This window comes from Pseudorca crassidens, chromosome 9 (genome assembly GCF_039906515.1).
Source record: "Pseudorca crassidens isolate mPseCra1 chromosome 9, mPseCra1.hap1, whole genome shotgun sequence".
NCBI lineage: Eukaryota > Metazoa > Chordata > Mammalia > Artiodactyla > Delphinidae > Pseudorca > Pseudorca crassidens.
In genome coordinates this window covers 41,607,102-42,183,817 of record NC_090304.1, presented here as the reverse complement: position 1 = coordinate 42,183,817, position 576,716 = coordinate 41,607,102, and the positions used below count along the sequence as shown (strand labels likewise).

The 576,716-nt window shown below is 42.2% G+C and overlaps 2 protein-coding genes and 1 long non-coding RNA gene across 6 annotated transcripts; 1 reads left to right on the top strand and 2 right to left on the bottom strand.

The window, feature by feature from the left end:
• Nucleotides 1-46,614: 46,614 nt before the first annotated feature.
• Nucleotides 46,615-58,956, bottom strand: LOC137231280 (uncharacterized). Of its 2 annotated transcripts, XR_010946439.1 has the most exons (4): nt 58,498-58,956; nt 49,314-49,499; nt 48,154-48,304; nt 46,615-46,954 (listed from the first exon to the last, which is right to left on the bottom strand). It is a non-coding gene; the product is annotated as an uncharacterized lncRNA (long non-coding RNA). The 2 variants fall into 2 exon arrangements; XR_010946440.1 differs by lacking the exons at nt 48,154-48,304; nt 49,314-49,499.
• Nucleotides 58,957-145,532: 86,576 nt separating this feature from the next.
• Nucleotides 145,533-419,726, top strand: SPON1 (spondin 1). Its single transcript, XM_067749816.1, has 16 exons — nt 145,533-145,992; nt 165,591-165,697; nt 227,519-227,652; nt 261,910-261,983; nt 267,084-267,206; nt 307,992-308,140; nt 399,526-399,590; nt 407,166-407,367; nt 408,354-408,494; nt 408,946-409,021; nt 409,995-410,177; nt 412,442-412,612; nt 412,696-412,863; nt 413,725-413,889; nt 415,905-416,168; nt 418,036-419,726. The coding sequence occupies exons 1-16, from the start codon at nt 145,755-145,757 to the stop codon at nt 418,197-418,199; spliced, it is 2,424 nt and encodes an 807-aa protein (XP_067605917.1). The 5' UTR covers nt 145,533-145,754; the 3' UTR covers nt 418,200-419,726.
• A 924-nt stretch (nt 419,727-420,650) lies between these two features.
• RRAS2 (RAS related 2) lies at nt 420,651-505,192 on the bottom strand. Of its 3 annotated transcripts, none has more exons than XM_067749819.1 (6): nt 504,785-505,192; nt 449,573-449,660; nt 448,556-448,658; nt 448,275-448,383; nt 437,875-437,993; nt 420,651-420,824 (listed from the first exon to the last, which is right to left on the bottom strand). In XM_067749819.1, the coding sequence occupies exons 1-6, from the start codon at nt 504,890-504,892 to the stop codon at nt 420,803-420,805; spliced, it is 549 nt and encodes a 182-aa protein (XP_067605920.1). In that variant the 5' UTR covers nt 504,893-505,192; the 3' UTR covers nt 420,651-420,802. The 3 variants fall into 3 exon arrangements, with proteins under 3 accessions (XP_067605920.1, XP_067605918.1, XP_067605919.1); XM_067749817.1 differs by lacking the exon at nt 420,651-420,824 and adding an exon at nt 434,165-435,678 and having other exon boundaries at nt 504,785-505,190; XM_067749818.1 differs by lacking the exon at nt 420,651-420,824 and adding an exon at nt 434,165-435,661 and having other exon boundaries at nt 504,785-505,185.
• Between the last annotated feature and the right edge of the window lie 71,524 nt (nt 505,193-576,716).

Below are 576,716 nucleotides of genomic sequence, written 5' to 3'. Positions count from 1 at the left end.
TGAATTGTAACAATTTATGAAAGATGTGAAATAATAATTAGAGAAATATTTTGGATAAGTATTAACAGCATTTTTCATCCATAGAAAATTAGTGATTTATAATCTTTCTCTTCTCTCTGGGTAAAGAAGGTGAAATTTTTATTAAGAGGAACAATGGAATTTTTATACACTGTGTGTGGAGTAGAAATAGATATAGCCATTTTGAAAAACTGTTTGGTATTATCTATTAAATCCAAAGATATGCATACCTTACGAACCAGCAATTTCACTCCTAGGTGTATCCCTATATTCATTTCTTAGGGCTGGCACAACAGAGTTCCACAAACAACGTGACTTAAAACAACAGAAATTTATTCTCTCACAGTTTGGGAAGCCAGATGTCGGAAATCAAGCTGTTTGCAGGGTCATGCTCCCTCTGGAACTTCTAGGGGAAGATCCTTCCTTGCCTTTTCCAGGGTCTGGTAGCCCTAGGCATTCCTTGATTTATGGCAGCAGGACTCCCATTTCTGTCTCCATATTCACATGGCCATATTCTCTGTGTGTGTCTGTCTATGTCCAACTTTCTCTCTTCTTATAACAACACTTCTTATATTGGATCCAGGGCCCACCCTAATCCATTAAGACTTCATTTTAACTAACTATATCTGCAAAGACCTTATACTCCAAATAAGGTCACATTCACAGGTACCAGGGCTTAGGCCTTCAACATATCTTCTTGGGGGACAAATTCAACCCACAACAATACAATACCCAACAGAGGTACATGTACATATGTACCTTGAGGCTTGCATAAGAATATACATAACAGCATTATTTGTCATAATCCCAAACTGGAAACATCTCTTGTTTTAGCAATAAATTATGGTGGTGGAGTCATACAATAAAACACATAATATACAATAATTAAAATAAATAAATTATAGCTATACGCAACAGCATGTATCTCACAAACATAGTAAGTCGAAGAAGCTAGACACAGAAGAATTCATACTGTATAAATCCATTCACTAAAAGTTAAAAAAAAAAAACAGGCACAGCTATACTTAACTATTTGGGGATATATGTATAGATGGTTAAACTAAAAAGAAATTCAAGAAAATGTTTACCACAAAAGTCAGGATAGCCGCGGAGCAGCTGGGCCCGTGAGCCATGGCCGCTGAGCCTGCATGTCCGGAGCCTGTGCTCCGCAACGGGAGAGGCCACAACAGTGAGAGGCCTGCGTACCGCAAAAAAAATAAATAAATAAATAAATAAATTTATTTATTTATTCATTTATGGCTGAGCTGGGTCTTTGTTGCTGTGTGTGGGCTTTCTCTAGTTGTGGCGAGCTGGGGCTACTCTTCATTGTGGTGCGCAGGCTTCTCATTGTGGTGGCTTCTCTTGTTGCAGAGCACGGGCTTTAGGCATGTGGGCTTGCAGGCTCTAGAACAAAGGCTCAATAGTTGTGGCGCACAGGCTTAGTTGATCTGCGGCATGTGGGATCTTCCCGGACCAGGGCTCGAACCTGTGTCCCCTGCATTGGCAGGCGGATTCTTAACCATTGCACCACCAGGGAAGCCCTCAAAATATCTTATTGTACTATACTCACCAGTATGTGAGTGATAATGTGAACTGATAAAATATCTATGTGATGAGATGAAGTGAGGGGAATGATGTAGGCATTGTGACGTAGAGTTAGGTTACCACTGACCTTCTGATGGTAAGTCAGAAGGAGGATCACCTGCTTCTGGTGATCCTGGATCATTGAGTCATGGTGATGTCCATTTTCATAGTTAAATACCAGGAGCACACGATGTCAATGGTTGGGGATGCTGGGTAGGATGGAGTGGGATGTCATCACGCTACTCAGAATAGTGTGCAATTTAAAACTTATGAATTATTTCCGGAATTTTCAAAATTTAATATTTTCAGACCATGGTTGACTGTAGGTAACTGAAACCATGGAAAGCAAAACTGAGAATAAGGAAGGACTACTATATACCCTTATTTTGTTTACTTTTCTGTACATGTGTTTTATTTCTCACACATATGCACATACAAGCCTTTTTTTTTTTTTTTTTTTTTTTCGGTACGCGGGCCTCTCACTGCTGTGGCCTCTCCCGTTGCGGAGCACACGCTCCGGACGCGTAGGCTCAGCGGCCATGGCTCATGGGCGCAGGCCGCTCCACGGCATGTGGGATCTTCCCGGACCGGGGCATGAACCCGTGTCCCCTGCATAGGCAGGCAGAGTCTCAACCACTGCGCCACCAGGGAAGCCCCCCAAGCCTTTTTTTAAAAAAAGAAAGAGGAAAAAAAAAAGAGTGATTCCAGAAGGTTAGTGGATTTAAGGCCATCTGGGTTACATTTACAGCCAAATGAGCCAAACCAAAGCAAGGGTAATTAAGTTTAGTTGAAACAACATATTGTTCTCAGTTCTATTTACCAACCTGAACAGGTGTGGCCCTGCCTGTACTATCTCCTGAATACAGTTTTTAAAATGTTAATTTATTCAATAATTTGTTTCTGAGAACCCTGACGTGCGTTTCCTCTGAGTTGAGTTTTTGTGGAATTCAGAGGAAATATAGGCAATTTTAATTTGAATAGCTACTAATCTCAAATTTCTGCACAGTGAGAATCTTTTCCCTCCCACCACTCCCACCTTTGCCCACACTCTAGTTGGAATGATGAAAACTTGCAAAATACATATTAAAAGATGCACATATTCAAAAAATATCATGGCCATCTGAGATCAGGGTGAGAAAGGCTGTTGAAAATCTATGGCAGCCTGAGCTGGGGGGTTGATGTGCATGTTCTCTGAATATTTAAGTTTAGATAAAGATTCTAAGTCTTATTGCTTGAAAGCTATCCAAAAACCCAAAGTGCTAGTCCCACTGGTCTCTCCTTTCTTTAGGAATATAGATGTCATCAAATCTCAAAAATGAAAGCTATTAACAGAGCACGTGAGACTAAAAAGAAACTTAAGAAGACATTTATTGTTTCTTAAACTTTTATTATCGTCCATGCCTGACTTGAAATTCATTGCATATGATGTTGCTGTCCTATTTAATTGTATATTTGGGACTAATGTAGCTGTAGCATATGCCAAAAGCAAATTTCCAGGAGTCTGGTTTGCTCAGTTTTAAGTAAATCCATGTTCAGGTAGTGATGTGCCAAGATGCCTATTCACTTGTCATCATAGCCTTTCTCTTTTCTGAGAAGCCATGAGCTTCAGAGGGTGGAGACCATGCTTCCTTCCCTTACCAATGTGTACTCAGTACCTACACAGTGTTAGACACGGAGTAAACACTAAATACTTGTTGATCTGCTGATTGAGAAAAAAAATGAGCCAATTCTTGATAAAACATATTTCCCTAGAATGAGCAAGGATAGTCTCAGAATGGTTCCATTTAAGTTGTATTTAACCCTCCAACCCACAAAAATACCCAGACTTTCGGGCTTTCATTCATTTCATCAACTAGTTTTCATGGAATGCTTCTGTAGACCTTAGGGATATATAGTACTTTTGATGATGAAAGCTAAGGGAAAATAAAGCAAAGTGGTAGGAAGTACTGGGGGACGATTTTAAAGAGAGTCATCCAGGAAGGTCTCCCTGAGGTGATATCTCAGTAAAGATCTGAAGAAAGTGAGGGAGTAAGAGGTAAAGTGAGGGGAGGGTAGGAGATGAGGGAGTGCGCTGTGGTTCTACCTGACAGAATGGCCTTTTAGGCAGAGAGAACAGATGTGCAATGGCCCTGAGGCAGAGAATCCTGGGAGAACTCAAGGAAAAGCAAGGAGCCCATTGTAGCCAGAGCAAAGTGAAAAGGGGAGAACAAAAGGAGGTAAGGTCAGAGAGGTAACTGGTCCAGACTGTGGAGGGTCTTAGAAGCCACTGGTTTTTACTAACAGTGAGATAAGAATCTATTGGATGATTCTGAGCAAAGGATTGACATTATCTGACTTGCTTTTTAACAGAATCACTTTGATGGCTTTATTGGAAATAGACAGAAGGATCAAAAGCAGAAGCAGATGGAACCAGAGCTAGCCTATGGGAAATCCTAATCATCAGATATATACAATTGTAACAGAGGATTCAGTTTTCACAGAGGCCAAGTCAAAATAGTAGTTTTCTCCTTTCAGGAATATATTTGATGAGAGAGAAGATACAACTATAATTACACAATAGATATTTTCTTCTTTTTGATAAAAATATGTATTTGGTAATGCATGAATATGCTACTGTAACTGCAATTTGGAAAGATGTTTTGGAATGTTTAAATGAAATGAGTGAGAAAGTATAGACTGCTCTTAGGAATGTTTTTGGAGGCTATCATTTATCATCTTTAAATGTATTTTTTAAAGAACTGGGAAAAGATTTAAATAAAAATGGAATATGAAGCAAAAACAATAAAGGTGAACAATAAAATCGATAGAAATTATTTGAATACTGAGAAATGAATTGTGACAAAATTTTCCAGATTATATTTAAAGTAGTAATTCATTAAAACAAAGAGATAAATTTAATCCAATATATTTGATAATCCACATAATGAAGTGATTAAATCCACTGTTAATTTGGCAAAAATCATTGACATTAATGAAGATAATATAAAATTCAAAATATACCAACAAACTAAGATATCAACAAAAACTGACTAAAGAGTGTTGTCAATTCAAAAGTATTTATTTTCAATCATGCAACAGAAAAGCTTGGAATGTTCTGAAATCTTATAGCTCATATAGAGGTTTTCCCAAATTTGAAAACAAACCTAAAAACTTATATGACATTACCATGAACAAGTTGTGAAACTGAAAGAAAATTTTCTAAAATATCAATATTAAAACTCTATTTTTCACCAACAATGCAGGAGGAAAGACCTGATTTTGTCTTTTTATTTTTCATGTAGAAAATGAAGTGTTGATCAGAGAACATGTACCCCAAAATGGTAGGATAAAGTATTATAAAGGTGCATCAGGCTGTTAATTCATCAAAACCTTTTATTATGTTTCTGGATTTTGTGATGTTCATTGGTTTTGTTGCCTTTTAAAAATTTGGATCTAGTTGTGATTTTTTTTCTTCATTCTTGTGAAATCAATTAAACAAAGGAGGTCATTAGACTGAGGTGGCTCTAACAAAGTGGTGACCTATGTAGCAAACCAAACCTTAAATGCCTCAAGGTTACAAAATTGAAACCTAAAAACAACCAGTCACAAAGAGCCAACTAGGCTTTATGCTACAGTGAATCAAATAACATCCTTTTTCTTTTTTTTTTTTTTTTTTTTGCTTCAGATCCCTCAAATATGGATTCACTCTGAACAACAGGTCCATTTGTTCATGTTAAGACTGAGAAAACAAATGGGTGTCCATAAAGATATACTGAGACAGATATTTGAATTTGGAGTTCAGGGTAGGGGTTCAAGTTGGAGAAATAAATCTGTGAGTTATGGTGTGTTGTCCATATTCCATTTTTTCCCCTGCACCACCAAGCAATTAACTCAGTTCTCCATGGACACTGACCAGGTGTCCCACAAATTTAACTCAATTCTAACACTGTTTACCTGGAGAGTGTCAGATTCCACAGGTAAAGGCTCAGTCCCACAGACTGCATATATATGTATATATTTCAGTTAGAGCCAGAAGGTGAAGGCAGCCTATAGAGAAGGCATGAGGGTTTGGGGGACATTGCTTATTATGACCATGATTTCCAGATAGTTGATGGTTTTAGAAGTTGGAGAGTGTTATGAGTTGAGGTCAGAACATACAGAACATTGGGGGGATTAGATCTTGGGGATGAGGGACAAACTAGGGGACCCAAGCATCTTGCAATGACTGATGAAAATGGAGATAACATACAGGTAGATGGTTGGGTTGAAGTTGTGAGTATTGAGGGGGAAGAGAGGGATAGGGTTCTTGTCAAGGAAAATTCTGAGCTCTGGTACTTTTTCAAGACTCCTAGAGGTATAGAAGGCCACACTCATAGAGTGACAGATTAAAGGATCATTTGTCCATTGAGCACAAGGGGCTCTGATTTGACCCCAAAGATGAAGGTATGGAGAACGCAAGAGGGCAGTCTTACCAATGTGAAGGTTTCCAATGTTAGCTTAAAGACAGCCCTATGAAGACTGCCAGAGTTGCCTCAAAAGTCCTACCAAGCTTTTAACATGAGCCTGATACACAGGTATTTAAATATTTGTTGAACGAATGAGTGAATAACATTTGCATTAGAATGACTTCTTGGGTAGGTCCCTACCAGTCTTCCACACAATTAAAGAATAACAAAACAAAAAGGAGAGTCTACCCTAAGAGCAAATTTCAGCAATGGAATAAGAAAATTCTTACAAATCCTAAAATTGCAGTTTTCTCAATTCTGGATTTCTAAAAATCCAGACTGTGTAGAACGTAGGACAAGTGATTACAGAAAAGGAAGGAAAGAAGGAGGTAAAGAAACAACTTTTTCAGTGGTGGTGGGAGAGAGTGAAGAAAGGGTATGATGATTTTTCAACATCAATTTGATGTAAGAAACAGCTCTGGGGGAAGGGGGTTGTGTGTAACATGTATTTCCTCTAAGTCACACCGACCCTGGGGCAAAGTTGGGGAATGGGACACCTAAATGCTTAAAATGAAAGAAAATTAGTTATCTCACTTTTCTTCATTAGCCACCCTAGGGGATCACCAGCATTGCCTAGATATCTCCTTGCAGTGGCATCCAGGAGCAAGTCCTTGGGATGTGGGTCTCTGCCCTGGGAGAACCACTGAGTGTCTCTGGTTTCTGGTTCTAGGCTTCTCAGGTCACAGCCCTGCAGCAGCTTCTAGAAGCATTCATATTCTGCTTCCCAGTTAAAGTATAGACCCATCAAGGCCACACTCCTAAAGTAACAGATTAAAGGGACCTTACAGCATTTTTAGTCTATTTCCCTATCTGATGCAGAGGCCCTTTAGAAAATGGCATTCTACCTCAAAGTGACATAACATTTACCACCCCAGAGGCAGGGCATTCCATATTGGTCCTTTTCAATGAATAGAATGTTCAGGCTCATTTAACTGAAATCCCCATAGGTTTTTCACAACATTTCTGCCAAGACTTTGTAATTAGTTGAATTAGATCAGTGGTTGCTGGTTATAGGCCATAGGATGTCTCTCTGGTAACCAGAATTCAAAGTCTCTCTTATGGAAACAGCTGATTCAACCCTGGTGCAGTCTTACTAATCAATTTCTTTTTTTATATGCATTATGTATAAATGTTCTTCTATTACATTATTAGTTAATTCACTCTTTCTTATGTCCAATCCAAAAAGCATTACATAAATTACAGAATGCCTACTATGTGTGGGGCACAGGGGTTTTAGTCACAATGGTAAGTGAGTCAGATAAGGTCCCACTCTCCAGGACTTTATTGGCTAGAGGGAGATAGAGCCAGAGAAACAGACTACAATTCCAAAGTAAATCTTAAGAAAAATGGAGCTGAAAGGATCAGGCTCCTTGACTTCAAATTATACTACAAAGCTACAGTAATCAAGACAGTATGGTACTGGCACAAAAATACAAATATAGATCAGTGGTACAGGATAGAAAGCCCAGAGATAAACCCAAGCCCCTATGGTCAGCTAATCTATGACAAAGGAGGCAAGAATACAAATGGAGAAAAGACAGCCTCTTCAATAAGTGGTGCTGGGAAAACTGGACAAGTACATGTAAAAGAATGAAATTAGAACATTCCCTGACACCATACACAAAAATAAACTCAGGGCTTCCCTGGCGGTGCAGTGGTTGAGAGTCCGCCTGCCGATGCAGGGGATGCGGGTTCATGCCCTGGTCCGGTAGGATCCCACATACCACGGAGTGGCTGGGCCTGTGGGCCATGGCCGCTGAGCCTGCGTGTCCGGAGCCTGTGTTCCGCAACGGGGGAGGCCACAACAGTGAGATGCCCGCGTACCGAAAACAAACAAACAAACAAACAAAAGCTCAAAATGGATTAAAGACCTAAATGTAAGACCAGATACTATAAAACTCTTAGAGGAAAATATAGATAGAACACTCTTTGACATAAACCACAGCAAGATCTTTTTTGACCCACCTCCTAGAGTAATGAAAATAAAAATAAACAAATGGGACTTGATGAAACTTCAAAGCTTTTGCACAGCAAAGGAAACCATAAACAAGACGAAAAGACAACCCTCAGAATGGGAAAAAATATTTTCAAATGAAGCAAGAGACAAAGGATTAATCTCCAAAATATACAAACAGCTCAATATCAAAAAAACAAACAACCCAGTCCAAAAATGGGCAGAAGACCTAAATAGACATCTCTCCAAAGAAGACATGCATATGGCCAAGAGGCACATGAAAAGATGCTCAACATCACTAATTATTAGAGAAATGCAAATCAAAACTACAATGAGGTATCACCTCACATCAGTCAGAATGGCCATCATCAAAAAATGTACAAACAATAAATGTTGGAAAGGGTGTGGAGAAAAGGGAACCCTCTTGCACTGTTGGTGGGAATGTAAATTGATACAGCCACTGTGGAGAACAGTATGGAGGTTCCTTACAAAACTAAAAATAGAATTACCATATGACCCAGCAATCCCACTACTGGGCATATACCCTGAGAAAACCATAATTCAAAAGGACACATGTACCCCAATGTTCATCACAGCATTATTTACAATAGCCAGGACATGGAAACAACCTAAATGTCCAATGATAGATGAATGGATAAAGAAGATGTGGTACATATATACAATGGAATATTACTCAGCCATAAAAAGGAATGAAATTGGGTCATTTGTAGAGTTGTGGATGGACCTAGAGTCTGTCATACAGAGTGAAGTAAGTCAGAAAGAGAAAAACAAATATCAGATATTAATGTATATATGTGGAATCTAGAAAAATAGAACAGATGAACCTATTTCTAGGGCAGGAATAGAGACACAGACGTAGAGAACGGACATGTGGACACAGAGGGGAAGGGGAGGGTGGGACGAATTGGGAGATTAAGATTGACATATATACATTACGATGTGTAAAATAGATAGCTAGTGGGAACCTGCTATAAAACACATGAAGCTCAGCTTGGTGCTCTGTGATGACCCAGATGGGTGGGATGGGGGTGGGGTGGGAGGGAGGTCCAAGAGGGAGGGGATAGATGTATACATATATAGCTGATTCACTTCTTATACAGCAGAAACTAACACAACATTTTAAAGCAATTATACTCCAATGAAAAAAAGGAAGTCAAGCACTATATTATGGGAGTTATTAGAGTTCATTAGAGTTTATAGATGGGCTACCTAATCTCATTTGAATTATAATACCAGAAATCAAGTTGCTATCTTTTTTAGGTACCTACTAGACCTGAATGTAAATTCCACTCACCTTAGATAAATTTGGGTAGGTTCCATGTTTTTATTAGTCATTCATTTACAGACCGTCACCAGTGGTGGAGCGTATGGATAGGGCAAACTCACTACTGAGCAGTCATGGAGGGAATCAATGCGGGTGGAGGGGTAGGGAGGTGGGCCTCGGCCTTGGGTACGTTTTATGGCTGTTAAGTTCCAGACTCACTGGTCTTTCCCTAGTGGGAATGGTTACTGCTCAGACTGACATAAGTTCCTGGGCCTCTGCTGATAAAATAGAAACACTACTTATTGATTATTGATTATTCAATGGAAGAGCAAGGTCAGAAACGTTAAGCACAGACATTTAAAAAAATGTATACGAGGATTCATTTTTTTTGTGCACAGATCCAGTAATCTTAGGTGAAGACTGAAGGAATCAGGAAGACGTTGTATTCTTAGGACACTGTTACATATTTCAAGACAAAAGTGGTTACTAAATATATTTCCTAGATATCAAACCACATAAGTTAAGAGCCTCATTTCACTGATAGCATTCCTAGCCTCAGGCCATCTTCATAATTTTTACATTTTCTTTAATTTAATGAAAACTGCCCTGGTTAAAAAAACAAGATCTCCATAATTATGCTCTCAGTTATGGCTGAGGGAAAAGGAGAGATCTCATTATAGACACTTCCCATGGGGAAGAGTGTGGATGAGGCTGTAATCCCAGCTTCTCACTCTCTGATGGGATCTCCAGCAAGTTCCTGCTCCACTCCATGAACGGGGGTTAAAAGAGGCACCATGTCATGGAATGAGTGTTAGCCAGCCATCATTCACTCAGCAGATATTTACTGAACACCTACTCTGAGGTTCCAAATCCTCAGGACCGGTCTAGGTTATTGGCTACATCAGTGAAGAAAACATACAAAGATTCCTGCTTTTGTGGAATGTACATGGTGCAGGGTATGATGGTAAACAATAAACATAATAAGTAAATTATGTAGAAGATGATAAGTGCTAGAAAAAATGAAAATACAACCAGGCAAAAGGGATGTGGGAGGGCAGCATGGGGCCGTGCAGTTCCCAGTGTTAAATAGGGCGGTATAGGTAGGCCTTGCTGAGAAGGTGAGAGTTAGGCCAAGACTTGAAGATGGTAAAGGAATTACCTAAGGGCATGGCTAGGAGAAGACCCTCACAGGCAGATGGAACAGCCAGTGCAAATGTCCCAAGGTGGAAAGTTTCCTGGCACATTTGAGGGTAAAGGAGGCCAGTATATCTAGAAAAGAGTAAAAACAAAAAAAGGAGTTGGGAGTAGTGGGGGTCTGGGGTATCAGAGAATTGTGTTAAGACCTTGTAGGTTTTTCTCTTTCTGACTTACTTCACTCTGTATGACAGATTCTAGGTCCATCCACCTCACTACAAATAACTCAATTTCGTTTCTTCTTATGGCTGAGTAATAAATGGTGGAATTCTAGATGAACTTTGGAGGCAGGGAAAGCTTGATTTCCTGATGGACTGGATGAGGAACATGAGTGTGTTTGTGGAGGAGATCTCAGTTTGGATATGTTTAATCTGAAATGTCTGTTAGACATCAAAGTAGGGATGTCAAGAGGCAGTTGGGTATGCCTTTGGAGGTTGTGAAGGGAGTGTGGAATAGAGATATAAATTTGAAAGTCATCAGAAACCCATTAAAATATGTAGCAAGTTAATTATTGATAATAATTAGTATTTAAATTTTTTATTTCTTTATTTTTAATTTTTTTACAGTAGGTCCTTGTTGGTTATCTATTTTAAACATAGCAATATATACATGTCCATCCCAAACTCTCAGTCTATCCCTCCCCCAACCCTTCCCCCGGTAACAATAAGTTTGTTCTCTAAGTCTGTGAGTCTGTTTTTGTTTTATAAATAAGTTCATTTGTATCATTTTTTAAAGAGCCTGCATATAAGAGATATCATATGATATTTGTCTTTCTCTTCCTGACTTACTTCACTTAGTATGATTATCTCCAGGTCCATCCATGTTGCTGCAAATGGCATTATTTCATTCTTTTTAACGGCTGAATAATATTCCATTGTATATATGTACCACATCTTCTTTATCCATTCCTCTGTTGATGGACATTTAGGTTGCTTCCATGTCTTGGCTATTGTAAACTGCACTGCAATGAACATCGTGGTGCGTGTATCCTTTCGAACCCTGTCTCTGGATATATACCCAGGAGTGGGGTTGCTGGATCATATGGTAATTCTATTTTTAGTTTTTTTAAGGAACCTCCATACTGTTCTCCATAGTGCCTGCACCAATTTACCTTCCCGCCAACAGTGTAGAAGGCTTCCCTTTTCTCCACACCATCATTATTTTGTTGTCATTACATTTTTCCCTTTGTATCCCCATTCCCATGACAGAAAAAAAAAAAAGGAAAGCCAGGCTTTTTCTTCCTTTTGTCTCAAGGGGAGTTTGTTTGGCGATGGAAAGCATCCAGTGCATGAAGGAAAAGCCCTTTCTTTGCTTTTGTCTTCCAAAGCTTAGAGTTTCTGAAAAGGGCCTCCCAGGGAGGTGTGTGCAGCAGGTAGGTAGTCTGAGTAAAGTTCATCCTCCTTGTCACAGTTCAGGAAACCCGAGACTTCCATAGTCAGCATATGACGTTCTTCTAACCTCAGGGATTAATTCAGGGGTGGCCCAATCTGCCAGAAGCTTAAGACATTTGCGAGGGATTCTAAGATATTCATGCAGACTCTCCTCTTAGACAGTGTGGTGTATGGTTGTTGGACCTGGAACTGATACAGCCACTTTACCCCATGGGAGAAGTAAGCTTAAGGACTAAGATGTCATATGGAAAGGGCATAAAAAAAAAAAAATAGCAGAAATGGGGCATATCAATTATCTATTACAATATAACAAATTTTCCCAAAACTAAATGGTTTAAAACAACAAACAGTTATTAGTTCATATGGTCTTGTTGGATGAGGAATTTGGAAATGGCTTAACTGGGTGGTCCTGGTTCTTAGGGTCTTTCATGAGGTTACGGTCAAGATGTCAGATAGGGCTGCACCCATCTGAGGGCTTGTCTGGGGCTGAAGGATCTTTTCTAAGATGGACCTTTCACGTAGACGGCAGGTTTGTGATGGCTGTAGGTAGAACCCTCTCCATAGGGCTGCCTAAATGTCCTCACAACATAGTAGCTGACTTCTCCAGAGTACATGACCCAAGAGAGAACAGGAAGGAAACTGCAGTGCCTTTCATGGTCTAGTCTCAAAAGTTGCACACCATAACAAAAGTTGCCACATTCTATCCATTAGAAGCAAGCCACTGAGTCCAGCCCACACTTAACAGGAGGGGAATCAGAATTCACTTTTTCAAAAGAGAAACATCAAAGAATTTGTAGACATTATTTTAAAACTACCCCACATGGTGTTAGAGCTCTTATATAACCACACCTGAAGCCTTTCCTACGAGTAAGTGAGCCAATAACTTTCCTTTAGTTGTAAAGCCAATTTGAGTTGAGTTTTCTAATACTTGTGGCTGAAAACATTCTAATGGATGTAGAAGGCTATAAGCTGAAGTAGCTGATTCAGGAGAGGATAACATTTCAAAACTGGGAAGGAGATTGTCTCTTATGAGGTGATAGGTTCTCAAAGAGAAAAGGGGAAATGGCAGCTCCTAGGGAGACTGGATCTTCTACACTGGGGCTCCCAGCCTCCCCAAGGATCCATGGGCCCTGGCACGGCACTAATCATGTCTTTTATTTTCTGTAGTCTGATGGTTTGACATCTGGGGCCCTGCTCACTCTGCAGAGACTGCCCCTTCCATGGTTAGTTTCCTAGAGGTAGTGAACAACTCACCCACGAGAACACTTTTCACATACAAACCAATCAATCCAGAGCCCACCAACAACCACCTCTATTATGGGGCTCTCACACCTTGGGCCACTCTCCACCTGTGCTAATTATCATCTAGGGCCAGGTCTCAGGCAACTAGGGACAGCCTCTATGCTCCAGAGCCTGTGGAAATTATTCAAACTTGCCAATCCTAAACCTGCTCACCATGCCTCACCTGTCCTTCCCAAGGAAACTATGATAAAGGCTCCTGCACACAGTTCTCCCCTCTCCCTCTGCCTCCTGACCAAACTTGGTGTTTCCCTGTGTGGCCCATGCAGGCCCTGGCATGCTCCTCTTGGGAACTGTGAGTAACAATGTATATTTTCAATGGCAATAGTCTCCTGATCTTTTGACCTTACTCTACCTCAAATTTTTTATTAAGACTATTTCTATATTTTAAATCAGGGACACAATCCATGGAACTTCCCACCTTCAAGGGACCATGTGGATGAAGATGAGAGGTGTATCAGCTGTGACCAGTATTGTCCCTTTCTCAGCATTCTGCTGAGAAATGTAAGACCGTAAGGGAAAGTAGGGGGCAGGGACCGGCTAGTTGAGGTAGAGTCAGATTTAATATAGTTTTAAGAAAATGTTAGGAAAATAAATAACATGATACTTCTTTACCTGAGTGCACTGAGTACAAATTAATGTCTGCCACATATAAATTTTGTTTTTAGAACAATCTGTGATAAACTTGATAAGCAGTTATTTCTATTCATTTGTTGGTTTAAATTTTCAAAGTAATTTACAGAGATTTATTTTTAAAAATCTCCAGCCTCTACCATCTCCCCCATTTGACCTCATGATACAATTAAACACTAGGACGTGTGAAAGCATTTGGTAACAATTTTTGTTAGACAGATGGTGCACTCCTCACCTCATCTACAAAATTTGCCAAGTACTTTGAGTCTTATTATTTCAAAAATATTGTGCAATTACTTTTGTAAATTTAATCACGAGTTCACTTCATTGGCATTTCAATTTGACCTTTCTGCCAACCTACTGATTTTTCTCAATTCTGAATCTCAACATCTCTATCTAGTAGGTGAAAGGCTTTCATTTATTTATTTGGATCTATTTATTTCTTCCTAGATAGGAAGGTGATTCTCCTTCTTAGAAGCTTCTTTCAACAAGCTTTGCCTAAGACTGTTATGCCCGGAAATATTTTCTCCTTTGTAGTCATGCTAATACCTTCCTTGTAGTGTCTGTCTCAGGCCCTTTCTCTACCTGCATGCCTATCGTCAAGCTTTCCCATCATTGTCATCAATAAATGATTGTACATTCTTCATCACTGATGACGTGCAAGCTGACTGATATGAGGGAGTTGCCTCAGTCAGACTCAGGTTCCAAATTCTCTGTATCTCTGTGTTAAATTCTTTCATTTTCCCACAAATGTCAGAGGAAAGCATTGTAGGAATGTACTCTTAAGCTAAACCATTCCTTTTGGCTCCTTGAGAAAAGGGGCTCCTATGTTCATCATCTCTCATGCATCCATACAATCTAGCCAGTCTAATGACTAAAATTAATTATTAAGCATCTGCTATTTTGGGGAATCAGAGATGCTTAAGACACTGACCTTGTTATTAACAACTTGAAAAGAAGATGAACCAATTAGCAAAACAACAATTACAAAAGTGTGTACAAAAATACTACCTAGATAGACAGAGGTGATGATGACTTAATGTGGTATAGGGTAGTGTTTCAGTTTTCTGTTGCTACAAGCCACTCCCAAATTTAGTGGCTTAAAACAACAATAATTTATGATTTCTCATGATTCTATAATCTGGCTTGGCTTAGCTGGGAAACTGTCCTGCGTTATGTGTTGTCTGCTGGGGCAGAAAGTCCATGATGGCTTCTTCACTTGTATGTCTGCTTATTTATCTGGGATGAATGGGTGCTGGCCAAGCATCTCTCACCCTCCATGTGGCATCTCTATCTGGCTTGCTTGGACTTCCTCATAGCATGGCTCTCTCACGGTAGTCAGCCTTTTTTTCATCAGATAGCTTCTAAGAGAGAGGACACGAAAGCTCCTAGTTGTCTTAAGGCCTGGGTTTGAAAGCCCTAGAATGTCACTTTCACTACATTCTATTGTCAAAACAGATCATAAGTTCAGACCAGATTCAATGGGAGGAGACAAAGTTCATTTCTTAATGAGTGAAGCGCTATGCGTGTACACGGAGGGAAGGCATTTACAGCAGCCGTCTCTGGAGATTACCAAGGAGAAAAGGTCAGGGAAAGCATTGTAAAGAAGTGATTGAATTGGGACAGGAAAGAGCATAAACTCACTTATTCTTTTGGCCCCTACGAATAAGGACTTCCTGTCCTCACTAACTCTTACCACTCCCCACCCCATCGCCCAGAGAATCAAGCATGATTCACATCGGGCGTAAAGATAAACCTTGGAGAATAGCATTTGAAATGTGATAAAGAATCTATTGGCCATACTAGGCCTTTCTTTTGATTAGCTTGACCCACAGTTTTTCTCTCCATGTTCCTGGCATTTCTTTTTTTTTCCTCTTGTGACATACCCCAGTCAATACCAAACTTGTCAATAACCTGAAGAAGAGGTATGCCTCGCCGAAGCAAAGTAGTGGTGAGAGAAGGGTTCCTGTGGGCTCAGGGAGAATGATGAACACTTGGCCTCTTTTGGTCCCCCCTGGAGAGGAAACTGGAGAGAATACAGGATATACTAGGAGCCCAATTTATATGAGGGACCACAAAATGGTGCTTGTTGAAGGAGCCAGGCTGAGAGTTGTGCGGAAAGTGATGTGGCCATGGCTGGTGAGGCCTGCCGGCTCTCTGGGGCCAGGAGTTTCCTGCTGCCTTTATGGAAACGTGGACCCTGGAAACCTGGCAATGTCTGTTCCTATGGGACTAGCAGCTCATTTCTGTAGCCTTAAAAACTCTAGAAATCATGCTATTTCTGTGCAGTTTGCATTTGGGGGATTACTTCTTTACTGTTCTCTCTCTGGATTTAGTGAAGTTTCCTTGGTATTTCTGTCTTTCCCAGCTGTGCTAAGTGAAGCTATGGGTAGAGGTTTAAGCCCATACTTGGGCCAGAACCATAAAGCTGTACTTCTCCCCTCCCCCACCTCTCATGGCCTGTATGGCGGCAGCGGCAGGAAAAGCAGGGAGAGTGCTTTCAAGTGGGAGATCAGAGACTTTGGTGGGGCTCTCTGGCCGGATGCCTTTACTTTGCCAGAGTCCTCTCCTCTTCTCAAAATGGGAGGGTCTGTGTTTCACATTCATTTCTTTATAGGAGACGGTTGCTAAAGTCCAGGTAGACATGGAGGGTCTGAACTAAGCTAGTGTGTTCGGGAGAAGTGGCCAGGGATCCCTGCCCATGACTACTTTCCATCTCTCTCTCTCTCTCTCTCTCTCTCTCTCTCTCTCTCTCTCTCTCTCTCTCTCTCACACACACACACACACACACACTTGGACACCCCTGCCTGGCTGATGCAGCTGTTTCTGCTTTGTGTGCACAGCAGCTTGTTTTCCCATCCTGTTGGATCCCTGCACTTTTTCAGGGCACTGACAGCGCTGCCTGAGAGTAACCCTCTGCCTGGGAGCTGCCTTCTTTCATCATCACCATCTAAAACAGCCACTCAAGTCAGATGGGGGACATGTCTGGGAACACATTGCAACTTCAGAATCCAGATGCCACCACATCCAATCTAAAGACAAATGGGATGACAGTTTGTTGCCCCAATGAAACAGAGGTTAACTTGGAAATTAAGAGCATGAACTATGAGCTCCACAACCCTCCTCCCTGTCAGGGGTCCGAGCAGGTCAGGACATCACTGTTACCCTTGGAATAGGTTGTTCAGAAAGGAGATAGGACCAAGCTGACTCCCCCTATCTAGGGGCTCCAAATTTTTTTTTTAAGATTTTTTTTGATGTGGACCATTTTTAAAGTCTTTATTGAATTTGTTACAGTATTGCTTCTGTTTTATGTTTTGGTTTTTGGCCGCGAGGCATATGGGATCTTAGTTCCCTGACCAGGTATTGAACTCTCACCCCCTGCATTGGAAGGTGAAGTCTTAACAACTGGACTGCCAGGGAAGTCCCGGGGGTCCAAATGTTTTTTTGTTTTTGTGTTTGTTTTTTCCCCAGATGTGTTTTGAGAACTAAACATTTCTGAGAAATTTTGGTATCAAGCCAGGAAAAAAGAATCACTGTAACTGTAAGAGGTTGAAATTAACATGCCCATTTTACAGAGGCACGGGTTGATTCAGACACTGGTCCACGCTGACACAGCCAACAGTGGCAGAAATTTGAATGACAAACTCTTCGGCCCTGGATGGCCTCTGCTCCCCTATTAGAAGGGATGAACGAGCAGGAGCTCTAGGCTTGGCCTTCCCGCTGCTCTGCCCCAGGCTGCTTTCCCAGGCCTGGCCGGCTCCCCGCTCTCTCCTTTTCCTTTCCCTGACAACAAACCTCAGAGACTTGGCCGCTTTTCTCTCCTCTGGAGCTCCATCACTGCCTCCCCCTGGTCTTCTCTTCCCAGTCTCAGCTGCACAGTGGGCTGCCGTGTATCCAATCCCCTGCTTCCTCCCTGCTGTCAAAGACAAACACACCTTTTGTGTTTAAAGGCTCTCGCTGCAGGTCTCAACAGCGATGCAGAACGGCAGTTACGGAAATAAGAGCTCTGCAGCACCTTTATAGTCCTGGTCTCGGGTCCAGTGTCCCTGACTCCCTCTTGAGGTGGGTAAGGAAAGCCTTGGTGACCTTTAAACATCCTTTTTTTTTTTTTTTTTTTTTGCTGTACGCGGGCCTCTCACTGTTGTGGCCTCTCCCGTTGCAGAGCACAGGCTCTGGACGCGCAGGCTCAGCGGCCATGGCTCACGGGCCCAGCCACTCCGCAGCATGTGGGATCCTCCCGGACTGGGGCACGAAGCCGTGTCCCCTGCATCGGCAGGCGGCCTCTCAACAACTGCGCCACCAGGGAAGCCCCTGAACATCCATTTTTATTTCAGAAAGTGGAGCTCACTAGCGCCCCTCTCTTCCCACTGTCCCCTCGGCTTACGGATGAATGCAGGGATGCTTCTGTCTTTTAGGAAACTTCTCCCTGGTCAAAAGACTCCAGCCAGGCTGGGCATTTCTTGCCTCACCTGGGCAGTTTGCCTCTCTGGAGGCTTCCAGACTGGGAATCACTCAATTTCCTGGCTTCTGCCATTCCCAACTTGTCCTCCTGGGGACGCTGTCTCATTGATTCTTGGCCCCAATCCTTGGAGGCCAGGAGGACCCTGGCTAAGTGAATGGGGAGCTCCTTCTGAGACCAGGACACTGGTCTCAGAAGGCATCACAGGACACCGAAGACCGAAGAAGTACGGCGCATCAGCCTGGTCACTCACCAAGAGACCACATATTTTCTCAGGATTTAAAGTATTCAATTTCTTATTGCCTAAGAAAAATCTCATAAGGGAATCAGTCACGAACAAAGAAGGGGATGGCTGTAAATTTCTTTTTCTTTTTTTCAGTGGGGAGACAATGCAATTAGGTTGGAATACAATAGGTGATTGTCTCACCAGGTGATTCTTAGGAGAAAGAAGAGATGGTGCAGCTTGAAAATAATCTAGTATCAGCCACAGCTGTGGAGTGGGAGGGAAAGTCAGCATTCTCAGCGGGCAGTGAAAGTCGGTTATTCATTACCACCAAAGACCTGACGGTACACTGAAGACACACCATTATATTTCTGCTACATAAAATAATGTGATACATTTTTTATGACCCAACTTAATCCAGTAGAGGATATCGGTTTAATAAAGACAAGGACACTAGAATTAAAATTATCTATAGATCTACGTAACAAAAAACTAGTAAAAAGGGGAAGTACACTAATTTGACAGGAAATAGATAGCATTGTCATGAAATTTGTAAAATGGAGAGAAGGTGCCTCACTCTGAATTTGTGTGAATTAAGTTGACAGGTGCTGAGATCTGTAAGAGGAAAAAAGCGAAAACCACAAGGTCTTTTCTGAATTCCCAGGCCAAGCGCACGTTCTGTTCATTTATTCATTCCTCTGACAGCAAAACGGAGTACCTGCTGTGAAAAACTTTAACGTTTTAACAACCATCCAACAAACAAGCAAACTTTCCTACAATCGTGTGAGATTTTTCAAAGTTGAATTTCACTCTTTGTGGGCACCTTGCTTACCTTCTGGATATCTGTGGCAACTGGCTGGAAATTTTTCTAGCTGCTCTCCAGACCCATGGAGAGCTGTCGTCTCAGAGCTCTGTGTGATTTCACCGAAGAAGAAAAATGCGTGTGACGTGTGGGTGGATTTCAGTTTTATGTCCACCCATCAAGTGTTTATGAAACTTCCCCTGAGAATCCCTGGTCCCTGCTCTCAAAGAGCTCACAGCCCATAGGGGATTTAATTTACTCTGATGTGTGGGCTTTTTTTTTTTTAATTGAAGTATTGTTGATTTACAATGTTGTATTAGTTTCTGCTGTATAGCAAAGTGAATCAGTTATACAGATATCCACTCTTTTTTAGATTCTTTTCCCACGTAGGCCATTACAGAGAATTGAGTAGAGTTCCCTGTGCTGTACAGTAGGTCCTTATTAGTTATCTATTTTATATATAGTAATGTGTATATGTCAATCCCAATCTCCCAATCTATCCCTTCCTCCATCTTACCCCCTGGTAACCATAAGTTTGTTTTCTACATCTGTGACTCTATTTCTGTTTTGTGTGGCCTTTCTTTTATGGGTTGGGGTTGAGAGTAAATCCTAAAGGTTTTTCTTACCCACGTTCCTAGTTCCAAGTTTGTGGTGGCGTCAGCCTCTCAAGTCTCTTTTTCCTTTATCCATCAGTCAACTCCCGTGAACTACCCAGCCAGAACCCCACTCTGGATTAATCCAACCATTGGCTTCCTTTACCCCTTAGGGTTACAGAGGTGGATTTTGGGGATGTCAAGCATCTAACCCCTGTCAGCCGATTTTCAAGTCCTGAGCTCTTTTCTCCCTAGAGTGGCATCCAGTCTCTGCCCCTCAGAACTCCAGGGCTTCCCTGAGACACTTCAGGGAGAATTGCAGGGAGGGAGAAGAAAGAAGGGAAGCTGGGTCAGGCCCCCTCCCTTGCTACAATCAGGTTAGCTCCACCTGCATATATTTTATGTGTAAACTACATAGACACTATCAAATTTGTATGAGCCTCAGCAAGGATGGGGGCTGAGAAGCAACCACTAGATTTGACCATTAAGGAACCTTTAGTGGTTTGTGTGGTTAATTTTATGGGTCAGCTTGACTGGGCTACAGGGCGCCCGGATATTCAATTAAATGTTTTTCTGGGTGTATCTGTGAGGGTGTTTCTGGATGATGTTAACACTTGAATTGGTAAAGCTAATTGCCCTCCCCAGTGTGGGTGGGCGTCACCCAGCTCACTGACAACCTGACTGGAACGAAAAGGAGAGGAAGGAGAAGCTCAGTCTCTGCCTGTGTGCCGAGCTGGGATATCAGTCTTCTCCTGGCCCGGGACAGGGACTTTCACCCTCGGCTCCCCTGGTTCTCAGTCCTTCAGACTCAGACTGGAGCTGCACCCCTGGCTTTCCTGGATCTCCAACTTGCAGATGGCAGATCATGGGAACTCAGCTTCCATAATCACGTGAGTCAATTCCTTAGAACAATTTTCTTTTTCTCCATCTATAGCCTATTGATTTTGTTGCCCAGGAGTATCTTGACTGATACCTGGCTTTAGATCAGTTTCAGAGGAGTGGCGGGGGCAGAGCCAGGCTGAAATGAGTTGCTGGAAGGTGAGGAAGTGAAGGTGGTAAAGGTAAAAGTATTTTTTCTAGAATGGATGTAAGGAAGTAGCTTGAGCGCGGGGGGACGAGGTATAAGATTTAGGGGGCACTTCCTTTGAAAATTCGTGAGTTTGAGAGCAGAGAGGAAGCTGCCCACAAGTTGGGAAGGAGACAATGAAAGTATGTGTGGGCCGGGCAACTGGGGACACATGGTTCTGGGTAAGCGGGTGGGGAAGGAACCAAGAGTGCTGCCTAGTTGTGTGAACTCAGATGAGTTACTTGCCATCTTGAAGCTCCATGCCTTTGTTTGTAAACTGGATTAAAGGAGACAGAGTGTGTGAAAGCAGATACATGGGGCCTGGCACACAGCAGAGAGTCACCTCTTCCTTCTCTCCTCTTTCCCTCAGCTTTCTGACACCACTGTCCACCATCTCCTGGTTTCTACATCTCTGTCTGCACCCGTGGTTGGAGTCCGGTAGATCAGGGTTTAAACCATGGCTGTACCATGTACTGACTTTAGGCCAGTTATCCAATCTACCTAAGCCTCGGTATTGACATCTATAAACCGGGAATAATATTTTTACTTTAGGGTTAATTGTGAAGGTTAAACAAGACAATGTATATAGAAACCACCTAATGAAGTACCTAACTTACAGAAGAGATGGTCAAGGAAGAAAATAGTTGAAGTGACTCAGTAGAAACTAAAGGCTTTACTCAGCTGATGTGCATCAGTGAGCTCCTGAGATGAGGTGACTCTGAGTCAAAGCAGGATTATTAGTTTTATGGGGTGGAGAGAAGAGAGAGGTATGTGTCCTTGTGGTTTGGCTCAGGTAGTCATTTTTGTCACTAACTTCTGTGAAACTTGTGCTTGGACCTGTGCCTCTTGTTCAGGATCATTGGTGCAACCCTAGAACCGTTCTTTCAAGAGCTGTTTTTTTGTTTTTGTTTTGTTTTTTGAATTTTCTTTTATTTATTTTTTTATACAGGAGGTTCTTATTCGTCACCCATTTTATACACATCAGTGTATACATGTCAATCCCAATCTCCCAATTCATCCCACCCCCACCCCCACCCCCCGCCACTTTCCCCCCTTGGTGTCCATACATTTGTTCTCTACATCTGTGTCTCTATTTCTGCCCTGCAAACTGGTTCATCTGTACCATTTTTCTAGATTCCACATATATGCATTAATATGTGATGTTTGTTTTTCTCTTTCTGACTTACTTCACCCTGTGTGACAGTCTCCAGATTCATCCACATCTCTACAAAGGACCCAATTTTGTTCCTTTTTATGGCTGAGTAATATTCCATTGTAGATATGCACCACATCTTCTTTATCCATTCATCTGTCGATGGGCATTTAGGTTGCTTCCATGACCTGGCTATTGTAAATAGTGCTGCAATGAACATTGGGGTGCATGTGTCTTTTTGAATTACGGTTTTCTCAGGGTATATGCCCAGTAGTGGGATTACTGGGTCATACGGTAATTCTATTTTTAGTTTTTTAAGGAACCTCCATACTGTTCTCCACAGTGGCTGTATCAATTTACATTCCCACCAACAGTGTAAGAGGGTTCCCTTTTCTTCACACCCTCTCCAGCATTTGTTGTTTGTAGATTTTCTGATGATGCCCATTCTAACTGGTGTGAGGTGATACCTCATTGTAGTTTTGATTTGCATTTCTCTAATAATTAGTGACGTTGAGCAGCTTTTCATGTGCTTTTGGCCATCTGTATGTCCTCTTCGGAGAAATGTCTATTTAGAAATGTCTATCCAGAAATGGGTCTTCTGCCCATTTTTGGATTGGGTTGTTTTTTTTTTTTAAATATTGAGCTGCATGACCTGTTTATATATTTTGGAGACTAATCCTTTGTCTATTGATTCATTTGCAAACATTTTCTCCCATTCTGAGGGTTGTCTTTTCATCTTGTGTGTAGTTTCCTTTGCTTCGCAAAAGCTTTTAAGTTTCATTAGGTCCCATTTGTTTATTTTTGTTTTTATTTCTATTACTCTAAGAGGTGGATCAAAAAAGATCTTGCTGGGATTTATGTCAAAGAGTGTTCTTCCTATGTTTTCCTCTAAGAGTTTTATAGTGTCTGGTCTTACATTTAGGTCTCTAATCCATTTTGAGTTTATTTTTGTGTATGGTGTTAGGGAGTGTTCTAATTTCATTCTTTTACATGTAGCTGTCCAGTTTTCCCAGCACCACTTATTGAAGAGACTGTCTTTTCTCCATTGTATATCCTTGCCTCCTTTGTCATTGATTAGTTGACCACAGGTGCGTGGGTTTATCTATGGGCTTTCTATCCTGTTCCATTGATCTATATTTCTGTTTTTGTGCCAGTACCATATTGTCTTGATTACTGTAGTTTTGTAGTGTAGTCTGAAGTCAGGGAGTCTGATTCCTCCAGCTCCATTTTTTTCCCTCAAGACTGCTTTGGCTATTCGGGGTCTTTTGTGTCTCCATACAAATTTTAAGATTTTTTGTTCTACTTCTGTAAAAAATACCACTGGTAATTTGATAGGGATTGCATTGAATCTGTAGATTGCTTTGGGTAGTATAGTCATTTTCATAATGTTGATTCTTCCAATACAAGAACATGATGTATCTCTCCATCTGTTGGTATCATCTTTCATTTCTTTCAACAGTGTCTTATAGTTTTCTGCATACAGGTCTTTTGTCTCCCTAGGTAGGTTTATTCCTAGGTATTATATTCTTTTTGTTGCAATGGTAAATGGGAGTGTTTCCTTAATTTCTCTTTCAAATTTTTCATCATTAGTGTATAGGAATTCAAGAGATTTCTGTGCATTAATTTTGTATCCTGCAATTTTACCAAATTCATTGATTAGCTCTAGTAGTTTTCTGGTGGCATCTTTAGGGTTCTCTATGTATAGTATCATGTCATCTGCGAACAGTGACAGCTTTTTTTCTTCTTTTCTAATTTGTATTCCTTTTATTTCTTTTTCTTCTCTGATTGCCGTGACTAGAACTTCCAAAACTATGTTGAATAATAGTGGCAAGAGTGGACATCCTTGTCTTTTTCCTGATCTTAGAGGAAATGCTTTCAGTGTTTCACCATTGAGAATTATGTTTGCTGTGGGTTTGTCGTATATGGCCTTTATTATGTTGAGGTAGGTTCCCTCTATGCCCACTTTCTTTAGAGTTTTTGTCATAAATGGGTGTTGAATTTTGTCAAAAACTTTTTCTACATCTATTGAGATGATCATATGTTTTTTATTCTTCAATTTGTTCATATGGTGTATCACATTAACTGATTTGCATATATTGAAGAATCCTTGCATCCCTGGGATAAATCCCACTTGATCATGGTGTATGATCCTTTTAATGTGTTGTTGGATTCTGTTTGCTAGTATTTTGTTGAGGATTTTTGCATCTATATTCATCAGTGATATTTGTCTGTAATTTTCTTTTTTTGTAGTATCTTTGTCTGGTTTTGATATCAGGGTGATGGTGGCCTCATAGAATGAGTTTGGGAGTGTTCCTTCCTCTGCAATTTTTTGAAAGAGTTTGAGAATGATGGGTGTTAGCTCTTCTCCAACTGTTTGATAGAATTCACCTGTAAAGCCATCTGGTCCTGGACTTTTGTTTGTTGGAAGATTTTTAATCATAGTTTCAATTTCATTACTTGTGATTGGCCTGTTCATATTTTCTATTTCCTCCTGGTTCAGTCTTGGAAGGTTATAGCTTTCTAAGAATTTGTTTGTTTCTTCCAGGTTGTCCATTTTATTGGCATAGAGTTGCTTGGAGTAGTCTCTTAGGATGCTTTGTATTTCTGTGGTGTCTGTTGTAACTTCTCCTTTTTCATTTCTAATTTTATTGATTCGAGTCCTCTCCCTTTTTTTCTTGATGATTCTGGCTAATGGTTTATCAATTTTGTTTATCTTCTCATTGTTTTGCTTTTTTTTTTTTTTTTTTTTGCGGTATGCAGGCCTCTCACTGTTGTGGCCTCTCCCGCTGCGGAGCACAGGCTCCGGACGCCCAGGCTCAGCGACCACGGTTCACGGGCCCAGCTGCTCCACGGCACGTGGGATCCTCCCGGACCGGGGCACGAACCCACGTCCCCTGCATCGGCAGGTGGACTCTCAACCACTGCGCCACCAGGGAAGCCCTGTTTTGCTTTTTTAAACGTTGCAGCTTCTCTACTAATCAAGGATTGGGGAGGATAAGTAGAAGGAAAAAAAGAGGAAAGAGGTAAAATGAGGGAAGGGGACAAGGCATGGAGATCTAGGGGCCTTCTACTGTGTCTGTTTTCATCCTCTTATAATATTAAGTAAATGTGCTGAATGAATGAATAAATAAATATATGTCTGGCCCAGGAGCTATCTTAGTACATTCAACTGAGATGCAGAATTAACCAAATGAAAAACAAGGCTTTAAATAAGTAAATAAATATGTATATCTTTCAGGTTTCCTCAAGCTCTCTAACCTACAGAGTCATCCTTTTTAAAATATTAAACCAAAATGATTCAAGATTTCCTCCTTGGTGATTTCAGATATTCTGGCCGTTCATAAGATTTTTCTTAAGAAGTATTTTTGAGCTTTCCCCAAGAATGTTTGCCTGACCTCTGGGTCACCCTCTATCTTGGTACTCGAAGGGGTCCGCTGGGTCATTGACTCTTGTAAGAACAAGATGGGTCTCTAAGTTTGCAAATAGACACCAAGTGGCTTCAACTATAGAATAAGTGTGTGTGATGTGAAGGAGGAAGCCAGGCAGATTCATCCTACACCTGAGTTTGATATCTTCTCAACTCTGGACTCTTAAAATAAACTTTAATTTCTTCTCACTCTCATCTCATCTGAGCAATTTATCTAGGTCCACTTGCTAAAGCACTAATCCAACCATGTCATTTTGGCTACACTTTCCATGACTCCTACTGCCAGCAAAAATGGAAACTTCTCACCCTGCATTCAAAGCCTAACCTCCACTCTTTCTTGCAAGTTTAACTGGATCAACAAGTTTAACTAGATAAAAAGTTTCAAAGGTTTTCATAATATATTTTATCCTTTGCTGCCTTCATGCCTTTGATTTGGCTGTTTCCTTACTCTTGAAGGCCTTCCCATTTTCACTCCTGGAAAAGTCAGCTCGGTACAGTAGGGAAAGCCATATCTAGGATTCAGTTTTGGGTCTACCCTCTGATGGTTGTGGTTTGGAGTATGCTGTTTAACCTTCCAGAGCCCCACTTTACTCATTAGGTAAATGCAGATGGCAGTACCTATTTGGTAGGGCTGTTGGGGGGATTAACTCTAAAGTTACATGCTAGTGTCTGGCACATAGTGGGTGCTCAAAACTGTTGCTGTCCCATACTTCAAATCCGTCTCTGTTGACATTTCCTTCCGGCATCCTCAACCTCCACAGATACTTACCGGTAACTCTCCGTGGCACTTGCATTTTCTGAGGTTCACTGAGTATCTGTGCACTTGTTCCATCTCCCTCTTTAGGTTTTAAGCTTTTTTTTTTTTTTTTTTTTTTTTTTTGCCGTACGCAGGCCTCTCACTGTTGTGGCCTCTCCCGTTGCGGAGCACAGGCTCTGGACGTGCAGGCTCAGGGGCCATGGCTCACGGGCCTAGCCGCTGCGTGGCATGTGGGATCTTCCCGGACTGGGGCACGAACCCGTGTCCCCTGCATCGGCAGGCGGACTCTCAGCCACTGCACCACCAGGGAAGCCCCAGGTTTTAAGCTTTTGAGGGCAAGCCTGGAGTTGTCTTTATCTTAGCCTCTTCAGAAAGTGCTACAGAGGAGTGACTTGCAGCCATACTCAAAGTATTTAATAAACATTTGTTGAATTTAATTGAAATGTCTGACATAACCTGATCCCATTGTTATTCTGAGAAATGGCAGTCTTAAGAGCCACAGCCATCCCAGGCCATGATGCATTATTCATGCAAAATTACCCTCAATGTCCTTGTTTCTTGGTCCACTGTCAGAGGAAGCAGGACAGTGGTATGGGCTGGGCAAATTTACATTTCAGAAGATCTGTTCTCTCTCCCCATCAGCACGTGCTGGCCCCAGCGAGGTTAGCTCAGCATTGCCAATCACCGAACCAAAGTTCTCACAGTTACCTCTCATAGAAGCTCTGGCAGGAATACTGGGTTTTCCATGCAAGTCCAGCTCAAATTTATTATTTTTTCTTTTCACATTTTTAGCATTTCAAAAAAGCAAAACTTGAGCACTAAGTGCAGACCCAGAGGAGAGAAATTGTTTAGTGAAAGAATTTCATTTGGCATTAAAAGAAAATGTTTGGGGAGAGGAAGTACAGAAAATCTGGACATGGAAGTGGCTGGATCCTCCATGAGAAGATACATGCAGAGTCTTCCTTTATTTTTATGTCCTCACTTGCTAAAAAGTTTGAGGTTCTCTGCTGTCCCAGAGTGGGTAGGCCTGTGATATTTATGTGGCTGATTTCATGTACTTTGACAGTTGCATCACAGTTCTGACAGTTAAAAATCCATCTTCCACCTCTTATCATACTGGGATGTTAATGTTATGCTGGTGTGTTTCTGAAGCACCCTGCAGCCATGCTTAGAGAGCTCAGGATTTGCAGAGTCTTTTTAGAATTTAAGGCATACTGATTTTGAATTGATTTACTTACAAAATGACATCTTTCTGGAAGGAATGAACAATCAACTAGAGATCATTTCGAATTGAATTATACAAAAACCCCCAGTCTCTTTCCTCACACATATAATTCATGCCAATTTCTAGCAGGCTCTCCCTAGACAAGCCACCATATCTTTGCAGATGCTGTTCCCTCTGCTTAGAATGCTCCCCACCCATGTCCTTATGGGGGACCAGGTCATATTCAGCTAGGATCAGATGTCATCTTTCTCAACTCTACGCAGAGTGAATTGCTCCCTCTTTTATGTTCTCACACACCTCTCTCAAGTGCTGCTTTTTTTTTTTTTTTTTAAACTGCTGCAGTGGTGTGTTTGTATGCCTCTTTTTCTAGATTGTGAGACCTTTAGTTACAGAGATAATTTTCTTTTCTAGGACCATTTTCCTGCATAAAATTGTGTATCCCATGACCTGCATAAAATAAAACAAAATCCACAAGTCAATCTCAAGGAATGGGCAGTTGTGAATAGAAACAGAACAGCTTAAAATTCTGCTCTGCAATGATTACAATCATAGAAAACTGTTAAAAGATAAAATGGTGACTATAGGAGATTATAATGGTGAAACACCAGATAGAGATCATCCAAATATACATAGTCCCCAAAACAAAGTGTATAAAGAGATATCTAGGATGCTTCCTGTCTCCCACCATTGTCTGCTGGACTTCACGTAAACGAGAAATAAACGTGTTTACTGTGAAGTCACTCCTTTATTATTTACTCTTGGTTCTATAAGAAACCACCTTTTCCCACTTAGATTATTTTTACTTATTTTCTAAACAGGTGGTTGAAATACTAGTTATATTTTATGTGGAATAATTGAGTTCACTGCTCATTATTTATGCATTTTTTGTAGCGAAAATTTCTCCATTTAACACTCATTATTCTAGATAAGACCCTCCAATGATTTCAACAGAATAACTATTTGAGTTGTATAGTTTCTGAAAATTTTTCAGGTCTTAGAATGTCTTTCATGAAAAAAATAATAGATTGAATGGACATAGCCATCTTATATCAATCTCTTTTTCTTTTAAAATTCTGTAAATAGAATTCATTATCTTTAGACACTGTAAGTTGTGGTAGAGGAATGTGAAACTATCCTAATTTGGTCCCACTGGAAATTTTTATAGATAGTACCACATCTTGAAGAGATAAATGCATAACTGAGAGATGGTAGATAGATATTGTGAAATATCTATATTCCCCCATTCCTACTCCCATCCAACCTGGCTCCCACCCCCATCTCACCACAGGTAAGACTATTTCCATATCTAGCTAATAGATAGAACCACTAAAAGAAGTTTCTTATGCACCAACAAATAAATATAAATATATATTCTTACTCCCCCCCCTTTACAAAGCAAGCAGAAGGGGAAGGAGAGGAAGTATTTATTTTAATTGGTTGGAATGAAAACAGGGTGTAGAAGACACAAAAAGAGGTATATTAGCTCTCAGATTAAGCTAATGACTAATGAGAAAGCATGAAAGAAGGAAGAAAATCCAAAAAGGACTTAACTCCTTATCTGCCATAAAAGAAATTCTAAAGTTATGCTGGAATAGATAGATATAAATTGATGGTTACGGTGCACGGGATATTTATGGAAGGTCTGAAGTTAATGATGAGTAATGTTGAAACAGAGTATTTACCTTCTAAATCATACTAGAATACAAAAAGAAAGTAATGTTGCTCCTACATCAAAAATTCATAATAGAAAATGGCCCTCAAGGAAAAATAATGTTTAAAGGCATAAACTAGGATGACAGACCTAGTATTGCAATGATCATCATGCTATCCACTTTGAAATAGTGGTTTGATAAATTGTAGTTTATTAGCCCTTTACAGGATGATGAAGATAAAGGAAATCTTTGCAAGGACTGAGGGGTGATCAGAAAAAGCATTTAAGATGTGAAGTTAAGTGAAAAGCTGGTACGTGCATTGGGACCACAGCTATGAAATAAATGTGGACAGGTGGAGGGTCACGTGACAGGGTGGAAGTGTTGAAATTACAGGCTTTATTTTTGTTATTGTTTTCCTTAATTACAATTTCCTTTAGTTTTCTTTTTGTATTACCTTATCCTTTATTAAATTAAAAATTACAGTATCAATGATTATAATCTATGAAACCATCCTAAACTATATTTTTGGAAGGTTAAAAATCTCTTCCCACTGCCCTCCATTCTAATCCTTCTGAGATTATCAACATTAACAACCTGTTGTATATCTTTCTGTATTTCCTTTATGCTGAAACACAAAAACACATAGTTAGGACCTTTTGGTTGGTGTTGGTGTTTTGGTGTTTGCTGGTTGCCATTTTGGAATTGTAATATAAATGTAACTCTGCAAATTGCCTTTCTTATTTAACAATACACTATGGACAATGAGGGGTAACTCTATTTCAATCTTTTTTTGAAGTATAGTTGATTTACAATGTTTAGGTATATAGCAAAGTGATTCTGTTATATATATATATATAGAGAGAGAGAGATAGATATAGATATATAGGTAGATAGATAGATAGATATAGATATATTCTTTTTTCAGATTCTTTTCCATTACAGGTTATTACAAGGTATTGAATATAGTTCCCAGTGCTATACAGTAGATCCTTGTTGTTTATCCATTTTATATATAGTAGCATGTATCTGTTAATCTCAAATTCCTAATTTATCTCTCCCCCAGCCTTTCCTCTTTGGTAGCTATAAGTTTGTTTTCCATGTTTGCGGGTCTATTTCTGTTTTGTAAATAAGTTCATTTGTATCATTTCTTTAGAATCCACATATGAGTGATATCATATGACATTTGTCTTTCTCTGTCTGATTACTTCACTCAGTATGATAATCTTTAGGTCCAAATGGCATTATTTCTTTCTCTTTTATGGCTGAGTAATATTCCATTGCATATATATCTACCACACCATCTTTATCCATTCACTTCACCTGTTGGTGGATATTTAGGTTGTTTCTATGTCTTGGCTATTGTAAACAGTGCTGCTATGAACACTGGGGTGCATGGATCTTTTTGAATTAGAGTTTGCATCTTTTCTGGTTATATGCCCAGGAGTGGGATTGCTGGATCATATGGTAAGCCTATTTTTAGTTTTTCAAGGAACATCCATGCTGTTTTCCATAGTGGCTGCACCAATGTATATTCCCATCAACAGTATAAGAGGGTTCCCTTTTCTCCACAGCCTCTCCAGCATTTATTATTTGTAGTCTTTTTGATGATGGCCATTCTGACCTGTGTGAGGTGATACCTCATTGTAGTTTTGATTTGCATTTCTGTAATAATTAGCAATATTGAGCATGTTTTCATGTGCCTGTTGGCCATTTGTATATCTTCTTTGGAGAAATGTCTAATTAGGTCTTCTGCCCATTTTTTAATTGGGTTGTTTGTTTTTTTGGTATTGGGCTGTATAATTTGTTTGTATATTTTGGAAATTAATCCCTTGTTGGTCACATCATTTGCAAATATTTTCTCCCAGTCTGTATGTTGTCTTTTTGTTTTGTTTATGGTTTCCTTTGCTATGCAAAAGCTTTTAAGTTTAATTAAGTTCAATTTGTTTATTTTTGCTTTTGTTTCCATTACTCTAGGAGATGGATCCAAAAAAATATTGCTGCAATTTATGTCAAAGAGTGTTCCGCCTATATTTTCCTCTAGGATTTGTATAGTATCTGGTCTTACATTTAGATCTTTAATCCATTTTTAGTTTATTTTTGTATATGGTGTTAGAGAATGTTCTAATTTCATTCTTTTACATGTAGCTGTCCAGTTTCCCCAGCATCACTTATTGAAAAGACTGTCTTTATCCATTTTATATTCTTGCCTCCTTTGTCATAGATTAATTGACCATACGTGCACGGGTTTATTTCTTGGCTTTCTATTCTGTTCCACTGATCTATGTGTCTGTCTTTGTGCCAGTACCATACTGTTTTGGTTACTGTAGCTTTGTAGTATAGTCTGAAGTCAGGGATTTCCCCCAGCTCCATCCTTTATTTTCAAGATTGTTTTGGCTATTCAGTGTCTTTTGTGTTTCTATACAAAAGAAACACAAAATCATATTTAATATTTTTAAATTTTAGTTCTGTGAAAAATGCCACTGATAATTTGATAGAGATTGCATTCAATCTGTAGATTGCCTTGGGTATTGTGGTCATTTTAACAGTATTGATTTTTCCAATCCAAGAACATGGTATATCTTTCCATCTGTTTGTGTCATCTTCGATTTCTTTCATCAATGCCTTATAGTTTTCAGAGTACAGGTCTTTTGCCTCCTTAGGTAGGTTTATTCCTAGGTATTTTATTCTTTTCGATGTGATGGTAAATGGGATTGTTTTCTTAATTTTTCTTTCTGATATTTTATTGTAAGTGTATAGAAATGCAACAGATTTCTGTATATTAATTTTGTATCCTGCTACTTTACCAAATTTGTTGATGAGCTCTAGTAGTTTTCTGGTGACATCTTTAGGATTTTCGATGTATAGTGTCATGTCATCTGCAAACAGTGACAGTTCTACTTCCTCCTTTCCAATTTGGGTTCCTTTTATTTGTTTTTCTTCCCTAATTGCTATGGTTAGGACTTCCAAAACTATATTGGATAAAAATGGCAAGGGTGGGCATCCTTGTCTTGTTCCTGATCTTAGAGGGAATGCTTTCAGTTTTTCACCATTGAGTATGATATTAGCTGTGGGTTTGTCATATATGGCCTTTTTTATGTTGAGATATGTTCCCTCTATGCCCACTTTATGAAGTTTTTTTTTTTATCATAAATGGATGTTGATTTTTATCAAAAGCTTTTCCTGCATCTATTGAGATGATCATATGCCTTTTATTCTTCAATTTGTTAATGTGGTGTATCACATTGACTGATTTGGGGATGTTGAAAAGTCCTTGCATCTCTGGGATCAATCCCTCTTGATCATGGTGTATGATCCTTTTAATGTATTGTTGGATTTGGTTTGCTAGTATTTTGTTGAGGATTTTTGCATCTATGTTTATCAGTGATATTGGCCTGTAATTTTCTTTTTTAGTGACACCTTTGTCTCCTTTTGGTATCATGGTGATGGTGGCCTCACAGAATGAGTTCAGATGTGTTCTTTCCTCTGCAATTTTTTGGAATAGTTTCAGAAGTATAGGCGTTAACTCTTCTCTAAATGTTTGGTAGAATTCACCTGTGAAGCCATCTGGTCCTGGACCGGGAGTTTTTAAATTACTGATTCAATTTCAGTACTGGTAATTTGTCTTTTCATATTTTCTATCTCTTCCTGGTTCAGTCTTGGGAGATTGTACCTTTCTAAAACTTTGTTCATTTCTTCTAGATTGTCCATTTTATTAGTGTATAGTTGCTTGTATCAGTCTCATGATCCTTTGTATTTCTGTTCTGTTGTTTGTAACTTCTCCCTTTTCATTTCTGATTTTATTGATTTGGGCCCTCTCCCACTTTTTCTTCATGAGTCTGGCTAAAGTTTTATCAATTTGGTTTATCTTTTCAAAGAACCAGCTTTTAGTTTCATTGATCTTTTCTATTGCTTTTTTAGTCTCTATTTCATTTATTTTTGCTCTGATCTTTATAATTTCTTTCCTCCTACTAACTTTGGATTTTGTTTGTTCTTCTTTCTCTAGTTGCTTCAGGTGTAAGGTTAGGTTGTTTATCTGAGATTTTTCTTGTTTCCTAAGGTAAACTTGTATCACTATAAACTTTCCTCTTAGAACTGCTTTTCCTGTGTCCCACAGGTTTTGGATAATCATGTTTTTGTTTTCATTTGTCTCTAGGTATTTTTTGATTTCCTCTTTGATTTTGTCAGTGATCCATTTGTTGTTTAGTAGCATATTGTTTAGCCTCCACGTGTTTGTTTTTTTTTCAGTTTCTTTCTTGTAGTTAATTTCTAGTCTCGTACTGTTGTGTTTGGAAAAGATGCTTGATATGACTTCAATTTTCTTAAATTTACTGAGGCTTGTTTTGTGGCCTAACATGTGATCTATTCTGAGGAATGGTCTATGTGCACTTGAAAAGAATGTGTATTCTACTGCTTTTGGATGGAATGCTCTATAAATATCAGTTAAGTCCATTTGGTCTAATGTGTTATTTAAGGCCTGTGTTTCCTTGTTGATTTTCTGTCTGGATGATCTGTCCATTGATATAAGTGGGGTGTTAAATTTCCTTACTATTACTGTGTTGTGTTACTGTCGATTTCTCCTTTTATGTCTGTTAATATTTGCCTTATATATTGAGGTGCTCCTATGTTGGGTGCATATATATTTACACTTCTTATATCTTCTTCTTGGATTGATCCTTTGATAATTATGTAGTGTCCTCCTTTGTCTCTTATAACAGTCTTTATTTTAAAGTCTATTTTGCCTAATATAAGTATTGCTACTTTGGCTTTCTTTTGATTTCCATTTGCATGGAATACGTTTTTCCATCCCCCCACTTTCAGTCTGTATGTGTCTCTAGATCTGAAGTGAGTCTCTTGTAGGCAGCATATATACAGGCCTTGCCTTTGTATCCATCTGTCTGTACGTATGTGATTGTTTTAAGTTACTCATCTCTAAATTTCAAATGCATTTTAAATACTCTTCTCCCCTCATAATTATTGTTTCTGATATTATATTTTACACCTAATTGTTTTGTGTATCCCTTAACCGCTTATTGTGGATACAGATGATTTTACTACTTTGTCTTTTAACCTCCCTACTAGCTTTGTGTGTGAATGATTTCCTACCTTTACTGTATGTTTGCCTTTACCAGTGAGCTTTTTCACTTTGTAATTTTCTTGTGTCTAGTTGTGGCCTTTTCTTTTTCACCTAGAGAAGTTCCTTTAACATTTGTTGTAAAGCTGGTCTAGTGGTGCTGAATTCTTTTAGCTTTTGCCTGTCTGAAAAGCTTTTGACTTCATCAAATCTGAATGAAAACCTTGCTGGATAGAGTATTCTTGGTTGTAGGTTTTTCCCTTCCATAGGTTTAAATACATTGCGCCACTCCCTTCTGGACTGTGGAGTTTCTGCTGAAAAATCAGCTGATAGCCTAATGGGAGTTCCCCTGTATGTTATTTGTTGTTTTTCCCTTGCTGCTTTTAGTATTCTCTCTTTATCTTTAATTTTTGTCATTTTGATTACAATATGTCTTGTTGTGTTCCTCCTTGGGTTAATCCTGTGTGGGGCACTCTGTGCTTCCTGGACTTGGATGACTATTACCTTTCCAAGGTTAAGGAATTTTTCAGCTATTATCTCTTCAAATATTTTCTTGGACACTTTCTTTCTCTCTTCTCCTTCTGGGACCCCTATAATGCAAATATTAGTGTACCTGATGTTGTCCAAGAGGTCCCTTAAACTGTCCACATTTATTTTCATCCTTTTTTTTTTCCTGTTCATTGGCAGTGATTTTCACTACTCTGTCTTCCAGCTCAGTGATCTGTTCTTCTGCCTCATTTGGTCTACTATTTATTCCTTCTAGTGTATTTTTCATTTCGGTTATTGTATTCTTCAATTCTGTTTGGTTATTCTTTATGTTTTCTAACTCTTTTTTTAAACCTTCTAACTTCTTGCTCTGTATATCCATTGTCCTCCTGGGTTCTCTGATCATCTTTACAATCATTACTCTGAACTCTTTCTCGGGTATATTGCCTGTCTCCACTTCACTTAGTTCTTCTTCTAGAGTTTTATCTAGTTCCTTTATCTGGAGCATGTTCCTCTGCTGCCTCAGTCTGTCTAAGTTGCTATTTGTATTTTTATGAGTGTGGTAGGTTAGTTACATTTCTCAACCTTGGAGGAGTCGCCCTCTGTAGGAGACATCTATGTGTACCAGCAGTGCACTCGCTTCTCATCACCCAAGCTGTATGCTGTAGTGGTTCCCCCTAAGAGGGTTGTGTGGGTCCTTCTGTTGTGGCGGGCTGACTATGTGGGCAGTCTGGTGGGCTTGGTTGGCCCCTTGTCTGGTTGGTTGCCAGGCCCTGCCTTGTGAGGATGCTGCTGGCTGCTGTTTAGCAGGGACTGGTCCCGACGTGGCTGGTTGTGGAATCCTAGGGGGTCCTGGGGCTAGTGCTGGCTCACTGGTGGGCAGAGCCAGGGTCCTGAAGACTCTGGGGCTGATTCCCAACCACTGGCAGGTGAAGCCAGATCCTGGGGTTAATGTCAAACTACTGGCAGGTGGAACTTGTTCCTGGCATCTGAATGCAGAGCCCAGGGGTCCCAGAGCTTGTTTTCAGATATTTGGGGTGGGAGGGTGCGGTTCCTGACACAGTTCGGTATAAGGTCCAGGGTATCCCAAAGGTTGCATTTGTCTGCTAGTGGGCAGGGCCAGGGCCCAGCTGGTCCCAGTGAGGGTCTGGTCTGCATTCTGGGGTCACAGTTTTCTTGCGTCTGATGGCTTCCTCCTGGTGGGTGAGGCTGCTCTAGAGGTTTGTGCAGGCTTCCTGGCAGGGGTGGCCGGTGCTTGCCCACTGGTGGGTGGAGCTGGGTCTTGGCTCTCTGGTGGGCTGGCCATGAATAGGGACATATCTGTTGGTGGCTATGGGCTCTTAGTCTTTAGGCAGCCTGTCTATTGATGGGTCAGGCTGTGTCTCTGCCCAGTTAGCTGTTTTGCCTGAGGCATCTCAACACTGGAGCCTACAGACTATTGGGTGAGGCCAGGTTTTGGCACTAGTGAGCCAATATGGCAGCTGCCATGAGTGTTCATATAGTTGGTGGCCAATATGTTTACCACCAGTGTCTATGTACCCAGGGTGAGCTGCAGCCTCCTCCCCACAGCCCCACCTCTCCAAGAGACTCTGCAAGACCAGCAGGTAGGTCTGGCCCAGGATCCTATCAAATTACTGCTTTTGCCCTGGGTCCTGGTGTGCGTGGGATTTTGTGTTTGTCCTTTAAGAGTGGAGTCTCTATTTCCCTCAGTCTTGTGGGTCTCCTGCAGTTAAACATCTCTGGCCTTCAAAGCCAAATGCTCTGAGGGCTCATCTTCCTGGTGCAGGATCCTCAGTCTGGGAAGCCTGATGTGGGGCTCAGAACTCTAACTCCTGTGGGAGAACCTCTGCAATATAATTCTTCTCCAGTTCGTGGGTTGCCCACCCACTTGTGATTATATTGCAAGTCTACCTCTGCTACTCATCTTTTTTTTTAAAATAAATTTATTTATTTTATTTATTTATTTTTGGCTGCTTTGGGTTGTCATTGCTGTGTGTAGGCTTTCTCTAGTTGTGACAAGCGGGGGCTACTCTTTGTTGCAGTGCGTGTGCTTCTCCATGCGGTGGCTTCTCTGGTTGTGGAGCACAGGCTCTAGGCGTTCGGGCTTCAATAGCTGTGGCACGTGGGCTTCAGCAGTTGTGGCTCATGGGCTTAGTTGCTCCATGGCATGTGGGATCTTCCCAGACCAGGGATCAAACCCATGTCCCCTGCATTGGCAGGCAGATTCTTAACCACTGCACCACCAGGGAAGTCCCTCTCCTACCCATCTTGTCGTGGTTCCTTCTTTATATTTTTAGTTGTAGAAGATCTTTTCTGGTAGGTTCTGGTTTTTTGGAGTTTTTTTTTCATTGATGGTTGTTCTTCAGACAATTGTGATTTTGGTGTGCTCATGAGAGGAGGTGAGCTCAGCGTCTTTCTACTCCACCATCTTGGCTGCTCTCCCCCATTTCAATCTTTTTAACAGTTGCATAATAGTTCATGGTATGGATATATCACAACTGAATAAGGAACATCCCTAATTCCTCACTTAGGTTCTTCCCATGTTTTTGCTTTTCTAAGCGGTAATAAGATAAATATCTCAGTACATGTATCCTTATATAGTAGAGCTTTTATTCTGTTACATAAATTTTCCCAAATGGGATTTCTGGACAGTTGGTTGTATTGTCTATTAGAAAAGAAAGAACTTGGAGGAAAAAGTGAGCTTTTTATAAATTCGTGCATATTTACTTTGGCTATAGTTCTCTGAGATGACCATTTTTTGTAGGACCATTTTTTCTAGGTTCTTTTTTGGTCCATTCTGGATGAAATTTTAGGTCTGACAATGGAGGACACATACATTTTGAGGGAGAAAAGAAGGGTAATAGAAGAAGTCAGAGAAGAGGGGATCATGGCCAAAGGAGAAGAGAATTTGAAGAAAGAGAAGTGCTCAACAGAGTTAGATGCTGTGGAGAGGCATAGCTTCTAATGATGGGGAGGACTGTGCATGAAATGTCTTATGTGTCTCTCCTGGGCACAAGGTGAGATGGTACTTCTTCCATTCTCTTGATGTTAGGAATGGCCATGTGACATGTTCTAGTGAGTGAAATGAATGCAGAAGTGACGTGTCGCTATGAGGTAGAAGACTTTAAGAGCTCCTGGTGCTCAATGTTCCATGTCTCTTTCTCCCTATCAGAGCGACAGGTGACATTCCAGATATGGATATTCCATAAACCAGAGTCCCTGAGTGAGGATGACATAAGGCAGAGCACCCCCCTTACCTCCAAACTAATGTGAGATAGACACATGTAGCATGAATGAGATTTAAACCTTATTGTTTTAAGTCACTAAGGATTTAGGGTTGTTTGTTTCTTTAGCATAATGTAGCCCATTCTGACTGATACAGTCACCTAGAGAAGAGGTTCAGTTGAGAAATCCTGAAGTCTGATCTTGAGGGGGTTAAAAAATAATTAAATTGTAGCTCAGGGGGGTAAAGAGTGGGATATGTAGTGAGGAAGTGTAAGTAGCAAGTGTTGAGTTCCCTTCAAGACTGCTTAGGGGCTATCAGAATCCAGTTCTGCCAATTAGTTAAAAAATGCTCTTTGGGGAAATCTAGGAATAATTCTAGAACACTTGAAAAATAAACCAAGAAACATAAACTGCATAAATAATGACAAAATCAAGACATATACTGTAGAATTCTTTATATATAGAATAAGATTTCAGCAGCTTTTATGCATCTCAGTGTGTACTGAAGAGATAAGAATATCACACAATAAATTCCTCAGCATTTAGTTCTAGGAAAAATTTTATTTCTCCAGATGAAATATGTTTCCTTTTATTGGTTAATGAGAATTATGTCAGTATCCCTACAAAACCCTTGTGCCCTGTTCCTTTCTTGTCTTGATTGCCAGGGAGTTAAAAGATTATCTTTTACCTGGACTGTTTGGTACAACTCACTCCTCTTAGGGTCTAGCTTGTGGAACAGAGCATGAGGCAGGGGGTCATGTCAGAAGATCTGGAGGACCTAGACCACCCAGGGTGGCTGAAAAAGGCTCTGTTACTGATTGTGGCCAAGACAGTTTGGGATATTCTGCAACTGGAATAGACCCAGCTGAAATTCTATGGGAGCAACAGAATTGAGGAAGGGAGTGTGTGTGTGTGTGTGTGTGTGTGTGTGTGTGCACGCGTGTGCATGCACGTGTGGGGTGTTTGTATTTTATTGAGGATGGCCCTTAAACCAGTAGTCACATAACTAGTAAGATCCAGCAACATCTTGAGAATGATTCAGCTATAGTTGGACAGTCTGAAGGTAGAAAACAATGCTGATAAGGACGAGCAGATAAGACCAGGACTATCTACTTCTCAAGATCAGAATTTAAAAAAATTTTTTATTAGAATATAGTTGATTTACAGTGTTCTGTTAGTTTCAGGTGTACAGCAAAGTGAATCAGTTATACATATACATATATCCACTCTTTTTTAGATTCTTTTCCCATATAGGCCATTACAGAGTATTGAGTAGAGTTCCCTGTGCTGTACAGTAGGTTCTTATTAGTTATCTATTTTATATATAGTAGTGTGTATATGTCAACCCCAATCTCCCAATTTATCTCTCCCCGCCCATACCCCCTGGTAAACATAAGTTTGTTTTCTACATTTGTAATTCTATTTCAAGATCAGATTTTTTGAAACTGCTAGTCAAATATTTTTAGAGGATTACGAAATTGATTTTAGAGCATCTCAACTCAAGCTTTTAACAATAAAATAAAATGGAATAGAAAACGTAAGCATGTATCCCATGTAGTAAAAGTAAGGGGATTTTTTTCTTTCTAAATGAAACTTCTGTTGAAGTGTGTGTGTGTGCGTGTGCGTGCGCGTGCCCATGCATGCACGTGTCCTGGGTTGTAATCAAGAATGTATTTCTTACTGTGGGTTCTGGGTCAAAACTATTTGAAAGCCACTGGTCTAGAGATATACAGAACCTAAATCTATTCTATGAGGACAGAGGCAGACCAGTAACATTGAGAAACGAAAGCTGGGTGATACCAAATGATGGGTGAACCAGACATTATGAAGCTAATACCCATGATAGTACCACTGACTTCTGAGTGATCTGGGCCTTCCCAAGCATGAAGGCGAGGGGGCAGTTTAAATGAGCCTGCAGCTTTGGCCTGGCTAAACATAGTTGGTTAGAGTCAATAAATGTTCAAATTGGTATACCTTGTCAGTAGCAATTTGTATTAAATCTCTCTCCTTGATCTTGGATCAATTTCCTCCTGCATAACAAGCCAGAGGGATAACCTGACAGAGAGATCAAAGGTCAAAGGAAAGGAGTGGTGCCGAGCTGAGGGCCCGAGAGGAGGCCAGTGTGGTGTGAACAGGGCTGCAGGGGAGGGGAGGTGGAAGGCCTGGAGGAGCAGGTCAGGGCTGGGGCTTCAGGACAAAGACCTTGGAGGCATTGAAGACCCGGCTTTAGGTGCTTCTGTTGCCCAGTGTGAGGGCAAACCTGAGAGGTTCGAGTTCCCACAAAGGACCAAGTGTCTTTCCCTTTGTTACATGGCTTTTTGGCATTGTTATTTTATTTTAGGATGATAATGCCTTTGAATTTTTCATTAAAAGTTACTTCAAATTCTTTTGCTAAACCAGTAGTATGCGAGTGATAAATAAGTAAATGGAGATTGGTAAGACTGTAGCTCCTTTTATTTTGTGTCTTAGCCTCTTGTTTCTACTACCCTTTTGAGAGTTTATAGACTGTAGCTCTTTTCCTACCAATGAAGTGTTAGCGAGCAGCCAACATCCCCAAAGTGAAGCCTATACATGGGGCTCACAGACACTTTGAAATGTCACCAGAGTTTTCTCTTAAATCATTACCTTCTATCTTTTAAATTTTATTGCAGGCATAATTTTCCAACTTCTGAAGACTGTTCCAACCATGGAACCAGACTTATCACTGAATTGAGATTTTTCCCCCTTTATTTTCAATGCTCTGGCTTTGCCTGGCATGCGCAAAGATCTTACTCACCCACACTAAAATTGTAATTCTGGGTGTGTACAGAGTGACCACGGTGAAATTGGTAATGCTGAAGAATTCTGTTTAGGTTATTGTCCGTGATAGAGGGCAAAACATGTGCTTGTTTGAACATTAATCTTTCTTTGTTGTTAGGAAGATTATAAGCACAAAAAGATCTTCATTTAGGATAGTAGCATATTTTATTTAACCGAACACTGTTTAATAAATAAGAACACATTTAAGGTAAGATACAACCTACAGCAATATTTGTTTTTTTAAAAAAAATGAATATAGGGCTTCCCTGGTGGCGCAGTGGTTGAGAGTCCGCCTGCCCATGCAGGGGACACGGGTTCGTGCCCCGGTCCGGGAAGATCCCACGTGCCGCGGAGCGGCTGGGCCCGTGAGCCATGGCCGCTGAGCCTGCGCGTCCGGAGCCTGTGCTATGCAACGGGAGAGGCCACAGCAGTGAGAGGCCCGTGTACCGCAAAAAAAAAAAAAAAAAAAAAAGAATATAAATCTTCACTAAAAAATTGACCTTTGTCACAATGTTAATTGCATTTGGTCAGTACCTTACTCTCTTGCTTGTATTTATTTCACTTTTATTTATTTACTACTTGCAAAGAAAACTGGTCTGTAAAGATTTACCCTTTGGCCCGTTACTGCCTGTAACAATCGCTTCAGGAGCTGGTTTGCATCCTGATCATTTGACCTTGTGTGTTCTTAGTTCTGATTAACTCTAAAACTCAGATTTTTCTCACTGTACTACATTGCTAATTTCTTAAAGGACTCAGGCTCTCAACTGCCTTATGAACATTTAAAACCTACAGGAGAAATCAAAGCAAAATAAATTTTAAAATCCAAACATATATTTTTCATAAGCTTCAGTACTGTTTTCCCATGTTTATAACCATTCAAATATATATTTTCATAAAAGATACAAAATACCTAAGGGAAAAAAACCTATATGCTCCTCCTATCTATCCGTGTCCCTACCCCCTCCCCGCAAAGAGCCGACAAAAATTTTCTTAAACGGAGTTTGGTTTGCATTTAGAGACAGCAGAAGTGAACTTTAAAGATAACATGGTTTACGTGTGTGCTGGGATTTCTAATCACCCCTTCTTTGGCTGGCTTGAAAAACCTAAGCATGCCGTGTCCTGTGTATAACCAGATGTGCATGGCTCCTCATTGCTTTAAACAGTTCCAGATCCTTAGTAATTTGAGTTTATCTCAAAAATTACTGAACTGCATGGCAAGAAATTAAACTAAAAATTACATTCATCCATCACGTTTTATGAGCCATGAAAAACTACAGGGGAATAAATCTTTGCAAGCAAGACAGTTTCTGTTCCAAGTGGTTCGTCTCACTTCGAATGCATTAATATTCAAAACCATAACCTTCTACGTGCTCAGCTTCGCGTGAGAAGGGGAACAAATCAATCCCCTCCTTCTGTTTACTGAGTTGATTAACACTGTTCTTGCCTGGGGTGTGGGTAGTACGGCTGCTTCTCCCCTAAAGGGGTAGGAACTCAGGAAACCCCCCAAAGAGGGAGGGAATCAGCACTTATTATGAGCCCGCTAAGGCCAAGCTCAACCCTCCCAACAATTCCAAGAGGATTTTGTTATCCCCACTTTCCAGGGGAGGAGAGTAAAGCTCAGAGAGCCTGTGAAACTCAGGCAAGCGGACCCAGCTGGTAAGTGAGCCAGGCCTGAACCCCAGCTCAGTGGAACTCCAAACCCTTCTTGGATGCCTGCATGACCCTGCTCAAAAAAGCCATCAAAGGAGGCCAGAAAACGATGCCTCAAGCAACTGGAGCCCTTTGAGTGACTACAGAACGGAGGATGGAGGATTCTGCCTGTCACCAGTTTATAGACAGCTCCTTCACTCTGCCCACAGTTTACCCAGAAATCCCTGTGTGATCGTCTGAGTTGTGAGTGGGAAGGTCATAAGTAGTGACTCATGCCCTGTGCACCCACACAGCCCCCGGAAATGTATGGGAAGCTTCCACCTCAACACGTTCTGAAGGAATTCATTCCTCCTGGATGACATCGTTGATCCCTAGGTGACTGGCTGGTCCACCGTTTCCCACCTCCGAAGGGACATCAAAGTCTGAATAAATGTTTTTCAAGCTGAAACCCACTCTCTCTACCTTTTGTAGAAAGTCAAGTTGTAGTCTCCTTGGTTGGCGACCTATCAGAGGGCACCGTGGTCTTGCAGCTCTTCCAAGCTCTGCTTAAACCCTTGGCACTGGTTGGTGCTTATGGGAAGAAGCCAGGGAGCAGTTCCTCCTGCAAGCTGTCCCGAGTTCCAAGTTATTTAAGCAGCCGCCTCGGTGGGTATCTGTGTTCCATGGCAGAGAAAAATCTCGAGCCTTTTCCACAATCAAGATGACTTCTTTGTAATCAACCAAAACTGTAACTGTTTTTCTGGCCCATTTCAGAGAGGCTAGCATGCCTGGTCACCCAACTGCCCCCACAGTCCAGCAGGTCACCCTGTGTGATATCCTGTGACAGCTTCTGGAGAAAGTGTAATATTGTGAATGACATTCTTATCTCTATCCACAGCCCAGCGTCCCCTGTTGTCCACTCTATAGCCTCCCTAACATCTTCTAGATTCTCAGCCCCTTGTTTGTCCATTGCACCCACCTTGCCAATCAGCTTCCCTGCCTCTGCTCATCAGCCGCTAAGCCTTCCTGGAGAAAATTCACACACCCAGGTGCTACAATTCAAACAGTCACATTTCAAGCTTTAGCAGAGCTCTCAACACAGCTTAGCAATAAAAAGTCATCCTGGGTGATCTCCCCTCACATTCACCCCCTCAGGGACCGACCTGAAGTTCTTCCGCTGTCCCTGGGATCAGCCATCACTCCTATCCCCTCTCCCTACCCACTCCGATTCTCGCAGCAGGCTTCTAAGTTAAAATTCTGAGCTCCTTGAAGGTAGGGGTCATGTCTTGTTTGCATTTGTGGCAATAATGTGTTGAATAAATGATTGCAATGGGAAAACAGACTAAAACTGTTTAACCCAGGTTCCCACAAATTCATTCCTCTCTCCCATGAAACCTAATCAAGGAGAAAGGGCAGGGAGACTAATTTAAATTGAGCACAAGACCATTTTCTAAGCCCTGTGATCAGCACTTTTACATATATTATCTCATGTAATCCTCACCCAAGTCTGTGAGGTAGATACTATTTCCATTTTGCATGTACAGAAAAGCAAGCGGCCCACATTCATCTAATTCCACAGCTCATGCATTTTCCATGCTTTTGCCATCTAACTTCCCACCTGCCCTTTCATCTTTATCTCTTCAATTTCTCTAATAACCAAGAGAGTTTATGAACAGTTGGTGTTGGTAGAAGCACTTTAGGAAGAGGCAGGATTTGGGTTGGACTCTGCAGATAACAAGGGGGAGAGGTTCCCCAAACTTTAAAACTCTCTGATGATACTCGACAAAGGAGACAAGAAGGGTCTGGGACTGTGTATTAGTTTGAACACACTGGATTTTGATTGCAAGTGATAGAAACCAGCTTAAAATAAAGAAAAATAAAAAAAGGAAATTGTTGTATCAAGTACCTAGGAAATCCGAGGTACATTTGTGGGATGTTTGGATACAGAGCTTGAACAGTGTCATCAGCATGTAGCTGCTCCCCACTCTGTCCAGGTTTGATTCCCCTGGGTGTTGGCTGATCAAAAGGCAGGTGTCTCTGCACGGCAGCGACCCCTGCATCTCTAGGCCACACTGTCCTACTGACACTGCCCACCTCGCACCTCCTCATCCCAGCTCCAAGCTTCCGTCTCTGTCTGAGCTCCTTGAGAGCAAAGTCTGTACCTTCAGCTGCATTCCCAGGGCCTGGCCCAGTAAAAAGCTCACTGAAAAGATGAATGAATACAACCTGCCGTTCTTCTTAAAGTCCAGACCGGCCAAGTTCACGGCTAGCGGGGAACGGGGGCAGTCAGAACAAATCTAGGATGAGGTTTCTCTGTGTATCTTTCTACTTTGTTTTTAATTCTAGCACTGTTTGCCTTTGTTCTCCAGTGAATTTTGACAGACCTTTTCTTTCCTTAACCACCAATCAAGAGTTGGGCAAGGGAGGGGAAAACAGGAAGCGACCTCTAATGGGTGCAGGGCTTCTTTTAGAGGAGAAGAAAATGCTCTAAAATTAGATTGTGGTGATGACTGCACAACTGTGTGGATGTACTAAGAAGCAGTGAAGTGTATGCTTTAAATGGATGAATTGTATGGAATGTGAATTATGTCTCAATAAAGTGGTTTAAAAAAAAAAGAGAGGGGAAAAAAATCCAGAAGAGGGTAATATTATAACATAGAATTACCATATATTGTAGACAGCCCCACACCCCACCACCACCTAGGGTGCGCTGCACTGCTACAGACCAAGGGGCTCTATGACAATTTTCTCTCTTCCATTGGAAAGATGAGAAGGAAGCTGTTTTCCATATGCTCCCAGGCAACATGAATTAAGCTGCCACTCTTGCCACTGCTTTTCCTAAGAGATTCAGAGAGGTGAGATTAAGAGGTGGGACTGGGGACGGCACCGGAATGCCCTGGAACACAATGTACCACAGACATTTCTGGAGAAGCCTCGGGACCGCACCCTGAGAAAAGAGACCAGGAGGACAGAGATGTCTGCCTTGCATCTGGCCTCTTAAATATGGCTGACGCACCATGTATCACGCTCTAGCTGGCAAGTCAAGTCCACTTGTTCTAAGTAACTGTCCCAAACCACAGCCAAATACTCAAACCTGGCATTCTCACATTCATTTTCCAGACCTCGGTGCCGCAGCTTTCGGCTGCTGCTTTTTAGTTTAGACAAACCATTTGGACTCCCCTTTGGCTCATAAGGACTCAACTTTCCACTCAGAATTTGGAACCACTCTTTCTTTGGATTTTGGTGTCTCCCCCAAAACCTTGTCTAGAAGGAACGTTACCAACTGCTCCTAGTTTGCCCAGTTTTAAACTGGAAATTCTTGATTCCCTGAAAACACTTCGGTCCTGGACAAACCAGCGTAGTTAGTCACTAGTTAGGAGATCTTCAGAAGACCCAGAAGGCCAGGCTAATGCCCCCACCCCTACGTGCAGCTGAGGAAACCTGCATAATCCCCTGATGCAACATCTCACCTGCAAGATGAGAGACAACAATTGCTTCTGTCACATAGGGTAGTTTTGAGAAGTCAGTGAAAGAGAACACACCAAGTACTTACTGCCTTGTAGTAAGTTGTCAATAAATACTTATGATGGGTGGTGTTGTTAATATTATTAATATTGTTATTTAGACCCATATCCTAGAAGAGGCAAATTAGTATAACCCTGTAGGAGAGTTTAGGAAACGGTGCTGAAGAATCAGTGAAAACTAATGTTCCACTAGATAAAATGAACAAGATCAGAACTTGGGAGCCATGGAGATGCCTACTCTCTGTAGCGATAACCAAACTAAGATAGATTATTTGATGTGAATTAAACATCATATTTAAGATCTTCCCAAGAGTGCTCGAGAAAGGGGGCTGATGCCAACCCGACCCTATTACATGAAGTAAACCACATGAAGAATGCACTACTTACATTTTGCCTTTGGCAACCAACACCTCTTGACTGCCAACTGATTCAGAATCTCTGAGAGTGAATCCCAGAAACCCACAGCATTAACATGTTACACTCACTGAAGTTTGAGAAGCCCACCTAGACCTTGGCTCCTGGTGGATAGAAATTGTACCTTGTTCACTACTGTGCCTCCACCTCCACCCAGAACTGACCCGTGCCTCATAGGTGCTCCCCAAATGTCTATTTATCAGTTCGTCCTTTCATTTCTGATGTTAGCCTGCGAAGTGTTTCTCTGGGATGAGACACCAACACATGTTCTAGTCACTGAGGCATTTATTTAAACTAGTTTTTCCCCCCGGTGGTAATGATTAGGGCTGAGAACGCTTTGAAACTTTACAAATTTCACAAGGAAAGGAACAAATTAAGTTTGTGCAGGCAAGAGGCTTCGATTAGATGGAAACAGCACTTTAAAAACAATCACCCGGCCTCTAAGGAAGGTATACTTGCACCTCTAAAATTAATGCCATCTGGTTATCCACGGCGACACAAACAGACCTCCCAAGGAACACCAGGCACTGGGGTGAGGACAAGTAATCTAATTCTCCACGACACTTCCATCTCCATTTTAATACGGAAAATCTCGATGAAATGGATTCTGAAAGAACAGATTTTCGTTATTGAAAAGCCATGTCAGAGTAAATTAGCATGAAGAAGAAGGAGGAAAACACTAGATTGGATTATTCAGAACAATTTGATCATCCACCTGTTGGCCAAGTTGTTTCTTATGCATTTAGTAGCCGTTAGCAACACTAAGTATTGTTCTTTCTGCCAGTGAAAAAGTTGATTTATCAATCCTGTCTGGGTAGTTAATTTGAACGCTTTGCCTGCTATTTCCATGTCATTTGTTTATTTTGCATTTTGGGTCAATCGTGATTGTAGCAGAGCAGCGGTTGAAAGAGGGCTCTAATATTTGTAGGTTCAGCTCAGTCTCAGAGCCATCACACCTGAGCCTACACCAAGCAGGAATCTACCTGGAGTATACTGTCAAAGGAGAGGGAAGGGCGAAATGGATCTAGATTGGCATATTCGGGGGTGGTGGGCAAGACCTGCTCCTTTTGTGGGTGAGCCAGGGGGTTGGCCCCAGAGACCTGAACTGCTGGGGTCTCGGGGGGACAGTGAGGGGCGATGGAGATTGCTCACAAGCTGATGTCAGGGCAGCTGGGTCTCTTAGATAAGGATGGGGCTCCAAAGCCTTCCCTCCAAGGTGGCATGGGCAAGTCTCCCCTCCTTTTCTCCCCCTCCCCACTAACTTCCATGCTGCCCTCGGGCTGCCCTCGTCAGATTCAGATTCCTCTCCTCTTTCTCTAATGCTTACCGTATTCCAAGCTCAGCGTTAGTCTCCTTTATCGTCATTACTATTCATGTGGAATCGGGTGTTAGAAAATACACACGTAAAACAGGAAAAGCAGCCAAGCATTTGCTTTATGATTTTCAGTCTTGCCTGAATTCCTGGCTAGAGGGCAGAGGTCGTGTCTTGTTCATCCAGCCACTGAGTGCTTCGCACTTGGCAGGCACGTGATCAATGGGCAATGAGCGGATAAACTGGTGGGCAGTAACCCTGTGGCATTGGTCTTATTGTTCCCATTTTATAGATGAGGAGACTGAAACTCAGAGTTTAGATGATGTGCCTGTGGACCTCACAGCTAAGGTGTGGACTGCAGAGCCGAGCTCAGTGTCGTCTTTCGGCAGAGTACCATGATGGGTGGGTTGAGGACTAAACCTTCGTGCCCTCTTCTATACTACACATCTACGGATCCCATTCCTCTCTACCAGGGGCACTGCTCCGGGAAATACCTGGTGTCCTCTGTCCTTCACCAAAGAAACTCAATCTAGCCACATCCCTTCCTGACTGGTGGCTTTTCTCAAGTGGCAGAGCTGACTCTCCTCATTGCCTGGTAACTCTTCTCTTCTGATGGTCTTTCTGGTCTGAAGGCTTTGCTGGGCTCTGGTTGAACATGGCTCACTTTGTATTACTGCCTTGGGCCACACACCACCACCACCACGCCCCCCCCCCCGCCCCAGCACTCCCCCCTGCAGCTGCTTCCCCCGGAAGATCTGCAGCTCCAAGCATTGGGCCCCCAGCACCTGCGGTGTGCCACTGGGGCTTCTGCCCTGGTCTCTGAAGGAGCAGAGTCTCTGCCACGGATTTCCTGTCTGCCCAAGACTGTGTTCAGAGAACCACGATGGGTTTATAAAGTGAGAGGTGGGAGTACGATGGAACAAAGTGCTGGAGAAGTCACTAGGACCATATCATGAAGAATTTTATGTATCATGTTATGTTATTCTACTGTCTCTGAAGGCAACTAATTCATTGGGTATCACCCCCAAATTCCCTAACTCAACATCTATGGAATGGGGTAAAACGTCTTCTCCAAACGGAATCACTCTCTATGACAACTAATCAATCACAGGAACTTCTCCTCCCCAGAGCCTAGACAGAGGACTGAAATTCTTTTCTATGGAGTCTCCCAGGCAGCCACTACTGATGCACTGGCTTGGCACATGAGATAAAATCTATCCGCCATCCTGATTCTAGGCTTGCCTGCCATTTCCATAAATAGAGAGAGATCCTGTCATCCAGGTAGCCCCAATCAATCCTCCCGCCCCCGCCCCCTCCTTGCTCCAGGGATCTATATACAAATAACCTTCCAAGGTTAGTCATGCACTCACCCTCTCCCATTGCCAAATCCCCAGAGGACAAATCCTCACCCACTCTAAGACCAATAGCATCTGTGGCTTTCTCAGAGGTTCTGTGCTATGGTAAACCTCTGGCTTGGAATCAGGCTTTCCCGCTAAGCTCTCTTGGACTTTCCCTAATCAGGGGTCGAATTTTCCTCCCTCCATCAATATCAAATGGTAGAGCCCATTTTCCAAAGTGGGATAAAGGCAGCATGAAGTCAGTGGGCATGATGTAGCCATTGACCAGCACAGCGCTTCATTAAATGAGAGCTTACGATTCTGCCCAACAGTTCCGTCTGGGCTCCCCGGTAGTTCCGATTTCCTTTGTTAGGAGAGAGGAGTGAGGGCTCAGGGTTTGGAGCTTCTCCCAGGGTGAGCAGCTGGAGCTTTGACAGCTCCAAAAGTTGATGCGGGGACCCATCGCTGCCTCTTGTTGAGGCCCGGGCTGCAGGACTAGGATTCTGTTAACAAATCACAGCAAATGCAGACGGTTGTCATCCATGAACAGAAGGCCGATGTGTGAGGAATTGTAAAGTGGAGTTTGTTCAGCCCCAATTAAATCCTTTTACAAATTCCATCCGACTCTTCCACAGGAGAAAGCTCATTAAAATTTTTCACACCAAGCCAGCCTAGGTGGCAGTGCTGGGCTGCGCTGGTGGGGCTCCGCGCTCTCGAGGAAGGCTGTCAGAGCAGAGTTCTGTGGTTTCTTAGAAACGGCCAAAGGATTTATGTGGGATAACTAAGTACCAGAAAGACCAGGTTATTTCTAAGCAGGTATCAGAAAATAAAACGACGGGCATGAAATGGGAAATAGAATCTTTGAAGAGAAGCATTCGTGCAACCCAGGGTCTCGCAAATCAAGAGAAAAGATTTTCATTGTCTTGGCTTCTTTAGAGAAGGCCAATTCTCTCCAGTCAGGGATGCCCAGCAAGCATTATGGGCTTTATAATGGCTCGTGATTGAAGCAATTTTAAAAAGAACATCACAGATAAAGCCTCCTGGGTTGTCTTTGAGCTACTGAATGGGTCACCTAAGGATTACTATGTTATTCACTCAACACCTGGCCAGGAACTGGGAATCATTTAATTATCCTAATGTTAGGATGTCCTCTCCTCCAGTCACCTTTTCCCCTCCTAGGTACCCGGGAAGTGCCACGTAGGGGGCACAGAACCAAATTCTCACTCTTTGCTCCTGACTTGGAGTCAGCCTCAAATGCATCCCCACTGCCGTCTTGTTTTTCCCCCCTTGTGAGCAGGGCTGTCCGGCAAGGCCCCTTCGCACCCTCACTGAGGCCTAGGGCAGCTTTAATCCAAGCAGCCAGCTCCTGCCTCTCCTCCTCGGGCCTTGCTGGACCCCGGTCAGCCCTCCCGAGCCAAAGGGACCTCCCATGCACAAGGCCTCCCCAGACTCGGTCTGGCAATTAGCAATGCATCATAAAGGGGGAGGAGGAGGGAGAGTGGAAAGGGGCGGAAATACCGTTACCACGACCTCACCCTGAACCTGAGGTTTGCCTAGGACAGAACTCCAGGGGTCACAGAGGAACAGTACAGCACAGGGGGCTGCTGAGGAGCCGAGGGTGGAAGAAGGGTGACCACCGGCTCTCTCCCTCCCTCCCTTCCTTTCTCCTTTCCTTCCTTCTGCTTACTTTTCAAAAGTCTAATTAGGTGAGAGCAAAATACATGAAAGAGACAAGGCTTCCACACCCCACTTCAGAAACCTACCTTGCTCTGCTTAGTCATTCAGTTCCTGTAGATTTACTATTGGCAAAACAACACATTACTTACGAAGAAAGGAAATAGAAAAACTGTCTTTTCTGCAACGTTTCCTTTTGGAACCAGCGAGGCCCTGTGTAGAATTCTGGCAGAGTTAACCAAGAACAGAGCGTTGCCGCCTTTCATCCTCATGCAGATTTAAAGAACAAGGGAGTGAAAAGTGCATCTATTAGACGAAAGCTGAACACCCGTCTTCTCTACTTTTTTTTGTGTGTGTGCTCAAACAGGAGATCTGGGGTTCTCTCTGCTGGCAGATTTCCCAGAGAACTTCCAGCCCAGGTACTTGGATACAGAGAGTCTCAACAGGACTGAGCCAGCAGTCGACTGAGTCTGAGGGCAAAGCCTCAGACGGTTGGAAGTCAAGAACTGGCCCAGCTGATGCAGGCAGGGCCAAGGCTTGCCAGGCCAATGTCAGAAACAAACTATCCAAGCAAAGAATGAAAGTCAGGGAGCTGTTGGAAAGGGGGTGGGCAGTGTTGGGCATTGGTAGGCCTATAGAGCAAGATGATAAATATAGTTCAATGCCCATGAAGGTCCAGCTGGTGAATGAAATGAGGGCAGAGGGAAGGGTGTAAGGCAATAGGGACTGGTGAGGACTGCGTCAAACTGGAAGCTAAGTGCCTCTGCCTGAGGGACACTGACTCTCCTCAGATCCAGTAGATTGTGACCATGAAGGAATGCTGGTCCAGTATCACCAGATCTTCCCATTTTTAAAGAAAAGCATGGAATCTTGATTTTAAATTCCCAGGTTTAAAATACTGGGCAAGTCAACAAAATACAGATGGGTTTGGATGACATGACACAAGTCTATGACCTGTAAAAAAACTTTAAATGTCAAGGCAAAATGAGAGAAGCAGGCACAAAGCTGAAGGCGGCACAGAGGGAAGTAGTTAAGGCTCCAGGAAGAAGTGAGGTTAGGGGGAGGGAAAGGGCCAGCTTTAGGGGAGGCACACAGAGCATGGCCACCATGTCTTTCAACACAACCTTTCTGTACTAACCTGGGAGCTTCCTGCTGCAGCCCCCTCTCTGCTACTAAAGGACAAAGGAGCAGCCTGATACCAGAGTGATCAGAGTACGAGAGCCTGATACAGAGTTACAACAGTCTAAAACCCCTATGAGATCTGGATCCCCAGACTCTCTTGTATCATCTCTTCCTGCTTGCCTTCCTTTCCCCTGCTCCAGTCACATCGGCCCCTTTGTGTTTCCTTGCACATACCAGGCACACTTCTCCTGTAAGGCCTCTGCACTGGCTGTTCCTTCTGCTTAGAACACTCTTCCCCCAGATATCCACATGGCCAATTCCCTACCTCCTTCGCGTCTCCACTCCATGTCATCTTTTGACCTCTCTGTTTAAAATTTCAACCTGCAACTGCACCTGGTTGGCTTTCCCAGTGCCTATTTTCTTTTTCCAAATCACTTGTCACCTTCAAAATACTATGCAATTTACCTATTTATTATTTGTTGTCTGTCTCATGAAACTAGAAGGAAAGCTCTTCCAAGGTGAAGATTCTTGTTTGTTTTGTTCATTGATGTATTGCCGGGACAATGTTTTTCACATATGGGGTGTTCAGAAAATACTTACTGAAAGAAAGTATGAACTCCTATTTCTTCCTTCTGTCCTGTGGCTCTAGAGCTGTGATTTTGACGAGGTTTTCTTTTTCTTCTGTATTTCATTCCTCCTCTGTCTTTCCCAGAACTCAGTCCAAGCCAGCAAATGTTAATTGAACCGTCATGCTGTGTCAAGTCTCAGAGGAGATGTGAAGGCCCCAGGGCAAGGGAGGAGCAGTCTCTACCCTGGAGGAACTTATAATCTAAGGGGAGGTGCAGACACAACAACTAATAACCATAGTGCACAGGGGTGTACATAGGTGCTGTGGGGAAACAGAGGAGGGCCACTTGTGTGGGGCCTTAAAAGATGTGCATTTTATCAAAAGAAAAGGATACCATGGGGACTTCCCTGGTGGTCCAATGGTTAAGACTACACGCTTCCAGTGCAGGGGCCGTGGGTTTGATCACTGGTCGGGGAACTAAGATCCCACATGCTGTGCGGCGGGGCCAAAGAAAAAAAGAAAAAAGAAAAGAGTGCCATAGACATCTAGGGGATGGGGGTAGAGACAGGGTAGAAGTAAATCAGAAGGAATAATGCTGTGAACTTAATTTTGTGGAGTATTTAAAATTACTTATAGGACGTTGTCTTATGCCCTTGTGGAAATACGTCCATTGTTATTTTGATGCTTTCCATGACTTTGTAATCAAAGTTTGCAAATTAAATATTTCCAGGACTGTTCTTTGTTCTTTCTCCTCTTCTTCTGACTGGAGAACTGTTCTGGCGTGTGGAGCTCTGACCCCAGGCTGGTAGTAAGTTTCTTGGACTTAAACTGCAAGGCATGTTCTTTATCTCATATTCTGATTGTAAACACAATTTTCCACTTAGAAACAGAAGTTTTATTGAAACAGGGAAACAAGTGATGTGAACAAAGCACAATTTCTATATGTTACTTGTATTGTGTCAGCTCTTCTAAAACAAAATAAACTCTTAGATACACGACCCTCAGTACTTCCTCCTTTTGCCACAGTTATCAGGCATTCTGACTTCTGCATTGAAACCCTGAAGGTTTTGTTTTTGTTTTTGTTTTTCCTGAAACTGATTTAATTATTCAGCAGGCACTCTCAGACCTATTCAATGGAAAGTTGTGAGTTTGCCTTTCTACAGTTTCCTGGGTGGTTTTTCCTACATGACAGGAATGAAAAATTAAACTGTCATGTCAAATTGGAATGCTTCTGGAAGTAGGAGGAACCCTCTGACTTTTGAATCTCTCAGACTCCCTGAATAAAAGGAAGTGGTTATTCCCTTGTCTCCTGAAGCAGAGTGAAGCATGTTCCCTCACAAGAGGTATTTTAAGTGTTCTAAATGTGACTTGAACCGATGTAAGAATCGTACTTCTCGGGAACAACTTGAGCTCCTACATTGGCACCTTTAAAAAAGTTTCTTTTTATAAATTCAGACTTATGTTGAGTATAGCCCTTTAACGAAAAAACCTTAAGTATAGGTTTGGAAATAAATTAGTTTTATTTCAGTCACAATAAGCAAATATTTGCTGAGTGCCTCATTATACAGACATTCTACCAGGTGCTGGAGATACAGAATGAATAAGATACAGCCCTTTTTTAAAAAGGTGTTCAGTTCATAAGTCAGGTAGCTACAGATTCACATACAATGTACATTTCTATATATATTCTCTCTATATATAATAAAACAGTTGCATTATAAATATAAAGAAAATCATGTGTATATATAGACGAAGGTACAAGCCTTAAAAACAAAGTCTAATTTAAAAAATTAAGAGAGGAAACTCATATATACAGAGAACTTCTGAGAAAACATATCTGAAGCAAACCGTATTTTTGTTTCTTTGTGGGTAAATATGAAGAATTTTTAACCCTAGATTCTACAGAGAGACATTTGAAAGCAGGACATAGAAAGTATTAAATATAAACAGAAAGGGCTTCTAAGTGATGGAGGGAAACCTCTCTTAGTCATAATTAACACAGAAATTATTATTCTTCCTCCTCAATCCAATACTGAAGCCAATAGCTATAGTACTACAGAGGGAAACGACACCTATAGTAGGAGATTTTATGCAGGCTAGTCACATGGTAAATACAGATGAGTGAAATAGCCAAGAGATACCTCAAAAGCTAGAATTAAAATGCAATAGTGGCAACTTGAATCCTTGAAGACTGAGATTTGTGCAATTGCAGAGAGAGAAAGGGAGAAGTAGACTGATTTTGGTACAAGGGTGTGGCTGGGGTCACGTGAATGGGTGTAGATCAGCATGGGGACAGTGCATATGACAAAGAACGGAGATCTGGACCTAAATCAGATAATATCAGAATTCCTATATTTTAACACATCTTCAATTATAACCTACCATTAATTTAGAAACAGCTCAGGAGAAACAAACACTACTTTAAGGAATGCAATTCAAAAAATTTCTGCTCAGCTTTATCTGTATAATTACACGGTACTTTCTTTTCTAAAGAAAGACAATCAAATCTTAAGTCTAAGATTTTTCCAAACACTGAATTCAAATATTTTTCTGAATTATTTTTGGCCAATAGTGATGCTTACCATCACACGATTTATTGATTTTTCACAAAAAACACTTTTGACTTCTTTGGCATCTTTATTATCTTTAGGATTGGCAATATAATTTTGAGTCGTATAAAAGAAAACCTTGTCTGCATTTCCTATTTGGCTACTGTAGTCTACCCCCCAGCCCCAATCAACATTGAATTATTAGAAATTAAACTGGTATTGTTGAGTAGAGAGACTTAAGCCAGGTACAGCAAAGGGATTTTTCCTGGTACCCAAGATGTACAGCTTAAATAAACACCCTCATAGCTGGGCAGTAACTGAAAAACCCTTTTCTGGGTGTGTATGTGATATGCCATCAAGAAATGTTTCAATGGACGCACTCAATGGACGCGCTGTTTTCTTCATTCCTCCTGAGCGTTACCAGCTTGTTCTCCTGAGGGCATGGGTGGACAGTGGGCACCCTCTTTCCTCCACATGGCTGCTTCCACATCCTGCTGCCTCACTCTTGCCTTCCTTGATGATGCTCTATTCGGTTTTACAACGTATCTGTCTGGCAGTTTCTTCCAAGTCATCTTTGTTTATTTCCCCCAGCCCCTTAAGTTTTTGGGTGCTCGTGATTCTTTCCTGGACTCCCTTTCCTTCTTACTTTATACTCTTTTTCTGGTTTAATCTAATTCACCCCCACCCCACAGATTCAATCTTCATCTATAACCTGAAGACTCTTGAATCCATGTTTCTGGTTCAGACTTCTTTCTCAAGTTCCAGACTCTTAAATCAAACTACGTCTCAGAAACCTCCTCTTGAGTGTGTCATAGGCACTTGAAACTTAAGATGTAAAAACTAAACTTATTAATCTCAGCCACCACCCAAACCGTTACTCTCCCAATAGTTTCTCCCTCTGTTGAATGGCGCTGTCCAGTTGTCTAAGCTAGAAACCTGAGAGTCACCCTGACTCCTCACTTCCCCTTGACTCCCAGCCATCTTCCAAATTCTATTGCTTTGACTTAAAATTTTCTCATACTTCCGTTCCCTTAGTTCAGGTCCTCATCAGCCTTTATCTGACTAGTACTAACTGACTAACAAGTATCCTTGCCTCCAGTCTTCCCGGTTAAATCCTTTTTCTGCACAGTTACCAAGAGTGATCTTTCTTAAAACCAGAGCACACGTTTGTTGTTCTTACCTGCTCAACATCCATTCACCATTATTCTGGTGACAGTACCCTGATGTGGAGGAACCACCTTCCCCCTTCCCCCTCTAGGGAGTTTGAATGGGGCACTGATCCTGGTTCAGGGGGTGGAGTTTGAGATCATCCTGGCCAATCAGCACACTGAGCCCTCGGCACAGTGATTGGTTCAGAGAGAGCTTGTGACCAAATTGGTTCAATCAGAATGAGTCCTGTGACTTGAGGGAGAACTGCCAGGAAGAAAAGCTCTCTTACTACTGGATTTAACTCTGGGTAGACATAGGCATAGGACCGCCATCCCACAGAGCTAGAAAATGAAACCAACATTTAGGAAAGCAGAACCAAAAGATGGAGTAGAACCATACTAATAACATAATTTAAGCCCTACGTCAAGATTTGACTGAAGCCAACTTTACCCTTCACGTTTAAGTTATGTGACCGAAAGATTCATGTTTTTGCTTATGCTCCTTTGGGTTGAGGTTTTTATTTGTTTCTTTTCATCATTTACTACTAATAATCCAGACTCTTATCATTCCTCTACTTCATGGTTTCCCAGTATTCTTCAGGATGAAGTTCAAAGTCCCTAGACTGTCATAAAAATCTTTATGATCTAGTACCTGCTTACCTTTTAAGCTTCATCTTCGGCCACTCCCCACATCTCCCGTTAAGCTCCCATCACACATAGCTTCCTATAGGTCTCCGAGTTTGTCATCCTTCCATTCACCATCATGCTTTGCACTCACAATTTCCTCTCTCTAGAAGAATCTCTAGTCTGCCTCACAATGCTTCCTCTTACTCTCTTCAAAATTGAAATCAGCCATATTCTCTTCTAAGAAATTTTCTCTGATTCCCTTTCCTTAGTCCACATTAGGAAACCTCCTCAAGCCCCCTTTACATCATGTGTAAATCTCAATATTAGCATTTATCCTATTGGGTTACAATTTTCTATGTTGCTCTTTGTCTCTTCCCCATACAATAAACTCCTTGAAGGCAAGATCCATGAGTCTTTGTGTCCTTCAAGGCCTAGTATTACACTCATCACAGACTAAGATCATGAATAATGCTTGAATCAATAAATGCCTTTCAATGTTATTTACATTTATAGGCAATAAATTATAAGCTCTTTGAAGGAGGGAAAATATTTTCCTCTTATTTATATCACTCACAGCATGCACTGTACTTCATATATAGTATGCATTTGGTAAATATTTGTCTAAAAGTTGGATGGAGGAAACATATGCCATCAAACTATGCCACCTTCTACCTCTCCTTCTTGTTGTCATTCATTGATCCCCCTGTCTAACCATCATTCACTGTAGGCTTCAGCTTTTCACAGCACTCCTGACATTAACAATCATTTTGTTAGTGTCAGCATCTATGGAGAAGACACAGCCAACAGCTGGCCCCAGACATTCAGCTCCTCATTCTCATGATGAATTCTCCACCCCACTTCAGCTACCAACTCCTATGCAATACCCTACTCTAGGTCTTATCATCACCAGTAGCTACACCTCCTCTCAAAATCTCAATTCCATGTCTCCCATAACCTTCTGTCAACCTTGTAGAACCACACTGTAATAATTCTTCATCTTCATTTAGAACTTCAGTCTATAGACACTATCATTTTGTACTCTTTATTATGCCCTTGTGTCCTTATCTTAACCCTACCCACCTTAGAGTCCATCATTATCATCAGTCCCTTTGAGTTTAGATTATGTCTCAGGCAAGTGCTAGGTGCTGGGGATAAAGCAGGGAAGAACAGGCAGGTTCTGCACTCCCAGAATTTACAGTCTGGTGGGGAAATAGATATTAAATACATGAAGAAACATACAGATGTATGATTAAGCAGTTTGAGAAGTGCTTGGAAAGGAAAGTACAGGAGGTAATGAGTTTGCATAATAGGATCGTCTAATCCAGTCTCTGGAGACAGGGAAGGCTTTCCTGAAGAATATTAAAAAGAATTTCTTCTCCCTCTTGCGAGAGCACCAGAATCACTAACTAACTGCTGAACAGTCATCGACAGGAAGACACGGGAACTTACGATAAAAGATACCCCACATCCAAAGACAAAGGAGAAGCCACAATGAGATGGTAGGAGGGGCACAATCACAATAAAATCAAATCCCGTAGCCACTGGGTGGGTGACTCACAAACTGGAGAAAAATTATACCACAGAAATCCACCAACTGAGCCCCATCTCAGGCTTCTCAACCTGGGGGTCTGGCAACAGGAGGAGGAATCCCCAGAGAATCAGACTTTGAAGGCCAGCAGGATTTGATTGCAGGACTTTGATAGGACTGGGGGAAACAGACACTCCACTCTTGGATGGCACACACAAAGTAGTGTGCATACCAGGACCCAGGGTGAAGGAGCAGTGACCCCAGAGGAGACTGAAGCAGACCTACGTGCTAGTGTTGGAGGGTCTCCTGCAGAGGTGGGGGGTGGCTGTGGCTCATCGTGAGGACAAGGACACTGGCAGCAGAAGTTCTGGGAAGTACTCATTGGCTCTCCTGGAGTCTGCCATTAACCCCACCAAAGAGCCTGTAGGCTCCAGTGCTGGGTTGCCTCAGGCCAAACAACCAACAGGGAGGGAACTCAGCCCCACCCATCAGCAGACAAGCGGATTAAAGTTTTGCTGAGCTCTGCCCCCCAGAACAACACCCAGCTCTACCCACCACCAGTCCCTCCCATCAGGAAGCTTGCACAAGCCTCTTAGATAGCTTCATTCACTAGAGGGCAGACAGCAGAAGGAAGAAGAACTACAATCCTGCAGCCTGCAGAATGAAAACCACAATCACAGAAAGATAGACAAATGAAAAGGCAGAGGACTATGTCCCAGATGAAGGAACAAGATAGAACCCCAGAAAAACCAACTAAATGAAGTGGAGATAGGCAACCTTCCAGAAAATGAATTTAGAATAGTGATAGTGAAGATGATCCAGGACCTCAGATAAAGAATGAGGCAAGGATTGAGAAGATGCAAGAAATGTTTAACAAAGACCTAGAAGAATTAAATAACAAACAAACAGAGATGAACAATACAATAACTGAAATGAAAAATACACTAGAAGGAATCAATGGCAGAATAACTGAGGCAGAAGAATGGACAAGTGACCTGGAAGACAGAATGGTGGAAATCACTGCCATGGAACACAATAAAGAAAAAAGAATGAAAAGAAATGAAGACAGCCTAAGAGACCTCTGGGACAACATTAAACACACCAACATTTGCATTATAGGTGTCCCGGAAGGAGAAGAGAGAGAGAAAGGACCCAAGAAAATATTTGAAGAGATTATAGTCGAAAACTTCCCTAACATGGGAAAGGAAATAGCCATCCAAGTCAAGGAAGCACAGAGAGTCCCAGGCAGGATAAACCCAAGGAGAAATATGCTGAGACACATAGTAATCAAACTGACAAAAATTAAAGACAAAGAAAAATTATTAAAACCAACAAGGGAAAAATAACATACAAGGGAACTCCCATAAGGTGAACAGCTGATTTCTCAGCAGAAACTGCAAGCCAGGGAGTGGCACGATATATTTAAAGTGAGGAAAGGGAAGAACCTACAATCAAGAATCCTCTACCCAGCAAGGATCTCATTCAGATTTGACAGAGAAATCAAAAGCTTTACAGAAAAGCAAAAGCTAAGAGAATTCAGCACCACCAAACTAGCTCTACAACAAATGCTAAAGGAACTTCTCTAAGTGAGAGACACAAGAGAAGAAAAGGACCTACAAAAACAAACCCAAAACAATAAAGAAAATGATAATAGGAACATACATATCAATAAGTACCTTAAATGTAAATGGATTAAAAGCTCCAACCAAAAGAGACAGACTGGCTGAATGGATAGAAAAACAAGACCCGTATATATGCTATCTACAAGAGACCCACTTCAGACCTAGGGACACGTACAGACTGAAAGTGAGGGCATGGAAAAAGATATTCCATGCAAATGGAAATCAAAAGAAAGCTGGAGAAGTAATACTCATATCAGATAAAATAGACTTTAAAATAAAGAATGTTGTAAGAGACAAGGAAGGGCATTACATAATGATCAAGGGATCAATCCAAGAAGAAGATATAACAATTATAAATATATATGCACCCAACATAGGAGCACCTCAACACATAAGGCAAATGCTAACAGCTATAAAAGAGGAAATTGACAGTAACACAATAATAGTGGGGGACTTTAACACCTCACTTACACTGATGGGCATCATCCAGACAGAAAATTAATAAGGAAACAGAAGCTTTAAATGACACAATAGACCAGATAGATTTAATTGATATTTACAGGACATTCCATCCGAAAACAGCAGATTATGCTTTGTTCTCATGTGCACATGGAACATTCTCCAGGATAGATCACATCTTGGGTCACAAATCAAGCCTTGATAAATCGTATCAAGCATCTTTTCCGACCACAACACTATAAGATTAGAAATAAATTACAGGAAAAGAAACCGTAAAAAACACAAACACATGGAGCTAAACAATACAGTACTAAATAACCAAGAGGTCACTGAAGAAATCAAAGAGGAAATAAAAAAATACCTAGAGACAAATGACAACGAAAACACAATGATCCAAAACCAATGGGATGCAGCAAAAGCAGTTCTAAGGGGGAAGTTTATAGCAATACAATTCTACCTTAAGAAACAAGAAAAATCTCAATCTAACCTTACACCTAAAGGAACTAGAGAAAGAAGAACAAACAAAACCCAAAGTTAGTAGAAGGGAAGAAATCATAAAGATCAGAGCAGAAATAAATGAAATAGAAACAAAGAAAACTATAGCAAAGAGCAATAAAAGTAAAAGCTGGTTCTTTGAGAAGGTAAACAAAATTGATAAACCTTTAGCCAGACTCATCAAGAAAAAGAGGGAGAGGACTCAAATCAGTAAAATTAAAAATGAGAGAGGAGAAGTTATAACAGACACCACAGAAATACAAAGCATCATAAGAGACTATTACAAGCAACTGTATGCCAATAAAATGGACAACCTGGAAGAAATGGACAAATTCTTAGAAAGGTATAACCTTCCAAGACTGAACCAGGAAGAAATAGAAAATATGAACAGACTAATCACAAGTAATGAAATTGAAACTGTGCTTAAAAATCTTCCAACAAACAAAAGTCCAGGACCAGATGGCTTCACAGGTGAATTCTATCAAACATTTAGAGAAGAGCTAACACCCATCCTTCTCAAACACTTCCAAAAAACTGCAGAGGAAGAAACATGCCCAAACTCATTCTATGAGGCCACCATCACCCTGATACCAAAACCAGACAAAGATACTACAAAAAAAGAAAATTACAGACCAATATCACTAATGAATATAGATGCAAAAATCCTCAACAAAATACTAGCAAACAGAATGCAACAACACATTAAAAGGATCATACACCATGATCAAGTGGGATTTATCCCAGGGATGCAAGGATTCTTCAATATATGCAAATCAGTTAATGTGATACACCATATGAACAAATTGAAGAATAAAAACCATATGATCATCTCAATAGATGCAGAAAAAGCTTTTGACAAAATTCAACACTGATTTATGATAAAAACTCTCCAGAAAGTGGGCATAGAGGGAACCTACCTCAACATAATAAAGGCTGTGTATGAAAAACCCACAGCAAACATCATTCTCAATGGTGAAACACTGAAAGCATTTCCTCTAAGATAAGGAAGAAGACAAGGATGTCCACTCTTGCCACTATTATTCAACATAGTTTTGGAAGTCCTAGTCACGGCAATCAGAGAAGAAAAAGAAATAAAAGGAGTACAAATTGAAAAAGAAGAAGTAAAACTGTCACTGTTTGCAAATGACATAATAGTGTACATAGAGAACCCTAAAGATGCCACCAGAAAACTACTAGAGCTAATCAGTGAATCTGGTAAACTTGCAGGATACAAAATTAATGCACGAAATACTAACAACAAAAGAACAGAAAGAGAAACTAAGGAAACAATCCCTTTCACCATTGCAACAAAAAGAAGGAAATACCTAGGAATAAACCAATCTACAGAGGTAAAAGACCTGTTTTCAGAAAACTATAAGACACTGATGAAAGAAATCAAAGATGACACAAACAAATGGAGAGATATACCATGTTCTTGGACTGGAAGAGTCAGTATTGTGAAAATGCCTATACTGCTCAAAGCAATCTACAGAGTCAATGCAATCCCTATCAAATTACCGATGACATTTTTCACAAAACTAGAACAAAAGATTTTACAATTTGTATGGAGACACAAAAGACCCTAAATAGCCAAAACAATCTTGAGGAAAAAAAAAAACAGAGCTGGAGGAATCAGACTCCCTGACTTCAGACTATACTACAAAGCTATGGTAATCAAGACAATATGGTACTGGCACAAAAACAGAAATGCAGATCACTGGAACAGGATAGAAAGCCCAGAGATAAACCCATACACCTATGGTCAACTAATCAATGACAAAGAAGGCTAGGATATACAATGGAGAAAAGACAGTCTCTTCAATAAGTGGTGCTGGGAAAACTGGACAGCTACACGTAAAAGAATGTAATTAGAACACTCCCTAACACCGTACATGAAAATAAACTCAAAATGGATTAAATACCTAAATGTAAGACCAGACACTATAGAACTCTTAGAGGAAAACATAGGAAGACCACTCTTTGACATAAATCACAGCAAGATCTTTTTTGACCCACCTCCTAGAGTAATAGAAATAGAAACAAAAATAAACAAATGGGACCTAATGAAACTTAAAAGCTTTTGCACAGCAAAGGAAACCATAAACAATATGAAAAGACAACCCTCAGAACGGGAGAAAATATTTGCCAGTGAGTCAATGGACAGAGGATTAATCTCCAAAATATGTAAACAGCTCATGCAGCTCAATACCAAAAAAATAAATAACCCAATCCAAAAATGGGTGGAAGACCTAAATAGACATATCTCCAAAGAAGATATACAGATGGCCAAGAGGCACATGAGAAGATTCTCAACATCACTAATTATTAGAGAAATGCAAATCAAAACTACAATGAGGTATCTCCTCACACTGGTTAGAATGGGCATCATCAGAAAATATGCAAACAACAAATGCTGGAGAGGGTGTGGAGAAAAGGGAACCCTCTTGCACTGTTGGTGGAAATGTAAATTGATACAGCCACTATGGAGAACAGTATGGAGGTTCCTTAAAAAACTAAAAATAGAATTACCATATGAGCCAGCTATCCCACTCCTGGGCACATACCCAGAGAAAACCATAATTCAGAAAGAAAGACACATGCATCCCAATGTTCATTGCAGCACTATTTACAGTAGTCAGGTCATGGAAGCAACCTAAATGCCCATTAACAGACGAATGGATAAAGATGATGTGGTACATATATACAATGGAATATTACTCAGCCATAAAAGGGAACGAAATTCGGTCATTTGTAGAGACATGGATGGACCTAGAGACTGTCATACAGAGTGAAGTAAGTCAGAAAGAGAAAAGCAAATATCGTATATTAATGCCTATATGTGGAATCTAGAAAATGGTACAGATGAACCTGTTTGCAAGGCAGAAATGGAGACAGAGATGTAGAGAACAAATATATGGATATCAAGAGGGGAAAGCAGGGTGGGGGGGTGGGATGAACTGGGAGATTGGGATTGACATATATACACCAATATGTATAAAATAGATAACTAATAAGAACCTGCCGTATAGCACAGGGAACTCCGCTTCGCTGTACAGTAGAAACTAACACAACATTGTAAAACAACAATACCCCAATTAAAAAAAAAAAATAAAAATAATTTCTTTTTGTTTTTAAAAGGAGGAAAAGTATTTCTGCACTTTAAAGGTTAATTTTTAATTATCTCAAAAATCCACTCAACTTCTACCTAGTAAAAGCACTGATGATTGCCTTCTAACCGATCCCAGTACTTCCAGTCTTTCCCCACACCCTTCGGGGTATATCACCCTTCCTAGGCATCTCTTGGTGTCCACATGTTCTCTTTCTCCTCCTGCCTTCGCATGCTTCTGGAGATACCAGTAAAAATAATCAAAACAGACCATAAGTCCTTTGGAAACCCTGTAAGTAATTGTTACCTTTCCTGCCATGTGCAGTGCTCAGGTACAATGGCCCATGTCTGCTAATTAAAAATCAGCACTTTTCATTTTGCTATTAAAAGTGGTGCATTGGCTCCTTGGCTCTCTCCCCACAAGGCTCTTTGGAAGCTGTCTTATTTATCCTTCATCAGTAGGCGGCTCAACTCTCCCCCAGCATCTGAGAACCTGGCCCTGTGCAAGGGTTATCTTCATTTGGCCTGTCCAGCTATACTCTGACAGCTTAATGTCTGAGTCACTGAGCTTCCCTTCCTCTTGGGCAAGGGCATCTGTTGGGTTTATTATAGAATGCTGTGTTCCTCTTCCATGCCTATAAAGAACATTGTACTGCTCCAGGGAACAAATCATCCCTGTGTAGCTGGTTGAAACAAGCTACAACTGCTTTCTACTACTGAGAGCAGACGCTCTGCTGAGGGCTGGCTCTTCAAGAAAAGAATCTCCTGAGTTCTATGAGCTTCCCACTCACTGGCCAGTGGTCATCCATATTTTGCCTCAAGCTTTCCTCTGGGCACCTGACTCCTCTGGAGACAGGAGAAAATGACCAGGAAATATAATGAGGCTACTGGAAGAACAGGAGAAAATGATTAGCTTTCCTAGACTTTGGAGCTTGAAGAATCATGATTTTTGAACTGGCTACTAAACATACTTGAATAAAGATGCTTTTGAAGGCACTTAAGAGATCAGTTAATAAGGTAAATGGGGGAGGAAGGGAGGTAGGATGGGAAAGAGAGAGAGAGAGAGAGGGAGAATGAGAGGGGGAGAGAGAGAGAGAGAGGGAAAGTGAGAGAGGGAGAGAGAGAGAGAGATGGAGGGAGAGATGGAGAGAGAGAGAAAGAAGTGAACAGTGTGCATGGAGCAAGGAAACAAGAGAACTATCTTGAATTTTAGCCACTGGACGTCCAAGGAGTTATGGTTTTTTTGCCTGGAGCCATCTCAGATAGCTCTTTCATCATTTGAAGAGTCCTTCCTCTCTGTGTTGAAGTCTTATAGCCTCTAAGTTTTGACATAAGCTTTCCTAGCATTCCTCTTGTGATGGGTTTGGGTGATGAACCAGATGGGAAGAGGTTCCAGTCAGGTAGACCTTTTGGAAGGGTGCTGTTCTTATCAAGGTGAGAGATGAGCTAAGACAAAGGCTGCATGGATTGAGAGGGGGGGAGGAGGAGGGATTAAAAAGACCTCAAGAAAGTAGAATTGGAAGGATTTGTAAATTACCCATATCTGGAGGGAAATGAGAAAGGAGAAGTTCACGGTAAGATCTAGGTTTCTGGCTTGGGCCATGGAGTGCATTTTCCATGGGAATACAGGTGGATGAAGGTGGAAAATTGTCAGCCCTGGAAGGGGTCCGGGGAAGGGAGAGACCCTGACAGCCATTAGGATGCATGTGGAAGGGGGGTTAGGGCACACGGATGGCAGAGAGGGGTGGACATGCTGACAGTCCCAACCCTTCACAATCGAACCTTGGGGCAGAAATTACTCATCAGTTGTGCCACTCTTTCCCATGGAGCTTGGATGTAGCATCAGAACATTTAGTGACGTAATGGCTCCTGGAAGTCATTATTAGTTCATTAAACTTAGTTCTGGAGATGAAAGCTGTTTGCTTCCTCTTATAGTCCTAGAGGTTTAGGAGCCCAGCTTATGGGTAAGAAATCTGCACCCTCACCACCACTCAGTGCCTGCTTAGCAAACTCACTGCCACCCAGGCCAGCCTCCTCACTCCCACCTCGAGACTCTGCCTTTTCTTGGCACCTCTGAGAGCTCCTAGCTCCTGGTGTCAGCAGTCAGGATCTAAAGATGAGCATTGCGCCACCCTGACCTGGGCTGTGTCCCTGTTCATAGTTGTTTTTTTTTTTAATTGAACTACAGTTGATTTACAATGTTTCAGGTATATAGCAAAGTGATTCAGCTATATATAGATAGATAAATAGGTAGATATTCTTCAAATTCTTTTCCATTATAGGTTATTATAAGATATTGAATATAGTTAGTTCCCTGTGCTATACAGTAGGTCCTTGTTGTTTATCTATTTTATAGATAGTAGTGTGTATCTGTTAATTCCAAATTCCTGATTTATCCCTCCTCCCCTTCCCCTTTGGTAACCGTAAGTTTGTTTTCTCGGTCTGTGAGTCTGTTTCTGTTTTGTAAGTAAGTTCCTTTGTATCGTTTCTTCGATTCCACATGTAAGTGATGGCATATGTTTGTTTTTCTCTGCCTGTCTGTAGTCTCTCTCCATACAAGTCAAGCAGCTTCTTTTAACTAAAGTGAAGTGTGTCCCTTTGCTCCCCCCGCCCCCACCAAACCCCACCTTACAGAACTGCATGGCCGGTAGCCTTGGCCCATCCGGAAGCCTAGAGCCTGAATCTTGGGAGGCTGAGTGACAAGCATGCCCATCAGGAGACAATAGCCATCCTGCTAGAAGGCAACCTGTCCGCATGCTCCGAGGACAGCTTGCAGACAGGCTTTTCCTCCTGCACGATTGCTGCCTGTTTCCCATGTTCCACAAGAGAATGGCTGCACATTCCAGACAAGGGGACTATTTATTTTCCCACCAAAGGTGACACGTGGCATCCGGAGGTCAGGCCCAGGCCGAAGCCATGTTTGCTGGGCTAAAGCCTCGCCTTTTCCCAGAGGCCTGGATTGTTCTGACAGCCGTCCCAGCTGTGTCTTCTGGGCTGGGAATGTTTCCTCAACTGCTCTATACAAACACCCATACTGGCTACTTAGTCTCCCGGGTTTGTTTATCGACCAAAGTCAAGGAATGAGACCCGGTCCAGAGGGCGGGCTCCAGACAGCTCTGCCACAAACAGGTGGTGAAGGGGCAGAGGTGGGACCCCCCAGGCTGCTCTTTCTTCACACAGTCTGAGCACGAGAAGCAGGTTTAGACTATAAAGAGATCTTCAAACCACAATTTGACCCTTTCCAAAGAAACTGCGTGTCTCTACCTCCTTACCTTTGCCAAAGGCATGAAAGTTCTTCAATAGCCTTTCAGCAGTTAGATTTTTTTTGAGAAGCAATCATAATAATGAAGATGAATTTTATTTGAGAAGTGCTTAACATTTTATGAGACACTTTTACAAATATCATTTCATGCAATTCTCAGTACAACCTGGAGCGATCAGGTTGCAAAGCGTGTATTGGGTAAAAGGGTAAGGAAGACATAAAGATGGGTGAGAGTCCTGACCTGTGGGGGGAACCCACTGTTCAGAGTGTGTGTCAGGTTGGGGAAGACAGACAGGCCTTCTGAGTCTCTCCTCACTCAAGGGCCTCTCAGGTTTTAGATGTTCTTTGGGGGAAAATTTGTGCAAGGGAGTAGGGGACACTTCCACACAAATATTGCTCCCATCCCAAATCCACCAATCCCAGGGAGTAGCCAAACCTGAATAGGTTGCCTCAAAAACTGCCTACACCTCGATGTGCTTACAGTCTCGTGCAAAGATAGCTGCTGGGTTTGCCTTGAGAGACCATCCTGTTGGGAGTCTCGGCTCTGCTACTTTACTAGCTGCGCAAGCTTGGGCAAGGTGCTCAAGCAAGCGGGCAAGTGAATGTGAGCTTCTTCATCTTTAAAATGAAGTTACTATTACTGTTTACTTGTTGGTAGTGAGAGTTAAATGAATTAATGTACGTGATGTGCTTTGAATTGTACTTGTCACATACGTAATATATGATTAATACCTGCTAGCTGTTGTTATTTTTGTTATTATCCTAATAACTACATGGATGGTGAATTGGATGAAAATGAGGTTAGAAGCAGCAATACCAGTTCAGGCATTAGTGAAAAAGTCCAGAGAAGAGTTAGAGGAGTCTACCTGAAGCCCTTTCTTCTTTCTTGCTTTTCTCCCTTCTTCCTCCCTCCCTCCCTCTCACCTGCCCTTATTCCTTCCTTCTTTCTCTTTTTTGGTGGGATGAGTGTGACCAGGGAATTGGAAGAGTCAAGGCTGATTAGATGACCTCTGGTTGGATCTAGGGCAGGGTCAGATCCCAAGCTTTGGGAAGAACCAAAGGACCCATCCAAGCCTCAGGCCATGAGGGAGCGTCCATAAGTCAAACACTGGAAACCAAACACAAAATCCATGTGCCTTGCCTTGCCAAGGGCAAGGCAAGACTGTTGTCAGAAGGCTGAATACAGAGACCAGAGAATACAGTTGGGGAATGGGCTTAGGGTGACAGCCGGGTGGGAACAATCAGAAAGGTCAAAATGATTTGCCACTAACAGGTCTGGGAGGTTTGGGTGGTTAGGTTGGATGATCATAAAGGATCAAAGAAAGGTCAGAGACTTGTATGAATCACACCATCACCACCTTCACCACCTCCAATGGCCACCATCTATGTAGCACTTACTGTGATGGTAGTGTGCTAACCCCTTTACGTGCATTTCTCATATAGCATTCAGTGGGGGCTATCATTCTCCTCATTTTGAAAGCTGCGATTCAGAAAGGTGAACTTCTTGCTCAAGGTCACAGAGCTGGATGTGATAGAGTAGAATCAGACCCGGGACTATCTGTCTGTGGAGCCCGTGCTCTATACTCTGCTGTTGCCCTTTACTCAGAAGCGTCACCTGAATGTCCCTAGTGCCCCAGTCTCTGGATCAAGCATTTTGAAAGTTACACAGATGAATTGGACTTGGTCCCTGTTCTCCTAGCTAAGAGTGCAGCAGTGGAGGCAGATATAAAATCGAAGAGCAATTTTTTAAGGGCCAAAATACATTTCAGTTATTTTAAGTTTAAATAATAAATTTGCTAAGGACTGTAACATATCTTCTGGTAGAAAGTGATCAGTGTTTTCCATAAGCAACATAAGAAATATGAAAGAAACTTGATCTAACAGATTCTGAATTAAGGGAGGGGACACTTAATTTTTAAAAATCTCCTCCAGGCCTAACTTTCTTCTAGTGTTCTCTGCTTCAAGCCTTCTTCTGGTCATTCATCTAATGCAGATGTTAGCTGGCTGGGTGTCCCCAGTCCTCCAAGATGCTGGGCTATCTTCATCCTTTAATGGGTGAAGATGACCCCAGCCTTATCCCATATATGAAGAGAAGCACAGCATCCACTATTATCTTCAGTTTCTACCTATTTTGAATTCTTAAATCCTCTGACATCTCTTTGCTCCACTTCATGCATCACCCCAATTTTCTCCATTTCTCTCCAAGTTACTACCAACATATGGCCTCTTACAGAGTAGACCTTCCTGGAGGGTTTGGGGTACCAGGTAGATCTGAGCACCCCACATTAGAGATCACAACCTACAATCATGTCTTACTTGTCAGCATCCAGGTCACTAAGCTTTCCTGTCCTGGGAAATGTCCTGCTGGCCAGTTTCTCACTAGGCCTTGTTGTCACCTTCTCTGCTCTCAGCCTTGAGAACCTTCCCCTCCCCTCCCATACTGCCAAGTCCCTGCCCAAATCCCCAAAGTCCTATTAATTTCATACTGAGAACACTTCGGCCATCCACCTTCTACCCACAAAACTTGGACTCACTTTGCCCATCCCTTTGCACATCTGAAATTCATTAAGGGGCACTGTTGAATTTTGCCATCTTTTCATGAACTTCATCCAAAGGCACCCAAAGAAGCTCTGAAATCAGGGTTCCTTTTAACATGCCGAGTTCATTAGAAAGGAACTCACCCCCCATGTGCCCCCTCCCTGCACCTCCCCAGGGGAGGGTGGCCTTTTCTTTGTTTGTTTTTCCTCCTCCATCTGCTTCCCCACTTCCCTCTCCTTACCTTAGGTGGATTCCTCAGCCCCACTTAACCCTGGGTTGACCGTTAGATTGCCTGGATTTGACTTTACTTTCTTGCCTAACTGTCCTTGACCACACACTCTGCGGCCCAGACCAGGCGTACACTCCAGCCAGGCCCTGTGTCACATGCTTGCTCTCTGGAGGGGGCCGGTTTGTTCTGTGAGGACAAATGTCATCCTGTTCACGGAGGCTGGAGGTGGGGAACCTGGAGCCACCTTCTAAAGTTAGAATGTTCACACCTAGGGGGACACAGGGGTGACCAGGAAATCCATAAAACGGAGGATAGAATCTAGGCAGCTCATGGCTTAGGCCCTGGCTGTCTGAAGGTGACATTAATGGGAATACAAGGAAAGCAGATTTGGGGAGGAAAGGTCCCTTTCAGGCGTATTATTAAGGCTGATGGGCCTGTGGAACAAACAAGGGTGAAAGGCCTTAAGTCAGACATCTGGGAAAACAGGTCTGCAGCTCCTGAAGAAAAACAGGGGAAAAAAGGAGGGTATGGGGGAATTGAGGGCCAGAAAGTAGTGTTATCGCCAGAAAAACCGCCTGCTGGATGGCTCAGCTCTTCCTGACCTCTCTGGGGACCAGAGAAGGCTTGAGATCCAAGACCCCCCCGTACGAAGGGCCCCGCTGTGCCCCTGAACCGCAGCACAGCAGCCCTGCACTTAGCTGGCGCAGGCAGGCAGGCAGGTAATGCGCTCAGGTTCAAGGACAATCAGACTCAGCAGAGCGTGAAATCAGTTTTTTCCAACTAACTCACCCTGAGCAGGAGGAACAGTTTCTTGAGAATGAGGAGTAACCTGTCATTCCCTCAGGCAATTTACCCGTTTCAGTGGAAGTGGACGTTCTTTTAAAGATCAAGGGGCATCTGTGCCAAACCAGGAACTGCCCATGCACCAGAAAAGGTGCCTTTCTTAGAACCAAGCATGGAAGCCACTGACTCTCTCCTCTGCCTCTAGTCTAAGGGCTTTGGATGCTGGTGGCCACGTCCGAAAAGGAGATGTTACACATCAGCAGCCCAGGGCCACTGGGAGCCAAGAAATAGGTTTCGTTCAATTGTTGATTCATTTTGCATTTATTAAGCACTTTTTTTTTTTTTTTTTTTTTGCGGTACGCGGGCCTCTCACTGCTGTGGCCCCTCCCACTGCGGAGCACAGTCTCCGGACGCGCAGGCCCAGCGGCCATGGCTCACGAGCCCAGCCGCTCCGCGGCACGTGGGATCCTCCCGGACCAGGGCACGAACCTGCGTCCCCTGCACCAGCAGGCAGACTCCCAACCACTGCGCCACCAGGGAAGCCCTATTAAGCACTTTCTATACATCTGGCCCTGTGTCTGATTGTTTTATAAGAGAGACAGGAAAATAGAGGACAGTGTTCGGTGTGTAGACTCTGGAGTCAGGCCTCTTGGGTTTAAGTCTGGCTCCATCATTTACAAGCTACTGACCTTGAAAAACTTGCCTCCCTTCTTTGTGCCCCAATTTCCTTATTTATAAAATTGGGATATAAAAATTGTACCTACTTCCTGAGATTATTGTAAAGCCTAAGGGTTCTGATACATGTAAAACCTCTTACATCATCATCCTGGCACACTGTAAGTGCCCCCTAAATGTTAGTATATGCTATGGTATGAATGTGTGTGGCCCTCCTAATCCATATGTTGAAAACATAATGCCCAAGGGAATGGTAATAGGAGATGGGGCCTCTGGACGTTGATTAGGTCATAAGGGCAGAACTTCATGAATGGGATTAGTGCCCTTGCAAAAGAGCCCCCATAAAGTTCCCTTACTCCTCCTGCCATGTGAAGTTACAGTAAAAAGACAGCCACCTATGAGGAAGCCCGCCCTCACCAGACACCGAATCTGTCAGCACCTCAGTCCTGGACTTCCCAGCCTTCAGAACTGTGAGAAATAAATGTTGGTTGTTATGAGCCACCTAGTTTATGGTATTTTTGTTGTAGCAGCCTGAATGGACTAAGACAGTATACAGAAGCAAAACCATTTGATTAACGTGGTACACACAGTATTGATGGAATGATGTACCAGATTCCATGAGAGCACTGAAGGAGTGTCTGCAAGATCTCATGGACATGGTGGTGTCTGTACTAAGTCTTGAAGAATAATCAGGAAAGTGGACACTGGGATATGGCTTATCACTGCTGGAGCCAAAGTTCCCGCAGGGAAGAGGCAGGTAGTAAGAGAGGAAAGGTTGACAGGGGTGGACCTCAGGGTGTCTTGAATGTCATGCCAAGACATCTGGTATTAGGTAATGCATTGTTAAGATGATTCTGGAATCATTTCTAGGGACTAAAATGCCATGCCATTATTCATTTGCCTTGGAAATAACTGTTCTCTCATCAGGAAGGTAGAATTATAGTTTGTTTATTTTTAACAAAATTGAATTTTTTCAAACCTCCCATCTCTTTGCCAACAGACTATTGTGCCACTGATGGTCCTTCATAAGCCAGTGCCTGTGCTAGCTGGAGTGTAATAATTGTTTTTCCTCATGGACTGACTGAAGCATTGGTCTGTGAGGCAGAAGTTCAGGTTCAAATTAAATGACATTTGTTCTTATTTAGGTCCACCTGTTCTGAATATTTACAAAGTTGGAAGAAAACCAAGTGAACAAGAGGACAATCTGTGATGGTGTTAGTTTGGGGGACAGATCCTCCTGGTAAAGGAGGTGCGTGTCTGCAGATGCACCCCTCCCAGGAGTCTTTCCAGGCCTAGAGGTGTCTTGAAGGAGCATTTCTAAGTGTTCTTATCAGGATCCTTCCCATTTTCACCAGGCAGTGATCTTTCCTTCGTGCCCAGGGGGTGCGTTCCAGAAGCAACATCATCTGGAGCATCTCCTGCAGCACCTTAGGAAGTACATAGGCTTCAGTGACAAAAGACCTGAGCCTGGTCCCAAATCCAAGCCCTTGTGTCCTTGTTCGTAAAATGAGCAGCACCAAGTTGTTTATCTTGGGGTGGCTGAGAGAATTAGGTGAGGTCATGTGTGAAGGCTCTGAGAACAGTTGTCACAGTGCAGTGTGGACAATTGTTATTGTTATTCACTCTGACCACCCCCTCCTGCATCTGCCACGTCCTCCAAGTGAACCCACAGGGTTGCACTGACAGAATTCACATTTGCACAAAACAATGGCAAAACACCAGGGGCATATGCCGTGTTAAGAACATGGGCCCTTGCCGCCTGTTGCAGTCAAGAACTCAGATTTGGGGCTGAACCTGACCCTGGGCAGTGGGGAGGAGGACGGTACCTCCTGCAGGTTCTGGTGAAGGTTAAACAAAGCGATGCATATAAAGTGGTTTTCCTGGACCTCAGCCAATGAATGGCAGGTCTTGGCTTGGTGGGATAGGTATTTGAGTGGGGAGCCCAGCGGTGTCAAGAGCTAATCAAGAAGTGGGAAGACTGGGCTTAAGAGAAGACTGATGACACAAGCACAGAAAGAGAAAAAGAGGGACTCATATAGTATAGAAATACAGAGAAAATGGGGGGCAAGGAGAGAGTGAAGGCAAACAGTCCTGTAACACAGGGACGGTGGCACTGGAAAACTGGACAGGGGTGATCACTGCCAGCAAGGTGTGTCAGTTCCCAAGCGTCAGTTTCCTTAGGGGTGAAATGGTGGGGAAGCGTGGTGAGGAGAGGCCTGGGTGCAATGCCTTATGAAGCAGCAGCTTCTACCTCCTGGTTTCAGACAACATGGGCTGATGTCCAGGTGCCGTGCCTGGTACACAGGAGGCCGTCTAATTATCATCCACACTGGGTCACTTGTGCCAGTGAAAGGGGAGCTATTACCTATTATATAATTACTGTAGGAGAGCAGGGCAAATCAGGACTCTGCAGGGGAGGCTGCTTTGTGTGGTCCTGGCAAAGTAATTTCTCAAGTAAACAGGCCCTATCCCTAGGATTCCTTAAGGGGGATCACATAGAAAAGGCACTCATCTAATTCTTTTTTTCTTCTGACAAAAGGTGGGTTTGGAGAAACAAATGCCTGTACCTATAAACAGAATGTGTCGATGGACAAGAGGGTTATAGTCAGGATGCAGAGTTGCCAGAGAAAATGCAGGAAGTTCAGTTAAATTTGAATTTCAGATAAGCAACGAATAATTTTCAGTGTAAATATGCAGTGGACATACTTACTGTAAAAATTATTTGTTGTTTGTTAAAAGTCAAACTTAGCTGGGAATCCTGCATTTTTATTGGATAGATATGGCAATCCCACCAAGATGGAACATGTGCCTCTATGGATTTAACTATTAAACTAAATAAAAAGCTATTTGGTGAATACTTTCTATCTGTCGGGAAATGTGCTGGATGCCAGGGTGGCATCCCAAGGGAACAAGACACAGTTTCTGCCACCAACTCACAGGCCAGTGACGGAAGGAATGGAGAGGAAATAGGTTGACATTTACTGAGCACCTGTTAGGATCTGGGCACCGTCACCAGTGTTTCCTAAGTTATCTAGTAAATCTTCGCAATCAAGGTTATTCCAGTTTCACAGATAAGAGAATTAAGACCCAAAGAAAAGTCATATGCCCAAGGTTTGAGTTTGTAAGTGACGAGTCAAGGATGAAACCCAGGTCTGTCTGACTCCAGAGCCATGCTCTTTCCAATTAAAACACGTTTTCCATAAACACATACAAAAATTGCAACATCAAAAAGGCTGTGAGAGAACACAGGAGAGAGAGAGATGAGCTCTGCTTTGTGTAACCTGGGAAGTTGTTCTCACCAACTTCCTTTAGTTTCAGGTCAAATTACTTCATCAGAAAAGGAGTCCGTTACCATAAGAAAACCCAGGAACTGGGATCATGGTTGGAAAACTGTGGGGAGTGGAGGTTCCTCTACACTGCTCTCTCTATCTCTCCCCCGGAGTCATGGTCTCTCTCTCGGCATCTCCCTTTCTTACTTCTGGCTGCCTTCCTGCGCTTAGTCAGAGATTCCACTTCAGAACTCTGGCCTGTGCACAGTCAGGATGGTTCCTTAGGGCCCCAATCTACTTCCAGGCTTTTAGTTTCAATTCTCACTAGCAGATGCCTCAGTATTTCAAAGTTTCTATTTAATATTTTTAAAACAGTTTTATTGAGGTTGAATTTACGTGCCGTAAGAGCCACCCATTTCCTAATTTAAATTTTGCAACGGACTGTGGACTAGCTTATGAATGGGTTGCCTTGGTTGAGTGCTCAGCTCTATGTCATATACCCACCCCCGGCCCAATAGCTGTGACCAGAGGACGGGTCATATGACTGTCCTTTGGGTGGGTGCTGAAGGTTGAGCAGCTTCACTTAGGATTGTGGACCTTTATTATATATTCATGTGTCTCACAGAGAAGGGTTTTAAGAGGAGATGACACTTGATACGGGCCTTGAAGGACACGTGAAAAGCAAAAAAGGGAAGAAAGACATTCTAGCCAAGGAACATCATGTGCAAATGCAGAGGTGCACAAAATAGGAATGAGCAGAGAGAGTGAGTGGTTTGGAGAGCCTGGAGCGCAGAGTCCTAGATAGGAAGGCAGGTGGTGTGAGCTGAACGTAGGCTTTCGTGTTTCGAGCTTGGCTACTTGGGTGGATACCATTGGAAGTACAATGAGATTGTGCTTCTGTGAGAAATATAAGCTTGGGTGTGAAAGATGGATGTGGCTGGTTTGGGTATGCTGGGGTTGAGGGGCCTATAGCACATCTATATGGGGAGGGTCCAGTAACTGTGTATCTAACTAGACGCACAGTTAGAAACCTATAGTAATCTTCAGCCCAAACTTGTTAATCCAGGCTTTAGAAGACCTTGATGCTGAGCTGTAAGACAGTGCAGCAGGAAAATGAAGCCGTTCCTCCAGAGATACCTGCTCAAGCCATCCTGAGGGTGGGTCACACCAAATTCTGCATGGTTGATTCAGCCCCAGTTCAACCATCTGTGTACCTCGTGAGGAAGTAGAGAGCAGCAGAATTCTAACATGCTTTATGTGAAATCGCTGCTTAGCCAGCATGTTGAGATATTAAATGCTGAAAAGAAAAAATATGACCTGCCATAAATTCTCATTACACACGTTATTGCCTTAATAATACAAGTACAGATAGGCCCCTAAAGAATTTTCTGATTTGTCATCAGTATTCAGTTTTAGCTTTTGATTTATTAATTTGTTCTTTTTTTCTTGTGTGCTTATGGTAAGCGTTTTAGAAAATGGATAATGTTTTTGAAGGGAGGAAGAGAAAAATCACCATAAATCCCACCACCCAAAGAGAAACCATTTTTAGCAGTTTTGAGTATGTGCTTCAACCTTTCTTTCTTTTTTAAAAGTACATTTTCATTTCTATCTAAGTAATACATACAGTTACACGTCAGATGGTACAGAAAAGTTTACGACAAAAAGCAAGTGGGCTCCATCTCAATCTCCTCATACTGTCCCACTTCCCAGAAAGAACATACTTCAGTGGATTCTGCTTCTCGTGGTGATCGCCTCCCTGGCTCACGTTCTGTGCTGTCCAATATGCTGACCGCTACCCACATGTGGCTCTTTAAATGGAAATTCATTAAAACTACATAAAAATAAAAAGTCAGCTTCTCAGTCTCACTAGCTACATTCGAGTACTCCATGGCCACATGTCGCCAGAAGTTACCATGCTGGACAGAGCAGGAATAGAACATTGCCATTATCGCAGAAACTTTTATTGGACAGTGGCGCTCAAGATAAAAATGCGCTTTTCCCTTTATCTCTTGACTTGTCAATTTTAGGCAGTAGTAATGGCCTCAATTCTGTTTCTACTCAGATATATTTTTAATAAACTTTTTAGAAAAATTCAAGTATAACATACATACAGAAAAGCATATCTGTCATTAATATAAACCTTAAGGACTTACCACAGAGTGAATAATCCAGGTAACTGCCCCCCAGAGCAATAAATAGAATGTTACAGAGACTTCCCTGGTGGCGCAGTGGTTAAGAATCCGCCTGCCAATGCAGGGGACACGGGTTTGAGCCCGGTTCCGGGAAGATCCCACGTACCACGGAGCAACTAAGCCCGTGTGCCACAACTACTGAGCCTGCACTCTAGAGCCCATGCGCTGCAACTACTGAGCCCACGAGACGCAACTACCGAAGCCCGTGTGCCTAGAGCCTGTGCTCCACAACAAGGGAAGCCACCGCAACGAGAAGCCCGCGCACCGCAAAGAAGGGTAGCCTCTGCTCACCGCAACTAGAGAAAGCCCAGGTGCGGCCAAAAAAAAAAAGATTACAGGGAACCCAAACTCCCTCTCATGCTCGCCCCCAATTACTAACTACTCTCTCAATATCCCAACTTCTACGGCCCTGAGTTGGTTTTGCCTGTTTGTAGTCTTTAGTATCTGGCTTCTTTTATGCAAATTATGAATGAGGAAATCATCCATATCGTATGACGGAGAATTCATTCATTGGAATAGTATTGTTGTGTAGTTTGCATCGTATGAATATGTTACTACAGTTTCTTGATTCTAATATTTAGGGACATTTGAGCTGTTTCCAGTTTGAGGCTATTATGAATCGTGTAGCTGTGAGCATTCTTGTCCATATCTTTTGATATGCATGCCTACACATCTCTGTTAGGTACCAACCTAGGAGTGAAACTTCTGGGTCATAGGTATGAATGTGCTCAGCTTATTAGATCTTCCTAAGGACATTGTACCAGTTTATGCTCAGCAGAGTTTGAGAGTATCAGCAGGTATTCCACATCCCCAGTTAGGGATGAAGAAGTATTGATATGCTAACAATTACATCATTATCTTTTAAATTTGCATTTCCCCGATAACTAATGAAGTTTAACATCTTTTTAGATATTGATTATTTGGATATTGTCTTTTTGTCAAGTGTCTGAGTCTCTTGCCTATTTTACTATTGGATTGATTTTCAGTCTCTTTTTAAAACATTGGCTTGTAGTTATTCTTAATATTTTATGGATATAATCTCCTTTCACTTACATGTATTCTCAGACTGTAGCTTTCCAACACCTTTTGCTGATGAAAAAGTTCATGATTTTTAATATAGCCCAAAGTACTAGTCTTTTTCTTTTCCTTTATGGTTAATGCTTTTTGTGTCTTATCTAAGGAATCTTTCTCTACCACAAGGTCATGACTATATTCTCCTATATTATTTTCTAGAAGCTTTATCATTTTTCACATTTATGTCTATAACTGAGATGGAATTTATTTTTACATATGATGTGAGGTAGGAATCAAATTTCATCTTTTTCAATATGGGAGTCAATTGGATGCATATAATATCTTTTAAAAAAACTATTCTTTCCCATTGCATTTCAATACCACCTTTATCACAAGTCACACACACACACACACACACACACAGAGCTCCGTTTCTGAATTCTCTGACAAGAGATAGATAAACTAAGGCCAGCTGCCTCTTTTTGTAAATGAAGTTCTATTGTAACACAGCCATACCATGTGTATTGTCTTGGCTGCTTTCAGGCTACAACAGCAGGTTTGGGTTGTTGTGAGAGATCATGTGACTTGCACAGCCTAAATAGTTTTTACTATCTGGTGCTTTTCAGAAAAACTATATGACCTCTGCATTCTGTTCCTTTTTTAAAAAAATCATTCTTTCACTAATGCTATTCTGACTTAATCACTGTGGCTTTACCCTCAATCTTGATTGTTGGTAGCGTAAGCCTTCCAGTTTTGTTCTTCAAGATTGTCCTGGCTATTCTTGAGCCTTGGTATTCCCACATAAATTCTATTCAGATATATTTTGATTATAAAAATGTTCTTACACAAATTACATAGAAAGTTCTGTAATTTGTTTTATAAATTACTTAATATATAGTGGAAATCTTGCCATGATATTAAATGTTCTTCTGCAACATTATTTTTAATGACTTCATTGTATTCAATTATACAGATAAACTATCATTTACTTAACCAAACACATTGCTTGGCCATATGTTTTTCTTCTTTTCCTATCATTAGATTGTAAATTGCTTCTTTAGCTTGTTCATACTCTTTTACTAAGTAATTCCACTTATAGGAATTAACCAAAGTTAATTATCTTAAATGAAAAATGATTGCATGAAGATGTTTATCACAGGATTATTCATAATCATGAAAAATTGGAAGGGACCAATTCACTGACATTTGGTAGATGGCTAATTATGGTATTTCCACTTATTAGAATATTATGCAAATGTTTAAAATAAGGAAGTTTAAAATGCTCAGGGAAACTGAAAATTATTATGTTTTATGCAATAAAGTACATATGTATGTATACTCTTTAATTCGGAGTATGAAACTATGGCCCTTAGAAAAAGATCTGGAAAGATATACACCAAATTAAAGTTAGTTAATACCAGGGAGTAGCATTTGCTAGGGGAGGGGAGGGGTAAGTACTATTTGTTTGAATATTTTATAGAACTTATAGAAAAAACTTTTGAAAACCATTTTAAAAAATAGGTTGTGTGATGCATAGAATGATAAAACAGCAATGCCCTAAGGAAAAGATAAGCCCTCTGTAAAGAGTAACACTAAAGACTTGCTTAGTTTTAAGCAAGTGCATGAACAGAGTCTAATATTTAAAGGGAGACTGAAGCATCCCAGCTTGGCAGATGAATATAGCACAGGAACATGGAACCCACAGAGGAAAACCCCAGTAAGACCAGAATTATCTCCTAAGTTGCCCTGGATACCCTAATCACTAGCACCAAGTGAACACAGACTGGAGACCGGGGATCCTTAGAGACTAGTGGATATACTCAGAGTAAAGGGCATGTGGTTCTCATTTCAGAGCGCGGGCTCAAGGTGATCCTGGAAGAGACTGAATGTGACCATGGAAAATGCTTTCCATAGGGCTTGTGAGTATCTTGTGGGACCATAAAAACAGACCAGTGTCTGGTAGAGGGGTGGGAATTTTCTCTGAAGAGGTAAATATCCCCATAGCCAATTATCTTGGGAAATGTTCATGAGATGGTCTTTGGACTAGTGGAGAGAAGAACCTCTCCCTTCCCTCTCACGCTTGTACCAGGCAGGTGCAGCCGAGCCTAGACGTTGAGGGAAGCCTGGAGAAATTCTGGTGGTGGACCTGACCCATCTCTGGCCATCAAGAGGCAGGTGGGATGGAGCAGCAATGTGGAATAGTAAGTGGTAGCAACAGCATCAGCAATAGAACAGAAGGGCTGCCCCTACAGCAGCCGACATCCACATCTGGAGGCAATGTTTGCAGAAGCAGACCTCTCACCTCAGCGGGCTCACGTCTAGGGTCAACACTTCCCCACACCCTTGGGTGCTGGACTCTCATCACTGCACCTAATTTGGATTGTGCTGCCCTGCAGAGTAATGGTGAGTAAGGGTTTCACTCATTAATAACAAGCCATAGAGTCCTACAAAATGACTCTGTTAGCCCTGGCAAGCGGCCAGCCTTTCTCTTCCTTCTTTGCCAAAAAATTAATGAGACCATTTATTGGAAGGTAGAAAGCTAACCACTGCATTTGGTAGTGTTGTAGGTCAAACTGCTCACATTCTGCTCCACTTACGCTTCCATCAGGAAGTAGTAGAGGAGAAAGACCCTGGTCACGTGCTAGGTATTCTTTCCAAATGTTATTTCTCTTAATCTTCACAAAACCCCCTGGAGAGCAGGTATTACTATTAGCTCCTTTTTTACAGAGAAGGAAACTGAGATATAAAATGATAAAGAAAACTGACTGAATTACACAGGTGGTATAAGTGGCAGAGTGGGGATTTGAGCCAGTTTATCAAACTCCAAAGGTTATCTCTTGTCTCTCTCTTCATCATAACATCCTCCCTCCTGTTTATTGATGTGCAGAGAGCACTTAAAACAATGTCTGGCAAATAGCAAGTGTTCTATAAACAGTAGTGTCTCCTCCTGGGATTTTACTGTGAGGTCAGTGTTGGTCCCCCTAATTCCTGAGCCTGAATTTCAGTAATTCAACTTTGTTGGAGGAAAATATAGAAACCTAGAAGTTGTGACTGGGTGAAGGAAATTTCCACACCTATGGCTGAAATCCTTAATCTGAAAGGATTTCAGAAATTAGTGGCCTGTCGGATTCATTTATGCAAAATAAAACATTCAGATCCAACTTCACTAAAACAGAACGCATGCAGTGGATTAAGTGCTTTAAAAATGCAAAGCAGGTTCTAGAACTTATTGAACTCTTTTCTTAATTAAGCAAATCTTTTATCCAACAAAGGACAGGAAGGTTCACGAGTTTCAGATGATCTCAGTGATTTCCATTATTGGTGGCTCAGGAAGCAAAATGGACTCTTTCTTGGCAGTCACGTGGGTTCCTCTGAGGTTCTGGAAAGGGCAGAAACAGCAGGGGAGAGCAAGTCTGAAATTGGGCAGGAAATGACAAGTCTACGTGAGGGCCATCTCAGGATGGGCCCCTTGTTGCAGCAAAGCACCAGGTAGGGCAGTGAGGGTGTCTGGTGAGTGAGTGGCCCTCCCATCACTCCTAGATTCTCTTTCCTTTAGAAGGGCTCCCACTTGGCTTCAGTTTTTGCCACTGTCTAATCCCCTGGGGGTGCCACCACCATCTTTGACGACTGGCCTTGCAGAAATGGAAATATCTTTTACGACAGTCTGACTTCCCAAATAAACTTCACTAAATAATAAGAACAAAAAAGAGAAGATTATATAAAGTGCAAGCAGCATAAAGATAGACTTAGAAAATGATGTTTTATATTTGTTTCTTTTATTCTAACCTACATGACTTCTGGCTCCGAAGGTTTGCTTCATTTCACATGTCCTGTGTGTCTTTCCTCCTATGCACATGCTGGGCTGTTTCCACCATACCCAAACCTGCAGCTCAGACATCCTTGAGCCTACAGGGAAAATGACTACTTCCCCGCCAGCACTCCCCGTAGTCTAGTCTCTGGTCGGAGCTGATGGCCTTGTTCTCTCCCCAGCTGATGAACAGGCCTCTGGTGGTTGATACACACACAGAAAAGAAACTCCTCAGATGAGAACCCTGTTTCCTACTCACAAAGGTAGGCTTTTTCCATTTAGATTCCAATGGAATAAACAATACCCTCTCTATCAGACACAGGATAACAGAAACATAATTTTTTTACAAAGAAGTATTATGATCATAGCAAAGATTTTTTTCCTGATTCAATTCCTGGTGGTGCATAATCACACTCTCATTTCTTACAAAGTACCTTCTAATAATAAGGCCCCATTGCTGATGGGTTTTTTTCAACATTATAGGGTGTCAGCCTTTGGCCAGGCAGTGATGGGTCCTTTATTTGTGATTTATACATTACTCAGAAGATACAAGTTTTCTGGGATTTTGATCAAGAATTCCAAACTGTCAGTAAAGCAATTTCACAAGCAAATATCACAGACACAGCTTGAGTTCTGTGGGTGTTCGTACTATGAATGTGTTTTTACGTGCTCCATAAGCAGGTAGCAAAGGACCAGTCATTAAAGGGTAATAAGAGACAGTACCCGCTTCTGTCTGCAAAGTCACACCAGATAGATGTCTGCTAGAATGTAAATAGCCATGGTCTCTGTGAAACAACAGCATATAGTGACAGAGAAGATAGTCTGTGATTAAAATACAGCTGGAGCAGATGTAAACAAAGATGACTGAGATAAGAAAGAATTACAAAGAAATTAAAAATGCAGGAGTAGAGGACTGACAAGCAGAAGCAGCACTGCAGAAAATCAGATCAGTGATGTGGAGAACAAATTTCAGAGGGTCTCCCAGGATTTGGAGAAAAAAGATAAAAGAGATGAAAACAATAAGGAACAATATGATAGTTATGAAAAGTAGAAAAAAGAGATCTAGTCTAAGAATAATAGAAGTTCTTGATTAAAAAACAATTAGAATAGAAACAATAATCAAAGACACATTGAAGAAAACTTTCCTGAGCTCAAAAACAAATAGGTCTTTATATTTTTAAAACACTTTATTTTGAGTGATTTTAGATTTATAGAAAAGTTGTAAACACAGAGTTCTTGTATACCCTTTACCAGGTTCCCCCTAATGTTAACACCTTCCGTAACCGTGATGCATTTGCCAAAACTAAGAAATTAACATCGGCCCATGACAGTCAACTACAGACTATGCGATTTTCACCAGGTTTTTCACTAGTATTCTTTTACCGTTCCAGGATTCAATCCAGGACACCACACTGCATTTAGCCTTTATATTTTTATAAAAATTGAATTGCAGTGGGAGACCAAAACACTGAGCTATCTATTTGAGCTTTTCAAAAGAGGTCATTCCTCATACCTCACCCTGTCTCATTCCCAACTTCCCCCACTTCTGATTTTTCAATTCCTCCTGAGTTTTCTCCTTGCCCGTTAGATCTGATGTACACTATGACTTTAGAACTTCTATTAATAATTACTTTATTCTCCATTCGCACTGAACTGCCTCAGGGGCCTCGGGTCATGTCCCTCTCTGTCCCCTGTTCTATTCCCAGCACCTTCTCACCCATGCTCCAGCCTCAGGGGCACCGTCACCCCAGCCTCCCCTGAATTTCTCTGCTACTATGTATTCTAGCTGAAAAGACAATTTAGGTCTGGAGAAGTCAAAGGAAAAATGAAAAATCAAAACTGTTTCTATTTGCACGCAGCTTTATGTGCTTCCCTCTTTCCCTTGATAAATGTTTGATCCTTTGAAAATGCCATTATTTCTGTTTCACAAAAGAAAAGAACTCTCCGTGGCTGGGTTTGCAGGGCTGGTTCTCTGTTGGGTATTGTCCTGTGAGTTCACCAGCTTTCCAGAGACGATCACACTTGGGAATGCCCACCTGTGCTAACAAACTCTCTAAGAAGTGGAAATAAAATCAGAACACTGATTCACTGATTTATAAAGAGCAATACTCCTGGCAGACGAATCCATCATTGCATGGACCTGACCAGCCAGTTCCCTAGGAGCCAAATTACTGGATGGCTGCTTGTGTGTATGGGAGCAGAACAAGGGAGTTATAGAATTTGAAATTTTAATGGCATTAGGCCCTAAAAAACTGATGCCTCCATTTCCCCAGGGAGGACAGGCCTGTCCAGTGGCTTGGGCACTCTCCCGGCCTGGCTGGGCACTGGCTCCTCTGGGCACTGTTTGAGCAGCACTTTTTCTCTTTGTGCTTCCACAGCTGCCCCGTCCTATGGCTCATGCATGCTTTCTCTAGATATGACCATAATTTTCCTCAATTCATCTCTGGGTCTGCAAGTCATACTGGTTCGTTAAGCTGATGATGGTTCTGATCAGTCGTATGGGAAACTGAATTTTAACCCTCAGAGACTCACTTCCAAGTCCCCGTGTGGGTATGTACATATGTGTGTGTGTATATGTGTGTGTTACTTACTGTCATGTATGTTCTTTGTGTTCCCTTGAGTGTAGCTCTCCCTGACCCCAGCAAAGTGGGGAAGACCACAAATAGAACAGCAGGAACCCCCCATTTGCTAGGCCCAGGTCAGGGAGTAGATACAGAAACCACCTAAACAGACCCAGTCCCTGCCCTCGTGGAACTTGTGGTCTTGTAGGCATACTGCCATTAATAAAATAACCGCACAGATCATGGAAACATTAGTGAATGCTGTGAAGGAAAAGGACAGGGAAGCACGGACCAACTAAAGAGAGACTTGCTCTAGCTCTGGAGGTCGGGTAGGAATTTTCTGAGAGATTCACACTTGAGCTGGTATTTAAAGCTTGAGTAGAAGTTAACTAGAGGAACAGAGAGGACAGAGGGCTGGACGTCTTCCAGACTCACTCTCTACCCTTCTCCTTCCTGCTCCATTCACCTGGGGGCTGACAACCTGGGAATCCACCACAGGCTTCCCTGCCACCTTGGGCTTTCTGCTGGGGAGCCCTAGCTCCCTAGGGAATCAAAGGGAAGGAGGAGCCTGAGATAGCGCTCAGGGCTCCTATACCCTGTCTTCTTCCCAGTGGAATTGCCTTGGGGAGGCAGGAGTCCTGTGCTGGGTCCTGTGCTCTCTCTCTCCAGCTGTGCTGCCCTTTGACCCATGAGAGAGGGCCCCTGCCGTGGGCACCATGCTTTAGTGCTCTGGTCCTCCCCCAGCTGCCCACCTGCCCGTGGTGTGAGAGCCCCTGCCCTTCCGTTTTTCGTGCCCACACCCCATCTCTCTTCTAGAGTATGGACCACACCAGCAGCGTTCTGAGCCCTAGGCTTCAGGGGTTGGCCAGAGGGTTGCGTGGTGCATGTGTGGTGGGTTCTAGGGGCAGCATGGCCATGAAGGCTGGGGTGTCCAGCTGTATGAATGAGATCACATGTGGTTATAGGCAGAGGCAGGGATGGGAAGAGAAGCGGGTGGGTTGTGAGCCAGGGGCTCGGGCCCAGATATTCCCCTTCTGTCATGTTGTTCCCACACAGAACTCTGAGCAGTGGGAGACTTCTAAATTCAAACTCAGTCTTACAGGTTGTTCTAAAGGTTTATTTGCCAGGGTCAACTGATAGAATAGTTGACCTTGGCTATATTTCATTTAGCAGTTTGTTAGTTTGAGTTATGACTTTCAAATATTTAGACATGTGGTTTGGGAGGCCTCCAAGTGTTCTTATCCTGCGCCCACAAGTGTGTGGGCTGAGCTGCTTCCAGGGACCCCTCCCGCCCTCATCACTTGTCTCTTTGGACCTAAGGGTAGGATGCCGCAGGCACGCGTCCCCTGCACCCACACCTTTGTGAAGGGCCCCCTGCAAGTAGACCCTCCTTGAGTTATACTATTCTGAGTAGGCCATCTGTCTCTTGTCAGGACCCTGATTGGTTCAGCAGGTGTTACAGACAGAAGGAACAGCATGTGAAAGACACACACACACACACACACACACACACACCACCTCTTTTTGTTTATACCTTTCATTTCTCCTGCAAGCCATTAGTTGTAGGAAATAAGGTGGTGTGTGTGTGGGCAGGAGGGCTAAGGGTTATTGTGGTTGTTAAGCTAAAGTGTATGTGTGTGTATGTGTGTGTGTGTGTGTGTACATGCGGAGGGGGTTGCCGTATCTCAGCTCACGTAGTGCTTTCTCTCCCAGCCCTATGAAAAGTGAGGACTCACCAAGCCCCCTCTGCAGACCTTGGCTGGCATGAGCTAACCCCTGGCATCTTCAGATGCTCCCCAGGCTGGCTCCAATTGCCAGACCAGAGAGAAGGCAGTGCCATGGCTCATCTCTGAAGCTCCTCCCTGCAGGACAATTGGATTCCTGTCCCCTCTTGCCCCTCTCCTCAGGGACTCTACTTGCCCAGTTCTGCTCACTTGGCCTTCCTCACTTCCCAAGTTCCCCAGGAAATATGGAAGTGTCTCTCCTCCTAAGCAAGTACCTGAAGCCAGCTCAGATGAGGTCATGTGCACGAATGTAACTGGGATGCTAGACAAGCACCGCTGGTGGTGTAATCAAAACACAGTTGTATTTTTCTCTCCCGCAATCTTTTGCCATTTATTCAGTAGGGATAAATCTGCCTCTGCCCGGGATGAAATCTCGAGCAAGCACACAACTCTTCTGCTCACTCCCAGGTAATAGATGTGCCTAGGTCACTTTAACTTGCAAACACAGTCTAATTTAGTAATTAGGTTCAGTCCCAAACTCTAATCTTGGTTTAACTTGGTGTCTTCTCCTTCCCTTCCCCCAGCTGAGGCCAACTTTAGGGTGGGAGACTGCAATGGGAAACAGTGTGGTAGTGTGGCTGGGTCCCCACTTCTCTGCCCAGGGCTTCTCACTATCCAATCTCCTCAGGTGGAGGGAGGGTGGAGTTGGTGGGAGTAGGAGAGGTCTTACTTGAAACGTGTGGTCTTATCTGATGTCAGGCTCTCTCCGCCTCATAGATGTTTGAGCTGACCTATTCCCTGCTGGGGTGTTCTCTCAGACTCTCTGGAATTTGCTGTTGGGTCCCTCTTGCCCAAATTTCTCTTCACTCAGGGACATGCATTTTTTTTATGGGTGGTAAACTCCTTGCCCTCCAGTCAGATGTTAGAACCCCAGGCTGCTCTTCTTGAGTTCAGCCCACATGTGTTCCATGGGAAAATACTTATCCTTGCCAGACAATCTCTAGAAGGGCAAGACATCTGTGGTGAAGGCAGCAACCTCTCCTGGGTCCACCAGAAAAACAAGGGGGTCAGCCTCTTAGTCTCTCCATCCTCTAGATTTCCCAGGCACTGCAGGTATGCATATAAGATTGTCCCTGGATCCTTGATTCAGTTCTCTTCCTGTGTCCATCTCTTCTTTGGCTGTCAGAAAGTTCAGAAGTAAATTCGCAGCTCCACTTTTTAATCATGTAGCAGTCCTGCAGCCTGTACATCTGTGTTTTAATTTTTCTGCTGAATCATGTCTAGGAGACTGTTGCAGGCCAGTTTTCCTGGGGAAGCAGACTCTGAGATGGAGGTCTGTGTGCAGGAAATGTATTGGAATGTCTTGTTAGTAAGACCTGTAGGGGTGGGAAAGAAGCAGGACTGGCAGATGAGAAGGGGAACTGCAGCGCAATCATAGCAAAAGTCTCGGCCAGTTCTTGGAGAGCCCTGTTGTCTTGGACGGTGCTTCGGAGTTGTCTTGAATTGGGGAAAGGGGCCGAGCCTTTATACTCCTGCATGCACTAATCACTGGATGGGTGGTATAACTTCCGTGAGGCACGTGCGAGATCTGGGCAGCATGCTACAGCATCCATTACAGGGAGAAACACACCTCCCAGTAAAGCACTTACACTCCGGATTCACACTCTCTGAATTTGAATTCTAGCTGAATGATTGTTTTGGCTAGTTCCAGAATTTCCTCATCTATAAAATAGATAATGATATTATCTACCTCATAAGTTTTTTTGCAAGGATTCGTTGAGTAATCCATATAAAGGGTTTAGTCCATAGCCGCCTCAGAGTCAGCACTCAATACATGTTAGCTAATATTATGCTAGTTCCTATATTTTCTGGTCTAAACTTTAAATTCATTATTTATGTGGCTATATCGTATATAATGTTCTCAGTGTCTTCAAAAACCTCTGTGCATTGAGGGAATTGATTCTAGGTCCTGGATCTGATCTGCAGTCAACACAACATGGGGAAAAGCCCAGGTATTCAGCAGTTATAACCCTACTAACTACTTCCTTTAAGGCCCGTCAGGTGGGGGGCTGTGCTGGGACCTGGGGTGGAGCAGAGTCTGAAGGTAGAACAGAAACAAGACAAAGCCGACAGATTCTGTTTGACAAATGATATTAAGATACTTACAAATCCTGCCTCCAAAATATGGCTTCTGAGCAAGGTAAAGGATATTATATTATGTATCACAAGGAGATTTTCCATTTCCCATGTATAACCCTGCCAGGCAGTTAAATGCCATAGAAAATACGGTGACAGCTTGCTGTGCTCCTGACACCATTATGCAGCCAGTGCATGAAATATGCCTCCTTTGAAAATAAACAGTTATTCATCAAGTTGTCTCTCACTAGCATGGTGTAATTATCTTCCCAAAATTATGAATTACATGATAGGTTCCCGACAAAAACAGCATGATGTAAAGATGGGTTTCAGGACATCAGTTTGTTTCTAAGGAAAGGTTGGGCCCGCCACTCCTTGGGCTGCTTTTGCCACTGAACATGTCTCAGACTGACTGACTTCATGATGTGCATGGAGGAGAGAGGGACTATGGGGCGAATCAGAGCTTTCAGGTACCCAACAGGGGGGGTGTTGTCACATTTTTAGTTGGCCCACTCCAAGGCTGAGTGTGTCCAACCTAATGTCCCCAACTTTCTGGATGCTGAAATGGGTCAAAGGCTTATGAGGCCAGACGGGAGACTAGGACTGATCTGAGGATGCAGACATTGTCCATGAAGTTGGCTGGCTGCATCTGTGAGGGGCTGGGCACAAACTGTGAGTGCAGGGGTGGCAGCTGCCTGGCCTTGTAATACGTTACTGAACACCAGAGATTCCTTCCTTCGGTCTATGTGATTATTCCTTGTTCACGGCTGAAGTCTATAGAAGCAAAACATATCAGTAATTTCAGTAATTTCTACTTAGAATATATTAGTGTCCCTGAGTTTTATCTGACATGGAAGCCCCCCTCACTCATAGCAGGTGAGAAAACCTCCTTATTTCCTGAGAGATGAAGCCTCTGAGCTCAACACTCTCTGAGTCTCCCCTCTGTGACACGTGTCTGTGCTCATCCTTTCTTCTCAGCCCCCTGTCAAAGAGGAATGGGTGTCCCTCCTATTGTCCAAAGCAAATGCATTTCATCCGGTTCTTTTCCTTTGACCTCTGTTTTTAATTCCCTCTTATCTCCTTAGCACTCTTGCCATATCAAGTACTCCATTGTCGTGCAAATAAGACACTTTGCATAGTGTCTGACATAAGAATTCAACTCATGTTGGCTACTACTACGGTTATTATCACCAAGAAGATGCCAGTAAACTTTTCACATGTGGTTCAGCCCATACCTTCCACTTAGAATAGTATGGCCACTGAGTAACTGCTATCCAAGTGTTTGCTATCAATATCCTCCTTCCCCTCCTTCTCTAATCATCATCATTATTATCGTTATTATCACTATTATTATCCACCTGGGTAAAATTTCTACCAAGGGTTCTTTAAGCTGACTCCTAGAGTGACATATGCCCAATGAGCGTGAGGAATTAAAAAACAAAACCAAATCATTTCATAAGACATGAGAAGCTCTGATGACAGTTTCTAAGATATATAACTTTAGATTTTTATTTATTTTTTTATTCTTCCAACCTCTTTTTTCAATGCATAGACACACATATACATATGTTTGTGTTTTTCCATAACTGGAACAAGTGAAATGCATCTTTTTAAGACATATATTACTAAATAACTCTATTATCAATAGATCAACATGCTTATTCCCCTATCCAGTGCTTCTTAACCTTGGGTGAACAATAGAATCACCTGGGAAGATTTAAAAAAATCCACTCTATCAGGCCCTTTAGACCAATTAATTGAGCACTTCTGGAGTGGGTCTGTCAAACATCAGTGGGTTTTTGTAAAGCTCCCAGGTGATCTCAATGTGTGGCCGTGGTTGAGAACCACTAGCCCGATCCTTTCCATCTCACTATTTTAATTGATTGAGTTACAGAATCTGCTTAGAATCGACTGCCCATCAACCAATCAATGCTGTGTGAATTCTTGAAATCATTCATTTCTCATTGTTGATGTCTGAGTGACCAGTTGTCCTTGCTTCCAGGGTACTACTGAGTTATTTCCTTCACCCGTCTGTGAAGGATGTGCTGGGAACAGTCTGTGGAGAAAAAGTCTGGGTGTGGAACTCTTCAGTGTTTAATTTTTGACAAGATTTAACTGTTGTCCTCTCTAGTGGTGGGTGTGATAGGGGTCATGCTGGGGGCGAGGAGAACACACTAGTGTGAGTAGTAACCCAGACAAATGTTAACAGCAGCAAAGACCTCATTTCATCACATCTTCAACCACTTCCCACTGTCTTCTCACCTTCACCAAAGACAGGCTCACGTGGCCCCTTTAACTCCAAGCTCAGCCATTACCCCAGTCTCCCCTCAACCTCCCCTACTATGGTCCTTTGCAGCACAAGTAAATTTCTGGAAAGGAGAATGTATATACTTAGTTTCTCTTTTTCACTCTGATGACACCTGCCCGCACTGTTCCAACCAAACTACCCAAGATTACAAATGGCTCCTACTTTTAGGATTCTTCTCCTACTCATCTGACTTCCCTTTCTCTGTTTCCTTTGTTGGCCACACCTTTTCTATTCAAACTTCAAATTTCAAAGTTCTGTCCCCAATAGGGTGGCCAGATTTAGCAAGTAAATAAATATTTTACCTGGTAACCCTAGCCAGCTCTCTTCTTGCCCATCTATGTTCTCCTTGGAATAGCTATTCCATGGCTTCACTATTCCCTTGGTAGACATGTCTTAAAGTCCATATCTTTTACTCTGTTTCCTGAGACTCAAACTGAGAAGTCCAGTCACCTCCTGGTTGTCTCCAAACACCTTAAACTAAATATACAGTCTGCCATCTCAAAACATGCTTCTCCTCCTGTGTTCCAATCTTGGGATACAGTTTCCTTTAAAGGAAGGACAGAGCTCCTCTCTTCTCTTTCCAAGCTCTTCCTTCCTTCTCCCAGAGAGGAGAAATTGATATGCATGGATCATATTTTTAAATCTAATCAGGCCCTATTTATTTGGGGGACATCACTATACTTTAGAACAGGGGCTAGCAAACTTTTTCTATAAAGGGCCAGATAACTATGTTAGGCTTTGTGGGCTATATCTTCTCTGTTGAAGCTAAAAGCAGTCATTGACAATAGGTAAATGAATGGGCATGGCTGTGTTCCAATAAAGTTTTGTGTATGGACAATAAAATTCTAATTTTATACAATTTTCACTTGCCATGAAATATCACTCTTCTCTTAATTTTTTCCAGGCATTTAAAAATGAAAAAATCATTCTTAGCTTATGAGTCATACAAAAACAATCAATGGGCCACATGCTCCATAGTTTGCCAACCTCTACATTAAGAGGTATGGGCGGAACTTTCTCAATTGTTTTGCTTTCTCTGTAGAGCCAAACTAGTTTGCTGACCCAGGTCTTTCTCCAACTAAGCAGATCTGACCATCTGTCTCTTATCTGTCTCTTCTTTCTACATGTCTAAAGTGATAAGGGCCCCAACCAGTCTGGCTGTCTTGTACTCTCTCCTCTCTTTTGGGCTTCTTTCAACCATGTGATCAGTGTGGCAAGAGTTGAAACCTGACTCTGGGCTTTGATGGAGAAAGGGGCAGGAAAATTGAGCAGAATCTTTTACCTGATTTACCCTGTTCTTTTATTTGCTGTGTGTGTGTATGTGTGTGTGTGTTTTCTCTTGGTAACTTCACAGTAGGTGGCAATGGTTTGGGAAAGGATTGTGGTAGACCCTGGTTTTCTGGCTAAATACTAAATAATAACACCTCAAATCCCAGTATTATTTCTAACAAATAATATCACCATCCTCCCGGGACCCCAGCTAAAACATGTAAATCATCTTGGCTGTTTCCTGATCTGTTATCTCCATACCCAACGAATCTCAAATCGCTATAGGCACCGTTGCTATTTTGTGCCTTAATGTTGATCCCCTCCTACCCTCCACTCTTGATGCCTTTGGGCATGAAATAATTTTTAAAATTGCAATGGGAGTAGGGGAAATTTTTATGGTGACTATGTGATGTCAGAATTAACCAGAGATTTAAATTTGTATAGAGCAATGGTGAATAAAAAATGATTGTGGAGGAAAACAAGATGGTGGCTATGAGCAGACACATGATGGTGGCCATGGCTTCAGAAGGAGAGGTTGACCCCACAAAGTAATAGAGTCGCTTTATTGTTTGGAATTCTGCACATTCTAGGAATATATCAGAGACTGTCAAAGAATTAATAACACAATCACCTGCTTGGAACAAGTGGCAGCTCTGAAGAGAGCAATGGAGAGGTTCCCAGGATTTGAAAACTGCCTTTCTCCTCCCTCTTCTTTTCTTACTTTGGATTTATGAATATGCTTATCCCTCCCCATTCCAGTTAGAGCAGACTTGTTAGCCTTGATTAGAAGATTTAATATCTATGGTATTTTTCTATGTTAATTAACTTTCTCTCTATGACCTTGGGTTTAAAATACTTCCAAAGAACATGGAGAACACAACTCTACTTCTTTCATATGACAAATATATTCTCAGATCTCTTGGGAGCAGAAGCACCATTCCAGACAAACTTTCCTTGAGGAGGCGGCCTCAAAGTCGTAAGGAGGAAAGTGCTCACCTGTGTGCACTGCCATCCTGTCTCTAGCCTGGCTGTCCTTGTCTCCAGTCTCTGCCCACCCCCAATCCCTCCTCAGCAGAGTCATCTTTTAAAGGACACATCTGAGCAAGCCAATCTCCTCAGAAACTCTCAGTGGTAGAGTTGCCTACAAATAAAGCAAACTCCTGAACAAGGTGCTCCAGCTCTTCCTTTGAGCTGCCTTCCACAAGCTTCCCAGCCCCATCTCTGACTATACTCTTTCTGTCTGCCCTGAAGGTTCAGGCAGCTCTGGGGCGCAGGCATTGAACCTCCATGATACAGGCTGTTCACGTGACTTCTCTGCACTGAACAAACCACATACTCTTTTGTATCTGTTGCTCAGCTCCCTTTACCGTGAAATTATCTTGTTCCTAGTCTCTGCCTATTAAAATTTTACTTAGCTTTCAAGGTCAAGTCCTGTCTTCTCCATGAAAGTTTCAAACATTCTCTCAGTCTGTTCCCCACAGTACATTGCCACTCCTTTGTTAAACACTAGTTCATTCTGACCTCTGTTATGTCAGTTTGATCACGCACTTATTCATTCCATAAATATTTTTAAATGACTTCCTGAGTGTCAGGCGCTGCATCAGGCACAGGAGATAAACAGGGAGCAAGATTGAAATCTAGATACTCTTCTTGACTGCATGGGGTGATAGGGACCACTGGTCCTAACTCCCTAACAGTAGGCACTGTGGGATGAACTGAGACGTTCCTGGTCAGCACGAATTAGGGAAGAATAGCAGTCAGTCTCACTATCACACATTGGTTTTACTGAATGGGATGTGCAACCTGATGGGAAAACTGAATTGTTTAGGACAATAGAGGGAATTTTCAGTGCCTTGACAAAAAGAAGACAGAAGAAAGAGACTACTCAGAAAGTAGTTCTTTCTCTAAAGAGGCTATACAGAAAAAAATTAAAATATCCAAGAGAAAGTTGGCTTACATGTTGCTGTATTGTATGGAATGAAATGAAATCATTCATGGGAAGTATTCAACACCATGCCTAAAACATAATAAGAATCAGTACCATTTAGTTGTTGTTGTTATTATTATCATTTTACCCCTTCCTCTGAATCTCCATGAAATCTTCATTAACATTTTTTGTCAATCCTTTGGAGCTGGTCTTTTTGGCGGGAAGGGAAGATATCAGGAGTCTGAGGCAAACTACTAAGTCTGGCCTTGTGGTGGGCTTAGGGGATAAATCAAAGGCTACCCAAAGAGAACCAGTCACATTTGAGTATTATATATACCATTTATTGAGTGCTTCCCTTGTGCCAGGAACTGGGCTAAGAGTTTGATGAACATTATTATTTTAATTTAATCCTCAAAATACCCTATGACATAGATACTATTATCATCCCCATTTTACAGATGAGGAAACTGAGGCATCAAGAACACAAATAATTTGCTCAAAATTATAGAGTTAATAAGTGGGTGGTGCTGGTATTCAAATCCTAAATTTCCAAAGCTCACCCATGCTACCATTTACTTCCTACTGTCCCTCCACTAACCATGAGCTCCCTGAGGGCAGGAAAAACATAGTCGTGAAGGAGGTATGGCCTAGGACACTATCCTCATTTTATAAACAAGAGAAATGAGACTACGAAAAGTTAAGTGACATAGTCAGTTCATTTTGAAATCAGCACTTCAGCCCCTGTCTTCTGACCCCTACTCAAGTGCTCTTTCCATCATAGGAGGTTGACTTTATGTGCAAATGTAGAATTCCCATGTTATGCATGATTGCTGTCTTCACTCCTGGGTTGATAGGATCACCAAGCCCCAGCCAGGATTAGAGTCTTCTTCGATTTATGGTCTTATTCTTTTCTGATCTGGGTTATTCAAATGTCAGTTGGATGAATGGACGAGGGCTGCTTTGCAGTCTATGTTCAATTTAAAGTACATGATGCCTGTCAGACTTTTATTTTTAAAAGGGAGCTCTCATCGACGCAGGGGTACTATTTTAGAGATGATTCTATGATTGGTTTTAGAGAATAGATCAGATACAATTCAGAAAGATAGTGTTGAAATTCATGATATGTGAAGAAAAAGGGAACTTAATTCTCAAATGAACTCCTGGTAAGAACAAAAATATTCTCTGAAATATTTCACCAAAGTCTTCTGGGGCCATTAAGAATGTGCCCAGCCAGGGCTGAGAAGTACCTTAATGGTTATTTCTTTATGACAATTGAATTATAGCATCAATCTCCACCTAACTTGAATCACATTGAAGCAGGTTATTTTAAAAATTAGATACAAGTGTTCTGGTTTAAAAGGTGGATGGCTAGTAACCCTTGACACAACCTCTTGCAACCTCCCAATAAAAGTCTATGAAACCGAGAAAATGTCAAAAATGCATTTAAGCAACTGCAGATTAGGACAGACGCACTGCTGCCAGAATCTGGGACTAATTAACAACAACTTTTATGCCAATGGAATTGGCCTGAGAATACAGATCCTGTCCTACTCTTGCTCTGTTATTGGAAACAGAGCAAGTCTGCTAGACTGAAAACAATAATAATATTAGTTAACATTGTTAAAAGGTAAACTGAGGCATATTAAAAATTTTAAGAGTTTATTTGAGCAAAAGTTGATTGGAATTGGGCAGTGCCAAACCAGAAGTGGTTAAGAGTGATCCAATGACAGTAGCTATGGGCAAGAGTTTTACAGAGAAGATGCAAAGCAAAACAAGGACATTGATTGGCTATAGCCTCAGCAGTTGCATTATTTGGGAAAGGCTCTTTGGCTCTTTGGTGATTGATTCTTCTTCTTACCCTTGGGGCATTTATAGGAACTGACTCTGACGAACATTTCGGTATTCTTATGCAGGCTACCAAGGCAATAGAGACACCTCAGTCTAATGGCCTCCGTGTTTGATTACTTTCATAACCCTTATTGAATGCTGACCATGTACAAGGCGCTGTTATAAGCATTTCACATAAAATTAAATTATTTAACCCTCTCAACAGCTCTGTGAAGCAGGAACTATTATTTCTTCCATTTTACAGATGAGGAAACTGAGGCACAGAGAGACTATGATTACAAACATAAGAAGAAACTGATAGTTGTTTAATTTGGGAATGACTTCTGCAGACAAATGAGAACCAAAAAACCCCATCACAAAACTGGGGTTACAGAGAATTTGAACAATACATACATATTATAATATATAATATAAACAAAAATATACCTTTTATTAAAATGTTTGAGAAACATTTACATTTACAAAAACTGATCTTACACTAAACCACAAAGAAAAGTTCAATAAATCTCAAAAAATAGAAATTGTAATGACTACATTTTCTGCCTAAAATGCAATAAATCTAGAAATCAAGAAAAAAGTTTAAGGATAAAGCCCTCAACCTCATGGAAGTGAAAAATACTCTCCTAAAAAAAAACTATCAGTAAGAGAGGAAATCAATGGTGCAATTTTAGGTCATTTAGAAAATTGCAATGAGAACACATTAAATCAAAACTCACGGGATGTTGTCAAAGCTATCCTCATAGGCAAACTCACAGCATAAAATGATCTCATTGTTTAACAACAACGAAATGAAATAAACTTTCTTCTTTGACTCAGTAACTTAGAAAATAAACAGCAAGATAAATTAAAAAGAAGCAGAAACAAGCATCATGAAATTGATACATGTGGTGGAGACTGTAGGATGATTTTCTTTTTTTAAAAAAAAATATTTACTTATTTATGTGGCTGTGCCGGGTCTTACTTGCGGCACACGGGATCCTCGTTTCCGCTTGTGGGAACTTTAGTTGCAGCATGTGGGATCTAGTTCCCTGACCAGGGATCGAACCCAGGTCCCTTGCATTGGGAGCGTGGAGTCTTAACTGCTGGACCACCAGGGTATCCCTAGGGTGATTTCTGTAACCTTATTTCCTCTTGTCTTCTTCTACAGAAGCTGGGAAGTGAATTAAATAACTTCTTAGAACTGCTTGTAAGTACAAGTGGCCATGTGAAATAAATCTTATCACTGAGATACCAATGGAGGATGATTGAGGGGGCTTCCTGGAACACTCTTGCTTTAATGGTAGAAAGGGGTACTGTCAGAGCTGATTCAGTGCTTTCTCTCTTCCCCTTCCCTGGCCACATTTTCTGCCTTGAATGTACCTCTGATGTCTGACATAATAACCATCTTGTAAACAGGAAGTCACAAACATGAGGAGGGAAGTCAATGGATAGGGATAGTGAATTGAAAAAACAGAATGAGTCTGATCCCCGAGTAGTTAAACAATGCTAGCAACCATCTACCTCTGAGCTCATTATTATGTTGGAAAAAATCGATGCCTATTTGTTGAAGCCAATGTTAGTTGGATTTTCTGATGCATGCAGCTAAATACACACCTCTAACGGTATAAAAATCAAAGAACAGATTTTGAAAATAAAAACAAAACCTCTGGCAAATCTAATTTTTAAAAAGAGTGAAAAAAGCAAATATATAAATAAAAGTAGTATTTAGTCCAATATATCAAAAATGCAGAAAGAATTTAAAAAATTTTAAAGAATGTCATGCTAATGAAATTGACAATCTCAAAATGAATCTTTTGCTATAGAAAAAATAAATGAAAAATAATTATTGCGCATTCAGGTTTTTTATTTCCTTCTAATTATTGTATTAGTTACACCTTGGTTAGGAAAATAAAGTACTCTGGGTATTTTAGATAGAACATGATTTAGGACAGGGAACATTGGGAAACACATTGGGAAACACATTGGGAAAACATTGGGAAACACACACACACACACACACACACACACACACACACACACATCTTTGAAAGAAACAGAGAAGCAAAAGCCAGGGAAGATGGCTGATAGCACTCAGGTTCCAGACAGCTTTCAGGAAATCTGGAAGTTGCTATGTCTCCCCAGTCTGCAACTGCAAGAAACCAATCCCTGCCAATGGTCACAGTTGCCTGCAGCACCAAGATAGGTATCTCTGGGAAGAAAGACCCTGAGGCCACTGCACTGCTTTCCCTTCTGCCTTTTAAATCTCACAGTGAGTGCCTCTCATTAACAGACCATGAGTCAGAAACCTGACAGCAAAGGATTTTGAGAAATGTAGTTCTCAGGTTTCTAGCCCCTGTACTGTAGAGAGAGCACAGAAGGGGTGGGAAGAGGGGAATGGTACCAAGTACCAAGTACCAAGTACCAGCAGCCATCCAGGCACGTTTATTTATTTTATTATTGAATATTTTACTTAGGAAAACCCAAAAACCCCATATTTCTCTCTCTCTATATATATATGATATAATATATAAAGTATATAATAATTATATATTTTGTATACTTATGTAAGAATTATAAAAATATATAAATTACATATAATATACAAATAATTACATAAATATATATGTCCATGAAATTCTCATGCTGTATAACTGTGCATACCCTCCCTCCGTAACATATTGTCTTACAATCCTGGAAGCAGGATTGTGTTCAAATGTGTTTAACTACAGACAATTTAATGAAGGAATTATTTATAGAGAAGGGGGCAAGGGTTTAGGAAGTTCATGTATATTGAGGTATCCAAAACCAGCAACAATGGGAAGCCATTACCATCCCAGACCTGAAAGGGGCAAAGAGTGTGGAGGTTTTAAAGCATGGCCACATATTTTTTGCTACTCCTTCCTTGAAGAAATAGAGCTGAATTCCCGTCTGCTTGAGTGTGGGTTAGACTTAGAGACTCCCTTCAAAGGAACAGAATGTGGCGGAAGTGAGGGGGTGTGACTCCTGAGACTGAAAAGCATGTGCTTCTTCCTTGTTCTCTCTCTCAGATCACTTGTTCTTAGGGAAGCCAGCTGCCTTTTCGTAGGACACTCAAGCAACACTTTGGAGAAGCCCACAGGGTAAGGACCTGGGGCCTCCTGCCAACAACCATCTTCAAGAGCTCGGAACCAGATCCTCCAGTCCCAGTCAAGCTTCAGATCACTGCAGCTCAACCCACATCCTGATGCAGCTTCATGAGAGACCCTGAGCCAGAACTACCCGGCTGTCAGAAACGATGTGGGAGAGTAAATGTTTGCTGTTAAATTGGCAGGGGGGGATAATTTTCACGCTGCAGTAGAGAACTATGCATGGAGAAAATAATGCCCCTAGAGATGGTGAAGATTTGAATTGTGGAGAAGAGGCTTCAGGGTAAGAACGGTAGCCATGGAGAATATGGCTGTTGCCAGACCACTGGGCCCAGGCTGGGAGGGAGGGAGAGGCAGAAGAAAGCCTTCTGCTCTCTCTCCTCCTGCCCTTCAAACTTCTACCAGTGCACATATTGACCATGCCCAATAGAAGCTAGAGGGCAAGTGAACCCCCAACTGTAAAGATTAGGCCTGTGTCACAGAGCAGGGCTGAGCAGGTCAGAGGATGACTCTTATGGAGCCAACAAAGAATAATGAGAACATATTTAGATTGTCTCACTTACGGACAGTGTTTCAATCAGGATTTGGTCAGAGAACGAGAACCCCCAGGAGATATATAACATAGGGATATATTATATAGACCTTATACAATTGTGGGAGCTGGTTAAACCATTTCTATATGGCTGTTGCTTCTGTGTCTGGGGCTGGAGCCTAAAATCAGCAAAGTAGGCAATGAGGAAAGAAGGATGGACATGAAGTGGGGCAGCAAGAACTGGAGCCTGCAAAGACCGACTGGACCCTACCTCGGCCTCTCATCACCCACCAAGCCTCCAATTTTGATACTAGGGGGATCTGCAGGAGAAATTGGCACCCTTCTCATGGAGCTGAAACGTACCCAGCCCAGGAGTCAGTGAAACTGAAGATGTTGGCCGCCAGGGACTTGGGGTGCTGTGGCCTGGCTGCTGTCCCACCACAATCAGTGGGAGAGCCCGGAGAGCAGTGACAACACTCTAACTGGCATCAATGCCTCATGCCTGGCACTGACTTATGAGTGTATGAGAATATGGCTCCTGCTTCACTTCCCTTTCCCAATCTCACATGATTGTCTCTTGTGGTCCAGCTAACCCAGAACTATGCACAGAAGGGAATTCTAGAAACACTCCCAGCTAAACTAAGTTGATACAGTACAAATCCACCACAGAGTTGCAAAAGGACAAAATATAATGGCAAAATGAAGTATTACGAGAATTATTTACCACAGCTATATCAGGTTTAGTCCAGGAAGCAAGGATAGATTCACATTAGAAACGTTTTCAGTTCAACAATCTCAATAAGAAAAGCTGTATGATAATCTCAGTAGATAGCAAAAAGAGGTTCAGATAAAGTTCCACATTCATGCCTGATTAAAAAGATCCTCATAGAAATTTAGGAATAAGAAGATACTCCCTTTAACTTGCAATATCTCATATAGACAAGCTGTATCATCCTTAATATTGAAACACCAGAAACATTCCCATTAAAACCAGGAAGAGGCAGAAATGCTGGATGTCTGTATTATGTGGCACTGTTCCAGAAATTTTACCTGCTGCAATAAGATATCAGGCAGAAATAAAAGGTAAAATTATTGGAAAGGAAGAGTCAAAATCACTGTTATTTTCAGACAATAAGATTATATATCTTTAAAAAACTGCAGGGGAATTAACTGAAAGTTCCTAACATTAATTCATAATAAGTAAAATGGTAACATACAAGAAAAATGTGCAAAATCCAGAAGCTTTCCTCTATGCCAGCAATACCCCTCATGAAATATAATGAGGAACAGAATTCAACAACAATAGAAACCAGAAAACATTAAATTCCATGACACTGGCCTTTTTGATGAATACAGATCATTTATTTTGTTGAATGTCTCCTAATTTGGGTTTGTCTGATGTTTCCCCATGATTAGACTCAGGTTATGCATTTTGGGCAGGAATATCTCAGAAATGATGCTCTATCTTCCTTCTTGCATCCTCGTATGAGGAACATGATGCCAATTGTCCCATTACTGATGAGACTAACTTGTATCTCTGTTAATGTGGTGTCTGGAAGTTTCCTCTTCTGTAAAGTTATTATTTTTTCTTTTGTAGTTATTAAGCACCTGTGGGAATTTATTTTGAGACCATCCAAAACCCCTATTTCTCATCAAACTTTCACCCATTGTCAAATATTGTATATGATAATGCTGACAAGGATGTGGTGAGATGTATGTTTATTCACAATGCCAGTGCAAGTATAAAGAGGTCACAGTCTCTGAAAAGCAACTGAGTGATCCTTATGAGGAATATTAAAAATTGTCATAGTCTTTGATCTAATAATCCAACTTCTAGGAATCTATTCTAAGAAGGATAAAAATCAGAAGTGTGGCCAGAGAAGCATTGCTTTCATGTCAGAAATAGTTATAATAGTGAAAACTTGGTAACAAGATAAATGTCCAATAATAAATGGATGGATAAATAAGTTATAATAGTTCTATAAAAAGAAATAATATACCACCAATTATAATATTCTTTCGAGACTAATCAAAAAAAGTCACTAAATAATATTGTTTGAAGGTAGGATTTTAAGCTGCATGTACAGTATATACTTACAGGATATTAATCTTTTAGAAAAAATATACCAATATTTTAATAGTATTTTTTCCAGGGGTAGTTTTGCAGGTAATTTTCATTGTTTCTTTTATATTTATATATGTATTTGCTGTATTTCCCCAGTGTTCTACAATAATATATTTATGCATTCTTTTTATAATTGAAAAAAACTTAAAAAACACCATGTACAAATTAATTTTCCTGCACATTTTTCTTGTATAAATTTGTGATCCATGTGTTACCTCCTCTGAAGTCAGCAACAAAGAATCAATGGAACAGCTGACAAAGCAGGTAAAATCACTTTGATGTGTTTGATTGTCATCAAAATGTGACATGTAATACTGTACGATTATGTCCATCTGGTCTGACCATTTTATTTATTAACCTTGCAGATTTAATCAGAAATTCACCCAATAGTTAGGCAATATTTTATAATTTACAATGCACTTTCATATACATTATCTCATTGATTAAATGCTGAGCTATTTTAGGTCATTTTAATCTCTGACCATGGAGAAAACTTTAAAAACTTCACTGAAAACTGAAGTCACTTAGCCTCTTTTGACCCCTCTTTGCTTGCTGTGAGCACACTGCGGTAGAAAAGGCTCCGACCTGAGATTCCAAAGACTGGGGTTTAAGTTGTCTTTCTGCTCCCTATCAGCAGTGTGACCCTCACAGTCACTTCATCTGTGTGCCCTTCATTTTCCTGGTCTTCAAGACAAAAGACTCCTAAGGTTTCATTTAGCTGTGTTAGGCTGTGATTCTTAGATGATGTATCAGTTCCTTCCATGTCCCATATGCTGCAATGTCAACAAACATCAGCGCCCTTGCAGTGTGTCTGCAAACATCATCCCACAAATGTACTTTCACAAGTTCACCTTAGAAGAGGACTATATTTTATTTTGCCCTGGCAATCGTAAGCACTGGGCAAAATTGCATTTTCATTTCATTTCTCTTGAAACTTTGGACCTCTCTCTTACATGGCCCAGTTTTTGATGTTGACTCCTTTGCCACTCTAACCCACTTGAAAGACTTTTGGCCACACTGCGGTGAAAGGAACTTTATACATAATTGCACAGCTATTAGGCATTATGCAAGAGGGCGAGCCATGGTACTCCAAGCTCAATAAACAATGTCTCAAACACTTCCCAGTGAGTTAGGAGAAATAAGGGGAAAGGGGAGTTCATGCTCCCAATTCCTCAAGGAGACCATGCCTTGAGCAACTATTTACAAAAATACGCTTTTCAATTGACCCTCACACTAAACCCTGTAGCATTTTTATGAAACCAGGCTCCTTAGAGAGCACAGTTTGATTAATTAGTGAGTTGCTTCATCTGAGACCTGTTTTAGATACGGCTTGCTAACCTTGCCAAGTTTTTAAGGCTTCCAGTAGTCTTTGCGAAACTAACATTTGGGAACTGAATATTAATTGAGGGCCAACCCACAGTATGGCTAAAGCCAATTGTATCAGTTAACCCAAACAATCTTGTGAGCTATCGTATCTGTATTTTACAAAGGAGAAAAATGTCTCAGAGATTAAACAAGTCACCCTAGGTCACACAACTAGAGAGATCTGCCTGACAGAATCTGTGATCTTTTGACTGCACCATGGTTATCCAGATCTGGGGAATTCTGGGTAGGGTTTGGTTCATCTTCATTCTGTTGCTATAAGATCATTTATTCATTCAACAAATATTGACTGAGTGTCCCCGTTTGTGTTTTGTTTTTTTCTTTAACATCTTTATTGGAGTATAATTGCTTTACAGTGGTGTGTTAGTTTCTGCTTTATAACAAAGTGAATCAGTTATACATATACATATATCCCCATATCTCTTCCCTCTTGCGTCTCCCTCCCTCCCACCCTCCCTATTCCATGCCTCTAGGTGGTCACAAAGCACCAAGCTGATCTCCCTGTATCATGCGGCTGCTTCTTACTAGCTATCTATTTTACATTTGGTAGTGTATATATATCCATGCCACTCTCTCTTTGTCCCAGCCTACACTTCCCCCTCCCTGTATCCTCAAGTCCATTCTCTAGTAGGTCTGCATCTTTATTCCTGTCTTGCCCCTAGGTTCTTCATGACCTTTTTTTTTTTTTTTAGATTCCATATATATGTGTTAGCATACGGTATTTGTTTTTCTCTTTCTGACTTACTTCACTCTGTATGACAGACTCTAGGTCCATCCACCTCACTACAAATAACTCAATTTCGTTTCTTTTTATGGCTGAGTAATATTCCATTGTATATATGTGCCACATCTTCTTTATCCACTCATCTGTTGATGGACACTTAGGGTGCTTCCATGTTCTGGCTATTGTAAATAGAGCTGCAATGAACATTGTGGTACATGACTCTTTTTGAATTATGGTTTTCTCAGGGTATATGCCCAGTAGTGGGATTGCTGGGTCGTATGGTAGTTCTATTTGTAGTTTTTTAAGGAACCTCCATAGTGTTCTCCATAGTGGCTGTATCAATTTACATTCCCACCAACAGTGCAAGAGGGTTCCCTTTTCTCCACACCCTCTCCAGCATTTCTTGTTTGTAGATTTTTTGATCATGGCCATTCTGGCTGGTGTGAGGTGATACCTCATTGTAGTTTTGATTTGCATTTCTCTAATGATTAATGATGTTGAGCATTCTTTCATGTGTTTGTTGGCAATCTGTGTATCTTTGGAGAAATGGCTGTTTAGGTCTTCTGCCCATTTTTGGATTGGGTTTTTTGTTTTTTTGATATTGAGCTGCATGAGCTGCTTGTAAATTTTGGTGATTAATCCTTTGTCAGTTGCTTCATTTGCAAACACTTTCTCCCATTCTGAGGGTTGTCTTTTGGTCTTGTTTATGGTTTCCTTTGCTGTGCAAAAGCTTTGAAGTTTCATTCAGTCCTATTTGTTTATTTTTGTTTTTATTTCCATTTCTCTAGGAGGTGGGTCAAAAAGGATCTTGCTGTGATTTATGTCATAGAGTGTTCTGCCTATGTTTTCCTCTAAGAGTTTTAAAGTATCTGGCCTTACATTTAGGTCTTTAATCCATTTTGAGCTTATTTTTGTGTATGGTGTTAGGGAGTGTTCTAATTTCCTTCTTTTACATGTAGCTGTTCAGTTTTCCCAGCAACACTTATTGAAGAGGCTGTCTTTTCTCCATTGTATATTCTTGCCTCCTTTATCAAAGATAACGTGACCATATGTGCATGGGTTTATCTCTGGGATTTCTATCCTGTTCCATTGATCTATATTTCTGTTTTTGTGCCAGTAGCATACTGTCTTGATTACTGTAGCTTTGTAGTATAGTCTGAAGTCAGGGAGCCTGATTCCTCCAGTTCCGTTTTTCCTTCTCAAGATTGCTTTGGCTATTCGGGGTCTTTTGTGTTTCCATACAAAATGTGAAATTTTTTGTTCTAGTTCTGTGAAAAATGCCAGTGGTAGTTTGATAGGGATTGCATTGAATCTGTAGATTGCTTTGGGTAGTATAGTCATTTTCACAATGTTGATTCTTCCAATCCAAGAACTTTCATTAGGTCCCATTTGTTTATTTTTGTTTTTATTTCCATTTCTCTAGGAGGTGGGTCAAAAAGGATCTTGCTGTGATTTATGTCATAGAGTGTTCTGCCTATGTTTTCCTCTAAGAGTTTGATAGTTTCTGTCCTTACATTTAGGTATTTAATCCATTTTGAGCTTATTTTTGTGTATGGTGTTGGGGAGTGATCTAATCTCATACTTTTAGATGTACCTGTCCAGTTTTCCCAGCAACACTTATTGAAGAGGCTGTCCTTTCTCCACTGTACATTCCTGCCTCCTTTATCAAAGATAAGGTGACCGTATGTGTGTGGGTTTATCTCTGGGCTTTCTATCCTCTTCCATTGATCTATCTTTCTGTTTTTACGCCAGTACCATACTGTCTTGATTACTGTAGCTTTGTAGTATAGTCTGAAGTCAGGGAGCCCGATTCCTCCAGCTCTGTTTTTCGTTCTCAAGATTGCTTTGGCTATTCGGGGTCTTTTGTGTTTCCATACAAAATGTGAATTTTTTTGTTCTAGTTCTGTGAAAAATGCCAGTGGTAGTTTGATAGGGATTGCATTGAATCTGTAGATTGCTTTGGGTAGTATAGTCATTTTCGCAATGTTGATTCTTCCAATCCAAGAACATGGTATACCTCTCCATCTATTTGTATCATCTTTAATTTCTTTCATCAGTGTCTTATAATTTTCTGCATACAGGTCTTTTGTCTCCTTAGGTAGGTTTATTCCTAGATATTTTATTCTTTTTGTTGCAATGGTAAATGGGAGTGTTTGTGTTGATGTCTTAGTCTGTTCTGGCTGTTATAACAAAATACCACAAACCTAGTGCCTTATAAACAACAGAAATTTATTTCTCACAGTTTTGGAGTCTAGAAGTCTGAGCCCAGGGTACCAGCACAGTCAGATCTGGTAAGGGTGCCCTTCCAGGTTGCAGACTGCCAACTTATTATATCCTCACATGGCAAAGAACAGAGCAGAGAAAGCAAGCTCTCTTGTGCCTCTTACAAGGGCACTGATACCATTCATGAGGGCTCCACCAGTACGACCTCACCTAATCCTAATTACCTCCCAAAGATCTTACCTTCTAATAACATCACAGTGGGAGGTGGGGGTGGAGTAGAGCTCAACATATGAACTTTGGGGGAAGGGCACAACCATTCTGTCCATAACAGTCAGGAACCATACTAGGCTCTGGGAATTCATTGTTGAATGAAAAGGAAAAGTTATTCCAAATGTTGGAGCTTACCTTCCAATGGGGAAGACAGATAATAAACAAAATAAGTAAGTAAAATACCTAGTGTGTAAGTGGTGATATGTGGGATAAGTTGACAGAGAAGATCAGTTTTGGACACTTTTAATTTTGAGATGTCTGTTAGATATGCAAATGAAGGACGAACTGTGGGGACAGTTGGAAATATGGGTCTGGAGTTCAAGGGAGAGGTGAGTGAAAATACTTCACTATAAAAAATGAGTCAGAGGAGAAATCCTAGAATTTTCTGTATTTGTAGTTTTTGTTTTTGTTTTTTTTTGCGGTATGCGGGCCTCTCACTGTTGTGGCCTCTCCCGTTTGCGGAGCACAGGCTCTGGACGCGCAGGCTCAGCGGCCATGGCTCACGGGCCCAGCCGCTCCGCGGCATGTGGGATCTTCCTGGACCGGGGCACGAACCTGTGTCCCCTGCATCGGCAGGTGGACTCTCAACCACTGCGCCACCAGGGAAGCCCTCTGTATTTGTAGTTTAATAACTCCCAGTCTCAACCTTGTCAGCAAAGTCTGAGTACAAAGACCTGGAGGTTAGAGAAACAATGTGTGTGTGAAGAATTAAAAGATGCTCGGTATGGCTGGAGTGCGATGTGAGGGAGACGGATAAAGAAGAGACTGGAGAGTGACCAGAGAAAAGATGGAAAGGATCATAAGGAGGTTGGACTTTGTTCAGAGGAGAACAGGAGGACCATGAACGCATTGAAAGGAGAGATGCTGTGTGCTTTAGAGAGAGAACTCTGGCTGCAATGAACGCTGAACAAAAGGGCAAGACTGGAGGCAGGAGGCTCACCCAGAATCTGCTGCAGGAGCTCAGGTGAGAGAGATGGGCAGCCTTAACCAAGGCAGTGGCAAAAGATGGAGAAAAGTGAGTGGGGTCCAGTTAGGTTTGGAAACGAAGGGTGGGCAAGGGTGAGAAGGGAGTTGGGACGCCCAGGTTTCTGGCTTGGGCACGTGGGTAGAAGGCAGTGCACTTACCAATATGGAGACTTAGGAAGGGCAGCCGATTGGGAAAGGCCAAAGATGAGTTCAGTTTTGCATGTATTGTGTTTGAGGTAGCTGTGGAAAGTCCCGGTAAACAGTTGAGTGTGTGGATCTGAAACTCATGGGTGACATCTGAAATGTATTTGGAATACACACACACACACACACACACACACACACACACACACACACACACAATGGATGGGGGTCACCCAGAGCTAGTGTAAAGCATGCAAAGTGAAGGGCACAGAACCCCAAGGAACCCTGCAATGTCCACATGCACTATCTAGTTTATCTGTTTAACAACCCTGTGAATTGAGTTTTTTCTTTTAAGTTTTCTCCAGAACCGATTGGTTAGACAACCAGAGGCATTTCCCAGCTCTCAGCCTGGAACTCTATGTCAAATCTGCTTACATGAGAGTTACACGCTTACTCCATGAGGAGCACCTGCTACATGAAGGCATGTGGAGAAAGTCTGAGTGCTATCATGGAGTCTTTTTTTTTTTTTTTTTTTTGGCGATACGCGGGCCTCTCACTGTTGTGGCCTCTCCCGTTGCGGAGCACAGGCTCCGGACGCGCAGGCCCAGCGGCCATGGCTCACGGGCCCAGCCGCTCCGCGGCACGCGGGATCCCCCCAGACCGGGGCACGAACCCGTGTCCCCTGCGTCGGCAGGCGGACTCCCAACCGCTGCGCTACCAGGGAAGCCCATGGAGTCTTTTTTTAATGCTAGAAGAATGCAATGTTTTACACGGGTTAAAATGAGAAACTCCCCATTTTTACAACTTTTGAAGCAAAAGTTATCAACATGGTTAAAGTCAAGCTATAGAACCACAGAAATCAGCTAGGATGTGGAGGTTTTAATACATGAAAATAGTCTTTTGGTCAAGTAAGGTGACAAAAAGTAACATTTCCACATGTTCCTTTAAGTGAAGTAATTAATTGGTCAGGAGGAAAGGTGGTCAAACAAAGAATCATTCCACAAAGAGAAATATCACAAAATGTAAAGTATTTTGTTATTACTTTTTACTACCTTTCTTGTAGGAGTTCATAGGAGGAAAGGGAAAATATTTCTGTAGAATCTTCAGAAAACCTTTTCATGCGAGCTGATTCCAAATACATAAAAGAGAGTAGAGACTTTTGAAAGGAACTTTTAAAAATAATGGGTAAGTGGTTTTTTTCCCTTGAAAATTGTTACACTGTGTGATTTTAAAACATCTTAAATCCTCAAACGGAAATCCACTGAAATGCAGTCATTTCATTGTAGGATACACTGAAAATAAAATTTAACCCAGTGACTGTGCATCAAAATGAGAAAGATTATATGCTAGAATGGCACTTGGAGCCCATTTCATGGTCCTCAGAGCTGACTGCCACAGAGCACCTTGGGAGCAAGCTTTCAATGCCAATGTGTAATTATTCATATTCATCTTAGCCATGAGATATGACTCCTACATTTATATAAAGGAGAAAAGAAAGTCATTTTCTAAGTTTGTTTCCACAGCAACAATATTCCATACTTTCTTCTTCTGTGTCTAAACATGAACAAGCTTCAACTAGAGGGAGTGTAATAGGGAAGAATCTTTGTATTCTTTTATAAGTTAATCACTAAAGGGCTGTTACCTATAAGCTTAAATTACACATAATGGCCCATCTCTGGGAACCCTGCCTCCCAGGTAATGAGCATTAAGCTAAATACTGTTGTTTAGGTCACAGGAAACATCCTGACTAGGACCACCTGTGAATGGCTGCAGGCAAGAAGAAATTAACACATCCCCTTCCGGAGTCTGGCCGGAACCAGAACTTTACTCCCTCCCCTTTTAGTATAAAAGAAGCCTGAACGCTACCTCGGGAAAGGTGGTTCTTTGGGACGGTAGGCCGTCCTTTTCTGCGTCTGCTGGGTCTCCAACTGAAGTCGCTACTCCTTGCCCGAACAACTCATCTCTTGATTTATTGACCTGTTGTGCAGTGAGCAGTATGAGCTTGGACTCAGTAACAAATATTGGTAAAGCCAGCCAGGAGGCTAGTTGCTCATGGCCAGCTGACCCCGGTTGGGGAATTCTTGGGTAAGGCCCTAGCAGCTGCTGGGACCACTTGTCCTGAGGATCTGCCCTTAGAAATTCCCCCGAAGCAGCCCTGGCTGCCCCAGTGCATCGCAATTGGAGCAAGCAGTCAACATTTGGGAGTCGACGGGCTCAATACAGTGGGGTAAGTCACTTTGGTGTGTACAGCTGGAAACTTTATTTTCTCTACCTTTGGGGCTTTTCCTCTGGAATAAGCCAATTGTTTTGTATTTGGGGTACCCTGTTGGAGAGAGGAAGTAGTTGCTGAATTTTTACCTGATTTGTGAACAAGTTTCTTTGGATGCTAGCCTTTATGTGCGCCGTTTGTGTTTTGCTTGTCTTTTATTCTGTCTTTAAAAATTGGGGAATGTTTCAACTATCCCTAAAGAAAGTCCTCTGAGGTGAGTTTTGGATAAGTGGTCTGGTTACAGCTATGAACTCATGACTAAGAGGAAGATGAACAGTGTGTGGCCACAGTACCTGTTCGGATCTCCACAAGGGGGTTAGTCAGGGACTCTGTGTACCATGTATTGCCACCCATGCTGTGTTAATTACATTGATTGTCATCTCCTGTGTTGTTGGTATATGTAAAATCCCGAGACTAAACTTGAGGGTTTATGTAGGATTTTCTGTTTGTCCTTTGAGTTTTTTGTTTCATTTTGTTTTGGTACCGTTTCTGCATTTACAGCCATATCAGTTTTGTGATATTTGAAACTCTTACTGATGTCAAACGGAAGAACAAGAGAAAAAAACCCGTCTGCTCTTGTCCCAGAGTGCGACATTCCCAGGGAGAAGAGAAAGGTTCCACTTGGTTCCTAAAATCACCAAAAGCCCCAGCCCAGAATTCAGACCGGTTGGTTGATGCCAAGGCAAAATGGTTAGAGAGAATCAGTTGCTATTTGTGGTTTCACTGTAAAATGCTGAGTGATGGTGGCCTTTGAATGGCTCTGTACAATCCAGCAATTAGAGTTTCCGTGAAGAAGTGGGGAAGAATGATGAAATCCTCTATGTGCAAGCATTTGTGCCGTTACATCAGGGAAAATGAGAAAAGGAAGGGAATGAGAGTGAGGATATGTTGCTTCAAACCTTAACTCCTCCGCCTGAGCTAGTTGTCCCAATTTCTCTGCCTTTATGCCAATATATTGACACCTTCCCCCGCCTCCCATTCCTATCCAGCCCCAGTTCCCGACACTGGGGCTCAGGAAGCAAAGAAAATGAGGCAGTGAAATCTTAAAAACCAGGATTGGGGTGGGCGAAGAAATGCCAAAGGAGGTTCCTTATAGGGATCAATTAGAAAATCCTGTGTTCCTGGGGCACAGGCACCTGGTCTGGTATTGCCATCTAAGACCTGACAGGGCATCCAGTTTGGGCCAGGAGCCACTCCCAGGGCAGGGCAATTTCCCTTATGTGGTTATCTAATAGGGTGTCTAAATATAAACAGCCAGCCAGCTGGGTTTCTCAGACTTGTTTAATTGGAAAGATTGCAATCCTCCTTATAGGGAGGAACCCCTCCAAATTCTTCTATTTTTGCTACCCACCACCCTTCCTGGGCAGGCATACACATTCTTCTCAATATGATGCTTACAGGAGACGAAAGGAGTGTGGTCATTGATGAGGCCAGGGAAGAAGCATACCAGCTCCACCTAATAGACCTAAAGGGTATACCTGAAGCTCAATTGGCCATACCCACAGCTGAACCAAATTGGGACCCCAATGAAGGGAGAAGGCCCATATTAGTGCACTGCACTCAATTGCTCTTGGCAGGGCTTTGAAAGGGGGAACCAAAGCAAAAGAGTTTGAATAAAACTCAAGAGATTCAGCAAAAACCAGAAGACCCCTCTGAATTTTTGGAAAGGATTTCTCAGGCCTACAGGCATTATACTGATGCAGATCCTGAGGCCCCTGAAAATACAGGTTGCAAATTTGACCTTCTGGGGGCAAAGCGCCTCAGGTATCAGGAGTAATTTTCAAAAATTAGAGGGTACATTTGAAATAACTCTTCTCAATTGGGGGGGTGGGGGCGACTGTACTATGCCATTTTATACAAAGAAGTTGAGCATCCATGGAGTTTGGTATCCACAGGGGGTCCTAGAACCAACCCCCTCTCCCCCCCCCCATACAATGGCGCGCTGTATATGCTATAGCGGAGGTACATTTGGAGTGTTAGGAGGGAGCAAATAATGGCCTGAGGAATTCATGGGTATTTGATCTAGATCTTGAATAACTGAAGAACTTTTACCAAAAGAGAGAGAGAACAATTAAGGCAAAGAGAATTATACATGTGGAAACATACAAGTGGAGGTATGAGAGCAATGCCATTGAGAAAAGCCCTTTGGGATGGCTGGAAGAGGGACAGGGTAGAGGGGATAGGGACCGCAGCATGAGGGTAGGAAAGCAGGGCAGGGCTGTTCAGGAAGGACCATGTGTGCCTAACTCAAGGGTGAGGATTTGATCTTGTAGAGGATCCACCAAACCGAAAGCAGAGGCATGATCAGATCTGCTGCTAGAATATTCCCCTGAGCTGCCAAGTAAACAACGGGAATAATTGGAAGAACTGGGGGGAAAGGAGGTAGAGAGATACAGCTAAGAGCTCAGTAGATCAAAGATTTGAGAATTTGCTAAGATCTAAAAACAGACGTATAGGCTTTGGCTCCTAATTAGATTACTCAGCTAAAGTTAGTTCACTTGTTTTCATCTCCTGTCCCTTCCCTTCCCAATCTTGTTTAACCCCAGGGTGGGCAGTTGACCTGGAGCTAATCATTGGCCAGGATTTTACAGATGAGGAATTTAGGTGTGACAAGAAAAATGATGAGCCCAAATTTCTAGCACTAGTAAGTGGCAAGATTGAAATTTGAACCCAGGTGTTCGGACTCCATAAGCTGGATGTGTTATTACCACTCTATGCCACCTCTAACTGAGAGAGAGGTTTGTTGTAAGGATTAAATGAGAGGATGTATGTCTCATGCTGAGATGATATAAGTAACCTTTTGATTCCTTACTCCTCTCCCTGTGTCTGTCCTCCTGGTCTGGGACCTTAACCTGGTTACTTCCCATTTTTCAGAGTCTCACATGGGCCCTTGCAGTTCTGGTATTTACCTTCACCCCGAAGCTAGAATTGCTCTCTGTAGTCTTTAGATTTTCTAATCCTAGGCCCAAACACAGACTCTCCCAGGACTTCTCATGAAAGGTGCCTCCCGCTGGCGCTTTGTGAAATATCTGAACCTCTTCAAAACAGCCATTCCTGCTCTTTCCCCCTTAAGTAAGTACCCAAGGTGGGATGCCACAGGGCTCCTCTTGACCAGAGATCTTGCTGGTTACAGAGATATTGATCAATGTTGCTGAGATGCCAGTCTACTACCTACAACTGTCCTACCTGAAGTTGTGAGCCAGTTGGCCCAGAACGGTCCAGTCCATTGGCTGGCCAGTGACCATTTCAATTCTTTCTCCCTCTCACTTGAACTTGCATTAAGAGACTCAGACTGAGATTCTGGAACTTGGAGGTCAGGGGGAGTAGAGCTTGGGTTCTGCTTATGAGCCCAGGAGAGCTGGACTACACAGGCAAGAGGTGAAGGCCAGTGCAGCCCTTAACCTTGGGTCCTGACTTTCATTTACATTGACCCTCTGGCTATACTTTCTGCTCCTGGGATCTGAGATATCCCCTGTCTACTTCCAATAAGCTCTCCTTTGGGGTTTGTGTCATTTTCAATAGGTTTCTGTTTCTTACAATCAGGTACTCCCTGACTGTTGTATAAGCATGGCTCGTATTCTCCTGTATGAGTTTTATGCGTGCTCAGCTATAAACCCCATCAGAGCCAGATTAAGAAAAAATGTCAGGGGGAGTGATGAAACCCATACTGAGACTCAGCATTTGAAAGTAGATTTCACTGCTCATAGCTTATAACAATGTAAAACAGGCTGTTTCTGTTGTGTCACCCCCCTTTTTTTAAACCTCTGGTTAGTTCATGCCAAAGATCTCTACAAAGCATTTCTCCACCTCCAGTTGGCTTAAAATATTTGGCAAGCCTTAGTCTAACCATTTTGCTAAGGTATGAGAAGTCATTATAATGACTAATTTTATAAGTCCTAAGAATAATTGTACTGGAGAGCATACATGTAGAGTAGAGGTTAATAAATTTTAGGATTCAGATACTGAATCTGTTTGTAATTGTTGTATGCCTGCATACACACACATGCACACACACATGCATGCATACCAGGATTTTACCACACAAAAGACAGCACCTGACTTTTGAACATACGTCCTTTTTTTATTTTGACAGTGAGCTATGCCAGGTGGTCAATCTGAATGACCATTAATCAGTGCAGTGGGGGGCCAAGCAGTCAAGAGTCATTAGGAAAGTATCGTCTCTGGACGGTTTTGCACTTTCCAAATTTATTTTTATCTAAAGAGACTCATGAGGCTCCACAGCGACATATGTGTCCTATTTACGCCACCAGAACCAGGGTGGCCTAGCACAGATGCACGGGTGAGGGATGAACTAAATCCAGCTGGAGGTGGCTGCACCGTGAGGGGTCAGGGCAGACTGCAGCAATGGGTCAACACAAGGACATCATCTCGTCCAAGGGGTGTGTGTGGGGGAGGGGTACCCAAGTCGGGTGAAAGCCCTGAAAGCTGCCGGGTCTCTGGAGATCAGGGGACAACTTCGTGCTGGGCAGGCTGGCCAGGTGCTGAAAAGGTACAAGGCTTTTCAGTGGAGTGGGTTTGCATCCTCAACAAGGGAAGGCTTTCTATCAGAGAAAAATACCCAATTTTAAAGAGACAGAGCTTAGCTAGTCACCCTAGGATATCTGAACATTGCTATTAAACTGTAAAGTTGTCATAAAAGGAAGCATGAAGATCAACAGATAATATTCTTTAGCACTTTAATTGTGTAGAATTCAAAATGTAAGAAAATGAATTTCCTGGCCTCTTGACAAAGCAGATATAAATAAGTAGTTATCAAGGCTCTAATTTCCTGAGGATTTTAATAAAGGGAAATATTTATGGTTTGAAATTACTTCCGAAATTATGCAGCGAAGAATAGATAGTTTATGATTTTGGAGAACAAAAAAGAAAGTTGCAAATACTTGATGCTGGCAGATCAATTAAGTGGTAATACATGCTACATTATAATTTTAATCACCATGAAATTAAAATATGGTAATGAGTGTTAACATGACTTTATCTTTTCAAACTGTGATTTAATTTATGGAACTTTTCTTGACTACTTCTTTATTTCCTTGGTTATTTTTCTTACTTTCTGTGCTACTTCAGATTATACACTTTCCAGAGCATGTTATTCAAGACAACCACCAATTAAATGAGTTCTTCTTTATCAGTTAAGGATCTTGTAGGCTATTCCTGCTCTTTTTCATCTAGTTCTTTCTGCCTCCCTGCATAAAATATATGGAGAATTAGAATAACTCTTTTCTTTGAAAGGTCTTTTTGGTTTTCACATTGTTTCGTTTTTCCAGTGATACAAAGGCAACCCAAGTGTCAGCTTGCCTTCCTCAAAGTCAACCTTCCTGTAACATATTTGGGGGAAGGGGAGGTGCCTGTTCTTGGCATCATGTGGCAGCTGTTGGTACCTGGTACGCACCTCCTGCCTCTCCCATCTCTGCTGGTGCTCCGGTCCTTTCCTGCCTTCATGCTGCCATCCCATCCTGGCATCGGTGGATGGATCGTGTTGCAAAGGCTGCCTTTCCCTTTACTGCTCAAACCTCTAATTCCCAACACCTCACTTTCACTGCTCCGTGTTGGGATGTCCAAAAATTATCTCAATAAAGCAGAAGAAAATGTTTACTTGTACACCAAAAGTGACTCAAATAGTCTATGGGAAAAGAACAAAAAGTTAAACTTTTCCCAGAGGATCCCACTGTGTCTCCCCAAGGTACCAGTTTACTCCCTTTATCTTGAGGTCAGCTCTCCTCTCTTTCCCTCCAGATTACCCCTCTTCTTCTTCAACTCCCTACACATGGAAACTCCACCTCATTCATAATGTAGGAAGCCTTATCCTCTATCCATAGCTGTTGGTCTGATTCTAGAATCCACTTGTTCCATGCAACCATGCCATCTCAGGGTCACAATAGTCCCATTTCCCAAATGCATTTTTAAAATAAATCAGACTTGGGCTTCCCTGGTGGCACAGTGGTTGAGAGTCTGCCTGCCGATGCAGGGGACACGGGTTTGTGCCCCGGTCCGGGAAAATCCCACATGCTGCGGAGCGGCTGGGCCCGTGAGCCATGGCTGCTGAGCCTGCGCGTCCGGAGCCTGTGCTCCGCAACGGCAGAGGCCACAACAGTGAGAGGGCCGTGTACCGCAAAAAAAAAAAAAAAAAAAAATCAGACTTATTCACCCAAAAACATCATGAAGACGGTCGGTTGGATTGGGAGTAGGGGGCTGAAGCAAGAGGGTGTTGAGTAGGTTTCTGCACTGAAACCAGCCTAACTTCCTGTCCCTGCATTAAACAATGCTGGGATCAGGCACACTTTCCTGCGTCTGTAATCAACCATCATGAGACCTAGAAAACATAGTTGCCTTCTCCAGGAAACACCAACTCCTGCAAGGCGAGGCTGTGAATCAGCAGTTAAATCATCAAAACTAAGAGCGTGCTCAAAACTCACTTCAAAATCCCAACCTCACTGCACTCACTGATTTAAAGCTATTATGCCATGAACTCTACCCAATCCTAACTATCAATAGTTCCTAAGGGACTTGTGAGATTGGCTTTAACATCAGCCTGTCCGGGCCCTTGTTACACTCTTCGATGGCTCCCTGTCAGCTGTAGGATAAAGTACAAACTTTTATAAAGTAATCCCTGTTTATCTGTCCAGTCTCACCCCATTACTCTGCCTTTTATTCCAGAACCCTGAAGAATTTGTAACCACCTCCAACACACACACACACACACACACACACACCAATATGTTTCACATCTCATGCCTTCATCTATTTTTCTCATTGCTTTCAATACCCTCCCGCTCTCTCCCTCATTGCCTTGGATAAGTTCTTTTCCACTTTCATCAGTCCGAGGCCACCCTTCAGGAAGTTTTCCATGAACCTCAGGCCACATTAGGTGTCCATCCTTCCTCTTTTCCCAGAGCTCCTTGTGCTCTTACAACAGTGCATGGGAGTGGTCCATTGCTACATCCTACCCTCTCAGCAGAACCCCATGAGAGCTGACACTGTCTTACTGAGCTCCAGGGCGAGAACGCACAGTTGGCATGTGTTGAACTGGACTAGACTGGATTTGCCATCATAGTTGTGGGGGTATTTTTCTCAGTTTACTGTTTGCCTTTCATTTAGGTTGTGCGGATTTTGACAGACAAGTTTTTAATTTTTATGGAGTCAAATCTATTGATCTTTGTGTGATTTCCTCTATTGATTTTGAGCTTAAAAAGTGACGGACTGGTTTTTAAGAGATTCTTTGGGACTTGGCTGAGAAATTCTGCAATCTCATGCTCCATACTGAGAATAGGAAATGGAGAGACAGAGGAACATAGAGACACCTTATCTCTCGCTTCTCGGGAATTCGTGGCTCTTTCCCTTCTCAGTGAGGGATGGTATCTGGGTCAAAAACACAAGTTGTATCTTGGCTTTTATAATTTTCATCAGTATGTGAAGACAGCCATCTTCAAGGTAAGCAATTCCATTTATCTTTAGGTCCCCAAAGACAGTCTATACCTAAATGCTTTCAGGGGAAAGGAAAACAACATTTGCTGTTTCACTCTTTTCTTACTTTATTTTCTAAATAAATATAATACATCACAGCAATTTACTCAGAAGGCTGTGCTTGCTGGGCTCTAAGCTTGGCTCTTGGCTTTTCTCCATCTGAAATGCCAGCCCCTCCGCCACCGGTCAGCTCAATAGTCATGGGCTTGCATAGCACAGGGAGATCAGCTTGGTGCTTTGCATCCACCTAGAGGGGTGGGATAGGGAGGGTGGGAGGAAGACGCAAGAGGGAGGAGATATGGGGATGTATGTATATGTATAGCTGATTCACTTTGTTATACAGCAGAAACTAATACACCATTGTAAAGCAATTATACTCTAATAAAGATGTTAAGGAAAAAAATAGTCATGGGCTTGATAAGCCCCTTCTCTGATGAGCTCCTTCTCCTTCTAAACCCATCTACCCCTTCTAGACACGTGCTTGTATATAACTCTACCAAAATGTAAGCAACACAAGGGCACAACCGATGTCTCATTCATTCCTCTATTCATTTGCTGTTCAATCATGAATGAAGCACAGCAGATTCTCTGCCAAGCATGGGAGAAACATAGTGAACAAGCCGGGCACCAGCTCTACCCTCAGGGAACTTGCATTCTAGCAGGGGAGACACAGTTGATTACAAGCTTGGAAAATGTTACAAAGGAAAAGTGTAAGAGATAAGTGAATACATAACAGAGGAGTGAGTGAAGGGGAGGTCAAAAAGAGCCTGTCTACTCATCTGAAGGTTGAATAGACATCAGCTAGGTAATGTGGAGGGGGGCGGGGCAGGGAATGTGGGGCAGGAGAATAGCATATGCAAAGTCCTTGAGGCTATGTCACCACCCTGCTGGCTAAAGTCACTGCCTTGCACACACAAGCTACCCAACACCCATGTATTAAGTAAAGAAAATGGTAATACATATTAAATAAAATGATATTATTGCATACAATATTTCTTTCCAACGTTCTAAGATGGTCAACTCTTTTTTTTTTTTACATCTTTATTGGAGTATAATTGCTTTACAATGGTGTGTTAGTTTCTGCTTTATAACAAAGTGAATCAGTTATACATATACATATGTTCCTATATCTCTTCCCTCTTGCGTCTCCCCCTCTCCCACCCTCCCTATCCCACCCCTCCAGGTGGTCACAAAGCACCGAGCTGATCTCCCTGTGCTATGCGGCTGCTTCCCATTAGCTATCTACCTTACGTTTGGTAGTGTATATATGTCCATGCCTCTCTCTCGCTTTGTCACAGCTTACCCCTCCCGGATGGTCAACTCTTCAGAGTTTTATTCTTTATCAAGAATAAAATTAAGGGCTATCAGTTTATTGTAGAGACAGAATATAATGCTTACGAACATGGCTCTGGAGTCAGGGTTTAAATCTCAGCTCTATCATTTATGGTAGATGTGTGACCCAGGGCAAGCTACTTAACTTCTCTGTGTCTTATTTCTTTATCTGCAAAATATAATAATAATAATAAATATACTAATAAATAGTACCAATCTCATAGGGTAGCTGCAGGGATTAAATGAGCTGAAACACGCGAGGAGCTGAGAGCACTCAACAAAAGTCAGTACTCATCATTTAGTGAAACCAACGTTTCCTCTGTAAATCTCAATACTATTACCCAAATAAATACTTATGTGAGTTTGAATTAACAGTAATAACATTTATCAGGAAAGGGGAAAATGTAATTTTTCTTTTTTGCCTTCTGCCTAAGGAATTTCCCTTTGAGTATATCTATATATAGCATCACTGGTGAAAAGTAGAACAAAGAACAGATCTCCAAGTGATAAAATTACATTTCAGTCTCAGTCATAATTACACACCTTCCTAGCGACTCTCCTGACCTCCAAACATCGTTTCCCCTCTGCTTACACTTTTGAATACCTATGGGTTTTGGAATCCTGTTGGCAATTTCCTACAACTTTTTAAACGGGGACAGCTTAATTAGAATCCTGACTTCTCTGTCTTCCATCAGCAGTTTGCTTAAGTTTTGAAAAACATCATTAAAACAAAGGATGCAGTGAGTATGCCAGACCACTGGGCTTTTGTTTGTTTCTGAGACAAGATCGTGGAGGGAAGTGGCTTGCAAATGATTAATGGACTTGATATTTAGACTTTCTGGCCTTGATTTCCAGCTTTGGAGCTTGCGTTTAATTTTGAGAAAGACCAGGCTGTTGCTGCACCTTCATTTTACATCTCGCATTTCTGCTTTGGATTGAGCAGCTCACCATCTTTTCAGAACTAGACAGGAGACAAAATGAAAAAGAAGCACTTGAGGGGCAGTTGGACTGGAACACAAGAATAATCGTTAAATTTTCCCATCTCACCTCGAAAATGATAGGCAGTTAGTCTTTTCATCTCCCCTTGGTCTTCCTTGGTGAGGATGTCTGTTGTGCAGGTGGCTGAAGATGCCTGAATCCATGCATAGGCAGAACTGGATATCTGGTTAAGATTGAGGAACTCAGCGGTGTTGAGCTTCTGATTTGGAGACATCACTTTATTGACTTTTTTTTTTTTTTTTGGCAACAGCTTTATTTATCGAGATAGAATTGACATACAGTACAATTCACCCATTTAAAGTGTACAATTCAGTGGTTTTTAGTATGTTCACAGAGTTGTGCAACCATTACCACAGTCAATTTTAGGACATCTTAATACCCCCCACAAAGAAACTCCATACCCTTTAGTTATCACTCTCCCCAAAACCGTCATCCTCCTAGCCCTAGGTAATGGTTAATCTACTTTATGTCTCTATAGATTTGCCTTTCCTAGACATATCACAGAAATGGAAGTTTATAATATGTGGTCTTTAGTGACTGGTTCTTTGACTTAGCATGATGTTTTCAAGGTTCATCCTTGTTGTAGCGCTTAATAGTACTTCACTCCTTTTTATGCCTGAGTGATATTCCAGTTTATGGCTCTGCTACATTTTGTTTATCCATTCATCCTTTGATATGAAGAGTTGGGTGGTTTTCTACCTTTTGGCTGTTATGAATAATACTGCCATGAACAATCACATAGAAGTTTTTGTGTGGACATATGTTTTCATTTCTCTTGAGTACATACCTAGGAGTGTAATTGTTGGGTCAAATTTTCCTGCTGTTCTATCGCAAACACAAACCTTATACCAAATCAAATTAAATGACAGCATTTTGTAAATAATAAGGCACTTATTAAAAAATAACGTTTAATTATAGCCATCTTCTAGAATATTTAATCTCTTAAAATTTATTCCAGTAATGTTGAATCCATTTCTATTATGTACTTTGCACTGCGCTTTGTACTGGGAATAAAGATTCAAAGAGGATTAAGGTGAAACCCTTAACTTGCAGGGACTTACTGTTTATAAAAATAACTAACATGTATTGAATCCTTACTCTGTGCCAAACATGGTACGAAATGTTTTATGTATATTAAATCCTTGACTACTACTGCTATCTATGAGGTAGGTATTATTATTATCATCATTTTATAGAAAACTTAAGTAACCTGCTCAAGGTCATGCAGGTGGTAAATGGCAGAGCTGTGTGGTCTTTATCACTGTATCATGCTCCCGGGTTGTTTCTCTAGCATCAGTATCGGCAAGAGTTAAGAGCTTGTCATCTGAAGTTGACATCCTGGGTTTGAATGCTGCCTCCCCCACTCACCACGTGACCTTGGGCAAAAAGAATCACACTTTCTAAACCTCAAATGTCTGATCTGTAAAGGTGGGCTAATCCAAGTGCCTACTTCATAGAGTTGCTGTAAGCATTAAGTGAAACAAGCATTAAGTGAAACAAACATACATCAGGTGCTTGACTTGTAGTTAGTGCTCAATACATATTAGCTATTGTATTACCGGTAATAAACTCTATAAGCAAACCATTACAAGGGCATGTGATATATAAAGACTGCCCAATGTTGCAGTTTGTCTCCGCTAGAAAGGAAAACTGCAGAGAGCTCAACTTGTTTGCCTCCTTTTACCTGCGTTCTATCCATCGATAATAACAACTGAAGTCTGAAAAGCTGGCTTCTGCTTATCTCTTCTGCCTCCATCTCCAGTGCTGCTGGGAAGCCTAATGCAGTGTAGTGATTTGTATTCTATAAGTGTCTCTTGTCTCATCAAGAAAGGGGTCCATCTAGGCTCATTTTGGGGTGAGTTGGGAACCCGACACCCAGGAGATGGGGGTAGCAGCAAAGGAATCAACCCAGGCATCCGTAGAGGCGTCAGCCAGGCAAGATCAATTCCTCCGCAGGTTACTGCAAGGAGGGGGAGAGGCAATACGATTATGCAAGAGAAGAGCTCATAGAAACGTGTGATGCATTCCAACATAATTGTGTACTGTCCTCCATAACTTGGAGGAGTTGCTGGTGCCTTGGGGTCAGCCTGACATGGGATTGGGGAGGCTCAGGGTGCAGTGTGACTTGTCACACTAAGTACACTTGTCTCCCACGGCAACGGGTTACTGGGCAGCAGGAGACAGCAGGGCTGGGAAAAGCATTCAGGGGAACGGTCAACAGGGAGCCCTTCTCTGCATATTTATCCGGTCCCAGATTTGGCTGATGGTTTCAGAATGTGTTAAGTGGTCATCAGCATTCCCTGCTGTTCTTCGGGCCGTGGTTGCTCTGGAGGGAAGAAGAATCAAGATTGGCTTCTCTGTACTTGTTACAGGAAAGTCAGACACCCAGGGAACCCAGCCATGGTGAAGGCAAAATCCAAAATGGGAATGAATTCCTGGATACACACATACAAATATACACCACAGTGACTGCGGAGGGTCCCTCACCCTCAACTAGTTGATGCTTAATAAATATTTATTCCCTCCCTCCCTTCTGTCCCTAAAGAACTTTTCTTAGAGATCTGTCTATATCATAACTACTCACCTATGTCTGTCTCTGTTCACCAGTTTGTGGATTTGGGCGGGGGCGGGGGGACAGGGACTGTGTATCATTCTCTTGGAATTCCCAAGGACTAGAGCAGAATCCAGACCACAGTACGTGTTGAAAAAAATGAAAAAATTATAACCGAATAGAATGTTAGGAGTATATATAACCTTTTGGCTGGAATTCTATTTAATTTAGTTATCACATCAAGCCTGTGCAGTTGGTTTTATTATTCCTATTTTAACAGATGAGGAAACTGAGATTCAGAAAGGTTAAATAACCTGCCCAAGGTCATATGTTTGGTGGAGCTGGAGTTGAATTTCAAGTTGAACATCTGACAGGTGATTAAGACTCACATAAAAATCAATCAACCTATTATCACATTAAGACACCAACTAGGATGAATGAAAGAATATGCCTGAAGATTGGAGGAAGTTCAGTATCATCAACGAGCTTACATTAATTGGCTTCAGGCCCATGGCGCTGAGTGAAGTGCTGGAAACGGTAATCCACGCAGATGGCATGGGTCTCCAGTGGATTTTTAAAAATAAAAACCTGTAAGTAAAATATAATTACATATAAGAAGACAGCCAGCACCACAGTGAACTTGAACCAATCTGAATATGGACCAGAGAGCTCCCCAAGAGCAAGGACTGGGTCTTTTTAATCACTGTCATCCCAGCGCCCTGCATATGCAGGGCGCAAAGCTGGTACCCAATAAGTGCTGCTGAGACGGATTCCATTTTAAGTGTAAAGTCTATGTAACCATCCAGTCTGAAATACAAAATGTCAATCAATAGGATTAGAGTCAAACAAATGCATCCTCCTAGCTGGCTTCCCCAGGACTTACAGGATGTTCACTTCACTGGACTTGAGATGAAAGCCCTGGAAAAATCATCTTAGCTGGCATATTCTTGGGTTTAGCATTGCAGCTCTTGGCCACAGACACAGGACGGGGACACCCAAGGGCAAGTGAGGTGGAAGAGTAGTTCCCCACAGCATTAAGACCATCTCTTCCCCTCTGCCCTGGAAGTGGGCTGGGGACACAGAGAAAGCACCAGGCAGGTGAGCCGAAGCTAGGGATGGAGGCAGAAGCTGTTAGCAGAGCCCGGGGGGCACCTCAGAGTCCAAGGGACGGTAGTGAGGTTGATGCTGAGTCACAGAACATGAGGCTGTGGCTGGGCCAGGAAACTACAGGGGTTCACGATCTATAGAGGAAGACAGACACAGACATAGCCGATAGTGATTCTATGTGACAAGTGGGAAAACTGAAGATGGAATACAGTATTACAAGAATTTTTATATTTTTAATATTTTATTTATTTGGTTGTGCCAGGTCGTGGTTGCGGCTCATGGGCTCCTTAGTTGCGGCTCGCCAGTTCCTTAGTTGTGGCATGCGAACTCTTAGTTGTGGCATGTATGTGGGATCTAGTTCCCCAACCAGGGATCAAACCTGGGCCCTCTGCTTTGGGAGCATGGGGTCTTAACCACTGCTCCACCAGGGAAGTCCCTACAATAATTTTCAAAAGGGCAGATGAAGAAGGTTACTGAAAGTATCCACAGATAGTGAGAGAGTTTGGGGTTCAAATTCTAACTCTTGTCATTTATAAGGTAGACGACCTAACACAAGTCATGTAGTCCTATTTAAGCTTCAATTGGCTCATCTGTAAAGTGGATATAAGGTTTTGTAAGGATTAAAATGAGATACACGTAGATTGTTGAACACACGGCCGGCATAACAGCACGCTCTGAATATTCGTTGCTGTTCCAACTACAATGACTTCAACTCCTACTTGCCAGGCACTGGGCTGAGGGCTCTTGTCTCTGCTACTTAATTTTTGCATACACTCTGCTAGCCATTTATTTTTATCCTGACTTAATAAATGAGAAAATTGAATCTCTAAGTGTTTAAATAACATAGTATCTAGCAGATCCAGGACTCATCTCCAGGTGTGTCCAGTTTCAGACACTCCACTCTGTTCATTATCTTGCTGCTTTGTTATAAATATATTTTAGATACCTATGGAAACTGCCTAGGTTAGTGCTTGGATAATAATAATTATAGTAATAGCAAAATAAATACATTATTTATAAATAATATATTTAAATAAATTGTATATTATTACATATATAGCAATTATTATGTAGTTATAATAATTATTATCATAGTAATGGTTAGGCACTAACCTGGATACTTTTCATACATTAGCTCATTTAATCTTTATAATAATCTTATGAATCAAGAGCTATTATCTCCACTTTACCGGGTAAAATTAAGTGACTTGCCCAAGATTACATATCTATTAAGTGGTAGAGTTGTGATTGAAATGGGAGATTGGGGGGTAATGACTCCACATTCTGTGTATTTTGTCCTACTCCAACCTTAGTCTAAGGAGTTTTCTATCTCTTTCTCCAATCTTTCCTTTTTCCTCCTTCTCACCCTTTTTTTCTTCTCATTGGTGTCTCAAGGGCACTTCTCCACCATTTGCATAATCAGGTTAGAGATTCACTCAAAAAGGAACACAAATCTGGGAAAATAACATTTACCCTCGCTAATAAGCAAAGAAATGCAAATTTAAATGAGAATGGTATTAACTCAGGCAAAATTCTTTAAAATAAGAAAACCCAAGTCTACAGGGAAACAGGCCCCATTTCCTGTGACAATGTAAGCGGGAACAGCCCTTTGGCAGGAAATTTGCACTAGATAGTGATAGCCACAAAAGGGCAATTCCATTTAACAGTCATTTACTCAGCAATAGAACTGCTTGGGCTTTTTTTTTTTTTTTTTAAATTTCTGACAGTTTTAACTTTATGACAAAATAACAGCAACAGACTTCCATATAGCAAATAACACTAGGAAAAATTGAAAGAAAAATGGTTGGGGGAGTTCAGATGGCTACAGCATCTCTTAGGGAGAAATCCATTAATATGTGCATTTAAAATGCAGATACACTGTACCCCAGTGATTCCATTTAAAAGAGTTTATGCCAAGGAAATAATTGTATACATTGTCAATTATGTGTGTAAAAGGATGTTCAGTGTGGCATTTTGTGTTTATTATTGCACATAAAAGAGGGGACACTGTCTATCAGGAAGTAAATGGTTCAACAGATCATGGTGCGTCCCTATAATGGAATATTATACAGCTGTTAAGATGGATAGTATTAAAATTAACCTCTGTTGAGTTCCACTGGCAAAACTCTGAGTTAAATGCAGTATCTCATTCAATCCTTTCAACAATGCTTGGGCATTTATCATAACTCCTTGATGGAAATTACTTTCTTCTCATGGGAGTTCTGCTTAAGAAGGGATTGCAGGCTACTATTTACTCTTCTCCCAATCGTCTGTCAGTTTAATAGCTCTCCCCTGGGGCTAGCCGGAAGAGGCCAGCTCAGCTTCAGGGTTGCATTCAATACCCTAGCCCCCAGGATGCTGTGGCTACAGAGGAGACCCGTGTGGAGCCAGGGGTTCATTTGTCCATCAAGGATGCTACTTAAGTGAAAGGTAATCCCTTCCCAATGTGGGCAGCCAGCATGAGGAAACTCTGCCTTCCTTCTTAACAGACCTCTCAGCTCTCTGAAGTATAACAGCCTGACTTTGTCACCCCTCAGGGCTTCTTGCTGACCTGCTGCCCCATCACTTCTCCCTCAAAGGATACTGGTTTCTCTTTTACATCCTCAGTCTATTCCTAGTGTCCCTTCTGGAAGGAGGGGCCAACCATTTCATTCCAAAAACTCTTTCTTCATCACCCCAGGTCAAAGCCCACTCCCTTCGAAACAGCCTGGAGGTCCTGAGCGAATAAGTCTGTGGTCATGACCTTTCACTATAGTCTCCATGGATCTGGTCAGCTCCATTCTTGATGCCCTCCGGTCTTGGGCAGATGCTTTTAAACATGAGTACCGTTAGCTCGGACTGCGACTGGGGCAGGGGGTGGTGAATGGGGTCAGCGAGCACAGGCACGAAGCATTCTCCTGTGCCCTCCATTGCCAGCCATTGATTTTTCTCCTGCTCTCGCTCTTCCACTGCCCCATAAAGAAGCCAAAGTAGTAAAGCTGTCAGGACATTTTCTAAAAGAAAGATGTGCTGAGTGGAAATGTCGTTAAGTGCCCCTTAAACAAAGAGGGACAGGCTGGTGTTGCTGCGGGCTGTGTGTGGAGGATGGGTTTGGAGAGACATGCACGCTGGCAGGGGTGCAGCTGCCGACAGTCTTAGAGTTGATGGGAGCACTGGAGCCCCATGGGCTAATTCTCTCCCCCAGTAAAAGCATAACTCACAGTGGGGCTGCTGTACCACTTCCGTTTCCCAAGGCTGAACACAAGCGTCAGGGACTCCCACAGATCAATGTGACTCAAAGTCTCCATCCCTCCCTGCTTTGCATCCCCAGCCCAGAAGAGAGAGAAGGCTCAGAGACCCGGAGGTATTTATAACTTACAGAATCTGTGCACCACGAGAACACTATCATCCACCTCCACTGGTTTCAGGATGTTGCAAAGACGTTCTGTTTGCTCTGACAATCTCAGGTCAAGATCTGTCTCTGCCATTGACTGTCTCTGTGGCTTCAGGCAAGGTACATAAGCATTCTGAGCCCCACTTTTCTTATCCTTCAAAATGGGGCTACTGATACCTACTTGCAGGACTATGATAATATAAAAGTTGAATCCCATAAAAGAATCTAGTCTAATGTCTTGTACATATGTATTCAATAAATGCTTCCGTCGCTTTCCTTCTTCAATCATTGACCAGAGTACTTAACCCAATCTCGGCATGGCCCTTATGTTTTAACAGGGCCTTATGGCCCAAAGAAAGATCATATAGACCAAGATATCAGTTCTGGAAAATGACTACTTCCCCCCAAATAAAACTCTATTCCCTCAATTCCAGTACCTCCTTATGAGTAAAGAAAGCTAGTTCTCAGGGGAGAACTTCAGGTTTGAACAGTAGATGGGAGACACCAGGTGAGTGAGAGCCAGGCTAAGCTTACCTCCAACTAGAAAGAGTCCCTGAAGGGGGGAGAGGGAGCCAGGAGGGAAGAGATAAGTGCACGGACATCGTGGATCTCTGAAGAAGGGGCTTGTTTCTCCTTCAGTCAGGCTGAGCTCAGGGTAGAGTAGATGCCCCAGAAAAGCTGGGGAGAATGGAGAGATGGAACACCCTTGTCTTGTTTCCTATGTGGAACCCAGAGACATCAGAAAGGAAACAGCCGCCTAGTGTATGGGGAGGACCTCAAACAGTCCCTAAGAGATTCCCACAGCCCAGTGGGAGTAACAGTAGTGGAATAATTGAATGGACTACAGAGGGACAGAAAAGTAGCTGCCAGTGGCCAGACCTCGAGGGGACTGCGTGGATCTTTCACTGAAGAGCCAGAACCTCCCACAGATGCCATCATGGATAGATGACCACCTAGAGCAGATAATGCCTCCCCAACTCTGGAACTTGGATGGGACTTTCAGGAAGTGGGGAGGGGGCAGGCAACTAAAAATTAAATTTAAATTTCTACCATCCAGCAAGAAGGGGTAAGGGAGCTTCTACAAAGTGATACAGAGTTCAGCCAAACTGAGTTTTGTAACTGAAGTGTACATTCGTTGAACAACTAGTCTACTTCTGGGAGATCCAGTGAGAAGCAAGGAATGTATTTCCAGGAGAGGGAGGGGACTGGCCGATCCTGATAGGAATGGCTCCGGTGAACTGTGCTTTCCTCCTTCCCCCCACATTGCCTCCCTGTGACTTTCTTACATCTACAGACCTTAGCAAACATGAAGCAAACTGAGGCTTGGGCTTGTACATTGGTGCTTGCCCTCCCTCTCTCTCTCACTGCCTTTGGAACCTATCTACCAAGCGAAGCCCAGGCTAGCCTTCTGGAGGTATGTGGCCCAGCTGACAGCCAGCAACAACACAAGTGAAGCGGATTTCAGACCATCCAATCACAGAATGTTGTCACCACAGGACTGCAGCTGCATGAAGTGACCCCAGGCAAAACCAACGTGGGAACCACCCCCCGAAGCCCAGCCTAATTTGCTGACGCATAGAATCACAAGTAATTAAAACGGTGTTGTTGTAGACTGCTGTATTATGTGGTGGTTTGTTATACAGCAAAAGATCACCAACACAGGGGCAGGCCGGGAAAATATCTCGGTGAGGTGTGTGACACTGAACCCCAGTCAGGAGAGCTTGATACAAGTGAATTAGCCGATGAATGTATATAACTGCATATTTTGAACCTGGAACCTATATCTCATTTGGTTTCCCACACTGACCCTGGGAAGTCAGATGTATTATGTAGGTGAGATAACTCAAGCCCAAACAGTTGTCAAAAACTCCTGGTTTTCCACTGAGTCCAATTTTTGTTTTAGGAACGTGCCAGAAATCTTGCAGCACACAGTAGCGCTTATTGTGAGGGTGGAACCACATGCCTTGATGGGACTCGGCATGCATAATCGTTACGTCCCTTTTCCGTTCTTGTTCATTCTAAGACCCAGTCCCAAACCTGCAGCCTACCTACCACAGACCCCTCCTTCTTCCAAACCAACACAAGAGTCAAAGGGAAGAAAGAGGGAGGGAGAGAGCCTTTGTGACACCCCTGGGTGAGAGCAGAAAATTACCATGGTGCTCAGTGGTCTCATACGGGACAAAGGCATTCAATTCCCCTCTGTTTGGACAGCTGAGGCTGGGCTCCTTCTCTCCCCAGTGTGCTTTCTAGGAGACCGAGGCTGAATCCTAATTCCAGGCAGTCAAAGGGGGCTTCTCAGGGAAGATTTTCAAGAGCAAATAGGTGAACACTCTCTAATGACCATATACTGTCTTCTGTATTTCTGAAGGAATACTTTAGAAAAATTTTGGTTCTATTTTCTATCACTCCTGATTTTTTTTTCCCCATCAGAATGAGAAAGCTGAGTGATATAAAAGCTGAGTATATGCTGAGGAGGGAGGAGGAGGAAAAGTCTCCAAAGAAATCATTTAATTCACAGAGTTTGAGAGGTTCTCCTGGGCTTTGTAAGCCATTAAAAAGGCAGATCTCTGTCAAGAGAGGCCCTTTTCTCTAGAGCAGTTCTCACCCAGCTTGTTTGCCCATGGAAGATGCTGTAGCCTGTAAGGTACCAGAGATCATGAGTCAGTACATGGCATCCTCTGTAGCTGTGCTCCTTCTGGAAGTGCTGCATCTTCTGCCCTGTCCTAAACTCAGAGAAGGTGTTTCAAGTGCAGAATGAGATGGAGAATACTAGCTCTCTGACTTATAGGGGGATCACCCTGGGCCTCATCTGTAAAACACAGATGACAATGCATGCCTTGCTGTGTAGTTGCGAGGATGACATGGAGTGAGCTGTGTAAGTGTCTGGCGTGGCTTCTGTACATCTTACACTGTACATCCAGGCACTGGCACTCACAGTAGGCAATCTATGAACATCAGTTCCTCCTAATTTTCCACATGTATATTTATTGAAGTGGTGAATGGCCATCAGGTTATAATTTTTATTTGGTCCAAAAAAGGTGGGAGCTCTATTTTGTTTATAGAAGGCAGGAACTCTTTGTTCTGCATTTCTAAAAAAAAAAAAAAAAAAAGTCTTTCCAAAGGCTCCTTGGGTCATCTGCTGAATTAGAAAATCCAATCAATCCCTCTGGTGTGTACTCAATTGATTGCCTACCCAGCATCCATTTCTCCCCCATCCCTGACCTCCTTTTTATTCCCTCCTGCCTTATAGAACCCTGACTTCATACAGATTTCCTGCTCCTCCCTGGCCATACACTTTAAGGAAAGTAGCTCCCACCCCAGTTCCAGGGGGAGACTCTGATTGGCCTAAACCAGAATTTCTCCACCTCAGAGCTACTGATATTTTGAGTTGGATACTTCTTTCTCATGGTAGAGTCTGTCCTCTGCATTCTAGGGTGGTTTAGCCGCATCTCTGGCTTCTCCCTACTAAGTGCCATTGGCAACCCTCACCCCAATCATGACAATCAAATATGTCTCAAAACATTCCCAGTGTCCCCTTGTGGGCAGGGAGTAGGGGCACAAAATCACTCACAGTGGGGAACCGGGGATCTAAGCTGATCAGAGAGGTACCATTAGCCCTGCCAGTGATTAATTTAGACATTGGTATGTGATGCATTTCTGGCCAACAGAACTGAGGGGAAGTTTGCTGAGACTTCTGAAAAAGGTTTTTCCACTCTTTTAAAAAGAGACTCAGGGAGTAGATAGCTTCTTTTCATTCTGTTGGGCATTTTGGGATCTAGGTTATAATGACCAGAACTGTAGTGGCCATCTTGCAACCATGAAAAACTAGCCCGAAGCCAAAGCCCACTCACCGAAAGATAGACTTTTGAACTTGAATCCATTATGATGCCAATGAGCTTGCATTAACCAAGCCTGGAGCTCACTTCCTGCTATGAGAGGTCATTCATTTGCTCATTCAACACATATTTACTGGATGCCTACTATGCAACAGTTATTGTCCTAGAAACTGGGGCCAGAGCGATGAACAAGATGGAGATTTCCTGCACTTAGGACACTTGCATTCTAGTGAACTCAGTGCTTGAACCGATTTGAGAAGATTCTCTATTACTTGTTGCCAAAGGCGACCAAATTAATACACCCATCAAATGCTAAAACTCTCAGCATCACTTGGGCCTTCAGTGATATGAGGAGGTTTTTTGTTCTGTCTGATTCCTATCTCACTCTCCACACAGACCATTCTAAACCTTCCACGCCTTCCTCAAACCTCTGATCACCAATGTTCTTCTTCAGTTTTCTCTTGAGCTCTCCTAACTTCCTTTTGTGCCCCGTAACACCTCATGCAAAGCAATTTCATTGCACTTGTCCCACCATATTGGATTGCCTATTGATTTACCTGTCGAAGTTCTGAGTGCAGAAGTGTAGCTGGCTGGACTTAGAGAAGGAATCGAAGTGCTGAACGATGCAGAGAAACCACGAGGGAGACCCTCTGGTACAGTGTAGACTGAGTTCCTAACCGCTTTCTCTTTTCGTTTCCAGTTCCCATGAGTTCTAGCTATAGCTTTATAGAAAGGAACCCTTTTCTTGAACGAGCCTTAAGTTTATCTCTGTTTCAGAGATCAGCAAACTATGACCTATGGGTCAAATCCAACTTCCTGCCTCAGAAGCTGAGAATAGTTTTTGCAACTTAAAATGTTGAAAAAAGTCAAAGACTCAACATCACTAATTATTAGAGAAATGCAAATCAAAACTACAATAAGGTATCACTTCACACTGGTCAGAATGACCATCATCAGAAAATTTACAAACAACAAATGCTGTGGAGAAAAGGGAACCCTCTTGCACTGTTGGTGGGAATGTAAATTGATACAGCCACTGTGAAGAACAGTATGGAGGTTCCTTAAAAAGCTAAAAAATAAAACTACCATATAACCTAGCAATCCCACTACTGGGCATATACCCAGAGAAAACCATAATTCAGAAAGACACATGCACCCCAGTGTTCATTGCAGCACTATTTACAATAGCAAGGACATGGAAGCAATCTAAATGTCCATCAACAGAGGAGTGGATAAAGAAGATTTGGTACATATATACAATGGAATATTACTCAGCCATAAAAAGGAATGAAACTGGGTCACTTGCAGAGATGTGGATGGACCTAGAGACTGTCATACAGAGTGAAGTAAGTCAGAAAGAGAAAAACAAATATCGTATATTAATGCATATATGTGGAATCTAGAAAAATGTTATAGACGGTCCTATTTGCAAAGAAGAAATAGAGACACAGACATAGAGAACAAACGTACGGATACCAAGGGGGAATGGGGGCTGGTGGGATGAATTGGGAGATTGGGATTGACATATATACACTATTGATACTGTGTATAAAATAGATAACTAATGAGAACATACTGTATAGCACATGGAACTCTACTCAGTGCTCTGTGGTGACCTAAATGGGAAGGAAATCCGAAAGAGAGGGGATATATGTATATGTATAGCTGATTCACTTTGCTGTACAGCAGAAACTAACACAACATTGTAAAGCAACTATACCCCAATAAAAATTAATTAAAAAAAGAAAGGAAAAAAGTCAAAAGAAGAACAATATTTCATGAATCATGAAATTGTACATGAAATTCAAATTTTAGTGTCCATCAATAAAGTTTTATTGGGACACAGCCACACTCACTGGCTTTCTTATTGTCCATTGCTGCTTTCATGCTATAATGGCAGAGTTGAGTAGTTGTTACAGAGACCATACAACCTGTAAAGCTGAAAATACTTATGACCTGAAAAAGTTTTGTCATTCCCTGCTCTGTTTCACACAACAAAAAGAGCCCTGCTTAATACAAGTACTTTCTGAAATTAGAGATTATGAGGACCTTTAAAATACAGAATGCTTAACAGATCATTTAGTGTTTTCTGATTGGGTTTGAGGGAACCATCCTCTGCTCCTAGAAAACTAGTTAGAAGGCAAAAGCAGAGAAGGAACTTGGATTTAGCCTGACAGAGAGATGCTTGTCCCAAGAAATAATAAATTCAGGCACTGCTTTTGTCAATTGTTTTCCAAATATGTCCTCCTCTCCAGGGTTTCTGAATAGTGACTGCAAAAATATGGTCAGGAAGTGCAGTCAGCCCACACTGTACATGTAGAAGAAACAAAACCCCAAACCATGCCTGCACTCTGAGTGACTGAGCATTCCCTGTTGTATTTCCATGGTTGATTGAATTCATTAGTTTGTTCATATCTTAGATACATTCTTTCCATCTGCAAACATATATTGGGAATTGTGTAAGGAAGTTTGGAGACCCAACTGAGCAGAGATGTGCAGGAAATGTCAAGATTAACAAAACAGGCTTTTCTTTTGTCTGGAAGGATAATAAGTGCAGGGCCCAAGCATTTGTGGCTGAAGGAAGGGTGGGGAGAGTGTGGACAACAGAGAGAAAACAGAGCTGCTTTTCTGCTTGGCTTCCGTCTTTGTCAATGAGAATGCTAATTGGACTGAAGAGGGTGAAAACAATATTGGCACAAGAGACCTGAAGTCCAAGAAAAATTGGAAAACTGACCTGCTCCAAATGAGGCCAACTCTCCTGGACTAAACAAATTACCTTCCTGGGCATGAAGATAAGTTGCAACCAAGATCGCTGGCAGTGATCACATTAGACAGTGGAATTGTGGGGAATTCAGTGGTGGTAGAAATCAGAAAATCATCAAATAGCATCTTGATTCTATATCTTGGAAGAAGATGGAGTATTCAAACTGTAGAGCAGTGGTGTTCATCTTGGTCAGAATTCCGGGACAGATGTATCACTAGGAATGACATTTGTCTTAGTAATTGAAACCCGAAAAGAATAGTTTAACCAATGTGGAGACCTATTTTTCTCATTACATGAGCAGTCCTAAGGCGGGCATCGCTTTAGCTGCTCAAGGATGTCAGGACTTACTCTCTGAGATTCTCTTGGCCTTTCCCTCATTGTCACTCCGTGGTTCCAAGATGGCTCCTCCATGGCCAGCGTAAGTTTCTGTGTGCCAGGCAGAAGGAAGGGAAGGACAAGAGCAAATCGACTCTGTCATCTCTCCCAGCCCAAACCTTTAAGGGGCTTTCCCTCAAAACTCTACCCAGCAACTTGCACCTATATCTTATTGGTCAGGATGTCTCAGATGGTCCACTAGTATCTGAAACAAGTGGAGAGTGTAGTTTTTTAGTTGGGCACATTTCTCCCACCTGCCAAAAGACCAGGGATTTGTCAGTAAAGAAGGAGAGAAAGGTACTGGTCAGACAGCTAGTAGTTTCTCCAAAAAAAGATTTTCTAAGAAACAGGTTTAAGCATGTTTAAAAAAAAAAAAAAGAGAGACTTGATGACTAGGTACCGTCATGAGTTTGCAAAGAAACTTCCACGCAGATAACTTTTCTGTAACGAAAATATTACTAGGCTGGTAGACAAAGGAAAGATGGGAGATGTAGAAAATGCATTCATCGTCAGCATGGCATTTAATGAAGTCACTTGTAATGTCCTTATAGATAACAAGGAGAAATATGGTTGGTGTGACAGTAGCGTAGGGTAGATTTATAACTGGTCAAAAGACTCAAAAGACTTCTGGACATATGTCTAAAAGAACTGAAAGCAGGGTCTCCAAGAGATATTTGTACACCCATGTTCGTAGCAACATGATTCACAACAGCCAAAAGGTAGAAGTGACCCACCTGTCCATAGAAGGATGAATAGATAAACAAAATGTGGTACATGCATACAATGTTCAGCCTTAAAAAAAGGAAGGAAATTCTGCAATATGCTACAGCATGGATGAACCTTGAGGACATTACGCTCAGTGAAATAAGCCAGTCCCAGAAAGACAAATAGTGTATGATTCCACTTACATGAGGTGCTCAGAGTGGTCAAAACCATAGAGACAGAAAGCAGAATGGTGGTTACCAGGGGCTGGGGGGAGGGGAGAATGGGAAATTCTTGTTTAATGGGTACAGAGTTTCAGATTTACAAGATGAAAAGAGTTATGGTGATGGATGGTGGTGGTGGCTGCACAACAATGTGAATGTATTTAATACCATGGACTGCACACGTAAAAATGGCTAGGATGGTAAATTTTATGTTATGTGTATTTTACCACAATAAGAAATTATTTAAGTAAAAAAAAAGACTCAAAAGACTGCTAATGAATAGTTCACGTCAGCTCTCTAAGCAATAGCTATTAGTACTATATTGTATTATGCTAATTAATATCAGACATTAACAATAACAATATTTATTACTGGTAGAAGATTCAATCTTCATCCCAGCTTACCCTTCCCCCTCCCTGTGTCCTTAAGTCCATTCTCTAGAGTGGCAACGACATATATACACTACTAAATGTAAAATAGATAGCTAGTGGGAAGCAGCCGCATAGCACAGGGAGATCAGCTCCGTGCTTTGTGACCACCTAGAGGGGTGGGATTGGGGGCAGGGAGGGAGACTCAACAGGGAGGGGATATGGGGATGTAAGTATACGCATAGCTGATTCACTTTGTTATACAGCAGAAACTAACACAACGATGTAAAGCAATTATACTCCAATAAAGATGTTTAAAAAAAAAAAAAAAGATTCAATCTTTGTCCCAGTCGTGCTCCACATCAATTTCTGGGATGAGGATTTTCTAGCAGACCTATATAGAGTCTACTGACTTGAGGATGTAAATCTGTGTGACAGAGTAAGAATCCAAAATTATGCATATGGGCAGGAATGGTGGACTAAATAATATTAGCTATCATTTATTAAACATCTAATACATCATGCCAGATAGTACATTAAAGGCTTTTCATAGGTAACCTCTTGTCCTCTGAGTGGCTCTGCAATGTAGGTCTTTTTTTTTTTTTTTTTTTTTTTTTGCGGTACACGGGCCTCTCACTGTTTTGGCCTCTCCCGTCGCGGAGCACAGGCTCCGGACGTGCAGGCTTAGCGGCCATGGCTCGCTGGCCCAGCCGCTCTGTGGCATGTGGGATCCTCCCGGACCGGGGCACGAACCCGTCTCCCCAGCATCGGCAGGCGGACTCTCAACCACTGCGCCACCACGGAAGCCCTGCAATGTAGGTCTTCTTATCATCCTTATTTTACAAATGAAAAGAACCAAGTGTTCAAGAAGTTGAGTCACTTGCCTAATATCACACAGCTGGAAGTGAAAGAACTAGAGTCTTACCCAGGCATATTTACCTTCAAAACCTCTTCTGTTTTCCCTATGCCATTCTGCTTTTCCACACCAGTAAATGTAAACAAGAACTGTATTTCAGGTCCAAGCACAAGATAGGGAATGAAGCAGGTTGGGGGAGGGAGCAAGTAAGAAAGGATTTGGAGATTTGGGTTGGCTGAAAGACCTATGTGGATGTCTTCAATTTACTTGGAAATGCACCAAACAAATAAGAAACACTAATGGAATGGTAGAGTGATAGATGGATTTGTGATAAAGCAAGTGTAGTAAAATGTTCATTGTGGAATCTAGTAGTGGATATATGGGTGTTAATTGTAAAGTTCTTTCAACTTTTTTGTATGTTTGAAAATTTTCCTAATGAGGGGAAAAGTCATTGTAAATTGATAGCGTGATGTGGCCATGTTTAGATGGGGAGAATATAGATTCTTCTTGGGCAACACAGCCATACCTTAAATCCTGTTTTCAGTTTGGGTGCTAGCCTTTCTCATGGTTTGTGACAAGCTGTAATGTGCCCTCGGGAGAGAGAATAGGAGGATGAGGGGTTCAGAAACCATGTCTAACCTGGAAAAGAGAAGAAAAGAGCACAACATTGTAGTTCTCAGAAAATACTTTAAAAGCTATGTATTAGTTATCAGTTGATGTGTAACAAATTGTACCAAAACTCAGTGTCTTAAAACAACATTTATTATCTTACGGTTTCTGTAGGTTGGAAATTCACAAGTTACTTAACTGGGTAGCTCTATCTTGGGGTCTCTTGTGAGGTAGCAGGCAGAATATCAGTAGGGGCTGCAGTCATCTAACCCCATCTGACTGGGGCTGGAGAATTCACTTCCAAGACAGCTCACTCACAGGGCAGGAGGTTTCAGTTCCTGTTATGTAGGTCTCTCCACAGGCTTGCACGAGTATCCTCATGACATGGCAGTTAACATCCTCCAGAATGAGCTATTAAGACAGCAAGGACAAAGTCACAGTGCCTTTCATGACCTCATTTCTGAAACCACATACCATAACTTCCGTATTATTATAGTCATTAGAAGCGGGTCACTGGGTCTGGCTCACCCTCAAAGGGAGGGAAATTAAACTCTCCTTCCTGAAGAAAAATATCAAAAAATGTGTGGACATATTTAAAACTCACCATGGTCTGCTTCTTGTAAGAGACTTAGGCTTGTTCTAGAAGGATCCTAGGGAAGTAGTTTTTATTTCAATAAAAAGAAAATTTTCCTAATAGAATTAGGAATAGAATGGTAATAAAATTATCCAGGTTGCATAAAAGAATGGGAAGGGCTTTTTCTTCACTTGAGAGATCCAAAAAGAATTTGAACAGTTAACTGGAGATGTGACATTCATTCTGTTATTCAGCAAATATCTGTAGAGCATTTACTATGAGTCACGCTCTGTGGAAGAGCTGTAGATGCAATCGTGGGCAGGACAGAGATGGTGCCTGCGCTCATGAAATTTACACTGTGCTAAGAGAATCAACAAGTACATCAGATAATTACAGGTTGTGATGAGCGTTATGAAGGCAAAAAATAAATAGGCTACTGTAATATCAACTAAGGTTCCCGGGAGATACTTTGTTTTATAGAGTTCACAAAAGAGAAATGTTTGAACAAGATAATCCTATAGATTCCTTCCAGTATGGTGGTGGTCACTCATCCATTCCTTCATCCATTTTTTAATTCATTCAACAGATATTTACTGAGTGTCTACTATGTGCCAGGCACTGGGCAAGGTACTAGGGATACAAAGCAAACAATTCTGCCTTTTAAGGACCCTGGGGTCTTGTGAGAGATAACAAGACGTATACATTAATGATGATTCCATGTGATAAGTGCTACAGGGGTTAGGCACATGGAACCTGAGGCACACAGGAGAGAGAACCCTTCCTGGGGTGTCGGTGAAGGCTTCTTGGAGATACCATTTGAGCTGGGCTTTTACGGATGGGGAAGGGGACTGACAGTCAGCACAAGAATCTTTCTAAAAGGTCAGCATCCCAGATGCCAGGACTTATTAAGAAGAATGAAGGAACAGAGACGAAAGTGAAATGTAAGTTTAACGAGTTAATGGAGCTTGAGGAATGAACGCACTCTGTATTCTGGCTCTTGTACCACTGTATTAAATGCACTGGGCTGACAACGAAAACTCATTTCACATTTGAAACTTCTCAGGAGAAACTCCGATACTACAGGCTCATCGCAATTCTGCTCTTGTCACAGCAGCTTCCCCCGTGATTCCCTGCCACAAACCTTCTGCTCCAGACGAGGTAGCCCCCTCATTACTCCGCCACTGTTCCATGCTCTTACAGTCAGTGCTACTCAGGGTGCCTTTCTCCCTCATCTCTACAAATCTGACCCCTCCATCAGGTCTCACTGTTTCCCTGAAACTTTTGGACCCCTCAAACCTGTGGGAATTTCTCCCACTGGGCAAGGAACCCAGAGACCATTTGTCTTGGTTCTTAATTGGCCCTGAAATGTCTCTTGTAGATCTTCATGGGCTCTCAAATAGATTGTGACCTTGGGCAAGCTAGTCGCCTAATCTCTCTGTGCCTCAGTTTACTCATCTGCAAAATGGGGGTAATAAAATTATCCAGGTTGCTATGAGGATTACATGAGTCTATACATGTGAAGCATTTAGATCACCACTCCCTGGCTCATAGTAATCATGTTACGACTGTCTGCTGCGATTATTACAGCCCTTTAGAGGTAAGAGGTGTGCCCTCCTGTCCTTTAGGGACTCAATAAAGGCCTCAGAATTGTCAGTGTTGCCACAATCTGATAAATGAATAAAATGTATTTTATTCTTACTCCCTCTTAATGCTCAGACCAACAGACTTGGTTCCAATTTTCTAAGAGAAATAATTTGGGAGCTGAATTATGTTCTGGGGACTTTTTTTTTTTTTTTTTAACAGGTCCTAGCTCTTTGGGTTGTGTATATGAAGTAACAGTTGGATGCAACTGACACTTCAGCAATTATATTTTCCAGATTGGGAGAGGTGCAAAACTTGGGCCACACATAACTGGAAGGCAGAGAAGGCCTTTTTTTATTTGCAGCACGTGGAAACATACCCACAATTGAATGTATATCATCTCACACCATCGCCCATGGCTTCTCTTCTTGAGTTCATTATCTCAGGAAGTTATACCACCAGTGATACCCCTCACCCCCATGGCTCATGTGAGAGCGCTCAAAGTCATCGTTGACTCCCTTCTCCCCTCCTGCACATCCCCGTGCATGGAGCCCTATTCACCCTACTTCCTCAACAACACTCCAGGTCATTCCTTCCTCTTGAGCCTTTAGTGCATGGCCCTCCTCTGGACTGCTGTTAAAGCCTTTTAGCATATATCCGTGCCCCCAGACTCATCACTGACAGTTCATCTTTATATGGTGCCACTGAAAAGGTCATTCTATCACCTCAAGGACACATCCTGCCTTTTCACACCTCTCTGCCTTTGTACTAGCTATTCCCCCTGCTAGAATACCTATTCCCCTTTTCCAATTGGCATGTTCTTATCTGTCTTTCAAGAAGGTGTTGAGTGCCTTTTCAAATGTTACCTTTTCCTGGGCCCTCACCCAAGCAGAATTAGTCACTCTGCTCTGTGCTTTCATTAATACTATCTGATTTTTCAACTTACAAATATCGGCTTTATCTCTCTCTGCAGCTTTTTGAAGGCAGGAATTATGTCTTGTCTCTGTAAAACTTGCCTCCCAGTTTATCAATAAATGTTTGTTGAATGAAAGGATTGAATATCACAAAAATTCATTAAATACATATTTCCTTCAGACACTGTATTCTAAACACAGTGGAAAACTCAGTGACTCTTTTTCAAAGAACAAACAATCTAGTCTATAATAGGCCCAAGGAGGTGACCTTAAGAGTGCCTGGAGAGTGCCTTACTGAATATTACTGCGTGTTCAGTTTACTGTCACTGGGTGGCAGTAGTGTGCCATGGTCATGTGGTGAAGTTCCAGAATTTCAAAAAGGTGGCTGCGTTTGGTCGGGGTTGCTAGATTAATAGCAAGCAAACCACAGGGGAAATGTGGGCTGTGTCCACATTTGGGACATGGCTGGATTTGCAAGAGCTTGTTCTTGGGAGCTGTCCATATCTGTACCTGGCATAGGCTGTATGGCATTCAGACACGATGCTCTCTCTAATCTATAAACCCAAAGCAGGGAGACTGAGACATCTCCAGTCTGGGACCAGGTCTACATCTTAGAAGATGCTCCCACTGCTCAATTCTCCTTCACTTCTTCCAGTGGTAAGCTTCCTTTCAGCTGTGCAATGATAGGGACCTTACGGATGGCTTTTGTCTATTTCAGTTCACACAGTGGCTATGAGGATTAAGAGGTCTTAGGTGACCTCTGTTGGAGCAGTTTCAATAAAGACTCGTGAACTGTTCCCAAAGTTTACTGCAAGGAAAAACGAACGGAAACTGAGGGGGCAAAGACAACAAGGGAGAACAACTCTTTCAAAAGTCTGCCTCTGAAGCATAGTGAGAGAACAGCTGGAGAGGGCGAGGAGGGAGGGGAAAGGTCCAGTGTCATGCCCAGTGCCACCTCAACCCACTCCTCCCATCCCAGGATGGGGGAGACTCCCCAGGTCTGCAGGCTGAGGATGCGGACAGGAAGGGAAACTGGACTACATAAGAGCAGGAGAGGGCTTCCCTGGTGGCGCAGTGGTTGAGAGTCCACCTGCCGATGCAGGGGACACGGGTTCGTGCCCCGGTCCGGGAAGACCCCACATGCCGCGGAGCGGCTGGGCCTGTGAGCCATGGCCGCTGAGCCTGTACGTCCGGAGCCTGTGCTCCGCAACGGGAGAGGCCACAGCAGTGAGAGGCCCAAATACCGCAAAAAATAAAAAAAAATAAAAAAATAAAAAAAAGAGTAGAATTCATGAGTTTGTAGTAATGCAGTTGGCAGTTACCAGGTTTTCTGCAGCAGAAATCAGAAGTCGGGATAGTTCCATTGTTCTGCTTAGTTGATCTAGGGTTGGGGGTTAGTTAGGAGGTAGCAAAATAAAAGAGGCGACCTAATGAAGAGTGTTCGTGAGGATATGGTTCAAATGGTTAAGCATAGTGTCCAAACTGGGTGGGGAAGGAACTGACAAGATGGGCTGGGAAAATCCGAACTGACTAAGCAATTGCAGGTCTCAATGACACAGGGGTCAATGCAAGGGGGTGAGGCAGTGGGACAGCTGGGAGTGGAATGAGAGAGGACCATTGGGAGCCAGTATTTCCAAAGCTGCGGATGGTTTCTGCAGGGGAGGGCTGCTGATATGGAAAGACCCAAGCTCTCTGGAATAGAGGAGGTTAGAGGGATGGCTGAGTATCAGTACAGACTCTCTAGTCTCCCAAGACTGCAGTATGAGTTAGGATGGGCAGGAAGCCAGTGAGCCACCTGCAGAGTTCTTTGTGGCTGCAGGGAGTGACGTGAGGTTATAGATGAAGGAAGTAGGATGAGGGAGGATGAAGGAGTGTAAATTGGGTGCCGTGAGCTTTCAGGTAAGAGGGACTTTTGAAGGCTATTCTAGGATGCTGATCTGGGTGAGGCAGTGTAAAATAGGTAGAGAAATGCTCCAGAGAGTAGAGGGAAGGGTAGAACTGAATGGAGACCAAAGGACTGGAGAGATGAGGTGAATGGAGGAACTCATACCTTGGGTGGAGTTGTAGGATGGACCCAATCAGCTTCAGAATTCCAAAGGTAGTGTGATTATATATGATTTGGCCAATGCCTAGAATATAACAGGTGCTGGATAATACCTCTTCACTTAATTAATGTCTTTTGCTTTTAGAATTCTTAAAAATTGTACTTTTATATTCACCTTCCATAACTTAGTCTCAGAGCTTACTGGGTCCCTGGTGGACAGCTTCCAGGCAGATCACAGATAGATTGTTCAGTGCAATTTGACTTCATTCATTGTCCATCTGCTTTCTTTTTCTAAAAACCCCTTCCCATAAAACTTCTGAGTACAGCTCTGAGTTATGGAAACAAAGACGTAATATTTCTGGATTCTTGTTCTAAATTAATAAAATAAGAGTAACAATGCTAACTAGTTTTTTTTTTGGTGAATCACTGAAGTTTACAAATTGTTATCTCAATTACTTGTTTATTTCTCAAACCCCCAGGAGGTAGGCAGGATGATTATTACTGTTCCCAATTTTGTATATAACACTTTAGACAGAACCTGTGAGCTCCCAAGACCTCTCAGCTTCACAGCCAAAAAGTGGGAAAGCCAGACGGAAGCCTTGCACCTCAAGTCTGAATTATAAGCTGCGGTTCCCTAAACTGTAGTTTGAATTTGTTCAAAGTGCAGATTCAATAGGTCTTGGATGGGGTTTTGGAATTTGCATTTGAGGCAAACATCTGATGCTTGTGTTTCAATGACCATACTCAAAAACAATAATCTAGAAACTTCTTTTTCCCTTCTCTCTTAAAAGAACAACAAAAACAACCACCAAAAAAAAAAAAAAAAAAAGAGGCTGATCTCACCTCTTACCAATCAAAGGAATTTTTTTTTTCTTAGAGAAGTGGAGCCCCCAGGTCTTCTCTTCTGTGACCGACCCACACACACTGATAAAGTTAATTATCTGCCCTGGCTAAATGACTTTCCCTAGCAACACCCTAGCAACTAACATTAGCTCTGCCTTAGGCTACAAAACTGGAAAGAGATTTCTTGAAGTCCAGTGTATTTTACAACAAAACAAAACATCTGAACGGGAAGTTAAACAAAGTAAACTGGATTCATTACTAAGGAGATGAGACACAGACATACAAGACAGTTCATGACAGTCCACCAAACACAATAGTCAAAATAAGAAACTTTCTTCTCACAAGTTCTACTGAAGTCCAGATGAGAGACTGCAAGATCTCATCCCACGGAGGAGAAGAGAATTTAAATGGGCAGAAGGAGGGAGGACATCCTAGGTGATGGGAAAGCTATAAGCAAAGGTGCCAAGTCAAGTATGAAAGTGCGGGACACAGGGAACCCAGCTGGGAAGCATTGGGAGCTCAGTCTGGGATCTATGACCAGATCATAGAGGGCCTTGAAGGTCACTTGAAGAACTTGGGCTGCATCAGAGGGTCCTGGGAGGCTGTTAAAGACGTTTTATTCATAGAACAGATACTTATGGAGCCAGGCACCATGATATGCATGGAGGATACAGTGGTGATTCCCAGAGACAGTCCCTCCCCTTGTGGAGCTTGGAATCTAGTGATGGAGACAGACACTGAACAAATACAAAATGTAAAAATCAGACCTAAAAGTGAATAGGTAATTATAAATCTTGAGACTATTAAGAGAAAGATATCAAGTTCCAGGAGAGCATATAAAGAGAGGCAGGACCTATTCTTGGAATTCAGGAAGGACTTCTCTGGGGAAGCAGTTTTGCACTGAGATCTGAAGGGTGCATAGGAGTTGGCTGGGAGAGGGTGGGGGTTGGCAGAGACGAAAGCACTGGATTCCAGGCAGAGAGAACGCACAGGCAAAAGTTCATAAAATGGAAAAGCCGTGGTGGCCGGAGCCCATGAGAAAAGGGGTACATGGTCTTCAAAGGCGGGTCAAACAGGACCTCAGAGGCCATGTTAAAGATTCTTTGTTCTGAGAGCTCTGAAAAGCCACTGAAAAAGGATTTTAACCTCGGGATTGACGTTCAAATCTGCATTTTAAAAAGGATCACTCAGTCTTCAGCTCAGAAGATGGATTGGAGGGAGAGTAAGAGTAGATGTGGGCAGCCCAATTAGGAGGCTGAGAGATGATGACAACTCAGACTGATGCGGTGGCAGAGCAGTTGGGGAGAAGTGAACAGATTCAAGGAGTTGGAAGCTAGTGATTTCGTGACGGATTGGATGTGTGGAGAGAAAGCAGCATTCTGATGTGACAGTAGAGCTGGGTTAGGGAAGTTTAACTCCGGTAGTGGGATTACAGATCCATGGGCTGTCATGGCCCAGATGGTGGGGTCACCACTGCGTAGAGGGAAGAACCCTATTTTAGTGTTGGTGAGGACTGTTTTGAATCCTGGTTCTTTCTCCCCTTACTAGCTGTGACACCCAGACAGGTAAATTTTATAGGTTCCTTATCTGGAAAATAGCAGAGAGGAGGGGGCCTCCTACATCACATGGTTTTCCTGTCAATGTTGAATGAGGAATTAACTATTCTGTCCCTCCCTGCTGTGTTCTGCCCACCTCCCTGTTAGATTTGAATACGCTGATTTAGATGAAAAGACTTTCAAGAACACATAATTGAGCTATTGGATGTAAAATAAGCTCCGTGAAGACAGGAGCCACATTTTATTTATCTCTAGTTTCCTGTCCTCTGAGATAAGATCGGGTACACTCTCATGAACAGCTTAGTTTGTAGCATATATATCACCGTTATGATTGGAAAAGATTCGTGTAACTATGTATTTAATATTTGCCTCTGCCCCAGATTGTAAGATCCACTAAGGCAAGTAGTTTATTTGTCCAGCGTCCCAGTGCTGAGCACATGGAGGGCATTGGACATGAATGAATGAATGAATGAATGAATGTTTGTCCCCTCTGGTACCCACTACTCAGCACAGACTTGGCCCCAAATCTATACTCAAGGAAAGCTTGCTGGATGCATGGGACTGTGCACCATGGAGTCTATGTGAGCCCTGAGCCAGTCCGGTCATACTGGAGATAATTCACTCAGGACACAGAGGTGAATCTCTCTGAATGTCACCTCCATAAAGGAAGGCTGGTAGCTGGAGCAGGTGCCGCTGACCGTCGAGGAGGGTCAGGCCAAGAAAAGAGCATAATTGCCTTCTGCAAAGGGGCACTGTCAGAGGACCTCTGAGAGAAGGCGCCCAGTTAATAGTGGCAGTGAGAGTCCCAGCACAAGGACTGAGGGCAGGCGAGGAGGAATGGAGGCCTCCTATGCAGATGGCTCCTCTGGGCTGTTTGTTCCTGGCGTCAAAGGAAAGCAAAGGAGATTGCTTTTTAAATGCAGGCTCTTGAAGCGTGTTGACAGTCCAGGGGAAGGAGGGGGTGCAGTAACCGAAGCTTCTGAGAGCACTTGGGATGCTTGTGCACACTGAGGGGAGGCAGAGGCATTAAGGCATCCCCAAAGTGGGCTTGGTTTCCGTTACTGTGCTACCCAGGGCCAGCCCGACCCACCCGTTGAGCTTGGGGGTGGGTGTAGGGAGACACTGGAGACCAGGCCCAGTACTTTACATAGGTCATTTCATTTAACTCTAGCATCCTCTAGAGGAAGGGTGTATTAGCCCAGAGGCACACATGCACCCTTTCTGAGCATGAAACTGAAGCTTGGAGAGCTTAAATAACCTGCTCAAGTCTCACAGTGGGTGAGCGACAGCACTAATGTTTGATTCGAGTCCGTGCCCAGAGGAACACTGGGAGAGATTCCTGCACCTGGCCTTCTCCCGTCTGGCTTTGGGGTTGAGCCTGAGGCTCTGCCCAGTGAGCCCTTAGGTTCATCTCCTCTCCAAACATCTGTCACTGGGGACTGGGAACCTGAACTAAAATCTAAGCCAAGAAAACACAGGCTTTTCTCTGAAACTTTCAAAACCCCTTTCCAGGGCTCTATGAGGACTCCCATGGGCTTTAGGCACTTTTGTCTTCGTGGGCTCCTCTCTTCATAAAACAACAGTAAACATTATATTTTATGACTCTGTAGGTATAAAGACAAATATATTAATAAATATTATATAATGAAATATTTTATTGGACCTAAAGTTTTTTTTTTTTCTTCTGATTTTAAAGAAAACATTTTCAGGAATCTCCGAAGGTATTACAGGCCATAGCACTGTGCCTACTGGGCCCAATGGATGAATCATTCTGTTCCTTTCCGTCCTCCAGTCTGACCTGTTCCAGGTCAGAGAAGGGCAATAGAGTCAGATAGCCATGGCATCTGACCCTGCCTTAACTGGCCGAAAGCCTCAGTTTGCTCATCTATAAAATGAGTGAAAGTAATGTCACGTTTATTGTGTGAAGCGAGAGTGGAAAATGTGAGCAGATATAGTAAGTAAACCGCCCAGAATATTGCCAGACACAGAGTAGGTGTGCAGCAAAAGTTCTCAGTCTTTCCCTCCTTGGAGCACCCTCCTCCACAGGGTCCAGGGGGTTGGGGCAGCAGCCTCCTTGGTGGTGGGACAGAGTCCGCAGTGTCTCTGTACCCTATGATTTCCTCGCCAGACCCTGGGAATCCAGCGTCGCAAAATAAACACGGCCCCGCCGCTAATCGCCAGCGCGGAAACAAAACAGCGCTGCGCTCGGGGATCTGGGCAAAATCAGCCCTCCCTCTTCCTCCTCCTCCTCCTCCTCCTCCGCCGCCCTCCCTTCCTCGCGCTGCTCGGCTTGCTCGGCTCAGCTCAGCGCAGCGCAGCTCGGCAGCCGCCAAGCCGAGGCGGCAAGGTCTCCTGGTCGCCAGCGCCGGCTCCGAGCTCCGCTCCCCGCCCGGGCTCTGGCAGGTCGCGCTTCCACGGGGACCACTTCGAGCAGGAGTCGCGTGGCGAGCCGGCGGCGAGGCACAAAGTTGGGGGCCCGCGAGGATGAGGCTATCCGCGGCGTCCCTGAGACTGAGCCGGAGTCCAGCGCTGCTGGCCCTGGCGCTGCCTCTGGCCGCGGCGCTGGCCTTCTCCGACGAGACCCTGGACAAAGTGCCCAAGTCGGAGGGCTACTGCAGCCGCATCCTGCGCGTCCAGGGCACGCGGCGCGAGGGCTACACCGAGTTCAGCCTCCGTGTGGAGGGCGACCCTGACTTCTACAAGCCAGGAACCAGCTACCGCGGTAAGTGGCCCTGCGTGGCGTTGAGGGCGCGGGACCCGGCCCCCGGAGGGCGCCGACCGCGCGGTGCGGGAGGAGGGCGCACGGTTCTCAGGCGCACAGTGCGGGCGCAGCCCGGTAAGGGCCTTTCTGTCCTGGATGCCCTCAGCCCTTTTAGACCCGAGCCAGTGTCCGGGGCCGTCGCGGGCCACAGCCAGGAGATGCAGCCCCCACGTCTGACGCGCGATTCCCGGGCATGGGCTGTAGCGGAGCGACGCGTCACTCTGGCCTGGCTGGGAGGGAACCTGGCTTCTTCCCCCGCCGGCTCCAGGAGAGAAGTGGAGACTCGCCTTTCTCCAGATCCGTCTCTGGAGTGGAGCGGACCCTGGCTTCTCTTAGTCGGGTCCCAGGCAAGGTGGTGACTCCGGCTTTCCCCACTCCCATCCCTGAAAGAAAGGAAACCAGCTTCTCGCTGACCGGTCCCCAGTGGGATGGTCACTCCAGCTTCCCCGGACAGATCCCTACAGGAGAAGGGACTTCGGTTTCTACCTTAGCTGGTCCCAGGGCACGAGGAGGAGGGGAGAGGAGCCAGATGCTTTTCGGAAGGGTCCCTGAAAAGAACTCCAAATTATCCTCCGATGGTTCCAGGCGAGGGAGAAGACCCTGGATTTCTAGGACAGGCTCCCAGTGGACAGGGAGCTCTAGGTAGTTTTGGACAGGGAAAGGGAATCCGATGAAAACGGAAGGGAAGCCCGGATTCCCGAAGCCTGCTCCCTGGGGGCCGGGACCTTGGCTCCCGCAACCCCAAGTCTCAGTGCCCCAGGGATGCCGTTCCTACACTCCTCAGCTGAGAGCCGGCTTTCGGGAGCGCAGAGGGGATGTCCAAGCAAGTGAGCGCCTCCCAAGCAGGACAGGCAGCTCGACCCGCACAGACCTGAAGATCACTTACGCCATCCCCAGGGCCCACCGCCCCTCTCTTCAGCCGGGTCATCTCCCCAGACATCTTTTCCCCATGCTGCAGCTGCCCTTCTCCAGTCGCGAGCCAGGATGTCGGGCAGGGAAAGAAGCCTGCCTGGCCTCACCGGGGCCCCGCGGGCGGGGAGTGACAGGGCGCGTGTCCCTTCACCCCTGCCCCTTCAAAAGTCAATTCTAGGGTCAAGCAGGAAGAGAGGGGCTTTGGGGCACCGAGTGGGGTGCTCTTCCATCCCCACTTGCCCGGTTCCTAAGCATCTCGGGAAGAAGCAATGGGAACAATACTGGAGAAAGTTTGGGGCAGTGTCAGCGGGCGCCCGGGCCACACAGGAGACCAGAACCTTCTCAGAACGCTTCCTCCGTTTTCCCGCGTTCGTGTTCCCGACTTTCTCCACCTGGAGCTACCCAGAGCGGGCTTCCCGGCATAGCCTGCACGTGGATGCGCTCAGCAGCTGGCCGGCAACCCCTGCAAGCCGGCACGGGTCGGCGGGATGCTGGGTACTCCGCGGAGACGGGCAGCGTGGGGGTGGGGTGGAGGGCACCCGGCCCAGCCCCGGGGAGCTGGCGGCGGGTTGGCCGGGCTGCCCTGAGAGCCGAACCTACGAGCGGCCGCAGCCTCTCCTCCGAGCTGGGAAGCAGCCAGTCCTCTCCGGGGACTGGAGGGAAGTGGGCGTAACCCCGCTGGCCTCTTCAGCCCTCCCCCAACCCGAGGGCCTGGATTCCCTAGGAAAACTGTCCCAGCTCCACGTGGCAGGGAAAGAGGTGGCTCTGGAGTCAGGTGGACCAGGGTTTAGTAGCTGTGTGACCTTGTGCAAGTCCTTTAATTTCTCTGAACGTGTTTCCCAGCTATTGAAAACAGCTCATTATCCAACCACCCTGGGCGGTTGCAGGGAGTGAATGAGTGCCTAAAGATGAGCATGCCTGAGCTACAGCGGGCCCCCAGTATGTGCTAGTTTGAGTTGGCTATGGGGCCCTAATGGTTTAATAATGGAGGGATGTGCCTGGTCAGATTGGTTTCTGGGTGTGTGTGTGTGTGTGTGTGTGTGTGTGTGTGTGTGTGTGTGTGTGTGTGTGTGTGTGTGTGTGTGTGTGTGTGTGTTTAAAAAGGTTTATTCAGCACTCCTTTCAGCCAGTCTACCAGTGAATGCCAGTTACCTCGGTCCTCATGAAATTGAATGAATGAATGAATAATTTCTCCATATCATGAGGCTTGCCTTAGACTATTCCTCGTTTAGGACCAGGAGGATTTCTTTTTTCCTTTTTTAAATTTTTTGGTTGCGCTGCATGGCAAGTGGATTCTTAATTCCCTGACCAGGGATTGAACCTGTGCCCCCTGCAGTGGAAGTGGGGAGTCACAGTCTTAACCACTGGACCGCCAGGGAAGTCCTGGGAGGATTTCTTTTTTGGGTAATTCAGGCTAGTCTGCTGTGCAGGCCACGAGTCCTTCTGGGTTTCTTTTCCCACTTGAATCCTCCCAGTTTGTCCAAGCACTGAGACAGAGATGCATCTGGGATTCACATTGACAGAGAGGTTCCATGACTGCCCAAGTATCTATCCACTGCCAGCAGGTGGAAACTGGGGCTAGTAGGGAGGGGAACACTAGGCTTTCACCTTACAGGTTATTCCAGCCTAAAAAGTTAGCCTTTGGACTGTGACATCCGACTCAGGCCATTGGTGGGCAATCATCTTATCTCCTTTCTGGTGACTAAGAGATCCTGAACGAAAGATCTTACAGGAACCATGCTAAGGTCCTCTGAGTAAATTCTCTGCGATTAGCAAACCTGTTTCTGCCACTCAAAGTTAGGAAGAAAAGGGCACTGGCCTAGTTTGTGACATTTTCTGTTGGCTTATACTTTCTTAGAATAGTTACATTAGAAGTAAATCTAATACATTCTGACTTAGGGCTGTGGAAATTAACATTCCCCTGGTGTTCTGTTTGCTGTTTTATTTTTTCCTGAATTAGGGCCCCTCACAATCGTTGGAATCAATGGCTTGTTTTCCTGCCGCAAACCTTTGTCCTCAGTATTCTAGTTCATCCCCAAAGAGCTTCTGCTCTCCATGCCCCCCACCCCAGCATATCCTTTAGGTATTCTAGACTGGAATAAAATGGTCACTATTAAGAAATATATTGAAACACGGGGTTTCTTCTCAACAGCCAGGATCCGGTTGAGATGATGATTCAGCCTTTTTCCAAGTTGTTAGTACTATATTGACTGCCTTCTCTCTCCCACCACATCTCTCTACTCTCCCTCCCTCTTCCCCCCAATACCCCTCCCTCTGCAATAATTGTGCTTTAGAAAGCTCTGAAAGGCCTGCTCTGTTTCTGACCATGGCCTCCTTTGAAAAAGAGATTACAGTGATTAAAAATAACAAGTTGAGGATTCTCAAGGGGCTTCCCTTATAAGAGGACAATTTGCAGGACCAGCCATTCCCAGATCCCAATTTCAAGCCAAATAGAAGAAAATCAGCTGAAATGTTCAAGGATTGATTGAAAATAAAAGAGACTCTTTTGTCTGTCCAAAGGTCTGTTTATTAGGAAAATAAAGCCAGACCCTGGCTAATGAGAGTGGCTTTTCCTAGATGCTCTTTAAAGGGAAATTTCAAGGAACTTGATGGGAAAAGAATGTCCAGTTGAGATTACAAAAACTTGTCCAACTTCAAGCATAACTGAGGGATTTATTCTAAACCGGGAGGTTTGGAGAACTCCAAAGCTGCTTTGCCTTCTTTTTGTCTCTCTTTGGGGCTCACACTGCCATAAGAATGTGTGTTCCAGAGTGTCCCATCTCCGCCTGGTAGAATGAACACAGGCTTTGATGTTGGCTGGGTCTGTTTCCACTTCAGCTCAGTCACACATTCACTGTGTGACCTCAGGCAGGCAGCTTTACCTCTCTGAGCTACAGTTGCTCCAACTGTAAAATGAGGCTGTTTCTCCCACCGCCCACAGCATAGCTATGAGAATTAGAAATAATCCATGTCAAAAGAAACTGTCATACAGTAGGATATATATATATATATATACACACACACACACACACACACATATATATATGTAATGTTATGAGATCATTATTTATTTTGGAAATAGAAAAATACTTGGCAGCTAGCACTGGATGAGATATTGTGTTAAGTACTTCCTACGCATCTCACTTATTCCTTCCAGTACTTTGGGGCAGTTTATTATTTTTATTTTATAGATGAGGACACTAAATCTCAGAGAGGTTTAGTAACTTGCCCATGGTCACACAGCTATAATCAGTGGAGTCAGGATACAAACTTAGGGATGTCTAACTCCTAAATCTCTGCTCTTAACCAATCTTCTACACTGACTCAATAAAATAAATTAGGAGTAGATTGAATTCACCCAGCTACCCTCAGCCTTCTAGATGTTGAGTCTTTGTTGAAGGAAAACAGCAATAGCAAATCAAGATAATAACTGACAGGGCTTCCCTGGTGGCGCAATGGTTAAGAATCCACCTGCCAATGCAGGGGACACAGGTTCCGTCCCTGGTCTGGGAAGATCCCACATGCCACGGAGCAACTAAGCCCATGCTCCACAACTACTGAGCCTGTGCTTTAGAGCCCGTGAGCCACAACTACTGAGCCCGTGAGCCACAACTACTGAGCCCATGTGCTTAGAGCCCATGCTCCGCAACAAGAGAAGCCACCGCAATGAGAAGCCCCTGCTTGCCGCAACTAGAGAAAAGCCCGCGCGCAGCAATGGAGACCCAATGCAGCCAAAAATAAAATAAATTTTTTTTTTAAAAAATAATAATTGACATATCTTGGGACACAAAATATGAAGTGATGGGTCCGTATTTACATTTTCTTTTTATAGACTTCAGTGTTGCATTTCCCCATAAACCAGAAGATTAATTTAGAAACACGAAGAACCTTGCCAATCTTTAGCCAATTCCTTTTGTTTGTGGGGAAACAGAAACAAATTGAAAATAAAAAACCCTAATTTGACTGTTGTTTTTATATGCAGATATTATATGCCTGTAAAATTATATGTTTGAAAAGTATACATGTAGAATCTGAAAAATTTAGGCTGGATAAGGTCTTTTAAATAAACTATTTCTTATCTAGTGTTTTTTTTTTAATTAAGCACTGCTGATGATTAACTGTAATTAATTATCAGTGACCCCCCCACCTCTCCTCTTTTCTTTTTTTATTAGGTAACTTTAATTTTTTAACTTGTGCTCCCTTTTCATAAATATTTAGTTCAAATAGATAATAAAAATTAAAAGATGCATGCATATCTACATGCTTAATAGTTGTGGGGATTGTTGCTTTGAGTTTTATGAAACCAAAAATAAACAGAACATACAATAAAATGAAAGCATAAAAGTTGGAATTTTTCAAGGTTTAAAACTTGAGTACTTCCCATACACAGTTAAGTTGTTCCATTCCAGCTGGCTGACTCAACTGGAACAATGGGCTATAATGGCTGATATGTTTACAAACATGCCATTAGCTTGTTATACAGAATGTCAGATGTAGGTCGATACCAATTTCTGCAGGGAAAAAAAAAACACTTACCATCTTGTATTAGTCAGGATACAGGCTAAGCTCATGTTACCAAGAGACCCCAAAATACAGTGTTTTAAACAAGAGATAAATGGGAAATCCAAGATGATGGGTGGCTTGTTCCACAAGGTCAATCAGTACCCCAGGTTCCTTCCATCTTGTTGCTCTACCATCTTCTAGCGCTCTGCAGTCACAGAGTGACAAGTCACAGTACCTGAAATGTGGCTCGTCCAAACTGAGTTGTGCTGTAAGCGTAAGATGCACACTGGTTGTTGAATAATTAGTATGAAAAAAGAAGCTTCTCATTAATAATATTTTACATTGATTACATGTTGAAGTTATAATTGTATATAGTAGGCTACATAAAATATATTGTTAAAATTAATTTTACTTGTTTTACATTTATTCCTACCGGCTACTTGTTAACAAGTAAAATGAATTTCCCCTGGCTTGAGCTTATTTCTATTGGACAGCACTGTTCTTGGGAGTTGTCCTCATCAGCATGGTGACAGCCAGCTCACTACCAACACATCTGAGTTCCAGTCAGCATGCAGAGGGGAAAAGAAGTGGAGGCAAGCAGCTTTCTTTTACTGATGTGACCCAGAAATCACAGCTAGCACTTTCAAACACACTCCTTTGCTAGGAATTTGGTCCCATGGCCACACCTATATGCAAGGGAGCCTGGGAAAGATAGCATTTAGCTGGGCAGCCACATGCCCAGTGAAAACTTCGGGGAGGGATTTATTTTTCAAAAGGATGAAGGTGAAAATGGATTTGGAGGGGCAGTTAGCCGTCTCTGTCACATGTTTTAATGCATAGTCATGTAAAAACAATGTTTCATGTTCTCTTTCTCCGTGATAGGTGGTCTAGGTGGGTCTTCTCAACAGCACGTGAGTTGATATTCCTGCTAAATGAATCAGTAGGGGAAGAAGTGTTGATGTAGGTGTGTGTGCACGCACGCGCGTGTGTGGTGTGTTGATAGGGTTCATACTGAGGAGAAATAAGGGGCCAGTGTGTCCGAGTAGCCTGCTCTGTCTCACCCTCTTCCTCTGTCTCACCCTTCCTCAAGGAAGCAGCAGGGAAGGGAAGGAATGAAGGAAGAAGTGGATAAAGCAAGAAAATGCAAGAGAGGGAGAGGAAAAAGGAAAAGAGGGGGAAGAAGGAGGAGGAGAGAAAGGAGGGGAAGGAGAAGAAAGAAATTAAGAGAAAAGAAAAAACCTCACTGGGATATACATTTAGAATGAGAAAGAAATAATTTTACGGAGGAGTCCCATTCTTTTTTAGTTTTAAAGTCTTAATGAAGACTATCATTCTCATTCTCTTAGTGAATAGATAAATTCCCCCAAATCAGATCCCATTGATCATGCATTGTTTTATTAAGATTAGTTTAAAATAAGTGCTTTTAATCTGCTGTGGAATTTACTAAATTTGCTGAGATCAAAAATTTTTAAATTGAAGTATAGTTGATTTACAATGTTGTGTTAGTTTCAGGTATACAGCAAAGTGATTCAGTTAATACATATTAACTGAATATATATGTATATATATATATATATATATTCTTTTTCAAGAGAGGAGTCCCACATTACTTGAGGGTTAGAGTCAAGAGGCACTATGGAAAGCAAAAATCACATAAGTCAAAATTATTCCTTAAAAATCCTTTGCAATTTTACATAAACAATCACATGGATACTAAATTCAATCTAGCCTTATTTATGTGCCCCAGCAGATAGTTTTGTTAGTGGGGAATAGAAACAAACTGACATTTCTCAATAAGTCCAGCACTTCTATTTCTCCCCCCAGCATTGGAAGAGACTAGTGTTTCCTCAGTTGAATACTAGATAAAACCATTGGTTTGTTGGTCCTTAAACACTGACATGACAAGTACGAAATACTCACTATCTGATGGACTAAGGGAACCCAGGGTCACAGCTCGTGACTGTCACACTCGCACACGCATGCGTGTATTGAATACAGTGGCAAGTGGCCCATATGATCTCAAGTATTATTTCCTTTCTCTGTTTTTTCTCTGATGGTGTGCAGTTGTGTCTGCTTCCTGTCATATGCACCTCTCTGGAGCACCTACAGTGGCAGAGAGCTCACTACGTCACGTAAAGCTTTCTGTGTGGCTAGCCAGCTCATTTTTACTAGGTGTCTTGGCTGGGCTGGAGTTGAGGCTAGGATAGGAAAGGTAAGGATTTAGGTAACACCACAAGAAGACCTTTGTGAGCTCTACATAGACAAGGCTTCTAACTTTAACAGACTATTCAAAACTGCCATGAAAAGTTGAGGGAAACTTTAAACAGGGGCCTGCTCACATCCACTGATTTGCTGAGGTCTAGGAGACCCACGGGAAATAACTTGAATCCTGTCTACAGTTGTGGTTCAGATATTTGCAAACACAGACTAGGTGAGAGGGGGAAGGACAGGGAAGGGCTGCGAGCACAAAATATTGTGTGTGGGGGATGGGAGTGTGGGGAGGTGGGCAGACTCAGGCAGGCGGGAAGAACTGAATGGGAATTCTGGGTGCTACAGGAAGCTCTTCTGATGCTCTTCGTCTTCCCCCCTTCCTCCTTTTCTTCTTCTCCTTCTTCATTTTCTTTTCCTCCTTTTCTTTCTTCTCCTTCTCCTCACAGCAGCAACCCTGACCTTTGAATTTTCCAAACACACCAAGCTCATTCCCACCCCAGGGCCTTTGTATATGCTTTTCTCCATGCCTCGAATGCTCTCCCCCAGATCTTTGGCTCACTCTTTGTCTTTTGAGTCTCAGCTCAGATGTTATTTCTTTAAACATCTTTAAAGATGTTATTTCTTTAAATCTGACCACCAGTTTATGTTTCTCATTACTTTTGCCTGGTTTTATTTTCTTCATACCCCTGAACCACTCTCTGAAATGATCTTTATCATCTGCCTCCTCGAGCTAGAATACAAGCTTTCTGAGAGCAAGGACTTCGCCTTTGTTATTTGCTGTTTTATTGCCAGCACCCAAAAGAGCGTGTGGCCATCACAGGCACTGAATCATTATTTATCGAAAAGTGAATGTATCATTTAAACCCCAAGAACCTCTCTAAAAGAGAGAAGTGAGATCTCCCTCTAAGGGAGCTGGACGGAAGGAAGGGAAAGCATTTCTCCCTCTGCAAGAGGGAGGTGAGGCCAAGGAATGGGGACAGATGGCAAGGATCTCCATGTGGTGGCAGCAGAGAGAAAGGATGCTCACTCAGTGCCCTGGGGGCATTGGGTGGAGGCTGAGGGCAGGTAGATGGTCCAGGTCCAGGGTGAAGGCTGTTGGAAGCGAAGAGATCGGCAGTCATATGCATGGTGGGAAGCGGGATCGTTGATGGATCAGAGGTGAAGAGCACAGGGACAGCAGGCAAGAGAGCAAAGGGAAGGAGCTGCCAGCCTCAGACACTGACTCTGATTACATGGAGAATAGGGCAGAGGGGATTGTTGATCCATCAAACGTAGACACCAGTTATTAAAGTGACTTTCCCTGGAATCAGCTCTTTGTGGAGTCAGTTGTGTAATTTCCAAACCTAGTTATGTGTAAGAATCACTTGGAAAGTTTAAAAAAAAAAAAATATATCTTCACTGGCTCCACCCCAACAAAGGGCAGGATTCCAGGAATCTATATTCTTTCTTTCTTTTTCTTTTTTTTTAAAAGCAAGATGGTGAGACACAAAGAGAAGGTGGCCAAAAGGTGGCCACTTTTCTGTGAATGTGCTTCCCCACCCCCATCTCTCCCAGCCTCACCCCCAGCCTCCTAGTCCCACATACTTGGTCATATCACTGCCCTATCCTGTTTCTGTCAACACAGTGGCCAATGGCATGTCCTCAGAGCCAACACAGTGGTGACATTCCCCTGCCTTGGCCGAGGAGTGGTGGGGAGGGAAGAGCTGTGAGCTTCCTCTAGGTGACAACCCTCGCAGATCAGCAGAGCCTGAGCTAAGGCAACCTTGTTGTGCATCTCTGCTGCCAAAGACTGCCTCCCGTGTAACTTCCACTCATCACTACGGGTTCTGTCCTCTGGAGTCCAGCAGATTAGGTTTCCCCTTGGCCATATGTCAGCCCTTGAGATGTTTGTGAAGAAACAGGTACTATGACTTCTCTTCTGATGAAAATGCCCTGTTTCTTCAACCATTCTTTGTGGGACACTCTTCCTTATTCCCTTGCACCTTGGACTCCAGATGTGCTCTGATCAGGGTGGAACATGGCAGGATGATTATCTCCCTTGTTCTGGACGCCGTGTTTGTGTTAAGCTTGCCAGGTCTTGTGCTCGCTGTTTTGGCAGCTGTGTTGTACTCTGGAATCACACTGAGCTTGCAGCCAGCAAAAAATTCCTGTGATTTGGTGGGAAGGCTTGCCGCCCTCCTTTCCCTGTACTAGTGAAACTGGTCCTAGGACATAAGCTTTGACGTGATTCCCCATTAGACTTAATCCAGCGTATTTGGGTCCATCACGGTAGCTGTCAACCATTCATGAATCTGGATTCTGTCGCTGAATGACCTATCCACATAGTCTTAATTTTGGATTATCCACAGTTTTGACAAGCAAGCCTTAGAAGGCTTTAGCTAAGAAGTTGGTAAGAATGATGAGCAGGTCAGGGCTTAGGACAGAGCATTCTGACATCCCTTAAAATCTTTCTCCAAAGCTGACATCTAATTAAAATAGTATTGAAGTCAACTGATTTTCTGTTACCTCAGTGGCACTTAAATACTAATGGCCACCCTGCTGGTCAGCCACCTCAGTTTAGTCACAAGTACTGTTTCTTTAGCCTGATAATGAATCTTACAGTCTAGGCAGAATTATTTTCTTTGTTCCAAAATTAGTCAGGAGTCTTTCCACTGCAAGTGACAGGAACAAAGTCTAACTAAAGCAAAAAATAGAATTATTGAGTCCTATATTTGGAAAGCCCACGGGTGGATCTGGCCAGCTTCAGGTATAAATGGATCTAGGGACTTGAACAAAGTTCTCTCTCTCTCTGTCTCTCTCCCTCCCTCCCCCCTTCCCTCCCCCCCTCCCTCCCCCGCTTTCTTTCTTCCTCTCCCTTTCTCCTTTCCTCTCCATCTTTTCTATTCGCTCCTTTTACCTTCTGTCTCTCCTTCCATCCTTTACCTCTTGGCTGTGTTTTTATGTGGTGGCACAATTTTTCTTACTGCAGATAAACTTTCTCCCAGTGCCAGGGAAGATAGCTGTCAACAACCTTCAGTGAAAAGACTTTCAGTTCTGTAACTGAAACAAAAGCCTTTCCCCCTTTACTTCCAAGCTGAAAAATCCCAGGGAAGGATTCTGATTGGCCCAGCTTGGGTGACATACCCAGGGGAATGGGGTACATTACGATATGGAGATAGACTGCATCTGGGTCACAGTCACTTCTCTGACTTGCTATTTCAGGAGGGAGAAGGGGGACTGTGATTGGCAGCCCCAAAGATCACATGGTCAGTGTAAGGGAAGGTGTGGGGGTCCTAGACAGCATGTGTCCCTTAGAAATTCCTACCCTCCCCCAGATACATTCTCTTGGCTGACATATCTCCAATTCCTCAGGAGTATTCTTCCCATCCATTCCTCTTCCCAGCCACATACTGGTTAGCTCAGGACCCGTTCACCTGGTTCCCAGCTAGTCCGTGATGAGAGAGCACATGGGGGAAAGAATGAACTTCTATTGAATGGTTGCAGTGTGCTCCATATACCTTATCTTATTTAGTCCTTATGACAAATGCATGAAATGCTAACGATGATCCCTATTTTAGAGCCGAGACTCAGTGATCTTTAAATATATTTTATTAATTTAGCCAAATTTATATATACTTACTCTTACAAATATTACTTCATTACTTGTTAGGATAACAATAGAAGTACTGTTACTGCCATTTTACAGGAGATTGTCAACTGAGATAATGAGAAGTTAAATAATTAGTCCGAGGTAACACGTAGTAAACAGAGAGGAATTTGAACGCAGGTCTGTTAGCTACATCCATTGTACGTCTATAGCTACAGCCCTTACAACTTTAAATATGCATGATCTTTAATCTGGAATGAGAGGTATTTCATCTCTTCTGGGGAATGCTGGGAGCATTCACTGAGGAAGTTCATCCAGGCGAACAGCATAATCCACCCTCACCACATGCACTTGCTCACCCTTGGACTTTTAGCCTTGCCTTCCTATCTGCCAGCCTGTCACCAGCATCTTCTCCTGCCTGCTCCTGGCTGGGTGGGCTGAACTGCCAATTTCTAAGTAAGGTATGCAAGTGAGTTGCAGCTGCCCAGATCTCCACAAGTTAAGCAGAGTTGGGAGGGGACCACCATGGCTTATGTAATGCTCCAGCAGTCCTTATAACTAATCCCATGTTACAAGTTAAGGCAGAAGCTCAAGTTCATTGTGGTTGATGTGTGGGGCGGGAAGACTGGGCATCTCAGTAACATATAGCAGGTGGATGGCAGGGGCTGGCCTTGTAATGGAACTGGGATCTGGTTCAGGACCTTCTCCTTGAGGCTGGGGCTGGAGGGGTCCGAAACCCAGAGGTAGAGCGGGGAGGGTGATGGCCCTAGAAAAGATCCAGTGATGGCAGTGGGCATAGCAGAGGCACTGGAGTTTATGTTAGATGGTTGACAAACCAGCATTTGAAGGGCTCAGAAAGTTATTTGGGAAATAGGTGGGACTCGTGTTTTCCTATAATAAGGAGGGGAGAACTCCACCTTTGGTGGAGATTTGAGGTCAGGCTCCTGTGTGAAACATCAGTCCTCATACAGACAGGCCAGAGAGGCCCTTGCCACTGAGCCAGTTTTTAGGGAAAGGCTGTAATCCAATATTCACACAGCTTCTAGCCTGATCTTCCTAAAACACAAATCTGAATACGACACTCCCCAACTCAAACCCTTCAGTGCCTCCTCATCACCTCCAGGGTGGTATCTGCACTTCTTAGGCAACATCTTCAAAGCCCTGCTATCTCCCGCCTTCTCACCTTCCTCCCCTAGCCTCTTATAACACTTCCCTCCCAGCTTGCAACTAATGAAATACAGAATTACTTCTGGTTTCCAAGGCCAAGACTGGCCCACCATGCCTTTCCCTCTGCCTGAGATGGTATTGCTCCTCTTGTCCACTGGACAAACTCCTATACCTCATTCAATTTGCAGCTGAAATGCCACCTCCTCCTTGAAGTCTCCTTTAACTCCCCCAGTAGACTCAGATGTTCTCTCCTCTGGTATCCCAGAGCACTTCCTTCATACCTCCATAACACCCGTTGTATGTTATAAAAGTATCTGCCGATGTGTCCTTTTCTCCCAGCTGTTAGGCTGTGTGCTCCCAGAAGGCAGAGGCTGGGTCTTTTCTCTCTGTGTCTCCAGAGGCGTAGTTCAAGACAGACTTGGTCTCTGCTCTCACAGAGCTTACAAGTGATTAGGGGAGACCAGCATTTAACAAGTAATTCACAAATAAATATTTAATTAAGACTGGTGAGAGGTATTCAAGAAGAAGAAAGGCGTGTTGAAAAGCTATATCATGTGGGGGTGCGAGGGGCTGAGACACCCTCACAGGGCTCACTGTCTGTGGTATGAGCCACTGCGAGAATACTCAGTTCATTATAAGGACTTACCCAAATCTCCCCATAACCTGGCCCTGTGACCATCATCCCCAAAGACAGTGATCTCTGCTGCAGTCCCATCAGTGGTCCTACATCGGCACCTACTAGAGTTTTTCTCTGGAGGTTCAGACACTGTCCCCAAGGGCCAGCTTTTTGAAACTCATTGTCTGTTAATGAGCTAGCTAAGCATCATCATCATCATCATCATTTTGATCACCGTCTTCATCCTCAACATCACCAGCACCACCATCACCATCCTTTACAATTTTGGATCCTTTATATGTGCCAGGCGCTGTGGTAAATGTTTATTTAGTCATCTCTACGTTCCTATAGAAAGATAATGTCATGAACCTCATTTTTTTTAAAAATGAGGAAACGGGGAGGTCAGATAACTCACCAGAGGTCACACAGTTAATAAGTGGTGGCTCTAGGATTCTAATCTGAAATTTTGCTTTTAACCTGTTCCCTGTATGTGCTCACAGGATGGCTCCAAACGGACCTTTTTTTTTTTTTTTTGCGGTACGCGGGCCTCTCACTGTTGTGGCCTCTCCCGTTGCGGAGCACAGGCTCTGGACGCGCAGGCTCAGCGGCCATGGCTCACGGGCCCAGCCGCTCCGCGGCATGTGGGATCCTCCCGGACCGGGGCACGAACCCGTGTCCCCTGCATCGGCAGGCGGACTCTCAAGCACTGCGCCACGAGGGAAGCCCTGGACCTTTTTTAAATTTTATTTTAATCCTTCATAAGCTTTTTTCTTGAATTTTCTGGGTCTCTTAATGGCCTCTTTTGGGAGGCACTTGGGAGGAGTCATTAGAGAGAAGATTCTATTATTTATTGCCAAGTAGCCATCTTCAGTCATTACTGGGACTCAGAACATGTGCACATTTGTTCCTTTCAGGAGAGATTCATATAATGGGCTTCTCTAGAGGGATAGGGTCTCCTCTCTTCCTTCAAATTATACTGTGTAACACAGTCATCACCACTGATAATTATGGCTAGAAACACCACACAAGTTCAGCCCCCAGAGCTTCCATCTTCTGTGTTGTATTTAATAAGGTAGAGTAGAACTTTAGTTTTCTAGAATTTACAGGAACGCATCATTCCAGGAAGCCGAGTTTATGGGTAGCCCTTTAAGTGCTCTGCGCAGATATACAAAAAGATGCGTACTTACCATTCGGAAACATTGTTTAATAATATTCTTATCAAAATAAAGCTTACGTACAGAAAAGCTCACAAATCGTGCATCTTGGTGAATTATCACTTGTTGAATACACTCATGCAACTGGCACCCAGATCAAGAAATAGAACATGACCTGAACTCCAGAAGCACCCCGTTCCCTCCCAAATCAGCACTGCCTCCCCTTTCCCGCACTTGTAAGCACTGACCTGACCTCTAGGATCATAGATTACTTTGCCTGGTTTTGAACTTTATATAAATGTCCTCATACTTCTTGTATTCTTTTGTGTCTGTCTTCTTTCACTCGAGATTATGTTTGTGAGATTTACCCATGTTGTTGTAGGTAGAAGTAATTTGTTCATTTTCATTACTCTAAGGCATTCAGTTCTATGACTGGCCACAATTTATATATCCATGGCTGCTGATGGACATTTGAGTGTTTCCAGTTGGAAACAAATAATGTTACTATGAACATCTGATAGGTGTCATTTGATGCACATATGTCTGCATTTCTGTTGATTTAAGGGTGGCAGCACTGAGTCATAGGGTATGTATAAGCTCAGCTTCAGTAAATGCTGCTGAAGAGTTTTCCAGGGAAAATTGCTCATATTCAGTTCATCAATCGTGTGTGAGAGTTCCAGTTAACAACATTTGATAATGTGACTCCTTTTAAGGTTAGTCAATCTAGTGGAAATGCAGTAGTATTTTATTGTGGATTTAATTCTTATTTCCCTGTTGACAAATGAGGTTCAGTGCCTTTTCGTATCTTTATTGGCCATTTGGGCACCTTCTTCTGTGAAGTATTAGTTCATGTGATTTCCCTATTTTTTTTCTTTGGGTTCTCTATCTTTTCCTTATTGGTCTTAGAGAGTTCTTTATATATTTTGGATAAAAGTCAATTTATATATTTTGGATAAAAGTCCATTTCTGGTTAAATGGATTGCAAATACCTCCTTCCACACCATGGCTTACTTTTTCTTAGCAGTGTCTTTTGATAAGCAAAATTTTGATACCATTCCATTTACACATCTTCTTTATCATCAGTATTTTTATTTTTATGTCCTGTTTAAAAACTCTTTCCTACTCCAAGGTCATTCATATTTTATCTTATGCTACTTTCTAAAACCTTATTGTTTTACTTTTCACACTTAGCTCTACAGTCCATGTGAAGCACCATGTGAAGCACCAGGGCTTCCCTGGTGGCGCAGTGGTTGAGAGTCCGCCTGCCAATGCAGGGGACGCGGGTTTGTGCCCCGGTCCGGGAAGATCCCACATGCTGCGGAGCGGCTGGGCCCGTGAGCCATGGCCGCTGAGCCTGCGCGTCCGGAGCCTGTGCTCCGCAACGGGAGAGGCCACAACAGTGAGAAGCCCATGTACCACAAAAAAAAAAAAAAGATGTGAGGCAAAGACCAAGATTCACCTTTTTTACACGATTTCCTAGTTGTCATTGAAAATATCTTCTTTCCCCCACTGCTCTGCAGTATATCCTTAATGATAAATCAAGTTCACATATATTTGTGGAACTTTATCTGGACCTCAAACTAGTCAGGCCTATTTTTATTTCCTTATTATGGTACACTGGCTTAATTTCTATAGCTGCATAGGTCTCGATATCTGGGAATAGAAGCCATCCAACCTTGCCCTTCTTTTTCCAGATTGCCTTAGGTATTCTTGGCCCTTTGCATTTTCACATCAATTTTAGAAACGGCTTGTCAATATCACAGAAACCATGCTGCGAATTTAATGTAAGTTGCACTAAATCTATAAATCAATTTGAGAAGAATTGACATCTTTACAACCCTGGGTCTAGCAGTCCATGAACACGATTCAGTAAATGTAATTACATATCAACTCTGTGCTAATCAGTGTGCTGAGCTAAGATGTGGTTCTTGCCTTTGAAGGACTCACAAATAGGTAAACAAATACTTACACACAAAATATTTAATGTGATCATCTCATTACTGATAAGAATAAGAGCTAATATTTAATAAGTGCCTATTATCTGCCAACCATGATTTTAAGGACTTTAGTGCATTAGTTATGTTTTACACTGATACTTTGAGGTAAATGCTGTTATTAGGCCCATTATATAGGTATTTTTAATCTTAACAAAGTCCAGGGAAAAAGAGCACCCAGGTCTTGATGGGAAAGTCAGAGGAAACAGGAAACATCACAGAAAAGGTGAAAATTTAGCTGATTTCTAAAGAAGTTTGCTAAGAATGGAGGAGGTAGAACATTCCAAGCATATGAGTAGCATATGGAAAGAAAAAATATTGTAGGGTGAAATGATATATGGCTTTTCAGGACTCGCCAGTGAGCGAGTCCCAGGACTGAAATGCAGTGTGGCAGGGAATGGAAACGTGGCTGATGAAGCTCTCCAGAAAGGCAGAGTCTGTGGGCCTATCAGTCTATGGGGTTTGAGCTGTAGCCTGAAGGCAGTGACTGTGCAGCAGAAATTGACTGTCTGTCTTATGCTGGGTTCCCCAGAAGCAGGTATTATTCATTTCCTAGGGCTCCCACGTATAGAACCACAAACTGGTGGCTTAAAACAACAGAAATGTATTTGCTCATGGTTCTAGAGGCTAAAAATCTGAAATCAAAATGTCATCAGAGGGCTTCCCTTGTGGCGCAGTGGTTGAGAGTCCACCTGCCGATGCAGGGGACACGGGTTCGTGCCCCGGTTTGGGAAGATCCCACATGCCGCGGAGCGGCTGGGCCCGTGAGCCAGAGGCCACAACAGTGACAGGCCTGCGTACCGCAAAAAAAATAAATAAATAAAAAATGTCATCAGAGTTGGTTCTTTCTGGAGGCTCCTAGAGAGTTTCTTCCATGCCTCTCCCAGCCTCTGGTGACAATCCTTGCTGTTCATTGGCCTGCAGATGCCTCACTCCAATCTCTGCCTCTGTCATCACCTGGCATTCTTCCCTGTATGTCTCCATGTCTCTTCTTCTAAGGACACTGGCCATCTTGGACTTAGGATTACCTTAACCCAATATGATCTCATCTTAACTAATTACATCTGCAAAGACCCTATTTCCAAATAAGATCACATTTCCAGGAACCTGGGATTAGGATTTTAACATATATTTTGGGAGGACACAATTTAACTCCATAACAAACCCTCAGGTGAGGATTTGGGTGCCATTGACTTATTAAGGAAGTGCTCCCAGGGGAGGCCAATAAGGGAGTGGGGAACTGGGACGGGGAGGAAGAAGCCTTGCCAGCCCATGACCCCAGTGAGCTCTGATTCTGCAGGGCCATTTCAAGGTGTCAGGTACCCCTCAGAATGGTCATCACCTGATACAAAGTAGCTGGGCCTTTCATAGTAGGCAGAACAGACTCCAGTGACCAGGGACGAGCTGCAGGTGCTGGCCTCTGGAAGCAAAGGCACATCAACACCAGGGTCACATTACAATGGTACAGAGGAATTTGAGGTGATGTGGGCAGAGCACCTTTACTGTCTGCTTCTTGTTCTCTGCTCCCCTTCCTCCAGAATTGTGTAGAATAGCCTTGAAAGCCCTCCCACCCCACCCTAGATAACCTCCCACTGCTGTGGGGCTGTCTGTCTATCCCTCAGAGATCTCAGTTCTTTCTCCTGACATCATAAGCATCATTTTCTGCCTGCCACTGCTGTGCAACCACATTTCTTACTCTTCTCTACTTCTTTGTGCTTTTTTTCTCATCCTTTCTTCCTTCCTTTCTATCTGACCTTTTATAGACATCAGTAGCCACCAATCAGAATGCACCTTCACTTTTGTGGGATGAACTGGCTAACCACAGCATGAGATGTGCATTGTCTCCAAGTGCTTCTCTAAGATGTCATTGTGTTGGTGGCTCACGGACCATTGCTGAATTTTCCTAGATGGTGGTTTTAAGTTTTGGACTTTTGGAATGTTTCATTTTCAGGACTGAAACTAGAGGACTAAATGCCCCTCCTTAACAGGGGGTTGCTTATCAGAATCACATAAATACTATAGGTTCAATGAATTGATTTTTAAATTTTGAAAACAGTCGACGCTTACGGAATACACACACTATAGATATTCCTATATATGTAGGAATGTAGAGCAATGAGTGGAATGTTAAACTGGGGAGGGGGCCAGACCCAAAGCCTGCCTCTGGGTGGTCTTACTACCTTCAGCGTGTCTGTTGACATTTCTGTGTCTTTGTGTCCTATTTGTGAAATTAGAGGGCTTGGAATGGAGGATTCTTAGGATAGCACTAATAGTCTATAATTTTATGTTTAAAGAATCTTAGCATTTTAATGTAGGCAGTAATTTAGACCTCAATTTACATCAATTTCAAGAAGCTTGAATGGAGCATCTCTTAGATGCCAGGCTCTGTGCTAGGTGATAGGGATACAAAGAAAATGAAAACCCAGTTCCTCTCCAGCATTAACTCACAGTCCAGTGGAAAAGGGTGGTAAAAATAGAATTGCAGTCCAGTGCAAAAATTGCAATAAAGGATTTCCATCTCAGGGGATTGTAGATACAAAGGGAGGGGCAAACACCATTGCTAAGATCCCTGAGCTAGATTTCAATGAATACCTAATTCTCTGGGTCAATGTGGGAAGGAAGAGTTTAAAGTAGGTTCATAATTCCAACTGCTGTAACAAACAATCCCACAATATAAGTTTATTTCCAGTTTATGCCAAGTATAATATGGATGTTTCTGGTCCATGAGTGATTATCTGTGTGGTTATCCAGTAACCCAGTTTCCTTACACCTTGTGGCTCTACCGTCCTTCTTCTGGGGCATCAGAGTCCTCTGCTGGATCTCCTGCATTCAGCAGGCAGAGATGGGAGAGGAAGAATGGAGAATCATGTAGAAAGTCTGGATGGGCCAGGCAGGAAGTGGCATGCATCATGTCTGTTCACACTTTCCACCGGTAGGACTGGGGCACCAGCAGACCAAACTGCAAGGGAGGCTGGGAAGGTGTTCTAGCTGAGTACCCACAAGAAATAGGAAATGTGTTTTGCCACATCTTACAGGAGTTTGTGCTGCGAGCAGCTGGATCTCTCTTGAGCTGATCTATGGAAGTGTAACATTAGATAACTGTCAAGACAAGAGTTGCTGACCAGGGACTATTTTTGTCAAATTGTGGTTACTGAGAGAGAGCTCACCTCAGCCTTGGTTGATTTAAGAATTCCTAAGTGAGATTATAGTTCAGACGTTTAGCAGGTTCTGAAATGTGAGAGGGGGCTGGGTGGAGAGGGTGAAATTTCACTACTCTACAGAATGAGCCTTTCCCACTGACAGCTGCCCCCGCTACCCACAGGTCTGGGATGTTGGGGAACTCAACGTTTATCCGTTTGACGAATGGAAGGCAGCTGATTCTTACGCTTATCATCTGCTTTCTTCTATCTCTGCAGTGACACTTTCAGCTGCCCCTCCCTCTTACTTCAGAGGATTCACATTGATCGCCCTCAAAGAGAACAGAGAGGGTGATAAGGAGGAAGACCATGCCGGGACCTTCCAGGTAAGACCCCTTCTGGGCTTTTCCAGGGACCCCTGTCACTCTAGTAGATGCCAAGTGAAGGCTGGGCCGGATCGAGGAGGCTGAGGGTAAGGAATGGGGCAGGTATCTGAGGGGGCTTCTCATGCAATTCCCTTGACCATTGGTCGGGTGAGCCAGGTCCATGGAAAGAGCTATAACGGAGTAGGCAGCAAATGCCTCGCGTCTACCTTAAGGCCTTGGGGCTTGGCCACCAGGCAGGGCTCTTCTGGGGCTCACAGTACCTTGGGCAGCAGACAGTCCAGTGTGGTGGGAGCTCTGAGAACCCTGCCGAGGCACGGATGTGTTTCCTGTGCAGCCATTTCTCAGTCGACTGGCAATTTTCAAGTGTAAACGGAACAAGAGCTTAGGCTGGCCAGACTGGAGGGAGTTCAAAGCACGGGAGAAGGACTATTAAGGGAACGAAGAGATTGATTTATGAGGGAAGATTAAAAGAACTAAACATGCTTTGCTTGGCTAAATGAACAGGGCCGAGTTGAAGAGGTGGTAATGGTCTTCAAATGTCAGTCCTTGCAGAGCAGCCTCTTCCAGGGGAGGCCTCGTTTGACTTTGTACAAAAGGGCACAGCAAGACGAAAGTGGGTCAGGAGAAGAAAGGGAATCTCAAAGACAAGGGCCCTGCCAGTGAGTCATATTTCACCGTGGAATATTCTTCCAGGGGAAGTGGCAGGAACATCACCCCCTCTCAGAGGTTTAGAAAGAGGCCGGCAAGTTGTCAGAACATGTCCCAAAATGACTGGGGCGATCCTAGGAGGAGAGGCGCGGCCAAATCTGCTGTAACCATTTTTCATCTCAAATTTCCATTGTTCTGGAATCCATTTTTATCTGGCATTTGCAAACTCAGAAGAAGAAAAAAAAAAACTCAGGAAGAATACTTATACCCATAGCTGACTGCTGGGGATTCTGGTACAATTTGTGGGTTCCACAGAGCACCCAAGATATCTTCCCCATCCAAAGATATCTTTAACCCCTTGTGGGCAGGTTGTAATTTTGAATCCTGTGATTTAAAAAAAGTGTCCAGCGTTTAAGATTCTGGACTTCTGGCCTAGTGGAACTGTTAATTCCATGATGATTGTAATGTGCTTCTATGGACCTAGATGTCAGGAACTTCCTTGGCATGTATCTGAAGGAGTTACCCAGATACAACCAATATTTGTTGGGTACTTACCATATGCCAGACACTTGGTTAAGTGCTTTACCTTATCTTGGTTTATCTTAATTTAATTAGTTTACCTTATCTTAGTTTGATTCTCACAGCAACCAAGTAGATAGGAACTATTATCCCTATTTTATAGATCAGGAAATTGAAGCTAGAGAGATTAAATCACTTACCTAAAGTGATTTAATAGTAAATAGTAAGGCCAGGCTTCTGTCTCAGGTGTCTGATTCCAGTGACTAAATGTCTTCCCTATAGTACAGAACAAGCTCCTGGCCAGGTGTGTTTGTCCAGTGCATCAGCAAGATTGTTATTATAGGGAAAGGAAGATTCATGCATACGTTCAGCCCATAAAGCACTAAAATATATTCCTCTTGTTCTTGTTGTTCTAATTTACCTGGAGGTGTGAATGCTTTATAAGATTGGGGCAGCTGAGAGATCTGGGTACCTGAGTGTCGGGAGGGATAAAGTTCTAAGAAGGGAAAAGTGGGGGGTGGGAGATGAGAAATGTGATCTTAATATTCACCCAAGCAAAATTTATCTGCTTTAAAATGATGCTTAGATGTATATACGCAGAAGAGTTGAAAGGAGGGACTTGAACAGATAGTGTATAGCCGTGTTCATAGCAGCATTATTTACAAGAGTTGAAAGACAGAAGCAACCCAAATGTCTACTGATGGATGAATGGATAAACAAAATGTGGTGTATACATACAGTGAAATATTATTCATCTTTAAGAAGGAAGGAAATTCTGACACGTTATCACGTGGATGACCCTTGAAGACATTAAGCTAAGTGAAGTAAGTAGGCACAAAACGACAAATATTGTCTGATGTCACTTATATGAGCTACGCCGTCAAATTCATAGAGACAGAAAGTACAGGGGATGTGGGGCAGGGGGAAACAGAATTATTGAACAGATGTGGAGTTTCAGTTTGGGAAGATGAAAAAAGTTCTGGAGATAGGTGGTGGTGATGCCTGTTCAACAGATGAATGTACTTAATGCCATGAACTGTACACTTAAAAATGGTTAAAATGGTAAATTTTATATATATTCTGATACACACACACAAAATGATGCCTGAGTTAGGCCAGTGGGGACATGGCTTCTTTCTTTGATGCCATTTTAATTCAGTAAATTGACAGTCCTCTCCAGCTCACTGTTGTCTCTACTTGGCCAAATCTTGGTCCTTGCAACCAGTTGGTGAATACAGGGCCCTGCTCACAGTGGGCAGTGGGTAAATGTTTGTTGAATGAATAAACGAACAAATTATTCTTTCTACTAGTGCCCATAACTCAGTCCTATTTGGGATTGTTCCAGAACTCCTATCTCTTTATGCATCCATCCTTCCTTCTTCTCTTAGAGCTTCTGACATCCTTTCTTGTTACATCACAGTGGTTCTCAGAGTGTGGTCTCTGGACCAGCAGCATCAGCACCATCTGGGAACGTGTTAGAAACAGAAAATCTCAAGCCTCACCCAGACCTTCTGAATCAGAAGCTCTGAGGGTGGGGCTCCCACAGCCTGTGTTTCAGCAAGCCCTCAGGGTGAATCCGATGCCCACTCGAGTTTGAGAACCAGTGTTGACATGAGACATGGATCCAGCCCATCCAACATGAACTTCTCCACCATCACATCAACATATCTGTTGTTTGAGCCCTAGAGGGATCAAAGTGGGAAACACACATGAAAAATGCCTAGCATACAACAATAATGCTTGTATGGCAGATACTGTTCTAAGTGGTTTACATTTTTTAACTGATTTAATCTTCAGAGTAACACCATGAGATAAGCATTATTATCCTGTTTTTCACAGATGAGGAAATTGTGGCACAGAGCAATTCAATAACTTTCTTAGGACCATTCAGCTCTAAGCAATAAATCTGGGATTCAAACGCGGGCAGTCTGGCTCCAGATCCCTGCTCCCAACCATGTATACTGCCTCTCAATGTGTACATGTTAAGTGAAAAAATGAGAGTGTCTTATGACTTTTTTATGGTAGTAGTCTCTAGGTCAAGAGCTTTATATTCGTTATCCTACTTAGTTCTCATAGCAACCCTGGGAAGTCAGGATTGTTATACCCATTTTCCAGATGATGAAACTGAGTCTCCAAGGGGCTAAGTAAATTGACCAGAGTAATCCAACATCCATGGAGGTGGAGTGTGGGGGAATGGGAGGGAAGGGACTCTGTGCCAGTGATTTTCTCACACTCATCTCCCCACCCCTGCCCTGTGCATTAAATGCACACTTCACTTGGGTGCCCAGTATCTCCAAAGTTAGAGGGGGAAGAATCATTACTCATGCCCCATCCTACCTCTCCTGCTTCAGACATTGTGCTCTCTATGCTTGCGCCCCTCCACTCTAGCATAAACATCTTTTCTCTCTGTACCAAAGCTGTCATCTTTGGAGTCATTCATTTATGCATATGCATTTACTGAGGGTCTCCGATGTGCCAGGCGCTAAGGTAGGCACTGGGTTTACGACGGTGAGAAAAACAGACATAGTCCTGCCCTCAAGGAGCTTACAGCATCTTCCTTGTAATGGTGCCTTATATCAACAGGGATGGCAAACAGTCAGCAAGTCATCAGTTGGAACATGAACGGATGATCAGAAGCTACAAATACCTGTGTAATTTTAAAAATATATGCATGGCAGTTAACAAATATTTAGATATATTTCTTTGTTAACACCCTCACTCCAAATATGACAGCTTTGAGGACTTGGCATCAACAACAAAATTCTAATACCCTTTAAATCTGGTGGAAGATTACATTCTTAATTCTAAAAGTAACTCTGAGAGCGAGTGATTTTGCTTCTAAATGAGAGCCCTTACTCAGAGAGCACCGACTCACCAGGTACAAAAGAAACTTTAAAGCAAACTTTAATGCCCCTTTAGACTCAGTGGGGAGGGGCTGGGGCTGCTTGGGACTGGGAGGGTAAGGGTTACAGCTCTCACCACCCCGGCAGAGGCCCAGGAGAAAGGGGTGGGGCTGCCTTCTCTGCTTCCAGCTGCGGGTCCAGCGTGGCAGCTTTGGCACAGACTAGGGTATCTGTCCCCAGCTGCCAGAAGGGAGAGACACGGGAGTCTGATGAGCTAGCTGGGTGTACTCATGGTTAATTGAAAGTGACAAGGAATGCAGCAGCTGGACTGCCTGTACAGAAGTAATCCACCAATCCTTTATAACTGTATTGTTCAAAACGAGTTGCTCCCAGGAATGCTTGTGGCCCAGCCAACTGCCCAGCTCTTTCTCCCTCCTCCTTCAGGTCTCTGCTCAGAAGTCCCTTTCCCAGGGGGCGTGCCCCATCACCCTATTTGAAACTTCATTCCCCCCCTTCTGTCCCTGAGCTGAATTCCCTATCCCTCTCCACCACTTAATTTTTTTCCATTGCCTTTATTGCCATCTGACGTGCTATCTGTTTGACTTGTTGAGCATCATCTGCCCCCTTCCACTAAACTGTAAGCTCCACGGGGCAGGGATTTTTTTTTTTTTTTTTTTGGGCAGGGATTTTTGCCTGTCTCGTTTGCTGCTATATTCCCAGCACTTTGCCCTGTGCGCCTCACAGAGTAGGCACTCCAGTTTGACAGACTTTTAAGCACAGTATTTGTACTAAAATTCAAGCTGCTAGTTTATAACACCATCACTTTATTTTTAATTTAAGGCCTACATGCATCAACTAGTTTAGGGGATAGTCTGCCAATCAAAGGAAGGAAGCTTCATTATAAAGAGGAATGTTTGCCTAAGATTCCTTATCAATACCATACAAACGAGTATCTTTTAATAACTAATTATTCCATTTTCTTTTTTTTTTCTTTTTTTTTTTGCGGTACGCGGGCCTCTCACTGTTGTGGCCTCTCCCGTTGCGGAGCACAGGCTCCGGACGCACAGGCTCAGTGACTGTGGCTAACGGGCCCAGCCTCTCCGCGGCATGTGGGATCTTCCCGGACCGGGGCATGAACCCATGTCCCCTGCATCAGCAGGCGAACTCTCAACCACTGCACCACCAGGGAAGCCCTATTCCATATTCTTAATCACCTGTTTATAAATTATTTCCATTATCTCTTCACTAACAATAAATATTTATTAGCTCCTAATGAGTTCTGAGCCACGTGAGACGCTAAATGAGTTTTCAACACACTTTTCTAAAAATAAACTGCTATTGCAAGCCTGTTCTTAGGGATTCTCTCTTACTTTATAGGAAAACTTCCTCTTTTTACACTCACCTAAGCTTAGTCGTGACCCTTATAAGATACTAGAATTTTTCAATCTACTATTCACTTCTATAAATAAGGGAGTAAAAGTTTCTTGCATAAAGTTTTTTTCCTTATTTGGTATTAGTTTGCTAGAAGAGATTCCCAGAAGTGTAATTACAAATGCAAAGGATATGGAAATTTTTATAGTTTTGATATGTGTTTCAAGGGTGATTTCCATCCCCCAGCCCTCCCCCAAATTTTCACTCAGCACTCTTTTCAACAACCTGAATATGGGCATTCCATCGAAGTAGCCACACCCACTGATATGAAGGGAAACATATATTCCCATATCAGGGCTGGGCATGACAGGATTTGGGCAGGTCAAACTGATAGACCAAATCTAGCAAGATGAAAGCTAATGGAAGAAAACAGAAAGTTACCTACTTAGATCCAAATAACCTATTGCACCTGTACAAGAAGAGCGATTTGGATTTATGGCAGCACGTTAAACAAACAACAACAAAAGAATCTGAGGATTTTTAGTTGCCTGTAAGTAAGTTCAGAATGAGTCATTCATGAGATAGGACCACAAAACACAAATGAGGTCCCAGTATGCATCAAAGGTGCATGAACACATAGATTGTCTTATGGGATTCTTAATCCGTCCTGAGATAGCCCATAATATTCTCTTTCTTTTCCTGTAGAGTACACCTTTCTAGTGAATGGATATTACCATATAAAACACACAGTGCTTTCTTTCATTCATTTACTTGTTTATTCAAATATTTCCATATCATTTATAGCACCCTACTTTTCCTTAAGGGTGGTTATTACAACTTATATACTTGCTTGTAGGATTATTTGTTTAATATTGCTCTGCCACAGCAAATTGTAGGGCATAACAGTATCTATTTTGTTCACTAGTGTATTTCTATCAACTAGCACTGTGCCTGGCACATGGTGGACACTCAATAAATATTAGTTGGGATGATCTAATAAAAGCACTAATTACCAGGTATGTGAAAGACAACATACTAGGCTCTGAGCATACCGAGATGAATAATTAAGGCCTGGTCCATGGTGTTAATTAGGAGGTTAAGATCTACAATAGAACTTCGCAACCCTGGCATGCTAGGTGTACTGGCCGAGTACAAAATGGATTATAGGAGAGCCTAGATATTTATTTCCTTGGGTATTGGGGTGGTCTTGTCTGTTTACTCGAAATGCGATCATTTCCTACCTGTGACATAAAGAGACTTGTATAGAAAGAACTCTATTGCAGCATACTAAGTGTTATAATTGCGGCATGTGTGCAAATAAGAAAGCAATCATTTGTAGGAAGCGAGGAGTGAGAGCTGATTTGGGAGAAGAGAAAGGATATTTATAGAGATGATAACTTTTTTTAAATTGAAGCATAGTTGATTTACAGTGTTGTATTAGTTTCAGGTGTACAACAAAGTGATTCAGAGATATATATATTCTCTTTCAGATTCTTTTCCATTATAGGTTATTACAAGATATCAAATATAGTTCCTTGTGCTATACAGTAGGTCCTTGTTTTTTATCTATTTTATATATAGTAGTGTGTATCTATTAATTCCAAACTCCTAATTTATCCCTCCCCCCTTCCCCTTTGGTAACCATAAGTTTGTTTTCTATGTCTGTGAGTCTGTTTCTGTTTTGTAAATAAGTTCACTTGTATCATTTCTTTAGATTCCACATATAAGTGATAGCATATGATATTTGTCTTTTTCTGTCTGGCTTACTTCACTTAATATGATCATCTCTAGGTCCATCCATGTTGCTGCAAATGGCATTATCTTATTATTTTTTATGGCTGAGTAATATTTCATTGTGTGTGTGTGTATATATACACACACACACACACACACACACACAAACACACACACCCCACACCTTCTTTATCCATTCATCTGTTGATGGACACTTAGTTTGCTTCCATGTCTTGGCTATTGTAAAAAGTGCTGCTGTGAACATTGGGGTGCATGTATCTTTTGGAATTAGAATTTTCTCTGGATATATGCCCAGGAGCGGGATCACTGGATCATATGGCAACTCTATTTTAGTTTTTTAAGGAACCTGCGTACTGTTCTCCATAGTGACTGCAGCAATTTACCTTCCCACCAACAGTGTAGGAGGGTTCCCTTTTCTCCAGACCCTCTCCAGCATTTATTATTTGTAGACTTTTTGATGATGGCCATTATGCCTGGTGTGAGGTGATACCTCACTGTAGTTTTGATTTGCATTTGTCTAATAATTAGAGATGTTGAGCATCTTCTCATGTGCCTGTTGGCCATCTCTGTGTCTTCTGTCTCTTTGAGACAATAACTTTTGAGTTGTCTTTTGGGTAGTTTTAAAGTTTGCGGGTGGACAAGGGGTGAAGATAAAGGGTTTGTGTGAAAACCACTATACTCTTTCCTCTATTATTTTTTGAAGTTTAAACCCTGTTTCATGTTTATTACTTTCCAACACTAAATTTTGTTTTAGAAAATTAATATGAGAAAAAAATAAGTAATAGACATTTGTTACGTTTAAAATACTTAATTTTTGGTTGTAGTGAACAGTATTTCATTTCTGCCCTCAACTAGTTTAAAGTGGAAAAGCACCTAACCAAATGCAGAACTTAATACACACTTAGAGCTTATAATTTAGTATAAGGGAATTAGAGACAATATACAACATAAATAAAATATACATGTGGTAGGTAATAGGGGTAATGGGAAAAATAAAGCAACTGGAATGGATAGATGGAATTTAAAATGGTGGTTATGGTGAGTTGCTAAGAAAAATGGCATTTAGGTAAAGACCTAAATGCTATGACAGAGCAATCTTTCCTCTATTTTAAAACTTGCTCTATTTTAGTGTTTCATTGTATCTACTTTGACAAGCACATAGAGACCAGTGAAGGCACAGTAAACGTTTTCTCGAATGAATGAATGAACGAACGAATGAACAAATGAATGAACCAGGGGATGGATGACATGCTATGCTGGCCCCTTCCCTTCAGGAACTCACTCGGTGTAAAATGCCTCTGTGAGCTGTGATCCTAAAGGAACCATCAAAAGGACATATTTAAAAATCAATGTCAAGACCTCTTCTTCAACGCTTAGTTTTCTTTTTTTAATTGATGTTTAAAATCATTTAACATTGCTGCTTATCATTTAAAATGAGAAGCAGTGTGGCATGTGAGTGCCTGGGCTGGATGTCTGTCCTCAGGCTGCCATAGCCCTGGTCCCTGTTGCCTGATACCAGAAAGGACAACAAGTAGTTTCCTTCCAAGCAGGCAAGCCCTGAGTCTGGGGACCAGATGCCTAATCAGGACTTGAGCATCATTCCTCTCAACAGAGCACACCCTTGTTTTGTGATGGAAAATACAGAAAATGGTAAATACAGAGGATAAAGAAGAGAGAAAATTAGTCATCTTATATTCTAGAGATAATCATTATTAGCATTATTAGCATCTAGATTTTAAGTGTGTACACACAACACACACAGGTATATGTGTAAATTAGCTCCTCTCTTTCTAGAGGTGGCCATTTAGAATTTGACAGTATCAGTGCTGGTCACACAGTTTATTATGACAGTAAAAAGCATCGCTATTTTTAGGCTGATCTTCCTCCTCCAAAAGGATCATGTATCTCATTATTTTCCAATTCGAGCTTCGCTTTTCTATTTAGAATGTACAGTGGGTGTCTGAAAAAAAACATGGGTTTTGGAGTTTGCAGACGCGAGCTCAAATTCTGCCTCTACCAGCTGGGTGAAGAAGTCACTTAATTTCTCTGAACCTTAGTTCTTGCATCTATAAAATAGGCATGATAAAGATTGTTTGGAGTATCAGATGAGATAATTTATGTAAAATGCCCAGCACAGTGCCTGGACATAATCAATGTCTCCTCCTTCTGGGTCAGCAGCCCAGAGCCCTTTCTACCTTTCTGTGGCCAGTGAATCACAAACTCCATCCCTCTGTAGATGTGGCAGACATCTCATCTTAGGTATAACTCACCAGCTGTCTGTGTGCCTCTACCAAGTGAGGGGAGAGACAGACTTCTTCAATTCTTTCTATCTTCACTGTAATATGATTGGGAGGCTATAATATAAAGTGAAAAATTTCAGTGGATACATGATACCCAGTAAATAAAAACAAAATTCTATGGGTGCTAGCTGTTTGGCTGGGCTCAATGACTGGCTTTGTGACCTACTCCACACAACAGCTTCACCGAAAATGGGATTCAAATTGTACCTTGACAAGGTCTCTACACCTCAGGGAATGAGCAGATGGAGGAAGCCACGACTGTCACCTCCAGGTACTAACCGGTCTAGTTGCTTCATTAATTTTCATTCTCTCACTCCAGGCTGTAAGTTTCACAAGAACGGGGACTGTCTGTTTCACCACTGCACAACCAGTGTTGGGTGCAGTATCAGGTGCTCAGTAAATATTTGTCACAAAAAGAAATAAATGTATTAATTTCCTGTCAGTCTCAGACCCATCCCATGAGGTAGGCACTATTGTCATCTCCATGTTACAGGCAAGGTAACACTGAGTGAATTAGAAATGTGACAAAAGGCACAGAGCCAGTAAATGGCAGTGAGCAAGGATTAAAACATCTGCAGTCTGTACCATTTTCTCTATTGAGCAACTCTTGTAGCTCCAGGGGCAGCTGTATGGGAGAGACAGACATAAATTGACTCCTTGGTCCCCTAAAATCCTTTCTGGGTCATTCCAGGGATCACACCAGGTTTATCATCTCACAGCACATCATATGCCATGTCCTCTGTGTTTCCTGATACTCGTGTCTTACTTTCATCCTATTTAGAATCTGTGCCCCCTACCCCATCTCCGAGCTCTCAAACACTTGGTACATCCCTTTATGCTAGTTCTTCAGACACCGTGTAGCCCTGATGTGTTAAATCCCTGTTTGCCTACAAGATTCTGCAAAGAGGCAGGAATCTGGGCTACAGCCATCTCTGTATTCCCACGGCCTCACGAAGACTTGGCACTGGCCAGTTGATAAATGTTTTCCAAATTGGTGGATGACTGCTGCTGGAATTTCTGGCCCTACCCCCTTGTTTGCTGGCATTACTTGGTCTCATGCTTTCTTGCATGGGAACTAGCGTTGTTTCCACATCTATTTTTCTAAAACTCTGGAAATCATTTGCAAATACATGACAGAATTGTTTAGCAGACAATATATAATGTTTACTGCTCCCAAAGCGCTTTTATCATGTATGTATTAAGTAGCTTAAAAATGTCAATAAGTCACTGTATGGCCTTGCAATCCCCTCATCTTTAGAATGAGAATGATGAGCCTTCATTCCAGACCTAACTACCTTATAGGATAGATCTTAACTGGTTTTACAAACTTGTAAGCCGTCTGTATGCTTCTTAAAATAGTTAAATCCAAAGAGCAAATGGATCATAGTTTACTTAAACAATAGCCTATTGTAGCATATTTAGGTAAATCTGTTAAATACTATAAATAATTTTTATGAAGAAAATCTTTTCATTCATTTACTTATTTTCAACAAATATTTACAAAGTCTATTATGTACAAGGCCTATTCTAGGCTGTGCGTATATAGCTGTGACAAAACAGACAAAAACCCTTGCCCTTAAGGACATTGTGTTTCTAGATTTTAGATCATTTCCATGGGATAGAGTCCCAAGTTTCTATATCAAATAGTTTTTTGGCTCTTGACATATATTGTTATATCACTGTTTATCACAGCTGATCAAGTAGGAATTTGAGTAGAAGCCTAGCTCAGAGCTTACTTTTAGAGAGAATGTGTAACCTTTGTCAAGTTACTTGGTCTTGGTTTTTCCCCTTGGACACAAAACTGTCCCTCCCATTGACCCCCAGCTGATATCTGATGTTGTCCCCTAGTCCTTCATTTTGGGGAGGCCAAGGTGTTGGCTGGAAAAAGTTCCCATCCATCTACCATGTGGTTACTAACCCCCAGCTTGCAAATCCCATTCTTGTGCAATTACCTTCTTGTAATCAAGACCTCGTCAACATTTCAAGATTCTTCAAATTTGGCATCTTTTATCCAACATAGGTAATTACTGTCCTCACAGCCTATGTCCCTGCAGACTGAATGAGCCTGTATCCTCAGCTAAGCCATCAATGCATGCTTTAAGGACTGTGTATTTCCTCTTCCGTCTGCCCAGGATGCTCTTCCCCCAGATAGCCATTAAAATCCACACGACCTCACTTCTTTCAGGTTCCTGCTCAGAGGTCTCTTTTGTCAAAGAGTCCGTTTCTGACCATATTTTATCAAACAATACCCCCATAACTCTTAATTCCATTTACCCTGTTTAGTTTTCTTCTTTTGACTGATCACCACCTGACATGGTTGGTATGTGCTTGCTGGTGTGTTAGCTGTTTTCCCTCACTGCAATGTCAACTCCACAAGAGTAGGGACATTGCTTTGTTCAGCACTGTGTTCAGCACTGTCATGGTGTCTGGCACATAGTAGGCAATTAATAAATAGCATTGCCTTTTTGAATTCAGCCCTAAAAGCCGTTGTTCTTTTTGACAATGAAATGATACTGACTGTATGTAAAGACAAGGATTCTGGCCCACGCCCTGCACTCCTTTCCTTCCCAAAGTCAGCTGACATCCCAGGGCTTCCTCGCATGTGCCCATATGAGGATGCATGCTCACCCATACCTCCTGGCCTGTTTCCAAAGCAGCCTGGACTTGTGCACCTGTCTTTCTGGATCCTAGTATAGGATGTTGCCTGAATCCCAGTATAATTGTTATCATTTTAGTGGCAACATAGTCACTCCACTTCTCACTGACTGCATAAGCTTGGGCCACTTAATTTAACCTTGCCTATCAATTTGGAATAATACTAATTCAAAGATTTGTAATGATTAGATAAGGATTGCCAGTTTCTGCTATGACATGTTAAGAACTTAGAAATCACCGCTCCTGTCCTCACAAGAAAAAAATGAAAAATTGAAAACCAACAACTCTAATTAGATCCATCAGTGAGTTGAGGTCACAAGGCAAACTGCCCTTCCTCACCCCCAAACTGGAGAGACAGGGAACACTGAGAATCACAGCTCATCAGGAGCAGAAACTACTGCAGACAGTAACTGATCAGAATACTTACACAGTAATTGATGAACAGCTACAGGCTGAGCGTGGACTAGCTTCATAGTCAAACTCCTTAGGAACCCAGTGTCAGGGGATCACTACATGTCTGTGAATTTTACCTCCAGGATCCCTACCAGGTTCTCACAGTGAAGATCAGAGAAAAATCCTCTCCTGTTTTAGGCAGAGGGAGGGGGAAAGGAACCATTTTGAAATATATCCAGAGCATTCTCCTTAACAAAGATCTTCCCTCAAGGGAAACTACTAGAGCCTTACCTGACCCGGGGGAAGGGCAATTAGCCAGCTCCAGCCCGCTCTAGCGTTCTTGTCTCATAAAGGGAGTAAAAAAAAAAAAAAAGGCCAAGAAACTCTTCTAAAGGTCCCGGCCCAGAGATGATGGCCTGATTTTAAAAAAAGAAAAAAAACCCCTGAGATTTAAGCATAGGATTCTAGACTGCTTCCCCTTCCCAATACTTGACCATCACATTAACAGGGCTTTAGTATAATAACAGTGGATTATAACCAAGAGAGCTTCAAGGCATAAACTCTATTTATGAAGGAGTTTCTAGAGAAAAGCAAAGATAATAGGGGAGACAAAAATCAAGACACTGGAGGAGACTGAAGCCTCTGATACCCATACTACAGCAAACATTAAAAGCACAGGCTAACCCATACATAGCCAGATGAACATAAAACCTCACACTAAAGGCTTATTTGCCTCAGTTCCTGTTATCCTGTGGATTATGTCTGGCTTTCAACAAAACAAGGCATGCTAAAAGGCAAGAAAAAACACAGCCTAAAGAGACAAAGCGAACATCAGAACCAGACTTGGATATGATAGATTTCAGAATTACCAGACTGGATTTAAATAACTATGATTAATATGCTAAGGACTCTAATTTTTAAAAGTGGACAACATGCAAGAACAGATTGTAATGTAAGCGAAGAGTTTGAAATTCTAAGAATCAAAAGGAAATGCTGGAAATAAAAAACGTAACAGACATGAAGAACGCCTTTGATGAGCTCACCAGTACATTGGACATGGTCAAGGAAAGAATCAGTGAGCTTGAAGATTTCTCAGCAGAGACTTTGCAAACTGAAATGCAAAGAGGAGAAAAAGAACGAAAGAAACCAGAACAGAATATCCAAGAACTGGGATAATAATCAAAGGTGTAGCATACGTATAATGAATGGTAATATGAAAGAAAGAAGTAGAAGTATTTGAAGATCGGATGAAATAATAAATAAAGAAGACTTACCAAAGTCAGTAGCTGGCTAATACTGAACGATCAATAAACACTAGCCATTATAACTACCACTGTCGTCGTCATCATCATCATCAGTTGATAGATCAAAGTACCGGAGGAAGAGGGAAGAGTTTGGATCAAAAGGAACCTTTTAAAGAGGATGTAGTCTTGATCAGGGATGGGAGGGAGATTTCTTTATTTGAGACAGGACAAAGGCAAGGAAAACTGGTGAAAATACATAACAATTTGTGAGTATGAACAAGGAATGAAGGTAAGAGTTCACATAGGATTCTCTCCGTATAATTCTGACTTTGATAGTAATATCTCCCTCACAGAATTATTGAGAAAATTAAATGATGTATAACAGTGGTTTTCAAATTGTAGTGAACATCAGAATCTCCTAGGTTCTTGTTTATAATGCATCTCTCTGGTCCCTAGCCCAGAGAATTTGCTTCTATGCGTCTAAGTGGTTGAGGAGTTGGAGCAGGGGACCCAAGTAAATTTGATACAGCTACTCCACAGACCACCTTTTAATAAATATATAAGCATATTGATTGTAGCCTGGCCTGAAAGATGCTCAACAAACTTTTTTTTAAGTAGTTAGAGGCAAACTCACCTGCAGAGGGGCAAGGACAGAGCTGAGGACTCAGGAGATGGAAGAGGCTGGGAACAAGTTACAGGAGGGATGTGGTAGGAAGTTCATGAGAGATGGACACAAGGATTACCTGACGACAGAGAGACCCAGTTTAGAAAACACACATTCCTAGGAAGAACCTTCAGACTAGATTTGTAATTCTCTCCATCAACCCTCGAGAGCCTGGTTACAGGAGTCAGTGAGCAGGTGGTGTGATTTTCCCAGGGCTGGCAGACCCTGGGGTACAATGGAAGATGGGAAGGCACAGGTATCCAGCCATGGAGAGAGGAAACCAGGGTATCATTGAGAAGGTTGGTCAGAATCCAGGCTGGGGAGGCGGCAGTGCCTCCAATATCTCCCATCATAAAACAACCCCAAAAGTCCTAGGACCCCATACCCCACATCTCTTCTAACACTTCCTCATTTCTCTGCCTCCCCTTCAGAACCAAGCATCTCAAGAGAGCTGTGCCTACACATGTTTTTCCCATGTCTTCACTGTCCATTCACTTCTCAGCCCACACCAGGCTGCATTTAGCCCTTTATCCACCAGAATGGCTCTTGGCAGTTCCTCAGTGACCTCCATGTTGTCACATCCTCCTTACACATCCTTCTCCATCGGAGAGGGCTCACCACTACTTGCTTCTTAAAACACTCTCCCCTCATGCCTCTCTGGTTTTATTTATTTATCTATTTATTTCTTTATGTATTTATTTTTATTTTTATTTTTTTTGTGGTACGCGGGCCTCTCACTGTTGTGGCCTCTCCCGTTGCGGAGCATAGGCTCCGGACGCGCAGGCTCAGCGACCATGGCTCACGGGCCCAGCCGCTCCGCGGCATGTGGGATCTTCCCGGACCGGGGCACGAACCCGTGTCCCCTGCATTGGCAGGCGGACTCTCAAGCACTGTGCCACCAGGGAAGCCCTGTATTTATTTTTTTATCGAAGTATAGTTGATTTACCATGTTGTGCCAGTCTCTGCCAAGGGGGAGAGGTGTGGGGGAGGGAAGGATTGGGGGTGTGGTTTTATTTATTTATCTTTCTGGCTATGGCTGTGCCTTTGTTTGCTTCTCCCCTCTATATGACCTCTAAATCTCTGTTTCTCAAACTTGGCACTTGACATTTGGGGCCAGATAATTCTTCATTGTGAGCAGCTGTGCTGTGCATTGAAGGGTGTTTAGCAGCATCCCTGGCCTCTACCCACCAGAGGCCTGTGGCACGCCCTCCCCCCCCCCCCCCCCACCCAACCAGTAACAACAACCAAAAATATTTCCAGACATTGTCAAATGTCCCCTAGGGGATGAAATCACCCTTAGTGAGAATCACTGCCCAGATGTTGCACTCTTCCAACTCAGTCCTATGACCCTTTTTGTCCTTTCTCTACACTCGGGTTCATCTATTGCTATGGCTCTAAGTGCCATCTCATGATAATGATGCCCATTTATGTTTCACTTAAACGTTTTGTTGCCCACATCCATGTTCTAGACCTTGGGCTGAGATACAGGATAAATTAAGACTGTGCCTTTTCAAGTTAGCGTGGATTTCAAACCCTGTTCTACTCTTGCTACCTGTAAGACTTTAGCCCTCCTAGCTTCCATTTCTTTGTCTGAAATAATAAAGAGTTCAAACCCATAAAGACAATCATTAGAGTCCTTGGCACATAGTAAGTTCTTAAGCATTAGCTATCATAACTGTCATAACTTTCATAGTCATTACCACAGCACCTTAAGGGTATGCACAATGGGCTTATGAAGCACAAAGGAAGGTCTTGTTTGCCTTGTTGGGTTATAGAGTATTGAGAGTTCAATTCTAGAGCCTAAGAGACCCAAGTTCAAATTCTGATTCCACATCTCCACTCTGTGGCCTCTCTAAACCTGTTTTTCCCTCCTTGTGAAATGGAAGAATAATAGTACCTACTTCATTGGGTGACTCAAATAAGGTAATTCTAGGAAAAGGGTGTAACGTGATGACTAACACGTGGGGACTTAATGAACATTAGCAATTATTGTTAGGGGAGCATGGGAGAAGCTAATCTTTAACTGAATCTCAAAACCTGAAGAAAGGGCAGCCCAGGCAGAGGGGAGAGCGTGAGCAAAGGATTGGAGGCATGGAAAAGAGTGCTGTGGTCTGGGAATGGCAAGAAATTCCAGGATGCTAGAGCATGAGATGAAGCTGATGAAAGGCAGAATCTAAATGCCCTTCCATGCCAGTTTAGGACTACAGACTTATCCTTTTACTAACTGTGACCAGAAATATGTCTGTTGGCAAAGGAGAAGGATACTGAAGAGTTTTAGACTAGGGGAAAAAAATCTTAGTTAAATTTGCATTTGCAAGCTCTTGTCAATCTAGAAGAGTTTGGAGAAGGTAAAATCAGATACAAGAAAGCTGGTTAGGAGATTGTGGCAAGAGCATCAGTGAGAGATTACAAGCCCCACCCATCACGAGATGAATGCCACAGACATTATAGAGAAGCATAGCCAGGGTTCTTGATCACTTGAGTACGGGGACAAATGAAGGGCTGAGTAGGACTCTGAGGCTTTATGCTCAGCCTTGGGTGGTAGATGGGCGAGTGCATTGAACCCTTTACTGTCTCTCCATTTAACTGCCCTCTCCTCTCTTCTCTCTCCTCTTGTTACCAAACTGAACTTGTGTCAGCCCACCTGGTGCACAGCAAAGCCAATCTAATCTCACTGGGTTGTGGTGAAGAAAAGTACAGCATTTATTGCAGGGCACCAAGCAAGGAGAATGGGCAGCTTGTGCTCAAAAGACCCTGTTGGCTTTCAGGGACAGGTTTTTGAAGGCAACATTAGGAGTAAGGTTTGCAGGGTACCTGATCAGCTCATGTACTTTCTTCTAATTGGTTGGTGTTGAGGTAACAGGGTGATATTTCAGGAATCTTAATCATCAGTCTCTGGTTCCAACCAGTCTAGGGTCTATGGGCTTGTGGTCAGCATCTTCCACCTGGGTCTTAGTTTCTACAAAACAACTCAGAGATATGTATCAGATTGTTATGTATATTCCTGGAGGAGGAACTAGGAGTCCTGTGATTCTGTTTTATTGCCAAACTATGTTGAGCATCTTTTCATGTGCCTGTTGGCCATCTGTATGTCTTCTTTGGATAAATGTCTGTTTAGGTCTTCTGCCCATTTTTGGATTTGGTTGTTTGGTTTTTTGACTTTGAACTGTATGAGCTGTTTGTATATATTTGAAAATTAAGCCCTTGTTGGTTGCATTGTTTGCAAACATTTTCTCCCATTTCGTAGGTTGTCTTTTCATTTTGTTCATCGTTTCCTTTGCTGTGCCAAACTTTTAAGGTTCATTAGGTCCCATTTGTTTATTTTTGCTTTTGTTTCCATTACTCTACGAGATGGGTCCAAAAAAATATTGCTGCGATTTACGTCAAAGAGTGTTCTGCCTATGTTTGCCTCTTGGAGTTTTATAGTATCCGGTCTTACACTTAGATCTTTAATCCATTTTGAGTTTATTTTTGTATATGGTGTTAGAAAATGTTCTAATTTTATTCTTTTACAGGTAGCTGTGTAGTTTTTCCAGCACCACTTATTGAAGAGACTGTCTTTTCTCCATTGTATATTCTTGCCTCCTTTGTAATAGACTAATTGACCATAAATGTGTGGGCTTATTTCTGGGCTTTCTACCCTATTCCATTGATTTATGTATCTGTTTCTGTGCCAGTACCATACTCTTTTGATGACTATAGCTTTGTAGTATAGTCTGAAATCAGGAAACATGATTCTTCCAGCTCCATTCTTTCTTCTCAATGGTGTTTTGGCTATTTGGGGTCTTTTGTGTTTCCATACAAATTTTAAAATTATTTGTTCTAGTTCTTTGAAAAAGGCCATTGACAATTTAAGAGGGATTGCATTGAATCTATAGATTGCCTTGAGTAGTGTGGTCATTTTAACAATGTTGATTTGTCTAATCCAAGAACATGGTATATCTTTCCATCTGTTTGTGTTGTCTTCAATTTCTTTCGTCAGCATCTTATAGTTTTCAGAGTACAGGTCTTTTGCCTCCTTAGGTAGGTTTATTCCTAGGTGTTTTCTTCTTTGTGATGCGATGGAAAATGGGATTGTTTCCTTAATTTATCTTTCTGATATTTTGTTGTTAGCATATAGAAATGCAACAGATTTCTGTATATTAATTTTGTATCCTGCAACTTTAATGAATTTGTTGATGAGCTCTAGTAGTTTTCTGGTGCTGTCTTTAGGATTTTATGTATAGTATCATGTCGTCTGCAAACAGTGACAGTTTCACATTTTCCTTTCCAATTTTGATTCCTTTTATTTGTTTTTCTTCTCTGATTGCTGAAGCTAAAATTTCCAAAGCTAAATTGAATAAAAGTGGCGAAAGTGGGCGTCCTTGTCTTGTTCCTGATCTTAGAGGAAATGCTTTCAGCTTTTTACTGTTGATTATGATGTTAGCTATGGGTTTGTCATATATGGCCTTTATTATGTTGAGGTATGTTCCCTCTGTGCCCACTTTTTGGATAGTTTTTATCCTAAATTGATGTTGAATTTTATCAAAAGTTTTTTCTGCATCTATTGAGTTGTTCATACGGTTTTATTCTTCAATTTGTTAATGTGGTGTATCATATAGATTGACTTGCAGATATTGAAAATCTTCGCATCCCTGGGATAAATCCCACCTGATCATGGTGTATGCTTCTTTTAAAGTACTGTTGGATTCTAGTATTTTGTTGAGGAGTTTTGCATTTCTGTTCATCAGTGACACTAGCCTGTTATTTTCTTTTTTGTGTGTGATACCTGGTTTTGGAATCAGGGTGAAGCTGGCCTCATAGAATGAGTTTGGGAGTGTTCCTTCCTCTGAAATTTTTAAGAATAGTTTCAGAAGGACAGGTGTTAACGCTTCTCTAAATGTTTGGTAGAATTCACCTATGAAGCCTTCTGGTCCTGGACTTCTGTTTGTTGGGAGTTTTTAAGTTACTGATTCAGTTTCATTACTGGTAACTGGTCTGTTCATATTTTCTATTTCTTGCTGGTTCAGCCTTAGGAGATTATACCTTTCTAAGAATTTGTCCATTTCTTCTAGGTTGTCCATTTTATTGGCTTATTGTTGCTCAGAGTATAGTCTCTTATGAACTAGTTTCTTGACTGCTTTTCGTTTGTCTCAGCATTCCCTCACTTCTCTAGTTAGTAACTGCTGGAGTCTGCTCTTCGGAACTCAGGGAAGGCCTAGGAGACTAAAACTTTTTTCTACAAACGAGAAACGGGGGACATGGAGTAGCTTTTGTATCTGGGAAGGTCCCACAAGGTCCTGCTCAGTTTCACTCCTCATCTAAACTTATCGTCTCAGTAACACTCCTGCCATAGCCCAGAATTTCCTTATCATTTATCTCTACACCCAGCTGACAAACCTGCAACCCTGATGAACACATCTCTTCCCTTTCTTTGCGCTTGCATCTGAGCCCTGTACATGGAGAAGTCACACTCCCGTGCAGTTTGGTAAACAGACATGGTATTAGTTTCCTAGGACTGCTGTAACAAATTGCTACAAACTTGGTGGCTTAAAATAACAGAAGTTTACTCTTTCACAGTTCTGGAGTCCAAAATTGCAGAATCAGTTTTACTGGGCCCAAATCAAGGTGTCAACAGCACCACGCCTCTGGGGGAGAACCTGTGCCTTGTCTCTTCCGGGTTCTGGTGGCTGCCCAAAGCCTTTTCTTTGGGCAGCCACCAGAGCCATGACACTGCAGCCCTTGCCTCTGTCTTCATGTTGCCTTCTCCTCTGTGTCTCTCTCTCAGAACTCCCTCTGCCTCTCTCTGTTAAGGACACGTGATTACATTTAGGGTTCACGCAGATAATCCAGGATAAGCTCCTCTGCTCAAGATCCTTGAGTTAATCACATATTTTACCATATAAGTTTATATTCGCAGGTTCCGGAGATAAGGAATTGAATATATTTTTAAGGAGGGGTGCATCTTTCTGCCTACCATATGCATCCACTCAGGAACACTGACCTGCCTGGCAGTCTGACTAAATTACTCTCAAAGGTTCTCTTTCCCACATCCCTAACACTGATTTCCTCTAATTTCTCACCATTCTCTACCTCTTTCCACATCGCTTTTATCAAATGACCTTGTTTCTTGTTCTGTAGGGGAAAAAAAAGAAATCCTTGAAGCAGAACTCCTTAACTTTTTGGTACCAAATTAATAAACCTATCTGCATCTTTCCTCACCATCCCTTCTACTAAAATAATGGAAGGGCTCTCTCCCTCCTCCTAAGGCCAAATTCTCTACTTAGGCTCTGGGTACCACCCTTGCCGACCTTCTCAGGAGCCTTAAATGGCCAATAACTTCTTTTCTGTTTTGCAGAGTTAATTGTTTCTTCTTGATTAGATCCTTCCCTTCAGCTCAAGTTTTATGACTCTTCCTTGCTGAATCTCCTTTCTTAAAATAATAGCAAGAGCAACGAAAAATCTCACAATAAACAAAAACTCTATGCCCAGCCAATCCAGCACTAGGTCTTATTGTTTGTACCTCCTAAGTGTCTTTCTAATTCACCAGCTTCTTTCCTTCTCAGCCTAATCTTAGTCCAGCTGTCATGTCCCCCTGGACAACCACAGTGACCTCCTTGCACTCAGTTTGCCACCTCACAGTGGTTCTGCCGAGCACCCTTCAGGGGCCTGTATGAACAGTATGACAGCTCCAGAGGGTCAGGACTTCGTTTCATTATCTGCTGTATTCCTTGTGTCCCCAGCCTATAGAAAAGTGCCTGGTACATAGTAGGTGCTCAATAAATGTTGAAGGTAGTCAATTTATTACTAATTTCAGGAAGAAGACAAAATTCCTAACAGCCTATAAGGCCCAGCAAGGTCTGGCCCCCACTTACCTCTTCTCATATCATCTCCCCCTTGCTCACTGGGCTCCAGATGCACTGGTCTTCTATAAATACTCCAAGTTTCCTCCTGCCCAGGGCCTTTGTAAATAAATAGTTTTCATTGTTTGGGACACTCAGCCCATCTTTTCCTACTTAATGCCTACTCAGTCTTTTGCTCTCAGTATATATGTTGCAAGTTGCTTCTTGGAAAAGCTTTCCTTAGCACTCTTATGTTCTCATCACACTTACATCTCTCCTTTGTAGAAAATTCCTCATTTATAATTGTGTTCATGTTTGATGACTGATTAATGTCCATCCTTCCCATGAGATGAGGATGAGGGCTATTATATTCCTACTGCTTTGTATGTTGTCTTCACACAGATGCTCAATAAACAAGTATTGCAGGAATAAATGAATAGATAAAGGAATCATGTCGGGGCTGAGATCAGATACAGGAAGAGGACAGGGTTCACTGGAAAGGTCACCATTCAGTTTTGCACATGTTGGAGGGCCCAGCCTATAAAGTAGTTGGAGAGGTTCACTGTCAGTTGGAAGTTTGGATTGGAAGCTCAGGACAGAGCTTAGGCTGGCTATTAAGACTTAGGCAGTTGATGAAACCATGGTAGACCGGGAAGATTAGAGATACAAGAGGATTAGCACGTGGAGATGAGAGGGGGATGAGATTAAGAGCATTAGCGGGGCTCATTTTAGAAAGGAAGAGGCACAGATGTGATGGATGGATGTGGACAGAGATAAGTGTGGAGATGGAAGAGGGGGAAGAGGATAAAAAGGACCTGAAGCAGAAGGTAAGGACAGGTGCAGGCGAAGGAGAGCTAGAGGGAGAATGGGGGCTTAGGAGAATGGGGAAGGTTTAGATTTTCTGAAAAGAGGAAGTTCCTGCTGACACAGGCCAAGCAGGTAACCTATGTGAGCGTGTGTGTGTGTGTGTGTGTGCCTGTGCATGTGAGCACATGTGTGGGAAAACATGATCACGCTATTCTCAACTCGATCCTGTTTCTCAACAGATTACCTTGCATCGGTTCATAGCTACCCAAACTCACTGATGCAGGTAAGCCAGTGAGTTGCAGTATTAAGTTGGAGTCATGTCCTACACCACTAAGTGTGCTCTTTCCACTAAACCACAGCCATCTCTCTAGCCTCCCTGTCTGGGCTTCTCATCTTCCAGCATTTCAGTCTATCACAGATGAAACCTGCCCCAGCCAGGGGAAAATAGAATGGCCTTGGTAAATGGCATTATAAGAGGATCTTGGCTTTAAGAAATCCTGATGTCCCTTGTAACAGACCATTTTTTTCTTTAATGGGGAGCCCTTAAGACCAATTACATTCTCCTAATTCATGTGGGTGATCGGGACAGACCAGGGCCAAAATATTATGCACAGAAATGTGACTCCAGTCCAGGGCAGCTGGATGTGTGGAGCACAGGTAGCCCCAGAGCAGGTCTCAGCCCGTTCTGCTTCTGTGTGGGTTTGAAGTCAGCTCGAGAAGCGCAGGAACGAGCGCTTGGCTCTCTGAGGGTGTGAAGTATGAGGCAGCAGTGCATCCTGTCTGGAAAGTGCTTAGGAGAGTCTGGCCGTAAACGGTAGATGAATATAGGACGGTGGGGCACCAACTCCCTCAGGCAGTCGAGGGTCAGATCGTAAAGGCCTTATGGGGCACAGGAGGGAGTTTGCTGTTGCTTCTCCCCTTCCTCACTGGTCAGCCTGTCAGCCTTCTGGAGCTCCGATGCTCAGTGCTCCCGACCCCTGCACCTGGTAACTCCTTGCTACAAAGCCTCCTGGTGCCGATGTGATTGCAGCCCCGGAAGATCCAGCCCGGCTGGCAGGTGCCTTCACCCACCCTTGCGTTTCACCCAGGGCCACTTGACCCAGATGGGGAGGTTGATGCCATGCCACAGCTGTGTTTCCTGTGACCCCAAGTGGGGGTCAGCTTTTGACCCTGAGGTATACCTAAGAACCAGACTAACACCTGCTCCTTTATAGAACAACTTAGCTGGGCCAAGCCTGTTCTCACTGCAGAGACATGCAGACCACATTTACCCCATGTGCTTGAGAAAGAGGCTTTTCTCCAGAAGTGCATCCTCCACAAGCTGCAACCTTCTAAGTAGGAACAAGGATTACCTGGTCTGTCTGTTGGCCTGGCAAACACTCCTCTTTTGAGACTCAGCTCAAGGTCACTTCCTCTGTAAAGCCGCTCCTATACCTCGTCCTTAACCCCAGCCCCAGTGGAAGCCAAGCCCCCCGAGGCCTCCACTGTCCTTGTTTCAACTGAATCTCCCTTTTGTTTACACCTCTCAGCCTGAGTCTTCTAGACTGCAAGCTCCTTGAGGGCAAAGCATATTTTAATCATCTTGGAATCCCTAGGGTCCAGCACAAAAATTAGTTCTTTGTAGTTAATTAATAAATGTTTGTTGGATAAAATGGTGGCTAAATTGTATGTCATCTTCTCTAGTTATTAAATTTTAAATGCATCTATTTATACATCCTACCTTACTGGAGAGGTGTTGCTTATCCCGACATAAAATGGTCCCCTGTGACTTTATCTGATATTTCTTACATCTTTTCCCTGTGGGTCTGTTTCTAACAGCAGCCCCATCCTCCAGATGTAATTTCACACATGTTGCCGAATCAGTTTGCTCCAGCCTGAACCTAGGTTCTTGTTTCTCCTTCAGCATCATTTGTAGCCTGGGAAGATGGATCCAGGCAGTCCCAGAGGCCCATGCTAATACCTTCTGCTAATTCTTAAGCTGATTATGCAGGTTCTTGAATAGATAGTCCTTTTGCTTCTTGTTCTCTAAACTCTCTCTCTGTAGCCTTGTCTATTTTATCAGTTAAGGTCCCGGGGGGCTGGGGAGGTGGGGCTCAGAGACTGGGAAAACCAAGCCCACTCCACTCTACTTTCCATTTGGCCAGCTTTTCTCCTAGGATGAGATTTTGGAATAAAAAAGTCTGATTCTATTAGTAAAGGAGTAATAATTAGTCATTTTAGAGCTACTCTCTTAATAAGACTTGCAAATTAATCCAATTTGACCATTCTTTTTTGGGGGAAAAAAGAGGAATTAAGGGGCTTTGTAACAATTGTTTCCCCAGATTCTCTGACCCACTGATGAGTCTGTGACCGCAGTTGCCGGAAGTTCCATTCACTGTGTTGCCTGGATAGTGAGTAGGATCTTCCTGGGGTATATGTGGCTTGAATGTAGTTCTGGAAGCCGCTTGAATTTTGTTCAGGCCATATTGCTACTATTGAATACATCTGCCTCTTGAGCAACCAGGTCACCCAACTGGGGGATGTTATTAGATTTTTAAGTGCACCCCAGTGCACTTATTCTCAGGAAAGGTAGACTGTAAGAAACAATTCTGAAACATCTGGACATGTCAACAATTTAAAAAGTTATTTGTTTATATATATATTTAGGCTCCATTCAGGTCAAGTACACCCCCTAGAGGATGTGTTACTTTCTGTTTCCTACTGTGTTCATCACCATTCTACTCTTTCTTTTTTTATAAATTTATTTATTTATTTTTTGGCTGCATTGGGTCTTCGTTGCTGCACGCAGGCTTTCTCTAGTTGCGGCGAGCGGGGGCTACTCTTCGTTGCAGTGCACGAGCTTCTCATTGCAGTGGCTTCTCTTGTTGCAGAGTACAGGCTCTAGGCGTGCAGGCTTCAGTAGTTGTGGCGCACGGGCTCAGTAGCTGTGGCTCGCAGGCTCTAGAGCGCAGGCTCAGTAGTTGTGGTGCACGGGCTTAGTTTCTCCGCGGACCATGTGGGACCTTCCCGGACCAGGGCTCGAACCCGTGTCCCCTGCATTGGCAGGCGGATTCTTAACCACTACGCCACCAGGGAAGTCCCCACCGATCTACTCTTAATGGCCAGCATTTATTGAGCACCCACTGTATGCCAGGCTGTACACTGGGTACCCTATCTACGTTAATCTTCACAAGCCGTCTCTGAGAAAAGTGTTACGAATATTTTAGAGATGAGGAAACAGATTGAGAGAGGTTATTTACTTGCTCAAGTCCACAGAGCATGACTCAAACTGGAGGGGTGTTTTCTTTCTTGAGTGTTTTGTAGAGAGGAGAAAGAAAGTTAAATCCTGTTTGTAGATGCTGTGAGTTTAAGAGAAAGGGGAGCAATAAACATAGCGATCTAGGAAGGCTGGCTCTTTTGAAGCTTTTGACTGTAAACCAATTAGAAGTGAATTCTGGGGAGAAGCTCTGTGTGTAAGATCAGGTCCTGCTGCCCCTCTCCCTGCCCAAGCTGCCTCTGGCCCACCCCCCCCCACCCCCGCCCCACCAAATTTGCCAGCAGCTTCTGGATCCCGGCTCCTCTTGTCCTTTCAGCTGAGTGGACTAGTGGGCCCAGGGACTTCCCTGGTGGTCCAGTGGTTAAGACTGGGTTTCCAATGCAGTTAAGACTCATGGGTTCCATCCCTGGTCAGGGAACTAAGATCCTGTATGCTGTGTGGCGGGCCAAAAAGAAAAAATAGAAAGAATAAAAGACTAGTGGGCCCAACCTCAGTGACTTACATCTGTGCTGTGGCTTCTTGACAGTCAGTGAGATGGCAGCAAGCACAGAAGGCCATGAGTGGGACGGGTCGCCACGGACCAGAGAGGGCAGCAGCAGATTCCACAGGTCCTAAGACTTCCATTTTAAACTTGATAGTCAGAAATCAGAACGCAGCTTACAACTGATCTGCACATGGAATGGAGGATTCCTTCTCTCCAGTTATCATCAATGCCTCTTAAACTCAATGGCATCCTAGATTCAAGGAACTATGGCAGGTTTAGTCTTGTGTCAGCTCTGATCAATTGGTGCAGACTCTGGAGGCTGGGAGAAGGGTCTGGTGCTGTGTCCTATTGCAGCAGGGAAGAATGATCATCTGTGTGCATGGTGGGGGTGGCTTCAGTGTGCATGGGGGGGAGCATAGAACCCTGGCAAGTGCCGGCGTTTGCACCCCATGCCTTCAGTCTTTGGGAGTAAATGGAGGAACACCCGCCATGTAAAGACTGAGTTTACAGTTTAATTGTAAACGGAGGGGCACAATGCACAGGGGACATTTCCCAGGGACCGAAATGGGAAATTTCAGTGTGTGGCTGAACCACCCTGACTCTTCCTACCCGCTCCTGTCTCTGTGTGACCGAGCTTTAGCCTGCTCACAAGGAATGCGCCCAAGCCAGATAAATTCCGTGTCAACTTTTACCCTTGCCTTCATCTGACTGAAAACTGGAAGAATACCTTTTGCTGACACAGATGGTTAATGGTCCTGAGACCCCTGGGGAGCTCCACAGCCCCCGCCCCACCAGTTCCCGTTGGCGTGGACATGCTTCTCCCCTAGTGGTCAGATTCTGTTTTTAGCTTTGGCCCCTTTAAGTCCCCCTGTATCCCTTTCGGAGGCACAGAGTGCAGCTGCAAATACCTGTCGGTCCCGCCTGTGTGTAAGTTACCCACAGGAAACTTCATAATTCCACCTTATGGAGTTGCCGCTTTGTTTTTCAGTCTCTAAGTTCCTTCTCAGTTCAGAGGATATTATTCAATATCTCCACCTCCCAAGACCAGGTCAGAGGACTGCCTCCTCACACACAGATTTGTTACTTTGATCTTTTAAAATAACTTTTTCAAGTATTAGTTTAATTATAAAAATTAGTACATGCTTGTTGTAAAACAAAGATACATATAGAATTATTTGAAATTTAAAATTTTCATTGTATGAATGTTACTTTTAATGGTGATATAAATTGTTTTTACTTTTCTCTTGCAGACCAGCATGCATGTTTATATGTGTGTGTTTGTACATACACACACACTCACTCCCATATCTATAGAATAAATTTTAGAAGTAGAATTCTGGGCAGGCATCATTTTTAATATGCACAAAATCATCCACTTCACCTTTCCCCATTGAGGTGTAGCATGAAGATTATGTCTTCTTTTTCACTAGTATAAATTCTCAAAAAAAAATCTTTGGCCAGAAAAGCTTTTCTTATGTTTTAGATTAGTTCATTAAATGGCTTCCCAGAACTAGAATTAGGATATTAAAGGTTATGAACGTGCTTAAAGGTTTTGATAATTTGTAAATTGATGTTCCAAAGACTTGGTTGATTGACACTTGGAACTATGGATAAATTTAAGCTCAGGAATAAAGCCTTTGTGTTTCCACTGCCAAAGAACAAGAGAATATTGGAAATGTCTCAATGTGCATCCATGTTGGCTGGTTAGCGACAGCTCTTGCTAGGAGGGGAACAAGTAAGGCTGCCCCAGTGCAGTGCGACGTGGGTTCAGGGTTTTAGGGTTGCCTCTTGGGATGTATGCGGGCTCTGGGTCACCTTTGGCTTTCCTTGTCTCGGCTGAATTGCTCATAGCAAGCTGGGGAAATGTCCACCCTGCCAGAACTCCAGGAGAGCTCTCCGAAGTGTCAGGTCACTGCCTCTCTTTCTCATGGGTCAAGTGCAGATGGGCTGGGCAGTTGATGACTCACCCCCTGGGGTCATCCAATCTTGGGACTGATTCTTCTTTTATTCTTTTGCCAGGGAAGGGAAGGCAGAGAAGGGGAGGGGTTCTGACAGCAGCTTCAGACACTACTGTTCCTGGGCACCCTACTACAATTCCTGGGCACCCTACTACCATCGATGCCGCAGGAATTTTCTTTTCTCATTGGGTATAATAGGAAATCCTGTTCTTCATGGGAACACTTACAATTTTGTAAGCACTTTTCACACATTATCTCATTTAATACAGTTCATTTAACTGAACCACCAAGAGACTAAGTGGTTTAGGAAACTAGTAAGGAGAGTCTACAATCTGTGTACTTTCCACTTGTACTAACCTATGAGAGGGTTTAACTAGTGAAACAGTCTGCCAGACAGAGTCAATTACTATCTGCATATTCAGCAAGAAGGCACAACTATATGCATCCAGGTAGACATTTATATCAAAATAACAGCCAACTTATTTATTCATTTATTTGGAAAAGGCCCATGTAACTAAAGCATTGGTTAGTGTTTTCTCTAAATTCGATTAGCTGTCAACTGAACATACTATTCATTTACTGCTAATGGAAGCTTTAAAGCAGGTTCTCAGTGTAGGTTTTTTTTTTTCTGTTATATTTTTATACTTATATTAAAAAAGAAATAGATATCCGACCTCATTCAAAAAGAATCTAAGATAGCTCATATCTGGTTTAATCTAAAATTAATGCTTTTAAAATAGAATTTTTAATATGTTCATTTTAGTAGTGCTTTGGGGACTTAAACTGGGGAAGAAAGGAAACTTGGTGTTGACTTACACAATTGCTTTAATCTCCGCAGAAGGTAGTGTGCCATTTTTTTTCATTTCAATTCAGGCAGCACTTCTGGATCACTTAGTAGGTGCCAGGGGCTGCCTTTGGCCAGCATGCCTTGTGTGCATTGTGCAGCAGCTGACAGTAGACCAGCTGACTTTTGCTTCTGAAACAGACACAGGGGGCATTGCAGCTTAGCAAGGCAGCCTTTCCACCCCCTTTGCAGGTGCCCATGGATTACTGGTGTTGAGGGAGACTTTTGTACATTCCGGTGCTGGTGTCAGGCCCATTTTCATTGGCACATGTTACATTTTCCTATGTTCAGGCGAGAAATCTAATTTTACTCTCCAGGAGGATTAATTATAAAGGAAAATATTACAAACCACTTGTCAAGTTGAGACTGAACAAACGGCCAAGTGTAACTGGATTCAGGGCCCCAAATTAATGATATTTCTTTAAAACATTTTCATTGAGTTGTAAGCCAATGAGGTCACAAATAAAAACAGTTAGACTCATTTAAAAAAATTCTCAACCCTTTAGTTAATAGAGGGAACCAATAATGAAATAAATGACACATACTGATTTTAAAAATCAGCATCAATGTGTGTTTTTTTTTTAAACTAGTATGCTTGTTTCTAGACTATTAGCTGGAGGATTTTTAAATTAGCTTACTTATCATTATTTTTGTTTCATGACCTGTGAATAAAGCTTTTCTTCTCTTTTGCCTGGCTTGAATATGTTCTGTTCCTTCTGCAAAATGCATCTCAGAGAACTTAGTAGTGCTTAAATCATGTTCATATTCATCCTGTCATTTGAACTCCATAATAGCCCTGTGATGGAGACAGAACTGGCTCCTTACCTGATTTTACAGATGAAGAATCAGGGGGTGAGCCACTTGCCTAAAGTGTCCAAGCCAGGAAGTGGCAGGGTCAGGCATGTTTCACGCAGCCATCAAATATTTACAAAATTAGACACTCAAATGGAAGACCTTCACCAAAACTCTGCCTGCTACTTAGCATATTGCAAATGTTAATTGTTGGACTAGCCAGGACTAGCTAAGTATCTGGGAAAATATATCCATTCTGATAATGAATGCATCACATCAACTAAGTGTTTTAGGCCCCTTGTATTTTTATACTTGTTACATCTTTGTAATGGATTGACCAAACTCACGAATCTCTCACTATTTGGAATGAGCAGCTCACTGTTGTTGAATGCTGTGTTTGGTCTTATATTTTATTGATTGCTTGACTGATTGATTAACTTATACTGTACTTGGTTTTTAAGAAGGCTTTGCCAGAGCTACTGAACAAATCTTTAACTCACTTTTCTTATGAAAAAAAACCCTGGGGCAAGGTACCGTTTAGAGTAGTTGAGTCTTGTTGCTAATTTGTGGATGGAAAGAGGTAAGATATGTTACAATGCATGGTTATATTCAATCTACAAATAGGCAGAGGGCCTTTGTTCAAACTTGAACCACCTTTCAGACAACTGACTCTACGTCTCAGCTCTGCAGGAAACGCTTACTAGGTACCAAATGGAAAAGAGATCTGCTTTGCCAAAGTCATTAAGGCTAAGATCTTAAACCACGCAGGTAGTCACTGGGAATAGAGAGGAGAAGACAGATTTAAACGACATTTTAGAGGTGGAGTTTGCTGTGGGGTTTAACGATGATATGGAAATTTCTAGTTTAATGATACCAGTAATTGAGATAGAGAACAAAGGAAGGGCAGGGACTGGGGGGAAGGGGAGGAACTGAGTTTGAGATATTGACTCCTACTCCTGAGGAGCTTATAACTTGGCACGGGAGTGTGGGGTTGACAGGGGAAGGAGTCAGATAAGTAAACCAGTGATTAAACTGAAGTGTGATAGAAGAAGCAATGAAGAGCTGCAGGGCATGCTGGGAGCTCAGTTCCTGGAGGTGGGGGAATTAGAAGGCCTCCTCATGGACATGACACTTGGGCTAAGTTGTAAAAGAATTACATAATTAGGGAGTGTAGTGCAGGGCATACCAAGCAGGGGGACAGTATATTCAAAGGCCCAAAATAAAAGCACGACCAGTGGATCAGGCAAGGTCAGTGGGCTGGAGAGTGTTGGACGGTGAAAGACAGGACAGCAGGAGCAGCCTTAACAAGAAGAGGCTGGGAATAGCAGCCGGCATTTATTGAGCCTTTACTGTTAAGCCAGGCACCGAGGAATAGTTCAGAATATGTTCAGAAGGTGGGCCTGCCAGCATGTGGTAACTGATTGGACTTAGGGTGGAGGAGAGAGTCCAAGGAGACTCGCAGGTTTCTGCCTTGACCTAAAGGGGGGCGTTTGAAGGGGGAGCCCATTTATGGGGCAGGCGGAGGATGAGCTCCAGTTGGGGTATGTTAAATTTGAGGTCCTTTTAGTCATCCAGGTCACTGAGAGGAAGTGTGATATTGTATTTGAGCATATGAACCCTGAATCCATACTGCCCTGGTTTGAATCCTAGCTTGGCCACTTAAGAGATTTATGACTATGGGCAAGTTACTGAATCCTTCTATGCCTCAGTTTTCTCATTAATAATCTGGGAATAATAATAGCCCTTTAGCATTTACTTTATAGAGTTGTAATGATGTTAAAATGTATATAATTTAGAATAGTTCTTAGCTCTGAGCAGGTACTTAATGAATAGTCATTGTTACTACTAATCATAATATGTAGTTCAGAGGCTCAAGAGAGGGGCCTGGGGTTAGCACCACCAGCGTGGAGTATTAGGCTAAGGTAACCATTATATATCTCTCTGCTAGAGGTATAAGAAACAGAAAATCCAGTCAAGGCTTTTCTCCTAGGTTCTTTCATTATTTACCAAGGAGTTTGGAGATAAATGGCTTCAGCATTCTTTCAGAAGTTCTGTGATGTCAGGTCCCTATGAGTCACTTGGCCTTTCTCTCCTGGTCTGTAACATGGCTGCTCTACTCAAAGCATTTAATCCTCGCCTCCCATGTTCTAAATAGGAGGGAATGAGGTTTGTGGGGGAAAAACTGCTCTCCCTATAGGCCTCTATCATCCTTCAGTGGTAGAGGAAAATCCCAGAAAGCCCCAGGCAGATTCCCCTTATGTCTCATTGGTCAGAACCAGGTCACATGGCCACCTGTAGCTCAAGGACCAGGAACAGGGGAGCTATGATTGACTTAGACTGTTCATGATTCATCCTTTGGGGCTGGACACTTTAAGCCTTGAACAAAATGGGGGTCCTTTTAGCGAGGAATAAGAAGGGAATGGCTGGTGGGCCTGCAGCTAAAAAAGTCTGCCCCACTAGGGAAGGAGATCTTTTAGAACAGGAAGAGAAAAAGGCAGAGCCCAGGACTCCAGGGATTCGTGGCACTCATACAGGAAAGAGATTTCAAGTGCCAAAGACATAGGAGGAGAGGAGAGCCAGAGAGGAGTCCGGAGAGAAGCCCAGGAAGAATTTCTGGGAGGGCCTGTCTACAGGGGTTCATGTAGCAGAGCCTGGAGCAGGATGAGGCTGTAAAGAGCTGTCTGATTTGGCAGTGGGGAGGCCGTGGAGGCCAGTGCCAGAGCAGATTCAGTGGCGCCAAGGATTGAGAAGAGAATGACAGTCTCTCCCATATGCAGTTGGTGGGAGTGCAAATTAATTCAACATTTCCATCAGTTTGGCAACATGTAACAAAATGTAAAATGCTCATACCCTTTAACTCTGAAATTCTACTTTTCGGAATTAATCCAACAGGCAGAATTAGGCTAGAGCAGGCTGATGTAGGTATAAGAGTGTTGACTACAGCCTTGTTTATTATAGGAAAAGAAAGAGGGGGGGTAATTGATCTAAATGTCCATCATACAGGAGTAATTAAAACAAATGATGGTACATCTTGGCAATGGAATACTAGGCACAGTGGCTAAGAGCTGAAGTTCTGGAATCTGACAGTCGGGGTCTGAATTCTGCCATTCACCAGCTGTGTGACCTCAGGTCTCTGGGAAACTTTCTGGGACTCTCAGTTTCCCTGGCTGTAAAATGGGATAATTATATTACTAACTCATAAAGCTATGGTAAGAATTATGGAACTTGATACAAATGAAACATGTAGAATATGTCTGGCACATATTATTATGCAGGCACTTAAAATATGCAATAGATCTATCTGTATGGAAATAGAAAGCTGTTTATGAGATACTAAGAGAAAAAATGAAGTTACAGAATAGCAAGATAATATGACACAACAGTTAAACAGTGCTTTTTTCCTGGGAGGTGGAATCATGGGCACAGTTCACTTTCTCCTTTACACTTTTCTGTGTTTCTTTAAAGCAAAGGTATTATAGGGGAACAAAATTCACCACCTCAAAATGTCTTTTTGGTATGTGGATTATTTCGAGATGAAAATAATCAAGTCCCAAAAGACTCAGGAAGAAAGCTTGACCTTCCCACTAATCACCTAAAAGAATTTACACAGGGGGCCTGTCCTGGAATAGAGCTATCACCAGAGATATCTGCAAAGAATACGTGCTAGGGGTGATGGGGGGAACTCTAGGAAGGGCTTAAAGATCAGAGTCCACTCTGTGTCCCATTGTTTCTTCATGGCCCATTTATTTGTCAAACATTTGCTTTTCCATCTCTTTCGCCTTCCTCCCCTTTGAAGTCCCAAACCACTACCCCCACCATCCTCTTTTATCTTTAGCTGAAGGTGGTATTTAAGTTGAAGGCTTTGGCCATTTTGGTGAGTCACTCAGTTCTACATGTTATTATACTTTGTTTGATTTTCTCCTGTTAATCTGTCTCATGTTAGTTTAAATTCTTAGACCAGCCAGAAGGACCTAGAAGAGTGGAAGAAAATTTCTTCTTCCCCAGCAGTATTTAATGTCTGGCTGACTGTAAGCCACATGAGGGCAGGTACCATTTTTGGTTTTTTTCACCACTAGGTATCATTGAATCTGGCACATTGCAAGCAGGTGATAAATATTTTTTAAATGAATGGATGAAAGACAGGAAGTTGTGTTTAGGAAGATGCACAGACCAAGATTTTAAAGATGTCGCAGTTCTGTACCGACAAGGCCCAGGGTAGACCTCAGGGAGGAGTGGCAAAAAAGGAGCAGAGCTCAGGCCTGAGGGCTGTCTATCAGTCGTCAGCGTGGATGCTGCAGTTTCCCAGGACATGGACAGCAAGAGAGGAAAACAGGCCCAAGAACACTGGAGTCCAACCCCTGGCTCTTTCTGTTCAGCACTTCCCAAACAGGCTGAATCTGAGAGCAGGGGATTTCGGTGTCATCGAGTCATTTTTTCATGAGAAAACAAAGACCCAGAAAAGTTAAGTGAGTTCCCCAAGCTCTCCTGGGATGTGTGTCTCCCAATTCCTGCTCTGGTGCCGTCTCCTTCCTCCAGGGACCCGACTGTGTGGATATTTCAGGTATAAATGAAATTGTTGAGAGAGGACATTCATTGGATTCCTAAGAAACCCATTTCTCTTACGTAGTGTGACTTTCTTTTCTAAAGCTCACTGATCACCCGTGCCCTTTATTTGTAAAGAACAAAAATGACTAGGAGCATAATTAACTCACCCACATCTTCCATTGTCCTTACATCTTTTGTGTAAGCATTGATCGGTGTTTCTATTGTTGAAAGCGGGATTGTTCTCTTGGTAACACACATCCAGAAAGAGAGCCCAGTGGGGGGCTCAGAAGGTGACACTGTTGAAGTTTGACGTTATGGTTCTGAAGAATAAGAGAAAAAGGCAAAAAAGCACTAATTGACCAGACAGTGATTTTGAATTGGTCACCAATCTAAACTATAGAATGCTTTGGGACAAAAGACATTTGGTTTTTTTCAAGTACGTTTAGGAATTCAGAATATCAGAGTTCTCAAGTCCAGGGACCTAGGGGATCCAATTTAATGAATATTTATGAACAACTTGTTGTTGAGATATTACAATTAGCACAGGTACATGGAGGTTTCAAATGTGTTCTTGGAAAAGAGCCTTTTCTCACTTTTATATCTTAATCATTACTTACCCATACATTGTTGTTTACTCTGGGATTGTTTTTGCTGGAAAGAAAGGATGTGCTTAGTAAAGGAAGATGATGTGGCAGAGGAGATCTGGGATCAGATACAGCTAGGAGAATATTGGTTCTGTCCATAGGAATGCTGTGTGTTCCTCAGGAAATCACTTAACTCTGCTGAATCTCAGTTTCCTTCCCTGTAACACAGGGTCATAATACCTATTTCACAGGGTTGTTCTGCAGATGCAACAAAACCAGGTTCAAAGGGCCTGTCACATAGCTCAATACATTCTAGCTTTCTTCCCCCAAAGGTAAACTTCTGTTCCCTGACCATCTAAAAAATCAAATTATAAATTACTGAAAATCCTTCAACAGGTGAAGAGAAAGAGGTGTATTTGGTTCTTGACCACATTTTGCATATGCACTTGACTTTATCCATAGAATGGCTTGAGTTGATTCTTTTCCCTGTACTGCAGCACCCTGAGAAAGCAAAGTGTTGATTCATCTGGACAGCCAGCTGCCACGGAAGTCTTAAACAAATCTAAATCTCTTCCTTGCTCTTTTCCTTCTTAATTCTTTAAAATCTGTGGTGGGATCATGTAGAATGGAGACAACCAAAGGGAACCATCAAAGGCTCTCCAGTGGAGTGTGTTTAAGAGACTGGAGCATGGTGGAAGAGACTAAGAGTGCCAGGGTATGATGTCCAAGAAGTTGGCAGGGGCCCCATCATATGTGAGTCTATGCATGTTTCTCTCAAATATGACGTTCTAGTCAAAGCCTTGGAAATATAACCAGTGTTTCCAATTGTGTCCTGTTACGAGGAGAACAAATTCTTATTGAACTTAGGCAAATGACTATATTTCCATGAAAATAAGAGTAGGCATTAAGAGTTTCCAAATTCCAGAAGGATCAGGTAGGGAGAAAAAGATAAGTGTTTCATCTTTGTTTACGAAGGTATACTTTATCAAACTGCCTCAAGTCATACATAGGTTGAGAGAAAAAGTTTCCTTAAATCTGGGAAAGTAAAACGTAAAAAAACTTGCAATGATTAAAACAAGAAATTATGAAAATTATAACCAGCCTCATCAGTCCCGTGAAATTAATTTTTGACCTTGTCAGCAGTTTTAAGAAGCCATCAGTTTCTTCATTAGAATTCAGTAATTCTTACCCAGTTCAGTGGTATGATCTGAAAGTTTATCAGAAGCCTATAGAGTTAGTGTCAGAGTCCCTTCCATGAATCTCTCTGAAGATGAAACATACTTGTAAAAGCATCAGAATAAAACAATAACTGTCTATAAATGACAAAAGACTTTAAAATGCCCATTACTGAAGATCTGAGAGTTCATTAAATGGAACTAACAAGGAAATTTGGTTATTTCTGTGACACAAAACAATTTAAGATAATAACAGGAATTATGACTGATAATATTACACCAGGGCATAGCAGATTTTGAGAAATTTCACATAGTTTCTGAAACACTTCTAAAATATACCTGTATAGACACAGCATAAAGAAGGCTTAGTTTTATTTCTTCTTAGGCAATGCTTCCTATGTAATTTGACATATCAAATAATCCTAATTAGTTTAACAACTCCCTTTTTATAAGGAGAGAGAACAAATCTTTGAGAAATTTCAGAGGCCCTCTAAAACATCTCATACCTCGAAGTTAGTTCTAAGTCAAAGACTTCATATGGAATTAGATTTTGGGAAGTTTATCAAAAATATCAAATGTTTAAAAAAACATTTGGCCAAATAGGATCATAGGTCACTGTGAAACAATTCTAAGTTATCCATTTAACCAGAATAACAATTAAAGACTTTATGAGCAAATGTAAAAGTTTATATAGTTGTAAAAAGCCTTAGCTACAGAATATAGAATCTTTTTTATTCCATACAGATTATATTGAAGGTAAACAAAACTTTTGTGTACAATTTCTCATTAAGACCAGACTAATAATCTTACAAGATTTTGTCCTATTAACAGAGAGAAAAAACAGTTTAATTGTGCACCAGCTTACTTTTAATATTAAAACTCAATTACTTAATTAAATTAATTCCAATTTTAGCCAGTCCTAACCACACATAAAAGTCCTTTCTAAAGATTGGGTTTTTGCCCCCCCCCACAAACATTCTACAGCTTTCTATATCCATTTTAGTTTGTCCCTTGTTTTATTTCCCATTTAGAAATATCCAGCTTTAGGACAAAATTACTTTCTTTTCCCTTAAGAAAAACGCATTCTCTTTATACCTTTTTAAAAAATTCCTTGCATATGAAGATGTTTTCCTTATTAATTTTAGTAGTTTTAATTACATATATTAGTTAGAATGTCTAGAATCATGTACTTTCTCATAGAAAATTTCTCCACATGGCACCAAACATATTTACTACTGGTCTTAAATATCTTTAGTTTCTCTGTAAAAGGAAGCCTATGTTCAATAATTAATGTTTCAGCAACTTATTTTATTTGAGAATGATCTAGATATTCAATAAATTTCCATAATTTAACTTAATTTAGCAAAATTCTAAAGTTTCAGGTTACCAAAAAGATTTGGGGAAACTATTTTTAAGTAGACATATCATAAAACATAGTTATTCTTAAAGAGTTCACCTAAAAACTCTTATCTCATTTACATTTAATCTACTTATAAAAATATCATCATACCAAGTTATATTTCTTCCTGACAAATTTTTTTTTTTTTTTGGTACGTGGACCTCTCACTGTTGTGGCCTCTCCTGTTGCGGGGCACAGGCTCCGGATGCACAGGCTCAGCAGCCATGGCTCACGGGCCAAGCCGCTCTGTGGCATGTGGGATCCTCCTGGACCGGGGCACGAACCCGTGTCCCCTGTATTGGCAGGTGGACCCTCAGCCACTGCACCACCAGGGAAGCCCCTCTTGCTGACAAATTTTATAACTTGTTCGACTTTTAGGTTAACTTGTTTGACTTTTAGGTTTACTATTAAAAAGTACCATAAATGTATTATACTTAATGTAGATAATTTTAAAAGACATGTCTGTGTTAATCAAACCAACAAACTTAGACTAGTTTTAATACCAAATATTAATTTAATAGTGAATATTTCTCAGATCACATGAACCTGAAGTTCATTTGTAGTAGTTTTTATTATATTTCTGGTAATTTATATAGGACTTAATTTCCTTTAAGCCAATTTAATTAAACAGAGCTCTTTTGCAAATTAATTTTGGCACTACCATCCAGAGCTAGAAACATACCATAAGGTATGTACATAGATGTACATACATCCAGATAGACACAGACAGAGTTTTCATTTTAAAACTTTAATCATGAAATCAGGTACAATACAAAACTTACTAGTTTATTTTTTCTAATTTATTTTATTGAAGTATAGTTGATTTATGATGTGTTAATTTCTGCTGTACAGCAAATGATTCAGTTATACATATATATATTCTTTTCCATTATTGTTTATCACAGGATATTGAATATAGTTTCCTGTGCTATAGAGTAGGACCTTGTTATTTATTCATATATACAATAGTTTGCATCTACTAATCCCAAACTCCCAGTCCATCCCTCCCCCACCCCCCCTTCCCATGAGCAACCACAAATCTGTTCTCGAAGTCTGTGAGTCTGTTTCTGTTTCATAGATAAGTTCATTTGTGTCATATTTTAGATTCCACGTATAAGTGATATCATATATTTGTCTTTCTCTGTCTGGCTTACTTCACTTAGTATGATAATCTCTATGTCCATCCAGGTTGCTGCAAATGGCGTTATTTTGTTCTTTTTTATGGCTGAGTAATATTCCATTTTATATATGTACCACATCTTCTTTATCCATTCCTCTGTTGATGGACATTTAGGTTGTTTCCATGTCTTGGCTATTGTGAAGAGTGCTGCTATGAACATAGGGGTATATGTATCTTTTTGAATTACAGTTTTGTCTAGATATATGCCCAGGAATGGGACTGCTGGATCATATGGTAACTGTATTTTTAGTTTTCTGAGGAACCTCCATACTGTCCTCTATAGTGGCTGCACCAATTTACATTCCTACCAACAGTGTAAGAGGGTTCCCTTTTCTCCACACCATCTCCAGCATTTGTTATTTGTAGATTTTTTGATGATGGCCATTCTGACCAGTGGGAGGTGATACCTCGTTGTAGTTTTGATTTGCATTTCTCTGATAATTAGCGGTGTTGAGCATCTTTTCATGTGCCTATTGGCCATCTGTATCTCTTCGCTGGAGAAATGTCTATTTAGGTCTTCTGCCCATTTTCCTATTGGGTTGCAAAACACTCTAGTTTATAAATAACAGTTGGGATAATAAATTGTCTACTCAGGTCTCTAAAGTATTTTATAATTTTGGAGAGGACTTTTAAGATTTGTATTTGCCCTCGATAAGCAATTTTTAGGAGGCTGATTGGGCAAGAGAGTCTTTTTAGCAGTTGGAGTTTTAAAAAGCCTCTTTTTTTTTTTTCTAATCAGTCTTAGGAATTGGAGATGGTCTAAGTAAGAGTTCCTTAAGACCACGTGGAATACTTATATCTCAAAGGCACAGGGAGAGAAATGCAGGCTCCTCCTGGAAGGACTTTTGTTCCCTTAAGTTCAGAATTTTGAAAAAAAAAAAAAAAATTTGTGTTTTTTTCAAAATGGCCATAATAATCATAGACATTTTCAACAGACCTTTAGAGTTATTGTTGCCTTCTGCAGGTGATCAATCTTGGCGTTATAAAAAAGAAGTTCATAGATAGCAAGGAGAAGAGCGTTGTGGTGGACGTTCAGAGGAACTGGGGGGCAGGAGGGAGAGGCTGTCAGGAGCCTCAGAGGTTTTTCCAGTTCAGAATCCTCTGAGATAATCGGGAGTGAGTTTCTCTGAGGAAAGCAATGGTGGATTCTTTATTACATTTTTGAGGCCTCAAAATAGCAGTTGAAATATGCTTTCATTCTTGTCTTATAGTCTTTTTCTAAATGACTGTGCAGATAAACTAATCTAAGAATTTCAGAGGAGCCCCAGGTCAACCAGTTTAACTGTAAATCATCCTGGATAATCATAATACAGCAAGACAAATACTTGTGGGACTAGGGCCCATGGTTCTTATACATCAAACCAGCAGAAGTTCCAGCAGGAGGCTGCTCTGTAGCCTTGCCCTTAGAGAGTGAACTTCACATATTCCAAGAGTAATTATTCAGCAGAAAAAAAGAAAAAAAAAAAAGGAAAATGAAATCCCAAGACCAGAAGCCAGCAACCCAAAGAAAATGGGAAGCAAAATCCTAATGCCACTCAAACAACATAAACAAAACAGGAAGCAAAATGCCAAAGGCCACATAAACAAAAATGGGAAGTGAAATTCCAAGGGTCACTTAAACAAAATGCACAAAACAGGAAGTAAAATCCCAAAGGACAGTAGCCAGCAACAAAGGGCACCCAGATAAACCAGAACCTCTACCAAGGCAGGAGGTTCCAGGGCAGGAAGACTTCCTTCTGTGTACCAAACCACTGAGGAGATGACAAAGCTCAGTAGACTCTTGTAGGTACCTTACTCAGATCCAAGTTGATGCCATTCTGGGGGGCAGGCCCTTCTGTATGCTTACTTCTGGCACCATGAAATGTCAACCAAAAAAAAAAAAAAAAAACAAAAAAAACAGGAGGCTGAAAATAAGAGTTTGAGGGTTTTTGTTTTGTTTTGTTTTTTTAACATCTTTATTGGGGTATAATTGCTTTACAATGGTGTGTTAGTTTCTGCCCCACAACAAAGTGAATCAGTTATACATATACATATGTTCCCATATCTCTTCCCTCTTGCGTCTCCCTCCCTCCCTCCCACCCTCCCTGTCCCACCCCTCCAGGCGTTCACAGAGCACCGAGCCGATATCCCTGTGCCATGAGGCTGCTTCCCACTAGCTATCTACCTTACATTTGTTAGTGTGCATATGTCCATGACTCTCTCTCGCCCTGTCACAGCTCACCCTTCCCCCTCCCCGTATCCTCAAGTCCGTTCTCCAGTAGGTCTGTGTCTTTATTCCTGTCTTACCCCTAAGTTCTTCATTACATTTTTTTCTTCTTAAATTCCATATATATGTGTTAGCATACGGTATTTGTCTTTTTCTTTCTGACTTACTTCACTCTGTATGACAGACTCTAGGTCTATCCACCTCATTACAAATAGCTCAATTTCGTTTCTTTTTATGGCTGAGTAATATTCCATTGTATATATGTGCCACATCTTCTTTATCCATTCATCCGATGATGGGCACTTAGGTTGTTTCCATGTCCTGGCTATTGTAAATAGAGCTGCAATGAACATTTTGGTACATGACTCTTTTTGAATTTTGGTTTTCTCAGGGTATATGCCCAGTAGTGGGATTGCTGGGTCATATGGTAGTTCTATTTGTAGTTTTTTAAGGAACCTCCATACTGTTCTCCATAGTGGCTGAACCAATTCACATTCCCACCAGCAGTGCAAGAGTGTTCCCTTTTCTCCACACCCTCTCCAGCATTTATTGTTTCTAGATTTTTTGATGATGGCCATTCTGACTGGTGTGAGATGATATCTCATTGTAGTTTTGATTTGCATTTCTCTAATGATTAATGATGTTGAGCATTCTTTCATGTGTTTGTTGGTAGTCTGTATATCTTCTTTGGAGAAATGTCTATCTAGGTCTTCTGCCCATTTTTGGATTGGGTTGTTTGTTTTTTTGTTATTGAGCTGCATGAGCTGCTTGTAAATTTTGGAGATTAATCCTTTGTCAGTTGCTTCCTTTGCAAATATTTTCTCCCATTCTGTGGGTTGTCTTTTGGTCTTGTTTATGGTTTCCTTTGCTGTGCAAAAGCTTTTAAGTTTCATTAGGTCCCATTTGTTTATATTTGTTTTTATTTCCATTACTCTAGGAGGTGGGTCAGAAAGGATCTTGCTGTGATTTATGTCATAGAGTGTTCTGCCTATGTTTTCCTCTAAGAGTTTGATAGTTTCTGGCCTTACATTTAGGTCTTTAATCCATTTTGAGCTTATTTTTGTGTATGGTGTTAGGGAGTGATTTAATCTCATACTTTTACATGTATCTGTCCAGTTTTCCCAGCACCAATTATTGAAGAGGCTGTCCTTTCTCCACTGTACATTCCTGCCACCTTTATCAAAGATAAGGTGTCCATATGTGCGTTCGTTTATCTCTGGGCTTTCTATCCTGTTCCATTGATCTATCTTTCTGTTTTTGTGCCAGTAGCATACTGTCTTGATTACTGTAGCTTTGTAGTATAGTCTGAAGTCAGGGAGCCTGATTCCTCCAGCTCCTTTTTTTGTTCTCAAGATTGCTTTGGCTATTCGGGGTCTTTTGTGTTTCCATACAAATTGCGAAATTTTTTGTTGTAGTTCTGTGAAAAATGCCAGTGGTAGTTTGATAGGGATTGCATTGAATCTGTAGATTGCTTTGGGTAGTAGAGTCATTTTCACAGTGTTGATTCTTCCAATCCAAGAACATGGTATATCTCTCCATCTATTTGTATCATCTTTAATTCCTTTCATCAGTGTCTTATAATTTTCTGCATACAGGTCTTTTGTCTCCTTAGGTAGGTTTATTCCTAGATATTTTATTCTTTTTGTTGCAGTGGTAAATGGGAGTAGAGTTTGAGGTTTTAAGAATTGCAGTTGGGGAGACAGATTTGGGTAACCCTTAAAGAGTGTTCCAAAAAAGAGAAAGAGTCAGGGACTTATAAAGACAAAAAGCCACAGGGTTGTTAAAAGTTGCCTGATGAGAATTGTGATCAACTCTGGCATGGGACAGAAAATATTTGTCTTTAAGGAATCAAGAGTTTTAGGATAGTGGTCTGATAAGTAGATAGGCTGTCACAGTTGTTTTAGGGTAAGGGTCTGATAAGTATCTTGAGTTTCTGACGGGTGTTCTGGATGACTTCCTCAGGACATCCAGATGACCTGAAGGTCATATTCCATCCAGGCTGAGATGTGTGTAAGTCATACTTGTTTCATGGTCTCCCAGCTCCATTTATGGGGTTTCTCTTAGAAATACCGACTCCTTGTTGGTTTTCCTTTTGCAGTACAGAGAGCAGCACATCTGGTTCAGGCTCTGAGATTTCAGGAGGGTTTCCCAGAAGAAGTGACGAATAGAGAGAGACCAAACGTAGAAGCTAGTCTAGCAACAAGAAGAGGAAACAGTGTCTGGGAAGGCTAGGAGCCCTCAGAGAATCACTGTGAGGGTTGAGGAGGTAACATACACGAACACAGTCTGCGGCCAGGACTCAGTTCAGGGTTCCTTTGCTTGTTTCTGTCTCTTCCTTTGTTCTTCCCAGCCCCGCTCCCTTCCCAGTAATGCTTTTTATCCTGCAATACACGGTGTTGACAGGACAACGGCTGATTCTTCGGCTTCTAATAATTATCTGGAAGAGCTCCTTCCGTCATCCATCAGCTGGTGAATGGCTCACATTTCCTGCTTCTTAGCAAGGCACGAGCCAGCCTCTCTCTCCCTCCTTCCCGGTGTTGCCTCATTACAGCAGAGGGGGATGCCTCGTACGCTTTTCTTCATGATTTGATCAGTGTATTCCCCCCAACCCTCCACCTTCAAGAGCCCAAAGACAAAATGCATTCCCCTCAGATATTTGGTTTGTTTTGCGAAAGCTCAGTACTCCCCTGGCTGGGAACCACATTGAATGTGCTTGATAAATAGCCACTGAGTTACCTTAAATCCACTTCTTTAAGACAGATTCTTAGTGTTAAAATAGAGTTAGATCGAAGTTTGGCATTTCTTCAGGGTGTGGAGAAGGTCACAGACATGAACCATGTTTAATAAGATTTAAGTCCATGTGTCGTGTCCGCCATTTTCTTGCTAAAAGGAGAGGTAAATTTGACACGCTTCTATATCCTGGAGAATGAAGACATTCAAGAATCTCTTTAAGCCTATTCTGAAATAACCCTCAGCAGAAACTTACCTCATGCTCAAGGTGAGGGGTAGGTGAGAGGGGAGCACAGCTTGGACCCTGTGCTAATGTCTGCTGACTTAAGCAGGGTACAACTAATCATCAGGGTAGGAAGGAGACTGGGACACGGGGGAGAAAACTCAGTCCTCTGCCAGAAATGTCATTGTCCTATGCTAGGGTGGGGGACAGTCAGAGAGTCCCCTTCTTCTATTTAAAACCTTCTAAACGCAATGTAAAAAAAAAAAAAAGGATCATATTCTTATTTTCCTGCTTGTAAGATAGCCCCATCCTTTTCTTCCTTTCTCCTTCCCCACTTTACCTCATTTGGGGCCACTTTGACATATGGGTGAGACCAGAAACAAAGGTTGCCGTCTCATCCAGCCAGCCATCTGTCCACATTTCCAGTGAATTGTACCTGCCAAGAACTCCCACTCTGCGGGCTCTCTGGAAAGGCAGGCTGACAAGCTTGTGCCTCTGGTAAAGCCCCCAGCTTCGGATGATCTGGGCAGGGTTGGGAGGCTGAATCCGTGGGAAGCTTCGTCCCTTGTGGAGACTGGTCTGGATCCCTCTCTGCCTGGAGGTGCTGACATTGTAAGAATGAAGGAATGAGGTGGGTGGGGTGAGGGTGGAGGATCAACTCAGATGTTGAAGGAGCCAGAGCTGCAAATAAAATCTGGCTGGGATCAGTTTTTTTCTGCATATGATGTTTCTAGAATCGTCTTTCCAAAAATCTAAGCCTTCTCTGGGCACTCAGGGTCTTCCTGGAGGCTTGTGGTATAGTGGAAAGGCCACTGGTTTGGAACCATACTGCCTGGTGTGAGCTCACTGTGAATCTGGCGAATCTGATTAAGGGACACCATTTCTCTGAGCCTTGGTTTCCTCTGTGAGATGGAAAACAGGCCCCTCTCAGGACTGTTTCGGACTTGCAGTGAGCCAACACGGTTAATACATGTAAACCCCAGCACAGTGACTGGGACATGGAGGGGCCTCAGCAAACAGGTTTTACTCCTAACTTTGTCCTTTGCTAAATGAAGTCAAACCATTGAAAGCCCCATTAGTGTACAAGAGACATTCTGTGCATCCTGGAAGATGTCAGCATGATATAAAAAGGCTTCCTCAACAACGTCAGGCCAAGCAGCCTAGAGAGCTGTACATTCTGCTGAGCTGACCATAAATCTGAATGAAATAATTATGTAAAGTATCCAAGAGCAATTCAGTGAGAAGATACCTCATTTGCCTTGATGGGCTTTTCAATTACTCATTTTTAGTACTGCATTATACCATTCTCTGGCAATAATTATTAAACGTTTCAGCTGTATTGCGATATAAAACTTCAAAGGCTGATTTATTTTCTAGGCATTAGACAACCTAGCATAATGTTCCCCAAAGGTATGGTGCTATTGATTTAAACCTGTTTATCAGAGTGATTTTCTAGCATCGAGTTGAAACTGACGCCATCTCCCCAAGTGGAAGATGAGGAAAATGAGTTAGGTCCAGCGGTTACAAGCACTAGCTTTGGGGGCATGGGGGACGTGAGCCCAAGCTCCTGCTTCCTAGTCCCAGGTTCTGAATTTGTAAAATGGGATAATTCATACTTTACAAGATTATGGGGATGATTGTGTGATATAATGGATAAGAAGTGTTAGCAAGAACATACAGTATGGACTCAGTAAATAATAGGTAGTATTGCCATGACTCTGCATTCTGGGATGGGTTTTACATTCGGCAGGTGACAATATTCTCAGTTATTTGCACACATGCATCACTCACCTACTAGGCTCTGGACACGGAGGGTGCTGTCAGGGTTCATTTTCTGATTGTCACTTTAAGAACTCAAAAGAAGTCACAGTTACGGAGCACCTAACTGTTCCAGGCACCCTGCGAGACAGAGCATCTCCCTTCATCAGCGTGATTCAGGCATTTCAGACAAGGACACTGAGGCACAGAAAGGCTAGTTACTTTCTTCAGGGTCATTCAGTGACTAAGACAGAAATCGGATCCCGGTCTGCCCAGCTCCAGAGCCCACACATCATACTCCCCCACTACGCCATGCTTTCTCTCAGGATCCCAGGAGGCATATTTCACCTGGTTTGAAGGAGAATTCTTCCTTCTCTTCCTGGATTTTCTAAAGGAGATATATCTTTTCTTACTGAGGATTACCTACCCCCAGTAAATGACCAGTTTCCTGCACGTCCATCTCTACCTGTCTTAGCATCTCCCAATTCTCACATGGAAGGTGAGGTTCTCTTTTTCAACCAAGGGCCACACTGTGTTGAGTGATTGGGCAGTGACCCCTACACACACACACACACACACACACACACACACACACACACACACACACACACACACACACACACACACGTACGTACGTGCGCGCGCGCGCACACCAGTTCCACTTGGGCCTGTCAATTGAACTCAAGGCTCCCAAGGCAAGCTGGCAGGCCAGCTGGGCTGGTACCAGGATACCACTTTGTAGGGAGCACTGAAATGTCACTGTAATGTAATGAGATGGAGAAAATGTTCTTTACGAGAATTATTGAAAGCAAGCATGACATGAGAATGATGATAATAATGATTTTATTATCTTAAATAATACTCCATGATTATAATAAACACTGAGATAGCTTCGTGCCAGGAACTTCTCTAACTGTGTTACATGGAATAACTCACGTAAACCCTTCCGGCCCACTGAGGAAGGTACTATTATTACTGCCCATTTTACAGATAGGAAGACTCCTTCCAGAAAGGTTAAGGAATTTGCCAGAGTCATACCACTAGTAGATAGGCTGTCAGGCTCTCCCAGGCCCTTCACCATTGCCTCTTGGTAGGAGGCAAAACCCCCAGGAGCTCTAGAGTGGCAAGAGATGGTGTCTCGGCTGCCTTCCAGGCCTCTTAGTTGCTGGGTGAGGTGTGCAAATTCAGGGCTGGGAGCCAAGCAGTGAGTGGGCGGGTGCTGAGCCAGCAGTCTTCCCTGCCCCCTCCTTATACACAGCACCCAGCCTTTCCTCTGGATGAATGTTGGGCAGATACTTAGAGAATATCGTTTGAAAGGAGGCCAGGTTATTAGCCTGCTCAGGACGCCCACGTGTCCTGGTCTAGCCCTGCTCCCAAGCTTGGCCTGCTGTGTTCGCTCTCAGTATGTGAAACAACCCAGATAGCATGCAGGATTAATCTGCTTTTTGGGGGGAACCAAATCCATTAGCTCTCGGGACTTGACCTCCGTGGGTTAGAGGCTGTGTACCCAGGTCAATGTCAGAGGGGCCCCCTGCGATGCTCATGGCCACCTCCCCACTGCTCTTCCCCCAGGTTCTCACAAGCTTCTCTGTTCTGGGAGGTGGAGGGCATGCCCCTGGGAAAGAAAAAATAAAAGAGAAAGGGTAAAAAAAAGATGAATACAATGAAGATAATCTGTTACCTGTTATGATGAACACAATGAAGAGAATCTGTTAAGAGATCCTAGAGTGGAAAGGAATTCTAACAACTGACGAGGGGCTGGGAGGTGAAAGTCTTTGTAAGGAAGTAGGACAAGATTTGGGCCTAAATCTTTATAGCCTAGAAGGGGAACGACTGTCAAAAGCTACCCTGGGGAATGCAGCCAATGCAGACGTTCAAATGCATTTAGAAAAACCTGGAAAAATGTGAAGACTCTTAGGACAAATGGAGAAAACAAGACAACATTATACACACAATGTGAACACAACTGGCTACAAATTTCAAAGCATAAACAGAGAAAACTCTAAAAGGAAACAAACCAAAATTATTGACACAGTGGAGGATTTTTTTCCCCCTTTTCTGTCCATGTACACGTTTTTATAATGAACTCTTTAGAACAATAAAGGCAAAATCTTTATTTAATTTTTAAAAATCTGTATTGAAAGCACTTTCATAAAAGACAAAGCAACTGTCTTTCTTTCCATGACTTTCAGATGGAGAAAATACACATGGAAAACTAGAAAGAGGTGATTTAATGACTGGGGTTATTTTCTTTGGATTCTCTCTCAGACCTTACTGAAGTGTTTCAAAATCCTTTCCTGGACAGATGCAGCAATAATAGCCTGAATTAATTTCAGAAAAGTAAAGATGTGGAATTTAGCTGTAAGAGATAATCGTAATATCCCCCAATTGTGAACAACACAATGTTCCGCCCTCTGAAGTTTGTTAGGTAAACTGTGGGCTATCCATACCATGGGCTGTTCTGTAGCCATAGACGATTTTGTTGAGTTATATATTGAGTAGAAAGGAAAGATATTCATGATGTATTGTGGAGTGAAAAAGACAGTATAGTGTAATTCTGTTTTTTAGAATTGCAGTATGCACGTATGTATGTATAATCTGAAAAGATAAACGTCAAAATGTTCATAATAACTATCTTGGGGATAGTTGAATTGTGAGTATTGTTTGTTTTATAATTTTTGCTTCTCTTTGTTTCCTGATTCTCCTACAATGAACATGTACAGGCATACATCGTTTTATTGCACTTTGCTTTATTGTACTTAGCGGGCATTGTGTTTTTTACAAATGGAAGGTTTGTGGCAACCCTGTGTCGAGCAAGCCTATCGGCACCATTTTTCTAGCAGTATTTGCTCACTTTATGTCTCTGTGTCACATTTTGGTAATTCTCGCAATATTTCAAATTTTTCATTATTATTATATTTGTTGTGGCAATCTGTTCAGTGATCTTTGATGTTAACTGCTGCAAAAAGATTGACTTGCTGAAGCCTCAGAAGCTGTTTAGATTTTTTAGCAATAAAGTATTTTTAATTAATATATGTAGATTGGTTTTTTTGATATGATGCTATAGCATACTTAATAGATTACAGTATACTGTAAACATAATTTTTTTCTTTTAATTTTAACCTTAAAAAATTTTTTTTATTTAAAAAATTTTTTTTTAATTTAAGTATATTTGATTTACAATGTTGTGTTAGTTTCAGGTGTACAGCAAAGTGACAGTTATATATACATCTAGTCTTCGTCAGATTCTTTTCCCTTATAGATTATTACATGATATTGAGTATAGTTCCCTGTGCTATACAGTTGGTTATTGTTGGCTATCTATTTTATATTTAGTAGTGTGTATATGTTAATCCCAAACTCCTAACTTATCCATCCCTCTCCTCCACTTTCCCCATTGGTAACCATAAGTTTGTTTTCTATGTCTGTGAGTCTATTTCTGTTTTGTAAATAAGTTCATTTGTATCCTTTTTTTTCCATTCCACATATAAGTGATATCATATGGTATTTGTCTTTCTCTGACTTACTTCACTTAGTATGATCATCTCTAGGTCCATCCATGTTGCTGCAAATGGCATTATTTCATTCTTTTTATTGGCTGAGTAATATTCCATTCCACAATGGAACATATATATATATATATATATATATATATATATATATATATATATATATATATATATATAACATTACATCTTCTTTATCCATTCATCTGTTGCTGGACATTTAGCTTGCTTCCATGTCTTGGCTGTTGTAAATAGTACTGATGTGAACACTGGGGTGCATGTCTCTTTATGAATTAGAGTTTTCATCTTTCTGGATATATGCCCAGGAGTAGGATTTCTGGATTATGTGGTTACTCTATTTTTAGTTTTTTAAGGAACCTCCATACTGTTCTCCATAGTGGCTGCACCAATTTACATTCCCACCAACGGTTTAGGAGGATTCCCTTTTCTCTACACCCTCTCCAGCATTTATTATTTGTAGATTTTTTGATGATGGCCATTCTGAACAGTACGAGGTGATACCTCATTGTAGTTTTGATTTGCATTTCTCTAATAATTAGCGATGTTGAGCATTTTTTCATTGCAACATAATTTTTATACATACTGGGAAACCAAAATATTCATGTGATTCACTTTACTGCAAAAATTAAAGAGGTCTGGGACCGAACCCACAGTATCTCCAAAGTATGTCTATATTCCTGCTTCTCCTCTTTAGGGTGTCTTTCTCCTGCATTAATACAATTAGGCTAAGGTGTTGGGGGAACACTTCCCTGTAACTACAATATACTGAAGACCTACTGCTTCTCACAAACCTCTAGAGAAGAAATACGTACGAGATGATGCAGTAGGACATATATTCCCTCATTCTCTAACTTGATCCCTAACTATCAGTGTCCCCTACACTCTCTGACTCAACAATCCACATTTAGATGTACTGTTGCCCTTTCCTTCAGACTCAGACCACCCACTACCCAGACCAATAAGGACTTGAGGACAGCCTTCTTAAGCAACCACTGTCCCCATCACTGTCCCTGATAGGCATCCGTGGTCGTGGTGCCCTGCATTGACCACTGGGCTCCTGAGGTATTTTCTTTCTCACATCTCACATCCCCACCCCACCCCCAGCAGAAGTCCCTTCTAATCCCAAGGCCCAAATCTAACCTCTCCTGCCAACTCTATTCCAAGCCCATGCTCATGGGACCAGTTTTCTTCTGTGGATGTCATTCCAAGCTCCGGTTCTAATTATCTGACTTATCCATGGTTCTCATGTGGGAACTGGGGCCCTGACCCTGACCACAAGCTCTATCTGTTCTCTATCTGTGACTAGCTTTCTGCTACCAGAAGACAAAGGTCCAAGATGGCACCTATGGGGACTTCCAGATAGTATTCTTGTGGATGTCCCGCTGCCGTGGTCTTGTTAGACAGCTTGTGACTCTATCCAGGAGTGGTCTTGTTAGACAGCTTGTGACTTTATCCAGGACCTTGATGTTATTTAGGGTCATCTCCTGAGGCTTATGTCTGTCGGACCCCAAAGGGTGAGAAAACATAGCAGAAGAGAGAATCCATATCAGGGTTGAGGAGGGGAGCCAAAATTCGACTTAGGGAAGAAGTATTGTGTATTCAAGTCTGAAAAGAAAGTGAGGCCGTAAACAGGATGAGGGTAAATGTAGGCCATGATGCAGATTTCAAAGTGGATATGGTAGGCGATTGAGGACTGTGATCAATGGAAAGTTTTGGAAACTTTGAAAGTCGTGCTGATAAGGTGGCTTAGAAAGTCCCTAATATTTGAAAAGGTCTATTCATGACCAGATGCCCAGCCAGTTGCCTTAGTGATAGGTTGCCAGGCATTCTGGGAATCCAACCTTGTCCACCTGTCTTAACTTGGTCTACCTTACCTGGCTATCTCACCTGACTGGGTGGGGACCAGTCTCAGGTCCCTTAATTTCTCTCTCTTCTTACAGGGAGTCAAGCAGCCTCCTTTGCCAGCAAATCTCCCCCAAGTGACTTTAAACTTAAACTTAACCTGAGAAGATTTATTGTAACCTACATTAAAAAAAAAAAAAAAAAAAAAGAAATGTTACCCATAGAATGTTGTAATGAAGTCCCTTAAAAATAATTAGAAACCTCTTCATTTAAAGTAATACATCGTCATTTTAGAAAATTTAGAAACCACAAAAAGCATAGACAGGAAGTAAAAATCACCCATAATACTACCAGACACCACCACCCATCATAATATGTTTTAATTTTTAGTCTCAGGTACTCAGAAAAGAAGCCAGAGATTGAAATGAGTGTTGAAGCCTTTTTAAGTGACTTTCATTTAGTTGGTGGCTAACATGGTGGGTCTGCTGTAGACCAGGACAAGTGTGGAGATGTTTGGGGGGTGGGGAAAGGGACAAGAACACGTTCTGGTAGGCCCAAAGCTTGTTGGAGGAAGCTGACATTTTCTGGAAAACAAACAACTTTGGGAGCATTCTCTGAATTGGAGGAAATAACCCCTACTTCTGTTCAATGCTCAATTACCATCTGGCAACTGAGGTTGTGGATAAACAACCATATTTACCTAAGGTGGCCTCTGTGACTTGGCAAACATTCTTCTTTGTTTCACTGCTGGGCCAAGGGTCTGAGTCTTATCCCCCATTGGGATCTTTTTCAGAGATACCAGCTTTCGTTTCAGACAGCCCTGAGTCAGAATCCAGACCAGATCACTTTGCCTTTTATTCCTCATCTATGAGAATAATTATTCCCATCAAGCATTCAAAGATGTGACCATGTTAAGTACCTGGCACATAGTAGGTGCTAATTAAATATTAATTCTCTTTGGCTTTCCTAATATAGTCACCCAGAAACCTCCCAAGGATTTTAAAGATTTAGGGTTAAAATTACCTGCAAAAGTTCTCTGTAACCACCAGTAAAGCGGTTCCTCATGGAGGCCAAGTGTGCCACTCCAAGAAAATCACATGGTTTGGAAATCTACCCTCACACCAATAAAGCTGCAGCAGGGAATCTAAGTACCTTTAAGAAAATACGAAGCAGAAGTACTATTTACATTTACCAAGTACTTGTGTGTGTGTGTTGGAGTGGGATGTTTAGTTGTGGGCTGGTCCAGTGGAGGTGGTTCCATAGGACTCAGCTTGGCTAGAGAGAAATTCTTACCTAACATAAGGGAATGACACTGTCAGGAGGGAGCGTGGTAAAGGGGAAAGAGCACGGGCATTAGAGCAGATAGGGCTGAGGTCAAACCCTGGTTCCACCACTGCGGGATTTAAACAGGTTATTTAACCCATCTGCATCACAGTAGTTTCCTCAAGGACAGGCTTAATACTGCTTAATTATTGGAAGGAAATGGAAATCATATATGTCAAGTCCTTAGGCAATAGAAAGTGGTCAAAAATGCAAGCTATTATTATTATCAAGGCTATTAATAATCATCTAGAAAAACAAAATCCAAAGTCAGAAGGACTTTGTCTAACTCCAGGGTGTTGTCTAAATAGGGAATAAAGACAGATATTGCATCCAGGAGGTAGAGCCAGCAATCTCACAACCAAAGGGAGGGGGCATGTACATCTAGTTCTTCAGTGCACACCTCTTAGCTCTCAGGCTCTGTGCTAAGTGCTGAGGAAACAAAGAGAAGAAAAGCGAGAGACATGGTGTCTGCCCTCGTGTAGCCTACAGATTATTAGAGAGGTAGACATTAATCAAGGACTCAAACAAATGCTTGTAAAATTAAAAGAGGGCTAGAGTGTCTGAAGGAAGGGGGATGGATATATGAGAACACATAACGGGGGAAATGGCCATAATGAAAGAGGACAGGGAAGCCTTTTCAATGAGAAGGATGGGTGAGCTGAGATTCAGAAAAGGAAGAAGGAAAGGAGGAAGGGAGAGGAAGAAGGGAGGGAAGAAGGAAAAGGGAATTGACTAGGCTTTTGCAGGAGAAAACAAGTGCAGAAAGCAAGGTGGGGAGGAGATGGCACAGTATGAGGCTAGCGAGGTGGGAAGGCAGGGACTTGACTCTTAAGGATTTCAGTCTTGATTCTGGAAATAATGAAAAGCTGTTGAATTGTTCTAAGGAAGGAGATTATATTCGTGCTTTTAAAAGATCACTCTGGTTTGCAGTATAGAGAAGAAAATGAAGAAAGGCAAGAGAAGATGTACAAAGACCAGTTAGGATAATTTTATATTTGTTCAGATTAAAAATGATGTAGCTTAGTCTACAATAGTAGTAGGGATATTAGTCTATGGTAGTAGTAGGGATGGTAGTAGGAATTCAAGAGACGTTTGGAAGGTAACGTGGACAGCATTCGGATACAAAGGGTGAGAGGGGGAGAAGAGCCAAGGATGACACCTGGCGTTTCTGACTTGCATAATTAGAGCAGGACCAGGTTAGAGGGAAGATAAATTAGTTGTTGACCAGGTGTCTTTGAGGTATGTTTCATCCAAGAGGAAGTGCAAGTAGAAGATAGAAGTTTGGAGATGCATGCCTAGAGCTCTGAGAAGTGGCCAAGACTGGAAATGTAAACTTGTGAATCATCCACACATAGGTAGCAGTTAATGCTGTGAGTTGAATGAGATCACTTACATAGAGGGAATAAAGTCAGAACAGGAGAGGGCTTAGGAGTGAGCTTTGAGCAATTTCAAATTTAAAAGCCAGTAGAGGAGGATCTGCAGCCAAAGAAAATAGGGAGAGAGGACAGGAAAGTGGAGGTGGGGAGAGGGCAGGAAGGAGCTATGGCACAGAAGCTATGGGAGGAGAGTGCTTCAAGAAGGACTGTAGATCTATTAGGTTAAGCACTGCAGAAGCCGCTGATGGCCTTAGCTAGAGCTGTTTTAATAGTGTGATGTACGCCCCAAACTCCTGGGATTGGGATGAAGATGAGTGGGATGTGAAGTGAAGACTGGAAGTATAGCCAACTCATTCAAGTTATTTGATAGTGATGGAGAGAAGAGAGATAACACCACATCTGGAGGGGGATGAAGGGTTAACTGAAGGTGTCTTTATTTTTCAATGGGAAAGACTCAACCGTGCTTACAAGATTAATAGGAATGATTCAACTGGGGCAAAAGTTGAACCTGGAGGAGATAAAAGGGATAATTGTTAGAGTCAGGAAGAGGGATGGGAACAGAGCAGAGACGAAAGAGAAGTAAGGTTCCTCTGTTATAATAAGAATGAAGGAGGACAGGGTGAATGCAGGTGGGAAAGTGAAGGACTTTAAATCTGCTGACTTCTGTTTATTCTGTGAAGTAAGTGGCAAGGTAATACAATAAGAGTGAAAGAAGAGATTAATGTTGGAAGTTTGGAGAGATTGGAGATTTGAAATCATCATCGTTGACAGTGGAAAGGTAATGGTTTGCCAGATACATACAGCAATGTAGCCGGGCAGACCTGAGGCTAGGAGTCAATTAATATAGGAAACAATTGGCCTCATCACATGACTTTGTCCAGTAGCACCGAGCTCCACAGGTGTGAGTGGCTGGCATTTTATCGCATCAAGAAGATAAAATGAATTGGGAGATTGGGATTGACATATATACACTAATATGGATAACTAATAAGAACATGCTGTATAAAAAAATAAATAAAATTAAATTTTAAAAAAAGAAGATAAAACGACAGAGAAGCAAGGGAGTTTTTAGAGTATTTATACCATATATGAAAAAATAAAGATCCACAGAGATAACACAATGTTGATAAAGAAGAGCAGGGAATGAGGACTTGCCGTTGCAGATATTGAAATATATTTACAGTGCTATGGTGGGGGTGGGTGGGAACCTGAGTATAAAGCTCAGTAACAATGTGTTTGGGAACCTGGTATACATAAGCCCCATTGGCCTGGAAAAGTCTCTTTTGCCAGTTGTCTCAGAATATTGTGATCATTAATAACAAACTTTTTCATCCTTGTTTGGACAATAAATTTTATGGTCACTCTTTATATGAGAAAGGTGGCATCACAAAGTGGAGGAAAGATGGATTGAGTGGTGTTAAAAGTAGCTCACGGTATGGACATCTAGCTTCTAGGCCCCCGGGTAAGGAGCTTAGAGGTCACCACTCCATCCTAACAAGTGAAATGCTGAGCAAACCAAAAAAGCAACAGTTCTTTCTAGAGCCATCAGAGAAATGAGATCACCGGGCACATTGCTGCCCCCAAATTGGAGAGGCAGACAGGAGGATACAGAGAATGACAACTTAACAGAGCAGAAATTTCCATGTGCCGGAGTAGGAAAACCTGAACTACAATAGATGGATTGCTTGAGGCTCAGTGTGGACAAGTCTGAGAGTTAGAAACTCCAGAGGCGCCCAGTCATTGGCGGGGAGGGGGAATAACTTTTGTGGGCTTCACCTCCAGGAGATCTACCATGTCCTCACAGTGAATATCAGAGAAAAAATTCTCTTCGGGCTTCTGGCAAGGGGAGGAGGAAAGGAGCTAGTTTTAAACACACCAGGCATTCTGTTCTTCTCAACAAGGTCTGCTCTCAGGAGGAGCTATCTTACTGGAGCCTAATCTCCTAGAGTTTTATCAGAACGTAGCCTATCTGGGGGAAGGGAAATACCCAACTCCAGCCCCCTCCAGCCATCCAGTCCCACCTAAGTGGTGGGGGGTAACTGAGACGCACACGTGAAATTCACAGTGCAGGGGTACACGTCACCGAAAGACGGAGACCTAATCATAAGACTATAGAACACTTCCTCTCCCTGACCCCTTACCACAGGCATACTTCAAAGATATTGTTGGTTCAGTTTCAGACCACTGCAATAAAGCAAAAATTGCAATAAATCTAGTCACATGAAATTTTTGGTTTCTCAGCACATATAAAAGTTATGTTTACATTGTACTGTACTCTATTAAGTGCACAGTAGCATTATGTCTAAAAAATGGACATACCTTAATTAAAAAATACTGTTAAAAAATGCAGTGTGTGAAATGCAATAAAGTGAAGCCACAATAAATTGAGGTATGTCTACATGTTACTAAAGGCCTATTTACCTCAGTTCCTTTTACAGCATATCATGTCCACCTTGCAACAAAAAACTAAAAGGCAAACCAAAAGGCAAAAAACACATCTGAAGAGATAGAGAAAGCATCAGAACCAGACATGGCAGGGATGTTGGAATTATCAGACAGGGAATTTGAAACAACAATGATTAATATGCTAAGGGCTCTAATGGATAAAGTGGACAGCATGTAAGAACAGATGGGCAATGTAAGCAGAGATGGAAATCCTAAGGAAAAACCAAAAAGAAATGCTAGAGATCAAAAACCTTGTAACAGAAATGAAGAATGCCTTTGATGGGCTTGTCAGTAGACTGGACACAGCTGAGGAATCTCTGAGCTTGAGGATATATCAACAAAAACTACTAAAACTGAAAAGCAAAAACACAAAGACTGAAAAAAACAGAACAGAATATACAAGGACTATGAGACAACTACAAAAGGCATAACATATGCATAATAGGAATACCAGGAGAAGAAAGGGAGAAAGGAACAGAAGAAATACTTGAGACAATAATGACTGAGAATTTCCTCAAATTAATATCTGACACTAAACCAAAGATCCAGGAAGCTCGGAGAACGCCAAGAAAGATAAATGCCAAAAAAACTATACCCAATCATATCATTTTTAAACTACAGAAAATTAAAGATAAATTAAAAATCCTGAAAGAAGCCAGAGGAAAAAAACACCTTACCTACAGAAGAACAAAGATAAGAATTATCTACAACTTCTCAGAAACCATGCAGACAAGGAGAGAGTGGGGTGAAATATTTAATGTGTTGAGAGAAAAAAGCCACCAACTTAGAACTCAGTACCCTGTGAAATTATTCTTCAAAAGTGAAAAAGATATAGAGACTTCTTCAGACAAACAAAAATTGAGGGAATTTGTCGCCAGTAGACCCGTCTTGCAAAAAATGTTTACAAAGTTCTTTAGAGAGAAGAAAAATAATATAGGTCAGAAAGTCAGATCTCCATTTAAAAAAGGAAGAGTATTAAAGAAGGAATAAAGGAAGGTAAAATAAATTTAAAAATTTTTCTTATTCTTAATTGATCTAACAGATAATACTTTGTTCAAAATAATAATAGTAACAGTGTATTCAATTATATATGTTTATGTCTATATATGCTTATATATGTGTAAGTGAAATGAATGACAGCAATGATATAAGGGAAAGGAGGAAGGAATTAGGGATATTTTGTTATTATAAGGTACTTGCACTATCTTTGAAGCAGTATAGTGTTATTTGATGGCAGACTTGGGTTAGTTGTAAATGTATACTGAAAACTCCAGGACAACCATTTTAAAAAGCCAAAGAAAAGAAAAAGTATAATTGATACGCTAAGAAAGGAAAACAGATAGACTCATATAAAATTCTCAGTTAGAACCAAAAAAGACAGAAAAAGTGTGAAAGACAGAAATAGGAACAAAGAACAAGGCAACAAATATGGTAAATATTAATCTGCCTATATCAATAATCAGTTTAAACATCAGTGGTCTAAACATCAATTAAAAGGTTGTCAGTGAATCAAAAACAAGACCCTTGTATGTTGTCTATAAGAAATCCACCTCAAATATAAAGACATATATCAATAGATTCAAAGCAGGATGACGAGAAAGATATACAATGTTAACATTAATCACAAGAAAGCAGGAATAGCTATATTAATTTCAGGCAGAGTGGACTTCAGAGCAATGAAAGTTATCAGGAATAAAGAGAGGCATTACATAATGATAAAGGGATCGATACTCCAAGAAGATGTAATAATCCTTAATATGTTTGCACCTAACGACAGACCATCAAAACGTGTGAGCTGAGGGCTTCCCTGGTGGCGCAGTGGTTGAGAGTCCGCCTGCCGATGCAGGGGACGCGGGTTCGTGCCCCGGTCCGGGAAGATCCCACATGTCGCGGAGAGGCTGGGCCCGTGAGCCATGGCCGCTGAGCCTGCGCGTCCGGAGCCTGTGCTCCGCGACGGGAGAGGCCACAACAGTGAGAGGCCTGCGTGCCGCCAAAAAAAAAAAAAAAAAATGTGTGAGCTGAAAACTTGTAGAACTGCAAGGAGAAATAGATGAATCCATTGTCATAGTTGTAGACTTCAATTCCCCTCTATCAGAAATGGACAGATGTAGCAGGCAGAAATTCGGTAAGGACATAGTTCAACTCAGCAGTGCCATCAATCAGCTGGATCTAACTGACATCTATAGACTCGATTCAACAACAGCAGATTACATGTTCTTCTCAAGCTCACATGGAACATTCAACAAGATGGATCACATTCTGGGTCATAAAATACACCTTAACAAATTTAAAAAGATAGAAATTATACAATATCTGCTCTCACACCACAATAGAATTAAACTAGAAATCAATAATAGAAAGATAGCTGGAAAATCCCCAAATAGTTGGAGATTAAACAACACATTTCTAACCAACACATGGGTCAAAGAAGGAATTTCGAAAGAAATTTTAAAATATTGTGAACTAAATGAAAGTGAAAATACAACTTATCAAAATTTGTGCGATGCAATGAAAGCAGCACTTAAGGGAAATTTATAGCATTGAATGTACATATTAGAAAAGGAGAAAAACTTTAAATCAATCTAATCTTCTACTTTAGGAAACTAGAAAAAGAAAAGCAAATATATCTAAAATAAACCGGAAAAATAATAAAAATTAGAGCAGAAATCAATGAAACTGAAAAAAGAAAGAAATCAATAGAGAAAATCAATAAAACCAAGAGCTGGTTGTTTGAAAAGATCAGTAAGATTGATAAGCCCTTAGCCAGGCTAACTGAAAAAAAAAAGAGGAGACACAAGTTACTAATATCAGAAATGAAAGAAGGGACATCACTACAGATCCCATGGACACTAAAAGAATAATAAGGAGTATTACAAACAACTCTATGCTCACAAATTTGATAACCTAGATGAAATGGACCAATTCCTTGAAAGACGCAATCTACCAAAACTCACACAATAAGGAATAGAAAATATCAGTAGACCTATATCTTTTAAAGAAATTGAATCAATGATTAATATCCTTCCAAAACAGAAAGAACCAGACTGAGATGGGTTCACTGGTGAATTTCTTCTTTAAGGAAGAAATTATACCGATTCTCTACTTCCTAACTCATTCTATGAGGCCAGCACCACCCTATTACCAAAAGTAGACAAAGACATTGCAAAGAAAGGAAAACTGCAAACCCATATCTCTCATGAACATAGATGTAAAATTCCTCAACAAAATATTAGCAAATCAAATGCAACAGTGTATAAAAAGAATAGACACCATAACCAAGTGGGATTTATCCCAGTCATGCAAGGCTGGTTCAGCATTTGAAAATCAATTAATGTAATCGATCACATCAACAGGTGAAAGAAGAAAAATCACATGATCATATAAATAGATGCAGAAAAAGCATTTGACAGAATCCAACACCCTAACTCTCAGCAAACTATGAATAGAGATAAAGGTCCTTAACTTGGTAAAGAGCGTACAAAAAACCTACACTTAACATCATACTTACTGGTAGGAAACTTGAGACTTTGCTGCAAAGATCAAGAACAAGGCAAGGATGTCCCCTCTTACCACTACTTTTCAACATCATACTGGATGTCCTAGCTAATACAACAAGACAAGATAAGGAAATAAAAGATATACAGATTGGGAAGGAAGAAATAAAGCCGTCTTTGTTTACAGATGACATGGTTGTCTACATAGGAAAATCTGAATCGACAAAAAACCTCAGGGAACTAATAAGCAATTACAGCAAAAGCTTGACGATTGCCCGGGGTTGTGGGGAGGAAGGGATGAGTCGGCAGAGCAGAGGATTTTTTAAGGCAGTGAAACTACTCAATACAATACTACAATGGTGGATGCATATTATACCTTTGTCAAAACCCCATAGAACACCAAGAGTGAACTCTAATGTAAACTGTGGACTTTGGGTGATGATGTGTCAGTGTAGGTTTCTATAGGTTTATCAGTTGTAACAAATGTACCACTCTGATACCTGATGTTGATAATGGGGAAGGTTGTGCATGTGTGGGAACAGGGGGTATATGGGAACTCGCTGTACTTTCTGCTCAATTTTGCTGTGAGTGTGAAACTGCTCTAAAAAAATCTGTTTACTAATTTGTTTTGAAGTAGCTCACAGTATGGAGAAAATAGAGTTGGATCCCTACTCCATCACATTAAAAAGTAAATTCTAAATGGATTGAAGGCCTAAATGTGAAAATAAAATTATAAAGCTACTGGAAGAAAATACTAGAGAATATCTTTGTGATCTCAGTGTTTTTAGCAAGACCAAAAAAGTGCAAGCCATAGGAGAGAAATTGATCAATTTGATTAGATGGAAATTATTGAAGAATTCCAAAGATAAGATGAACGTCTGGGTGACAGAAAGATATTTGTAAATGATGAGCATTTCATATCTGGAAAGTCCTACAAATCGACAAGAAAAAGAAAAATCCACCAGTAAATATTTTGAGTAGGCAATTCACAGGAGAAACATGAAGATGTTCATGTGAAGGAGATGCTCAAATTTGCTAGTATTAAATGAAAACAAGATACTACTTTACATCCATCAGGTTGGAAACAATTAGAAAGTCCAATAATCACAAGTACTAGTGAGGATATGGGGAAATGGGAACAGTTATGCATAGCTTATAGAATGAAAGTAGGTAAAGCCATTTTGCAGAACAATCTGGAACTACTTAGTGAAATTAATATGATTATACCTACAACCTCACAACCAAGCAGTCCCACTACATGGTTTATATTGCTGAGAATCTCTCAGGTACGTTCATAAGCAGAGCAGCATGAGGATTTGTATTACAGCAATGTTTGTCGAGGCAAAGAGCTGGAAGTCAGTTAAGTGCTCCTCACTGGGAGAATAAGTAAAATGTGGTCCATGCATGCAGTGGAGTACTAAGCAGCATCAGTAGCAGTGTTACATTCACATGTAGTAACACTGACATATCTCAAAATTATAAGATTAAGTGAAAGAAATATTAAAATACAAAACAACTCTATGTAACTTCAAGTAAATTACACACACACACATATATGTAATATATGTATATAGAGATATTCAGAAGGACATATATTAAATACTTAGGCGTGAGCAGTAAACAAAGGAAGGAAATGAGAGATGTATAAAGAATATAGAGGTAAACAAAACGTTGCCTTTGCTTTGCACAGTGATGAAAGGATATGATGTGACTTAATTTTTTACCTGCTTTCCTAAAAAAAAGAGGAATTAAAAAACATTTTAAATAAAGTAAATACAATATGGATATAATGATCTCATTAAGTTGTATTTGAAAATTAAATGAGTAATTCATATAAAGCACTTAGCTTAGTACCTAGCCTACACTAAACACCCAATAAATGTTCTCTGTTAATGTTAGTAACACCACTCATAACACAGCTACTACCAATCAGTTGGAGTTGGCACTTAAGACCCATTGGATTTAGACGGTTTCCCCAAAAAGAGCCGTTCAGGTCTAACAGTCTGTGGTTCTATGAGAGGGATAGGCAAGTCCTGGCTGCAGACCCAGAAGCAAGCCGGAGAAATGGTGAAAACAGCCTTGTGGAATGGGAATGGCTACCAGCTTTTTTGCAGTGTCACAGGAAATCTTGATGGTTAACTTGGGAGAACACCGGTATGAGGCACAAATTAAGAAAGGAGAGGCTGCAAGAGTAAACAGTGCTATAGAGCTGGGCGACTTTATGTACTTTGGTATACTTACTCCAAAGGGGGGTTTTCTTTTAACATTTTAATTTCAAGCTATAAAATTGAATCACAACGTCTAGGTATATAGTGTTTGCTTTGGATCATCTTTCCCCCACCCTCCTCCTTCCCTGAAGTGGGACACAGGTTGTTGTAGTGAAATGAGCAACATCATCACCTAGTGGCCTGTCCCTCAAAGTGCTGACATAAGATCCTGGTCCCAGAGAGCGGAGAACAGGTGCTACATCCTTGCCCTTACGTTAATTCAACAAGCATTAAGTGGGGCTCTGTGCCAGGCACTGTTCTGGTGTCTTGGGGATGTAGAACTACTAACAGAAAATGACAGATTTAAAAATAAAATTAAGGAAGTGTCAACACGGAAACTTCCCAAAGTGACATTGCATTTTAATGTGTTTATTTTCCACTGGTTTTCCACAGATCATAGATGAAGAAGAAACACAATTTATGAGTAATTGCCCCGTTGCGGTCACCGAAAGCACCCCACGGAGGAGGACGCGGATCCAGGTGTTCTGGATAGCGCCCCCTGCAGGAACTGGCTGTGTGATTCTAAAGTAAGTGAACAAGGGAATCCTTGCAACACTTCACTCCCCTTTCCTGTGCTCTCTCGAAGTCTCCGTGGTGCGGTTGCAGAAGGAAAAGTGCCTTTTTTGGGGCATCAGACAAGTTGTATCATCTCTCTGCCCTCCCTTATCTTGACTCTAAAACAGGACTATGGGCGGTCTTTTGTAAAGTGCTATGCAAAGAATCAATCACCTGAATCTCTATTTTCTTCCCATGCAATGACCTGCTGGTTACTCTCTATCTTCCTAGAGATAATGACCCCTATGGCTGGTCAAGAAAAATTATGACCCGGGCGAGGATAATTTTTGGCTTCCTCCGTCTTGAATACACCCCCTGTCCTTAAGCTGTGCTAGACTGACCTGAGACCTGACTATAACCTCCGTTGGCCCCAGGCTCTGCTTTATGATCCTGTCTTCTTCCTTCTCCCATCAAAATTGCCCTCTTGCCCCGCTTCCTATGGGGCATCTTGATCCTCCTCTTGGTGAGTTACAATAGATGATGAGAGGTATGAGCCAGCCAATGGTTTTCCCATGAAAGGTAGCATTATCTCAAACCTGTGCTTCCAAAGTTGTATGTTATAGAATGATGTTCAGGGAGATGTAAATAGGTGGGCAGGAAATCAATTTCTATGGTTAAATAACTTCGGAAGATGCTGTATGCTATATATCTCCTTCTTGCAGATTCACAACATATATTAGCATATTGAAGGTTTTGCAAAGTGCTGCCAAAAAAGAAGTCTGTTTAACTTGGTTTCGCCCAGCATTTCCCAGACTTGACTGCAAAGCTCCTTTTTTTGCTGAGACATCTATTAACATTAAGTAGTTTGAGAAATGTGGCTATAACCTGTTTTAAATACATTTTAAGACTCTATAGAGTGATGCTGAGAATTTTAGGATTTCAGACAGGCAAATAGTCGTGGGTAGATAGATAGGCAAGGCTCCAATGCCAGCATCCAAGAAACCCTTTTTCTTGGAGTTAGGGGCTGGGAACTTCCCAACCATCTTCTTCTTTAAATCCCCTAAGGCCTTATGTATATATTTGGTTCATTTGTCTGAACCTGTGGCAGGTGGACATTTCTAAAGACTTACAACTACAGCCCAGCCCTGAGGAGAGACTGATAAGGAGGCATTCCACCTAGACTCTCCAGTCCCTGCAGTTTCTGGACCCAGCTGTGCCTGCCTTATGGGAGAAAAAGAAAGCTTGCAGAGATTTCTGGAAGCCTCTGTCCATTGTCCAGACGCAGTCTTGTCTTTGGCCTCTTTTTGCTGCCATCTGTATGGACATCATTTATTTTTTTCTTAGTTTAATGCAAGCTGAGCATCCTTCCTCAGATTCCTTGAGAAGTTTGGCTTTTGGCACTAATCTACATTGGTGATTTGTTTTAAATTTAGAAGTAGAATTTATGTATAAGTATAAATCCCAATATATAACATGTATCTAGTATCTAGTTGCAATGTGGGAGAAGGCCTTGTGGGAATAAACGAAGACCACTGAACTGAGAAAAGAGGCTATTTATTCAGAGCTTGCTATGTAGCAAGGAAATCAGCTGCCATCACTAGCATTTGACAGAGACTCAAAGGCAGGCAGAGGAGTGGGAAAGCTTTACAGTGAAAAATAAGAGAAGATTGTGGGTACTTTCTCACTGGAGATTGTTGGCATGGGGAAGCTGAGGGCGGGCTAACTAGAAATGGAGCATCTGATGTGATTGGTTTGGAGAGCATATTAGGCTTTCTCTGACTGGTCCTGAGATGGAAATAGAGGAGGCAGTGGGGCAAAATTAGAGAGTTGACATCGTTGCCCAAGTCCTAACCGTTCTGGACTAATGGCTGCAGACGTTGTGGTTTGGCTTCCCATTTACTGCAGAGGTTGGGGGTCAGAGTTCTATCGTCACTGTCAGATACAGCCTAGCCTTTGTCCATTAGTATATTCAGTCTCTCAGCCTGGAGACCGGGTTCTCAGCTTGGCTTTCCAGTACCCACACCCCTGCCCATGGCAGCCCTATCACTCCACAGAGGGGCTCTCCAATATCAGATCTGTGTGATGAACCTTCCTGCTCTAAAACCCTCATCCCTTTGGTGTAGATCTCTGGTTTTCTTTGACTTATTCTCACAAACCAGAAGCCTTTGATCTTCCTGTTGGAAGCCAAAAAGGCTTCTCTTGTTTACTGTTAACAATGAACATATGTGAACATATGTTTATCCATTAACAGTAAACAAATGTGGCTTGTTCAGTCACTCATTCTTTCAGTAAATGTAACTGAGCTTCTATTTGCACAGACGTCCACAGTGTACAGGCAACTGAAGTTAAGATCTTGGCCCTAAAGGTTCTCACAGGCCAAATGGAGAAGAAAGAAAGGGACAACCAGTACTGTCTACCATGAAGTCAGCTGCACATCTAGCGGGCTTTGTCTAATTTAATCTTCACAACAAACTTCCCCCTTTTATGCAGGAGGAGACAAGTCTCAGTGAATTAGGCAAGTTTCTTGAAGTCATACTTCCATTTAATGCTAAAGCCCCATGTTCTTCCTTTCTTTTATCTTTTTCTGAAGGAATTAAATGTAATTTATAATTATTCACTAAAGAAATCATTTTATAGGTAAGATGTAAATACATTCACATTGTAAAATTTCAAACAATACAGAAAATAGTGAAATACAGAAAAATACAGAATACAAAAAAAGTGAAAAATCTCTGACATTTCTCCCAATAAATCCCACAGTCTTCTACCCCAAAGTAACAATAGATATCAATTTGGTGTGTATTTGTTAGACTTCTATCTGTGAGTTTATACACATATAAAAAAACATACAAGTACCCTTTACACAAATGGTATCATGGTCTACGTGATGTCCTGAAATTAAATAGGTTTTCACTAAATAAAAGGTATTAGAGATATTTCCAGGTCAGAACATATGGATCTATCTCTGTTTTTAAACTGTTGCATATAATCTACTGTGCAAATGTGTTAGTTATTCCACAGTTGATGGACATTTAGATTGTTTCCAGTTTTTTACTATTACCAATAGTGCTATAATAAACATCCTTATACATACCTCTTTGAGCAAATATGCAAGTTTTTATCCATGGTAGCTGCCAAGAAGTAGGATCATAAGGGCTGGACATTTATAATTTTAATAGACACTGCCAGATTTTCCTCCAAAAAGCTTGCCAACTTAAACACTCTCCCTGACTGTGAACAAGAGAGCCTGTTTCCTTACTTGCTCAACAACTCTTTTTTTTTTTTTTTTTTTTAATTTGGCTGCACCAGGTCTTAGTTGCGGCATGTGGGATCTTTAGTTGTGGCATGTGAACTCTTAGTTGTGGCATGTGAGATCTAGTTCCCTGACCAGGGATTGAACCCGGGCCCCCTGCATTGGGAGTGTGGAGTCTTAGCCACTGGACCACCAGGGAAGTTCCTCAACAGCTCTTGATGTTTATCATTCTTTAAAGTTCTGCCCATCTGATGGTTAAAAATGGTGTCTTGTGGTAATTTATATTTTCCTGATTACTAGTAATATTAAGAATCTTTTCAAATATTTATTCCATTTATTTCTCTTATTCCTCTTTGTAAATGGCCCATTCATATTCTTGTCCATTATTCTAATAATGTTTCTTTTAAAAATTGATGTTTATATATTTCCATATATTTATATATAAAATATATGTGTATATTATATGTATAAAATATATTTTATATTATGTGTTTTATATATAAACATATGTAAATATATAATTTAATATATTTAAACTATATTTATGTTTAAAATTGATCCTTGTATGGTACAGATAATAACACTTTGTTATAAATTTCAAATATTCCTCTCCATCTTTCTCTTAACTTTGCTTATGAGTATCTAATCATCCAAAAATTTGGCATTTTGTTTTAGTCAAATGTATCCATCCTTCCTCTTATGAATTTTGATTTGTATCTTGTCTAAAAATAATCTTCCTACACCCAAGGTTATAAATATATTCCCATATTGTTAATATTTTTATAGGTTTAAAAATAAATTTAGGTCTTTAATCTTCCTGGAATTTAATTTTGTGAATAATATGGTATCAATAAGCCTCAAGAAAAAATAGATGGCATGCTCCACATGAGGTGCCAAAGGGTCATTGAATCAGGGGTCTGATTATGATGGTGTGGCCAAAATAAAAGTGAGAGGAGCCTTTAGCACCCGTGTCTGAAGGGGCGAAAGGAGCGTGCAGAGGACGGGGCAGAGAAGACCACCACCTCCCAGGGGCTGAGAACTTCAGTTAAGGGAAGCTACTAGCCTGAGGTGACCCACAGGGATCCCAGTCTTGATTCCCTGTCGATTCTCCCTTTTGACCTTGACTCCCACCACGAGGACAACGAAGCCTCGTTGATAGAGTTCACACAGATTCTCCTCTCCCGCAAAGAACAGGGTACAGAAGGTTGAAGGAAGTAGCTGGAGGGACAGACCAGAGCTATCCACACAGCTGGGAAATGAAAATCTACCTATTTTTCTCAAAATGGCTAGGTAGTTGTTTCACATCCATTTATCACATAGTCTGTCCTTTCCCTTATTGTTTGAAATGCTACTTTCACAAATATAAAATTTTTATACATGTCTGTTCTGTTCTGCTGATCTTCTTATCCCTGCACGAAACCCACACCATTTTATAGCAAAATTTTATTTTATGTTTTGATAGCAAGTCATCGCTCATTAATCTTCTGGTTCAAAATGTTCACGGCCATTCAAGCAGATTCATAATTCCAGACGAATCATAGAATGAGTTTGTGTTGTGTTTAATAAAAACGTATATTGGGATTTTGAATGGTGTTGCAAACCCTACAATATGTTTTTATATCATAGCAACCTACAGTGTGTTTTCCCAGTTAGAAATATGGAATATCCCCTCTTCAGGTCTTTTATGTCCTTCAGGAAAGTCATGTAATTTTTCCTCATTTGAATTAAACATTCTTGTAAGGCTTTTTCTCCCCCACAGGTGTTTTATACTTTTATTGCTTTTGTGAATGGGCTCTTTTTTCCTGTTAAAGTTTCTAATCATTGATTGCTTGTGTTTAGGAAAGCTATTGATTCTTGTACCTTGAGTTTGAGTTTAGACAGTGCTGAACTCTCTTAATAGTTCTAATGTTTATTTTTCATTTGGGGGGGAAATAATGAATAAATATACCTTTGTATCTTTTTCATGTTTTAGTTTATTATCTATCACCTCTAGTACAGTATTAAATAGTGGTATTCATGCTTATTCCTGATTTTAATGAGAATACTCTTATAATTCACTTTTAAGTATAACAGGAAGTACAGGTATCAAACTGATGCCTTGAATCAAGTTGAGAAATACCCTTTATCTAGATGAGAAAGTTTCCTTGTTTTTCTTGTGGAAGGTGGTATTGGAGAAACCAATCACAACCAGTATTCCATGTGTCCAGAGCTGACCATCACTGAGAAAGTCTCAGAGTATAAACAAGGATCCTGACTTTCAAGACACTTTCCTGAAGTCTAGTTGTGGTGTAAATAAAAATACATATGCAAAACTTAGCCAACCCAAGACAGACATGAACTGGGGACAGATTAAACATGGTTAGTCAGAAAGTAGATGCATGAAGAATGTAATAATGGGAGCACCAGAGCTCCTTAGAAAGGTTAGTTTCTATCTTGAAGGCAGTAGTAGGCTGTGGATAAATGGACAGAAGGGAAGAGGTCATTCCAGGTGAAGGGTGTGAATAGAGTGAAACTAACGTGAGAACTTAGAGGTGAGAGTAAATATGGTGGCACTGGGAGACAGTAAACAGACAGACTCGGTGAGATTAGAAGGTCATTGGGGGCCGAAATCCATTGCTAAATCATGCAGGTTCTCCAGTGTCAAGGCGAAGAGGTTGAACTTGATTCAGGAGGAACAAGGGAGCCATGAGTGGACTAAACAGTGGACTGACATGCTAGAAGGAAGATTCACTAAAAAGTTAGTCTGGGTGCTTACGTCTGGCAGCAAATTCCAGGAAAGATGAAGGGGGAGACACTAACTTTGTTGCAGAGCCCTCACTTTCAAAAATGGGCATTTGTGTTGCTGTGTTAGGGTAATATTCCTGGGAGAAGGCAGACTGGTAGTGTGAGCTGCAGAGTCTGCTAAACATCTGTAGATGACAGCTCTGAAGCCCACGTAGCTGGTTATGTTCCTTTGCCCAGGAGGGCTGGGAAGGGAAGCACATCGCAATTACAACTTTCGTTTTGGCACAAACCTGACACCATTTCCATTTTCCATTTGGATGCAAAGATTTGAACATTTCTAAATTACAGGCTTTTGAGACATCCCTCCTTATAGCCTTCTCCCTACAAATGAATGACCCAGCACTTAAAGTTTCTGTGGCATGCTTCAACGCTGCAAACTGTTACAGCAAAGTGGTGATTGATTGAAAGAAAAAGCCTCTGTGAATAGAATAGATGTTTACAGACCCCATCAGAGGGAAGTCCTATCCCCTTAAGTCTGATAAAAGTTTTGTCCCTGGAAGTGATCTTGTCTTTCCATACCTTCATTGCATACATTTATTACTAGACTTCTGACACCCACTTGTCACTTCTTGGGAGGGTTTTGAGATGTGGGTTGCCTTACCCTGGAGGAGATAGTCACTTGGCGAACCATTTGGGGAATTCAACCGTATGAAACAATGATTGGTTGCAGGCAGTAATAACAGCCCAGAGTCAAGCCCTGGTCTAGGTGCATTATAGATACTCGTTTAATCCGAAGAGCAACCCTATGAAGTGAATACTATTGGGATGCTAAGGCACAGAGAGGTTAAGTAACTTCCCTAAGGTCACAGGGTAAGTGACAGAGCTGGGATTTAAACAGAGAAGCATTCTGGGTTCCAGAGTCTGTGATCTTAGTACTGTACTCCACCATCTCAGGCAGGTCAGGTTCACCTGCAACTTCTCCTTCTCCCCCAACATGATTAGTTGCCATAACTGCCTCTTCTTTCTCTCAGTTGCTTTACATTCACTGCTTTTCTCACAGGCACTTCTTGCCTCACTATTGCAGGAACCTTGTACTGCTCACACTAGTTCCTTGCCCTGTGATTCTGCCTCCTACTGGTATAAGAATTGCTGTCCTCATAGGCAGCTGAGTCACACCGCTTACATAACAAACTTGAAGGGGGCTCTGCATCACCTTCCAGATCAAGTCCAGAATCCCGATCGGAGCATTTAAGTCTCCCTATGTCCTTTACCAGAGTCCCTGACCAGCCTCTTCTTCCACTGAATCCCTCCGTGAACAGTGTTCTCTTGCCAGTCTCGTCTGCTCACTCTCTTGATAACATTTATGGAGCACCTACTGTATGCAGTCAATGAGGATTCAGAGACTGTCTCTGAGAATGTCACAGTCTAGGGCTGAAACACAAAACAAGTCAAGTCCACAGTCCTTCATCTGCATTTCTGAAACCCAAAAAGCTCTAAAATCCAAAAGATATTTTCTCAACTCATTTAGGACCCAAACCTGCCTTGAACTGACTTGAAGTTATTTATAGTCTTTTACTGTAAATATTAATGTGTTCGATGCTGCAAAATATATGCAAAGTACCCCGTATTATCTTTCTGAAATCCAAAAATATTCTGAATTCTGAGATACCTCTGGCCTCAAGGGTAACAGATAAGGGAACTTGGCCATCTGATGGAAAGTTTGGTCATGGATTGCAGGGGAGGCAGCCCTCTGGCAGGACTGGGATTCACAGAAATATTAAAAACGAGCAATTCATTTCTTGCACGTGAAATAACCTGTTCCCAGCTGCAGCTGCTACTAGATCTGAGAACGTATTCAGTGTTCCCCATCACCAAAAAATGAAGCCAAAATTCCTTAGCGTGGGGTCCAAGGTCCTTAGTGATGTTTGCAGACACCTTTGCAGCCTCATTTGTTGCTCCTCCTCCCACCCAAGGCTGCAAGCTTCATGGAGGAGGGGATCAATTTTACTCATCTGTGTGGCCCTAATGTAGGGGTTGGCAAACCACAGTCTGTGGGCCACGTCTGGCCCACTGCCTGTTTTTATAAAGAAGGTTTTATTGGAACACAACCAGGTTCATTCATTTCTGGATTGTTTAGGGCCCCTTTCACGCTACAGCAGCAGAATTGAGAAGTTGCAGTAGAGACCTTATAGCCTACAAAGTCTAAAATATTTTTTATCTGGCACCTTATAGAAGAAAATGTACTCACCCCTGCTCTAATGTATACCCCGGTGCCAGGAACTCAATAACTGCTGATTCTTGGCCTAGGTTCTCCTAAAAGCCCAGCTTAGACAAAGGCTTGTGTGCAGAGAGTTTATTTGGGGAGTGAGCCCAGGGAGAAGGTGGGGGCAGTGGGGATGGGGGTTATTTGGTCAAGTGTTATTGACCTGGTCATCACCGTAGGCAGTCAGTCGATGCTTGCCCCTGCTGGGACCTTTGGAGAAGACATATGACATGTGTCTCAGAGCAGCGTGCCCAGGAATGAAGGGGGAAGCCATTATCCATTGGTTTTCATCCTCCATTGATCAAGGGTAGCCCCACAGGCATTAATGCCCCTGCAGTCTGGGTTGCACGTGTGTGAATGTTCATCAGGTTCTGAACATGCACTGCAGCACCAAGAGAAGCTCTGGGACAAGAAGCAAGAGGTACACCACACAGACAAGGTGTGTATCATCTAATTACAGTGGACAGAGCTGCTCATAGCAACAGTGGATGGAATCAGAGTTGGGATGAGAGGATGTGAAGAGGCGTATAGAGATGCTCAATGCATCAGTTAGTATGAGTAGTAGTATAAGTAGCTTGCATCAGTTAGTATGAAGAGTAGTATAAGTAGCTTACATTTATTGCCAAGAACTATGCTAGGTGCATTGCATGCCTTATTTTACTTAATCTTCATAAAAGCCCTGTAGGGTCTTCACTATACTCTTCCCATTTTCTTGATGAGAAAACTGAGGTTTAGAGAGTTTGTATTCAGGGTAATAAAGCAGTTTAGTGATAGAGCTGGGTCTTAAACCCACTTCCACTTGACTCCAAAGCCCTTGTTGTTAACTAATCACCACTAAGCTACACTGACCCGCACACCCCCACCTTCTGCCTCACTTGGTCTGTGAAGCCTGGAGAGGCATGGGACTGCCTGGGTCGGGGAGGTGTTGCTCCCAAGTGAGGAAACTAAATGTCCTTTAGAAAATGGAAAACAAAGCCAAGGACCTGGCAAGAGAAAGACTTGTTAGTGAGGATAGAGATGAGTATTAGGAGGAATTAGCCAGAACTCATAAGATTTTGTAACTTCATGGAGCTCACCAACTCTTTTTATCTTGGAAGGAAATAACACAGAAAACCCACATCTGATGACTCTGTGTATGATTTAGAGGAATCTGGCAGGATTAGAAGGATCTGATGTGGCTGAAGTGCAGCTTACCCTGCAATTTTTCTGGCATTAGCTATTGAGAAGAACCACAGGCTCCTTTGTCATAAGTCAGGGTGGCTCTCCCTTGAGGCTGGCTAGAACCTCAGCAATGCTAACTAGGGGTGGAAGCAAGGAATCTATAGAAAAGGGGGTGGGAAATCCCAGACCAGTAGAAGAGGCTGGTTCTTGTGAGAGCAGTTGGAGAAACCAAGACCATGGTTTAAAGGGCAGCATGAGGGCTCCCCTGGTGGCGCAGTGGTTGAGAGTCCGCCTGCCGATGCAGGGGACACGGGTTCGTGCCCCGGTCCGGGAAGATCCCACATGCCGCGGAGCAGCTGGGCACGTGAGCCATGGCTGCTGAGCCTGCGCGTCCAGAGCCTGCGTTCCGCAACGGGAGAGGCCACAACAGTGAGAGGCCCGCGTACCACAAAAAAAAAAAAAAAAAAGGGGGCAGCATGTGCTTGGTTCAGGAAGACTTAGATACTCTAAGACATGTCATCCAACAGGTGGAATCCAGATGCCAGGGCTTCCTGGGAGGCTGGCAGTGGCATAGTTCCAAGGGAGCAGTCCAATGGCGGCAGAGTTTCGTTCCGCAGCTGGAGTCCCAGGTGTAGGATCCAGCCCCCGGGGAGAAAACTGGGAAGAATTAACAGGAAGTACGTGCTGTGGAGGCGCTCCAGGCACAGCAGGAAACTGAGGCTCAGATGGAACACGGAAACCCACACTGCAAGGGGCAGCGGTGTGACCACAACTCGGTGGGCATGTGCGAGTGAATGGCCCACCCCAGTCGTGCACAGGGACCCAGAGCCCTGGCAGCAAGACCAGTCCCAGTCCTATCCCAGTGATGGAGCAGGGATTGCCAAGATATTCTAGGCCCTGATCGTGGTGGGATCAAAACATGATGTTTAGATCCTGTGGACATTTAAAACATTGAAATTAAATTCATACAACATGAAATTAACCAGTTTAAAGCCATCAGTTTGGTAGCATTTAGTACATTGACAATGTTGTGCAACCACCACCTCTGTCTAATTCCAAAATATTTCCATTGCTCCAAAGTAGAACCCTTTACTCATTAGCAGGAACCCCATTTTCCTCTCCCGGCAGCCCCTAGCAGCCACCAATCTGCGTTCTGCCTCTACGGATTTGCCTATTATTGATATTTCATATTAATGGAATCATACAATATGTGATCTTTTGCATCTGACTTTTTTCACTTACCATAATGTTTTTGAGGTTCATCTATGTTATAGCATGTATTGATACTTCATTCCTTTTTATATCTGAATAATATTCCATTACATGTATATACCACAATTTGTTTGCCCTGGGACTTTTTTTTTTTTTTTTTTGTGCGGTACGCAGGCCTCTCACTGTTGTGGCCTCTCCCGTTGCGGAGCACGGGCTCCGGATGCACAGGCTCAGCGGCCATGGCTCACGGGCCCAGCCGCTCCGCGGCATGTGGAATCCTCCTGGACCGGGGCACGAACCCGTGTCCCCTGCATCGGCAGGCGGACTCTCAACCACTGCGCCACCAGGGAAGCCCTGCCCCACCAGGGAAGCCCTGCCCCGGGACATTTTTGACATGAAATGGTCACAGGATAAAAATGCAACAATGAAAAATCATCAGATGGTATCATATCTACATTAACCTTTCAATCCATATACATATTTTTTTAACCAGGGAATATATAGTAGACGTGTTCCTCCACTCCTGAGCCTCACCCCTTCCCCAGGTAGGACAGTGACAGCCCTGGGACAAGGGTGGAAAAGGACAAAGAGATGTTTCCACACCTACCTCGTCTCTCAGGGTCATGAAGTAAGTGCATTGACCTGCTAGTGGGCAGGGCTGGGACCCAGGGCTGGGTCTGGCCTGCTACAGGCTGGGTCCTCAGGCTGCAGGATTGTGGTTTTCTTACATCTGGTGTCTGCCCCCTGTTGGATGAGGCTGGTCTAGAGGCTAGTGGAGTCTTCCTAAGGGCAGGGCCAGGGCCCAGGGGATTCTGGGACTGGTGTCTGCCCACCAATGGATGGAGCTGGGTTCTGGGCCCTCTGGTGGGCAGGGCCATGTCCAGAGGCAGCTGTGGGCTCAGGAAGTCTTTAGGCCGCTTGCCTGCTGATGGGTGGGGCTGTGTGTGTGTGTCCCAGTTAGTTGCTTGGCCTGAGGCATCCCAGCACCAGAGCCTACAGGCTATTGCGTGAGGCCAGGTCTTGGCACTAATGAGCTGGAGGGAGATTTTCAAAATGGCGCCCGCCAGCACCAGCGTCGACCAGCACCAGCATCCACATGGTAGAAGTAGCTCCCAAGAATGGCTACTGCCAGGGCCTGTGTCCCCAGGGCGAGCCACACCCTTCCTCAACCCCCCCCCCCCCCAGGAGATACTCCAAAGCCAGCAGGTAGGAGGACCCTATCAAATTGCTGCTTTTGCCCTGGGACCTGGAGCTCATGGTATTTTGTGTGCTCACTTTAAGACTGGAGTCTGTTTCCCCCAGTCCTTCGGGGCTCCTGAAATCAAACCTCACTGACCTTCAAAGCCAAAGGCTCTGGGGGCTCAACTCAGTGCAGGACCCGCAGGTTTGATAGCCTGACATGGGGCTCAGAACTCTCACTCCTGTGGGAGAACCTCTGCAATGTAATTATTCTCCAGTATAATTATCCGCCCACCCAGGGGTATGGGACTTGACTCTATCGTGAGTCCGCCCCTCCTACCCCCATCCCATGTGGTTCCTTCTTGATGTCTTTAGTTGTAGAAGATCTTTTCTGGTAGGTTCTGGTCTTTTTCATTGATGGTTGTTCTGCAAATAGTTGTGATTTTGGTGTGCCCATGAGAGGAGGTGAACTCAGGTTCTTTCTACTCTGCCATCTTGGCCAATCTCATGAAGTAAGTGTAAAACAGGTTGGCATGTTTTATCCTGTCACCAAAATGGCTTGATTAGATCTTTTTATACCCAGTATGTAACCACAGGGTAACAGAGTCATATACCTGGTCATTCATTACTTCATCTGGTAGAACAATGGGCGGAAGTCCACTGAAGACACAAAGGATGCTGGAAAGATGAGCAGAGGGTCCTCAGCGCTGTAGAAGATGACATTCCTTCAGAGGTGCTCACAGCTCCATCACCGTTCATTTGCAACCACTAATCAAAGAATTGTCCCTGAACTATTTGCCTTCCTGCGAGCCTGCTTGCCACAGAGACTACCCAAACTAAAGCCAGTGAAGAAATGAGATTAAGTAAGAAGAAAGAATGTCCCCCACTCCTTCCATTATTAATCATTGCGGGCTGATTTCAGCTACATTTTCCCTTGGGCATTTCCCCAACATTTTGCATTTAACAGCCCCTGGAAGCCAGGAAAGTAGAGAAGAAAAAGCTCCATGATATCTTAGTTCTATACTATTCATAAATGAAAATCATTGTTAATTTAGAGTTTGACAGCTGTGGTGCGTTTGTAAGTCCAGCGCAGCTGTCATCAGCACTCCAGCTTATTTTTCAAACAGATGTTTAATTTGACTTTAGTGTTATTGCCAGTTTTTGAGGAGAAAGAGGGGGGAAGCAGAAACAGGAATAATCATTATATTCATCATTTGGTTTCCTTTCAAAACATAAATCGGCATGATTAACAGTGACATCAGAATTGCTCTGATTGCAGTTTTGGGTGCAGGACTGGTTAGCTATCATCTCCTTATATCGTCCAAAGTCCATTTGTTATTTTTTTCCCCTAAAGTCAGAGGCTGTTTTGTGATAATTACACCCAGACTCTGAGCAACAGTCTCCGCTACCCAGAAGAGCCTTCCATAGTGCAGAAGAAAAATCAGGGAGTGGTGAATGATGGGTGACTGGGCTGCAACCCCAGATGAAAGCTGCAGGATTGAATCTTGTCTTGCGGCTGTGGAATCAGGAAACCAGTGAGAGCAGAGCCCCGGGAGCGGCAGCCAGGTTCTCCCACACTCACTCTTACATCTCTACCATGCTTATGGGGCTTAGGCAGCTGGGTTCATGCATTCTCACAGTGTGCAAATCGGTCTCAGTGTATACAATTAAACACATCTGTGGCTCCACGTAGAAATCTGATGAGTCAGAATGTACTTGAACAGGCCCTGCTGTTCCAGTCCATGTTGCTTGGAGGAATCTTCCTTCATACCAGCTGTGTTGCTCAGTAAACCCACTTCCCGGATCTGATTTCTCTACCCTTGCCTTTTTGTGTTTGGCTTTTAGTGGTCTCACTTGGGTCCTACTCTGTACCGTCTGTTATGTGTCCAGTCACTGGCCCTCATTACCTCTCTGACAAGGCCTCTGTTGCGGGGACTCTAGGTGCAATGACACACTTATTGCATTTCTTTGTACGCTGAGAGAAAAGATTCACCTTGCCTTCTTCCTCTGCCAGCAATTGTGATATGTGCCATGCAAAAGAAGAATCCACTCCAAGGAAAACGTTGGCAGATGTCCCAGATCCCAGCTCTTAAGTCATGGTTGGGTAGAGGAAGGAGCCACAGCCTCGTCCATCTAGTGCTAGAAATCACAGGACGCTCTAAAGTCTGACTTCTCAAAGGGTGCCCCCTATCTTTATAATTGGAAAATATTGTTTGCAGATTATTAATGAGGAGTTAATTTTTCCTTAACTACAGAAAGACAAGGCTTCTGCCAGGTTGACCACCTAAGAATCTGAGGGAATCCTCGGGCAATTATTATGGTATCAAAAGCTCCTGGCTGTTGCTTGCCACCTTGGCTACCTGGATCTAGACAATGGATCTGTTCCCTCAGGCAGCTGCTTCCCTACCTTTGCTTCATGCTTGGAGCCCATCCCTTAATACCCCACATCACAGCTTAGGCTAAGCGACAATGGTAGTAAGATGTTGTTGAAAGCTTGGGGAGTTAGAGAAGGGAATCGTAACACAGAGGTCCTACATAACTGGCTTTCAAGTTTGGCTATACTCAGGGCCCAGAAGCCCAAACTCATCCTTGTTAGTTCCCTGCTTTCACACTTGGTGGGCATCAACCTCCCTTCCCAACCTCAAGGGCCATTTTAGTTCCCCCTCAAGAGAATGCCCTGTACGAGTCCCAGTTGACCCAAATCCAGACCCAGTTCTCCTCTGGATTAGTTTGGCGTTGTAGTTATGAAGGTGGTTTCAGGTCAGACAGCCCGAGATTGAGTTTTGGCTCCACCACTTACTCCTGATGTCAGGCAAGTCATTAAACTCCGGGTACCTCAGATGTCTCCCCTGTAAAGTGGGGATAAATAATAGTACCTACCTTATAGGGTTGCTGTGAGGATTAGATGAGTTAATACATGTAAAGTGTTTAGAACCATCTGGCCCAGAAGCAGCTCTGTACAAAGCTATATTATTATTGTTGTTATTATTATTGCTTTACATTTGCAGTACAATGAAAATCATCACATAGATGTTTCTAAGACAAAAGAAGTGGTTCACCCCCAGAAGTGAATTCCAGTTTCTGGCACTTAGGACAAAAACGATACATGGTTTTTCAAGCTTCAAAAACTCTTTAAGTTTCAGTCTCACTGCATCGCCTTTCCTTTTGCTTGCTTGGTCCTTGCCAATTCCCATAAAGAATATGAAGTGGTGTTAAGAAAAACATAAAACAAAATAGTCATGTTAAATTTTAAAAATCAAAATCAGGGAAAAGTAAAACTCAAATATAACATCAAGACAAGAAGAAGACCAAGCACAAATACACAGGGGTCTAAGTTCCCATAGAGCTGTAACAGTAGTGGATTATAACCCATTAAATAAAATGGGAAATTAGAGGTCGTCTGATATAAATAAATACCTATGCTAACTAAATAAATGAATGGATAATTGGAAAGTTTGATAAAGAACAGGATGTTTATATAATCTCAAAGTACCTGCCCTCAAATATTTAATAACTTAACAAAGAGGAAACCAGGAATGTTAGAGTGGAGAAGGCTGGCAGACACCAGTAATGGGACAAATCTGAATTGAAATTCTGTGCCCCCTGACAGGATGCAATGAGAAGAATACAGCATGACTTCTGTGATATTCCTGCTCAAGGTGCATAACCTGCATCTAATCCTGAGGAAACATCAGACAAACTCAGACATTTTACAGAATCACCGACATGTCATCTTCAGAGCTTTCGAAGTCATAAAAGTCAAGGAAAGCCTGAGGGACTGCTTCAGATTGAAGGAGGCCAATGAGACATAAAATCTAAGGGAAACACTGTGATTCTAAACTAGACCTTTTGGCCATAAAGGAACAATTGTCAAAGCTTGAATAGGGTTTGAGGATTAGATGTATTAATGTTAATTTCCTAAGTCTTATTGTTACATTGTGGTTACATAAGAGAATATCCTTGTTTGTAGGAAAAACACTAAAGTGTTCAAGGTGATGGGATATCATGTCAACCACTTACTCTTAAATGCTCCAGGGGAAAAAAGTTCTTTGTGCTGTTCTTGGATGTTTTCTTTAAGGTTGAAATGGTTTCAAATTAAACAGACTCATTTCAAAGGCAGGAGGGGGGGTGGAGAGGAAAGAGAAGAGCCGCCTTTGCATCTTTCCTTCTGTCTTCTTTTTCCATTTTCTTCCTGGTTTCTTCCTACCAGAAGGTTGGGCTACGGTGGGGATGAGAAGACATTGGTTGGGTTCAATCAAGAAGACAGGCCAGGGCTTCCCTGGTGGCGCAGTGGTTGAGAGTCCGCCTGCCGATGCAGGGGACACGGGTTCGTGCCCCGGTCCGGGAAGATCCCACATGCCGCGGAGCGGCTGGGCCCGTGAGCCATGGCCGCTGAGCCTGCGCGTCCAGAGCCTGTGCTCCGCAACTGGTGGGCCACAGCAGTGAGAGGTCAGCATACGGCAAAAAAAAAAAAAAAAAAGAGAGAGAAGACAGGCCAGGACTCACTAGGTATGAGAGGCTGGCTGTCCCTTCGTTCCTGGTGTGGGGTGACGGGGGGACCAGTCACAGGGCCGCACTCGTGGGAAGAGGGATGGGAGGGCGGGCACCCAGCCTAGTCTGGGGTGGTGTGGAGGGTCTAAAGAGATCAACCTGTGAGCTGACAGAAGGCTAGAGGGGAGGAGGAGCAGAGGAAACAGCGTGTGGGAGTGGCCCTAGACCAGATAAAGCACGGAGCATGTGAGGACCTGCAAGTCGTCCTGATAGTGGAGCCGGAAGGAATGTTCTTGGGGCAAAGGTGGCACACAAGAAATGTGATATTTTTCTTTGCCTTTCTTCTCTTCTTTATACTGTTTTTTTTTTTTTTTGTCTTTCTCTCTCTCTTTTTTTTTTATAACTATTTTATTTATTTATTTTTGGCTACATTGGGTCTTTGTTGCCACGCGCAGGCTTTCTCTAGTTGTGGCGAGTGGGGGCTGCTCTTCGTTGCGGTGCACGGGCTTCTCATTGCGGTGGCTTCTCTTGTTGTGGAGCACGGGATCTAGGCGCGCAGGCTTCGGTAGTTGTGGCTCACGGGCTCAGTAGTTGTGGCTTGTGGGCTCTAGAGCACAGGCTCAGTAGTTGTGGCGCACGGGCTTAGTTGCTCCGCGGCACGTGGGATCTTCCCAGACCAGGGCTCGAACCAGTGTCCCCTGCATTGGCAGGCGGATTCTTAACCACTGCGCCACCAGAGAAGCCCTTCTCTCCTTCTTTCTCCCCTTCTTTCCTTCCTTCCTTCCTTCCTTCCTTTTTCCCAAAAACGTCCCCCCTTCAAACATTCAGCCGGGTGTTGCTCTAATTTTTTTAATAACAGTAATAATAATAGCTGAAACATGTGGCAGCACCCTATATATAATGCAGATACTACTCTCCCATCTTACAGAGAGGAAGCTAAGGCACAACTTGCCCAACATCTTAAGTAGTGAAACGGGCATTTGAACCCCAGACAGTCTAACTCCACAGCCCAAGCTTTTGACCTGCCACTGTGTCTGAGTAGATCTTTAATGAGGCTGAATTCTTGTGAGGACTGTCTTTTATAAAGGGGGCTTGCAAGCCTCAATAGTGTTCTAACTGGGGAGGGTGAACGGGGGAGATGCTTATGAACTGTGGTCTGTGGATGCATCTTACCCACTCAAGTCCCCTCCCCTCTCACCCCACTCGCTGCCTTCCCATGCCTGTACTGTCAGCAGCCATGTGAGACCTACCACGGGGCCAGGTAAACCTGGAGCCTAAGCTGAACCAGCTGATGGTTGTACTCTGCGTGGCTACAGAGCCAGAGCAGCTCATGGAGAAGGGCAAGAAAGGGTCAAATCAAAAAAAATGCTGAGGATCAGGAACAAAGGGTCCTCAGTAGGTAAGGCAGTCATAAGGGAAGAAAAAAGACAAAGTTGAGTCAAGGTGAGCTGTTTAAGGTGGAAACTGTGACTGAGTGAGGCAAAGGTATAAAATGCCCGTTTGTATGTGATGCTGTAGGTGGCACTTGGCCTCAGAGGGAAGGAGTGTCGATGTATCTTTCACCACCCTCCACCTCCTGCTAACTCCCAGGGATTAATTATTCATTCAACAAACATTTTGTGAGCACCTACTATGTGCCAGGTTTGTGTGAGTTGTGGGAGGGAAGAAGAAAGAAGGCTGAGGGACTGGCACATGGATTTCACCTGAGAACTTGAGATGCCAAGCTCTCTTTGGAAGAGGCTGCATTTCTGTGTTCACTTTAGCCCATGGAACAAAGCCAAGAGTGACAGTTACTGGCTGGGAGCGGTGAGGTAGGGGGTTAGTGTGGGAGAGGAGAAGGGCTCCCCCCAGCCCCCATAGCTGCTGCCATGGCCATCTCAAAAGCACTCCTTTACAGAAAAACCTAATTTCCACATCCCTCCGCAATCACTACAGATTCTGTTGCTAATAACACTTTTCAAGCTGGTTCTCAACTGATTACAACATTGCGTTAGGCAGTTTGCATCTTGAGATGGACTCTGGGGTCAAACAGGTCAAGGTTGGAGTCCTGGCTCTACCCAGTCTGATTCTGGTGTCTTTCCTATAAAATGAGGGTAAGGAGCTGAGGCATGGGAAGTATCTCTTTTCATTTTAAAAGTAGTTTAGGGTTTACAGAGCACCTTCCCAATACTCTTGCAAGGGTGACATCATTATTATTGTGAGAGGTTAAGGCTCCCAGAGGTAAAGTGATTTGAACTGGGTCACAGAGACCCTAAGTATTTAAGTCAAGATAGAAACCTGTTCCCACTTTTTAAATAGAAAAGATTTGCTGTGTTTGTGCCCACTTTTTAAATGATCAAATTGCTGTATAACACTTAGGACACTTACATATTCTATCTTTGCCCCATAGTTTTAGCTTGAGATTTCCTTGTAAATGGGAGTTGGGAGAGAGCTGTGGGTTGTGGAGTCAACCATGTTGGGTTCCCGATCCTGACTCCACTGCTTAAGACTTGTATAAACATGGGCAAGAGACTTGCTCCCTCTGTGCCTTGGCTTTTTCCATCTGCAAAGGGGATAATAACCGTCCCTACCTCATAAGTGGGAGAATTAAATGAGATAATCTATGTCAGCGATTCTTGACCCTGGCTGCCCAATGGAGTCACCTGAGCAACTTTGTAAAATCACCTGTGTTCTGGCCCCACCTCTGGAAATCTGATCTCTTTGGACTAGGATGGAATTGGGATGTCAGTACTTTTTAAAAGATCCTGCAAATGATTTTAATGAGTAGCCAGGGCTGAGAACACTTGAAGTACGTAAATGCTTACCACAGAGTGCCTGGCCCATAGTAAGCACTCAGTAGATGTTAGTTGTTACTGTTACACAAGCTGATAACGTCAAGGCTTGTGGGCCGACACTGGTGAATTGGTACCAACATCCAATGGGCCCTAGTCACTATGCAGTGCACTGTGGGTAGGCTCAGGGATGAGCAAGAGAAGGTCTCTGCTTCATAAGGGTTTCATTAACTCTCTAGCTGGGTGGAAAAGGCATAAATACATGAGAAGTTAAATAGCAACATGAGGTTTAAAGTAGAAAGAAGAAAGGAAGATCATATTTTTCAAGCATTTACATCATGCCAGGGAACTTTCCACACTGGCTTAGCTCATTAATGCTCACAAGAGTAGATATTAACCCTAATTTGTAGGGCAGAAAACTGAGTCTCAGGGCTGTAATTCACCTAGGTCACACTAAAGAGGTAGATCCAGGATCAAACCTGATCTGCTTGACTGTAAAGGTGTCTCTGTTATACCATGTCTTTATCATACTGATTTCATGGTGATTATAAAGAAAAGAAATGAATAAGTGGGATTAGAATTTTGGAGGTTTAAATCTAAGTCCTTATGTATGTATGTATCTGTCTGTTATTCTGTATCTCTGTCATTCTATTCTATCCGTTCTCCTTCCACCATCCATCCATCCATCCATGTATCCATCTATCCAATTCTGTTACCCAACATAGCTATAAAATAAGACTTTCAGTTCAAGCAAATATCTTGGTTAATAGACCAACCTTTTGGGTAAATTTTAATTAATTCTTAATTTTCCCTCAAAGTTAAAAAATTAGCATTAAGCTAAACAATATCTCACTTCCAGTAAATCATACAGGATTAGGAAAGCTGAGGTTATGCTTTAAAGCGTGCTAATGGTATCAGAGTATTTAATGTAAATTAACTACCAGTCCTAAACAGTAATACAAATAGAGGGGAAACAAAATTAACGTGATTAAATACATTCAGAGTCTATTTATTGTGTTAATTGTTAAAATTTAGGCAACAGATTGCAAAGAGACTTGCAGCTGCAGCTCCGAAATAGTTGGTCCTCCCCTCAGCTGTTGCTAATTAATGCGATTTTCCTGATAACAGTTTTCTGAGAGCAGAGAGACAGCAGCAAATCAAAACAACTTCATGTTCATGCTGATGAGCCCTGACAACAACCAGAAGAGCCCAACAGGATCCAAATGGAAATGTTGCTATAACTGCTGGTTTCCATGTAGTGTTCCTCAGGCACAGCCGACCCTCAATGCCGGCAGTTTATCACACAAATACAGGGATGTCGGGGATATAGCATGGCAAGTCACGTCATCACGTCAGCTACAGCCATGTTGGGTCACAATGGGATTATGCCACAGGCTCCAGAGAGGAGCAGAAAAGTGCTCTGAACAGTTGTCCATTGCTCTGTACCTAGACCTGTGTAAGTGACCCATCTTCTCTTAACTTACCTGACTTCTTTTGCAAAAGACAATTCAAGGAGGCCAGTTTGCACTATTCAATATGTGGAACTACTTGGCAGAATTAGCAGGAAAGCAACTCAGAAGTAGCCAGCATCCCTCGTGTTTAACGCATCTGTGGTTGCCTTTGGCTCGTGTGCTGATCCCCAGCCCAATCAGTTGCAGTTTATTGCTTTCAACAAAATACATTGCACAAATCATAGCAGTTTATGGATCAAAGGACTGGTTTGGCCTTCCTAAGGAGGTTACCAGGCACGTGGGAGGCCAGGATTTATTAGCTTTTTCTACAGGCAATCTGGTACAATATCATCCCGAACTGGGCCAGTCAGTGACATTAGACCTCGGGCCACGAGGGACTCCTGGTCATCTCTAGGGCAGCTTGAACAGAGAAGAATCCAAGGAAGCAGGAAGTTGAATTACAGATTTTCAAGACTAGCTATGTCAACCCAAAGAAACACTATGCATCTTGATACATTTGGATGCAGGGGGAAATAAATACAGTGCAAAGTGTCATTTCCAAAAGATCATCACCGAATATCCTCCTAGGATAAGGATTCTGCTCATTCACTTTCTTGAAATGTATCTTACTTTGTATCAGAAACATCCTTGACATGGAGCCATCCAGAAAAATAGGGAAATGTACATCCCCAATCTGATGGTACAAACTCACTCTGTTGCAAAAACAAAATGAAGCATTGACCAGGGCACAGACCCTAGAAAAAGTTTGATCTTTGGGTCCACCACACTGTGAGGGTCCAGTTTCTAGGACATCTGTTATGCTGCCCTCCGGAGACGGTGACCATTTGGTTTTAATCTTGTTCCCTTATAAAGGTGAGGAAATTGAAGCCTCCCCCTCCCTCCCTCCCTCTTTTTCCTCTCCATCTCCACTGTGACTTTTATCTATTTTGTGAAGACTTTTATCTACTTTGTGAAGATCTAAGCATTTCCCAGGAACACATCCTGTCAAGTCCAACTTCCTTATCTCTCCAAGACATACAACATATAGATGTGGTTGCGCTGTCACCTTTAGGATAGATATTTTTATTAATTTGTTGGGTTTTAATTTATTCCTTGCCTGCTTGAAGAAAAAAAGATTTTCAGTACCTTGTTTAACATGAATAAGAGGCTCCAGGATCACTCCTAAGTCCCCCATATCAAGCGTTGGTAGAATTTTTTTAATTTGCCATATTGTTTTAAAGAAAGAATTGGTCACTTGTATTCTACTCTGCATTAAAACGAGATGCCATTAATTTCTCTTCCACATTTTTTACTCGGAAAGTCAAGACTCTTGCCCGCCCTCCCTCCCTCCCTCCCTCCCTTCCTTCCTTCCTTCCTTCCTTTCTTTCTTTACTTTTGTTTCTTGCTTTCTTTCCATCCCTTTCTCCCTCCGTTCCTTTCTTCCTTTTACTTATCTCTGAAAATATTTTCCATGACAAAGGCTAGGAAACAGGACAAATCATGCCCAGATTTTGTGGCCTCATGTGGTCCCATGTTGTTGCTCCAGAGTTCTGTGGGGATCCAAATGATTGTGGCTTACCTCTGATGAGCTCATGTGACATAAGAATGAGGTCAGATGCTACAAGAGGGGTGCAGATGTTGAAAAGAAGAAACATGGGACAAGTCTGGAGTGAGTCAAAATATAAGACCTAGGGGTGTCTTTTTTTCAAAGAGTCAACTCATGGGATGAGCGAAGAGGGGTGCATAGTGTAATCAGCAACTGTCTTCTCCATAAAGAAAGCTCTGTCCTGGGTTTAACCTCCTCCTGGCAGACGTACCATCATCCTACTGATTCCCAGCTTTGTGAAGGCATTTTGAATTCAACCCAGATGGTTCCTTTTGAGACCAACAGTTGCCATCAGCATAGCTTGAACAAAGCAAAGCAGACCTAATTGGTCTTCACGCAGTGGGAAATGTTTCATGACTCAGACCAGTCATTGTTTGCTGTTCACTCAGCATGCTGGGTGGCTCTGGTAATATAGGAGAGTTTGTGCTTCTTGCCCGATTGTGGACATACGGTAGACACTCGACTGTAAAAGAGTTGAATGACAGGTCAAGGCAGTCCATGAAAACAGATCAGATCAACCCACCTTCAGTGTGTCCTGCATGAAAGGCATTGTGCCACGTGCTAGAGGGGCCATGAGGGTACAGCAAGACCCCTTCCCTGAAGAAGCTCAGAACTTAGTCAGAAGCCCCAGGCGTAAACTCACAAAGAGTTAAATGGTAATACAAGATGTTAAAGTGCAAGCACACGTCAAGAGTACCCAACGCCCGAATGCCAAATGAATGGGCAGGATCAACGGTGTTCTAGGAACCCAGAGGAGGTCAGTTCTGAAGGTCCTGGTCAATGAGACTCTGAAGAGGCTGTGAGATGGTGACAGATGAGCAGGCTGTGACTGGGCAGAGTGGAGCCAGAAGTGAATTCCTGGTTTGAGTGGCATGGGCGGAAGCCAGGAGGGGTCGTGTGACACACGGTGAAAAGGCAGTGCTGAGCTCAGGTGGCCGGGGAAAGTGCTGGGGGGAGGGGTGGTCATGTCAGGCAGCTCGGGTCCTGGTGCTCGGGACTGTGGACGTTTAGCCAAGAGCTTGGACTGTGCTCTATAAGTGAGAGAGGAACCTTGGTTTAGAGAGGACCTACTGTGTGCCAGACCCTGTGCTGGGGTGGGGTGGGACAGGGAGGAGATGGAGACGGGATCATTAGGACTGTGGTACCACCGGTGCCTGATAATGTGCTAGAGGTGACGATTAATCCCCTAGTCGAGTGTAGGTAAATTCGATGGGTTGGTAAGGAGAGGAAACCTGTTAGGAGGTTTCTGCGGGAATTGTACAGGGAATGCATTTACTTTTCCATGCGTGTCCTTGCTGGGGTGGGGGGGAGGTGGGACAGGACAGGGCGGGGGGTCCTCGATGAGTACTAACGGGCATGAAAATCATTACTCCTAACTCAGAGCAGTGGTTCTTGTAAAATCTCTCCCCAAAGCAATGCACATGCTTACAATTTTGCATACACTTTTTTTCTAGGGGTTCGAGAATCCTTTGCAACCCCTTCGTGGACTGTGAATCCCTAGCTGAGAACCGTAATCACGCCCCACACGCTCCCTGACCCCATCTAGAGGAGGGAGCGTCTCCCAGCACATAGGTCTGCCACTGTACAGGAACACCCAGGGTGATAGGGAGGCTCCCTGAGGAACAGAAAGGAGGACAGGTAGCCTGTACTTAAGGACTCTGCTGTGTCGCCCGGATTGTTTCCTTACACCTGAGAAACGACGCTGCCTGCCCTGGCTTATAGGAACCCCCAGAAAGGGGAGGCAGCTGTGGCCATGGCAGAGTGGAGCCAACTACAGAGAATAGTGACCTGTGTGAACCAGCCAGGAGGGAGCTTTCAGTGTGGCAGCATTTCCTCTAGCTCAGGCTGCGGTGATTTTATGGTTACACCAACGCCCTGCACGGAGCAGGCAGAACTCTGCAAGGAACACCTGGGAAACCCAGGAGCAATGCTTCACTTTCTATTTCTTGTTTTCCAACCAAGACAGATTCTATTTCAGATCAGAACATAGTTTGGAGAGAAAGCAGTTGAAGCCTTGGTGCTTGGAATAAAAATTTAACCTTCATCTTTAGGGGAAAAAAGCATATATCTTAGTTGGAGATTTTATGAAATGGAATGACAGTTATGCCTTTTCACATATCTACTATCATTCATTTCAGACCTAATAGAGTTTCTTAAAGGTTTCAAGGTCAGGAACCCCTTTGAGAAGCAGATGAAAGCTATGAACTCTTAACCAGAAATGTGCACACCACACAAAATTTCATCATCCTGAATCCTGTCTGCAGACCCCAGATTAAGAACCCTAGGTTCAAGCCTTGGCCAGATCCTCTGTTAGATTCCAGGCGTGCAGTGATGTTTAAGACACAGTCCCGGGGCCAGAGGGGCTCATAGTCTGGCGGGAGTTTATAGACGTGAAGAAGTTAGAGGGGAAAGCGAGGCAGGCACTGATTAGCAGTTTAAACATATGAGACATTATACAGTAGAATCATGGACCCAACAATATTACAGAAACAGTGAACTGTCGGTTGTCCCTTGAGTACTAATACCCCAGGTGCCAGTAATCGTATTACAAAATGTTGAAAAACATGCTAAGACTTACTGGGAAAAACAAAGAGTAATTTTTCAGGAATATCAAACCCTGTGTTTTTGTGTCCTTAAGAGAAAATGATTTTTTTTGGCCTAAAGATGTATTGTGAGGTATTGCCTTTACCCCAGGCTCAAGGATTAGACATACATCTTTTTGCAAGGTTAAGAAATGCCATGGACAATTTAAGCCAGAGGGAGGAACCCGTCAAGGTTCAAAAGATCCTGAAAAAAATTGATAGTTTTGTATAAAACAATTAAAGGAAATGAGAAATGGTCCTGATCATTACCCAGAATGGCTTGTCAGAGCTTCCACAACTGGGACTATATCCTGCAGTCTATTTATTTTGTCCATGTGAGTTTATTTAAGATTTTTCCAACAGATGACAAATTTCCAGCCAGTGACCCAGCAGGTACCCCTAAGGGTTTCTACTGTTGCCTCAGTTGCAGCTTATAGGCACGGCAAAGCCCCCTCCAGAGAAAAAAGAATATTTCCCTTTCCTGTGTTTTCCCGTCAAACTCCCACTGCGCTGCCCCCCATGCCCACCCCTTTGCAGCCATATCTCTCTTCAGACTGGAGTGTACTGGCAGGCCTGTTGCTTTCTTCCTAGTCACTGCGAACACTGTCCCCTGCATCCCATTGAAAGTTCTACAAAAGGGCAGCATAACCTCCCACCAACCAAATCCAAGCCCTCTTTTAAGGCCTCATCTGGAGTGTTCTTCTCCCAGACTCTTCTGACCAAGGCATCCTTGCCCGCAATCCTACCTAAGCCCTTCCGTGGCTCCCCAGGGCAATATCCTGGTCAGCAGAACCTGCTCCGCCTTACCTTTTGAACTGTCCTCTTCTGTACTCCCACAATACTTTCTTCATTCCTCTTTCCATCAGGTAGTCATGCTTTTGAGAGGAGCATTCATTAGAAAACTTGACCAACGATGGCTTCAACAAATAAAGGTTTATTTTTCTCATATAACAAGAAGGCTGGAGGTAGGTGACTGCTACCTAAATGATGTCATTGACAAGTGACAGCAGTTAAATGATGCCAGAACCAGTGCCTCTGAGTTTTCTTTTTCTTTTCCTCATGGTCACAAAATGGCTGCCTTGTTTCACACATTGCAGTTGTAATCAAGGCTGGAAAAAGAAGGACAGGACAGGGTGGGTCATTAATTTCTTTTATCTGGAACGCAAAGCTTTCTCAGAAGTTCTCCCCTCCGTGCTGTCAACCTTCCCTTATGTTAATGGGACCACATATGAATCACATGCTCCCTTCCCCAGCTGCAAGGAAGGATGGGAAAGTGGGAACAGGACTATCCTGATCGGCTTAGCTCGTACTACCCCTCGAAAAATGAGTGTTCTACAAGCATGGCAGATGGAAGGAGTAGATATTGGGTAGACTCTACTACTTGCTATGCAGTATTCTGATTCATATCTCTCAGGCTGTCCATTACTCAGTGTCACACATATTATATCTTGTTCATCTTTTTTTTTTTTTATTTATCTTTGGCTGAGTTGGGTCTTCGTTGCTGTGCATGGGCTTTCTCTAGTTGTGGTGAGTGGGGGCTGCTCTTCATTGCAGTGCACAGGCTTCTCATTGCGGTGGCTTCTCTTGTTGCGGAACACGGGCTCTCGGCACGTGGGCTTCAGCAGTTGCAGCTCACAGGCTCAGTAGCTGTGGCTCACAGGCTCTAGAGCGCAGGCTCCGTAGTTGTGGCACATGGGCTTAGTTGCTCCGCAGCATGTGGGATCTTCCCGGACCAGGGATTGAACCCATGTCCCCTGCATTGGCAGGTGGATTCTCAACCACTGTGCCACCAGGGAAGCCCTGTCTTGTTCATCTTTTACCTCCAACTCCTAAGACAGCTTCATGGCATCTACTCTGTTAAATAAAAACATGAGTAGATGAATGTCTGTCTGATTTTAATGACTCTCACATCTAAATTAGTTCTTTAAAAACATAACCCAGTTTTATCCTTTTCTTTTTACATTTCTCTTATGGTATGAAAGTCAATTCCTCATTATTAATTTTCCATTGGATTTTTAGGGGGTAAAATTTAAAGTTATAGAGTAATAGTATTGACAAGACATATGATAAAGATGAGGTCTAAGATTGGACAATAATAAGAGAAAATGGAATCATAAGCTTGTTATCCTCAGGGTCATTCTAAGAAGAAATAAACTAAGTGCTAAAACTAGTTTTCCTCTAATTTTTGTTAAAATCAAAACCAGGGTTTTGTAGATCAACTTTGTTCAATAATGTGAATCCAAAACTCCAGAAATCCAATGGCCATACAAGGTTGGGGATGGACTGTAGTCTTCTTAAGAACCTAACTGACCTCTTAGCCAGATTCTGGTCATGACCTAAGCTATACGCGTACGTACAGCGCTGCATAGAGCTGATTCCCCTGATTCAGGTTGAGAAGTCTGCCCAAAGCAGATGGTGGCATTGCTTCCAAGGCCCATGGATGGTGGACCTTCCGAGGAACTCTTAGGTGTGCAGCTCTAACTCCTGCAGAGAACTCATCCCTGGTTACAGACTCAGCCTCTGGGACTCCAAGTCCAGTTTCAGTGCCATCTTTCCAAGAAGTTATCATTGCTACCAATAATTCCCCCAACTCCACCTCTGGCCACCACCTCATCCCAGTCAGAAATGGCCACCTGCCTGAGTCAGGATCACACTTGTAGATGGTTCTCCAGTTGGGGTTCTAACATGAATCTATGAATTTCTAGAGTCATTTGGGGTTGTTCTGTCGTAGAGTGTGGCAGCGTATCATAAGCACAGTTTCTTTAGAATGGCATGACCTGGCCCTCATCTAACCCTTTGGCACCAATTTTGTGTCCAGTCTCAAGCCTGGTGGATTGCATTAATGCCAATATCCTAGTTGTCATATGACACTGAAGTTTTGCAAATTGTTAGCATTGGGGAAAACTAGGCAAAAAATGTACAGCCTTCCTGTATTATTTCTGACAATTGCATGTGCAGCTACAATTATCTCAATAGAAATTCCCAAAATTAAAAGATAAGATTCTTCCTTGCCCCTTCTGTCTTTTGTTTCAGTCACGGGGCGTCAGACGGGGAGTTTCAGATGCGGAATCAGTTAACTTACCTCCCTCTTTGTCAGTTTTCTCATCTGTAAAACAGGGATAATATTAGCATCTACCTCATGGGGTTGTTGGGAGGATTCAATGAATTAATATCTATGAAGCACTTAGAAGTGTGTTTAACTGTTAAATAAACAGAAAATAAATAAAAGATCTTGTACTCAACCTTGTCTTTCTGGTCTGGATCCAGTAAGTTACTAAGTGCTTATAAATTTTTCTACGACGTTTCTGTTGGATCCTCTATTTCCACTGCCCCTCTGCCAATTCAGACCTTCGGGGTCATTGCCTCCTCTTGGAGCTTTGCCAAGGTGAAGTTAGTTCCTGCCCTTCTGCATCCTGTGGCTTCTCCTTTATTGCACTCAACATTGATTTCCTGTTTCCTTTTTCTGTCTCTCTTTTTCCCTGTTGGACTAGAAGGTCCTTACTGGAAGGCACCATCTCTTACTTGTCTTTGAATCTTCAGCTCCTAGCAAAGTGCCTGACACAAAGTAAGTGCTCAGTGAGTGTTTCATGAATGAGTGATAATTGAGCAGAAATAATCTCCTGGCAGCTAGATTTTTTAGAATTTACTAGATTTGCTTCTTTGCAGTAATGGTAGACAACTGTACCAGTCTCTGAACCTATAGTTTTGTGACCTTACTGTTGGACAGCCGTGGAATTCTTGTGAGTCCCGGAGATGAAGCCCTGCAGATAAGCTTTCACTTTTCTTCTCCCATGGGCACATTACCATGAGCTGCCAGGAAGCCTGTTAACTCCTGGACACAGCTCCATTTCCTGAGATCCACATAAAACCATATAAAAGATTGGTTAAGAGTCTGGATCATGGAATGCACCCAGCTTCTGTAAATATTTGCTGAGTAACATGAGACCATGATCAGATTAGCACTTGGCATCCTTGCAAAGTAAAATAAGGCAGATAGCCTCAGTTCGTGATGATGTTACCATTGCTATGACTTTAATATTTTATTCCTGCATCCTCCCACAGAATTGTTCTTTCATTGGGAAAAGGAAATAGATGTTATTTGTTATAAACTGGATCACTCCTTTGGAAAACATCCCTGAGATCAGAGACAAATTTTGTAAAGTATTCCAAGAAATGTTCAGTGATAGGGATTTTACTGGAATTGGGAAGAAGGTTGGCAGAAGTAGCCTGGAGACCGCAAACCTGAACTTCATTTTAGTCATTCATTACCTCTTCCTGAAGCAGTTGATCAAGATAACGCCCTCACTCCTCCCTCCGTAAGCAAAGGAGACAGACCTGACATCAATCATAATAATAGCTTTTATTTATTAAGTACTTTTATGTGTCAGGCACTTTGTTAGGGGCTGGTGATTTAACACCAGCAACAATAATGACTACCACTACTGAGTATTTACTCTGTGCAACATGCATGTCGTAAGGACCTTACATGAATTATCCCTACGTGGCAGTGACCCAGCCCCTGAGGACCCACGTGTATTCTTATTTCGTGGCCTGATCTCTCCCAAGTCCTTCAGTTTCTGAGGTCTCCTTGTCCCTTTTCAGTGAGAACAGGGATCCCAGGCCTTTTCAGCGCTAGACAGCAAACCTACAACTTAGCCAGCTCTAACTTTCTTCCAACAGGCAAACTCCCCAAGGAAAAAGAACAGCAAATGAAGAAACTCATCAGACAGAAAAGAGCAGAGCATCTAAGAGATTCAGGATGGTGTTTCTGGAAATGTTCCACTTTAGGTTTAAAAGGAAACTTTTGAAATGATTAGTAAGTTATTTAGAACCTCAAAATTCTGAAGTTTGAGAAGCTAACATACTGAGAAATTTAATTTAGATTTCCTTAACACGTTCTTTCATGATAAGAGAGCATTCAGTATATCAGTATATAAATGCTATGCAACAGGACTGCCAAATTGCAACACAGAATGGGAGAAATTTGTCATTTTGAAATGCTGAGGGAATTCTTACTAACAGCATTCTCATCTTGTAAAGCTATTATTTTTCTGAACTATAATATGATTTATAAATCTCTGCTGAGTTTTATACTTCTGAGGGGAACAGACTCGAAATGAAATGTATTTTTTCAGAATATAAAATTCTCTCAGGAGTTGACCAAATGAGGAGTAAAAAGAAACATCTTCTGCAACCAAGTGTTCCAAAGTCTTGGTCTCTGCTGGCATATCTGTGGGTGAATGTTGGCATTCAGAGTTCTGGGCTCAGCTAGACTCTCTTCTCATGCCACACACTTTCCCTGGGTGACATCGGCCACTCTAAAAGCTTTGATCCTGACTTCTGCCCCAGTGACTGCCATATCCATCCTCCCCACCCCTCAAGTCTCTCCTGAGTTACAGGTCCCTGTGTCTAACTACCCCCTACGACCACCATCATGCCCTACAGATAGCTCAATCTCAAACTCTTTCCTTTCCAAACTCTGTTCCTTCTACTTGAATCCCAGGATTGCAATGATACTAACATCTATAGAAATAAGTAAGGTACAGTTCCTGCTCTCAGGAAGCTTATAATCTAGCACAGGAGATAGAAAAGTAAACAGGCAATTATAATACAGGTTAATAAGTGCTGGGTAGGAGAAGCCCAAGTGGCTATGGCTCTCATAAGGAAGAACATCTAGGCAAGACATCAATTTGAAGGAAGTAACGTCTTAGTTGAGTATGAGTTAGGTGAGAGAGAGAGAGAGAGAGAGAGAGAGAGAGAGTGTGTGTGTGTGTGTGTGTGTGGTGTATATTGAGGAATCACAAGGAAGGACAGAAGGAGTCCCATGGACAGGAGCCCAAGGGTGTGAGATCATGAAGACAGATATAGGATATGGTTTGGGTAGGGTGCTCAGGAGGGACTGGATAGAGATAAAGCCTGATCACCAGGGCCAGATCAGAACAAGCCTTGTATGCCACATTGGATCTGCACAGAGTTTGAAATCCAAAGGGCACGGTCTAGAGGGTTGGCCAAGCTTGGACATGGGGATATATGCTCGTCTTTTCATGGAGAGCTTCAGGTGATCATGACCCAGGCTCCGGGGAGACCCACGGAAGTCTCAGCTCTCCACTGTGTGCTCCGTGAGATGCTAAAATAGATCCCGCCAAATCAATTCGAGGTTACATTTATAACAATACGTTCCTCACAGTGCAGTTACACTCTTTATAGGTAATCGTGTTTAGTCCTTACAAGCACTCTGAGCCTCAGACAGACCGTGGACTTTGGCAGTAGGTGGGAGGCTTCAAACCTTGGGCATGTTACTTAACCTCCCTGCATCTCAGTCATCGTCACCTGTAAGATTAGGGTGAAAATAGCCACAAACCCTCATCTTAATCCCTCTGAAAACGAGCATTTTGATAAGTTTGCTGAACTTGACCTAAACTGCCGTGAAGCTATTTATAAGTTCTGTTTACTCTCGTAGTATGAATAGTGTCACATTTTGTGGCAGAATATAGATATGTTTGATCATGGGGATGTTAATGGCCTATTGCCATCTTAACTTCCTAATATTTGAAAACCTCTGAATTCAAAAACACATCTAGCCCAAGTGTTTTGATAAACAGCTTGAGGATGTGTAGTACATGTAAAGCAGAAGGTATGTAAGATAATGTACATGAAGGGCCTCCCTAGCACAGTGACTAGCACATAATAAGGGCTCAGAAATTAAAACTGTTATCAAAAAGAGGGCCAACTTGACAAGGCATGAAAGAAATAGAAATATCTTAAAGGAAATATGGCCCCTCAAATATTTATAATGATAGTTTTGGAAAATCTGGGGGTGATTTAATTTTTCTAAGCATCATCATGCCTTTATATCATAGGGTTTGCCATTATTCTCCCACTCACAGCAGGAGGAAGAAAATTCAGAGTATTTGTTACCAGTGCTAGCCAAGACAGGTGATGGGAGATTCTGGGAGAGGAAACAGCACAGGTAAGGGAGTGGTGGAGTGAAAGAGGTGTTCAGACAAGGGGGATACACTTTGCATAGCCTAGAACCCAGGGAGCATGGCACAAAATGCCAACAAAGCCAGGGTGGTGTTTGGGGGAGGTTTTTATGAAGAGCCTTGAATACCATGGTAAGTTTGTACTTTATCCTGTAGTTCAGGTGTTTTGTTTGTTTGTTTTTTGGCCACCTGGCATGCAGGATCCTAGTTCCCCGACCAGGGATCGAACCCATGCCCCCTGCAGTGGAAGCACGGAGTCCCAACCGCTGGACCGCCAGGGAAGTCCCAGATCAGGTGTTTTCAAACCATTTTATCAAGAGACTTTTATTGAAACAAAATTTGATTTGCATGGGAGCTCCGTGTACTGCAGCCACATAGCAATCCGTTTTTATTCTGTGGTCCAAAGGCTCTTTTTTTTTTTTTTTTTGCGGTATGCGGGCCTCTCACTGTTGTCGCCTCTCCTGTTGCGGAGCACAGGCTCCGAACGTGCAGGCTCAGCGGCCACGGCTCACGGGCCCAGGCGCTCCGCGGCATGTGGGATCTTCCCGGACCAGGGCACGAACCCACGTCCCCTGCATCGGCAGGCGGACTCTCAACCACTGCGCCACCAGGGAAGCCCCCAAAGGCTCTTTTAAAAGGGCAGAACTGATCATCTCACTCCTCATGGCACATTCCCCAAGGACTTCTCATCAAGCTTGGAGTAAAATGCCATCTCCCTGGAGGCTCTGGGCGATGTGGCCCTGCCCACCTCCCCAGCTCATCTCACACCTCCTTGGCTTAGCACTGTGGGTCCTCCAGTGAGCTGCAGCCCTCCCCACCTCAAGGATCTTACAAAGCATGCCCTCTCCTTTGCTTCTCCATCCCACTTGCCTAATTAGCTTCTAGTCATTCAAATCTAAGCTCAGCCACCTTTTCTGGGAGGAACCTTTCCTGGCTTGGTCAGGAACCCTTGTGATACACTCTCCCACACCCTGTGGATGTCTCCATTCATTAACTGAGGGTTTAGTTGTTTGATGCTTTCTCCCCACTATTCTGTCAACTTTGAGAATGGGAAGTGGCCCCGTTTGTCTTGTTCATGACAGTGTCCCTGGCCAATGCCTGGTCGCTAAGCACACCTCCAGCAATTATTTGTTGAAAATACACCAGCAAATACAACAGGAAGACAAATGGGAGAGGGGGCTGCTTTGGGTTGAAATGAGGTTGGAACCTTTGTTTGAAGCAAGAACGTGGGGCCTGGGATACTTCCCACTAGGCCTACTCCTTGCCCTCCACAGGGGTCCCTGAGGCAATTTCACTGAGGAACATTCTGGAAGCACTGTGGTGGGTGATGGGATACTCCAACTAACAGAAGGCTTTGTTATTTGGCTTTGAGGCGAGTGTTCTTTTGGCCCAAAGAAACATTCTGCTTGATGGTCAACAGAATGGATAAATAATCATAGTAGCTTGTGTCAATAGGAAGTACATTTCATTCAGTTATTTCAACATCTCTTCTCTCTTGGGTGGGGAAAGACTGTAAAAGACATTAATAGGCTGGCCTCAATTTTACTTTTTTGTGAAAGACTGAGTGTACAGTAGACATTTCTTTGGAAAGTCGTTTTGGCCTAGGCCCAGACCATTGAGAGAGCCACCTCTGTGCTCTGCATGCAGATCTATGCACACTTGGGCCCATTCCTGGGTCTGCGATCACGTGACACAGGGCAGCTTGTGTGACTATCCCTGGTTCAGTGTGGTCAGCTGTGATAAAGTCGAGGGCTCCCTTTATCTGTTAAACAGGGAAAATCAAAGTGAAAATTACCTTTTGATTGGGTAACATTGCTGAAGAAAATCCATAGAAATGGCTCAGGATCCACCGGCACCATCTCAGTGTTGTGTTGTGGACTTTCAAATTGCTGGAACGCTGGGTTTCAGGCCTCTTCAAGGCCAGCTGAAAATAAACTGCAGAGTCGTATGTCTGTGCAATCCTAGACTAAAGAGAAAATATATGCTGGCCAAAAGCAAGTCATTTTTCAACCTCAAAATATTCTTTCCAAATTCTAAGATCCTATGTTTGACATGTTTAAGAGGGAGACATAACAGCTGAAGTTGTCTTTGTTCAGAGCGTAGGAGATAGTTTCGTCTAGTCTTTCAGGAAAGATAGAGAATGACATTTTCAGAACAAATCAAAATATATTTTTAGGGTTTTATTTTCCCCTTCAGGAAGAGAAATTGACATGCTTTCCTGATTTGAATTTATTTGATCTATAAATGGCCTCAATAATTTGATATGAAACTAGAGTAAATGAACCACTGAGAAAAGTTATTGAAAATGCTGTTAGTTCACCTCCCTACCTTAATAATAATATGAGCGCCACCGACACCACCACCATGACTAATAGTTATTGAGTGGTTTCTAGGTGTATGCTGAACTCTTGACGTACATTTTCTTATTTAGTTCTCATAGCAATCCTGGGAGGTAGATATTATTCTTAACGCCAGTTTTCCAATGAGGAAACTGAGTCACAGAGTGTTGGGGGCACTCCCCCAAAGCCACACAGCTGTAGGTGGACAAGCCGGGATCTGACATCCTCCAGACTTGCCCTCCTCACCATGTGCTTGTGTCCTCTTTCCCCACAGGGCTAGCATCGTACAGAAACGCATCATTTATTTTCAAGATGAGGGCTCTCTGACCAAGAAACTTTGTGAACAAGGTAAGGATTTGTGGACGTGTGGGTGAGAGAGGGCTAGAGACATGGAAGGTGGATCATTGAGTCCAAGCATTCAGCTGCAGGAATTAAGGCAGTTGGGCTTTCTGAGCTCCTCTGGGTTTTGTGTCCTCACGTAGCTCCAGTTTTTAATCTGGCTGTGTGCTGTGGGTAATTGGATCTGCCTTAAACTCTAATTACTCAGCTTGATTCCCTGGGTAGGAGATATGTACCTTATATTGGTGTCGTCGTCTTCTTATTTTTGTGGAACAGTGATTATTCTGAAGAGGTTCCTTGGAATAATTCACAGAACTTAATTAAGGAACGCACCATTGTGTACCTTTAAAAAGTCTGTTAACAGTTGTCTGGAGTAATCACCAGCAGGAACTTTTGGGGCACCCAGGCAGGAAGGGGGGGATTTTCTCTAGGGAAACGGGGATGTCCAGGGGTCATTGACGTTGTGATCTCACCTCGTTCAAGGATCTCGTCCTTGGATGTGCAGGCTCATCAACTCCCTCTCCTTGAACGTGTTCTAACAAAGCTTATAGGGACCAAGTAGACGGAGGAGGTTGGAGCAGAGTCCTGGATTCAGATTCAGCTGACTTTCAAATCCTGCCTCTGCCCTTCCTCGTCATGCAACTTTTTTTTTTTTTTTTGCGGTACGCGGGCCTCTCACTGCTGTGGCCTCTCCCATCGCGGAGCACAGGCTCCGGACGCGCAGGCTCAGCGGCCATGGCTCACAGGCCCAGCCGCTCCGTGGCATGTGGGATCTTCCCGGACCGGGGCACGAACCCATGTCCCCTGCGTCGGCAGGCGGACTCTCAACCACTGCGCCGCCAGGGAAGCCCTCGTCATGCAACTTAATGTATGTAAAATAGTACCGTGCCTCCTTGGTACATAGTAAATATATATATTGATATGTATATTGATATGTACACATACATATATACACGCATACATATACACGCTTATATACACACATACATACATATATACACATACATATATATATTATATATGTGTATGTGTTAGCTATTGTTATCTACAGCCCAAAGCTTATTTATTAATCTACCATGAAAAATTAAAGTTTGAAACATCCAAATGTGTTTAGAAGTCATTAGAGAACTAAATAAACATGGAAAATGTTCTGAAATTATACATCTTCACTCTTTCATTTCTATTAATTTGTGCAGACTTTTTTTTTACATTTAGAACAATTTGCGTTTTCAGAAGAAATCATTCTATTTCTAGCAAATCGTAAGCTACTAAGAAAAAGAAAAGTTGATAAAGGTCTTCTGGGAAAATAATAACAAGAGCTATTTTCTTTTAGTGCCTGCTACATGCCAGGCACCATTCTAAGCACTTCACATGCCTTAATCATGTAATCTGCATAACAATCCTACATGGTAAAGACTATTATATCATACCTATTTTATAAATGAGAAGCCTGAGACATGAAAAGTTTAAAGAGCTCACTCAGCATGATACACCTAGTGGGGGAGGTCAGAGTTTGGACCTAGGAGCCATTGCCCTAACCACTGCCTTTCTATCAGAGTGTCTACCTCCCAATTCAGTAGCTTGGATTGTTACTTTGAGTAGATCAAAGCATAGGTCTCCCTATAGATGAACTGGAGCAGAAACTAGGTCCTATGTGGAGGACTTCTTGGAGAGCATGGAAGGAGCTAAAGGGTGAGAGAGTTGGCTGCCCTGCATTAGTGTCATGCCTGCCAAAGGCGCCAGAGAGCTGCAACCTGTGGGCCAGCGCCCTGGGCAGTTTCCAGGTGGGCATCACCATGCATGGCTGTTGAGGCTTTCCTGTATTTCATAGTCCACAGATTCACTTAGCCTTTCCCCAGATCCAGAACTTCTCAACTCTTGAGGCTCTTGGTTCCTAATGGACAAATCCCATCCCTGCCCAGCCTCCATGAGATGACATCCAGGTCCTGTGGGTTAGAGTTGTGGCTATTCTAGCTCACCTCTTGGTTGGCTAATCATGGCCACTGTGGTGAGGTTTTGTTAGTTTGACTCTCAGAGGACAGCCTTATTTCCCAGATTCGAGGGTACCTAGAAGACACTTCACTGTCAGCCCCATGTACTGACAGCAACCATCAACTAAACTGCACTTTCCAAAGCCTCAGTCCTGATGTTGTGAAAGCCTTGTCTAAGCTATGAATATGCTAACATTCTGCGGATACAGTGTCAATAAAATGACCTTGCAAATCTCTATTGGTTACCACTTCTGAAGCAGAGATCCTATCAAAATGACTAAGCACGAATCTGTATAAGAAGACCTCTTTCCAACAGCAACTTTGGGGACAAAAAAAGACCCGGCAGGACCTGGGCGATAGGATCATTAGGTGCTGTTGTATATGATCCCTGGAGACAGCAGACCCATGAGGAAATCCATCAGTTAGCAAAGCAGATCCTGTACAGAAAGTCTTTAAGATATAAGCATAGAGCAAAGGGATTTTTCTTAAATGTGTATGCCCACTTGATTATCTCCAGCTCTTTCATTAAGGTATTCATACTCTTTGTTAAGTCAAATCAAATCTATCAAGGAAAGGAAGAGAGAAACTAGTGTCTATTTTTTTTTTCCCCAGTTGAAGCTATTTATCCATAGGGGAAAATTAAGAATTGCACAGATTAAAAGCAATGGCAATCGTTATTTTTTAAAAGAAACATAAAACATTAAGCTACTTACATTTAAAAACAGAGGAACATAAAATATTCCAAAAGGTGACCTATAATAAACAAATGCACACATATACTCACTTTAATACCATGTCATAGACAATTAAGGGAGAGAGACAAAGAGAGGAAAAGATGAAGGGAAAATCAGAGATGAGAGGAAAATGTGGGCAGAGAAGGGATCATGAGAAAAAGAAGACAAGGGAAGAGGAGCAAAGAATAAAGGATGACAGTAGAAAAGAAAACTGATGGATTAAGAGTAGAAATGAGGGAGAGGGGACAGCTTGGGAGATGCTGCAGGGCCTGCAATTACCTGTATTGGGCAAGCCCTGCACTGTTAGGAGAAGAGGGGTAAGTTAACACTTGTTATCACTTCCCTTTGAAAACCTGATTCATTTTCAGTGGGCTTTTTCTCAGTAGGAAACAGTTATGTCTGTTTTTATTTTCAAACTTAGAAATTTATTTTTTAAATGGAAGCTTATTTTCCTTTGGAATTCCAAAAGGTTTATTATAAGTGCATTCCCTTGAACCCCTGGGCGCATCTTTAAGTTCACTACTTATATCTGAGAGCCCTTTTGATAAGGTAAAGCTACCAGTTTGCCTTATTTTGGTTTTTTGAGAGATTATTGCTGCCTCCTTTACAGTACCGAGTAGTTACAATTGAAACCCCAGCATGTATCTCTTAGCTCTGAATTCCTTTCTCAAAACTAATTTAGTTTTTTTTAACAACATAGGTGATCATAATGGAAATGTGAAAAGGAAGAACCTTCAGGAGTTACTCATATACGCTACCTTTCCTGAAATATAGTCAACAGGGCTTGTCCCTTAAGTATCAAAGTGGCTCACACAGGCATCAGATCTGGACTTCATGTACATGAGGCAGTGGGAAGATTTCTCCTAACACAAACAACGCTCTAGCCTCTTCCTAGTGTACAAAAAGTAGGCAAACAATGATTTCTGTTTGGGGTGGCTTCAGATCTCTTCTTTAGAGATTCTGGAGCCATGTAGGGAGGTAATTTTTCAAATGTACCATTCTTCATTTGAAAAAGCAAAAAGAGAAACACACACCAATTTCTCTCATTGGTGTTTATGCAGACCTATCCAGCAGAAGGTCTCTCCCGCAGTGATATAGTGTAGAGGTTAAGAGCATGGGCTGTGGACTCAAAAAGACCTGAGCTCCAGTTCTACCTACACTGCTTACTAACCCTGTGGCCTTGGGCTGGTCACCTAATGTGCCTCAGTTTCATGATCTATAAAATGGGGTTAACCAACGTCCTGACCTCCTAGGTTTGTCAGGATCAAATGGGACAATATATGGAAAGGGATCAGCACGTATGAAGACTCTATACAATATAGTTATTATTACAATATCCCATACTTTTGTCTCCATCCTCAAACCCAGAATTCGCTTCTTCCACCCCATCACTGGTTTTGCATATTCAAACCAAATGAACCCAGTGAATTCCATAAGGAAGACTTGTAAAATGCTCTTCCTAACACTCAAAAAGATTTTTATACTCTTTGTTGCTGCTCTTTATATAATAGTTAAGAATAAATGTCCAACTTGCAAAAAGAGAGAGAACATTTATGTTAATACTTCCAGAGGAAGCAAAGAAAAAGCAATTGCAGCAAGTTGCATCTGTAGACATTGTTTCATCTTGCAGGAAGCAGAACAGACCAAAAGCAACAATGCACAGTTAGGGGTGTGGGCTTGACAGTCGGAAATACTGAATTTATTCATGTAATCTTTCTCCACTTATCAGCTATTCGCAGTTAAAAGTGGGGGCGGATTGGGAATCTTGAGTTTTTCCCGGCTGCTTCTATGCTCAGAAGTAAACCTGAATTTATGGACATATTCCCAAACCCCCAACCCTCCCAGTAAACTCTCTGAAAGCTTGATAAGAAGTGACGTGACTATACATGCACATCTTTTTAGAAATAATTTTCAGCAGTTCTTCACATCCCTCTGCTTGTTCTCATTTCTCTCCTTCAAAGCTTTTTCTGGTCCTGGCAATTTGGCCCCAGAGAATATTCCTTAGAGAAAACACACAGGCATATTCCTCTTAAAATTTGGTGGAGAAATCCTGTTGTGGGAGGGGTGGGGAAGGAGATTTGGGCCCAGAAAATATATCAAGATGGACCACCATCCCAAATATTCTACCTTATTGGTCCCATAGGTCTCCTCACATTATTAGAACAAAAGTTCTGATGTTTTTTTAATTTGCAAAATATATAGTTATCACCCTAGAGGTATATAAAATCCTTTATAGCTGGACCTGGTTCTGAGTTATTAATCGGTGAAAACTGTACCTCATCTTCTTTTCCCAAGCCTTCAAGACAGAACGAGACCGAGATGGTGCTGTCCTATAAATGACTCAGCGCTGCTTCCTAACTTGGTGACTTTCCTGACTCTTTCAGACTCCACATTTGACGGGGTGACTGACAAGCCAATCCTAGACTGCTGCGCCTGTGGAACTGCCAAGTACAGGCTCACATTTTATGGGAACTGGTCTGAGAAGACACACCCAAAGGATTACCCTCGTGAGTAGAACAGCTTCCTTATGGGTTGGGGGAGAGGGTATTACAAAGTTCTGGTTGTGGGATATACTAGCTTCTCCTTCTTACCAATCAATGCCTTCATGAAACACATTCCAAGAAAGCGAATTCATCGAGACAGGCAGATATAATAGTCGGATGCTTTCAGCTTCTTTGCAGAGCATTGGTCTAAGTGTTTTCTTACCTGTGATTTTAAAAAATATTCCTGAGGTCGTGCTGCTTCTCTTCAGGTCAGATATTTGGTAACCTCAGTGCTCCTGAAGTGGCTCTGTCCATACAACCAGCCTATTTGTTCTGGAAAGAACTGGCAAGAGGGACCACCTGCTCTTGACTGCGCAGGCCAAGGTCAACAAATACTCAACATCCTCAACCATAGCGTGTATTGGTAATATATCAGAGACCACCTTAGAATCCTTATTACACCGTGCTCCAGGTAGACAGTATGAATCCAGGAGAGTTGTCAGGCAACCCCAAACTTGCTGTTTTAGAGTAAATCCTTAATCAGGACCCTACCAACTCCCTTTTATCAAACAGTGGTCTCATCAAATGCCTAACATGTGGCAGACACTGTGCTAAACACTAGGGATGTGAGAGTGAATAAAAAAGACACAACCCATGGTCTCATGCAACTCAGAGATTAATGGGGAGACGGACACTAATTAAATAATCACACAAATGATATGAAAATTATAACTATGAATAGTGAGCTTACTGAGTGGCAAGCAGTTTTACATATGTTGTCATTTCATCCTCAAAATAACCTTTTGTGGGCTTTTGTGAATGAGCTCACTGGAGATCACAGAGACATCACGATTTGCCCGTAGTCCAACGTAAGTACAATCGTCCCTTGGCATTCGAGCGGGATTGGTTCCAGGACTCCTACAGATACCAAAATCCGTGGATGCTCAATCCCGTATATGTGAAATGACGTAGTATTTGCATAAAACATAGGCAGATCCTCCCGTATACTTTGTCATCTCTAGATTATTTATAATACCTAGTACCATGTAAATAGTTGTAAATGCAATGTAAATGCTAGGTCAGTAGTTATTGTGTGGAAAATTCAAGTTTTGTTTTTTGAGACTTTATGGAATTTTTTTTTCAAATATTTATGACCCGTTGTTGGTTGAATCTGCGGATGCAGAACCCTCAGAATGAATGGCTAATGGTAGTGGATCCAAGAGGCAGAAGGGGTTTGTCAGGCTCCTTGTCCTGCCTTTCATTTGGATTGCCTTTGAGACCCAGTGTAGCCCATTCTTTCTAACTGTGGGTGGCAGGATGTCCATGTGTGGCACTGAGCGTGTTTTGGTTCATTGTGTGTTTTAGTCTTGTTCACTTCACTTTGGAGTTGCCGCAGCTGGGAGAGAACAGGGAGGCTGGAGAAAGAAACTAAAAAGAGGGTTTTGGGCCAGCCCCAAAGGGAGGGGGGCAAAGGGTACGTGGTTGGGACTTAAGAAGACCCAGTCTAGACCATAACCTCCATGGTCCCCAAACAGCCCACCCAGAGGGGACTCCATTTCTTGGCAGATCAAGAACCTTATGGTTTAATTTTAGCCACATGTAATCAAGGCTGGAGATCTTAGAAGCCTCATATTAGTTCATTCTTCTGACTCTGGGATTCAGCTTGATCTGCTTCAGCTGATGTGGGAGACCTGTGTGAACAAACTTGGACTCTCTGCCTGGAGAGGAAAAAACCACTTGGAACAAGCATGATGGAAAAAATTTCCTCTAGTGCCTCCCATCCACTAACCCAGAGGAAAGAAAATGTTAGGGGCCTATTACTCATCTTTTGTAATCCTAAGGCGTTTCTTGCTCTTTTCTGTACTGACACTGTTATTTCCCAGAATTTTTTTAAGGGTACAGACCATTGTTTCTGGGTCTTTAGGCCAAATCAAGTACAAAGCTATACAGAATTTCTGCGGAGTTGTTGGGAGTTTCTTAATATGTATAGCAGACGTGTGTTTCAAGTACCTCAAAATTGTTTCATTGTCAGATGTCAGAGTGTGTCCTAATTTTTGGTTGGAAAAAAGTTGGTCACTATGTTCAGAAGAGCATTTATCACATCATACTGTAATTATTTCTTCAGGAGCCTTTCTTCTCCACCAGACTGAGAAGTCCTCCAGGACAAAAGCCACGACATGCTCATCTTTCATTCTTAGCGCCTGCAAGCGCCTGGGGCCTTCCCAAGTACTGGGTACTGATTGTTGGACTCAGAGTGGCATTCACCATGACCCGGGAGGCAGATTTTTAGCCCACATTAGTCACGATGGTCAGTATCAAGCAGGGACAGGACCAGACTTTCCCTGGAGGGAAAGGGATGGACTTGGGCACTAGGGGCACTGGAGACAATTGGAAGGGCACAAAAAGGTGCCCTTCAAGGTCTAATCAGGACCGTGAGAATTCAATATTCACAAAAGTGATTTCTGCCAATCTTAGGTAATAGACGACTTTCATTTTACCCCTCCAGGGGTGATTCTGTCTTGATAACCAACCCTGTCCATTTAGCCCAATTAAGTCATGACACTTCTCAACGGTAGTGCAAGCTGATAACATGACAGGTCCTCCTCTTATTAATTACTCGTCCCAAATTCCACTTTCTCTGCAAGCATCTCAGAGCAGGGCCCTTTTTATGGGCTTAAGAATTATTGAGAACTCCAATATGCTTTTGTTAATATGGATTGTATCTCTCAATATTTCACCGTCTCAGAAATTAAAACAGAACATTTTAAATATCACTTACTATTTAACTTTAAAAGTAACATATAATGAATTAGCAGTGATTAAATTATTACATGTTAACATATTTTATGAAAATAACTATATTGTCCAAACGAAAGAAATTTAGTAAAAAGGGCATCATTGTTTTACATTTTTGCAAATCTCTTTAATGCCTGGTTTAATGGAAGACACCTGGATCCTCATATTTGCCTCTGCATTTAACATGTTGTGGCATTTTTTTTTTTTTGGCTTAAGTATATGAGAAAATTCTGTCTCACACAGATATGTAATTGGAAATGGGAAGAATATTTAAATAACCTTTTCAGATAATTACAGATAATCTTCTTTGATGCTACACCAAAACTCTGCAAATGGTAGTTTCTTAAAGGAGAATTACAATATAGAATGTGAAACCGTATCAACGAACTTATACTCTGTTACATTAAAATGCGTTGCTTTCCGCTTGCCCTTTGAATGCATCTTTCACAAATGAATGATTTTATAACATCATCTATTGGTCATTTGGAAAATATTGGTTTACTGAGTTATGCAGATCATCCAGATATTGAGACATTTCATTATGCAACATCAAAAATCACACTCGTTTAAAAAAATCGTATTCATTAAGATCACTTCCAATTTCATCAGTAAAGTGTTTAAGTATTGAAAAGCTATCAAATTCATGGCGGTGGATACAAGTTTCCCAAGATCCCAAGTTTTGCTTGAAAGCTCAAATTTTATCATTGACAGCAAATACCGTCAGGTGTTTTTCTTGAAGTGACAGGCTTATTTCAATTTTAAGAAAATGTATGCCAAATTCTTAAGGCTGAATAACCATAATCTGTCATTTGTTCTTTCAAGTAAAAATGATGTTTTATGACAATGAAATTGTCCAGCTTGCACCTCAAGGAATTGCACAAGTGCTTTTCTTCAAGACAGTCCCAGTACTCAGTATATAGCAGAAGGGCTTTATGTGTATTTCCCAATTAGTCACGCAGAATAATAAAAACATGTGGACTCAAAGGTAGAGAGTTAATAACATTAATAATGTTTATTGTTTCATCAAGGCCATTCGTAAGTGAAACTGACTTTTGGGGTTTTTGTTTGCAGCAAGTCCCTGGCAGTGAGGAATACATTAATGACTAATACAGTGCAAGGCCATTGCCTTGACCCGCACTGAGTGCCAGCAGTTTGACTCATGATTGCTTTTGCCCCGTCAGTGTTGATGTCGACACATTACAAAAGGCAAATTTTGTCTTAGTATTATTATGAAAATAGTTTTCACCTCGTAGGTCCCTCTGGAAGGGCCGGGGGCGGGGCGGGGCGGTGTGTGGGGGGGTGGTCCCAAGGGTCTGTAACCACGCTTGAGAACCTCTGCAATAGGATAAGGTAGCAGCCTAAGGGGTCTGTCCTTCAGTCATCTTTGGGAACTTGCCCTTGAGAATTCACATTGGACTCTGCACCCTGTGCTTTCAGCCCTGTCTTGTGGTGGGTCACATCTGCAGGTGGCTCTTCTCAATCATTATACAAACTGGTCTATTCCAGATGCTGTTTCTGGGGTTCCCTCTCTTGGAAAACAAAGTATTCTCTGTATCCATGATACCCCTCTCTCTTGGAGGAGCTAGGCCTGAGGTAAGGAAGGCAGGAAGATGGTATAAATGACCTCTGGCATTCCCTCCGATTGTAATGCCATAAATCACTGCTGGCCATCTGGAAATACTGAAATCTTTTTTTTTATTCATTCAATCATTAATTCATTTATTTGCTAAGTGAAATCTTCTTTTTTTTTTTTTTTGCGGTATGTGGGCCTCTCACTGTTGCGGCCCCTCCCGTTGCGGAGCACAGGTTCCGGACGCGCAGGCTCAGCGGCCATGGCTCACGGGCCCAGCTGCTCTGCGGCATGTGGGATCTTCCCGGACTGGGACACGAACCCATGTCCCCTGCCTCGGCAGGCGGACTCTTAACCACTGCGCCACCAGGGAAGCCCAGGGAAATCTTTTTAAAACACTACTAAGTGAGTAGTATCTAGAAATCCATTTGAAGGCTGGATCATGCAAGTTTTACCTCCTAATTTTATAAGTAAAAAAAAAAAAAAAACCCAAGCACCAAAAAAAACACAAAAAAATTAAGGGCTCAGGTCACGTAGCCAGAGAGAATTCAGAACCAAAATCAAAGCTCAGATCTTCTGTTTCCCTTTTGCCTTCCTCTGGGGGCTGTCACAAGGCAGTCTTCTCTCCTCTGCAGTAAAATTAAATCTCTCATTCACAAAGCATCTTTTAATAAGGCCCTGCTATACCACCATGGTCTCAACTGCTACCAAATTCTGAATAGCTTGGCCGCACTCTACGAAGACCTGGGCTTTGGAGAGCATAACTTAAGAAATCAGAGGTCTGGATTCGCTGAGCCTGAGCTGAGCTCCGGAACCCTGCAGTGTTAGGAGAAGGGCATGCCCCCCAGGGTCTGTCCTTGGTACTGCGAGTCTGTTGTGCTCCAGGAGCTTTTGTTCTTTACAAGAACATGGTGACCAGGCAGTGTTACCGCATAGGGATGTCCCAGGGGCTGGAGATACGCCCAGTCTTCACCAGGAGATTGGGAGTTGCCTAACAGATGCTGAGTCTCTTTGCTCTCTTACTCTGAACACAGCGTCTGAGTTTTTGACAAATGCTTCTACCCCACAGAGACTCTAATCTCCCATGACAATGTCAACTGCATAACTTCCCCCATTTTTGATATAGCGTCGATTTTAACACCATTTGACAAATACACATGACGAAAGGGACATTTTTTTCCAGGAGCCAATTATTTTTTTCATTTGGCAATACATTGCCTAGAATATAAACATGGCCACTGGAATACTCTGTAGAATCAGTTAGTTTTACCATGAATTCAGCCATCTTTTCCATTGGGTCACTTAATTTCTAAAAATTATTAATTCTTAAATTCAGTCACATGAAAGACTACCATTCTAATACTTGGCCACTGCTTTCATTTCTTCATATATTCAACTGTGTACAGAGTTTCTACATCACATTTGAACACATCATGTCCTACTTTTTGCATTTGATTTTGTTTCCATAGTCATTTATTACATCAGCTTTCTCTGAACCACTTATCTAACTGTTCTTTTATTGAACGTTTAGGTGATGTTAGGTCTTTTGCTAACACAGAAAGCACTGCAATAAAAACCTTCCTTCTAAAAAAAAAAAAAAAAAGGCTTCCCTGGTGGCGCAGTGGTTGAGACTCCGCCTGCCGATGCAGGGGACACGGGTTCATGTCCCGGTCTGGGAGGATCCCACATGCCGCGGAGCGGTTGGGCCCGTGAGCCATGGCGGCTGAGCCTGCGCGTCTGGAGCCTGTGCTCCGCAACGGGAGAGGCCATGGCAGTGAGAGGTCCGCATACTGGAAAAAAAAAAAAAAAACACAAAACTTCCTTCTTCAAGTCTTCCTCCATTCTTCCACCTTCCTTTGAATTCTTTCCTTGAAATAATTTCCCAAGAATAAGACTGCTGGATCAAAGGATATGGACTTTTTTTTTTGGCTCTTGAGACATTTTGCCAGATGCTTCTCCAAAACATTTGTATCAATTTCACAATGTTAAAAATAATGAATAAGTACATCTGTTTCTCCCAGCCTCTTTAGCATCCAATATAACTTTTTTCATTTGGGTTTGGCCAATTCATGGTTATAAAAAATTAATCTTATTATTTTAAATTGGCATTGGTTTAATTACTAACACACTTGAACCTTTTTTCATGTTTTGTCTTTAAAGCCACTAGAGTGTTGGCAAGAATCAAGCTTGATTTTGCTCATTTACCTCTCCAGGCCCTAGCTCATTGTCTGGCACATTGAAAGCCTCTCAATAAATAGTGTTGATGAATGAATGAATGATGAGAAGCAGTTATGAAATGAGCAAGGAAGAAACTGGAGGGAGATGAACAATGAAAAAACACTGAAGAGGTTGGGGCAGGAGAGAGAGAGGACCTTATGTGGCTGCTGAGTGGGACCACATTGGAAGGGGCAGGTAGTGTAAGGGAAGATGGGTTAGGAAGATATTGCAATGATGACGGTAGCTCCAACTAAGGCAGTGGATGTGGTGATGGAGAGAATGGATAGTTTTGAGATGCCTTGTAGAGGGAGATTCTGTCATGGATTAGATGTGGAGGAGTGAGAGAGAGAGAGAGAAGCATCAAAGCTGAGAAGCCAGGTTTCTGGCTTGGAGATGGAGGTACTCTTTCTTCTTAAAATATTCCTCGATATTGTCTGTCTATTTTATAAATGATTGTGAAATCGTTTTTATCAAGTTCTGTAAAGGATCCTGCCAGAATTTTAAGTGGGATTGCATTAAATCCTCAAATTACTTTGGGAAGAATTGTTAGCTTTATAATATTTAACTTGCAGAGTTTCTTCCCATTTAAGAATAAGACCATTTGTGGGTTTCGTTAGTCCAGTTCCTAGAACAGTGATGAGCCCACATGTGGGCCACAGCCCCCTTCTCTTGATGTAACTTCAGAAACAATTAAACATGCAACAAACAATAATTCTACTTCTTCCCATCAGCACTGGGAAATCTCTTTCCAAGCTGAGTAATGGTGCCCATCAGAGTTTCCCAGCTGTGCCACCACCAGGCTGAGTCACAAACAGAGTATGTTGCCAGGAAATAGAATTTGTTACCAAGCACATGTGTCATGACACCCCGTTTCAATGAAAGAAGGAGCAAAGAGAACAGATTAAATAGTTTCTTCTCCCTTTTCTCCTCCCTTCTCTCCATCTCTCTGGGAAGTCTCATGGCAACAACTCACTATTGTATGGATTGAGATCGGAGAAGGACAAATCAACAATCTGGTCTTCCCGTTAAACATGCAGATTGAATACACACATTAATCACTGATCTTTCCTCAAATTCCATAAAAATAACACTAGAGGAATATATATGTATCCACAAAGACAAGAAAAGAGGAAAGAAGGCCACATCATACAAGAGATATCGTCAGATCTGGGAAGATGAAAGACAGATGGACAAGCGGCAGCTGCCTAGCAGAGCAAGAGAAGATGAATCCTAAGTACCTGCACAGAGGGTAGTGTAGAAGGACTGAGCCTGTTCATTGTACAGAACACAGGAACAGAACCACATGCTCGGCACAATGAATGAAAAAGTGCTCAACACAACATCATGAAAGTTTAGAATAATGGGGAGAGGGACAACCCTAAAAGCATTCAGAAAAACGGGTAACAAAGGATCAGACCTCTTTAGAGCAACACAAAGGTACACAACAATGGAATAATATCAAACTCCAAGCTCGTGGTTATAAATTCTCAGGGGAGATCTTTTGTTCAGCCCAGAGTCTAGGTGGAGACAGAGAAGCCCTCTTGTCATCTCCATGTGCTAGTTCAGTTTCTTTCTGGATCACTTTTTCACTGAAAGTTTATTTTGTTTTGATAAGAGTGTGTGTAATTTCTGCTTTTCTGTATTTACAGAGTTTTGTTTTGTTTTGTTTTTAATAACCTCACATATGTTTACTTTAGAAAGCCTTTTATCTTCTTCCACGCCAGGTGCCAAAGGATATGTTCCTTAATTTATGGCACACGAGCATCATTGGTCCATGTAAGGTCCCTCTGGCTTTGTTTTGTTTCATTCCATCTATCCCACATTTATTGTGATTACAGTCATGTTAAAAACTTTTTTCTGCCATCTTATTTTATATTTTTTGAAACTACTTCCTTTCTTTCCACTGAGTTAAGTTTTATCCTGCTGGCTTAAAAGTTACTTGACTCATTTTTTTTGTTCTTATGGTGGTTGCCTTTAATTTAAGACACATGCTTGTGTTTACTTACCTCTATTGATTTCATAAGCATTTTAATATTTATATCTTCCCTGAACAAAAAACAAGAACATTAGCATGCTCTCATTCCTTTGGTCTCTATGATCCCTGTACCCAAATATACACTTCGTATTGATTATTTGCTAGAACTTTACTTCTGACTTGTTATGGATATTTTCTTTTCTTATTGCAGTAAGTTGATTTACTATGTTGTGTTAATTACAGCTGTACAGCAAAGTGATTCAGTTATATGTATATACATTCTTCTTTTATATTCTCTTCCGTTATGGTTTATCATAGGGTGTTGAATAAAGTTCTCTGTTCTATACAGTAGGACCTTGTTGTTTATCCATTCTATGTATAAAAGCTTACATCTGCTAACCCCAGCCTCCCACTCCACCCCTCCCCCAACCCCCTCCCCCTTGGCAACCACCCGTCTGTTCTCTATGTCCACGATTCTGTTTCTGTTTCATAGATAGCTTCATTTGGGTCATATTTTAGATTCTACATATAAGTGATATCATATGGATATTTTCTTTGTCCTTTCTTTAGTCTTTGCTTTTTTACACAACCATAAGCTTCACTGAAGTTTTGATCGCCCATGGCTTTTTAGTATTTTTCATATTGAGTACTTCTTACAAGAGTATTTCCATAGCAGGTCTTTGGAAAGGCAAACCCCCTAAGGCCTGACGTGCCTGAGAATATTTGTATCGTGCTGTCACATTTAAATAGCATGAGTCAGAATATGAGACCTAGGTTCAAAAAGCTTTTCTTTCATACATTGGATTCTTATATTCAGCTGTTAAGAAGTCCAGCGTCAATCTGATTTTTGGTTTTTATCCAGGTGATCTACTCTTTCTGCATTTCAGGTTTTTTTTTTTTTTTTTTTGTGGTACACAGGGCTCTCACTGCTGTGGCCTCTCCCATTGTGCAGCACAGGCTCTGGATGCGCAGGCTCAGCGGCCATGGCTCACGGGCCCAGCCGCTCTGCGGCATGTGGGATCTTCCCGGACCGGGACACGAACCCATGTCCCCTGCATCGGCAGGTGGACTCTCAACCACTGCACCACCAGGGAAGCCCTGCATTTCAGTTTTTAAAATTATATCTTTGATGGTCTTAATTAATTCTTAATTTTCACCATTAATGTGACCAAGTGTGGATTTTTTCTTTTTGAAAAATACTTTTCTACTCTATGAATCCTTTAAATATGATGTCTTGCCTCTTCCTTTAATTCTGGGGGATTTCTTTTCCTCCAAATATTTTCTTTCCTTTTTTCTCTCTTTCTGAGCCTCCAGTGACCAAGATGTCACTTCTACTCATCTCCATATCATCTAGGTTTTACTTTAAATGTTCTCTCTCTTCATACTTTCTGCCACCTTCTGGGAGCGAGTTCCTCACTTTTCTTCGCCACATCACTCCCTTCTTCAGTGCTAACCACCCTGCTTTTTATCCCCACTACTGTGCTGCTTGTCTTAACCATTGTGTGGGGGTGGTTTTTGTAAACTTTTGTTTTGAAATCATTTCAGATTGATGTAAAAGTTGGAAAGATGGTACACAGAACCCCTTATTATCTTTCACCCAGACTCTGTAATTGCCAACGGTTTACATTTGCTCTATCATTCTCTCTCCATAAATATATATACATTTTATGTTTTTCTAAACTTCTGAGAGTGAGTAGAATCATGCCTGCTCCATTACCTCTATATACTTCAGTATATATTTCCTAAGAATAAGGACATTCTCTTACAAAATTACAATACATTCATCATTAGCATTGATAAAATACTGTTATCTAATCTACATACCTTGTTCAAAGTACACTAATTGTAGTGTTCTTTATGGCAGTACTATACAATACCAGTATAATGCAAGCCATAAAATTGAACCAGAAGGGCTTCCCTGGTGGCACAGTGGTTGAGAGTCCACCTGCTGATGCAGGGGACACGGGTTCGTGCCCCGGTCCGGGAAGATCCCCCATGCCGCGGAGCGGCTGGGCCCGTGAGCCATGGCCGCTGAGCCTGCGCGTCCGGAGCCTGTGCTCCGCAGCAGGAGAGGCCACAACAGTGAGAGGCCTGCGTACCGCAAAAAAAAAAAGAACCAGAAATGTAATTTAAATGTTCTAGTGCCTACATTAAAAAAGTAGAAAGAAGCAAGTGAAATTAATCTTAATAATAAATTGTATTTAAGCCAATATCGCCAAAATATTATCATTCCTACATGTAATTAATATAAAAATTTATAATCGAGATATTTTACATTCTTCTTTTCATTCTAAAACCCAGTGTGTATTTTATAATTAGAGCACATCTCAATTCAGACTAGCCTCATTTCAATTATTCATTAGCTGCATGCGGCCAGTGGTTCCCATAGTGGACAGCACTGCTCTGTAGCAAATGAAAAATACAAAATCTGGTCCTGGCTCCAATCCAGGATCACACACTGCATTTCCCTGTCATGTCTCTTTAGCCTCCTTTAATCTGGAGCAGTTCCTTAGTCCTTCTTTTAATTTCATGACAGTGACATTTTTTGAGAGGTCTAAGCTGTTGTAGACGCTCTCAGTTTGGAGTTATCTGATGTTTCCTCGTGATTAGATTCAGGTCGTGCATCTTTGGCAGGGATACCAGTAAATATTTGTTATAAATATTTGTTAAACACACAATTTACATTTGGTTCTTTTTCTTTACTTCTTGTTCTTGCTTTCTATTACCACATACCCCCTATGTCTTTGAGGGTATGTATTATGCTTACGTTAAATTTTCGGTCCATCTGTTGCAATTAATCTGCTTCGTGTTTAGTTTGCTTTCACTTTTACTAGTTGTACCCTTTGATATCTAGTTATTGTGGCAGATGGTCTTAACGTTTCTCTGATGATTTAACCATTAGGCCTGTTAGTATGTGATGAAAGGGCCAAATCCTAAGTGGTATCCCTTCAGATGTGTTTAAGGGAAAGAAAAAGGATGAGACCAGGGAAGAAAGCTCAGGCATCACATCACTGCTATCAACTCCTCCACTTGCTTCCATTCCACTGGGTATCTTCTCCAATCAGGGATTCATCCGGACGCTCGACACGAAGCAGGAATAGGAAGAGAGGATCTCTTTAGGTTCTAATTCCCAGCTCTGTGAATCTGGAGAGGGAAGGGCTAGAGAAATGTACACCCAAAGGTGCCCGAGTTCCCTTCATCTCCTCTACCCTTTAGAAGAGGTTTCTGCTGCCCTGAGAGTACTATGCCTGGGGACAGGAATAGGGCTGCACGGTGCTGCAGACATCTGGATTGCAGGACAAGTAACGGCCCTCTGTTGGCAATGTCAGAAGGGGTGAAATAGGAGAACTCCAACAGTCCTCCCAAATCCATCCCCCAACCAGTGGGTCAGAGGCAAGAAGAGGACTCCTCACTCCTCCTCCATCCATTCTCTTACTCTCGGGTCAGGTCACCTTCCACCTCTGGCTGCTTCTACCCCATCACCGCCCCCCGTCAGGACAGCCTTTGAGCTCCCCTTTATTTCAATGTCTCTGTTAGTTCCATGGATCTCTGCTTCCCTGTTTCTGAAGTTTCCCAGGGTTGAATTTAAAGGAATGAGGAGTGTGTGCTAATTTACCATCTCTTCAGGAACCAGCAATAAACTTTCAAAGTTTTTTGTTGTTTTTTGTTGTTCATTCCGTTTAATTCTTGGCAATATCTATCCTTACTGCTGTATTATGGTAAATTTACATATGTTTTTCAGGCTCTTTATTCTATTACTTTATCATTTTCTTCTTGACTTTTTATATTCTGGTAATGGGATATTAACACCTTGATTTTAAACTGTGTACCTATAATTTCTCTTTGATTTTTAACAGTCATTGCTTTCTGTTTGTTGCTATGTTCTTTGTGTCCTATAGACATAATATCATAGCTCTAATTATTAACTGACTTCTATCATCACATAATTAACATAATTAGCTTCCTTTAATAACATTTGCTTTAAATTAAACTGTATCTGACACCCTACCTGCTTTTCCTTCACTTTGATTAATTTATCTTTTCAGTGTTTTTTAAATTTATTTTTTCTTATTTTTAGACTTTCTAAGCCTTTCTAAAGGATTCCCAGTAAATTATTGCATTAATCCAATTGGAAGTGTTCTGTTTGTGGTGGGGGCAGGGCGGGTGGTTGGGGGGGTATTTGTTTGTTTCTCTGTTTTGTTTTACTTCCCACATGATTGTTTAAACTTTTAATTATTTTAGTCCTATTCAGTTTATGTTCTGCCATTCTAACTTTTTACCTCTCAGTTTTTACAATTAATTTTTTTTCTAGACTTTCTTGGTGTTATATAGACAGTACATTTGCTTGGTTTTGCTTTTGTTTATTCCTTTTGGCAACAACTTTCTTCTTATTGATAATTCAATTAGCTATCAACTTAATATAAACAACAAAGATATTCTATTTTATCTATATATCCATATTTTAATAGAAAAATATCTTTTGATTCACTTTTACTGGAAACCTTTGCCATTTTTGTTTTTCTCAACTTTTTCCTCACTTGCATTCTCCATTGATTTAACTTACTACTCAACTTACTTATTTTAATTTACATTTATTGTAACAATTCTCCTAATTCCCAACTCCTATCACAAATAATTCTTCCCAATTATTGTTCTTATTTACTTATCTCTTCAATAAATTCTTACTAATTCAGGATTTCTTACTATATTTAACAGCATCATGTTTTTCATGTCTGTCTTCTAAGATCAGATTTCTTTTTGAAGTAAAATTTGAAGCCAACAATTGTTCATTAGTTGGTGATTAAACTCCTTAAGACTCAAAAATGTGTGAAAGTCTTTGCATTTGGATAACAACTTGGATAAAAACCCAAATTATACCATCATCAAAAAATCTACAAACAATAAATGCTGGAGAGGGTGTGGAGAAAAGGGAACCCTCTTGCACTGCTGGTGGGAATGTAAATTGATATAGCCACTATGGAGGTTCCTTAAAAAAACTAAAAATAGAACTATCATACGACCCAGCAATCCCACTACTGGGCATATACCCTGAGAAAACCATAATTCAAAAAGAGTCATGTACCAAAATGTTCATTGCAGCTCTATTTACAATAGCCAGGACATGGAAGCAACCTAAGTGTCCATCAACAGATGAATGGATAAAGAAGATGTGGCACATATATACAATGGAATATTACCCAGCCATAAAAAGAAACGAAATTGAGTTATTTGTAGTGAGGTGGATGGACCTAGAGTCTGTCATACAGAGTGAAGTAAGTCAGAAAGAGAAAGACAAATACCGTATGCCAACACATATATATGGAATCTAAAAAACAAACAAAAAAATGATCATGAAGAACCTAGGGGCAAGATGGGAATAAAGACACAGACCTACTAGAGAATGGACTTGAGGATATGGGGAGGGGGAAGGGTAAGATGGGACAAAGTGAGAGAGTGGCATGACATATATACACTACCAAATGTAAAACAGATAGCTAGTGGGAAGCAGCCACATAGCACAGAGTAATCAGCTTGGTGCTTTGTGACCACCTAGAGGGGTGGGAGGGAGGGAGACGTAAGAGGGAAGAGATATGGGGATATATGTATATGTATAACTGATTCACTTTGTTATAAAGCAGAAATTAACACACCATTGTAAAGCAGTTATACTCCAATAAAGTTGTTTTAAAAAAAAACCACCCAAATTATACAACTTTTAACTCTGTGGTTTGTACATGGTTTTCTATTACAATGAAAGAAAACGTAGTCCTTATTCACTTATGAGTTCTACTCCTTTGCATGAAATCTGTAACCTAGCTCCTTACAGAATACTTTCTTTTTCTTTTATAGATAAAATATTTGATGATGCATGTTGATCTCATTTTTTAAATGGGATCTTAAATAGGGCTTTATTTATACCTTCATATTTTATTTGTGGTGATATTTTTCTTCTAGTGGATCTTTTTTCTTCATCTTTATTTTTTGTTCTCTGTTGTTTGCTCATTCATTCCACATATCTATTTAGAGCATCTGTTGTGTATAGGCATGTGCTCAGTTTACCCTGCTTATTCCTTCCCTTTCTTTAGGGACTCTTATCTCTCCCAGAGTGCTCCATTCTCTAGGTCCATCTTCATCATCGTTTCATATCTCTTTCATGCTTTGCATATTTCCCCCAGTTCATTTTCTGTTTAGTTTCCAATAGCACTCAATTCCCCATTTTACCTGTATTTTCATTGTTGACTTCTTCTTATACCTTCCTCCCATAATGAGCTCTTCTGAAATAAGTATAATATCTTCCCACGTTTAAAAATTAGATTGCAACTATTCTCTAAATCCTATTTTGATTTTCATTTCATTTTGTGGTTTACTGATTCCACAGTCCCTAACCCCACCTCACCCTGCACCCAGCTTCTTAATTCGTACATCTCTCATGCTGTCAAACATTCTTAATAGTTCAAAATCGCTTTTTCCCCCTTTTACTCATTTTTCCTCGCATCTCTTGGGATTATTATGACTGCTATTTCTGAAACCTTTGCTTCAGACTATTTCACTGGCATTTAAATGGTCTTGAAATCAGAAGGTTCACAGCCTCTCATTCTGCCCTCCTCCTGGAAGTCCAGAAACTATATTTCTTGGGCATATCCTTTCTTAAATAAGCATGCCTACTGGATTGACCATTCAAAATTATGTATTATATAAAGTATAACTTTCTTTTTATCTATCAAGGTAAAGTCCCATTACCACTGAAAGGGTAAGTTAATTTATTGGTAACTTGCTTGCCATTTTGCCGGCTGAATGGCAGTTTAAAGAACACATGGTTCCTGCATCTCATCCGTGTAGCTTAAATAGTCACCTGTTTTGAACTGATTTGAGGAGGAAGAAAGATTGGATTCATTGGCGAGTCATGGATCAATTATTACGTAAGCTCGAAGGCTACCAGTTTCCCTGGCAAAATGGATGTGATTAACATTTAAGCGTGACACCAACCCATGCAGTTTTCATTTACTATTTCCTTCAAACCTGTTTGCCAGTTCCTGTGTTGTGCTTCCAAGAAAGGCCTACTTTAATAATAAAGACTTAATTTTCCCCTCGCATGAAAATATGCTAAACTCCAAAAAGCTTTATGAAATTGTAGGAGAGGGAGTATACAAAGTCCATTAAACAACAGCATTATGCGTGGTTATCCAGGAATGTGCACACAGAACTCTGCTTAACCTAATGGCATTTATGTACTTAAGTTTTCCAAACAATGAGTTGAAAAATATACCCTCAAGAATCGTTTATGCCAAGAAAGGCCAACTATTTATAATCACAAGTGTAGTTTCTGCAAAGGTCTGTGCTAGGCACTACAGTCCTGGCAAACATCCCTCCCAATTTGCAAGAACTCTACTGTTTTGGGCTAGAAGTGAAGCATGGGTACAAAGAAATACTTGCAGGGTTTTCCTAGCCTCAGTTCAATTCAGAGTGAAAGAACAAACATGTAAGAGGACAAAGGGTATAGGAAATCACAACACAGGCAGCCCTGCCTTATTTTAGTGAAAAGGATTAGTACGGGTGGCCCTGCAGTAAAGCCAATCGCCTGTGATCAGGGAGTAGGATAGTTATAATCCCTTTACTATTACCACTGAGTTGATGGATTAAATTGAAAGTTATAAGTCAAATGCTCCCAGAACATCTTGGAAAATTCCAGAGTCTGTGCATAATCATATGGTCCTAATGACCTTCTGTTGGAAGGGAAAAGTGTGCACTACCTGCAGAGAACCCGTGAAGAAAGGCCTGGGAGGAAGCTAACCTTTTTCACAACCGCCAGCAAGAGTTTAATTAAACTCTCTCTAACATAATAAGCTTGGTTCAATTTAAAAGCAAAATGTGCCATGTTTTCCCCACACATGGAGCTTCCCAGGGTCTTGCAGCTCAAGTGGAAAAAACAATGGAAAGCAGAAGGCTTTCTCTTCACATCTGGCTCCTTGAAATGGGGCTAAGAGGCTTTTGGAGGGTGTTGCTGCCTGGGACAGTTAGCATTTACAGATGTGAGTGGCTTTCAGTCATTGAATGCAAATTGCGTTTGCTTTGTTGCGCATACCCTGGGAAAACCAAGAGGAAGAAGAGGAATAATGTTCCTTTATCCGCCCACCCACATTGAGATTCAGGGCACAGCCTTTTCAGGGTCCCTAAGCAACCTTTGAAGAGAGCTGTACATCTGTCCGGCTGTCCCTACTGCAGCGGACATGGATTCATTTGACTTTGCTTTTCAAGTCTGTGCTTCCATCTTTGCTCCATTGACTGAAGTTTTAGGTAAACATTTCTTGCCTGCAGACCTGAGTGGCTACCTAGCTCCTGGGCTAATTCTGCCTCCCTCTTAAACTTTTATCTGTGTTTTGAAGGTGAGCTCAGCAGATAAAAAATGAAAGGTGGTCAGCTTTTAAAGTGGAGGCTAAAAGCCAGAAAAATATGCTAAAGCAAGGAAGGTGGGAGAAACCAGGTTCTTACTGGAATACCGAATCTCAACACCAAATATCTAAGCAATTTGAGAGCTGAAAGAGAGCATTTCTGAGGTGAGAGAAACTATAGTCCAGGTTTCTCTTGCTCCGAGAAAGCGGAGTGGCCAGTGGTGAGCACTCTACAGAAAGGCAAAACGTACATGTACAGCCTGAATGATCATGGCCTTGGAAGTTAGATCCAACTTGAAGTCTGGACTCTGAGACTTGTTATAGGGCCTTGTGAAAGTTGCTTAACCTCTGTGCCTCAGTTTCCTTATCTGCAAACCTGGGATAATCAAAGCACCTACCTCATGAAGCTGCTTTGAAGGCAGCCTGGGTTCAAAGCTAAGCTTCTTCATTTACTAGTTGTAAGCCCACGGAAAAGACATCAACTTACCTGTGAGCTCTGATTTTCCATAGCAAAACCAAAATCTACACATCTGGGTTATTGTAGGGTTAGATGAGTTAATATTCTTACAGTTCTTGAAACAGGCTTGACGTATAGGGAGAGCTCACAAAGTGTTAGTCATTTTTTCTTTAAAATGAGAAGATGCATAAATGGGTCCTAGCTCAGTACTAGGCACACAGCAAGTGCTGTGTTAGCTGTGGCTGTAATGTGCTTATTTCTAGCCTTGTCGTTACACCCACCCAAATTCTCAACCTTTAAGTAAGGATTTATCTCTCATCTTGGGTGGATATCTTGGACAAGTCCTCTCATCTGATTGGCTTCCATCATGCAGTGAGAATTTGCTGAAGTTCCGTTATAGCACCTGAATTTCCTTCATGTCCCAAATGGACAGAGTTTCAGGTATATTTTATTATTTTTAACTTTACAAACGCCACAGAAGATGGATGGCCCTAATTTTATTTTTTTAAAAAATTTTATATATATATATATATATATTTTAAAAATTTTATTTATTTATTTTTGGCTGTGTTGGGTCTTTGTTGCTGCACGCGGGCTTTCTCTAGTTGCGGTGAGCGGGGGCTACTCTTCGTTGCAGTGTGAGGGCTTCTCATTACAGTGGCTTCTCTTTGTTGCAGAGCACAGGCTCTAGGCGCGCTGGCTTCAGTAGTCGTGGCATGCAGGCTCAGTAGTTGTGGTTTGCGGGCTCTAAAGCGCAGGCTAAGTAGTTGTGGCGCATGGGCTTAGTTGCTCTGCGACATGTGGGATCCTCCCGGACCAGGGCTCGAACCTGTGTCCCCTGCATTGGCAGGCAGATTTTCAACCACTGAGTCACCAGGGAAGTCCCTTAATTTTAAAATTAAAAAACCATTTTACAAAAGATCTCATTCTACAGACAGCCTAACCAGCAATGAGGAAATAGAGTTTGCATTTGTGACTTTTTCCCCCTCAGAAAGGAATTTAATAACAAATGCAACACACATTTCACAATCAGCCAGGCAAACACATGGAACTAGTCAGCTAATTCTAATGACAGTTTAGTATTTACTGACTTGTATTTTTGTAAATAAGCTAAGGGAAGTAAACAGAGTTTGGGATTTATGTGCTCTGTGATTTCTGTTGACCAAGATCAGTTTTACGTGGTTTCTCTCCACTGTTTCCCTCTCCTCCTCCCACCTCCCCAAACACACATAAGCAATTCTTAGGTGGAATCTGCCTCAGATTATACTAGGACCTGAGCAACAACCAACTAAAGAAGAAGCAAAGCTGGGATGAGACAAGGAAACCAACCTAATTGTTGAGCTGAGTCCTGTTCCTTTTTCTCTTCGCCAAGCCAGCTCTTACTCAGCCTTCTTATTGCAGCCTAAACCATCACTTCTTCAAGGAAGTCTTTCCTGATACCCAACACTAGACTGCATCTGGTTCTCAAAGCCCCTTTGTACTCTTCTGTTTATTGTTTAGTAGTACTGCTACAGGTTTCCCTAGAGTTATGTTCTTCTAGATAGCCGTATAATTTAAAGTTTTACAGAATTCAAGATTCATCCTGACAAAGGATTAAGACTGCTTTTTTAAACCAGCTATGAAGTGGTACAGCTGTGCACCAATCACAGAAACACAGTTTAAAACTCACTCAGTCACCAGCTTTGAAATTACGGTTCTTGACAATTCTTTTTAACTTGGGGGAGGTGGAATTTGCATTGTTTTACATTTTGTGTACAGAGGAGTTTTATTCCTATTTTTATATGTTTTTATTAATATATGTATGCATTTCTATGCCCTGTGATTCACATCTGCATAAAATGAGGCTGCTCTGTAATTATTTGTTTAATGAAATTAGCTGTCTTTCCCTCTAAAGGATAGCTTCCAGGAGCTGTCACTACCCACTGCTCATTGCAATACATCCAGTGACCAACAAAATGCCTGGCACGTGGTAGACACTCAAAAAACCTGGGAGGGGCTGAGGAGGGTAGAAATTGACCTCTTCTGAGAATCTAAACATAGGAACAATTTTCTTTTCTCTGTGGGCAGGAAGGACAGTCAGGTCTTCTGTCTTAAAGACCGAGGAAAGACTTATCTCTTTCTCTGGGCTCCAACAACATTCTCTCCACTCCTACATCATGGAGCAGATCCTAACTGGCAAAAATTATTTATCAGTCTGTCTCTTGCACTAGACTCTTAGTTCCCTGGGGTCAGGGATAATGTCTGGTTCAGAACTGTACCACGATCTCCCAGCCTATGCAAAACAGAGTAGACATTTACGAGTATCAGATGGATGAACCTGGCTCCTGGGGTCCACTCCATGCCTTGTAATGAATGTCACATAGGACAGAATCTAAACCCTCTCTAAAATCTAAGTTAAATGCATTCTGCTTCCTTTAATCTGTAAGATGTGGGAAAAAAAATCTCTCACATTTTTCAACCATAGGGCATGCAATTATAATTAGTGTCTTCAAGGTACTATGAATATTAGAAAATCACTGGACAAACTTCCTGTATGATCCTTTTCCTTATCCTCTATTTCCTGCATCCTCTTTGCTTTTTTCTCATCTTCTATCATGGTTTTATGATAGACCTTGGAGAAAGACAGTGGAATTAATTGGGACGATCACTGTATCCCTAGCTCCAGCATAGTATTTGATATGGAACTCGTGCTCAATACATGTTTTACAGTGGGCTTGCTGAAAAAAAAGTCTCCATTTTTAAGGAAGTATTCTAACTACTTAAAATAATCATGCGAAGGGAGAATGTCTACGTTCTAAAAATCTTAATAAATTTACCAGAATTGTACACACAGAACTCCACTGAAGCTAATAGCATTTACATGCTTAAGTTTTCCAATGAGTTGAAAATATATCCTGAAGAATTGTTTATGCCACATAAGGCTGACTATTCGTGATCGTGACTGGTATTGCTGCATGTTTTGTGCCAGCTGCTGCATTCCTGCCAAACATCCTCCCAATTTGCAAGAATTCTTGGGTTTCATGTTGGAAATAAAGCAGCTAAAATGCCTCTTCAACCCAACTGCTGCTGGTCTTCTTCTTCATTAGTACTTACTTAGGCTCCATGGATTACAGCAACATTTTAACTCTGTCTTGAAATTCTTGTTCTGGCTGACAAAGTGACATGGATTTTCAACCAAAAGACATGGAAACAAGTTAATAGAATTGTGATGTCAGTTTGAGTTCTGAACACACAACACTGGGAAAATGGCTTATGCTCCCTCTATGCCAGAGGCACCAACTGAGAGGTCACCAGTCAGATATTTCTATCAGCCAAAGCAAGACATCAGCTGCCCATCCTGATGGCTGTTGGGCCAGAACTAGCAGAAAAAGGCAAAAAGCAAAATGCTGGCAGACCAAGGTCTTAGATTGGCTTATCACCGCTATTAGAAATGATAAGCTTGGAGAATAATTCACAACAAGAAGAACTTACAGACAAAAGTGCTCCTGAAAAGTGAGCCTGCTGAGGGCCTTCAGGCCCTGTTTAAGACTCAGTCCAACCCCTGGGTTCTGGAACCAGTGATTTTACTTGTTGGAAAAATTTTGGAAGAGCTTAGCAACCCATTGTCCCAGTTCTAACAAGGCCATCACATCTAATGGTTAAGCACGTGGACTCTGGAGCCAGACTGAATCCTGCCTTTACCACTTACTATCTATGAGATGTCAGGCAAGTCACCTGGCCTCTCTGTGCCTCATTTTTCTCATCTATAATGTGGGAATGATAACAGTGCCAACTTCACAGGACTGTTGTGAGGACGAAACGAATTAATATATGTAAAGAACTTAGAAGAGTGCCTGGCATATATTGTGTTATATAATTGTTAGCTATTATTATAATTCATTTTCTGTGATCCAGTTCTTGCCTTGGCCGCCAGGTCTCATAACTGGGCCTCAATTATCAGGCATTTATTGATTCCATAGATATCTAAGGACTGACTACTCTCCAGCTGACCTTGCCCTTAATGTTGCCCTGTTCCCCGGTGAGACCCATGGGGAAGCCCTATCTGCCCCTCCAATCCTTGTTCCTACCAATCCTTCCAAACCCTGGAATTCTGCCTCTTAGACCTGCCAGACCTGCCCAATACCCAGTGTCCCTGGCTTCTCCTAACACCAGGAGGTCCTTGGCCGGCTGGCTCACCCCCACTAGCAGTCTGTCTCATCTTTTTTTTTTTTTTTTAAATTAATTAATTAATTAATTAATTTTTGTCTGTGTTGGGTCTTCGCTGCTGTGTGCAGGCTCCTCATTGTGGTGGCTTCTCTTGTTGTGGAGCATCGGCTTCAGTAGTTGTGGCACATGGGCTCAGTAGTTGTGGCTCACAGGCTCAAAAGCGCAGGCTCAGTAGCTGTGGCGCACGGGCTTATTTGCTCCGTGGCATGTGCGATGTTACCGGACCAGGGCTCAAACCCATGTCCCCTGCATTGGCAGGCGGATTCTTAACCACTGCGCCACCAGGGAATCCCCTCTCTGTCTCATCTTTAAGTTCATCTGTCTGCTCTGGTCTTGCTTCTGACAGCACCCTTGAAATTCGTTCAAGCAATGAATAAATTATTCAACCCTTTATTCCCTCCAAGGAAGAACCAGCAAACCAGATCTTATCAAGGTGGAATTCCTGCTGCCCCCTTACTGCAATAATTTAATCTCTAAGAGTTAAAAAACAAAAAAAGAAAAGAAAAACTACCACCACCAGTAAGGAAATATCCCTCTAATCATAAACTATCCCTCTTCATCAAGAGAAAACAGACTTCTCCTGCTTAGAACTGCACAAACACAATTCTTCCATTTTGCTAGAGCTCCAGGGAATAATAGGCCACCAGCTGCCACCTTGGGCTGCAGGTTTCAGGAACTTGGAAGGGAGAATTTTCCAGCCTGATTATTTCCTTTGCAGTGTTCTCAGCTGCCAGGACATGGTGGTGGGTGTGGGTCGGAGCCAGCTTTTGTGTTCTCAATAATAAAGCTAAGACGCTGTCCTCCTTCATTACAGAGCCCTGGACGCTCATCAATCAGTGAACTTTCCTGCATGCACCTACTATGTGCAGGCCTTTAGAACCAAAAAAAGTCACCTCTTTATGTATTTTTTAAAACCGCTGGTGAGAAAGCTAGTATTCAAGGCGGAACTAACAAAGTTCTATACTACCAAAAGGAAGAGACTTGCCCAAGGTCACAGATCCCAGCCCAGCTAGATCCAGGATTTAATTACATCACCCTGGGTTAAAACACAGATCCTTCAACGGGACTCAATTCACTGGGACCTGGCTCATACCAGTCTCGTCTCTTGCCCCTCTGCAATTTTTCTCTTGGCTCCACATCCATCTTCTGTTTCCAGACAGCACCCTGCTCAGTGTGATCGCCGGGACTTCGCACAGGCTGTTTCGTGGGCTTGCGACTCTGTTTGCCCCCACCCCCTTCACCTGGCTGAATGCTGGCCACCCTTTTGTTCTCAGCATAAACTCCACCGCCTCGAAAAGCCTTTTTCAATTCCCCAAACTAGATTAGCAGCCCTCCTCCTTTCTGCTCCAGCCTTGTGGTTATCCTATCATGACAGTCCTATGCTGCATTGTAATTGCCTGTTTACATGATTGATCCCCCTAATATGCTGAGACAGGGCAGGGCCCTTGTCTGGTTTGGCTCAGGATCCCCAGGACCTTGCATAGGATTTAGAGCATAACACGGAACCAGTGAGTATTTGTTGAATTAAGATGAACCAAGCTCTCTTTCTACCAAGCTGCCTCCCTGACTGGTCAAATCCTAAAAGAAAGATACTAGCTTTGCAATTCCTGGCTCATGGCTCCTTGCAGCCTGAGCTCCTGGCCCAGAGCATGTGACCTCTGATCTTGAAAATGTGCTGGGGTAACCTTTGACCTCCCACCTGCACCGCTGACAGATTCACAGCTCATCTCTGTCATTTCTCTTTCACCATCCCTATTACATGAGAATTAAACTTCTGGTTTCCGTACAATGCAGCTCAAGCCTCAGAGAGACAAGAAAGGAAAGTAACATTGCTTCTACCTTCACATTTTCTTTTTTAAAAGTGAACGTTCTATTGAAACATAACATCCATACAGAAAAGTGGGTAAATCCTAAGTGTACAGGTCACAGTTTCCCATTTATTTGAACACATTCATGGTTTCAGCCTGAAACTCAGAAAATCACTAGGATTCCTGAAGCATCCTTTTTGTCCCCTTCCAGTCACTACTCCACCAAGAAAGGGCAACCACCATCTTGACTTATAGATTAATTTTGCCTGTATTTAAACTTTTTATAATTAGACTTTTACAGTGTGATCTTTTGTGCCTGGTTTCTTTTGTTCAGCTTTATAGTTTGTGAGATTCATCCACGTGGTGGTGTGTAATTTTGGTTTGTTCCTTCTCGTGGCTGTATAATATTCCATTGTATGAATATATACTACATTTCATTTAGCCATCTTGCTATGGGTGAGCAAACCATGGGTAGGTTCAAGTGTGGGGCTGTTATGAATAATGCTGTATAAGCATTCTAGTGCGTGTCTTCTAGCAAATATATATATGTATTTCTGTTGGTTATATTCTAGGAATGAAATTGGTAGGTCATAAGATATGTAGCCTAGCTTTAGCAGATACTACTAAACAATTTTTCACAACTAGAGAGGTCTGGTGACCCTGTATCTTTGCCAACACTCAATATTGTTGGTCTTTTTTCATTTTAGCTATCTGGTGTATGTAGCATTATCACTCTGTAATTTTAGTTTGAATTCTTTGATTTTGACTACTGTGTTATTGGTCATTTGGATAATCTAAAGTGCCTGTTCAGGTCTTTTGATCACTCTTTTCTCTTGAGTTATCTGCCTTTTTCTTATTGCTATGTAGGGATTTTATATATATATATATACACATATATATATATATGTATATATATATATAATAGATATGGGTCCTTTGTCAAGTATATGTAATACATTCTGTGGCTTGCCTTCTTACTTTGCTAATCCTTTGATCAACCGAAGGTTTTAATTTTAATGTAATCCAAATGATTTTTTTTCCTTCATGGTTAACACTTTTTGTGTCTCATTTAAGAAATCTTTGCCTTCCTCAAAGTCATGAAGACTTTGTTCTGTGTTCTCTTCTAAAAGCTTTATGGTTTTTACCTTTTGTGTCTAGATGTTGAATTGATCTGTAATTGAATTTGTGTATGGTGTGAGGTAGGGGGTCAAGATTCTTTTTTTTTTTTCCCCAGAGTCATTTATTGGAATGCCTATCCTTTTCTTTCTGCATTAGTGTCACCTTTGTCATATATTAAGGGACTGTATATCTGTGGATCTATTTCTGGGCTCTGTTCATTGGTCTGTTTGTCTGTCTTTCATATCTGGAAGTGTTAGTTCTCCAGCTTTGATCTTCTTCAAGTTTATTTTGGCTGCTTTTGGTCCTTTGCATAAATTTTAGTATCATGATCTCAATTTTCATTTTGTAAAAACCTGCTAGTATTTTTATTGAGTTCATATTGAATTTCTGGACAAATTAAGGGAGATATGACAACTTTGCATTATCGACTCTTCTAATCATCAAATATGTTAAATTACTCTATTTAGATTTACTCTAAATTCACTCAGTAATGTTTTATATCTCCCTGTGGAGAAGAGGTCTTGTTCACTTTTCACTATATTTATTTTTAGATATTTTATGATATTGCAAATAATAGATTTAAAATTTTTTTATTTTTTGTTTGTCACTGGTGTATAGAAATTAAATTGATTCTGTGTATTTAACTAATATCCAGAGACCTTGCTAAATGCACTTATTAATTCTATTTGTTTATAGATAGACTATTTTGAAATGTTTACATACACAATTTTATCTTCTACCAACAATTCCTTTCCAATCCTTATGCCTTCTATTTCTTTCTTGCCTTATTGCACTGGCTAGAACTGCCAGTACAATGTTGAATAGAAGTGGTGATAGTGGGCATTCTTGCTTTGTTCCCAATCTAGTGGAGAAAGCTTTACTGTCTCATTATTAAGTATTATTTTTGTCATATCTTTTTTGTTGTTGTTGTTTATTTTTTATCAGGTAAAGGAAGTTCCCTTCTATTCTTAGTTTGCTGAGATTTTTATTTATCATGAATGGCTGTTGAATGTAATTAAATGTTTCTGTATCTATGAAAATATTCGTAAAATTTTTCTTTTTTTTTCTGTTAATGTGATGAATTATATTGAATGTTAAATTACCCTGGTATTCCTGGAATAAACCTTACATGGTTGTGATATGGTATCCTTTTTCTAAATACCTGGAAATAGGATTTGCTAATATTTTGTTTGAGGTATCCGCATCTATGGTCATGAAAGAAACTGGGCTCCTATCTTCACTTTAACCTTCATTTTTGAGGTGGAATTTTTTTTTACCCCATCCAGATTCGTCTTTCATCCTATGTATAAACTTGGTTCAATAGATTTTGCTTCTGTTATTAGCTTAACAAGCTTTCTCCAGAGCCTCCAACCTCCCTCTCTCTGGCAGAAGAAAAAACCCTTCCCAAAGACAAAGCAATCACAGTCCAAATCCTGTTTAACCAGTTACAGGTGATATGTCCATTGGCAAGTTAGAGATCCTCTCTGAGCCTGTTTCCTCATCAATGAAATGGAATTGAAAAGTAAATTAGATGATACATATGAAAGTACCTGGTACAAGTGTATGCTCAGTAATTCCAATTTCTCACTTCCTGTTCTCTCTGCTGCCTAAAAACTTTTCAAACACAGAAGAGCATCAGCTTACTTATTTATAGGGCTTAGCTGACAGTTGAGATTTAAATCTGAAAAATGAACTAATGGGTATGGGAGAACTCCATTTTTTTGTTTACACTCTAAAAAACAAAGCAAAGTTATTTACCGCTCCAGCTAAGTTTTTAAATACAAGTGCCTAAAATTTTAAAATTAGATAAACATGGCTAAAATTTATCATCCAAAGTGCTATAATTCCTTCCCTGGGCTTCAAACTCAGGTGTAAGTGGTGTATTAAACATTTGGAAGTTGTCCAGGAATATAGCCTCTCTCCCATATATGACAATGTTTATGTAGAAAAGACAGCTTGGAAGGACACTTTTAAATAAAGTTCTTCTTTCTAGAAATTTAACCCCACTGCTATTTGTCAATGCACAATAAACCTTTAACCAGCCTCTAGAGTAGCAATGGGGATAGGAGTTTGGGGGTGCCCTGAGATTATTTACCTCTGAGATGAAAATCAGGTGATTGGCTAGGCTTTAGAGATGTCCAAATAAATCAGGAATCAGAAAAATTGGGTTGGGAAGGCTAAAACTTATGAGTTTCAAGAGCCAAGACCCCAGTGTTGTCAGGGGCACTGTCCTATTTGTTCCCCTGGTGGCAGCCATGGGTGACATCAGAATGACCTCCTGAATAACTCTGGACTTGGCTCAGACTGTGGACCCGCAGTGGAGTAGAAAGCGCATGGCCTTGGTAGACCAGGTGATAATCTCAGCTCTGCCACTTACCAGCAGCTCAGTTCCCTCAGTCATAACATGGAGATGGTAATTGACCTACCTAGTATGACCATTGTGAGAACAGAAGGATGTTAGCTAATACCTGTGACGTGCATGATGCAGGGAATGTGCTCAATAAATGGTAGTGGTTTTGATGATAATGATATTGATAATGGTAACAATGGCAACAATGATGATAACATTGACGATGGTTACAACATCTGTAGCTTTAGGTGGGGGGGTGCTGGAGGATCCTCTGTATCTATAAAACTACTCTGCTTACAGAAATAAGAGGAGCAGCCCTAGCTAGCTCTTGTCTCATCTCCAGACTTGTATGGATCTCTGGGCCCAGACACATGATCTTAGTTGAAAGAACCATGGTCTCAACTTCCCCAAAAGCAGAGCCTGAGGCAAGGACTTTGGTGCAGATAGTTTATGTAGAAGGTGATCCAGGAAACAGGAATGAAAGAATTGGGGGAGAATGATAAGGGAGGGGAAGGAATCTACTTAAGAGTGCATTTTGTTGCTGGAGAGGGTGTGGAGAAAGGGGAACCCTCTTGCACTGTTGGTGGGAATGTAAATTGATAACAGCCACTATGGAGAACACTATGGAGGTTCCTTAAAAAACTAAAAATAGAACTACCATATGACCCAGCAATCCCACTACTGGGCATATACCCTGAGAAAACCATAATTCAAAACTAGTCATGTACCACAATGTTCATTGCGGCTCTATTTACAATAGCCAGGACATGGAAGCAACCTAAGTGTCCATCAACAGATGAGTGGATAAAGAAGATGTGGCACATATATACAATGGAATATTACTCAGCCATAAAAAAATGAAATTGAGTTATTTGTAGTGAGGCGGATGGACCTAGATTCTATCATACAGAGTGAAGTAAGTCAGAAAGAGAAAAACAAATACTGTATGCTAACACATATATATGGAATCTAAAAAAAAAATTAGTTCTGAAGAACCTAGGGGGAGGACAGGAATAAAGACACAGACGTAGAGAATGGACTTGAGGACACGGGGAGGGGGAAGGGTAAGCTGGGACGAAGTGAGTGAGTGGCATGGACATATATGCACTACCAAATGTAAAACAGATAGCTAGTGGGAAGCAGCCGCATAGCACAGGGAGATCAGCTCGGTGCTTTGTGGCCACCTAGAGGGGTGAGATAGGGAGGGTGGGAAGGAGACACAAGAGGGAGGAGATATGGGGATATATGTATATGTATAGCTGATTTACTTTGTTATACAGCAGAAACGAACACACCATTGTAAAGCAATTATACTCCAATAAAGATGTTTAAAAAGTGCATTTTGAGGTCATTGGTATCTTTATATATATATGCAAAGCTTTCCTTAACAGTAAAGGGTACATATGCATAGTGGGAGGAGATCAGACCTTTACAGGTGAAGGAAAGCAACTTCAGAAATGAATTATTTTCTTTGCTTTATTATTTTTACCAAGACAGAGAAGTACTGTATTGAGAGATATCTATTTTCATAATCAGTATGTGCCTAAATTATATTTAAATCATTTCACTCTGTACTACATTTTCAATAATTATAGAATGTGTTGTTCATCCACTTAAGGGTACATCTGTAGACATAGCCTAAGACTGCAGAAGAATCTGAAAGATCCAAACACGGTATGCTTAGAAAATGCAGATTTTGGATCTAATGTGTACTGAATTAATAAACAATGTGAAATATTGAAAAGAAAAAAAGAGATACACTTCTCAGTGTACCTCTGAGAAGTGTACAGAATGCCTTCCAGAATTATCCACCTTCCAGAATTGTCCACTAGCACCCATCACTCTGTAGGCTAAGTATTGTCTCCAGGAGCACTAACTTCCCTGAACTCCCAGACACTTGCTTGCTGTCCAGACAGGCACTCAAAAGCGTCAGAGAAGACCATGAGGCAGAAAATGGAAAGAAACACAGTATACTTAAAGTAGACACTCACTGACAGCGTGAATGTGTGCTCACATCTGCCTACCATTGTGGCTGAAGTCAGAGGTAGATGGAGGGTGCGTGATACAGAGCATCAAATGCAACTGCCTCAGGCCAAATCTTAGTTCTTCCTGCATGCTGTCTACCCGCCACATGTGATTTACTGCTGTGAGAGACCCCAGTCCCCAGTAAGACCTATCCTCTTCCATCTCCACTTGCCAGAGGGTCTACCTGCGCAGTTGGTTCTTACATTTAGCAGTGCTCAGACCTATCCAAGATTCTCCAGCTGTGCTTCTGATATGATAGCCACTAGACATATGTAGCTATTTAAATTTAAGTGGATTAAAATTTCAAGTGTTCGATCGCCACATATGGCAAGGGGCTACCATATTGGACAGCAAACTATAGAACAACTCCATCTTCACAGAAAAAAATCATTTAGAGCTTCTCTAAAGTGAGCCTGCCTGGGTCCAAATCCTGGTTCTACTACTTACTAGCTGGATAACTCTGAGCAAGTCATTTAATGTTTCTGTGGTTTAACTTCCTAATCTGTAAAACGGGTTTGTCTCAAAGATTAAATAAATAACCATATATAAAGCACATAGTAAAGTCTTACTAGATATTAATGATGATTATTATTTCCCACTTCCTAAGGCAATTCCTATGTGAGGCAGGCAGTTGCTAAAGAGTCTTCTGTCCCAATCCAGGCCCCAGGTCTCTTGGGACTCATCTCTGGGCTCCTAAGTTGTCCCCATACTCAAAATGTCCCTGCCATGTGCCCCCAAGTCTCAGAACAGAGATGCCTTTTCGGTCACTGCTTCCCTCTCAGCCTCTTTTAAGTCTCCCACCCTGACTCTAGAAGATGGAACCTGAACCCTGACTGCAAACTAATGTCAGGGGCTTTACTGCCTGCTTCTGAGAACTTCTGTCTGGATGCCTGACTCATTCTGCTGCCATTTTCTCACCGCTTGCTCCACCCACCTGTTGAGAATCTATACACTCCCAGTGTTGACTGCCACTTGAACCACAACTAAGCTGCCCACACCACTTGGAAAATCCAGCTGTCCTCCAGGACCTTGCCTTACCCTAATGGACAGGTCCTGTGCATGTTCTAGTTTGCTTCCAACCCCCACCTTCCCTGGAGAAAATATGAAAAGTAATATTTATTGAGTGTTTATTATATAACAGGAACTAGTCTGTCTCTATGTAGATTCCCTTCTATAATACCCATAAGATTTCCTTCTATATTATCATAGTAATACCTAGAAGGTAGTACCATTGTTATTGCCATTTCACAGATAAGAACACTGAGTCTTGGAAAAGTTAGGTAGTTTCTTCAAAGTCACATAGCTAGTAAATGGTGGAAACACGAATGTGGTGATGACCTCAAGCCAGTAGGAGGTCTCCTTTTTCTTTCAAGACATTTGAAAGAAGGATGAGCTGATACATACAACAACATGAATGAATTTCAAATGTATTATGCTAAGTTAAAGAAGTCAGACCCAAAAGGCTGCATATTATATGACTTCATTTATACTATATTCCAGAAAACGAAAAACTGTAGGGATCAGAGGTTGCCAAGGGCTGGGGGTGGAGGAATGGGGTTGACTACAAAGGGGCATGTAGTAATTTTTTTAGGTAATGGAACTATCTATATTTTCACTATGGTAGTGGTTACATGATTGCATGCATTTGTCAAAACTTGCTAAGCTATACATTAAAAAGGATGAAATTTGTTGAATATAAAGTGTAGTTTTATTTTTAAGTGGAAAATAAAGCAGACAGTAATTTTTCTCTGATTGCCTCTAGTAGTTGTCCAGCTGTGGGAATAGAGGGGAGCAAAAATCAAAGTTTCAAAGACTTGGTGGAGTAATGAGCTCAGGTGGGAGCTCAGGATCAGATTTCAAGGATTTGAGAAAAAATTCAAGGAGAGGAAGTGAAACAGTAAGCTTAACTTTCCCAAAAAGCCTGGAGGTGTAGGAAAGACAACAGGTAGGCTTTGTGGGAAGAGAGCATTGATGGAAGAATTTTTTCACCCAGAATGAGAAAACTTGAACCTCTTTACTTCAAGGGAGAAGCTCTTCAGTGAAAAAGAGATAAAATGTTGACCTTATCTGCATATTTAGTTTCTCTGGTACATCCTTTCATGTAGTTCTGAGTTACCATCTGTTTTCATTTCCCTTCAGCCTGAAGAACTTTTTTTAATATTTCATATACTGCAGATATTCTAGTGATAAGTTCACTCAGCTCTTATTTATCAAAAGAGTGTTTTATTTCACCTGCATTTTTAAAGGATATTTTTGCAGGATATAGAATTCTAGGTTGACAGTTTTTTATTTCTTTTAGAACTTTAGAGGTATTATTTTCTTATCTTGTGGTTTGTCTTGTTTTTTAAAGCAAGCAGTCATTCTTACCTTTGTTTTCCTGATTGTAGTCCATCTTTTATTGCCTCTGACTCTTTTAAGATTTTCTGTTTATCTCTAGGTATCATCAGTTGATTGTGATGTACCTAGGTGTAATTTTCTTTGTTTTAATTGTGTTTGGAGTTTATTGAGCTTCTTGGATCTGTAGGTTGATATTTTTCATCAAATTTGTGAAATTTTCAGGCATTTTTTTTATGGTTGTTATTTTTATTTTATTTATTTTCTTTAAAAAATTTTTTTGGCTGCGTTACATCTTCGTTGCAGTGCACAGGCTTCTCTCTAGTTGTTGTGTGCGGGTTTTCTCTCTCTATTCGTGCCGCACAGGCTCCAGAGCACGTGGGCTCTGTAGTTTGCAGCATGTGGGCTCTCTCGTTGAGGCGTGTGAGCTCAGTAGTTGTGGTGTGCGGGCTTAGTTGCCCCACCGCATGTGGGATCTTAGTTCCCCGACCAGGGATTGAACCTGTGTCCCCTGCATTGGAAGGTGGATTCTTTATCACTGGACCACCAGGAAGTCCTTCAGGCATTATTTTTTAAAATACTTTTTAAAGTATTTTAAAATACTCTATCATCCAATTTCTCTATCATCTCCTTCTGAGACTCCAAATGCCTCTGTGTTAAACAACTTGTTATTGTTCTAAAGGTCACTGAGACTCCAGCTTATTGTTTTTCAAACTTCTTTTCTCTGTGCTTCATTTTGAATATTTCCTGTTATCCTATCTTTTAGTTTACAGACCTTTTTCTTTGCCATGTCCTAATACAGAAGTATTCTTCAATTCTAGAATTTCCATTGGGTTTTTAAAAACAGTTTCTGTTTCTCTGCTGAGCATCCCCATCTGTTTACTCATTAAGTCTATCTTTTCCTTTAAATTCTTGGACATGTTGATAATAGGTGTTTTAAAGTCCTCATATGATAATCCCAATGTATCCATCATCTCAGGAACTTTCTCTGTTGACTTTTTTTTTTCATGGTTATAGATCATATTTTCCTGCTTCTGAACAATTTTTGATTGTATGACAGACATCATAGATGCTACATTGTTGAGTGTCTGGATTTGTTGTCTTCCTTTAAAGATATGGAGTTTTGATCTGGCAGATTTAGTGGTAGATTTGCTTGATTCACTTTCAGGGCTTGTTTTCTAAGTTTTGTTAGGGTGAGTCTAGAGTATCCCTTGCTCTGGGGCTAATGTCATTTTACTCCTAATATGTGGCTTTTCTAGGGTCTCAGTCGAACTCCAGAATGGTCAGCAAAGTCTCTTTAATATGGATGGTTGGAAGTCCTACATCTCTAGCATTGTGGGATCTCTGGAATTTCCATTCAGCTCTTAGCTCTCCAGTAACTATTCTCTCCTAGGCCTGTGGAGTCCCACCCTGCACATATGCAGCTTAGTGTTTGGTCACAGATTTAAGGGGAGTTTTATGCATATTTCTGAACTTCTCTGGGCAGCTCTCTCCTCTCTGGCATTTTTACTAGTAAATCCTATCTATCTCAGCAGCCTCAAATTCCTATCTCTACATCATCAGTTTCGCCAGATTGCCATTCTGCGTTGTGCTCCACTTTCCTGCACCACAAACCAGAAAATGTCCAGGACAAACCTGGGGCTCGTCTCTTGTGTTTCCCTTCTCTCAGGGATCATCGTCCTTTGCCGTCTGTTTTCCAGCTTCTGAAAACTGGTACTTCATGTATTTTGCCCAGTTTTATAGTTACTTATGTTCAGAGGGCTAGTCCAGTGCCATTTACTACATCAGAGTCAGAAGCAGAAGTTGCATGAGCATATATAGATATGGGAGTTGTCTGTAGACAGGAATATCTTATTCTCTTCTTCACATTGCCTTCAAGATAAAATAAAAACTTACTGTGAAGACATTCATATCTCTCCATGGTCTGCCTCGCTGACTGGCTTCATTACCAATAATCCCTTTCTTACAAACACACACACACACACACACACACACACACACACACACGCACTCCTTCACCTACTTGTGGTTTTCCATGTACCTCTGGCTTTTCTTATGCTCTGCTTTTGCACATACAGATCCCTCTGCAAAACATACCCTTCCTAATTGCCTAAATACCCCCAATTGCCTTTCTAATTCCTAGTTATCCTTCAGAATGCAGCTCAACTGCCTTCTCCTCCAGGAAGCCTTCTCTGGTATAGTCTGGGTTAAATGTCCCCTTATTTATGCTTTTTTATCACTCTGGTGGTTTTGCCTTTATCAAAGCTGTATTGGTCACATTTTATTGTAATTGCCTGTTATGACCTATCCTTCACGCCCTCCACCCTACCCTCCACACTGAACATTTCAAGGACAGGGACAAAATCTGATTCTTTTCAGAGTCACACATTTTAAGAAACTTTTTTTTATAAAGGGCCAGATAATAACTGTTTTAGGGTTTGCAGGCCAAACGGTCTCCGCTGTAACTACTTGACTCTACCGCTGTAGCATGAAAGCAGCCATAAACAATACATAAATAATATGTAAACTATAAAACTTTATTGGAACACAAACAGGGAGTGGGCATACCTTACTGATCCCTGGCTTAGTACATAGTAGTTGCCTAGTAAATGTTCATTTGATTAATTAGTTAATAGAATAGAATATTATTATGGGAGGCCTCAGGGAGATGCAAAAGACTGTGATCAATTGCCTGAGTGTTTTCCTGGAATGGAAAAGTGACACTTATCTTGAGACCTTAAGGAAGGAAAAAAAAGCTAGCTGAGTAAAGAAGGCAGAATGATAGAAAGTTGAGGAATTTCTGGCCTAAATGACAGATCTCCCCATGCAAGGCTTTTTCCAGTAGACTCTACTGGGACGGGATCCTAAAAACCAGAAGAGCTCGGTCAGAGTGAGTTCCTGAAGCAGCCAGGAGCAGGAAAAGCCAGAGGGCGAGTACAAGCTGTGTCCTGGGCAGCACCCAGGGGCAAACCCAGAGGAGCCAAGTTCTGTGCCCAAATCCGAAGAGTCCGAAATCAGGCAGATTCTGGAATTGAGCTTAGGGTAAGAATAACCAGGGCAAGAAGGAAAAGTGAGAGCCAAGACAGGGCTGGCAGGTCCACAGCGTTTTTCTGTTGATCACTGGCCACGTGGTGCCCAGGTACGTCTGTGGGTGTGTTGACCTTTGTTTTCTTAGAAAAGTTAAGTAACAGAGTCATCTACTAAGAGAGAAGGGGAGAGGAGGCTAGGACTTAGAGACTGGAGGAGCTCTGGTGTAGCTACTATAACCAATTCCATAAGGGCCCAACCACATCCCCAGACAAAGATGTGCTGCGATACGATGGTTGAGGCTAAGGTTGGGTAGCAGGAGGTTGTAGCAAACTAGTCCCCAAGGCTGTAGAATGTTCTCCAGTGAAGCGCTACGCGTGGGTGTCAAGGAAATGAATGGGTGGCTTCTGCAGGATTGGGATGGGCAGGGAAATACAGCCACTGGCAAAGCAGTCCAGGAAATCTGGCTGTTACTGAATACCTGCCATACGCAGAACACCTCAGAGAATCCATCTGCTGTGCACCATGCTTCCTCCTACACCAGACAAAGGCAAGACATGGTTCCTCTTTCATCAGCACTAGCCTTCTAGGCATCATCGTGAACCCCGGTAATTTATCACCAGTGATGACAAAGAAGAGATTTCAAAAATGAGGCGAGTACACATATATTCAGGATGTCCCCCTGGAGTGGCTTTTCAGACGGATGCACACCTGGTTGGCTAGCAGTGTCTCAAAATCACATATCTAATCATTTCTTCCTCCCAGCTTCCCACCTGCCTCATCTCATCCAAGCTACTGGGAGTAACCAACTAGACTCAGCTATGTGTAAGCCACTTAAACACTGCTGGAGTCAGAGAGGCATGCTAACCCAAAGAGCTGTGGCCTTACCTGAGAGCCAGAGAGCTGGCAGTAGTGTTTGTTTCTCTGTCTTTACCCTGAGGCTGAAGACCAAGTGTTTTACCAAGGACCCCGGTGGTAGTCCCAGAGTATTCATTTAAGAAAGTCACGAGCGGGGCTTCCCTGGTGGCGCAGTGGTTGAGAGTCCGCCTGCCAATGCAGGGCACGCGGGTTCGTGCCCCGGTCCGGGAAGATCCCGCGTGCTGCGGAGCGGCTGGGCCCGTGAGCCATGGCCGCTGAGCCTGCGCGTCCGGAGCCTGTGCTCCGCAACGGGAAAGGCCACAGCAGTGAGAGGCCCGCGTACCGCAAAAAAAAAAAAAAAAAAAAAGAAAGAAAGTCACGAGCATTTACTTTGTCCTCTTCTCCCCAGGCCTCCTGTTACCTGGGGCTTCTCTTCCTCTCATCCCTTATTGCCTGGAGGATGGTGGGGCCCGGGGCTAAACTCTGTGCCCCAACTAATTGGGATCTGCTTGGCACCTCATTCTGCCAGCTCTAAACCACTGAGTCCTGTTTAGATGACTCCCTACCATTTTCTTCGGACTCAGGTTCTTGCATCTGATGTTCCTGTCATCTCTGCCCCCCAATTCTAAGTCAGACTGCACCCAGTCACCGAATCAGATTCCTTTTGGTCCCGTGCCTTCCAGAAGCTTGTCTGGCTTTGCCCTGCCCCATTCAGATTTAATTTGACTGGCTGGTATTTACTGAGCCCATTTCGTGTGTTAACTAGTCATTACTTCATGGATATCAGCCTCAGAAAAACACCACGAGGCTGGTCATGTCAATATCCCTACTTTACAGATGAGGAAACTGAGTTGAGAGTGACTAACATATTCAATCTAGGAAGTTTCAGATTGGAGACTAGAATACATGTTGGTCTGCTCCAAAACCCCGAGTTTTAACTACTTCACTAAACTGACTCCCACAGACTGTCGGATCCTCCCTGATCTTACTGGCTCATACCTCTGGTTCCATGTTCCCATTTCCTCTCCACTGCCCTAAGTCAGGCTCTACACAACTCATCCAGGGGATGTTGGTGGATCTCCCGTTTGGTCTCCTCACACTTGAGCCCTCTCCCCTCCTACAGCTGGCGTGTCCTGCCAGAGATGTGGTGCAGGGGGGTGGAGGAAAGCTGGGCTGTAACACCAGACAGACCTGACTTTGAATCCCAGCATCTTCAATCATTTGCTTTGGTAATCTCAGGTTAGTTTCCTCATGGGAAAGGTGGAAATTATGATAGCATCTATATCAAAAGAATTTTCTGATTAATTTTAAAGGCATATGCTACATATAAGTATTTCTTAATGTCTGAATATTTCATAAAAGTTCTTTTAAATAAGCATTTGCCATGAAGGGAGTTCTTTGTTAAATTTCTGATCTGGACATTCTTTTATAAGTTAATTGTTTGAGTCTCAGAAGGCATTTTTCCCCATTGATACAGTGTTACAGTAAAACAGAAGATTATAAGGCAAGCTCACATACTAAACAATCGGGTTTGAAAAAAAGGAATTTTCTTTTTTGAGTATTTAATGTAATAATATAGATCAAGTCCTTGACACAGTGCCTGGCACGTAGTAACAACGCCATGCATGTTAACTATTGTCATGTCATTCTTCCCAGAAGGAAACTTCCATCATGTTTCTCTCTCTTCCGATGCCATTTACCACAGTGGACACTCGGAACCCTCTGCAACCTGGCCCTGACTTTCTTTTTCATCTTATCTCTTTGTCTTCTAACTCTCCAGTCCACCAAACGGTCTCCATTTCCTGACCTCTCAGTGGGATGTGGGAAAAGAACGTGTGTTCTGGGGTCAGGCGGATCTGGGTTTGAACCCCAGCTTTGCCCCCTTGCTAGCTCTGTGAGCTTGGGTGTGTTCCTTAACATCTCTGGACCTTGATTTCCTCATCTATAAGATGACAATGAGGTTGTAGTGAGAGTTACACCTAGGAAAGTATTATGCCTAACACCTAATAGGTGTTTAATCCTCTTAGCTATTTTTAACAGAATTCCCACTCCTACTGTCCTGCCAGTTTTCCCATGGGAGTCTCCTTCCCAGGGGAACATGTCCTTCTTCCTCTGCCTTCTTGTGGATTCCCATAGTGCTTTCTGTCTGTAAAACTGCAGAGACTTTCTTTTGCACAGTTCTTTAAAGTTTTTGTAGTTCTCTCCCAAACCAGCCCAATTAATTTGCACAACTCTGGGAGATAGTCCAGACTAGTAATTATTATCTCTATTTTTAAAAGGTGAACTGGGGCTCTCAGAGCTGGAATGACTGATTCATGGTCACGAATGGAGGCCTGGAGCCCAGGTCTTCTGGCTCTCCGTCACCATGCCCCCTCCCCCCATACCATTCTGCGCATGAGTGACTGCCACTCACCTGAATTCATTGTTATTTCTAACATTGCAGACTGTTGTTCCATGAGTGCCTACCTTGTCCCCCAGGGAGGATGTGGTCTGCTCCCACACCTTAGCCTAGTGCCTTGCAGGTATCTGTTATGTGGTTGATGTCATTCAATGTATTGAAGTTTGAATAAATGTGGTATGTTTGAGTCCTTGAATTTGGAATTAGCTGCTCCATCCCCTTTGCTCTGTGTTCTTGTTTCTAGAACTCTGAACATGCTCGATTATAGGTAATCTGCTTATCCATCTGTTTCTCCACCCCCAGACCATGAGTCTCTCCAGGACAAGTACCATATCCAATTCCTGTCGGTGCCCAGGGCCTGCCACTGTGCTTGGCACATAGTAAATGGAAGTTGAATGAATAAACCAGAAGGAACCATCTGGGTCCATCCCCTAATCCCCCTGTGATTGTGCTTGTTCCCGTTCTCTTATCTTAGTTCATATTATGTATCTCTTATCTCCTATATTGAATTAAAGGCAGGTTCATGTTCTACTCATTTTTGTAGCCTCCCAAACAACCGGCAAAGGAGGAAACTATAATTATTGAGGGTCTATTGTGTGTCAGTGATTGCACATATATTATGTCATTATTTTAAAAATTGAATTTAATTCTTATAACAGGTCAATAAGGTAGGCATTATCACCCCTGCATTACAAAAGAGGGAGCTGGGACTCAGGGAAATAAAATAATTGGAATTTGACCACGTTTACACAGCTAGTAAGTGGAAATGCCAGGATTTGAATCCCTGTCTGCTGGCTCTGAGACCCATGCCTTTCCTTTTTGTTGCTGTTTGGTGTTTATTTTTAACAGCATGCAGAATAGCTGAGTGCTTTAGCCCAGTAGGAGTTAGGAACTCTGCTGAACTGAGATTTGAATTTAATCACATTGAATGGAATCTGTGCCAGCCTGTTCCCAAACACTTCGAGCACATATACTGCCACCTTTGCATTTGACTGGATGAATGCTTCAGGAAACATGTACTAAGCATTCACAATGCAGCAAGCTCAGTGCTGGCCCCTGGGGATACAGTCTGAAGACAGGCTTCCTCAGGGAGCTTACAGTCTAGTGGGGAAACAGACGTGCGGCAGGGATCATAAACGTGATCTATGCTGATAGGACAAACTAGTAGTTACCAGTGGGGAAAGGGGGAGGGGAGGGGCAAGCTAGGGGTATGGCATTAAGATATACAGACTACTAAGTATAAAATAGATAAGCAACAAGGATATATTGTACAGCACAGAGAAATATAGCCATTATTTTGTAATAACTTTAACTTTATAAAAATATTGAATCACTGTGTTGTATACCTGAAATTAATATAATATTGTAAATCAGCTATACTTCAATTTTTTAAAAAATGTGATCAGAAGACAAGGGCCTAAGTCATTCTGTGGTGGTCTTGGGAGGCTTCTGGGTAGATTATAAAGGAGGAGTGAGTCAGCCATGACAAGAGGAGGAAAGCACAGAGGGAGCACCATGTGCTGAGCCACTGAAGTATGAAATTGCAGGTAGGTTGGGTCTGGAACGAGGGGACATTTTGGTGGGACAGAGCCGGAGGAATAAGAGATGCTGAAACTGGTCTCCCTGTGTTCACATCATGAACCAAAGGTCATGACTGGTTCTTACCCTTGCCCCTACCAAGCAGTGCTCTTGGCCTAGATGATAGCCAGGACATTCTCCCTACTCAGGAAGTGAGTTAGAGAAATAGCTGGCAACATCTCCATCTGTCTTCTCTAGGGACGTGACATGGGGCTTGCATTTCCCTGATACGTGGGAAATAATGATCCAGCAGTTGGGCGGACCCACATGGTGATGTCATCTGCCTGGATCATGTCATCCCTCAGCAGGTTGGGCAGGTGGCTTTGTGCCCATGTTCTTGATGTGCCTCTGGGTCAGAGCACCCTGGGTAGCAGGTGGCAGATGTAAACAAGATCAGGGCCTGTTCAGAATCACTTTCTTAAGTGTTGGGGTAGCGTGGAGAGTTCTGCCCACTCTGGGCCACAGGGTGATAAACTGCAAATGTCAGCTGGGTCCACCCAGTTCAAGTTTTCCTCTTCGCTATGCCTGAAAATGTTCCTTAACTTAAGATTTTATAAAACCAACCATAGGATTGCGGACAACTGAGCCAACACTATGATGGATTGTATGAACTTAGTAATCAGTATATATGCATCTATATTCATCACGTGCAAAAACAAATCCAGGGAGGTGCTGGGGTTGACTCTCTCCTCTCCTTCCTCCCTCTTGAGATGGAAAAATCTTCAGGCTAAGTTCTGTCTTGGTCCTGTCCAGATCTTATTCTGTTCTCCCTTTGTGTCATCCATTAATTCCCTGCTACATCCCCCTGCAGTCATCATCCCGCATGATCCTCGCCAAACCGCAGTAGACTGGTCATGACCTTGTATCCAAACCACCTTTCCCATGCTTTCACATGGCTAACCTGCCTGCCCCTCACCCTGGAAGGTACGTAAAAGCCAGCTAAAAAGCAATTATACTCCAATAAAGATGTTTTTTTAAAAAAAAAAAAAGCCAGCTAAAACCAGCAGTGCTTTTTCCCAGGAGCTGTCAAGCCTAATTCCCCACTCACTCCCTTTACCTTTTGCTCCATGCTGACCTCCCCAGCTCCACAGTCCCAATTTTGCTCCCTCTAATGCATTCTTCATGCTGCTGCCTGGATGATTTATCTAAAATTCAAATGTGATTGTTTCGTTCCCCTGCCCAAAACCCTTCAGTGGTTTCAGACGCTTTCAAATGACATCCAAACTCATTTGAGCAGGTCCCTTCTACCTCCCTGGCATCATTTCCTGCCTCTCCCGTTGACAGTTTGTGACACAGCAATGCTAAATTACTTATGGCTCCCCAAACACACGATGTTATTTAATGTTTCTGAGTCTGCCAGAAATAGCCTTTCCTCTCTGTTCTGTCTTACAAATCTGCTCAGCATTTAAAAATTCTCTCAACTTTCTTCTTCTCTAAGATCCTTCCAGACAGGAGTCATTATTCTGGGCCACCTCTGTGTCTTGTTTAGACATCTACCCATTGCCCTATCATATATCCCCAAGACATACTTGCTTACAGGGACTGTCTTATTCATCCCAGAACAGCGCAGGACCTAACACAGGGCAGGTGCTTAGCCAACGCTGCTTGAATCATTGTTCAATTACACCTCCTCCCCATCCTTTAAAGGACTTGTGTTCTAGCCACATACACACTGACCTGTATCCTGATTGGCTTTCCCAGGTCGGGCAAATCACTGGTCTGCAATCATCGGCGGATCCCACTCCAAGAATTACGTGCTATGGGAGTATGGAGGATATGCGAGCGAAGGCGTCAAACAAGTTGCAGAATTGGGCTCACCAGTGAAAATGGAGGAGGAAATTCGACAACAGGTAAGAAAAACAATCACAGAAGGACCAAAACCCAGAAATGCAGTCAAGCATCCTTTAGCTTTCTTTCCCAGGGACTCGAAATTTACAGTACAATGTGCTGGAAAATTGGTACCATAGGAAGTGAAATCTATTTGCTGAGTTTGAGGGTGTTTATGTTCAGTAGAGGACAGAGGCGCAAATGTCCATCTTGTTGTCTCAGATTTTCCCTAACTGCATTTGTGTTTTCTTCAGCTTGTGCTAAAAGCTGCTACTGTGGCTGCATTGTTGGGGTACCATGTCTCTGTTCTCCCAAGGGTCCGTGCGGTGGATTACGGTTTTCTTACTCTGATCCATGAGAGGGCTGGGGGGAGTGACATTCACTCTAAGCTAAAATCACCATTTCCAAAGAGAAACACTTATTTATCGACACATGCTTTTTGCATCTATGTCTTGAGGTGTTTGATAAATTAGTCAGTGATTAATCATAATCATTATAGACTGAAGCATCTTTTATGTACCATGTACTGTGTCATGTGGGCCCAGGAGCCGGACTGTTATCTAGGACCCCATTCATACCAATGAGAAATAAGGGAGCAATCGTCCGTCATTCTTTTCTGTCTGTTGGGAAGTACCATCATCCCTCATCAAAAGCACTAGAAGGAGGCTGATGAGGGATCTTGAAAGAAGAGCTATGGTTTTTCGAAGGTCATTCACAGGCTGCACTGTGGGGAGGAGGTGGCCCAGCTTTGGCCATCACTACCCACAAAAGCCCTTTGGGCCTGAGAGAGCTGGGTAGGCACCCACATCTCACTCCTCACAAGTGTGCAGGAGGAAGTAAGGAAAGAGCAAACTGTGCTTGGAGTGTGGTCATTTCCAGCACAGGTCACTGAGGGGCTGCTGCCTGCTCAGGCTCCTGGCCCACATCTCCTGAGACAGTGCAGGGCCCCTGAAGACACTGGGCCCGGTGTCTCACGATGTGTATTGCAGCAGGGCGAGCAGAGCTGAGGCCCCTAGCCCTTCCTCCTGACGTCTACCATCTGGACTCCAAGCTCCCACAAACCCTAAAGTGAATGCAGCAAAGGTCACCTGATTCCTACTATAATCCCCTGAGGAATTCTTTTGGACCAGAGTCCAAAAACGCCCAGGAATTAGCTTATGTTTCTCATTAGTTTGATTTAAAACCTTTCTCCATTCTCAGAAAAAATGTTTAACCCAGTGTTTTGAGACAGCATGTCACTCATCACAAGTTTATTTTACCAACAACTTCGTGTTTCTCTAACTCTGGCTGCCATGCCTCGTAACTGGCATCACTCATTCGGGCTACAGCACAACCATGTTCATCTGCAAAGTCATGAAGGGCTTCATATTGGTCCTGGTCTCTCCAGCCTGTCATGGAGGCAGTATCCCTTGTTTGGGTTCCTGGTTCTCAAACATGGAATTGTGATACACTGGCTGTATCTGTTCTGTTGTGTCGTATGTTGAAAACCATCTATTACAAATAATAGTTGAAATACTAAAGTTTGCAAATTAATTAGATCAAGGTCAAGGGCGTCTTCATAATAATGCCTGTGTCACTCATTGGCTATCTTGAGAGGTTTCTGGTGAGAAGGGAAGCATGTATGAATTGTGAGAAACTGAGACCACATTGTACCGGCAAGCATTATCTGTCGTGTGTCATAGCAATAAAAAGGCTGAAAACTGATGGGTGGAACCCCCCCACCTTATGCCCCCCTTAGGAAAATGTTCTTTGCTCGGTGTGTTCCTGATCAGCACACCTTGGATTAGCTTCTCTACGCACTGATGGTGTCTGGCTCTCCCAGCTGGCTAGTGTTCTTGACATTAAGTCATAACAATGTTTAATTACGGGTTTTGCGCATGGGAGTTAAAAATCCCACTGAGGGCTTCCCCGGTGGCGCAGTGGTTGAGAGTCCGCCTGCCGATGCAGGGGACACGGGTTCGTGCCCCGGTCCGGGAGGATCCCACATGCCGCGGAGCAGCTGGGCCCGTGAGCCATGGCCACTGGGCCTGTGCGTCTGGAGCCTGTGCTCCGCAACGGGAGAGGCCACAACAGTGAGAGGCCCGCGTACCGCAAAAAAAAAATCCCACTGAGCATGTCCTAGGGTTTGTCACCACCTGTCAGGCCCTCTAGATGCTGAACATGTACTTTTAGCTCTCACCTCTACTTGGAGAAGACAATATTAAATTTCCCGTTTTTCCTGATAAGGAAACTGAGGCACAGTCAATAGCTAGAGAATTCCAGAACTTGAACCCAAGCCTGTCTGACTCCAAAACCTGTATGTAGTACCAGATACATAATTTGCAGAGCCTGGTGAAAATGTGGGGTCCCTTGTTCAAAACTTAAGAATTTCAAGATGGTGACACTGAATTTCACAGCACGGGGCCCTGAGAGTCTGAACAGGTCACACACTTGTGAGGCCGGTCCTGCTTATCCTCCTTCCCTGCCCCACAGAGAAACTCCCCTCTCCAGCCTCTGAAATAAGCCTGTTTCCAGAGCTCTGCTAAGCCACGCATCCAGCTCCCCAGGTCCTCAGAAAGTCAGGAGGATAGAGTGATTTCAGGGTCCCTTCTCTTCCAAATAATTCATGGTTCTAAATATTGTTCCCTGCAAACACACAATTCATTATATTTTTCTGGAAGTCAGGTAAGAAGCAGCATAAACAAGGAACAAGAATGTGAATCCTCCTAGAATATAAAAGTGTCCTCTGAATAACCAGGGACCTGCTTGAACACATCTACAATCTAACACGGTGTTCTCAGCCTTTAATACATTACATCCTACCAGCTGCTCTATCAAAGAACCCGAGTCCAACCAGGATGAAAATAAAAGCCCTATTTTCCCAAGAAAGACATTTATATGCTTCCCAGCCTTCTGTTATTATAGACTTATCGCTTGCTGCAAGTTTCAAGGGCATTAAAAATCACAGCAGATATTGTTGGAGGTAAATCTTATGCTAATGGCTTTTAAACACAAATGAACAAAAATAATAATCGCATCAGTGGTGGAAAACTGTAATAATATTATTGAGTATAAATTTTAATATTACTATAACTTCAAAACACCAAGAAAATTAATGAAAAATTACAGCAGCATTATTGGCAATAATGACACTGGTGGCCAGAGAGGGTAGGGGAAGGGCACAAGGCACACTTCTTAGCAGGGGACAGAGGCAAATGGGTCCTGGTGGGGACTGTGGATTAGAAATACTGAACTAAGGCTGGCCTGGCAGGTCACAAATGAGTAACCCAAGGCAGGTAGACACAGTAGGGAATGACAAATCCTACGTAGACCCAGGACCCGAAAGTGAGCTGGTGTATGCTCATCTCATGAAAATGTTTCACTAAGACCATTTCTACTTTGTTAAGTAGACATCTATGGCATGTATACTAGGTGTCTGGTTCTCTGCTGAATGTGGCCCAAAGATGGTGCCCCCTTCACCATGTTATTCATGCTAGAAAGCTGGGCATCATCCTTGATTGTGCCTCCTGTCCCATCTTCTGCCTTCTCTTCTAAATTCCTCCAGGTCACTTCCTCATTACCGCACCTCTATTTAAACCATCCTCATCGCTTGCCTAAATTATTGCACTAGCCATCTGACCTCCCTGCCTCCAGTCCTCTTCCTGTTTTCCACACTGCCCCACGGCCATTTTATAAAAGACCAATAGGATTATGCCACTCTCCCAATGAATGGCTCCCGACTGACAGCAAGATAAAAGTCCAAACTCCTTATCCTAGCTTGAAAACCCTCTATGATCTGGCCTTGTTTACCTCCCCCATCTTATTTCTTGCTGCAGCTCTAAGCTATACCCATGCAGAACCTCTTTCAAACTCTCCAGAGCCATGTCCCTCTTGCATCTGGGCCTTCTGTCAGCCTGGAACATCTTCCAGCACCCCATCAACTGGTGAACTGGTGAACTCCATCTATCCTTCAGGACTCAGCTTAGATGTTGCTTCTTCCTGGAAGCCTTCCTGAATTCTGTACAAAATCCATGCCCTTGCCATGTGCTCCCACAACACCCTGTACCTCCCCCATCATTACCATCATCACGTAATGATGCAAGTCCTTGTTTGATGTCTCTCCCTCACCAAACTGCAAAGTTCAAATCCATGTTTTCCATCTCTGTATCCTCTTAGCTGGGTATAGTTTTAATTGCTTCATAATTGTTACTTGCATGAGTAATTTACTTGATAACTTACTAAACATCTACTAAATAAATGCCAGGCGTTAGAGATCCAACAGTGAACAGATCATTCCCTGCCTTCATGGAGTCTGCATTCTAATGGGGGAGACAAGAAGAAAAAAGGGTTAAATAATTATAAATTATGGTAAGAGAAAGAAACTAACAAGAGGTGGCTAGAAAACAGCAGTAGGGTGGGACCTTGTTAGTAAGGTAGTCAGGGAAGGTCTTGATGAGACCATTAAGCTGAGACCCAAAAGAAAAGCACAAGGAAAAGATCATTCTAGATGGTGACAACAGCGTGTGCAGAGACCCAGAAGTAGAAAAGAGCTTATCATGCTTGAAGAACTGACAGAAGACTGGTGTGGCAAGAGGGGAATCAGTGAGGGGGAGTGTGGCTCTGTGTGAATGAAGGACACACTGTCTCCGCGCTGGAGGAATTCACAGATTGGGCTGGAGAGGTGGATACATAAATAACTATTTCCGTATAATGTACTTAGTTTCTTTAAGGGAATCTCTGCAGCAGCTGAGGAAATGCAAACATTAGACTGTGGCAGCCCTTGAAAGTGCCATTCTCTGGGTCCCCCCAGCCTTTAACATCCCCCCTATTTCCTGAGGACACATGTTAGACACATATTAGTTTCCCTGTCCCTTCCTCTGGGCAGGCTGGGTGTGGTGCCCTTTCCTGGGGTGACCACAGCTCCCTGTGCGGTCCCTCTCCTAGACTGAATGGTCCCTGCTTCCTTCTTTCTTTCTTTCTTTTCTTTCTTTCTTCCTTTTTCTTTTTCTTTTTTTTTTAAATTATTGGAGCATAGTTACTTTACGGTGTTGTGTTAGTTTCTACCGTACAGCAAAGTGAATCAGCTGTATGTATACAGGCATCCCCTCTTTTTTTATTACTTCCCATTTAGGTCACAGCAGAGCAGTGAGTAGAGTTCCCTGTGCTTTACAGTAGATTCTCATTAGTTATCTATTTTATACATAGTATCAATAGTGTATATATGTCAATCCCAATCTCCCGATTCATCCCACCGCTGCCCCTTTTCCCCCTTGGTATCCACACGTTTGTTTTGTTCTCTACGTCTGTGTCTCTATTTCTGCTTTGCAAATAAGATCATCTATACCATTTTTTTTTTAGGTTCCACAAATATGTATTAATATCTGATATTTATTTTTCTCTTTCTGACTTACTTCTCTCTGTATGACAGTCTCTAGGTCCATCCACGTCTCTACAAATGACCCAATTTCGTTCCTTTTATGGCTGAGTAATATTCCATTATATATGTGTACCACATCTTCTTTATCCATTCATCTGTCAATGGACATTTAGGTTGCTTCCGTGTCCTGGCTCTTGTAAATAGTGCTGCAATGAACATTGGGGTGCATGTGTCTTTTTGAATTATGGTTTTCTCTGGGTATGTGCCCAGTAGTAGGATTGCTGGGTCATATGGTAGTTCTATTTTTAGTTTTTTAAGGAACCTCCATACTGTTCTCCATAGTGGTTGTATCAATTTACATTCCCACCAACAGTGCAAGAAGGTTCCCTTTTCTCCACACCCTCTCCAGCATTTATTGTTTGTAGATTTTTTAATGATGGCCATTCTGACTGGTGTGAGGTGATACATCATTGTAGTTTTGATTTGCATTTCTCTAATGATTAGTGATGTTGAGCATCTTTTCATGTGCCTCTTGACCATCTGTATATCTTCTTTGGAGAAATGTCTATTTAGGTCTTCCTCCCATTTTTCGATTCAGTTGTTTGTTTTTTTTGATATTGAGCTGCTTGTAAATTTTGGAGATTAATTCTTTGTCCATTGTTCCATTTGCAAATATTTTCTCCCATTCTGAGGGTTGTCTTTTTGTCTTGTTCATGGTTTCCTTTGCTGTGCAAAAGCTTTTAAGTTTAATTGGGTCCCATTTGTTTATTTTTGTTTTTAGTTTCATTACTCTAGGAGGTAGGTCAAAAAAGATCTTGCTGCATTTCATGTCAAAGAGTGTTCTGCCTATGTTTTCCTCTAAGAGTTTTATAGTGTCTGACCTTACATTTAGGTCTTTAATCCATTTTTAGTTTATTTTTGTATATGGTGTTAGGGAGTGTTCTAATTTCATTCTTTTACATGTAGCTGTCCAGTTTTCCCGGCACCACTTATTGAAGAGGCTGTCTTTTCTCCATTGTATATCCTTGCCTCCTTTGTCATAGATTAGGTGACCATAGGTGTGTGGGTTTATCTCTGGGCTTTCTATCCTGTTCCCATTGATGTATATTTCTGTTTTTGTGCCAGTGCCATATTGTCTTGGTTACTGTAGCTTTGTAGTATAATCTGAAGTCAGAAGCTCCGTTTTTCTTTCTCAAGGTTGCTTTGGCTATTTGCAGTCTTTTGTGTTTCCATACAAATTGTAAAATTTTTTGTTCTAGATCTGTGAAAAATGCCATTGGTGATTTGATAGGGATTGCATTGAATCTGTAGATTGCTTTGGGGTAGTATAGTCATTTTCACAATGTTGATTCTTCCAATCCAAGAACATGGTATATCTCTCCATCTGTTTGTGTCATCTTTGATTTCTTTCATCAGTGTCTTATAGTTTTCTGCATACAGGTCTTTTGCCTCCTTAGGTAGGTTTATTCCTAGGTATTTTATTCTTTTTGTTGCATTATTTGTTGCATTCTGGTTCCATTTGTTGAATGGAATTGTTTCCTTAATTTCTCTTTCTGATCTTTGGTTGTTAGTATATAGGAATACAAGAGATTTCTGTGTGTTAATTTTGTATCCTGTGACTTTACTAAATTCATTGATTAGCTCTAGTAGTTTTCGGTGGCATCTTTAGGATTTTCTATGTATAGTATCATGTCATCTGCAAACAGTGACAGTTTTACTTCTTCTTTTCCAATTTGGATTCCTTTTATTTATTTTTCTTCTCCAACTGCCATGGCTAGGACTACCAAAACTATGTTGAATTATAGTGGCAAGAGTGGGCACCCTTGTCTTGTTCCTGATCTTAGAGGAATTACTTTCAGTTTTTCACCATTGAGAATAATGTTTGCTGTGGGTTTGTCATATATGGCCTTTTTTATGTTGAGGTAGATTCCCTCTATGCCCACTTTCTCCTGCTTCTTTCCTTTTCCATCTCCCAGGCATGTTCTATGTCCCTGGAAGGCGAGCACTTGTTGATTTCCCTCACCGCTCTGTTCTTATTCTATTGCTTCATTATGGTTACTTTTAATGTTTTCAATTTTAAACACATCTACTTGTGTCATTCAGATTATTCTATTATCTCAGGGTCTTAGGGACTAATGTTCATTTGATGAACTTGCCCTCTCTCCCCATCACTAGTTTCCTCATTTGATTTTGGATTGTTTGCTCATCTTCAGTGGGTCTTTTTCTTTGTTCCCTGTGGGAGTCCTCTGTGCCCAAGTTGTGTTGTCCCCTCAGGGGGAGATTGTATTTTTGTCTTTCCACCCAAGTTTTGATGGCATTTCTCAGCTTAGAGTTCCCCACTTCCAGGCCAATGTAAATATGGACTCTGCACTTACACAGGGGAGAGTCTGGGGCTTCTATTTCTTGAAGGTGAATTTTCATTCAAGGGCCTGGACAAAGGACAAGTTTCCTTGCCACCTCCCCAAGTGACTGATGGAGGGTTTTCTTATCCCCATTCAGCCCTTCAAAATGTCCAGCTTGATGCAGGGGTGTCTTCCCACATCTCACCTAACACCAACTTGAGACCTCCCCTTCTCTCCCTGCATGGCTTTAAAACCTCCGTCTCTAGCTCCAGGGGCCATATGCCAGGCCTGGCCCCATGCATCAGCTCCTACTTACAGTTTTGGGTTAGACTTTCCTCCTCCTTTCTGGCATCCAGGGAATTTTTCTAAACTCCCTTAAGCATTTTTGAAACTTTTGTCCTGCTCTCTTTTGTCTAGCATTTCTACATGTTTGTAGCAGGAGGGAGACCCTTTTGCATCAGCTCAGTCTTTCATGTTTCCTGATGTCCACCTAGCATCTCCAGCACTTCATACACTGTCTCACGCACAGTAGCTGCTCAACCAATGTCTGAATTGGTGAATTGACACACAAGCTCTAAATGTCTTGTTGCCAAATTAAGTCGTATGGACCCTGCTTGGGCCCTAGCGTGGCTGAGGCGCTCTGCCTTGGCGGGGAGGGCTCTCTTTCCATTCTGGTTGCTCTGGTTCAGATCAGTGAATAACAAAACCTATGCTGAGTTCGACACAGCACAAGCTTAATTCAGGGGCCAAAGAATAGAGAAGTGGGAACTAAGGTTCACAGATCAACTTCTCGCCCACCTGGCCAGAGGGATTTAATTTTAAAGGGTGAAGACAAAGGGAGGAGGAGTGAGGCTGATGATGGGGAGGTATATGCATTAGTCTGCTGGGGAAGGGGCGAGGCTTTTTCAAGGGAGAGGCGTGCCATCCCCTTTCTATCCTTTTTTGGTCCTTAATGTTCAGTTACAGCCCCTGGTAGGTGTGTTATTTCATATGCCAATATAGTAAAATTAACTTGTAATGAGACTCAGGGTCTGTTGGAGGTCAGATTCATTGCTATCTTGGTCCCGGCTGTTTCCATCTGGGTTGTTTTGTTTGTTTGCAGCTTCCTTTCTTATCTCTGGGCCCTTTAACTTAAAGATTTATGTTCACTCCTGCTAAAGGTGGGGGATTGGCAGGATTTGAGCAAGGACATTCCTGCTAAAGGTGAGGGTTAGAGGGTTGTGAGCAAAGACCTGGAGCAGCTCCGGCAACAGTCTCTTGCATAAATCATGAACTGTGAATGGGTACTCACTTATGAAAAAATGCTAGAAAAAACACTCCAACTTTTATATTTTTAGAAATACAGGGAAAAGAACACTCCAACTTTTATACTTTTCTAGATTCAAGTCTTCCCTGACCATAAGAGGTCAGACAGTGGTGGACCCTAACACAGACATTGATTATTTCACCTTCAGGAGGCCTCACTTTGGCGGATTCCTTAAACCTGCTGCCAGGATTATCGCACCACCTATGGCACAAGAATCAATAAACAAGCAGATGTTCTTTAAAGCTGAAACAGTTTATAAGCCTCTGGAAACTGGTAGAAAGAGTTTGAGAATTTTCTTTTCTCATCTCCGTTAAATCATTAGAGATAACAGATGTCTACTAAACTTTTATTTGTCCTGATTTTTGATTTTCTAAACTTGTGATCCCTTTCCTCTAAATGAAATTAAAATCATTGGCTGATTTCTGATGTTCTCCATGAATCGTGACATGCTGCCTCATCTGATTGAGAAAGTCTCTCTCTCTCTCTCTCTCTCTCTCTCTCTCTCACACACACACACACACACACACAATCAGCTTTTATTCATAATAATAAAGTTCCAATGATCTTCAGTGCTTGTGAGAAGTAGTACCATATAACAGCTAAAAGCATTGGCTCTGAATCAAGACTCCTGGGTGCAAATGCTAGTTCCAACTGTTACTTATTTTGTGACTTTGGACAAATTGCTCATCCCCTCTGTGCCTTGGTTTCCTCTTCTATGAGATGAGGGTGGTAATATGCCAACCTCACAGAGTTACCGTGAGGACTAATGGAGCTGATGCATGAAAGGTGCTTGGAGCAAAGCCTGCCCTGTAGAAAGTGCTCGCTAATTGTTACCTATCATTACCATGTTTTCATTCTTGGTCTCCATTTCCTCATCAGTAAAGTGAGGGGTCTGTCCTAAGACCGAAGAGCCCCTGAAGGAGCTAGAAAAGTTAATGATTCTAAAGGTTCAAGTTCATCATGTCAGTCCCCAGCCTGAGAACGCCACAGGATGAGGACACCCCTCCTTTGCCATCGCCCAGGCTCTGCCTCAGCCTGCCCCTCCCACCCCTGCTTAGCAGTGTCATTTCCTGATGGCCCTAGCCCTCTGTCCCAAAGTTGACCCTAAACAATTTGGAGGCAGTAACCACATCCTCATGTAAAAATGGAGCCACAATGAAACTCCATGCCCATTCCAAATCTATCCCTGTGCATGTGTTCTTCCCCTTCCTTGGAATACCTTTATCCGGATGCCCACAGGAGCTAGTTCAACGCCACCTCCAGTACAAGGCCTAGAGGCAGCCCAAAACAGGAGATCTTCCCACATACAGCGGGACACTTGCTGGGGGTAGAAATGCAGACAAGGCTTCCAACCCAAGAAAGGAGGTAGTCTAGTGAAGCCTCTTTTTAAAAAAATTTTTAATGCAATTTTAAAGGTTGCCTTCCATTTACAGCTATTACAAAACATTGGCTCTGTTCCCCATGTTGCACAGTACATCCTTGAGCCTATCTTTCACGCAATAGTTTGTACCTCCCACTCCACCACCCCTATATTGCCTCTCCCCCTCTCCCTCTCCCCACTGGTAACCACTAGTTTGTTCTCTGTATCTGTGAGTCTGGGGAAGTCTCTTAATTGTAAGTAACAGAAACCTGCTCAAACTAACTTAAGAACAAAGGAGGCTTTATTGTAGGGAGAAAACAGAACTCAGGAGAACACAAGTTAATACCGAGCGCAAAAGAGCCTCATGAGAACCGTAACCAGAAGGCATCGGGCTGAGACAACCACTTACACTCTCCCCTCCCCACCCAACCCCACCACCCCAGAGTCACATGGTCTTTTCTATGCTCTTCTGTGTGACTCTCTTCCAGCATCCTTTCTCAATAGATCTGTTGTCTCCTCTTACTTACGTTGCGCATGGCCCCAAATGGTGGCTCTCTGACTTTCTTCCTTGGCTTCCCATAGCCAACTGAGCAGTGTTGGTGGCTCTTAGTTGAAATACTGGGAAGACAGACTGATCATTAGACAGTCTGTGCATGGGTGCCCCCTGCATCAGGTATCTACTTCTAATCCAATCAGCAGTTATCCCCATGTAAAGAACCATAGAGCCTATGAGTCCATACAGGGGCTGTGGGTAGGGCAATTTATACTAAAAAAAGGAAATGAAGGTAGAAGGTAAATTGATTGACATTTCAGGGCAGCAGTGGATTGGCAAGAAGTAGACCAAGTGATAGAAACCCAGGCAGAGAGCCAGAATTCAGGGCAGGATATTGGGGATGGGGCACTAAAGAGAACAAAGGCTCAGCACAAAAAAGAGAGGAGAGCAATGGAACCCCAGGATTCAGAGCTAAGCCAGTTGGGTGAGAAATGCTGGGTCTAGAGATTGGTTCAGCTACTGAGGTGGGGCCAGGGATATCACTAGACCTAGCAGAAGGACTTGGAAAGGCAGAGATCAGAGAAAGTATATAGGAGCCAAGGGCACAATCAAGACCACTTATTTGCTCTTGCATTGCATTGCACTTATCTACTGCCTTGCATTGTTACTTAAGAACCATGAAAACAGTACAGGGCAAGTAGGTAAGCTTCCTAAGTCTTTGACCTTGAGTAGGTCACCTAACCTCACTGAGCCTTAGATTTTTCATTTGCAAAATGGTGATAACGAGAATATGAACTTCGTATGTTGGTTATGAAATAATACACATGCAGTGCCTGGCTTGAAGGATGACCCATTATTACTCTTAGTATTAGGACAAAAAATTAAATTTGAAGGATTTGTAATCCCCTTGTCCTCCCATATTCTAAGAAGACGCTTTGGTTTCATTGGGTGGGAGTGCAATTGAAAGAAGAAAAAAACTGCTAGAGAAAGTAGACCAGGAAGAAGAAGTGAGGGGAGGAGTAAGGCCAGGAAGCTGGGACAGTATTAGAATTTTAAGGCATGAGAAGAGACACATATGAGCAGCTGCCCTTTGGACTGGAGAAAAAGAAAGGTCCAAAGAAGATTTTTAGTAAATTTGATTTCTAAAAGAAGAGACATCCGAAGAGGATTTTTTAGCAGCGCACTTTGCAGAGCACGGTGTGATGTCGTTAACCCTCTGCTGCCTCCTCAAGAAACATTCAGTAAACACCTACAGTGCTTTTCAGGGCTTCTTGGAGTCAGACTGGGTAGAAATTTTAGATTTTGTCACGCTGCTGCACACAGTCCCCAGGGGTGCCCAGTTTTATTGGTGTTACATTAATATTGTTATCCATACCTCTTTTGTCCTTCACCACCTCATTCAAGGCTTAACTCCATGGAGTGTGTAAGTGGGTACTTGTGGTTGATAGAAATAAAGTGATACCAGCAGTGGGGGTGGAAAAGAAGTTAAAGAAAGATTCTCAGTCACAAACATTTGATACAGAAATTAGAGCATCAGTTGAGAGGTGTGATTTCAGTCATATGAAACCTTTTGTTTGCTTTCAGCTGCATCTTCAAACAAATCTAAATCACAGCAGGACAAACAGCCAAAGCGAATCAGTGATGCCTGTTCTTTAATAAAACTGGCACAGGCTGCTGTTGCTGGAAGGAAGCAGAGCCCTGCTCTTAGCTGCAATTCCTGACCTCCACAGTTTTACATCAGAGCATCATCAGTCCCGGGAAAGTTTTCTGAATCTCTCCATGGACGAAATGGGGGACAGTTTTATTCAGAACTTATAGGTTATTTAACGCCCTAAAAATCTATTTTTACAGCAACTGAGCCAAAATATTGCAAACAGAAGGCAAATTTAAATGGGGAAATAATAAATTGTCAAGATTTAGAGGCAATTTGGCAATATCTATCAAAATTGTACATTTTCTTTTTTTATTGTGGCAAAAAAAACACCCACATAACATAATACTTAGCATCTTAACCATTTTTTAAAGGGATTTTGCTTTTTTTTTTTAATTTTTTATATTTATTTATTTATGGCTGTGTTGGCTCTTCGTTTCTGTGCGAGGGCTCTCTCTAGCTGCGGCGAGTGGGGGGCCACTCTTCATCGCAGTGCGCGGGCCTCTCACTATTGCGGCCTCTCTTGTTGCAGAGCACAGGCTCCAGACACTCAGGCTCAGTAATTGTGGCTCACGGGGCAGGCTGCTCCGCGGCATGTGGGATCTTCCCAGACCAGGGCTCGAACCCGTGTCCCCTGCATTGGCAGGCAGATTCTCAACCACTGCACCACCAGGGAAGCCGCCATCTTAACCATTTTTAAGTGTACAGTTGTGTAGTGCTGAGTATATTTACACTATTGTGTGTACATTTTCTTTATACCTTGACATAGTAATCCTGTATCTAGGAATTTGTTTTTCAGAAATATTGTCACACAAAGGTATATGAGGAAGAATACCCATTACATTGTTTTATAAACATTGTTTTATAAAATTGTTTTTATAAACATTGTTTATAAAAATAAGAGATGGAAAGAAGTGATTTTTTATCAATAGGGGACATATTTAAAAACTCTGGCTGCTTTTATGTAATTAAATACCATGCAGCAATTAAAAAGAATAAGGCATGGGCTTCCCTGGTGGCGCAGTGGTTGAGAGTCCACCTGCCGATGCAGGGGACGCAGGTTCGTGCCCCGGTCCGGGAGGATCCCGCATGCCACGGAGTGGCTGGGCCCGTGGGCCATGGCCACTGAGCCTGCGCGTCCAGAGCCTGTGCTCCGCAGCAGGAGAGGCCACAGCAGTGAGAGGCCCACGTACCGCAAAAAAAAAAAAAAAAAAAAAAAAAAGAATAAGGCAGATCTGTATGTACTGATATAGAATGCTTCCTGGTATATATTACTAGGTAGGGAAAAACAGAAGAGTATCTCTAGCTAGCTGCCATCTGGGGAAAAAGACAGTTGGGTCAGAGTCAAATGCTTGTATGCATGTATAGAATATTATATGCATAGAACATCTCTATGTACACATACCAGAAACTCAACGTCTCTAGAGCAAACTGGGAGAGTAGGGGTCAGAACTGAAAGATGTATTCACATTTCACTGTATGCCCTTTTGTACTGTTTGTATGTATACATGTTACCTTTTTAAAAGAATGTTATTTAAATAAAGAAAAGTTTGATTAGAAAGTGAATATTGCAAAAAGATCAGGACTCCAAACTTAATCTGTAAGTTTAAGATTTCCCCCGGCACATAATCTAAACAATTCTACAGGCTGATTCTATGGAAATGAAAAACTAAATAGTCGAGAATAGCCAGAAAGTATCTGAAAGACAGTAATGATGGCGGGGGAGGGAGGTGTTGGGGGGAAGGGGGGCAGTAAAGAGAAAAGACTAGCCAAACCAGATATTAAAAACTACATTAAATAAGACTGTGTGACACTAGCGTATGAATAAGCAGATCAATAGTGTATAATCGGAAGTCCAGTAAAAGACCCAAATTTATTTCAAATTAAGTGTAAGGAAAAAATATAATTTCCTGTCACTTGAGGAAAGATGGTAATGGCACAACTGGAAGTCGTGGAAAAACACAATTTGCTCCATAGTTCAATCCTTAAACCAAAATAAACTCCAAGTATGTCAAAGATTTAAATATTTAAAAATGAAGGCATAAACGCATTAGAAGAAAACATGATAGAATCATTTTATACTCTAGAGCAAAATCCCTTCCAAGCATGTCACAAACCCCAGAGGTCGTAAAAGAAATAACTGATAAACTAAAAGCATCTTTTTAATTGTGGAAAATATTTAAACATTTTAAAGGTGAAAGAGAAAGTGGGGGGAAATGTTTGTAGCCCATACAATAAGCAAAGGGCTAATTTCTTTAATATATAAAGAGCTCTTATGGGTCAGTTTTTTAAAGAACAATAAACCAATTTTAAAAATGATCAAAACACATAGACAGGTTTTCAGATATCTTAAAAGATGCTTAACCTCATCTACAGTTATGGAAATTCATTCCACAGAGCTATCATTTTTGATCTATTGGACTTTTGATAACTATATGTTGACAGAGGTGTAGAAAAACACACACTGTAATACGCTAATTGTGGCAGTGCTGACTGGTACAGCTTTGTGGAGGGCACATTCCTCTGACTCATAGCTCCTATCCAGAAACTCATATACACAGATATACTCACACATAAGCACATGCTATTGATTGAACACTGTGTGACAGAAAGAGTACAAAAACTTAAATATCTATTAGTAGGGGACCAGTTTTAAAAAAATAAGAATTTGAGATTAAACATTGCCAAGGCAAATCATTTGGTTAACAAAGGAAGTGCAGCAGAGTATTTGGAGTGTACGCCACTTGCGTTATCATTAAAGATGCACACTTACATTTCTTGAAGGGCATATAAGAATATGAATAGTGGTTGCCTCTGGGGTAGGGACCTGAGAGACTGTGGGATGGGAAGGGCCGGGGAGTCTTTCATTGTGTTGCCTCTGGTGCCTTTTGAATGTTGTACAATGTCTTTGCAAAGCTGTTCAAGAAAGTGATTATTTTACAGTTGAAATAAAAAAGAAATAAGCCAAACACTCAAGCTTAGGAATCTTTAAGAAAGCACATTGTGTGTTCTTGATGAGTTGTTCTCAACCTGGTGAACAACAGACCTCATCTAGACTCTGTTCATGGAGTCAGGCCCATGTGGTACCAGTTTGCCCTGAAACGCCCCTGAGGACATGGTCCCCAGGAATGGGCTGGGCCAAAGTAGAGATTTATAATCCAGGTGACCAAAAGCAGTTGGCTCAGAGAAAGAGTATAATTTAATTTTTCCAAGGAGGAAAGCAAAGGTCAGAGTCGGTGCTTGGCCTTAGGTCTGAGGGGTGAGGCCACAAACAGGAAGACCCCGGAAGCCCACATAGTATGGGAAGGGCCAAAAAGTGCCCGAAGCCCCTCCCGGTGTGTTGGCAGCCACATGGCCTAGGAGGACCTGATGTCATAAAGAATTAGAGAGGACTGGCCAGAACTTTCTCCAGAAAGGCTCCAGAAGTGATCACAACTACCCCCTCTTCACCTCCAAAACTACCAGGCAGTGGTCCTTCACGCTTCAGGTGTTTAATGCCCTGCAGAAGACGGGACCTTGTCTGTGGCTTGTCCCACATTCATGGGCCTGAGTTCTGCAGGGGCCAGTGTGAGCTTCCCTCCTGAGAGTGTGCCCTGTGGACAGGGGCCTGTTCACAGGCCATTTGCAACCAGTCCACGATGCGCTAAATCCAGAAGTTAAGAATAAGTGTTTAGAAATAGCAGTTTAACAATGTCCAGTGACTCTACTAACAAAAAAAATCAGAACTTGGATACAGCCTGCAACAGATTTGATATTTTAAAGTGAAAACAAACTGGTCTTCTACTAGAGTTGAGAATCATTGTTCTAGAGGCAAGGAGTATTTCTTGAGTCATCTTTACCTCCAGTACCTGAGTCAGGGTCTGGGATATCACAGATGCTTATCTGAAGTTACCCCAGTCCACAAGGTTTTTTTTTAAATAATAAGACTGAGGCTTGGAAAACATATGTGACTTGCCCAAATGCTAACGGCAGCACAGATCCTCAGCCCAGGACTCCTGACTTCCTTTCTAGAGCTTTCTCCTCTCTCTGCTAAGAGAGAAGAGACATAGGCAGCCCTGAAAATTTCATCCTGTCGTATACACTAAAAAACTTACCCAGTCTTCACCAGACTCTGTGTCTGAGACAGTTTATTTTTTTATATAAATTTATTTATTTTTGGCTGCATTGGGTCTTCACTGCTATGCGCGGGCTTTCTCTAGTTCCTGTGAGCAGTGGCTACTCTTTGTTGCGGTGCGCGGGCTTCTCATCACAGTGGCCTCTCTTGTTGCGGAGCACGGGCTCTAGGCGTGTGGGCTTCAGTAGTTGTGGCTCGCGGGCTCTAGAGCGCAGGCTCAGTAGTTGTGGCACACGGGCTTCAGTAGTTGTGGCTCGCGGGCTCTAGAGCGTGGGCTCAGTAGTTGTGGCACACGGGCTTATTTGCTCCGCGGTATGTGGGATCTTCCTGGGCCAGGGCTCGAACCTGTGTCCCCTGCACTGGCAGGCGGATTCTTAACCACTGTGCCACCAGGGAAGCCCTGAGACAGTTTAGAGTAGATTTTCCAATGAATATTTGCCACCTAGTGGTAAAACAAAGGTGTATGCACCTCGTATAGACTTCATTCATTCATTCATTCATTCAGTGTCAAACACCATATTCGAGAAATCACTTGTCCTTAAGAGGCTCATGGTCTCTTGGGAAAGAATCACGTAGAAATAGATGATTACAACACAGTGCAACTTGGGCCGGGAAAGTCAACTCCAGGGCACACAGGAGCACAGAGCAGAGCCTTCCCCTGGCTCAGGAAGCTGAGATTTCATGAGCAGTATTAAACTCAATATTTTAATGCTCAAAAAGTATTAGCTCCTTTCTTGTCTTGCTCTTGCTGGACCATCAGGACCAGGATAGCGGTTTTTGTTGCCGCCTCTTCTCTGGGTGAGGATGGACTCATGAGCTGAGCGTGTTAGGAATGCAGCCAGTGCATACCCTTTGGCTGAATGGGGTATCTGTCCCAAGCGCTGTATCCCCAGCCACCTCTACATCTGGTCTTCGGGTCTGTTTTGAGAAAGTGTTGTTCATTTCCAGCGCCTGGTCAGGGCATCCGTGGGCTGTCACTCCTGTCTGTTTAGTTCTTCAGCTCTCTCATCCTGAATGTATTCCCATGCAAACAAGTTCTCCCAGTCTGTCAGAGCTGCCCTCCCTTGAGCCAAGGTGTCCAGCTTGCCTGCAATGAGCGATGCTTAACATAAGGGGGTAGGGGACAGGCCTATAAAGGGAGATTGGGGTCATCTCATGAACAGCCTGAATACCAGGCTGCTGAGGTTACACATAGACCAGTAGGAACAGGGCGGCCATTGAGTGTTTCTGAGAGGGAAGTGACCAGAGACAAGGGTATTCGTTCATTCAGCCAATAATTATTGACATCTGTTGTGTGCAAGGCACTGAGTGAGACTCTGTGCTGGGCCCTAGAAGCACAGAGATGAATAAGACCCAGTGTGGGAGACACATCACATCCCCCTGGGTTATAACACACTCTCTACCCCATGCAACAACTTCAAGTCCTTATCTCAGAGAAGGAAAGAAATCAAATTGTCTGTGAAACTTCATAGTATAGGAACTTAGCTACCGAAATTGTAAAGCCATAAGTCATGCTTCCAATTGTTCTGTAACTATGTAAACATCTTAATTTTTGTTTGCTTATCTATTTCAGGATAGAAATAGATAAGCAAACAAAAGAAGAAACAGGAGCCCCATCTCACGGAGAGATATTCTGCTACTCCTCAGATTCTGCCCCTGCATTATAACGTTTCGTCTCCTTGACACTGTGTAGCCAATGAGGTTTACAAGGCCTGGCTTCGCAGGCTAAGGGAGAATGAGGAAAGAGCAAGCAATTACAGACTGCCATGCTGCGTGTTATGATAGAGTTATGTACTAAAGAGCACTAAGGAGAAAGTATCGGTTCTGTCCAATTCCATCCTGAATGAAGAACCTCACAAAATCATGAGCTGAATTTTGTAGGACAGAGAGAGTTTGCTGGGTATACAAAAGGGAAGGGCACACCAGGCTGCACGGAGGTGTGAAATATCTTCATGAAACTGTAAGTGATGGGAGAGCGCTAGGAGAGGGAGTAGGACAGACACATTCATTCACTCATTTTTTCCTGAAGGTTTCCTGTGCACCTGTTATGGACTGTGCCCTGAGGGAAGCAGGAAGGCACACAGAAGTGCATAAGACACAGATCTCACCCTGAAAGGGCTCGAGGACTCAGAGTTCAGTTTGGCAGAAAACCCACAAAGCAGTGCTTTTTCTCAGAAGAGGAAGGCTTAAGGAAGGAAGGCAGATGATTCTTTCAGTCTTGCTATTGTTTTTCATCCTCACGTGGCTTATAGCCTCCATTTACTGAGTGTCTACACTGTGCCAGGCGCTATGATAGATTCCTTACACACTAACCTATTTCAGTGAATCTTCACAACAACTCTGTAAATGTGGTTATTACTGATTTCGTTTTCCAGATGAGAAAACCAAAGCCCAGAAAAGTTAGGTAAATAGCCCAAGGTCACACAGCTAAAAATCAGAGTACTGGAATTTTGAGTTCTTTCCTTTTCACTGGTTCTTTGCTTTTCCTTCTGTTGACTCTCCATTCCTATGACTTTCATTCCTCGTCTGCATCTATCAGAATTCCACCCAGCCTCCCATATTCCACTCTGCTCTGATGCCTTTCCTGGTTCCAAGTACATGTTGTTTCTGCTCCTCCAATCTTCCACAGCATCTTGTATCCCACTTTGGCCCCTTCCCTGCCTCATATGATGGGTGTCTGCGTGTGCCTATGGAAGAGCCAGCACAATGCAGGCGTCCATCTGAGCCAGGCTGTGCTCTGGACCCACCCCTTCCTCTCCCTAGTAGGGCTTTACATAGGGCTCACAATACATTAATAAGTGTCTGTTGAATTAAGCTGAATACTTTAGCTCTTGGTTCCCTGACAGAAAGACTGCTATAAGCAAAGCCGGTCATCTGACCTTTTTGTCTCCACAGCTGCCACCAGTTCTCCAAACTACAACCCATTCTCAGCAGGCTCCAGTTATAGCAATTCTTAATTATCTTCCTGTTCAAAAGCAAAATTAATGTTTCATTAATCAATGGGTAAAGAAAATCAAAAGTCTGTTAACTGGCAAGTCAATGCTGTCCCAAAGGGAATTGATCCATGTATGCTGTGGGCAGCCTGTTCATTGGTAACCACAGCTCCTGAGAGCAGCCCTCTGGGGAGATGCCGGAGGAACTGGAATCTTTTCTGAAATAGCTTTTAAATACATAGAAACGCATTGGATTCTTATTGGGAGTTTTGTGGGGGGGGGGGGGAATAGGGAAGGGGAGATTATTTGCTTTGTGTAGAGACTAAGTATTTCATAGATGCATACGTTTAACCAATAAGCACTGACAGATATGTATGTGATATCTGGAGCAAAATTATTCTTTAAAATGTAATGAGCTCTCCACAGACTATATTCAAGAATCAGTGCAAATATAAAGGGTGTGCTCATCTGGCTGATGATCTCGGATCATGACTGCAAACATGACTGGGGCTTTCGAAATGAGGTTTTCCTGGTGTCCAAAGGGTTTTCTTTCTCAGATCGGTTTGCTGTTCATCTAAAACTCACCCCTTTGAATTACCTGCATGCAGATTAGTGACCCCAAATTTAAGCACATATATATATAAACATATAAAGGTTTATATTTATATATCAAGTACATAGAATGTACAATCCTAACCACAAAGAAGTGGGCCTAAGGTTAACTCCAAAGCTTTCAAACTAGGGCCTAAGACAGCAGCAGTGTTTGTTGCAGGGTGGGTGTCTGGCCTGGGTTAGGGATTTATTTTATTATCCCAGACCCCATGGAGGTTTTGCATTCTTTACAACATGCATCCTGACTTACTGGAATCTAATATATTAGCATCTAATATACTTTTACTACTTCCGGGACAATGCAAGGACCTTAGAACACTTTAATTCCTCTCACTCCAATGATACCTTAAGTATTATTGTTGCCAAGTAATGAAATTTTACATATATTTAGCCCTGCAAGGCTAAATTCATATTGTTTTGTACAGTCAATATTCACTTAGCGTCACCCCTATATTAACCCTTTCTGTTGCTCTTCCTTCCTTTTTGCGTTTCCATTTCCGTTCAGGGACCGTTTCTTTACACCTGAAGAATTCCTTTAGCATTGCTTTTACTGAGAATTTGCAGGCAAAAATTCTCTCAGTTTGTGTTTTTCTGGAAATGTCTTTATTTTGCCTTTGTTTTTAAAGGTTTTTTTTAATAAGTAAGTTGGCAATTATTTTCTTTCAGTATTTAAAAGACATGGTTCCTCTGCCTCTGACTTCCATTATTTCATTGAGAAGTCCTGTGTCAGTCTGACTTTACTCTTATGAAGATAACGTGTCTTTTTCTATGGCTGCATTTAAGATTTTGTCTTTGTCTCTGGCTTTCAGCAGTTTTTACTGTATACTGATATGTGGTTTTGTTTGTATACATTTAATTTGTTCCTTTGGGGGTTTTGTAGCATTTGTTGAATCCATGGCTTTATATCTTTTGTCAGTTTTAGAAAATTCTGGCCAGTATTTCTTCAAAGATTGGTTCTACCCGAATTTTCTCTCTCCTCTTTATGTGGGACTCCAATTACATACATGTTAAGTTTTGCCATCATTTCTCATATGTTTCTTATGCTTTTTTCCCCTATATTCTCCATCACTTTTCCTTCCATACTTTAGTCTGGATATTCCCTAATCCTCTCTTCTGCTGGCCTAAACTAGTACTGTTAAACCTGTTAGTTCTTAATTCCAGTTATCCTATTTGTCAGTTCTAGAATTTTCACTTGATTCCTTTTTACAAATTTCAGTTTTTTGCAAAGTTCTCCTTTATGATTTCTGCTTCCTGGAACATATTTAACACATTACTGACCGAGATGTATTAATACGTCTTTTGTTACCTGAACATTATTGACCAGAGATGTATCAATACGTTTTTAGAGAATGATACAATTAACATCACCGTGTGAAGTTGTTAGAGCTTAAAATTGATCAAGGGTTCATTATACAACTTATGATTGTCGTTATCATTCACATTTTGCTCTGTTAGGTTTTTGTTTCAACCTTGTGTATATTATAAAAGTAAAATTTTCAAAAATGATGCATTGCAAAATTTTGAGTGAAGAAGAATTTTTTTGGTGAATTTTATGCAGATACTTTCTCTGATTGTCCAAGCGACATATATACTAGTGTCTCAGAAGATGGTAGTTCTTCAGAATATAGTTCTGATTCAGATGATGTGAATAGTAGACCAACAAAAAGACAAAAACCCTTAGTGATTGATTCTGATACGGAAAGTAAAAATGAAACTCACGGTGCTGGAGAATGCTCCTTTGCTTCTACAGAACAGTGGATTGAAGACAACATTTCACGAAAATTAGAAGCCTTTACAGGTGTGTCAGGTGTAACTATTGAATTTAATAACCCGCAAAGTGTTAGTGAAATAACAGAATTAATTTTGGGCCAGCCAAAATAAAAATCGCTGGTCACAGGCGTTAGTTTCTGCAAAAATCACACAGTGAATAAAGAGTTAATCACTGCTTTTATTTAAATACAGGTTTGAGGACTACAATATCTGGATTCCCTGTGAGACTGAGTCTATTGTCTTTTTTCCTTGGTCCAGTTTCCTTGTGTGTCTGATAATTTTTTATTGAATGCCAGACATTGTGTATGGAAAATTGTAGAGGCTCTAGATGACATTACCTTCCTTCACAGATTTACTTCTAGCAGGCAGTTAGAGCAGGGCAGATCACTTTAATCAAATCTTGAGCCGGACAGGTGTGAGGTTGAATTTCAGTCTTCGTGAGAGCTACTTTATTTATGGTTCACCCCAGCTCCAAGAGTGTGGCTCTTCTGAGGTCCTAAGTGAAAGCCTGGGGACCTTAGTGTCTTCTTCTGGTTTCTGACTTACAGCTTTAATCTTCTCAAAATGTGAGGCTGCTGAAAGCTCTGTTCAGCCTCTTAGCTACTCACCGCTACTCAGATTTGCAAGCTCTCTATCCTGTGACGCTTACAAATCAGCAACTGCCACAGAAGGAAGGCAGTGCCAAGTGTGGGGCTCCCTCCTCTGTCCTTCCTTTCTCTTCAGGATCTTGGCTCAAGTCATTTTTTTCTCCCCAGTCCTGTGAGACTGCCAAAAGCTATGCTCAGCCTCTCAGCCTCTTAGCCTTGTGTGGCTGATGAAACAGCCAGTGTCTGGAGGGGAAAAGTAGCTTGGAATATCTGACTCACTTATGTGCATTCCCCTTCTCTCCAGGACCTCAGCCTTCAAGTCCTGGCTGTACTGAGAGCTCTCCAGTACATTAAACCAAATTGTTTTGTTGTGTCTTATCCATCTTTTCAAGTTGTTCTTGGCAGGTTGTTGGTCTGATACAAGTTAGTTCATCATCATTGGAGGTGAACCTAGAATTTCTTTAAGACTTTGGGTTCATCTCCAGCGTAAGCTGTGTCTCTAACATCATTCTGATCCTTTGTCTTCGACCCAGTCTCGCTTTCTGGTGTCAGTACTAGTGTGCTAAGGTGGGGAACGCTATGTCTTTTCATCTGCAGTTGTTCAGAACTCTCCTTTAAGTTATATTTGTTGCATAAGTTATATTTGCTATTTGTTTCCATTCCTCACTTATATTGCAAAATACTGTATTATACCAGGTGTGACTTCCTTCAATGTGAGTGTCTTGGCAAAATTCTGTGGTGTGGAAGGGGCTTATAATGCTCTGGTACTTTGATTGGCAGACTTCCCTCTGAGTTGATGTCTTTCTCCTGCTAATCGAAGCGCCATTTTTCTGTGTCCAGCGTCTCACTCCCATAAACACACTACAAAGGAACCACCTGCCCCTGAGTTTGAACTGAACCTAGCTGCCTTGGAGCTTTGCTTCCCAATTTATTGATACCCAGTGCCTGTGAGGGACAGACTTGCTAAGTATGTCGTGATAATTGCAAAGACAATTGGGTTTTGATTTTTCCAAATATTTAAACTCTTAAGAAATTTTTAAAACCGCTATGGATTTAAAATAAATAATATTTTACAGTAGTCAACTAGTAGGACTCTGATTTATTCTTCTAAGAAGTTGTGAAATTGTGTCACTTCTCAATGTTTGTGATATTAGATATGAGTCAGGAATTATTAAAGATTTCCTTGATGTTTTTGAAAAGGAATTATATTAAAGTAATGAACATTTTGCTGACTATAAAGAATAGACTGTTGGCTAGGTGTTGATCACCAACCAATGCATAGATAGGAATGTCCAGTGTGGTAGACGCCCTCCGATTCAACTCAGTTGAGAGCAGTAGTTGATTACTATAATCTAAAACAGACTGTGTTAAGGCAGAGAATTTTAAAAATTAAAAATGAATATGTGACATAGTTTAACTTAAATCACGTCACACAAATGTATCTTCAGTCTCAAAGATACATCACTCCAGAAACTCATCAGCCTGGATTTCCAGTTGAGACTTTATGAAAGTGACTCTAGAACTTAAAGATACCTGCAAAGCAATCTGAGTGCAGAATCCCCAGCTTCTGCAACCTTTCCCAATCTTTAACCGTTATCTTGCTGTCACCTAGCTATACAGTATTTTTAGCAACTTGCCTTCCAAAGCAGTCATAAAGTAACATCTTCCTTTTCTCACTCATTTCTTATCAATTTCAAAAAAAAATACAGTATAAGGGTAAGTGACATAAGGAGGTTTGGGAACAGACCCAACTTACTCTTAGTAAACATACAGCTCTAGTGCAAGAGCATAAGTGTGCTGCTGTAGCAACGAGCGGCACGCGGCGGAAGCGCTCAGAACGCCATGGGCTCCGTCAGTACTACTCCAGAGGGGATGACAGGCATTGGTTAGTCCTGCAAGGAGCTTATGTGGCAGACAGTCGAGAAAGATTCTACAGTACTGCAAGGAGTACAACTCAGTTTGTTCAGGCTTGGGTTGAATCTATGTCTCTTGGAAGTCACCTTCCTTGCTACCACCCCTCACATTCACTGGCATCATTTCAGAATGATTGAAAATAGCCTTTTCACCAATCTGTAATGTAAATCTGTAAATGTATTAATGACAGTGAACTTTGTGTGTGTTACCAAGGGCCACATGCTATAAACACTTGACGTGGATCATCTCATTGAATCTGCACAGCTCTATTCAGTTATACTGTTAGCCTCGTTTTATACTTGAGGAAAATGTCAGGTAGACTCAGAGGAGTGAAACGACTTGCCCAAAGTGTTATCCATAGTAATGGTAGATGCAGAATTCAAGTCCAGGTCATCAGAATCCAGAACCCACATTTTTACACACACTGCATCCCTTGTCACAGAACTTGGAAGTTGGTGATGAGGCCTTTCTGTTGTAGCCTACTGCCTGCCTCTAAGGCTGAGGCCGGCTCCCCATGCTGTCGTTTTCCTTCTTATGCTCCGGTCAGCTTCTTTAAATTCAGCCCACTTTCCTTTCCTTCAGGACTTGATGCTTTCCCTTTCTCTAGTCCTCTAAATTCTCCCCATCCCCCAGACCTGGCAAAGTGCAGGGTTCTGTCATCCTAAGCTCCCTCTTTATTCATTGATCCTGAGGACATCCTTGTGAGCTCTTTGTGATTTAAGGATTTTACTGTGATCACTATGGTGACATAGGGTAATAGAAAAACCCATGCGGGAAGAAAAACGACAGAGGTTCCAGAAACAACGTATTTGAATTCTGGTTCCTGAGCTACCGTTCTTCATGTCCATGCTGTGATGGGAACCAAATATTCCCTTGAGCTGTTGCCCTGCATATTTAATCCTGAGAATGGGGCTCCCCAATTCCCTCTGCTCCTTTAGCAGCAGCCCTGGTTATCCCCACACCCATAAAGACTCCTTTTCCCAGCACAGATGCCCCCTTGTTTGGGGGAAGGGGAGCTTGTACTGTAAAGCCCTTCAGACTGGGAGGAAGCTGTTTCCCGGGAACTCTGCGCCTTACACATGACAGCAGTAACGAGTCCTCTGGCATTACCTAATGATCGCTGTTTAGGGCTAAATAGCATGGCTTTTGGAAAAGCTTTGTTAAAATGTCGGTATTTTACCTGGCACCCATGGGGTTGAGTGGACAGTGGGCAGGAGAGCCACAACTTCAGCCACTGTTAACCATTAACTCTGGAAACAGATTTGTTCATTGGAATAACTGTCACCCAAGAAGGACTTACTGCTTGTCCTGAAATGGCAAAAACTCAGAAAAAGCCCAAGGATAAGCTTAAACTGCCACTATCAGGTAACCTAATTGTCTGTCATCCTTCACCTTTTAGTATCACAATACCAATTGTTAGCTGGACACATGGCCACCCAGAATAAAGACTACATTTCCCAGCTTCCCTTTCATTAGCCATAGCCATGAAACTAAACTCTGACCAAGGAGATGTAAGGAAAAAAATGTGTGCAATTTCCTGGAAGAGAAGTTAAAAGGAGAAAGCAGGTCCCTTTCTGTCCCTCAGACTCCCCACCTACAAACTTTTTTTTACATAAGAGAAAAATAGACTTTTATTCTTGTTTTAAGCTAGACATTTGAGGGCTCTAAATTATATGCAGTCAAATCTATTCCTGACATAGGTAAGAATTCCAAAAGTATTTCTGAGACTGAGATACTTGTTTCTTATTCCCTTTCAAGGTAACTGTCATGTGAAGGATATTTACATGGAAGAGTCTCTGACTTTCTTTTTCTTGACTACACTGTCTTAAAGCACACACATATTTTGGTTTCAAGTGACTGGGGAAGAGTCATTTGTTCTCATTGGTTACTGTCTTCTAGACACAATTTTTCAATTAAATGAGGGTTGAGAAGTCAGAAACAATACAGAATCCTACACAAACTTGGTCTCATCCTACAAGCAATCCCCACGCCCACCCCACAAGTGGGAAAACAAATGAAATAAGCCCACTTATTTTATTACTTGGATTCAATTGTTGCATACCCTGCAAGGAAATAAGAATAGATATTTCCGAGATTGAACCATCATCCACAAGAAGTCGGTAATATATAAAATAAATGCCTACATAAATTACAGCTAGAGTTGATAAAGTAATTTTTCACCATCAGACGGTTCCCAGTAAAAAAGCGCTAAAGTGTCAATCTGCGTGAAGCCTCCGGCCCCATTTCAAGTTATCTGTTAATTACACATCCCTCTTTTATTCCATTGCCTCTGCTATTGTGGCAAGTGTCTGGTTCATTTTATCCCAGAGTAAAAAATTAAATAGATTTCAATTGCAGCTGCTGCAGTGGACACGTTGAGATGCATTTCCTATAGAGACCATGGCAGCCTGCTAGACTGGCCCAATGATGATTAATTTCAATGACTTGAATCACTGAAGAAGGGGGAAGCCGCTTCCATTTTAATTACAAGAGTGTAACACTTTCACCCCAGTTCATTGTCCTGAAACAAAAGACCTCCTGAAAGGCAGATTAAAAAAATCCAGGGTGTGGTGGTCTCTACTTACAAAGATCTCCTTTTTTCAGTCCGTGGCACCACAATTTAGCTCTGTACTGGGAAATACTGGCAAGCCGTTGGGGTTTGCAAACAGATTGGAAGATAGGAAGAAAGGTCATTCAGTTTATTTTTGTTTATTTTACTTGGGCAATTAAAATGTATTGAGCTGGTCAAGATATGAGATAGCATCTCTCCATCATTGTATGTGTTCTGCATAAAAGGGTCAAGAAAATTAACTCTGAAAATTAACTCAAATAAACATGTCTGAGTTTATTTATTTATTGTCCCACGGAGACAGAGCCAAAGACAGCCCAAGCTGTTTTCTTCTCTCTCCTTTTCCATTTGGATAAATAGCATCTTCCAGCAAGGCTCAGCACAGTTGCCACTTCCTCTGCCCTGCCCTGCAGTGGGAGTATTGGGGGTTGGGGGTAGGGATTGAAAAGAAGACCTTAGGTGAGACATGTCTGCCTGGGAATGCCCTTGTTGTGTGACCTTGAAGAGGTTCCTTAGGCTTTCTGAGCCCCAGTTTTCTCATCTGGACCCTGGAGGAGAATTAACATTCTCCTAGGTCATACTTGTTATGCATATTAAATGAGATACGTTATATAAAGCACTCAGGATGTTGCCTAGCCATAGAAGGAGCATCATAGGTGTAATTTACTTTTCTTTGCACATTCAGTAGCGTTTTTTTTTTAAAAAATCTCCTGATGCTAATTGATCAACAAGTCAGAAAACAGGGATTCAAATTAGACTCTGTTCTTTCTAACTCCCCCTGCCCGAGTAAAAATGTGATTAAATTTAGTTGTCTCTACTTCCCATTTCAGATCCATTCCCTCCTTTTGGTCCTTACTGCTAACTGCCTTGATTCACGCATGGTTTCTTCATGGATGCAATTAATGCAACCTTACCCCCTCCCATCTTACCCTCTCCATTGCATCTCCATGAGGCTTCTAGAGTGATCTTTCCTGTCCTTCTCCTATAGGGTGACCAAGCATCCCAGTTTGCCCAGGACTGAAGAGGTTCCCAGGATGTGGGACTTTTAGTTTTAAAGTCAGGACAGTCCTGGGCAAACCAGGATGAGCTGGTCATGCTAAATCTCCTACTTAAAAATCTCTCACCGGTTCCTCAAAGGTTTCAAGATGAACTGAAATTAATCAGTGTAATACACAAAGCCGTTTGTAATCAGCCCTGCCTTCCTCTCCACCTTCATCTTTACCACCCACCCCTTATTAGCCATGCCCTTTGCATCGGAAATACTAGGCTTCTGGAACTTCTTTCAAAGATGTTTCATGCTCTACCCCAGCCTCTTTTTTGTCTTTGCCTTTGCAGTTCCTTCTATGTGGAATGCCCATTCCCCTACTCCTTCCATCTGGCTAACTCCTTCAAATCCTAATGCCTCGCCTCCCCTAAGAAGCCTCCTCTTAGCACCTGCCTAACATAGATGCTCCTCCACCGTGCTCCCATAGCATCCTGATTTTGCCTCTGAACTGATGCCTCCTACATTTCACTATGTCTACCCTAATAGACTGAGAGACCCCGAGGGCAGGGACTGTGTCTTCTCTATCTTTGTAACTCTAGGAGCTGACACACAGTAAGTACTCACTGTTGAATGAATGAACAAGTGAGATGCACACATTTGCCTCCCTACCCCCATGACTGTGTGAACTCCTCAAAAGCAGAAAGGACATGTGTCTTGATTTTCTTTGATTTCTTTATTTTTTCCCCTAGCACTTGGTGCACGGCAGGGCTTAATGCATATTTTGAATCAATGAATAAATAAATGAACGAACAAGTACATCTTTCTTTAGGTATGGGCCAGGCAATGAGCATTCATGGTGAAATAAACTTCCCTTCAGTTCAAGCCCTCCCCCAGCCATGTGCCCTGGACAAGGCACTGCTTGTCAGAACTAAACATGGCCCCACGCTGTCCCCAGGTAGCTATCAGCTGGAAATCACTGGGGTCATGACCTTTCATATAGACACAAAGTCCAGAAGAAAAATGGTTTCTGTCCAAAGGCTGATATCAGATCTAAGAAAATTCTCCACTGGATTCCCTACACCATTGAGTATAAAGGCCACTGGCAGATAGGGAAGAGATGGCTTTCCCAGTACAGAGAGCTGAAGTATGTGTCATTTCCACTTCTGGAGTGGTTTGGTCTTTTTGGAGCTCAGCATTAAACAGCTGGGAGCCCTTTTTGACAGTGCAGGTTCCACTGCCTGATGGCAAGAAGTCAGGTAGCAGGCAGGGTCCGTCCGTTTCCGCCAGCCACCTTTCCAGCCAGAAAGCTATAACTTTCTCCCCTGTAAAAGTTTTATGGCAAGTTGAGTAGAAATCCTAACAGGGATTAAGACCTCAGGGGGTTGGCAGGGTGGAGAAAGTGAGAACAAATTAGAACATGAGTAATTGTTCCTGGAAATAAGTGTGCAATGGAAAAGGGCCTGTAGTCTCACAGACCTGGGATCAGAACCTAGTTCTTCCACGTAAGAGCTGAATGATCCCAGTTAACTGGCTTCAATTTTCTGATCCCGACAATGAGAATAACAGAACCTGCTTGGCACAGGGTATGTTCAATACACATTAACGCTCTTCCCCTCTCTTGATTCCAGTGTATTTGCTAAAATGATACTTCTTGTCTGACAAAGGATTTTTCTCATTTGTGTTTCTTTACAATGATAACGCTCATAGAGATTGTTTTAAATGAAATCAAGTTTAGATTTATTCGTTTTCAAAAGTACTTAATTTTTTGTCTTTTTCCCTTGTTTGTTTGCTTTATTGAAGTATAGTTGCTGTGCAATATTATATGTTACAGGTGTACAGTATAGTGATTCACAATTTTTAAAGGTTATACTCCCTTTATAGTTATAAAATGTTGGCTATATTCCCCATGTTGTGCAATATATCCTTGTAGCTTATTTTATACCTAATGGTTTGTAACTGTTCATCCCCTACTCTTATCTTGCCCATGGAGATTCCGTGGGGAATCTCCCCACGGGTAACCACTAGCTTGTTCTCTATATCTGTAAGTCTGCGTCTTTGTTGTTTTATTCACTAGTTTGGTGTATTTTTTAGACTCCATATATAACTGATACCATACAGTATTTCTCTTTCTCTGTCTGACTTATTTCACTTAGCATAATGTTGCTGCAAATGGCAAAATTTCATTCTTTTTTATGGCTGAGAAATATTCCATTGTGTGTGGCCATATAGATATATAGATAGATATAGATCTATCTATCTATCTATATATCTATCACATCTTCTTTATACATTCATCTGTTGATGGACACTTAGGTTGTTTCCATATCTTGGCTATTGTAAATAATGCTGCTGTGAACATTAGGGTGCGTGTATCTTTTCAAATTAGTGTTTTTGTTTTTTTCGGATATATATCCAGGAGTAGAATTGCTGGGTCATATGGTAGTTCTATTTTTAGTTTTTTGAGAAACCTCCATGCAGATTTCCACAGTGGCTGTACCCGTTTAGATTCCCACAAACAATGTAGGAGGATTCCCTTTTCTCCACGTCCTCGCCAGCATTTGTTGTGTTCTTTTTGATGATAGCCATTCTGACAGAGGTGACATCTCATCGTGGTTTTGATTTGTATTTCCTTGATGATTAGCAGCATTGAGCATCTTGTAGTGCGTCTGCTGATCATCTGCATTTCCTCTCTGGTAAAATCTCTACTCAGTTCTTCTGCCCATTTTTTTAAACATGTTTGTTTTTTTGATGTTGAGCTGTATGGGCTGTTTACATATATTGGATATTAACCCCTTATCAGTCAAATCATTTGCAAATATTTTCTCCTGTTCCGTAGGTTGTCTTTTCATTTACTGGATGGTTTCTTTTGCTGTGCAAAAGCCTTTACGTTTAATATGTCCCATTTGTTTATATTTGCTTTTATTTCCCTTGCTTTAGGAGACGGATCCAAAAAAGTACTGCTGTGATTTATGTCCAAGAGTGTCTTGCCTGTGTTTTCCTCTAGGAGTTTTATAGCGTCCGGTCTTTCATTTAGGTGTTTAATATACAAAATTACTTTTGAAAAGAAGGGCAGTGGTGTGTGGAACAGGAGAAAATTAGGACTGTCAAGGGGTGTCTGGGAAATGTGGTGGTTCTATCCATGAGCCAACCATGAACGCTAAAAAATGGTGGTTTGTAACTTGCTGTGAGTCTCTGGAAAGGTCTAGAAACATCTGTGTTCTGCTTTGACTCTCACACTTGCTCTCTTGTCTCCCTTTTCTATACCCCTTGCTGTCTGTCCGTTAGACTCCTTATTTCCATACACTGTTGTTTGTGATAGCTATTCATTCACCTTCCAAGTTCACTAATCCTTTAAAATTGCATTTGAATCAGCATGTGTGAGGGAAACTTACTCCCTTTCAAGCCAAAATCTTCCCACAGGGAGATGTAGAAGACAGCTCAGCAAGACTAAATCATAAAGGGTTTCAGAATCTGAGGCCCAGGTTCTAATGCTGGCCTCTTCATCCTTACACATGATCCATGCTTATCAGCCATTAGGTGAAATCTCTAAACACCTGTTACTCAGTCCAAGTTTTCATCCCATGCTAGAAACCACTGCATCCCATGCTTAGCAGATAGTCGCCCTACCTCTGCTTGAATGCCTCCCATGTCAGGGCCCTCATTTTTCTGAACTGACATACATGGTTGTGCAGCATGTGCACTGTACAAAGGCGCTCAGCTGAGGAAGGAAATGGGAGCTAAAAATCTAGTCTCCTTTCTTCTTGTCAAGCTGAGTGCCCCCAAAGGGACTCCTTTTTTTAATTTGACCATCCATAGGGGACTCATTTTTTTACTTTTCACAAAGGCATCATATAGACTAGCAGTGACCCTGTCAGGCTGACACGCTCCAGCACTCTTAGAAGGGGGTACCACTCACTAAAAAGTGGAAGAGACTTCAGTCTCCATCTTGAAGGTGTCATTTCAGATGCCAAGTGGGGAGTAAAACTTTGTGTCCTTTGGCTCCTCTTGGCAAGGGCCAAGTCCCCAAATGAGTCCAGATGTGGAGAGACCAGCAGTTAGTCGGCATCCGAGCTAATGTTTCGGCAAGGGAAGACTATACCAAAATAAACAAGGACCTGTGACAGCTATGCTTGATCATTTATCAGATTGCAAAATCTTACCCATGACTGTGAAATGGCTTTATGGTTAGGAAAATGTACTAATAATTGTATTAGGCAGCAATTAAACTTAAATTCCTTTTAACTATATTTGATGTCATCCTTTATCTGGGCCCATTAGAGTAACATTAAGGTGTTTGTGCAGATAGCTCAGTCATTTCAAATTACTTTCCTGTCTAATGTGGGAGCCTTAGGTTGAATTCAATTTTGGAGACACCAGGCATGCAAATTAGATCGTCTCAGTGTTCCTTGCAGAAGAAGCCAAAGAAGAGCTATTTTTTTTCCCCTCTCCTGCTTAGCAGTGTTCATGGAACACAGCCTTCTGTGCAGTTAGAGGTATAGACCCTTTACTGCACAAATTCTCACTTGAACCATTAAGTATTGCTAGCAGACACAACGTCTGGTTAATATGACACCATTGTTGGAATGTTTTTAAGATCTAATTAGAGCCAGTAAGTTTTCTCTCCTATTCTTCTGTGTATCATAGTTAGTGTTTGTTCTGTCCCAGCCCTCTAACTTTAAAGTTGAAAGAAGGGTAGAGAGAAGGAATGAACATTTATTAGACACCATCTGCTAAGTTCTGGGTAAGATACTTAATGCCTGTAACAACCCCGTGAACAGTGGCTTATTATATCACTTACAGATGGGGAAACTTTGGCTCAGAGAGGGTTAGTAAAGTGCCCAAGGTCACACAGCTGCCAAGTTCTAGAGTTGGGGTTTCAACTGTCAGCCTCTCTTTGCCACTTACTGGTTCTGGGAACTTGAATACTCTGATCATCAGACTCCTCATCTATAAACAGGGATTGTAATAGTACTTACCTGCTCACAGTTCATTGTGTGGATCAAATACAGTAATAAATGTAATTGGCCCTTGCAGAAGAAGATGTGCTCTACAGGTGGGATAATAGTTGGTGTCCCCTGACATTGCCATAAGGTCTTGGGTGGAATCTGCCTTTCTTCTGTGGGCCTGAAACCACATATCCACTGCTACAAGAAGGTTAGAGAGAGCACGAGTTAAACCTTAACTCAAGATAAATTAGATCCAAAAGGAACAAAAGACAACACCGTGAGTTATTCACGGTTCCAAAGGTGATTTAGGGACTTCCCTGGCGGTCCAGTGGTAAAGAATCCTCCTTTCAAAGCAGGGGACGCGGGTTCAATCCCTGGTTGGGGAACTAAGATCCCGCATCCTGCGGGGCAACTAAGCCCGCGCGCCAGAACTACTGAGCTCACACGCCTCAACTAGAGAGCCTGGGTGCCGCAAACTATAGAGCCCATGTGCTCTGGAACCTGTGCGCCACAACTAGAGAGAGAAAACCTGCGTGCCGCAACTAGAGAGAAGCCCACACGCTGCCACGAAGAGCCCGTGCACCACAACTAAGACCTGACGCAGCCAAAAATAAATTAAAAGATAATAATTTAAAAAAAGAAAAAAAAGAATTAATACAAAGGTGATTTAATGGCTCTGCAACTCTTGAGGTGACTGTTTCCCCATCTGTCAACAGGGAGTGTGCAGGCTGATCTGTGGATTAGACGAGATGGTGTTATGTGAAGCATTAAGCACGTTGCCCAGAACTGAAACACTCAACAGACTAATAATTTCATTTATCAGTCATGTCAACCCATCTTAGTCCCTGGCAATCTTCCACATATGTAATCCCTGCCCACTTACAGATTCCCTCTTCCAAGTCTCTTTCCTCATTGATCTATTAACATAAACTCTTTCTCCAAATAGTCATTGTACTTGGCATCGATCTCCTAACTTACAGCTCTTACCATCATGATTGCAATTACCGTTTGTCCAGGTTCTAGCGATGCTGTCATCGTTTTCTCTTGGTCACCATGATAAATGTTACTAATACCTCCTGCCTCAGACCCTTTGTGGAATGAGACAAGACATTAATTTATTAATTGAGAGAGTAATGACTCACGACTTTCCCAATCATTATTAATTGCCGTTACCTTTAAGCATCACACGGTTGAGGGGTTGAGAGCTAGGCTCAAGGAATGCTTCTTCCTCTCATGGGAAATATGAGAGCTGTCACCAGCCAGGTAGAGAGAGTGAACGTCATCTTGTGAGTACTAGTGTGTTAAGGCCGTTGTGGCACAAACCACAGCGGCACCACTCCATTCCTTTGTGTTCCCAGGCTCTGATCGGGCTTTTCCCGAAACTGCTGGGATTCTCTCAATGTCACACACCAGCCTTGCACTGCGGGCGCTTCCCTCACCCCAGGACCACTCTCCACCCAGGAATTCCTGAGAGCCAGCCAGGCACGATGAGAAAACAATGAGACTGTTTGTCCTGACAGCCTCCGGGGTCTCTGCAGGCTCTGATCAAGGCAGCACGTAGCTGCAATCTTGTCGCGCCCTCTCTGAGAGGGCACCCGTCCTCCAGCACTCAGCGCCCATGGAAGAACAAAAGCTGCAGATGCTTGGGTCAGCAGAGGGGCACACCAGGGAGAGCCCAGACCCTCCATCAGCCCATGCTACCCTACCCCCATTCACACCTAGCTCTCATACGTGAGGAAGGCAGTCCTTGAAGGGTCACATGAATCTCTTCTGCAATTCTCTTAGCCCTGAGGCATTTCCACTTCGACATAAGGGTCATGCCAATGCAAAGCACACACTTTTGCTGAATTATTCCCATAAAGCAAACAAAGTATCGCACACTCCCTTTATCACAGGGTCTACCTGGAAACCACACCCCCCAGCCCCATCACCAATCATTTTCTCTTAAATATTGTAGCCATTACTCCTTACTGTTGGCTGCAGAGTTCAGCTGTCAGTTTTGCCCATGGCATACCACCCTTTACCATCTAACATCTAAATGAACAGTTTACCTCCCTTTACTATCAGCCCTGACTGTTGGGCAACCCCTGTGCCCCACCCCTTTCTCTTAAAGACTCTTTCTCAGCCAGACTTGGCTGATCTCGTAATTCACCTGTGGAATCTTGCAACCATTTTCCGGAAGGAATAATGGGAACAGACCAGGGGCTTGGTTCCAAGTTCAGCTCTGGGTTTGAACCTCGCATTCTGCTGCTTTTGATTTAACTCTCTGTAAGTGCTTAGAGCTTTGCTTTTCATGAATCCCATTCATTCTTCCTTGGGTGATATTTCTTTGGGGATGGTCATGGCAGTCCTGCTGATGGATACTGCCTTCCTGGAACAATGTCTGTGGAAGTGTGTGTGTGTGTTTCAGTGGTGGGCCCTGTAAACAGGAGCATGTTTGTACAGACTCATCTGTAAGGAGATGTGTTTTGTGACCTGCCCGTCACAGACACCAGGATGCTGACCAATCAGTGAGGGAGTTAACAGTCGTGATCCACAACTGGAGAGATTCCTTACAACACAGAGGGTAACAACAGAAGGTATCGGTGAAACCTGAAACTATAAGGCAGAATGAATTCTATACAGTTTACCCAGGAGATTAAAATGTGTACAGAGCTACTGCAAACAGCGTACAGAAATCACTACAAGGAGAAGTTGGATTAAATATCAGTCCCTCCAAAACAGGGCACTGGGCAAGCCCTTGGCCTAGGCCAGCCAGATAGAGCTGTCCTGGGCCTCCCCAATCCACCTCTGTCTTTGTGGTGGTTCTGTGGTTTCTGCTGACCAACATCTGGACCCAGGCTAATGAGTACCCTTTCTCATCTGAACCACTTCCTTAGTTCAGAGCTGAGGTTCACATTGCAAAGCGTTCTTATTCTTTATGTCAGTCCAATGGATCTGACATGACAGGCAAAAGACTAGGGGGTTTTCAATGCCAGATTTTGCATTTGATCTTATAGTCAACAAAGATTATTGAGCTGGGGAATAAATCCTAATAAGAATATGCACCTCCCCAGGTTGTATGAGGATCACATGAAATAATACATGCAAAATGAGTTTGAAGAGCATCTTATTTGTCTCTGGTTGTTATTATTATTTCTTTCTGCAAGGAGCTCTCCCCTGCTTAGTGATTCCTGGCTTGTTCCTTTGGACTCCCCTTCAGAAAGGCAAGCCAGACACATGTGACAAGTTAAACAGGCATAGAAGATATTTTTATCTGTTTAAGCCAACAACAGTAAACGCATCACAAGACAGTATGTGATTAATCGCCAAGTGAATTGTGAAAAGAATAATTGCCGGAAGCATATGAAGGATGGAGGGGTTGGCTCTGGCTGGTCGGGGAGGGGGAGAATGAGGCTTTGGAGAGCCTGTAGAGAATAATAGAGATTTGTTCTGGGTCTTACAGGACAGATGGGATTTGGGCTGGTGAGTCAGGGGGTTGGTGGGGGGGGAGGCATTCCAGGGAAGATATGTTATATAGAGCAGAGTGGACAGTTAGGGAATGGGCTATTCAGGGAAAGTTGGAGGTGGGGGACAGTGGGAAGAGCAGAGCATGGATGTAGTGGGAAATTGTGAGTGATGTTTGCTCTGACTCTGTGCCTTTAAATGAGGCCGACACACTTACGCCACATACTCTAACCACCTGAAAGATAAGCTCCAATCCGGGCCGTGTCGTTTGCCCACCACCCCCTCCTGCTTGCTCCTTACCCACCCTTTGCCATCCCAGCTCAGCTAGATGCCTAAGCTTGCCTCCGTTCCCGTTTACACCCCTGCTCAGACCCTGAGAACTTGATTCTAATGTTTGACCTCAGAGGTTCACTTCTCAACTCCGGCTCAAACCTATAGAATCAAAGCTAACACGTACGTAGGCCTTTGTGAGGGTATCGGTGCTTGAGATGAGAAGGTCCGACGTGGCATCACCCATAAAGGTAGCGTCAGGATTTGAACCCCAAGCTGCCTGACCCCATAGCATGATTCCCAACCACTAGGTAGATGATACAGCCTCTTATTGCCTAACCCACCCCATTGGTTCTTTCCTCTTTGGTCATCCTTGGATAGGGTGGCTTACTCCAGTCAACCCTTAGAAACCTAGACCCTGCCACACGCTGCCATCCTGCAACAAACCCTGGGTGCCAGGGTTGTGACACAGGGATCATTGGTGGAGCCGTCAGGTTAGAGTCCTAGAAGACTTCAACACCCACATGTATTGTATTGGATCCTGTTGACAAAGGGAGCCAATGAGGGTTTCAAGATGCTTATAATCATGAGGAATAATATGATCAAACCCATGTTTTCAGAAGGTGAATTCTGGCACCCAGTTCAGGACAGTCCTGCCTGTTCCATCTTGGACTGTGGAGAGGTTACAGGTAGAGGGTACAATTTGAAGCCTGTTTTGTGGTTCAAGGCAAGGCAACAAGGGTCTGAATGAAGGTAATGATGATGGAAATAGACAGAATATGATAATAAAGAATGAATTCATTTCGTTGTGAAATAAAATGTGTTTCCTCTGAAATAAACGTTCCCAACAACGGTGTTGTATTATGGGTAAGGAATCACCTTATGGCCTCATAGATCTTTGGGGCTCAGAATACATCTCAGGTATATCATCCTTCCTTGGACTGTGTTCTCGAAACCAGCGGAGGCTGCATGATGTGGCGGGAAGCTTCGGGCCCCGAGCTTCTGGGCACTGCCCAGAAGTCAGACGGGCCTGTGTTCAGATAGTGGCTCCACCACCCAAGTAACCACGTGGCCTTGGGACGGTACTTAATCTCTCTGAACCTGTCTCATCTGCCAAATAGGGATAATGATGTGTGCCTCAGAGGGTTGCTGTGGGGATTAAAGAAGACAGTGGATAGAAAGGCTATGATTAGCACAGAATAAATGTCGGTTTTTGTACTTATCATTTCTTATCCAAACATCTCATTAAAGGCCCTGCATAATCACCCATAAAATCTGGTTTGAAATAAGAGTGATTGGGTTCGGCCGACCCTTTGGAAAGCAATTTGGCTTCCCAGATGGATTCCACTGTGTATTAAGACACAGAAACATGTTCAGATCCTTTGACCCAGTTGTTCCACTTCTCAGAATCTATTCTTAGGAAATCGTCCTTGATACGGGAAAAGCATAATACACAGAGGTTCACCGCACAGGTAGCTACAACAGTGAAAAGTTAGAAGCAAAGGGAACATCCAGAAGCGGATGACTGAGGAGTTCTTTTGCAGTCAGCTCGTGCTCTCAAAATGCTTTACATCAGTATTAAATCCAGAGCTCAGAACAATGTTTTAAAATGAGTCAAGTACATCAAGGAGCAAGCATATTCTTTTCTTCATCTCATTAAGCAAGTCCTCTCCTCTGCAGGGCTCCCCTGTGGCCCACAGACCAGCAATTCTATCGCCTCTTCTCCTACAGTCTGCCATCTGGGCACACGGGGGCTTCATGCCAGAACCCACCACTCAGCCTTCAGCTCCTCACCCAGCTGCCCCAGCCCCTTAGCTCTTTCCCTCACAGATACAGAAGTTCTCTCCACGACTGACTGGTGTCCTTGGGCTCGGCTCTCTTAGCATCTCCCATGGCTGCCTTGCAAATGCATCGTCCTCCGCCTGCCCCCCACCCCCTCCCTGGCAACCCCGCCTCACATCCCTGCTGTGGTCCCACTTCCAACTTCTTTTCCATTATTTCCAACACAGTTTGTTGTGTCCTTCTAAGCTAGAGAAAGTCTTTTCTCGAGTGTCCAAAATTTGTTCATCCAGATAAACTTAACGAAGGGGAGAAAAACATGGACTTAGATGTTAAAGTTATTTAGAAGCCCATGTACACTTGAATCTGAGTCTTGGAGTCTTGAATGCTTTGTGAAATCCCTCAAGAGAGGACTGAAATTTTATTAAACCACATCATTTCAAAGCTGGCATCCATGAAGTTAGAAACACAGACATTCCTCTGGTTAAAAAGAAAAAAAACTCAGTAAAATCTCTTGTTCTGCCTTTATCTTGTAAGCCGGAACTTCTTTTGATAATGACTAGGAGGGAGAGCATTTAGTTCCTCTCGAGTTTGTATAATTATGTGCATTTTGCAATTTCTTAGCTTTTTGGCAGACACCAGGGAGCATTTGACTTCAATGCTTTCAACTCTAAGGACAATTTCGCAGCTGGGCTTTTCTTGATAGCTCCCACATCTGGACCCTGAGTGGCCCCGGTCCACCATATGGTGAGACCCTCTGTGAACCTCCACAGCAGAGCACAGAACAAGCTGTACCCAGCCCTGTCCTTCCCTCACTCCCAACAGCCTCGGGGGCAGGCCTCTCACCATTGCGACACGAGTTAACGGGCATTTTTTTAAGTAAATAGGGTAATAACTTCTTTTTAATGTTGTTTTTCTGGTTGAACAATAATCAGTCAATATTTCAACGCAGTATTTACTGAGCACCTACTGTGTTGGAGTCCCGTACTGAGCACTAGAGATAGGAAGATAGCTCGCGTTAGTCCATTCTGGCATCTTTCTCCCTCACTCCCTCCTCCCGTCTTTCCTTTCTGAGGCATTGTTTAATGAATGCTGAAAAACGAAAAGGAAAAAAAACACAGTCCCGGGGCTTCCCTGGTGGCGCAGTGGTTGAGAGTCCGCCTGCTGATGCAGGGGACGCAGGTTTGTGCCCTGGTCTGGGAAGATCCCACATGCCGCGGAGCGGCTGGGCCTGTGAGCCATGGCCGTTGAGCCTGCACGTCCAGAGCCTGTGCTCTGTAACTGGAGAGGCCACAACAGTGAGAGGCCCGTGTACTGCAAAAAAAAAAACAGTCCCACCACTTCATATGTAAAGAAAAAAAATGAACGTCTCTCCTTTCCCATCCCACCTTCTAAACCCCAGAGGTGGTAAGGAGCCTTAACAGATTGGTGTTCGTCCTTCCCAACTTTTCCTTCAGTGCATTTAAATGAAGCTATCTGTCTGTCCATCTGTATACCCAGACGTTTCTAAGAGAAACAGAATGATGCTATACTTATTAGTCCTCACAATTTTCTTATTTTACTTAATAAATTATTATTAAGTAAACCTACTTCATTATTTTTAATGGTTGATTAGTATTCCATTCAATGGAAGGTCCATAATTTATTCAAACATTCCCCTACTGGTAGACATTTAGGTTGTTTTCAATTTTTGTGCTATTGTTGTTATAAACAATTATGTAGTAAACATCTACAGATATATGGAATATATATATATATATATGCTTACATAGCTGTGTTATTATTTATTTATAATGGATTCCCAGATATATGGAATATATATATATATATATGCTTACATAGCTGTGTTATTATTTATTTATAATGGATTCCCAGAAGTGGCATTAGTGAGTCAAAGAGTGTGTATCCTCTTCAACTGTAATAGATATCACCAAATAGCTTCCCAAAAGATGACATTCATTCCCACACCAACCAGCCATGTGTCACGATGCCTTTCTCCCTTCTTCCTCACCAGTGCTAGAGGTTCCCATCTTCTTTATTTTTGCCAGTCTTGTAGACAAAGCTATTACTGTTTTATTTCACATTCCCCTGATTCATCAAAATGTTGAGTATCTCACATTTGTGTATGTTTCTTGTCCATTAGCACTTATTTTTTAATTACTTCTCCACGGGCTTTGGTGTTGTTGGCACTATTAATTCTGTCTCACTGCAGGCCAACTAGGCAGCCAGCACCACACTAGACACCTGACATGCATTGTTGTGTTTAATCCAATAACCCTGGTATGAGGTAGGTGCTATTACCATCTCCATATGACTGACAAGAAACACCTGAGGCTCAGGGTAGGTAAGCAACTTACTTGTCCAACATCAGAATCCAAGCCGTGTAGCTGGGATTTGAATGCAGGTCCACTGGCTCCAGAGTTTGTATTCTTCCCACTATCCTAGGCCACTTCTCACAAGTCTGTCCTCCTCTGTGCTCTCCCAGGCTTCGAGTCTTAGCTTTTTTCGTTAGCTGATTTTGTTCATCTCCCATCTGATGGCAGTAGCCATGGACTAGGAATCCAACTCTGCACCAACTGGCCCCTGAAGCAACAGAACTTGGACAAAATAAGAACCAGTCTCTACCTTGGAAGAGCTCACAGATTAAGTTTATAGACGGTGCATTGACAGTTTCATTTCCTCCTGAATTCACAACCTTGTACCTGAGCTTTCTGCCTCTTCCCCAGACCTTCCCACTCCCACCTTCCCTGAAGTAGGACTCCTGTAACATAGAGGAATTGCTTTCTTCCCGCCCCAGACGCTTTAAACAGTCGGGCACATTTTGTTCTTCATGAACATTCAGCACAGGGCACACATTGTGAAATAATAAATGGAAGGGAAGAACCAGCAAGGGCTGCGTGAATTTTGGGCTCCAGGAATTTTCTTCCAGAGTAAGTTAGCATCCATTTCAGTCTTGCAAATAGTCCTGAGCCAAGAGAGTCCAAATCAAAGCAAAAATCTATCAAGAGAATTCTGATTTAAAACTTAAGAAAACAGCCTTTACATATTTTTAGAACAACCCAGAAAAGGATACATCTGTGACTCGCAACAGCTGGAAGTTTACTTTTCTGCCAAAATTATGCCGATTACGAATGCCATAATGGTCGGACAAGACGCAGTCAGGATGCAAGCCATCCTGTATTTTTCGTATATTCAGATTTCAAGTAACCTTCCCTCGCGTACATTAAACACCGACCCCTCTAAACTGCCTTTTGAACACCAAATGCCAGCCAGCCGCACAGTTCATACAGCAGTGTTTGTATCGTTATTTGAGGATTTTATTGTATTTTGCCCTTATTGGCTTAATAAAAAGAGTGGGAAACTAAAAGAACAAAAATAATAAGAAGCAAGGGTCTTATAAGCTCACGTTATACTGCTACTTGAAAAAACAGAAGAAATTATGGGGCGTGCTGAAAACAGAGTAACATGAATCTCAGAGGTCATTGGGCTTAAGCCAGTTAACCATGTGTTCAGTTGTGAAGAAGAACAGCAGAATTAAAGAACATGTCTTGAAAAGGTTGGTAGCAAACTGTGGATAAAAGACAAGGTATCATTGGGAGATTACACATTTCTTGTAGCTGATTAAAAATAGGAGGCTAAAAATAGGCTTTAAAAATAGCCTTCTCCTACTTGGGACCCTGCTAGGTAGCAGTGTGGATAAAATGTTGGTAACAAATTGAGGGTAAAATACAGTGTGTCATTAGGGAGTTGAATTATTATTATTTCTTGGGGGGTTACTGAAAATGGAACCTTCTCTCACCTGGGACTCTGCTAGGGCAGGGTCTCTCTTATTCGCTATCCTGTCCCAGTGCCTTCCTTGCCCATAATAGATACGATCAGTTGCAGGTTCAACATTTTAAGGACCTCACTGTGCACAAGCGTAAGGTATGTTTTCTGGTCCCTAGATATAGAAAGGGAAGCAGGAAAGAAAGGATTCCCAAGGCTGCTCTATTACTGTGCCTTAGGATGGACCAGCAGCTTATAGGGGCACAGAGGACTTGAGCAGAAAGGGTGATAATGAAGTCCTTCTGTTACACTGTTGTCCAGATACTTTCTCGCACTGCACCCCTTCCTCCAGGTCACACAGACAGCTGGCCAAAGCCAGGCAGGTCACAGACCCGGCCAGGACATGTGTCTGAAGGGCAAAGGCAGGACTCGGGACAGAGGTGCTTCTCATCAGAGGGTATGGTGTTTGGACAGTGGGTGGGACTGGATGTTGTGCCCAGGAGGAGGGAGATGCAACGTCAAGATCCAGGCCAATTATGCAAGCCAAGGGAGAAAATGAAAATTCATGGTCAAGGTAAAGAATCAGACCAGAGGTGCTAGTGGTTGAAGAGTATTCAAGTGGATGAGTCTTGAGGAATTCTCAAAGTCGACTGAAGGCATCCAAACTGACATTTCCTACCAACTCGTTATGTGCATTTGAAGAACCCGGAGCAGAATACATGTGGCTGCTGAACAGAAGATGGATAAATGACAACATGAGAAACAAAGTCTAAACTCGTGCCCCAGCAGAGGAAGCCTCTGGACTGTTGGCTCCAAAGAATAGTGAAGCCAAAAACGACACAGTTGAGGTCAGACATTGGAGAAGTATTTCAGTGGTGCCAGCGCCACAAGCATAGAGGAAAAGCAGTGTCAGCAACATGTGAGGTCAAGAACAATGCAAGAGCGGGGGTGGGGGGTGGGGCGGGAGCAGAGATGCTAAGATTAGAGCCAGAAGGGCTGGCAACAAGGCCGAGGAGATGATCAGGATGGCTCTGCAAGGATGGGGCCTGGTTAGAAGGGCCTAGCCTCACCCCCATTGCCACACCACCCCAATCTTATAGACATCACACTCTGAACTTCATCAGCGATAGCTTGTGAACATGTGCAAGGCCGAGGAGGCATCGTGGTTAAAATACCTACATGCATGCATGCATACGTACATGCATGTTACCCTGCTCCAGGGTTTTTGAGGATGGTAGGCCCTGCTTGTCCCAGAAATGAAAGGGATGGTGATTCGTTTCACTTTACGTGACCTTAATGTTTACTTTAAGTGAACTCACATTCAGTGTGTCTTTCCTTCAAAAGGCTGCTCTCTGAGATGCTTGGGGAGGAGAGTCCTCTCATTGTTCAGCCTGCCACAGCTCTGCCTTCCCCCAAGCTGGTCTTCCTCAGACAAGCAGAGCTGGGACACTGTCTCCAAAGCATGGGGATTGCCTAGATGGCCCAAGGGAGAGGCAGGGGATTGGTCAGTGTCCGTATGGGAAGGTGGTAAATAGGGGGAAATGCATGTCCAGAATCTCGCTGCTTCTCAGGCAGTGTCCTCAAGTAGGAAGCTACAAGCTGGGTTATAATTCAAGGCGTATGTCCCAAGCTGGGCGCCACCTGAGTTTCCAACCACATCCATGTCCTGCTGGAAAACTGTTATTCTGTCTTCCTGGTGAGGAGATTCTAAAATATCCCATCAGTCTGTCCTCTCCCCTCTGATACCCAGGGAGGCCCACAGAAGGGCAGCCCAGACTGTGAGACCTCGCGCATCACAGGACCTTTGCCGAGGAGTCCCACAAAAAGTCTTTTGACAGCAATGGCCATTAGTGGCTTTCCGGCTTTCCTGCTTAGCCGTGTGGCACTTTGGTGGCTGTAAGACTCACAGCAGTGCTTCTAAAAGGCAGCAGTTTACAAAAGGAACCCTGTTGAGCCCCTACTGAAGCTGAGTTACCCAAGGAACATCCTTCTTTAGAAAGTTCCTCAGGCCTGTTGAGACCGCTCAAGGAAGACGAGCCTGCACTTGTAGCCAACCCTGAGGCCCCTCATGCCGGTGCCCAGCACAGATCAATGGTTCCAGCCCTTTGGGTTAAGGATGAACTTCACCTCCCCCAGGTTTTTGTCTCCCCACTCACCCCTCATTGGTGAGGCAGAATACGCCTATTAAATCTTCCCATTGGTATCTAGGATCTAATCTCTAGGGTATTTGGTCACAGCTCTAGATCCCTCCCCATATGGGTCTTGATGAAGCATACACCTTTGGGCATGTAATTGAGTAATCAGACAGTCTTAAGTATCCTTCAGCTCCTTCAGCAATGAATGCCAACTGAAACTTCATTATGACTCTAACTCGAGTGGCAAAATGTCAGCCACTAAAGTTTAAAGCTTAGGGGCAGCTCAAAGCTTCAGGATAGATTTCGAAGGGGAAAAACCCACAGCCAACTTTCAAGTGGAAGACTGCTAAAAAGCAGTGGGAAAGAAAGAGAATGTAGGCCTATTCCATAAAAATAGGGGCTGCCTTGGCCCGTACAATAAATATGTGTGTTTACTCACCCACCTAGTTCATTACAAAGCACCAATCGCAAAGATGTTTATTTTGTCTTCTTTCCTCCTCTGGTAAGCTGATTACAAAATAATTAAATTAGCTACCAAATAAATTAGTTGTTAATAAACTGAAAGTAAAGGCATTCTTCTAGAAATTATTTAGGATGAAACATTGGTTCGAATGATAATTCCAGATTGAGAACTATTTTCTTTCTTTTATTAGTTATTAGGTATTATTTTAGAGGGAAATCCTACGTTTAAAGATACTCCTAAAATAAATATTTATTCTACCTTTAATGAATGACAAAAGAGAGGAAAGCATGTTTGAATCCTTGAAAACACTAGAGGGGGCAGTCTACGTGAAATGCTTACATGATGGCCCTTGTCAGCCAAGGTCACTGAGATATTGCAGTGTCTTCAGTGGTGAACAAGAGGGGTGGAAACTAATGATGCTTGCTGTACATGTTATCATTTGACTTAGCTGCTTCACCACATGCCACTACTAAGTAGCTAGAAATACTGCCTTCTTCTAAAGTATGTACTCTGCCCTCTTTAAAATTACAAACATAAAAATTTATATTCAAGTGCTAAATTACACTTCTAATAGATGACGTACAAAGTTCAAAAAATGGCTGTTTCTGATCAATCGGTTTTGCAGAGCCCTTAATGAAGTCACTTCTATTTGATCACGAATAGGTCTGAAGATACCCTGCGATAAAAGTTATTTATGAGTTAAAAGAGTGTGGCCTATTAACAGTGAAGACAAAAATGAGTGGAAAAAGCCTGGAGTCAAAGGACAAAAGCTGGAATCATTAAGGATAATACAACAAAAGCCCACAATCAAAAACGCTGATACCATGGATTTCTTTATAATACAGGTCAAGTCAGTTCTCGTGATTATAATGCCTTATGGTTGAGGGTAAAACCTCCCACTTGGGCCCGAAAACGAGAGCACAATTACAAGATCAGAGAACAGTATTGGGCATAAAAATAACTTGCAGGTTTTAGTGGGCTGTGAAGTCAGTCAGAGTCAACGGCAGGCGGAGGCTGAAGAAGGGCCAGGGTGAGTGTGGACAGCATTGGAAAATGGTACCCAGAATAAGGGTTCTTAACTGGGGCTCCGTGTGCGGGATTTAGAGGTCACACCCTCTACTGTCAGACATTTATTTCACAATTTTCAATAGTACTGCAACGTTGTCATGATCATCCTTCTCCATGCGTCTCTGCAATCATCCTTGAATTCCTACATGGAATTTCTGAGTCTAAGGGTATATACATTTTTAGTGCTTTGAATACATTATTACCAAATGGGCATCTAGGAAGATTGTACAATCTCTGTTCTTAAGAAGAGCATTTGAAAGTTTCATTTCCCCACCTAGTCCCATTTGCCTCCTGCTTTTCTCTGGGACTGAATTTTAGAGTATTTAGAATAGAAGGGAACCTGAATTTCATCCCTTTCAGTTTTAGGAGAAAAAAATAAAAAAAAATGGAAGCCCATTGTGGGGATAGGTGATGTTTTCTCCAAGGTAATTGCAGAGCTTCATGGGTTGGGGGGAGATACTGGTGTCTGTAGCCCCCCTGCCCCCTTCTTGGCCTTGGGCGTGATAGGAACAGGTCCTTGGATATGTCCACACAGACAAATCTGTAGAAAATGAAAGTAGATTAGCAGTTGCTTAGGGCTGGGGAGGGGAAGGGAGATGGGGAGTGACTGCTAATGCCTGTATGGGGGTTTGGGGGAGGGGAGCGATGGAAATGTTCTCAGTTGATGTGATGATGGCTGCACAACACCGTGAATACACTAAGGACCATTGAATTGCACGCTTTAGATAGGTAAATTGTATAGTATGTAAAATATATCTCAACAGAGCTAGTATTTAAAAAAAAAAAAGAGGAGGCACTCAGTAAACGTTTGTGGTAGGAAGGAAAAGAGGGAGGAAAAGAACTCAAACATCCCCGTTCCCTGATTTCTAACCAATGGTCGTTCCACTTTCTTCATTTTATGAAAGTAGAGCTTGTCTGTAGTTGATCCCAGCATCCGTTTTGAGTTTTCTCTATTAGGTATTTCCCTGTTCTCAGTATACACTGATCTGCCTCTTCTCAGAACTTATGAGTTAAAAAATTAAAGGGGATCTGAGCTTCATCCTAATCTCACTCAGGATGGTTGCAAATTAGGAACTTGATAAATGTCTGTTTACTGAATTGCTGGTGAACTGTAAGTAAATTGAGTATTAAAAAGGCAAAGACATCGTATTATTTCCTAACATTGATGCCAAATTTTCTGCAGCTGTCAGCTCAGGCTCTGTAAATTAGGTCGGCAGTGACACAGTTTGGCATTTCAGACATGCTGATTTCCCTCCTGACATTCCTCTGCACATGGTAGTCCTGGTCCTATTTTGCCTCGATGCCTGAAAGCACAGACTAAATTAAGGGCTCAAGAGTAGTGACTGCGGGCAGAAGACCTAAATAGACATTTCTCCAAAGAAGATATACAGATTGCCAACAAACACATGAAAGAATGCTCAACATCATTAATCATTAGAGAAATGCAAATCAAAACTACAATGAGATATCATCTCACACCGGTCAGAATGGCCATCATCAAAAAATCTACAAACAATAAGTGCTGGAGAGGGTGTGGAGAAAAGGGAACACTCTTGCACTGCTGGTGGGAATGTGAATTGGTACAGCCACTATGGAGAACAGTATGGAGGTTCCTTAAAAAACTACAAATGGAACTACCATATGACCCAGCAATCCCACTACTGGGCATATACCCTGAGAAAACCATAATTCAAAAAGAGTCATGTACCGCAATGTTCATTGCAGCTCTATTTACAATAGCCAGGAGATGGAAACAACCTAAGTGTCCATCATCAGATGAATGGATAAAGAAGATGTGGCACATATATACAATGGAATATTAGTCAGCCATAAAAAGAAACGAAATTGAGCTGTTTGTAGTGAGGTGGATGGACCTAGAGTCTGTCATACAGAGTGAAGTAAGTCAGAAAGAGAAAGACAAATACCGTATGCTAACACATATATATGGAATCTAAGAAAAGAAAAATGTTATGAAGAACCTAGGGGTAAGACAGGAATAAAGACACAGACCTACTAGAGAATGGACTTGAGGATATGGGGGAGGGGGGAAGGTAAGCTGTGACAAAGTGAGAGAGTGGCATGGACATATATACACTACCAAACATAAAATAGATAGCTAGTGGGAAGCAGCCGCCTAGCACAGAGAGATCAGCTCGGTGCTTTGTGACCACCTAGAGGGGTGGGATAGGGAGGGTGGGAGGGAGGGAGACGCAAGCGGGAAGAGATATGGGAACATATGTATACGTACAACTGATTCACTTTGTTATAAAGCAGAAACTAACACACCATTGTAAAGCAATTATACTCCAATAAAGATGTAAAAAAAAGAGTAGTGACTGCTACATGCAGGGGTGAATCCAGGATCCATGGGGCTTAAAGCTTACTCAGTTTGGCAGGGGGTCCTTTTTAAGAAACAAGAATACAAAATTATGAATAAATATAGGTCCTTGGAAGCTTGTGTAAGGAAGGCTCTGAAAGTAAAGCTTCCTTAGCCTCCTGGTAAGTCTGCCTCTGGCCAGATTAATTTCTCAAGTCCTTTCCATTGCATTTTATTTTGCTTTTGTGTTAAATGTCCATTGTTAGAGCAGTTTAGCATCACAAGCCTCCTAGCCTTCCAATTCTGTTTAAAAATAGAGTTTAAGCAATTGTTTAATTAACTTCCCATGCCACCCCGAAGATAATTATAATGATGACAGGAGCATCCCGTCGTGGGTGAAGGTCAGGCTCTAAAATCAGTGCATAATGTAAAAAAATCACACACAGTCATAATTGTCCTTAAAGTCCCTGAAATCGCCTATTAAGTACAGAATATGTGGTTTTATGTGTATGACCTTGAGTTCTTATGCACACTCAAGTTTGAAAATCACTAAGCTGGGTGGAAGGAAGGAAAGTCCAAATGCAGATGACTGGATTTAAAAACCTCTTGGCTCGAATGAGCTAGAGGGAGGGTCCCACGATGGGGCCCACCCAGACCAGCATAGGAAGCTCCCAAATATGGCTGCCGCCAGTGTCCCCCAGTGTGAGCCTCAGCTGCCCCCTGCCTCTCCAGGAGACCCTCCCAAACCAGCAGATCTTCAGGGATGACCTCCGGCATGAAGCTCGTGATCAGCACTGGTAGTGGAGAGATCTGGTGGCCCCAGTGAACGCTGGCAGACGGACAAGCTGGAGTATCTGGGGCCACCCCACAAGCTAGCACTGTGTGGTGCAATACTCTCATGCTGGACAGCAGCAGCCACTGCAGTTCCCAGCCAGCCACGTGATCACAAGCGTCTTTGTCGCCACACGTGGGATCTTCGTTTCGGCATGTGGCCTCTTGGTTGCAGCGTGTGGCCTCTTAGTTGCAGCATGCAGACTACTTAGTTGCGGCATGTAGACTCTTAGTTGTGGCATTAATGCGGATCTAGTTTCCTGACCAGGGATTGAACTCGGGCCCCCTGCATTGGGAGCATGGAGTCTTACCTACTGGACCACCAGGGGAGTCTCTTTAATATTCTTAAGAATATTATATATTCTATATATATATATTCTTTTTTAGAGTCTCTCCCATTATAGGTTATTACAAGATATTGAATATAGTTTCCTGTGCTGTACAGTAGGTCCTTGTTGTTTATTTTATACATAATAGTATGTATATGTTAATCCCAAATTCCTAATTTATCTCTCCCTTCCATCCCCTTTGGTAACCATAAATTTGTTTTCTATGTCTGAAAGTCTTTCTGTTTTGTAAATAAGTTCATTTGTATCATCTATTTTTAGATTCCACATATAACTGATATCCTATGATATTTGTCTTTCTATGTCTGACTTACTTGAATAATGGCTAGCTTCAAATCAACATGATATCTAGAATTTACTGGTTATGTTTGAAAGAGCAGTAAAATCATTTTAATACAGGTCTGTGAATGAGGGTTGCAAGTAGGAGTGATTCCTTTTGGTAATATAGCTAATAAAGCAAGAGCAGAAATTTTACTTCCTGTTCTGATAACTTTAAAAAAAAAAAAAAACTCTTGGCTTTACAACTCTCAATTTCTAGCTGCAGCCAAAGGTGGGTGCTCAACTAGGGTGTTTACGCCATCCTATTTTATTTTATTTTATTGAAGTATAGTTGATTTACGTTTCAGGTATACAGCAGATTTATTCAGTTATATATATATATACATATATATATATTCTTTTTCAGATTCTTTTTCATTATAGGTTACTACAAGATATAGTTCTCTGTGCTATATAGAAGGTCCTTTTTGTTTAGCAATTTTATATATAGTAGTGTGTATCTGTTAATCCCAAACTCCTAATTTATCCCTCCTCTCCCCTTTCCTCTTTGTTAACCATAAATTTGTTTTCTATGTCTGTGAGTCTATTTCTGTCTTGTAAATAAGTTCATTTGTATCATTTTTTTTAGATTCCACATATAAGTGATATCATATGATATTTGTTTTTCTCTGTCTGGAATACTCCACTTAATATCGTTGCAGGAAGGGGGACCCCTTCCAGGGCCCCAGAGTGGGCTCTTGTCTAACACTCAGAAATGAATTGTCTGAGGAGACATACGTGCTGACAAAGCAAGAGACTTTATTGGAAAGGGGAGCCCAGGTGGAGAGCAGCAGGGTGAGGGAACCAGGAGAACTGCTCTGCCACGTGGCTCGCAGTCTCGGGTTTTATGGTAATGGGGTTAGTTTCCGGGTTGTCTCTGGCCAGTCCTCTTGCTTTGCCCATAGTCTGCCTCACAGTCCATCCTGGTGGCGCATGCATTTCTCAGCCAAGGTGGATTCTAGCAAGAAGGACTCCGGGAGGCTGGTCGTCTCCTCCTTCTTTGGACCCCTCCTGAATTCTCCTGGTTAGTTTTTGGTGGTAGCACCATGTTCCTTATTGGGACCTCCTGTTGTGAGACAACTCAGGCAAGGGGACCTGGCCAGGGCAGGTGGTTTCGGTCAGCAGTTCCCTAACAGTATGATAATCTCTAGGTCCATCCATGTTGCTGCAAATTGCGTTATTTCATTCTTTTATATGGCTGAGTAATATTCCATTGTATAATATTCCATTGTACTCCATCCTATTTTAATACTGAGTCTTTATAAGTTTGATAAATGTTAACAGATTTGTTTAAAAGATGAAACATATGGGGCTTCCCTGGTGGCGCAGTGGTTGAGAGTCCGCCTGCTGATGCAGGGGACACGGGTTTGTGCCCCGGTCCAGGAAGATCCCACATGCCGTGGAGCAGCTGGGCCCATGAGCCATGGCCGCTGAGCCTGCGTGTCTGGAGCCTGTGCTCCACAACGGGAGAGGCCACAACAGTGAGAGGCCCGTGTACTGCAAAAAAAAAAAAAAAAAAAAAAAAAAAAAGATGATACATATGAAAGCTAACAAGCCAGGACCTGGCATGATAGGTGCTTTGTGGATGTCTGCTGGATTGAAATCTAGTCTTGTTTGAGCAGGTCCCCATACACATGGCTCTATGTAAAGATGGTGTCTTCTATGCTAGCATTCCTGGAATGGGCTCCACCACATGCCCATCACTCTCAGGCCGGTGGGCCCTGGGCACAGCATCACAGGGTGAGCATGCTGCAGCTCTAGGATTCTTGGTACCGATGGAGTAACATCAAGTCTCCATTTAAAGACAGTTGTTCTCTAAAGGTACTTTATGTAACTTTGTGTACACGAAGCCTGTTTCGAAATGAAATTGTTTATTTGGTAATTTGTTTGTTACATCTGCTTTTTTTCACTTCTTTTGAAAGCTGAAACTTAGAGGAGAAAAGATGCTCTGTTTTGTTTGTATTTTTAAAACTGTCACAAGCAAGCCAATAAGGTCATTTCCAAAAGGCAACCAGGAATCTAGCTAAAGCTGGTCTCAAGACTTCAGTGAACTTTGTTTCTGCTTTCACACTTAATCAAATATCTCACCGGTATCAGTAATAACTGTTCCAACATAAAAACTCATAGCATGATCTACTACTTTCTGGGGGAAAAAAAAGAGTCCCTTTCATATGGATTTACTGCAAACCTAAGTGTCAGCCCAGGGCTGGGCATGTGAGATACAAAAATAAACAGTGCACAGCCTTGACCTAAAGGTCACAATTGTCTGAAAATATTCGGTTCCCTTAGACACTTTAAGAAGATAGACAGGTGCTAGCTTTCAGCATACCTTTTGGGGCGGATAGGATAACTTTGTACAGTTAATTCTGCTCTATACAAAAATTCCCTTCATAATAGCACTGCCCCCACCCAGGTGTTCAATCCAGACACCAGCTTTTCACTCCAAACCACTCCTCTCCTTCACGCCTGCAACAGCTGACCACCTTGGGACGGTAGCTCTAAATCCTAAACTATTTCTTCTTCTTTTTTTTTTTTATAGTTTATGTCCCTCTTCTCTTTTTTTAATTCATTTATTTATCTTTAGCTGCATTGGGTCTTCGTTGCTGTGCGTGAGCTTTCTCTAGTTGCGGCGAGCGGGGGCTACTCTTCGTTGCGTTACGCGGGCTTCTCATTGCAGTGGCTTCTCTTGTTGTGGAGCACAGGCTCTAGGTGCACAGGCTTCAGTACTTGTGGCACGCGGGCTCAGTAGTTTTGGCGCACGGGCTTAGTTGCTTTGCGGCATGTGGGATCTTCCCGGACCAGGGTTTGAACCCGTGTCCCCTGCACTGGCAGGCGGATTCTCAACCACTGCGCCACCAGGGAAGTCCCACTTAAACTGTTTCTTGAATCCATCTCTTCCTCTTCCTCCTCTGCCTCTGCCCTGGTTGGGACCTCATCACCTCCTGCCTGGACTATTGCAACAACCTGCTAGTTTCTCCCCTTCCTCCATCCTCACTTCTTGCCTCCCTTGCCCTGCTCTGCTCCCCTCATAATTCACATGCCATACTTCTGCTAGAAAGGGCTTTCTAAACACAGGTCTGATTGTGTCACTCTCCTGCTTAAATTCATCGCTGCTTCCTCATTATTCTCAGCAGTGACTGTTCACCTCTTTCTCCTGCTAGTGTGCTTGCTCACATGCCTGCGGGATTTTGAGGTTCATTTACTCAGCTGGGTTCTGCATGATTCCCATCATGTCCGCAGTAAGCTCGCTCCCACACCTTCGATGCTGCCAACCTCACCACTGTGGCGTGTGCAAGCTGTCGGTGGAGAATCTCTGACTTAGAGCATAAAACCTAAGCTCCCTGACCCTGCCTACATGGCCCTCCCTGGTCTGTCCTATCCACATCTCCAGCCTCATTCCCTCTCAGTCATCAACATGTGCCCTGTGCACCAGCCTCCAGGCTGCTTATAGCCTTCCTAAAGAGATCGCGGCCCCATGCCTTTGCATATGCTGCTCTCTTTTCCTTGAATGCTTTCCCCCACCTCTCATTATGCAGTTAGCAACTTCAAGACACAGCTCAAGAACCATCACTTCCAGGAAGTCTTCCGTGCTCCATCCACATCCCTAGTCTCTATCTTATATCTATATATCTATATAGATATATAGATATATATCTCTGTATATATCTTATATAGATAGTCTCTATCTCTATCTTATATGTTCCTCCCCTAAGTTCCTCCCCGTGTTTATCTCCATTTAATAGAGGACTCAAGTGTATAACTTGTCTTGTGTACTAAAGTATTAGCTCTTTGAGACCTGGGACTTTGAATTATTAATTTTTAAGACGTCAGTGCCTTGCGTAGTGTTTTGCATCTTGGGAATTTGCCAGTATTTGATGTTTGTGGAAAGAAGGGAAGAAGAAAGAAAAGGTGGAAAACTGGAGCTATAATCATTTCCTTTCCATCAAAACTATAGAAAACATTTTTAGCATCCATTTAATAACTTCTGTGAGGTTTTATTGTTGACTTCATACATTTGAAGTCTTTATGTAAAAGAGCTTCTGGCTGATTTTTTTGTTCTCACTTTTGGTGATTTGTCTTAAAGTTATATAAAGGATTCATGGGAACCTGTAGTGCTCCCAGATTCTAAAAGAGAGTCCTCTACAGGATGGCTGGCTGAGAGTGTGGGCTCTGAAATGAAACAGATCTGTGCTTGAATCTCTCTTGGCCACTTATTATCTGTGTGGCTTTGACAAGTTACCTACCTTCTCTGAGCCTCAATTTCCTCATCGATAAAATGGAGCTAATAAAACTACCCATTCCATACCATTAGTTTGAAATTTAAATGAAAAAATACATACAGTTGAGTAAATACACATAAGTGTTCAAGAAATGATGATTATTATAAGGACAAAATCTAATATACCCAATCGTAATTTATGACTTCATTAGTAGATGACTATCAAATAGTGGTTTCTAATAAAGAAGAGACCAGAAAATTCACTGAGAACTTAGAGAGATAATGAGATAATAAAGAAACCATTTTTTCTAACATGTTTAGCTCATTTTCTTATCATTAAGCTACAAGATTATTCCTTCACCTACAAAAAGGGTAAATTCTTCATTGGCTTGACTTGTTTGAAAAGATATCTTAGTTTAAATGGAATAACTTTCCCTTTAATATGATTTTCTAGGAAGATTAGATTCTAATATGGAATAACCCTAAATTGAGAGCTCTGATTGAACAGTGCAAGAATCAAGCATGAGTCAAAGATATCATCCCTTTACAAATGTCAGTCGATGAAAAGACACCCAGTGGTGTGTCAGAGGGCTCTCAGAGCATCATACAACAAGAATGATCATAAATGACTTTAACAGAATGCTTGCTGTGTCAGGCAGCCCAACCTCCCCAAGCCTCATGCTTGCACCAGACGCTGATTTTCCATTCACAGTGAGGGAATTCTCCAGCTAGTGAGCCAAGCACTCCCATCTGCTCTCCAGAGCATCTTTTTCTCAGGATCTGAGGACCTGCACAGCAGCCTCTGTCATCAGCCTGGATCCCAGCAAAGGGAGGAGCTCTCCAAGCCTCCGTCATCCAGACCAGGAAAGCTATTCACCTTTCCAGACTTGGAAAGCTATCTGCTTCGTGTTCTTTCTGCAAAAGTCCCTCTCTCTCTTTCCCCAGTCATCCTCTAGATTTTCTTCTTAGTACGTATTACTCTCTGAAATTACCTTGCACCTTGGTTTATTTTTTTAGTGTCGTGTGGCTTCCATGAGCACAAGGACCTTTCTGTCCTGCTCATTGCACCCATCCCATGCCTAGGATGGTGTGTGGGCCAGAGCGGTGCTCAGTGAATATGTGTTGAATGGAAATAAGGAAGGAGGGTGGGGAAGGGAGGGGGATGACATCCTCTAATGGTGAGGATTCTCACGCTCCCAGAGTCTGGGTGCTTGGTTGCCCAGACTGGGTCACACTCCACCAAGGTCTGTCTCTGGGACTCTGTTTGCCAAGTTTATTCAGCTGCCCCCACCCCGCAACTTCCCCCATGGCCCTCGACTAATCTATTCTTCTTTTGAGCCAAACTCACTGATTAGTCTTCAGCTTCTTTCACTTTGAATCATGCCAGATCCTGTTCCTCCTGCTTTACCCTTAGGGAAACATCGTCTGGCACCACGATTTCTGCAGGTGGCTAATATCATCGATTATTTGACTCATTCAACTCTCAGAGGGTAATCTTTTCTTTAATGCAAGTTTCAAGGCCATCTCACCCTGGGCTCCGATGTATCACTGATTACACCGGGCAGAGTCAAGCAGAGGTGTGGGCACTGCTGTCTACCGATTCATCTGCACGCTGTGGTGCTGTTAACTCTCTGCTGTGTTTGCGCTAATAGTGTCTGTCTCTAATCAGCCTCGATCTACCCTTCACCGTGCCAAAAAGATAAATGCCAGGCTACAGGAAACAAACTAAAGGCAGCCCCCAAGGCCCAGAAACTCTCCTCATCCACTCTGCCAGGGCCCAAGAACTCCTGATTAGGAGGTTGAGTTCTCCCCTAATTCCTCCTTAGAATGTATTCCAAAATTAAAAGCCAATGGTTATATTTCTCTGCAAAGAAGCAGACAAAGAAAAGTTTTCGTTTGACACAGCGGCAATAGAAACAAGACCATGTTTCTCTTTTATGAAACCTCTGAGCGTAATTCATTGAGAGTTTGACGTTTAATATCACCTAATCACCTCTCTAGCAAGACACTTGCTTTGCCTCTGTCAGCCCCCCACACAGACAGAGCTGCCGGCACTTACTGGGTCTTGTGGTTAGGTGGGCTGCTTTTAATACCCAAGGCAGGATTTGGCAAGAAGCAGCAGTAGCTGCTGCTTTATTGAAAGACATCGTCATCTTTTATCCTCTGAAAGAGGAGTGTGCAATGTCGATGTCCTTAAGAGATGATTCTCATACATCAAGACGTCCATTCCAAAAAATATCAGACCAGACACCCGATCACACACAGTCACCCAGCATGCAGGTGGCCGATGGTGAATTTGAGCTTTTCAAGAAAGCAGATTTGTAAACTCCTAAGCCTGCTCCCGGCCAACATAAACTCAGGTAATTTGAGTAGTGCCCACTGGCTCCAAGAAGAGAGTCACACCTCAGAGAAGGTTGGGGAAGAAGATGACGTTCAGGTCCCTTGTTGCCCAGATGCTATGAATGGATGTGGAATATACTACCTCAGCCCAGAGATTTTTATGAACTGAATTAAAAGAAAAGATTGAGCAGAGCATTGGTCCGTCAACACATTACTGTTGATTCCCTGGCATTAAGGAGACATTAACATAGGGGCCTTTTCCTCTCTACTTTTCAGAAATTAGAACAGTCATTCCAGCAGTGGGAGCAGGGAAGGCCAAAATCCATAATACTTAGCAGCTCCGGTACAAAGAAAATGAAATCGGAAATCCAGGGTGTTTTGCTGCTACTGCCAAGGGCTTATACCTTCAGTATAATAGCCGTCTTTTAAATTTCTCACAGCTCAACCCCAGCAAATCTGATTGAGTCATTCCCTGTCTAAAATTCTTGTGTGGCTCCTACTGTCTACAGCTGTGGTTTTCAAATTGCTCTGTGGGGCATCAGGCTAAGGCTTGGGGGTCTGAGGGGCAGAGGTGTGGTTCTCCTCTGCTCTGTCAGAGTTCTTCTTTCATCTGTTCTGCAAGTTAGGCTTCCAAGTAGGACTTTCAACAAAGAGTCCTGTGACCTAGAAACAAAGTTTCTAAGGCCTAGAGGATAAAAATCTAGACAAATCCTCCATGTTCTTTATCCTGTCTACCTCTTGGACATCCCCCAGGACACCCCTATAGTCCAGTCACGCCTGACGACTTCCCTTTCTCTTCCTTTGTCAAGACTCCCTTCTGCCTGGAATGTTCTCTCTTCCCTCTTCTCTGCCTGGTAGATCTGGACTCTTGTTTTAAGATTCGATTCAAATTTTGCCTTTTGAGTGCTGCTTTTCCCGTGTTCGCGGCAATCAGCCCTATTCCCGCAGCCATTTGCGTATGTGTTCGTGCACGTGGAATTATCATGTGTGTCTGAATCTTGAACCGGTCTGCACACTCATAGAAGATAGAGTCCAGGTCTGATTTCTTTCGTCCTCCATCTTCCTCTGGGGACTGGCATGCAGTGGGCGCTCAATAAATATTTGATGGATGGAGGCGTAGCTATGTAACTCACCACTAGATAGCACCTTGGCATTCTCCCAAACAGCTTTATTCAGAAGGAACTCAAAGACACAGAGCCATAATCTATAACCAACTCAAGGACCTCTATGTTAACAAAGATTACAACTTCCTTAAATATCAATACTTCTGTTTGGATCTGAATTTCATTTTTGTAAAGCTAATCATTACAGCAACATTAACGGAAATGTTGTACAGAGGTCCCATGCTGAAAGCCCATGGATAATAGTAGTCTCTTAAATATGCATGGTTTGACCCTGCTAATCTGATTGAGCCACTTCCCCACTTAATATCCTTGTGCAGCTCCCTGTTGCCCAGGGCTTTCAAACTCCACCATGGAGCTTTGGGGGTTCCTAGGGCACCCCTAAAGGAAAAGTCTCCAAGGAGTCTGGCTGGGAGGAATGCGGCCCTGGGCCCCACACCCTTTGCTGCAATCAAAGAGGTTCCATAAAATCTCAGTGTTTAAGTGGTTTTCGTTTCAGTGTTTTGTATCTCAGTGCCTTTGACTGAGCCTCTGTTCAGTTCACCATAGTCCCCCCAACTTGGTATTTTTTCTATTCATCCTCACCTGCCTCATCCCTGTTGTCATTTGAGTTTGCAACTCAAAACTCACGCCCCAACCCAGCCCTCTAACAGCTGTTTTCATTTTTATGAACTCCTTTCCAGGTCTGGAGCACACATCCTTGATTTTATGCAGTCGTAGTCATGCTGCACACGCCATTTTATATTTCCTTTCTTCACTTAACACCAGATCATGAATATTTTTCCATCATGCGAGACACATCTTTCATGGTTACCTTTTTAAATGAAAAACTTTTAATAATTTACTTCCAATACTGTTAAAACAACTTTTTATTTTATACTCTTAGAAATAATGCTGCATTGAATATCCTACCGATGACCTTTTTTCTAGAAATAAACATCCTCTTATTGATTTTAACAAGTTCCTTATCTGTTTTTGATTATACTATTTTGATACAGATATTTTCTCACTATGTTCTTTTTCTTTTATTTCTTACATTTTTATGATTAAAATATGTTAAGCATTATCCAGTTGAATCTTTTGGTCTCTTCCACTGTTATTTCTCCTATTGCTTCAAGCCTTTGAAAGGTTTTTGTAGTTCCCAAGAACTGATGCAACCTTGGGTCATCTTTCTTTTGGTTGTGCTGTGGATTTAAAAATGTATATTTGACTCTTTAATTCATTTGAGCATATTTGATACATGTTTAGATATAAATGATATTTAAATTGATATCACTTACTTTTTTACTTTTTTTTTTTTTTTTTGCGGTACGCGGGCCTCTCACTGTTGTGGCCTCTCCCGTTGTGGAGCACAGGCTCCGGACGCACAGGCTCAGCGGCCATGGCCCACGGGCCCAGCCGCTCCGCGGCATGTGGGATCTTCCCAGACCGGGGCACGAACCCGTGTCCCCCTGCATCGGCAGGCAGACTCTCAACCACTGCGCCACCAGGGAAGCCCCTGATATCACTTATTAAATAACTTCTACTTTGCTTCATCATATATCAAATTGTCATAGAGGCATAGTTTTTTTTTTCAGAGCTCCTAATTCTCCTCTGCTGTTATGTATGTCTGGTTTTGCACAGTACTATACTGTTTTAATTATTCTTGTTTTGTGCGGTGTATAGAATTTGTAGTGCTAGTCTTCCCCAATCAGGGGTCTTCTTTTTCAAAATATCCTCTCATGTTCTTGACATTTTGTTTGCCTAATAAACGTTAGAATCATTTTGCCAAATTCTAAGAAAAGTGGTGATTTAGATTTAAAATGCATCGTCTTTATACTTAACTCCTTACTTAAGTCATTGCATACATTCTAAGCATCTTATATTCTATATTATTATATATGTATGATTTCTAGCTGTCTACTGCTTGTGTATAATAATACGTGTGCACAGTGTACAATAATATATTGCATATAGTAATGCTACTGATTTTTTTATTTGAATACCAAATCTGCCCTCTTTCTACATTTGTTGATTTAGTTCCAAGTCTACAGCGAAGTTTTTATAAACATTTTTCTCTTCTTTTCCAGCAGTTATTGTTCTTTATATATTTTGCAATTTGTCTAAAGCAATATTAGTTATGATGGTAGTGGTATTTTTTAAAATATTTATGTATGTATGTATGTGTTTATTTTGGTTGCACCGGGTCTTAGTTTCGGCACTCAGGATCTTCGTCGCAGCATGTGGACTTCTTAGCTGTGGCATGCAGACTCAGTTGCGGCGTGCATGCGGGATCTAGTTCCCCGACCAGGGATCAAACCTGGGCCCCCTGCATTGGGAGTGTGGAGTCCTACCCACTGGACCACCAGGGAAATCCTGGTAGCGTCATCCTTGATTTGAAGGAATTCATTAAGTCTTGTGTGCCTTGCTTTTGGGGGGGTATTGTGAAATTTTTTTGAAATTTCCTTCTCTGTTACTGATTTAATAGGGTTTCCTACCTCATTGTTTCACTTGGGGTATTTTATACTTGTATTACAAAACATCACCTATTTATTGAGGCTTTTAGTCAATTAGCATGTAATTAGATATAGTATTCCCATGTAAGTAGTTTGATCTCTTGGTATTTCATATATGAAATCAGACCTGAACTCTCATCAGCTTCCACCATTAATTTAGCTCTGTGACTGACCCAGTGACTTGACTTCTGACATCATTTTCCCTGTAAGTGTGTGTCAAGTTACTCACATCCCAGGGTTGCTGTGAGGGTTACAGATAATGTATGTAAAGTTCTTAGCACAGTGCCTGTCCTCAATAAATGGAAGATATTACGGTGTTCTTTTTTCTAATATTGTTTATTTGTCTCCTTTCTTGCTTGTTCTTAGCTATATACGCATGGGCTATTTTTCATAGTCTCTTTAGTATTTTCAGAAACAACATATAAGCAGTGAGGAGCCACTGAAGGTTTTTGAAGAAAGAACACCAGTTCTGGTAATCGAGCGTCTGAGCTGGGTTTGAGGCCAGATCATCAGAAGAAAGGCCAAGCTGTGAGAAATGACATAGTTGATAAAGGGCCAGCTAGACCCTTCGTGCTGAGTGGGTGTGGAAGTGCAGGCCTTATATTCTTAGTCAGTGAGCAAAGGCTCCAGAGCTGGGGAGAGGCCCTTTCAAGGGCTCCTGGGAGTGGGAAATTGACCAACGGACCCCCAATTGTCCTGCTGCAGCATCCAACCCTTCAGGGCCTGGAAACAGACGCTGACAAACACTGTGACCCAGACTAAACCCAGCTTTTGAATGGGACCACAAAACAGGCTTTGTTCATCCTTCTGAAATGGGGCCCAATTATGTCTGATTAATAAATGAAACTCTGTGTCCAAATAAGAGAGACACTGTAGAGAAATGGTCAGAAACCACTTTGTGTAGAAAAGGCTGATAAAGTTTTCAGAGGGCATTCATTTGCCTGGAGCTGTTCTAAGAGAGAAATTTTCAGTCTCCAAATCCTTCTCTTGTTTTCTTCTTTTTTTCTTAAATATGTTTAACTCTTCTGCTTAAGATTTATTTTGGCCCCTTGGTGATGGATTTCTGTGTTTATTCTGTCATTTAGAAAAAATGTACTATAAAAAACATTTCTAATCTGTTTATATATGTCAACAGAAAAATAAGCTGGAAGGTTGACAATAGTAATTAACCAAAAGAAATTTATTGAGCACTTCCTATGTACAAAGCACTGTGACATATGCTATGAGGGAAGAATTAAGGAATAATCCCTACCCTCAAAAGTCCTTCCATCCAGTTGAGGAAATGGCCAAATAATTGACTGGCTGTAATGCAATGGAAATTGAAATAAATGCTATCATCGGGTCATAAGCCACACCCTGGAGGAGCACAGATCCATTGGATGGATCTGCAAGGACTTACGATCAAGTTGCATTTAGGTTGCATCTTGGAGTGTAAATAGGCTACCTAGGAGCATGTGTTCCTTCAGAGACTTTTAGGTGAGCCCGCCAATGTACCCATGCACTATGTCCAGATATCAGCAAACACAAGCAGCTATCCTCAGCTATTCCACTGGCCCCATGTGTGCACACAAGCACACAAACATGTTTCCAATTCACCTGTGTTGGCTTGCCTATCCCTCACTGCATTTTTCCAGCCCCAAGTCCTCACTCCCAGATGGCCTCTGGCCTCCCTCAATTTGACGAATTCCAAAGGTTGGCTTAGAACTAATCTTTTCTACATTTTGGTTCTGTTCTATTCCTTGAGTTTTAGCCTTTTCCTCCATGTTGCCTTGAGGGAGGAACTCTCAGCTCCAATCCTCTGCCTATAGAGCCCCAGTCCCTAGCCAGACCAACCTTATACTGAGGAAGGTGTTGGAAGATCTCTGTTCATTATCCATCCGGTTCACAGAACTAGAACAAAAAAATTTCACAATTTGTATAGAAACACAAAAGACCCCGAATAACCAAAGCAATCTTGAGAAAGAAAAACGGAGCTGGAGAATTCAGGCTCCCAGATTCAAACTATGCTACAAAGCTACAGTAATCAAGACAGTATGGTACTGGCACAAAAACAGAAATATAGATCAAGGGAGCAGGATAGAAAGCCCAGAGATAAACCCACACACATATGATCACCTTATTTTTGATAAGGGAGGCAAGAATATACAATGGAGAAAAGACAGCCTCTTCAATAAGTGGTGCTGGGAAAACTGGACAGCTACATGTAAAAAGAAGGAAATTAGAACACTCCCTAACACCATACACAAAAATAAGCTCAAAATGGATTAAAGACCTAAATGTAAGGCCAGACACTATAAAACTCTTAGAGGAAAACAGAGGCAGAACTCTCTATGACATAAATCACAGCAAGATCCTTTTTGACCCACCTCCTAGAGAAATGGAAATAAAAACAAAAATAAACAAATGAGACCTAATGAAACTTAAAAGCTTTTGCACATCAAAGGAAACCATAAACAAGATGAAAAGACAACCCTCAGAATGGGAGAAAATATCTGCAAACGAAACAATGGACAAAGGATTAATCTCCAAAATTTACAAGCAGTTCATGCAGCTCAATATCAAAAAAACAAACAATGCAATCCAAAAATGGGCAGAAGACCTAAATAGACATTTCTCCAAAGAAGATATACAGATTGCCAACAAACACATGAAAGGAGGCTAAACATCACTAATCATTAGAGAAATGCAAATCAAAACAATGAGGTATCACCTCACACCGGTCAGAAAGGCCATCATCAAAAAATCTACTAAAAATAAATGCTGGAGAGGGTGTGGAGTAGAGGGAACCCTCTTGCACTGTTGGTGGGAATGTAAATTGATACAACCACTATGGAGAACAGTATGGAGGTTCCTTAAAAAACTAAAAATAGAACTACCATACGACCCAGGAATCCCTCTCCTGGGCATATACCCTGAGAAAACCATAATTCAAAAAGAGTCATGTACCACAATGTTCATTGCAGCTCTATTTACAATAGCCAGGACATGGAAGCAACCTGAGTGTCCATCGACAGATGACTGGATAAAGAAGATGTGGCACATATATACAATGGAATATTACTCAGCCATAAAAAGAAACAAAACTGAGTTATTCGTAGTGAGGTGGATGGACCTAGAGTCTGTCATACAGAGTGAAGTAAGTCAGAAAGAGAAAAACAAATACCGTATGCTAACACATATATATGGAATCTTTAAAAAAAAAAAGTTCTGAAGAACCTAGGGTCAGGACAGGAATAAAGACGCAGACGTAGAGAATGGACTTGAGGACACGGGGAGGGAGAAGGGTAAGCTGTGACAAAGCGAGAGAGAGGCATGGACATATATACACTACCAAACGTAAGGTATATAGCTAGTGGGAAGCAGCTGCATAGCACAGGGAGATCAGCTCGATGCTTTGTGACAACCTAGAGGGATGGGATAGGGAGGGTGGGAGGGAGATGCAAGAGGGAGGAGATATGGGGATATATGTATACTGATGTATGGCTGATTCACTTTGTTATAAAGCAGAAATTAACACACCATTGTAGAGCAATTATACTCCAATAAAGATGTTTATATATATATATATCTCCATCCATCCAGGAGTCATGGAGGTAGAGTCCAGCTTCTCCTTCACTCTCTGGCCCCAGGTGAGGGGAAGGGAGAGGAAGGGGAGGCAGGTGAGATGGCGTGCCGTGGAATTCTATCTTCTCTGCCAACCACCAGGCTGGAATACCTGGAGGCTGTACATTAAGTTCCAGGAGAACCTCAGAAGGCTACCTCAGGATAAATCAGTCATGGTGGTTGAAGCTTTGCACCATTCCCAGCTGGTAAATTTAGTAAAGAAGTCAGAGTATAGTTTCAAGCCCAGCCAAATCCTCTTGCCCCTGTAAATGTGGGGGGATATATTTGTTAGAATGCAATCAGCCATAAGTAACAGAAAACTGAGAGTGGCTTAAACGAGATGAGTTTTTTTTTTAATTGGAGTATGATTGCTTTACAATATTTTGTTAGTTTCTGCTGTACAATGAGGTGAATCAGCTATATGTATACCTATATCCCCTCCCTCGTGGACCTGCTTCCCACTACGGCCCCCCAATCCCACCCAGCTAGGTTGTCACAGAGCACCGAGCTGAGCTTCCTGTGCTTTACAACATGATCCCGCTACCTATCCATTTTACGCACGGTAGTGTACCTATGTCGAGAATAATCTCCTGATTCGTCCCACCGTCCCCTTCCCACCCTGTGTCCACATGTCCGTTCTCTATGTCTGTGTCTCTATTCCTGCACTGCACATAGGTTCATCTGTACCATTTTTCTAGATTCCACATATATGCGTTAATATACGACAATTGTTTTTCTCTTTCTGGCTTATTTCACTCTGTATGACAGACTCTAGGTCCATCCATATCTCTACAAATGACCCAGTTTCATTCCTTTTTATGGCTGAGTAATATTCCATTGTATATATGTACCACGTCTTCTTTTAGTATCCCACTAAATGAGAAGTTTGGAGATAGGTGGTTGGGCAGGGGCTCATTGGTGTCATCAGAGACTAGACGCTTCCATCTTTCCACTCTGCTAATTTTTTTCTTTTTTTTTTTAAACTGAGGTAGAGTTGACTTACAATATTATATGTTTCAGCTGTACAACATAGTGATTCACAATTTTTAAAGGCTGTACTCCAATTATAGTTATTATAAAATGTTGGCTATATTCCTTGTGCTGTTCAATATATCCTTGTAGCTTACTTATTTTATACATAGTACTGTGTACCTCATAGTCCCCTCCCCCTTCCCTCTCCACACTGGTAACCACTGATTTGTTCTCTGTATTTGTGAGTGTGTCTCCATTTTGTTATATTCACTAGTTTGTTTTATTTTTTTAGATTCCACTTATAAGTGATAACATACAGTATTTGCCTTTCTCTGTACGTCTTACTTCACTAAGCATAATACCCTCCAGGTCCACCCATGTTATTGCAATGGCAAAACTTCATTCTTTTTTTATGGCTAAGTAGCATTCCATTGTGTGTGTGTGTGTGTGTGTGTGTGTGTGTGTGTATGTATATATGGATATATACATGGTAATATATATATACCACACCATACCCATTCATCTGTTGATGGACACTTAGGTTGCTTCCATATCTTGGCTATTGTAAATAATTCCATTTTTAATATGTCCCCAATGGCTGTCTTCACAGCCGCAAAATCAGTATAGCAGTTCCATATGTTGTCCTCCTCATGTGACAACCTGGGTGGTTTCTTCTGCTCAGAGTGCTGCTGATCAGGTTATTCATGGTCTTCAGCCAACAAATACACTGGTCTAAAGGGTCCAAGATGGTATCAGGCGTATGTCTGGGACCTTAGAGGGGTGTGCAGAAGCCTGGGACTGTCAACTGCAGTGCCTGCATGTGGCCTCCAGCATGGTGGTCTCAGGGAGTCAGACTTCCTACGTGATGGTTCAGCGTTCCCAAAAAGAGTGTTCCAAGAGACAGAAAGAAGCTGCCAGTTTCTTAAGGCCTGGACCCAGAAGTTTGGCCAAAGCAGTCACAAATCTTCCTACATTCAAGGGGAAGGGAGTAGAGCGCCACATCTTATTTACTGGGAGGAGTGTAAGATTCGTGTTCATCTTAGAGCCACATATAGGATAAAACCTAAGCTGTTGTAATAATAAAGGGACCAAAGATATGGAGATTTAAATCAGATAGAAGTTTCCTTCCCTCACACATAAGAGTGCAGAGGTGAGGAGCACAAGGCTGGGGTCTGTTTCAGCCAGGCTCTGCACATGGCTCCCACATCTGGATTCAAGACAGGTGCTCTAGCTGCTACTTCTTCCCAAGCAGCAGGAAAGGAAGAGGGGAATGAAAACAGGTAGCAAAAAGCTTCCTTAAAAAGGTGATTCAGGGATCCTCAGTGGTGGCGCAGTGGTTGAGAGTCTGCCTGCCAATGCAGGGGACATGGGTTCATGCCCCGGTCCGGGAGGATCCCACGTGCCGCGGAGCGGCTGGGCCTGTGAGCCATGGCCGCCGCACGTCCCGAGCCTGTGCTCCACAACGGGAGAGGCCACAACAGTGAGAGGCCCGTGTGCCTCAAAAAAAAAAAAAAAGTGATCCAAAAGTTTGTATCACATTGTCTAAGATATTAGCCACATGGCCACACCTGACTGCAAGTTATTACCAAATGGAAGATGGAGCGAATGGATATTGGGAAACAATTAGCTCTTGGTCTCTCTTGATGGCTCAAATAGAAGTGGTGGATGAGATTCAGCTCTAAATAATAAAGTTAATATCTGGAGGTGGCTTCTGACTCAGTCCTGTAAGTGCAGAGGATCTTCACATCCAGGACTGGGTAGTGAACACACCTGTGAGTATTGGGCCACTCATCCAAGCAGAAGCAAATAATGTGCAGATACACCCCTGTTAGGAGTGGTTGCTTGCTAGAATCTCTCATAGACTAGAAATGGTAATTATCAGTTGGGCTTGCTTGGTGGTGAACTCTGTTTTTTAGACATATCTGATGTGGTATCTTAACTTCACAAAGACCACAAAAGAATTAACTGACAAGGAATGAGCTAGGGAGTTCACTGAATGGTTTATCAACCGTAAATATTGAAACAGATCTAGCTAGTGTTAAAACCATTCCTATGAGACAGGCCTAACAACAGCCCCATCTAACCAACCAACCCCACCTCCCTAGAGTATTGGTGAAGCCCTTCCTAGGAGAAGGGGGCACGTGTCCTGGGTCCACTGGGATTTCTTTTTTTTTTTTTTTTTTTTTTTTTGCGGTACACGGGTCTCTCACTGTTGTGGCCTCTCCCGTTGCGGAGCACAGGCTCCAGACGCACAGGCTCAGCAGCCATGGCTCACAGACCATGGCTCCGCGGCATGTGAGATCTTCCCGGACCGGGGCACGAACCCGTGTCCCCTGCCTCAGCAGGCAGACTCCCAACCACTGCGCCACCAGGGAAGCCCCACTGGGATTTCTTATGCCTTCTTCCTTGTTTTGAGAAACTCATGGATCGACTTTTGCATCCCACTCCAAAGCAGGTCGGATGATTCTCTTGTTGGTATCAGATCTGATGCTTCTATGGGAAGAGATCTCAGTTTCTGCCCATAGTGCTCAAGGTTTAGTCATTTCTGCCAGCACAACACCTATTTCACAATCCTGAAAGTTCCTGTCTGCTTATATATTGGGGTTCTGAATATACTTTTATTTAACAAAATGTGCTCCATTACTTTTAAAAAAGGATTGATAACTACTGGCTTATGAGGCTCCTTGGGCTCAGGGCACTGCCAGCTCACGCTCTCTCATGTATTTTCACAACTACTTTCAAGAAATAAATGGTCTTTTCACTGGCTCTTGAGCGACAATTTTAATAATATATTTGGGGACGTATCTGAAATGGAATAAGGGCATTATGACTCTAGAATTCACTTATATATAGTCTAATCTCTTTAGTTTCTGTATTAAAAAAAAAAGGAAAAGAAATTTCTCTAGTTAAGAGGCAGAACAGAATGACAGGAAAAACGTGGGTTCTCCACTCAACAATACGGGGGTTTAAATCTCATCCCTGCCACTTATTAGTTCTGTGACCCTAGGCAAAATATTGAGACCTCTGAGTGTCCATTTTCTCATGTATAACAGAATAATATAGTAATTTCTGCAATATAGTGCTATTATGAGGGTTAGGTTAGCTAGTTTATGAAACGCACTAAGCACAGTGCCTAATACTATTCATAACTATCATTTATTAAACCCTTTCTGTGTGACAGGTGCTATCTAGGTCAGTGGTTGGCCCTTGGGAACTTGTTAGAAGTTCAGGTTCTCTCCAGGCCCCACCCCAGACGCATTGAGTCAGAAATTCAGGGGGTGGGAGTCTAGCAGTTTGTTTTAACAAGCCCTCTGGTGACTCTGACACACTACAGTTTGCAAAGCACTGGCCTAGATGTTCAAGAAACGAAAAATATAATTTTTCTCATCCACATTGCACTACAGCTAACAATTTGTATTGAAACAAATACAGACATGCCCTCTTCCGTTTTGTTTGATGATAGCCCCAGAGTCTTCCTGACTTAGTCACATCTGTGACATTTGTGACTCTCAGAACCATTCCTTACAAGGAGGTGGAAGGTAGGAGACTTGGGATAGCCAATTATTTGACATCCTCCTCCCTCCCAGGTCCTCTCTTCTTCCGCGAGAGGGTTTGCATCCTATGTCAAGCAGTCTGTGAAATACCTGGTGAGAACTCAGCCACTCCAGAAAGAATGAATACTTCCTCCTTACTGCAGCCCCAGTGCCAGGGGCCCATATCTCCCTGACTTGTCATTATGTGTTCCGTCTGTCCCCTGATAAAATACGAGCTCCTTGAGGGCAGGAACCACATCGCACGCAGGCTTTCTCTGGTTCCAGCGAGTGGGGGCTACTCTTCCTTGCAGTGCGCGGGCTTCTCATTGTAGTGGCTTCTCGTTGCGGGGCACTTGCTCTAGGCGCGTGGGCTTCAGTAGTTGTGGCATGTGGGCTCTAAAGCGCAGGCTCAGTAGTTATGGTACACGGGCTTAATTGCTCCACGGCATGCGGAATCTTCCCGGACCAGGGCTCAAACCCATGTCCCCTGCATTGGCAGGCGGATTCTTAACCGCTGCGCCACCAGGGAAGCCCAGGAACCACATCTTAATCATCTCTGTGTTCTCAGGACCTGGTCCACCTAATAGACATCTAATAAATGGGTGGTGAACGAGTGAAGTGTCAGTCCCAGATCCGTTTGTTGGATGGATGGGGGCATTTGTTCTGGGAGCATTCAGGTGGTAGATGTGCCCAATTTATTTCTGGCCCTGGTGACAAGTGGGCAACAGGGTGGCCTAGGGACCTGTGAAATGTTACCTGAGCCACGCCTCCTCCATCTACCAGCTCTGTTCACTGCCACAAAGAAGGCTGTGTGACGGTCTCAGGGCACATCAGAACCACATTAGGAACAGCCTAGCAAAGCAAACTGCAGATATCCATTTCTTCTCTCTATCGTAATTTGTTTTCCCAGTTGCAGGCGAGGTTGAAATGAGCTCTGTCTGTTGGCAATTTGGATAGAATAACTTTTCTGTTTCATGAATTCTCGGCAGTGGAGGACTGAATTCTGCTCTGGGCTGTGGAAAGGGAACGAAGCACTCGGTGGGATGCGTGGCAACTGAGCCCCATCTCAGCTGAGGAGGAACTTGCCCTCCTCTGGGGCTTTTCCTGAATTGTTACTGCCTGCTAGGGCTTTTCGTGCTGGGTGGGTGCAGAAAGCCGTCCTGCTCCCCATCCTGTCCCCAACCCACTGCCACCTGTGCTGGATGCCATCCATCTAGCGCACTTAGAAGAACCCAAAAAAATATAGATTTCTTCTTCCACATATTAATTTATGGCACTTCGCTATTTCTTTCCCACTGCAATGTGCCTGCCTTCTGCGGTTGCATTCAGCTTTATTAAAAAGCAGAAGGAAATTCATCCTTCGCTAGAAAACTTGAACAGTTATAGCTTTGCCTTCAGTCTGAATTTCTCCTATTCCTAGTCACTCTCCCTAAATGAAAGGGTGGACGGTATGTGCTGGGCAATGTCGAGGGGACACGGCCATGGGGAGAGCAGGCAGGCGTTCCCTAAGAGCCGAAGGAGGATGAACCAGTGCAGAAGGTCATGGTTAAACCATGTGCAGAAGTGCTGTTAAGGGACTTCCCTGGCAGTCCAGTGGTTAAAACTCCTCACTCCCACTGCAGGGGGCACGGGTTCGATCCCTGATCGGGGTACTAAAATCCTACATGCCATGCGGCACAGCCAAAAAAAAAAAATAAAGTATCCCTGAGATCTGGTTATGAGTGTGTGATGGCCAAATTCCAGTCATCACAACTAGGATGTGTCCTCTAAAGTCAAATATTTGTTGTAGAACTGCCGGCTATTTGTATCGTATTGTAGCCTGGCTGAAGGAAGAAGATGTACATGAGAGGGAGTGGTCAGCAAGGCCTCTAGAAAGAGGGTGGTCAAAGAGAAGAAGTTTGTGAAGGTCTGTGTGTCTAGAGAGAGTGGCTAGCTGACATGATGTTTGATCTACAAGGCAGGTCTATCCTCCTGATGGGGGTGAATGCGTTTGCCTAAGAGAACTCCATGACTCTGTCCATTAAAACCATTCAGCTCTACCCCTTGCCTCAACTCTGTGCTTCCCAGTCAATATTCTGTTAGGATTATGGCTTCTCAAAAGGACTTTCCAACATGTGGAGGTCATGCTACCCAAGCACTCATGGGTTTACATAAAGTCCACTTGACTTTTCTATTTCTCACTGTTGAGCATTTCTTCTACACCTTGAGAATTTGGGTAGTAGGAGCCAGTTCCTCTCGTTGACCCCCCTGCACACACCACCAAAATCAAGGTCCTGAGCCAGGAAAGGAGAGGGCTGGACATGGTCCAGCCAAGAACCTAGGTGACAAAACTCTTGAATTCCACTAGGGGAAGGTGATTTTTCTTTCCCATCTCTGTCTTCAGAAGGCAGTATTAAAGTTAAGTAACAGTGATAATCTTTTATTATTACCCTTACTGAGGTGACATTGTTAGGTTTTTTAAGCACTCCTTTGAAGTGACTTTGCTCCCCAAATTTCTAATTTTTGTTCATTATGTATTTGAAAAGGATTTCAAATTGCCTGGTGATAGAAAATGAAAACACAACAAGCTAGACACTCCGACCTTAAAAAGTCTATAATATAACATCATAAAGTATAATTACAAATCCATTTCAATATCACATTATAGATCTCTGACTTAAAGGTAATTTCTGGCATCTGAATATGATGGTGAGCCAATGGCTGAATTGGATTCTTAAGATAAAAACAGTCCATCCTGCATTAGGAGTTATTATTTTGATTGAATAATATCTGGATCATGCCCGTGGTGGTAATGTTAATGTTACTACCCATTATCTTGGAGATGTTCACCCCACTGTTTCCAGAGAAAATAGAGTCCTTTAAATGGAGAGAAGGATTAAAATAGAAAAAAAAACTACAAGCCTTTCACGGCTCTTTATGCCAAGGTCAGGACAAAGGAACGGCCTTGACCTCTAAACAGGACAGAGGATCTGGCCTGGGCTAAATACTTAAAAGAATTGCAAGAGAAGTCCTTTCAGCCATGGATGAGTGCCTTAAATGTTCTCAACCTATCTTTCTGCAAATTAGCATTCATTCATTCATTTATTCACTTACCCCATTCATTCCTTCAACCAACTCATTCATCAGCCAACATATCTTGTGCACCTTCATGAAACCGTGAATGGTGTCAGATCGTGAAGAAACAAAGATGATTCAGTTAAAGAGGGAGGGTCAAGTATTATTGAGATTCTACCATATCTCAGACAATATAGTGGGAACTTCCAGACAATATCTGATTTATTCTTCACTGCAACCCAAAAGGTAGGTAGAGCTACTGCACCCATTTTACACATGAAGAAACTGAGGGTCAGACAGGTGAAATGACTTGCCAAAGACCTCACTGCTAGAAAAGGAAAGAGTCAGAATTCAGACCTAGGCCTGTCACATTTCAAGGCCTAGGCTGTTTTCACCACACCCGGAATTTGGACATAGAACATAAACACAGTTTTTTAACATTACAGTACAGTGTGATAAACGATGCAACTGATACACAATCATATGTAGCAGGACAGCCATGGTGGGGAAAGCCAGATCCCCGCTCTGGGGGGACTTACTGACATTTCAGGGCAGTGGAAAATATCTGGATGGTCCTAATGTGTCCTCCAAAGCTCTTCTACATCCCTAACCCCATCACACAGCTCTCTCTCCATCTCCCCCTTATGAAAAACCTGGTCTCTATGTGCCCCTCCCCACCCTTGCAAGGGAAGGGCATTTGTCCACTCACATCCCACATAACACAAGGCAACAGGAGGCGTCAGGCTCTACTTCGTTTCCATCACCTCCTCACACCCCATCTTATGGAAAGACCCATGCCACTCACACCCAGCCATACCAGCCTCTATCCACCCAGTCTCTGCCACCTACCAGCCTTCTGATCACTGCCAGCCCTCACGGAAGGTTTTGGCCCTGGGATCACTGTCTTCTCCAACCCAAGTCAGCAGCTTTTGCTGGGATTTGGATCACTTTCAGCTGCAATGGGTGCTGGAGTCATATGAGTCCCATAAGATATTTTATTGCCCCGTGAAGTCTGTTGGGAACTCAGTAGCAGGTAATACAATGGCCTAAACCCAAATCAAAGGAGTATGTCTGGTAAAGCTTTATGTAAGCACAAAAGAACCTTTTCAAAGCACACCTTTTCCCATTATAGCATTCCCAATCTCTTCCTTGTTCAGGCCCTGCACCACTCTCTCCATCACCATCATAACCCAGATCCAACCAACCTGTGACAGGTGACAGAGGCATTACATGAAGAGACAGGGAACCTGTTTAGGAAATGTGTCTTCAGAGATTGCACCTCATCATCATCTTTTTGAGGTTTCTTAATGTCTTGAGACACACGACAAAGAATCCCATGTGGCATTCTATGGACCAGAATCATTTTGAGAACATTTAGAAACCTCCTGTGCCCCACCCAGAGGTTCGAATTCAGTAGCTCTGAGGTCAGACTTGAACATAAATAGACTTGAAAAGCCTTCAACGGATTCTGAAGCACAACCAGTTTGGGGAGCATTGACACACAGCCCCTGCCCAGGGATCCAGATGCTGCCTAAAGCCAGTTTCCCTTTGTAAGGGAGGAAAATCATTTTCCCTCTACCTTTCCAGTTCTTGGCCGATACCCTCCCCACTTTCCATAATAAAAGACAGATTAGCAGGAGCAAAAAAAAAATTGTAATTACATACATACATATACAAGTATATACATAAAAGGAGTCCCACAAAGATATGAGACTCAGAAGGCAGCCAGGTAATTGAGGATTATATACTATCCTGAGCTAGGGAAAAGGATAAGGGTCTGGGGCTTCAAAGCGGCGGAGACAATTCACTGGAAGATGAGAAGAGGAAATGTATGCCCTGCCATGCAGATCAGTCCTCAGATAAAAAAGTGATCTCTAGTAATGGAGCTCTTCCCTTTATAATGTAGATTTCTCTTACAAAAGGGTAACCTCTACTCTGTTTTTAGAGCTTCTCCCGTGTCTGCAGTTTCTCAAAATAATCAGCTCAAAATAATCCTTATGCCAAAGAGGCGTATTTCGGGGTGGCATATTCAGTTGTACTTCACCTGCCACTGGACCTTATCTGGATCACAGAATAGATAGGTGACAAGGATTAAGCGTAACAAAAAAAGATCTGTGCAGCTCCCTTCTGCACAACTGAGGATCAGCAATTAGTTACAAACGATGGGCTCTTTCATCCAACAAGGGATCTGGCAGAGAATTTTTTCTGGGTTTCATTTTCCTTATATCTCTGAGCCCCTTCCGACAGGAACATTATTATATAAGCAAATTTTGATCACTTGAAGCCTGTTTGAAGGCTCTAGGAGCTGCTGCTCGTTCATTCATTTATTAATCGAACATTTATTATCTTCCTTGTGCCAAATCTTGGGCTAGAGAAGGGGGGAAGAGGGATATACGGATGAATAAGACACAGTTGCTCCCCCCTGAGGCACTCTCCGTGGGGGAAAGGGGAGGGAGGGAATACTTGATATGGAAAAGGGTAACTGCAGTTCAGTGAGGTAGGTCCCATGACTGAAGTCAACATAGGATACCCTCGAAGCACAGGGAGGGGGCAGCTACGCTAAACCAAAGGCTTGAGCTGCATTCTAAACGACAGGGAGGCATTATCTAGGTGAGAAAGGGCTAAAGACACCTCAGGGAGATGGTGGTTTATGCACAGGTATGGAAGTTTGAAATAAAGCATATCTAGTTTAGAAACTGCAAGCAGTTCAGTAGGGAGACAGGTATCCTGATAATTATGCTTTGACATCAGAGGAACCTGGGCTCGGATTCTGGCTCCTCTGATTATTAGCTGTGTGCACAGGACAGAATTGTTGGGCTTCTCCGAGCCTCAGTTTTCTCATCCATTAACCCCACCTTATAGGACTGTTGGCATAGAGATGAGATAACATATGGAACATGCCCAATATGGTACCTAGCGCATAGACCACACCCAGTACTTGGTGACTGGTTTGGTGATGAGGATGAAGATGAGGATGGTGGTGAATGGGACGAAGGGTAGATATGAGGCTGAAAAAGTAGGTAGTGCCAAAGAATGAAGCCTTGTGTTCCATGCTAAAAAATTTGGACTTTATCCCTAAAGCCAGAGGGAGAATTTCGTGGAGTGGCCTGTCAAATGAATGCTTTAGAAAGGGCGCCATGATGGGCTGGAGGGGGGAGTGGGAGAATAAAACGGGAGTTAGAAGGCTCTTGCACTAATCTAAAAGCATGGTGGGCTGGGGTGGGGGTGAGGTTCTTCAGAGTGCAACTGATAGAAGCTCCTCCCCATGATTGTTCAGACTACAGGCTGTGAGTTTAATTAGCCAGGTCTACTCACTCGCAGCAGGCCCAATGACATGGAAGAAGATAGAATCCAGGCTCCTATTATCATTGGAATTAAGCTGCTTTGGTGATTCCGTAAATGTCACACTCAGGTACACTGAAGTGGGTTTTTTTATCGGCTTAAAATGGAAAATGTAGCAGTGGTTATCTGTGGGTGGTGGGATTACAGGTTGTTTTTATTCTTTTTTCCCCGTCTCTATTTTGTAAATGATCTACAATGAACACACTTTTGTAATATGGAAAAATCAATCATAAAGTTTTTTTTATATCAAAACTACACATAGTTTCAATCAAAACAGCAATTCTTTTCTTACTACCTGAGTAAGGAAATGCTCAACTGAATACAAATGGGGAAAAAAAAATTGTTGATAGGCTCCAACTTCAAACTGCTCAGCTATTTATTTTCTCCCTTTTGCTTTGGGAGATTGGAAGATAGACTGGATACATGCGAATGGTCTTGAGTTTGAAAAATAATAGTTGTTTTTATTGTTATAGCTTCAAGCATGGATTATTTCCATGATTTATCCTTCAGGAAACGAAAACTACAGAAAAATTGCCCAATAGTTAGAGATGATTGGATTATTGATATTTTCTTTTTAAAGAAAGCATCACATCAGAGAGAAGTCTAAGTGGCATTCTCTCCACACACAGCCTGGGTTGCAAAAGTAAGGAATTGCAGGTGGGCTGTGGGTGAAGTGCAGCAGGAACTACAGACAGGGGTCTAAAAACTGAGTTTTTCAGCACTGTGCTCCCAAACCAGGCCTAAATCCAACGTGCACGGGGTCTCCGTAGATATACATTTTAGGCTTCATTAGGCCATCTTCCTAAGAGGTGGAATCTTGATTACAATCTTCATTTTGGACTTTTTTTTTTGAAACGGTAATAATAATAATGAAAACTGTTCACATGGTTTTATGGTTAATAAATATTTAATCTTCACAACATGAGTTAACATTAGTCCCATTTTACAGAGGAGGAAAGTGAGGCTCAGAAAAGCTAACTGACGGGCCTGAGGTCACACAGCCAGAATGTGGAGAGACAGGATTCAGATCAGCTCTTCAGAATCCAACAGCTATGCCCTTCCACTCCTCCCGTCCAACGACTGGTCTTAGTTATTTCATTTTCACTAGATTCACTAATTGAAAGGGCAAGTAGGGCCCATAGGATTGTATCAGTTCTGATTGCTGTTATAACAAATTACCACAGATTTAGTGGCTTAAGACAACACAAATTTATTCTCTTCCAGTTCTGGAGGGCAGAAGTCCAAAATGAGGCTTACAGGGTTAAAATCAAGGTGTTGGCCAGGCTAGCTCCTCCAGGAGGTTCCAGGAGGCTTTTCATCCCTTCTAGGACGTCAGTGGCTGCTGGTATTCCTTGGCTTATGGCCACATCACTCCCGTCGCTGCTTCTGTCCTCACATTGCCACCTCGTCTTCTGTAGTCAAATCTCCCTGTGCTTCCCTCTAATAAGGACACTTAGATTTAGGGCCCACCCAGAAAATCCAGGATAATCTCCCCATCTCATGATCATTAACTTAATCACACCTGTGAAGTTCTTTTGGACATAAGAAGCAGCATTCACAGGTTTTCGGGTATCATTCACAGGAACGTGGGTATCTTTGGGGGCCATTATTTAGCCTACCACAGGAATATTTATTTCATCAATTAAGTGGTCCTTGAATGTAAAATTCTCTGAATTTCAATTTAGGCCATAGCTCTTCTTAGTTCTTTATTTTTAACCTTTTACTTGAAGGCCTTGGGGCTTTAGTGTTTGTTTGCTTGCTAGCTTTTAAGCAAATTTAACTCTGACTCCCTATTGGAAGTCCCTTACCTAAAACCAGATCCTCCAGCTGTCTTGCAGGGATGGAGGCAGACAGCAAGAGTTTTTCCAGGTTGGAAAGGGCTTGGAAAGAGGTGCATTCTTTACTGTTAGGCCTCTCCTGCCTGCCGCTTTTTATTGAGCATTTACTGTGTGTCAGGAATTGTGCAAGCATTCCACATTCAGTGATAGCACATTTATATCTTGCAACAAGCCTATAAAGTTGATCTCATTAGCCCATTTTAGAGATGAGAAAATTAAGGCTCACAGAATTAAGTAACATGTCCGGGGTTGCACAGTTAAGCCACAGAGCCTCCAAAACCCAAGCTCTTCATACCATGCTGTTGCAAAACTGGATAATTCCCAAACTGGAGTAGTGTATGGACCTCTTTTAAAGAGCACATATAATAAGCTCACAAACCCTCAGGGTTGAATTATAATTATTTTCATCATATTATTGTTTAAATATGTGAAAAGATAACTAGATATTAACTCCTTATGCTTATAGCTCTCCTGTGACCATAAAAGCAAACTAACGATAATAATAATAACAAATAAAACTACAAACCTTTTAAAATGCTAATTAGGAGCATTGCTTTAATGTGGTGGGTGATACTGTTTTGCTGAAATTAAATGACTGTTCACAATCTAGATTCGATGCTGACTGCCCTGCCGTGGTCCTTCAGGGTTTGGTGACGCCATGCACCGTGGTCCTTGGGCCTCACTCACTTCTCCCACTGTTCTTCCATCCACCGACATCACACATAGCATTTGGGCTTTACCTGGTGAGAATGTCATTGATTTGTTAACTCTGCCTCTCTTTCTATCCACTAACTATAGCAGCTGAGGTCTCTGGGCAGTAGACTGAGTCAAGATTAGCCAAAGTAATTGGGGAATGCTCTCGGGAGCCACTCCTGTGGAACGAAGCAGGAGGAAGGAGAAACAGACAGAGGGAGAAGTTGAGCTGGTTGCAGGCCCAAAGAAGGCATCTGCCAACATCACATGCGGTGGTTTTATCCAGGCAGCACAATCCCCCCAAAAGAACTGACAGCTAAGGGCCAACTTTTAGCATCTTCTTCAGCAGCTGAAGAGGGATCTGGGCAGAGAAAGACAGTCCACCACACTAGCGCACAGTAAAGTTGTAGAGAGCAGCAATAGGATGTAAACACAAATGCATCCCGGCCACTGAAATTGCCTGGCGGTGCTCGATTATAAGATCTTCAAGGTCATCTATAATATGCTTAAATTGATTTTTAAAATTGTCATAAAAATATAAAATGTTTACAATCTCACAGAGAACTAAGAGACCCTAACAATGTCTTCACAGACCCTAGGGCTCCTCAGACCTCACTCTGAGAAAGAAAAACATCAGGAGGCGTCCACTTACCTCTGCTGCGAATTACTGTGTAAACCTGTAATATGTCCATGGCGTGAAAATCACAAAGTTCTATGAATGCTTCTTTAGGGGGCAGTAATAATTTCCAGATCTTCTCATAATTCACACGTAACATTTGGGAATAAACACTTCGATTTACTGAACATTCCTTCAGTATATTTCATCAAGCATCCACTATAAGATGGGTGCTTTACTAGACACCTTCTGGAGGAAAAGACACATAAGCGAACGAACAAAGTGAGCAGATAATCATGCAACATGGGGACTTCCCTCGTGGTCCAGTGGTTAAGACTCCACGCTTCCACTCCAGGGGGCATGGGTTTGATCTCTGGTCAGACAACTAAGATCCTGCAAGCCAGGCGGCCAAATCATGCAACATGATTGAAGTCATGAAAGAGGATAATCTGAGAACCTTGGGCCATCAAGAAGGCATTACCAGAGGCAGGGAGGTGGGGAAATGGGGAGATGTTGGTCCAAGGGCACAGAGCTGCAGCTGGATGTACAAATGGGTAGCATGAATAAATCTAGAGGTCTGATGTACCACACGATGACTGTTGTTAACAGTACTGTTTTGTATAATGGAAATTTGCTAAGAGAGTAGATTCCGGGTGCTTTCATGACAAAGAAGAAAGGCATCTATGTGAGGAGATGGACATGTTAATTAGCTTAACTGTAGTGATCGTTTTACTATGTATATCTTGTTTTACTATGTACAAATGTCATGTTGTACACTTTAAATATATAAATTTCTATTCAAAAAAGGAAGGAAGGCTTTTCCAAGGAGGAGTTACTTCAGGGGGCTGGGATAAGGATATTCCAGGCAAAGGGACTCAAAAGTCTTGAGAAGTCCCTGGGCATGGCACGGAACTAGGAGATTAGGCTGAAAGGTAGGTCAGGCAGAAGTGGGAGATTACACTGAAAGAAGGGGGGTGGGGACATTCGAATATAACTAAGTAATCACAGCTTCCCTTTTCCTTTCCATTCACCCGGCCCTTTACTTACATTTATCTCGTTCATTCCTCACGTGTTATTAGTAACCCACTAGAGGACACGCCCCACAAGAGCAGGGACTGTGTTGCTGTGTCTGCTGCCCTATGCCCCGTGCCCAGTGTCAACCTCAAAAGCAAGAAACCGGTTCAAGAGGCAGAGCATTTATTTAGGATTAAAGAATTGTAATTTGGGGTACACAGGTTCAGGTAGAAACCCCAATTGTGTCCTGATTACATGCGAGAGAATCAGGGTTTTTACTGGAAAAAAGAAGAAGAGGTAAGTTATTTTTAAGAAGAGTTCATTGGGGCTGACAAGCAAAGCTAGATTCCTAGTTCAGGTGAAGTGGTCACTAGGTAAAAATGAACGAGGCCTTTCAACAGGAGAGTCTCATTCTTGCTGACTTCTTGGAATGTAGGCAGGGCGGTTTGGTCCAGTTCAGAGGTTGAGACATAAGACGTGTAGGACAGTTCTCTGAAATGGCTGTTTTTTTTAATTTTTGGCCACACGGCACCGCTCGCGGGATCTTAGTTCCCTGACCAGTGATCAAACCCACGCCTCCTGCAGTGGAAGCTCAGTCACTGGACCGCCAGGGAATTCCCTGGAATGGCTGTATTTTAAATGGGTCCACTCCTGTCATCCTCCACACCCGCTAGTGGACATACCACACAAGAGCTGAGACCATGTCACCTTGTCCACTCACTGCCCTATGCCCTTTGCCTAGCACAGTCTCTGACCTTTGAGGAAGCTCCATAAATACATGTTTTACACACAGAGGAATCTGCTCAGAAAGGATGAGTGACTTCCCCAAACGTACACAGCACATAAATGACAGAGTCGAGATTTGAACTTGGGTCTGCCTTATTCCAGCACACCACTCTTTATCCCCTGCTCCGTGATGCCACAATAATAACTAGAAGGGGAGTTTCACAGTCAGGGAACCTTCTGTTACCAGGGGAAGCCTGGCAAGAGACCAGCCTGTGTGTGTGTGACCTTAACTTCCTGGTAGGGACACCTCTTCAGGGTCATCTGGACACACAATTTCTCCTTTTCCCTTCCCAGTCTCTCCCCAAACCTCCGTGGGTATCTGGGAGTCTCAGGAATGAAAAGAGTTAAGCTTTTACAGTTTATTAAGCGGTTCCTTTGCATTTAAATGGCACCATTGAAGAAAGCAGCACTTCTGGAACCTTATTTGATGCTAACGTGCTGAGCACCTTGAGGCCTGCTTACTTCTCCCTCGTCCAGGTCATTTAGAGCCTCATTACTTAATAATTTGAAAGCTTTTTATGGAAATCAGTGGATGGAGGGAGATGATGAAGCGAAATGTTATTATATATAAGGACCCAGCAAAACAGGCTGACAGTAGAATACCTGGGTCAGAAGCTTCTTTGGGGAAAAGAGAGAAGGAGAGGGGGATGCTGGTGTGCAGAGGAGTTCTGGTTTCTTTTTGAAATGGCTATTATTTCAAAGAAAATAAAACCTAACGAAGCCTAACAGGCTTTAAAATTGTCAAGTAAAGAATCCATCAGATGTCTTATCAATTCTGCCCCTGGGCTTCTGTCCCTTCTCCCCACCTTTTCAGCCGCTGCTCTGGCTCCCAGCCCATTACCTCTAGATGTTTGCTCTGCCCCTCTTCGCCCACAGTGCAGGCCTCACAAACACTTCCTCCAAAGCCTTCATGGATATTTCTCCAGATGAGAAAACCATGGGGAACAGCCTTGGAGTGGCTTTTTCTTCCCATTTTTGTTAATGGCAATATATTTGCGTGGCTCAAAATTCAAAAGCAATGCAGAGTCATACAGTGAAAAGTCTTGTTTTCTTTGCTCCCTGGTTGCCCAGTTCCTCTCCCCCGAGGCACCCCGTCTTTGTGAAGTTCTTATGTTCCTTCCAGAGACACTTCAGGCAAATAGAAGTAAAAGCGCACACGCATACACATTTTCTTTATCTCTACCATTTCTTTGTAACGTGATGGCTAGATTATTATACAAATAGATGATGAGCCCAAAAGATTATATAGGAATGTAAAAAATAAAGATACAAAAATATATACATGTGTACTTTTATATTGCTGTGTGGTCTTTGGGTTCATCATTAAAAGAGCTATATCAGTAATGAGATTATCTCTAAAACATAACTAAATTAGAAAGCAGGGTACGGAATGGTTTGTTTAATAATCTGTTTGTATAATAGTCTAGCTCCCTTGTTACAACGAAATGGCAGGGATAAAGAAAATGTGCGTGTGTGTGTGTGTGTGTAAGCTATGATCTCAACTATGTGATGAAGACACACAAATATAGAAATAAACATACTAATTGATGACAGCTGCTGGGTTAGGATGGTGGGATTATGGGTATTTCTTTTTTGCTTGTTTCTCTCTGTCTCTCTCTAATTTCCTATAATATGGTTATGTTATTTTTTAAATTTTGAAGACCTTACTTGAGTATGTAAGGTATATTTCCATCTTATTAGAATTCTTTCCTGGTCCTTTACATATGCACTAGCACTTATACTTCTATTGGAAATTGCCACATCCCTCCCCATCCGACTCTGGCCCCCCTCTCACCGCCACATTGTTTTCCCCAGAGACCCACTCAAGTCTTGCACACCCGTCACCGTTCCTTTGTTTCGGTCTGCCTCCTGCTCTAAGAGGAAAACTCCACGAGGACAGGGATTGATTGGTGTCTCTTTTGTTCAGGGCTCTATCTCCAGCACTCAGAGCTGCGCCTGGCATAGAGTAGGGGCTCAGTTGTTATTTGCTGGATGAATGGATCCTCACGTGGGCCCAGCAATGCCTGTAATGGAGCATCAGTAGCTACTGTCCTCTGCCTTCATCTTCCGTCCTCTTGCCCTCCCTCCATCGTGGGTCTGGATCTCACCTCTTCCCATCTTTTCAAGGACCTTAGTCCTGCAAGCACACCTCCTCTCTCTCCTGCAACAGCAATTTCTCCTTCTTTACTGGTTTATACCTTTCTCCAAACAAACTCGCCCTAATGTCGCTCATCTTCTAAGAAACAGTCGCATGTCCTTCCTGCCGCTGGTATTTTTCTTGACTCCCCTTCCCAGCCGACTCCTCAGAAATAGCTGTCTGGGCTTGCTGGCTCCACCACCTTGCTTTCTTGTCCTTCCTAAACCAGCTTCAGTTGAATTTTCAGCAGTGACCAGCAGGGCAGTGCTGGCAGCAGTGAGCAAGTAGCAGGGCTGGCAGCAGTCGGGGGCTGTACAGGCAGTGAGGGGGGACAGTGGGAACAGACAGGGACAATGGGGACAGCAGGGGACCGTGTGGATGGAGGGGGGCGCAGCAGGGGACAGTGGGGCATCACGAGGGCTCTGAAGAGGTCCTGGGGGCAGGTCCTAGCGTCCTCCTGTCTTGCTGGCTGTTCCCTCTCCCCCGCCCTCTTGTCTGTCTCCACTCACTGCCCAGGTACTCCGCCTTGTGGCTTTAACTAGCACCTATACACCAATGACTTTCAAATTTATCTCCTGCCTGGACTTTTCCCTTGAACTCCAGTCTCATCTATCCAACTGCCTATATGACACCTCCCCTCAGAGTCATCCTTGACCCCTCTTTGTTTTACACCCCACATTCAATCCATCAGAAGATCCTGTTGCTTCTCCCTTTAAAATAATGTCTTGCGTCCGACATCTTCCCACCCGCTCCATTGCTCTCTCGTGGTCCAGTGTCTGGTCTCCCGCTTCCCCCTGCCCTCCTGCACTTTACTCCCCCACTGCAGTCAGCAGGACCCTCTAAACACATAAATCAGGTCCTCACACTGCTACTCACAAGCGCTTCAGCAGCATCTGAGCCCTGTAGCACTCGCAAGAGTTCCCCTAAGACTCCCTGGGAGGGCAGTGAAGGCCAGAGGCTTCCTCCAGCTTGTCATGAATTCATTCTTTAATTAACTAACCCATGATTCATTCCTTAATCATTCCCTGTATACCTCCCCAGACCAGGCCAGTGCTGGCGAGACAGGGGGGACACAGTCCAACCCCTGCCCTAACAATGGCTTCCAGGACTGGATGGGATCTGCCCTCAGAGGAAGGTGGGGAGGGGGAGACAGGGAAGAGGGGTAAGGGATGTCGAATGCTGCGCCTTTAAGACCCCCAGAGATGGGCTTCCCTGGTGGCGCAGTGGTTAAGAATCTGCCTGCCAACGCAGGGTACACAGGTTCAAGCCCTGGTCCGGGAAGATCCCACGTGCCACGGAGCAACTAAGCTCGTGCACCACAACTACTGAGCCTGCGCTCTGGAGCCCGTGCGCCACAACTACTGGGCCCGCGTGCCACAACTACGGAAGCCCACATGCCTAGAGCCTGTGCTCCGCAACAAGAGAAGCCACCGCAAAGAAAAGCAGCCACCGCAACTAGAGAAAGCCTGCGCTCAGCAACAAAGAGCCAACGCAGCCAAAAATAAATAAATAAATAAGCTTAAAAAAAAAAAAAAAAAGACCCCCAGAGATGCTCCCAAGGGGCAGGGTTAGGGGTGCTGCCCCTACAGGTTGCCTTGCAGGCACCTTCAGCCAGACCTGGCCTGGCTCATCCTCCCTCCCTGGCTCCGGCTGGACTTCCTTGCAGCCCTCGCCTGTTGGGAGGCAGACAGCCCGGCTTAGCGTGCCCTCTCCTGTGTGATGTCAGAATCTCGCCTGGCCTGGCCCCTCTTTTACTTCTCTGCTCTGACCCCAGCACTAACGTCTTTCTAATTGCTGGAGATAGGGCAGAAGGTGGGGAGGAGAGCGTGGGAAGATTGGGTCATGAGGGGCTGGGCTGGGAGGCAGAGACGTGCCCCATCCACCCCTTCAGCTCCCTGTTTGACTCCGAAGAGACGCAGACTTCCATAAGCATTCTGAAGGATACGATGAAAGTCCAGAAAATGAGGTTAAGCCCAGGATTGGCACGCTGGTTACCAAACGAGCTAAACCAATGCCTGGGGTAACAGAGGCACACAGAAGGCTGGCCCTCTCTGTGAGGTCATGGCATGATGCCCGTCTCAGAGCTCTCCACCTGCCAGAGACAAGTGTGGGTGCAGGGGCAGCAGGGCAGGCCCAGGCGGCTCTGATGCGCCCTCTTCCTCTCCAGCTTCAGAAACGTCAAGCTGCTTTCACAAAACCATCTCACGGGAAAATTATTATCTACGGGCATTATGCAATTTTCCCATCAGGATTACAGGCTGTGTTTGAAAAGAAATAAAAAGAAATTGAATTTGAAATGCTTCTGTGAAACCACATCGTCTTCTTGTGGATCTGTTAATGGGCTTCAGATACGCTCTCTGGCTTTGAAATAGCTGATCAGACGGCCACTTGTGATGGCATCTGCTTCCTAGGAGCAAGGTGGGGCATAGGCACCTATAAACAGCCAGCCCAGGTCACTGGGGTGTCCATCGGAGGCAGGCTCAGAGCCTGTGAGCCTCACCATGGTTCCTAAGGTGGCCTCCGCGTCCTGTCCCTTCCCCCTCCTTCCACTATCAGGTAGGTCTAGCAGAGTTCTCTGGCTGGCACTCTCCACTGGCTCTTCCAGTGCCCGCCAGCTCAGCGCGCAGGTCCGTCAGTGTCACTTTACCCAGCTGTGGCTCCATCCTGCGCTGTGGAGTCCTGGTGGCCTGGGGCTCAGAAGGACGCCAGCCCCTTCCTCAGCACAGCCTGTCATTCAAACAGCAAAGATTGATCAAGCACGTTCTAAACACTGATAGTACAGCGGTGAGTGAGCAAAACAGACAAAAGCCTTTGCCCGCGTGGAATGCCTATTCCAGCAGGGGGAGATCAATGATAAAAAGAAAGCAAAATACATAGTATGTCGGATGGGGACAAATGTTACGGGGAAACAATAACCAGATAAAGTAGTGCGGGTGTGCCAGGTCGAGGAAGGGGCAGGGAATTGCTCTTTTGCACAGTGTGGTCAGCAGAGGCCTCACTGAGCAGGTGACATTTGAGCAAAGACCTGGAGGAGACAGAGGAATGCATGCTCTGGTGTCTGGGAGGACAGCACCCCAGGCTCAGGGGGCAGCAAGTGCTAAGTGTGCCTGGCACGTCTGAGGAGAAGACATCCAGGGCGGCTGGGAGCAAAGTGAGCAAGGGGGAGAGAAGTTAGGGATGAAGCTAGTGAGGTAACAGGGGGCAGAGCAGATCATGAAGGGCCAAGGGGGCCATGGCGAGGTCCCCATTGGCTGTGCGGTGTGATGGCATTAGAGGATTTTGACCAGAGGGATGGCATGATGTGGCTGCTGTGTGAGAAGGAGCCTGGAGGAGGGCGAGGGAAGAGGCAGAGAGACCGGCCAGGAAGCAGTTGCAATAATCTAGGCAAACGATGATGGTGGCTTGGACCAAGATGGTGCTGAAGACACAGGGAGGATACAGTTCAGGCCCTGTTCTAATGATGGTGACAGACAGTGGTTGGCTCATAAATACATTTTAGAAGTGGAGTTGATAGATGTGCTGAAGGATCCGAGGTGGAGTATGAGAGAGAGAAACATCAAGGATGAGAAACTAGAAGGACAGCATGGCCATTTCATGGAATGGGAAGAATGAGAGAGGCCAGGTTTGGGGAGGAGACGATCAGGAGTTTGGTTTCAGACATGTTGAGTTTGAGATACCAATTCAACATCCAGATGAAAGTGTTAAGACCGTTAACGTACAGGCTGGAGTTCAGAGGCGGGCTTGAGGTGAAGATGACAATTTAGGAGTCATCGGTGTATGCACAGCTTGTATTTTAAGGCATGGGACAAGAGGAAATCGCCAAGGCAGTGTGAATAGAAAAGAGCAGAGCACCAAGGGCTTGCGTACAGGGGCACTCCAATGTTTGGAGGAAGATAAAGTGGGTCAGCAAGGGAGACCAAAGAAGAATGAGGTGAGGAGAAAATTAAGAGGCGGCGAGTGCCAGAGCCAGGCGGAAAGTGATTCAAGGCAGAGGGAGTGACCAGCTGCATTAAATGGTCCGGAAGCTAAGAGCTGGGCGCTGACCATTGGCACAGAGAGAGGTGAGTCTCAGTTACTACGTCTGGGAAAGGAGGACCATTTGCTGCCTGCCTCAGAGGGCTACGGTGCAGCCCACTTGAGACCACGGGCAAACTGTAGAGCACCACCAAATGTGAGCTGTTTTTATTTCTGACCAGAGGCTGTTGAAATGAGGGGAGGCATCCTGGGCACAATTGATGTTAAAGATGCTTAACCTCCATCATCGCCTCATAAAGTGTCTCATTTCCTGCTGCTCGTCACCAGGACACTCACCGAGGGATGAAAAAGTCCCCTTCCGAGGTGGAAGCCATCAGGACTGATATTTTTTATGGGTGGTCAGTGGGAATTCTGGGAAACGGTAGGAGCAAATAATGGAACCAGACACTGCTCACTGGGGTCTTTACACAGGATGACAGGTGCTGCCCTTCTAGAGGGAATCGGGTGACCCTGTGCCTCAAAGCAAGGGCTCCTTGGAGAAAACTGTCAGCCAGGGGCAGCCGTGGTCTTGCTGAAAAACAAGCAAAATAGGGGAGGGACAAGAGGGAGATGGAGGAGAAGAATCGTCAGGGAAAGTGGAAAGAGCATGAGCTCTGGGGTCAGACACATCTGTATTGGAACCATGGTTACTGGGCAGTCTTCACAAGGCACTTGACCTCTTTGACCCTCAGTTTCCTCATCTGCAAAACGAAATGGCAGCTATTCCCAAGGTTTTCCTGAGAAACAAGCTGATAAATGGGGAAATGCACGGTGGGGTGGGGGGTCTCTGTGTGCACACACATGGATCACTGCCCCTGCGTTTAGTGTCATCGGCTTGCCTTCTCTTTAGTAGCAGCAGTTTCTCTCCAATTCAAGGACCCCGTGCTCCCCCCTCTTTATCAAAACCAGTTCTCAGGACAGCATTACCATTAGCAGTATCGTGAACACTGTATGATAATCCCCCCGGCATGGCTGTAATATTCAGAACTCAGGGTAGGCTAGGACACGCCCTGAAGGACAGCGGAAGCACGGGTGGGGGAGGGGTGGGGCCCAACCTTTCAGGAGACCCCTCCCTCCTGCCCCACGGCTTACCCTCCCAGCCCCCTCCACCTGGGTTCACAGGCTGACAAACGTGGTCTCCAGACTGAGGTTTAAACTCTAGACGTGCCGTTTGACTAACGGTGTAACTACTTTCGCCAAAGAAATGTATTGCTGAGGATTAAAAAGTATATACTGACCTTTCAGACGCCTGGTAAGGATTTAATCAGATACTATATATAAGGTAATTAGCAAGGTGCCTAGCACATGAAAACAGTGGATCGTTGCTGTTGTTGTTTCAACTTGTTTTGATTCCTTCCCCTCATGGATTGCATCTCATTTCTCTCCTTGGGGGGCAGGAGGCAAGTTGGCTGGGCTGACTCCCAGACTGCTGGTCTGGGGCAGGACGTGCTATGGTGAGGAAGCTCAGCTTCAGTGCCAGGCGGAGCAAAAGGGGCCTTCGGATGAAGAAACAGGTTGTGGTTCAGGACTGCGAGACAAAGGCGAAAGCTCAGGAGCCAGGAAGGTGCAGGAACAGAGAAGAGGCGAGAAGCAAGGCAGGGAGGAGGGGACAGACTGCCTGTTGCCGTGAGCACGACTGAGATGACGGAGCTCTCCTGCCTTGGGAGCTGGCTCTGGGGGGGCATGGGAGGGTCAGTGTGGGGGTAAGGATGTTCAGACACCAGCCGTCACCCAGCCCCCCAGACTCACATTCTGCCCCTCTGCTCTGCTTAGACGTGACATCTCCTGATATCCATGTGATTTCTGCCCCTGACCTGTCCCAGACTTGTTTCCACTCCACAGGAGTCCTCCTTCCTCTGGACCTGACCTCAGCCCATGGCCTGATTTAGTAGGCCGTGCAATTTTCATTTGCTACCTGAGGAAGTCTGAGTACAGTTGTAACATCTTCACAATATGTTTACCAAAAGCAAAATGGAAGAACTCATCCCCGGGAAGACGGACATGAGTACCCTGTAGTTTCTTGGAGGTTTTTTATTTTAATTGGCATATCTCTGGGAAAGTGCTAACGTCATGCGAACGAGGCGTGAACTGAGTGCCCTGAAATACTTTGAAAACAGTCCTATGGGAGATGGATGGATAAGGGCTTTAAGGATCTTGAAAGATCCTTTCTGGGCTTTAGAGACTTGTTAAAACAGATTTTCATTTAAGTCTGAAGTTTGGGTTGCTTACTGTGAATTTAAATTCTTCAGTCTTCAGAATGTGAAGTACCTGGAGCCCCAGTGCCCCCATCCAAAGCTCACCCGGCTACATTAGCCTTTAAATAAGGGGACATCCTCCTGAGGCCTTGTGGCTTTGTTGATGCTACTGTGTGCTCCATTCTCTGTACTCAGGCAGTACAAATCCCATCTTGGCCTGAATGTGAATAAGAATAAGAGTAGTAGCTAGTATTGATGCTGATACAGGCACGGTTCTTAGCACGTTACTTGAATTATGTCATTTTGTCCCCCTAATAACACCATGTGGTAGATATACTTTTTAACCCTATTTCAGAGATGAAAAAGCTAAGGGAAGTCAGAGACTTGCCAAAGGACACAGAGCTAGTCACGGTGCGGTCAGGATTTGAAATCAGGTGTGACTCTAGGGCTTATGCTCTCAACCATGCTACTTTCCTGCCTGCTGGATTAGTAAAGATGAAAAAGATTGATAGTATCCAGTGTGCCCAAAGTTGTAAAGACATAGGCACATACACATTCTTGCTGAAGTATCAATTGGTACAGACACTTGGAGGACAATCTGGTAGGCACTACCAAAATTGTCAATTTGCTTCATCGTTTGATCATTCCTGGAAGTCTATGACACGGGAACGTGTAAACAAAGAAATATGTACACAAGTGTTCATTATAGCATCATTTATATAAACAATTAAATATCCAGCAATAATGCCAGTTAAATAAGAGAACATGCACGCTATGGAATTCTGCACATACATCAACAAATGGTGTGGCTTTGCTTTTTCACCAATTGACTGAGTATCCACAGCACTTGGACATGGCCATGAACAAGCCAGACCCTCTCCAATCCTATAGAGCTTTGGTTCTACTAGAGAATTTTGATGCTTCAAGAAAAATATTTAGTTTTTTAAATATATTTTCCAGAATGTTCCTGTGTTATTTCACTGGCTAACATAAAAGATCACAACAAGGAACTGTTGATCATGCAGATGGTGCGTAACCTTGAGATGAAACAGTTTACAGGAAGAAGTTGTTCTAGTGCCTGCAGACGTGGAACCACCATCTTTGGAGCCTCCATGGCTCTAAAAAATACAGATGGAATGCCAGCACCACAAACACTAGTGGAGGGCCCCAACAATTTCTGTTGAGTTATATGCTGCAAAAGCAAAATCAGTGTCATTAGTTGGGACTTGAAAACCAAGATTTAATTGTAATACAAGGTGCATCTGCAGGGCCAGCTAACTTGGTGGCCCCCTTAACTCCACCCACATTGATTTTATTTTTTAGTAAAGTATTTCTTCAAGGGCAAAAGGACTGTCTTCAGACAGTACCTCATTACTTGGATCTCATACTTGGATTTCTTTTTTTCTAAGTCTTGACCTGGCTTACCCTAATTTGAAGATCTCTAACACTTTAAAAATCAAGAAAAGGGGAATTATATTGCCATAGGTACTGACATGGAAAGTTTCCCATGATATGATAGTAAGGGGAAAATGTAAAAATCGTGGTGCAGAATAAGATATTCAATATGATGCAATTTTTGTGGGAAAAGCTGTATTAATGTATGTGCACACACACACATAATACCTAAGTATAGTAAAAGGTCTGGAATGATATGTACTGAACTGTAACACTCTGGAGAAGGAGGTGGGAGAAGCCAGGGTGCATGCTAAAGCAGAATGCTCAGCATTTACTTTGTGTGCTTCTGTGATGCTAAATTTTTCCACAAAAAGCATGTATTATTCTGAAATTAAAAATCAAAGAAAAAAGCTAGCTGATGCGGGCCACGTAGGCAAAACTCAGGGATTAAGAAATCACCCTGGAAGTTGTGGGGAGCTGTTGCAGGGTTTAGGCGGGCAGTAGGTATGGTCAGGTTTGCAGCAATGTCAAGGGTGGACTGGGGAAAAGCGAGAAGATACTAGAGCCCGGGGCCACTGGTGAGGAGACCGTGTAGGACTCGAGATAGTAAGGCTGTGAATGCAGTGGATCTTGGGGCCCAACGGCTGTGAGGGGTAAGAGATGGAGGAATGCAGGCAGCTGGTGGATGTGCCCGACGGGGTCCACTGAGGAAGAGCAGTGCTCTAGGGGCAGATGAAGAACTCGTTGTGGGACATGGAACATATGAGCTAAGTACAGGAAACCCAGGTCACAGGAGACCAGCTCGAGTCTTACATGTGACTTCATGTCAGGCAGCTTCTCTCAGTCACTCAGCAGATGTGTATTAGGAGTGAGTCAGGGATACAGTCTCAACAAATAAAAAAATCTCCCATGAGAAATGTAAAGCGCTCTGTTGGGACTTGGAAACGCTCTCCCTGCAGACATGTGAGCGGGGGGGTGTCTGTGCATCCACAGATTCTTTCCTGTGATCAAAAGGGGGAACCCCCAAGGAAGCCTGAGCTCAGAGCAGGCTGCGAGCGTCTTGGGGGACGGGGTGCTCTGTGGGCCTCACTTCTACCCTCGCCCCACCAGGACCATCAGTAGGTGCCCAGGCCGAGCAGGGTCTGGCTAAGCTCCTGTCCCCTCTGAGCTCCCCACCCTGCTCCAGCAACCCATTCCCTGGCTGCAGACCAGGTGCTCCAGACCAGAGGCTTTTTCTAATCTTGCGGCCTGAGCCTGGAGGCACCTCTGACCTCCTCCTTGCATGGGATTTTCTGGGCAAGGTACCCACCAACTAAGGAGAAGTTCATCGATTCATCCCAAATATATGCTAGGTACCTACTGCCAGGAATAAGTCTAAGGACTGGGGCAGAGCTGTGGGCCATCCAAGCCAGTCTCTGCCCTTCGGGGACTCAGAAACGTGTTCATTCGGCAACAGAGCTCTTGCTGCCCCTGCTGGTGACATCCTGGGCTTTTCCGTGCAGTGTGGACAGTGGTGTCTGAGCACTGCTGGGCCCCGGCCCCGGGGAAGGGGAGCTCCAGGACCAGCTGAATCCACTCTGGGGAAACCCCAGCCAAAAGTGAATTTGGACCTGTGGAAGCTTAAGCCTTGAAAAGCCTATGGTAGCCCTCAGCCCCAATGTGTAATTGAAAATAAAAACCCAAACAAATCTCGAAGGAAAGTTAAGCAAGATTAACAAAATTCTGATTTTTCCCCATGATGGTGACTTAAGGCTTTCCTTCTAAATGTTAATTATCAAATTCTTCCTCAAAAAATTCTTTTAGGTCCCCAGGCTTTAAGGGTGCCCTACACACTGTCCAAAGCAAACTAGAGCAGGATTACATGAGTGGCCCAGGAGTGTGGGCCCCAGGCTTCATCTTGCCCTCCTTGTTCCAAGGGAGTCTGATCCAGTATGTGAGTCTCGACAGCAGGAGAGGCCTCGGGGGTGACAACCCTTGGGGTCAGATGGTGGCTGCAGTGTGGCTGGAGCAGGCCCCAGTGGAAGCCTGGACACAGCATGACCTGCCCTCCAGGCTGGACATGATGTGCAGGCCTGGCCATCCCAGGGGGAGGGCAAGTTAAAGCCTGGCTCCTGTGGAGAAGGGTCTGCGCTGGAACCCTGAAGTGTGTCTCAGTGGGCCCCTCGGTGTCCAGCACACACCAGGCACCCTGGACGCAGCCCCACCTCCTGGGACTGCCGAGACTCCAGGGCTCTTCACCTGGGGGCAGGTAGAGTCTCAGCAGCAGGTAATGGCATGGGGGGTGGACAGCGTCACTATGTCAGAACCCTCCTGCTCCCTGAGCCCAGCTCTCCTCACTAAATACCTGTGGTCCTTTTTTACAGAGCGATGAGGTCCTCACTGTCATCAAAGCCAAAGCTCAGTGGCCAGCCTGGCAGCCTCTCAACGTGTAAGTAGCAACAGGGCCCTGTCCAGCCCCCGGCCTGGCCTTGTACGTGGAGCCACCCGCCTCCTGGCCGCCGCATGCCAGTCATGTCGTAAAAGTCAGCACTGCCTCTCAGGTGGCTGAGCAGGTGAGGTGCACTGCTCATGCGTGCAGTACCAAGCGCCCCTACCTCCTCGGGGAATGCAGGCTTGGTCTCTGTGTCCCCCATGGCTTTAACATTGCAGAGGACCCCACTCAGACACTGGAGGTGTTGAGAACACGGTTAACTATAAAGCTTTGAAAATCAGGGGGAGAATTCTAAACTGAGATATAAAATTGAGGGTCACCAAGGAATGGGAGACAATCAACACCAAGGACATGGTTGAGAGACAGCTTGAGAATGAGAGTCAAGGGCTTGGGACTGAGTCCCGAGGAGCTCCAACATCTAATGCTGAGGAGGAGTTGCCTGCATAGGAAGCAAAATGGAATAGCAAGGAGATTGGGGAAGGAAGCTTGGTAACAGGGAAGCCAAGGGAAGAAAGCATTCAAGAAGGATAGCTGTGTCCAGGGCAGCTGAGAGATCAAGGAAGACCAGAGTTGCACGATGCCAGTTGGATTGATCCAACATGAAGATCATCAGTGACCTTATTAGGAATCCTTTCTGCTGAGTTATGGGGGGAGGGTAAACAGCCTGCAGCAGAGTGAAATGTGAACAGAAAGTGAGGTTATGGAGTCAGTGAGTACAGACAACTCTTCTGTGAAGTTTGATGTGAAAGAAGAGAGACTGGACAGTAGCTCCAAGAGGATGAAAGAGTCAATGGAGCTTTTTTTTTTTTTTTCTGAAGATTTGAAAAAAATATTTGGGGACACCTTCCCACCCTTCACCCATCCCTCAGATATCTTGAGACCCCAGTGGAACAGAATTCATCCATGGCAAACAATCAGATTTCCCAAATTCCCAAAGCCTCTCCACTGAGTGCTATCAGCTTGTTAAGGGAAAGGAATTTTCCTTTGGTTTTCCCATACCCGTCTCCCCTTTCCTCTTCCAAATCTCATTAGGAAGTCAAATTAGGAAGCCTACACGCAGCCAAGTTTTGTTTTGCAGAAACAGCCCTGCACCTCCTTGTGAGCCTGTTCTATTGAGGTTAATGGGATTCCAGCCTCCCTCAGGCCAGTGGAAAGCCAGGGTGACCTACTTTGTGAGGTCCTGCCCAGAGAAACTGACTTGTTTTTCAATGATCTTCCATCTTTATCCCCAGGACCACTTCTCAAAGGACAGCCATGAATGAACAAATTAGCTGCTGACTTGTTTAGCTCAATAAATCAAGTTGTGCCTCCAAAAGCCCAGAGTACAGGTAGAGACAGGAAAGACAAATTCGGAGCAAAAGCCACATCCTCCACAAGTTCTTCCGGCGCCTGAGTAGAAAATGCCCAGGTTTCCTGCAAATCAATGCTGAATTTCCACCACTCAGTTAGTTCCTCCAGTTAGTTAAGTCTGACTGTTAGGAATTACTGGAACTTTTAAAAATAAATTTTATTCCTTTCCTTATGATGAATCCTCTAAAGGACTGTAGTCTCCTTATTCCCAGCCATTCTGATTAATTAACCTTTGTTTAGACAGATCTGTTTGTGAGACAGATGAGAGGCAGGTGAAATAGAGACATGGTCACCCTTTCCAGAAACTATGCCTGTGGAGGGTCTGTGCCCCCTTAATCATCCCAGCCATGGTTCCCAGGGGGCCAGAGGCATCTTTCTGTCAAATCAGGGCTGGAAGTTTCAGGGTGCTTCTGGTCTCCTGTAGAACCTGCTCAGGTCCGTTGATGTCCCCAGGACTATAAAGGAAGACTTGCCTTGGACTAGAGAACGCAGAAGTCTAACAGGCCAGATGGACTCGGAGCCCTAGATACCTCCAAGTTATAAACAGAGTTGTCCAAGGCAGAGACCTCTCTGAAACCTTCCTCCAGCCACACAGACTTCAGCCTAGTGAATGGCTCTAGCACCGCCTAGTGTCGAGATTGAGTTTCTGCAACTTTGAAAGCTCTTTATTGAGGATTATTTGAAACGAACAAGAGGGACAGAACTCAGCATATGAGTGACCTGAGTCTCACAGATATGGATCTGTAACTTAGAATGGTATAGTAAGTCTCTAGAAGGACCATAAAAATCCTTTATTGCCTCTTTTCTTTCGTCGTGTTTTGAAAGCTTTGTTTAGAAAAGCGGAGTGAGAAGGAAATCAACATTTACCAAGTCCTTTTATGGTGCCAGTCACGATGATAAGCCATTTCCTCACTAAAAGCCCTGGGGTGGGTCTGAGGATGCTCCCATTTTGCAGATTAGTAATTGTAAAGGGAGACGAGGTCAAAGCTGCTGTCACATAGCTAAGAAGTGACTGAACCAGGGCTCAAATCCAGCTGTCTCTTCCAGTCCCCTTTGTTCTCTCCCACATCACGCTGCCTCTCTGAATGGAAAAAGGCACAAGATATCTCTGTGTCTTCATTTGGTTTTCATTTTTCTGGTATGAATTGTCTGTTCATAACTTTCCTTTACCTATTGGGATTGTGGTGGTTTTTGTTGTTTTTTTTTTTTTTTTTACAGATTTGGACTAGCTCTGTACATACTATAGATATTAACATTTGTCAGTCAAACTAGAGGGATACATTTTTGCTAACATGTCATTTTTCCTTTCTAATTCAACACTGTTGTTTCCATTATGCAGATGTTTTTAGTTGGTATATAATTCAATGACTTTTGTGATTGCTTTTATTGTTTCAAAGCTGAGAAAATTAACGTTTCTCTAACAGATCAAAAACTTGACTTTTTTCCCCTATGATCTGGTTGTTTTTTACTTAACTCTGAGTTTTTGCTGTTTGGGGGGATGTGTGTGTGTGTGTGTGTGTGTGTGTGTGTGTGTGTGATATTACGTGTGAATACCGTATTTTTTAAAACTGCAATTAAGTTAGCCCAACCCCACTTGTTGCATGATCTTTCCTCTCCCCCTCAATTTTATATGAGTCCTTATCTAAGGTTTCTGGAATCTTCAGCCTGTGCCACTGATATTTATTTCTATCTTATCCTGGATATTACACCATTTTCATTATCATACGTTATTGTATATTGTTATATGGTATGGCCAGATCAATTCTCTTTGCCAGAAAAGTGATAAAAATTTAAATCCGAGATAGAAAAATAAGATCAAATTAATAAAATGCTTTATATGGGAAGACATGGCATATAAGAAAGGCATGAATAAGAATTTTTATTATGGTTTGGACAAATTAAAGAATTCCAGTCATATCTAGCATTTCCTAAAGAAAACTCACATATATTCTTATCCATTTCATTATTTTAAATAGCATTTTTATTATAGAAGTAATAAATACTTTGAGGTAATTTTAAAATTAGGTCTGAAGGCCAAAGGAAGTGTTAAGAGCTCCATATTCATTTCCTAGATTAACTCATTTATTTCAACAAATACTTGAGAATCTAAAGCATGCCAAATTCTAAGCCAGGCACCGGGATATAGCTGTAAACAGGACAAAAATGGTCCCTGTTCTTTTGGAAACTAACAGGGAAGATGGAAATTAAACAAGGAACTCCAAGGAAAGAGTGAGTTCAACATGCTCTGGGAAGGTACACCAGGGGTCCTAAGCAATTAGAGGTGAGGGCAGGAAACATTTCCTCCCCTGAAGCTGGGGGGCCTGAGGATGAATTTTCCAGTCAAGGGTACAAGAAAAGAGCAGCACGTAACTGAACATGTTATAATATCGTTCCCAGGCTTTTACAGCCAAATTTACCATATCACCCAACCTAAGGTCAGGCGTTTTGTGCAGGGATCAGTTGCCCCAAATTTTCTACCCCTTGAAACACTTACCAAGGTCTGGGGGATACCTCACTCAGGTTACAGATTTGGCCAAAATGCATTAGCAGAGAATGATTTGTATAAGCCTTGTAAAACACAGGAGGTTCTCAGATGGTTACATCCTTCAGCTGGGCAGAGTAGCAGGGTGGTGTGTTGGATGGGGGTTGGTTTCGTTTCTCCAGCTGTGGATTCCCAAGTAGAGCTGGTTTTGTCCTCTTAGGTTGTCATGATGAATAGCTTCATCCATGGGGTACAGGATATGAAAGACCACCAGACCCACAACCATATGCTCAGGGAGATGGGCAGGTAACAGGTGTAGTGGTTGGTCTCTATGGCAACGGAAGAGAAGCCTTCCTCCAAGGCACTGCTGGACTCCCGAGGGGTCCCGAGCCAAGCAGCCCCGCTCTGCCCACATGCCCGTGCTCTCTGCCAGGCAGTTACTGGAAGGCAGACCCCAGACGGTGTCCTGTTAATCCCTAGGTGAGCAATGCCGCAGCTCCCCAGACTGCAATTGTTGTAGAAGCCAGGTCTTTAAAGAAGCTGCTAAAAGCAATGACCTACATGCCAGAAAATGCATGCATGGGAAAAGGAAATGAAATCCCCCAATTTGTACCTAACTAAATAGCAGACTATGGAAGTGTGGGACTTTAGCAGTTTATAAAGGCCTCCTAACATATCATCTGAGCCTCACAGCAACACGGCAGGTGGGTAATGTCAGATGAAGAAACTGAGACTGGAAGAGGATGAGAGTTACTTGCCCAAGATCTAGTAAGTAGTGGAGCTCAAGTCATCCTACATCTACTTGTTCAGCTGGCCCACTGGAAACCTCGTATTGGGATATGGCTGTGAAACAGGTTTTTGCCCTCAAAGGGCTCCTAGTCTAGCGGGGGAGACCAAACAGTGAGGAAGAGATTACAATCAAAGGGTACAGCTCAGAGACCTACACAGAGTGTGTGGAAATACAGACCAAAGGCACTGGTCTCAGTGCAGGGGATTAGAAAGGCTCCTGGATGAGGTGACTCATGACCTGAGGCTTGGAAGATGAGTAGACCAGTGATTCTCAAATTTGAGGCACATTAGAATCACCTGGAGGGATTATTAAAACAAAATGCTGGGTCCTACCCCAGTCTGTAAGTAAATCTGGGGTGAGGCCCAATAATTTGCATTTCCAACAAGTTCCCAGAGGACGCCGATGTTTCTGGTCCAAGGACCACACTTCGAAGGCCACTGAAGGAGAGCCTTCCCAGCAGATGCAAGTGCACGTGGGTCCTGATGCCAAAGCCAGGTTCAGGCCGGGCTCTTCCTCCACTCAGGTTCCAGAACCTACACTGGCATCAGGCTGAAGTGAGAAGTGCATTCAGGAAGGCCTCCTTCCCCTTGCCTCTCTTTTCTGATCTCCATATGACCCTTCAGTGCTGCTTTACTCAGTAACAGTAATACAGCAAGTCCCCTACATACGAATGAGTTCCGTTCCTGCGTTCTAAAGTCCAATTTGTTCATAAGTCCAACAAAGTTAGCCTAGGTACCCAACTAACACAATCGGCTATATAGTACTGTACTGTAGTAGGTTTATAATAGTTTTCAGACAAATAATACATAAAAAACAAACAAAAAAATAAAACATTTTTAATCTTATAGTACAGTACCTTGAAAAGTACAGTAGTACAGTACAACAGCTGGCATACAGGGACTGGCATCAAGTGAACAGGCAAGGAGAGTTACTGCCTGGAGGAGGGAGAGGAGGTGGGAGATGGCAGAGCTGAAGGATCGTCAGCAATAGGAGACGGGGGGCGAGCTGCAGTTTCACTCACGCCTGACACTGATGGAATGCACATTCGCATCTTTGAAAGTTCGCAACTTAAAGGTTCATATGTAGGGGACTTACTGTAGAATAATTGGTCAGGTGCCAGACACTGAGCTAAGTACTGGATGCGAGTTCTGCCATTAAATGCTAACAATAACCCTTTGGGGTAGAAGTTATGGGGATCCCCATTCTGTAGATTTGGATACTGAGGCACAGAAAGGTTTAGTCATTTGTCCAAGGATACGCAGCTCTAAGAGGTGGTATGGGATGATGCACACCCAGGCTTCCCGCCTTCTCTGCTTGTTGCCCGATCCCATCCGGCCTGCCCAAGGGGCCCAGTTCCACAGGGCCCAAGCAAGCCTGGAGTCATCGCTTTCTGGGGACAGATGAGGGCAGCCGGAAGCAGCTGGTCCCAACAGACAGGCACAGACTCCCAAACAACTGCCAACCGGACTGAACAGACGCGTTGGTCCCCAGCTAAGGATTCCCCATGATCGGCAGCCTGGGCGGAGAGTCAGGCAGAGCCGTCTTCATGCCTCAGCCTCACCAGCTGCGTCTCAAAGTTTATTAATTTGTATACGCTTTCCTTTCTCCTTTACAAAATGAGCTGATAATTCTAACCCCCACAGGAGTATCATGAAGAGAAAATAAAATAACGCAGGTATGCCACCAGGTGTGGCTGACTGTAGCTCTCCCACCACGCCTCTCAGTGGGCTGCCGCCGCTGATCCCATACAGCTGTGGCCACTCCTAGGACCTTGTCTTAGCAACACGAGGACACAGAGGTTGAAGAGCTGCCTCTCACAGCTTGGGGGCCGTCAGCCAAAGGTGTCTGGCTCTACAGCTGGGTCCCTGCTCGCCTACTGGAGGAAACGGCCAAGGAACCAGCTGTGAGGCGATGGGTGAGCTCTGCTGCCAGGGCGGGGCCTTGCTCTGAGCAGCCTCCGGGGGCACAGGAGGCAGCAGGCTGGGCAGATAATCCCGCTGATGGCACAGTGTTGCTCTAGAGAGTGACGTGGGGCTGGGGGGGGTGGGGACTTAGAAACTGCTGACGAAAAGAACTTGGACCTTGAATTTAAGATGGACTTCGGTTGTGGTCTCCGTTCTGCCACTTCACTGTGACTCTAGACAAGTTACATCACATAACCCTTCTGAGCCTCAGTGTCCTCATCCATAAATTGGAGTCAATAATCCTTACCCCAGGTCTGCTCTGAGGCATCTGGGAAAACGTATAAGGAAAGGCTTGGGGCATCATTAAGCAGTTTTTGTCAAATTCACCTCACTTCCAATACGGCTGGGCGCACACGTAGCCCGTAGTATTTGTTCATTCGCTTATTCAGAAACATTGGCTTAGCATCTACAATGTGCCAGGCACTGGAAATAAAGCCGTGAAGAAGGCAAACAGAATCCCTGCTTTCCCAGAGCTTACGCTCCAGTGAGAAATGAGAGTCAGCAAACAGCTAAACAAGTAAGAAAACACAAAATAATAGTAAGTGCTGAAGACACATTAAAAATGGATAGCGTGGGCTTCCCTGGTGGCGCGGTGGTTGAGAGTCCGCCTGCCGATGCAGGGGACACGGGTTCGTGCCCCGGTCCGGGAGGATCCCACATGCCACGGAGCGGCTGGGCCCGTGAGCCATGGCCGCTGAGCCTGCGCGTCCGGAGCCTGTGCTCCGCAACGGGGGAGGCCACAACAGTGAGAGGCCCGCGTACCACAAAAAAAAAAAAAAGGATAGTGTAGTAGCATGGTTTCTTTCCACGTGTGGCCAATGGATGGGCTTGGAGAGAGAAACCAGTAATAGCCAAAGGCAGAGACGAGTGGGAGAATCCCCCTTCTTTCTCTCCCTCTCATCCTTTAGCCATCGTCTGGCCAAATGTCCCTCAGAGCATGCACCCCCAGGGCCCCGAAGGTAAAGGTCTCTGTATTTGGTTTCCAGGAGAGCAGCACCCTCGGCTGAATTTTCAGTGGACAGGACACGCCACTTAATGTCCTTCCTGACCATGATGGGCCCCAGTCCCGACTGGAACGTGGGCCTGTCCGCAGAGGATCTGTGCACCAAAGAGTGCGGCTGGGTCCAGAAAGTGGTGCAGGACCTGATTCCCTGGGACGCTGGCACTGACAGTGGGGTGACCTATGAGGTACGTGTGCGCCTGGAGTGGTGAGTGACAAACCTTCCTGAGCGTCTGCTCCTTGTCTGGCCCTGTTCTGGATGCCCCGGCCATGGAGGTGAGTCTGGCCCAGGCTCTGTACCAGATGAACTCACAGTCTGGTAGGGGAGCCCAGCATGGTCCCATCATCACATACTCACATGCTGTGTGACTCGGGCTCCGGGAAGTGTCTATGCAGCTGGTCAGGAGAGCACAGGAAGGGACTCTGCTGAAGAGCAGTTCAGAGATAAGCATTAAGGAACAGCAGGCAAAAGGCATGGAGGCAAAAAGAGAGAGAGAGAGAATGGGAACTGCAGGAAGTTGACGTGTGTTAAGCTGGGCCAGATTCCGAAGGTTTCCGGATGGCCAGGCTAAGAAGTTTGGAGTCTCCTGTGAATATCAATATTTTCCAGATATGGTCGGCACAGCAACTGCATCGAAATCTGGAATCATCAGAAAACCAGTGGTAGAATAATCTAGAACAGACATTGGTAAACTATGGTTTGGGGGCAACCTGGAGTTTTCTAACCCAGCCTCACGCATTCGACCGCATGTTGTCTGGGGCTGCTTTCTCACTACAACTGAGTTGAGTCGTTGCAACAGACACAGTTGGCCCACAAAGACTAAAATATTTACCATCTGACCCTCCTCAGACAAGTTTGCCAACTCCTGGTCTAGTGGGAAGAACTCTGGATTCAGACCAACCTGGTTCAGCAATATCCTAGCTGGAAATGGCTCTCTAAAACTCGGCATCTTCATCTGGGCATAATCCTACTGTGTACATGGGAGAATTTGAAAGTATAGATCTACAAATGTTCGTGCACAACACATGGCATGAATAAAATTCTGTAAATATAAATAGCAGTTATACTTGTTAAATTCCTTTCAAGGTTTTTGTTCTGATCATATATCAAATCTTTGTGGTTTTTAACCAGTTTTATTTCCCACTCTCTGTATCTGTGTTTTCTCCACTGCAGTCACCCAACAAGCCCACAATTCCCCAGGAGAAAATCCGACCCCTGACCAGCCTGGATCATCCTCAGAGTCCTTTTTACGATCCCGAGGGCGGGTCCATCACTCAAGTAGCCAGAGTTGTCATTGAGAGAATCGCTCGTAAGGTACTGGGTTAGAGCTCACCCTGGCACAGACCCTTCCCATCAGGAGACCAGACCCCTTTCAGCTCTTGAATCATGCGGTCCCTGGCATATTCAGGATGTGGAAGTCCTGGGCCTACCAGAGTTTCTAGAATGCAAATTATTCATAAGATATAAATGAGCAAAATGAACATGGTGGTACAGTTTGACGCTCAACCAAATGATTTGCTCCAGGTAACTAGGCTTCATCATGAATGCCATAATCAATTGCTAATGTCTGTCATGGGTCAGGAAGTGGGAAGTTGTGGCTTTACTGCCATTTCTTTTACCGGTCAGGTTGTAAAAGTGAGCCAGAACTCCGCCATGGCCTAGGATTTGTATACAGGGTGGGCATTCGATTTTATATCCTCTTTCATCTTTCCCCCACACATTCCGTTCTTTAATGTGAGCCCTCCAAGTAAAATTCCTTTTGCAGGGGGAACAGTGCAATATTGTACCTGACAATGTTGACGATATTGTAGCAGACCTGGCTCCAGAAGAGAAAGATGAAGGTGAGTCATCTTCCTTTGTTGCAGGTGGCAACATAAATTGGGAACTAAACATAAACTACCTTTTGGGAAAGCAATTTGCTAACATGTTTTAAAAGCCAAAAATATATCCTTTGATTTGGTAATCCCTTCTTTGCGGATTTCTGCTTGAAATATAATTCAAAACAAGGCCAAGGCTAGGCACAAAGTCTAAGGGAATTGGTGAAGGTATGACACTAGTATCAGGCAAATGGCATTTGCAGCAGATGACTCTCTGCTTTGATTCTCACACTATCCTGTGAGGCAGGAGTGGGTCCATCCACTTCCCCACCAAGGAAAGTGAGCCCAGACCCTACAGTCAGGAGGCAGTGGCAGAGCCCTGGCTTCAGCTCAAGTTCTCTCATAGGGTCTGGAGCCAGACAAGCTGGGCTCTCCTCCTGTGGCCCTGGGCAAGAAGCCCACCTTTCTACCAGTTTTCTCGACTGTAAAATGGGAATAATAGAAGAACCCGCCTTGTAGAGAGCTGTGGTAAGGAGCTAATGGGATAAGATAAATACGGTTCTTAGAATGATGCTGCCACATGATAAGTGCTCAGTGAACAATGGCCACCCTTATTCTCATCATGACACTGTCTGGCTCACTGGGAAGATAGCAACACCACACGAAAAAACCTGTGTTTCCCTCAAATTGCCTGTGATTTGCCTGCACCTGTGTGGAAACGATGTCTGCCATCGTTTGTGTTCATGTGTTGAGGGGAAGGGACAGTAAGAGAATCTTTCCTTATTATTAAGTTACTTAGATTTTTATTACTGGAATGCCCAAACTATAATTTTGAAAGGCAAGTGAATGGCTGCTTGCATCCCCGGAGTACCCAGGCTCCCGGAGGCTGGGCAGACAGCGGGGATTTTCTTGTCCCCGCGTGAGCTCGTCTGGGGAGAGAGGGCCAGTCACAGCTTCCACAGGCTCCCAGGAAAACCATGTCACATACTCTTTCCAGATGACACCCCCGAAACCTGCATCTACTCCAACTGGTCCCCGTGGTCCGCCTGCAGCTCTTCCACCTGCGACAAAGGCAAGAGGATGCGGCAGCGCATGCTGAAGGCGCAGCTGGACCTCAGTGTCCCCTGTCCCGACACCCAGGACTTCCAGCCCTGCACGGGCCCGGGCTGCAGCGATGAAGGTGACGAGACACCCAGGCTCAGGAAGGGAGGGTCCTGCCTGGCCGTGCCAGCCTCTCATACCTGGTCAGGTAGCACCCCCCCAGTGGGGCACTAGGACCCTGACTGTATTTGTCAGTGGGAACCACCAAGGGCAGACTCCCATGTCCAACAGTATCTTGAGGGCTGTGAACACAGACATGTCTTACGACATCAAAAGAATTCTTGAGTTTAACTGACCCCCCCATACCCCCCAGTCATGGAAGAAAATAGACACAAGTTACTGAAGAGCTAGCACACATCTCACTTATGACAAACAACAGATAGCAAGCTGCCTGCTTCTGGGCCTTAACTTCAACCTCTTTTTAAGAAGCAGGTGAACAGCTTGGCCAAGATTGAATCTAAATCACTGCCCTAATTCTGTGTCATTCATGGACCCCCGTGCATGTCCTAGCTCAGCCTGGGTCAGAGCCCTCAGTTCCTTGCGTCAGGACCTTTGGACTGACTGCAGCAATTCTGTAACTGGTCAAAGGTCAGGCTTGAACTATAAGCTTGAACCACCCATGTCATGATGGTTCAGGCTTCAGCATGGCACTACTCTGATTGCTGTGCAAAGGCCAGCTGCCTACTTCCCAGGGTACACTTCCTCTCTCTGACTGAACAGATCTATACTCTGCTCTGATCTTAACTGTCTCAGAGGTGTAACAAGGCAATAGGAAGGGATGTATAGGCTGGGCTGGTTTATGGCAGGAAGAAAACCATTTCCAAGCTGCGGATACCTGAAGAAAGCTCACCACCACTGCAGGTCATTGACTCTCTGGCTCTTCCTGGGGCACAGTCTTAAATACCTCTCCTGGCTGCACTCCAGTGGTTTATTGCTGTTTGTGCCCATGATAAGGCACTTCAGAAAGGAGTGAACCGTGCATGCACAGGCCATTCCTACAAACAGGCAGGCAGGAAGTTGTGACAGGACTGACAACGCTGGAGGCTTTCTCTTTCTTGGGGTTGAGGGGAGGCAGATGGGTGGGCTGTCTGTGGCCTGCAGTGGGAAATGAGATCTTTAACCATCCCCTCTACAGGGGTGGAGTTCAGGTGGCTCCCAGGAGGTAATGACAATTCTGAAATATGTTGGGCTCTGCCTGGTGGTGTAGTTTTGATGGTACACAGCATCAAGTTTATCAACTTAACTATTTTTAATTGTACAGTTCAGTGGTATTGTGTACACACACACACGCAACCATCACCACCCTCTATCTCCAGAACTCCTTTCATCTCGCAAAACAAACTGTAGACCCATTAACCACTAACTCTCCATTCCCCCAACCCCTGGCAACCACTGTTCTACTTTCTAAGAACTGACCATTCTAGGTATCTCATATAAGTGGAATCATACAGTATTTGTCTTTTTGTGACTGGCTTATTTCACTCAGCATAATGTCCTCAGGTTCATCCACATTGTAGGACGTGTCAGAATTTCCGTGTGTCTAATGTGGGTTCCAGCCATCTTTATCACTGCACCGCCAGCAAGCACTGTCTAGCAACACTGTCCATAGGTTCAATAACAATGTGTAGGCATCACCCATGTGCACGTGACAGCCTGCAGACATCTGCAGGAGGCTTCACACTCTGACTTCAGTCCTTTCTAGCCTCATCTCCCAGTGCCACACACAATACACTCAGTACAGGTTATTGCAGGAGCTGTTCCCTTCACCTTAAATACAGATATTCTCTACCCAACAAAAGTGCACTCAGATGTGCCCTCTTCTGTGAAATCTCACCCAGAACTCCAAGGAGCATCCCCATTCCAATCCACTGGGCTTATGTCTGTTTTGCAGTTTACGTGCCCATCTCTCGTTCTGGAGTAGATCAAAATCCGTATCTTACACATCTCTTCAACCTCAGTACATACCACTAAGCAGTCAGTAAAGAGTTACTGACGTGAGTAAATGGATGGGTGGATGGATGACTTCATTTCCCTCTTCTTCTTTAGAACAGGCAAACACACATACACACACACTCCTATCCATCCAACCATCTTTCAAATGTGTCGTCATGAGACAAGGAGTAATCACGAGTGCTCCGTGCACCTGGGAAAAAGCACTTCCTTTAAAGAACAATTCCTAGTTTAAAGATGTGTGCCTTTTATGTCGACTTCCATCCTCAACTGCCTAACTGCCCCTGAATGCCAGCTGGCCTTCTTGACGCCCGCCTTTGGGGGAGTTCCGTTGGTCGTGCGGATCCCGGCGTCGTGGCGCCCGGTCTGCAGTATCTGCTTCCTGTGTTGCAGACGGCTCCACCTGCACCATGTCCGAGTGGATCACCTGGTCGCCCTGCAGCATCTCCTGCGGCACTGGCATGCGGTCCCGGGAGAGGTACGTGAAGCAGTTCCCGGAGGACGGCTCCGTGTGCACGCTGCCCACTGAGGAGACGGAGAAGTGCACGGTCAACGAGGAGTGCTGTGAGTGGGGGGCCGGGCGGGAGGGGCGGGTGCGGGGCTCCCGAGGCTGCCAAGGTGACGCTAAACACCGCCGGACTTCCCAGCTCCCAGCAGCTGCCTGGTGACCGAGTGGGGCGAGTGGGACGAGTGCAGCGCCACCTGCGGGATGGGCATGAAGAAGCGGCACCGCATGGTCAAGATGAGCCCGGCGGACGGCTCCATGTGCAAGGCGGAGACGTCTCAGGCAGAGAAGTGCATGATGCCCGAGTGCCGTGAGTGGGCGTGGGAGAGGGGACAGAGGACCACAGCAGCCCTTACCACTGTCAAGGCTGGGCAGGTGCAAGAGGAAATATGGACCCCCCCCCCCCCATCCTTGCAGGGCACTTCTAGGAGCGAGAGCTATAGGTGTGAGGACATCATCCAGACCCAGAGAGTGGCCTCCTTTGAGAGGCATTCTGAGCAATGCTGGGGTGGCAAACTGGTGGCCTCTGGATAGAATTCACCTGTAGCTGTGTTTTATAGGGCCCCATAGTATCTTTTTTTTGGAGGGGGGGGAATACATGTAGGCAGGTTGTGCATTCCTCAAGTCATCACAGACCCCCTCATTCTTGTTCTATGTGGGGACTTGCCTGTGGCCTCATAAAGCATTACAACCCCTCCTCTATGCACAGATGCACACAGGCCCACACATCACTACACAGATGTATACACATAGCCAAGTACATACACATTCTAGCGATTTCAGCACCAAAGTGTCCAAAAACACATCATTGAGCCTATCTTTTAGTGCATGGTTCTTGGGGCACGTGGGATGTTTCTGTCTCTAGTGAGATCCTACTCAGACCCTCACGGGTGTTTCAGGTGGGACTTGTATTCCTATTACTGAGCCACATCTGATGCCACATCATGAGCACCAGCTGGATCAGAGGAGATGCAGGAGAGTGACAAGAGCAGCAGTTAGTGGCCTGTGGAGCCACTCCTGGTTCCGGGGGGGGGTCACTTCGGTTATCCGAACCCATTGGTCAATTTCACTTTACTCAAGGGGCTTGAGTGGGGGACAAAGGATACAGGGCACCAGATCAAAGAAAGCAAAGGGAGCCTGTTCTCAGTGGCAAACCTGGCTCTTGGTCTAGACACCATCCCCTGCTTGCTGTCCCCGTGGTCCGAGTGGAGCGACTGCAGCGTGACCTGTGGGAAGGGCATGCGGACCCGCCAGCGGATGCTCAAGTCTCTAGCCGAACTTGGGGACTGTAATGAGGCGCTGGAGCAAGTGGAAAAGTGCATGCTGCCCGAGTGCCGTAAGTCCTGGAGCTTCTGGAAGCCACCTCTCCCCTCCTCTCCTCCTGCTAACCAGCCCTGTGCTAGCTCGTACAGTTATGACTGTTTGCTGGGCCCTGCATCTCTGTGTTAGCAAAGTTATTTAAACTCTCAATCTTCTCAGTAGTAAAAGGGGATCCCACTAACCATCTACAAAACACCCAAATTGTAAATGGCTGTGAAGTCAAAACAGGAGGCTTAGATGGAAAACAGTACAGGCTCGATAAAATGTATTTCATAGTTCTCCACCCCTCCAAGTTAGAGGCTTGTCTGGCCCATGGGGTTTTCCAAGCTTTTTAATTCTATTCCTCCTCTCTGTGACCAGTTTATTTACCCATGACCAAAGGGTAGACTTTAAACCAGTGACTCCTGCACCTCTGCAGCCTTGATAAGAAGACAGGCCAGCAAGTCAACAAGCTCAAAAGCTCCATGCCCACCCTCATCTCCTCTCAAATCTCACAGAGATTTGAGAGGAGATGAGGGTGAGTTTATTATCTGGGGACTAATTTCCAAGGAGAGAGCCCATTTTTCTGGCTAGTCTTCCATGAGAGCTTCCCTTTCAGGTGGTGGAAAGTCAGACACACTTGCTAAGATCTGTTTTCGGGCTTTCTCTGAAATGCACTTGCAGCCTTCTGTGCTTCCTCCCCTTACTCAGGCTGCATGCCTGGGGACAGGTCCTAGCTCTGTCCCTTACTGGCTGCATAAACTTCAGCACACTACTTAGCATCCCTGTCCCTCATCTGTAAAATAGTGAGAAAAACTTCCTAGGTTGCTCTGGGAATTAAACCACATAATTGGTACAAAGTGCCGAGCACTGGACTTGGGAAGTGCAGACCTCCACCAATGTTACATATTACAGTTCCTGAGCTGTTTTAGCCAAAGTCATGTGTGGAGATGACCCAGACCATCAAACTAAACAAAGCCTTGGGCTTTTACTAAGATCTACCCCGTGTTCAACACAGCTCACCAGAGCTGGGGCTCCAGAATGTTCTGAGACACTGTTACTGACTTAAACAAAACTCTATATCCACAGGGTCCAGTGAATGAAGGGAGAAGAAAAAGAACATTTATGGAACACTTACGGTGGGCCAGAAACTGGGCTGAGAGCATTACTTAATTCTCACAACCTAATGAGAAAAATAACATTATCCCCATGCTGCAGATGGGAAAGCTGCCTGAGCTCCCACAGGGAGAAAAGGCCTAAGACCATGAACAAAATGAGTTTTTCCTAGATCCATCCAGCCGGGCCCTCACTTTGCAAGGGAAGCAGAGTTTGAAAATCATTTGCCTCCCTAGGAAGCATCCTGAGAACCACTCTAATGGGTTATCTTTCGTCCACATTTGTGAGGTGCTGGCTTAATGAGAAGACTCTGCTGGATCTCTTACCATGATAAACCATGACACCACTTGCTACTGCCCCTCTTCTCTACTGAATTTCCTATTTCTGACTCCTGTGGTTTTTGCAGACTGCCATATATAAGACCCAGGATGATATCGAGAACAAGAAACACTGCCTGGGTCTTACTGCAGAAGTCACAATGTCCTTAGTATTAGTCCACGGGGGCAGCTCTGGAAAATGGCACCAGTGAACTGTGCCTTCCCTCAGAAAATCAGGGTCCTTGGCTGTGGGAAGCTAGTCTGTGCCACTTGAGGCTAATTTGACAATATTCTAGAAGCTTAGAGAGCAAGGCAAGAGGCTTTGAACTAATCTTCAAGGTCCCCCCAAAAGCCTCCTCAAATCATAAGGAGGGCATAGCATGTGGGTTTTGATCTGCATCTACTGCTTACCAATCCTGCATCTACTGCTTACCAACCGTGTGGGCTGGATAAAGTCAGTCTGCCTCTTGGAGCCTCAGTTTCTTCTTCTGTAAAATGGGGTAACAGCACCTGCTTTGCATTTCCCATAGGCTTTAGTTGAGATGTTCAAAGGAGAGTATAAGTGACCATATCTTGTTTCAGACATGAGATATACTCACGCCCATCTGTGTCTTGCCAGCCATTGACTGTGAGCTCACCGAGTGGTCCCAATGGTCGGAATGTAACAAGTCATGTGGGAAAGGCCACATGATTCGAACCCGCATGATCCAAATGGAGCCTCAGTTTGGAGGTGCACCCTGCCCGGAGACTGTGCAGCGGAAAAAGTGCCGCATCCGGAAATGCCTCCGAAATCCATCCATCCAGAAGCTGCGCTGGAGGGAGGCCCGAGAGAGCCGGAGGAGTGAGCAGCTGAGGGAGGAGTCCGATAGGGACCAGTTTCCAGGTACTGCCAAGTGTGAGGCTGGCGTTCAGGGAGATGTCAAAGCAGAGTGGGTCTGGAAGAACTTGTAGGAGTTTGCCAGTAAAACAAGGGCACCCCAGGCAGCAGAGTAGTCATTACAATGGCACTTAGATACCAAAGAACAAGATATGTTCAAGTAGTAAGTGGAAGGCAGAAGGAACACAGAGTATGGCGGGGGGGGGGGGGGGGGGGGGCAGGAAACCAAGCTGGAGAGGTAGGGTAGGGACCAGACCATGAAAGGCCTGCTGATGACTTGATTCTGTAGGTGAAGGTTTTAAGCAACAGCGTGACTTTAACAGGCCTGTGCTGAGTGGTTTGGAGGTGGCAAAAACAGAGGCACAGAGGCTGGTTAAGTAAGTTTTCTCTGTAGCCCAGGAGAGAGATTGTGTGTCCCCCTCCTCCTGCATAACTGAAGGAGTTCCAGGACTTTAAAAAAAAAAAAAAGATCCCACCTAGAGCTTCACTGCTGAATAAGCTGATCCAAGCCAAGAGTGCAACGTCATCAGCAAAATGGTGAAATGGTAGCTGGGGAGATCCGCGCTCAGTCTTGGGTCCAGGCCAGTTGATGGTCTTTGGATTCCCTGGAGTGGGTAAGGAAGGTGCCGCATATAAGTGAAGGTTAATGGGTTTCTATTTTTAAAGGTGCAGCTCAAATTACCCCTTTTTTTTTTCTTTTCTCTTCTCTTCCTTAAGACATTACAGCTCCATCTAGGACTAGAGAAGTGCAGATATGCGGAGCTACCTGAAGTTCACTATCTTTCCACTAGGGAGCTGTTCCCATATCAAAATGTTGTCTAGGGCTTCCCTGGTGGCGCAGTGGTTGAGAGTCTGCCTGCCGATGCAGGGGACACGGGTTCGTGCCCCGGTCTGGGAAGATCCCACATGCCGCGGAGCGGCTGGGCCCGTGGGCCATGGCCGCTGAGCCTGTGCGTCCGGAGCCTGTGCTCCGCAACGGGAGAGGCCACAACAGTGAGAGGCCCGCGTACCGCAAAAAAAAAAAAAAAAAAGTTGTCTATTGCACATGGCAGTCAGTTGGCCAGTCAACAAACATTATGCCCAACTATGTTCCAGGCAGGCAGTATGACATAAAACTCAGCGTAGTATTGACTGGATAATCATAAATGTAATTAATTGGATCTACAATGGAGTAATGTATAGAGTGCTATGGAAGCACTGTTTTTTTTTTTTTTTAAAGATCTAACCTTGGGGTCAGGGAAGTTTTCTTTGAGAAAGTCATGTCTATTTACACAGGAAAAATAATCAATTGTACCTGAGTTAACTTAGTACTTGAGAGGCTAAGTACCTGGGGGAGCAAAGCGTAAGAGAGAGTGGTTAACTGCTCCGTGAGTGGCTGCAGCATTAACAAGCCACCCCAAAACAAACAAGTCGCTACTGTCAGGTGGTGGCTCAGCTGGGGCTGGAAGGTCTAGATTGGCCTCACCTGTGTTTCTGGAGTCTCTCTCCACTCGGTCTCTCCAGCAGATAGCCAGGCTTGCTCACATAGTGGTGGAAAGGTTCCCGACAACTTTTTTCAAGCCATGTTTGCTCATGTCCCATTGGCCAAAAGCAAGTCATAGAGCCAAGCCCAGATTCAAGAGGTGGAGAAGCAGACTCTGCCCCTCGATGGGGAAGAGCTGCAAAGTATTTATGGCCAATTTCTGCAGTCTGTCACGTATAAGCTAACAGTCCCTAATAAGGACTCTAGCCATTATTTAATTCAACAAATCGTTACATACAAGAGCAGAAAAGCCCAGACAACCAACTAAGTTTGACAGCTGTTTACTAGAGTTCAGCTTCCTTGTTCTTTCCTCATGTCTGCTGGCCTAACCAGGTCTTCTCATGCTTTCAGGCTGCAGGATGCGCCCATGGACAGCCTGGTCAGAATGCACCAAACTGTGTGGAGGCGGGATCCAGGAACGCTACATGACTGTCAAGAAAAGGTTCAAAAGCTCCCAGTTTACCAGCTGCAAAGACAAGAAGGAGATCAGAGCATGCCACGTCCACCCGTGTTAACAAGGGTACACGTTTCCCAGGGCTGCACTCTAGACCCCTCAGAGTCACCAATGGCTGGATTGTTTGTTTGCTTGTTTGTTTAAGGCAATTTAAATCGTGTACACTAGTTTTCATTTCTGCAGTGTGGTCTGCCCAGTAGTCTTGTGGATGCCAGGGACATCCTTCTGTACACTTCTTGGTGGGCACAGACTGAGGGGGTGCTCCCTCATCCTCAGCCAGCCCTCATCCAGCACGAGTAGTGTCAGCCACCTGTACTGAATGGAAACGTGTCCCTCTGGAGCACCCACCTGGGTGGCAGGAAAGAGACCCTGGCCTCCTGCACACGGAGAGGCAACTGTCTGCAGATGACTCTGTGCCTGGTGCCGGGGCGCAGCATGGGGGAGACAGTCCCCGTCAGGTGGAGTGCAGATTCCCCTCATTCTCGTCTGGCCTGCTCCCTCTTGCAGGAAACTATTGTTTGCTCGTCTCTTCTCATTTAGTGGAACTTTAGGGCCCGTTGTTGAGTCTCCTCAGTCATCAACAGTTCTTGGGGAAAACAGCTGGCAGACATGAAGAGAAGCACTGATGGTGGGTGGCTTTTCTTCTTTCACCGAGAAATGCGTATGTATCTCAACCCCTAATATTGGTTCTTGATGCCCCAGAGGAAAGAAATGATGGCTGCTTTATTTGAACATAAGGTAACCAGTTCTTACACCTGAGGTAAAAGGTACTAAGTCTAGAAATCATTTTTCCCTTCTTTTTGGGGTTTTTTTGGACACAATTCTCTTAGGAAGCCAGCCTTACAAACCTTCTGATATTAGATCCTGACTAGAACCAAGGCCAAGGCAGCAAAACTAGCCTCTATAGCAGTCCCAAACCTGAGTTTTTAAAATCTTCCAACACAGACTTTTAAGTTCTCAAACCGGTTTTTAACAAGAAAACATTTTTTCAGTTATGCAAACATTTTGTTAAATCTGTCTGCAGCCCACCAAGCCAGTCCTTCAACAGAAATACTATCTCTGTACTTGAGAGGGCTTCTTAGAAAAAGTGTTTCAGAGGCCAAGAAAGACGACAAATCTAGGGAGGAAGGAATGTTGCAGAATCAAGCTTGGCCGTAAAATCTGGTGCAAAGTCAAACCTATGTCAGCCCTCCACACCAGGGGTCTGGTCCTCTGACACAACCATAGGGAAAGATCATGGTTTTCCATCCCCTTCCGAGCACTCATAAGCACACCAAATTCAGGGAGACTGACTATCAAGCATTAGTGTAAAAGGTCATTTTACCGAGTTGCGTCCATCAGCAGTTGTTACTCATTCATTGTTAAAATTACCGTTTCATTTCTGTTGCAGGCCGCCTTTATCGTGCTTAATCCAAATATGTACCATGGATGAGATGCATACATTGCTTTGAATACACTACTTTAAGAATCTGCATTAAACACATCAGGATATTCCAAACACAACATATATATATGCTATAGCCTTGAATCTGTACTATTTTCTTTAACACAAGAGAGACTGTTCAATAAAAAACTCATTGGGTCTGTCTTTTGTGTTTTAGTTTTAAACTAATTCAGTGTTCAGAAGGTTGGGTCTTTTTAACAATTGTTTCCATTTCAATCACAGTCAGCAAAGGATATGCCTTTTGCACCCTCATTCTGGAGGGACCACTCTTACCAATTCCTGAGCTCTCTGGAGGTTTGAGTTGTTTCCAACGTTATTTTTTAAATCCTTAAGTGAACTGCTTTCTCCTCCCACAAAGCAGCACAAAATTTAAAGAAATAAGAAGTTTAAGTTCTACTTGGACAAAAAAAAGTCCTGATACAGAATCTGCTCGCTTTTGCAACACTACTCTTAGCTACCCAGACGCATCCTTCCTCTCAACCCATGAAAATCATCAAAGTTCCATATAATGGCAATTCCTAAGTAACTCTAAGGACAAGCCACCCTAGTATCTCATGTTCTTATTTGGTCCCATTTTTAATCCAAATTTTGGAGACTTAAAACCAGGCACCTGGTTAATGGCTGAGAATGGGTAACATGTTTCTTGTTACATAAGTGTTAACTCTTTTTTTGTTTGCAAGGGGGAATTTTTAAGAAACATCAGATCTTTCTTACCAAAGTCTTGTGTTAGGTGGTTTATAGTTTCTCCGGCTAACCAATCATTTTGGAAATAAAGACTTTTTACTACAAAAATGAAATTTGTTTGGACTTGAGATACCTGAGATAGTAAACAGATCATAAGACACCCAGTTTAAAATTGCCATATAAAGAACTATAATTGTTGTGTATATTTTTTTTTATCAATGCCAAACCACTTGGACTCCAATTTACATCCACATTTTTAAGATGAAAATAAGTTCAGCGATATATTCCCCACCACACATGGGGTCACTCACCTGTCACCTTGCCAATGCAAGATTTGAAGGAAATCTGTTGTAGCAAATAAGAATAAAGCCTGGGCTTCTTCAGACCCAGAACTGAAAAAATTTAAACAATTTTGTGCTTTTTTTAATTTGAACTTTGTGTATGAAACGTGTTTTAGGCATAGTCAAGGTCTGTGTACTTCGTCCAGGAAGTAAGGATACGTACACATTCTCACATGACAACAATTCTCCAGAAACTTAGTCCAGGTCAAGTCCATGGCTAAAACGGCAAGACAAAAATTCGCAATGTCAAATTACTTCTGTGACCTAACAGCCCATGTTTCAGTTTAAAGGAGTTAAATATTAAACTGTACTAGGACTGTGCAGTCCTTTTTCCCCCGAGTTAAATATTTATATCCTAAAGAAATGGACAGTATTGTCCAAATAAGACTAAATATAAATGTTTAATCTCTAATTACAACACAGAGTCACGGAAGACAAGACATTGCACTCTTTGGTGCTATTAATTTTCATAACAGACAATTCATTTTGTTTTCATATTGCCCAAAGCAGGGAGAATGAATGAAAATAGTCCCTTTTGAAAAAGAGTGAGATACCGTAACAAACTATAAACAGCAGCTGAATGCTAGTGAGCATGAAGACAATTTTCCAATTTAAATCTTTTGAAATCTGTGAGCAAAAGGTCTGTACTAAAATGTCAAATTTAAATGATGGCATCCCTGCTTTAGAAATACTGTCAGTACGCTCTGTCGGGCCGAGGAAGGAGTTGTACAGCGGTTAAGCACGGGTAGCCTGGCTTCAAACCACTGCTGTTGTTTTACCTTTTCTGGCCTCAGGCTTGGTCACAAGCTTTCTTACACTGAAGGGTTTCTCTCCCCCACCTCCACAATTAGCCAGTTCCCATCCTGAGAGTGAGTTCTGATGGTAACCTGGCAGTAGTTTCACTGAATGTGTTTTACCCCGCCAGTCCCCTGCTTCCTCATAAACCGAGAAATGCCCACTTTGTGCTAAAGCTGGCTTGAGCTGCATTTCTATCACTTATGACTCTAAGTGTCCTGATCAATAAAATACACATGCAGTACTTCTACCCAGCCATCATCAGAGCAAAACGCGATTCCAGACTTTTCACTCGACGTAATGTCGTAACGGAAGATAGCATTCATTATCTATCATTATCACTTTCTCATATTGCTCTGAATTCTTCATAAAACTCAGAATGTGTGCTTTAACTACTTCCTGGCTTTAGAACTGATTGGTAAAAGTTCTCGTATTTTAACAGTACTCCTATTCAAGGTAATAATCCTCATAGTTTAACTGTTATGTGTTTATACAGTTTTCTTTTACTTCAAGTAATTTTAAGTATTAGAAGGGAAAGGGGCCAACATCTTATTCAAGGCTACTGACTTGTTTACTCCACTTGGAGTTTATAAAAGTAGAGTCTCTACTTTTTGCTAGTGTTAGCATGTGACTCCTACTGGGTGATCTTAACCTGGAACTCACTAGCCCATCTAAGAACTCAGGTGGGCCACTCAAGAAAAACACCTGGATCTCCTGCTCCCTCACCTACTACATTAGTGCTACTGAAAGAGAGACCGCAGCCTGGGAGCATCCACAAACTGTTCGTTACCATCCTACAATGAGAGACAGAAATTAAAAGCATTCAGAAACTTTTATAGTAATTTGATATTGCCACAATATCCGAGAGTATGATTATTTTTCTAACAGTTCATGTTTTGTATTACATTAGGAAATTGTATCATTCCACGATGGTGAAGGTTAAACATTTTTTAAACGGGCCCTTTACCTCAGTCTGAGCGGCACTGCACGACGCCACACCAGTCAGAAAGCCTGCGAACCACAAGCTTCTGAATCTCTCAAATGCTTCTGTACCTAAACAGTAATAGCTGCTTCCAGACTCGCATACCTACGTGTCTATGACCGAGTGCCCTGCACTGGCTCTTCTTCTTATGCCTCTAACATCCTACCCTATCAAGCAATTCAACTGCCCCATCACCCTCTGACTTTGCCACAGAATTTCTATGAGTAGTAACCCAAACTTACTTCCCCCACTTCCTTTTCCTCCAATCACACCACAACCCACTACGATCTGGTCCCCCAAGCAGACTGACCAAAACAAATCTCTCGAACTCATCAGCAACCTCTAAACCTGCACTGCTGCCCCTTACCCCCCAGTCCTTGCACAGCACTCAAAGCTCTTTACCACCCCTCAGCTTCCTTGACAACAGTCTCCTGGGTCTTTCCAATTATGGGCTGCTTCTCTTGGCTTTTTCCTGCCTTTTCATCTTTTAATTTCCTAAGTGTTCATTCTCCCCAAAAGTGTTACCCTGGACCTCTCAAACACACCTTCTATCTCAATCCACTCCCACCTCCTCAATCATTAGCTCAAAATAGATCAATTCCAAATCTGCATTTTTACCCCCCGCCTCTTCTTTCATGCTCCAGTCCCCATTCCCCAGTGCCTTCTGGACTAACGCTGTATGTAACTGCCACAATCACCATATATTTTATTTCTATCACCAGAAGGTTGCCTGTGCTCCTTATCCATTCATCAAATGGTTTTCTGCACACGCCAGGCAAAGTGGGTAAAGCAGTAAACCCAAAAGACACAGTTCTGCCCTCGCAGAGCTTATGATATTAAGGTACAGGTCAGACAAGACAGACAAAATAATCACAGGTGGGTGAGTGTCATGAAGTAAATACAGGGCAGTGTGGAATTAGAATGGGGTGGTCAAAGAGGGCTCTCTGAGGTGGCACCTAAGCCAGGAGCAAAAGGGTGAAACAGCTAATGGCAACAGTCAAGGGAAGCAAGTGACTTGGAAAATACTCCGCCAGTGCTAGGGTGTGAGAGAGCAAGTCAGCTTGAATGTGAGAGGCAGGAAGATGACACATCCTGCAGAAGGTTTCCTTGTACACTATGGGGAGGGATTCAGATGTTAGTCCAAGTGCATTGAGATGATGACAGATTTTAAGCAGCAGTGTAACATTTAATTTATGGTCTAAAAAAGATCCCTTTGACTACTGAAGGAACGGCTTTGTGGGGGCAAAGTGGAAATAAAGACTACTTCACAGACTACTGCAATAACGTGGGTGTGAGACAGAGGGGTTAGACAAAAGTAGCAGAACAAATGGAAAGAGAACAGACTCCATAATTCCCATAACCTCTCATCTAACCACCCCTCCTTAACTCCATACCTGTCCATCATGCGTACTACACTAGACTGAATTCGGGCACTCCCTGTTCAGAAACCTTGGCAGGTTCCCATTATATACAGAAGGGCCGTCATATTTAAAGCCCTCCACAACCCAAGCCCAGTCTACTCTGTAATTTTTTCCCCACTGCATTAAAATCCTTTTAGATTAAGGTTCCAATCCCAGAATACACCCTGCATGCTGCCAGCTCTGTGCTTCTGCCCAGGCTTTTCCCCAGCCATTCCACACCTCACTCTTCTCCTCTCTTCCCACCTCAAAGCCTACCAATCTGTCAAGCTCCAGCGAAAACATCACTTCTAATTAAGAAGCAAAGCTCCCTCAGATTTTCTAGGAGGAATATAAAGTATCACTTCTGCTGGACCTGAGAACTTTCTGCACACTCCTCAAACTCTGCCTTAACTCTACCCTCTCGGCATTTGTTTTTGTCACTCTGCATCTTCCTCCACTAGACACTGAGTAATTTGTAGGAAGGAAATCTATCCATTCCCCAGAACACCCAATAAAGCCTTACACAAAGAAATCTGTTCAAATTAAAATGCTTTTAGAAGCCACAGCAGGAGGGGCACTTTCATGACATAATCAAATCCCATGCCTGCTGGATGGGCGACCCACAAACTGGAAAATAATCATATCACAGAGATTCTCCCACAAGAGTGAGAGTCCTGAGCCCCACATCAGGCTCCCCAGCCTAAGGGTCTGGCATCAGGAGGAGGAATTCCCAAGGCATTTAGCTTTGAAGCCCAGGCAGGACTTGAGTGCAGGAGGCCCACAGGACTGGGGGAAACACAGACTCCACTCTTGGAGGGCACACACAAGGTTTCACGTACACTGGGACCCAGCACAAAGCAGTAACTCCATAGAAGCCGACGCTGGACCTACTTACGAGTCTTGGAGGGTATCCTGGGGAGGCAGGGATCCACTGTGGCTCACTGCGGGGGGCAAGGACACCAGTGGCAGAAGCCCCGGAGAATACTGATAGGTGTGAGCGCTCCTGAAGGTTGCCATTTTGGCGTCAAGACCTGGCCCTACTCAGGTTCCAGTGCTGCAAGATCTCAGGCCAAACAACCAACAGGATAGGAACACAGCCCCACCCATCAGCAGACAGGGTGCCTAATGCCACACTGAGCTCACAGCTACCTATAAACACATCCCTTAACACAGCTCTGCCCACAGGCAGCAGTCCCTCCCACCAGGAAGCCTGCACAAGCCCCTAGACCAACCTCACCCACCAAAGGGCAGACACCAGAAGCAAGAGGAACTATGATCCTCCAGCCAGCGGAAAGGAGACCACAAACAAAGAAACTCAGACAAAATGAGACGACAGAGAAATATATTCCAGACGAAGGAACAAGATAAAAACTCACAAGAACAACTAAATGAGGTGGAGACAGGCAACCTACCTGAAAAATAATTTACAGTAATGATAGTAAAGATGATCCAAGATCTTGGAAAAAGAATGGAGGCACAGGCTGAGAAATTACAAGCAGTGTTTATCAAAGAGCTAGAAGATTTAAAGAACTAACAGAGATGAACAATACAATAACTGGAATCAAAAATACACTAGAAGGAGTCAATAGCAGAGTAACTGAGGCAGAAAATAAGTGAGCTGAAAGACAGAATGGTGTAAATCATTTCCACAGAAAAGAATAAGGAAAAAAGAATGAAAAGAAATGAGGACAGTCTCAGAGACCTTTAGGACAGCATTAAACACACCAACATTCGCATTATAGGGGTCCCAGAAAAGAGGGGGGGGGGCCTGAGAAAATATTTGAAGAGATTAGAGTCGAAAACTTCCCTAACATAAGAAAGGAATCACTCACTCAAGTCCAGGAAGTGCAAAGAGTTCCACACAAGATAAACCCAAGGAGGAACATGCCAAGACACATATTAATCAAATTGACAAAAATTAAAGACAAAGAAAAAAGTATTAAAATCAACAAGGGAAAAGCAACAAATAACATACAAGGGAACCCCCATAAGGTTATCAGCTGATTTTTCAGCAGAAACTCTACAAGCCAGAAGGGAGTGAACGATTAAAGTGATGAAAGGGAAGAAACTACAACCAACAATCCTCTATCCAGCAAGACTCTGATTCAGATTCGATGGAGAATCAAAAGTTTTGCAGACAAGCAAAAGCTAAGAGCATTCAGCACCACCAAACCAGCATTACAACAAATACTAAAGGAACTTCTCTAGGCGGAAAATAAAAAGCCAAAACTAGAGTCAAGAATATTATGAATGAGAAAGCTCACTGGTAAAGGCAAATATAAAGTAAAGGTAGGAAATCATCCACACACAAATATAGTTTCAAAACCAGCAATCGTGAGGAGAGTACCAATGCAGGATATTGGAAATGCGTTTGAAATGAAGAGATCAGCAACTTGAAACAGTCTTGTTTATGTATAGACTGCTATATCAAAACCTCAAGGGAACCACAAACCACAAATCTATGTTAAATACACACACAAAAAAGAAAAAGCAATCTAAACACATCACTGAAGACAGACACCAAATCACAAAAACAGAGGAGAAGAAAAAGACTTCCAAAACAAATCCAAAACAATTAACAAAATGGCAAAAAGAACCTTCATATCGATAATTATCTTTAATGTAAATGGATTAAATGCTCCAACCAAAACACACAGACTGGCTGAATGGATACAAAACCAAACCCATATATATGCTGTCTACAAGAGACCCACTTCAGATCAAGGGACACATACAGACTGAAAGTGAGGGGATGGGAAAAAGGTGTCTATGCAAATGTAAATCAAAAGAGAGCTGGAGTGGCAATACTCATTATCAGACAAAATAGACTTTAAAGAATGTTGCAACAGACAAAAAAGAACAATACATAAAGATCCTGGGATCAAGCCAAGAATAAGATATGACAATTGTAAATACATATGCACCCAACACAGGAGCACCTCAATATATAAGGCAAATGCTGACAGCCATAAAAGGAGAAATCAACAGTAACACAATAATAGTGGGTGACTTTAACACCCCACTTTCATCAATGGACAGATCATCCAGACAGAAAATCAATAAGGAAACACAGGCCTTAAAAGATACATTAGACTGAATGGACTTAATTTATATTTATAGAACATTCCATCCAAAAACAGCAGAATCCACTTTCTTCTCAAGAGCACATGGAACATTCTCCAAGTCAGATTACATCGTGGGCCACAAATCAAGCCTCAATAAATTTAAGAAAATTGAAATCACATCAAGTATCTTTTCTGACCACAATGCTATGAGATCAGAAGTCAACTACAGGAAAAAAGCTGTAAGAAACACAAACACATGGAGGCTACACAATATGTTACTAAACAGTCAGTGGATCACTGAAGAAATCAAAGAAGATATCACAAAATACCAGAGAAAAATCACAACGATCCAAAACCTATGGGACACAGGAAAAGCAGTTCTAAGAAGGAAGTTTATAGAAATACAATCTTACCTCAGGAAACAAGAGAAACTTCAAATAAACAACCTAACCCTATACCTAAAGTAACTAGAGAAAGGAACAAGCAAAACCCAAAGTTTTGAAAGGAAAGAAATCATAAAGATCAGAGCAGAAACAAATGAAATAAAGATGAAGAGAACAATAGCAAAGATCAATGAAACTAAAAGCTGGTTCTTTGAGAAGATAAACAAAATAGATAAACCTTCAGCCAGACTCATCAAGAAAAAAAGGGAGAGGACTCAAATCAATAAAGTTAGAAATGAAAAAGGAAAAGTTACAACTGACACCACAGAAACACAAAACATCATAAGAGACTACTGCAAACAACTCTATGCCAATAAAATGGACAAGTTAGAAGAAATGGACAATTTCTTAGAAAGGAACAATCTCCCAAGACTGAACCAGGAAGAATATATGAACAGACCAATCATAATATTGAAACTGAAACCGTGATTAAAAAACTCCCAAGAGGGACTTCCCTGGTGGCTCAGTGGTTAAGAATCTGCCTGCCAATGCAGGGGACACAGGTTTGAGCCCTGGTCCGGGAAGATCTCACATGCTGCAGAACAGCTGAGCCTGCACTCTAGAGCCCACAAGCTGCAACTACTGAGCCCACGTGCCTAGAGCCCATGCTCCACAACAACAGAAGCCACCACAATGAGAAGGCCACACACCACAATGAAGAGTAGTCCCCACTCGCCGCAACTAGAGAAAGCCCGCGCACAGCAGTGAAAACCCAACACAGCCAAAAAATAATTAATTAATTAATTAAAAATAAAAACTCCCAACAAACAAAAGTCCAGGACCAGATGGCTTCACAGGTGAATTCTATCAAACATTTAGAGAAGGGTTAACACTTATCCTTCTGAAACTCTTTCAAAAACTGCAGAGGAAGGACCACTTCTGAACTCATTCTATGAGGCCACCATTACCCTGATACCACAACAAAAGATACCACAAAAAAAGAAAAGTACAGGCCAATATCACTGATGAACACAGACATAAAAATACTGACCAAAATATTAGCAAACCAAATCCAACAATACATTAAAAGGATCATACACTAAGATCAAGTGGGATTTATCCCAGGGATGCAAGGATTCTTCCATATCCGCAAATCAATCAGTGTGATACACCACATTAACAAACTGAAGAATAAAAACCATATGGTCATCTCAATAGATGCAGGAAAAGCTTTTGACAAAATTCAACACTCATTTATGAAAAAACTCTCCAGAAAGTGGGCACAGAGGGAACCTACCTTAACATAATAAAGACCGTATATGACAAACCCAAAGCTAACACCATTCTCAACGATGAAAAGCTGAAAGCATTCCCTCTAAGATCAGGAACAAGGCAAGGATGTCCATTGTCACCACTTCTATTCAACACAGTTTTGGAAGTTCTAGCCATGGCAATCAGAGAAGAAATAAAAAGAATCCAAATTGGAGAACAAGTAAAGCAGTCACTGTTTGCAGATGACATGATACTACCCATAGAAAATCTAAAGATGCTACCAGAAAACTACTAGAGCTCATCGATTTCAGTAAAGTTTCAGGATACAAAATTAATACACAGAAATCTGTTGCATCTTCCTATACACTAACAACAAAAGATAAGAAGGACAAATTAAGGAAACAATCCCATCTACCACTGCATCAAAAAGAATAAAATACCCAGGAATAAACCTACCTAAGGAGACAAAAGACCTGCACTCTGAAAACTGTAAAACGCTGGTGAAAGAAATCGAAGATGACACAAACATATGGAAAGATACACCATGTTCTTGGATTGGTAGAATCAATATTGTCAAAATTACTATACTACCCAAGGCGATCTACAGATTCAATGCAATCCCTATCAAATTACAATGGTATTTTCCACAGAACTAGAATGAAGAAATTTTTAAATTTATATGGAGACACAAAAAACTCCAAATAGCTAAAACAATCTTGAGAAAGAAAAACGGAGCTGGAGGAATTAGGCTCCCTGACTTCAGACTATACTACAAATCTACAGTCATCAGAATAGTATGGTAGTGGCACAAAAACAGAAATATATTAGATCAATGGAACAGGATAGAAAGCCCAGGAATAAATCCACACATGTATGGTCAATTAATCTACGACAAAGGAGACAAGAATATACAATGGAGAAAAGACAGTCTCTTCAATAAGTGGTGCTGGGAAAACTGGACAGCTACATGTGAAAGAATGAAATTAGAACACTCCCTGACACCAAACACAAAAATAAACTCAAAATGGATCAAAGACCTAAATGTAAGGTCAGACACTATAAAAATATAAAACTCTTGGAGGAAAACATATGCAGAACACTCTGACATAAATCGCAGCAACATCTTTTTTGACCCACCTCCTAGAGTAATGAAAATAAAAACAAAAATAAACAAATGGGACCTAATTAGACTTAAAAGCAAAGGAAACCATAAACAAAATGAAAAGACAACCCACAGAATGAGTTGAAAATATCTGCAAATGAAGCAACCGACAAGGGATTAATCTCCAAAATATACAGACAGCTCATCCTGCTCCAAGTCAAAAAATACACAAACAACCCCATCAAGAAATGGGCAGAAGATCTAAGTAGACATTTCTCCAAAGAAGACATACAGATGGCCAAAAGCACATGAAAAGATGCTCAACATCACTAATTATTAGAGAAATGCAAATCAACACTACAATGAGGTATCACCTCACACCAGTCAGAATGGCCATCATCAAAAAGTCTACAAACAATAAATGCTGGAGAGGATGTGGAGAAAACGGAACCCTCCTATACTGCTGGTGGGAATGTAAATTGGTACAACCACTATGGAGAACACTATGGAGGTTCCTTAAAAAACTAAAAACAGAACTACCATATGATCCAGCAATCCCACTCCTGGGCATATACGCAGAGAAAACCATAATCCGAAAAGATACATGCACCCCAATGTTCACTGCAGCACTATTTTACAAGCCAAGACATGGAAGCAACCTATATGTCCATTGACAGAGTAATGGATAAAGAAGATGTGGTACATATGTACAATGGAATATTATTCAGGCATAAAAAAGAATGAAATCATGCCGTTTGCAGCAACATGGATAGACCTAGAGATTATCATGCTAAGAGAAGTAATTCAGACAGAGAAAGACAAATATCATATGATATCACTCATATGTGGAATCTCATTTTTTAAAAATGATACAAATGAACTTACTTATAAAACAGAAACAGACTTACAGGTATCAAGAATAAACTTATGACTACCAAAGGGGAAACTTGGTGGGGAGATACAAATCAGGAGCTCGGGATGAACATATACACACTATGTAAGATATATGTAAGATGGATAACCAACAAGGACCTACTGTATAGCACAGGGAACTCTACTCAGTATTCTGTGATAACCTATATGAGAAAAGAATCTAAAAAAGAATAAATGTATGTGTAACTGAATCACTTTGCTGTACATCTGAAACTAACACAACATTGTAAATCAACTATACTCCAATAAAATTAAAAAAAAATTAAAATGCCTTTTTTCTAAAAAGTACTTTGAAACTTTATAAGCAGTCACTGGTTAAGTACCTTTAAGTGTTTGAATGATATTGAAAAGTGATCACTTTATCATCATCTCCCATTTACCTGCCAGTTACCTGTTCAATGGCATCACTATGTATAGGAATGGGAAAGAAAGAAATTAAACCAAGTGGTGACGAACAGTTAGAGGAGAAACAAGTTAGACCTTAAGTATATACAACTTTGTTACACTGAATTTTTTTTTTTTTTTTTTGCGGTACGTGGGCCTCTCACTGTCGTGACCTCTCCCGTTGCGGAGCCCAGGCTCCGGACGCGCAGGCTCAGCGGCCATGGCTCACGGGCCCAGCCGCTCCGCGGCATGTGGGATCTTCCTGGACCGGGGCACGAACCCGTGTCCCCTGCATTGGCAGGCGGACTCTGAACCAGTGCGCCACCAAGGAAGCCCTGTTACACTGAATTTTAATAGTCAAAGGATAAAGTATATATATATAAAACAAAACTCTGAAGTCCCAAATTTAGAGAATCATCAGGGTAAGAGGTGTGTCAACAGGGCATAATGTTCAACTCTGAAACACTGTAAAGCACTAAACAAACAATATAGGGAGAAAATTCCTAGGACAGAAATTCATGACTGTTAATTCAGGAAATCCTGCTTGAAAGAATTTCCACATTCATAAGAGAGTCTGAAGTTGGGAGTGTAATTTCAAATGCTAAATGTGCTAAAGAGCAGGATTGGCAAACCACGGCCCACAGATCATACCCAGTCTGCCATCTGTTTTTGTACAGAATTATCTTTACAATTTTAAATGAAGTTTTGAAAAGAATTCAAAAGATTAATATTTCATGACACACGAAAATGACATGGCGACTTCCCTGGTGGTCCAGTGGCTAAGACTCCGTGCTCCTAATGCTGGGGGCCCAGGTTCAAACCTTGGTCAGGGAGCTAGATCCTGCAGGCCGCGACTAAAAGATCGCGTGTGCAATCGTGTGGGCCCGTGGGCCCCAACTGAAAGATCCTACGTGCTGCAAGGAAGATCCTGCATGCCGCAACTAAGACCTGGTGCGGCCAAATAAATAATTTTAAAAAAAAAGGAAGAAGAAAGAAAATTATATGAAATACCAACTTCAGTGTCCACAAATAAGGTTTCATTGGAACACAGCCACATTCTTTCATTTATACATTGTTCATGGCTGCTTTGGCACTACAATGGTAGAGCTAAGGGGCTGGGACAAAAACCACATGGCCTGCAAAGCCCAAGGTGCTATTTACGAACCGGCCCTTTAGAGAAAAAGTTTGCCGGCCCCCAAGCTAGAGAGGAAAACACAATGGCCACACAGACAAGGACTATTCGTGTCACAAGACTGGCCATTCTCTGTGAGAAAAGATTTCAAGTCATAGATTGATGGCTACAAGGTACCTCTGATTATATGATGGAAATCAAATGCGAACGACCTCAGCTTCCGGTTGTGGAGTAGCATGAACCACATTTTATCCTCCTACCTTAGACAATCAGAAAACTAGAGTAAATATGTGAAACAACTGTTTTCAAACATTATACACCAGGCAGCACAGGACCACAATCCCTGATGGAAGAAAAACAAATAAACTAAACCTTAAGACTGTCCTGGCTCTCTGCCTAGAGACACATTCCAGATTGCAGAGGGGATAGGGGATTCCAAGCAGGTCACAAATGTTTCCCTGAGCTAAAAAGACAGACACTGGAGATCAGGGAGTTTGCAGCAGCTGAAAGCTGCAGGACAAAGTTCTGGAGGAGAGAGAGCCAAACAGAGAAAGAGCTCCAAAAATATGCAGAGGGTCAACGAGGCTTTGCTAAATATTAACATATGCATGTATAGGGTGAAACTCCAGGAGGCTAGGGAAAGAATGACACAGGAGCTGCGAATAGAATGGTTTCCCCAGAGCTCATATGAGGCTGGGAATTGTCTGAGTTCCCATGAGCCAAACTGGAGTCCTCAGTGATTACACAGGGCATTCAGCAGAGACCCCAAAAAGGCCACACCTTAGTAGTGGAGCTAAACTATCCTGGGAAAAAAGCTACTTGAGTCTGCATGAAGCTTAAAAAACAAGCCTTGAAAGGATCAAACAACTACAAATAAATTAACTGACTACCAGAACAAAGCCCAAGAATCTTTAGATGAAGGCAACAAAATCTAGGCACCCAACAACATAAAATACACAATGTCCAGCATCTAATATCAATAAAAACTTACTAGACATGTGAACGAGCAGGAAAATGAGACCATAACTAGAGAAAAATCAGTCAATAGAAATAGATCCAAAACTTACAGACATGATCAGCAGACAAGGATGTTAAACAGCTATTGTAACCATGTTCAAATATTCAAAGCAGCCTTTCTCAACCAGGGTTCTACGAGAGAATTAAGCAGTACAAAAAGTTATTTGAGGGATTATTTTCTCAATTCTCCCAAGGATGGTACACAGCTAGAACCATTCCAGATGCACAGAAGTTAATTCACTACATACAACAGATAAGGCATTAGACCCAATTCTCTGGGAACTCAATTGAGAGGGGCTGGATAAGAGAAATACATGAACATAATGAGGAAAGAAACAGAAGACATATTTTTTAAAAACCAGGACTTCTACAGGAGGAAAAAACGTCAGGTCTGAAATGAAAAATTCATTGGATGGGATTAACAGCAGATTGAATAACTGCAGAAGAAAACGTTAGGGAACTTGAAGATGTAGGAATAAAAATTATCCAAAGTAAAGCATAGAGAGAAAAAAAGTAAACTGAGATAACAAAATTTAACTTTTAGGCTGCTTTGTTATAAATCATCTACTCAGAACAAAATAAAAGGTTTCCCACTAAATATGAATGTTGTATAGACTATCTCTTATTATCTGAAGTTACCAACGATAAATAAAAAAAACTTCCCCAACTGAAAGTACTAACAAGGATACAAGATAGTGCTATAGCACCAAAAGCCAGGGGATAAATGTGGTATCTTCCTGGGCAGTAATTTTAATTAACATTCAAATAAATTTGTGTGCTTTGCTTCAGCTGTTTTAGGCATCATACTCAGAGAGAGTATATGTGTATGTATTCACCCTCCTCTCCCCTCTACAGTGAGAAATCTCTGTCAGGAGCACTTCATAGAAAAAGTTAAAGAAACAATGACTTAAGAAAATATTCAGGAAATCACTAAAAACACCAAGCCATTTCACTTCAAGTTCACCTACTAAATATCCAGTATTGATCTTAGATTCAAATCCTCAGGAAAAGGCATAGAGCTATGAAAATAAGTTTCCTCCAACACTCATTCCTTCAATAAACCACCAAAATAACAAGTCATCAAGCATCATCTTGTGATAACAGATCGATTTTAATTCTAGCACCTGAAGCTATACAAGGGTATGCTTTATAATCTTCATGGAACTGTTGTACACATTCAATAAAGTGACAACTGTGCAATACCACTTAGTATCTCAAAATCAGGAACATACTTTTGAATTGTTTAAACACAATCCACAGAATTAAAAACAAAATCAGAAGTCACCCACAGTTATACTAATTGTCAATTAAAAGTTTTACCATTTACTACTTGATATAGCAGTCAATATCTAGTAGGGGATATCGGAAGTGATTTCAGATTCTCATCCTGTTGTACTCTATTGGGAAGGTTTCTTGAGTAGCTATGTGACTGGCCAAAGGTGGGTACAACCAGGACCAGAACAGCATGTAAGGTTCTACCACAGTTTCTGTAGTTTTCACTTTTTTTCCTTTGTCAGCTAAAAGTGAAGTGAGAATTAAATACTTATCTTTACATATACACAAGGTATGCTGTGAAAGCATATTTGCTTACAAACATATAAAAATACTTGTTAACTAGTTTGATAAGAAAATAATGTATAAAAGTATATAGCAAAACATTAATCATCTCTGACCCTGGAAAGATCAATTCCATATTTTATATTACAAACAAAAACAGTTTTAGTTTTTTTGAATCCCTTATCCAGAAATACTTGAAAAGGAAGACAGACAGAAATTATTTATTTTTACTCTCAACATGGCTGTGAAAAGAGTTAAATTAAAAAACCAAGAACACTAAAATGCCTAAGTCCAGAATGAGTCCAATTATTTGGCCACACAGAATATTATCTTTAGGAATAATAGTAAAGGCTTTACACGCAGTTTTTAACCTATAAATACAGTAGGCATTTTGGTATTTTGGCCACTGGAAAACAAAAGGCTATAGCATCAGTAAAGGTCTGAGATGTCTCACTTTTGTGGATTCAATTCAGTGTATTTAAGGTTAACTAAAGTTGACATCAAAATTTTTAGAGATAGGCAAAAATTCACATTTTTTTAAAACTCCCTATGTTTCTATTTAGAGTAACAGTAGGCAATATGATTCCAGAAGTTAAAAGTTATTTCACAACCTATGACTTCAGCTTGGCAAACAGCTTAGGTTCCAAAACTGATCCATCCCTATTAAAAGTAAGCCCTTAAAAAAAGAATGTGTCTGTGTATATAGATATCCATTTTAAAGGAACCAGATAATCTTTGAAGCAGCCTTAGTGTTTCCTTTAAATCTGTCTTGACTGACCATTGGATCAGCTTCATGGAAAGGATTAGCCAGCTTCTTGGTCTAAGGCTACCACGGTGATCATTTATCTAAGGCTAGAAAGGTACCAACATGATGTAAACTGTAAGGAGAGAAGGAGAAGATGAGGGCTTTTCCTGGCAGTTGGTAGCTAAAATTCAAGGGATTCTTAGAAAATGACACAGTGGCAGCCTTTCTTGTCTTTTTCTTTCCGTGTTGGTTCTGGTGAAGGAGGACATTCCTGCTCTTGAAATTTCCTGTAAGATAGAAAAACCTATAGATAATTGACTTTTTGGTAATACATTATTATAAATGCAGGTTATTGTTGGATGAGTCTGGTTTATGTGCATATGCTTTTCAATGTTAAATTTCAGCTAGGGAGTCAAAGCAAATCTTTGGGGGCAGGGAGGTACAAATGCTTCAACATGAGCATAAGCAAAGCTGTCTGAGTTTCATTTATGGGTGAGTATTCAATTAGGTGAGATGCTGAATTCAACAACCTCTAAATTCCCTTCCCAGTTTGAAATTCCATGACTCTAAGGTATCCTTAGGAATGAACATCCATCACTAAAGTACCTGCCCTTATGAGGTATGCCATTCCTATCCTGGTTTTGCCACTTCGTAACTACAAATCTGTATTAAACAAGTTAGTTGACCTCTCTGAGGGGTGTTTTTTTAGGAGGGATAATAAAACCCTACCTTTCACAGTTGCTACGAGGATTAAAGAAGATTTTGTTATGTTCAAATGTCTAACAGCCTCTGGCACAAAAAAGTCTCATGTACCCCCTTCCTCACTCCTGACTGACTGATGGATGTGGATCAATTCTGAGGATCAAAACCAAGGATTAAATATTTCAAAAAAGCAATAAAAATTATTTTTAAAAAGCACTGGTGGGACTTCCTGGTGGCACAATGGTTAAGAATCCGCCCGCCAATGCAGGGGACACGGGTTCAATCCCTGGTCTGGGAAGATTCCACATGCCACGTAGCAACTAAGCCTGTGCGCCACAACTACTGAACCTGTGCTCTAGAGCCCACATGCCGCAACTACCGAGCCCACGTGCCACAACTTCTGAAGTCCACGCACTCTAGGGCCCACATGCCACAACTACTAAAGCCCGTGTGCCTAGAGCCCGTGCTCTGCAACAAGATAAGCCACCGCAATGAGAAGCATGCCCACCACAAGGAAGAGTAGCCCCCGCTCGCCGCAACTAGAGAAAGCCTGCATGCAGCAATGAAGACCCAACATGGCCAAAAAAAAAAAAAGGCATTGGTTTCGGGGTGGGGGTGGGGGGCAGGTAAAATACACATAAAATTTACCATCTTAACCATTTTTAAGTGTACAGTTCAGTGCTTTACGTATATTTACAATGTTGTGCACTACTATCCACCTCCCAAATCTTTTCATCTTGCAAAACTGAAACTCTGTATTCATTAAAAAATAACCGAATTTGCATTTTTAACAAACTACTAAAAAAAAAAAAGCAATCTTCTTTTCCAACCCACAAAGAGAATGCCCTAGTAACGGGCTAAGAAAAAGTACAAGTAGAAGCCCATAGCTCAAAATGTCAATTCACCTTAGACGTACAACTAACAGGAACTAACTCCATATACCTGTCAAACTAACTAACAGGGAAACCAGCAGAACTAAGAACAGAGGATGAAACAGAGGCCAAGCCACCAAGACCCAAAATAATCTCACAAAACCCCACCTGCTAAAGCAACTCACTCTTTCTCACACACACCAACTCCAGCCAACCTCACTCACCGCCTCCAGCTTCTTGGAACCCAGTAATACTTTCTGAACCACAGAGGCCTCCTAGGCCAGCGAACAGAAAACCTCTATGAAGTCTGGATATCATACTTCATATGCTGTGGGACTGCTGAATCCCTACTGCCTGGCTTCCTCGTGGCCTGGGAGGAGTGGGTAGGAAGCAAAGCTAAGAGCACAGGCTCTGGAATCAGAGACCTGGATTTAAGTCCCAGCTCTGCCATTTAATATGTTCAAATTATCTCACCTCTCTGTATCTGTTTTCTCATCAGAGAGTAGGGGCGTTATTGGGCTGTGGTGGGGATTAAATGTAGTAATGCACGGGAAGCAGTCAGCACAGGATCTGGCAGAGGCTACCTACCACTCAAGTGTTAGCTGCTGTCGTCACTATCTTCACACCACTGCCACCTTTGGAAGGTGCACCAATTCTTTTCAAAATCTCTATGTGTACTCTACTTCAATATAATAAAATTAGGCTTTTTATGTAGGAAGTAACCAGAATTATGTACGTAATTAAAATTTTTAACATACCATGTCAAAAATGATTCCCAGAAAAGAATCACTCCTACATACAATTTCCTCTTTCTTACGAAAAACATTTAATGGCAATTTTTTTTCTTAATTTTTTTAAAAAGCATAATGTGACTACCCATCAAATTCAATAAACTAAAACAAACTTCTGGGATGTGTTTTGCTTACCTTATAACCCGGACAAGTTCATGGAAAGCTTGATCTACATTCATCCTAATCTTTGCTGACGCCTCCATGTATGTTACCTTAAGTTGTCGTGCTAACTGCTGTCCTTCTTCCTGCGTTACCTGAAATTTCAAGAGGTGTGTTTGAGGTACAGTATTAACGATTAGATCTGCTCCATCTACTGCTTGGCCACACACTGCACTGTTAATCCAGCCAGAGACCAAGCTGGTTTGCCTTAAGACGAACCAAAACACTTAATAGCTTAACTCGTAGTGCTGAAGCCCACCTCCGCAGAAAAACTCAGAACATGACAGAAGCAAGATGTCAGTCTAGTGATTACTCAAAAAGTATTAAATACAACAGTGATAAATTCTGGGAAGTACAAGGTGCTATGGGAGTGTATAACCCTGCTGAGCAGGTCAGGGAAAGCTTCCCTGAGGAAGTGATATTTAGGTAAAGTGTATGGAGTTGGGTCAGGGTGAAGAAGTATCCCTGACAATCGAAACAGCAGGCATGAGGGCACTCCAAGTTCCAGAAACTGAAAGAAGCCTAGAGTGGCTGGAATACAATAAGCTAAGAGAGAAAATGGCAAGAGATGAGGCTGGAGAGCCAGGCAGGCCTCAAGAAGCCATGGGGTCTTCTTCACGTCTGCATTCCCCAGTACCTGGTACTTGGAAGACTCTCAATAAATATGTGGGAAAAAAATAATGAATAGAACCACAAGCCCTCACAATGCCTTCCTTACATGAAGAAATGAAGGAAGGTAGGCAGGGAAGGGTGGCATTGCTGATGACATATAAATGGTAGGCCAGAGTAAGAAAAGGCTAATTGAATATTAGCCCTATATAGTAGATGCCCTATAAATATTTTAAATGTAGAGGGTTGGAATAGTGATAATTACCTACAACTATTAAACTATATTACATTTATATTTATACAGTGGGCCTGAAAATTCATATTTCTGAAAAAGTGACTCTCACTGCTGTCATTACCACAAAAGTAAACACTTATACAAGGTTAGAAAATTACAGATGGGCAAAAAGGAAAAAAAAGAAAATTTAGGAACTTATCATCCATACAGAACCACATTCTTCTCATCTTTTTTCAATGATATACATTTTTCTCTGCAAAACAGAATCATAACTTTTGTATCTTTATCTTAGAACCTGGAACTATGCTAAACTCACTTATCTAGGTTTGTTTTGTTTTGTTTTTGTAAATTCCATAGGCTTTTCTATATAAGCAATCATGTCATTTGCTAATAAAGACAGTTTTGTTGCTTCCTTTCTGATGTGGATGTTTTTTCATTCATTTTCTGGCCTTACCTCACTGCCTGGAAGCTCCAAGACAGCAGTGGTGAGGCGGTACTCCTGACTTGTTTCTGATCTTAGGGAGAAAGCATTTGGTCTTTCACCATTAAGTAAGCTGTTGGTTGTAGGGTTTTATTACAGATGCCCTTTATCAGGTTAATAAAGTTCCTCACTATTCCATTTATAAAGAATTTTTATCAGGAACCGATGCTGGATTTTGTCAAATTTTTTTCTTCTGCATCTGTTGAGATCATATGATTTTTCCTTTTTAAAGTCTGTTAATATGATAAATTATACTGATTCACTTTCGCCTGTTAAATCAACATGGCATTCCTGGAATTAACTCCACTTGAGTGATAATGCATTGTTCTTTTCATATATTGAATTCTATTTACTAAAATTTTAATTAAAAAATTTTACATCAAAAAAAATTTTTACATCTATGTTTATGAGAAATATTGAACTGTAGTTTTCTTATATCTTTGTCTGATTTGGTATCAGAGTAATACTGGCTTCATATAATGAGTTGGAAAGAATTCTCTCTTCAATTTTCTGGAACAGTTTCAGCAAAATCAGTTTAGTAAAATTTAGTGAATCCATCTGGGCCTGGAGTTTTGAGGAAAGGTTTTTACAATAAATTGGACTTATCTTATACATATAGTACTTCTCAGCTTATCTATTTTTTTTCTTGAGTTTGTGCCTTTCAAGGAATAGGTCTATTTCATCTAACCTGCTAAATTTATTGGCATAAAGTTGTTTATAGTATTTCCTTATTATCTTTTAAATATCTACTAAGATTTGAAATGATGGTTATCTCTCCCTTTTTGGTTTTTCTTTACTTCTCTATGTTTTTCCTATTTTCAATTTCATTGGTTTCCATTCTTATCTTTATTATTTTACTTCTGATTACTATGGTTTTAATTTGCTCTTTTCCTTACAGTTCTTAAGGTAGAAGCTAGTCACTGAATTGAAACCTTTTTTCTTTCCTAATACAAATATTTAATGCTATAAATTTCTCTATAGGTACTTCTTTAATAGCACCCCACAAATTTTGATATGCTGTTTTAGTTATCATTCAGCTCATAATACTTTGTAATGTCCTGTGTTTTCTTTGTACTGAGGGTAAATTAAAAGTATCTTAATTTCCTCATATTTGGAGATCTCCTAGATATCTTTGTTATTTCCAATTTAATTCCACTGTGGTCAAAGAACATACACCATCTGACTAGAATTCCCTTAACTGTATTGAGACTTGTTCTATGACCCATTCTCATTTCAAAAGATGTATATTCTGCTGTTGTTCAGTGGAGTTTTTACTAAACGTCAGTTAGGATAAGTTGCCCAACAGTGTTCTTCAAACCATCTATATCCTTACTGATTTTCTTTCTACTTGCTCAATTATTGACAGAGGTGCTGAAACTTCTGACTATAACTGTTCTTCCCATTTTTGCTTTAAGAATTTTGAAGCTGTTATTCATTACATGAATGTTTAGGATTGTTAAGTTCTCTTGATGAATTAATCTCTTTATCATTGTGAAATGATCCTCTTTATTCCTAGTAATAATATTTGCTCTGAAATCTACTTAGTCTGATATTTATATTGCCACTTCAACTTTTCTTTCATTAGTATTAGCATGGTATACCTTATCCCATCCTTTGTACTTTTCACCTATTTGTATCTTTACGTTGAAAGTAGATTTCTTGTAGGGTCTTGCTTTTTATCCAATCTGACAATGTCTGCCTTTTAATTGAGGTGTTCACACTATTTAAGTTTAATGTGATTATTGCTATAGTTGGGTCATCTTGAAATTTGTTTCCTAACCATCCCATTTATTCTTTGTTCTACTTATCAAAAGTTGCCTTCTTTTTGGTTAACTGTATTGTTTTTATGATTCCATTTGATCTTCTTTGTTGGCTAATAAACTATGTACCTATTATGTTATTTTTATAATTGCTTTAGAGTTTATAATACACATGTTTCACTCATCACTGTCTAATTCAAATGATATTATGTCAATCCATGTATAGTTTAAGAACCTTATAACAACAGTATGTTTCTCCCTCCTTCTCTTTTTATTACTGTTACCTATTACTTTAGAATACACTGTTATTATTTTTGCTTTAAACATCCAATTATGTTTTCAGGAGATTTAAATAACAATAAAAGTAATTTATATTTACCCACATAAATGGGTAAAGGTGTTCTTCATTTCTTTGTATAGATCCAGATTTCCATTCGGTATGGTTTTCCTTCTTTTTTGCATTTCTTTTAATGTAGGTCTGCTGGTAATAAATTCTTTCACTTTTTGTTTATCTGGGAGAAGTCTTTACTTCACCTTTGTTTTTGTTTTTTTTGTGGTACGCAGGCCTCTCACTGTTGTGGCCTCTCCCGTTGCGGAGCACAGGCTCCGGACGCACAAGCTCAGTGGCCATGGCTCACGGGCCCAGCCGCTCCACGGCATGTGGGATCTTTCCAGACCGGGGCACGAACCCGTGTCCCCTGAATCGGCAGGCGGACTCTCAACCACTGCGCCACCAGGGAGGCCCTCACCTTTGTTTTTGAAGTAAATTTTCAGATGAGTTTTTTCTCTCAGTACCTGGAAGATGCTGTGCCACTATCTTCTTTGCATCGTCTCCTGTGAGAAACAGTGTGATTGCTGTCATCCTTATCTTTGATCCTCTGTATGCAATGTTTCTCCCCCTCTGGTTACTTTTCAGTTTTTTCTCGTTATCACTGCTTTTAAGCAATTTCATTATAATGTGCCTTGTAGTTTACTTCATATTTCTTGTGCTCAGGGTTTGTTGAGCTTTGTAAGTTTTCATCAAATTTAGAAATTTTTCAGCCGTTACTTCTGCTGTTAATCCCATCCAGTGTATTTTTCATCTCAGACATTGTAGTTTTAATTTCCAGAAGTTTGATTTTGATCTTTTTACATCTTCCATGTCTCTACTTAACATAGTCAATATTCAGTCTTTTCTCTAGCTTCTTGAACATATGGTATATGGTAATAATAACCATTTTAATTTCTCTGCTCACCAACTCTATCATCTGTGTCATCTCTGGATCTGTTTCTATTCACTGTCTTTTCTCCTTATTATGGGTCATATTTTCCTGCTGCTTTACATGCTGGGTAAGTTTTGAGTGGATGCGTGGCTACTAGATTTTTATCTGTTGAGTTCCGGATAATTTGTATTCCTATAAATATTCCTGAGCTTTCTTCTGGGATGCAATTATTCGGAAAGTTTGATCCTTTCTATTGTACAGTACCAGAACAGCATTACATCTAAGGCTGATTTTGCCCCACTACTAGAACAAAACCCTTCTCAATGCACTATTCAATACCCCAGGGATTATCAGGTTTGACACTCTGGCTGATTAGAATATTCCTGGGCCCTGTTTTAGCTCAAGGTATTGTTCCCTCTAATCCTTTCAGGTAGCTTCTTCTCCTAATTTAATTTTATATTCTCAAAATTCAGCACCTTCAATGCAATATCATTAGGCCATTACATTAATGCATATACATCTAACAATTACTTCATAACAGTTTATACTCTGTTGTATTCTGAAAGAGTGGCAGGCAGGTTCTACATAGTATTAGTATACCCAAGTTTATGTAACTTTAAAATCTACCCTGCCTCTCTTCAAAACAGCACAGGTACCATAAGGCCTATGGTTTGAAATATCAATCAATCAAATCAAGCAAGCAATTAACAATAAGTAAGGAAGCCAAGTAGGAAAGTAAATCTTTACAGAGCCACCAATTTAGAAAGGACAATTCTTTTTAAGAAAAGTTGACATAAAATTCCTTGAAGTAAAATTACATCTTGAAGTGAAAGAGATATAAAAGAAGAAAAGTAAAAATAAATTTTTGTGACATGTCAGTCTTAATCAATTATTTACTTTACTAATATAATTTGATTGGGGGAGGGAAATATATATCCTTAAGAATTTTGTTCCTTGTATTTCTGCTCAATTATTCTTTAGAAAGCTACCTTGCCCTATCCCACCTACATAATGCAATTCGGCCAGAGGGAAACAGCAAATGACCTATCTTTATACAATTGAGAAAAATTAATGAATTAATGGTCTAGATGACAAAACAATCCCACGGCTAAGACTGTCTATGTGCTTCATTTATTTATTTTTAAAGCACGGTCTTACATCAGTCTTCCAGGAATCGAGGTCAGCAAAGTTCATACACACATTTCTGGTCAAGAAATCTCTAACCACACATAAAGCTGCTTATGAGCTTACTGGTGTAGCACTTTTAACGAAGATAGCATCACTACCACCAAAGGAAAAAAATATGACAAAAAGAACACCACATGTACCAAAGCCAAAACACTGTGAAGCCAGAAATCAACAAAAGATTAAAAGCTACACAAACAAGGATTTCCCAGAGGTTCCCCAACCCAGAGAATTTTACAAAGATACCAAATCCTAAGCCTGGATATTCTGGTTTAGTAGGTCTGAGTGCTACCAGAAATGTTTTGTTTTAAACAACAAAGGTGAACCTGATGCAAGAAATTCAGATTTACATTTTGGAACCTCCAGTGGGACTCAGTTCTAAGGCACAAATGAATATCTGTGAAAATCCACAATAACATGGGTTTATCTAATACTACCTATTTCTAAATAGAGAAGAGCAAAATGGGAATGATGAGGGCAGCTTTATTAAACAAACTAAGTTTAATAAGAATAGAGTACAACATCTGCAATAGTCACTTAGGGATGTGTTGAGTTAATGAATAACCTAAGTTTACAGAAGCAAAACTTGTTTTGTTTTTCAAAAATATCTATTATGTAGAAAGAATCAACATATTAATACCACATCTTGATTCACTGATGCCTTGATTCATTCATTCAGCAACTGTATACTGAGTGCATACCTTTGTTCTCTGTGCTAAGGACAAAACATGAACAAAACTAAGTGGTCAAAACTGAGAAGCCATCATGGCGCTTACAAATCTTTTTTTTTTTTTTTTTTTTTTACATCTTTATTGGAGTATAATTGCTTTACAATGGAGTGTTAGTTTCTGCTTTGTAACAAAGTGAATCAGTTGCAGACAAGGCACAAACAGGTGAGGCCAGAGAAGACCCTTACTCTATTGTTGGGGGGAGGGGCTTCTTTTTCCTGGGAGGCTGCAGGGCACATTGTGGTCGAGGTACTGACAGATAAGAGGAGTGGGGATTAATACACTTAAGTAATCTATTGTTATAAGTGTAATGGGCTCCTTTCTCGAATTAATGGTGGCCAGTAGAAATTAAGTACCTAACAAGGGGGACAGGAAAGGGAGAAACTGAGGCAAGCCAGGAGAGGTAAAAGGGGGAAAAGCAAAAACAAATTTTTTAAAAAAGGCAAAAAACCATTGACTTCTAGACGAGGCTGAGTCAAGGACAAGGAACTTGAAATCAGAGCTATCATGAAGTCCACAGTCCAAGCCCACACACAGCTGCTGTATGAAATTTCAGAATCAATATGTTGTCATATTTACCTACGTTTACATTTTAGCAAGGGCAAGTAAATCATTTACCCATATTTTCTTCCTATACCTCTGACAGAATAAACAAAATGATCAATATATCTCTAAGGGCCCAGGTATGTGGTAACACTGCCATTCAAATTCTACAGATCTCTCTTTATTTCGGTGACCTTGTTTTTTCTACTGCTCTGTCATAAGTGCCTAGAAAATGTTCTATAAAAAAAACTGGATGAATAGGTGGGTGGAAGAAGCAAGTCCACATAGATACAGAAGTCAAAAGGAAATAGGCAGTCTCTTCTGGCTGATCTCCCATCCCTGATGTGTTCAGAATCTCAGGAGCAGTAGTAGGAATGCCCAGGGCTGACCCACAAATTCAAAGAACATGGGGAACTGGCATTTGCTATGTAAGAGAAAACGGGCTAGAAGCTAGAGAAAGTCCAAAGGGTAGAGCCTAAGACAAAGGCAGAAAAGAACAAGCTGATCAGCAACTAAGAGCAAGCCAGACTGGTCACTGACCTAAAGAGATGACCAAAAAGTCAGCATTTCCAAACAAGTAGAAGAAGTTATTATGAGGTGCCTGTGGCCTGTCCAGGATCAGTTGGTAGAGCAAGTAAGGGTGCCAAGGCATTACAGAACATCATCTTTAATTCTGAAGAGACTTCTAAAAGGTAAAAACCTTTAGTACAGCATCTCAATTTCAACTGCACCAAATATGGCCCTCAAGGCTTGGAGGGGTAAGGCATGTTTGTCTTTGTACATCCAGGACACAGAATGTACACAGAAGAGAGTGTGCCTGAGCCCTAAGACACCTGAGAAAGACAAGGAAGTACCAACAAAAGGAGAGGGGAGGGGGGAGGATGCATAGGGAATGGAGTTCCAGAGCTAAGTAAACAAAGTGTTTCCAAAAGGAAAGTGTGGGCAACTGTGTCAAATGTTACATCTGTGCAAGTGGTGACCTTGACCAGGTGCTATGCCTGCAGTCAGTGCAAACAAGAAAAAGAAAGGAAAGGAAGTAGAGTGTAGATAACGCTTCTAAGGAGTTCTGCTTACTAGGAGGAGCAGCAAAAAAGGTTCTCAGGGAGGAATGTGAGATTAGCTTTTGCCGTGGTTATTACTTTTTGTTTTAAAGGTGAGAGCATTGTAGCATGTCGCAAGCTGATGGGAATAATCATGCAGGAGAGAAATGGAACACCTGGATGGAACAATTGCTGGGGTGATGCCCACGAGGAGCAATGGATGGGCTTCAGTGCCTATCAGAGAGGCTGGTCAGGGAGGTGAAGTTTATCCATGCAAGTGGGAAGAAGCAGAATTAATGGGACATACGTGCCCTTAGGTTAGTGCATGTGGAAGTGGGAACATGTAAAAATATCTCAGTGAACTAGGAAAATACCACTCATCATCAATCTGCTGAGGATGAGGAAGGGGAAGAAAGTGTTATTAATTTAAAAATAGAAAGTAAGTAATAATCATCCAAACAAGTGGGAAATGAATAGACTAGAGAAATGTAGTAGGATTTCCAGTCAGCACTAAAGGCTCTCACATAAGAGTAATGATGATGACCTTTACGCCTGAGTGCAGGGTGAAGGAACCTAGAAAAGAGAAGACAAAGCATGGGAGGAATAAAATGTTTCTTTGTGCCTATCCTTCAGAGAGGAGAATCTATAGGAAGGAGCAGAAAAGTAAGCAGTCAGTTTTCAGCCATTTGCTTTTCTCCCTTGGATATATATACATTTCAACTTTTCAGCATGTACATAGTACTTAATGTCTATGTATATGTTTTAAAGCAGAGAAATTAAGAACTTACCCCAAGCTAATTGCCTATCTTTAAGGTGATGGAAATATTACACTTATCATCCCCTATATTGCTTCTTTTACCACCTTGTTCTTACTTTACTCTGAAATCTATTACTTTTATAAAAAGAAAAAACTTAGAAGAAAAATTTATAAATCTATCGTAAAAACAAAGCCAAAGTGCCACAATATGTTAATATCTGCAGACAGATGGAAACCACACTCCAAATACTGGCAATCTTCAATATATAAATGACTTAAAAGTAACTCATACAGACCCCTTGCCCCCAAGCTAATCATAGCAAGGCTTGTTTAGTTCTGATGGACATACTCCCTTTCCTCTGTTCTCCCTAATCTTGCCTAAACTATAGAAGGCTCCCACCTCACCCCAGGCCTACCACTTATTCCTTTACTGGAGTTACCACCGTAAAAAAGTTTGAAAAAAATCACAGCAGGAAACATATCTATCTAGCATTAGATAGGGCAAGAACTGCTTGCTCCCTGCAGAGTTACTTTGCCATTATTCCCCAGATCCAACGACATCTAAAAGTGTTTCTAGTACTAGAAAGGACTGAGAAGAGCAGTAAAAAGGTTCTACTGGGCAATATTTAATAAACATAATTAGATTCAGAAACACTGAAGGAAATGGTCCCCCAAAACTAAAATATAAATGAGAAAAAAAAATGGGACTGTCTACTCCAGGTTTTAAGATGTGAGCAATGTCATATCCTAAATTACTTCCAACAGCTTATACTGGTTTGAAATGAAGACTGAATGTTTTCACCTTAAGTTTATAATAATTCAGATTTGAAAGAGGTCTGACAGTAAAATTCATTCTACAACAGGTAAACATTTCTAAACCTTAGCATTAGAACAATATCATTCTCTTAAGTTCATGCTTTAAACTTGGTATACCTTCAACAAAATTTACAAATAGAGCACACAAATCAAAGATTATATTTTAAATAACAGTTAACTACAAAATGGAAGGCTATCCTCAATGCTGTTTATCAACCAATTTTTCCTGATGTTTGCACTTTCAATCAAAATCTGTTAACACAAAAATCTGTTAACACAAGGTTATATAGAAACAAGAGAACTTAAATACTGGCAAAAATTAAGTATTTAAACAATTGTATTCCAGATGTGGGATAGAGACTAAAGACCTAAAAGAAATGAAGACACCAAAAGAACCCCCAAATAATGCAGAGCCTCCATTAATTTATATCTGAACTTGCTCCCCTCCCTCACAGAAAGAGGAGGCCAATATTTACCCAAAATTTTTTAAATTGTATGTGAAATAAGTGGGTAAAGAACAAGTGAGTATAAACAAGCCTGCAACTAAATACTAAAAATATTATTTTCCTGCAGGTTACTGGTGTTAGAGCTGCCCATGTGAAGAATTAACGGAAAATTCAGTCATTAATGGGACTTAGGAAAAATCCAAATACTGTAATTTAAATCAAAGTCATTCTCTAAATGAGGTAATTTAGCATTAATACTGAATTACAGGTAAGTTTAGGAGTATCTAACTAAATTAGAGCTGTGGGTGTTACCTAAGAAATTACAACATGTGAATGGAGCTGGTGCAAATACTTGCTGGCTTATAGAGTCCACTGAAGTTCTGTATACTATGTAAAAATGTAACGCCCCCAGATCTACTTCCTTTTTATCTGTCACCTATCATAGGACCTCTATGAAATCCAGTGTGCCACACTCAGCACAGTGTTTTTGATCACGGCACTTTCTCATTAAACATATCTGTTCACTCACATGATTACAAATAATTGGCTTCCCAATAGCAAAATTCCTTCTCACCTGTCTCTGATGATCCAGATCTGCTTTATTACCAATTAAAATCATTGGAAACTCATCACGATCCTTTACTCTGAGAATCTGTCTTTGAAACTTATAGATTTCTTCAAAACTAAAAACACAAAAACAAATTAATCAATTTGGTCAACTATCAGAATTCAGAGTCCCATGCTCCATTTACTACTTTATTACTTTTCCTTTTTCTATAAAAATAAGAATGCAAATTCAATGAAACAGTGATCTAGACATGAACAGGAGACCTACAATTGAATATTGATACAAACCTGCCTCTATCTGTGACTGAAAAGACCAACAAGAAACCCTCGCCAGTTCTCATATACTGTTCTCTCATAGCTCCAAACTCCTCTTGTCCCGCTGTATCCAGAACTAAAGAAAAAACAAGAAATGTAATTATGTTCGTGTTTTCATCTTACAAAAATGGCTTCCTCACAAGGGCAGGCCCAGTTAAACTGGGTCCTCTGGAGCACACCATACTTAGTATAATTTAAAAAATGGCATTCTCCTTTTAGTACTTTATTCAATGCTAAAGACAAATATATTCTAATGGCAGACAGTTTCAGAGTTATCTTCATCAGTGCAGGTTGATTTTGTACTTAGACTATATTAGCATAGCAATTACAAGGTCAAGAATATCAAATACACCTAGGCAGACAGTCAGATAACCTCTGAAGTCTCTTGGATGTTTACCTCCTCCATGAAAAGAACTGAAAAAGATACCTGTAAATTCAAGAAAGAAATGCTGGTCCACCCCACCCCCCAAATACCATACTGAATGTACAGATGCTAATGTATTTCTTGATCTCTGTGAATAAAAGAATCATACAAGTTAAAAGAAAAGGGCTTTCTTTTGTGGAGAGGTGGAAAGTTTAGCCAAGCACAAAACACTATTTGCTAAGGCCTCTGTGCTATAAACTCTAAGCAAGTTAGCAAATGTTGAAGCCTTTCTATATTTACTTCACCCATTTCAGCCTTCATCAAAAGGTAGGAAGAGCCGAAACCTCATGTTTTTTCCAAATGTCCCAACAAACACAACTTCAGCAAGTTACAGTGACATGACCAATTTCACCAGGACAAGCTCAATCCAATTATTTTACATAACATTTACTGAGGAATATTTAAATTGCCTAGTATGCAGATTCATCAATCAAAACTAATGAAAGAGATGGGCTTATATTCAAGATCATCTAACATTTCAATTGTAGTATTTAACCTAGCAAAACATCAAAGCTTACTTTTAAAAATATGATACGTGAACCATCAAATAAAGGAAGATTACTTACTATCTAGCCGGGCTGCCCGGTCATCTATCACGCACTGCTTTGTGTAGGAGTCCTCAATGGTTGGATCATAATCCGTTACAAAATAGGACTGTAAGAAAAAGAACCTTATTTTAAAATTTATGTTTACCTGCCCAAGTACCAATGTAACTTTATCCAGAATTAATCAAAATAATTTCATTGTATTAAGGTTTATCCTACTATGTCAATTCCCCATTAAATGAAGTCTATTCCGAGCAGGTTTCAAGTAGAGAAAGGGTACTAAGTATCTCTGAATTTTCATACGTGAAATATGCAAGAAGACTGTAGAAGATCTACTGCAGTAGATCTGTTTTTTTTCATAATAACTTATATACACCTAAGACTCTAGATCTCTAATTCCAGAAAAACTAGAAAAACACAGTAAGCTATAATTCAGGTCTATCTGCAACCCGATGGCAGGCATCAGTCCTTAGAACAAAGTAGTTTGAAACAAACAGGATAACACAAAGTCTGCCTGATTCAATGCCTCATCTTCCTTTCTCCACTTTTCGCACACCTTGTCTTAGAGTTCCCTTTCAGCTGCCTTGTGTATTATCCTAAGGAAATGATTTCACGATTTTTTTTCATCTTTGTGGATCTCAAACTTATTCTTTCACTAATATTTTTGTTAGTTTTTCATCTTAACTTCTATTTCTTCTTCTGTTAGCAAAGCCACCCCACTGTTATCTTATGATATCATCACCAGAAGGAGGGCAGTTAAGGTAGCAGAGTAAGAAGGGAAGAGTCTTAGCAAACCACTTAATGTTTGTATATTACATTTCACAATCTTTTTTTAAAGGTTTTAAAAAGAATCTGAAAGACAACTTATTTCCCCCTTCATACAAAAGGACACTAACTAGGACACTGACATCAGTTCTGAGTATCTCTCTCTCTCTCTCTCTCTCTCTCTCTCTCTCTCTCCTGACTTCCTCACAGCCTGTTTTGCCACTAGGCTCATTACAAAATCTGAGGGATGACTTGAAAGAAGGCAGCTTGATGCTAGGAACACGCACCAAAGGTGCTCAGTCACTCTTCAGGCAAGGGCTCCTGGAAGCCGGACCTGCTGGCTCCAGGAATACATCATTCTTAAGTGACAACCTCTGTCTGCATGGTGAGCTGTACAAACACCAGAAAGCTACTCAGAAGTAGGCACTCTGAACAGGACAGCAAAGAAACTCCTGGTTTGGCGGGGGGAGGGAGACTGATCTGCTCCCTACCATGACTCTACATATTTATTTTATTTGTGAATGACACTTTCTATTTTTTATTTATACTTTTGGATTAACTTCAATTACAGAATTCGGTATCCATAATCCTATTTCCCTTTTGATGGCTTCATTTAAATGCATGATTTATTAAACAACGTCTATTAAAAACAGAAACATTTACCAACAGGAGCAGCTTCGAGTAGAAAGCCATCTCCATCACCACCCCAGCCCCAGTTAAAAATACACAGATATCAAAACAATCCTGAACTGACTTTCCGGCACCCACACCTCTTCAAAAAGTAAATACAACTGGCAATAACAATATTCTTTGTATCCACTACTCTAAACAACACAAAACAGCAGTCTTTCACCAAGCAAGCTGGATAGAGCATGCTATTTATATCTTAAGATTAGTTTCCTGCAACATGTTTCTCCATAGTAATCTGACACTTCTTGCCATGCTTTCATCTTGTAAAACCTAAGTTTCATTGACTACCCCCAAGTTATGCCTAAACGTGCCAAAATGTCCCTCCCATTGTGTCTGAAAACACAACGGACAAATATTAAATATATATTTTCAAATGTCCAAGTCATGTATAATAGCTAGAACTCTTGCAATGTGATGGGGTTTTTTGCATTGTGATACCAAATTTAAAAAAATAACACGTACAGAGGATGGTTGGTTTGAGCAACTTTGAGGGCAGTTAAAATAAACTGTTTTTCCTTTCTGTGACTGTGGAAGTTTCTTATTTTCTTTGGATGTCTTAGCTCTTGAAATACAATCTTAATGTTATAAGAATTTTGCCACTTCACTACCACTGGCATGCATTTATTCCACTCATTAATTTTTAAGACAAATTAATTGTTGGAATTTCTAGATATTTAGGTCTACGTTTCATCTTTGTTGTGTCCTATTTTCAAAATTTGTAGAGGCCTTGCTACATATAAAGAGCCATCCTCAGAGCATCATCCTCCCTCATGAAGATCCATCTTAAGGAACATTACTCTGAGGCCTGACTGTCACAGAATCAAAGATCCCTTTCCCTCTCAAAATTCTAATAAGCCACAGGTTATAATGTGCCTAAAAACAGCAATCATCGTGTGCAGGTAAGAAAGATAATCATTACCTCCTACCACAAAGACATAACATTTTTGTTACTTAAACCTGGGCCCCAGACATTTGAGGCAGCAGATCACCAACAAGAAATCAGTCTCTGACAATGGGCAGTCCTGGATTTAATTCTAACTCTGCTACCTTCTAGCTGTAGAACCTAAGGCAAGTTACTTTACCTCTTTAACCTTCAGCATCTGTAAAACAGGATAGTAACAAAACCCCATGGAACAGATAAAATGAAGTAATGAATATAAAGCACCAAGACATGCTGATGATTAATAAATGTTAGTCAGTGCATTGTTTTGGTCATGTAATTAAATGGTATGAACTAACATTTTTATTCAAGTAAAAAGATGTGCTAATACCACGAACAGCTGTTATAATTCCAACCCTAGTTATACCACAGACCAAACTTGGTATCCAAAATGTTGTGTATCAAGATAAAGCTCCCCATCTGGAGTTCTGGAAATATTTTTTGGGTTTGAGCAGTAATTACACAAGTATATACATATGTAAAAACCTCATCAAGCAGTACATTTAAGATGTGTGCACTTTTTTGTACATATACAAATTATACCTCTATAAAATGCATAAATGGTTCCCCACTGCTTATAGGATCCAGCCCTTTTTTTTTTTTGCGGTACGCGGGCCTCTCACTGTGGTGGCCTCTCCCGTTGCGGAGCACAGGCTCCGGACGCGCAGGCTCAGCGGCCATGGCTCATGGGCCCAGCCGCTCCGCGGCATGTGGGATCTTCCCGGACCGGGACACGAACCCGCGTCCCCTGCATTGGCAGGCGGACACTCAACCACTGCGCCACCAGGGAAGCCCCAGCTCTTTCTTTACACAGTTCACAAAACCCTCCAGTTTGATGTGTGTCGTTCACCATTCAAAGTGTTATTTTTCACTACCTGAAACCCTTCTGCTGATTGCTCTTGCTCTTGGTTTCATTCATTTGTTCAACAATTATTTATGGGGCATCACAGGGACAAGGTCCTTACTTTCACAGAACCCACTGCTTTTTACACATCTAGCAATTGTGCTGTGACTGGGGGCAAGGGGAATGGGGAGTATTAATTGCATTGGCCAAAGAACAGAAACAGCATGAAATGCGAGTAACATGCTTGTTCGGAAGGCAACAAAATTTAAGCAGTTAATACTGCAGTCACATATAGGAACTATGTGTACAATTCACTTATGAGCACAGAGCCCCAGCAATGTGCCTGAAAACAGCCTCTCTCCTGAAACTGAAAATAGTTACCAACCACAGCCCAGAAAGGATATTTTGTAGCAGAAAGCAAGAAAAACAAAACAAAACACAGCACTGCATTGTGGAAGACAGTAGAGGCTCAGGCAAGGGTAGGAAAGCACAGTGGACTAGAGTTCAGTCCACTGAAAGGGGGAATGAGGGTCGGGGGTGGAGAAAGTAATGTGCTTTCTTGAAAACACAGGAAAGGATGCATGGAGAAGAATCTCAGCCAGAAAGAAATGGAATGCCTCCTTTCAATGAGCGGGATGCCTTCCAGGTAGTAAGAAGGGCAAATATGGACCTAAGTCTCTTTAAGGTTGTTAGGATTTATTGGAGAAAAGTTTAAGATTAGGGAAGTTTCCCATTCAGACAGGGAGACTTTTCCCTGATAAACTCTGGTCTGAGTAGGGTTGTCCAAAGCTCTCAGTAACAGAATAGTGATAGCTGGGAATGTTATTCCTGCATATATGCCACTAGGTTGCACAACAGGAGCTCCGCTTGGCTTAAGAGAATTCCCACTTCGTTCTCTTCCCATTCAAAGAAGTTGCCTTAAGGAAGCTAAGGAGGAGCCCAGGGAGGAGCTGAGGCAACTTCTGCATTTAGTGGGCAGGAGTGACCAGTCACTCTCTCCAGACACCGAGCTGCTGGTGAAAGTGTAGTTCCCAAGCACTGCCACAGAGCGGTGCGTGGTCTACACTTTGGGATGGGTAATTTACTGGAGATTCTGGGAAACTCAGTAAATCCAGCTCACTGGTTAAAGTCCACCACGCTTGCATACAAAAAGGACAGGAGATTAGACCTAAGGTAGCACTGGGGAGCTGTAAACAAATGACAGGGCATTTCTGAGCATAGCATGATTCTTAGGAGTCCTCTAAACACATAGGGTGCAAAAAGAAGAGGGGAAAGGGAGAGAGCAGAGGAAGGAAACTGGTTAAACAGTATGGGAAAACCTTGACAACTACTGAATCTGGGTAATGTGTATACGAGTGTATATTATACTATTCTCTCTACTTTTGCATATATTATTTAAAAGAATTTAAATCTGGTGGTAGCACATTAAATACTACAGGAAGGGTCAAATCAAGGGAAGAATATACTGGATCCTTTTTAGTCCTGAGCTTTCTCCTCACTCTACTCAAGACCAACTAACTCACCTAGAAACTTGAATTTTTTTTCTTGGCCAGACTATTTTGCAGCTCTCTTTATGCTTTATCTTTTCACTTTTATTGTCCATGCTTCCCCCAACCCGACTAGACTATAAGATCCATGAGGACAGAGATTTTTGTCAGAGGTAGAGTGACTTGCCTAATGTTTAAAGAGCAAATCAGCGGCAGATCCAGCGCTAAAAGCAAAGTTTCCAGGCTTTTGGCCAATGTTCCTTCTGCTCTACTCACCCTGACTCTCGGAGTTAAAGCACACTCACACGCATCCTCCATTCCTGCTTCCATTGCTCCCATTTTAAAAAATGAAATATTCTCAATCACAATAACAGGAGTCATCATTTATAGAGCATTTGTTATGGGACAAACAGTTTATAACTGATACATATAAAATTTTCCCAATTAATTTTCACAATGGTCCTTTAGATATATATTTCCCTCTTAACAGATTTTTTTTTTTTAAATGAGGCACAGAATTAAGTTACCTCTTCCAGGTCACACAGCTAATAAGGAGGAGAACTACAATTTAAGTTCAGGTCTTATCCTCATGAATGTTTCAGAATTCCTGCTGTTTAATATAATTCATAAAATTTCAAATCTTTCATTCCTTTATTGGCCTATAAATAAGGAGTAAAAGTACCATGAAAAATAAGAAACAAGGAAAACTAAGACTAACAACTTCATGTTCCTTTCTTACCTTCCTTGAGATCCTGCTCACCTCTCCCTTTTCCCCCAAGCGACACACAGAACCCAGGTCATGAAACATTCTAGACACAAAATTCTGTGGTTCTCTGGCTCCCCTCCACTTTAAGTCAGTATTTTCCTATTATTACTTCTAGCCACAAAACCTGTATTGTTTTTTAAATTATGATAAAATAAACCCAAACAGGAGGTTTTAGGAGGGCTTGCTTTCTATTAATACATGCATTTATAAAGTCTTCACCAGAAGCAGCAGGATGAGAAGAAAACGGATGGGCTATGGAGTTTGAGAGAACTGAAATTCAAACACAGATGCCATTCTACTTCCTCTTAGTTTGATTAACATCTCTAAAGCCCATTTTCTCAACAGAAAAGAGTGAGAACAGGGCTAATTTAAGGAGGGCATGTTCCAGTGCCCACTTCAGATGTGGCACTGAAGGATAAGGGAAAAGGAAAGTCAGAAGGCAGAAAGCGGGCACAAGGAAGGGGGACGGTGAAGGGTTAGGGCTGCTCACAGAGCTGCCCCGAGGGACTGAACAGCTCAGATCACCAGTGATGCTGTGTGCACCACTCCTCTTCCTGCTTATCCCGGCCCATCCCACCACTGGATCTTGGCGTGCAGCCGCCAGGGAGGCAGCAGAATGAAGTGGGAAGAGCCTGAGGTGTGAGTCACCGACCAGGATACAACTCTACCACCTTTACCAGATGTGGGAAACTGGAGCACCTCATTTAACCTGCCTGAACCTCAGTTTCCTTGTCTGTAAGATGGAAATAATACTAACCTTGCCGGATTGTTGTAAAAAGTAAAAATAATGTATGAGGAGTATTTTTACAGCACAGCCTATGATACACAGTAAGCCTTAAGTTATAGCTAATGAAGCCCAAACCACATCTTACTTTCTTTGCAAGGCCTCCAGTACTCCAACCAGAAAATGATCTCGGTATGCTCTAAATTCCTCTTACCCTTGTTTAGCAGAAACCAGCAAGTGAGTGAAATGGGGGAGGGCCAAGTGGAGCGCTGTGGGTCTGGTAGGCATGGCTCACTCTCAGCAAGCTGTTTGAGCCATGCCTGCCGTCAGTAACTCAGGCTGTTCCCTCCACTGCAGACCAGTGGGTAGTGTAGGGTCACAGTTTACTGGTGAGTGGAAATGAGCGGGAGGGACAAGAATCCATATTGATTAGAAGAGGAGAGGTCCAGCACTGGGAGACCGGACATAAAGGAAGTCAGAGTAGTTAAGCACTGGCTAAACCCAGGGTATACCTTCCTTTTTTCTTCACCAGGTTAGACTCATTTATTTATTTATTTATTTATTTGCAGTACACGGGCCTCTCACTGTTGTGGCCTCTCCCGTTGCGGAGCACAGGCTCCGATCGCACAGGCTCAGCGGCCATGGCTCACGGGCCCAGCCGCTCCGCGGCATGTGGGATCTTCCCGGACCGGGGCACGAACCCGCGTCCCCTGCATTGGCAGGCGGACTCTCAACCACTGCGCCACCAGGGAAGCCCTAGACTCAATTTTTGTTTTTGCAAAAAGGTATTCATTTCTCAACAACTCTATTTTATCTTTTTTAATTGAAGTGTAGTTGATTTATAGTATTCTGTTAGTTTCAGGTGTACAGTAAAGTGATTCAGTTATATACATATATTTTTCAGATTATTTCCCATTATAGGTTATTACAAGATATTGAATATTGTTCCCTGTTTTATACAGTAAATCCTCGTTGCTTACCTATTTTATGTATAGTAGTTTGTTAATTACATACTCTGAGTTTATCCGCCCCCCACCTTTGGCAACCATAAGTTTGTTTTCTACATCTTTGAGTCTGTTTCTGTTTTGTATATAGATTCATTTGTATTGTTTTTTAGATTTTACATAAAAGTGATATCATATTAAAAAATAAATAAATCAATAAAATAAAATAAATTCCTCTTACCCTTAAGGTGATGATAGTCTGGATTTTCCCAACTTCAAATATTCTACCTTATCATTAAAAGTTGTGACTTTGGAAAATACGTATATCAAGCTTTATGTATACCATGTAATTGGTACTTAACAATTTCCTTTTATAATTGCTCATCTTTTCATGTATGTGCATATATGAAGATATAAATGAAACACTGAGCTAATAAACTCAACAGGTTATACACATAAAACATTCCTTCAAAGCCCTTCTGTGCGCAAGTTCTTCCTTGCGCCTGAATGAAATCTAAGGCAAATCTCCTAATTTTTTCCAATCATTCTTCAATTATAAATAGTTGTTCAATTACTTTTAACCCCAAGAACATTGTGACTTTAATAATTAAGATGTCTATACAGATGGCCAGTAGGCACATGAAAAGATGCTCAACGTCACTAATTATTAGAGAAATGCAAATCAAATCCACAATGAGGTACCACCTCACACAGGTCAGAATGGCCATCATTAAAAAGTCTATGAATAACAAATGCAAATAAACATAGAAACAAACCTAAATGTCCATCAACAGATGAATGGATAAAAAAGATGTGGTACATATATACAAAGGAATACTACTCAGCCATAAAAAAAGAATGAAATAATGCCATTTGCAGCAACATGGATGCAACTAGAGATTATCATACTAAGTGAAGTAAGAAAGAGAAAGACAAATACCATATGATATCAATTATATGTGTAAGCTAAAATATGGTACAAAGGAACCTATCTACAAATCAGAAACAGACTTGTAGACACAGGGATCAGACTTGTGGTTGCCAAGGGGGAGGGGGGGGGTAAAGAGAGGGATGGACTGGGAGTTTGGGGTTGGTAGATGCAAACTATTACATTTAGAATGGATAAACAACAAGGTCCTACTGTATAGCACAGGGAACTATATTCAATATCCTGTGATAAGCCATAATGGAAAAGAATATAAAAAAAGAACGTATGTATGTGTATAACTGAGTCACTTTGCTGTACAGCAGAGATTGGCACAGCACTGTAAATCAACTATACTTCTATTTTTAAAAACTGAAAAACAAGAAAAAACATAATAATTAAGATTTCTAGTACAGCGTCTTAATTGCATTAGTCAATACTCATCTAAATTAAAGTTTCTTTCTCCCCTTTCTACACAGCTGAGACGTCTGCGATAGGACAGGGGTGGGGGGAGAGTTAAGACCAGTCATCTTCTCAGTTTCCCCATCTTATTATGCATCTTTTCTACCCTCAGCAAGGCTGCCTCTGCTCTGGCTCCTTAAGGGCTGGAGCTGAAGGAATGGGGAGAAGTAAGGTTGGTTGAAAAGACCACGCCAATGAAATCTGATGTCCATGCTAACTTTCTCATGACGGCCTACAGGCTTCCTGGAAGAGTACACCAGTGAGACCCTCCACGTGCAATTCCCAGGACATGAGTGAGTCCTGGCCATTTACACTTCCAACTCTCAATCCTTGGGGTTCCCATGGGCACCTCCTGATTCACAGCCTCTTCTAGGTAACCATGCACAGTGTCTCTTTTTAGAAGGCTTTTTAAGCTGGTTCCATCCAGAAACTCAGGGAAACCTACTGTCTTTCAAAGTGCATATTGCTAACTAAAGAGCCCTCTTCCTTTCTCTCTGCTATCAATCCACAGATTCACATACTAATCCTTATGCTCTCCAAACACCTGGGGATACATGTCAAGTTCTTAGAATGATTCTACTAGAGCTTCCCCCATCATTAGGCTTCAATGAAGGGGGCTTAAGAGAAGCATCCTCTCCTCTCTGCAGAGTGTGGAGGCGGGAAAGGATAAAGAACACACAGCCTACTGACAGCTCTCTCCAAAAACATCCTTGTCTCAGAACCCTTAACTCTCCACACTTTCACTTCCTGGAGATAAAGTATGGGCTAAATGTGCAATAGCAACTTACGGCCACCTTCTATGCAAGTCCTTGAAATATGAGAGTCACTTGGCAACTACTGCTTTATTCCCAGCCTTTGGGGCTTCAAGAGAAACTAAAATAGGTTAGAGTTCCAGTTAAAATCCTGTTATATATGTCCAACTAGATTTGATGAATCCAAGGTCTACCTCACGCCTTTCAGAATTTCTTTGGCATTAAGCAAGGTACTCTGCACAAACATACTTGGAGCCTCAAAATATTTTCTGTTGGAAAACCCAGTAATTAGGAAGATCATAATGAGGAGTTAGGAATTAATTTCCCAGAGCACTATAAGGACCTGGGTAGCTATCAGTAGCCTCTGTTTGCTAAAACAGGAGCAGTGCAAATTCCTCTGGTAACACTAGAGAAGACTACAGCAACTTCAGGCAGCTGTGAGCCAGAGTCGGGCGCTTCCTGGTGTCACTTTTTAACAGCAGCTGTCAAGTCACAGAGAACCTTTGTTCCCTGCAACACCCTCCCTTACTTTCCTGTCAAATGTTTCCAATATGCTTGATATTCCTTCACTCAAGTACATATTTTTTTCCTGATTGAAATGAGTATTTCATTTAATCTAACATGTATAATTACAGAGATCTCCATAATTTATCCTACAGAACTCAAATGCAGAATAATAAAAGCTACCCTAAACCCTGTAATCTTTTAGCTTCTTTTTAACAAAACTTAGGCCTTCAATGTTGCTGTCTCAGACTGTCTAAAGCCACCATGTGCCTTTCATGTGACTTCTGTGCAATCTCAGCGATAATATACGTACCTCAAGCAAAGTAACTGCTTGCAAATCAATGGGTCCAGTATGCACTAAGAAAAGTACAGTAGGAAGTCAACTTACAAACTGGTTCTATTACAAAAGTTTGTTTCTAAAGTCAGTTATTTGGTGCTCATTTTCCCAGGGAAAAACTGTTCTAATCTGTGTTTAGGTCCATAGGCCAGACCACAAAAACTAACGTTGAAATTTGGTCCTGAGCCAGTATTAACCCTGAGTCTAACCTCTGAAGCAGAGTCGTCTGGCCCAAGAAGAAATGGGTAGAGTTTTGGTTCCTTTCCCAGAGTACAGAGCCAGCTGAAGCCACACTTATAAGGAGGAAAAGCTTGTCTTGGGGCACCCCTTGTACACCCAGACTCCTCATTCTGCCCCAACTCCCCACTACTACACTCTTACCCTAGCTTTAGCCTCCTCCTGAACACATTCTAGGCACGAAACCACTTACCTCTCTCCCCACTGTTCCTTCTACTCTCAAAGTAAAACTAGCAATTCCCTCAGGAAAGCTAGCTCTCACCCAGAGGCGCTAGATAGACAATTATCAGTCCAAATTAGAGCACACTGCAGTATGAGACAGCTCACCCCAACCCTGCTAATGCTTGCTCTTTTTCAAAAGCAAAATTCTAAACCAAAATGAATCTTCAGTAACATTTTTACCTCCGGTTCAAAAAGAAAAAGAAAAGCTTCAGACTCTGTGAAGGGAAAATTATTCCGGGGGGTAAACCGCCATTTCATGATGCCAGCTCCCTGTATTCTTCACAGTTTTCATCCTTCCAAACCCACAGGCTTTAAAAGGGGAGAAGAAAAGAGAAAGGTTGTCCTCTTTCCACTTTCCCTGCCCTCCACACCCTACAACGTGTAAAGCTAACCTATAGGGTAGACAAGATCATCCAACATTTTCCATTCACAATGCCAGTGAGTGATTTTGAAAACTGTCAGCAAGAGGAAAAGGGCTACCACAGCTACAGCCACGATTCATATATATAAACCATTTGCATGTAAGTCAAGCTTGACTCAGGAGCTACCTGACGTAACTGGACAGTCATCCTTTAGTGTTGGCATCATATTTACAAACCATTGAGCAACAATAAGCCAGTGGCCTCTATCATGTAACATGATAAAGTTTATTTCACTTCCTTGAACTTAATAGTTGTTTGCTCTCATCCTCCAATTACTGTAGTCTTATACAGATAACATATAAAGCCTACAGGAAGTTTTAAGGATAAGAATTAACAGTTTTTTAAAAGCACAACGATAACTGGCACAGAAAGAGTAACAGATAAACAAAGAGGGCCATATAAGCCTGTGTATCATATGTACCTCACACCATCCCCATGGGAAATCTGAGTAAATCTCAGACATTCCCTTTTTCACACCAAGGCACAAGTCTTGTGTCTTTCAGTTCTTGCCTTGACTGAACCTTGCACTCCTAGGGAGTTTCCACACCCACCCCATCTTTTTCATCCCCATAGCTATTACCTTAGTTAAGTTAGCCTTTCTTACCTCTACCTCATGCGCACCACAGCTGCCTAAACAACGTTATGCTGCCCTCAGTGGGACACTTTAGATGAACGAGGCTGCCCCTAACCTCTAGGGGCACAAAACTGTCCAGGCTTAACCTGGGTCCCATCTCTGCATCCTTCCTCTTCATATCAGGGTCCTCCCCACACTGGAGTCCCTTAGGTCCTCTCTGCAGGCTCAGCCCCACCACACAGACCTCAGGACCAGCTTTACGCAAGAAACATTTTCAACTGTTACAAGATCCACATTCAGAGTCTCAGCATTGTTAGCTCTGTTACTCGTCTGGCCTTGGCACGATACTACAATGCTGATAACTGCTTCTATTTTGCTCCCAAACCCCAATCTCACCATTTCTCCTCCCTTTTAATAGACTTTCCCAATCAACATGTGTTCCAGCTCTTATAATTGGGTTTCTTCTACTCTGAACTCTTTTCTTATACTGATAATCTGCTAAGTAACTCAGGCCCTTCCTAGAACCAGGGCCTCATTTTTGTTTGTTTGTTTGCCTTTAAGAGTGTTATTGGGATATAATTCACATACCATAAAATTCACCCATTTAAGGTAGACTATTCAATAGTTTTTATTAACTTACAAGGTTATGCAGCTGCCATCACTATCTAATTCCAGAACACTTTCACCGCCCCAAAAAGGAATCCTATACCCACTAGCAGTAACTTCCCATTTCCCCCATCCCCTCCCATTCCTATGGCCACTAAACGACTAATCTACTTTCTGTCTCTATAGGCTTGCCTGTTAGGGACATTTTATATAAATGGAATCATACAATATATGTGACCTTTTGTCTCTGGCTTTTTCCACTTAACATAATGTTTTCAATATTCATCCATGTTGTAGCATGTAGCAGTACTTCATTTCTCATTCCTTTTTATGATATGCCATCATATGGATATACCATACTATATTTATCCATTCATCAGGTAATGGACATTCGGGTTGTTTCCACATTTTGGCTATTATGAACAATGCTGCCATGACCATTCATGTACAATCTTTTGTGTGAACATTTGTTTTTCTTGGGTCTATAACTAACTAGTAGTGGAATGGCTGGATCATATGGTAACTCTATGTTTAACTTTTTGAGGAACTGCCAAACTGTTTCCCAAAGTGGCTGTTCCATTTTACATTCCCATCAGCAGTGTTCAAGGGCTCTCACTTCTCAATATCCTCACCAACACTTGTTACTGAACATCTGTCTTTTTGATTCTAGCCATCCTAGTATAAAGCAGTTATTTCTTTGCAGTTTTGACTGGCACTTCCCTAATAGAATGTTGGGCATCTTTTACACATGCTTATTTGTCATTTGTATGTCCTCTTTGGAGAAATGTCTATTCAAATCTTAGCCCACTTTTAAAGTGGGTTGTCATTTTATTGTTGAGTGTAAGAGTTCTTAATATATTCTTCATACAAATCCTTTATCATACGTACAACTTGCAAATATTTTCTCCAACAGTCCCATTATTTTATAAAGTCTTCCTGCCAAAAATTAATACACAGTTCCTAAATCTCAACCATGAGCCAAAGTCCTGTTACCCACCAACAAATTGCCGTAATTCCAACTTCCATACACCCACATTTCTGGGTAATATCTGCTCCTGTGTTCCATCAGTCATTTGTACTATCCTCCCACTGTGTAGTGGATCTGCTGTGATGTTTGCCTAGAACAAAATTTCCATTGCCATACCCACCTCCCTAACACCCATCCACACCTACCCCAACCCTGAACTTTCCCCATCACACTGAACTTCCTCTGCCTATGAAATGCCCTAGCAAAGTTCCCTTGTGCAAGTATTTGGAGTTGCCCTACTTCATCAAATCTAAGATGCCATCAATCTGAAGACCATCATCATCTTATATGCCAAAACAACTACGGCACATCTTTGATTATGAAGCAGCTTAATGTCAGAGACACTAAAATGTAGAGGAGAAAAAATGTGAGTTAGAATCAATGAAAGACGGTAGTTCTAGACAACAACTTTATAAGGCTGATGTTATTATTCCCGTTTTGCAGATAAGATCATTTAGACTCAGCAGTTAAGTGACCTGCCAAACGTCACAAGGTCAGTAGGCTGGTGGAAGTGAGATCCAAATCCAGGTCTGGCTCCAAAGCAATACTGCTTCCATTACATTTTCTTTAACCCACCATATTAACATCAAAGCATCAGCATACATCAGTTTAAAAAAGAAATCCTATTACTCTTAAGTTATTTTTTTAACTGTAAACTGCTATTGCCAAATAGGAAAGACAGTTAAAAACAGCTTTATTCAAAATGAAAACACTCCATTTCTACATTAAGAATAAAGGTCTAGGGCTTCCCTGGTGGCGCAGTGGTTGAGAATCTGCCTGCCAAAGCAGGGGACACGGGTTCGAGCCCTGGTCCGGGAAGATCCCACATGCCGCGGAGCAACTGGGCCCGTGAGCCACAATACTGAGCCTGCACATCTGGAGCCTGTGCTCCGCAACAAGAGAGGCCACGATAGTGAGAGGCCCGCGCACCGCGATGAAGAGTGGCCCCCGCTTGCCACAACTAGAGAAGGCCCTTGCACAGAAACAAAGACCCAATACAGCCAAAAATAAATATACATTAAAAAAAAAGAAGAAGAAGAAAGGTCTAGGGACTTCCCTGGTGGCGCAGTGGTTAAGAATCTGCCTGCCAATGCAGGGGACACGGGTTTGAGCCCTGGTCCGGGAAGATCCCACATGCCACGGAGCAACTAAGCCTGTGCGCCACAACTACTGAGCCCATGTGCCACAATTACTGAAGCCCACGTGCCTAGAGCCCATGCTCCACAACAAGAGAAGCCACTGCAATGAGAAGCCTGCACATCGCAACGAAGAGCAGCCCCCACTCGCCACAACCAGAGAAAGCCCGCGCGCAGCAACAAAGACCCAACGCAGCCATAAATAAATAAATAAATATATTATTTAAAAAAAAAGAATAAAGGTCTAATGGGACTTCCCTGGCGGTCCAGTGGTTAAGACTCTGCACTTCCTTCCACTGCAGGGGGCACAGGTTCGATCCCTGGTAGGGGAACTAAGATCCCACATGCCTAGCAGCGCGGCCATAAATAAATAAAGGCAAGCCACAGATTGAAAGAATATATTTTAAAAAATAAATAAAGGTCTAAGTATGGCAATATAAAAAAATAAAAAATACAAAAACATATACTCTTTGATCTAGCAATTTTACCTCTAGAAATTTATTCTATTGATACACCTGTGCATGAAAGAAATGACCTGTGCAAGGTCATTCATTACTGAACTGTTCTTAATTTTAAAAAACTGGAAGGGGCTTCCCTGGTAGCGCAGTGGTTGAGAGTCCGCCTGCCAAGGCAGGGGACACGGGTTCGTGCCCTGGTCCAGGAAGATCCCACATGCCGCGGAGCGGCTAGGACCGTGAGCCATGGTCGCTGAGCCTGCGCGTCCGGAGCCTGTGCTCCGCAACGGGAGAGGCCAAAACAGTGAGAGGCCCGTGTACCGCAAAAAACATAAATAAATAAAAAATTAAAAAATAAATTAAAAACTGGAAGGACTTAAAATGTTCTTCAATAATTGACTGGTTAAATTATGAAACATTCATTCAATATGAATGCAGCCAATAAAAAAAATTAAGAAGAAGAATGACTTCACGTGCAGCCAATAAAGAAGTAGAAGAATGACTTCACATGCTAATATGGAGTAGTCCACATGATACGTCATTAAATATACACACACAGTTTAAATATTTGCTTTGTATACATAAAATATCTCTGGAAAGATACACAAGAAACTTATTTAACTTCGATTACCTGTGGAAAGAACTGGGTTGCTGGGAGACATGAGTGGGAGGGAAAATTAATTTGCAGGTTTTGAAATCTGAAACGTGAATAAAAGAAGGAACTAAGGGAAAAGACCCAGACAGATTAAATATAAGCCCTTTAGTAATGAAAGCAGAGCACAGGAGTGTGAGGAAACCTAGATTCTAGTCCCAGTTCGACACCTAGATGAGTGTTCCTGGATGAGTCAACCTCTTTCTTGGCTTTTAGCTGTAAATGAGCAATTTCCTCTTCATGATCTTTCAAAAGATTCTTTCCAGCTCTCTAATTTTATTATGACATATTTAGCTCCCACAGTGTGTCAAATATAATTTGTAGGTGCTATTGAAAATGTCTTTGTTTTAAGTTTGTCACATAATAGAATATCAGATCTTGAGTCAGGATGGTTTGCTTAAAGCCCTAGCTCCTGCTACTTTGTAGCTGTAGGATTTGTAGCAAATCACATCACTGACACCAAGTTCTACTACCCGTAAAGCTGAGATGATACCTATGTGATCTGGGGAAGGTTATTTAATCTCCTAAATCTCAATTTCCTGACTTGTAACATGGCCATAATGATTCTTATTTGAAAGAGCTACTGTGCAGGTGAAACGACACTGTAAAGTACCCAGTACCCTGCTTAGCTCAAAATGGGCATTTGAAAATTGGTTCTCTTCCTCTCCAAACTTAGAAACAAAAGGCTGCCCTGCAAGCAGGGAGCTGACCAACTCACTCTGGCTGTAACTTTTGCTCCCCAGAGCCTGGGTTGTTACTTCCTTTTTCACTTCCTTTCCCCTCTATCCACTGCTACCTACAAATATCCTATACCCCATTTTCATTTCTCATCTCTTCTAGATCAGAAAAGGGGCCTATAGAAGCAAAACCAGAAGTAAAGGAGGGTGATGACTTTCCCAGCCCACATCCTACTAAACTTTTAAAACTTCCACATGAATCTTCCTTAGGTTCACTCACTAACGCACTCCGTCTACAGATGCTAATGGAGTACCTACAATGTGTCAGGAGCTAAGGATGGAATCCCCGCTCTCACAGACCCTGCAGTTTTTTGGCGGTTGACCATCAACAAATCAGCAAACATAATGTATCAGAGATGATGAAAACTCTGAATAAAAACCAAGGGAGCTGACAGCAGCAGGATCTAGAGGGGAGGATGTGATAATGCAAAAGATGGCCAAGAAGGCGTCAGAGACAGTGTGACATCTGAGAGAATCTTGCATCAGTTGAGGGAGTGAGCCATGCTGCTACCTGGGGGCAGACCATGCCAGGCAGAGAGGACACGAAGTTAAAGGCAGTGAGGTGAGAGGATGTGTAACACGTCAGAGGACCAGCAAGGAGGTCAGCATGACTACAACACAACAAGCAAACAAGTTCAGAAAGTTCACAGGGAGGCGGGCAGAACCTTGAAAGTCTTGGTACGGATTTTGGATTTTATTCTAAATGAAATGAAAACTACTAGAGAGTTTGATGCTCTAATCTCATCCTCTATTGGCTGTTGCTTTCCTTCCCAGTCTTACTATACATAATGGACAGAACGGTTATGATACTTTGTTTCAAAGAGATTAAGCCAAGATCCGTCCCACAGAGGGTCAATTATGCCTGAAAATTATTTCAATAGTATATTTTAAAATGTGCTAAATTGTTTTATAGGAACATACTATAAATGGAGGAAAGCAACATCGTAAGCTACCACAGATACACATGCAGATACGCATACACACAAACAAGATGTTCGGGCAGGTTTGTTTGTTATCGTGAAAAACTACTGATAACTTAAATATCCATAATAGGGAACAGTTAAATGAATTACAGTCTGTACATTATAGAATAGTATAGTGAACAGCCATTAAAGGGAATGAGGTAAGTCTCTATGTATGAATTTCAAGAGCGTCCATGAGGGACTTCCTGGTGGTTCAGTGGATAAGACTCCGCGCTCCCAATGCAGGGGGCCCAGGTTTGATCCAGGGAACTAGATCCCACATGCATGCCGCAACTAAGAGTTCCCATGCCACAACTAAGGAGCCCAAGTGCTGCAACTAAGGAGCTGGTGAGCCACAACTAAGGAACCCACCTGCCGTAGCTAATACCCAGCACAACCAAAGAAATAAATATTTTTAAAAAGGTGGGTGTGGTGGTGGGATGAATTGGGAGATTGCGATTGACATATATACATTAATAAGTATAAAACTGATAACTAATAAGAACCTGATGTATAAAAAATAAAATTTAGGGACTTCCCTGGTGGCACAGTGGTTAAGAATCCACCTGCCAATGCAGGGGACATGGGTTTGAACCCTGGTCCAGGAAGATCCCACATGCCATGGAGCACCTAAACCTGAGTGTCACAGCTACTGAGCCTGCGCTCTAGAGCCCATGAGCCACAACTACTGAAGCCCACGCGCCTAGAGTCCATGTTCCACAACAAGAGAAGCCACCACAATGAGAAGCCCAAGCACCACAACGAAGAGTAGCCCCCGCTCACGGCAACTAGAGAAAGCCTGCGCACAGCAACGAAGACCCTACGCAGCCAAAAATAAATAAAAATTTAAAAAATAAACTAAATAAATAAATAATTGTTTTTTAAGTGTCCATGATACATTAAGTTCACTTATTCAACAAGTATTTTTTGCCACTTTGAAACTGGAACATAGTCCTGAATGAGAATAAAACTTGACATGGTTCTGGCACTTGCAGAACTTACTTTTTAGTGGAGGAGACAATACATAAGCAAGCAGAATGAAGGTGACAATTTTTGAAATAAGTGCTACCAAAAAACCAGACTCTTCTGGATAGAGAATGGGGGCAGGGGCTTTTAGAAATTACATTGTCAAATATTATAGCTATGGGTTTATAGCACAACTAAACTTTAAAAAACTACCTGAAAGAGCCTATATTGCTGTTGTTTCATCCTAAAAACAATAAGGACTTAATTCCTCATGACCTTCATATCTCAAAATGGGAGAGAAGAAGGAGAGAATGCTCTCACCAGAGTGTCTCTCCAAACAAACCACATGCCAGGAGGCTGGGCCAGCACTTCTCAGAAAGTGGCTCTGTCTCTTCACACCAAGAACCACCTTGCTTACTTCTGATTATCTAATCCCATTTATCCACCCAGCAATTCTCAGTAGTTTCTGTAAAGTCCCTCCTTGTGGCACACAAATTTAAATCAGACTAGATCACTGGATAAATTTAAACTCTTTTAAGTGGAGACAGACATGATTCATATCAAAAAGAACCATATAAACATTCATCTTACAAAAATACCCAACTAGGAAGGTTTAAAAAGCCAAGAGCTAAATGGCCTATGCTCACAGAATTCAAGACTTTGCTCACACCATTTAAAGTCACAAATTATAACTTGTCTGTATGTGTACAGCCTAATTTCACAGTGAAAGAATGCCACATCAATTGCAAACCACATGAAGAGAAAGTAAACATGCAACTAAATTCTGAATCACATTTATATACATATAAGTCAGATTCTATAACTATTATTCCATTTAGTAAAAGTACAGTGCTTATTAGCAAATTTAGTGCTTCATAGTGCTTATTAGCAAATTCAGGAAGGGGTTTACTCACTGTAGTGGGTTAAATTGTGGCACCCAAAAGGATATGTTTAACTCCTAACCCCTGGTACCTGTGAACATGACCTTATTTGGAAATAGGTCTTTGCAGCTGCAATTAAGTTAAGGATCTCCAGATGAGATCATCCAGGACTTAAATGCAATGGCTGTGTCTTTATAAGAGAAAAGAGTGGAAGATTTGAGACACAGAAGGGAAGACCCAGAAGGGAAGACCACGTGAAGGTGGAGACAGAGATTAGAGTGATGCGTCCACAAGCCAAGAGCAGCCAAAAGTAGCCAACAATCACCAGAAGCTGGGAGAGAGGATGGAAGAGATTCTTCCTCAGAGCCTCGAGGGAACCAACCCTGTTAGACAATTTGATTTGGGGATTTTGTCCTCCAGAACTGTGAGAGAATAAATTTCTGTTATTTAAAACTATGAACTTTGTGGTAATTTGTTATAGCAGACCTAGGAAAGAAATACACTGACCTATAAAATCTGACCTCCCCAATCTTCCTAATTATTTTCTGTATGTAGCTTATAAACCCAAGAGGGGTGGATGACAAAAGAGAATTTTTTTCTACTCACAAGCTATTGGAACTCAAATATTGAGCCGTCTTCACAGTACTGGCACTACAACTTACTACAAAGATACATACAAAGATATATACACAGACACATGTAATAACTATTTTTCATTCTCTAAACTTGAGAGACTCAGTTATTTAACAAAAACACAAAAAGTGAATGAAGGTAAATGGAGTTAAGTTAAATAGTTCCAAATTTCTAGTAGTTTTGGGAAAGCAGTCAAAATAATACTTTCTTTTAAAATATAATAAACCAATGGGACTTCCCTGGTGGCACAGTGGTTAAGAATCCGCTTGCCAATGCAGGGGACACAGGTTGGATCCCTGGTCCGGGAGGATCTCACATGCCGCAGAGCAACTAAGCCCATGCACCACAACTACCGAGCCCACGTGCCACAACTACTAAAACCCGTGCGCCCAGAGCCCAAGCTCCGCAACGAGAAGTCACCGCAGTGAGAAGCCCACACACCACAACGAAGAGTAGCCCCACTCGCCGCAACCAGAGAAAGCCTGCATGCAGCAACAAAGACCCAACTCAGCCAAAAATAAATATAAATAAATTTATTTTTAAAAATATAAGCCAAGATTTAACAGTTAAGTTTTTCCTTATTATAAAATAATACATCCTCATTGTAGAAAATTTGGAAAAGTATATGAAAAAGAATTTTAAGTTCCTCTTTAAAATCAAAGCCTGTCTTCACGATTTCTCAACTTAAAATGTGAAACCAGACATATATTTTCTACCCTGCAAGTTGAATAACCCTTTCTTAAATTGCTCGAATAAGGCCCATCATTAAAGGCCTTTGTTTACAATCAAGTTTGTATGGCAGTTACACAACTATGAAATTGAGAGTCTACAATGGAAATTCTGATCTAATTTTAACATAAGTCTTATAATTGAAACACACAAATGGGAACTACAAGGAGAGCTTTATTGTCATGGGGGTTTCCGACAAGGTGCTTTCCCTTGATCATTTTGGGTCCTGAACTGTTCTGGTCTCTAATCATAATTTACATATCAACTAAGCCCTCAATTTTAGAAATAATATTTTCATGTGCAGAAAAGCAATAGATGAAGATCAAAATATCAACAAATTTTATTCAAGAGTTTCTGACTAATGATCTCCCGTATTTCCCTTTCATATTATTTTCTCAAAAGTATCAAAGAGACAACACAAAAAGCAGGTAAAGAGGAACACCTAACAGCTGCCACGCGATAGCAAAGGCTGAAACACTGAGAATGAAAATAAGCTTGAAACTTTTTGCCAAACCAAATCTCTGAATGCAGGCACATTCCTTAATGTTTTATTTAAACAGTGATGTTTTTGTTAAAAACAAAAATTTCACTAACTCCAGGAACGTTTTTAAACTGTTGTGCCATTAAAATACGTTTATTCAATATCACACAGCATCCCCACACCCTAAGTGTGGGCTGCACATGATTTCCCTCCAAAGAATACGGAAAAAAAGCAAGAAGAGACGAGTAACTTTACAGTGGAGAAACCAAACAAATGCTACCTCAGCCAGATGATCAAGGTCAACGTCAACAGTCATAAACCGAGCTGATAGTATGTACGCTTGATGCGATGTGATGTGATGAAAATGGCACTTTACCTCTGTGGTCTTCCTCCCCAAAACCCATAACCCTAGTCTAGTTATGAGGAAAACATCAGACAAATTCCAATAGAGGGGCATTCTACAAAACACTTGACAAGTACTCCTCAAAATGGTCAGGGTCGGGCTTCCCTGGTGGCGCAGTGGTTGAGAGTCCGCCTGCTGATGCAGGTGCCCCGGTCCGGGAAGATCCCACATGCCGCGGAGCAGCTGGGACCGTGAGCCATGGCCGCTGAGCCTGCACGTCTGGAGCCTGTGCTCCGCAGTGGGAGAGGCCACAACAGTGAGAGGCCCGCGTACCGCAAAAAAAAAAAAAAAAAAAAAAAAAAACAATGGTCAGGGTCACCAAAAAACAAGCAAGGTCAGTTAAGAGGAGCCTAATGAAACACAACAACTAAATGTAACGTGGTGTCTTGGTGGGATCCTGGAACAGAAAAGGGATATCAGATAAAAACTATGGAAACCTGAATGAAGTATGGACTCTAGTTAATAAAAATGTATCAATGTTGGTTCAATAATTACAACAAATGTTCCATATAAGATGTTAACAATGGGGGACCGGGGGACCGCCAGTATATGGAAACTTTCTGTTTTATCTTTTCAATTTTTCTGTAAATCTAAAACTCTTCTTAAAAAAATAAAGCCTAATTTTAAAATTTTACATGGCAGTCATTTCCAGAAAAAATACTAATAAAGGTCCTAGATCAGATTTTTCTAATCCCTCACACATAAAAGCTTAACCTAAGGAAACAACTAGATCCACTAAGCAGTTTCTTTTTTTTTTAACAGAAGAAGCATGAGTAGATTGATTGATTGATTGATTTATGGCTGCGTTGGGTCTTCCTTGCTATGCATGGGCTTTCTCTAGTTGCAGTGCCCTGGGGCTACTCTTTACTGTGATGCGCGGGCTTCTCACTGCAGTGGCTTCTCTTGTTGTGGAACAACTGGCTCTAGGTGCGCAGGCTTCAGTAGTTGTGGCACAGGGGCTCTAGAGCGCAGGTTCGGTAGTTGTGGCACATGGACTTAGTTGCTCCACGGCATGTGGGATCTTCCTGGACTAAGGATCGAACCTGTGTCCCCTGAATTGGCAGGCAGAGTCTTAACCACTGTGTCACCACTGAAGTCCCAGCAGTTTCTTCTAGCACCAAGATTACATCTAGATTTTGCAAGACTGATAATTAAGGTGCTCAGGGGCAAGATAAAGGGAGGCTAGATCTACCCCACCTTCTCAAGCAAACGTTTGGTTAGTTTTTGTTTTTTTGTTTTTGCGTTACACGGGCCTCTCACTGCTGTGACCTCTCCCGTTGCGGAGCACAGGCTCCAGACGCGCAGGCTCAACGGCCATGGCTCACGGGCCCAGTCGTTCCAGGGCATGTGGGATCTTCCCGGACCAGGACACGAACCCATGTCCCCTGCACCGGCAGGCGGACTCTCAACCACTGGGCCACCAGGGAAGCCCAAACGTTTGGTTTTTTATGGTAAGGATATGAAAACCCGGAAGTCTCATAATCACAGAGCTATTTGTAAATCAGATAATTTTAAACTAATGAAAATAACAAAAGAAAGGTATTCAGAAGAGGATTCTTCTAAAGCACAAGCCTTGAGCAAGAAGTCTGGCCTTCCATCACCAGGGACTACACATTATGTCCCTAAGCAACTAACTCCCCCTCCCCCCTCCCCCCACCGTTTCCTCATGTACATAATGGAAAGTGATTTTGACACCATGCAATATCCAAAGGATGCTCAAAAAATAACAGTATATCATAAAAATATAACATTCTTACTCTTACACATCACTGGCATCTGCTAAAAGCAACCAATTCAGGTAAAATGTATGTAATACTTTGTCTGTGAGGTATGCATCAGTACTAAGCAAGAGAATCAACCAAAAGAGAAGGGGTGCAAAGGAGGGGAAGTAGAAGTAGCATTTAACTACTTATCAGCAATTACCAGGCCCTCCTTTTAGATGTTTCTCCCTGCAAAAGTGTCCTAGTGAAAGTCTCATTTTAACTAATGTTTATTGAGATGATCTTAAAAATTGCTACACTGTAGTTCAGCAAAAGCAGAGGCTCTAAATGCAAATCAGACATTGGAGATAACAAAAATAAATGAGTATCAGTTCTTACCCTCAAGGAGTCTACTCATCCTCAAGGAGGAGGCAAGACAAGAAAACAAGTACAATCTTTTCTTGACTCAAGGATGCCATCAATTGGAAGATGCATCCTACTTACAAGGATATTAAAATAAGAATTTTTTACTGTGTCTTAGAATGGATAAGATACTATAGTTTCTGAATGATAAGCCTTAGGTAGGTTAGCATAAGAAACTATATGGGAGCACAGATATGAATGTTCTACCACCTGACATTGCTATCTTTATGGGGGCAGGGGGGAGGGGGTTAGGTATAAGCAGTTCCACAGATTCTTAGTCCTATAAATCAATGGGAAAAATAGAATTCAAAATTTATACATCTTGCCAGGAAGAGCTTTATTTATAAAAGGCAAGACAGACCTGTAAAGATGCAGAATACCTTTATTAATAAAAATTATTAAAGCCAACATGAATAAATTCATACTGACATTTCACTAAATTATTTGGGAAACAAAATTCACAGGTAATTTCTTTACCTAAGAAGAAAAGCCTTTTTATCAACGAGATACTTAGAAGATGAGAGAAGTTAACAGTTGTTCCTCTTGATCTTCCGCTATAAAACAAATCACAGTAAAGCTTTTAGCGTATGAACGGAGACAACCATAAAATAAACTACATTTCTAAAAGAGAACTGGGTTCTTTTCAGAGATAGCAGAAAGAACAAAACATTTTCATGATGTTTTTCCCTTCAGTTAGGACTAAAGCTCTACTTTAGGACAGGAAAACCGTTTTTGCAAAAACTCCTTTAAGGTTATGCACATAAATCCTGGAGAAGTATTTGCTGAATGAGTGAAATCACTAGCCCAATAAGTCCTATTTGGATGTTTACTTCTTTTTAACACTAAAGCGCCCAGAGATGAGATAGCACCTGTTCAATTAGGTGCCCTAATGAGAGAAGTAAAAACCCTTCTTTCATAGCAGGACTCCTGTATCCCGCCAGGTGAGGCCCTCACTCAGTCTCCCCTCCTGTGGTTATCCCAGCAAAGAGCCCAGCTCAGCCAGGCCATGGAGCAGCTAAGACAGAAGCAATGTTTCCAGAGGAAGGCAGACAGTGTACAGTAAAGATAACCCAAGCAGACATTTTATTGATTCTTACATTCCCCACTTTGGGGGCTATTCAAAAGTAACTTTAAATCAGACTTTTAGAAAAATTAAGTTTCACACTTCCAACTCCTTCAGGGAAACACATCTGTACACCTTAAGTCACAATACCTCTATAGAGTTTATTATGTGCCAGGCACTAGGTGCTTTACAAATATGTTAACTGAAACCTCACAATAAGTCCATGAAGTAGGCAGGTACTCTTATTACTGTCTCCATCTTACAGGTGAGGAAAGGGAGACATAAGAGGTTAAGTAACTTGCCCAAAGCCACAGGACAGTAAGTGGTAGGGTGGAGATTGATTCCAAGCAGTCTGGCTCGATTCTATGTCCCAAACCACTACGTTACACTGAGAGCTACCTGCAGAAAACAAATGTATTACCCCTATTTTCTCTATATTTATGGAGTAAAATGTCCAGACCTCATATTCTTCTCCCCACAGACCTCAGTGAACCCTGACATTGGCAATAAGCTGGCAAACAGGCGAAGTTTTTCCTAGGTACGTAAGTATGACCTGCATTGCAATAAACACAGATATAAACTATCCAGACGCCCTTCTGCCTTCTAAGAAAGAGCACAGAAAACTGCAAGCTTACCACAGATATTGAAGGATTTCTCCTTCCCCTTTAAAGTATTATCAAAATATCTCACACCCAACACTTAACAGATAAAAGGCCATGATCCTATCCAAAAGGCTTATGGTAGAGAGATGCAAGTATTAGTTTTATTTTTCCTACTGCAAAATAACTGTGTGAGTAAAACAATGAAACTTGCTGGATAAACTAACAAAAACAGATGTAAAAGAATCCAACATGACACGATAAAGGGGGTTAGTTCCACATTGTGAGGCCTAAGATCTCTTACCTTAAGGCGCTCAAAATATGTAAGCTATCCGCCCAAAAGAGAAAAACGAAGAGCTCACTAGAGAAATGATAACAAAATACGACTATAAAAATACTAAACACCTCATTGTAATTGTTATATATTTACAATGAACTGGTCATTGTGAAAATGTTTTAAGAAATGATACCCAAAAAAGAGTCAGTGTGAGAAGAATATAAAGATGAGTTAAATAAAGGCCTTCTTGCATAATTCAATTTATTTAGTTGTAGCATTGCCCACCCACCCCATCCCACAAAAAAGCCACACTCATCTGAAGTCATTTTATCTCTTGCTATTTCCTTTGCAGTGAGTCTGCAAAGTTGTGATGCATGGTGGTGATCCTACTCATTGAACAGAAAGCAACTGAGTGAAACATACAAGCAACTAAACCTCTGGCACCCTGTAAAACCACAAGAGAGAAAGATCTTTTTTTCCCATGTTCTAACAGATTTTTAAAAAGCCCTTTTCTTAAGTGGCAATATACCTAGAATGACTGCAGGCTTGTCTAGAGTCACATGCTCTCTACCAAAAGTCAGAAGTCAATTGACACTGAGACTGGAAATTAATCCAGTTAAAAATTTTAAATGGACTTTTAAGCAATTCTTGCTTATTTACTTACAATATTTAGCTAATTTCAATCTGTAAATAAAATAAAAGTATCAGAACTTTTTTTTTCTGTAGACCTTAGCTTTCATAGTTAAAAGAGATTCCCCATTCCCCAGAGATTCCCCTTAATCAAATTTTTGTTTTCAGAAAAAGTTATGCAAAAACATTAGCTAAGAATGGCTTAAGATAAAAGCACAGGAATGGAACTTTTCTAAAAGGCACTAAATATACTGTCAGTTTATATAAAGTATCATGGATTAGCAAAAATAAAAATACCAAATGATTTAAATTTATTTTAAAATTCATCTCTCATGACCCTGACAACCAATCATGAAAAGAAGCATGATATAAAATAGAAAAATACTTTGAAAATGTGAGTTAATGTTTGTAGTAACTTAAGCAACTTAATGATAAAAGATAAACTGATTGTAAACAAATAAATGCAACGTCGATACTTTAAAATCTTTAGGGAATGTCCATACCATCTCTCCTTCTGCTAGCATGACTAATGAGAAAACCTAAATTTTCTCTCAATTAATTTCCCTTCATGGAAGGGTGGTGGAATGTGGCCGGGAACTCTGCAAGGATGGCAGTGGAGTCCCTCATTCTTTACATTGACACTCTGAAGAATTATCAAAAAGTATCAAAATACCTGATGTCTCTGCTCAGGGTGTGGGTGGAGCCTAAATCTGTTATTTGTTATTTCTGCCCTGTCTTGTCTTCTGTTAGTGCACATTTGCTTGATCATTCGGAAGCGAGTGGGAGTAGAGAGAGCAGGGGGCCGTCAACCTGCTAAGACCACTTTAGCCCACCTATGACCACTTCGGCCTGGCTGGAGGGACCCCTCTTCATGAGGGAAGTCTCAGATTTAGCTCCCTTTCCACCCTCCAGCTTGCTCCTAATTGGAATTCTGACTCCTTCCTGAAATTCTGCATTTCCTGTTTTCTTATCAATAAATGCTCCCTTCTCTTACTTGAGCTCACCCTAGCTTGGGGACAGGGTAATTAGGAAGCGTGAATAATTCTAGGACCAATAAAGAAGGAAAAATTAAGAAACAAAAGAACCTTGTTACACATAGACACAAGAAAACAGGTCCGGAAGTTGTAAAAGCCAGTTCTACCAAACTTTGAGGGAGCAGGTAATTCCAGTATTACACAAATTCTTCCAGAGAACAGAAAAGGAGGAAATACTTGCCAACTCATGAGGCCAGTATAACCTAGATACCAAAACCAGACGAGTACATTAAGAAAAATGAAAATTATAGGCCAACTTCAGAAAAAAAACCATAGATACAAAAAAAATTAAAAGTCTGTAAACAAAATATTCGCAAGCAGAATCAATCCAACAGTACATAAACGAGAATATACATTATGACTGATGACAGATGTATCCCAAGAATCCAGGAATATAAGGATACACAGACTTTTTGAAAAAATTACAAACATAATTCACCACATGAGCAGATTAAAGGAAAAACAATATGATCATAAGAAATACAGGAAAAGCATGAGAAAATGTCACATTTATCTTAAAAATTCATAGCAAGGGGGACTAGAAGGGAACCAAAGACCTACAGCAAACATTTTTTTTTAACAGTGAAACTCTTTAAAATCAAGAATAAGAATGTCCACTATAATGGAGGTTTCTTAAAAAAACTAAAAGTAGGGAATTCCCTGGCGGTCTAGTGGTTAGGACTCGGCACTTTCACGGCCAGGACCCAGGTTCAATCCCTGGTCGGGGAACTAAGATACCGCAAGCCACGCAGTGTGGCCAAAAAAAAAAGAAAACTAAAAGTAGAACTACCATATGACCCAGCAATTCCACTTCAGGGTATATATCCAAAAAAACAAAAACACTAATTCAAAAAGATGCATACACCCCAGTGTTCACAGCAGCATTATTTACAATTGCCAAGATATGGAAGCAATCTAAGTGTCCATGAACAGATGAATAGATAAAGAAGATATGGTATATACATACAATGGAATACTACTCAGCTATAAAAAAAGAATGAAATTTTGCCATCTGCAGCAACATGGATGGACTTGGAGGGTATTATGGTAAGTGAAGTAAGACAGAGAAAGACAAATACTGTATATCACTTATATGTGGAATCTAAAAAATAAAACTATTGAATACAACAAAAAAGAAGCAGACACAGAGAACAAACTAGTGGTTACCAATGGGGAAAGGAAAGGGGGGAGGGGCTTTAAGGATGGGGATTAAGAGGTACAAACTATTAGGTATAAAATAAGCTACAAGGATATACTGTACAACACATGGAATATGGCCAATATTTTAGAATAACTATAAATGGAGTATAACCTTTAGAGATTGTGAATCACTATGCTGTACACCTGTAATTTACATGATATTGTACATCAACTATACTTCAATTAAAAAAAAGGAAGAGGGCTTCCCTGGTGGCACAGTGGTTGAGAGTTCGCCTGCAAATGCAGGGGACATGGGTTCGTGCCCCGGTCCGGGGAGATCCCACATGCTGCAGAGTGGCTAGGCCCGTGAGCCATGGCCGCTGAGCCTGCACGTCTGGAGCCTGTGCTCCGCAACAGGAGAGGCCACAACAGTGAGAGGCCCGCGAACCGCCAAAAAAAAAAAAAAGAATGTCCACTGTTACTACATTATATTGGTGATCCTAACCAATGCAATAAGTCAAGAAAACAAAATGATATGAGAATTAAAAACAGATTACAGTTAGAAATGTCCTTAGAGTTTCCTGAAAAGACTCTCTCTCAGGCTATAATCCTCAGATTGGTGCGAATAAAATTTTCCATTTCTTTCTTAAACACACACACACAAACGGTCGACCCTTGAATAACACAGGTTTGAGCTGCATGCATCCACTTATGTGTGAATTTTTTTTAATAGTAAATACTACAGTACTACATGATCCATGGTTGGTTGATGGAGGAACCACCTTTACGGAATGCCAACTAAGTTATACCTGGATTTTTCCACTGCAAGAAGGGTCAGCACCCCTAACCCCTTCATTGTTCAAGGGTCAACTGTATTTGATGATATGATTATCTACGTAGAAAACCCTACAGAATACACAAAATAATTATGGGAAATAGAGCTCTGCAAGGTATATGGATACCTTGCAAGGTATCTGGATACTTGAATACCCAAAACTAAATCTACATAACCCCCGGCCAAAAATAAGCCATTTCTGTATACAAGCCATTAGAAAACTTAAGTCAAATAGAAGATCCATTTACAATAGCAACAGCAAATATATGATAACTGGGAATAAACCTAATAAAATATGAAAAGAAACTATAAAGCCAAACAAAGGTCAAAACAGAGGAGGGAGGGAGGGAGGGAGATACACATGAATGGAAAAGCATTCTATGTTCATGGATAGAATTGACAAAATGTCAATTTTTCCTTATCTGATACAATTTGAAGTTGAAAAAGCTCTCAGGTTTTTCATGGAACTTGCAAGCTGATTCTAAAACTTATAAGCAAGACAAATACCCAAGAAATTCTTTACAGGAGTGATCTCCATGAAAATTTTTTGTTTTGTTCAGTGCTATTTTCCCAACACCTACACAATTCCTGGCACAAAGAAGTTGCCCTATAAGTATTTGTTCAATGAAACTTGCATTGTATATGTATAGCTGATGCACTTTGTTATAAAGAATAAACTAACACACCATTGTAAAGCAATTATACTCCAATAAAAATGTTTAAAAAAAAAAAGAAACTTGCATTGAATGAACACAGCAGTGAAGCTCATCCTAACCATTCATGAAATTAAGATAGAGTGGAACTGATACAGGAATAGGCAAAAAGACTAATAAAACAGAAGGCCAAAAAAGAAAAATTCCACATATATGAAATTTGATATATAAAGAAGCAGAATAACAAATCATAGGGGAAGTTAGAATAATCAATAAATGATGCTGGAACAACTGCTCATGCATATGGGGAAAAGTGAAATTGGGAGGAGGAGATTATAAAAGACCTATAAAATCTATAAATACAGCACGCTTTAGCTCTAGAACCACCGTAGAGGCCTCACAATTTTGATTTTCTAAATATATTTAGATGCTATTCTAAATAGAAAATACATAGTACTTTGCATGGAACAGTAGTGCTTAGTAATGTAAGTGCTTACTACATATTAGCTATTATTACATCTGAGCCCTCCAACACCTTCTTGTGATGCCTTGCTTTAACTACTTCCTAGCTTTCTGACCTTGGAGAGGTTACCTGATTTCTGAGCTTCATTTTATTCATCTACAAAATGAGCTTACACTAATACTTACCTCAACAGAGTTAACTGTCTGGTGGAGTTTTGTTTTTGTTTTTTTTTAGAATGCCATTAAACTTGTAGATTGACTTCTAGAATTGACACAGTTAAGAACCTGAATCTTCAAATCCAAGACTATAGCGTGCTTTTCTATTAGGTCTTCTATGTGAAATGTGGTAGCATTCTCAGGTTTCCTGATATAGATGTTATACATTTTTTAAATATGTGGAAGAATTGTCTCTTTGTTCGCTGTTGTACAACAGATCTCTTCTTCCAACATAACTTCTATTTGGTTTGGAAAATGATAATTTTTGCATAAAATACCACTGTCCAATTATGAAATGGAGTGGGGGCTGGGGAAGAAGCAGCAATTGATCCCATTGTGAGAGAAGATGGAGTTTAGAATCTCACTAGGCATCTCCTGACTACTTCCTCAAATTTAAGACCTTCTGTCTGGGACTATTACAGGAAAGCATTAGGCAAAACACAGACATATTAGAATCTCTTCAAGAGAGTTTGGTTTTCTTTCCGTCAATAGCACTAAAAATGACCTCATTATCCCATGGCATGGAACATGAAAACATTAGTGAAGGCTTCAAAAGAATATGTGCAAATCTAAAAAGCTCAGGGCATATACCTAATGCTTTACTTATTTTTCATAAAACCAGAAACAGTAATAACTTAAAACTACAAGTAACTAGATTATATACCTTCTAAAACGCTGCTGCTACTAAGTAATTCTGTATATTGAATTTCTGTGCCAGGAAGTATGCAATTGTTAATATTTTACGTGATGCTTCTATTTTTTAAAATATTTGTTTATTTGGCTGTACAGAGTCTTCGTTGCTGCATGCAGGATCTTCAGTCGTGGCACACGAACTTCAGTTGCAGCATATGAACTCTCAGTTGCGGCATGTGGGATCTAGTTCCTTGATCAGGGATCGAACCTGGGCCCCCTGCATTGGGAGCGCAGAGTCTTAGCCACTGGACCACCAGGGAAGTCCCGATGCTTCTATTTTAAATAAAAAGTTATGGGGCCTCCCTGGTGGCGCAGTGGTTGAGAATCTGCCTGCCAATGCAGGGGACACGGGTTCGAGCCCTGGTCTGGGAAGATCCCACATGCCACGGAGCAACTAGGCCCGTGAGCCACAACTACTGAGCCTGTGCGTCTGAAGCCTGTGCTCCGCAACAAGAGAGGCCGCGACAGTGAAAGGCCCGCGCACCGCAACGAAGAGTGGCCCCCGCTCGCCGCAACTAGAGAAAGCCCTTGCACAGAAACGAAGACCCAACACACCCAAAACTAAATTAATTAATTTTTAAAAAAGGTTATGGCACATACTAGATTAAACTACACCAATTGTTATGAGATTGAAACTTATTTCAGGGAATATATGCTTTCCAATGCTAATAAAGTTTTGGAAAAGACTGTAAATATTCAACATAAAATAATATATTAAGTTTCACTGTTTAGTAAGCCCTGTGAAAGCTAAATAGTGGGTAAGAAAAACAAATATAAGGGGTAAAAGTTCTCCTATACCTATATGCCAGCTGACGTTGGCATATAAATCAGGAGTTCCAATTCAATTTAGGACACAGCTTCCAATAAAAGCAAAAAGTCTGTCCTCTACTGAGTTGCTGGGGGTTGGAAGGGTGGGGACACTTAGCAAACCAAGCAGCTGAAATTCATGTCATATCTTAAAACAAACATTACAAATCTATTAAGCATATGAGTTCGGCTGTGGAAAAACAGGCATTCACTGGTTAAAAAAAAAAACTCAGATAAAGCAGAAATAGCATAAAACAATTAAGCCAAATTAAGTCAAAACAACAGTGGTGTTTTAAGACATAATATGCATGCATGAATTTCATTACAGAAGATACTGTAGTTAAAACACTACTGAGTATACTCAAAGTGACATGTAAAAATAAAAATAGCTGAAACAAAAGGTGGTCAAACCTCAAAACAAGTGCTATAACCACCACCCAAAAATGCAAAATAAAGGAAGTTGTCTTCTTCAGAGTTAAGGGGGGGGGGGGAAGAGAGTCTCATTCTATATACTAACTTTATTCAACTTGGGGGGCAGGGATCAGTTCCAGGGCCTTCCTAAATGTTTAAAGAGCAAATACAAATTGCCATTACTAACACTAGAAAAGGCAAGCAGTGTTGTATTAGGTTCAGAAGTATTTTTATCAGTACTAGAAAAACTGCCTTTTAATTTACACTAATATACTAAAAAGTAAGCAAACTAAGTTTGCGTTGCTTGAGTGTACACACACAAACACACACACACACACAAACACTCGACCTAAAAGGACCCCACAAGGATGTGGGGATTATAAAACCCAGAGAATAACCAGTTATCTTAAAATTCACTTGATTTCATTTGAAAGACAAGTTATCAAATTGCAACTAGAATTATAACAATATAAATTCACGCAACAGAATCCAAGCCACATAAATTCTCCCCTACTTAAGGAACCTCTAAATGCTTTAAGGAAAAAGAAAATGTGCAGTACATAATTTTAATCTCTTCCAACCGACTCTTCACATATTCATATATACTCACTACCACAGCTCGTCAGAGTAAGAATTTCACGGATGAAAATTTTATTTACTCTCCCCTCACCCAACACACACACACACACACACACACACACAGCCAGTAATAAAAATAGATGTTACTCCTTAAAAGTCTCTGTAAAATAAAGAAACTACAACACATGTCAAACAGAAGTAAGGAGGGAAAAATACAAAGAGGCCAAACTGAGACCAAAATAATCGTAATAAAATTAAGAGGCTTCCTTAAAAAAGAAGAGGCTCAACAGGAGTTCTTTTTAAATAAAACTGAACACCACAGTGCTCAAAAAAATAGAAGGCTAACAATAAAAGGGTGAGCAAAAAAAATGTATCAAATTTAGTCAACAAAGGAAAGCAACGATGAAAACATCATTATCAAACATGGTAAAATTTATTTGGCAAGAGCTATAATGAGATTTTATGTCTTTATGCAATAATGGAAACAAAATTATTTACATAAAAAGTATGTAAGTCAATGCAAAAACTATTAGAAACATGGGAAGTTTAGGAAAACATTACAGCATGTAATCAAAAATAGAACACAGAAGATATGAATAAAATTAATGAAGTTTCAGTGTACATATACCAAATTTTATACTTTAGAGCAGAGGCAGATTCACCACAAAATGAATGTTGGGTTTTGAGGCCCTTCATTTACACAAATGCCTCTTTTCTCATTCTAAAAAATATTCATCTGTGTACATAATTCTGTATTCTTTCTTAAAGAGGGTCCCCAAAATCACATACGCTTCAGGCCCCTCAACACTTGGATCTGTCCCTACACTAAAGAAAAATATCGTCTCTAATGTCTAAAAATACCAGGTCCCAGGCTTCCCTGGTGGCGCAGTGGTTGAGAGTCCGCCTGCCGATTCAGGGGACACAGGTTCGTGCCCCGGTCCGGGAAGATCCCACATGCTGCGGAGCAGCTGGGCCCGTAAGCCATGGCCGCTGAGCCTGCGCGTCCGGAGCCTGTGCTCCGCAATGGGAGAGGCCACAGTGGTGAGAGGCCCGCGTGCAGCTAAAACAAAACAAAACAACACAAAACAAAAACCAGGTCCCTAGCCACAATGCCAAAAACAAACCAAAATATAATTAAATCTATTGTACTGAATGTTCAGTTTTATACTCTGCATTTACCTCCTACTTAATGCGTATTTCCTCCTTGCCAAATACGCTCTTAAAAATTAATTTTAATGACATGGACAATTATTTAATCCATCTTTATTATTCATCATATAGGCCAGCGATCCTCAACCTTTTTGGCACCAGGGACTGGTTTCATGGAAGACAATTTTTCCGGGGGCAGTGGTGGGGGGAGATGGTTCAGGCGGTAATGCGAGCGATGGGGAGCAGCAGATGAAGCTTCGCTCACTTGCCCGCTGCTCACCTCGTGCTGTGCGGCCCGGTTCCTAACAGGCCTCGGACTGGTACCAGTCCACAGCCCAGGTGTTTGGGAGCCCTGATATAGGCTATTTCCAAAATCTTGTTATTATAAGTAACACTGTCTCAAAACTTTGTATATAAATCTTTGCACCTTATAGCAAATTACTTCATCAGGAAAAATGCCTTGAAAATTAACTACTATGTCAAAATTTATGACATTTAAGACTAATTCAGATTTTTGATTTACAATTTCAGTAGCAATGTGAGAGTACCCATATCCTTATATCTTTAACCTACAACAGATAACCTTTTATTAATCTTTGTCAATTGATAATTTTTAAAATGGCTTTTAAAAAAAAGTTAACTAGGTTTTTATTGTTTTATTATTTTTTAACATCTTTATTGGAGTGTAATTGCTTTACAATGGTGTGTTAGTTTCTGCTGTGTAACAAAGTGAATCAGCTATAGATATACATACATCCCCATATCTCCTCCCTCTTATGTCTCCCTCCCACCCTCCCTATCCCACCCCTCTAGGTGGTCACAAAGCACCAAGCTAATCTCCCCGTGCTATGAGGCTGCTTCCCATTATCTATTTTACATTGGGTAGTATATATAAGTTCATGCCACTCTCTCACTTCGTCCCAGCTTACCCTTCCCCCTTCTCCCCGTGTCCTCAAGTCCATTCTCTATGTCTGCGTCTTTATTCCTGTCCTGCCCCTAGGTTCTTCAGAACCTTTTTTTTTTTTTAAGATTCCATATGTATGTGTTAAAATACAGTATTTTTCTCTTTCTGTCTTACTTCACTCTGTATGACAGACTGTAGATCCATCCACCTCACTACAAATAACTCAATTTCGTTTCTTAAAATGGCTTTTTTTTGCTAATCAGTAAGGGGTGACAATTTAAAACATTTATTATACTTTGTTTTTTAATTGTCTGTTGCTCACCTGTTGCCATTTTTCTTCTGAAACATAGGAATTGTTTGTATCATCAGTCAATTTTTTAAAAATATGCAACCGTGAGATGCCTAAAATTAACCCCACACTCTCAAGGCCATAAAGAGGCACCCCAATACCCCACTGGATAGTATCAGAGAAGGCCAAGTAGGAAGCCAGGACTTTCATCCCCACCGACCAATAACGAACCTCTCTCACCCAGGAGCATCACTGAAGGACATGAGGGGAGTCTGGACTTCCACCCCACCCAGCAATAATAAGGAGTGTCTCCCCTCACCTCACGTTCCAGTGGAACCTTGGTGAAGCATCTGGAATGTCTACCTCCACCTGGCAGTAATAAGGCAGCACCTCCACCTTCCTTCTGCCAGAGCAGCATCAGAGAGTCAGCTAACACAGATGGTTTGAGTAAGATCCAAAGCCTCAGAACAAAATGTGTTCTGGTTTCAACAGAAAATCCAAGAACCGGGACTTCCCTGGTGGTCCAGGGGTTAAGACTCTGCACTCCCAATGCAGGGGGCCTGGGTTCGATCCCTGGTCAGGGAACTAGATCCTGCATGCAACTAAAGATCCCACATGCCGCAACTAAAGATCCCGCACACGGCAACTAAGACCCAACACTGCCAAATAAATATTTAAAAAAAAGAAAGAAAAAAATCCAAGAACCAGGAGGATCTCAAACTGAATGATAAAAGCGCAATCAACAGACACCCACATCAAGATGACAGAGATGTTAAAATCATCTGACAAAGACATTAAAGCAGTCTGGACAAAAATGTTTCAACAATTACAAGTATACTTGAAATAAATGGGAAAAAAAAAAAAAGAAGTGTCAGCAAAGAAATCAAAGAGTCAGCAAACAAATATGTTATAAAGGACCAAATGGGAACTTAAAACTGAAAAATAGAATAACCAAAATAACCAGAATGGAAAACCAGAAATAATCAACGGACTGGAAGACAGTAGGTAGAAGCTACCTAATCTGAAAAACAGAGAGAAATAGGCTGCAAAAAAAAAAAAAAAAAAAGAATGATGCCTCAAGGTCCTGTGAGACGGTAACAAAAGATTAAACATTCATATTATCAGCATACAAGAAGGAGAGGACAAAAAGAGTAGGGCTTAAAAAGTACTTGAAGAAATAATAGCTGAAAAACTCCCAAATTTGGCAAGACATAAAGCTATACATTCAGGAAGATGAGCAAACCCTAAAAAGGTAAAAAACCTGAAGAAATCCACACCAAGACACATAATTAAACTTCTAAAAACAAAGAAAAAATCTTGAAGGCAGTCAGAGAAAAACACCTATCTATAGGGGAAAAACAGAATGACAGCAGATATCTCATCAGAAAACATGAAGACCAGAAGTGGCACAATTTTTCAAGTGCTGAATTATCAATCCAGAATCCTACACCCAGAAAAAATACCGTCTTATGGCAAAAAGATAAAGTAAGTATAAAGAATCTGTCACCAGCAGACTTACTCTTAAAGGATGACTAAAGAAGTTCTCTAAACAGAAAAGAAACAATAAAAGAAGGAACCTCAGGAAGGAAGAACAGTTAGCAAAAATATGGATAAATGCAACAGGTTTTCCTTCTCTTGAGTTTTCTAAAGTATTCCTGAAAGTTGAAGCAAAAATTATATATGGTCTGATGCAGTTCTATACGTATGCAGAAGAAATTTTTTTAAAAAGTATATTATCAACAGGAGAGAGTAAAGGGACATAAAGGGAGGTAAGGTTTTTATACTTCACTCAAACTGGTAGAATGACAATACCAGTCGACTGTGATGGTAGATGGAAATAGTAACAGTACTTCTAGGATTTTAGTTTTGTAGGTGTTCCCACAAGTACTATTACCATCTCCATTATACTGATGAGGATATAAAAGGCTCAGAGTTGAGAAAGTATGCAGATACTAGTAAGTAGTGAACGAGACTCAATCCAACAGTCATCTGGATCCAAATCCTTACTGTATTCATTCATTCATTCATTCATTCATTCTGCATTAAAAAGAGTTTCTTGGGATTAAAACTTCAAAAACGTGGATGGGGAAAATTTTTTTTCACTAACCTCTAACCAGAAATTTAGCATTTCCTTCAATAAACCACTGTAACAGTACCTGTGACTGTCACCAATAGAAATCACAGGTATTTCATATAACAGCTGTTGCAGATAAATCAGAATAGCATTTACACTCAACATGTGTTAAAAAAAAAGACTTCTGTTTTTAACATTTTGATAACTGTATTAAATGTAATTGGTTCTTTTATAAACCTATGTGGTATACATTTTAAAAAACAGTATTCTGAGGAGTCCGGAGGCTTTACCAGAATCCCAAGAGTCCTCTGTACCAAAGAAAAGGTCAAAGAACCCCTGCATGTAGAACATTTTCCAAATTCTGTCTACTACAAAAGTCTTAATGGATCACAGCTTCTACTTGCCACTGGAATGGGAAGAATGGCTCTCCTTATGAGAAGACACCAGAAGAAGAAAACCTATAAAAGTAAACCATGCTAGAAGCAAAACACTTTTTCAAGTTTCCAAAAATCAATACCACAAGAGTCCAGCCCTTCCATGACATTCAGAATCCATCCAAAATCACCAAGAGACCCCTGCAACTTACATCATGAGTTCATTTGTATGTAACACACACCCCCAAAAGAGATCATTCAAACCTCTAAACTCAAGAACAAGAGCATTTTTACTCCACCTTCCCCAACCTTCTACCTCTTACCCACTCTACCCCACCCACTTCCTCTTAAGCACACATTATAATCTTTAAATCTAAAGATGCCCTTTAATCACGTTTTCAATCCATTTCTTTATTGTGGGAATTAGCAACATCTAACCGTACATACTTTCACACCGAAGAACAAAGAATTCCTTTTCTCTCCCATCTTACCTCTCCAAAATGCAGAAGTACCCAAATAAAGGCAAATAAAAAGCTTTCATATGAACAACCACCAACAGCATTTTTTCTAATCCTATAATCACCCAAACTTGGAAATATGATTCCTTTTCATTCACAAGGCCATCAAATGGGTAGCATATTTTTAAATAAATAGATAATCCTATCCCCCCAAAATTATCAATTTTTGATGATAATAGTCCAGGAATTATCCATTTTATAAATGAGTGAATTTCATAAGCAAAAATGTTTAACAGTATAGCACACAGCACAGGTCTAGTATATAATACTCTAGATTTTCTTTTAATCCTTACTCACACCTATCTAAAACCACATTACGTGAGCATTCATTTTTTATATCTACTAATAGTCTAAGAATTTTATTCTGGGAAAAGGTAAAGGTATCAGTTCTTCATACAGGAAATTTAAGGCAAAATGAATCATCAGTTCCTGTAACCACCATGATGAAATCAGATACTGTGCTTTGGAGAAATCTTCAGAAACTGGGTATAGTAGTTTTAAAAGCAAATCACAACAAATACTCTTATACACACACATTCATACAAAAGTTTTACTCACAAACTCAATTATCAACTTTTTAACGTAATTAGAATCGCACTTAAAGTCTTATTTGTTGTTTGAATAGACAGGGAAGAAAATAGTTTCCCACCCTGAAGGAAAACCCCTAAAGAACACACTTGTGTCTTGTCAACCAAGTCATGATACCTTGAACACCAAATGAAAGGCTCAAAGTTTCCATTTGACTACATAGTTAAGTCAATTTAGAGCAAATTCTTGTTCTTAATTAACTATAAAATACCTCAGAAAATGTTATGAAGAAAAAATATTAAGACTATTTATACCTACTTCCCAACTTAGGTAATAAAACATTAGCAATATGACTGTAGACCCTTATATGTCCCTCCACAATCATACTCCCCTCTCCTCTCCTTCCTCACCCCAAAAGGTAATAAATACCTAAATTTGGTGTTTGCCATTTTCACGCATTTATACCACAGTGATACTCGTAAAACAGATACCTCAGTCTCGTGAAGCTACACGTTAGAGAGAGGATGCCATTACACAGCTTGGGCCCCACACTAGCTTTCATCAGTGCCATCATGAGCAGTTTTAGCAGAAATATCAAGTCATCAAGTGTGTTTCTGGTTGAAACCTCACTTACTCTTCCCTTTCTCCACCCTTCCGCTATTCAGTGCTCCTCCAAGATTCATACTGGTAACAGTCACGTAACAGAATTCCATTCATTAAATGAATATGTATCACTCTATTCAGTTCCCCTCTAGAAAGTGTTGGCATTTTTGTTCCAACTTAACATTCCTAGTTCTGTAGAAAGACCACTGTATCTTAGGAATCAGGAAAATCAACTTAAATCCCAACTTCACTGTTTACCTGCTATAGGACCTTGAGCAAATCACTTCTTCCCAAGCCTCCATTTCCTCAACTACAGAATGGAAATAATGATGCCCATGACAATGTCATGCCGCCTTCCAATCATAAAGGGTTGGTGCTGGTATAAAAGGAAATCATGTACGTAAAAGTCCTCTGAAAACAAATATTACATAAATGTAAATCATCACAAAAGGTAAATGCTAGTTATGACAAAATTCTTAAGGAAGAATTATTTTTAAAAGTTAAAATGTGGCCAATTAATTTTTAATAATTCACTAAATAACCTAATACTTTTACTACAGAACTTAAAATTACTAACAATGTTGAAATAAGGCTCGATTCTTTCAGTCTGTTTATAGCACAGTAACTTCTACAACTAAATAATTTGTTCTAAATTCCACAATGAATCAAGATTCTCACTTCTTTAGAAATCATGATATAATGATTAGAAACTCTGTAAAACCCTCTAAAAGGAAGTATACATAAATCATGTTTTTAAAGGTAATAAACACTATTGTACCGAATTGGTTTTTTCTTCTCTTCTCTTTTAAGTAATTTAGAAAACTCCAAGGAATGACAGATTTATTTATTAACTGTTCTGGGAATGAGTCCCCCACTCCCACCCTCACCCTATCAAAAAAAGAAGAATACCACTTTGTCTTTCAGTCTGGCAAGAGACATTATCTACGTGTGAAGAATATCATGGCCCCAAAGTAGGAACAGGTCGATTACAATCCAAAGCAATGAGACATTTATATATTATACAGAAAGAAGTAGGAAAACAATTTTTTAGAAAACTTAGGGTGGAAAAGGTCAAACAGGATGTAACAATCTAATTTTTTAAAACTCATAAACTCATGTGCTTTAGAATCTGAAAGGATCTTAGATATAATCTGTTTCAGCCACTTCATTTTATAGATGAAAAAAATCAAGGCCAAGAAAGTATAGATCTTTCTAAAGAATAAAGAAAATGTAGTAACTGGGGGCTTTTGCCCCTAAAGAAAATATGAGTATGACACAAGCATTCTTTGAGAGCATTAAAAAAAAAACTCTTGTCACAAAACACAAATTGGAGATAGCAAGTTTAAATAAGAAATGAAGAAGGAAACGAGGAAGGGAGAAAGGAGGGGCATTCAATAAAGAGTAAGAGACACAACCCCAAAAGCTCAAAAATTACTAGTTATTAACCTGGCCTCAGGATCTCTACCCATAAGATGTTAATTACAAAGGGAACAGTAGCAATTTTTCAGCAATTAACTAAGGCATCATATTTCACATCAAAGGTTATGGAGAAATGTTGCCTCCTAAATATGATGTACTGGAGAAAGACTTTTCTTTTGTGATATTTATGCCAAAACTACACAATTTGATTCTAATGATAAGAAAACACAAGACAACCCAAATTGTGGGATATTTTACAGATAACTTTTAAGACTAAAAGACATGAAAAATAAGCGCAACACGCAATCCTGGATTGGATCCTGGGCAAAAAACATTGTTTTTCTTTCGTTATAAAGGACATTATTGGAACAGTTGGTGAAGTTTGAATAATGTAAGTTAGATAATATCCTGATTTTGATAACTGTACAAAGGTTACATAAAAGACTCTCTTTTTTGTTCTTCAGGAAACAAACACTAACGGGGCATTACTTCCACAACTTACTCTGAAAAGGTTCAGGAAAAAAATGCACAGGATACTATGGAAGCACACAGGAGGGACACCTCATCCAATCTGAATATTCCCTCAGGAAAGGCTCAGGTGAACCCTGAGTCACATCTAGAAAGATGACTAACAATTAGATTAAAAGGGCCTACTTGGTAAAGGATGCAGCTAGAGTCATGGATGTACACTTCACACAGATCGTGACTAAGTGTGATCAGACTGTGTTTCTCCAGTCATAATGCACTACGTGAGAGCAGGAATTTCAAATAGGTGTGGGGCAGGTGTCTGGGGGTTGCCAGGTCAGGGGAGAGCAGTAGCCAAAACAGCAAGCGCAGGAGTAACAGGAGACTGATCACAGACAGGGAGGAGGGAGCAGAGAGGGAGGCCAATAGATACTATTAACAACCCTTCACTGCCTATTCAATCCCAGGTTTCCTAATTTCAACTAAATGGAAAGTGCTTCATGAACCTAATCAAAGAAAAACTTCAGCAAAGACTTCACTGTTAAGGTAACTCACTTAATAAAACATGTTTTATCTGGGCAATGTAATAGAGCATAGTCCCCTTAGGTGCTATGTAATCAAGAAAATATGGCTTCAAGTCCCATCTCAATCATTATTGTGGGATCTTGAGCAATTTATTTAACTTCTGAGCCTCAGTTTCCATGTCTGCAAAAAAGAAACAATAAATTGTAAAGATTAAGGCAATGTGTGTAAAGCTTTTAGCATGGTATCTAACAGAGAAAATGTTCAATATATATTAGTCATAGGTCCTACTCTTCATAAGTCCTTGTTCCTTATTAAAAAACAAACCTTGAAGCCCTTAGTATTATAATTCAGTTACTGTGTAAGATAGTAAAATGAATTGAAGTACAACCACCTGCTCAAAAAAACATAAACTGAAGTCTACCTATATAGGTTCTGTACAAACTTTATAAAACACAAAATCACGGCTTTTCATCTTATAATTCTATTGAAGCTTATTAATACAAACACAAGGTTAAAAAAAGAAATTAGAAGATGCCAGTCTCATCATCCAGATGCAACTACTTATTTGGGGACATTATTTAAGTTTGGTGCCTTTTTCAATGTTTAACACAACTTGTATAAATATTTTACATCTCCAACCCTAATTCACAACAAAAAATTACAAAGGTGACAAAGTTTAAATCTGTTACTCATAATCCATTTTAGCATCATTCTAAATAAATAGCTATTGATAGGCATAAAAGTGAAGAAAAGTCATTAAAGCAATTGGCAGGATCCATTTTAAGTAATAAAGTATAGAATATTACAAGGGGTTCCATTAAAAAAAAAAGGAATGTGGGGTATTTTGTGACAGGCCAGTAAGACAGCTGGAACAAAGCTGTTGGAGCAACAGCTGTGCACCATGTACTGTTCTCATCTAAAACCACAAACTAAAGTAACCCATGTCAGACAACTTCATTTGACTAATCAGCTCAGCCAATGGCTCCTTCCTGAAACTATCTGCTATAAAGAATTCTAAATACATAATTTGCAATTTGAGGAAGGAAAAAAAATAAACAAAACATCAGTCTGTGTCTTTAAAATGTAAAATTAAAAATTGAGAAGCACACTGTAACACTGTAACAGAAGACAACGTTTTCCATACTATTTTACCACCTGCTAAAATTATGACCATAGAACCTATCAGACTTCATGATGGTAAGGAAATAAGCCCAAAACCCAACATTTGATGAAGTATGAATTACTAACATGCAAGCTCACCAATTTCTACTCCATTCTTAACTTTCAACTTTGCACTTTTGATTTATGTTTACCATAAAACACTGCAATGGTTATAAGAAATTTTTAACATTAAGTAACTTAACAATTAAAAAGAAGCTAATTCAAACCAACTTGTTAGCATGGACCATGGCAATATCTGAAAATAATAAATTCATGTAGTACTCAATTAAGCTACTATTATTATTCATTTAAACATCTGCAAGTCATTAAATTATCACAGACCTACACCTTTGTTTTATATTTTATCTCCATTTTCTGATTCCAAAAACAATGAACCTTTCGCTCACCTAAATTCACTCCTTTCTCATTTTAAGTAAGATACACACCTGTGTGCACTTGCGCACATGCATATACATACATAAGGCAAATTTCCCTACCTTATTTAATTGATATATCTTAATTTCAGAGGCAAAAGAGACAAAATTATAAATTTAATATTTACATATCTTTTCCACAAGATTTTTGAAACTTAAATGTTATATCTATCACAAATCTTCCTTTGCAGTTTGACTCAACTACTTGCTTACTGTTCTTTTCCTTTCAGCTAACAAATTGCTGACTGTTGTAATCTCAACCACATGTCATCATTTAACCAAGGCATTAAGAGAAAACCCACCAGGAAACAAGACAAAAGTAATAAATCTTTAAGACCTTACTCTCAAGCTGTTTTACATTTCCTGAGTCAGAATTTCCAGAGAGAAATTAAAATAGGACAATCTTCTCCAAAGATTATTTTGAATAAAACTGAATGCTGTGGGATCAACTGCTAAAACTTCTAAAACTCAAGATTCAAATGTGCATATGTCACATATAAACAATCTTTTAATTACAGAGAAACTCTGAAATCCAAAATCAAAAACAGTTTAGTTCTACATCCTCTTCAGTGACCAGCAGCTATGGAACCATAATAGATACAACTCATGTTTCCTAAGACCTCTTTTTTCCAATTATTTATTATGCCCTGCTCAAGACCCAATACTAGCAATTAATAAATACTAATAAATATTTTGCTATATGCTTACTTCTATGTAACAAAAGTATTCCTGGTCTATGACACTCAAAATCTAAATATGAAGAATAAAATGTACAAACAAGTATAACCAAGGAGCAGACATTCAGGCAAAAATTCCAAGCCTATAAAAATTCTCTATTAAAATACTTGTTTTACTTGTAAACATTCTACTGTTTAGAGTTTAAAATAGTGCCAAAGTGAATCAAACAGAATGGTTATCTTATCCAAAGCCACAGTCACATAGTGGCTAAATCAAGATCTAGAGAAATATCTTAACTCGCAAGAAGGATTCTTTATACTACGTCAAACTGCCTGTTCTCAGATAAGCAGTGTGAGTTTTTCCAGGTCTAGGACATCTTTTTAAAAAACAAAAACATGGCAGCTGTGGAGTTTAATTTCACAGACTACTTATGACTATGACAAAGGCAACCACAAGGAATAAGTTTCTCAGACACAACCTCTACTTTTAAAATAATCTCTTATTGTTTTACTCTCAATGCAGGGGAAATAAAGCAACAAAAACAAAATTAAGTCTGCAAAAACAAAGGTTAAAAGCAAAGAATATAAAATATAAAAAGAGTAAAAAGGATCAAAGCAAATTTATCTAGATTATTTCATAAATACATAATCATATTATACAATAAATGTGAATGGGGTGAATTCCACTGCTAAAAGACAAAGACTCTCAGGTTTGATTTTTAAAGATCACATTACATATTATTTAGAAAAGCTTACCATAAAATGACCAAAAAAAAAAAGTAAAACATAAATGAAATAAATGCATACAAACAAAAAATAGAAAAGGTAACATTAATATCACAGGTTGAAATTCAAAGTAAAATTCTACACAAGACTGGTACTACTTAATCATAAGAAAGATGTAATCATCATAACATTTTATACACCAAATTATACAACATCAAAACAAAGCAAAATTAGAAATGCGAGGAAAAAATTAAAACAAATTTAATAAAAATTTCAGAGCTTCACAGATTAAAAATACATGAGAAAAAAGGATACAGAAGATTTGAATAATACAATCAACAAATTCCATTTTAACAGATTTGTGTAAAACTTTGCACCTTATAAGCTACAAATAAAGTCATTCTTTTCTCATGTTCTTGGAGTATTTACAAAAATCAATGGTATGTTTAGCCATTAAAAATTCTTAATGTTCCAAAACAGGGAATTTACAGGTCACATTCTCTGACCATAGCCCAACAAAGCTAGAAATCTACAAAGACAGCCACTCAATCCTTCCTCAAATTTAAATCATGTAAAAATTAAGGGAATAGGGCTTCCCTGGTGGCGCAGTGGTTGAGAGTCTGCCTGCCAATGCAGGGGATGCGGGTTCGTGCCCCGGTCCGGGAGGATCCCACATGCCGCGGGGCTGCTGGGCCCGTGGGCCATGGCTGCTGAGCCTGCGCGTCTGGAGCCTGTGCTCCGCAACAGGAGAGGCCACAACAGTGAGAGGCCCACGTACCGCAAAAAAAAAAAAAAAATTAAGGGCATATCCAAACTGAAATTAAAATTATCTAAGAATTAATAAAAAGTACAAGATTTCATAACAAAAGAAATAATGCAAAATCAGTTTTACAATGCTTTTACAAAAGTCATTAAGGATACTACAGACTTTGTGATGATGGTAATGTAAGAAACATTCTAGAAAACCTCTTACTAGAAATCCTTTCAAATACCTTTCAAATATAAATTATAGCAGATAAGTTACTTAAAGCACTACTGTGAGAAATAAATGGCGATCAATCCCATTTTTTAAAGAAAGGAGAAAGCACAACAAATTTTATATATGAAATCGTAAAATACAGCATAAAATAAGCATACTTCAGATTACACACACACACACACACGCGCGCGCGCGCGCGCGCGCGCTAAAGAAAGGACTCCAACTTTTGATTCTAGGCCCTTCTAATTTCTATACCTACAAGAAAAATCTGTGCATTGATCTGCATTTTACAGCTTCACACACACACTCTCCCTCCACTATCTTCCCTAGCCTCTTCTACTTGCCTCAATTCAGAAAGCTTAGATTTGAAGTACTAATAAACTTGAAAACTATCCCTTTTAACCACCTCTAATTCTCCAAAATTATCCCTCTCAGCCAAAAAAAAAAAAAACCAAAACATAAATTTGGCTGAATGTCTTAGCAGATTTCACAGAATTTCATATTTGTTGATACTCCAAATATCAAAGCTCCCTAGTATCAACTTGCCCATCAGCATCAAAAAAAAAAAAAAAATGGGAATCTCAGGGTCCTGCAGGAATTCTGAGGGACGGCCAGTTCTTTATTTCCAACACCAAGAATGGCTAAGATCAACTGGAATCTCAATGTCTGCAGTAATTCTGAGGGACAGCCAGTTCTTTACTTCCAGCACCAAGAATGGCTAAGATCAACTCATCATAAGAGGATAAATTTAAAAACTACATTCTGCCACTCAAGAAAAAACCCTTCCCTGGCTGGAGTTGTTTCCTTAAGCAGTATGAAGCTTTAGAAAATACCAGTTTTGTGGCCTTAAGAAAAGACAAGAGAACATCACCACTGATTAATATTAGACTGAGATATCAAGGCATTAAATCTGTTTAAGAGAGTAATTTGATTTGACATCCAGAAAATTTCATCAGTGATACAGAAGGCAAATCTGACAAATTCTTGAATGGAGTCTATCTTAGCCTTCTCACTGATTAACTTAAGAAAATATGGAACAATGATTTCAAAGAATCAATGCACAAGTAGGTATTTCAGAAGATAATTGGGAAAATGACTTCAAAAATGAAGAAGAAAACCTTCCTAGACCTGAGAGTGTTTCATCATTTCTCAGAGAAAACTGGTGATCAGAGAAAAACTTCTAGTCATATCCTGATAAATGTTTCCATTTCCAGTGATAAGAGAAGGCTACAAGCATACAAATAGAAAACTAGTTATTCCTGCAGAATAGAAACTTGAGGCCGGTTAGATAAAGGCAAAGACACGGAAGATAAATAAAGCAGTACCTCCAACTGCTGTAATACAAGTCTCGGGATCCAATAATTTTATACTCAGCCAAGTCATCATGTATCATGCAAAAGTAAAATTTTAATCTTAGACTAAAAAAGTACTCGAAAGTGTTCTCTAAATAACAATTCAAAGTAAAAACTAGCTGCTCATGAGGACCGCTTGTAAGCACTGAAACCAGTTAGAATGAAAGAAATGGCAAATAAAAGCAACAGCTCCTAATGAGAAAGGGGTTAATACCACTGAGTGCATTTACAATTATAATAACAAAATCAAATGCAAAAGACAAAAAATAATCTCTTAAAAACACTGCAGTCACACACACTTTTGGTTGCTTTAAATAAGGATATTTGGGACTTCCCTGGTGGTCCAGTGGTTAAGATTATGCACTCCCAATTCGATAACAATACGTTATGGGCAGATACTTTGAGACTATGTTAATATCCAGCTACTCTCAAACTTTTACATACTACTTTTAACATCCATTTATGATTGTTACTTAAATCAGTTGCTTGACTGCCAAATGGTGATTTTCTAATTCTACCATTTCCTCTATGTTTATTAGTCAGAATTCTACATTAAGGAAGAACTTCCCTTCCTCCTTCATTTATTTATCCTTATGGATTCTTAGATTCTTACATTATTTATGGGCAATAATCAATTACTGTCATTATTTATTTTGATGATGATACTGTCCCAGAGTTAGCCAATGGGAGTTCTTCCAGGCTGGCTGTGTCTCTTTGACATGTCACCATCATTTTGTTTTCTGAGCAGCTCTTTACTTTCTGGCACTATAAGATGCTCCAAGCTCATCTTCTATTTTTTCCTTGCCCCAGCCCGGGGATCAGTCATTTCTCCAAGGTTCCTTTTAGTAAAGAATGGTATTTAGAAACCAAGATCCAGCACTGGGTGTTCTCACTGTTAATAGGGTGTCACTGTTTCTATGCACTCTCAACAGACAGAGCTGGAAAAAAGATGTATGGATAGATGTGTTTATGAGTATCCACATACACCTATTTCTAGATCTATCTTTATTCTTTTTAAACCATGAGTTCATGCCAGTATGCTCAATTCCAATCAAGCATCAAGAGTTCTTCCTAGCCTTCACCCTTTCCACAATTATAACTCCCTTCTCCAATAGTGAGGAACTTGGCTCCCATTTTCCACAACACATTTACTAATTTACTTAATCCTAGTATAGAAAACTGTTTCAGAATTACAAACCCATGCCTCTGTGATGAAGGAGGGGGGAAAAAAAAAAGCCTGTTAACCAGAGTTCAGTGTTTATTTCGAATTCTTTTTGTCTTTATCCTGAGGACATAGTCCAAATACCGGGTTCAAAAGTTACTTACATTAGTTTTTTTTTCTCTCCCTCCTTCAGTGTGGTTATGTTAGTCATCCGATATAAAGTTCAGTTCATTTGTTTTGTTTGTATTCCACCTTTTGATTTTATTGGTGCTTGCTGTTTATATACTGAGTATGTGAAACATTAAACATGGTTCCACAAGTCAGAAAAGTATCCTCAGAAGAGTCACTATCCCTATTCCATCGCTTTCTCCTTATCCCTACCTATAGGGTAGGTATAGGTAGGGATATATATATCCCTACCCCCATAGCTAACCAATAATCTCTTTAATCTCAAATTCATCCATTCTGTGCTGTTTTTGCCCCAATGATTACAGTCCTATTTTCTCATTTCCTCTTCTTTCTTACACTAAAAGTAGTATATCAATAATACAGTAGATACTTTTGCACTTTGTATTCTTCACTGAACAATTTATCCTGGAATGCATTTCCCATCAGTTCATAGAGATGGTTCTTATTCTTTTTATAGCTGCACCACTGGGTGAATGTACCATATTCTATTCAACTTCTCTCTATCCTGTAGGTTGTTTCTAATGCTGTGACCTCATGCACATGTATTTTCATACTGTTGGAAGTACATTTTCAGGGTAAATTCCTAGATCTGGGATTACCGAGTCAAAAGGTAAGGACCTATGTAGTCAAATCAAAATCCATTTTATGTCTCCTGATATAATGCACTGAGAAGAACACATCATTTCTGTGTTATTCCTGCCCCCAAAATGAATCTAACCATGAAGAAACAAACTCAAATCGAGGGAACTCTACAAATAACTAACTTGTACTCAAAGATGTCAATGTCATAAAACACGAAGACTAAAGAACTGTTCCAAATTAAAGAAGACATGGAAACAAAGTGCACTGCATAATCTGAGATTTTCTTTTGCTATAAAGGGCATTATTGGGACAATTGGCAAAATCTGAAAAAGTTCTGCATATTACATTAGTAATATATTAATTTCTGATTTTGGTTATACACTATGTTTATGTAAGCAAGTACCCTTGTGTTTAGGAAATATACATGGAAGTATTTAAAAATAAGGCAGCATTGTCTTCAACTTACACTCAGATGATTGAGAAAAAAACAGTGCCTATACATGGAGGGGGAGGAATAAAACAAATACAGTAAAATGGTAGCATGTGGGAAATCTGGGTAAAGTTTTTTTAAAAAGCAACATCAGATATCATGTTGGCATGTATATCCGTACTTTCAGTACTGAACATTTACTAACTTGTATATAAATTCTTTCTCCTAGGAAAAACACCATCATATGAGGTGACAAGATAAATTGGCTGGCAATATTAAACTACTAATATATACAAACAACCAATTCTGTAACTATAATATTTTTAATTAAACTATGATTTAATGTTATTTAATGTTATGTAACCAATAAACAACTGGTTTATCACACTGATCTTATAAAATACTAAATCTAAAATATAATTTAGAAGGAACTCAAGTCCAATATAGCTCCAGTAGCACAATTTTAGTCAACCTCTATTTCTTTGCTTCTTTCAGAACCACACAGTAAATAAATATATATATATATATAAAATCTTTGTCTATTTCATAAAGGCCTGAGAGACATTTTTCTTTGCGAAATAGAAATAAATCAAATGGCTACCAAGGACATCACTTTACACTAAGTTTCAATCCCAAACTCAGACTTCACGGCTCTACCCAAAGTAATTCAAGATCAAGGCCTTTCAAGAAGATTCAATGACAATTAACTCTACATTGTTTACAAGCAGAGTCTTTTACTCATTATCACTTTTCAGCAAGGAACTAATACCCTAAAGACACTAATATTTCTCCTCACCAAAAGGGGCAAATAAATAAATAAATAAACGTTCATGCAGCATCACAAAATCTGTTTCTATTTTATGAGATCAATTTTAATTTGAAAAAGGAAACTTTAAAATTTTTTAAATAATACAGCTTTAAGAAAGTCTCTTTCTGCACTCCTCCCCCACTTTAAAGTTAGCAATTTACTTTCCTCACTGAATTAAACAGACTAGTTTCATTTCAAAGCTTAGGAATGACCCTTGACATTTCAGCAATACAGATGAATTAAAAATCCCATCCCAGTAGGTAGCTGCCTGTCATCACTTTGCCTTCAAATGGTATTGTACCAAGGGAAAGCAGAATTCTTAATCTACTCAATAGAAGTATCCCCACTAAACTCCTGCAACTTCTGCATCCCAAGACACACACACACACACACACACACACACACACACACACGTTAAAAACGAATGAGTTTTAAGAAACCCTAGGTTAGAATTTCTCCTCTGACAAAAGCAGTCATCCTCTAAAAGAAAGTGTTCTTCCTTGAGTGCCTAACATTTGTATCTAGGAATTACAATGTCTGAGTCATCGGAAACACTTCAGCTCCTTGGGACTTCCCTGGTGGTCCAGTGGTTAAGACTCCGCCCTGCCAATGCAGGGGGCGTGGGTTCAATCCTTAGTCAGGGAACTAAGATCCCATAGGACACACAGTGCGCCCAAAAGACTAGGGAAAAAAAAATCATTACAAGAACCATTTCAACTCCTACCAAAATGAGGAAATCTCTAGTATGTACCACCACTAGGAGGGGTACCTTATTTTTCAATGCTAAGAATTCATTTGTAAATTACTCCGAAAATATAAAACAGTAATTTGCACACTAAAAATAAGTCTACAGTATAGTTTCAAATTCACAGATAAAATTTATTTTAAGTGATTTCTAATGCAGGTCACATGTTCAAGATGTAGCCACAGAAGAGAAATTCAGGAATCTAAACTCACAAACTTCACACAAAGATCAACTAACTTTAACACAAATGCATGTGCCTTGAAATCTGTTCTAGGATCTCTGCCCCAGGAAAAGGCAATGGAAAAACATTCACCAAAACGCAAATTAGGTAAAAAGCAATGTCTGAGTCAGCTCCAGGCTAACAGGTTGTAAGATTGACTAAAACTCAATAATTGAGAAATCAGCTACCCCCTACATAGCTCAAAATCTGACAAACTGCTGAATAATAAGTCAGGATGCTAAATAAATGAAGAACAGAGGCTGGGAAATTCCTCTCCTTAATTCTGTAAAACACGTATGGTCTTTTCTCAGAGCTGCCAGAAACCCCAATGGTTACTCCATTATTTCCAAAAATCAACGCTCAACTGATAAAATTTCCCCAACTCAAAATGGGATCAACATTCATTACCTAAATATCACACAAATGTGAGAGAGGAGTATGAGGCTGAGGGGAAAAGGGGCTGAAGACTTAAAACAGATCAGATTACATGTCAAGAAAAAATGAATAAATTACAAATTTAGTTTTAGAGGAACAAGACACAGAAGTAAAAGCAGCAAATTTATTATTTTACTTATTTTTAGATGGCACTGTGCTGAATGATTTGGATAAATTATTTTATTTACTCCAGAAACCCTAAAGGTACTAATATTAGTCTCCCTTTCCATACAGGAAACTGAGGCTCTGAGAACTTAAGAAACTTGACCTAAGACACATACCTAGTTTGTTAACTGAGTAAGAAAGAACCTAGAATTTCAAAGGTGCAGAGATTTGTTCACCCAAACCCAACATTTTATGGAGGAAATTAAGCCCTTAAGAGATTACAGACAATTAAAAGATTCCCCAGCATCACCTGAGTAGGGGGACCTAGAACCCAGATAGTCAAGGCTCTTTCCATTTCACTTTGTACAATGTTAAGATCATTTCCTAATGACAGAATCCACTCATCGTTTAGGGGCTGTATTCACCAATAAAACTTAAGACGTCTTTCAAAAAACTATGAACAGAAACGAGGAGGTCATGCACACACATATACTCTTAATAATATTTTACATTTTTAATCATGGATGTTTTATGATGTGTTACATTCATTTTTAAAGAGAAAAAGCCATCTCAATTAAGTAATTATAGCCTTAATTTCCTAATTTTGTAGCTCTTCATATGCATAAAAGGCAACAAGTAAATTTAAGGTGAAGGAAAGTCAGGGTTAAAGGCAAAGTTGTTTTTCAAGTTCTCCACTCCCAAATGTGTTCATTATATTTTTTCTACTCAAGATTACATAATAGAAAAATACATACTGAACACTGTAAGAAAGTGTCATATCTCAGGAGTCTTACAAAATAAATAAAACCAATTTGTACCATCCTGATCTCCTACAGAGAGAACTAGCTTCCGCTCATTAAGGTTACTATCCTTCTGCAGTCTCCTCTCCTTCCAATTACTACTGCGAGACAATCATAACAGAATGAATTTTAATTTCCCAGGAGTCAGACAATAAACAGCAGCTCTATTAAGTGTAGATGATAGTCACCTTAGCTCCATAAGCTAAGATTAATATAGTAACACTTGTATAGTAATGTTTGTAGCCTTACTATGTACCAGACACTGTTCTAGGCCCTGAACATATGTTAACTCATTTAATTCTCACAACTGTATGTGGTACTTTGTATGTCCCCAGTTCACAGATGGGAAAAACTAAGGTACCGAGAAGTTAAGTAATTTACCTAAGATTACACAGGCAGCAAGTGGTAGAGATGAGACTCGATCCAGGTCTGGTTCCTACCTCTCCAGAAAGCCTCCTCAAAGCCAGAGGCATGTTCCTCCCTTTCACCGGCCCCAGGTCACGGGCCTATCCCACTCCCCTCCTTGCCTGCTTCCTCTCTCCAAGCTAGCATAATGACTCCCCCACTCCCCATACTCAGGTAAGACATGTCCTCTCTTCCTGCCATCACGTCTACACAGTACTCTCATCAATCCTTCCCAAACTGACTTTTCCTCGATTCTGAATTCCCTTTGCATTTAAACGTGTTAACAGAAGTGTACACATAAGCTTATAATAGCCATCATTAATGGAGCACATACTACATACTAGACATATGCTAAGGATGTTCCCATAATTTAAAGGATTATGAAGACTGCGATCAGACCCATTTTACTGAAAAGAAAATTGAGGTTCAGAGAAGCTAAATAATATTTTCGCAATGTTCTCCCAGTAAATAAATAACACAGGAAGATCTAACACTCAAGTCTGTATGACTCAAAGCTCACACTCTTTCTCTATGTATAAATACACGTCTCTCATGCACACACGCCTCTTTTACTTCTTTTAAATCTAGAGTACCTAGATACAACACTATTCATAAAGGTGTTTCTTTAACAAATGAATTCTAGAAAATCATTAAGCAGACAGAAATTACGGTTATCTTAATGGTTTCTAATACTATTTCCAAAAACAAAAGGTTCCAATACCTTAACTAAATAATTAACTTACAGATTCAAATACATTTCGATGGTCCCTCCCCCCAAAACACTAAAGAAATATTTGTGGTTTAAATCTTTTAGGTAACACTATGTTTTTTTTGAACACTATTTATTAATACTGGAACCCAGGATTATTCTCTCACTCCTCACCAACCTCCCACCTCCCCCTAACTACAGTTTCCAAAGAAAGACTTGGCTATAAATTGTTTTGCTTTGCCATCAGTTACTTAAAGTATCTCTTGGCCCTATGAGAAATAGCAACATGACGGGCATCTCTGATTCTGCAGCTAAACTGCAGCTAAACTGAAAGGACAAGTTGCCCATCTCACCTCTTAGTGTGATTTTTTTTTTTAACCCACTAATGAGCATACTGTAAATGCTCACTACATAAACATCTCTTGCTGGATACAAAGGTTTTAGCAGCAGTTTTTAATACTTTGAAATAGTATAACAGCAATTATTGCTCATTTAGTCAATGTGAAAGGTAACAATCACATTTATGTTACAGTACTCGGTATTTTAATGTCACTAGAAACAGTAAGTGAAACGAAATACGCTATTCAAGTATGCCAACTGATAACAAATGGGTCAAACAAAAATATTTCACCAAAGCATCTTAAACAATACTCTTGATATACTGAGAGTATCTTTGTTACCTGTTATAACGCGATACCTTCATTCTCTCCCAGCATATGCCACACCTTGCAGGTTGACAAAAGCAGAGAGATAGCTGGGTTTCTCTCTTTTAATAGTCCCAAAAAAGATCACTCAAACCTCCTACCAAGAGCAAATCCTAAGAATCAAGAATTCCACCGCCCTTTCCTTTACAACCCGACTTTCCGCCTCCAGCTACCAGAGAGGATTGGGGGTGGGGGAGAGAGAGGTTGGAACGGACACAGAACGCACGACTCGGTCGGTCATCTCCCAGCCTGGCCCACCCCAAACTTCACCTTGGCACAGCGAGAGGCAGGAAGGCACCAGGAATACCGAGGAAATGGTCTCACCCCTATCGGAAAACATTCTTAACTTCCTCGAGGCCACCATTTCCCTGGGGCATTATCACACACTCCCACCCGGACGCATTACCTAAGAGATTACTTAAAAGAAAAGCACAAACACACACAAAGAGAAACACTGCTTGAAGCGGGCAGCTCCGGCTCGGCGTGCGCGAAGAAGCCCGAAGATCACGCGGAGCCGCGGCCAAGTTGCCACCGGGATTGCACCCACGGTGCAGGAGGCGGCCAGGGCGGCTGGAAACCCAGCGCGCGGGGCTCCAGCCCCACGCCCTACGCCCGGCGCCCCAGCCTCGGGGCAGGAAGCCCGGCGCTGCAGCGCTGCCTCTCCCGAAGGGCTCGGGCCGCGGCCGCAGCGAGAAGGTGGATCTGCGCTTCCCACCCCGCCAGCTCCGCCCTCCCGGACACATTCCTGAGAAGCCCGACTCCCGGGACGCCGAGCTGGGCGCCCAGCAGGCAGGAGCGGGGCGCCCCGACCGCAGGGCAGTAGGGCAGAGCCGGCCGGAGCCCCCCGCCCGCCTCCCGCCCACCCCCGGCCCGCGCGGCACCTCCGGGGCAGGGTCCCCGCGGCCGCCCCGCCACAGGTAGCGCGAGCCCCCGCCCGCCGCCGCCCCGGCGCCCCGGGGAAGGCCCGCTCCAGGCACCTGGATGAACTGGATGGTGAGCGCCGACTTGCCCACGCCGCCCCCGCCGACCACCACGAGCCGGTACTTCTCTTGGCCGGAGCCGTCCCGCCAGCCGGCCGCGGCCATGGGGACGCCGCCGAGCCCAGCCCGGCCACGCCGAGCCGCCGCCCGCCCTAGGCCCGGCTCCGGGGACTTGTGCGGCCGGCGGGCTGCGGGCGAGCGGCCGGGCGGGGGTCCCGGGCGCCGGGAGCTGCTGGAGGGCCGGTCCGGGCGGCAGCGCGGCGCCCGGGCTGTCCGGGTCCCAACCGAGGCGCGGAGAAGCGAGGTGACCGCAGCGGCGAGGGGCTGCAGCGTCCGGGGGACGCACTCCTGCACACGTCTTCGCAGCGCCTGCCGAACGCAGCCTCCAGCGCAGCTACAAATGGCCGTCTGGGGGCCGGGCCGCCAGGCTGAGGTGCTGCATATGCATGAGGGGGCGGGGAGGGGCGGGGCCGCGCTGGCCTGGGCTGAGATTCGGGCGCTGACGGAGGGCTCAGACCCCCTCAGATGTGCCCCTGCAATCCCTTGACTGTGAGTGCGTGTGTGCACGCGTGTGCGTGTGCGAGTGAGTGTGTGTGACAAAGAGTGTGGGAGTGGGAAGAAGATGGTAGACAGTGTGTGACCATAATTGTATATGTCAGGGATGGTCAGGGATTGTGTGGATAAAAAATACAGTATGTGAAGGCGTGTGTGAGAAATAGAGCTGTTGTCATCTTAATTCAGTTTGTGGGAGGGTAAATATCCTGTTTTAAGAGTACAGATGGTGACCATGACTGTATGAAAAACAGTATATGACAGTGCTTGAAGATTAGAGCTGTCACAATAATTGTGTGTGTGATATGCTTGCGGTGTGTGAGGGATGTCACAGAGACTTAATCACAGTGATTGAGGGTGAGTGGACAAGAGTATATGTGGCATATGTTGTATCAGGAGAGTGTCTTAGTGGCTGTGTGTATATGTGAAACATGTGCGGTAATTGTATTTGAGGGGTGTGAGTGTGAGAGATTAATTTATGCTTTTTTACACACTACATACCAGGCACTGTACTCAGTGCTACCGATCCTTTTATGAACAGTTCCCTGCCCTCAGGGAACTAAGAATCCAATGGGGAAACGGCCAGGACAACAGGCAAGTTGTCAGGCATAATGATAAGGGCTATAACTAATAGCTCCGTGTGGCCATGGGAGAAGCACTCACTACAGAGCTGGGTGGTCAGGGAAGGCTTCCTAAAAGACCTGAAGAATAAATAATATAGAGAGATGAATAACTGGAAGAAAAGTATTCCAGGGAAAGCAAACCGCATATGAAGAAGTCAGAGCGGAGAAGGTAAGCCATGTGTCACATGATTTTGATTGTGTTGGGGGAGTGTGCTTGTAAATTAAAAGTGATTATCTATGTGTATAGCAGTTTAACCAAATGTAGCAGGAATCACAGCTGTATACTGAGGCAGTGTAGGGCAGTAGATAAGACCATGGGCTCTGGGGCCAGACTGGATTCAAATCCTAGCTCTGTCACTACTGGTATCCTGTTGGAAGCTTACTGACATGTGCCTCAGTTTTCTCTTCTCTAAAATAAAGACCGTAAGACTACCTACCTTAAGGGGGTTTTTAGTAAGAATCAAATGAGTTAATACATATAAAGCACATAAAACAGTGCCTGGCATGTAGTAAGCATTTATGGCAGTTTTGGAACATGACTGCAAGCTCTTGGAAACAGCTTAGTGACTCTCTTGGAACCAGTAGAATGCAGCAGAAGAGATGCTGTATAACTTCCAAGTCTAGGTCAGAAGAGGCCACGTGGCTTCCACCTGTTCTCTTGGGATTCTCACTCTGGGAGAAACATCGTAAGAAGTTTGGCTACCCTGAGACTGCCATGCTAGAGAGGCCACATGTAAGCATGCCAGTCAAAGGTCTAGCTGAGCTCCTAGCTGACTGCCAGAATCAACTGCCAGCCATGTGCGACACCTTGGACACAGAGCTCTGTCCAGCCTTCAGATGACTGCAGCCCCTGCTGGCATCTGGCTGCAACTGCATGAAAGACCCCAAGCAAGAGCTACCCAGGTCAGCCCTTCCTGACCTACAAAACCATGAGCAAAATAAAACAGTAAACTGGTTGTGCTTTTTTAAACTTTTTCTTTGGGAATAATTTCAATCTATAAAGTATTAAGACTGACTATTTAGACTGGGGGAATAAGGTATTGGTCCTAAAGCAATTATAATGAATTCCTTAGTATTCTGTGCCTCTGCGTCTGGTATAGGAGCACTCAGGGGGTTCTGAGCCTGATGATAGTTTGACCAGTAAAAGAAAAAGAGGATAAGGTGGTAATGAATACAAGCTTGTGTGCACATATATATTCAGTGACTAGAGTTTTCAGGGAGAAACTTATTTTCAGTAGAACCTATTTCAATCCTTATTTGCTGAGCTTCTTCTCTGCCTGAGTCCTGACCAAGATTTTCTTTCCTTCCTACTCTGTACCACTGCAATCTCTGTGTACAGGACAATTCCAACACTGCAGCCAAGCAAGCAAACCCATGCTGTAGAAACCATGTGTTGGTTGCCTCCCAGGCATCCGTTTCTCCTTCCTTTCATACAGTGCCTCCTAATTTTCTCTCGGTGGTTTGAGAGTGACTGACTCCCACCTGCAGCTCCAGGGATTTACCCTAATTCACTGAAGATTATCAGCCCCCACTGGCCACAGTAATTAGCTGATAGATGGGCGTATGACCTAGGTGAAGCCAATCAAGGACAGATTCAACTACAGAATCAAAACTACAATGAGATACCACTTCACACCCACTAGGATAACTAGAATCAAAAAGACAGATAATAACAAACGTTGACAAGGATTTGGAGAAACTAAACCCCTCATACACTGCTGGTAGGAATGTAAAATGGCGTTCCTGCTTTGGAAAACAATCTGACATTTCCTCAAAAAAGTTAAACATAGAGTTACCATACGACCTGGAAGTTCCAGCCTTAAGTATATACCCAAGATAAATTAAAACATGTCCATATAAAAACCTGAAAGTGCAAGTTTATAGCAGCATTATTTATAATAGCCAAAAAGTGGAATTAACTCAATTATCCATCACCTGATGAACAGATAAATAAAATATAGGGTATTCATACAATGGAATATTATTTTGCAATAAAAAGGGATAAAGTACTGATATATGCTGCAACATGGATGAATCTTGAAAACATTAGGCTAAGTGAAAGAAGCCAGTCACAGAAGACAACATATTATATGTTTCCCACTGCATGAAAGGTCCAGGATAGGAAAATCTATAGAGACAGAAAGTAGATTAGTGGTTGCCAGGACTGAGGGGGAAATGCTCTGTGACTGATAATGGGTATGGGGTTTCTTTTTGGAGATATGAAAATGTTCTGGAATTAGATATCTATGATGGTTGCACAGTTCCGTAAATATACTAAAAACCATTGAACTATATACTTCTTAAAGTGAGTTTTATGGCATATGAATCAAATCTCAAAGCTGTGAGGATGAAAGATTCAATTGCAGGGTTTTATTTGAGCTACTAAGGAAATGTCTTTTTACTTCAAGATATTCCTCATGTCAACTCTACTCCTTTATTTTTAAAAAATTTAACTCAAAGTCAAGTGTTCAGCAAGGAAGAAGCCCACATGTTCAACTCCACGTAGACATTCTGTCCCAAAATGCTTTCTTGCCCTTACAAAATATCCCAAAAGCCTACAGCAAAAAGAAATTCTCCTGCAAAACAAACCACTGAAGACAGGAGTATCTGGCAGAGAAAGAACTAGTTGTCATTCATGCCAATTAAAGATGAATTTTCATCTTAATCTAAAAAGTTTCTTTCTTAAGTAGCTAAGAGATAACAGGGAAGTACAAAAATCTTCATCAGAAGAATGACCCAGAACCTTGGAAAGGACACTAGAGATCATGCCCCTAATCTTACCGAAAGAAATCCTGTGACTAGGGAAGGAATTTCTCTCCCAATGTCACCTAGCAAGTTGTTAGCAGGATACAGGTCTCCTGACTCCTATGCTCAGAGCACTATGCCCCATGCCAAGCTGGGTGTTACCCAGAATCCCACAAAGCCTCATAGCACAGAGACAGCGTGATGCTGCCCATCAAAAGAGATGTTGAATGTACCATTTTGATTTCAGTGGAGTGATGGTCTGGCTAAAGGGGTGTCAAGAGACTTCAGTGGGCAGATTCAGGGTCAGATTTGGCCAAAAGATATGTTTTGAATACAATTTTTGAATTGGTTGCTGATATTTTAATTTAGAATATTTCACAAACAAATCTAGATTTCTAACTCTTCCTGAAAAAATTAAATGGAACATCTACCAACACTGGGCCAGCATTATCATAGGACAATGGCTAAAGATAAGTACAGGCTGCCCTTGAGAAGAGTATGGATGTTCCTGCTCCTCAAAGTAATCAGCACCCTTGTATCACACCCCACCCATTTGATGTTACCTGTCTGGCCTCTGTGGGCTTTAAGAGTTTGCAAATCCTACTACTATATGCCAATGTTCTCCACCTAGAATGCACATTTGAGTCCCCTGTAGTATCTTAAAATGAAGAACCTAGGCTCCACCCCAGACTCAGTAAATAGAAATCTCTATTTGCAGACCAAGAATGTGAATTTGTGTATTTAAATACCCAAAGCGAAATTATTAGAGAAATGCAAATCAAAACTACAGTGAGGTATCACCTCACACCAGTTAGAATGGGCATCACCAGAAAATCTACAAACAGCAAATGCTGGAGAGGGTGTGGAGAAAAGGGAACCATCTTGCACTGTTGGTGGGAATGTAAATTGATACAGCCACTATGGACAACAGTATGGAGGTTCCTTAAAAAACTAAAAATAGAATTACCATATGACCCAGCAATCCCACTACAGGGCATATGTCCAGAGAAAACCATAATTCCAAAAGACACATGCACCCCAATGTTCATTGCAGCACTATTTACAATAGCCAGGTCATGGAAGCAACCTAAACACCCATTGACAGACAAATGGATAAAGAAGATGTGGTATATATATACAATGAAATATTACTCAGCCATAAAAAGGAACGAAATTGGGTCATTTGTAGAGACGTGGATGGATCCAGAGACTGTCATACAGAGTAAAGTAAGTCAGAAAGAGAAAAACAAATGTCGTATATTAACGCATATATGTGGAACCTAGAAAAATGGTACAGATGGACCGGTTTGCAGGGCAGATATAGAGACACAGATGTAGAGAACAAACGTATGGACACCAAGGGGGGAAAGTGTGGGGGGGTGGGGATGGTGGTGTGATGAATTGGGAGATTGGGATTGACATGTATACACTAATATGTATAAAATGGATAACTAATAAGAACCTGCTGTATAAAAAAATAAATAAAATAAAATTCAAAATAAATAAACAAATACCCAAAGTGACTCTGAGACACCACCACAGTTGGGAACTCTTGGAGGAGAGTAGACTCACGCATGTCCACTCTTTTTTTTTTCAGGACAAACAATGACCCTCTCATCTGGAATGTTGGTTACTCATCATCTCTAAAAATTACCATTGCCGAAATACCATTCCTGGCCCATCCCAGAGAAAGGATTTGGGGGTGGAGTGGGGAGGGAGGTGCTGAAACTAAGATTCCCCTGACCTCATCTACAGCTGAGTCAGACAGAACCCAGGCCTGGTGACCAAAGAGGGCCAAACTCCCAGATCAGAGAGCATTCGAATCTCATCACAGTTAATGGAAGAGCACCATCCACTTATTTCCTTAATAGGCCCCTGCTTCTAATGTGAATGAATGGCTGGTGGAGAATGAAACAACCCAGCAGGAGCTGCATGCATCTGAGATGAGACAGACGCACAAGTCTATTCCTTGTTTAAAGATCATGCTGCTAAGAATAGAAGCTGAAACACAGGCTGGAGCGTGTGCACACACAGCCCTAAGGAAGGCCACAACAGAGCTGGAGGAATCCACAGCTTAGTGGAGGATCATCAGAGAATCAGAGCCTTAAAGCAGAAAAGGGACCCTGAAGTCATTCCCTCTAATGCTCTCCTTTTATAGATGGGGAAGCAAAGGCCCAGAGAGAAAAGAGCACTCCTCACCATTGCCTAGAGATAGAGCAGAAGCATGACTGGAACTCAGATTCTGTCTCCCAGCCTGTGGCCTGACTTAATGTAGTACACTGCCTTGGGAGCCCAAGAGTCCAGAAGGGCCAAAGTCACACCACCCTTCTCAGGCATAACTGCCAGGAAGAATCTAGCAAGGGTGTCCATTATTGCATTTTTTTAAATAATGAAAAATCAAAAACCACCTAAATATTCAACAATGGGGACTTGATTAAATAAATAATGCTATAGCCATAGTATAGAACACTATGTGGCCATTAAAAATATTTTTTATTTATATAGGAAAATGAAAAGAGTGGGATACAAATCAGTATATACAGTATGATTCCAGTGTTACATATATATATATATATAAAATAGCTACCATTTACTGAGCAGTTACCATGAACCTGGCACCGTGCTAATCACTTAAAACGTATTATCCAATTTAATCCACAAATCAACCAACTGAAGTGGATTCTATTTTTGTTTGTATTTTACAAAGAAAAGCTTCGGCACAGAGGTGTCCTATAGCTAGTAAATTGAAGAGTACATATTTAAACCCATGAGGTCTGAGCTCCAAAGCTTTGTATTTAATCATTATTAATAGATTTTTTTAAAAAAGAAAGGCAGGATATTCAGTTATCTTAGGTTATTTGCCACTTTTCATTTTTCTGTATTTTTTACCTTTTTTTCCTGCAATTTCACATTCCCTCCTACCCCCAGCCCCTGATAACCTCTAGTTTACTTTCTGTCTCTATGAATTTTCCTATTTTAGATATCTCATATAAGTGTAAGTATACATGTGTTCTTTGGTGTCTGTTTTATTTCATTTAGCATAATGTTTCAAGGTTCCTCCATGTTATAGCACATATGCATGCTTCATTCCTTTTTATGGCTGAATAGTATCCTATTGTATGGATATACTACTATTTGTTTATCCATTCATCTCTGTTGATGAACATTTAGGTTGTTTCCACTATTCGGCTATTGTGAATAATACCACCCGCTATGAACATTTGTGTACAAGTACCTGAGTTCCTGTTTTCAGACCTTTGGGGTATATGCCTAGGAATGGAATTGTTGGGTCAAATGGTAATGTTATGTCTCTTTGAGAAACTGCCCAATTGTTTTCCATAGCAGCTACACCATTTTACATTTCCACCAGCAATGTGAGAGGGCTCCAATTTCCTTACATCTTCATCAACATTTGCTATCTTCCTTTTTTTATAATAGCCATCCTGAAAGGTATGAAGTGGTATCTGATTATAGTTTTGGTTTGCATTTCCTAATGACTAATGATGTTGAGCATATTTTCATATGCCTATTTGCCATTTATATATCTTCTTTGGTGAAATGTTTATTCAAGTCCTTTGCCTATTTTTTTTAAATAAATTTATTTATTTTTGGCTGTGTTGACTCTTCGTTGCTGCATGCGGGCTTTCTCTATTTGCGGTGAGCGGGGGCTACTCTTCGTTGCAGTGCACGGGTTTCTCATTGCAGTGGTTTCTCTTGTTGCAGAGCACGGACTGTAGGCACGCAGGCTTCAGTAGCTGTGGCACGTGGGCTCAGTAGTTGTGGCTCGCGGGCTCTAGAGCACAGGCTCAGTAGTTGTGGGGCACGGGCTTAGTTGCTCCGCGGCATGTGGGATCTTCCCGGACCAGGGCTTAAACCCGTGTCCCCCACATTGGCAGGCAGATTCTTAACCACTGTGCCACCAGGGAAGTCCCTTTGCCTATTTTTTAACTGGTTTGTTTGCCTTTTTGTTGTTGAGTTGTAGGAGTTCTTTATATATATATTCTGGATATTAAACCCTTGTCAGATATGTCATTTGCAAATATATTTTCTGTGGCTCTTCATCCTCTCGATAGTATTCTTTGATGTACAAGTTTTTTAATTTAATGAAGTCCAACCTCTATTTCTTTTTAGTCAAGAAAAATATAAGATTATGTTTATGAACAATTTTTAATGATATGGGCAAAGCAGAAGCCAAAATTGTACCTATATGATTGAACTATGTAAAAATAAGTGGTAGTTAGATAATCTGGGAGACTTAACTATTCCAGGAAGATTGAGAATCAGAGTCAATATATAGAAACTACTTATGTCATTCTCCATCAGTCAGGTTGAACAGTGATGGCTGCTTTCTCTCTTTCTTCCCCGCAGCAGCTTTCCAAAGAGAGACATGCCTGCTGCTCTATGGGGACTGAGTCCTGAAAATTGAGCTTCCTCTAGCACCCAGGCCTAGTTTATAGGGCTCCAAACAGCTCTCTCTTTCACCCACACCCCTTACCAGGACTGTGACTATGGCTGTTTTAAAGACTTGTGAAGAACTCAGGAAAGACCGAAAGAGTGGCAGAGAGAAGAGCGAAGTCCTTTCTTCTTTTGAATAAGCTAAAACATCTCTAGCTTCCAGAACAAAAAGATACAACTTCAAATGCAGCTATATGGATTTAGGTTAGACAGCTGGTAGAACCTGATAATAAGGCAAGGTAGACAGCGCCTAGGAAGCTTTTTAAAATGCAGTGGTTTCTAAGCCCTGTTCCTGTCCCCACAGAATTACACTGTTTCAGGAGAGAACTGAAAGGAAATGCTTTGTGATTGCAATCTTCCCTCCTGTGCCCCATGGGACATGGGATACTTCTGTCTCCTGCAGCTGCAACACCAGTGGTCTGGTCAGAACAAACAAGGTTTTCTTTTTGGAAAACTCAGGAGCCCTGGAGTGAGAGTGTGAGACATGGCATCCTAAATGCTAGAAAGGGAAGGGACTTGACAGGTCTACTCTACCTCCTATATTAGTCAGTGTGGGGGCGTTAGGGGACCCAATAAATAACAGCCCTCCTCCCCACCCAAGTTTTGAACCAATTGAGAAATAGGACACAGAAAACCGATAGATGGAGATCCAAAGGTCAGCTTTGTTGCTGATAAGACACAGACTGGAGGATATGGCTTAGACGTGAGGCCAAGTAGGCTTGCTTACACTGTTCCCAGAATAAATGTACCATTGAGTTATAGGCAGGGCTGGAAAAACTGCAGGCCTCATCTTATGGGGCTCTACCTCCGTAAAACTTGTAGCACATAGAGGAACAAAGAATAACTGCCCCTTTTAGTCAGGCTGACTCCCAAAGAAAACAAAGGAAGGAGTTAAACAGAGCATGCCCACACCATTCTTCCAAACTCAAGTGGATAGTCAAGTAGAAATCATACCTTCTTTGTGGAGAAGGATAAATAAGGGATGCAGAGAGAGGCTACTCTGGTGATTTTCAATTTTAGTGGGCAACAGAATCACCTGCAGAGCTTATTACAACACAGATTTCTGGGCTCCACCCCCAGAACCCTGATTCACTGGGTCTCTGGTATGGTCTGATAAGTCTTATTTTTTAACAAGTTCCCTGGTGATGCTGATGCTGCTTATCTTGGGACCACACTTTGAGAACCAGTGCTCAGAGAGAATCTCTCCGCTTGGAAATATAAGGAGGAATAAATGATTCCCTTGACCATAAGGACTTGTTTGGTTGCCGGTGACAGAAACCCAACTCAAACTGAAATAAAAAGAACTTATTGGTTCATGTAACTAAATGATACAGCTGTTGATCTAACTTTAAGGACGGCTAGACTCAGAGACGCAGATGGTATCGTCAGGACTCTTTCACTGTCTGTATCTCTCAGCTGTGTTTGTCCCATATGACTCAAGTCTCAAGCTGGATTTGCCCTGGTGTTGGCAAGATGGCTCCACTTACTTCTCTTCCCCTGAGTCAGTGTTTCTCAAACTTCAGCATGAATCAGAATCACCTGGAGGGCTTGTTAAACCACAGATTGCTGGGCTCCAACCCAGGAGTTTCTGATTCAGTAGGTCTGGGGTAAAGCCCAAGAATTGGCAATTCTAACAGATTCCCAGGTGATAATATTGATGCTATCTCAAGAATGGAGAATGGATGCTGGAAAGACTCAAACAATAGATGTTCACTACTCTTTGTTTTACAGATCAAGAAACCAAGAGGTTACATGGCTGGTCTGTTTTATCCCATTTAGAAGAGAACAGTTTTTCCAAGGATACATTGGTTTTGAAACAAGAAAATCTGACATCAAATCCCTACTGATAAACTGAGTAGTTTACGGCAGGTTACTAAACCTCTTTACTCCTCTCTTTATTGTTTTAAAATGGGAATAACTGTGACATCTATTCATAGGGTAGGATGAGGGTGTGTTGATTTACTGGAACATGTAAGAGTCCTTTATATTTAGAGAAGTGTTAGATAGACGGTGAGTTTTAAATTATTTTATTTTAAAAATCAATGTGGATTATAATAGACCTGAAAATTAAAACTACATGGAGTCACTATTTTTTGTGTTATTAGTACTATTTTTCCCTTATACAATTGGCAAGATCAAATATTTGATAACACTTCATGGAGCAAAAGTCAGGGGAAACAGTAATTTTCATTCATTGTTAGTTGAGTCCAGTCCATAGCCTGTACTTTCAATGTACTCAGGGACTCAATGCCCCCCAAATTTCATCTCTTTGCCTGAGGAATTTTTCTGAACTGTGGAAGTCCGTTCTGGCCACCAGAAGGCCAGACCAGGGAATTAACACCTACCCCGCTATTCGCTATTCGTATCTCACACCCCCATGCTCCCAGAGCAGCCTTCAGCCAATGACTCTGGGGAGATGCAGCTTCCTCACGTTTGTTTAGGAAAATCCAGAAGCAAGTATTCTGCACCATTTCTCATCATTTCCAAGTGGGATTAAGTTTCAGTCACATACTGTATTAGCTGGTTTCATGATACCTCCCTTCAATGGTTGCCTTCCTTTCCCTGTTTCACTCCCCTTCCCCTCAGCTTTCTGGTGTTTCCTGAGCCTTCCAAATACACTACTTGCACTAGAATTATTGTCACAGAGATATGCTTTTCTGGGGGAACCCCAACCAAGACGTAAACATTCTTTGGGAGTGGGCAATATCTAGCAAAATTACAAATTTACATGCCCTTTGACCTAGCAAATCTGATTCTAATAACTTATTTAATGGGTATATGCATGTAGAAAATAACATACATGAGGCTGTTTACTGAAGCACTATTTGTGATAGCAGATAGCAAGAGATTGACACAATTTAAATGTCCATTAATTCAAGACTGGTCAAATAAATCAAGGTACATTCATACAAGGAGATACTATGCAGAAAAGAAAGAAAAAGGAATTCATACTAACTTGTAACAATCTTCAAGATTTACTTAAATGAAATAACGGACAGTACGTATAATGCACCACCATCTGTGTACAACGAGAGCGTATATAAATGTGTAGTTAGTTGTATCATTGACTTTTTTATTTCTAGGATAAACAAGAAACTGGGAGACTATTCTTATATTATCTATTCAGAAAAACAAATTAATTAGTTAAAAACTTCTTTAAAATGAATGTGGAAAAAGAGTTTTACACTCAGAAAATTACTTATTACTCGTTTCAGAAACACATTTATTTTTAGAGTTAGATACTGTAACTACAAACACTACAAATTGCAATATGTCTAGAAAATGTTTATCAACAACCACCTAGAGCTTTAAAATGTATAGACAATGTGTCAATTAGCCAGGGAGATATTTTTTTTAAAAAAAGGAAAGGAAAGACAGGGAAGGTACTGAAGAACCCTAAGTCACACTTGGGGATTTTGAAGCTCTCGTTATAAATAACATCTCCCCTGTCCTTCAAACTTGCTATGAGCTGGGAGCTTTATATGCACATTCTCTTGTGTTCACTGCAGCTACTATCACCCTAGTTTTACAGATGAGGAGACTAAGGCTTGGGGAACTGAAGGGACTGGTTAAGGGCCACATAAGTAGAACCTGAATTTGATCCCAGGTCTCTCTGACCCCAGGGAAAGATATATGCCAACATCCTCTCAGTGCTACCTATTAAAGATGCAAACCTTGATAAGAGCTTTGAAAAAAGGAATCATATTTTAGAGTCATAATACCCCAAGGTCCAGGCTTGAAAAGACCCTAGTGAGCAATAGGGAAAGCCGTTTCCTCTTTGGCCTTTCTGCACAGATTTTCATGCCAGAGCCAGAGCATAGGGACCAGCAAGGGGGTTGTTGATTCATACCTTTCTGTGACTGGAGCATACCAGCATCTGGGGCCATACTACAGGGCAGCAATGTATTAAAACTAATTTGGAAAATATTTTTTGACAATTAGTTTTGCCTTCTCAGTCCTTTACACAGTGCCTGGCACATAGAAGTTTCTGATAAAATACTTGTTGAGTGAATGAATGAACCACTAACTGGACAGCATAGTGTGAAGTGATGCAAGGAAGTCTAAAGGGGTAAAATACAGTTCCAAGTTATAACTCAGTTGAGGAGACAAGACAAAAATACCGCAATATTTAGGTAAGAGTAGAAGACAGGCCTAAAAGTAAGGCCTCAGTGCCAAAGGAAGCCTGAGCTATAGGAAATCAGAGGTGGGAAACAGCCCTTTAGGCTGATGTGATGGGAAGATGACATATATAGATAAGCAGAGACAAAGGGCGTTCTGGAGAAGACAATTTTTAGTGGAGATGTGGGATAAGCCCAATATCTTGATGCACGGGCAAGAAGCATAAGATTTGGAATTAGATAAGACCAGGGTTCAAATCCCACATCTACCTTTTATTGATGGGTACAATTGCTCAACCCCTCTAATAAGGATAATAATGGGCTTCAGGACCAGGCAGAGACATTCAGACAATACAGCCCCCACAGGTGGTCATTTTAGATGACTGGTCTTCAGGATCTTGTCCTTCCTTGAATGCTTGCCTAAAGCCAGACCAGAGAGAAGGAAGACTATGAATAGGAGAAAGGAAAGATATTTTCCTCTAGGCCCCTGAGATCCCCCAGACCTGGAGCCAGCTGGAGAATGAATGGGAATTGGCGTTCTCAATGGACAGACTCAAGCTGGATGGAGCAGCTGTAGCAGAAGGAAATCCCCCATTGCTGCTCCTTGACATCATCTGAGTCTCTGCCAGTCAGTTCCCCAGCCCCAGGGGTCACCAAGCCAAGCTCCAGGCCTGGCCTGAGACACCCAAACCCTCTCCTGCACTGGACCTCCGTTTCTTTTCCTTGTCATCTTGCCCTTTGAGTCTCTACTTCTTTTCCTTTTTCACTCTTTTTTTTTTTTTTAATAAAGCAAGTTGATTTACAATGTTGTATTAGTTTCTGGCATACAGCGAAGTGACTCAGTTTTTTATATATATATATATATATATATATATATATATACATTTTTTTCATATTCTTTTCCATTATGGTTTATTACAGGATATTGAACATAGTTCCCTGCACTATACAGTAGGACCTTGTCGTTTACCTATTTTATATATAACACTGTGTATCTGCTAATTCCAAACTCCTAATTATCCCTCCGCCACCCCCTTTCCCCTTTGGTAAACATAAGTTTGTTTTCCATGTCTGTCTATTACTGTTTTGTAAATAAGTTCTTTTGTGTCATATTTTAGATTCCACATATAAGTGATATACGGTATTAGTCTTTCTCTTCCTGACTTACTTCACTTAGCATGATAATTTCTAGGTCCACCCATGTTACTGCAAATGGCATTATTTCATTCTTTTTTATAGCTGAATAGTATTCCATTACATATATATATATATATATATATATATATATATATGTATGTATATCCTCTTTATCAATTCATCTGTAGATGAACATTTAGGTTGCTTCCATGTCTTGGCTATTGTAAATAGCGCTGCTATGAACACTGGGATGCATGTATCTTTTTGAAGTATAGGTTTCTCTGGATATATGCCCAGGAGTGGGATTGCTGGGTCATGCGGCAACTCTATTTTCAGGTTTTTAAGGAACCTCCATACTGTTTTCCATGGCGGCTGCACCAATTTACATTCCCACCAACAGTGTAGGAGGGTTCTCTTTACTCTACACCCTCTCCAGCATTTGTTATTTGTAGGCTTTAATGATGGCCATTCTGCCTGGTGTGAGGTGATACCTCATTGTAGTTTTGATTTGCATTTCTCTAATAATTAGGGATGTTGAGCATATTTTCACTTGTCTATTGGCTATCTGTACGACTTCTTTGGAGAAATGTCTATTTAGGTCTTCTGTCATTCTTTGATTGGGTTATTTTTTTGTTATTGAGTTGTATGAGCTGTTTGTGTATTTTGGAAATCAAACCCTTGTTGGTTGCATCGTTTGCAGATATTTTCTCCCAGTCCGTTGGTTGTCTTTTTGTTTTGTTTATGATTTCCTTTGCTGTGCAAAAGCTTATTAGTTTGATTAGGTCCCATTTGTTTATTTTTGCTTTTATTTCTATTGCCTTGGGAGACTGACCTAAGAAAACATTGGTACAATTTATGTCAGAGAAAGTTTTGCCTATATTCTCTTCTAGGGGTTTTACGGTGTCATGTCTTATATTTAAGTCTTTAAGCCATTTTGAGTTTATTTTTGTGTATGGTGTGAGGGTATGTTCTAACATCATTGATTTATTTGTGGTTGTCCAACTTTCCCTACACCACTTGTTGAAGAGACTGTCCTTTCTCCATGAGTCTTCACTTCTCTTTGTTTCTATTTCAGTATCTATTTCAGCTTTTCTGTCTCTGTTTCAGTCGTTCCCTCTCTCTCTGTTTCTAACTCAATTGTCTAAAGTTCTTTCTCCATTTTACTCACATTTGTCTCAATCACAAGCCCCGGCTCCCTGCACAATATTCTTTGTATTACTAAAACTCAAATCAAAAATGCAGAGGCTGGGCTTATTTACAAAAGCATATCAATCTAAAACTCAGTGTGATCATTTAGATTCATACCTTTATACAATACTCAAAAATATATCTCGGGCTTCCCTGGTAGCGCAGTGGTTGAGAGTCCGCCTGCTGATGCAGGGGACGCGGGTTCGTGCCCCGGTCCGGGAAGATCCCACATGCCGCGGAGTGGCTGGGCCCGTGAGCCATGGCCGCTGGGCCTGCGCGTCCGGAGCCTGTGCTCTGCAATGGGAGAGGCCACAACAGTGAGAGGCCCGTGTACCGCAAAAAAAAAAAAAAAAAAAAAAAAAAAAATATATATATATATATATATATATATATATATATATATATATCTCAGATGGATAAAAGAGTTAAATAGATGAAAGCCAAATCACAGAAAAACTGGCAGGATATTGAATTCCCTATTTATCAGACCTTTGGAGGAATAATAACTTTTCAAGCATTGAAGCAAAGAAGAAATCACAAAGGAAAAGGTGAACAGATTTTACTATGTAAAAATGTGAAGCTTCTGTGCAAAGAAAAGTAACAAAAGGAAGATAAAATAGAATAATGTTTGCAGTAAATATTCAAAGAATTAATATATAAATTATATGAAGTTGATATCATTAAAAAGAAAAATTAAATCTTGAATAAACAGATCCCTTCCATAAATAGAAATACAACCATAAATCAACATAAGGAAATGTGTTTAGCTTCATATTTTCAAGTATGTGCAAATTAAAACACTAATAGGAACCATTTCCCTGCCATTATACTAGCAAAAATTAAAACAATGAGAATACCCAGTGCTTGTGGTTAAGTAAAGTTACACGATTCTTTTGGAACGCTCTTTTGCAATAATTATCAAGAAACTTTAAACTGTTTGTACCTTTGTCCCTTAATTCCATTCCAAGGGGTTACTCCTAAGGCAGCAGATTTTAAACTATGCTCCTTGCAACCCTAGAAATTCCACAGAATTGTCCATGGGACTGCTAGGAAAGGTATGTTTTAGGCAGGGTTTGGATCTATAAGCAAGAGAAATTAACCCTGGCTATCTTAAGCCAAAAGTCAATGCACTGAAAAAACTCAGAGGTTCACAGAATCAGTGGGAAGCTATACAAGCAGGTTCCAAAAGCAGGCAGAAAACAAGACAATTCCAGCAGGCTAGGGAGCTGGAACCACACTACACGTCTCAGAGCGAGCAGAGTCCGGTGCATGCAGCCCTGCTGCTGAGAGGAAAATGACCTCAATCACCCCCATACTGTCACATGCTCCTGATTCAAAGACATAGAAAAGAATGCCTAATTGAGCCTGAATCACATGCCTTGGGTTTTGCAAGAAAGCAGGAGGTGGGGGTGAAGAATATCCGTCTTTGGCTTACCAGTAGGAGATGGGAATTCTCTCCCAAGTCTCCACACATATGGGGAGTCTCCCCAAACAGAAAACTTGGGTATGAATTGCAAGATGATATAGGTGCTGGACAGTTGGAAAGCAGGAAATACTTTCTACTGGGTGATGGGGTGTTGACCACATAAAGCTCTAAGCCCCCATCCTCACTTCAACTAAAGCAACTCCACATTTATCTGCTTTCCGAATAGGCTTCCAGGCAAGATGTTATTTGCAGGAAGCTTTCTGAAGCTTCAGCACATTTGAGAAGCCCTTGTGACAACACCAGGAAGGCTGGTTTAAGGCACATTACTGTCTCTTTTCTTCTTTGCTGCCTCCAAATAAAGAGGTTGGAAAGATGCTTTTGTAGCCTCCCTTGCAGGTAGGGGTGACCTTGTAACACAATTCTAGCCCGACAGACCTAAGTCTATGTCTACTGGTGGTGATTCTGGGATGATAAAAACAAAATGCAGACCTGAACCAGCGTTACCTCTCCCTCCTTTCTGCCTTGTATACTGATTTTATGATTAGAGCTTCAGCAGCCATTTTGAGAACACTGACATGAGAAAAAGGCCAAGGGAACCAAAGCCAGCAGTCTTTTGCCTTTGAGTAACTTATTATATGAGAACGATAACCCCTTATTTGAAAGGCCATTTAGAGAAGCCTTCTTTTCCTTGCTGCTAAAAACATTACTAATTGAACACCGAAGAGAAGAATCTAAAAAAAGTAAATATATATACTGATAAGCTGTTCATTACAGAATTTTCCAAATTGTTTTTTTTTTTTTTTAGAAAAGCCAGTAAATTTAAATATTTAACTATAGGAGATAGTTTAAACAAACTGCAGTCTACCCACTGGATGAACTATTATGCCCATGTTAAGCTGGATAAATATGAAGTCTTTATATGCTTATGACAAAATAATTCAAACACTAGAACACATAATTTATCTATGTTACTGTACTATACATAAAAACCCAGCTACCTATAATAGCTGCTATCACTTTTTTTTTTTTTTAGTCTCACTGGAGCTCAGGTTCCTTACCTTTTTTACTTTTAATTAAAGTACAGTTGATTTACAATGTTTCAGATGTACAGCAAAGTGATTCATTTTTATATATATATATATATATATATATATATATATACATTCTTTTTCAGATTATTTTCCATTACTGCTATCACTTTTTAAGGAACTGGATCACCCACAGCACCTGCTGAGCAGAGTAGCCCAACAACCATGTTCTGTGCCATTTGGCTCTATGACCCCTCCTCTCCATACAGCCCAATGGCTGGAGGCGGGGAAGGGGCCAACATCCACTGAGATACTTTGTGTAAAACTCTGCTCAAACAGGAGTAAACTGGACCAATAGGTTTCTCATCCCTGGGTCCTGGTGCGCATGAGACCCTGTGTGCACCCTCCAAGAGTGCAGTTTCTGTTTCCCCCAGTCCTGTGGAATTCCTGCAGTCAAACCTCCCTGGCCTTCAAAGCCAGATTCTCTGGGGGCTCCTCTTCCCGTGGCCGGACCCCCAGGCTGGGGAGCCTGACGTGGGGCTCAGAACCTTCACTTCTGTGGTGTAATTAATTTCCAGTTTGTGTGTTGCCCACCCTGCAGGTATGGGATTTGATTTTATTGCGATTGTGCCCCTCCTACCATCTCGTTGTGGCTGCTTCTTTGTCTTTGGATGTAGGGTATCTTTTTTGGTAGGTTCCAGCGTATTTTTGTCTATGATTGTTCAGCAGTTTGTTGTGATTTTGGTGTTTTTGTAAGAAGGGTGAGCTCACGTCCTTCTACTCCGCCATCTTGTCTCTGTCCAGGTTTCTCATCCTTTGGAGTTGGAATCGGGGGAATACTAAGAGACTCAGGCAAACCATATCAGGGGCTGAAGCTTAAAGGACATGTAGATCACGAGGTCAAGTATGGGAATGAAAGGCTGTGAACATGTGTGTTGTCTGGAACTGGAAAATATTAGGCTGAGAAAAGATACAGAGCAGAGTGTGAGGAAGTCAGCGGTGGGGAAAGGAGAGAAAGAGACGCAGAAAGAAGCAAAAGCACAAAGAGTAGCTAACTGAGGTAAATGACAGAGTGTTGGCATGGATATCAGGAGGTCCGACCAAGTTCTGGAAAGCTGCCTGAGATCTAGAACAGCTTCTCCAGCTCCAGTCCAACAGACTTACCAGATTCCAACCCCTTTTGCTGAATTTTGGTGGGACTCTTTTCCCTTTTAGCTAAATGGTTTCAATTAGACCCTGAAGCCTGGATGAGTGTGCATTCCTGGGAATTATAATAGCCTAACACAGGCATAAACACAATCATGTAAAACTCCTCTCTGAATATGGACAGGAACGTGAGCAAAAAAAAGCAACTGATTTGTCAGAGAAGGAAGTTTGTGGGTGATGTTTCTTTTGAGGAATTCATTATTACTGCTCTAATATTGTTTTTACAGTAAATAAAATTGAGTTTTAAAAGCACTGTAGAACTGGAGTAAAGCTTTATATGTGTGCGTGCTGTCTGACCCTGCAATACTACTTCCAAGAATGTAAGAATATAATCAGAGATAATGCATCAGAATGTTAAGTTCTTGAATACTCATCACAGCATGGCAGAAAAAAGAAATGTAAACCACTAAAATGCCAAACAAGAGTATTGATTAAATAAATTATGATATATCCATAATGGGATGCTGTACAATCATTAAAAATCATATTGTAGAAGAATATTGGTTGACATAGAAAATATTCATGATCTACTGCTAAGAAGAAGAAAAACAAACAAGCAAAAACAAAAACCAAAGAACCCTACAAAATAGTAACTATTTTGGTGATTTTTTTTTCTGTAGAGAAAACAATGTATGCTACTATAAGCATAAAATATATTAATATGGAAAGACAGATGCTAACATGTTAACAGTGGTCGGTCCTCAGGTTGGGAGGCAGGGATAATTAGAAGAAATTTCTGTATGTTTCCTTCATGCTTTTCTCATGTTTTCCTCCCTTAAATATTATGGAGGATTAGGGAGGTGGGTTTCATTTCCCCCATTTTTTTTTTTAAGAAAAACCTGCTGACTGCCCATATGCCTAGGAAACCATTGCCACAATTCCCAACGTTCTCCACAGCTCTCGAGCTTGGGGAAACCTAGGGAACTGCTCCCAGAGCCAAGAGCGCAGGTAATGACAAGGAGAGAGGAACAGACGACAGAGACAGAGGCTGGGCAAGTCAGAGGAAACGCAGGCCGCAGGATGGCGGGGATGCACTTGGAAGGGTGGCTCTGGAAGGACCCAGGGCTGCTGACCTGGGCTGCTAACAGGCTGTGCTCACAGAGGTATGATGCTTTAAGTCTGTGAAAAGCCCAGCCAACTAGGGGAGGCGGCTCTGCAAGCGCCCCAACCTGCTGAAGATGGTCTTGAGCGCTCAGAGCCCGAATAAGAGCTGTAAACCCAGCGGGGCTCCGGCCAGGCCCCTGGTAAGGCAGGCGTGAGCCTGGGAGGTGGGAACCATGTGCTGCAAGCTCAGAGCCTGGGGCATGCCTCACTCCCTACTGTCGTCCCCTCCGTCCCCACCAAGGCGGGTATCTGTCTAGTTTTACAAACACAAAAGCAAAGCAATTATGGTGACACTTGTCAACTGAAAAAAAAAAAAAAAGCACAGCATGAGGGTTGTGAGTTAAATTTTATTTGGGGCAAAATGAAGAATATAGCCTGGGAAACAGCCTCTCAGAGAGCTCTGAGGAACTGCTGGGAGGAGGCAGGGGTGGAGATCAGTATGTATGTGATTTTTGTGAATAAGGTTACATGCAGTCAAGCATGCATTTGGGCAGAGAGTTGCTGCGACTCATGAGGAGCAGATGTCTTCATTAATGATCTTAGTGCTTTTCTAGGTATGACAAGATGCAAGAATCGAGCTCATAAATTCTTCTCCTGAAAATATCTATCTGAAGGCCTGTTCTGCCAGTTTTTCCCAGAGCACAGAGTGCCTCACTCTTGATCTGAGCCCTGAACTCCTTTCAGGATGCGTTGAAGGTCAGCGACTGCAGTGGCTAGTGACTAATCCTCGTAGAAGAAGATGACGAGTGACAATTTTTCATCCACACACTGAAGAAATATGGAAACAGAAGTCAGATTTAGGTCTGACTCTCAACTCATTCAACCATGAGCAGGTCCTCTTGCTGCTTCATGCCTCAGTTTCCCATCTATGACATGGGAATAATGATAATATTTACCCCAACAGGTAACTCTGCATGTTATTAATGAAGACAAAGAAATGGTGTAAGAAAGGATATGTGAAAACTGCTTTGTAAATTATGAAGGACTAAGCTAATGTCAATCCCTGTTCATCAGATGTATGCCTTCTAGTTCTCTAATTCTGAATGTGATTTGTATATATCATGGTACCTCACTGCCTTCCAATTTCCACAGCTTGCGATGGAAAGCTCCACAGAGAAACGATAATTTAGACGTAGAAAGGAAATCAGATCCCAAGCAAAGGAGAACACATACCTGCTAATATAAAGATCAGTACAATTTCTGAGACTGAGGTTTGAATTCAGCTCTGAGTTTTAAAATCGAGAAGATGTAAAAGGAACCATTTAGGGGAAATGGAATGTTCCCTAAATCCACATTGCTCAAGTAGCAGTCATTGAGGTACCACTCTCCCATGTTTTGCTGTATCTGTATGCCACCTGTACTTTTAGTAAATGAATACTTTAAACAAGTCTAACAAAAAAAATTTCCTAAGAAAACATATAACACTCCTTTAAGTGCTTGCCTTATATTTTCCTTAATATACTGTACAGAGCCCATCGTGCCATGTCCACACTGCCCAAGATCCTAGATCCCAAAGATCACTGGAGATAACTCCCCAGACCATGCCGAGGAGAGCAAGGTCCAGCAAAGGGACCAGACTTGCCCAAGGTCACATATCAGGTTGATATGTGGGAGGGACAGGTTGAGGCTTCCTGACCTCCAGGCCAGTGCCCTTGGCTCCCCTTTACCCACTGCCTTTCTCTGAGTCCCTCCCCCCACCATCCTAACTGACCCCTCAGTCAGGGTCTGTGCCTATGAGGTCCCATTAATGAGCCCATGTCTGATTCTGAAAGAAGGTGAGTTGATGCAATTTCGGTGACTCCCAAAACCACCTGGGATTCTTTCCTGGTCTCTTTCCCTAGATCGTGAGAACCAGGAGGGGAACAGCCATGATTCAGGCGGTTGGTGCAGAACAATAGGAGTGGAGGTGGAGTCCTCTAGACCTCTTGACAAGTGGGTGGTGAATGCGCTTGGAACAAATCGTACAGGATGAAGAGAAATGGCCAGAGGAGGGGAAGGATTTCCGGGGCTCAGAAGTTCGTGTCCCGAAGGAAAGCACCCAGCAGAGGAGGCAGCCCAGGGTCCCCAGCTGAGGCTGAGCCAGCTGAGAAAGGGAGGCTGTTTAACCTGGGCTCTCAGAACGGTTCCCTTTCCCCATTTGTCCACCTGAGAGGATGCCTGCTGTCATATGCCCTACGGTGCTATATGAGCTAGCAGAGCCCCATGTGGGTCCCAGGGACAATTTTATCAAGGACTGCAAGGTGATATGAAACCCAGGCAGGTCCCCTGGGGCCAGATGGGGACATGTCCCCTTCACGCAGATGCCCCCGCCCCAGGACCCCTGCAGAGCCAGTGAGCAGTGCTGCATCAGACTAGTAAGAACAACCTGCTGAGCTCATCCAGAGCTCAGCTCTAATACAGATTCGGGCTGGGAAGAGGGGTACAGAGACTCCACTAAGTCTAGTAATCACGCTGCCAACGCTCAAGGTGGACATGGAGGTGCCTTTTCGGCTCCACTTGGCCTCTGCCAGGTGTTGCTCTTGGGAGACAGAGGGATGAAGGAACAAGCCCTGGGTTAGGAGCCAGCAGGCTAGAGTTCTTGCTCCGGCTCTGTGTGATGTCAGGCAAATCCCTTTGACACTCTGGGCTTCCGTTTCCTCATCTGCACGATTATTTTCTTAATTCTTGTCCTGTTGCAAGAATTAGGAAATCTAGGTTCTGAGGTCAGATGGACTTGGTTTCTAGTCAAATTCTTCTAGTCAAAGGAGCTCAGAGTTCAGCAGAGGACATAGACAAAGACAGACAATAGAGACTGGCACAAAAGCAGTAATCTTGCTTCTTGCTCAAGCCTGAATAGACAGTCAGTAGCAGAGTGAGGACTAGAATGAAGGATCTGGACTCTAATGTAAAGACACATCTAACAGATAATCATACAAATAATTAATGGAATAATTAATTATAAACGTGATAGGTGCTGTGAATGAAAAACAGAGGATGCTGCCAGAGTACGAAACAGATTATAACGTGACAGAGAAGCCATGTTAAAGATTTTGGACATTCTCCAAAGAGTCATAGGAAATCATTTAAGCAAAACAGTGATGGTGAGAGTATGCTGCAGTGAAGACTGGATTGGAAAGACACAACAGTAGAGGCATGGACACCTGTTAAGAGGCTCTTGCAATAATCCAGACAAGAGATGGTAATGGCATGGGTTAGGGTAGTGAGGACAATAGACCAATGTGGTAGAACCATCAGGACTCAATAACGGATTTGATATGAAAAAGGGAAGAGAGAAGAAATGTTAAAGATGTACCCTGAGTTACTGGAATGAGCAATAGGGTAAATGATGATGCCATCTACTGGGATTGGGGTATGAGAGGAGGGGCAGCTTTTGGGGGAGAAGACCTTTAGTTCAACTTTGGTGGTGTTGGGCTTTCCTGTTGTGATGGTGGTTGTTTTGCTTGTTTTGGTCTGGTTGTTTTGTTAAGTTTGCCTGTGAAATTGAGAAGGCAGTTAGATATGTAAGCCTCTCAGTCAGAGAGGAGGGGGCTTCAGAGTCAACCCAATGTGGCAACAGAAGCCACAATGGACAGAGAGAGGCAGGCTGCCTGGCCCTAACACAGAATAGGGAGTAGATAGAGCATAGGCTTTGAATGACACTCACTGGTTTCCACTCCCTCTTTACCATCAGCCATGTGACCTTGGGCAAATTGCTTCATCTCTCTGAGCATAAGACTCCTCATTTGTGAAATGGAAATGATTTCAGCATCCTCACCAAATTATCATGAGAATTACACTATAATACAATTAACAGTTCAAAAGACTTTCATCTGCTATATGTGAGGATATTTCAGACAAGCACCTTGTACTATATGTTAAAAGCTTGGTGTGAACTCTAATACCCAAACAATGTTTTTTTTAACAAAATAAGATATCCAAAGCACTTATCACAGTAGAGAGAGAGCATAGCTTAGGTTTCCGCAGCTATTTTACAGATAGACAACCCGGATTCAAGCCTGGACTTACCACTTCCAAGTTGCGTGACTTTGAGCAATTATTTACTGAGTTTCCTTTTCTGAAAAATTGGGAGAATAATGGAATCAGCTTCATGAGTTTGTTGCATGGATTAAATGAAATAATGATGTAAAGTACCTTGCATTTACTATGTGCTCAAAACATGCCAATTATTATTATTATCTGTAATAGATTGTCTGGCACACGGTGAGTATTCATTACATTTGTTCCCCCGCATCCTCCTTGCCATTCCTCCACCCTCCACACATCCATCTGCACACATTTCAGGTGCACAGGCCTTACGCAGTGTCTGCTTACAGAAGAACCAGAGCTCTCTAAGTCCTAATTCCTCACGGCACCCTGAATTCAGCTCTCTCCGCAGCAATCTATTCTCCCCCTTCATTCAACAAGCACAACAGATAATACAGGACATTGTCACGTTGTTCTCAAGTACCAGCTCCCCTCCCTCACTGGGAATGTAAGAGACAGAGGCTCTAGGCCATATGCTCACATCATCAGCTGTGTTTCCATGACGACCAGTCCAGCATAACTAGATGTTTCAGCAGAGATGAGCTGTTACACCCAGCTCCCCACAGAATGTAGCTGACTAGCTATTATTATATTCCTTGCATTGATCTAAGGGCTAAAGCAGGCTAGATATGGCTCTGAGGGGTGGCGAAGTTTGTGTTTGCATAAGTAAGAGACTGAATTTGGGAATGCATTTGGCTATCCATTGCAGCAGTAAATGCTTTGGCTGTAATAAGTTAAAAGAAATCTGAAACAAAAATTGGGTTCTAAATGCCACAACAGAGGAAGGTACCTATTGCTATGTGAACCAAACAAAGATACAGACCTAATTCTCCCTAAGAGGAATGAAGAAGACTTCATTTTAACAAAAACTTTGGCATTTGTTAAAATGAGGTCTTTAAAAAAAAAAAGAAACGTACTCTAAATGTATCAGGGTGCTTTCAACTGCAAGTAGCAGAAAACCTAACTAAAGCATTTTAAATAATTATGATATTTGTTATCTTCACGCTCCAGAAAATCTAGCAGTAAGCCTTTCCAGGGCTGGTTAATTCAGTGGCTCCGGAATATCACCAGGATCCAAGTGCTTTCTGTCTTTCCTTAGCATGTCTGCAATATCTGCAATATGTCCCGTCACGGTTAAGAGATAACCAAAGCATTTCTAGATATCACAAGCAGACATTTCATCTCCAAAGAAGAAGAGCATTTGCTCCCATGCATCTTTTTTGTGTAGTGAGGAAAACCTCTTCCAATACTCGCCCTGCAGACTTCCTCTCAGGTCCTGATGGCATTACTTCATCATGGATTCAAAGTCAAGGATTTGGATTTTTATCCTGCAGAAAATGGGGAACCATTAAAGGATTTTCAGCCAGGTGATGGAGTCATAGACTTCTGTTTTTGATAGATCACTTAGAGAGTCATATGGAGGATGGAATAGAGGGATGGATGGATGAGAAGCAGAGAGACCTGTTAGCAAACTGTTGCAAAATCCATATAGGAGATGATGAGGTCTGAACTAAGTTAGTGATGGTAGCAATTGAGGTGGGAGATAGGAAGATAAATGGAGGGAGTTGGAGCTGTTAGATTATCATGATATTAGACACAGATTGGCTAGAATGCTACTTAGATTTCTTATTTTTGTATCTGAGTAAAAGAGTCTTACCACCAACTGAGCTGAAGAACATCACAGGACCAAATTTGAGGGAACTGATGATTAGCTCAATTGTGTAACTATGGAGTTGGGGGACCACAGTATATCCAGGTAGCAGGACAATACAGAGGCTGGAAGCTCAGAAAAGAGATAGGGAGCTGGGGTCACCAGTATGTGAGGGGTTGGTGTAAATCAAAGGAATGGATGAGGTCACCCAGAGCAAAAAGGGAAGGGTGCCAAGGACAGACCCTGAGTGAACAGCATTTAAGGAAAGGGCCATGGACAGGAATTCAGTGAAAAAGATGGATCCAGAGAAATCAGAGAGGTAGAAAGAGAAGCAGAGAGGGTGGTGTTATAGAAGCTAAAGGAAGAGGACTCCAAAAGAGTGTAACATCTTACAGAGGAGCTAGGAAGATAGGGGACTGGTTTAAGCTTTAATAACACTGATACATTCTCTTTCTACAAGTCTGGCTGTGAAGGGGAGTGGAGAGATAATGTGATGACTGAGGCAGGTGGGGGAGGATTTTATAAATGTGGAATGAGGCTTGAGCATGTTTATAGTCTCAGCATAGGAGCCTAGAGCCAGGGAGATGCTATCGTTGCCCTGCCTGACCCAGATACAGGACAATTTTGGAGCAGAATTCCAAAAGCTAGAGTTTTCTCCTCTCCCAAGGCCATTCCAGGGGTCCCTAGGGATGGCTGCTCAACAGGGGGCTGCCAGGTGTCCCTCAGTCTCTGTTCCTTCGATGACATTCATCTACATGCCTGTATTGTTCTTGGAAGATACACGGGAATCAATTATGGTCTCCACTTAATACTGGCTTACTGAGAATTATGCAAAATACCAGCTGTCTCCCAGATCACCTCATTAGTGCCTTGGGGTGGTAATTTCATGGAAATGACTCTGAGGCAAAGTTGGGCTGCCCAGCAGGGAGTCTTTTATGGTAGGCATCTGTCTTCTAGATCTTCTCTGCCTCCTTTGGGGCCAGCTGAATCAATTGTCCCCAGGCCAGACTCGGGGTGGGGGGGGGCTGCACCCTCAGCTTCCCTGCTTCCTTCAGACTCAGAGGGCCCTTTGCCCTGGCCAGTCACTCACTGTCCATCCCTTGGTGGCACAACTTGGACTAGAAGCAAAGAGTAGGGGACTGTACCTTGGGAGGGTCAGGAGTATGTAACCTGGAAGAGACACAGAAAAGCTGTCAACACTGCAGAGATCCCATCAGAGCCTGGGACACCCAACACTTGCCTTCACAGCCCCAGTGGGACATATTTTGAGGTACTGGCGTCTCTAGAGAAACCATCTGCTTCACTCTAGGAGTTTACTCCCAGAAGCCATGTTACTGCTGCATCACCCTATTCACCATCCCCATCATTGGGTAATTGGTCTAGGGTGGACATTGGGCCCAAGAACTTTTCCCATAATCGTTTTCATTGCAGAATTTCAGTGCTCACCACTGTACCTAGCACAGAGTAGGAGCTTGACAAATATTTCCTGAATTCATTTTTACCTTTGCATTTACCACATCCTAGTTGCTTTACCAGGAAGGATTTTTCTCTATCGTTTTCATTTAGCTAATGCCTTCACATCTTTCCAAGCTCACTCAAAACATCATCAACCCCATGAAAGCTTCAGTGATTCCCCACCTCTGATCTGTACTGTAGTATTCAGAGCTAATCTCTGAGGTAGAATTTTGCACTCTGTATTGCAAATATTTTCTTGCTCATCTGCTACTTTGTCCTCTCTTTCTCTCTAGATAGATAAATGATAGATAGGTAGATATATAGGTAGGTAGGTAGGTAGGTAGGTAGATAGATATACAACCTAATGCATTTGAGACTCATCTATGTTGTACGATGTATCAGTACTTCATTTCTTTTTATTGTTGAATAATATAACGCATTTTATTTATTCATTCTTCAGTTGATAGACATTTAGTTCGTTTTTGCTTTCTGGCTATTATGAATAATGCTGCTATTTACATTCATGTACAAGTTTTTGTGTGGATGTACATTTTCATTTCTCTTGGAATAGCTGGGTCATATGGTAACTCTATGTTTAAACTTTTGAGAAACTGCTAGACTGTTATCTAAAGCCCTGTACCATGTACATTCCTATCATCAGGGTGTGAGGGTTCTAGTCTCCACATCCTCAGGCAACACTTATTATTATCTTTTTTATTATAGCCATCCTAGTGAAAAAGAAGTGGTATCTTATTGTTGTTTTGATTTGCATTGCCCTAATGATTAGTGGTGTTAAGTATCTATTCATTTGCTTATGGGCCATTTGTATATCTTTGGAGAAATGTCTATTCAAGTCCTTTGCCCATTTTTTAAACTGGGTTATTTGTCTTTCAATAAGTGTTTGATAACACTTATTGAATTGTAAGTGTTATTTATGTGTTCTGAATGTAAGTCTCTTATCAGATGTATTTTTGCAAATATTTTCTCCCATTCTGTGGGTTGTCTTTTCATTTGCTTGATGGTGTCTTTTGAGGTACAGAAGTTTTAAATTTTGATGAAATCAAATTTATCTACTTTTTCTTTGGTTTCCTGTGCTTTGGGTGTTGCATCTAGAAAGGCTTTACCTAACCTAAAGTCATGAAGATTTATTCTCTTTTTTTTTTTTTAAATGGAGTTAGATTCTTTATTACCCAGGGCCATCTTTCAAATTCAGCGCCCGTTTTCTTTTCTTTTTTAAATAAATTTATTTATTTAGGCTGCATTGGGTCTTCGTTGTTGCGCATGGGCTTTCTCTAGTTGCGGCCAGTGGGGGCTACTTTTTGTTGTGGTGCGTGGGCTTCTCATTGCGGTGGCTTCTCTTGTTGCGGAGCACGGGCTCTAGGTACGTGGGCTTCAGTAGTTGTGGCACGCGGGCTCAGTAGTTGTGGTGCACGGGGTTAGTTGCTCTGTGGCTTGTGGGAACTTCCCGGACCAGGGCTCAAACCGGTGTCCCATGCATTGGCAGGCGGATGCTTAACCACTGCGCCACCAGGGAAGTCCCATGAAGATTTATTCTTACGTTTTCTTCCAGGAATTTTATAGTTTTAACTCTTACGTTCAAGTCTCTAATCCATTTGGAGTTAAAAAGGTTTAATCTTAAACTCATTATTTAAGATTATAGGTTGGGAACTTGATCGTTTAGAGCATAAGTAGGGGAGTGAAATCTAGCGTGAAGATACCTCTTCTCCTGAATAGGGGGAAGGCTTCTCCAGCATCAGTGTTTTCTTTCAAAGTGGGAGAGTTTGGTTAGTGTGACATTCTCCATTTATTTATTCTGTCCACAGAAAGTGGAATGACTTAGTGATTCATAATCTGGATATGTTTGATTCAGTGACATCTTCTCTCCTAATTTTTCTTGGGTGAGAGCCTGCCTGCAGGGAACAGGAGTTCTCCTCTGCTCCTCCCTGTTGTATGTCTTACCTGGGCAGCACCCCATATCTGCAGGCAGCTGTGGTCCAGCACTACCTCCACTGAATGGTGACTCTGCATAATTTTGGAGTTCAGTTAGCAGACTTATTTGGCTCTGTCAGCTGTATGTCCCAACTTAGCCTTTATCACCAAAAAGGTGATATTTTGCCTACCATCTATCTAACTTATTCTTTGTTTAATTACTCAATTTGTTTAGAATCCAGACAATGGGACAGGTTCTCTGATTGGGCCACATCAGAGACTCTAATAATCCTTTTCCCTCTTTAAGCCTCTAGTATTGGGAGATGGGCAAGAAGGAAGGAGAGATTGTCTTAATTTGACTGGCCCTAGCTATAGTCCTCCCTCTGTTGGTTATTGTTGCTTCTCTGGCTGACAGTGATGGTCCATTGATGACTTCTGTCAGGCAGATTTCTAAAAGTAGGCTCTCTCATGGAGAATGTGTGGGAGTTCTTGGAGGGAACTGCAGGAACATCCCCACTAGAGAGTGGTCTGAAAAATCAGTCAAGAGTCCAGTCAGGAAAGAGACCCCACATTCAAAAGAGTAACTGAAGAGACTTTAATGAAGAGACTGTTGGCAGAGGAGTGGACAAGGTTAAGGGAGCCAACCAGGACTGCTGATGCACCCAAGGGTAGTCAGGGGGAAGCCTGTACCACCATTAGGTTGGAAGGGATATGGGGAAGGAATTGTTAACCACGGAAGAGGGGACACCCGAATGCTGTGGCCATAGGAAGATGAGGGAAGTTATTGTAAAACAGTGGCCCAGCATGGAGGGCATTGGGACAGGGGGATAAATATCTTTCTTTCCTCCCATCCTCTCATCTCTTGCTAGTGTGTCCTATTGCCCAGACCCAACTGGAAACCAGAGGGCAAAGGAGACTTGTGATAATGTCCATAGAAGTAAACCTCCCAGGTCACAGAGCAGGGCAGGGAAGGGTAGGGAATGGAGCTGGAGAGGCAAGTGGACAAAACGCAGCACATATGACATGGGAGGTGGGGCTCTGCTCTTCCACACCCCTCAGCTACCACTATCAGGGTGACAGCAGCAGTACTGCTGTCAAAGTGCTTATGTCTAGTGCATATTCTGATTAAGCAGCAGCCATGCCATCCAACTTTGAATATCAACCCTGAGCATACTTTACAGCTTCTTAATGCTGGGGTTTCCTGTCTGGAAGATGGAACAACAATAAAATGGATAGAACAACAGGTAGAACAACAATAAAAAGGATCAAGCCCCCTTACTCTGTCATATTCACTTGACCTTCAAGGAATTCACAGAAACTTTCAGCTCTGAGCAGTGGGTATGCAGACTATTCCACTGCCCCACTTCTTCTCTCTGGCCTGCCATCCCTCTCCAATTTTATTCTCTCCTGCTCAGACATGAGATAGTTCAGTAATCTACTGCCTAGGCAGATGTCCAACTGTAGAATAGAATTCTGGTCTCTTCTTACAGGCAACTGTAATGTTTACAAATGATTCTTTTGGGGCTCCCCCTCCATGCCCCAGCATGAGGCTTCAGGTAGACAAGAAAGAACCCACTCACCTTGAAGAAATGTTACAGTCTCCACAGGCCAACTACCCTCAAGAAATCTCTGCTGTCTTCCCTACTCTATATTTTAATATATTTTGGAAAGAAGGGTATAGTAGTGGAGAGGTGATAGATGGTGGCAGCAGGGCAAATTCTGTACCAGGAGAAGATCGAAAGGTATGGGGGTATACCTCCAAATGTAGGCTGTTCTTTTTAGAAGGTGAGATATTTAGTTATTTTCTGTTTTTTTTTTTTTTTTTCTCCAGCTTTCAGCTTTAGTGTGACTGCAGGGCAGTAAGAAAATAACTACTAACATCCTATTAAAAAAATAATTCCTGGGAATTCCCTGGCGGTCCACTGGTTAGGACTCTGTGCTTCCACTGCAGAGGGCACAGGTTTGATCCCTGGTCAGGGAACTAAGATCCCACAAGCCTCTCAGTGTGGCCAAAAAAAGAAAAAATAAATAAATTCCTGCTCTTGGCAAAATTTTAAATACTGTAAATATAGATGTAATATAGAAAGTACAAAGCTCCCATAATCACAGTTCTCTGAGAAAACACCAGTGCTAGCAGTTTGATAAAATTCCTTTAGACTTTTTTTTTACAATGTATATAAACTTTATTAACTTTAAAAAACAGGATCTCATAGTGTAAATACTATTTTGTAACTTTCTTTTTTTCACTCAACAGAGTATCCTAGACATTCATAAGTTTTCTCACTGTCAAAGTATGGAGTTAAAAGTATTGAAAGGGGGGGCTTCCCTGGTGGCGCAGTGGTTGAGAGTCCGCCTGTCGATGCAGGGGACACGGGTTTGTGCCCTGGTCTGGGAAGATCCCACATGCCACGGAGCGGCTGCGCCCGTGAGCCATGGCCGCTGAGCCTGCGCGTCCGGAGCCTGTGCTCTGCAGCGGGAGAGGCCACAGCAGTGAGAGGCCCGCGTACCGCAAAAAAAAAAAAAAAAAAAAAAAGTATTGAAAGGGGGAAAACCAGAATGTAGTGTTGAATTAGGATTGGTGGAAACTGATGAATTTCAACATATGTAGAAATAAATATACTGTACATATAAATGTCTGTATGTGTGCTTACACTCACACACACACACACATATATACATAAGTATATTCCCTAGCTGCCCATTCTTAGGGTCTGGAAGGAGTGATATCCCAAACACAATGAGCATAGCTAGCACTCAGTTTTTGGTTTCTAAAAACCATCCTCCACCAAAAGGAAACAGGGTTCCTTGGAGAAATGGTTGATTTAAGGGCTCAATGAGGGAATATACAAGATGAACCTGGAACCTCCTTTTGTATAAGGAAAATAAAGAAATGCTCAAAAAACAATGGGGACAGGTAAAAAGGACATAGAAGCAAGCTTGAGGGGACCCCCACCAGGCAAATCTAGAATAATTTGCACATCAAAATAAATAATGATAATAATGGAGTATAGGGGGCTTCCCTGGTGGTGCAGTGGTTAAGAATTCGCCTGCCAATGCAGGGGACACGGGTTTGAGCCCTGGTCCAGGAAGATCTCACATGCCATGGAGCAACTGAGCCCATGCACCACAACTACTGAGCCTGCCCTCTAGAGCCCGTGAGCCACAACTACTGAGCCCGCATGCCACAACTACTGAAACCCGTGTACCTAGAGCCCGTGCTCCGCAACAAGAGAAGCCACTGCAATGAGAAGCCCGCGCACCTCAACGAAGAGTAGCCCCCGCTCGCTGCAACTAGAGAAAGCCCGAGTGCAGCAACGAAGACCCAACACAGCCAAAAATAAATAAATAAATTTATTTTTTAAAAATGGAGTATAATCCACTATATAAAATATAAACGAGTGCATACTGATATAAATAAATAAATTGAAAACTTGATGAAGGATAGTATATTTGTATGGTTACAAAACACATTCCCACAAAATACTTATTAGTTACAAAAAGGAGAATTGTTGCTCAATGGATAGTTTCAGTATTGCAAGATTAAAAATTTCTAGAGTTCTATTGCACAACAATGTGCATATAGCTAACGCCACCCTACTGTACACTTAAAAATGGTTACGTGTTAAATTTTATGTTATGTGTGGTTTTTTAAAACCACAATAAAAATACTTATTAGTTACGAAGGGAGAGAGTACTTTTTCAGTGGAGAGGTCTGGCAGACACCACCTTAATCAAGTGATCAAAGTGATCATTAGTGATGGAACAAATTGAAACCCTATACCACCTGATAGGATGCAATGGGAACACAGCATCATTCCTGTGATATATATGCCAAAGCTGAATCTCGGGCAAATCTAAATTGAGGGACATTTTACAAAATAACTGGACCGTAATCTTCAAACGTGTCAAGGTCAGGAATGTCAAGGAAAGATGGAAGAACATTGTCAGACTAAAGGAAACTAAAGAGACATGACAACAAAATGCAACATGTGATTCTGACCTGGCATGCTTTTCTGTAGATGATCTCATTGGGACAACTGGTGAAACTTGCCTGGGTGTAATGTGTCAATGCTGAGTTCTTGATTTTGATGGTTGCATTGTGGTTAAGTAGGAGATTGTTCTTGCTTTTATCTTATTTTAATTTTAAATATTTATTTATTTGTTTAGGCTGTGCAGGGTCTTAGTTGCAGCATGTGGATTTCTTAGTTGCGTTATGAATGCAGGATCTAGTTCCCTGAGCAGGGATCAAACCTGGGCCCCGTCTGTTGGGAAAGTGGAGTCTTACCCACTGGACCACCAGGGAAGTCCCTTTTCTTGCTTTAAGGAAATACACACTAAAAGACTCAGTGGTGCTGACTCATCATGTCAGTGCCTTCCTCTCAAATAGTTCAGGGGAGTAAAAGTTATTCCACGTATATTGAAATTCATCAGTTTCCACCAACACCTACATAGGTATTATACTTGCAAACTTTCTGTAAGTTTGAGATTGCTTTTAAAAATTACTATTCTTCTGGAGGAAGAAAAGAATGTGGCACTAAAATGCTGATTAGAATCTGCCTAGGGGCAGGATTGTTGATAGAGGGCTTCCCTGTAGCTTCCCCATAGGCAGAAAACTGGCTTGTTCATTGGAGGATCTCATTCCTGCCTTCCAAAGCTCCTGGTGTCTTTCCAATTCCTGAGGGTACGTTGTATGATATGGCAGGGAAAATCAATTTACTTCTTGTCAGGGTCCCCTCTACAAGTTCCTCTGCCTTAGTTTGGCTTCTCCCACAAGCAGAGCCCGAGACAAGAACCTGAGTGCAGAAGTTTATCTAGCAGATGATTCCAGGAAGAAGGAGTAAGGAAGCGGAGAAAAAGAAGTCAAGGGAAGAAGGAAAGGCCACCTGCTTTCTCTAGTTCAGACTGTGTCATTAAAGATGCAGTTTCTGTTTTTATTGACCTCATTGTTTATGTGGGCTAATTTCTAAGTAAAGAAGAAGAAAAAGGCCTTGACTTTTCTATCTTGTAATCAGAAGTCTACTAATTGATGCTTGTAATTTATTCAATACTTGCACTGCTGTAAGAAGTTCCCAAGCATTGTCCCCAGCCCTCCTAGGTCTCTCATTTCCCAGGGTTTCTCTGGCATTGCTGGCCCATGAAGTGGGATGCTCATCCTAGGCAAACCACAGGTTAGGCTCTTTCCATCCAAGAAGGAACACATTACAGGTCCACAATTTTCACAGAAGCATGTCAGCTCTGGTCCTGATGGTTTTATATTTAAGTCTGTGGATAGCCCTATAGTTATCAAATGGATGCCACAAGCCCCTACCAAGAAGCAAATCTTAGAACTGAGTGCAGACTATCTTCTTACAAGAAGCACAGTTGAAATAAAAAAGCCCAGATGAGAGAGACTGAGAAACAAATGCACCACTCTCAGACAAGGTCAGATCCTCTCTTACACAACATTCTCCTGTGTAGCATTTTACAATATCACGATTAAACAACTGTGAAGTCAGTTGTCTGATGCCTAGCCCTCCTCCACTATAAGATAAGCTCTATGAAGTACAGATGTGTTGTCATCTAAAGCTGTTTCCTCAGCACCTAATAAATAGTTGGATTCCAATAAATATTTGTGTAGTTTGTGCTTTCAATTGCAAGTGACTGAAGCCCCAACTGAAATTTGTTTTCCAATACATTTAGAGGTAGGGTAGGTTCCCAGGTTGGTTGGTACAGAAGCTCAACAATGTCATAAGAATTCTGGTTCTTTCCAGCTCTCAGTATGTCATCTTCGATGTTGACTTCATCCTTCAAGCTGCAAGATGACTTCAAGATGAGTTCCAGGCATCATACAAAATGCAGAGGAAGGAGAAAGAGCGACTCTCTACGGCTCTTTCTTTGAAACAAAGAAACTTTTCCCAGAATCCTCCAGCAGGCTTCTCCATTCTCATTGGCCAGAATTGGGTCATATGCATATTGCTACACTCATCCCAGGCAAGGGGTAAGACTGCCTTTAGACCGGTCAGCCAGGCCTCTCCCTTGGAGCTGGGAGCAAAGTTCACTTCCCCTGATGCACATAGCTGCATGAGGGAGAAGTGGATGGCAGAACAAAATCATGGTTCTGTTAAAATGGAAGCTGAAGGCAACACAGTGTCCTCTGTGGGTTCACACACCATGGAGCTGTCGGCATAGCACACTGCAATTCTAATCTGCTAGCCTGGGCCAGACAGCAATCTCTGTAAGAGACATGGGCTGCCCTCACTACCCTCCCTTCCGATGTGGACTTCTCCCCCAAAACATTTCCCCTCTCTCTTTCTTGTTGCCCACCTCCCCACTGAGTTCTGGAATCAGCCCCAGGGACACAGCTTGTGTTTCCCTTGAGGTTTTTGCTACACTCCCATGGAAGACACTGCTTATGTTTTTGCTCCCTATCCTTTATATAAGAATCTGTGCTGAATTTCTCCTTGAATTACAAGTTTGTATCTGTGGACAAATATCCTCTCACCACACAAGGACAATTATACAATCCATCATCATTCTTTCTTACAGTGGTGAAACTTAGAGCTATGTGTAGAGCTCAATAGCCATAATGATGTCATCCCAGGCTCTTGGTACCATTATGCTTATCCTTTCTCTAATACTGTGTCTAAGATCTGGCTGTTGTTGTTTCTTTATGTAATAAGTTGATTCTGGAAAACCCTGGACCCCAGGATTTTTGAGCCCTTGAGGAGAGACCAACTGAAACTGGACTTAGTTTGGTATATTTCTGCCTGGGTCAGCAATTGATATCCCAGATTACATACCTTAATTTGATTTTAATTTGATTTCTGAAGCCCACTGACAAGGTATTTGAACTGTATTCAAGTCAGATTCTTGGAATTGTCTTTGGAGGACCATAAGGCCAAAATACACCCTTATGGGCATGCAGGGAATAGCTCCTGCAGGGAATGGGTATTGCCACTGTTAATCCTCCTGGCAAGAATTCAGTCCTTGGGGGCTTCCCTGGTGGCGCAGTGGTTGAGCGTCCGCCTGCCGATGCTAGGGGATGCGGGTTCATGCCCTGGTCTGGGAAGATCCCACATGCTGCGGAGTGGCTGGGCCCACGAGCCATGGCAGCTGAGCCTGCGCGTCCGGAGCCTGTGCTCTGCAACGGGAGAGGCCACGACAGTGAGAGGCCCGTGTACCGCCAAAAAAAAAAAAAAAAAAAGGAATTCAATCCTTTAGCCGGAAGTAAGTTCTGGTGAGCAACCCCACAGACTGGGGTAAGGGAGAAACTTCCTTCTCTCTCTGGGCGAGTTTGGCTTGGTCTCTGAAGTGGGGATATTCCTGGAGAGGTCCTGGTGATGATGAACATTGACTCCTCCCGAGAGGCCAGGTCTGGAACATGGCAGGGAGATGGACCAGTAGAGGATCCTGAGGAAGAATCTGAGTTTGTGCAGTCATGGGAAGTGATGGTCTTTTGTTATTCTTGCCTTTCTTTATTCTGGAGTCATCAGTCGTCACTCTTTAAATGTTATGGGCTGGTCTCTGCTGGGGTATGGGACACTGAAGAGAAGATTTTGTCTCACATTTGGGCCAGAGAAGCCAAAAGGAGAGCAACGCCCTCTGTGAAACCCAAATACTGTCAACCGGAGTTGCCAGCAGCGGACAGCTGGGCCCGCGGAGCAGCAACCTCAGGGATCATTATAAGAGAGTCAGCAGTTTGGTTGCATGGAGGGAAGGACAGAGAGAAAGAATAGGAATAATTCTCCCTCTTGTCTTCCTTCCCTCTCTTTTCTTTCTTCCTTTTCTCCTCTTTCTGCCTTTTTTCTCTTCCTGTCCTCTCCTTTCCTCTCCTCTCCTCTCCTTTCCCTCCACCCATCTCCTCCATCTTTCCCTCCTTCTTTTTAAATAGGCAATGTAGTCACATGGTCCTAAATGAAAAAGTATAAATGAAAAAAGTATAAAAAGTATATACCCCAGATATCTTGTCAGCCAATCCCCTCCCCACCCTCATTACTAGTGTCTTTTCAATTCTTCCAGGGATATCCTATGAACACAAAAGCAAGTATAAATATACATACAGTTGACCCTTGAACAATGCAGGGGTTAATCCACATATAATTTATAGTTGTCCTTCCACATCCACAGTTCCTCCATATCCGTGGATTCAACCAACAATGGACTGTGTAGTATTTTTTACTATTAAAAAATATCCCTTTGTAAGTGGCTCCGTGTGGTTCCAACCCGTGTTGTTCAAGCGTCAACTGCAATACCTATATTGTTCCTTATTCTATAAAAATGGTAGCATAATCTACTACTGTTCTGTATTTTAAAAAATCCATTTAACAATGTACCTTAGATATTGTAGCACAGCAGTACATAAAAAGCTTCCTCATTAAAAAAAAAAAAGCTAGATGGTACTTCATTGTATGGGAACATTATATTTTATTTAATCTTTTCCTTTCACCAACAGTGCATGTTTAATTTCCCATGTTGGTAAATATATCTATCAGAGAAATTCCTAGAAGTGGACTTGCTGATTCAAAGGGTATGAACATTTGTAATTAATTTTGATATACGTTACCAAATCGAGGAGGGACCTATTCTTGAACACATATGGAATAGCACCCTGAAACATTCTCAGAAATAATTGGGAGGGGACTTCCCTGGTGGTCCAGTGGGTGAGACTCCGTGCTCCAAATGCAGGGGCCTGGGTTCAATCCCTGCTTGGGGAACTAGATCCTGCATGCTGCAACTAAGAGTTCACATGCCTAAATTAAGAGTCTGCATGCCATAACTAACAAGTCCTCACACCACAACTAAAGATCCCACATCCCGCAACTAAGACAATGGCGCAATCAATAAATCAATCAATTTTTCTCCCGTTGCGGAGCATAGGCTCCAGATGTGCAGGCTCAGCAGCCATGGCTCACGGGCCCAGCCACTCCGCGGCATGTGGGAATCTTCCCGGACCGGGGCACGAACCCGCATCCCCTGTATCGGCAGGTGGACTCTCAACCATTGCGCCACCAGGGAAGCCCCCAATTTTTATTTTTTTAAAAAAGAGATAACTGGGAGAGCCCATAAAGAAAATTTTTTCCTGGCAATTAATTGGTAGGACTTAGTGGCTTAGGCCTAAACATTTGGGTTAACATTATATCTCCTGAGTAAAGGTTATTTATTATTGTGACAGATACTAGCAGGTATCCTCCCAAATCCATTCTCCCCTTCTTTCGTAGCAGTAGAGGGTAAGCCAGGCAAATGGCCACCTGTTTCCTAGCTAGTTCGCAGCTAGATGTGGCCTTGTGACTAAGTCATCACCAATGGACTGTGAGTGGAAGTGAAGGATGCCACTTTGTCTCATTTGTTTAAAAAAAATCACTTGCTCTGGGCTTCAACTCTATCCCCTTCTCACAAATGGAAACATGTATGGGTCATGCATGGCCCATCTTTGACCATGCAGATGAAGACAATGGCATTGAGGATGACAGAACAATAAGATGGAAGAACTGGGACCCTTAATGCTTATACATATCGGAGGGGCTCTGCCACCCTGGCTTGCTTACCTTGGGGTCCTTTTGTGAGAGAGAAATGAGCTTCCATTTTCTCTGAGTCATTATATTTTGGGCCCCTTTGTTAGAGCAATTTAGCCTTTACTCTAACATCCCTCCAATATTCTTTTTAGAAATAGGCTCTTTCTTGGAGTGTTACCCTCAGTATTTAAGCCAAATTATTTACTATATATATTCTGCCTACTTAAGAGAACTTAAGACGGCTAAGCAAGGACCCTCCATAGAGTAGGCAATCCCTTTCTTCCTTCTTTTTATAATATTTTTGAGCACGTACTATATAATAGGTACTTTGCTAAGTGCTAGGGATACACTGGTGAGCAAAACAAACACTGTCACTGCCCTCATTGGACTTTCCAATCTGGTGGAAGAGACACATTATTTAAACAGTCACACAAATAAATATAAAGTTACAAAAGTAATGAGTATGAGGGAAAGTAATGTTAGAGGAGATTGGAGAGGAAGTCAGTGGCCAGACCATGCAAGGCCTTATGGGCCATGGTAAGGCTGAGTGGTCTGCACCAAAAAGTAGCTGCTGATAAAGCCAGTCTTCTGGTCAGATTGACTCTGCCCGCACATCCTCATCCCATTTTATTCACTTAACAGGTATTTATTAATCACCTAATTAGCTGATAGGCATGAGGGAGTCCTTCTGGTCTTGGGAAGACAAAGTGCTTAAGTCTTAGGAAAACCTTAGGCATCCATGTACATAATCCTTGGAAAAGGGAAATTCTCCAGTGAAGGCTGGGGACTTAACTGGGAAGGCATGAGTTTCTGCTCATTGAAGGTGTTCAAGCAGAAGCAGGGTTTTTGCCTTATAGAGAAATTAGATTTGGAATTCAGGGATAGAACACAAGGTTTGGGGCCTCAATGCCAAACAATACACTCAAGGTCAGCAAGGGGTGGCAGAGGTGGAGCAGGAAACCGCAGCTTCACACAGTTAATTCTGAACTGGCTGTCCTTGCTAAGACCTTCCCCTCTTCTGGGCTGAGGCCAGAACTGCTGCCACGTGCCCCATCAGCATCCCTTAATGAGCCCAGGCTTCACCACTGCTGGTGCAGCCTGAGTTTAAGAAAGAATTTCCCAGGGCCTGCCAGCTGCATGTAGGTTTTTCCCAAGCCTCCAGGAAGCCCCAACTCAACCTCACCATTCCTCAAAAATCTCCAGGAAGGCTAAGGAGGATGGTGGGTTTTCCATCAATATCACTATCCAGGGAACAGCAAGATGATGCAGTAGAAAGAAAACTGGATGGGAAATCTGGTTATAGATCCATCATGTGGACAAATCACTTTCCCTCAGTTTCCTAATCTGTAAGAAAGGATGTAGAATGGGAGGGGGCTTCCCCTCTAAGACCTCTTTCTGCTCTAATACTTGATAGTGGGGGTTCTCAATGTTTAGTTCCCAGTCAAGCAGCAGGGAACTTGTTATAAATGCAAATGTTCAAGGTCCACCCCAGACCCATTGAATCAGAAGCTGACCCATTGAATCAGAAGCTCTGGGGTGGTATCTAGCAGTCTGTGAACCACTGTTGTATAGTCTGGTCTCTATGGTACCCAGTGCCTCCAGAGCCTGCACCCTGCCCCTGGCAGAACGTGTGATGGTGTGGAAGCCTGCTGCTTAAGACTATGCAGGATGTGTTTTGCACAGCTCCAGAGAGTGCCCTTCACATTGTAGACATTCTAGATTTGTAGAGTTATTAAGACAATTTCCTGGAAGACAGTAGTCAAGTACCTTGAAGAAGGGACACATTTTTTTTCCAATTGGATTGGAGGTGAAACTGGCAGGTTCTGGAATTTCAGGTTGGAAGCTGGAGCAGTCTGAGCTTAGCTGTAATACCATCCCCATTTTCCAACTTTCTGGGCATGAGCCACTGCTGCTGCTCTTACTATTTCAAAGCCTAAAAGGAGAGATTCCAGTGGAAACTTTCTCCTCTCACTGGCTTTCTCCTCCAGAAGGCATTTGCTTCAGGTCCAATGATTCAGAACGGGAACGCCCTTAGAGACTTCCTTACCCAACCTCTTCATTTTACACATGAGGAAACTGAGGTCCAGAGAGGTTAAGCAATTTGCTGAAGGATACAGAGAATTAGTGGCACAGCCAGGGATAGACCTAGGTCTTTAATAGAGGTACATCTGCATTCAGGAGGGCTCCAGCCCCAATTCTGAGCATGTTTCTTCTGTGAATTCCACCTCCTACATCTACCTCCAAAACACACATACACACACACACACACACACACACACACACACACACACACACACACACACACACACACACACACACACACACGCTCCCTCCCTCAGGCTCCCACTGCTCCCGCTGTCTCCCTCTCCAAACCAGATAAGAAGGAAGGATGTGAAACTCAGTCTTCCATAAAGCTCATGGGACTGAGGTCAGCTTTGAGGATAGTCTTGAGCATTAAAGAAGTTGCATTTTAATTGGCATCAAAGCCTCCAAAGGTAAAGGAAAGATCTGCTGGCTTATTTTAGGCATTTAGAGCAGCTGGGGAAGGCGTGCTGGGAATGAAAAGTTTCTAGACCCCTCTAACTCCCACCCACATATGGCCCAGTAATGCCCACTCTGCCTGCCTAGGAGATTCCCAGGGCCTATGCAGCCACCGCCCATTACCATCCCTGCCAAATTTGGGAGGCAGCAGATTTAATTCCTTAACTCAGCCCTGAGTCAGAGGTGGCCCAAGCAAGCTTCAGAGCCCAAGCCAATGCTGTTAGGGGTGAAATTGCAAACTTCTCCCCTCAGGCTCCAACCACATCATCCCTGAATTACTAAGGCCCAAAGGAGAAAATCAGAAATTCTCCAGCAGGCTTCCTCCCAAGGGACAGCAGTTTTTTTCTGTGACTCTGAGCCCCACACGGGGGAAGTGTTGTCCTTCCCTCCCTTGCTGAAGCATTTCTAAATTGGGGAGCAGATAAGGGAAGTCTGAGTTAGGGGCACGGGAGGAGAGAGAGGAACGGGTTTGCCTCAACCAAGCAACCATCTGGGACTTCTGGCTGTAAAAAGAGTCAATTCAGGTCACAGAACGAGCTCCCCAGGGCCCAAAACCTCATGGGAGAATCATAGTACCACAGATTCAGGCCCCTGGAGGTGGTCCCAGCTAGTGCAGGCTTTATAGGACGGTATTCAACGTGTCACTTAACTCAACTGTTATACCCACAGTCCCTCTGCTCATTGTAGCTGCAGCCAAGGGTAGCCCTACTTTTACCACTTGATCCTACCCCCCCCCCCCCCCCCCCGCTTTGGCTACAACTGACTGGGAAGCGGAAAGCTGAACTCAAGTATAACGAATCCACAGGCTGGCCAATGACCTACAGAATGTGATGGCACAAAAAGAGGAGTTGGGATAACTACATTTCCCCAGTTAGGAATTTAAACAGAGAAACGCTGAGAGAATGAGATATTTAGCAGCAGGAGCAGATGTTCAGGGGTGCTGATTTAGAGAGAACCAGGGGCAACTATGATGAGCAGGCAAAAGTTGTAAGAAAACAGAAATTATGAAGAATAAGAAGCTGTGAGTGGTGGGGACTTCCCTGGTGGTCCAGTGGTTAAGAATCCTCCTTCCGATGCAGGGGATGTGGGTTTGATCCCTGGTTGGGGAACTAAGATCCCACATGCCACTGGGAAACTAAGTCCGAGCGCCACAACTAGAGAGCCCGTGCACCATAACTAGAGAGAAGCCCATGCACCGCAATGAAAGATCCCACGTGCCACAACTAAGACCTGATGCAGCCAAAAATAAATAAATGATAATTTTAAAAAAGAAGCTATGAGTGGCGATAGTATTGAGAAAATGGAACAGACATGTAGGTGTACAGACTACCTGAGTCACATTCACAGACCAGAGCCATGAAGGGCCATGGAAACCCTATTGTTAAGGTTCCCTTGAACCTCTTTAGATCCAGAGCAACTTTCCAGACTTTATGGCCCAATGACATAACAGGGGTCCTCTCCTTAGCGTCAATAAGAAATCTGTCTCCTTTTTCATTTCTGTCTCTCACACTCACGTCAGACACACTACTTGAGATGAATTGAATGTTTCTTTATTCCCAACGACCAAAAGAATGACGCACAGCCTGATCTCAGATTTTTAATAGATAGAATGATTCAACAGAATGAAGGGCAATGTTGAAGGAGCAAAATAAGACCACTTGCCATGCTTCTCCACTTAATAAAGTAACTACTACTAATAGTAGGAGTTTTCAAGTATTAGACACATACTTCGGCATATCCTTGTACACATTTGGACACAACTGCAATTATGGTGAACATACATTTTTATTTTGACTTTTATTGGCTTATTGGGACTTTAGGAGGTATTTAGGAGAAGCATCAGGAAGAAATGAGGATTCAGGGAAGACCTCTACATTTCTGACCTGTGTCATTATATAGAACTATGTTGTTCTAGCCACATGTGGCTACTTAAATTTAAATCTAAATTAATTAAATGAGGTAAACTTTAAGTACCTCAGTTACTAGCCACATTTCAAGTGCTCAATAGCTACACATGGTTAGTGGCTACAATGTTAGCACAAACAGAGGACATTTCCATCATTGCAGAAAGTTCCATAAGACATTGGTATGAGCTGTCCATTATCCTCTATCATAGGAGTAGGTAACTTTTTCCATAAAAGGTCAGATAGTTAACATTCTAAGCTTTGAAATCTATACGGTCTCTGTCGCAGCTACTCAACTCTGCCACTTTAGCATGAAAGCAGCCAGACAAAATGTAAGCAAATGACCATGGCTGTGTTCCAATAAAACTTTATTTACAAAGAAAAGGCAGTGGGCTACATTTGGCCCTCCCATTGCCTGTAGTACCCTTGTTCTATCTACCACGTCACCCTATTTGCTTGCTTCACAGCACTAAGCATTTTGTAAGAATTACTTCAGTTTTGAATTGTCTTTCTCCCCACATTAGACTATAAGCTCCATGAGGTAAGCGCAGAGACTGTCTATTTTGCTCATCACAGTGAATTCCATACTGACAACACATGCTTAATTAATATTTGTTGACTGAATGAATGGATAATGTATTGCCCTTTACTGGACTAGGGAACACCAGAGAAGGAACAATTTTTTAGAGAAGATAATGAATTCCCTTAGGGACATGCTAGTTGTACTATAATTTATTTTTGTTATTCTCTTTGGAGTCCCTTTCACCTTTAGCCTTCTTTAAGCCTCATTAGTCTGGAAGTCAGTGATATTTTTCAGGAGCCGGAAGAGTTAGCGTTTTTTGGACTCACTCCCTGGAAGGCTGTAATCAGAGGCCCAGCCATGGGGGAGATTCCCTGGGGCATCAGCCACGAACCAAAGGAGCAGGACGAGGACTTGGGCCTGGTCTGGCCCTACTGTACATTTGTCAGTGTTGGCTCCAACAACTTAGATCCTTTCCCATTCTGTTTGGACTGAGTGAAGTAGAAAGACCAAATCTGTGACCCAAGGGATTACTCAAAGCAGAATTTTCCAAAATTTCAGTCATTCAATCATGTGCCTCCTTCACAGCTTTTACTGCATTTACATACCACCTGAAAACATGTTTACTGAATATTTCCAACCCTTTCAAAATCTCTAACGTGTTTTTGCATAACTGAATCACCTTGCTGTACACCTAAAACTAACACAATATTGTTAATCAACTATAATATAAGATAAAAAATTTTAATTAATTAAAGTAAAAATAAATTTAAAAAAATCTTTAACATGTTTAAATTAGGTTGGGTCACTCCTTGCTCAAAAACTCCAGTGACTTCCCATCTCAGAGTTAATTCTAGAGCTCTTACCACAGCCTACAAGAACCATGCAGTCCCGCTCCTGGATCCTTCTCTGACCTCATTTCTGCCACTCATTCAGTCCACTCTAGCCACATTGACCCCCGCCTATTCCTCAAACATTCCAAGCCAGCTGCTGCCTCAGAGCCTTTGCTCAACCTCCCCAGAAGGCCTCACTCCTCACACTCATCTCCCAGAAATGCCTTTCTTGACCACTTTATATAAAATAGCAGCCTGCCAATGCAGGAGACCTGGGTTCGAGCCCTGGCCCAGGAAGATCCCACATGCCACGAAGCAACTAAGCCCGTGCGCCACAACTACTGAACCTGCCCTCTAGAGCTCACGAGCCACAACTACTGAAGCCCACGCACCTAGAGCCAGTGCTCCTCAACGAGAAGCCACCGCAGTGAGAAGACACGCACCGCAATGAAGAGTAGCCCCCGCTCGCCGCAACTAGAGAAAACCCGTGTACAGCAACGAAGACCCAATGCAGCCAAAAATAAATAAATAAATAAATTTATAAAATTGCAGCCTTCTTTGCTCTTACAAATACATTTTAGAATTAGTCAGAAAAATTTCACACACATACACACAATCAAATAAGCAAACAAAACCCTGTCCATATATTGTTTGGGATTGCATACATTTCTAGAGTAATCTGGGAGAACTGACACCTTTATAATATTGAGTCTTCTTCCTATCATGCTATATCTCTTCATTTGTTTAGGTTTTATTTTATTTTTTTCATTAAAGTTTTACAATTTTCTTGATAAAGTCCAGGAACACAGCTTTTGTTAGATTTGTTTCTAGATGCATAAAATTATGTTGCTTTTGTAAAGGGTATCTTTTTTTAAAAAAATTACATTACATTAGAAAATGTTTATTTCTGGTATATCATTTTAATATCTGTTGTGTCAATTGTTATGACCCCATTTTTATGTTTAACATTTATTTGTGCCTTCTCTCTCTTTTTTTCTTTTTCCTGATGAGCCTTACTGGTATTAGAAAGGTGTTAAAGACCTACTAGCACCCAACAGACATTCTTTTTTGGTGTAATCAAGAGTGTTGAAAAGGGGTGAAAAGAGGAATAAATATTATTTAATACTGGTGTTTATGTAGAATCATTAAATCATTTTATGTCCCACCAAGGCTATCTGGCTACCATACTAGGAAACACTGAATTTTTAAAATTTCACAACCACGGTGAAGTACCTTTTTAGTTATCTGTTGCTTTGGCTCACCTCTGGACCTGTCTTTAGCTCAGGAGGCAATAGATGGATGCTGAGCTGGGAGTCGTGGGTGTGGAGGGTGTGGGGGACCCAGAGTCTGGATAAGCTGAGGGGCCTCCCTCCCTGCCCCATCCTGCTGCCCACATTGCTTCTATGAGCAGCTGTGCACATGGATGTATCCCCCAGGGAATGTTTCTGGGGGTGGAGGGGGCAGCCAGTGAGGGCCTCCCTGACTCCTGGGAGGCAGGAAACAGGGGCTTCTTAGAACCGTCGAGGTTTCCTGGAAGCCTATGAGAGCTGAGGCCATCTGGCGTTCTTCAGCTTGCTTTTTGGTGGTGTTTTGGAACCTGGAGGAGGGAGGCCCCTCTGGGGACATAACCTGTCTAGGTGTAAATGCTGAGGCCCTGGGGGTGTTCGTGCTGGGCTGGAGAAGGAGGCTTTCAGCTGCAGCTCTTCCTCTCTCACTGCTGGTCATCACAACCCCACACCCCTGCGCCCTGGGCAGTCTTTGCAACCTGTGCTTGTCAAATCAAACTACGTCTTCTGAGAAATATGATCATTTTGAGGGCTCCTTCTCTGAGAAACCCTTGAACTGAGGAAGGCAGGAAGCCACAGGCTTCTGGGTGGGCAGAGCCTACCTGGGTTACTCACCCCCTACCTCAGAGGGGAGCGCAGCTGTTCTGAGTCATCAAAGAAGCCTAAAAAATAACACCTTCTTGCATGTTAACACCATCAAAGAGGTCGGTGAAGGCCAGTTTATAGCTGGCTTGAGGGTGCTGAAAAGAATACAGACTTTGGGGCTACAAGGCCCAGGTTCCAGCTCTGGCTCTTTCACCTCCTGGCCCTACTTCTCAGATGACCTCTCTCAGCTGTGAAAGCCAAATGATATCATGCTCGAACGTGTGATCTCATTTTTTAAAATTTTGTATACGTGAATATAATGTAACCTAAAAAACTTGTGTTTGTATATGCTCTATTAATTATCGTACCGCTAGCTGTGGCAACAAATAAATCCGCAAATGTATAAAGACCCAAACATAATAGAATTTCATTTCTCACTCACGTTAAATTCATGGTTGTTTGGCAGGTGGCCCTTTTCCCCTCAGTGATTCAAAGACCCGTTCCTTTCATTTTGTGGTTCTGTGGTCCCCCAGAGCTTCAGCAGGCAGGAGGACAGGGTGTGTGGAAGAGTCACGCTCCCTTCCTGAAAGCTCTGGCCCAGAAATGACACACGTCCTTTCTGCTTACATTCCACTGGCAAAGAATGATATGCATGGTCACACCTGGGCGCAAGGATGGCTGGAAAATGTAATCCCTGCCCAGGTAGCTGCTCCTGGCAACAATGTGTATCGAGGAGAAGGAACTGAAATTCTGGAGGGAACGCCAAGTATGCAAAGAAAAAGTTCGGGGAATATACACTAACCTATTAAGAGCGATTACCTCTGGGGAGTAAGATTAGAAAAGATGGAGAGTCTTTCACTTTTTACTTTAAACAAGTAATATTTTATGAACACATATTAATTATATAATTAAGAAAAGGATGATGGGCAGGTTCATTGGAAATTTCTGAGCAAATACATGTTATGTGTTGTTACATTTATTATTGTTCTCTTGTCCAGTCCTAGAGTCAGAAAATACCACACAAGGAAAGAAGGCCCCTCTTACATGTCCTTCATTAGAGGCAGACAGGTGTTAGGGTAGGGGTGGCATGGGGGAGATCAGAGATTTTTTTTTCCCTTAAAAATGTGTTTAACCTATTGTATAGCACAGGGAACTATACTCCGTATCATAGATAGATAGATAGATAGAGATACATCAAACTGAATCACCTTGCTGTACACCAGAAAGTAACACAACATTGTAAATTAACTATACTTCAATTAGGAAAAAACTTCTTTCTAAAGTTAGGTGACTTGCTCACTGTCATGAAGCTAGCAGAATCCAAACCCAAATCTGAGTCCAGACCCACGTGGAATTTTTTGCAACCTGAACTATCTCTTGGCTAACGAGAAATACCCCACCTTTTCTGCGATAACTGAATTTCTTACCAGATCCTCACATTAAAAAGGAAAACGTAGAGAGATCCTACTGTGTGACATCCATTCCTGATATACACTGGGGGCAGCATTTAGAGATGTTTCTGAGTAATGTAAGATTGCTTATAGCCAAACTCTTCAGAAAATGTCTCATTGATAAATAATTGGCATATGTGCTCGGCATAGATGTAGATAGAACACACCTATATTGTAGAGCACACTTCCAAAAAGAAAAGAAAAAATAAAGGACTTTTACACCTAACCCCAGACATTGAAGCCCTGTTTTGGTGTTAGAAAGCATTACTTTTTAAAACTTCTTTGGTATAATTTGGACCCTCTGAACTACGGCAGCACTGTTCTGGAGTGCTGATGGACGCTCCTGGGGGAAGTGTGATGAGCTTGATGGAAACAGAGGAATCATTTTGAATGCAACATAGCAGGTCTTACCTGTTAACCTGAGAGCCTAAGTCTTTTAAACTTTTGAAGACAAGGCATAGTAGGAAACACCTCCCAAGGAAGCTAAAATGGAAAATATTTTGCAAATGGCTTTCAGTACATGCTTTGATCTGCAGATTCAATCATGGAGGAGAGAGTGTTCTCCAAACTGTTACTATAATTCAGTGCAAGATGTTTCTAATGTTCTTTGAATAGTGGAAAAATTTTTTTTTCACAAAAGACCAGGCAAGTTTGTTGGTAGCTGCTCTCCTTTTCTCATTTCATTACAGTTTTCCCTATTTCAGTGTTTCACCATGTGTGTTTTACTTGTAAGGTCATAACTCAGTTAAAGCATTCAAGCACTTCAACCTTGTACATTAAAGACTATCATCAATAAATTCAAATGCGGTTTAAAAATTTGTTTAATATTTGTACCAAAAGAAACTTTAGAGAGGATACAAATTTAGGAAGCTATGGAGTGGTACACTCATAAGGACCTACAGGGAAACACTCCATATGCATTTCTATAAATACACAGTGTATTTACAACATGTGTAAAAACATAAAGGTAGTTCTCAAAAAACTGAGATGCCATGTCTTAATTCTTTGCCAGATGGAAAGGTCACTCAGATTTTCTAATTTTGTTTGAACACAAATTATTTAAAATTTTGCATGTAGTGAATAAGGGGTAATCCTTAGCATGAAAGGGAGAAGGAAAAGATTTACAATCAACACTGTGTAGAAGGAAAGCAAAATTACAAATGCCAGCCTGCTCTGCAGATGGGTACTGGAGGGACAGGGGGTCAGATGAGGAGGGAATAGAAGGAGAGAAAGAACAGGGGGAGAAAGAAAGGAGGATCTGTGAAGGATGCAACCATTCCTAGGACCCCCAACAGGTGATAGTCTCCGAGGAAGAGCAGAGAAATCTGGGCTGGCCAGAATGATTTATTCATTCAACAAATTGTTATTGTGTGTCTACTACAGGCCAGGATTCTTCTAGGCACTAGAAATACAGCATTGAACAAACCAAAACCTCTATTTTCTAGAAGAAGGAGACACAAGAAAAAAATGAAGCCAGAAGTATAGGATATATCAGGTGGTGAGAAGTGCTTTAGCTAAAACTAATGCAGGGTGAGGGAGATAGGAAGTGCAGAGGAGAGGAGTGGAAGAGTATTATTTTATGTAAGGTGGGAATGTGTGTGTTTTTTTATGTAACTGGTCTCATGGTCAAGAAGGACCTCACTGGTAAGGAGCCTTTTGAGCAAAGGCCTGAAGAGACCCTTGTGAGCTAGCATGCAAACAACGAAATAGTTATCATTGCAGAGGATGCTGTTGGTTGTCCAGCCAACATCCAGATATTCCTCCCTTCTCTCTAACAGAACCCCTCCCCACTTGCCAGGATGCAACCTCATGATCGGGAGAAAGCTGGACTCCATCTCTAAATCCAGAGGTGGATTCCAGTTAGTCTAAGCCAATCCTGGCAACTCAACCTCACTTACCAGCGACCGGTTCAAGAAGCCAGGCTTAAGCCAGTTAACACAGGGAATCCCCCTGGTCACTGTCATTGGTCCAGGAGCAGGCACATAACCTAAGCTGGCCTAAACAGATTGAAAGAAGGGATTTATATTTCTGTTGGGGGCGGGGGTAAGGAGGTTTGTTCTCTGTTGTGATGAATGTGAACAAGGAAGCATGTTGTCACAGTTGCTCAGGACATGGTGACACGGCCATCTCTAGACAATGAGGGAAGCCAGGCTACAGACAAAGCCAATACAAAGGAGAGAGCAGAGCTAGAACTGCAGAGAAACCAGAGTCAGAGCCCTGATTATCCCATGCCTGGAGGCTGCTCTACTTCAAGCCTTCCTATTATAGAAGATGAAGAATCTCCTTACTGTTTATGCCAGTTTGAGTTAAGTTTTCTGTTCCCTGGTACTTAAAGGTTTCTTAACTGTGACAATAAAAATAATAGCAGCTAACATTTCTTGAGCATTACCTTGTGCCAGGCCCAGTCCTTCAATTTGTAGTTTCAGTTAATGTTCTCAGCAATCTCATGAAGCAAATAAAACTATGTCCTTATTTGTAAGATGTGACTTTCCCCAAGATCATATGGTTAGTAAGTGGCAGAAGCAAAATTTTTCACAGCTCAGTGCCTGCACTCATAATCAGTATGATAGTTCAATCAATATGCAAGGCAGAGAAATAAAAAGAGGAAGGGTTATGTGAAGCAGCCGGAGGAAGAGGCAGGGGAAAATCAAGTTGCTGCTAACAAAAGGGGGAGAGGCAAAAACCAACACAAGTCCTCCATGGAGGAAATGTACTACACATTAATAATTACATGACAAGGCTATGAGTGATGCATGTCTTAAGAGCTTATAGTCAACGACTAGGTGGGAGAAATGAATCACTTCAAGGACATCTGTCCAGAAACATCTCCTGGAAGGAAGCCTATGAACTAGGCCTTGATGCATGGGTGTGATTATGTTAGGTGAGGAGAAGAAGGCCTTTCCAGTACATGGAAAGGGGTGAACAAAAGAAGGGACATGAGGGTCCTTTGGAGATTTTCCTCGTTTGGTGGGAACTTTTGGGAACTAAATCTGGAATTTAGCTGGGGGCTAGATCCATAGATGACAGTCTGCTGAAGCACTAATCCTTTACTCAGATTTTTTCCATTTTTGAACTCAAAGAAGAGAATACTAATTTTGATAGGTCCAGGCGTAGGATTATTCTCCCCACATTACCAGTGGGGTAACCCAGGTCCAGTGCAAGAAGGACCTGCAGAGGGGTCATCCCACCCAGAGACAGAGCAGCACAAAACGCCCAGTGTTCTGCCAAGGACTGTGCCCCCCACAGACTGAGCAACCACCCACAGCAAAACCAAGTCTACGGTTAGAAATCACCAGGACAACAGCTGTGACTCAGCCGCATAACCAGCCCCCAAGGAAACCTTTGGAGGGAACTCTGGGAACAACCATCCAGGCTGAGAGAAGGTATCTGACTTGCATGATGGCTAAGAGCAAAGACTCTGGAGTCAGAAAGGCCTGGTTTTGAATCTGTTTCATGACCTCGGATGATACCTTAGACAAATTAAATAACTTCTCAGAGCTTTAGTTTCCTCATCTGTAAAACAAACTGGAGAACAGTACCTACCTCACAGGATGGTTAATGAGGTCTGAATGAGGTCACGTAATGCATATTAAGAATTTAGCACAGGGCTTCCCTGGTGGCGCAGTGGTTAAGAATCTGCCTGCCAATGCAAGGGACATGGGTTCGAGCCCTGGCCTGGGAAGATCCCACATGCCGTGGAGCAACTAAGCCCGTGTGCTACAACTACTGAGCCTGCGCTCTAGAGCCCGCAAGCCACAACTACTGAGCCCACGTGCCACAACTACTGAAGCCTGCATGCCTAGAGCTCCACAACGAGAAGCCACGACAATGAGAAGCCCGCGCACCGCAACGAAGAGTAGCCCCCCACTCACCACAACTAAAGAAAGCTTGTGCACAGCAACAAAGACCCAACACAGCCAAAAATAAATAAATAAATAAATAAATAAATTTATTAAAGAATTTAGCACAACGTCTATTCCAGAGAGCGTTCCATAAATGTGAGTTTGAGGGTGGTACAATGTGATGTAGGCCCTAGAGTCAGACAGACTTCCAGAGGTCAAATCCTGGCTCCACTACAACTACTGTATTTCATTAATTCTGTAATGTATGCTCCCCACCCCCACCCCCTTATTTTAAACATCTCTGCATCAAAGCATCTTAGCACTGTAACATGGTTTAATTGCCAATGTCTCTTAGCAGCACAAGAGACAATAGTGAGACTTACAATCAACGTCTTACATTGGGCAGATAACAATCTTTCGGTACTTCAGTTTTTTCAGTTGTAAAATGGGGATAACAATAGTATTTACAAGGTTGTCAGGAGGGGTAAATTAGATTTATTCTGCAAATTTCTGGCACATAGTGAGGGCTTAATAAATTCCATGTATTGCTACTATCTTTATGACTATTACCCAGATGAGATAATAGGGGTGGGAGGAGCCACATGGGCTGAGGTGCCAGAGGCAGAAGCAGCCCGAGGGGGTGTGCAGAAGTGAAGGTAAGTATCAGAGGGGCAGTGTCAATTCTCAGATTCAGGAGGGGAGTGTGAGGAGCAGTAGGAAGCCACACAAGAAGCCAATGGGGTGCAAGGTGGATCAGGGCATTTGGTTTTCAGATGAAGACTGGAAACAACGCTGGGGTACCCAGGCCCAGTGGGGATGGGATGGTGAGTTAAAAGGGCTGGTCAGGCTGGGCTGCTGCTCTACTTGATTTCTTTGAACTCTCATGTTCTCTAACTATAATAGCCATCATTTATTAAGTGCCACAGTGCTGCCAGGCACTGTGCTAGTTGATAAGTCCTATCTCATAAAATCCTGTTGTCAACTCTATGAGATAATTTTATTAGGTCAATTTTATAGAAGAAACCAAAGCTCAAAGAGGTGCTTTAATGTGTTCAAAGCCACATGGCTATTACAAGCCAGAGCTGGAATTTGAATTAGGTTTTTTGACTTTACAGCCAGTCCCGAAGTCCCCCTGCTATACTGCCTCTTGAACTACACTCTCCACCATCTCTCCGTGTGTTGACAAGTAATTTTCCTCTCTCCTCACTTCCACTCCTCCTTCTTCCCCCTACAGGTCTCCACCTCCCCAGCCCACAAATGCCAAGCTCACAAGTCATCTGTTTTGCCAAAATTCTGTTCTGATTTGATAAACTCTGGCCGGGCCAGCTCACTCAGCATGATTCAGCCAGAGAGAATAGCGAGGCTGCATGCTTGGCATACCCATCGTCTGAGCTCAGGCAGAATGGGCGGCGCAGGAACCTCAGCCTGACAGATGGCTCCACTCGGCTGTCTCCCCGGGCCCGATGCCAGGGGCAGCGCTCGCTCTCTGCAGGGGGGAGGGTGGGCGCCAGGTCCTGTGATTCTCACATGCGTGGCTGGTGTGCGCGCCTGTGGTTACATATGGAGCATGCGTGGGCCAGGCTGTGTGCCACCTAGGTTGCATATTTGTATGTGGCCGGTTTGTGTGGGCATGTGTATCTGTGTGCATGCAGATGAATGGGTATGTGTGTGCCTGGCTGCATGTTTCTGGGTGTGTATGCAGAGGTGTGTGTGTGCATTTGAATTTTGAGTTTGCATTCATTCTGGTATGTGTGCTCAAGAACGTGAAATGTTGAGAGGGACGGAGAGAAAGAGAGAGAGGACGGTCCTATGCCTTGAGAAGTCAGCCTTTTGAACGTCCCTGCTTGCAGTGGAGAGCTCCTGCACACAGCCCCCTCCAGCTCTCTCCTCATCCCAGAACTGAGTGACATGAGTTGCAGTGGGAAGTCATCCCATTCCCAGGGTGAAGTTTAAGCTCTGAACTGAGCTTCAGGTTTCTGAAAACAACTTCCTGGCTACGGTTTCTCTCGAAGGTAGAGGTACTTAAATTCTTGTGAATCCGGCCCCCTCTGAAAATCTGTTAACTAGAATGGATCTCCTTTTAAGGAAAATATCCTCAAAACATATAATTTCACATATAATATAGAGAGCTCAAGGGGCCCTCCAAAGCCTATTGTGGACTTCTCTGGGAGGGAGAATGCTTAGGGTTTGGAAGGGTTGAAATAGAACCAGGAGAGAGAGATTCCCTGGAGGCTAACAGTGAATAAAATTTTTTAAATGAGGAAGTGATCATTAGTGTCAAGGGCTAGAAACAAGTCTAGTAAGGGGAAGATTGATTTAAAATCATGCAAAGTCAAAAGATAGAAAGAAAACTATAAGGAAATATGAAATACACAAAACACTAACCAGAGTTATTACTATAGGGGAATTATGGGAGTTTTTATATTCTTTTTCACATGTGTTATCTAAGTATTCCCAGACCAATCCAATGAGTGTGTACCAAATTTGCACAATAAGAGAGAATACCTGGGGGAAATTTTGGAGGCTATTGGAATAGATGACTTCCACTTCCAGCCAAGATGGCATAACAGGCACTAGATTTAGCCTCTTGCCTAAAATAATTATAAAACAAGACAAAATATATGAAATGACTGTTTTTAGATATTGGACAACAAGCAATGGAGGGCACTGATTCCTGAAAGTGGGAGGGAAAAAAGGAGTCCTAATACTAGAAATATATACTAGATAGGACTAACAGATTAGACACTGAGGAAGAAAATACAGACATACCTCAGAGACGCTGTAGGTTCAGTTCCAGACCACCACAATAAAGCGAGTATCTCAATAAAGCGAGTCACATGCATTTTTTCGTTTCCCAGTGCATATAAAAGTTATGTTTACACTCTACTGCAGTCTACTAAGTGTGCAATAGCATTATGTCTAAAAAAACAATGTACATACCTTAATTAAAAATCGCTTTATTGCTAAAAAAATGTTAACCATCATCCAAGCCTTTGGCAAGTCATGTTGGTTACATCAAAGATCACTGATCACAGATCACCGTAACAAACATAATTATGAAAAACTTTGAAATATTGTGATAATTACCAAAATGTGACACACAGACATGAAGTGAGCAAATACTGTTGGAAAAATGTCATCAATAGAATTTCTTCATGCAAGGTTGCCACAAAACTTCAATTTGTAAAATGCACAATATCTGTGAAGCACAATAAAGTGAAGCACAATAAAATGACGTATGAGTGAATTTGAAAACATAACAATAGAAATTAAACACAGGAAAAATCACTGAAAAAAATATGGAGCATCATTGAGCTACTAGAAAACTTCCAGGGGCCAAATATATGTATAATTTGAAATCCTGAAAAAGGATGAGAAGAGGACAGAAGAAATATTTAAAGAATGAATGCCCCAAATTTTATACATTTGATGAAAGCTGTAAACCCACACACAGATCCAAGAAGCTTCATGAACCCCAAAGCAGAAGAAATACGTAGAAAACACACTAAGGATCAGTATCTCAAAAATGATATCAGCACTCTTACATTCATTGCAGCTTTATTCACAATAGCCAAGATATGGGAACAACCAAAATGTTCATTAACGGGATATTATTCGGCCTTAAAAAAGAAGGAAATTCTGCTATTTGTGACAATATGGATGAACTTGGAGAACATTAGTCTAAGTGAAATAAGCCAGACACAGAAAGACAAATACTGCATAATATCACTTACATGTGGAATCTAAAAAAGTTGAACTCATAGAAGCAGAGTAGAGAGGCGGAAATAAAGAGATGTTGGTCAGGGGCTTCCCTGGTGGCACAGTGGTTAAGAATCCGCCTGCCAATGCAGGGGACACCAGTTTGATCCCTGGTCGGGGAAGATCCCACATGCCACAGAGCAGCTAAGCCCGTGGGCCACAACTACTGAGCCTGCACTCTAGAGCCCGCAAGCCACGACTACTGAGCCCACGTGCCACAGCTACTGAAGCCTGTATGCATAGAGCCCATGGTCTGCAACAAGAGAAGCCACCGCAATAAGAAGCCGGCACACTGCAACAAAGAGTAGCCCCTGCTCTGCGCAACTAGAGAAAGCCCGCGCGCTGCAACAAAGACCCAGCGCAGTCAAAAATAAAATAAATAAAATTGAAAAAAAAAAAAAAAGAGATGTGGTTCAAAGTTTCAGGTGTACCAGGATGAATAAGTTTTTGGGATGTAATGTACAGCATGGTGACTATAGCTAATAACACTATATTGTGTATTTGAAATTTCCTAAGAGAGTAGATCTTAAAAGTGTTGTCATCACTCTCACACACACACACACAAAAGGTAACTATGTGAGGTGATGGAGTTGTTAATTAGCTTGATTGTAGTAATTATTTCACAATATATATGCATATCAGAACATCACATTGTACACCTTAAATATTTACAATTTTCATTTGTCAATTATACCATAATAAATCTGGAGAAAAAAAGAAAACACACTAAGGTAGAGCATAATAGTTATAACAATGATAAAGAAAAAATCTTCAAATGGCTAGAGAAAAAAAATGTTGCATACAGAGGTATAAAGATAATGACAACAGATGTCTCATGTGAAATGATGCAAGCCACAGGAGAGTAACATTACATTTTTAATGTGCTGAAAAAAAAGTGTCAACCTAGACTTCCACACCTAGAAAAAATATCTTTCAAAAATAAAGGAAATCAACATTTACTATGAAGCCACAGTTATCAAGAGATGGTGGTATTGGCCATATGATGTCACTTATATGTGGAATCTAAAATATGACACAAATGAATTTATCTATGAAATGGACTCACAGACATAGAGAACAGACTTGTGGTTGCCAAGGGGGTAGGGGGTGGGAGAGAGATGGATTGGGAATTTGGGATTAGCAGATGCAAACTATTATATATAGAACGGATAAACATAAGGTCCTACTATATAGCCCAGGGAACTATATTCAATATCCTGTGGTAAACCATAATCGAAAAGAATATGAAAAAGAATATATATATATATATGTGTGTGTGTGTGTGTGTGTAACTGAATCACTTTGCTGTACAGCAGAAATGAACACAACAGTAATTAATAAAACATTTAGTTGTAAATCAACTATACTTGAATAAAATAAATTAAAAGAAAAAAAGAGATGATGGTATTGGCACGAAGATACACATTTAGATCAATGGAACTGAAATAATAGTCCAGAAGTAAAACCTTACATTTATGGTCAAGAACAATTCAGTGGGGGAAAGGATAGTCTTTTCAGCAAATGGTGCTGAGACAATTGAATATCCACATGCAAAAAAATTAACTCAGGCACTTACTTTACACTATACACAAAATTTATTCAAATGGATCATATACCTAGATGTAAGAGCTAACATTATAAGACTTCTAAGAGAAAGTTTAGGAGAAAATCTTCATGGCCTTGGGTTGGGTAAAGAGTTTTTAGAAACGACACTAAAATCATGAACCTAAACGAAAAACTGATAAATTGGACTTCATCAAAATAAAAAACTTTTGTGCCTCAAAGACACCATCAAGAAAATGAAAAGACAAGCCATAGGTTGGGATAAAATACTTGCAAATAATACATCTGATAAAGGACTTGTATCTAAAATATATAACGGGGCTTCCCTGGTGGTGCAGTGGTTAAGAATCCGCCTGCCAATGCAGGGGACATGGGTTCAAGCCCTGGTCCGGGAAGATCCCACATGCCGCGGAGCAACTAAGCCAGTGTGCCACAACTACTGAGCTTCCGCTCTAGAACCCGTGAGCCACAACTACTGAGCCCATGTGCCACAACTACTGAAGCCTGTGCGCCTAGAGCCTGTGCTCTGCAACAAGAGAAGCGACCTTAATGACAGGCCTGCACACCGCAACGAAGAGTAGCCTCCTCCGCTCGCTACCACTAAAAAGAAAGCCCGCATACAGCAATGAAGACCCAAGGCAACCAAAAATAAATAAATAGATAAATAAATTAAAATATATATATATATATAAAGAACTCTTAGAACTCAATAATAGAAACAAACCAATTTTGAAATTGGCAAAAAATTCTGAGAGACATTTTACCAAAGAAGATAAACAAATGGCTGATGAGCACATGAAAAGATGCTCTATATCATTTGTCAATCGTGTAAAACTTAAAACCACAATGAGAAGCCAATGATGTACTCACCAAAAGGGCAATAATAAAAAAGATATGCAACACCAAGTGTTGGGGAAGATGTGCAGAAATTGGAACCCCCTGCATTGCTGGTGGGAATGTACAATAAAATGGTACAACCACTTTGGAAAACAGTTTTTCTGTTTCTCAAAAAGTTAATCACAGGGCTTCCCTGGTGGCGCAGTGGTTGAGGGTCCGCCTGCCGATGCAGGGGACGCGGGTTCGTGCCCTGGTCCGGGAAGATCCCACATGCCACAGAACAGCTGGGCCCGTGAGCCATGGCCACTGGGCCTACGCGTCCGGAGCCTGTGCTCCGCAAGGGGAGAGGCCACAACAGTGAGAGGCCCGCATACCACAAAAAAAAAAAAAAAAAAAGGTTAATCACAAACTTACCACACAACACAGAAATTCTATTTCTATAAATCTACCCAAGATAAATGAAAACTTATGTCCACGCAAAGACATGTATGCAAATTTTCATAGCAGTATTATTCATAAGGCCCAAAATGGAAACAATCTAAATGTTCATCAACTGGTGAATAAACAAAATGTGGCATATCCATGTAATGGAATATTATTATTTAAAAGGAATGAACTATTAATACATACTACAACATGGATGAACCTCAAAAACATGCTAAGTGAAAGAAGCCAGAAGTAAAAACTACCTATATGATTCTATATATATGAAATACCTAGAAAGAGCAAACTTAAAGAGATAGAAAGTAAATTAAATGGTTGCCTAGGTCTGAGGTAGAAGTATAGATTAATTATTAAATGGGCATTGGGGAACTTTTTAAAGTGATGGGAAATGTTCTAAAATTGGATTACGGTGATTATTCCCCTAATTTACCAAATCACTGAAATTTTACATTTCCAATGGGTGAATTTTGTGGTACTTAAACTACACCTCAATAAACCTGTTTCAAAGAAACAAAGAAGAAATAAAGACTTTTGGACATAAAAAAGTGGAAAAAAGTCATTATCAGCAAACCAGCACTAGAAAAAAGGTTAAAGGAACTACTCCAGCAAAAGGAAAATCATACCAGGTGGAAATCTGGATCTACATAAAGGAATAAAGAGTAGTAGAAATAAAAATATATGAGTGTATTAGTTATCTATTGCTGTGTAACAAATTACTCCAAACCTTAATGGCTTAAAACAACAAACATTTATCTCACTGTCTCTATGGGTCAGTCTTGGGAGACAATTCTCCATTGCATATCTGCACATCTTGTATCAACTTTGTTCCATACTATCTTTTTAAGGATGTTTGTATAGTAAAGAGCCTAGGAAGATGGAGAAGGTGTCTTCCTCCATGGCAGAGGGCAGATTTTTTTCTTGTTCCATCTAATAAGAAAATGTCTTTGTCTTGGGCAAAGGTTGAGCTGGTTTGCTGGCAGCCTCCAGCTTTTAACCATACACTATGAATGTCAAAGTTGATTTCAGGATGTTTTTTCTTGTGCACTCTAAACACAAACTTAAATAGTTACTATTATGTTATTATGCTCCAAGAAATACCTATCCCAGGAGCTGGGGGGTACAAAAATGGAAAAGACTGTCTAGTGGGAGCAAGGGTAAATGTTGGAGGAGAGAACTTCAAAGTAGAGAAATACACTGCATAGCAGGACATGGTCTGATAAAGGCTCTTTGGTGTGCAAGACTGTGGCTAACTTAGCTGAGGGAACCAGAGCTTCCTGTCCCTTGGAGATGACCTGAAGATAGGATTATGCTAAAAGCTGACATGGGTCCTTGTGTGACAAGAGAAACCATAGTGTGGCACCCACAGAGCCATTGCCCTACTGTCATTCAAGCTTAAAGGAAACAAACCCACATACAGGTCATGACACCAGTGATGGTGAGAACATCCTTGGGTGTCCCAACAGCTTGGAAATGAAATTTCCAAGAAGGCAGAAAATAAAGAGAACTTGTTGGTTTTATTATTTTTTATTATAATTATAAAAGTAATGTGTGCTTATTATAAAAATTTTGAATAATAGAGAATATAAAGTTGTAAATAAAACCCTTTCCCTGCCAATCCCACTCTTGAGAGACACCTAATATAAAACAATAATCCCTTGCCCTGCCTCTCCCCTCCCCATTCCCCTAAGTCTCCTTCCCCAGAGGTAACAATTTTAGACCCTTAGCTGTTAACAATTGCCTTGTTTTTTTCATATGCTTAATTTTCTTTGTAATTATTACCTATAGCTAACTCTTCTGATAAATTCCAATAATCTTTCACTACAGTATTCTTCGTGGTCAATGGCATCAGGTAGTCTATCAGTTCAAATTTTTCTCCTGAAGACAGCCCTCTTGGAGACCTTCATTTTCCTATGGGAACTGTTTGCACTCTAGCCCTCATGCTCAGATCTCTTCCTGGGACCTTCCTTCCCTGTCATCCTGGGAATTCTTTTTTTTTTTTTTTTTTTTTTAACTTTTCCTGAGTTGGAGTCCCTGTTGCCTAGAATTGGTATCTTCCTCTTTCTTGGGTTACACCCCTATTTGGGAGCTCACAGGTACCAATGGCTTCACAAGTTTTAGCCCAATGAGAGCCCACAATGTTGCTCTTTTGAATCACCTTGCTCTCATCAGGACTGGTTGTCCTCTACACCTAGTGCAAAGCTGTGATCCTAGGACTTCTCTTCACTGTCACCTCTCAGGTGCTCTTAATCTTCTTCTTTGTTGGAACTTCTGTTTTCTTGGCTAGTATTTTCTTATTTTAATGAGAAAGGGTGATTTCAGACATGGAATGCCTGAAAATGTCTTCATTCTGTCCTCACACTTGATTATAGTTTCACAGGGTATAGAATTCTCAGTCAGAAACTATTTGCCTATAGAATTTTTAAGGTGTTGCTCTATTCTGTTCTGGCTTCCAATGTTGCTGTTAAGAATCCTGAAGCCATTCTGATTCCTGGGTGTATGTAACCTATTGTTTCTTACTGGAAGCTTTTAGAATCTGAAAGTACACAATGATGTTCTGAATTTCCAGTTTCCAGTTTCCACATATGGATATATTTTCAGTCAATGTGCTAGATACTCTGTGAGTCCTTTCATTCTGGAAAAATGAGACCTTAAGTTATGGGAAGATTTCTTGAATTATTTCTTTTATGATTTCTTTCCCTCAGTTACTCCTGTTCTTTGAGTGCCTATTATTTGAATGTCAGAATTGTGGACTTGTCCTTTAATTTTCTTATCTTTTCTCTCCCACCATCCATCTCTGAATTTTCCCCTTACTTTCTGGGAGGTTTTTTCAGTTTTAACTTCCTGCCTTCCTATTGAATTTTTCATTTCTGCTATCATGGTTTCAGTTTCCACAGGCCCTGTTTTGTTCTCTGAATGTTCCTTTATTGAAAAATAGCAATTCTTCTCTTATCTCTTTGAGCATATTAATGATAGTGATTTAGAAGTTTTCCTTTTCCTGTGTTATCTTTCTTTCCTTTAAGTTACTTTTATCTGCTTGTTCGTTTTGGTCTTTATCTTTCCTGTTAGAGGTTTCATTCAGATGTTTGTTAATTTTTGACTGTCTGCTCTGGTTGAAGAAGGGACACAAGATAGATTCAAAGCTTTGAGCACATGGGTGAGGCTTGCTGGAGTTACACTGTGGGATGATCTGACTAGGCCATTTGTCGGGCAGCCCCCCAGTGCCAGCATGCTCTATTTGTTTCCCCTTTGGCTGATCAGATCCTTCAGAAAAAATGTTTTAATCATCTGTTCAGAGGGTAGATACCTGGCTGCTTGTCTTCTGGGAGCCAGGAAGGGAAAGAGAGCTAGGAGGTCTCAACATTCAGCTTCACTAGACATATATTTATTAGGCCACAACTGTACCATGCAGCCCTTAATACAGGGAGTCTTCTTTTTTTTATTTTCTTAATTTTTCTTTTTTTTTTTGTCTGCGTCGGGTCCTAGTTGAGGCACACAGGATCTTCGCTGAGGCATGCAGTTTTCTCTCTAGCTGCGGCGTGCGGGTTTTCTCTCTCTAGTTGTGGTACATGGGCTCCAGGAAGCATGGGCTTCTGTAGTTTGTGGCATGTGGGTTCTCTCATTGAGGCACAAGAGCTCAGTAGCTGTGGTGTGCGCGGGCTTAGTTGCCCTGCAGCATTGCGGGATCTTAGTTCCCCAACCAGGGATTGAACCCGTGTCCCCTGCATTGGAAGGCAGATTCTTTACTACTAACCACCAGGGAAGTCCCGTTCTTCTTCTCTTTAAAAAAATCCTTTCTAGACTGAAATAACCCAGCAGTCTTCCTCTAGAGTGGAGTAAAGGCAGTTACTCAGGGGAGATAAAACATGAAGGAGACTGTAAGAATCCATTTCTTAGGCAGTGTTCAATCAATTTTCTTAAATTTATCTCTCACTTCCTTTGTCCTCAGTTCCTGAATTTTTTGAAGATTCTGTGGTATAGACGAGGTTAGTTGTCTGCTTTTCCCTCTCTATGTGTAGGATTTCGTTTCTTAGATCTGCCAAGTCAGTTTACTACTTGTCCATCTGCGTTCCAGATTCCAAATTTTTATTCCTGCTGTCTCCTTTCCCCCTAACCTTGTGAATCTCTGTTATTATAAATCCCTTTACTGTGGTTTTAATGGGTTTTCAGGAGGGAGTAAAATTATATGTGTGCAGTCAATCCACCATCTTTAACTGAAAGTTCTTAAACACTTTATGTTAACTCATGGATGCAACTCTGAAGGCTGGAATTATTGTCCCCATTTTACATGTTAGAGGGAAATAACTTATCCAAGATCACACAGCAGGTACAGACTCGGGTCTGTCTTAAACATTTTCTATTTATATACAAGTATATAGGGCTTCCCTGGTGGCGCAGTGGTTGAGAGTTCGCCTGCCGATGCAGGGGACATGGGTTCGTGCCCCGGTCCGGGAGGATCCCACATGCCGTGGAGCGGCTGGCCCCGTGAGCCATGGCCGCTGAGCCTGCGCATCCGGAGCCTGTGCTCCGCAACGGGAGAGGCCACAACAGTGAGAGGCCTGCATACCGCAAAATAAATAAATAAATAAATAAAATAAAATATATACAAGTATATAGAACAGAAGTTGCAACCTGGAAACCTGCAGACAGACAAAGCCTATAGAGATCTTTGTTTGGCCCCCAGAGGATTTTTAAACCCAGGAAATTTCGCAAAAAAATCAAGCGTTTGGCTTTGCTTGAAAAACCCAAAGATCCGGACTTTCCTTGTGGCACAGTGGTTAAGAATCCACCTGCCAGTGCAGGGGACATGAGTTCGAGCCCTGGTGCAGGAAGATCCCACATGCCATGGAACAACTAAGCCCGTGTGCCACAACTACTGAGCCTGCACTCTAGAGCCCCTGAGCCACAACTACTGAGCCCGCGTGCCACAACTACTGAAGCCCACGCGCCTAGAGCCCATGCTCCACAACAAGAGAAGCCACCGCAATGAGAAGCCCATGTGCCTCAATGAAGAGTAGCCCCCGCTCACCACAACTAGAGAAAGCCTGTGCGCAGCAACAAAGACCCAATGGAGCCAAAAACAAATGAATAAAATAAATTAATTTAAAAAAAAAGGAAAAAGAAAAACCCAAAGATCTGGCAACAGTGGATTGCATTCCAGCAGGACAAAATCAGATGGAATGGAGTTGCATCTGCTCCCTTTAAATGTGGGACCCTCTCTCTAGTTTGCTACAGTTCCAGCACATCTTAGGCTTTACTGTTATACTCATGTATGTTACCTGCCTGGGTCCTGTTTTAATTTGCACATTTTATAAATTTTTAGTAAAAAAAAAGATGAGTCTTACTAGACAAACTGTTCTGAACCTTGCATTTTCACTTAATTTTAGTAAGTACCGCTTACTGTCTGTTTATCTGCCCCACTTACAGCTGTTGTCCTCTTACTATGCAAATGAATCAGATACACAAGTGAAGGCCTCCTGCAATCAGGTCCTTGCTACTTGAGCCTTTTTCCCCTTCACCCAGAGTTGACTGATCCAGGGATAGGCACCTAACCCAAGCTGAGACAATCAAATACTCTCCTGGGAATTTGAAAGTTGGACCATCAAAATTACCAGAGCTGCCCTCATTCCTTCCCTACAAGGTTTGGTTATTCAGTAATTCATTAGTTTCTATGAATGAACTGCCCCTTCCAATAAATTTCTTTTGCTTTTGCTTAAGCCAGAGTTGCATGCTCATTTCTTATAAACCCTTCTCCCCTTTTCCCTACTGATGCCACCACCCTTTCCAAGCTTTATAAAAGCAATACCATTAACACCTTCAAATTAAAACAGTTTTAATGAGATGCAACTATCATCACAATCAATTGTGGAACATTTTCATCACCCCAAAAGAAACTTTGTACCCATTAGCAGTCATTTCCTATTTCCCCTCAATGCCCCTCCACACTTAGCCCCAGGTAACCACGAATCTACTTGCTGTTTCTATAGATTTGCCTATTCTGGACCTTTCATATAAATGGAATCATAGAATAAGTGGTATTTTGTGACTGGCTTCTTTCATTTTGCATAATGTTTTCGAGGTTCAGCCAAGCTGCACTCTGTGTCAGGATTTCATTTCTTTTTATTGCCAAATAATATTCTATTGTATGGATATACCATATTTTGCTTATCTATGTTTTTATTTATTTATTTATTTTTGGCAGCGTTGCTGCGAGTGCGTTTTCCCTAGTTGCAGTGAGGCGGGGCTACTCTTCGTTGTGGCGCATGGGCTCTAGGCGTGCAGGCTTCAGTAGTTGTGGCATGCGGGCTCAGTAGCTGTGGCTCGCGGGCTCTAGAGCGCAGGCTCAGTAGTTGTGGTGCATGGGCTCAGCTGCTCCAAGGCATGTGGGATCTTCCTGGACCAGGGATCCAACCTGTGTCCCCTGCATTGGCAGGTGGATTCTTAATGACTGCGGCACCAGGGAAGTCCCTTGCTTATCTGTGTTGATGGATGTTTAGGTTCTTTCTACTTTTTGGCTATTATGAATAATGTTGCTGTGAACATCCATGTACAAGTGTTTGTGTGAATGTATTTTCATTTCTCTTGAATTTATACCTAGGAATGGAATCACTGGGTCATATAGTAACTTGATGTTTAACTTTCTGGGGAACTGCTAGACTTTTCCAAAGCAGCAGCACCATTTTACATTCCTACCAGCAGTGTATGAGGATTCCAGTTTCTCTAATTCCTTGTTAACACTTATTATATCTGTCCTTTTGATTACAGTTATCTTAGTGGGTGTGAAGTGGTGTCTCAATGTAGTTTTGTTTTGCATTTCCTTGATGTCTAATGATGTTGATCATCTTTTCATGTGCTTATCGGCCATTTGTGTATCTTTTTTGGAGAAATGTCTGTTTAGATCCTTTGCCCATTTTTTAATTGGGTTGCCTTTTTATTATTGTGTTGTAAGAGTTCTTTATATATTCGGGTTACAAGTCCCCTATCAGATATATGATTTGTAAACATTTTCTCACATTCCATGGGTTGCCTTTCACTTCCTTCATGGTGACCTTGGAGGTACAAAAGTTTTAAGTTTTGAAGAAGCTTAATTTGTCTATTTTTTTGTCACTTGTAATAAATAACATTTCAACATATACTCTTCCAGATATTTTCTATGTATTTGAACAAGTATGAGATGATGTATACTTCGTTGCTTTATGTACTTAATAAATTGTGAACAATTTCCATGACTGTACATCATTATTGCTTCATAGTATACATTGCATGAATTTACCAGTCTGTTTAAGCGGTTGCCTAGAGATAGACATTTAGGTCATTTCCAATATTTTGCTATTATAAGCAATCCTTGTACAAGCATCTTTGCATACATGCCTAAATTACTTGATGGGTGAAACCAAGACTGAGGCTTGTGACAGAGGCGTGATGAAGGTCAAAGAGGAGGAGAGCTCATCAATCTTGTATTGAGTAAAGTGTAAGCTGTGTAAAGAAGAAAACTTGAAGGTAAATCTGGAAAGATAGATTGCAGCTAAATCGCGGATGGTCTCAAATGTCAGTTTGTTAAGCTTAGATTTGGAAAGCCATAGAAGACTTTTAAGTGGGGTTTTGACTTGATAAGAGCCATTCGATTTCACTTTGATAGTGTGAGAAAAAAGCTGACCTCCAAAACCTATGTTCTAGAGAAATTGGAGGAAAACCAAGAGATGCTAGTATCATAGCAGCCAGAAGGGAAGAAGCTTCAAGAAGGGAGTAGCCAACTAGGTCATATGATACAGAGAAATCAAATTACATGATTTAGCAATAAAAGAATTGTGCCATTTGTCTGAGTAAAATGTCAGTGGAGGGACTTCCCTGGTGGTCCAGTGGGTAAGACTCTGCCCTCCCAATGCAGGGGCCCCGGGTTCGATCCCTGGTCGGGGAACTAGATCTCTCATGCGTACCGCAACTAGGAAGTCCACATGCCACAACTGAGTCCACATGCTGCCACAAGAAGTCCACATGTTGCAACTAAAAGATCCCACATGCTGCAATTAAGACCCAGCGCAGCCAAAATAAATAAATAAATAATAAATATATTTTAAAAATGTGGATAGAGAGGAGAAGTCAGAGCTAAAAGCATGTCAGAAATAAAGTAATTCTTTTAAAAAAAAGCACACAGGAGGTGAGGAGGTAGAGGCAGTAAATGTATTAGTTAGGCTAGGCTATGACGTAGTGACAAACCACCCTCAAATTTCAGCACCTTACGGTGTTTCTTTCTTACACCCTATATATTGGACGGATTGCTCTACACTGTCACTTAGGAGCTCAGAGTGATAAGGCTCCATCACCTTGCAGTTGTAACTTTTGGAAGACAGAACCCCCTCCACAACTGCCTCAGCCATTGAAGAGCTCACTGGAAGGTCACATGCCAGCTACTCTATGCTTTGGTCCAGAATGAGATACCAGTCCTAGTCAAAGGAGCTGGGGAATGTGGAGAGTACCTGGAATATGGGGTGAGCACCACTATCCCTGATACAGGCAGTGCAGACTATATAAAATTTGTTATAAAAGGGAAGGAGAGAGATAAGGTAGTAGCTAGGGTGGCAGGAGATGAGTGGATTTTGTTTTTTGTTTTTCTGATTGCAAGAGAATTGAGTTTGTTGACAGGACAGGAGTGGATAAGCAATGGAGCCTACTACTGGTCCTGGAGAAGGTAGAAGGGGGAATGATGGGCTTCAGAAAGAAGACCTGGCCCTCTTTCTTTGAGATTGGCAGGAAGGAAGGGAAGGAAGTATAATTAGCTTATATGTGGGTGCATGAGCAGGAAACTGAGGAAGTTCACACCTGATATTTTTAGTTTCCTAAGAAGTAGGAAGCAAGTCAATTGCTAAAAGTGGTGCTAGTGGTGATACTGGTGGGAGGAATCAGAAGCAGGTTATCAGCATTTTGGAGTTTGGAGGCTCTTAAATCTATCTCCATCAGCCCTTGAGTGGACAATTACAATAGCTTCTTATCTGGTTTACTTACCTGCACTCAACCCTGTTAACATACTACTAGTGGGTTGACATTTTTTAAAAGACACGACAAATCAGAGGATGCCATCTTCTGCATAAAACCCTACAGTGGTTCAAAAATCCTTAAAATGGCCCAAAGATGTGGCTCACATTGACTTTCCCAACCTTGCCCTCCATCCCCTTTGTACACTCTCACAAGGTCCTCTTTCATTCACTTCGTCCTCTTGTCTCAGGCCCTTCACAGATACCCTTCCCACTACTTGGAAAGCCCTTCCATTCTGCTTCTGCTCCTTTCAGTGAGCTAATTTGAACTCTTCCTTTAGGCCGGAAATTAAATGTCACTTTCTCAGGGAGACCTTCCCTGACTCTTCAGACTAGGGTACCTCTTCCTATAGTATGCTCTTGTACTTGGAGTTTTTTCCTTTGCAGCACTCTTCACAACCATAATTATATGTTTGTATATAGTGGACAAGGTCTCTCTCTTCCTCTAGACTATAATTCTATGAAGGCAGGCACTGCATCTGCTGTTTCTGTCTACTGTTATATGTTTAACATGTAGCACATTGCCTGGTGTATAACAGATGATAAATAAACCAGTTTTGTTAATTAATGAATTCATATCTATTGTGACGAGATGACCAAGGTTGCAATACCTCTGAGAGTCTTGTCAAGGATGAAGACCACAGAATTGCTTTAGACCCAATCTGTGTGATTGAACTCAGCACCACAGGTATAGAGGTGGAGAAAGCAGAAGGTTGCACTGATATAAAGTTTAGAGTTTTCAAAAGAGGTATGATGGAAGAAGGAGGATAATGCTGGCTTTCATGCTGTGCTCTAAAATCTAGGCAGAGTAGGGAAGGAAGGGAAGTATTAAGGGAAGTGATGGACTTGGGAGGACAGAAGCCTGGTGGTATCCTGGATGCCAAGGGGCAGGTGCAGTGGGGTAAGAGTGAGAGAGCTAGGGAGCCAGGAGATGACAGTCAGAGGGTTAGTATACTAGATCTTAAGATCCCTAAAGTGGAGTGGCTCCAGGTCTAGAGAAGGCCCAGGGTATAACCGTGGTGTGAAGTGGTGTTTATTGTTGCCAACACTAAGGAAGAAAGAGGCTAGGATGTTAAGTGGCTTCACGTGGTACGGTCATCTGGGTGATGGCAGGACTTGAAGTAGAGAATTTAGGGACAGAGGTGGTCAGAAGGTAGCATAAATGGCATGAGCCTCAAAGACAGGCCCTCCCCCTGCTCCTTCCATCCTTGGATCACTCATTCAAGAGTCGAGGCCCCAGGACAGAATGTCTGATGGGCTGAGCTGGATGGCATAAGCCTCGAAGGAGAAGTGAATTTTGCATGTGGTGGTAGGTGGTAGAAACGTGGTGGTAGGTTAGTGTCAATGGAAAATGACGAGGCTGCCAGTGGAGGCTCCAGTGGAATATGTGAGGTAGCTTCTAATCAAGAGACTGGAAGCAGGGCTTCCCTGGTGGCGCAGTGGTTAAGAATCCTCTTGCCAATGCAGGGGACACAGGTTCAAGCCCTGGTCCGGGAAGATCCCACATGATGCGGAGCAGCTAAGACCGTGCACCACAACTACTGAAGCCCATGCACCTAGAGCCCATGCTCCACAACAAGAGAAGCTACCACAGAGAAGCCCGCGCACTACAATGAAGAGTAGCCCCACTCTTCTAGAGAGTGGGGCTACTAGAGAAAGCCCGCGCACTGCAACGAAGACCCAACACAGCCAAAAGTAAATAAATAAAATAATTTATATAAAATAAATAAATAAATGCATATGTGAAAAACTACAGTGAAATTTAAAAAAAAAGAGAGAGAGAGAGACTGGAAGAGAACATAGAGGAGGTGTGACCTTGAGGGAGAGCCAAGTTACCACTTAGCAAGTTTTCTTTAGATGAAGAGAGTAATCTGCCATGAACTTACAGTTTATAGGAGAGGCTTTTGTCTGTTTACTTGCTTTCCAACAGATCGAGGGTTGTTCCAGCAGTGAAAGTAAAAGTAACAACATGTAATAAAGAGAGGGCAGGCTCTGGGTCAGAGATCAGAGTTCCATTTCTTGCCCCATCGCTGACTTGTTGAGCATCCTTAGTCAATTTCTTCACCTCTTTGAGCTCAGTTTTCGCATTTGCGAACTGATAAAAGTCATAACCGGCTTACTATGAGGATCGAATACAGAATCAGATGCAAAACTGCACTGCAACCTGTAAAGTGTTGCCCACATGTGAGTTGTTATTATCATTATGGTACAGTGAGTTAATGGTAGCCTGTGGACGAAAGTTCTTTAACTCTTGACTCTCACCTTAGAACAGTGTGGGAGGAAGGTAGGGCAAAGGCTCTCTCCATTTTACAGGTTCATCTATTCAGGAAACCTCACTGAGTGCTAATCCCATGTTAGTTACTGAGCTGGAAAGGGATAGTAAGATGAATCAGACACAATCTACACCGCTGGAGTTCATAGACTAATGCAGGAGACAGAGCGGTAACATGCCGAGCTGTGCTATGTGGTGTAATATTGGAACAGAGAGTGTTCTGTGAGCACAGAAGAAAGAACAACTAGGGAGAGCCTGAGAGAGCTCTGCAGTAGAAGTGGCATGTGAGCTGGGCATTGAAGATTAAGCCAGAGAAGAGGATATGCCACGCCCAGTAAGTTAGTGGTGGAAACCCACATAGAACCCAGGGCCACAGACAGGTAGTTACATGCCACCTCCCCAGTGCTCTTGGAAAGGGAAGAAAGGCCTCTTTGGCCCCACAGAGGAGCTTATTCTCTGCTTTGCTAAGGGTCTGGCTGCCATGGGAACAACGCCATTTTTGCTTAGTCCCTTTGCAGTTTGCTGTCAACAGCTTACTGTCCAGGTGCAAAGGCACTGCTCAGATCCCCTAGATATAAGGCATCATGCTTGTTTCCGCCTCCTAGCCTCTTCCCAATTGTCTGATGATGCCTGTTACTGGCTGACTGCCCTGCCTTATATGGGAACCAATGAGCGGCCAGCAGGTCAACTTGTAAGCAGTTCTCCCAGGAAACCAGCAGTGCTTTAAACGAATCATGACTTGTCGCACACCCCATCTCCCCTCACTGCTTCCTTCAATAACCTTGAGGAAAAACCAGATCCTGTCTGGTTCCCTTCCTCCTCAATCCCTTATTTCCCAAACTCTGATGGTGCCCTTCTCACTTTTTCAAAGGGCAGTGGTGAGGACCAACCTCATTCCCGGAAACTTGGGCCCTTGTCGTGCTTAATAGCCAACAGTAATAAACACCATGGCCTATCTATTTTATAGATGACAAAACTGAGCCTCAGAGAAGGTAAGAGGTGAGGGCCTCAGGGTGCGGGAGCCCTGTTGGAAGGACACCGGAACATGGGACCTGGACTGCAGCCTAAGGCATGAGAATAATGACAGCCAAATTTTGGCTGTCCAGCATCCATTTCCTCCTAACAGCACCTTGATTTCTGTACACACTATATGCAGTCTTGGTGGGAGTGGACATCCAGATGCCTATCTCCACTACAGTCACTGAAGGGCTACAGAGTTCTTGAAGGGAAATAGCAGAAGTTATCGTCCTGCTGAGACTAGCACCACACCTAGCCAACAGTACCTGCTCAGCAGATGTCATTTCTTCCTCAGCTGTCTGTTACTTATTATCTGTGTGGTGTTAGGCAAGTCACTTAACAATCTTTACCTCAGAAATAATGTGTGTAAAATTTACCAGCATCCCTAACCTGTATTACCTACTATGATTGCCATAATTATAACTTTATTAGTTCTCAAAACCGTGAATAAGTTGAATCAATTGTGGTATATCATCAGCGTGACCGAAACTAAAGTAATGTAGATGCAGACATTGACTTGTTGATTTAGAAATTTATATCATTTATATGAAAAGGTCACATTATGATCATTTTTTGAATAAAATAAAAATATAAATGAATACATATCTGAAACGCTATATCCCAAAATGCTAACCAGTATTTATCTCTGGATGGTGAGACTGTGGACAATTAAAAAAAAAATTTGCCTTTCTTCATTTTCTACCTTCAGTGAGCAGACATTATTTAGCAGTAATTAATTTTTAAGTTAAAAAAGGCCACCACTTAGGGGAGAATCAAGGACTCTGGCTTGATTTCAGCCAGGGGAAAATTCAAGGGGGTAGGGCAAGGCAGCCAGTTTTCATGAAATAGATATGGATTCAGATTGGCAGTCACAGCATACTTCTGGGTGGCACACTTCTGGTTGAAAGGAATGTCTTGGGCATGCCTAGATGCAGAATCCAACCCTTTAGGGGAGCTCGAGGCCCGAGTTCAGAGAACAATTTTTGTCTCTCCCCTGTCTATCTCTCCTACTGCACCTCCACCATTTTATCCCTCTGTTGCAAAAAAAGAAGAAAAAATAGCCATTCGGTTCCTCAGATATGCCAAACTCATTTCCACCTCAGGGTCTTTTTACCTCCTTACTTCTCTGAAAACCCTTCTAAGTTACCCTCCATCTACCAGCCACTAGCTACCCCATTAGCCTATTTATTTCCTTCATAGCACTTATCCACTCTGAAAACACCTTATTTGATTGTTGTCACAAAAATGTAAGCTCGTGAATGCAAAGATTTGTCTGGCTTGTTCACCATATACAAGCTGTGAAAAGAATAGACTTGCACAAAGTAGGAGCTCATCAAAATCAAAACTCATCAGGGAACAAAAATATTAAGTAGGGAAACTGAGGCAGAAATCCAATTGTGCTACTGGGATCCAGGAATGTGGGGGGTCAGCAATTGTGAGTTCACCTTTTGGGGCTGGATTCAGAGTCAGGAATATAATTGGGGCTGGATTCAGAGTCAGGAATGTAAAGAAATAAATACTATTTCCTTTGCAAAAAGCAGTTATCATATTAAAAGAAAAAATAAAAGGGTGATGACACTTCCAGGGGAATATGACACAGTCTGTATGTATGAGTTTATTGGAAGTCTGGGCTAAATGAGTAACTTCCTGAATGATATGAAAAGTGATGAGGCTTGTGGCATTCTGGAAAAATTTGACACGAATTGTGCACTAAAGCAATTCCGTGGAATGATGTTTGATAGTTTAAATGGTCACTTCATTTAAAAGGTTTTGGCCTGAAGTTATGACAACTGAAAAATTTTCACACACACCAAAATTCCTGGTATATAGCTGTAACTCAGCTTTTCTGGGATGCAAAGAAGCAGGTAGCTAGAGTTCTATGCCACACCCTCTGTGAACAAGTAGGACAAATGAG

Bases quoted from the DNA above. Each gene is read 5' to 3' on its own strand.
- SPON1 (XM_067749816.1), top strand. From the start codon at position 145,755: ATGAGGCTATCCGCGGCGTCCCTGAGACTGAGCCGGAGTCCAGCGCTG. The intron at 165,698-227,518 runs GTAAGACCCCTT...GGTTTTCCACAG, and splicing joins ACCATGCCGGGACCTTCCAG to ATCATAGATGAAGAAGAAAC. The intron at 410,178-412,441 runs GTGACGAGACAC...CCTGTGTTGCAG, and splicing joins CCCGGGCTGCAGCGATGAAG to ACGGCTCCACCTGCACCATG.
- RRAS2 (XM_067749817.1), bottom strand. From the start codon at position 504,892: ATGGCCGCGGCCGGCTGGCGGGACGGCTCCGGCCAAGAGAAGTACCGG. The intron at 449,661-504,784 runs GTGCCTGGAGCG...TTTTTCTTACAG, and splicing joins TCACCATCCAGTTCATCCAG to TCCTATTTTGTAACGGATTA. The intron at 448,659-449,572 runs GTAAGTAATCTT...TTTTTTCTTTAG, and splicing joins CCGGGCAGCCCGGCTAGATA to TTCTGGATACAGCGGGACAA.